This window comes from Nycticebus coucang, chromosome 13 (genome assembly GCF_027406575.1).
Source record: "Nycticebus coucang isolate mNycCou1 chromosome 13, mNycCou1.pri, whole genome shotgun sequence".
NCBI lineage: Eukaryota > Metazoa > Chordata > Mammalia > Primates > Lorisidae > Nycticebus > Nycticebus coucang.
The window spans coordinates 20,401,410-20,978,125 of NC_069792.1; the positions used below are offsets into that span (position 1 = coordinate 20,401,410).

At 41.6% G+C, this 576,716-nt stretch overlaps 3 protein-coding genes, 1 non-coding gene and 3 pseudogenes across 9 annotated transcripts; 3 read left to right on the forward strand and 4 right to left on the reverse strand.

Moving 5' to 3' along the window:
* Nucleotides 1-15,036: 15,036 nt before the first annotated feature.
* Nucleotides 15,037-34,917, reverse strand: PRDM14 (PR/SET domain 14). Its single transcript, XM_053559347.1, has 7 exons — nt 34,224-34,917; nt 33,022-33,075; nt 32,776-32,933; nt 30,784-31,051; nt 25,720-25,922; nt 18,623-18,724; nt 15,037-15,264 (listed from the first exon to the last, which is right to left on the reverse strand). The coding sequence occupies exons 1-7, from the start codon at nt 34,915-34,917 to the stop codon at nt 15,037-15,039; spliced, it is 1,707 nt and encodes a 568-aa protein (XP_053415322.1).
* A 31,927-nt stretch (nt 34,918-66,844) lies between these two features.
* NCOA2 (nuclear receptor coactivator 2) lies at nt 66,845-389,211 on the reverse strand. 6 transcript variants are annotated; one of them, XM_053558592.1, is made up of 23 exons: nt 388,324-389,211; nt 273,256-273,312; nt 182,640-182,744; nt 178,750-178,922; nt 130,087-130,190; nt 125,082-125,259; nt 121,263-121,451; nt 118,163-118,264; nt 117,715-117,858; nt 113,752-113,899; nt 110,242-111,508; nt 102,721-102,931; nt 100,183-100,389; nt 96,834-97,049; nt 93,701-93,830; nt 88,497-88,662; nt 84,172-84,450; nt 83,909-83,986; nt 82,224-82,458; nt 79,586-79,763; nt 78,821-79,019; nt 75,784-75,873; nt 66,845-70,684 (listed from the first exon to the last, which is right to left on the reverse strand). In XM_053558592.1, exons 3-23 carry the CDS (start codon nt 182,723-182,725, stop codon nt 70,673-70,675), a joined length of 4,392 nt encoding a protein of 1,463 aa, XP_053414567.1. In that variant the 5' UTR covers nt 182,726-182,744; nt 273,256-273,312; nt 388,324-389,211; the 3' UTR covers nt 66,845-70,672. The 6 variants fall into 6 exon arrangements, with proteins under 6 accessions (XP_053414567.1, XP_053414568.1, XP_053414569.1 ...); XM_053558593.1 differs by lacking the exon at nt 388,324-389,211 and adding an exon at nt 387,972-388,079; XM_053558594.1 differs by lacking the exon at nt 388,324-389,211 and adding an exon at nt 387,827-387,914.
* Nucleotides 389,212-398,864: 9,653 nt separating this feature from the next.
* LOC128563770 (small nuclear ribonucleoprotein Sm D2-like) lies at nt 398,865-399,318 on the forward strand (annotated as a pseudogene).
* An 8,767-nt stretch (nt 399,319-408,085) lies between these two features.
* LOC128564202 (U1 spliceosomal RNA) lies at nt 408,086-408,250 on the reverse strand. The gene has a single exon (XR_008374064.1). It is a non-coding gene; the product is annotated as a U1 spliceosomal RNA (small nuclear RNA).
* A 114,564-nt stretch (nt 408,251-522,814) lies between these two features.
* LOC128563606 (alpha-ketoglutarate dehydrogenase component 4) lies at nt 522,815-523,376 on the forward strand. The gene has a single exon (XM_053559014.1). It carries the CDS (start codon nt 522,830-522,832, stop codon nt 523,139-523,141), a length of 312 nt encoding a protein of 103 aa, XP_053414989.1. The 5' UTR covers nt 522,815-522,829; the 3' UTR covers nt 523,142-523,376.
* Nucleotides 523,377-528,357: 4,981 nt separating this feature from the next.
* On the reverse strand, nt 528,358-528,476 carry LOC128564247 (uncharacterized; annotated as a pseudogene).
* Nucleotides 528,477-543,444: 14,968 nt separating this feature from the next.
* LOC128563294 (calmodulin-regulated spectrin-associated protein 1-like) lies at nt 543,445-554,481 on the forward strand (annotated as a pseudogene).
* Nucleotides 554,482-576,716: the final 22,235 nt, after the last annotated feature.

Genomic DNA, 576,716 nt, shown 5'->3' on the forward strand with positions numbered 1-576,716 from the left:
AGATTTTTATATGTCTGTCTCAACCAATAACAAAAAAAGAGGGGATAATTTAATGAAAGAGCATTCTACCATCTACATTTTCATTATTCTTATTTTTCACCATTTCTGCATTAGCCAGCCATTGACAAGTAAATACAATTGAACACCTTTAAATACAGTATCTTTCCACCGCTCACTTGCACTGGCTCACACCTGTAATCCTAGCACTCTGGGAGGCTAAGGCAGGCATATTGCTTGAGCTCAGGAGTTTGAGACCAGCCTAAGCAAGAAGGAGATCTCATCTCTACAAAAAATAGAAAAAAAAAAAAACATACTAGCCAAGCATTGTGGTGGGCTCCTGTAGTCCCAGCTTCTGAGGCAAGAGGATTGTTTGAGCTCAACAGTTTGAGGTTGCTGTGAGTATGATGATACCATATAGCACTCCACCCAGGGTGACGCTGTAAGAGTTTGTCTCAAAAGAAAAAGAAAAAGATAGTATCTTTAGAACTGTACAAATAGTGAATCAAATTTTGAACCAGAATCCTTAGAAAACAGCAAGGTGTAGAGTTCCAGTTCTTTTCCTAGATCTGTTCCTGACTAGCTTCATTTAGTCACTATTTTTTCCCTAGAATTGATTCTGACACCAACCATTGAGTGCTTGCTGTGCAAAGCACAGAAGGCTGAGATGCTCCAGATAGCACCGGTGCTCAGAGAGGAGGGGAGGGAGAAAAGAAAGAGAAGGAATGAGGAGATGATTCTTGCAATAAGGCCCAAATTTGGTTGTGAAGATCTACTTCAAATAACTAACAGTGTTGTCTCTCTTAGTCAAATGACGATATAGTTATTTCCTTTCCTAAGCATGTGGTTGAAAATCAGTCTTTTAGTACTCTAGATTAAATAGACATGCAAATAAAAAACACTTCATATGAGAGGGATAATTTATTAAGTAGAGTATAAAAACAATGCATCTGTGTTTGAAGTGAAAAAATCAACTGAAGTCACCCTGCATGATAGCATGATAGCCAATTTCATCCTGTCTGCTCTTTATCAATTTATCAAACAGTCATTAAGTGAGTTAACTCTACACTCAGGGAATGCTAGATGGCAGCATTAGCCATAAATAAATAAACTAATATGTACAATAGCTAAATGAATAGACTTTTCCTTGGTGTTTTATGGCCTGAAAAGAACGCAGCTTTTCATTAAAGGAATCATTTGAAAATGTAGAGACTGATACTGCCGCAGTTCAGTGCTCTCTGTCCATTGGTAATGGTCTGTGTATTAGTTGTAGGGGGTGGAGACTGATGTCCATTTACTTTAGCTAAGATTATTATTGAATGAAACCTTTAATGGGGGCATTTTATGATCCCACTCAGCTAAGAGCTCACGGTTGCCTTAGAATAGTCTATCCCTCCACCTTGACAGCTCTTAAACAATCAATACAGGTAATATGTCAGTTGGTGGTCAGCAGTCCTGTAAGTAGAGAGGTAGAGCTAAAATGGGGACTGACAGGTAGCCACTGAGAGAGAAGGTATGGGTGAACACTTTGAAAACTGAAGCTCATCTCGGGATAAAGCCATCACACTGTAGTCAATGCTGGGATCAGACAGGAAGAGATCGGAGCAGATGAGACAGCAGGGGAGAAGCCTTTCAGAGTGTAGGACAGCCTAATCCTCTAAGCAGTACCTTCAGAGCCCCAGAATTCATATGGTTAGTCCATTTGTAGCATCCGTCATTTGTCTCACTTTATTTATTTATTTTTATTTTTTGTAGAGACAGAGTCTCACTTTATCACCCTCGGTAGAGTGCCATGGTGTCACGCAGCTCACAGCAACCTCCAACTCCTGGGCTTAAGCGATCTCTTACCTCAGCCTCCCGAGTAGCTGGGACAATAGGCACTGCCACAATGCCTGGCTATTTTTTTGTTGAAGTTTGGCCAGGGCCAGGTTTGAACCCGCTACCCTCAGTATATGGGGCCGGCGCCCTATTCACTGAGCCACAGGTGCCACCTGCATTGGTCTCACTTTAAATAAATTATTGCAAAACAATTTTTTTTTTTGAGACAGAGCCTCAAGTTGTCACCCTGGGTAGAGTGCCATAGCATCACAACTCACAGCAACTTCCAACTCCTGGGCTCAAGCAATTCTCCTGCCTCCGCCTCCCAAGTAGCTGGAACCACAGGCGCCTGCCACAACGCTATTTTTTATTTATTTTTTTTTTTTGGTAGAGACAGCGTCTCACTTTATGGCCCTCAGTAGAGTGCCGTGGCCTCACACAGCTCACAGCAACCTCCAACTCCTGGGCTTAGGCGATTCTCTTGCCTCAGCCTCCCGAGTAGCTGGGACTACAGGCGCCCACCACAACGCCCGGCTATTTTTTTGGTTGCAGTTTGGTGGGGGCCGGGTTTGAACCCACTACCCTCAGTATATGGGGCTGGTGCCTTACTGACTGAGCCACAGGCGCCACCCCCCAACACTTATTCTTTATTAATACTTTCTCTTGCTCTGAAATCTGCCATGTCTTGGGAAAACGATTGCATGTAAGTTCCCAGGTAACTGATAAACCAGGAAAGGCCCTTGCAACATGTAAATTGACAATTGGTAGAGTTCCTGGCTGGCAATGCTCAAGTGTATTCTCCCTCCAAACTTCACAAGGTATTTGTTTAAGTCCTCATGCTCAGGATCCCCAAGAACCCAGAGCTGTGAATGGCTTGGAGGGACGTTAGCTCTGCATTTCTCCATAATTCCTTCCCAGGCCCTGTAGTCATGCCCTGGGGCATGTGGACAGGACTAGAATCCCACATCACACTAGCTTTTGACTGTTCAGATATAACCCAGGCTCCTGGACAACAGATAAAATTTCAGACCCTTCAGTTATCATCCGGAATAGAGAGACCCACCTTAGACTTGCCTTGAGGGGGTTTTATGGCTGAAGGGATTTAGTATTTAAGAACTGGGAAATAGGGTGGCACCTGTGGCTCAAGGAGTAGAGCGCTGGTCCCATGTGCTGGAGGTGGCGGGTTCAAACCTGGCCCCGGCCAAATGGCAACAACAACAATAACAAAAACAAAAATAGCCGGGTGTTGTGGCAGGCGCCTGTAGTCCCAGCTACTTGGGAGGCTGAGGCAAAAGAATTGCCTAAGCCCAAGAGCCGGATGTTGCTGTGAGCTATGACGCTATGGTACTCTACTGAGGGCAACAAAATGAGACTCTGTCTTTAAAAAAAAGAAAAAAAAAAAAGACATGAAACTATAAAAATACTAGAAGAGAGTGCAGGGAAAACCCTTGAAGAAATCAGTCTGGGCGAGTATTTTATGAGGAGGACCCCCCCGGGCAATTGAAGCAGCTTCAAAAATATACTACTGGGACCTGATCAAACTAAAAAGCTTCTGCACAGCCAAGAACACAGTAAGTAAAGCAAGCAGTCAGCCCTCAGAATGGGAGAAGATATTTGCAGGTTATGTCTCCGACAAAGGTTTAATAACCAGAATCCACAGAGAACTCAATCGTATAAGCAAGAAAAGAACAAGTGACCCCATCGCAGGCTGGGCAAGGGACCTGGAGAGAAACTTCTCTGAAGAAGACAGGCACACGGCCTACAGACATATGAAAAAATGCTCATCATCTTTAATCATCAGAGAAATGCAAATCAAAACTACCTCGAGATACCATCTAACTCCAGTAAGATTAGCCCATATCACAAAATTCCAAGACCAGAGATGTTGGCGTGGATGTGGAGAAAAGGGAACACTTCTACACTGCTGGTGGGAATGCAAATTAATACATTCCTTTTGGAAAGATGTTTGGAGAACACTTAGAGATCTAAAAATAGATCTGCCATTCAATCCTGTAACTCCTCTACTAGGTATATACCCAGAAGACCAAAAATCACATTATAACAAAGATATTTGTACCAGAATGTTTATTGCAGCCCAATTCACAATTTCTAAGTCATGGAAAAAGCCCAAGTGCCCATCAATCCACAAATGGATTAATAAATTGTGGTATATGTACACCATGGAATATTATGCAGCCTTAAAGAAAGATGGAGAATTTACCTCTTTCGTGTTTTTTTTTTTGTAGAGACAGAGTCTCACTGTACCGCCCTCGGGTAGAGTGCCGTGGCGTCACACGGCTCACAGCGACCTCTAACTCTTGGGCTTATGCTCTAACTCTTGGGCTTATGCGATTCTCTTGCCTCAGCCTCCCGAGCAGCTGGGACTACAGGTGCCCGCCACAATGCCCGGCTATTTTTTTGTTTTTGTTGCAGTTTGGCCGGGGCTGGGTTTGAACCCGCCACCTTCAGCACATGGGGCCTGTGCCCCACTCACTGAGCCACAGGCGCCACCCTTACCTCTTTCATGTTTACATGGATGGAGCTGAACATATTCTTCGTAGTAAAGTATCTCAAGAATGGAAGAAAAGGTATCCAATGTACTCAGCCCTATTATGAAACTAATTTATGGCTTTCACATGAAAGCTATAACGTAAGAATAGAGTGAAGGGGGAGAGGGAGAGGAGGGAAGGGGGAGAATGGGCAGAGGGAGGGTGATTGGTGGGATTACACCTGTGGTGCATCTTACAAGGGTACGTGTGAAACTTAGTAAATGTAGAATATAATTGTCTTAACACAATAACTAAGAAAATTCCAGGAAGGCTATGTTAACTAGTGTGATGAAAATGTGTCAAACTGTTTATAAAACCAGTGTATGGTGCCCTATGATCGCATTAATGTACACAGCTATGATTTAATATTAATAAAAAATATTCTCTCCCCTGGTAAAAAATAAATAAATAAATAAAATTCACATAAAAAAAAGAATGGAAAAAAAGGGCAGGTGTGGTGGCTCACACCTGTAATCCTAGAACTCTGGGCTGAGGCAGGAGGAGGGAGGATCTTGAGCTGAGGAGTTCAATACCAGCTTCAGCCAAGAGCCAGACCCCATCTCTACTAAAAATAGAAAAATTCGCCAGGTGTTGTGGCAAGTGCCTGTAGTTCCAGCTACTCGGAGGCTAAAGCCCACTTGAACCCAGTAATTTGAGGTTGCTCTGAGCCAGGCTGATGCCAGGGTATGCTAGTTTGGGTAACAGAGATGCTGTCTCAGAAAAAAAAAAAAAAAATGTAGCTCTGGCGCCTTTAGCTCAGCAGATAGGGTGCCAGCCACATATACCAGACAGAGCTGGCGGGTTTGAATCCAGCCTGGGCCTACCAAATAACAATGACAATTACAACCAAAACTCCAAAAAAAAAAAAAAAAGGAATAGAAAAAACTCCAAAACTCCATGTATTGGTTCCTAAAATCTCTCTCTCTCTCTCTCTCTCTCTCTCTCTCTCTCCTCAAAGGAGTAGGGCACTGGCCCCATATGCCGGGGGTGGCGATTCTCTTGCCTTAGCCTCCCAAGTAGCTGAGACTACAGACTCCTGCCACAATGCCCGGCTACTTTTTGTGTGTTTGTCTGTTTGTTTGTTTGTTTTTTTGTTTTGTTATAGTTGTTATTGTTTGGCAGGCCCGGGCTGGATTCAAACTTGCCAGCTCCGGTGTATGTGGCTGGTGCTCTAGCTGTTGAGCTACAGGCACCGAGCCTTCTTTTCTTTCTTTTTTTTTTTTTTAATTTATTTATTATTAAATTATAGCTGTGTACATTAATGCAATCTTGGGGCACCATACACTGGTTTTATATACCATTTGACATATTTTCATCACACTGGTTAACATAGCCTTCCTGGCATTTTCTTAGTTATTGTGTTAAGACACTTATATTCTACATTTAGTAAGTTTCACATGTACCCTTGTAAGATGCACCGTAGGTGTGGTCCCACCAATTACCCTCCTCCCGCCCATCCTCCAGAGCCTTCTTTTCTTTTCTTTTCTGTTTTTTTTTTCTCAGACAGAGTTTTACTTTATTGCCCTCCATAGAGTGTTGTGCTGTCATAGCTCACAGCAACCTCAGATTCTTGGGCTCAAGTGATTCTCTTGCCTCAGCCTCCCAAGTAGCTGGGACTACAGGTGCCTGCCACAACAGTGGGCTATTTTTAGAGATGGGGTCTCGCTCTGCCTGAGGCTGATCTCCAACCTGTGAGCTCAGGCAATCCATCTGCCTCGACCTCTCAGAGTGCTAGGATAATAGGCACGAGCCACCTTCCCTACCACTCAGCTAGTTTTTAGAGATAGGATCTCACTATTGCTCAGGCTGATCTGGAACTCCTGGACTCAAGTGATCCTCCCACTTCAGCCTCCCACAGTGCTAGGATTATAGGCATGAGCCACTGTGTCTGGCCTGTTCCTAAAATCTTACCTAATATTTTTATTGACACTTAAAAAATAATTGACATAGATATATAGATGCCAAATAGAACACACAGGGAAGAAGTGTTTTAAGCAATTTGTAAAAATTAAGAATGGGATTCTCTTCCCCTTGATATATATTTTCTTTCTGCTTTCAACACAAAGTACTATGATACAAATAAATCCAGAATACATGTTATAAATCTATGGATAGAATGTACCTAATGTTAAAGCATACACAATGTACGCTTCTTTTAAACATATTAGCAATATATCAAACATGCACAGTAAAATTTATTTTAAGAAAGAATCTTTGGCTTGGCGCCCACAGTACATTGGTTACAGCGCTGGCCACATGCACCAAGGGTGGTGGGTTCAAACTTGGGCCTACTAAACAAGGATGACAACTGCAACAAAAAATAGCCAGGCATTGTGGCGGACACCTGTCGTCCCAGCTACTTGAGAGACTAAGACAAGAGAATTGTATAAACCCAAGAGTTTGAGGTTGCTGTGAGCTGTTATGCTACAGTACTCTACTGTACTGTAGCACTATTTTGAGACATAGTGAGGCTCTGTCTCAAAAAAATAAAAATAGAAAGAATCCTGGCTGGACGTGGTGACTTATGCCCATAATCCTAGCACTGTGAGAGGTGGGTTGCTCTGATGATGCCAGGCCCCTCTACCCAAGGGGACAGAATGAGACTCTCTTTAAAAAAAAAAGGAATCTTGAGATAAGTTAAGATGAAAAAGACTTTGACAGTGAAAAGAATATTTTATCTTGAGATCATATGCAAAAATAGAATCACAATCCGAACATTCTCTCTCTTATTTTATTTTATGTAGAGACAGAGTCTCATTTTTTCACCTTCGGTAGAGTGCTGCGGTGTCACACAGCTCATAGCAACCTCCAAATCCTGGGCTTAGGCAATTCTCTTGCCTCAGTCTCCTGAGTAGTTGGGACTTCAGGCCCCTGCCACAACACCCAGCTATTTTTTTGTTGCAGTTTGGCTGGGGCTGGGTTTGAACCTGCCACCCTTGGTATATGGGGCCAGCACCCTACCCACTGAGCCACAGGCACCACCCCTCTTTCTCTTTTTTTTTAATCTCAAATCTGCTCTCTGGAAAAGCAATCCTAGGCTCGGCGTCTAGGACTCAAGCAGCTAAGGCGCCAGCCACATACACCTGAGCTGGCGGGTTCAAATACAGCCTGGGCCTGCCAAACAACAATGACGGCTGCAACCAAAAAATACCCAAGCATTGTGGTGGGCGCCCGTAGTCACAGCTACTTGGGAGGCAGAGGCAGGAGAATTGCTTGAGCCCAGGAGTTGGAGGTTGCTGTGATGCCTCAGCACCCTGCCCAGAGCAACAACTTGAGGCTCTGTCTCAAAAAAAAGAAAAGCAACCCTAAACATTCTCTATCCTAGTTGTAACCAGGGCTACTTCACTTCAGAATACTATATTTTATTTGTTACTTTAAGCTAGCAAATAAATAAAGTGAAAATTCAGTAAGTGGAAGTACTTTATATTTCTTGCATATATAACCTTTTTTTTGTTTGAGTCTCACTTTGTCACCCTTGATAGAGTGCTGTGGCATCACAGCTCACAGAAACCTCAAACTCTTAGGCTCAAGTAATCCTCTTGCCTCAGTTTTTCATTTTTTAGTAGAGACAGAGTGGATGGGTGGTGGCCTCACTTTTTTTTTAGAGACAGAGTCTCACTTTATTGCCCTTGGTAGAGTACTGTAGCGTCACAGCTCACAGCAACCTCCAACTCCAGGGCTTAGGGGATTCTTTTGCCTCAGCCTCCGGAGTAGCTGGAACTATAGGCAACTGCCACAACACCTGGCTACTTTTTTTTTTTTTTTTTTGGCCGGGGCTGGGCTTGAACCCGCCACCTCCGGCATATGGGACCGGCGCCCTACCCGTTGAGCCACAGGCGCCGCCCAACACCTGGCTACTTTTTGTTGCAGTTTGGCTGGGTCCACACTTGAACCCGCCACCCTCAGTATACGGCTGGCCCTCTACCCCACTGAGCCACAGGCACTGCCCAGTGGTCTCTTGCTCAGGCTGGTCTTGAATTTGTGAGCTCAAAGCAATATACCTGCCTCAGCCTCCCAGAGTGCCAGGATTACGGGCGTGAGCCACTGCACCCAGCTTACATAGCCTCTTTTTTTTTTTTTTATTTTGAGACAGAGCCTCAAGCTGTCGCCCCGGGTAGAGTACTGTGGCATCACAGCTTACAGCAACCTCCAACTCCTGGGCTTAAGCGATTCTCTTGCCTCCGCCTCCCAAGTAGCTGGGACTACGGGCGCCCGCCACAAAGCCTGGCTATTGTTTGGTTGCAGCCTTCATTGTTGTTTGGCAGGCCTGGGCTGTATTTGAACCCGCCAGCTCAGGTGTATATGGCTGGCACCTTAGCCACTTGAGCCACAGGCGCCGAGCCTACATAGCCTTTTTAAATGATGTAGAAAACAATTGTTTTCTTTTTTTTTTTTTGTAGAGACAGAGTCTTACTTTATGGCCCTCGGTAGAGTGCTGTGGCCTCACACAGCTCACAGCAACCTCCAACTCCTGGGCTTAAGTGATTCTCTTGCCTCAGCCTCCCGAGTAGCTGGGACTACAGGCCCCCGCCACAACGCCCGGCTATTTTTTTTGTTGCAGTTCAGCTGGGGCCGAGTTTGAACCTGCCACCCTCGGTATATGGGGCGGGCGCCTTACTGATTGAGCCACAGGCGCCGCCCAACAATTGTTTTCTATTACGAGATTCCCTTACATTATGAAGAGATTATCTGTTTTATATTATTCTTAACACTATTTTTCTCTCAAAATAATCTTGGTTATTCTATTTTAATACTTGTCAAACAACAAACAATTCTATAATATGCTAGCTCAATGTTTCTGCTAAAAAAATTCAATGCACAGACTTGTTCTAAACATTGGGTAGGGTTCATAAAATATAGTTCAGTGCAATTACTGCTCCTGGAGAGTCATAAAACATTCTGAAGGCACTTAAAACTCCTTGTGAGTGAAATACTGTGCAACCTCTTGTCAAAATTGTACCCACCAGTAATAGATGGTCTCAGACAGTATTTGTGATTGTGCCTCTAACCATTACACTGTGAATGGGAACTCCCCCCAGCCCCACCCTGCCCTGAACTTTGCCTGGGTATAAACTGACCTGTGACTTTATGGCCACAACCCTGAGCCTACTGCAGGCCCCATTGAGGTCCCAAACATCTGTCTACTTTGATAGCTTTGTTCATTGCAACTGCCAACTGCCTAGGTCCTAGGACACCCCGAGGGCCCATTAAGAAATCCATCAATATCATAGATGCCACTTTACTCTGAGCTTAGTTATTTTTCCAGGCTTTTACGATGTACCTTTTTATATGTTTTTCTTTATTCTAATGAGTGAATGGATATTTATCATCGGATATAGACTCGGGTATCAAAAGAAATATGAGCAGAGAAACTACTCGAGGAGGTCTCTAAATTTCACCCATAGTGTAGAAAGAGTTCCTTAGTTCCAACAGTAAAATGATGAAATTGTGTCCTATCACTGTCCATTATTCCCTGTAACAGCACTCCTCTGCCTGCCATCTGCACTGTAATGGTTTCTCCTAACCAGCAGCTTTAAGATCCTGCCAACTCACCTAGCCACTTGGTTTCACCCACTGGTATGGGTAAATCAAAGCAATGATTCTCAAACTTTATTTTATGGATGGGGGTGTTAAACCTCAGAAATTATCATTATTATTATTATTGTTTTGAGACAGAGCCTCAAGCTGTTGCTCTGGGTTGAGTGAAATGGCATCAGAGCTCACAGCAACCTCCAAGTCCTAGGCTTAAGTGATTCTCTTGCCTCAGCCTCCCAAGTAGCTGGGACTACAGGCGCCCGCCACAATACCCGGCTATTTTTTGGTTATAGTTGTCATTGTTGTTTGGCAGACCTGGGCTGGATTTGAACCTGCCAGCTCTGGTGTTTGTGGCTGGCGCCTTAGTAGCTTGAGCTATAGGCACCAAGCCAAACCTCATAAATTAAATGACTTGTCCAATAACATACAATGAAGAAATGGTGGACAAATACAAACTGCCCAACTCCAAAATTTATTTTCTCTGTTCCTATGTTCTTGAACAATGTTCAGCCAAAGTAATTATATTAAGCCTAGAGTTTTTTTTGTTTTTTGTAGAGACAGAGTCTCACTCTATGGCCCTCGGTAGAGTGTCGTGGCATCACACAGCTCACAGCAACCTCCAACTCCTGGGCCTAAGCGATTCTCTTGCCTCAACCTCCCGAGCAGCTGGGACTACAGGCGCCCGCCACAACGCCCGGCTATTTTTTGGTTGCAGTTCAGCCGGGGCCGGGTTTGAACCCACCACCCTCGGTATATGGGGCCGGTGCCTTACCGACTGAGCCACAGGCGCCGTCCTAAGCCTAGAGTTTTAATTTCATCATCCTGCTATGTATTGGTTTGTCTTTGACTATCCTAGTATATATTTAAAAAACTGTTATTGTCCAGGCACCATGCTTGTGTTCCCAGCACTTGGGAAGACAAGGCGGGTGCAGTGCCTGAGCTCACATGTTCGAGACTAGCTTGAGCCAGGCGTTGTGGCAGGGCTTGTAGTCTCAGCTACTTGGGAGGCTAAGGCAAGTGAATTGCCTAAACCCAAGAGCTGGAGGTTGCTGTGAGCTGTGATGCCACAGCACACTACCAAGGGCAACAAAGTGAGACTCTTGTCTCAAAAACAACAACAGAACAGAACTGGTCTTGGTACCTGTAGCAGTGGTTATGGCACCAGCCACATATACTGAGGCTGGCAGGTTAAAAACTGGCCAGGGCCAGCTAAAGAACAATGGTACTGCAACAAAAAATAGCTGGCATTGTGGCGGGCACCTGTAGTCCCAGCTATTTGGGAGGCTGAGGCAAGAGAATCACTTAAGCCCAAGAGTTACAAGTTGCTGTGAGCTGCGACGCCACAGCACCCTACTGAGGGCAACATAATGAGACTATATCAAAAAAAAAAAAGAAAAAAAACCACAAAAACTGTTATAAGCTGGTTCAAATTACCTTTAGAAATAGGTGAAATAAACATCTTAAGGAAATAAACATAGTAGAGTTTCAGTTAATTACTCAAAAAAGATGTTATGAATGGAGGCGCCTGTAGCTCAAAGGGGTAGGGCCATATGCCGGAGGTGGCGGGTTCAAACCCAGCCCGGGCCAAAAACGGCAAAAAAAAAATGATTGTATGAACGAACTGTATTTCCCAAACTAAAAACTGTGATATCGTAACCTAATCAATGAGACTATAGCTTCGGGTATACAGGTCACATTAAATAGAATGGTTTCAGATGTTTTCTAGCAACTGTGTTACCCATGATCTATATAATACGGGCATGTATTTGAATAAATGACTCTTAGAAAAAGGCAAAAAGCCCACTTTGCTTAGATTCATGGGAATTATTCAATGAGTGAAAAAACTGAGATCATACCACTTCCTGATGAATTGCTTTATGATTGATGAAAAAATGTTCAAATCTACTCAAACAGTAAGAAAATGTTTTCAGTAATGTATTTTGAACTAGCAGTCAAAGAAAGGTCGCCTAATGACAGGATGAGCCCCCCCCCCTTTTCAAAAGCCCATTGTTCTGACTTAATTAACATGAACTAAACAGTCCTAAAACAACAGGGCACATTCCCATTAGGATAAATTACTCAGATCTAGTCAAGGCAGGAAAGAATTCCCTGGAGGAAAATTTGTCACTGCTGTTTCACCTGCACTGCATCTATTTCCCAATGGACTCTGCTGCAGCTGGGAGCCTCCCTCTGGAAGGGGCAGCTGTTCCATATTGAATTTGCTCCATTTTGAGAGCTGTGGGCCCTGGTCTGGGGGGGAAACTGACCACCAGGCGGTCAGGAGAAAGAGAGATGGGATGGGCCAGACCCTCAGTAGCTGTGCCTACCTGCAAAACACTTTCATCACGCTTATTCTGATTTTGCATCTTCTAAGTGAACATTTAACGGTTTGTTTGCTTTATTATAAGGAAGAATGAGATAATAAATTCAGTGTTTAGTTGAGAAGCTGGGCTTTGGAGTCACCCAGACTTGGCTCTGCCCCTTGGAGGCAAATGACCTTGCCCGACTTCCTTCATCTCTCAGGTTCAACATCTGTAAAGTAACGAACTCAGTAGTACCATCTCATAGAATTAATGCTCAGTAAATGGCTATTGCTACCCAAAGTTTCCTGGCTCTGCACATTAGACTCCTTCCCCACATACACACCTCAGCCTTGGGATTCCTTGTACAGCACATTTTTCTTTTCACCGGGTCTCTATCTTTTGTTTGGGTGTATGTGTGAATTCTGTATATTAGCAGGAAGGAGCCAGCTAACTAGAAAGATGTAAAAAAAAATCCATTTGTCTATTCATCAGGAATGGAATGAGGTTTAAAACTGAGCTATATAAATACATGTATTTATTTTTTAGCCGGTTTGCTTTGTTGTACTTTTTGTTATCCAGGTGCTAAAGGTCATAGATGATGGGACTAATTTCTGTACCCTCCAAGTCATTTTGTTTGATGCTAAACATAGTAACTGGCACTTGTTAAGTGGTAGGGGGAAGATGGGAATAATGGATTTAAAATGAATCCCAGCAGCTCTCTCCTACCTCCTCTCTTCTCTCTCCTTCCTTCCTTTATCTTCTATTTTTTTTAAACATTTGCTCTGAGAATGAGCACTGCTTGTCTGTATAACTAGTAGAGCTGATGGGTGATGTCCCCAGTGTGTAAGCCTAGGGGGTGTGTCTTTTTTTTTTTTTTCTTGAGACAGTCTCACTTTGTCACCCTCGGTAGAGTGCTCATAGTAACCTCCAACTCCTGGGCTCAGGCGATCCTCTTGCCTCAGCCTCCTGAGTAGCTGGGACTACAGGTGCCCGCCACAACGCTTGGCTATTTTTTTGTTGCAGTTTGGCTGGAGCCAGGTTCGAACCCACCACTCTCGGTCTATGGGGCAGGCACCCAACCAACTGAGTCACAGGCGCTGCCCAAAGGGTGTGTCATTTTACAAAAAAAAAAAAAAAAAAATTGACATCTACAAGTGCTGCCCAATAACCTTGAACTCTGGGGCTCCAGAGATCCTCTTGCCTCAGCCTCCTGAGAGACTGGGGACAGGGATGTCTCATTCTTGCTGAGGCTGGGCATCTTCAGTCTCTAAACTCCTCAGCTCAAGGAATCCACTTGCCCTGGCCTCGCAGAATGCTAGGATCACAGGCAAGAGCCAACGTACCTGGCCCTACAAGCTCTTTCTCTAAGGAGCAAATCCATCCTGCAGTACAATAGGACTAAAAGACTCTCGAAACCTACTGGGGAGATGGTGAGAGGAAGGGAGAAATCCTATATATTTTCCTTTCAAGGCCAGATCAGGTCAGCGCCTGGCATTTCAGTACTTACCTCTCGTGTAAAATGGAAAAAAATCAGAAATAAAGGTCAAAAACTTAAAGAATAAAAAAAAGAATCCAGGGGGGTGGGGCCTTGGTGTGTGTCACACTTTATGGGGGCAAGACATGACTGCAAGAGGGACTTTACCTAACAATTGCAATCAGTGTAAACTGGCTTATTGTACCCTCAATGAATCCCCAACAATAAAAAAAAAAAAAAAAAGAATCCAAATAAAGGTGAAAGATTAATTCATTATAGTACTCATAAAGCCCTAGTTTCAGAATTTTATATTTATTTATTTATTTTCTTGACACAGAGTCTCACTATGTCACCCTCGGCAGAGTGCCTTGGCGTCACAGCTCACAGCACCCTCAAACTCTTGGGCTCAAGAGATTCTCTTGCCTCAGCCTCCCAAATAGCTGGGACCACAGGCACCTGCCACAAAGCCTGGCTATTTTTTTTTGGTTACAGTTGTCATTGTTGTTTGGCTGGCCTGGGCTGGATTCAAACCTGCCAGCTCCGGTGCACGTGGCTGGTGCCCTAGCCACTGAGCTACAGGCACCCAGCCAAGTTTCAGTGAATTAAAAAAAAAAAAATCTTCTGGGCGGTTCCTGTGGCTCAAAGGGGTAGGGCACTGGCCCCATATGCAGGTGGCAGGTTCAAGCCCAGCCCCAGCCAAAAGAAAAAAAAAACCCTGCAAAAAAAAAAAAAATCTTCTACAAAGAAGTAACCAGGCCAGGTTGGTGGCCATGCCTATAATCCCAGCACTTTGGGAGGCAGAGGCAGGCAAACAACTTAAGGCCAGGAGTTTGACACCATCCTGGGCAACTTACAGAGACCCTGTCTCTAAAAAAAATTAAAAATAAAAAGGGCAGAGCCTGTGGCTCAAAGGAGTAGGGCGCCAACCCCATCTGCCAGAGGTGGCAGGTTCAAACCGAGCCCCGGCCAAAAATTGCAAAAAAAAAAAAAAAAATTAAAAATAAAAACAACGCAGGCTTGGTGGTGCATGCCTATAAGTCCCAGGTACTCAAGAGGATGAGACAGGAGGATTGCTTGAGCCTAGCAGTCTGAGGGTGCAGCACGCCTATAAGTCCCAGGTACTCAAGAGGATGAGACAGGAGGATTGCTTGAGCCTAGAAGTCTAAGGGTGCAGTGAGCTGATGACACCGTTGCATTCCAGCCCAGGAGACAGAGCAAGTATTTCCCTCAGAAAAACAAAACAAAACAAGAAACAAAAATGAAAGAAAGAAAGAACAGGTAATGGTTACAGAACAAAATACAAGGCAAACGTTAGAAAACAAGAAAGAGAATCCGTTTCCATGTTGCCCCACACTGAGGCCTAGTAGTCGTCATGAAACTTCATGTGGGCACGGAATATTTCTTGATCTGCGAAGGTTTTCCCACAGATGCCACAAGAGCAACCCTCGTCCTCCTTGTGTGAACGTCGAACGTGGCTGTCATGGGCAGCGTGGGACGCAAACGATTTACCACAGTGCTTGCATTTGAAGGGTCTCTCCCCGGAGTGCTGCCTGATGTGTGTGCGGAGTATGCTGGAGGCTGTGAACTTCTACAAAGGACAGAAAGCACCAAGGAAAATCAACTTTACTAGCTGCATGAGGAATTAAAAGGAAGGGTTTGGGCGGTGCCTGTGATTCAGTGAGTAGGGTGTCGGCCCCATATACTGAAGGTGTCAAGTTTGAACCCAGCCCCAGCCAAACTGGAACAAAAACATAGCCAAGCGTTGTGGCAGGCGCCTGTAGTCCCAGCTACTCGGGAGGCTGAGGCAAGAGAAGCGCTTAAGCCCAAGAGTTGGAGATTGGGTGGTGCCTGTGGCTCAGTGAGTAGGGCACGGGCCCCATATACTGAGGGTAGTGGGTTCAAACCCAGCCCTTGCCAAACTGCAAAAAAAAAGAGTTGAAGGTTGCTGTGAGCTCTGATGCCATAGTACTTTACTGAGGGCAACATAGTGGGACTCTATCTCAAAAAAAAAAAAAGAAGAAACCAATAATTGTCCATTATCTTTCCACAAACCGATACCTTATTGACTTTCTTCTTCTTTTTAAAATGCATACTTTTATTTAGCTTCCCTCATTGGTGCATCTTACAATACCACACTACAACATTACAACCAGGATGTTGACATTGACATAGTCAAGATACAGACTATTTTCCTCATAGGAATCCTTCATGTTGCTCTGTGTGCCCAGTTCCCTTCCACTTCCAATTCTTTCTTTAGCATTTTTTTAGAGACAGAGTCTTCTTTTGTTGCCCTTGGTAGCTCATAGCAACCTCCAGCTGTTGGGCTTAGGCGATTCTCTTGCTTCAGCCTTCCAAGTAGCTGGGACTGTTTTTTTGTTGCAGTTTGGCCGGGGCCGGGTTTGAACCCACCACCCTCGGTATATGGGGCTGGCGCCCTACCCCCTGAGCCACAGGCGCCGCCCTTCCAATGCTTTCTTAAGCTGAGAACGTTACTAATTTGCTCTTCATTCCTACAATTTTATCATTTCGAGGATGTTATATAAACACTCATACAGTATGTAACCATGTAGGATGTACTATTTTCAGTATAATTCCCTGGAGATTCATCCAGGTTGTTGTATTTATCAACAGCTCATTCCTTTTTTACTGCTGAGTAGCATTTAGCAGTCAACAGTGCACCACAGAGTATTCAACCACTTACCCATTGAAAGATATCTGCTATAAACATTTGTTTTAAACATCATAAGCCTTCATTTCCCTGGGATAAATGCCCAGGCGAGCAATTGTTGGGTTGTTTTGTAGTTATAAATTTAGTTTTTAAAGAAACCACCGAAGTGTTTTCCTGAGTAGTGTAACATTTAAGATTTCCGAGTCCTTTTGTTATTTTTACATTATCTTTTCTCAGTCACCTTCTCTTTTCACTATTTATAACCTTTCCCATCATTCACTTTAATAGTATTTTCTGACCTTTGTTACTTTCAGGTAACATATTAGGTATAAGCAAATGAGCTCCTTTTGGGGGCCCACTGGAAAACACCAGGTCAAACTGGTTGGGAGCACTGGACAATGGGGTGTCTGGAGGCACCTCTATCTCCAGACTGGGACATGGGAACTCAGGCCCTCTGCTCTGGAAGAAAGGCCACGCAGACCTGGCCAGTCTTCCCGTGGAGTAACTGGAGGCTCGTATGTCTGCCATATGCCAGATCACCAATTTATGTAATTTACTTCAGAGAATCCACCGTTCTCATGTTAGCTACAAGTGCAAAGTGAAGATCAGATTTAGAGCTCCAGGAATAGGAAGATTTGTGGAGTATTTTGTCTTTGCTCTGCAAATTCTGTGGGAGAGCGTTTACTCTCTTGGAACAGGCTGCTTTTCATACAAATCTATGGTACCTTCCTTTGGTTCATGCAAAGTTCATATAGTCTAGTTGTGTCTCAGCCCTGTTTTTCTTTTTTTTTTGTGGTTTTTGGCCGGGGCTAGGTTTGAACCCACCACCTCTGGCATATGGGACTGGCGCCCTACTCCTTGAACCACAGGCGCTGCCCAAGCCCTGTTTTTCTGTGTTGGTTATTTTCATTCTATCAACACACACTTTTTTGGAGGTGTTAGTTTCCCAAAGCCTGGTAGACTCAATGTTTTATTCTTTTGGGGGAGGTTGAGAAGTTGCTCTAAGACAGTCTATATTTCTTGTATGGCTTTATTACAAAGCGTATAAATAACTCAATGATAAAAACACAGTCTACCACCCCCCAGTGTTCTCCAATAGGACTTTCTGCAGTGATATAGCAGCTTTCTGCATCAGTGCTGTCCAATTTGGTGATCACTAGCCACATACCATTAAAGTCCAATTGTGCACTGGATAGCAAAGATGTGTATCACCCAAACAGGACAAAAGCCTAGGCAAACTATTGTCTCTATTACAGCTCCCCTAACCATGCATGGGTATTTGTCTCTCCATTTTGTTTTTTGTGGTTTGGTTTTTTTTGAGACAGAGCCTGAAGCTGTCGCTCTGGGTAGAGTGCCGTGGCATCACAGCTCATGGCAACCTCCAACTTTTGGGCTCAAGCGATTCGCCTGCCTCAGCCTCCCAAGTAGTTGGGACTACAGGTGCCCGCCACAATGCCCAGCTATTTTTTGGTTGCAGCCATCATTGTTGTTTGGCAGGCCCAGGCTGGATTCGAACCCTCCAGCTCAGCTGTATGTGGCTGGCACTGAGCCATGTCTCTCCATTTTTATAACTTTATATTCTGTATAGCACAGATTACATGCCACTTCTCCAGTATCCCTCTAGAAAGTTAGATCACCAGCACACTCCCAAGTTAAGTCTTTTTTATTTATTTATTTATTTATTTTGTGGTTTTTGGCTGGGGCTGGGTTTGAACCCTCTACCTCCGGCATATGGGACCGGTGCCCTACTCCTTGAGCCACAGGCGCCTCCCCCAAGTTAAGTCTTCATGGTTTAAAGTAGTAACAAAGATAGCTAACATTTCAGTAGTACTTATGCTTTTTTTTTCTTCTCAGTTTGTCTCAGTAGAGTACTGTAATGTCATAGCTCACAGCAACCTCAAACTCTTGTGCTCAAGTGATTCTCTTGCCTCAGCCTCCCAAGTAGCTCAGACTATCGGCACCTGCCACAATGGCTGGCTATTTTTAGAGACGGGGCTTTGCTCTTGCTCAGGCTGGTCTGAAACTCCTAAGCTTAGGCAATCCACCTGTCTCGGCCTCCCAGAGTCCTGGGATTACAGGCGTGAGCCACCATGCCCGGCCTTGCATGTGATCATTTTTATCAAACTTTAGCATATTTGGGGGTAGAAATGAGGACTGGGCTGATACTTAATTAACATTTACCAAGAAATCATTATAAGCTGGCTTATGCTTCAAGTTCATGTCCATATATACCCAAGCAGAACTTAAGACAGATCCCTTAAAAGGAGATTCCATTTACCTTTGTACAATACACACACTGGTACGGTCTGTCTCCAGAGTGGACTCTCATGTGTTTGTTCAGGCTGGAAGACTGGGAGAAACATTTCCCACACGTAGAACACTGAGACGAAAAAGGAAAAAATACAGCTGAAATCATGTCTTCCTCAACAGGTCCATTTCAACATTGCATTTTCCTGGGGGTGAGAGAAGAACTCCTATATTTATTCTGCATATTTTTGTAGATGGTAGATTGCCCTCCCCAAGCTAAGGGTCTTCCTGAGACAGTAGAAAGGTATCTGTACACTGAGAAATCGGGCAGCATGGGCTCTGGTCAAGATGTTGCCCAGTGCGGTCACAAGTGCCAATGCAGTGACTTAAGGGAATTCATAGAACATCTTTGGGTGTCAGTTGCTTCCGATGTGAAATGTGGGAAGTGAACACAATTGTGGTATGTGAGGTCTGAATTAATCCTGCTCTGCCAACGAGTAGCTGTGTGACCGGGGTAATCAGCGAAAGTTGGAATCTTTGTTTGCCAATTTTCCTTGTGGGCAAAATAACCTGCTCTGCCTTCCTCACAGGGCGGTGAGTACATTGCAAGGACCGTGCAGTGTACTCAACAAGAACTTATGGAGTACAGCCTACTGTACCCTCAACCCAGTGCTAAAAAAAAAAAAAAAAAAAAAATCAGGGCTAAAACCCAGCAGGGATGATGGTGACTGTGCAAACCACAATGGCGCTACGGCATGGCAGACAGTGGTACCTACAAGAAAAGGTTAAAATGTGGGGGAGTCACTGTGGACGACTCTCGTCATGTCTCTGTAGTCTGAGGTACTCCACACCAGGAGACGGAGTTAACAGAGGGACACAACCACTGAGAGGCTGCCAGCAACAGAACACTGGTTTTGACATCATTTTTGAAGAAATAACATTCACCAAAAAGGAAAAACGATTTTCCTCTGAGAAAGGTTTTTTTGTGTGTGTTTGTTTTTTTGAGACAGAGTCTCAAGCTATTGCCCTAGGTAGAGTGCTGTGGCGTCATAGCTCACAGCAACCTCCAAATTTGGGGCTCACGCGATCCTCTTGCCTCACTTTTTGTATTTTTAGTACAGAAAGGGTCTTGCTTTTTGCTCAGGCTGGTCTTGAACTCATGAGCTCAGGCAATCCACCAGATTCAGCCTCCCAGAGTGCTAGGATTATAAGCGTGAGCCACCTCGTCGGCCTCTGAGAAAGGTTTTCATACTTCCACTCCCTGCTCCCCAGGTGTACTTTTATCAGCATCAGAGAGAGCAGGTCTTTGTAGATGGCAGGATTTGGGATGTATCTTCTCTTTAATGTTTCTGACCTGCTTGAAATTTTAATGATCATCTATTATCGTTACCGGGAAAAAAAATATGGGCCAGGAGCTGTGGCTCACACCTGTAATCCTAGCATTTTGGAAGGCCAAGGCAGGTGGATCCCCTGAATTCAGGAGTTGGAGAGCAGCCTGAACAAGAGTGAGAGCCCATCTCTACTAAAAATAGAAAAACTAGCTTGGGCATTGTGGCAGGTGCCTGTAGACCCAGCTACTCAGGAGGTGAGGCAAAAGGATCATTTGAACCCAAGAGTTTGAGGTTTCTGGGAGCTATGACATCACAGCACTCTACCCAGGGTGACAGAGTGAGACTTTGTCTAAAAAATAAAAAAAGAAAGGCTCAGTGCCTGTAGCTCAGTGGCTAGGGCACCGGTCACACACATCAGAGCTGGCAGGTGTGAACCCAGCCCGGGCCTGCCAAATAACAATGACAATTACAACAACAAAAAAACTAGCCAGACGTTGTGGTGAGCGCCTGCAGTCCCAGCTGCTTGGGAGGCTGAGGCAAGAGAATTTGAAGGCCCAAGAGTTTGAAGTTGCTGTGAGCTGTGATGCCATAGCACTCTACTGAGGGCGACCTAGTGAGATTGTCTCAAAGGAAAAAAAAAGACAAACAAAAAACAAACAAAAAAAAAGGAAAGGAAAAGAAACTATCATTGGAAAAAAACAAATCAAGAACAAAAAAAACATGGAAGGGGATAAGAAAATTCCTTTGTGCTTAGGACTTTCAGATTGAAACAATCCACTGGCTGGACACAGTGGCTCATGCCTGTAATCCTTGCACTCTGAGAAGCCGAGGCAGGAGGACCACTTGAACTCAGGAGTTTGTGACTAGCCAGAGCAAGAGCCAGACCCCGTGTCTACTAAAAATAGAAAAATTGGCCAGGCATTTTGGTGAGTGCCTCTAGTCCCAGCTACTGGGGAGGCTGATGCAGGAGGATCAATGGAGCCCAGAAGTTTGAGGTTGCTGTGAGCTATGCTGATGCCACAGCACTCTAGCCTGGGCAACAGAGTGAGACTGTGTCTCAAAGAAAAAAAAAAAAACCCAAAATCAAAAAAAAGAGGAAAAGAAAAGAAAAAAGAACCTAAATTTATATTTTATGTTCCAAACGTCTGTTTCATTTCAGCTTTTGTTTGTTTGTTTGTTTTGAGACAGAGTCTCACTTTGCCACCTTTAGTAGAGTGTCGTCAAGGTCACAGCAATCTCAAACTCTTGGGCTTGCTCAAGTGATTCACTTGCCTCAGCCTCCCGAGTAACTGGGACTACAGGCCCCTGCCACAACGCCAGGCTTTTTTCTTTTCTTTTTTTATTTTTTCTAATGATTTTCATTCTTTACTTGTTATTCAAAGATCAGACAACATATAGTCAAGACTGATGAATTAAATGCTTCTTCTTGCTCCTAAGAATTAAGAGTAGATCTGTTAAAAAAGTAGTGAGTTTACAATGAGACAATTTTTTTTTTTTGTGGTTTATAGGAGAGATTTATTTGAAGAAATATTACAACATATCAATGAGACAATTTTTAATAGAGAAAGGATATCAGGCTTAACATATTATCATTTAAATTTGTATTATTATATAACAAGAAATTACAGTATGGATGTTATGTAACTGTTTAGCATATTCTCTGAGAACAAAATCTGCCAGCCTGTGATATAAGTATAGAGAAATATTACCTAATGGGATTAAACAAATGCTTCACAATATTTTTAGTGGGTACGTACGTCAAAGATTCACAGAAATTAAGGTCATGATTGGTTTTCTTTTGCTGTAATTCAAACACACCTCCAATTTTATTTCTCTGTAAAAATCCTTTTTTATTTGGGAGATAATTTTCTTTAATGGTACAGGTTGACCATCCCAAATCTAAAACATCAAAATTAAAAATTCTTCAAAATTAGAGACAGGGTCTCACTTTGTCTTAGGCTGGTCTCCAATCTGTGAGCTCAGGCAATTCACTGGTCTCAGCCTCCCAGAGTGCTAGGCTGGTAGGCGTGGCCCTCAGCTTCTTTTTCTTCTGTTCAGGTTGAATTAAGTGTTAAGGTAGATAAGAAAAAGCCTTGACCCTCTAAACGTAATTTGAGGAAAGTGCCATGCGAAATTCAAGTTGAGATGTTCTGTTAGCAGATATATTCAGTATATATATCTCACACCTGTATAATCCCAGCACTCTGGGAGGTTGAAGTAGGAGGATTACTTGAGGTTAGGAGTTCAAGACCAGCCTGAGCAAGAGTGAGACCTCAATACTCCACAAAAAATAGAAAAATTGGCCAGATGTGAGAGTGTGTATCTGTAGTCTCAGCTACTTTGGAGGCTGAGGCAGAAGGGTTGCTTAAACCCAGGAGTGTAAGGTTGCTGTGAGCTATGATGAAGCCATGGCACTCTAGCCTGGGCAACAGACCAAGACTGTCTCAAAAACAAAAACAGGCCTGCTGCAGTGGCTCAGGCCTGTAATCCTAGCAATCCAGGAGGCCGAGGCAGATGGAGTTGGAGAACAGCTTGAGCAAGAGTGAGAGTTCATCTCTACCAAAAATAGAAAAACTATAGCTCAGGGCGGCACCTGTGGCTCAGTGAGTAGGGCGCCGGCCCCATATACCAAGGGTGGCAGGTTCAAACCCAGCCCCGGCCAAACTGCAACAAAAAATTGTGGTGGGTGCCTGTGGTCCCAGCTACTTGAGAGGCTGAGACAAGAGAATTGCCTGAGCCCAACAGCTGGAGGTTGCTGTGAGCTGTGATGTCACAGCACTCTACTGAGGGCAACAAGGTGAGACTGTCTCTAAAAAAAAAAAAAGAAAGAAAAAAACTAGCTCAGACATTGTGGCAGATGCCTGTAGTCCCAGCTCCTTGGGAAGCTGAGGCAAGAAGATAGCTTGAGCCCAAGAGTTTGAGGTTGCTGTGAACTATGATGCCACAGCACTCTACCCAGGGTGACAAAATGAGATGCTATCTCAAAAACAAAAAAAAAACACCACAGCCTCAATAACGAAGAAACAAGGGCCAGATGCCGTGGCTCTTGCCTGTAACCCTAGCACTCTGGGAGGTCATGGGGGGTGGATTCTCTGAGCTCAGGAGTTTGAGACCAGCCTGAACAAGAGCAAGACCCTTGTCTCTAAAAAAAACTAGCCTGTAGTCCCAGCTACTAGGGAGGCTGAGGCAAGAGAATCGCCTGGGCCCAAGAGCTGGAGGTTGCTGTGAGTTGTGACGTCACAGCACTCTACAGAGGGCAGCAAAGTGAGACTCTGTCTCTGAAAAAAAAAAAACAAAGCCAAGCATTGTGGCAGGCTCCTGCAGTCCTAGCTACTTGGGAGGCTGAGGCAAGAAGATCACTTGAGCTGAAGAGTTTGAGGTTAATGTGAGCTATGATGCCTTGGTACTCAACTGAGGATGACAAACTGAGATTCTTTAAAGAAAAATGAAAATAAAAATAACAGGCCAAGCAAGGTGGCTCATGCCTGTAATCCTAGCACTCCGGGAGGCCAAAGTGGGGGGGATTGCTTGAGCTCAGGAGTTCGAGACCAGTCTGAACAAAAATGAGACCCCATCTCTACTAAAAATAGAAAAACTAAGGCAAGAGGATAGCTTGAGCCTGAGTTGGAGGTTGCTGTGAGCTATGACGCCATAGCACTCTACCCAGGGCAACAGCTTGAGACTGTCTATATTATATATATATGTATATAATGAAATAAAATAATAAAGAAGACACAAATTAATATAAGATACTATTTTTCCTTTATCAAAATGGCAACATAAGGCCTGGTATGGTGGGTATGGTGGTTAACGCCTACAATCTTAGCATTCTGGGAGGATGATGTGGGAGGACCCCTTGAGCTCAGGAGTTTGAGACCAGTTTGAACAAGATTAAGACCCTGTGTCTACTAAAAATAGAAAAATTAGCTCAGTGCTGTGGCAGAGAAACAGCGGACTTGAACTCAAGGGCTCAAGTAATCCTCTTGCCTCAAATTCCTAAAGAGTTGGGACTGCAGGTATGTGCCATCACTCCCAGAGGCAGAGGTGTTTTTTCTGCTGTGTTGGGTGAGGAGGCGCTGGACTTAAACTCCTGGCCTCAAGCCATTCTTCCACGTGGGCCTTCCCAAAATTCTGGGATTTTAGGTGTGAGCCACAGTGCCTGGCCAAGAAATAAGCCATAGTTTATACAACCAATTATGTGTTGATGACTGTCCAGTGTCTAACTTTCACTGTCATAATATTAGATAGTCCGTTTAACATTTTACTTATGTCAGTATAATAGGCAAGAAGTAACTTCACTGTTTTGTTATTTTAAAATCCTTTGAGAATTACCCAAATAATACATGTTAATTGTGAAAGTACTCAAACTTTACAGGAGTATGTAATATAGTAAACCAAATGTGATTTTTCTTTTTCTTTTTTTTTAGAGACAGCGTCTCACTTTATCGCTCGTGGTAGAGTGCCGTGGCGTCACACAGCCTATAGCAACTTCCAAGTCCTGGACTTAGGTGATTCTCTTGACTTGGCCTCCCGAGCAGCTGGGACTACAGGCGCCCGCCACAACGCCCGGCTATTTTTTGGTTGCAGTTTGGCCGGGGCCGGGTTTGAACCCGCCACCCTCAGCATATGGGGCCAGCGCCCTACTCACTGAGCCACAGGTGCCACCCGCGGCTATTTTTTTTGTTGTTGCAGTTTGGCCAGGCTGGGTTTGAACCCGCCACCCTCGGTATATAGGGCCAGCGCCCTACCCACTGAGCCACAGGTGCCGCCCTGAATGTGATTTTTCTTTCTTTTTTTTTTTGCTTGAGACAGAGCCTCAAGCTGTCGCCCTGGGTAGAGTGCCATGGCATCACAGCTCACAGCAACCTCTAACTCCTGGGCTTAAGCGATTCTCCTGCCTCCGCCTCCCAAGTAGCTGGGACTACAGGCGCCTGCCACAATGCCTAGCTATTTTTTGGTTGCAGCCGTCATTGTTGTTTGGTGGGCCCAGGCTGGACTCGAACCCACCAGCTCAGGTGTATGTGGCTGGTGCCTTAGCCGCTTGAGCCACAGACGCTGAGCCTGAATGTGATTTTTCTAAAAGCTTGGCAAGGGAGCGATAAAGACAATTTCACGACAATTACCCTGACTTTTCAGATGAAGAGAAAATGGGGCTCACAGTGGTAGGTTCCCTTAGGAAGTCTCCTCAGGACCAGAGTAAGGCAAGAATCCCTCTGTGCCCACATCTCCCCCTCTTTCTAATTAAGCTCAAGGGTATTTTGTACTCTTTTGCACCAAGCCTGGCAGACACCAGGTGTCCAAAAATGGCAGAAAATGGCTCCTTGATGTCATCATTGCCTTTCTTCCCTACAAAATCCCCGGCCTGCCAGAGACCTTCATTCTGGACCAGGCCTATGCTTCCTCCTCACCTGCCTGCCTGGATTCTGATCAAAGTGCAGTGACCTAAGGCCACACGCAGGCTCAACTCTGTCCCGAGGCATCAACTCTACCTCCAGTACGAATCAAATACCCCATTTTTTGCTTCTAGACTCAGCCCCAGACCACCTCTTCTGTGCACCTGTCATAACCAAGTGTCTGGGTAGCAGGGGACACTGCGTCCCTTGCTTTCCTCCTCTGCCTGATACACTCATCCTAACACGTGTGTCACTGCAGCTCTTCATGTCTGCCTCTCCGTAACACTGTCACCTTCTGGGAGGTGGTACTGTCCAGCGTTGCATTGGACATGCAGCACCTAGAGGCCCTCAGGGTGTGTTCAGGGGCTTGGGAGGGAGGGTGATGGCGGTGTCCTCACGCTTACCTTGTGAGGCCTGTGTTTCTCGTGAACGTGAAGGATGTGGATCCGGAGGCGGTCCCGCTTCTCAAAGGATCGTTTGCAGAGGGAGCAGGGAAATTTCCTGTCACCGCTGTCCACACAGGGGGTGTACTTGAGGTGCTTGTCTCTGTAATATTTGTAGGTAAACACTTTCCCACACCTCTCGCACCTATAGCCTTCTGCAGACTCTGTCGAACACAGAAAACACAGTGGCTTTTTCAGTTATCTCTTTCCTTTTCATTTCCTCCAAGAGGATTAAAAAAAAACCTTTTTATTTCAGAACCATATACCAAAGCGAAAATAATAACGTCTGAGAAACCCTCAAGTGCCCAACACTAGGTTTGGATGGTGACCAGCTCACAGCCAAACCTGTTTTCATTTATAGCACTTCTTCCCATCACGGATTATTTTAATACTAATTCATCATTTGATTCAAAAATACCACAAACTGTAAGCTTTCGGAGATAATTGTTTTTTAAAGTATAATTCCATTGTCATATTTAAATAATTAATTTCTTACATACATACATATCTAACTACTTCATGTTCAGTTTGTTCAAATTAGGATTCAAGCAAAGTCTACATGTCGTACATTTTGCTACATCTCTTAAATATCTGACCCCATAGGTTCTCCTTCTCTCGTTTCCTGAAATGTATTTGTTGAAAAAAACCCTTCCTCCAGCCCAATATAAGAGCAGTTTAACCCTATAGTTCTTGAACACATCCCTGCCTGGCACTGTTACATGGTGACTCGACTGAGGCATACTTACTTTATGCCTTTAAGATTTAGCCTGAGCTACAAGTTCAAAGCAGTCACCACGACCCTGGCAGCTAACTTTCCAGGGATCCCAGTGCTGTTCCATCGGACCCCATGGTTCTCTAGCCACCCTCTTGGTTTGCAGCCTACTTCTCTAAACTTTTGAGAAAGATTCCAGAGCTAGAATCTCCATGTTTTGGAGTAAGAATGACATCTTGACTTCCCTAAGACATGGGGTTACTGGGATGACTAATTGGATTCTAACACTTAACTGGTCTTCCCACTGTGAGTGATAGCATCATTGAATGACAGGCAAGACCAAGGAGGGTCAATCTGATCAATGGAGGAGGGAAGGAGAGAGAGGTTAGAGAGGGTGCAGCTGGACCCTAGCAAAAGAGGCCCCAGGTCCAGGGGTGTCTATGAGTTGGAGGAAGGAGGGAGAACAGGGGCCACCAACAAAAGCATCCCTGCTGAGGACACTCAGGATTCCAGGAGATGAAGTAGCTTTGACTATGAATGCATCACTGAGACCTCATTGTTTGCCCCCAAGGGAGGGAGAAGAGCCAAGAGTGAGTCTATGCAAGTGTCTGTAGATAGAAATCTTTTTAGCAGCATCAGGACAGCAGGGAACCTGTCCATCAGGGGCTTTGTTAGTTGACAACTACATCCCAGGCACGTTTAACAGGTGGCTAAAGAAAAAAAAACATTTATTAAGTAAATAACTGGGAAGGTAAGTGCCAATCCCAGCCTACTCCAGCCCCTCCAAGGCCCAGCTATGTCTGTCACTTTCATTGAGGTGCTAATACTCTCAGAATCCCCTGGTTGGGACAGTTTTTTTTGCACAGAGCTAGAATTTTCATTGGTCAGAAATACCTGGCCTTCCCACTTCATGGGGGAGAAGAGAAGGTCCACGATTTTACAAATCAAAGCACTAAAGCACACCAAAATTCAGAATAAGGGCTCAGTAGTGAATTTGCATAAGAATACCATTAGGCAGAAAGGGGAGTGACATTACTAATTAAGCTTCATCTTCTGCTCAGGTCTTTGGAAGTGTGTTTTAACCTCATTTTATCATGGTCCCTATCCTTCTCCCCCCCCTTCACACTCCCACACCCCAACACACACACATACTCTCACACATGCACGGCACGCTTGCATAGTCAAATAACCCTCCCACATAAGAGTTCAGACCTTTCCCTCTACGCTCAAGACCTTAAAGCTTTTAAGAGAAAAAAAAAAAAACATTTCTTTTGAGAGAGAGGAATTTTTATTTTTCTTTCTTTTTTTAATCATATCCAAACTGCTCATATTAACAAAAACAAATGAATTCACCCATAATTCTTCCCAACAAATTGTTTACAAGTTCGTGGCTACACGCTGTCCAAAATTCATCTCATGTAACAATGCTGTAAGCACCAGACACCGTTTGGCCCAGAACTGCGGCAGAGCTAACCGCGTGCTGCAGTATCTCTGTTGCTTGTTATGACTGTCATCCCTACTATCTGTATAATATTCCATGTTAGCAACATACAGGTTGACCATCCCATATCCAAAATGCTTGGAACAAAATGTGTTTCAAATTTTCTCCAAGTTGGGGATATTTCATATACACAATGAGATATCTCGAGGGTCAGATACAAGTCTAAACACAAAATTTGTTTGTTTCATATACACCTGATACACATGGCTTGAAGATAATTTTATTCAATAATTGAAAATAACTTTTCAGCCAGGCACAGTGGCTTACATCTGTAATCCTAGCACTTTGGGAGGCAGAGATGGGTGTATTGCCTGAGCTTAGAAGTTCCAGACCAGCCTCAGCCAGATTGAGGCCTCATCTCTAAAAATAGCCAGGCATTGTGTCAGACGCCAGTATTTCCAGCTACTTGGGAGGCTGAGACAAGAGAATCACTTGAGCCCAGGAATTTGAGGTTGCTGGGAGTTATGACACAATGGCACTCTACCGAGGGCAACATAGTGGGACTCTGTCTCAAAAAATATAATAATAAATAAAATAAAATAATTTTCACATGAAACAAAGTTTTTGTTAACTACTTGTGATGTCACACTGGTGCTCAGAAAGTCTTGGAGCACTTTGGATTGGGGATGCTCAACCTATAGCATCTCACTTTCTTTTTTTTTTTTTTTTTTTGTAGAGACAGAGTCTCACTGTACCGCCCTTGGGTAGAGTGCCGTGGCGTCACATGGCTCACAGCAACCTCTAACTCTTGGGCTTACGCGATTCTCTTGCCTCAGCCTCCCGAGCAGCTGGGACTACAGGTGCCCGCCACAACGCCCGGCCATTTTTTGTTGCGCTTTGGCCGGGGCTGGGTTTGAACCTGCCACCCTCAGCATATGGGGCCGGCGCCCTACTCACTGAGCCCAGCATCTCACTTTCTTAACAATTATTCTACTACTGAGAATAGGTTGTTTGTGATTTTTCACTAATATGAATGGTGCTATAGTAAAAATCTTCGTGGACAATGCTTTTTCCTTTTGCACTATTTCTTTTTTTTTGAGACAGAGCCTCAAGCTAATGCCCTGGGTAGAGTGCCATGGCATCACAGTTCACAGCAAACTCCAACTCCTGGGCTTAAGCGATTCTCTTGCCTCAGCCTCCCAATTAGCTGGGACTACAGGTGCCCGCCACAATGCCTGGCTATTTCTTGGTTATAGTTGTCATTGTTGTTTGGCGGGCCCGGGCTGGATTCAAGCCCACCAACTCTGGTGTATGTGGCTGGCACCTTAGCCACTGAGTTACAGGCGCTGAGCCTGCACTATTTCTTGACAATGAATTCCCAGAGGAGTATTACTGAGCCATCAAAGTCTGATACATGATGTTAAATAATTTCCCAAAAGGATAATGATTACATTTTGTATGTTAGTAAGCATGTACTTTTCACTTTTATTTAGAAAGCAGTTGGTACATTTTGGAAAGTGACCAAAAAAGACTTAAACTTGGTTTGGTGCTGAGTATGAGACCACTCTGAGCTCCAGACCACAGAGAATCCTACCATCTCGCTCCCATTCCCACCTTAACCTTACAGCCCCACTCCTACACCATCCACATGATCCTACGGTATTCACATCCGCCTTAAAGCCTGAGAGTGAGAGTCTAGCTCAATGTGTCTCAAATTTGCATGAGACCCATAGTAAGAAATACATTTTATGGCCCAGCTCTGCAGTTCATGCCTGTAATCCTAGCACTCTGGGAGGCCAAGGCATGTGGATTGCCTGAGCTCAGTTTTAGTACCAGCCTGAGCAAGAGCAAGCCCCATCTCCAAAAATAGCCAGGCATTGTGGTGGGCGCCTGTAGTCTGGGCTAATTGGGAGGCTTAGTCAAGAGAATCACTTGAGACTCGGCTCCCGTAGCTTTTACGGTCACTTTTACCAAAGGTGGCCGCTTCGAGCTTGGCCCAGGCCTGCTAAATAACAATGATGACTGCAACAAAAAAATAGCCAGGCGTTGTGGTAGGAGCCCGTAGTCCCAGCTACTTGGGAGGCTGAGGCAAGAGAATCGCTTAAGTCCAAGAGTTGGAGGTTGCTGTGAGCTGTGATGCCATAGCACTCTACCAAGGGTGATATAGTGAAACTGTCTCAAAAAAAAAAAAAAAGAGAGAATCACTTGAGTTCAAGTGTTGGAGGTTGCTGTGAGCTCTGATGCCAGGCCACTCTACTGAGAGCAACAAAGCAAGACTCTGTCTCAAAAAAAAAAAAAAATTTATATTTGATGCCCAGAATACACATGTGTACTTATTTGAAGCAAAACCTTCACAAAACAAAGCTTACTGTTACTTAAGTGATTCCCATCAATATTTCCCATTCTACTTTATTCTTATTCTCGCTCTTATCTTTAAAGGCTGGTTTCCACCACCAGCCTGATTTCCTGCCCCACTATGGGACTGCAACTCTGCCAACCCACCATTTGAAAAACACTGGTGCAGCACTTTGGTTTCATCAGCTATGTCAGCCAGGGCAGGGATGAATAAGAAACTGGGTCACCTACAGCAGAAGTTACATCCGTTTATTTCACTTTTCTTTTATTCTCGGGAAGGGGGTAAAGGGGAAGAAGAAAAGTTATCCTTGTGAATTGAAGCAGCTTCAGCAGAATTGGAAAGGTGAGGGCACTTTCCTTCATCTGGGCAATGCCTCCCTGGTTAGAGACACACTCCATTTAGCCTCCTGCACCAGCCTTTGGGAGGGAGGAGCCCCAAAAAGATGGTTTGTGGAAAAGAGCCCAGGCTTTTTATAATAGGATGCCCTCACTAGGTGAGGCAAAGGTGTACACTCACCTTCAGGGGGCTCAGAAGGCTTCTCGGGCTCTGTGACTTGAAGGCTCACAGGAATGTCTAGAAACTTCTCATAGCAGTCTCCATACCATACAAGGAGTTCTTGGTTCTTGTGAATTTCTCTGCAGCTCTCATAAAATATTTGCCCTTGACATTGCACAGCAACTAGGTTCTGCTCCTTGGGGAAGCGGGCACAGTTGACATAGGACATCCAATTCCCCATACCTCCTTTTCCATCTATAAAATGGCTCAAATGACCATCTTCAAAGATCTAAATGAAACAGGACGTGAAGTTTGCACTGTACTTTTCTTTTGTCTACCCTATAAACTTACTAAAAACTTATAACCCAAACCTCACACTTGAGTCCACCAAATGTTTTTCCATAAACAGATTTCCACATCTTTATAATTAACACATCTATCTACTTAAACCTATGTAGGTTTAATAGCTTCAGGACATCTCTGTAGGTAATTTATGTGACTTTTTTTTTTTAAAGATTCTTACTCTTTTTTTTTTTTTTTTTGACAGAGTCTCACTATGTCGCCCTTAGTAGAGTGCCGTGGTGTCACAGCTCATAGCAACCTCAAACTCTTTTTTTTTTTTTTTGTAGAGACAGAGTCTCACTGTACCGCCCTCAGGTAGAGTGCCGTGGTGTCACACGGCTCACAGCAACCTCTAACTCTTGGGCTTACGCGATTCTCTTGCCTCAGCCTCCCGAGCAGCTGGGACTACAGGCACCCACCATAACACCCGGCTATTTTTTTTTTGTTGCAGTTTGGCCGGGGCTGGGTTTGAACCCGCCACCCTCAGCATACGGGGCCGATGCCCTACTCATTGAGCCACAGGCGCCGCCCCAACCTCAAACTCTTGGGCTTAAGCAATTCTCTTGCCTCAGCCTACCAAGCAGCTGGGACTATGGGCTCCCGCCACAATGCCCAGCTATTTTTTTGCTTTTTTGTTTTTTGGCCAGGGCCAGGTTTGAACCCGCTACCTCTGGTATATGGGGATGGCACCCTACTCCTTGAGCCACAGGTGCCACCCGTCCGGCTATTTTTTGGTTGTAGTTGTCATTGTTGTTTGCCAGACCTGTGCTGGGTTCAAACCCCTCAGCTCTGTTGTATGTGGCTGGCGCTCTAGCAGCTGAGCTATAGGCGCTGAGCCAAAGATTCTTACTTTTATCACTTTCTTGATTCACAAGATTGCTCTAATGAATACATGTTAATTTCATAAGCAGAGATAAGAGAAATACAGAGGAAGTTAATTTAATTCCACAATTCAAAGACAACGGATTAGTTTTCTTTTTATACCCGCTAAGTTTCCATGCGCATTGATAGAGCTGTCATTTGTTTCTATGCTGCTGGCAATTTCACTGTCTCAACGTCTTGTTATTATAAATAACCTCATGAGCAGCATCTTCCACACAGCCTGGATTTCAGATTTTTTTCCTAAACTATATTCCTAGCAGTAAAAATTCAGGGTCAGGAGACTTTGGATATTTCAATGCTGACAAACAGTTTTCTCCTGCTCCTAATAAGTTATAATCCCACCAGCACGTCCCTAGTATCTGTTTTTTTAAATCCTTGACTAATTTTACTAGTGAATAATACTTGAATTTGAAAATTTGTTTTTATTCCCTTTAGCATACTTTCGCCATCGTATAATATTTAAAGCACTTGGTGTAGAAAGTACTTTAAATATTATAACATTTATACATATAACACAATGTATTATTATTTTTTACAATGTATTATTCTTTAAATGTATATTCTCCACATTAAAATGCCTTAAGTTATCACAAACATACAGAATTCATGCTGTGCTCATGGAGTGAACACCTACTGTGTTCCTTTCCCTCACAGCAACACAAGCAGCAGATATCTGCCCTAGATGTCCCCTCTCCCTGACCAGGACTCTCCCAGAGAAGCAAAAGCCAGGATTTTCCCCCACCAGTATCTCCCCTCCCACTTTCAGTAGATACACCGAAACATATTTACCTCCCACATCAGAGAATTGTCTCCATGGGTCTTGATTTCACTGGCATGGACCACTTTACCTGGAAAGGGCCCAAACCTGACTCCTTTGGCAACAAAATTACTGCAGAACACGCCAAAATGTGGGATTTTGCCAAACATTGTCTGCATGAGGCAGAGACCTAGGGGAAGCCCAAGGCAAGAAAAGAGAATGAACAAGCAACTCTGCATTAGTTCAGGGAAAGAGACCCAAGCAAGGCGTCCACATACCTTCTGGAAGTTGGAGGGAGTCTTTATCCGGAGTTTGAGGAAGAGAATCAGACCCTAGAAAAAGTCAGGGTTAAATTTTTGTTTCTCGTTAAAAATGTAACATGAAAAGCTTTCTTTTCTTTTTTTTTTTACAGACAGAGTTTCATTTTGTCACCCTCGGTAGAGTGCAATGGAGTCATAACTCACAGCAACCTTCAGCTCTTGGGCTTAGGCGATTTTCTTACCTCAGCCTCCCCAGTAGCTGGGACTACAGGCGCCTGCCACATCGCTTGGCTATTTTTTTTTTTTTTTTGTTATAGTTTGGCTGGGTTCCAACTGCCACCCTCGGTATATGGGGCCAGCGCCCTACTCACAGAGCCACAGGCGCTGCCAATGAAAAGCTTTTTATATATAAGGTATTTTCTTCTCAACTCCCTAAAGATAACTCATCCTGAGTCTGACATTTATCTATTATTTTTATTTTTCCTGCTTTTTTTACATGAGCTTTTCATATACAATTTCATCAAGAACTTCTCATTTGGGACTCACAACAACCTTTTGCAAGGATATGTAATTAACCCCATTTGTAAGACTTAAGAAATTTGAGAATGGGTGGTTTGAGAATGGGCGGTGCCTGTGGCTCAGTCAGTAGAGCGCTGGCCCCATATACGGAGGGTGGCGGGTTCAAACCCGGCCCTGGCCAAACTGCAACCAAATAATAGCCAGGTGTTGTGGTGGGCGCCTGTAGTCCCAGCTACTTGGGAGGCTGAGGCAAGAGAATCGCTTAAGCCCAGGAGTTGGAGGTTGCTGTGAGCTGTATGATGCCATGGCACTCTACCGAGGGCCATAAAGTGAGACTGTCTCTAAAAAAAAAAAAAAAAATTTGAGAATCAGAGCTAATGCTTGACTAAGGTCAAGGCGGATGGCTGTGCTGGGACCTTAAGTGTATTTGAATTATGTAATGTAAAGCTGTCATTCAGACACCTCGCACATCCAGAAAAATCTAATCCCAGGTGACAAATCCACTGGGCAAACCACTTCTCTCCTGGTCCTGGGCTCTCACTAAAACCATCCTGCAGTCAAGCAAGCAGGCCGCCTGGAGGCACGACCCCCCCTTCCGGCCTTGAGCAGCCTTCCGTGTACCTGGAAGCGCCTCATTCCCACTCCTGCTCCCACTCTACTGCCATGCCACCCAGCTCCCAGGCGGTGTGGACTCCCATTACCAGGGCTGTCTGTGGGGACCAGGAGGCCGGAAATCGCATGGCGCAGGCCCGTTGGGTGCTCCAGGCTGGGAGTAACCCCGTACAGGACCAAGTGCAGATCCTCCTCGGTGAAGTGAAAAGGACTCGGCGACTTCCCCTGTTGGTTGGAGGACTTGGGCTCATCCTCAGACCTCTTGCTGGGCGAGTGAGATAATGACCCGGAGGGCTTCAGCCCCTCGGGTATCTGGGAAGCATCCACAGGGGGCAGTGGAATTAAAGTTTCAGGTGGGCAACACTGGCTATTGTCGCTGCGGCCACCAATGTGACCCAAATCTTCACCACTAGCACCTGTGTACTCCAGGCTGCTGTTGAGGAAGTGCAGCACCTCCCCGGGGAGGTGGGGAACTGGGTACCACGGCGGTAGCTTGCTGTACCAGGGTAGATCATAGAGCAGCTCGCTCTGAAGAGCCAGACCCGGGCCCAGAAAGGGAGGTGCCATCTGGAAGGTGAAAGGGGGCATGGCCGGGACAGCTGACATCGCGGCCTCCAGTTGCCGAAAAGGTTGGAAATCCTCTTCCGTGGCGGCCAACGCGTTTCCATACTGGCCAAAGGTCGGGAAAGGTGTGTAATAAGCAGCCAGGTGCTGGAGGCTGCTCTCGGGCGCGTAGCACACCTTGTCCTGAGGCCGGTCCTCACCTGGCGGCGGCAGAGCCATCCCCGGCCACAGCGCTCGGCGCGTCTGCGGAAAAGCAGGCACGAAACGGGGTCACGCCCGCTACCTGGCCCGGGCTCCTCTTCCAGAGACAGCCCCAGGTCGAAGGGAACTGGATACGCTTCCCAATTTGGTCCCGTATGCCCTACTCCACAATAAAAACAAACAAGCAAAGAAAAAAACGTTAAAAACAAACAGATATGAGCCCAAACGAAAATCTGCCAGGATCCCTCCGGACTCCAGGTTCCTGGCTAGTGCCGCCTTGGTCTTCCCTCCTCAAACCCGCCTTGACCAAGCGCGGATGGTTCTCTACACCTGCTCTCACATTCGGCCCCAAACCCGGTTCCTGCAAAATCCGTTTTAGGTTCCCTCTCCCTCCTTCTTGGTCCGACAAAACTCATTAACAGGCTCTGTGGGAGCCGCCTGGCCCTCCAGACCCCCGGGCCGGGCTGGCAGCCGAGCACCAGGCGGGCAGAGGGCCCGACGGCCGGGGCCCCAGCAGGGAGAGGAGCGCCAAGGGCCCGCGGTCTGACCATGCGGATGGAGACGCCTCCCCGAGCCCGCTTGGGTCCCGGGAGCCCCGCTCCGGGCACGGGTCAGACCCCGCGGGCCTCGGCGGTCCGGGCTGCCGGGAGGGGACAGGCGCGCGGCCCTCTGCTCCCCAGACCCGCCCGGGACCCACCGCCAGCCCCGCTTCCTACGCGGGCCGAGTCCCTCGGAAGCTCCAGTCGGCTGACCAGCAGGGTTAGGGAACCTGAGGTCGCCTCTCCACAGCTGGTGAGGACGAGCCCCAGGCCAGGTGAGGGAGAAAAACTTTGGCGACCGCCGGCCCTCCCGCCCCGAGCCGCGACGAGGTCGCTGCCCCTAAGGGCGGCGTTTTAATGGGCGTGCAGCTAGTACACCCGGGCTGAGGAGCAAAGACCTTTCAGGGCCAGCGGGGCTTGAGAACAAGATCAATCAGACTAATAACGTAACCAAGGAGGGTCGTGACTCAGAAATTAAAGAACACGGGGTCAGGAGAAGAGGTCAGCCACGTAGCGGGCATCTGCCACTCTCTCTCGAGCCTCCCAAGGCGCCCCGCTCCTGGCCTCCTCCGACCTCAAGGATCTGCAATTTGGGTTTGAAAGCCACGTAAAGAGTAAAAGCTCCCAAGAGGGCAGAATAACCACCCCAAACCAACTGCGCCAGCGCGTGCTGCCCGCGCTTCCCAGCCGCCCTGGAAGACAGCTGCCCCGGGGCCTCGGGGCGCGCCCTGCCCGGCACCTACCTCCAGGCACCCGCCTCCGAGAGCGCCGCAGCCGAGCGGACACCTCCAGGACGCGGCAGGGCCACGAGGGGTCGGGACTGGCAGGCTTCGGTTGTGCCCCCAGGGCTGAGCCGCGTTTAAGAGGGCGGGCGGAGCCGCAGGGCACCCGGAGAGCTAGGGTGGGACGGGGACCGGGCCCACGCGGGTCCCGGGGTCGGCCTTCTCTCCGCCCACCGCGGCCATTGGCCGACGCTCGACTCGCCCCCGGTCCCCTGGGGTCGTACGCTGAACTCATCACTTCTCCAGACCCTCCCCGGGACCGCGGTGGGGAGCGCTCGCCGCTGCCGCTCAGTCCCGTCGAGGACGGCGGCCGTGCTACCCAGGGTCCCCCGACAGCGCCTCCGCGCTGGACCCACCTGGACCCGGAGCCCTCGAGGCCGCGACCCGTGTCCAGGGCTCGCGCTCTGCCTCTCGGCCTCCGGTTTCCCAGAGCCCAGCGTGCCCGCAGGCGGCGTCACGCCCGCCCCGGGACCTTGGGCGTCAGTCCCTGACACCTGGAGAGGAGCGGGGCGCCGCCCTGAGGGCCAGGAAGCGGCACCCGGCGGATCCCCGGAGGGCCCGGCGCCCCCGGCTCTTCCAAGGTTTCAGTGGTAGTTTTGCCCTCAGGGGCCTGTATTCCTTAAATGGATTTTTTATTTATTTATTTATTTTTTTGAGGCAGAGTCTCACTTTGTCGCCCTCCGTAGAGTGCCGTGATGTCAAGCTCACAGCAACCTCCAACTCCTGGGCTTAAGCGAGTCTCTTGCCTCAGCCTCCCGAGTAGCTGGGACTCCAAGCGCCCGCCACTACGCCCGGCTATTTTTTTAGAGACGAGGTCTCACCCTTGCTCGGGCTGGTCTCGAACCTGTGAGCTCCGGCGATCCGCCCGCTCGGCCTCCCAGAGCGCTGGGATTACAGGCGTGAGCCACCGCGCCCGGCCCTTCTTAAATGGAGTTCAGCCTCCTGCGCCGCCACAACTGCCACTTCCCGGGGAAGGCTGGCGACCTTGGATGCTGGGTCCTCTGAAAACCAAGTTCCAGACCCATCCCGAGTGCTCAAAGACCGCATTTTTAGTCTCTGAGTGGGCCATTTAGGGAGAGAAAGGAGCGCTTAGTTCCATTCACATTCACAGATGGCGGCACCAAGGGTGGGGGAAACCGAGGTCACACGGGGTGAGCGGGGCAGGGCTCCTTCCACCCTCACTGAACCGGGCGAGCGACCCGCCTCCGGCCGCGGCCCTAGAAGTGGAAGGAGTTGAGTTACAGGGTAAAGCCGCGCTCCTCTCCCGGCCGGGCTCTGGGAAAGAGGGCGGAGGAGACACCGTCGGCTCAGGGACGCCGCCGAAGTCCCTAAAGCTGGCGGGGGAGGGAGGATGCCGCGCTGACACCTACCTCGGCGACCTTCGGAGCACCTGCGGCCGGCGGACCCCTTCTCCGTCCCCGGGACCCGCCCCCGGCGCGGGGCTGGCGGAGCGAGGAAGGAGCTGCACTCGGAGGCCCTCGAGGGTGCTCGTCCCCGCCCGCCGCGTCGCCCGCCGCGCCCACGTGCAGCCGGCGGCGAGACGAGTGACCCCGCGCCGCGCCCCCGGGCGCCGTCGGGTGAGCCCCGGCAGTCTGCGTCCAGCCGCGTTTCGCAAGTAGCACGCGACGTCCGGGACGAGCGAGAGGTGGCGCGTTGTTTTCTCAACCCACAGGAGCCCAGTCTTTCCTCCACGCCTTGTCTTCAGAGGATACAATCTTGGCCCCCTGGTTGCAGAAGTGAGGAGCACCCGCCAGGGCCGGCCACGTGCACCGGGGCTGGGGGTTCGAGCGCAGGCCCCTCGGGGGAAGGATCATTTACTTGAAAAAGCGGGATGTCTCCTTCTGTCCGCTCCTTTTAGTAGGCATGCTCACCTCAGAACTTGGAGAACCCACTTCCATTGTCTTCCTTCCTCCCGGACCTCACCTGGAGAAGTTAAAGCGTGTGCAGACGCATAGGTGGTCCCTGGGTGTTAGGTCCGCACGAGGCCATTTTTTAGTGGGCTCCAGGGTTGAACCAGAAGCAACGCCCTATCCCAGAGATTTGTTCTGGAAAGAAACTGAGTTCAGTTTATTGCAGAACAAAAAATGTTTAAAAATATATTTTTTCGGGGGCTGGGCGTGGTGGTTCACTGTTGTAATCCCAGCACTTGGGAGGCCGAGGCAGGCAGATCACCTGAGCTCACAGGTTCGAGACCAGCCTGAGCCAGAGTGAGACCGCGTCTCTAAAAAATAGCCGGGTGTTGTGGCGGGCGCCTGGAGTCCCAGCTACACGGGAGGCTGAGGCAAGGGAATCACTTGAGCCCAGGAGTTGGAGGTTGCTGTGAGCTGTGATGCCACGGCGCTCTACTAAGGTTGAGAAAGAGAGACCCTGTCTCAAGAGTTGAGAGGGCTCGGCGCTTGTAGCTCAGCGGCTAGGGCCCCGGCCGCATACACCGGGGATGGCGAGTTCGAACCCGGCCCGGGCCAGCTAAACAACAATGACAACTGCAACAAAAAGTAGCCGGCCATATTGACACCACGGCACTCTACCAAGGGCGACATAGTGAAACTCTGTCTCAAAAAACAAAAAAAAAAGTTGAGTTTCCCTTGGTTGTCTTTTGTAGAGTGCTATGACATCATTGCTCACAGCAACCTCCAACTCTTGGGCTCCAGCTGTTCTCTTGCCTCAGCCTCCAGAGTAGCTGGGACTCCAGGCCCCCGCCACAATGGCTGGCTGTTTTTAGACATGAGGTGTCGCCCTGGCTCAGACTGGTCTCCAACTCCTGAGCTCAGGCCATCCACCCACCTCGGCCTCCCAGAGTGCTGGGGTACAGGCTGAACCACCGGGCCCAGCCATCATTCACCTCTTAAAAGATATTTAAATTATTGCCAGTCTTTCACCTTTTTTTTTGTAGTGAAAAAATTGAAACAGTACTTTATTTTATACATGCATGAATGCTTTGAACATTTACACTGAGGTTTTTTTCCTTCTTCTTCTTCTTTTTTTTTTTTTACAGTTTTTGGCCTAGGCTGGGTTTGATCCCTCCACCTCTGGCATATGGGGCCAGGGCCCTACCCCTTTGATCTACAGGCACCACCCCTTCTTTTTTTTTTGTTGAGACAGTCTCAAGCTGTCACCCTAGGTAGAGTACCTTAGCGTCACAGCTCACAGCAACCTCAAACTCTTGGGCTTAAGTGATCCTATTGCCTCAGCCTCCCAAGGAGCGTACAGGTACCCGCCACAATGTCCCGCTTTCAATTTTTCAACTTTTGAGTAACTTCTGGGAACACTTATGCAGATACATATTTGTACTACTGTGCCTTGTAGAAGAAATACCTAGGCATGAAACTGCTGGATAACAGGTATAAACACTGAACATTGTAACAGGTACTTCAAAGCATACCAATTTATACCTCTCGAAGCAATGTGCACAAGTGCCCTGTTTCTCCATCCCCTCACCTGACACCATTTAAAGAATTATTTATTGGGCGGCACCTGTGGCTCAAGGAGTAGGGCACCGGTCCCATATGCTGGAGGTGGCGGGTTCAAACCTAGCCCTGGCCAAAAACCAAAAAAAAAAAAGAATTATTTATTTATTTTTGCTTTTTTTTTGAGACAGAGTCTCACTATGTTGCCCTCCGTAGAGTGCTGTTGCATCACAGCCTCCAGCAACCTCAAACTCTTAGGCTTAAGTGATTCTCTTGTCTCAGCCTCTGGAGTAACTGGGACTGCAGGAGCCTGCCACAATGCCTGACTATTTTTGTTTGTTTTTTTTTAGTTGCAGTTGTTGTTGTTTAGCAGGCCCGGGCTGGGCTTGAACCGCCAACTTCGAGGTATGTGGCCAACGCCCTACTCACTGAGCTATGGGCGCCCAGCCTTGCCTTTTTCTGTTTGTTTTATTTATTTTTTTGAGACAGAGTCTCCAGCTATTGCCCTTGGTAAAGTGTGGTGGCCTTATAGCTCACAGCAACCTCAAATTCTTGGGCTCAAGTGATCCTCTTGCCTCAGTTTTTTTTTTTTTGTTGCAATTGTCATTACTGTTTAGCTGGCCTGGGCCTAGTTCAAACTGCCTCAGTTTTTATTTTTAGTAGAGATGGGGTCTCACTTTTGCTCAGGCTGGTATCAAACTTGTGAGCTCAGGTGATCCACTCGCCTTGGCTTCCCAGAGTACTAGGATTATAGGCATGAGCCACTGCACCTGGCCAAAAATATGAAATTCCATATAAAACACATTCTTTTTCTTTCTTTTTTTTTTTTGTCAATCAGGCCCAGACAAGGTTTGACCTTACTGCCCCTAATGTGCAGGGTGGGCACACTAACCACTGAGCTACAGGGTCCAGCTTCCTTTCCTTTTTTTCTTTTTTTTTGTCCAGCTCACTCTGTCATCCTTGGTAGAGTTCTATAGCATCATAGCTCACAGCAAGCTCAAACTCCTGGGACTACAGGCCTTCGCCACTACACAGGCTAGTTTTTCTGTTTTGTTAGAGACCAGGTCTTGCTCTTGCTCACAATAGTCTTAAACTCCTGAGTTCACAGTCATCCACCGAATTTGGCCTCCCAAAGTGTCAGGATTATAGATGTGAGCCACCATGCCAGACACCATGTTTGTTTTTTTTTAAATCTGCCTATCTTGGGCTGAGCGTGGTGGCTTATGCCTGTAATCTTAGCACTCTGGGAGCCAGAGGTGGTGGATTGCTTGAGCTTCAGGAGTTCAAGACCAACCTGAGCAAGAGCGAGACCCCATATCTCAAAATTACTGGGAGTTGTGGCAGGCTCCTATAGTCCCAGCTACTTGAGAGGCGAGGCAGGAAGATCACTTCAGCCCAAGAGTCTGAGGTTGCTGTGAGCTGTGACGCTATGACACTCTACCGAGGGCAACAGAGTAAGACTGTCTCAAAAAAGAAAGAAAAGAAAAAGAATACTGCCTATCTTTCACATGAAAAGTGAAAAGTGGTATCTTACTCTAATTTGCCTTTTAGTCATTTACATAAAGTTTCCAATACTTAGCTGTTGGTGGTCAGGCACCAAGCCAGGTACAGGGAATAATTGTGAGTGAAGCAGGCTTGACGCCTGTAACAGTCTAATGGGGAGGGCCCCTAAAAGCGTATAAATGCTTGATGACTGTGTCACTGCAAATTCAAACTCTGAGGAGAGGAAGAAAGTACAGGATAAAGTTGCAATGAAACAGAAAAGGTTCATGCTCCCACCTAGGCTAGGCGGACAGGGGTGTTCTCCTGACCTATAACATTGGAAAGACCTGTAGAAATTAACTCAGTGAATGGGATGACAGCAAGTGGAATTTCCAGCCACAGGACACTTGGTTTCCAAGCCCTGGGCCTGGGGGGAACTTGGCCCTGATTTTCAGAACTGCTGTGGAGGAGCAGGCTTGTTGGCACTTGGATAATCAAGAGATCAAGGAGATATAGGGGATACGAGTTAAGATGTAAGTATTCTTTTTTTTTTTTTTTTTTTAGAGACAGAGTCTCACTTTATCACCCTCGGTAGAGTGCCATGGCGTCACAGCTCACAGCATCCTCTTCCTGGGTTTAGGCGATTCTCTTGCCTCAGCCTCCCGAGTAGCTGGGACTACAGGTGCCTGCCACAACGCCCGGCTATTTTTTTGTTGTTGTTTTTGCAGTTCGGCCGGGGCTGGGTTTGAACCCACCACCCTCGGTATATGGGACCGGCGCCCTACTCACTGAGCCGCAAGCGCCACCCAAGATGTAAGTATTCTTATGTTTTTACTTGCCACTTTTCATGGAAGGAGTAGTAGGAAGTCACTGCAGACATAAGGATATTTACCCCTCAGAAACTTTAGCATGTTTATCATTAACAAACCTTCAGCATTTGTTTATGCTTTTTTGTTTTATTTTTTATTTTTTTTCAAGTGTTTGAAAATCTTTTTTTCTTTTATTAAGCCACATAATACATCATGAATACATTTATGCATATGTGAGGTACAATGTGTTGATTTTTTTTTTTTGGCTAGAGCTGGGTTTGAACCGCACCCCCCTCTGGCATCTGGGGCCAGTACCCTACTCCTTTGAGCCACAGGTGCTGCCCTGTTAATTTTTTTTTTGTAGAGACAGAGTTTCACTTTTTTTTTTTTTTTTGTAGAGACAGAGTCTCACTGTACCGCCCTCGGGTAGAGTGCCGTGGCGTCACAGCAACCTCTAACTCCTGGGCTTACGCGATTCTCTTGCCTCAGCCTCCCGAGTAGCTGGGACTACAGGCGCCCGCCACAACGCCCGGCTATTTTTTGGTTGCAGTTTGGCCGGGGCTGGGTCCGAACCCGCCACCCTCGGTATATGGGGCCGGCGCCCTACTCACTGAGCCACAGGCGCCGCCCGAGACAGAGTTTCACTTTATTGCCCTTGGTAGAGTGCCGTGGCCTCACACAGCTCACAGCAACCTCCAACTCCTGGGCTTAAGCGATTCTCCTGCCTCAGCCTCCCGAGTAGCTGGGACTACAGGCTCCTGCCACAAAGCCCGGCTATTTTTTTTGTTGCAGTTTGGCCGGGGCTGGGTTTGAACCCGCCACCCTCGGTATATCGGGCAGGCGCCCTGCTCACTGAGCCACAGGCGCCGCCTTGTTAATTTTTTTTTATACGATTTGAGTGGTTGTTTTGTTTTAAAGGTAAAATTTACATAAGATGGAATGCACACATCTTAGCCATACCATAAATTTTGACAGTTGCATAAACCAGTGTAGCCTCAGTCCCTATCCAACATAGAAGGTAGCACCCCTGAAAGTCCTTCAGTCCCTTCCTGGGTGATCCCTGCCTCCAACCTCTCCCTCAAAAACTGTTCTGTTTTTTCTTTCCCCACAGACAAAGCTTTGCCTATTCTCTAACTTCATTCAGAGTGTACTATTAGAGGCTTAGTTCTTTGGAAGGCAAGCAGCACCCAGAAGACCTTCATACCCCGTCACAGAGGGTCATCAGCTGAAGCCTACTGAGTTGAATGGGCCTTGAGGTTTGGTTTCCTGTCCATGCCAACCCTTAATGGTTTTCTTTGCCAGGAGTATATTGATGGCAAGGGAGACATCCTCGGTGACAGCATCAGTGTTGGTTTGAGTGGCAGCCAGTGTGTCCTTGCAATGGTGACTTGTCCTACCTGGTCCCCTCCAGCAAGGTCCCCTCCACTGGAAAGGCTCCGGTGTTTCTAAGAAGCCATCCTGGGAATGGCAAAGAGCATCTTCAGGTAATTTACTTTAGATCTGTCTCTGTACTTTTACTTTGACGTTGGGACCCTATTTTAGCATTCCATAATGGCTGCTTAGGAACCATGGGGCGATGGAGCGGCGCCTGTGGCTCAAGGAGTAGGGCGCCGGTCCCATATGCTGGAGGTGGCGGTTTCAAACCCAGCCCCGGCCAAAAAAAAAAAAGAACTCTGAGATGGTGATTTTTTTGGTTACCTTGGTGGGCCAGTACTTTTGTAGGGGTCCCCCTGCTTAGGGTAAATGATTGGCCAGAGCATTTTTCTTAGTATACTGATCACCCTAGAGGTTACCTATTTCTTTGATGGCTTTAGGGTATTTTGACGTTCCTTGGCTTTGGTAGGGATCCTCACTGAGGTTAGAGGACTTCACCCCTTCTAGAGCATTCAGACTTTATCTAGAACCCCAGACCCCAAGACTATCTACTTTGCGTGCATATTAACTCTTTTTTCTCCAGATGCTTGGCAGGTTCCAGTGAGAGAATCAGTTCTGCCATTTGGACCATAAGGAATCATAGTCTGAGGGTGATTTGAGATCTGTTATGGCAAAGTCAGCCTGGTCATTTCCTGTTTATCTGCATATCTAACCCAACAATCAAGGGCAAGTGTAGACTGGCCAAAGGTATTTCTATAGTCTGCATGGGGTAGAGATGATTCTTGGACAAATACTAGTTTGGCATTTTCCCTCCTTTGGGATGGAAGGAGCACAGCAGGGTTCAAAGAACCATAGCAACAGATAAAGATACATACAGGAGAAAGTAACAATATTTCCTCTTTCCTTCCTTCCTTCCTTCCTTCTTCCTGCATTTATAGAAATCCCAGGGGTCAGCACATTTGTGGATAAGTCTTACCCTGGGGAAATCACCTTTGTGGTCATGGTATCTCTCCTGCCAGGTACATATATTATGAAATATTTCATAGGATGTAAGATGGTTCAGCTAGAAATGTTGTGCATTTCATTAAGTAGAGAAGATTGTACAGCTTAGGGGACTACTGAGTTTAAGGAAGATCCCCTGTTTGAGCAGAAGCTCCCACCAGTTAACAATGACGGCTATAGCAGTGGATAGGTCTTTATCACTGGCTTAGGGTGGGAGAGCTACAGTGAGGTAGCTGAGTTAACACACCAAGGACCTGAGCAGATCATTTATGAAGAAATGTGGAAAAGAGGGCGGCGCCCATAGCTTAGTGGCTAGGGTGCCAGCCACATACAGCCAGGCTGTTGGGTTTGAACCCAGCCTGCAGCTAAACAACAATGACAACTGCAACAAAAAAATAGCCGGGCTTCGGTGGCACCTGTACTCTCAGCAGCTTGGGAGGCTGAGGCAAGAAAATCACTTAAGCCCAAGAGTTTGAGGTTGCTGTGAGCTGTGACCACACAGCACTCTACTGAGGGCGACATAGTGAGACCCTGTCTCAAAAAAATAAAAGAAACGTGGAAAAGGTTTATGGTAAGTCAGACCAAGCAGGGGTTGTTGAAGAGCTAGGAGAGAGGGGTTCTGTCATCAAGGATTTAGTAAAGTACTAAAGAAGAAGTGATTTTGGAGAAATGGGAAGCTCCCTGTCCACAATCCCTCATGAGACCTAGCAGTCACTTCTCAGTAGTAAGCCTAGAGAAGGTCTGGGTGGTGTGTAGTCAGTCAATCAGAAAAGAGACTTGCGGGCGGCGCCTGTGGCTCAAAGGAGTAGGGCACCGGGCCCATATGCTGGAGGTGGTGGGTTCAAGCCCAGCCTCAGCCAAAAACTGCAAAAAACAAACAAAAACAAAAAACAAAGAAAAGACACTTGCCTGGGATAAATCATGCCCTAGAGATAATGAATATTTTGTTGAAAAAAAAAACCAACAGTTTTTTTTGACACCTGTGTCCTTTTGTGCTAAGACAGAAGATAAAATTCATTTTATTTTTATTTTTATTTTTGGGGACAGAGTCTCACTTTGGGGACCTCTATAGAGTGATCACAGGCATGAGACACTGTGCCCGGCCTTAAAATTCATTTTTAATGCTTTACTATCCCCCCCGACCCTTTTTTTTTGAGACAGAGTCTCACTTTGTTGCCCTTGGTAGAGTGCCATGGCATCATAGCTCACAGCAACCTTAGACTCCTGGGCTCAAGTAATTCTCATGCCTTACCCTCCTGAGTAGCTGGGACTACAGGCACCTGCTACAACGCCTGGCTAGTTTTAGAGGCAGTGTGTAGGGGGAGGGGTCTAACTCTGGCTCAGGCTGGTCTTGAACCTGCGAGCTCCGGCAATCCACCCACCTCAGCCTCCCAAGTGCTGGGATTACAGGTGTGAGCCACAGCACAGGGCATATGAGAATTGTTTAAGCCCCAGAGTTTTGAGGTTGCTGTGAACTGTGATACTGTTGCTGGAATTTCTTCCTTCTGTAGGTCCTTGGTCTTGGGGATTTGAAGAATGAACCCACAGACCACAGATCAGTGGTAAGACAAGATTTATTAGACAGAGAGGAATTTAGAAGGAGTAAAAAGCACCAGAGCTTCTGGACAGAAGGACTAAAAAGCACCAGAGCTTTTGTCAGAGGAAAAGACCCAAGTAGGGAGTCACTACTGGGCTCTTTGTCTAGAGGTATTAGGTCTTGAGAATTACACTAGGCCAGGACTTGGCAAATAGATGTGGCTCAGTGAGTAGGGCGCCAGCCCCATATGCCGAGGGTGGCGGGTTCAAACCCAGCCCTGGCTGAACTGCAACCAAAAAATAGCCGGGCATTGTGGCGGGCGCCTGTAGTCCCAGCTGCTCGGGAGGCTGAGGCGGGAGAATCGTGGAAGCCCAAGAGCTGGAGGTTGCTGTGAGTCCTGTGATGGCATGGCACTCTACCGAGGGTGGTAAAGTGAGACTCTGTCTCTACAAAAAAAAAAAAAAGGAAACTTACTTTCAACGTTAATGAGTGTTACTGACAAACAAATGAATGCAGTCCCTCTAGCTCTGGGCAAAAGGTTACAGGGTTCTTTTCATGAAATTGCCCAGGCCTAGAAAAACTGGGGTCCCCTGTCCAGCCTTGAATGGGAGAACCCTCTATCAATGCCACAGCACTCTACTGAGGGCGACAAAGTGAGACTCTGTCTTAAAAAAAAAAAAAAAAGAGGGCGGTGCCTGTGGCTCAGTCGGTAGGGCACCGGCCCCATATACCGAGGGTGGCGGGTTCAAACCCGACCCCGGCCAAACTGCAACCAAAAAATAGCCGGTGTTGTGGCGCGCGCCTGTAGTCCCAGCTACTTGGGAGGCTGAGGCAAGAGAATCGCTTAAGCCCAGGAGTTGGAGGTTGCTGTGAGCTGTGTGAGGCCACAGCACTCTACCGAGGGCCATAAAGTGAGACTCTGTCTCTACAAAAAAAAAAAAAAGAACTTATGAAAATAAGGAACCACAGTGACTCTCTGAGGCATGATAGCATGTGCGTACTGTGCGTTCTTCCATGGACAGACGAACAGGTATTAATTATTTGAATTGAAGAGAGCAGCTTCTGACATCTTAGCTAGGCTGCGGTAGTGGCAGCTCCTCTCCGAGCTTCGCAGTGCCGTCCAAGGACGACAAGAAGAAGAAAGATGTCAGAAAGTCGCCCAAGAAAGACAAAGACCCAGTGAACAAATCTGGGGGCAAGGCCAAAAAGAAATGGTCCAAAGGCAAAGTTTGGGACAAGCTCAACAACCTAGTCTTCTTTGACAAAGCTACACGTGACAAACTCCGTAAGGAAATTCCCAACTATAAGCTTCTCACCTCGGCTGTGGTCTCCGAGAGACTGAAGATTCGGGGTTCCCTGGCCAGGACAGCCCGTCAGGAGCTCCTTAGTAAAGAACTTCTCAAACTGGTTTCAAAGTACAGAGCTCAAGTAATTTACACCAGAAATACCAAGGGCAGAGATGCCCCAGCTGCTGGTGAAGATGCATGAACAGGGTCCAACCAATCATATATTTGGAAAAATAAAACTTTATTGAACAGATAAAAAAAAAAATAAGAGAGCAGCTTCTAAAGAAGGCAGAACATAGATACACAGCTGTGAAATAGATGGCCTTGGGTGGGGTTGAGGGAAAGAATAGTATTTGGGCTTGGCATTGCTGGAATGTGGGGTATAATTATCTTAATGATATCCCTGAGATCATGAAGAAATCCATATACCCATTCACCAAATTACTTAATAGTCAGGATGGAAGTGATCTAGGGTCCAGTGCACGGTGTGATGAGATTTACTATGGGCCTTAATTATTTCTTTCCTTCTGGCTTCTAGGGTATTGGAAAAGCCTGGGTAAAGTTAGGATGGGTCATTCTGAACCTTGATGTGCTTTAGCCACAGTAATCCTAAATGATGATAAATTTGTGGCTGATGAGGACTCAGTACCTCGCAGAGATCTTCAAATTGTGCCTGATTTATGCATTTGTATCCAAATTAGCTACGCTCTAAATAGGAATTGGGATATCCTCAGGAATTTCAAGGGCTTTTCTAGGAAAACAATCTGGCAATTTCTCCACAATCAACCTTGCTCCTCCTTAAGTTTAGGCCGGTGTGACATCAAAGGGGAAGAGTGTGTTATTAGTAAAAAGATCAAGAACAACTTGGGAGGCTGAGGCAAGAGAATTGCTTAAGCCCAAGAGTTGGAGGTTGCTGTGAGCTGTGACACAGCAGCACTCTACTGAGGATGACATAGTGAAACTCTGTCCACCCAGGGTTCTTTCTGATTTCAAGGATATGAGATGAACTTAGTGGCAGGGTTATTGTTGAAACTGCGTTGCAAAAAATAGTGAATGATAATTCTTTCAAGCTTTGAGGGAAGAATTGGAAGTTGGGTGCTAAAACTTCTCCCTTGGAGCCTTCTCTTTATCTGTCAGATTTTTCCTTGCCAAAAATCAAAGTAGTTGGTTTTCCAGCAATTATCATAGTAGCAGCAAGTATCCTTACCAATAAGCATTTTTTGGGGGAGGCCTTTGGAGTATGTGGGGCCATCCAGTTTGATTTGAAAACCATTAACTTGTTTAGGATCCTATTCTGTTTTTGTTATAAGACTTTCTCAGAATGTTTGGACAAATGCTATAAGGCTGTTAGGGAAACTTTCCTCCTCTTCCTCCTCCCTCCCTCCTTCCTTTTTCTTCTTTCTTCTCTCTCTCTCTTCTTCCTTTTTTTTTTTTGATAGGGGCTGTCTCCGTCACCCAGACTAGAATACAGTACTATCATCGTTGTTCACAGCAACCTCAAACTCCTAGGTTCAACGAATCCTTCTGCCTCAGCCTCCTGAGTAGTTAGACTATAGGTGTGCGCCATTGCACCTGGCTATTTAAAAAAAATTCTTTTTGTAGGCCGCGGTGGTGCCTCAAGCTTGTAATCCTAGCACTCTGGAAGGCCGAGGCAGGTGGATTGTCTGAGCTCACAGGTTCGAGACCAACCTGAGCCAGAGCAAGACCCCATCTCTAAAAATAGCTGGGTGTTGTGGTGGGTGCCTGTGGTCCCAGCTACTCAGGAGGCTGAGGCAAGAGAATTGCTTGAGTCCAAGAGTTGGAGGTTGCTGTGAGCTATAAAGCCATGGCACTCTTCAGAAGGCAACAAAGTGACACTCTCAAAAAAAAAATCCAAATAAATGACATATTGAAATCTAATAGTATCTTAAAAATCTATGGTACAGGATTCTCCTTTTGCCTATGAAGGATTAACTTGCACAGGAATTGACCTCTTGCCATAACCAATAGAAAACTGGACTGTTTTCAGATGTGGGACAGCAGACAGCACAGCACTGTGGTTGGTACCTGAGAGACTGGTACATTGCCTGAGTTTAGTACCTTACTAAGGCAGTCTTCATTACTCAGAACAGTTTCCATTACCCAGACCAAGTCTTCTGGGGTTTTTTTGTGTGTGTGCTGTTTTTGGCAGGGGCTGGGTTTGAACCCACCACCTCCAACATATGGGGCCAGCGCCCTACTCCTTTGAGCCACAGGCGCCGCCCAAGCCTGCTGGTCTTACTGAGGTGAAGACAGAGGTCAATTTTTTTTTGGTTTTTGTTTTTTAGGGCGTGCAGGTGAGACAAGGTGGTCAGAATTCGTGGGGCAGGATAGCAGTGAGGAGGAGACTGCACGGAAAGAGAGCCTTGCAAAGAGATTTCTTTGCGTCTTTGACTGAGTACCGAACTGTACGTGTATGAGAGGACACTATGGGAAGCCTGGGGAAGACTTGCTAAAAAGCAGTGGGCCAGACAAGGCCAGGAGGCTACCACACAGGGCTGCGGATGCTTCTTATTCCAATCACCCAGAGTGGAGAGACCATAATCCACAGGGTATCAGTTAAGTCCTCAGAGGACTATAATCTTTAATAAGGTAAAAAATTAGTTCTAATAAAACCCTTTCCAATTCAATTTTTCTGCCACCTGCATACTTCCCAGCTCTTATTTATTTGGAGTGGGAAAGAGATTGGTGACTTACTTGTAATTATCCTATAGTTTTAAAAAGGAAAGATAGGGGCGGCGCCTGTGGCTCAAAGGAGTAGGGCGCCAGCCCCATATGCCAGAGGTGGCGGGTTCAAACCCAGCCCTGGCCAAAAACTGCAAAAAAAAAAAAGAAGAAAAAATAAAAAGGAAAGACATAAATATGAACTCACCTGATGATTTTATTATCTATTTTAGGTTACATAAAATAAAAAAGGGTTTATTTTTTTGCAGTTTTTGGGTGGGGCTGGGTTTGAACCCACCACCTCCGGCATATGGGGCCGGTGCCCTACTCCTTTGAGCCACAGGTGCCGCCCTGTTTATAATTTTTTTTTGAGTGTGATACTTTATCTCACAGTAGAAAATTGATTCTCTCCTTCCACTTTTCTCATTTCTTCTGTGGCAAACCTTTGTTCATTTTCTTTAAATATGCATTAGAAAATGCATTTTCTCATTTAACCTTTCCTCAGAGTCAGAAGATGATGATCTTCCTCTCTTTCTTGAATTTCTGTTCCTCACATTGCTCTCAAGCTGAGTGATGACATCTCTCCTGTAAGAAAGGTGTGTCTGCACTTTTTCTCCACTCTCCTCTTATCTAATGAGTAAAGGACGTAGCTGTTCACAACTGCAACGCCCATCAGCCAGAAGAATAATTTTTTCCACCATTTGTAGGACCTCCTTGTAAATCCATAACATACACAGAATTGACCAGCCCTGTCCACTCCTCCCATAAACTTTGTGTATTCTAAACTGTTGGCTTTTCAAATAGAACAGTCTATTTCTTCCTATAACCAGTGATCAACTTTCCTATTATGTGTGTTTCCATTTTATGCAATTCCCAAGCAAGTTGGGGGCTTGCGTAGAATTCAGCAACAATAAGAAAACCACGTCAGGTATCTTCTGACATTGGAGCAGACCAGGAAAATCATTATGTCAGAAATTAAAGGCTGCTGTGGACCTGTCCTAACAAAGCTTAAAAGCAAGCCTCAAATGTTAGACCTATCCTAAGTAACTTACCTGCATATCAGGACAAAGGTCAACAATTTTTAGTGAAATACAACAAAATCCAGCATTCAAGAACATAAATTCACAATGTTTGGCATTCAGTAAAAAAAAAAAAAAGAATTAATAGGCATGCGTAAATTCAGGAAATATGACCTACAACCAAAATGAAACAGAAACATACCCAGAAATTACTATAGCAATGGAACTAGCAGATAAGTATTTTAAAATGGTTATTATAGATATGCTTGCTGTGACAAAGAAGGTGGATTAAAAACATGAGAAATTATGGGGAGAGAAATAAAAGATATACAAAAGATATAAAAGGAATTTTAGAAAGAAACAATATACTTTCTGAAATAAAAATTACTCAAGGTGGGGGCCAGGCATGGTGGCTCACACCTATAATCCCAGCATTCTGGGAGGTTGAGGTGGGTGAATTGCCTGAGCTCACCGGTTCGAGACCAGCCTGAGCCAGAGCCAGAACCCCGTCTTTAAAAATAGCAGGGCACTGTGGTGAGCACCTGTAGTCCCAGCTACGTGGAAGGCTGAGCATTGCTTGAACCCAAGAGTTTGAGGTTGCTGTGAGCTATGATGCCACCACACTCTACGGAGGGGGGGGGGAGAAGGTGAGAATCTGTCTCCAAAATAAATAAATAAATAAATAATTACTCTGGGTAGTATTAATAGTCAATTAGGCAGTGTAGCATAATGGAACAAAAGGTTCTAAAATGAAGCAAAGGAAAGAAAAGACTGAAAAAAATTGACAGGGTATCAGTGAGCTATGGGACTATATGAATTGGCCTAATATATGTGTAACTGGAGACTCGGATAGCCATACCAGTCACATTATAATTAAATTACTCAAAAGTAGAGACAACAAATATTTAAAGCCAACAAGAAAAATAGGTTATTACTTACAGTTGAACAAAGAATGACAGCAGACTTTTCATCAGAATCTATGTAAACTAGAAAAACAACATGGGGACATCTTTAAAATACCGAAATAGGCTCGGTGCCTGCAGGTCAGTGAGTAGGGTGCCGGCCACATACACTGAGGCTGGTGGGTTTGAGCCTGGCACAGACCTGCTAAACAACAATGACAACTGCAACCAAAAAATAGCCAGGTGTTGTGGCAAGTGTGTGTAGTCCCAGCAACTTGGGAGTCTGAGGCAAGAGAATCTTTTAAGTCCAACAGTTTGAGGTTGCTGTGAGCTGTGATGCCATGGCACTCTACTGAGGGTGATAAAGTTAGACTCTGTCTCTTAAAAAAAAAAAAAGAAAGAAAGAAAGAGAGAGAGAAAAAAAGAGAAACAAACAAACAAAAACCAAACAAACAAAAAACTGAAATAAAGAACTGCCAACCTGAATTCAATGCCTCCCTTTAAAAATGAAGGTCAGTGGGGTGTGGTGGCTCACATCTATAATCCTAGCACTCTGGAAGGCCAAGGGTGGTAGATTGCTTGAGATCACTATTTCAAGACCAGCCTGAGCAAGAGTGAGACCCATACTAAAAATAGAAAAGCTCCCCGACATTGTGGCAGGCATCTGTAGTCCCAGCTACTCTGGAGGCTGAGGCAAGAGGATTGCTTGAGCCCAGAAGTTTGAGGTTGCTGTGAGCTATGAGGCCATGGCACTCCTCTCCTGAGGGCAACCAAGTGAGACTCTGTCTCAAAAAAAAAAAAAGTGAATTTTTCAGACCAAAAAGAAATAAACAGAGAGAAATTATAACCAACGAACCTGTACTTCAAGAAACAGAGTACAGGGAAAGCTGTTTACGGTTGATATCTAACTATGGGACTCTGCTCCAAACCACTGGATGAGGTTGCAGGGGGAAGACTCCTGCCCCCGAGTGTTGCTGGCTGCTGTGCCCGGTGGCTGGGGGCCCTGGAGCAGCTGCCAGCTATCAAGGTTCTGAGCGCTGGGGAAGCCGTGTCCCTGCGGGAGGGGCTGAGGAATCCAACCCCTTTCTCCTGTAGCGTCTCCCCAGCGCCCTCTCCTGACAAGCGTCAGTACCAGCGGGCACATTATTGAAGTTTCAGATTAATTTTTGCAAAGCAGTTTAAATAGGGTGAATTTAGAACCAGAAACAATAAATCAATAACTGGCATAAATTCCAGCAAGCACCCAAGTCCACACCTCTTATTTTTCCAAAGCCAGCCTTAGTCTCCCTGTTTGGGATAAGGAGAAGAAAAAAAGGGTAATGTAAACTTGAAATTCCTTTTTTTTTTTTGAGACAGAGCCTCAAGCTGTTGCCCTGGCTAGAGTGCTGTGGCATCACAGCTCACAGCAACCTCCAACTCCTGGGCTCAAGCGATTCTCTTGCCTCAGCCTACCAAGTAGCTGGGACTACAGGCGACCACCACAACGCCTGGCTATTTTTTGGTTGCAGCCAGCATAGTTGTTTGGTGGCCTGGGCTGGATTGGAACCCGCCAGTCAGGTGTATGTGGCTGGCACCTTAGCCACTTGAGCCACAGGTGCTGAGCCTTTTTTTGTGGCATCATCATAGCTCACAGCAACCTCAAACTATTGGGCTCAAGCAATCCTCTTGCGGTCAGCCTCTTGAGTAGCTGGGACTACAGGCATGCACTACCAGATGTCACAGCTCACATCAACCTCAAAGTCTTGGGCTTAAGTGATTCTCCTGCCTCAGCCTCCCAAGTAGCTAGGACTACAGGTGCCTGCCACAACGCCCGGCTATTTTCTGTTGTTGTTGTTGTCATTGTTGTTTAGCAGGCCCAGGCTGGGTTGGAACCCACCAGCCGTGGTGTTATGTGGCCGGCGCCCTAACCACTGAGCTATGGGCGTCAAGCTCAGCTAATTATTTTCTAATTTTAATAGAGGCAGGGTCTCACTCTTGCTCAGGCTGGTCTTGAACTCCTGAGCTCAAGCAATCCTCCCATTGAGGCCTCCCAGAGTGCTAGGAATACAGGTGTGAAGCTACTGCACCCAACCAGGAATCATGTTTCTATAAGGAAAGACTCTTTCTACACCAAACAGTCTGTGATTTAACTCCCTATGAGAATGCCTTGCCTGGTCTGAAGGTTAGGGCCACTTAGTTATGGCCCCCACTTTAGTTTGGGGTTTGTCTGTCTGAAGGGGACAGGTTTGTCCCCCACCTTGCATTAAAGACTTCAGTGTGAGGCGGGCCACCTCTGTTGCCCTCCCTGGGTCTGCTTGCCTGCTAACGGGGCTGGAAGGTGGGCTGTTCATCTTCCCAGGGACAGCCCTTCAGTTTCTCTCTAAACTTGGTCCCTGGGCTCCACCTTATAGGTCAGAGGTTATTAGCACTCTGCTGCCTGAAACATACCTCCTTCATCTCAGTAAGTTTTCTCTTGCCCCATTGGAAACAGACTAGGTATAAAACAGTCACTCCAATTCCCTATAATTCTCTTCACTGTATGCTACTGTGATAGCTGCTTGTGTTTCTATTTTCTTTTCTTTTTCTTTTTTTTGTAGAGACAGAGTCTCACTGTACCGCCCTCGGGTAGAGTGCCGTGGCGTCACACGGCTCACAGCAACCTCTAACTCCTGGACTTACGCGATTCTCTTGCCTCAGCCTCCCGAGCAGCTGGGACTACAGGCGCCCGCCACAACGCCCGGCTATTTTATTTTTTGTTGCAGTTTGGCCGGGGCTGGGTTTGAACCCGCCACCCTCGACATATGGGGCCGGCACCCTACTCACTGAGCCACAGGCGCCGCCCTTTTTTTTTTTTTTTTTGAAACAGAATCTCAAGCTATTGCCCTGGGTAGAGTGCTGTGATGTCATAGCTCACAGCAACCTCTAACTCTTGGGCTCAAGTGATTCTCTTCAGTTTTTCTATTTTTAGTAGAGATGGGGGAGGGGGATGTGTCTCGATTTTGCTCAGGCTGGTCTTGAACTAGTGAGTACAAGCAATCTACCCACCTCAGCCTCCCACAGTACTAGGATTACAGGCATGAGCCACCGCACCCAGCCCAGAATATGGTGTCAGGGTGTTAAAGGGACTCAGGGGTTTCTAAGTTCAAGGTCACAGACTGGACTAAGAGCTCAGCTCCCCAGCGACTGTGGTTTCGATATACTGTGAGAGCAAACGGATTCAGCGTGAGCTGCTGTGTCTCTAACCAAATTGTCTGCTCCTGCTGGGCTGTACCCAGGTCTCGGCAGCACAGTAAACCCATCAACTCGACACCTTCCGACCTTGTGCCCCCATTTGCTCATGTGCTTCCCTATATGGACTGTTAGACGTGGGCCTGGGCATGGAAGGACTAGGTTTAACCATCCCTTTGCCCCCATGCTGGATGGACACTATTTGTATTTGATAAATATACACGAGTTGAATTGAAATATGTCACTTGCAGGGCAGTTTAGGAAAGTGTGGATTCAGAGAAAGCACTTACCTTTGAGGCTGTGTCATTTTCTGTATCTTTGTTTTAAAGACAAAGAGGAAATTTAAAATTCCTAGAGGAATTTAAGAATCCTCTTATTCAGAACAAACTGTTGAGAGTTTTCCTCTGTGAGGAACCACTGGCCTGTCGCCCGGGAAAAGGCAATGAGTAAGTCCAAATGGGGCGGGGGTGGATGGCCAGGTTTGGGAACAGAGGTAAGAAATCAAATACTGAAAAGCCGACTTTCATGTGAGCTATGATCTGGCCCGTGCTCTGGGGAGGCGACGCCCTCTTCTGGCAGGTGGGCTCAGCAGTTAGCTTAGGGTTTGGGGCCCCCCAGCGGGGGGAAGTTTTCAGTTTTCTCTGCACAAGATTTGTGTGAGTCTCTGATAAGTTTAGTCATCTTTAGAATGTATTTACAAAGGTTAGAAAAGAGGAACGAAGTCGTCTATAATATCAGCTCTTTTAAAATGTCTTTCTCATTAGAAAAGATTAAAATAAATGCTTCTATAGTCATGTGTGCTTAACATCAGGGTACATTCTAGGGCAGGCATCATTAGGGGATTTCATCATTGTGGGAATATAGAGTGTGCACTTACATAAGCCTAGATCAGTGTTTTTGAAACTTATAATTCAAGGAACTGTTCAAGGGCCATTTTTCCTGACTCCAAAACATACATAGGCTCAACAGTTACAGTAGAGCGGTAATTTCTTTTTAATCAGAGAGTAATATGCATAAGTGGCCCAATCAGACAGGAATCGTCCCAATGGGCTTTCTTCCAGGCATATAGACACAAAAACAGAGACAAATACCACACACACACACACACACACACACACACAGACACACACACAGAGACACACACACAGACACAGACACACAGCAGACACACACATACACACAGACAGACATATACCAGGTATGTGCCAAAACAGAGAACAGAAACAGAAGGTGCACTTACGATCAAGGAGTACCTATAACTAGGTGTGTACATACACAAATAGATACCAGGTGTTTACGCAGACCAGATAACAGGTGCATACTCAGAGACAGGGAGCGTCCTCGTACCCAGGTACGTGCACAGGCAGTGCCCTCAGAATCAGAGCGCGGACCAGGTGTGCGCACAAACAGAAGCAGGAGAGCACTCGTACATGGAATAAAGGACAGACTTTTCCTTAGGGACGAGGGAAGTGGATTCCACCTGCCAAGGAGTTCTCAGGACAAATGTCCCAGTGGGGCCTCTGGAGGAGATTCCAAACCAAATCAGGTTTCTTGAGGTCCCTCTGTCCCAATTACCTGGGCAAGTAAGGGGAAGCCTGATACTTAACGCAAGCCTCTGGTCATTGCCCCACTTTTGAGCACCCACGGCTGGGCTTCACATGAATGCAGATGCCTAGCTAGACAGACAGGGAAACGGACTCCTGTGTGCACCTGAGTAAGCTCCAGGATGAAGGGAAAGGATCTCTTTACAGACGTGGGGCGATGGTGAGAGCAGGCGGATGCCACGCCAGCCATTCTGGAAGAGAGATTCCAGCGGCACTCCCCCGTCCAGGTGTCGCCTGTTCTGCTGGTCAGCAGGGCCCTAGACCAGGCTACACTCTCCAAGCCACCCAGCTGATGGTCCCTTCGTGATTGCCAAATTATGTTGTGGGACTAAGGAGTCCGTCTGCTTGTCGCCCAAGCCAGTTAAAGGAGATGCTGCGGGGAGACCAACAGTTTCACTTTATTTACAGAAATGCCAGCAATTCTGGAGAGCAGTGAGGATATGTCCTCAAAGAACTGCTCTGCCCTCTTATTTCCCTTTGTGAGTTTTATACTCTCACAGTAAAAGCAAGCATCAGAGATGTTATTAATCATCATAGTAGACATCAAACAGATGCTCCTAGGTTATAAGGTTACACAAAATCCCCCTACTTAAAATGGTTACACTTGAAAGCATTCCTGCTCCAGACTAAGTGTACAGTCTGTACTAAGTGCACGAAGTGTCCTGGGTCCTTGCGCAGCACCGTGGGCCTTGGCACATCCAGTGCTCTGTCTCTGACAGAGGCCTTGCCAGGGAGGAAACACCTCCTGATGGGGGCACCTGGGCTCATCCAGCCCTACTGGAGCCTGTCCAGCCGCGCCCTGTGAGGAATGGTTTTTAGGATAATAGTGGCCACCATCACAGGTATGTGCCACCGAGACCAGCCACCATAGCTTTTGAAAAACCTGATTCAAAATAGTCCAGTTATATTTTTCTTGGTGGGTGATGTGAAAATGGGGACAAGGAATTCAGAAAGTGGACCCTGCTGCTGCGTCATGGTAATGGCAGCTCTAGAGAGAAAGTCCGAGAACTCTGGCTGAGATAGCCTCAGCCACGCTGGTTCCCTCCATGTTTGCCTCAGTCTCCCCGGCAGCTGCGACTACAGGCACCCACCACAGCGCCAGATAGTTTTTCTGGTTTTAGTAGAGATTGGGTCTCCTTTTGCTCAGGCTGGTCTTGAACTCCTGAGCTCAAGGCAATCCTCCCTCCTTGGCCTCCTAGAGTGCTAGGATTACAGGCGTGAGCCACTGTGCCCGGCGGTTTCTTCTGTTCTTTAGTTGAAGTTGCTCAGCGTCCATATCCTGCTACTTAAAGCTCTTCACTGTTTTTAAATTTTTCCTTTGTTAGCTAAATCAGTTCCAATTGCTTGCCACAGAAAGGCTAATGTTAAAGTCAGCTTGAAACCCAGTGGGTATTCATGCAACATAGTACTTACTTTATAGATGTATGTATGCATTTTATTATTTACTTACTTATTTATCTATTTGCTTATTATTATTATTGTTTTTTATTGTTGGGGATTCATTGAGGGTACAATAAGCCAGGTTACACTGATTCTATTTGCTTATTTAGATGGGGTCTTGGTCTGTCACCCAGGCTAGAGTGCAGTTGTCACATGGCTCACAGGAACCTCCAACTCCTGGGCTCAAGAAGTCCTCCTGCCTTAGCCTCCTGAGTAGCTGGGACTACAGGCATGAGCCACCACACCCAGGTAATTTTTCTGGTTTTTGTAGACATGGGGTCTCAGTTTGTTGCTCAGGCTAGTTTGGAACTCCTGTCCTTAAGCAGTCCTTCCACCTCAGCCTCACAAAATGAGCAGAGCATTTTAAACTTGTGACAGTGAGCGCTTTAGCCTGCCACTCAGCACATCTTCTCTTCCATCAGTTGCTCTTTAACAGCCCTCAGCTTCCTTACCCCCTGCAGGCAACAGTTTCCCCCTCTGCGGCAGCCAGCCTTCTCCACTGCCTGTGCACACATTCCCCAGTGAGTCTTTGGGATTCCTGGCACTATTCTATGTTTATGGAACATTTTCCCTGGTCACCACCAGTGAAATCTTTAGCATCTGAGCCACTGCCTGTGCCAGGGACTATCTGCATCACACTCATCCTCCTCTACTGGCCTAAGCCAGCCCATCCCACATCCCCATCTTACCTCCTATTTTTTTGATTATCTGTGCCCTCTAAGTCGGGCTTCTTTTTATTTTATTTTTTTATTTTTTTATTTTTTATTTTTATTTTTTGTAGAGACAGAGTCTCACTTTATGGCCCTCGGTAGAGTGCCGTGGCCTCACACAGCTCACAGCAACCTCCAACTCCAGGGCTTAAGCGATTCTCTTGCCTCAGCCTCCCGAGTAGCTGGGACTACAGGCGCCCGCCACAACGCCCGGCTATTTTTTGGTTGCAGTTTGGCTGGGGCCGGGTTTGAACCCGTCACCCTCAGTATATGGGGCCGGCGCCTTACCGACTGAGCCACAGGCGCCGCCCTATTTTATTTTTTTGAGACAGAGTCTTACGATGTCACCTCAGTAGAGTGCTATGGCATCACAGCTCACAGCAACCTCCAACCCCTGGGCTTTTTATTTTTAGAGACAGAGTCTCACTTTGTCACCCTCAGTAGAGTGCTGTAACATCACAGCTCACAGCAACCTCCAGCTCTTGGGCTTAGGCGATTCTCTTGCCTCAGCCTCCCGAGTAGCTGGGACTACAGGCGCCCGCCACAACACCTGGCTATTTTTTGGTTGTTGCAATTTGGCCAGGACTGGGTTTGAACCCGCCACCCTCGGTATATGGGGCTGGTGCCCTACCACTGAGCCACAGGCGCCGCCCCTGCACGTTGGGTTTCAATGTGCAAGTGATTTCCCAGGTGAACTAGTTGAGGGTGCAAGTAGGAGGACTCCAGGGGAGGCTAGAAGAGCTGAAAGTCAATGAAGGCCAAGTGAAAAACCCTTAGACGTAGCTCAAGTCTGAAAGTTGGGTAAGGCCAACACAGAGTGCTTGAGTGAGACTCACTCTTTTTTTTTTTTGTAGAGACAGAGTCTTACTGTACCGCCCTCGGTAGAGTGCCGTGGCCTCACACAGCTCACAGCAACCTCTAACTCTTGGGCTTATGCGATTCTCTTGCCTCAGCCTCCTGAGCAGCTGGGACTACAGGCACCCGCCACAACGCCTGGCTATTTTTTTTTTGTTCCAGTTTGGCCGGGGCTGGGTTTGAACCCGCCACCCTTGGCATATGGGGCCGGCGCCCTACTCACTGAGCCCAGGCGCCGCCCGAGACTCACTCTTTAGACCAGTCCTGTCTCTGCTGAGTGGACCTGCCTTAGTGACCCGCTGGGAGCCAGCTGTGGGAAGTGTGCATTCACTGAGCCTCGGGTCAGCCACATTCCCCTGCACAACAGGAAATCTCATGCTGCATTTCCATGGCTGCTGCAGTCCCCTTCACATCAGGGTTTTCTTCCAAAGTGTAGTGATCCTTGGTCACATGCTCATGTTTCAGACGGGGCAGTGAAAGGATGTTGGAAGCTCAGTATGTGGGGGCAGGATTATCAGTAGTGGGCTTCACTTGTGAAGTGATCTTGGCTTTTCCATCAGGGAACACAGATGTATCTGAGGGTCTTTTCTCTGAGGCTGCTCAAGCTTCCTTGAGAAGCCTCTTTGATGCTGGGGTATGTGTACAGGAAGTGAATTTAGTGTACAGGGATCAACATTTTAATCCCATTTTCAGCATGGACCACCTCTGTTAAACCTTTCTGTGTAGGATAGAGAATAGGGTTAGAAGTGCTAGGCACAGAGACAAAGTAATCTGGGGGAAAGCCAAGCATCACTGCTGGCCCTGAGTATTAAAAACAATACTCACTAGACACGTCATACTGTCTCATCTCTAAGTCATACTTAGCAGTGATAAGATTAAGGAAAGATGGAAGTGCAATAAGCAGGATATGGGTCCTTGTGCAACACCGTGGGATCATGCAGTTAAACTCCTTGGTTTTGGCCAGGTGCAGTGGCTCAGGCCTCTAATCTTAGCACTCTGGGAGGCTAAGGCGGGTGGGGTGGATTGCCTGAGGTTACAGGTTTGAGACCAGCCTGACCAAGTGTGAGACCCCCATCTCTAAAGATAGCCAGGATCTGTAGTCCAAGCTACTCAGGAGGCTGAGGCAAGAGAATCACTTGGGTCCAAGAGTTGGAAGTTGCTGTGAGCTATGACACCATGGCACTCTACCAAGGGTGACAAAATGACATCATCTATAAATAGATAAACAAACAAACAAACTCCTTGTTTTTTAACCTGGACTCTTTTTGAAGCTCGCTACTGTACTCTGTTTTCTCATGCCTGAGATTGCAATAAAAGTCTGTGAGGATTGTTAGGAGGAGCTGCACCCTTGTCCCTCTGTGTGGAGGGCTTGCTGGTGTTGGTCTTCTGGGGTCCCTCAGTTCAATGAAAATGGACTAAGTCATGCTGACATTTTTGGAAAATACATCTTCAGTTTATTCTGCCCAGGAAGTTATTTGCTTGTAGCAAGAGCAGCTGATCTGCCAGCTTATTGATTCAGCTTCTCATGGCCACACTCAGAGGTGCCTGCTAACTCCAGGCAACTTTGCCTGCTTGGCATGGCTCACCAATCTTTCCTGGATCTACAAATGAGATACCACTCTCTTACCTCCTTTCAACTTCCAAAGTTGGTTGCTGTTGTTTCATCTCTTATTATTGTCCTGGTGGGTTTGTGTCCTTATAAAAAGGCCTTTGTGGGTGGCACCTGTGGCTCAGTCAGTAAGGTGCCGGCCCCATATACCGAGGGTGATGGGTTCAAACCCGGCCCCGGCCAAACTGCAACCAAAAATAGCCGGGCGTTGTGGCGGGTGCCTGTAGTCCCAGCTACTCTGGAGGCTGAGGCAAGAGAATCACTTAAGCCCAGGAGTTGGAAGTTGCTGTGAGCTGCGTGAGGCCACAGCATTCTACCGAGGGCCATAAAGTGAGACCCTGTCTCTTAAAAAAAAAAAAAAAAAAAAAAAGGCCTTTGTATTTGGGATGGAGCTGAGGTGGTCAGGGGTCCAATCCTCTTATTTAAACTGATATCTTCAGTAGTCTACTTACTGGTTTCCCTGCAGACTTTTCTCCACACAGTACCCGATATCTATGTCTCTCTAAATGTCTCTCTCTCTCAAGACAGACTCTCACTTTTTGCTCTGGCTGGAGTGCCCTGGCATCATAGCTTACAGCAACCTTGAATTCCTGAGTTCAAGCAATCCTCCTGCCTCAGCCTCCTCAGTAGCTGGAACTACAGGTGCCCACCACAATGTACGGCTAATTTTTTGTATTTTTAGTAGAGACAGGGTGGTCTTGAACTCCTGAGCTTAAGCGATCCACCCACCTCAGCCTCTCAGAGGGCTAGGATTACAGGTGTGAGCCACCATGCCTGCCCTCTCTCTTTTTAAAATTTTACCTAGGATTAAACTCAGATAGAACCAGTCTTTTAAAAACAAGAGTTAGATATTACTCATTTATTAAAAACTCTTCCTCCAATTATTCCTTTACTAAAAATTCTCCCTCCAATGACTTCCCATCACACTTAGAACAAAGCCCAAACTCCTTGCCTTGGTTGGTCTTTCAGACCTTGTATAATCTGCCCCCCTGCTACTTTAACTCCTGATACTTGCCCCTCAGATGTCTTCTCTAGCCACACACTAGCCTTACTGTCTTTCAGACACCACAAGCTGGTCTGTGTCTCACGACCCCGTGGTTGCTGTTCATTCTACGTGGAACACTCCTTCCCCTAATCCTTACATGTCATGCTCCCTCAATTGGCTGACTAAATGATCAAAGGGTCAGTTTATCACATAGGTACATGTAACTCTTATATGTGCATATGTGTTTAATAATATTTCAAAATACAAAAGGAAGGATAATATAAGTAAAGGGAGAAAGAGACCTTAACAGTTCACTCTCAGTAACTGAGATAAAAAAAAATTTATAGTGGGCGGTGCCTGTGGCTCAGTTGGTAAGGCACTGGCCCCATATACCGAGGGTGGCGGGTTCAAACACGGCCCCAGCTGAACTGCAACCAAAAAATAGCCGGATGTTGTGGCGGGCACCTATAGTCCTAGCTACTCAGGAGGCTGAGGCAAGAGAATTGCTTAAGCCCAGGAGTTGGAGGTTGCTGTGAGCTGTGTGATGCCACGGCACTCTACCAAGGACCATAAAGTGAGACTCTGTCTCTACAAAAAAAAAAAAAAAATTTATAGTAAGGAACCACTTACATGCTGTTTGTAAGGATGGAAGTTAAAGGAGGAATAAAGGTATTATAGTGTACAAAACCCATCCAGCTCTGTGCACCGATATACCTATGGGAAAAAGAAAAACAAGACAAAGACTACCAGAGATAAAGTGGAGCATCAGAACCCAGTTTCTGAATGAGTATAAGAAGCAAAAATTGAGGCAACTAAGAAAAACTCGAAACCATAATTGAAGATTTTAATTTATAGAATAAATAGACAAAATGTGTGAGATGCTGCTAAAAGCAGTAAACAGGAAAACCTACAGCCTTGAAACACATTAAAAAAAATTAAAGGTTGGGTGGCGCCTGTGGCTCAAGGAGTAGGGCGCCAGTCCCATATGCCAGAGGTGGCGGGTTCAAACCCAGCCCCGGCCAAAAACCAAAAAAAAAAAAAAAAAAAAATTAAAGGTTGAAAATGAGCTATATCTAACTTTTCTCAGAAAGTTACAAAGGAAAAACAATCCCGCCAAAGCAAGCCCAAGCTAGAAAGAAAACAAAAACCAAAAAACAACAAAAATCCCCTAACGGTCCAAATTGGTAGTGGGTGAAATAATACAGAGGATATAAAAAGAGATGACATTTTGAATAATTACATCAAAGGCCAGACATATAATTTCAGGGATGTGTTTTACATAGAATTCAAAGGAATACCCAATTTATCAAACTTACACATTTACTCTAGATGTCAAAGGATTTATATTCTCACCACGGTCCATGGAGCTATGCATGACCATCACTAAACTACTAAATTTTTGCCAGATGAATGGATAAAAAAATGTACGTTTTTCTATTTGCAGCTCATTGATTAGTAGGGAAGTCAAACCCCTTTTAATATTAGCCATTTTTTACTTTCATTTACTGTCTGTTCATACTTTTGCTCATTTTCTGATTTTCTTATTCATTTTCATAAATTTTTATGTGTTCTTTATATTACTTAGTTCTACATCTTGTTTGCTGAGCATTCGGTTTAACTTTTTTGGTAGGAAATTACATTTTATGTTTTTTTTCCTTTTCTTAACTTTTAAAAGAATCATTTTCCCAGTCATGTAAATATAGCCTTCTAGCAATTTTATATTTCATTGCATTTAGCTCTCTGATCCATTTGGCATTTAATACCGTGTCATAGGGAGTTAGCCTGGTTATTTTCCCCAAATGTGACCAACTGTCTCAACACCACGTTTTTTAGAACAGCGATTCCTGTGGATTAGAAATGAAATTTCCATCACATACTATGTATTGAATTTATACAATCAACGGTCTTCGAGCTCTATTCTTTTTTATTTTTTTTTTTTGAAACAGAGTCTTACTTTGTCACCCTGGGTAGAGTGCCGTGGCATCATAGCTAACAGCTACCTCAAACTCTTGGGCTCAAGCAAGTCTCTTGCCTCAGCTTCCCAAGTAGCTGGGACTATAAGTGCCCCCATAATGCCCAGCTATTTTTAGAGATGGGGTCTCTTTTGCCCTGGCTGGTCTCAAACTCCTGAGCTCAGGCAATCCACCCACCTTGGCCTCCCACAGGCATGAGCCACCTCGCCCTGCGCAGCTCTGGTGTGTTGTGTTTTCACATCTATTTATTTTACACTGCCAATCAATGTTGTGAAAAGTTTCTCATCTATTATATCTTCCAAGGGCATTTGATTTTTGGATTTTGATTGAGAATGTAACACTGGTTTTTTAACATTGGGTGTAAGTGCATGGTATGTCTCCATTTTTACCAAGGTTTTTATGTCTTCTAGTAAAACTTTATACTTCCTTCATGAGGGTCTTTTATACTTTGTGTTAGGTATAATTATGGTTGTTTTTTTTTTTTTTTTGCAGTTTTTGGCTGGGGCTGGGTTTGAATCTGTCACCTCCAGCATATGGGGCCGGCGCCCTACACCTTTGAGCCACAGGCGCCACCACATAATTCTGTTTTTTAAGTGGTGTATCGTTATTGCGAATAGGGATATTTAAAAATTGGTTATACATGTGAATAGATGGTATTGATTTTTATATATTCTTGCCATCTTTTTCTTTTGAGACAGTGTCACTTTGTCACCCTTGGTAGAATGCTGTGGCATCATAGCTCACAGCAACCTCAAACTCTTGGGTTCAAGCAATCTTCTTACCTCAGTTTTTCTTTCTTTCTTTTTTTTTTTTTTTGAGACAGGGGCTCAATCTGTTGCCCAGGGAAGAGTGCTGTGGCATCACAGCTCACAGCAACCTCCAACTCCTGGGCTTAAGCGACTCTCTTGTCTCAGCCTCCCAATTAGCTGGGACCACAGGTGCCCACCACAACGCCTGGTTATTTTTTGGTTGCAACCGTCATTGTTGTTTGGATTCAAACCTGCAAGCTCAGGTGTATGTGGCTGGCACCTTAGCCTTTTGAGCCACAGGCGCTGAGCCTCCGTTTTTCATTTTTAGAAGAGGTGGGGGTCTCACTCTTGCTCAGGCTGGTCTTGAACTTGTGAGCTCAAGTGATCCACTGGCCTTGACTTCCCAGAGTGCAAGTGGGAGCCACCACGCCTGGCCTATGTCTAGCCATCTTACGGAGCTTTTAAATTCATCCCAAACAGGTCACTTGGGTTTTCTCCATAGATGGCGAAATTGGCTGGATATGTTCTTTCCTATTCTAATATTAATGCTTCATTTCTTAGCATTGGTTGTGGTCGGCTTTCCTGTTTTGTTGACTTTATTATTTATTTTGAGACAGAGTCTCATTATGTCACCCTCAGTAGAGTGCTGTGGTGTTATAGCTCACAGCAACTTCAAACCCTTGGGCTCAAGAGATTCTCTTGCCTCAGTCTCCCAAATAGCTCGGACTATAGGCGCCTGCCACAGTGCCCGGCTATTTCTTATTGCAGTTGTCGCTGTTGGTTAGCAGGCTCGGGCCAGGTTTGAACCCACCTACGTTGGTGTTGTGTGGCTGGCGCCCTAACCACTGTGCCATGGGTGCCGAGCTTGTTTTGTTGACTTAAATAATACTTTTTTTTTTTTTTTGTAGAGACAGAGTCTCACTTTATGGCCCTCAGTAGAGTGCCGTGACCTCACACAGCTCACAGCAACCTCCAACTCCTGGGCTTCAGGGATTCTCTTGCCTCGGTCTCCCGAGTAGCTGGGACTACAGGCGCCCGCCACAACGCCCGGCTATTTTTTGGTTGCAGTTTGGCCGGGGCCGGGTTTGAACCCGTCACCCTTGGTATATGGGGCCAGCGCCCTACTGACTGAGCCACAGGCGCCGCCCTTAAATAATACTTTTAATTGTTCTCTATTAAGCGAGATGTGTCATCGGGATTGCCATCAGATAACCTTAAATATGTTTAGGATTGACTTTTCCTCATTTTATGAATAAGGGCTCACATTTCTCTTATGCAAATCTGGCATAAGAGAAAATCACATGGCATCTGTTCATCATGTTTTTCTTCTTTATTCTGTTCATATAGTTAATAGCCTTGGGACAGATTTTTCTAATCACTCATTTTGTTTTTGTTATAAAACACATTCCGGATGTATTTACTAGTATTTCATACAGTTTATGACCTAGCTTCTAGGTATGTGTGTTAGGTTGCAATTTTTGTCAACAATTACTAAACAAATCTACCAAACCAGTATGGCTATTCTGATGCGTGACATGTAACCTTAATAAGGCAGCCAGAAGAGCACATTATTCTTGTAAATGTTTTTGGCTATTTAGGATGGGAGATGGAGCAGGACAGTGAAAAGAGCAGTAACATCATTTAGGACGCAGGAGAACTAGACTCGGCCTCGGTATGTAGTTAGATAATCTTAAGACATATTTGCTTCTTGGCTTCCAATTGAAAAATATATAACATGGGTTATTTGACGAACTAAGTATTAAAATGCTGTGAACTGTATTAACTACCATATAATGTAAGAAATTATTAAATTATAAGATTTTTTTTTTTTTTTTTTACAGTTTTTGGCCAGGGCTGGGTTTGAACCTGCCACCTCTGGCATATGTGGCTGGCACCCTACTCCTTAAGCCACAGGCGCCACCCAAATTATAAGATTTTTTAATTTAAATGCAATTATGAAAGATACAATATAAAAACACTAAAATCTCTAAAGCCATGTAAAACCCGAAGGCATTAAAATTTATTAAATGATGCAATAACAACAGAATTCTTTATTTACAATAGCATTATTTAACATCAAATAAGCAAATAGCATCGGCAAAGCAATATTAACTTGCATAAATGTATTTAAAAGTTCTCTGAATATATCTACCTTTGCATAAACTGCTCACACTAGAAATACAAACATCAATGCAGGTGAACAAAGTGATGTTCAGAGTCAACTCCATTTGGAAAATAAATCACAACCTGAAACACCGTAAGCTTTCTCCTGAAGAACCATAGTTAATATATTGCTTAATTTTACCCTTGTATAATCTTTTCATATACACACATCTCAGATGCAACTTCATGAGGAACTGTACAAATAAAACCCACAAATGACAAAGAAAAAAAAAAACGACAGTTAAATGTTTGAAGAAATGTATCATCATCACTGTTCAACAACATAAAGGTGAAGTGATGATGCACTTATTCAAAAATTGTACACAATTCACTATACAAATATAATACATCGGACAGCTATGTAGGAATATACAAGACTTAAAAACAGATCTAAGGCATTATGCTAGATTTTAGCATTTTGAGGTTCTTGCACATAGCTTTTACCTGTAGTAAGAAACTTAAAAGATTTTGTTTTAGTCTATAAAGAAACACCAGGGAGAAAAAAATCTAATTAAAATCGAAGCCACTACAGTAATTTTCTTTTGTGCAGAGAATGCTTTGCTCTTAGGCAGCAAACTACCATACAAACACTAGAAAATTTTAAATTCACACCAACAATTAATGGCTTAAGTTGCATTTCAAAATTGATTGTGTATCTTTGGGTTCTGCAAGTGGATCTGTGCCACCCATTTCATGTGTTAAGCCCATATGAACTCCATTTTTGAACACAGATAAAAATTGCATTATATAAACCGCAAAAACATTGCTTTCAATTATTACAGGCCATAAGAGATACACATGGGAGAGGGGCAGTTTAATCTTCGCGTCAAAATGAATTCATTGTAGTAAAACAGCTCACCTTACTTTTTAAACTTACCACATTACGTGAACACTTAAATGAATTTCACAACCAAGTTAATGTATGTATACTTTTCACATTATGTTTTTCACATTTAGTAATATAAGTAAAACACTGATTATTTGTTCTATTAAAACAAAAACCAAGTACTCAGTCTAACAAATTTATTGTGTACAGCATAAGAAATACTGATGATGAAGGGAACTGATTTGGCTTTTGCTTCTATAGTGATCAATATGATCAGAGGAGATTCCTTCACTTACTTTTCTTCTCCTAATTAGATGTAAAACAAAATCCATTACCTGATCTGAACCACGAGAGAATTTATCATCCCTTTTCCTTCAGAACAGTAATGATGGTGAATTATCAGCATCACAGGTTTGCAGAGATTTGTCTGAACTGGGACTGATAGTTAAACACAGCGGCAGGTGGATGAACAACAAAAGAGACAGTGTTGTTGCGAAGAGGGGCTTAAAACTCAAGACAAAGAAAAAAATCCAGCTTAAACTCTGTTTCTCTTTTGTGCTGTGTGAAGTTAAAGTCATTCTAATTCACATATTTCTAAAAATCAATTTAAGACTGGTCACATTACACTGTGGGCCAGCTGAGCCTCGTCCCACGGAGGAGGTCCTGGAGTTCTGGGCCAACTTCTGCTCATTTCTCCTATCACAGTTGGGTAACCCAATGGTTTGGGGGAGAAAAGTAGAGCCTTTTGAGGGGATATGCGAACTGGTGGCCACCGAGAAGTGCTGTTCCTTGGCCACCTCCCTGTATTGAGATCCCTCTCAAGTGGAAAAAAGTTGCGAATGCAAATTTCCAGAAAGTTTCTTTAGTATGGAGCAACAATTTCAGACTGACTTACCATTTATTTATCTTTGGGCTATATCTCTTTCCATATTTCCACAATCTGTACATATAGAGAGAGATATAAATATAAATAGGGGTAGTCTATACATTTTTCACCCTGCCACAAATAAACAATCAAATTTCAAGGAAAAACTTCTCTGTTCCTAAAAAGCCTGGTTAATGAGATATTACAAAATGCTTTGCTTTTTAGACGTCAAAAAGATATCATTCTGAAATTTAGGTAAGAAAGGTGTATGTATTAGGGGTTGAGAAGAAATAGCTCAAAAAAGGTCATCAGTTTCTTGGTATTGCAATTGTCTGAAACTGACACCAATTAATAAAAGATTATTCCCCTACCAGAGTGGGCAAGAAAACAACCATAAAAGTGGCCTGCTTAGTAACATGTAGTCTTCCCCAGGTTCATTAAGAAAGAATATAAACATATAAAAATCAAGAATTGGTTCCTACAGCAGCTGCGTATCATATAGATTAGATAAATGATTTATGAGCAGAATCACAAGGTTTAGAAAATAAAAAGTCTGAAGTCTACAAATTAGGTCTAATCAAGGCATTGATATCCTTTACAAAACACCTTTAGGAGACACTGCTATGAAGATATCTAATTTTAATACTGAAGTACCTCATTTTTTGAGTCAATTCCACAATATGTATACCTCACAAAAATTATACAATTAAAACACTTAAGTTCTCAACTTAAATTATTGCTTGTTTACATATAAATTGGATCTTATGTACCTTACAAAACTTCGGCTTAATTAGCACTGCTAAAAAACAAAATAAAAAACACATGGCAGAGGTTAAATCTGTCAATTTAAGCACAATAGAATTTTTTCCCCTTTTAGAGGCCAGAGCTGCTGGGAACAGATAAACATGCTTCCAGAGCAGGTGTCCTTAGCTTGAGTGGTATCAGGTCTTAACTTTGCTCTTCTCCTTGCCAGTAAATGCATTTTTCTGAAATTCAACAGTTAGCAATTGCTAAGTGGCTGGCAAAACATTTTAGGAAATAAAGGGCTTACCTGGTTTCTGTAGCTTATATTTAAAAAAAAAAAAAAGAATCAGAGTAGGGAAGATGGGGGAAGGCAAGGAGAGGAAGGGAGGAGTCAAGGTCACAGTGGGGAGAAGAGATGCTAATTCAAGCTGTCTGATAAATCTGAAGGGAACTTAATTGAGAAACGAAAAATATTTCTGCTCGATTTATGATTTAGGTAAACTAGTTTGGTTTTAATAGAAGAGAAAAAAAAAACCTTGTTAACATTAACAGCCCTCTTACAGGCTCCTTTTCGTATGTTCAATAACTGGAAACAATTTCCAATGTGGTCTTTAGAGCTTTCTACATAGATACAACTTTGACCTCATGGACCTTCACTCATTGGGTGTGTCTGCACATACAGCGCTGTCCGTGCTGTCTGCCCTGCTTCCATCCCAAATGCAGGTTTTACCTTAAAATACCTTTAGTTTGATTTTTTTTAAATTCTTTCCCCCCCAGATGAAATCTTAAGTCTTTGTACTAGACTGATAGCAGGGAAAACAAAGCAAGGAACCAGTGTCTGGCACCTGACAGGAACAGAACAAGAGCATGGTTCTCCTTAAATACATACATTTAAATACATTCAATCTGACACGGGTATGAAATTTGCCTGTCGACATTTACTTTGCAGGAGAGATCTAAGTTGCACTAAGGTGAATGCAGTGAACAGACTGAGCGGCTGTCTGGATGTGAGCTTCAGACTGTCGAGGGAAGAGGCAGCCCCTCCTGCAGCGCTGAGTGGACTCCACCCTGGGAGCCAGGCCCAGGCCTGTCTGCTGATTCGGCTCTGGCAGAACCGGCTGGCAGGTCAGTTGGGTCAAAACAAATAGACACAGCTCTCCAGACTGGGTAGTGTCTTGAGCAAGTGAGCCTGGTCAGCTGAAGAAAGAATCAACCTTCAGTGTCAGCAGTATTTCTGCAGGGAAATAGACAAAGTTGTGAGATGCTTGAGTGTGTGATGAACCACCACGAGCTCATCACAAAACAGCAAAACACTTGTTTTAAATAATGCGCACCACAAAGGCTGCATCTGGAGGAGTACGCTTGATGTGGACAAGCAGACGCCCTTCCTCACCAATGTGTCCAAAGGGCTGAGAACAAGCCCAACAGCCTGCAGGCTGCTTCCTGGAGGGCACGGCCTGTACGTGGACCGTCAGACCCTCCTGAGTGAGCTGCTCGCTCACCTGTGACATCCCAGCTCAACTTCAGCTCTCCCACCCCCTGAACAGGAACTACTGAGATGCCACTTGCTTTCTGACAGCATCTAATGCAGAAGGGGCCACCACTTCCCAGACTCGTCTAGTACAATTCACCTCCTCTAAAAGCCCCTCTTTCTTTTTTTTCTTTGAGTCACGTGTAGTTGTGAGATGGGGCAAAGAGTAGAATAAGGAATTTGATCTGTGACCGACTGTGAGCAACAAGTGAGAGAACTCATGACCTTCAAGCCATCCTAAAAATGTCCGTCTTGATTTTTCCCTGTGAGATACTCCAAGGTTCCATAGGTGTGTTCTCCCTGGCTGCAGCAGGCTAAATAAACGTGGGTTTTGGGCGGCGCCTGTGGCTCAGTGAGTAGGGCACCGGCCCCATATGCCGAGGGTGGCGGGTTCAAGCCCAGCCCCGGCCAAGCTGCAACCAAAAAATAGCCGGGCGTTGTGGTGGGCGCCTGTAGTCCCAGCTACTCGGGAGGCTGAGGCAAGAGAATCGCGTAAGCCCAGGAGCTGGAGGTTGCTATGAGCTGTGTGATGCCACGGCACTCTACCAAGGGCCATAAAGGCTACAAAGGGCTACCAAAAAAAAAAAAAAAAAAAAGTGGGTTTTGACTCCAGGGATATTTTGCTGGTTTGGACTCTATGTACTGATGACTTAGAATCACGGTGCAAAAACTACAGCGAGCAACGGTCAGGCGGTGGTGCTTCCTCGGCTGGGGCAAGAATATACCAAGGATTTTCTTTGCCCTCAACCCCCCCCCCTTTTCATTCATTTAGTAATTAATTAAAGAAGTGCCAGGTGCTGGGGACAGAACTACAACAAGACATTCTTGGTCACTGCTAATAGGCAAGGCAGACAATTATACAATGTGATCTGGGTGCTGTGAGCAGAAATCCTGGTTGCTATGGAAATGTAACAATTGCTTCAGGGATTGAAGCAAAATTATTAGTTTAGAAGAATATCTCTGAGTGTACTTCTCAGAGAAGAACATTTCATGTATTTTATGATATAAAGCTGAACGTATATTTCTTCCTAACTTGGGTCACTTTCATAATTTCATATGAAAACACTCCTGGTGCTGATTAAAATGTGAAAAAAAATATAAAAAGCCTCAATTTTCCAGTTAGTTTAGAAAAAGAAATTCTAGTGGGAAGCATTTATACCCCCATTAAATTTATGAGGCTTGGCCAGGCATGGTGGCTCACACCATTAATCCTAGTACTTTGGGAGGCCAAGGCAGTGGATTGTTTGAGCCCAGGAGTTCAAGACCAGTCTGAACAAAAATAAGACCCTGTCTCTATTAAAAATAGAAAGAGCTGAGCATGGTGGCACCTGCCTGTAGTCCCAGGAACTTGGGAGGCTGAGGCAGGAGGATTGCTTGAACGCAGGAGTTTGAGGTTGCTGTGAGCTAGGTTGACACACACTCTACCCACGGTAACACAGCGAGATGTGGTTTCAAAAAAAAAGATTACGAGGCTCAATAACTTTAAGGCAGTATTCTCTAACGTGGACTAACATCAAGGAGCAGCTACTGGCCACAACTGTTTGGTGTGTGAGAAAGCTGAGCTTGGGGCATGTCTGGAGTGACACTGCTGGTCGTGGCTGGGCTACGTCACTTGAGGGAGTAGGGAAGTTATTTAACCTTTCTGTACCTGAACCACTTGGGGCTTTTGTGTGATATAAACAAATGATGTACATAAAGTGTTTGAGCAGTTCCTGGGACATCATGAATGTCCAGTCAATGTTGTCATCACTGTCATCACCATCAACTGAAAGCCAGTCCTAGTTAATGATCTATCTTCATAACTCTTCATAACTTAAATAATATATAGTATTATATATATTTTTTACTATATATGAGTTATGCTGCTGAGCTGTAAACTCAATTTTAAATATGTGTAAATTATAAAGGATTATTATGGTTAAGTCCTTATAAAATGAAGAATCTTTTGGTTAAGTAAGCTAATTGCCCTTCTCTGAACAGGTTTTTTTTTTGGAGACAGGGCCTCAAGCTGTCACCCTGGGTAGAGTGCCGTGGCATCACAGCTCACAGCAACCTCCAACTCCTGGGCTTAACTGATTCTCTTGCCTCAGCCTCCCAATTAGCTGGGACTACAGGCACCGGCCACAATGCCTGGCTAGTTTTTTTTTTTTGGTTGTAGTTGTCATTGTTGTTTGGCAGGCTCAGGCTGGATTCGAACCTGCCAGCTCTGGTGTATGTGGCTGGCACCTGCCTTAGCCACTTGAGCTACAGGCGCCGAAAAACCCGAACCTGAACACGTTTTTTGGAAATCTACAATTGTATATATTATATTACCTCTGCTTAAAGGTGCAATTATAATAATCTCCATTTCAAGATAAATGGAATGCAGTCGACAAGGTATGATAGTGCTTTCTAGCTCAACAAATAGAACCAGATTACCAATGAAAAATGCTTTTAAAAGTTCCTTCAGGTTCGCTGCCTATAGCTCAGTGGCTAGGGTACTAGCCACAAACACGGGAACTGGTGGGTTTGAATCCAGCCCAGGCCTGCCAAACAACAATGACAACTGCAAACAAAAAACAAAAATAGCTAAGCAATGTGGCGGGCGTCTACAATCCCAGCCATTCGGGAGGCTGAGGCAAGAGAATTGCTTAAGCCCAAGAGTTTGAGGTTGCTGTGAGCTGTAAGTCTCTTTTGTTGAGACTCTGTCTCAAAAAAAAAAAAGTTCCTTCATTCCTAACAGCAGCAGAGCATATTATAGGAATACAAAGGATGAAGATGACTGAAGCCCCGTTTGGGCACACATAGCAGTATGGTGACAAGTGGAAAGCACCTTCTAGTTCTGCTCATGAATGAGAAGGGACACACAGTACACATCCTCTGAAGAAAACAAGAGCGTCCACGGCAGACTGCCCTGTGGCCTTAGCCATCAACACGAACAAAGTGCAGACAGATGGGCCAGACTCCAGAGGGGACTGGCAGAGCCAGAGAAAGGAGAGCGGCTCAGTTGGGTGAAAACAGAAGGGGTTCTCGTCATGGGTCCCAACAGCACTTGTGATGGACAGAGAGAGCAGCCTGTATTTATCAAAAGTCGCTGAGATCTGAACGTGAATCTTTCCGTTTTGGGTTTAGAGACACTATCAGGCACCTGGACGTGCACGAAGGTACACACCCTGCTCCTGCTGGCCTTTCCCGGTGCAGTGGGGCCCCTGCCCTCCTGTGACCGTGGCCGCAGGTCCAGCCCTCCCCATCCCTCTGCCTTCGGTTCTTGGTACTACACCACACGTGTCCTGAGGGCGCTTGCTCCACTGGAGCCCTGCCTGGCTGCACACAGTCGGACGCTGACAACACAGAGGCAGAAGCCTGATCTGACTCTGGTGGAGTAAGGGTGGCTGGGGGGATGTGAGCCTGGCCTCCCAAATGCACTTTTGTCCCACAGAGGTTTGATGTACTCAGAGGTCAAGCATCCTGGCACTCTGGGGTTAAAGTGGCTGTCCTCCTAATGTCCCTGCTTCTCTGGGAAGTGCCTCCAGGCTCAAGCCCCTACTACACAGGAACCACCAAGTTAAGTGGGAATTCATTTCCTGTGCAGATTCAGGGGAGGGTAAAACAGGACTGGCATCTGGGAAGACAGTAGGCTCCCAAGGGGGCAGCCAAACCCAATCAGTGGTACATTTCAAGTCTAAACACGTGCTCAATATGATATGTACACATATTCCAGCTTCTGTTCAACCTACTGTATCAACATGTAAACCACTCAAGTGAGTTTTTGCGTGTTTCTGTGTCTGAGCAGCATGCTGTCTGGGCATTACAGACGACACTCACAAACACCGACAGGACAGGACTCCAGCCACACCCAGCGTCTCTGCCATCCTCAACTGCGGGTCTTAACAGCAAGAGAGGCCACGTGGAGAATACTAACACAACATGTTACTAAAATCTGGACTAAATTTATCATAATCAAAGTTTATTCTAAACTTAGATGTTAATATTAACAAAACTAAAAAATTTAACATCAACCCTACATTTTTCCTATTGGGAGAGAACTTTTAGAAAGAAAGCTATCGCATAACCACAAGAGGAACTTTACCTAACAAAATCAAATATTTTGACCTGGTTGTTGGTACTCACATTGACCTGAAATAAATTTACTTTTCAAAAAATAAATAAATAAAATAGAAAGAGAGCCGTCTACTGCTAAGGTCACATCCCTGACCTTCAGAGGCCCACACAGGCTCATCTGCCTATGCACCAAACTGCTCACAGCCCACCGCCCCCCCACGGGATCTGCTGCTAGGCACACATGTCACTTGGGTTCTAAGTACTAATTATTCTATGGCTTCAAGATGTGGTTGAACATGGTAGTATCACTCTCCTTAGAATAAGTATTTAAGGTATAATAAGCAAACAGTACAACTCATGCATAAGATTACCATCTGAACACAATGAAATACAGAAAAATACTTAAGACTCAAGACAGCGAATAATTATTAGTTAATTCTTCATCCTCCTAAAAGTCTAATATTATGATTCAGAAAAAGAAAAAAGAAAGTTTGCCTTAACACGATTAAGTCTTTGCTACTTTATTTTTTTCATCTGTAATAATATCGTCCCAGGGTAAAATTAGTGTTCTTCATTCACATGCTACCACCAGCTCAATTAAAATTAGCTTAAAGCAATAATTATTCACACAAAAGCACCGTATGCCAAATGAAATCAGAAGATGTTTTACAACCATCTTTAATGTACTGGTTGATCAATATAGCTAGGGATATATATTGGCACGTTCCCTTTTCTACCACACACCCATTTCTGTTTCTTACCCGTGACGTGTCTCCCTCCTGCTTAATCATATCCATCCCAGGCAGCTGGTTTGAGAAAAGGTTGCCTCCCCTCAGAGCAGGGTCATTCACCTGGGCAGGAAGACGACGTGCATTCAGCAGGACACAAACAACCATCACCCTCCCGCTCTTCCTCTTTTTAGGACATCTAATAATGGGGAAAAGGAACTATATAATGATGTCTTCATCCCTAAAAAGATTATTCCATGTATACAGGGGCAAGTATAAAGGAATACGAAAATATTCCGAATACACTAGCTGCTTTCAAAATTAAATGTTATTTGCATTCTGTATAGAAATCAAATTCAACAGAGATAATAATTGTAGAAACATCTTCATGCTACATCCTGTTTACTTTTTGTCTGGTTCAAACTAGACCTATGACTCACATTGGGACTTTGAAGTCACCTGAGAGGCTCCTGACATCTTTGCCACTTAGGCAAGGTATTAATTAGCAGGAACAGGTGTGAGTGCCCAAAAACAGTGCTGGATTTTGTAAATTTACTTTGACAAAGCAAACTATTTGCATTTGTACATTTATTTTATAAATTACAAAGTAAATGTACAAATGGTAACAGAGGAATGATTTTGTCACAAGACACGATGTAATTGTTTGGGGCTTCCTAACTACTTCTGATATTCAAAAGGCTTAAAGTTAGCTGGGTGTACTGGCTTACTCCTAATAATCCTAGCACTTTGGGAGGCTGATGTGGGAAGGATTGTTGAGCTCAAGAATTTGAGCCTGAGCAAAAGTGTGACCTCATCTCTACTAAAAATAGAAAAATTATCTGGGCACTACAGTGGTATCTGTAGTACCAGCTACTTAGGAGTCTGGGGCAGGAGATTGCTTGGACCCAGGAGTTTGAGGCTGCTGTGAGCTAGGCTAATGCCATGGCACTCTCACCTGGGCAACAAAGTTTAAGACTCTGTCTCAAAAAAAAAAAAAAAGGTTTAAAGTCCATGCAAAAGTTTTAAAATCATCTGGATTATTAAAAATGCAGCAGGGCCAGGTGCAGTGGCTCACGCCTGTAATCCCAGCATTCTGGGAGGCCGAGGCGGGTGGATTGCTTGAGCTCAGGAGTTTGAGACCAACTTGAGCAAGAACAAGTACCTGCCTCTACTAGAACTAGAAAAAAATTAGCTGGGCGTTGTGGCAGGAACATTTCTGGGCAGGTCAGATCAGGCCCGTGTGGTACTAGACTATCTCAGTGGCCACTCCTCTCTGAGCAAATCATGGTCACCATTAACCCATTTTTGTAGGAAGTTCATTAATCCTATGTTTTTTCCACTGAAAAGACTAAAGTCTATATTTCTTTAATTTTTGTCTTTAACCACCATCAATTCAACAACAGATATACAAGTTATTACCACGGGTACATCGCCTTTTTATTTACTTATTTATTTTTGAGACACGGTCTCACTTTGTTATCCTCGGTAGAGTGCTGTGGCGTCACAGCTCACAATAACCTCAAACTCCTGGGCTCAAGTCATCCTCTTGCCTCAGCCTCCCAAGTAGCTGGGATTACAGGTGCCTGCCACAACACCTGGCTATTTTTAGAGACAGCATCTCGCTCTTGCTCAAGCTGGTCTCCAACTCCAACTCCTGAGTTCAAGCAATCCACCCACCTTGATCTCCCAGAGTGCTAGGATTACGGGTGTAAGCCATTTTAAAATGCAAAGAGCGTTCTTTAAATTTTTTCATGTACCACCTTGACATTTTTATTAATCATCATTTTACAGAATAAAACATTGAGGCATCGTTACATTTGGTACACTTTCACAAAGCCTGTGGCCTACTAACATTAGAATTATACACAGCTCTAATCCACCTTTTCAAATCTTTCACTCTTCCTAGTCTTGCTCTAACTGAAAATTCAAAGCTACCAATGATTGGGTGCTTAAGCCATTTAAGTTTTCTGCCTACATTTTTTCCATATTTGAAATAAGGTTCGGCATCCATGCCACATTTTTACCTTGTGGGAGTCATGGAGAATCAGTAGTAGAATGATTAGTATTTTGGGCCCTTCACAAATAAGATCTTCTATAGATACCATGGTAAGATTATTTTATTTATTTATTTATTTTGAGACAGAGGCTCAAGCTGTTGCCCTGGGTACAGTGCTGTGGCATCACAGCTCACAGCAACCTCCAACTCCTGGGCTCAAGTGAGTCTCCTGCCTCTGCCTCCCAAGTAGCTGGGACCACAGGCGTCCACCACAATGCCCGACTATTTTTTGGTTGCAGCCGTCGTTGTTTGGTGGGCCCGGGCTGGATTTGAACCTATCAGCTCAGTTGTATGTGGCTGGCGTCTTAGCCACTTGAATCCACAGGTGCTGAGCCCCATGGTTAAGATTATTAACCTGAGTCTCTATCCCTGGATCAGCCAGTTTTGAATTCTAGGCTGGCTGATTCACCACCTCAAATGCTTTGAGTGTCTTTGCCACCTAGGGAAGCTAGGTGTACATAGAGACAGTAAAATGACTTCAATGTTATTCAACACAAAATTATTCTTAAAAAAAATCATGACACTCATGTTCCAAAGATTAAAAGAGGGGTTTCTGGCTTATTTGTGCCGGTCTCCCTACACAAGTGAAGTAGCCTTTCAAGCTACCTGGATGGCAGGTGGGTGGCCCTTGTTTTTCAGCTGGTTTTACATTTAGAAAAGTGTCATTTCCTAAACCATAAACCCAAAATAAAGCTATTTAAAGAGCATATTTGCCACTCCCTTTTTAGTGATTCATTTTTGATACTGCTAAATTCCTCACATTAAGAGAAAAATGCAAAAGATGAGAAAGTTAAGAAATATTTTAAAAGATCCTTGAGTGGGTCAGGAGTTCTTTTATATTTATTTTGTCATTAATAAGTATTTTTGTTAACCTCACTTACACAAGTGAAAATAAGGAGAAAAAACACTTCTTAAAATAAATGTGGGAGTTGACAACGGAAGTTAGGTTCACGGAGAGATGCATTTAATGCAGAAATACACAAAAAGCTATGATCAGAAGCCTCGGGTGCTTACCTGCTCGGGACCCATGGAGGACAGCCCTGACGTAGGCACGGAGGTCACTGAGGTCATGCTGATCTGTCCTGTCATCTGGTTCATGTTGCTCATGCCACCCGCGTTGGTCGCCATGGATACGTTGATGTTCATATTGTTACTGTACATGCTGGTGTTTGCTTGCTGCCCGAAGTGTGGTGGGGACTGCTGAGAGAACATGCTGGGACACAACGGAGAGGTGAAGCGTTAGAGCCTGCTGGGGAGTGGAGGCAGGCAGGTTAAGAGCATTGGCTTCTCAGGCATTTAACATTACAGTGAATACATCTGAACTGCGGGAACCCAGAGTGGGGTGACCGGCAGGGAAGGGGTCCCTGGGGCCTGAGACAGCAGGGGAGGCTGTGCTGAGGGAGCTGCGGGAGCCATGGAGCTTCTCCTTTTCAGAACATCCCCAAGATAGTCGAGGTCTATTCCCAGCTTCCGGTCAAGGAGCTTTCTGTCTGTTTTTATCACATGTGCTGATAAAGAGCAGCTTCTAGGTCACTGCCTTCGACAGCAGTTTCTACCATAAATTCATGGGCGTTTCCTCAGAGAGACCTGTTCCTTTTACTTCAAAGGAAAAGGTGTTTTGCTAAACTTTTGTAAATTCTGATGATTAACTGGCTTACTTGGCAGTGTACTTGATACTGCATGCGTGGGCAAAGGAGTTAGAAGACGAATGACAGAAAAGGGACAGCGAGTCTATACAACGCACAGACAGACGGCAGACACACAGCACTGCGGTGCTACCTGTTTCCGCCCATGCTCCCCTGCGCCCATCCGTTCATGTCTGAGGGGGCCTGGTAGGCTGGGGTGGCCTGAGACTGCTGCATCATGGGACTCTGGGTGTGTGCCATTCGGGGCGACATGAGAGGGCTCTGGGGAGTCGTAGCTCCAGTAAAGCCTGGGTCAGGTTGCTGACTTATTCCTTAAAGAGACAAAACAGAAATCCGAAACAGAATGTTAGTTTTAAAGAGACTGAGGGGAAAAAGAGAACATTACAAATTATATGCACAGAGAATTACTTTCAGATACATGATCATATGCTGATTAATTACATGTATTTCAGAGATTCCAAGCTAAGATAAAATGCCTAGAGAAAAAAGTAATCTCCGCAATTTCATTCTCCATGTTAGTTACAGGATGCCTAGGAACCGTATTAACCATCACGGCTAGAGTGAGAGAAAATGGTACTCTTTCCTTAAATCCACTTACTAATCAAGACTGGGTCAAATATGCATATTTCTCTTTAACCTGAAATAGGCAAAGTCATTAAATTTTTATGTATTACTATAATTAGATGGTTTAAATTGGATTAAAGTTCAGCAACACAACCAAAGTTGTTGAATTAAGTCATTCCCTGATGAGATGGATTTTTTGTTTGTTTGTTTTTGAGACAAGTCTCGCTCTGTTGCCCTAAGTAGAGGACAGTGGCATCACTGTAGCTCACAGCAACCTCAAACGCCTGGATTCAAGCCATCCTCCTGCTTCAGCCTCCCAGTAGCTGGGACTGCAGGCACATACCACCACACCCAGCAAATTTTTTCTGTTTTGCTCTTGCTCAGGCTGCTCTCAAACACTTACAGTCAAGTGATTCTCCCACCTCAGCCTCCTAGAGTGTTAGGATTACAAGCGTGAGCCACCATGCCCAAGCTGAGATGGATATATTATTAAAAATTAGTAATTGTACTCATGGTTAGCTTATTTTGTTTTTATATAAAGAGCTTTATGGTACTTTAAAGCTATCCAAGATTAGCTAGAATAAGAAAAAAAATTCCATCTATGCTTCTTGTTCAGTTTTGAGGTAGAACTTTTCTAAATCATCAGAAGCAAATAGGGCGGGCCTGATGGCTCATGCCTGTAATCCCAGCACTTTAGGAGGCCATGGTGATAGGACTGCTTGAGGCCGAGAGTATGAGACCAGCCTAGCCAACAAAGTGAGACTCTTTCTTTTAAAAAAACAAAAACAAAAACTTAGGCATAGGGGAGCATTTCAGCAGTCTACCTACTCAGGAGGCTGAGGTAGGAGGACACCCTGATGCTAGGAGTTAGAGCTATCATTGCACTATTGTAGTCAGCCTGGGTGACAGAGCAAGACCCTGTCTTTAAAACAAACAAAAAAAGGAAATAAAGGAAAGGAGCTGGGGAAACAAGGATGGTGACTTCTCAGGGCATTTCAGGGATGACAATGAGTTAGTTTATTTTTGCCTGGAAGACTTGTAAGATATGCATATTTAATTAAGGCTTAACTGTGAAAGAAAAGTTAAGGAAAAAGGCATATACTATCTTTCTGGTTTTTTTTTTTTTTAAAGAAATAGGAGACTTGGATTTAGGCAACATAAAGACTTAATAGCTATTTATAGATAACTCTGGCAAAGGATATGGAAAGTCATTTTGAATATTGACATGAGCACTTACTTTTATTAATAATTCAACTATTAACTGAACCTGACATGCACACAAATATTAATGTTTATGACATTACACACTTGACATCTCATCTCTTAAAGACTGACATTAAATAACAAGTTGGTATGAAAAAAAACTAACAGGTCTCCCACTGCGGTTTCTGTACAGTACTTTTCTTTTTTTTTGAGACAGTCTCACTATGTCGCCCTCAGTAGAGTGCTGTGGCATCACAGCTCACAGCAACCTCCAACTCTTGGGCTTAAGTGATTCTCTTGCCTCAGTCTCCCCAGTAGCTGGGAGTACAGGTGCCACAACACCTGGTAATTTTTTTGTTGCAGTTGTCATTGTTGTTTAGCTGGTCCGGGCCGGGTTCGAACCTGCCACCCTTGGTGCATGTGGTGCCGGAACCACTGTTCTATGGGTTCCGAGCCTGTACAGTACTTTTCAAGAATTATCTGTTCAGTTAAAGATTCATTATACATCTTGAAGGGCTTTATTTTTCAAAGAATGCTGTAGTATTTAAATTTGTATGCCTTTTAACATTTTGTACCTATTGATCTGTTTGCGTCAGACTCAGAGGCCTTCAAATATAGACAGATACACATGCTCCCATGTTCAGAGACATTGACATAAACAGATATATTCACACCTGCTCTCACACATACAACAGATACACTACACACACACACACACACACACACACACACACACACACACACACACACACACATTGGTCATAAAGTGAGCCCTGCGCCCAGAGAAAAGCTGGTACCTGAGCTGAGAGCCTGGAAGGCACTGTGCTGCACCTGGGGACTCCTGACAGGCCCCAGCTGTCCTCCCAGGTTTCCTACCATTCCCTGGGTAGCCAGATTCATCGGGGAGCCATGCAAAGAGCTGTGAGAGAGGAGCTGTGACCCAGGACTCAGGGACAGCAGGGAGAAAGAACTGGTGAAAGGTGGTGGGTATGTAAGTCCAGTACCGTAGTTTGGAGGAAATGGAAACTGCTGTGCATTTGCCTGGGGCATCCGGGGGTTGTTCATGGTTGCTGGTATACCACTGGGAGCCACCATGCTCGGTGTCATGTTCAGCCCTTGTCCTCTCATCATCAAAGTCCGCTGCTGCACCTGCTGTTGCTGATGCATCTGCCTCTGTCGCAGATGCTGGTTCAGGATTTCCCTCTGTCTCTGGGCCAGCATCTGGGCATTGATAGGTGCCTGGGATCGGAAGCAATGCATGGAGGGAAACATGGAAGGCAGACACAGATTAAAAACCCAAGTGAATACTGTAGAAAGAAAAACAAATGGCACCCTCTTGTGGAGAACTACATGGGAAATAAAATTACTTGGAAAGAATAATTTCAAGTTGAACAACTTGTGATTGAGAATGTGAATGTCTGAGTTCTAAAGAAACAGCGGCAATTACTCTGAAACCCTGCTGAGTCACAGCAGGGACAAAGTCCATGTGAGTGTAAGGACACAATTAACTGAAGGACCTCAAAAGAACATAGTCCTTTCTCTAAGAAGACTGTGACATAAAACTCCAGGATGGCAGCTTAGAGTCTTGTTTCAGAGACATACAAGTCTAAAGAGAGACAAAAATCACTTCAAGAGAGGCTGAACAGAGACAGGAAGAAAAGGAGAGCCGGGCAGAGGGCGATGGGAACACACGGGCAGCAGAGGCACAGGGGGTTTCCTGCCTTGGGTGAAGGCAAGAAACACTGGCACTTGCTGCCTGTATGAGATACAAGGCTGCTTACCGGTCTTAAGAAGACAGCTGATCCTCATTATTTGTGAATTCCTTATTTGTGTTCTGCTCACTAGAATTTACTTGTAACCCCCAAACCAATACCACTGGCCCTATCACAATTCGTGTACATGCACACAGCAGCAAAAAATTTCAGGAGTCCAACATGGACATTTCCAGCTGAAGTTGAACTTATATGTCTACAAGTGTCCTCTTTGTGGTCTATTCTGTGTCAAGACTTTGGCATTTTTTTTTTTTTTTTTGGTTAGTGATTTTACTTTTTAAAATGGTTCTCAAGGAGGTGGCGGGTTTAAGCCTGGCCCTGGCCAAAACTGAAAAAAAAAAAAAAAGAAAAAAGAAACTGGTTCTCAAGCACAGTGCTCAAGGGCAGGATAGAGTTACCAAGTCCAAAAGGCTGTGATGTGCCTTCAGGAGAAAATGGGTGTGTCAGCTAAGTTTCATTCAGGTCTGAGTATGGTGCTATTGACCGTTGAGTTCAATGTTAATGAATCAATAACATTTATATACTAAATAAGATGTCTTTAAACAGAAACACATAAAACTAGGTCATGTTTGATTGATGAAAACGTGAACAGAGGCTCGCAGGAACTTAACCCTGTGTGTCTCCTAGGAGCAATAGTTGAGTCTAGCATTCTCTAATTCAGTGTTCGTGCTCACCTTGTGTAACACAGTTCCCTAGAGTAACAAGCATCCACAGTACCTGGCAATAAAAATGGTAGTGTTGAGAAGAGAATTAAGAAACAGACCTACGAGACAGATAACTGGGTGGCGTAGAGATCCAGTATGTTGGTGGAGATCTTCTGGCCTACTAAGTTACTTTATGCAGGTTATCAAGAGGAACAAATCACAAGAAAAATTAAATACATACAATGAAAGTGGATAGCTGGTCTGTTTCCTTACCTGTGTTGGTACTCCAGGCCTCAGAGTCAAGTTCACATTTGAAACGTTGCTGATTTGATTCATAAGTGGCTGGCGATTCTAAATGCATACACACAGGAATCAATACATTTTAAAAACAGAATACATTTTATTTTAAATCACGCTCTTCCCAACCCACTATCTGCCTGCTGTTGACCTGCCATCCCATCTCACATTCACCTCCCTGGAGGTGGTGGTCCTCCAGCCACCACCCCTGAGTTCCCAGGCACCACTGAAGAACACACCTGCTGTGCTTGGAGGCGATGCTGAAGTTGAAGTCTCAGCTGATTTGGCTGGTTCTGCACGAGGCCTGAGGGCCTGAGGCCAGGTCTGGGCTGCATGCGGAGTGTGGCATAGCTAGGCCGCTGCCCCATGGCATGGAAGTTTGGATCCTGCATGGGAGTATAGCTACCCTGGGCCATTTGTGCCTGAGATGCGTACTGCTGGGGGAAGACAGGGGCCTTCTGCTCCAGCAGCATATTGGGATCCTGACTTGAGAACTGCTCTGGATCCACCGCTTGGCTCTGAAGAGAAAGCCCCAAATAACAAACAAATAAATAAAAACATGAAAAATAGCAGACTCAACAGAAGGCTGTTTTCTTTCTTTTTTTTTGAGATAGAGTCTCATTTGTCGCCCTCAGTAGAGTTCCGTTGCATCATAGCTCACAGCAACCTCAAACTCTTGGGCACAATCGATTTTCTTGCCTTAGCCTCCCGAGTAGCTGAGACTACAGGTGCCTGCCAGAATGCCCAGCTATTTTTTTGTTGTTGTTGCAATTGTCATTGTTGGTTATGTGGCCCAGGCTGGGCTTGACCCTGCAGCCCTTGGCATATGGGGCCGGTACCCTGCCCACTGAGCCACAGGTGCTGCTCGATGTCCTGCTATTTTTAGCAACGGGATCTCACCCTGGAGTAGGCTGGTCTTGAACTTCTAAGCTCAGGCAATCCACCCGCCTCAGACTCCCAGAGTGCTAGGATTACTGGCGTGAGCCACTGCGCTTGGCCTTGTTTCTTTTTACTGTCACATATTTAATGATTTTTATACTGTACTTACTGCACAAAGGCACTTTAAGCTTGGCTCCATTTTTCTTTTCTAAGAAATACCTCTGTTCAACAGGTCCAGTTACACAGGGAAAAATGCAGGGGTCCAGTTTGACTCCCAGAGCAGTGTTTCTTCCAAGAGAGAGAAACGGGGGATGACTCTAGAACACCTCCCACTTACTCTACCCATCAAAGACTGACCTGAACTTAAACAAAATGCAACTACCTCCCAAAAAAATTAAATTGGGACATGTTCTCGCTCTGTCACCCAGGCTGGAGTGCAGTGGTGCTATCGTAGCTCCCTACACACTCAAACTCCTGGGCTTAGGTGAGTCTCTTGCTTCAGCTTGTCAAGTAGGTGGGACGACAGGGGCATGCCACCATTCCCTGCTAAGTTTTTTATTTTTTTGTAGAGATGGAGTCTCGTTATAATGCCCAGGGAGGTTTTAAACTCCCGGCCTCCCAAAGGGCTAGGATCACAGGTATGAGCCACCGCACCTGGCCTACAGTGTTGTTTGTTGACTGATCATTCACACTCATATGAATCATTTCAATAAGACAACATCTCGGTACCTATCTGGGATCAGCAGTGTTGGGATATGAATCACCATCATCCCCACTTTGTATATGGCAAAATGAGATTAAAACGCATGATGTGAACTTTCGTGAGCCTATTCTGCTAGCATGCGGTGGTTTCAATTCAGTTTGTGATTTGGGATCTGAGTGCCTTGCTAGGGTAACACACCGCCTATTGTTTGTTTTCTCTGGCTGCCACAATTTCCCACACCAGGCAACCTGCTTGGGACCCTCTCTGCTGTGCCAGAGGTTTTGCTTTCCTCTTATCTGTAATAAAATCTATCCTTTTCCTTTAAAAAAAAAAAAAAAAAAGAATCTCCGACCCCACCCTCTTATTACCCACTAGACACAGTCCATGCTTTTGTCACTTGGGATTCTTAGGGCTGCCTATCTGCTTGGGCCAGGATGGGGCAGGTGTGAAAATCCAGAACTCCCCAGGGGGCACTTCAGACTCTGGGGCCCTGGATGTCTACGTGTGGAAGGGAAGGTGTACCTGGCTAACTCTCCTGCTTCTGAGCGTAATTGCTATAAACCTAATGGTATATAGGTGGGAAAGACTCAAGCAGCAATAAAATCTCTCAAGTTTTCTTTAAACTAGGATGTCTTAGGCCTTCATCAAAAGTCTACCCATATAGGGCCGGAGCCACTGAGTCCTGGGCTCAGACTAGCACAGCCCCAAAGCCAGCCTTTGAGCACCAGGGGCCCACTGCGGTGATAACTGGAGATGTGGGGACAGAACAAGCAGGGGAAACCATTCCCGCCGAACTAGTGCTCTAACTACATATACAAAACTATCTCACAACTTTAAATATTTGCCAAACTATCTCACAACTAAAATCTAATTAAGTAATTTCCATTTTTAAGGTTAATATATGAGGACAATGCTGATGAATATAAATAAAGTTATATGTATTCTATATTTCCTAATTCTACCTAATAATCATATTTCTATAATTTAGTTTAGCATGACAGTATTATTAGGATGGTGGATTTGATGAGACAGAACAAAAATAACACATACCTTTTAAAAGACTAAAAATAGCAAACAATGACACGACACCAGGATTTTTTTTGCAGTTTTTGGCTGGGGCCAGGTTTGAACCTGCCACCTCCAGTATATGAGGCCGGCACCCTACTCCTTTAAGCTACAGGTGCCACCCACAATGCCAGTTTTGATAAAAATGTTACACGTCACTCAGCAACCCCAAGGATCTCATTTTTAAGTACCACTTAGACAAGCTCAAGAGTAACAACACTTAATGCTAAATTCTATCACAAATGGCAACACACACCCGCCACACAGGAAATATTTAAACTCCATTTTCCTTTCTTGATGTATTTCAGGTTATAGCCTGTAACCTCATGTCTTTTCTTTCCATTGTGCTGTTTTCAATATGAATCGACAAGTCTTTACTCCCACTTCTGTCTGCTGAACTGTGAGAATGGTGACAAGACTAATTTGAACGCTTCAGAGAAGCCTGAATGACTCTGCGTCCCCTCTGTCACAGGTCCAAGCAGTGGAATGGATGCTGGAAGGTACTTTGTGGCAATAAGAAATAAAGATAACTCATGCTGTGTCTTACAGACAGAGACAGTAACAAGAGTGCAATATGGTTTTTCCAGGTCACTCTTTTTTTTTTTTTTTGTAGAGACAAAGTCTCACTTTATCGCCCTTGGTAGAGTGCCGTGGCGTCACACAGCTCACAGCAACCTCCAACTCCTAGGCTTAGGCGATTCTCTTGCCTCAGCCTCCCAAGTAGCTGGGATTACAGGCGCCCGCCACAACACCTGGCTATTTTTTTTTTGTTGTTGTTGTTGCAGTTTGGCCGGGGCTGGGTTTGAACCCACCACCCTCGGCATGTGGGGCCGGCGCCCTACCCGCTGAGCCACAGGCGCCGCCCTCCAGATCACTCTTTAGGTTACACGGCCTCATACAAATTGGCTGCGCAGCCGATTCAGACAGAACATGTCACGAAAGCTACGTTAGGCTGTTTATTATTATACTGCTACCATGTACTTTCTTTGTTAATACTTATTTATCAATAAGACAAATCAAACGATCAAGTACTTCCAAAACAGAAACTTAACGTTCTTAAAATAATCAACTAATTACTGGGAAGAAGAAAACTAAGTGAGCTCACCAAGATTGGTTAACTTTTGCTGTATTTTTATTTATGCTTAAATATCCCCCAAATTAATGTGGGCTAAACCCACAGAAAGGTCAAAATGGTTTAGAGGTAGTTGCAGCTACCTCTGAAATGGTTTCTAACTTATGTGCCAAGTACTCTTTTATTTTTATTTTTGAGACAGGGTCTCACTTTGTCATACTCAGTAAAGTGCAGTGGCATCATAGCTCACAGCAACCTCAAACACTTGGGCTCAAGTGAATCTCTTGCCTCAGCCTCCAGAGTAGCTTGGAGTATAGATGCCTGCCACAATGCCTGGCTATTTTTAGAGACAGCATCTTGCTCTTGCTCAGGCTGGTCTTGAACCCATGAGCTCAGGCAATCCACCCACCTCAGCCTGCCAAAGTGCTAGAATTACAGGTGTGAGCCATCCCGCTAGGCCCTCAAGTAATCTTTTAGCACCAACAGCTGCCCACCCTTATCCCACAGGGTCAGATTAACGTCATGGTCATTCTAGGCGGAGGGGATCTGGGTTCCTGAGCAGCAACACGCTAGTGTGGTTTCTCTATTCTCTGCTCCTTGTGTGTCCTCCCTGTCAGCAAGGGCACCCACTAGGTGGCCTAACCCTGAGCTTCTGGCTTTCTGCTCAATAACCCAAATTTTATAAAGTTCATTCTCAGTGTTTTCCAATTTGGGGCAAGAGTTTACATAAGAGTAACAAGGAGGGGGAAGAAGAAAACAGGGCCAGCCCTGCTACAAGGTGAAACAGTGTTCTGACAGGCAGACCGCAAGGCACCTGCAAGTGAAGGAACGGCTTCTGGGCATACCTGGCTCACCAGCTCGGGGATTCCTAAAGCCCTGTCAATCTCCTCTAGGCCATCAAAGTTCCGCAAGGCTAGATAGAGCTGGTCCAGGAGTGCCCCCTCGTCACTTGGAGACTCGGCTGCAGGATGTGGACACAGCAGGTCATCTGGAGAGCTGCCAAATGGCTGCCTGTAAAGAGACAAACTTTACCTTGGGCCGATGGGTGTTCAGAGAACAGTTTTTTTTTTTTTGCTTTAAAGGCGAAAGTATCAACCATCTCCCAGGGTGTCGCCAATAAACTACTATGCCAGATATACTTTGTACAGTGCCTGATACAGGCCAGACACAAATCCAGAGATTTGAAGTACGACTTTCGTTTCCAGTGCTTTCACTTCATGGCTGTCAAAGCCAAGGCTTGGCAAGGTTAAACTATCCGCTGGAGCTCACAAAGGCAGACACTGCCAAGCTGGGATTTCAGCGCACATCTGTGTGGCCCAGGGACACCTACCCTTCCTGTCCCACAAATCTGTGCTGACCTCTCAAGCACATATGTATTTACTTTGCGCTAAAGGAATGAAAGTACTTTGCTAAACTTTAGTTGGAAACACTAATCGATTTAAGCGTCTCATCTACAGGATACTGGGATGACCTATCTGGGAGAGACCAGATAAGCTTAAAAGAGACCTATAAAGCATAGAGACCTATAAGCATAAAAGCTGCATTAATTTTCTCGAGCTCAGCTGCAGCTAGATTAAACTTGGCTGGGCTGATAGGAAATTTCTTAGTAATGCATAAAAAATTCTTATAGACAACTACTGAAGCTCTCACAAAGTGTATCAGTCAGGCTTCCAGAGATAGGTACATAAGAAAAGTGAATCATGAACACACAAATTATACTTGTTATTGTAAAGGGTAACAGGTGATAAAATCAGAACAGTAAACTCCAGATGCTGTAATATCTAAAAAATGTCTGTAAATGAAAATAATCAACAAATTAGGGGAGCTTTTTAAAAAGAGCTTTTGACATACCTTAATACTGAAAATGATACTTGTACTTAAAAAAAAAAATCTGTTTTGTACTTAGATTTACTACATAATCTTTTGGAGAAAATAGAAGTTTACAGATAAGCAGACTCCTTCTTAAGCAAGTGAGAGTAAACTTATCAAGGGATGAAGTTATCTGCCCCAGTTCAATAGGCCGTGTTTTAGACGGTCTAATGTGCTGTTTTGGCCCAGAACCCTGAAACATGGAAGCACTGAGCACTAAGACCGTTACACACAGTGCATTAATAACAATCGGGACTCTCCATCCACCTTAGTCACTCTGAAAGGAAATCGCCCACATTAGTGTCCCCTGGAGGCCACTCCCCACCTGTGGGCCCCTGAGCCTGAGTTCCCACAGCCTCTGAGGCATCATGGCCCACCCGGCACCAAAGCTCCACAGGTTACTGGGGCCTGCCAAGCCCTGGGGGCGTGTGCTCCTCCCACTGCTGGCCCTGCCGGTGACTGCCTGGCTTGGACCACCCAGGAGGCTTTCTACTCCTTCTAGCTTCTCCTCCACAGTGCACATTCTCCCAGAAATAGCCCCCTCAACTCCAGTGTGACCAGGCCCCTCCACACTGCTCCCTTGGAGAGCAGGAAGGAGAAGCAGATGCAGCGGTGTGGCCCTGGAAAGTTCCAAGAAGAAGAGTTCAGGTCAGCCCACAGCAGATGCTGGCTCTTTACCAAATTCTCTGAGACCTCGTTCCCTAAAGTTGCTAGCGAAGTTAGGTATTCAAGAATTTTCTTTGCCTAGCTTTAATTGGTAATATTCAACGTCTGTTTCTTCAGAAGCTACATTCACATGCAACTTTCCCGCCCCAGATTTCTCCACCGATGACAGGCTCTTACGAAATCGAATCTGGGCAAGGCCACGTGGATTCTGCACAAATGTTTCAGTCTTGCATCTGAGTGAAATCCAGTGTCAGAAAGAAGCACAAACACTCTCACACCTTTACAAGACCACTTACCCTACGATAAATCAGCAATTGTTTTTAAAACAAAAAACAATTCTCTACATAATAATGAAATAATCATTTTGGGGCTATGCTTTTCATTTATTTATTTATTTTCGCAGTTTTAGGCTGGGGCCGTGTTTGAACCCGCCACCTCTGGTATATGGGGCCATTGCCCTACTTCTTTGAGCCACAGGCGCCGCCCTATGCTTTTCTTTTTTTAATTAAAAATCAGAATAAGACTCGAATACATAGACTAAAAAGTCAAACAGTACATCCGGGCCTTCCTACTTTGGTCAAGGTGCTCTTCCACTCTAGGTGGGGCTCTGGAGGAAAGTTTCCCCAACAACTTTCTTGCTTACAGTCTCTAATTCTCCTGGTATGATGCTCTCAGGTTCCTTTCCCCAAAAGCACATTTCAGTGAATACACGGGTCCTACTCAAAATTCTTCTGTGGTTCTTCAGCTGTCCCAGGAAGATGTCTAAGTCCCTGGGATGGTACTGGTGGTAGAAGTCAAGGACACACACCTTTGGGGATGTCCAACACCTCTGGACTTGGCGCCCCCGACTTCCCTGTGAGCCTCAGCCGCCCTGCACAACTGATCTTTCTCCAAAAGATGCCGCACACGCACAAGACTCTGGCATTCACTCTGTCCTTCCCACTCTCCCACTCGTCTCCTCACAGCCACTCCAGACCACCCCCCTCCCTCTCAGGTCTGTCCCCTTAGGGTGCTATGCTGAACTGACAAGGGAGTCAGGTTAGAAGTGAGACTCCACTCTGTGCTTCCTGAGGGCAGGGACTGTACCTTCTATTTCCTTGTGGGCCCAGTGGTTGAACAAAAACACAGCCCGGGAGCAGCCCAGTGAGTTTCCAGTGAATGAAAACATGAGGTTCTTGATCTAGCTGTGCTATGATACATTGAAAACCACTTTTATTGTCAGAGAAATTCATTGCCCTGTGTCCTGATAATATAAATATGGGCATATAGCATGGGTTACATCACTGCTCGTAGACACATCACAGTATGTTTGGTTTACAGAAGAAACATTGATCTAGACTTCCAATCTCAACTTTGCAAACTGCCACTAACATAGTGAAGAAATTATTTTCCTACATGTGGGGCAATTACAAATATAGTTATAACCTAAGCAGTACCTGGCAGATAAATATAATATTAAGTCAAGGATGGAGAAAAACAAACACAGGCCCCAGGCTGGTACAAAATAGTTAAGTAATAGATTAGCAGAAAAAAAGACTCATAACCAACAGAAACCCTATACCTTAAAATCTATATATTTATGGGACTAGCAGGTCATTAAGGATGGAATTAAGAAGAACATCTTGTTTGAGAAACTATATACCACTGCCATTTCTTCACTTCTATAAGAATTTTCAAAATTCTACACAGTAACTACTTAGTGATGAGAAGTGTCAACAAAAGAAACTAATGAAACTAAAGAAAAAGGAAATTTTTTAGTTATAAATAAATGAGTATGCAATGTTACAGATTTAAGGGCTAAATTACTGTCACTTTGAAGTATAACTAATGTTAGATTCATAAACATGAAAAAACCTGTTTCTAAATATTAACTATGGTATTTATGAAGAAGACGTTTAAAGAAGCATTGCTTTTCTTTTATTTCAAAGGAGGCACAGAATCTTTGTTATCTATCACATCTGAATTTTTATGACTACAGATTACCATAAAGTTGGTAATAAATTTCTTCTAAATGGAATTATTTAAAATAAAAGACATGAAATAAGTGGCTAGGAAAACTGAAATAATTTGAAAGTGATGAAAATGTTTTGTCCACACAGTTCTTACTCAAAGAAAACTAATAATTAACAGAACCAACAACAGACCAGGGTGGTGCTAAGATACACACTTTTGCACAGCAAACTGAGCAAGCTTACTCTATAACTGGGCCGAGTGTAATGGAATTGCTTCCATTTTTGTTTTTGTAGAACTCTTACCTGTTTGGGCGACACTAAAAATCCTAATTTGGAGCCTAGTTTTCCCTAGAAACTAATCTTTGACATTTCTTCCAAAAACAACTATCAGGTGCCCAATTTTAATTGTTACGTAGTTGTACTGTATTATGTATGAGTTTCATGGAAATGGGTGGGTTTCTAACTTATTAAATAAGCATATCTGGAAAACGTCTGGTATCGTGAATTGAAGAGCTGGAAGGACCTCAAGAAAGCTGCATCCCTCAGTGTGACACCCATGGTAAGACTGCCTTCCCACTGCCGTGGCTATTGGTGTGGGACAAGCCACACTGCTTTGTCAGTGGCTCTTCCTCTCTCTTCTACTGCCTGAATTTGACTCAAAGCAATTCTACTCTGAGCCTCTAATGTACTCTTTTGCCAGGTTGGACTGGCGTGTCATTTCTGCCTCTTAAATTGGACCTTTTTTTCAAGATTATGAAGCCTTCCCCATCACTCCAGTTGGTCGGTCTCTTAGATCAGTGGTTCTCAACCTTCCTAATGCCGTGACCCTTTAATACAGTTGCTCATGTTGTGGTGACCCCAACCATCCAATTATTTTCATTGCTACTTCATAACTGTAATTTTGCTACTGTTATGAATTGTAATGTAATTATCTGATATGCAGGACGTATTTAGGGGACCCCTGTGGAAGGGTCATTCGACTTCCAAAGGGGTCACGACCCACAGGTTGAAAACCGCTGTCTTAGAGCATTAATACTGCATCCTACATATTACAGTTACAGTGTACATATCTTTTTTTTTTTTTTGAGACAGAGCCTCAAGCTGTCACCCTGGGTAGAGTGCTGTGGCATCACACCTCACAGAAACCTCCAACTCCTGGACTCAAGCGATTCTCCTGCCTCCACCTCCCAAGTAGCTGGGACTACAGGCGCCTGCCACAACACCTGGCTATTTTTTTTTTTTTTTGGTTGCAGCTGTCATTGTTTGGAATCGAACCCGCCCAGCTCAGGTGTCTGTGGCTGGCGCCTTAGCTGCTTGAGCCACAGGCGCCGAGCCTACAGTGCACGTATCTTATTCTTCAGTAACTAAGTATAACTTCTGTAAAGGCATGATGTGGGGCTGTTGATTCTTTAGATTCCCCCCTCCCTTTCTTTCCTGGCTGAGCAGATGATGTAGTCTGAATAAACGAAAACTGGCCAAGAGGAAAAGCTTCACTTCTGGCATAACTTAATAGACCTTACGCCCCACCACTCCCTTGGCTACACGAGGCACTCAGCACTCACCTGTTTTGGCTGGCAAAAGATGCCTGGTCTATGGGCAGGATGCTCTCAGGCCACGGAGCAGTCTGATTCGGAGGAGCTTGTTGTTGGCTATATTGAGGTCCCCCCATGTTCATCTCTAATTCAGATGGCCCTATAAAAAGAAGAACCCCCAAATCTTACATCTTATAATCAGGAAGTGTCTATTTCTGCTGTGTACTATAAAGTAAAGTATGTAGTTTATGGAAAATAGAAAAGACAGAATATCTAGGTGAAAAAAAGAAGACAAAATTCTGGTTTTAAAATAGAAACAGGCAATAAATATCAAGGCTAATAACCCATTTCAGGGCCTCTCCAGCCCAGCAGTTCTGTATCTTCAGCATTTAAAATAGCCTATCCTCTCCAAAGAGAAGAGCTTTCGTTCATGATTGTATCTTACTGACATTTACTGTATTAGAAATTAAGACTGGGAAATAGAAAAAAGCACTAATCCATTGACAATCATAATAAATGATTTCCGTGGGATTGTTTCACGTTTTTGCAAATCACCTGCATGACTGGCTCGACAGAAGAGAGCAGAATCTCCAGCCTGTGCCCACACTCTCTCTGCTGTGCTATCAGACAGCAGGGAACTTCTGGAAAACTCGACTGTACACTTGGGGGACAGTTAAGAGTGAAGAAGACAAATAGTGTCATCTTATCCTGAGAACAGTTTTGGCCTTGCAGACCCCCTGCAAGGCCATCAGGGTGCTGGTCTGGACCACTTGTTCCTGAACTTTTCCTAGATGCACTTGGGTGAGCTCTTGCACCAGAGGAAGAGTGTAGCAGAAAGGAGGCCCAGATATACTCTCCCTCAGAAATTCTTCTGGAGGCTTCAAAGCTAATGGGTGACATGAGCTTTGCAATACTGTATTATTATCTACACACCCATCTTCCATTAAAATAGATAATTTTCTGTTTAATTCATAGCTATTTTGAGTTTATTAAAAATCAGAGAAATTCAGCTAGAAGAGATAGCTGATAGATCCATATTTGGAGCCCAAAAGCCAGATTCTCAGTGAAGACAGTAAATTTGGGGGTATAAAGAACTCATTACTAGGATTTTATTTATTTATTTTTGAGACAGAGTCTTATTATGTCACCCTTGGTAGAGTGCCATGGCATCACAGCTCACAGCAACCTCCAACTCTTGGGCTTAAGCGATCTTCTTGCGTCAGCCTCCCCAGTAGCTGGGACTACAGGTGCCCGCAATAGTGCCTGGCTATTTTTTTGTTGCAGTTGTTATTGTTGTTTAGCTGGCCCAGGTTTGAACCCACCACCCTCGGTGCCAGTGGCTGGCGCTGAAACCACTGTGCTACAGGTGCCAAGCCCATTACTATGATTTTTTCTGAGACAGACTCTCACTATGTTGTCCTTGGTAGAGTGCCGTAGCGTCACAGATCACAGCAACTTCATACTCTTGGGCTTAAGGGATTCTCTTGCCTCAGCCTCCCAAGTAGCTGGGACTACAGGCGCCCATCACAACCCCTGGCTATTTTTTTTGTTGCAGTTGTCAATTGTTGTTTTAGCTGGCCTGGGCCGGGTTTGAACCGGCTGCCTGGGTGTATGTAGCCGGCACCCTTACACACCGAGCCACAGGCACCTCCTGCATTATCTTTTTAAAACAACCCTGGCACCTTTCTGTGAATGACTTAGCACTTCTTCATTGTGCAATATCTAAACACATGAAAAGAACATTAAACATTAACTTATCAGAATTATGCTAATGTACATGATAAGGAGAAGGTTAATATGTCAATGATTAGGAAAATAATCACAAATATGAGTTGAACCAATAATTATTTTATAGAACAGCTTTATTGGGATATAAATCACATTGCATATAATTCACCCATTTATTTAATTAATTTTTTTTGAGACAGTCTCACCGTCACCCTGGGTAGAGTGCTGTGATGTCACAACTCATAGCAACCTCAAACTCTTGAGCTCAAGTGATCCTTTTGCCTCAGCCTTCTGAGTAGCTGGCATGCTCTACCATGCCTAGCTAGTACTTCTCTATCTTAGTACAGGCTGGTCTCGAACTTCTGAGCTTAAGCGATCCACCCACCTTGGACTCCCAGAGTGCTAGGATCCCAGATGTGAGCCACCATGCCCAGCCCAATTCACCCATTTAAAGTGTATGATTCAATGACTTTTAGTATATTCAGAGTTGTACAATCATTACCATGATAAATTTTTTCCCGCAAAAGAAATTTTTCTTTCTTTCTTTTATTTATTTATTTTTTTAAGACAGAGCCTTAAGCAGTTGCCCTGGGTAGAGTGCTGTGGCATCACAGTTCACAGCACACTCCAACTCATGGGCTCAAGTGATTCTCCTGCCTCCGCTTCCCAAGTAGCTGGGACTATAGGCGCCTGCCACAACACCTGGCTTTTTTTTTTTTTTTTTTGGGTGCAGCTATCCTTGTTTGGCAGGCCCGGGCTGGATTCGAACCCACCAGCTCAGGTGTATGTGGCTGGTGCCTTAGCCGCTTGAGCCACAGGTGCTGAGCCCCAAAAGAAATTTCTTGCCTATTAGGAGTGACTCTTCACTTCCCAGCAGCCCCCTGAGTCCAGGCAACCACTACTCTACTTTCTGTCTCTACAGATTAGCCTGTTGCAGACATTTCATAGAAATGGTACCACACAATCGATCAGACCATCATTTTTAATAACATGTGAACTGTCACTAAATAGCATTCCAGTGATCTTCAAGTAATCTAGAATGGTGGTCCATGAATCTGTATGTTAAATTCATGAGAAGATTCTGATGATTGTCCGGAGTCAGGAAATATTGATGTGCCACTGAACTACTTCATTTTAAAAATATCATACACATGAATAACATGGATAGCGTGACAGTTTCATTCAGTCCTTCCCAAAGTTGAAGTTAGGCAATTTAATGGGAAAAAAAAAAACCCCATTAGAAAAGTAGCTGGTTCTCTGATATAACTAGGATTCTATGATCCTATAGTTCCAGCAAAATCCCACTTGGACAGCTTCCCAAGGGCAGATCACCTAAACGGCAAATGAGAAGTATGGCTTGAAAGAACTTAGGGAGCTAATACTGCCTACCAAGAAAGTACACAATGGAGAGGAGAGAGCATGGGAGCCACCTTACCTATATTCACGGCCTGAGCCTGGAGCATCTGTCTTTGGCCAGGCTGGCTGTTGGGTCTCATGGGGATGCTGGCCGCTGGGTTCCGAATCATGCCTCCTTGGATTGGCCTGTTCATGGCACTGGTGGTAGCAGCACAGGTGACTCTTATCGCTGAACTCTGTGGAGCCCATTCCCCAGATGGCATAGTGGGCCGAGAAGCATTGCTACCCATCATTCCTGCGTGCAAAACAAAGAAAAGTGAGAGATGCAGGAACTAAAAATATACTGTTTGAACACAAGATGACCTTACTCGCTACAAGACAATCATAGCTAATGCCCTCATTGGGCAGACGTAGGCCCTTGGCTAAGAAATAAGAGTCAGAGTCAGCAATCACTATAAAGTTTTCATAACACAGACTTGCCACCCTTCATTGTTCAGAAAAGCTATTAAAATTGTTCCCATTTGTACTCAGACACAGGTGCTGTGGCGTGGGGATAACCCCAACTTCCTTCCTCAGGAAGTGAATCACATTAGCTGATACACACGTCAATGCTTTTCTTTCCAAAAGGCAGGTAATGGCTGAGAGTAACAAGGTCAAAACTGATAATCAATACTCTAATTGCAAACTGAGATCGCAGAGAGAACCCTGTGAAGCCTACACCACCCCCGCTGAATCCTCAGATCCCTTTCAGATTATTAGAATTTGCTGAACTTCAAAATTGCCCCAGGGTAGCCTCTAAGTAGTGGGGAAACCACAGGATTTTTCTGATATTTACTATAGTTAGTTCCTCATATGCAGAGAAAGAGAACTCCCACTACTTCAGCACACCAGGACCACCTCATTCCTGGTTTTATGTATACACACACACACACACACACACACACACACACACACACACACACGCGCTCGCGCATCTAGAATGGGTTAGGGTGGATCTGTGAAAATCCCTTCCTACTCTAGACTTCAGCAGTCATCTGGCCATAGTGACAATGAGAGCACAGAGCTGCCAAGTGTGTGTGCTCTGTGGGCCTGGCCCCCAGGCCAAACCTGAGCTCAGACTTGATAATTCCAATGACATTTGAGGTGTTTAATGGTAGGTGTAGAAAGGTTCTACTTTCAAATACATGACTTGCTTTCCTTTTAATTATGATTAAAAAACTAAAAACAGGATATATTTAACAAGTGGAGAGAACATGTATTGTGGGTGTTTTTTCACTTGTAAAATGGAAATGTGCCATGAGGATGATTAAGGGAGAAAGATAATTAGATTAAAAGTTAGAAGAGTACTACATTAATATTTTAAAAACCATTTTTTTTTTTTAAAGAGACAGAGTCTCGGGTGGCGCCTGTGGCTCAAGGAGTAGGGCGCAGGTCCCATATGCCGGAGGTGGCGGGTTCAAACCCAGCCCCGGCCAAAAAGAAAAAAAACGAAAGAGACAGAGTCTCACTTTGTCGCCCTTGGTAGAGTGCTGTGGCATCATAGCTCATAGCAACCTCCAACTCCTGGGTTTAGGCAATTCTCTTGCCTCAGTCCCCCGAGTAGCCGGGACTACGTACAGGCGCCTGCCACAACGCCCTGCTATTTTTTTATTGCCATTTGGCCGGGGCTGGGTTGAAACCCGCCACCCTCGGTATATGGGGCCACAGCCCTACACATTGAGCCACAGGCGCCGCCCTTAAAAAACATTTTTTTTTTTAATAGCATTTTATTTATTTATTTATTTATTTTTGTAGAGACAGAGTCTCACTTTACTGCCCTCGGTAAGAGTGCCGTGGCGTCACATGGCTCACAGCAACCTCCAGCTCCTGGGCTTAACGTGATTCTCTTGCCTCAGCCTCCCGAGTAGCTGGGACTACAGGCGCCCGCCACAACGCCCGGCCTTAAAAAACATTTTTAAGATTAGACTTGAACCGTACAAAAATATTATGGTGGAAAAGCTTTTAATTTTCCCAAAAATCAATTATCTAAATGATATAACAAGATTATAGAGAGTCTAGAAAGCAGATAGGAAAATCATCTATAATTCAAAAATATTACTGCAATAATAACTGGGATAGTCCCTTTCAGTCTATTTTTTTGTTTCATTTTGTTTTTTTGAAACAGAGCACAGGTATTATATGATCTTCACAGTCTGGACACCAGTGAGCTCTAGGCTATTCAGATTCTAATATAGGCCTATTCCCAAATCTCTACATAAGACTGCTAAAAGAAACGACATCTTGTATCTAATATGCTGATAAGCCTTAATAAACCACTGGCTCCTTTTCTATTAGAGAAGTTTGCACAAATAAATATTTTATTCATCTTGAAGATTTTATTTATTCATAAAATGCATATGGCACTGTTTCTGTGAATATACAAATTAGTGGGGCAGTCAGAGCTTGGCACATGTGGCAGGTGCTCCATAAATATGCGCTGAGTGAATAAGCTACTTTACCAGAGCATAATACACACCTACCGTAAATTCCTCACCAACAATAAAGAGTGAAAAGTCCACCTTTCCCTCTCAAATTGAACTCTTACATTTAGTTACCTACTAAATGGCCATGTGTGTATGGCGATTACAGACTAAGCTAATAATAAAATATGAAGAATTAAGACACCTACAACTATTAGGTTCTTTTTATGAGATCTATTTCTCCCAGGGTGTTTATTTCTAGCACTTCATTGAGACAAAGGCAGAAAGCTGCCCAGCATCCTGCCGTATCCGTAATAAACAGATGTTATAGGAGGTGGTGGTTATAGCAATCAACGCTGCTGCAATGATTTCCAGCCTCAATTGGATGGAAGTTTGGGAATGTGGTGCCACTGTGACGGTGACTACCGCTTAGGAAATGTGCCTGGGCAACTTGGCAGACACCTGAACTTCTAGTTGGTCAAGGTCCAAACCAGATCACAGCCAACTTCCTATACCTTTGGAGATCTGAAAGCTACTATAAGGCCAGACACACTACTGTTTAAAGTTCTTTATTTTATTTTCATTCTGAAATTCTCCAAATGCAAATCATCAATTTGTAAGTTTTGGGGGTATCGGCAAATGATCACTGGAAGCTAGCCATCACTTTACACATACCCTACACAATGCCTAGAATAGTAACTGGGACAGATGAGTAGTAAGTGTAGGCTTTAGGATTAACAACTAGAAATCATATAAAAGGAATGATCACAGAAATAAAAAGTTAGCTTACTAGACTGTGTTCCAATATGCCACTTTCACAGTGGACACGTGTACAGCTTTCTTGCTCTAACCTGGTAGTTTCTAACACAAAAAGTTCACTTGAAAAAAATTCTACTAGTTTGATGCCGATGAATACATCATCAAATGAAATAACCCACCAATAAAGTAACAGTGCATTTGAGCCCTTACCTGTGCTACTGTTCCCTAAATTTCCTTGGTTGCCTATCATCCCTTGGTTACCCATCATTCCTGGCTGAGGTATCACTGAGTAGGGACTACTGTTTCTGATTGGTGGGAAAGGTCCAGCACCAGTTGGGCTTTGCAATGTGATGTCAAGTGGTAAATTCTGGTTTGGCAATAACCTGCCCAGTTGCCCTGGTCGTGGGTTATTAAAAGCTAAGGAGAAAACAAATGAAAATTGATGGTTAATATAGGATAATGGAAAAGAATATTAACAATAGTAGTGTTTAGGGAAAATGCCATCTGTAAAATGACAAATACAAGCACATCAGGGACCAAATGCCTACATAAAAAACAAATTCGCAGACAAAAAACATACCCAAAGCCAAAGTATAGACTCATAATCTAATCAAGTCTCTAATTGTTGATGATCTTGTAAAAACCACACAAACAAAAAAACCATATGTACATCATTTACCATACACTTTTCTCCCCACAGGTAATTTCTAATAGTCAACTATACTTGCTAAGTAAACCATTAATGTGGTTTTTCTTTCATGTTTTATTATTCAAACTTAGGAGTACTGCTGTCTTGCATGTATGAAGCTGTTAAGTGTCTCTTGGATATAGCATCAAACCTAAACATGTGTGGTTTGGACATTAGAGTATCATTATTTTCCTGGGTTTAGTGTTAGATCAAGAGGTTATTCTCATCAGAAGTTAAAATCTTTAAGTGTGAATTCTGTTACCTGAAGCAGTATTAAATTAGAGCCTTGCTTTCCTTTCTAAGTATAGCTTCATTAAATTCTATATATACTTAAGATTTAAAATAATTTTTATGGTTAGTTCACAAGAATTTATCATGTACTAAGCACTATATTAGCATCACACTGATAACCAGTAATTTAATTCTATTAAATTTTAAAAATACTTAGATATTATACATCACAGTAAGATATTTGAGAATATCAAGTACTTTGTCTTCTCTGAATTATATAAACAAAGTCTAAACCAGCACATTTAAGAGAAAGGGTGTTTTTGTTTTTTTTTTTTTGAGACAGTAGTCTCAATCTGTCACCCTGGGTAGGGTGCCATGGTGTCATCAAAGCTCACTGCAACCTCAAACTCTTGGGCTCAAGTGATCTTCCTCTCTCAGCCTCCCAAAGTAGCTGGGACTACAAGCATGTACCACCACACCTGAGTAATTTTTTCTATTTTTTAAAGTAGAGATGGGATCTCACTCTTGCTCAGGCTGGTCTTGAACTCCTCTCAGAGTGCTAAGGATTATAGGTGTGAGCTACTGTGTCCGGCCTAAAAGAAAAGTTCTTAACAATCAATAGTAGATATAAAATATTTAGAAAAATTAGGGCTGGGAATGGAAACTACGTACATGTCTAATCACAACTTTCTCAGGCCTAGTTATCTGGTTACTATTGAATACTCTCAATACCATTAGCGGTTACAGACAGAGGAAAAACCTTGAGTTCTTTACACGGCCCTTCACCATCTCTCCTGGTTAATGAGCAGGAACTATCTGGTGTGTTCTTGCCCACTCCCCAACCACCCTGACTCTGTGATCTCCTCTATGGTCCAGAATTAATCCCTCATTACCTAAGAAAAAGGCAGGTTTGAGAAATAATAAGTAAAAATGAATCTTTCTTATGTTTCTTTTCAGAATGGTCAGAAATCACTTGAGAAAAGATGTAGACATTAAAGACATTCTCTGATTTGGTTGATGGCTGCTGTTTGTGCTTTGAGAACGAATGCCAGGGACTGGGTCAAACTGCATTTGATAGGAAAAATCATTCTGTTGGTCGATTTAACACCGAAGAGGTTATCTATCTTTCTATAAACCATATTCTGCTATAGAAAAGATATTTTCTTCCATTCGAAACTATCAATACAACTTCAGGTACTATCAGGTTCATAAACTAAGCATTCAAAGTAAATAAAGAATTTATCCTACACTTTAAAAAATTTAAATAGAAGATAACATATGTATTTTACAAATAGGCAACTAATTAAACTTAGAAAACATATGATAAAGTTCCATGTAAAACAGACGTTTATATGAGGATTCCTAAGACATATGGCAACATATTTTTAATATGTATAACCCTTTCATGTATAATGATTAAGTACTTTGAGAATCTTTAATAGTGTGTTATTCTAAAAAGCCAGCATAATTCTTTAATTTTGTATGTTTTAAGCATTCATTATATAGCAAACATGTAAAATCTACTTTAAACTCCATGTGTGCAGGGAATAACTACCGTGGAGGGAAATAAGACAACCAGCTAAAGAACTTTATCACTGTACCTCAGTTTCCCTGCGCCATGTTGGTTAAATTACTCACAAGAGACCGTTAGCTCTGTTCACTAAATCTGTTCTGAATACTGTTTTTAAAGACCAAGACAGTAGATGGTGCTATTTGGTCACAAAAACCTTGACGTGACTAAGCTGTTTGCATCAGACTTTAATAATATCTGTTTCTGATAGTGATTACATGGAAATTTCCTGGAACAACCAGCAATATCCCATACTCACTGCTCTGTGAAATTCGCAGTGCTGTTTTCTGGGCTCCAACAGGTGGGACAGGGCTGTTTTCAGCTGTGAGTTGCATGAGGTCATTGATGATGGCTTGCTTGTCAACTGATCCAGCAGGGGCGCCTGGCCTCGTGTCTGGGAAAAGCTGTGGTAATTGACTATTCTGCAAATCATCCAAAATCTCCTCCAAGTTGTCCAGCTCACTGCCAGGCTGCAGTTAACAAACAGAAGAGTTTATCCAGTCCTGCTGCAGGAGTGGGCAGCGCAGGCCCATTTATAACCCAGACCTAACTGGTACGAGGCACCACAGCCACGTAAAGATGCAGACACACGCACACCTCAGGCCCAACAGCTAATCCATCATCTCTAAAAACACTGACTCGACAAAGAACAAGTAATGTAATCTTTTGGTGTTCGATTATCTTGTCTATAAAAAGAGATGGCTGAATTAGAAAAGAAAGCACTCTTCCAGCACTGATTCACTGTTGGTTTATAAAATCTTATTTTATGCTAATCATTCAATTAATTACAAGTGTGTATATTTCTAATTTATTATGAGTGGACTGTGACTTACAGTCCAGGCCTAGGTCTTATAGTTAAATCTCTCTGAGAAATAACAACAACAACAAAACTGGTAGAACATGTGATCCAAATTCGTGCTGAACAAGCATTTAACGAATGGTCAGTTCCTTTGCAGACATTTTTATTTTTCAGAAGGTGCGTAGGTAGGGGGGCAGGTGCAAAAGAATCCTGAAGTAACCATGAACTAGACATTGATTTCTCGGCCTGAGTGGTGCTTTCTGGCTGTTCGCACTTTCGGTTTCCAATGACAATGGCTTTCTCAGTCACGTACCAGCTTCGGTGACAAAATGTAGGAAAAGCAGGATAAAAACTGAGAATTTATAACCTGATTATACCCAAGCCATACAAATGTTTCTCAGGGTCCCCCCCCTTTAAGAAATTTCATTTTCAATCACCAACTTTAAAATAATGTTAAGTTTCACCACTATTCTCTACTTGGTACTTTTTTTCTTCCAGGATGAACTGGAATTTATTCTAGATTTTACAGATATTCTTCTAAGTAGAATCTACCTGTGTGCCAGGTATTTAAAATCAGATGGTTGCCAACCACACAAGAAAATGGCCAAGTTATACGCTAAGACTGCTCTCTAGGGCGAAAGTGCTATGAACGATTTCCTTGACGTGCAGGTAGAAAACGTAAGTCAGGCAGTTTTCTCAGTCATTGGATGAACTTTGAATCTCTGACCACAACTAGACATTCCATCTACATTGGCAAATCAAATAAAATACAACTCATACATCTGGTAATGAGTTATACAGAAAGCAGAATGGCTTGTTTACCCTAAATCTAATTCCTAGCTCCCATGGAGAGGTTGGATTTGCTAAGACTTTTGTTAATTATGGCAAATGTAATATATCTATATGGATGTCTTATGATTGGATGTATTTATTTCTTAAGTTAGTAAGGTGACATTTTATTTGCTTCTTAGACAACTAGCTTAGCAATAACTTGGAGATGCATTTCCTTAATGCACTGTTAGAGCAATTACAAAACCATTTTTTCCTTAGTCACTCAATTCTTTCAAAAGGGAGGGCATCAGATACAGGGGAGTTAGTTATATTTTAAGTAAGGGTTAGGTTCCAAAGCAAGCACCCTGAAGCACAGACAGTCGCAGACAGACAAAACGATGGCTGAAGCTCCTCAGGAAGGTGTGGTACTGTGTCACTTCGCCACGGGCACGCGGTTTCTCCCTGGTTACATTACTATCTCTGGTTAGTTCCTAAACGAAATAGTTTATTAGGGGGCCATGCTGCATGAAAAAAACCTATAGTTACACGTTCACAATATTAGAGCCACAAGGGAACCCTAGCCTAGCAAAATCATGGTACCACCACATGTCACTGAGCTGAATGGTGGGCAAAACTGCTTGTGTTACCTGAACAACCACTTACTAACCATCTCTTCTTTCCTTCTCAATGTATAAAATTGACTTTGTGTATTTCAATGCACGTGTAAAGTGACTACTGTAAATCTTTCTTACCATATTTTTGCTGAATACGTAAAGGCATAAACCGATACTCTTGGCATAAACATGTATTGATTGTCCTCCTATGGCCATTACCTGGAACTTAGTAAATCAGTCAATAAGATGAATTCCTTTAACCATGTTAATACACACTTGAAAAAATTTTCCAAAGATCAACAAAAATTTCCATAGAAATTCCTATAATTTCTATTAATTTCTCAGAAAAATGTATCATAAAAATGCATGAGAAATAGTCTTAGTTTTGTCATAAAAATAGTTACAGAGATCAGAAAGAAGTTCTAAGAAACCATGAAGTTTATCTTTGTTCTTTGAAAACAAGTTTTCCTACTACAACGCTGCCCTGCGGTAAGCATTTTTAACGAGAGGAAGCTTCAAGTGTGGGGGTGAGGGAGGCATGCTGTAGTAAGTTCCCTCTTGAAAAGACTTTGCAGATTACCTCTGAAGAGAAACAGCCAAAATAAATAGGTTCACATAAACAATAATAAAAATAAAGTATGTTATTTTTCTTAATGGAAGCACTTATATTTGCCCCCAATCCCAGACATACATAAAAGAAAAAAATATTTTCTTTGAGACCGAGACTCAGTATGTTGCCATCGGCAGAGTGCCATGGCATCACAGTTCATAGCAACCTCAAACTCTTGGGCTTAAGCAATTCTCTTGCCTCAGCCTCCCAATAGCTGGGACTACAAGTGCCCCGCCACAACCAAGGCTACTTTTTGGTTGCAGTTGTCATTGTTGTTTAGCTGGCCCGGGCTGGGTTCGAACCTGCCAGCCTTAGTGCATTTGGCCAGTGCCGTAACCACTGTGCTATGGATGGCGAGCCAAGAAAATTTTGACAATACATAAACAACAGTCTGAGTCTAGACTCCTTCCTTTCCTTTTCACCTCCAACCTTTCATGCAAACAAAATTACACCGTAAACCATCCCAAATGGAAAAACCAACGATCATACTTCTCAAGAGTTCTGATGACGGTGTTCACCATTCTTCCTTTGTAATCTACGCCTGTGTCTAATGAGCTTACTATCAGTCTAATGTTACATATATGTATGTGTATAAAACATAGTTGGATAGTTTAAATTTATTTCAAATAATTCCTAATTAAAAAATTTTAAATCCATACTTTTGAATAATTTTTATTCTTTTTTTTTTTTTTTTGTAGAGACAGAGTCTCACTTTACGGCCCTTGGTAGAGTGCCGCGGCCTCACACAGCTCACAGCAACCTCCAACTCCTGGGCTTAAGTGATTCTCTTGCCTCAGCCTCCCGAATAGCTGGGACTACAGGCGCCCGCCACAACGCCCAGCTATTTTGTGGTTGTAGTTTGGCCGGGGCTGGGTTTGAACCCGCCACCCTCTGTATATGAGGCCGGCGCCCTACTCACTGAGCCACAGGCACCGCCCAATAATTTTTATTCTTTAAAAGCATGTATTAAAAAAAAGCATGTATTAAAATTTAACCAACTTGAAAATTTTGAACTATGCCCATTTTTAAGAGTAACTAAATACATTTGTCTTAAGCTCTGCAAGATCTTCTTGGTGTTAGCAAAGGAAATTGGTTCTACGGAGACTCATAACTAAGAGTGCCATTTTAATTCACTCAGCTTACCATCTGAAAAATGCATTATGAAATTTTCCCCAGTAGAAAGAAGATCGCTTTGCCTATGTTTATTCCTTGTCAATTTTCAGAGTACACATTTAGCATTAATTGTCCTAAGATTACGCTATATGTTCTTCTTTAAGAAGATGACGTTCAGAGTATCTATACCCTCAGGTTGTGAAGTAACAATAAAATGTGATGACTACAGCATTTTCTTCTATGTTCATGTTCTGGAAGGGATGAACTGATTTACATTGTTTCTGATAAAAATTTTCTTCTTTAAATTTCTGTAAGCTTTAATTCTCATCAAAACTTCTTCTATTTCCTATCCACTTTGTTAAGCACAATTTCTCTGCAAGACAAAAAGATTAATCCCTTCCTTTAAAATGCTTTGCCAAGATACTTCAAAGTTTTGCTTAGGCATCTATTTGAATGCTCAAATTAGTCACATCAATTTGAGTAGTTAAACTATTTCAGGCAGAAAATGAGTCAGAAAGATTTTTATAAAAGTTCTACAAAATGAAAATTAGACTTGATTTCTTTAATTTTTCATTTTTCTGGTTTTAGGATTTTTCATATGTCCAAATCAACTTGTTCTCTGAAGAAAGTATAAAAAGCACAGGAATTTTAATAATGTAAGCATTCTAATAAAACACAAAACAGCTTTTCAAAATATTTTAAATATAAAGTATAATTTTATCACATTTACCTAACACAAAATTTTTAAGAAACAGTAATACAATTTTATCACATTTGGACAGAAATTTTCAGGACACTACCATTTAAAATATAGTGTGCTTTCTTATGGAGTCAAACACCCAAAAGACGTTCTCTGAAAACTATAGTATTTCCAAAGCTTATCAGAAGTGTCCCAGTAGCATTACAAAGAACGTAAGTGTCCTCTGGTTAGGTATCAACCATGCTCCAATGTGTAAATAAGCTGATACTGGCAACTTAGAAGTCGGTAAACATACTGGAAATTTTTCTGTCACTGTTTCCTGCTGGTTAGGAAATGCTGTCAAAACAAATATTGTTTAAATACGCTACTTAGCAGAAAATACTATTTTAGGTATAATAGCACGATTGAAGCACTTCCTGTTCTCAGTGAGTTAGTAATAGGTTAAACACACTCAGTTAATGGCTCTTTTCTGAGTTAAAATAACAAGACAGTTAATGATACAATTCAGGTTCAATAATAGTTTGCTTTATCTTAGTAAATAAATAACTAGTTGTGTTTCCTTGAAAAGAAAGACAAGTCTTCAATAAACGTGTATAGCAATCAATAGAAGATACAATTAATCTGTATTTGGGAATAGTGAAAGTGAGCAGGAGGTGAAAGAATCATTGTTTTTTTTTCTTAAAGTAAGTTATTCTAACTTTGATCTAAATTTAGATAATGCATACTTCCTGTGGTAACTTTTCAAGCTGCAATGTTTCTGATGTTAAAATTGCTCTGAAGCAGTTATTCTCGGTAGAGTTTTAAATGAGAGTAGAAGGAGGGTGAGATCAGGGACTGGGTTTCATTAAGAAAACTACACTGACTGTGCCCGTCTCTGTGTGTGCTCATGTCTGCGTACACTGCTTTCATGCACCAACACAAGAGGTCTGTGCTGATTATACTCGGGGCTTTATTGTTCCTAGGTATGATAATTTTGAGTAGAAAAATGTTTCTCCTAAGTAAAAATACTAAACTGCAAGGGATTTCAATGACTTAAAAAATAAACAACCCATCTCTGTGTCAGTTTCTTGTCTGTAGTGCAATCATATACTACAAATATGGAAATGCCGAACCACAGTCCCCTCTGCTGAGCCTTTAAGTCCCGAGGGCCTTGGGCCTGGGGTGGAAATGATTCTGTTTACAGAAACAGCGGCTGGCTACACTGGACACCACGCTAAGGTAGATGTGGTGAGTCACCACCTTGCCCTCTCGCGTGTGTCAAGGGACCTGAGTGACACTATCTGGGCCTGCCCCTCCAGACTGCCACTAGCTTTGTATATTCTGGTCTAGTAAACCTCAAAAGATTAAAACAGTTACAGTTGCCAATATGGTTTTGTACTTCACTCTACCTAACATTGCTGTTAACTTTCTGCCAAGACCCTGGTTCCCCCATCTAATGATTTTATACAATTATAGAATAGCTGCTACACAGAACCTTGCACTAACAGCTAAGTTTAGGGATTTTTCAAGAGGTTTATATAACTTGGCTCTGTTTCTCTTGGGAAGGGCACAGAGGCTTGAAAGACTCTACCTGTCCTTTAGGAATAGGAGCAGCTGTTAAGACATCACAGTGAAAGAAGGAAGGAGGCCAAGTGCTTAGAAGCCGCGTGGAGCCCAGCTAGAAGGGAACACGTGTGGCCTCAGGTCCCCAACTGACCACTGCAACCCCAGGCCTGGCTCAGGGCGGGGAGTCTCTGCTGACTCAGCAGAGGTCCAAGGTGCAGCAAGCGGTTCACCTTTCCTCTTCCCATCCACTGCTAGTCCCCGAGACAGTGACACATAATTTACTTGCAAAACAAATTTCAAGGAGAAATTCATTAGCCATTTTGAGTAGGAAAGTCCTCACAGTTTCTTCACTTCCCAACAAATCAAGATTCAAGAACAGATCTGAAGTGCAGGGCATGTCCAGGGATTAGAGGGAGAGTGCTGGCCCAGGGTGGAGTCTGGATCATTAACCCCAGTCAATCACTAATTCCCCAGGAGACGCCTCATGCCAAGTCACTGTGGCTATAATAACCTATGTTTTTTAGACAAAGAACAACAGATAACGTAACCTATTACTGCAGTTTTGAACTTACACATAATGGCTCAGATGTACTAGTATCTATTCAACTTTACCTCTGTTTTCTACTACCCATTTCTCCTTAAATATGTTTTTATACCCATGGTCTAAGAAATTGCTCTGCATTAATCAGAAGTTTTGGCTGAGAATAAAAAAAGGCAGAATGAGCTTCAGATCTGAAAACCAGGTGAACTCTGATTTTAGTAGGCAAGGTAAATAAGAAGTAATTCAATTAAGTCTATTCTGATAAAGCCCCATTTCAAGGAAGTGATTATGTCCAATTTAGGCATCTTCTGTAATAGGGGTCGGCCAACTACTCTCGGCTTGTGGGTTGAATCCTGTTTGTGCATAAGCTAAGAATGGATTTACATTTTCTTTAATGGCAAATTAAAATTCAAAAGAAAAGTATTTTTACATAGAAAAGCTATATAATATGCAAGTTTCTGCATCTGGCAGTACAGTTTTATTGGAGTTCAGCTATACCCTTTGTCTACATGGTGGCTATGGCGACTTCTTACAACAGCAGCGCTGAATAGTGGTGACAGAGAGTACGCAGCCTGCAAGGCCTAAGATAGTTAGCATTTGGCCCTTACAAAACTGTCTGCGCGCCACATTTTATAATAATGTCACTCTTTGCTAGGAAGAGTATTTTATTTTTTGAGACAAGAGTCTCAAGCTGTCACCCTGGGTGGAGTGCCGTGGCATCACAGCACAAAGCACACTCAAACTCTTGGGCTTAAGCGATCCTCTTGCCTCAGCCTCCCAAGTAGCTGGGACTACAGGGGCCCATGGCAACACCCAGCTATTTTGTTGTTGTTGTTGTTGTAGTTGACATTGCTGTTTTAGCTGGCCCAGGTCGGGTTCAAACCCGCCAGCCTTGGTGTAAGTGGGTGGCGCCCTACCCACTGAGCTACAGGCGCCTCCAGGAAGAGTATTTTAAAAACACACACCACTTTGGTGAAAATTTCAAGAACAACAGAAGAGAAACCTTATTTTTCTCAAACTGCCCCTGTGGAGAAAATTCTTGATGAATACAGATCAGTGTACCCGGGAGAAGATGTTTCAAGCTCACCTGGTCGTTGGGCTCAAAGCTCATCCCCTCCTTCTCCGTTTTCATAGCTAGTAACTTGGTGCCACTGGCAGGGTCTGTCTTACTGTCCAGTCGCTCAAGTTTCGGCGTTATTTCTGGTAAACCAATATCTTTAGTATCATCTTTATCTAGCAAATAACGAAGTAGTGCATTCTCTTTCTTCTTGGGGCTCACTGGCTCTTGTTTAATAGTCACTTCTGACCCAGGAGCTGTGCTGCTGGACTCTTGGCTCAGGTCTTTGCCTGTGGCTTCTGCTGTCAACTTGGCCAAGTCCACAGGGGAACTGCTGTCCTGCAAGAGTCTGTGCAAAATTTTATGCTTCTCCTTGAGCGAGGTTCCGTGTGTGGACCCAGAACCAGGCAAGCTACCTGTGGAGTCTTTATTTGTGTCCGACAAAGAGCTGGCCAAAGGCGAGGGCTCCATCTGGTCGGACTTGGTGGTCAGCAGCTGCAGAAGTTTGGTCTGTCCCTTGCTGTCGTGCAACCGGCTTTGCCCCTCGGCTCTCTCGCTGCTCACAGCTGGCGGCAGGCTGGGATCACTGCTTTCCTTTTGCTCTCCAGGATGGCAGCTGCTCTCTGCTTGTCCAGTTGTACCTTCCGATGGTTCCCCATAAAGTCCAAAACAGTCTTTCGAGTCCAAGCTTCCCATCTTGCTGAGTGGGGGAGGATTCATATTAACTGGGGAGTTTTGCAAATTGCCCATTTTTAGGTCCGGTGAAGCCAACGACGACCCTAATGAGACCCCGTGCCCCTCACTGAGGGCCTGAAGGGCATTGAGGGAACTGTTGGTATAACTATGGCTATTTCCTGTGCTGCTGCAAACTCCCACGGGGGAATGCAAGCTTCCTGCAGGGGAGAACTGACTGGGTGGGATGCGAGGGCTGCCAGCCACTCCAGGGCTCATGCGATGCCGTGGTGAGAGCATGGAGTTGGGCTGTCCTGGAGTCATGCCAGGACTGCTCTGTGAGGGGCTGTTCATTTTGAGTGCATAGTTACTACCCTGAGGAGTGGCTGCCTGCATGCCTGACACGTGGTTCATTCCCCCAGAGCCACCAAACCTGCCCAGAGCCATGCCCATTTGTTCCTTTGGGCCATTTATGGGAAAATTTATATTGCTACTGAGGGTCATGTCCTGACCTGGGTTCCCACACATGACCTGATGGGCAGGGCTGCTAGAGCTAATTGGATTCAATGGCTTCCCCATCGCTTGTCCAGTCAGATCCGGATTCATTACACATACATTCTGCTCTCTGTATAATGAGGAAACAAAGAAATATGTAAGAAGATTGCCTCCTTTAAAAGGACAGACAACAGACATTTAAAGGATAGACAATACTCTGACGAAACCACCTGCGATTATGGACAAGACTGAATGTACAGTTTTGGACCAAGTGGGATTTTTTCAGGCAACTCATTCAGATATCTGTGGTTCTGTAGAGGGGATGTGTTTAAATTTGACTGCTACCACACTGAAATAGCAGTTACCAGATAAGACATTAGCAAGGTTCCAATTTCATAATGTATCTTCCTCAAAAGCAACTGAGAGCAGGTACTGTCTTAAATGACCCAAACAGAGCTGACTAGAATTCTTTGCCAGAGATTACAATTCCTAACAATAGACACATCCGTAAGCCTGGAGAACTCTGACAATGTTCTACTTGGCTCAAGTTGAACAACAAATTTAGGGGGAAAAGCTTACCCTTCACTGTTAAGAGAAACCACCAGTTCTAGAGCCAGCAGAATGACTAAAACTGCTTGAAAAGAGATCATCTTGTCTAACAGACTCCCACACACCTGCTCACCCCACTCGAGCCGGAGCCAGCAACATGGGAGGCGCCTTAGCTTGCGACCTTACAACCCTCCTCTTGGGCACCTCCAGCCCATCTCCTTACTGATATTAGCAGGTTTTCTGCGTAAGATGACTTCCTAAGCCCTGTGAACTTTAATCCACAGTCTTGGCAGTCACTTGTGAGTTACCAAATGTGTTCATAAATCCAAATAAAACACGTTTCCCAAATTGTCAGGCATCAGCTTTCAGTCAGGTGGATGAAATTTGCCTCATCTGTAATCACTTTCAAGTTGTTTCAGTTTGGGGTCAGATTTATTAACAGTTAGCAAACAGGGCTGCTTGATCTTTTCTTTTTTTATTCCTAAGAAAGTGAATAATTGAGAAATGTAATAAAATGGGACTCTTTGGCCAGAGCAACTTTATGTATCTGATAGTACTTCATAAAGTTTTATACAGCATATACATAAATATTTATGTAACCTGAGATTTAATTGCTTTCCTAAATATATGCTCTACAGGCGTCCTCAAACTTTTTAAACAGAGGGCCAATTCACTGACTCTCAGACTGTTGGAAGGCCAGACTATAGTTTTAAAAAAAAAACTATGAACAAATTCCTATGCACACTGCACATATCTTATTTTGAAGTAAAAAAACAAATGGGAACAAATACAATCACACTGCCTCATGTGGCCCACGGGCCGCAGTTTGAGGACCCTTGCTCTAAAACAATCTGGTTTATGACATTTATTTTAAAAAACATTCAATTTCTTTACCCCCCCCCCCTTTTTTTTGGTAGAGACAGAGTCTGACTTTGTCACCCTCAGTAGAGTGCCGTGATGTCACACAGCTCACAGCAACCTCCAACTCCTAGGCTTAGGCAATTCTCTTGCCTCAGCCTTCCAAGTAGCTGGGACTACAGGCGCCCAAGACAACGCCTGGCTATTTTTTGTTGTTGTTGTAGTAGTTTGGCTAGGGCCGAGTTTGAACCTGCCACCCTCAGTATATAGGGCTGGCGCCCTACCCACTGAGCCACAGGCACCGCCCTATTTCCCTTTTTTATAAAAATGTTTATTACCTTTCAATTTAAAGTCTACTGTCAAAAAGTTAATTTAAACCTGAGGGAAAAAAATCTAAATTATTCTAAGTATATACATTTGAAAGTTTTGCATTTAAACATACAGGAGCAAAAATCACAGTACTGAGCACCCATATTCCTGTCTGACACATGTCATACTGAGAGCTGATCATTTTCCCTTCTTCATTGTAAGGCCAGTCATGTCCAAGCAAAGTCAGGGCTAGCCTCCTGCTCTTCCTGCTGGGTCTTAAACCCACAGACGCTCAAGTCTCTAATAAAAAAGAATGTATCATTTGCATGTAACCAACAGAAGTCCTTCCAAGTACTTTGTATCACTTCTAGATTACTTGTAATAGTTAATAACAATGTAAAAGCTATGTAAATAGTTGTTACACTGTATTTTAAAATTCAAAATTTTTTATTGTTTTTCCTCCAAATATTTTCTGTCTATAAGTGGCTGAATCCTTGGATGTGGAACCCATGGATAAAAGGGCTGTTATGAGTTGTCTTTTAGTCTTCATTTAATAACAAATTACTTCATATTTTATATTACTGTGATTGATTTAAAAAAGTGTTTAACAAACTGAAGAGCTGGAAAGGGAAAATGATTTCTTGGGACCAGGCTTACCTGTGAAGCATATGTAAAGAAATTACAAGCTGAGGTTCATTAGTAGTTGGAGAGCGGATGAGTTTGCTCTTTGTCTGAGCAGCAACGAGAGTGCCATCGGACAAGGAAAAGCGGTAGATCTGACTGAACGCCAGGCCTTGTCTCAGAACTGCAGGCAAGCAAGGACAGAATGCATGTTTAGAAATCAAGGGTGGAAGGAGGACAAGACATAGTGACTGATAAACTTCGTTAAGTACCATAGCCTCATATTTTCCTTCCAGCATGCTGAACAGTTACAAGTAATAATTCATGATGTAAAATTCTCTCTCTCTCTCTCTCAAATATACGCATTTGGAAACAGGGGCTAGCCTTGCTGCCCAGACATGAGTGCAGTGGCATGATCACAACTCACCGCAGTCTCAAACTTCTGGCCTCAAGCAATCCTCCCACCTCCACCTCCCAAACCACTAGGATTATAGGCGTGAGCCATTATGCCCAGTTCAAACATTAACATTTTTAAAACTACATTTACTTCTCAAAATATCAATAACCTCGATATATAGGTTTTCCTATAAAAAAGAGTTAAATAAAAGCTTAGAACCTCAAACTGCGTTCTTTTAATAAGGCTTCGGTATCATGGCAAAAGAGTATAACTGTTTATTGGGTCAAAACAAACTTTCCAATGATGTGTTTAAAATGTTAGAAATCAATACAGTGCATAAACATGGTATGTTTAAAGTATACAAATTAATTTTAATTGCCCCTTAAACTAATACACATATTAAAATAAAATTATTAAATTTTAAAATCATTAAAATGATATTAAACATCTTCTTTGAATATTCATCTTGAAGGTACGTGCTGTTCAATCCATCATCTCACACTACTTTTACCCAAGTCTGTTTTTCACTGTGGAAGAAGTCCTATTTCTGTGGTTAGGATGACAGGAAGTAAAAGATAAACACTCAGAAGAATATGTTCAGAGCAAAAAGGACTAAAAACTGAAATAATAAATGTGTAAATCTTAGTGACATATGCTGATTTATTTTAGCTTTTAGATAAAGGGTTGAGGTGCTTCAACTTTAAAGACATAACAAAATAAACAAATCAACTAGGTTAATATAATTTCTCTTAAAATAATTTTTAAGATTTTTAAAACAATTATATTTTATAATAGTCTAATATTGCATATAAAAAAGAACATTTCAATTCAGAAAAAAGCACCCTATAATTTAGTTCCCTCTTAACTCATTTTAAGGAGACTACCACATTTTACCACATAAGCCTCAGCGCAAACTCTGTGGGTTGAACAGTTAGCCCCAAAGTGACCAGGCACGTTCACCTTGCCCCAAAACTGCCACAAGTGAGAGAAAGAGACTGAAGTACAGATGAATTTTGATTTCTTAGTAAAATTTCATTTTTGAGCAAAATTTTTTAATGATTCCCTTCTACAGTTTTAGTTAGATACAGTTTTTAGGTGTATCTTGCTCTGTACAGTAAATACATTCTAAAAGCTAACAAAATACAATTTTTATAATACATATTTCCAAAGACTTATCATTTCAGAATTTTGTGTGACCTTGGCTATGATCATTAAAGATTTTCTTTTTTCTTTTGTAGAGACAGAGTCTCACTTTTATCGCCTTCGGTAGAGTGCTGTGGCATCACACAGCTCACAGCAACCTCCGACTCCTGTGGCTTAGGTGATTTTCTTGCCTCAGCCTCCCGAGTAACTGGGACTACAGGCGCCCGCCTTTTTTTTGTTGCAGTTTGGCTGGGGCTGGGTTTGAACCCACCAGCCACCCTTGGTATATGGGGCTGGCGCCCTGCCCACTGAGCCATAGGCACCGCCCAAAGATTTTCATTTCTTTCTGGTCTACACCAACATCTCTGCTAAGTAGGGATGTGTACGCATGCATCTGAACGTTAGTTTAAGAAGCTCCCTGTTTAAACAAAGCTTGGCAGTACATTTCTTTCTTTCTTTTTTTTTTTTTGGTGGTTTTTGGCCGGGGCTGGGTTTGAACCCACCACCTCTGGCATATGGGACCAGCGCCCTACTCACTGAGCCACAAGCGCCGCCCGGCAGTACATTTCTATTCAATGTAAACAATTATCCCCATTTCAAAAGTGTAAATGTCTATATGGGGTTTCCTTTTAGTGGGTAGATCTGTTTAAATCTGGCCTATCTGCATAAACCTGAAATCAGGATGCCATAGGGTTAAACGTGGGATACTGCTACTCAGGACCCAAGGGCAATGAATACGTTTTGCTCATGGTGATTTCATAGTTTTTGTTATTACTGTTCTTTTTATTTTAAACCGGAGCCAGTGAAATACTGATTTCTGTTAAATGCAGCGTCTTTATCTTCTTTTACTCTTTCCAATTTAAAGAAAAAGGCTTGAAGACACAAAAGGTTGGACTGTGTGCTTATTTCTAAGAAATAGATGAATAGGATGAAAAAAAGAAAAAATAACAGTGAGGAGACAGCTCATTTATTATGATTTTTCCTTTTTTAAAGTGCTCTAACAAAGCATAAAGTTTAAATGCACAAACCCTACTCGTAAAACGCCATAGTCATTTCTGCACATTAAATGGATGGTGACAAATTCAAACTCCATTTTCAATAATTAGTCACCACTTTTTCTGCAAAGATACAGACAGTTGTCCAACCTGAATCACGAGACGTGCTGCCCTGCCGTGAGTCCTCTGGCGCAGCGGGGTGCACGCTGACAGTATGCACAAATCCCGACCACTGCACTGCCAGCCTAGAGAGAGGAGGGAAGGGGCTCCCTCCCTCACTCAGCACTCAGCAAAAGGATGTATTCTCTGTTCTCGCCTCTTTAACAGAACACCAAAATGTGCTTGAGGAAAAGAGATTCTGTAGAAAGACCGTTGGTGCAGTGTAACAGAGCAACCCCCAGGACAGGTTCGGACTGACATCCTGCACTGGCACTGAATGCTAGTGAGCCAGGCATTTCACGGTCGCAGGCTTCATGCCTGTGAAGTGAGAGCCGTGATGGCTGCTGCACAGGTGCGTGGCGAGGGTCAGTGAGATGATGCAGAGTGCACGGTGCCACGCAAAGACCAGGTGCTCTCAGTGAGGGCTACCATTACTGTGGGGTGTGGGGGCTAGTTCCAGCCATCCTATTAGTTAAGTCTGTCACCTGAGACATGTCACTTCACCTCTGGGCCCTCTAGAAACACCTGGACAGTCTTTCTTGGTCATCACCTTGAAGGAGGCTTGGGATCCCACTGTAACTTCCACCAGGGATTTACAAGCTCTAGAAACATCCATTTACTCTTATTTTTAAATTTCTCTTAGTCAGGTAACATTTTTCTCTTCTTTCTTTCATTTTGTTAGAAAGATAAGAGTCTTACTCTGTCACCTAGGCCAGAGGCACAATCACAGGTCCCTGTAACCTGAAATACCTGGGCTCAGGCAATACTCCTGCCGCAGCCTTCCAAGTGGCTGGGCCTACATGCATGCACTATGTATGCCACCCAGCTAATTTTTCTAATTTTTGTAGAGCTAGGTCTTGCTATGTTGTTCAGGGTGGTCTCCGACTCCTGGCCTCAAGTGATCCTCCCACCTTGGCCCCCAAAAGGCTGGGATTGAGCTACCGTATGCTGTCAGATTCAGATAACATTTCTATAGACTAAATGGCACCTTATTATATTGTCACGTATCTAGAGGCCTTTAGATCACAGAATATGACTCTCTCCTTCCTCTTTTTTGTCTGTCTTTATGACAGCATCTTCCGTCTTATTTCCTGTGTCACACTCTTCTGTCCAACAGGTTTTCCATCGTGTTTTCCTTTAGAAGGCAACATCTGGGCCAGATGGCACAAACATAGGACACTGACAGTCACTAGATCTAAGTCTCCCACGGTGAACTTCAGATCACTGTTTGAGAGAATGCTCCTGTAGGAAGCAAGAATTTAGGAAAAATCAAGCTCAAGAAAAATATCATTTAGAGACGCTTACCTTCATGATGATGCCTCTTAGCGTAGGACACAGACTCCCCTTCATGCTGTGCATGGAACTTCTGAATGCACCTTCTCACCAGATCCTCCCAGCCGGGTTTCATGGCTGCTCTCATGGTGCTTGTGTCCAAAGAAGTGATCTTGCCTATTAAATAACAGTAGGCATCACACCTGCATATCGATCTACTCTTCATGGAAATCATTAATTTTCTTTATTTAAGATAGATAACACAAGTTGGATCCAACCAAACCACAAGTTGGATGAGCGAAATGTATCCAATAAGAATCACTGTCTCTCTCTCTCTCTCTCTTCCTCCAGCTCCTCAACATTTCCACCCCAACAGCAATCACTAGGCCAGACTTCTTTACAGTCTCATAAATATAGTCCTGGAACAATCTAGAAGTATCCTAAAGTGATTTCTTTCATCTTTTTTGGAAAGAAAATTTACCTTGCAGGTCCTGGCGTGTAGTAAAACTTTCTGACGAGGGAAGAACTGGTCTCTCTTTCATGGGAACTCTTCTTGCCACACAAATCAAGCAGGACTGCAAATCTTAAATCATACACACTTATGTTACCATACTGGGCTTTTCTTAGTGACTTGAACAGATTTAAATGTGTTTATGACAGTACAATCTTGTAAATCAGTAAGGGAAACGGGGACCAGACACCATGTACTTTAGCTTCTCACTGGTGGGAGCGGCTGGAGAGAGGGAGGGAGAGGGGAGAGGGGAGGAGAGGGGTGAGAGGGAGGAGAGGGAGGAGAGGGGGAGGAGAGGCAGGGCTCACAGGGTAGGGTCGGCTGGGGATAAGAGGATGAACTGCTGAAGCCCCACAACCCATGTGACAAGTGTATCCACTACACCAGAGAGTTAACAATCTGACACCATTTCCGCAGAAATAGAAAAGAGTGGAATGCTTCCTTATAAAGGGAAGATAGCCTGCTTCACAATAAAATACAAAAATGATGAAAACTAACATCCAATACTCAGCATTGTCAAGTATTTGCTTCTTTTATTTTTAATTTTTTTTTAAGTATTTACTTCTTGAGTATTAAGGTTCATCAAGAAGCAGGAAAACTAGATAGACCTTCCAACCTATGGAACCTATGGTATTTGGTATTTCCAAATACCTCTGTAATGGCAATATGCAATTTAAAACAAAGAATAAAGGTTGGTCTAGGCACAGATTCAGAGCACAAGTCTCACAGTACCTAGAAAATGTGACATTTGCCAAAAGAGCTGGTCACAGTTTAGAATCTCGGCCATGGCTAGTTTCTCACACAGCCAAAGCCAAGCACTCATTCCTCACCTCACCTGAATGCTTTATGTGTCAGGGTCACTTCTGGAGAACAGGGGAGAAAGGTTTTATTTATCCTTGCAACATGCAGAACACATTGTACAGCCTTTTCAGCATAATAAGTGCTGGACAAAAGGCTGTTTAAAAACTTCAGTAGCCTCAGCCAACCGCAGTGGTGCACACCTGTGGTCACACCTATGCGGGAGGAAGGCAGGGGGACTTCAGTGAGCGATGATCATGCCACTGCACCCCACCTTGGGTGACAAAGCCAAGACCCTGGCTTAAAAAAAAAAAAGAAGAAAGAAAAAGAAAAAGTAGTCTCTTCATACCTTCCATGTCTTCTTATGTCATTAGTTTATGATCGTTCATCTTTAAATTTGAGAATTTCTTGAAATACATCCAGCAATAGCTGGTATCACAAAATTAACATGGAGTCATTATCTTCAACAAAATAGAAGCTAAAAGTTGGGGCACTCACTATACCATGAGATAAACATTTTCCTGTCAACTCATCTAATCCTCTTAACTTCACTAGGCAGTCACTAGCAAGATTTCCATTAACACAGAAGAAAACCCACAGCACAAAGATGAAGTAACTCACCCACATCACATAAAACTTTGGCAGAGCCAGGATTTGAATCTGAGCACTCGGTGGCTCAGAAACCCTGCTCTTATGCTACATTGTGTTAACACATAGAGTCTGATTTTTTTATTATTTTTTTCTTTTTGTAGAGACAGAGTCTCACTTTACCGCCTTCAGTAGAGTGCCATGACGTCACAGGACTCACAGCAACCTCTAGCTCTTGGGCTTCCGCGATTCTCTTGCCTCAGCCTCCAGAGCAGCTGGGACTGCAGGCGCCCGCCACAACGCCCGGCTATTTTTTGGTTGCAGTTCAGCCGGGGCCAGGCATGAACCCACCACCCTCGGTATATGGGGCCGGCACCCTACTCACTGAGCCACAGGCACCACCCAGAATCTGATTTTAAATGTACAATGTTTAAATACAAAGCACAAAATGATACATTAGCTCCGCTGTACCCTTTTAATATTGCCTCAGAATATTATTACAGATGGATGTATTAGCAGTACTTAGTCTACTGCATAAAATAAAATAAAATCATTTGAACACCATACCTAAGCAAAAACCTTAATTTTGAAATACAGTGTTTCACCTCAGACAGCTCTAATACTTTCCTTCCCAGTAAAATGTAAACTTAAAAATATTGAGCTGTGTGACGCCACGGCACTCTACCGAGGGCGGTACAGTGAGACTCTGTCTCTACAAAAAAAAAAAAAAAAAAAAAAAATTTACATATTTTAAATAAAAAGCATTAAATAGCTAGCATTCAATGCCAACTTGGTTCAGGCATATTCATTTGAACCTTATTACATCCTGATACTGGTATTGGTGACCTCACTTGTAAATAAACTGATGTTCAGAGAGGTCAAGGAACTTCCCCTAAGTCACAGAGCTGGCAAATGGCAGGAGGAGGAGCCGGCCTAAGTATGGAGCCCAGGATGTTTCCATTCACTGGTGGTCCTCAGCGCCTGCCCTCCTGCTACACAGGCAGAGAGCACTTCCACACTGCCTCAGACTCCGGGAGTGACGCTCAGCTCTGTGGGGAGCACAGGAGGTGAACCTGACCTCAGCGTCTCTTTACAGAACATGCGATGAGCTTGTAGTGTAAAATCCCCTCCATTCCCCGTTCCCATCTCTGTCCTCACTTCAGTACCATTTGATTACACACACTCCGGGACAAGCATCCGCAGAAAAGCTGTATGGAGTCCATTAATTTCTTGAAAGTATATTGAAAATATTGTTTGTACTTGTGTGCATTTTTCTAGGGCTGTGGCACACAGCTTGCATTCGGTGTTCAAAGGGACCTGTGATCTCCAAGAGGTCTAACCACGGACAGAGCTGCTACAACAGTCACTAGCCACACATAGCTATTTAAATGTAAATCTAATAGAATTAAAAATTCATTTCAAGTGCTCGACAGCCATGTCGCAATGGACACTACAGGTGTGTTACTTCCATCACTGCAGAAAATTCTGTTGGACAAAGACTTAAATGAGCATTTATCACAAAACAGGAACTAAAAAGAAAAAAGTTATTTCCTCGAAGTTTTTCTTTTTGTGACCACTAGTTTGAGATTATTACCTGTAATAGAAACAGCAAAAGAAAAAAAAAAAAAGAAACAGCAAAAGAATAAAGGCGTCCACACGAACTATCCTGGAGGTTCCGCCCTACCTTCCCCTTCTTCTCTGATGGACTTCGGCTGAGAGACGGCAAAGCACTGCATAGTTTCATACTTCTGATGTGCTTCCTGGTTATCGTGGCCCTCCTCTTCTGAATCGGGTAAAGGTTTTACCAGCATCCGACAGTTGAAGGTATGACTGTTCCTCCTGGGAGGTTCACCAGACCATGAGCCCCCATTCACTGAGGAAGACAAAAGCCATCAAATATGACAGAGAAACGAACATCAGATTCACTGCTTCTGAATTATCAAGATAACGTAGGAAAAAACATGGTTGTTTACTTGCTTGAGGCAGTTCTATACTTTTCTAAATACTTTCATAATCTAGAAGGGAAAACAGTCTTTGGTTTAATGTTTTAACAACTTGGGAGAATTCTTGGAATTTTCAAAACATTTTGTACAACTTATATTCTTCACCCTGACTCATTCCCTTCAAGTTTAGGTCTTGATTATTTATTACCAGAATACTATAGCTCTCTACTTTTGAGTCTTCCTAACTTTGATTTCTTGGAAATTTGGTTTTATCTACTTGCATTTCAGTTTTATATGTGTTACCCCATTCAAAACTCTGCTTAAGTAGCACCAAATGTAGCATGTATTCAAGTTCTTTCAAAGGAGTTAGACTTGATAATAGTCAGGAGTATGAAGTCCATTCAAACTAGTAACAATCTCACTCAGTACCTCTATCTTACCCATCTAACCAGATCTTTCGTATTGCCCAGCATAAGCCTTTCCATATTCTGCCATTCCCGGTCCCACACAGATCTCTCTGCTCCTGCTGTTACCTTATCTGAAATAAAAGGCTGCCTTGATTTCTGCCCCCAAAGGCACTTGTGCTCTCAGGGTGAGAGCCTCTACAACCAATACTTACCCTCACTACTCTAGGCACCCCTCACTGTCCACTCCGACGGATCTTTCTTTTTCAAAATTCTATAGACATGTTAGTGTATACTCTGTAACTTGGCCTGAATTATTTTCCTATAAGGCTTTTTAAATGTGTTCATGTGTATTTCTTCAATAGGCTGAAAAATCTTTAAAAATTTCCAGTATTAAGGTCATTTATTTCTTTTCAAGTCAACAACCCTAGAGTTCACACATCTTCTATTTAGTATTAAAACTAAAAAGCACATATATGAATTGAAGAAAGATAATGAAAGAGAGAAAAGGCATCAATAAATTTTGAAATGCACCGGAAAACACAATGCAAATAAATAATAACAGAATGACTGGGTTAGAGAATTAAAGGGTGTTTTTGGGCCACCAGGTCAACTTCCTTATTTCAACAGCTGAAAAAACCTGATGTCCAAAGAAATGTTCCACCACTAGAAAACCCAGAATCAGAACGAGTCCTAATTCTCATTTTGCTATTCTCTTCTTTACCATGACCTAGGTTTTATCTAAAAATATTAGGGCCAGTAGGACAACGAAACAGGGGATCAAAAATGGGTAAATCATATGAAAAGCAAATATGCTCTCTGAAGTCAGTAGTTAGAAAGCACTTAAAAGGGCCGGGCGCCGTGGCTCTCGCCTGTAATCCCAGCACTCTGGGAGGCCGAGGTGGCTGGACCACCTGAGCTCAGAAGTGCAACACCAGCCCAAGTAAAGCGAGACCCTGTCTCTACAAACAGGAAAACTAGTTGGGTGTTGTGGCAGGTGCCTGTAGTCCCAGCTACTTGGGAGGCTGAGACAAGATGATCACTTGAGCCCAAGAGTTTGAGGCTGTTGTGAGCTGTGATGCTATGGCACTCTACCCAGGGCAACCGAGTGAGATTCTGCCTCAAAACAAAACAAAACAAAAAACAACAACTGAAGAAGCTACAGCCAGTTTATTATGGCTTTATAGACATTTGGAAAATCTATTTCACCATAAGCATTTCAAAAAGCTTTTTATAAAATTAAGACTACATAGATAGGGCGGCGCCTGTGGCTCAGTCGGTAGGGCGCCGGCCCCATATACCGAGGGTAGCGGGTTCAAACCCGGCCCCGGCTGAACTGCAAACCAAAAAATAGCTGGGCGTTGTGGCGGGCGCCTGTAGTCCCAGCTACTCGGGAGGCTGAGGCAAGAGAATCGCTTAAGCCCAGGAGTTGGAGGTTGCTGTGAGCTGTGTGATGCCATGGCACTCTATCGAGGGTGATAAAGTGAGACTCTGTCTCTACAAAAAAAAAAAAAAAAAAAAAAAAAGACTACATAGATAGTCCTAATTCTTTTAGACAGAGTAATCAAAGAAGAAAGAAAAAAGGAGTTCTTACTCAGGTTAGTAAGTTGAAAAAAAAAAAAGGTACAATATAAAGTAAGGCAAAAGTATTAATCTACTTTTCTAAAGAAAAGTGAATTAACAGTGAATTAATAAGTACAGGTCCTTTGAGGAACATAAAATTTCTGCAGTGATCTGGAAATATTAGTTACTTGAAATAAAAAAGTCCCATTTTCTTATTCATTTACTAGCGAATATAACACAGGTGTCCCACACCAAGTGTTCAGACGCTTTGTTTACTGTCGCAGTCACTGGGAACGGAGAGTTACCAAGGGAAGGCTAGCTGTAACAGAACTCGAAAGGATCTTTTCCTATTCACTGTGCTAACAATGAGACCAGCTAATAGAAACAGTTTGAAGAGAGAGAATAGAAACACTTGCCAACTCAGAATTTGATCTTATTCTGCACTTTTTTCAATCTGTGAAGGTGTTCTTATCAGTTTAAGTGAGAATATTAAAAAAAGAACCACTCAGTGAGTGGGAACAGCAGCGCTCTAGAGCAGGCAACTCGAGTGGGCCCACACTGTGAGTCACCTGCTTCAAAATGTGGCCCCTAATCGTCATCTACACTCTGGGACAGCAGCTCCCAAGTACAATGGAGTCAGGCTATCTGAGGTAAGGAGAGGAGGCTGGGGAGGGGGCATCAATGACCAGCAGTGCCGCTGGACGCTGTGGGGCAGAGCCGTGCACGGCTGCCAGGCTGAGGGTTGGAACCTCTCTACACACCACCTGTTCAGTAACGTTTCATTCTTAGAATGTTGGGTACCCACACAAAATATCCTTTTCACCTGTAGGACTCAAAATAAGCTGAATCACAAATTTCTCATGACCTTTGACTTTTTAGATGGGTCATAGAGAAAATGGACAAAACTGAGTTGGCTGGCATTGAATAGGGGGCGGCAACATGTTACCTTCTCAGAAAGCGATAAAAACAAACTCCAGGAAAGTGTTTGCCGCAAGTACTTCCCATCTCAATCGCTTTTGTGTCCTTGAAGTGTAGGATCAAAATAATCATTCGTTCAAGATACACATCTGGTTTTTTTTTTTTTTTGTAGAGACAGAGTCTCACTGTACCGCCCTCGGGTAGAGTGCCGTGGCCTCACACAGCTCACAGCAACCTCCAACTCTTGGGCTTACGTGATTCTCCTGCCTCAGCCCCCAGAGCAGCTGGGACTACAGGCGCCCGCCACAATGCCCGGCTATTTTTCTGTTGTAGTTTGGCAGGGGCTGGGTCTGAACCCGCCACCCTCGGCATATGGGGCTGGCGCCCTACTCACTGAGCCACAGGCGCCACCCCAAGATACACGTCTGAAGATACCATTTCCCCCATGACTTCTAAGCTTACATACCTCACACAAGCCACTCTAAAAAACTACCCTGGCCCTCTTACGCCACCCAACATAACGTAGATCTAATTTACCCACTCCAGCCAAGATAATGTGTGTGTGCGCGTGTGTGTGTATGGGGAGAGAAGCAGACCCAGCAGTGTGTGTGTGTGCTCACGTGCATGTGTGTGTGTGTGTGTGTGTGTGGATGGGGAAGAGGAGCAGACCATTACCTATGGACTTTGGCAGCAGGTTTTTGACAAATTCTGTGTGGTCCCCAACATGCAAGATGCTGTATACACTTTTGTTCATCAGCTCTTCTTGGTTATACCTCAGATACTGGGTCACATTCTCTGACACAAACACGACGTTGCCTTCCAGGTTCACCACAAAGAAGAACCCATCAAGGGCCTGCAGGAAAAGGTACAAACTGTTAGAAAAGGTGAGCCACGAAATCACGCGCAGTGTTTAAGACGGGAGTAATCCCTGTAAGGGGAACACGTGCTTCATACCTGGAGAGAAAAGAGATCTCTCTCACCCCGTCCCCAGTTTGAGAAACAATTAATACATTTTCTCTTGGTGGAACAGAAATTATTCCATCTTAGTTAAGCAGGAAAGAGCCCAGATCAGGGTTTCCTGTCACTAACTAAATGTTAAACACTCTGTTAATTTGTTAGGAAATAATTATTGCCAAGGAACATGTACAGGCATTTATCTGTATTTCTAGACAAGACTGATGTGCTCCACAGGGCCAAGGACAACTATTAATGACCCCAAATAATGGTAATTTCACTTTACAGTTTGTCATGTTATACAACCTCCAATGTCATCACTACCTTTATAAAAAGAATGTGCTCCACAGGGCCAAGGACAACTATTAATGACCCCAAATAATGGTAATTTCACTTTACAGTTTGTCATGTTATACAACCTCCAATGTCATCACTACCTTTATAAAAAGAATAGCAGATGATCTCACGCCTCTGAAGAAATACAGACCCTTTGCTGTTTGGTGTACATGGGAAAGGTCTAGAAGTGTCTCTGATACGGGGGATGGGTCTTCATGGGGACCTTAGCACCATCCTTTCCGGAGAAGGCACTAATTGTACCCTTCTCCATTACTTGTTCTCTAGCCTAAGATGCAGGTTTCCAGATCACCTAAAAAGCGGCAGCATGCTTCCCGTCTTGGGTTGCCAGCCCCACTCTGTCATCCTTCAATTCTGGATTAGGGAAGGACAGGAAGTAAAGAGCAGTAACAGCTATCCAGCATGGTCACTGTGCCTATGTACCCTGTGTCACCTTCATACTGACACACTCCTAATGGGAGGGATGTTTTATCTTCCTGATTTATGAGAAGGAAATTAAGACGCAAAGAGATTAAGTTTGTTCAAGTCGGTGGCAGAGCTGACTCCAAAGCTCATGCTTCTAACGCCCATGAAGCAGTGTACTCGCCTTCACCATTCACCTCGAGCTCATTTTCCCAACACTTTTGCTGGAACGATAGAAATGGTAGGGGTTCAGTGAATTTCTCCTGCTTACATGACCCCCTGCCCCCACTTTCGATCTTTGCTTGTCAGAACTATTTTATGGATCGGGTGAGTGATCAGGACTGAAAGGCTTTATACTGGCCAGTCACACCCAGGAACAGGGTCACCTGGTCTAACTGATTCATACCACTCAGCCTCTTCATGATACATGTTTATCACTATTTTTAATGCTGATGTCACATGTACACACCCATATTACAGTGTGTATAGATGGAGACTAAAGTGTTTACTTTTTCCCTAGTTTGTTTTTTCCTTATGTCATTATTTAACAAGCTCCTATTTTGTGAGCTATCTTTAAATATATCCCATCTTTAATTCTATTTTCATCACCAAACTAAGTGCTCTCTCAAATTAGAACTGACCATAAGGTGCCAGTGAGTAACTCTCTCTCTCTCTCTCTCTCTCTTTTTTTTTTAGTATGATGCCACTTGGTTTTAAGTTTCTGTTAAATATTCTGTCAGGTTTTCTCAATGGTATAACCACATGGAAGGCAAAGCAAGACTATATGTAAATAGCCCTCCCTAATAAGTTGGCCCTAACCTTTGAGAACCACGTGCAAGTGTGTGTGCCTGGCAGAGGAGACAGGAAGTTAGTCAGCTTATTAGTTCTGTACCAAATATCCCTTTTGAACTTTCTGCTTTAGACAACACCTTTGACAGGGATTTTCTTTTCTTTTCCTTGAGACAGAGTCTCAAGCTATCACCCTGGGTAGAGTGCCGTGGCACCACAGCTCACAGCAACCTCAAACTCTTGGGCTTACCTTAAGTGATTCTTTTGCCTCAGCCTCTCAAGTAACTGGGACTACAGGTGCCCACCACAATGCCCAGCTATTTATTGGTTATAGTTGTCATTGTTGTTTGTTGGGCCTGGGCTGGATTGGAACCCGCCAGCTCCGGTGTATGTGGCTGGCGGCCTAGCTGCTTGAGCTACAGGCACCGAGCCAGGATTTTCATAAATATATTACCTATGGTTCATTTCTGCAAGCGTATGCTACTTCCCAATCACAGTATGAAGACTGATTTCTGGTATAACAAAATTGTTTCAGCTCATCAGATTGTTTTTTTTAAAGCTCACTATGAAACGCTCTGATGAAAAAAGCTGACGTTTGGTTTTGCTGCCTAGCAACCACTATGCTATGATGTAAGCATGAATGTGCACCTATGCCTAGGAACACTCCATGAGAACATGACTTCTCTGTTTAAATGATTACAGGTAAACAGGGATAACAATTTACATTCAAACTGTAAGTTACTAGATTCAAGAATTACCTCTTCAACTAAAGTCCCACTACATACGTTCTTCAATCAATGCACTGAATTCTCAGAAGACTATTTAAAATGGCAAAAATGTAGATCTGACTTCATGAGATCAGGCATCTGGCACTCTGATTTCTGCAATTAATGAACTTGCTTTCAAAGGGCTTTGGTCAAAAGTCTTGTGGTTACTCTTAAGTATTTCTTTTTAGAAGCCTCAAGTCTTCCCAGGAGTTTCTACTCTAATTTTTCTACACAGGTATAAATGAATAAACACAGATACATGGAAAACTTCCCAGTTGTAATAATTTAGATTACCATAATTTTCAAATCAATTTTCTGTTCATAATTCAAAATTATTTGCAAAGGAAGTTAATTACTTTATTTTATCTAATTCTAAACAGTCCACCTAGTTACAGTTTTTACTACCTGCTTCTAAGAACCAAGTGGGAAGAAGCACTCTCTGGCCTTCACTGTCTCGCTGACTATGGAAAAACAGGTTAAGTACGGTTTTGCTTTTCCCCTGGAACTTGTGGTTGAATGTTTTCAAGACAGTGATTCAAGAGAAGATAAGCAAGGGCCAATACCGGGTCATTTAAACCTTTTGGCCAGCAGGTCCAGCCCCACGGAACAAATGTTGTCATTTCTAAATACAAAGACTGGGTCAAATGATCTCTAAATCTTTTCTGTGTCCCCTACCCCTCCAATTACATGGTAGATTTTTAGATAATTAGATTTTCTAAAAATAAATATCACTCCATGCATCAAGTGAAAAAAAGAGGCAATAAGGTTGAGTGACTACTGCTTATCTTTTATTTATTTTATTTTTTTTTTTGTAGAGACAGAGTCTCACTTTATGGCCCTCGGTAGAGTGCCGTGGCCTCACACAGCTCACAGCAACCTCCAACTCCTGGGGCTTAAGCGATTCTCTTGCCTCAGCCTCCCGAGTAGCTGGGACTACAGGCGCCCGCCACAACGCCCGGCTATTTTTTGTTGCAGTTTGGCCGGGGCCGGGTTTGAACCCGCCACCCTCGGCATATGGGGCCGGCGCCTTACCGACTGAGCCACAGGCGCCACCCGACTACTGCTTATCTTTATTTTAAAAACTCTTAACTTCGGCTTGGCGCCCGTAGCACAGTGGTTACGATGCCAGCCACATACACTGAAGCTGGTGGGTATGAACCCAGCCTGGGCCAGCTAAACAACAATGACAACTGCCAACAACAACAAAAATAGCTGGGCATTGTGGCGGGCGCCTGTAGTCCCAGCTACTTGGGAGGCTGAGGCAAGAGATTTGCTTAAGCTCAAGAGTTTGAGGTTGCTGTGAGCTGTGACGCCATGGCACTCTATGGAGAGCAATGTAGTGAGACTTGGTCTCAAAAATTAGAATAAAATGTAATAAAAACTCTTAATTTCTTGTATATAAGGGTCATTACGAAAGTTTAGAGATACAAAAAAACTAAGAGACGTAAAATCCACCTAGATGGAAACAAAGCCCTTCCAACAACACTGGTTCCAAGCAAGTTGAAGCTTGCACAGGTGAGACAGGGAGGATGCTGTCAACTGTGTATCTCGGAGTTGAACTATGGACACTGTCTCAAAACTTTCACACGACCTACGTATGCATGACTGTTACAGTGGGCTGATTCTATAATGTCTACACTGCAAAGCTTCTGGCCACGTGGTACTTTTTGACCTCATCAAATCATCAGCAGAGCAAATTATCCTGAGAACTGACATAATTCATGTCTCAAGGTTCCTCTGTTTCTTGTTATATATTCATTGACATTTTTTTCTCTCATCTAACCGTACCCTACATCTTGAATTTTAATTTTAGAACAGCTACAGCAAAGCCCTTGGAGTTGAGCAATAGTTAAAAATATAGGAAAACTGGACTCTACAAATACAAGACAGAACAGGTGGCTAGTCAGGACCAACCAATACATCTTGGTTGTGCATCTTCAGAGTTCTGTTTGCCTATTATTTGTTTTCTTCCCTATGAGATAAATGAGTTTGAAATAACACAAGTAAAAAAAAGTATAAACGTCCTCTTGTGAGTCTCAAATTTTAATCTGTATACCAGTATAGAGGCACATGTACGTGGCATATATAAAATGTAGTAATTCTGAGAACACTTCAGACTAAAACATAGCACAGAATTCAATAGGAGTTATAAATATGGTTTTCCAAAATGAACGCTCAACTGGCAATTAAAACCTATGAATGTATTCCCTACTCCAGTTAATTTAATTCTGTATGTGAATTTCAAACTTACATGAGCTGCAGCAGGAGCCGGAACATAGATACCTACTAGCTGAGTTCTAGAGCTTGGCAGTACTAGTGTAGATTCCCCTCAAACTCCATTCCCCTGGCATTCAACGCAATAGCGAGAAAATTGGTAACCTTCTGAAATATAGAACCAAAGGAGGGTGTGCTACCTCGAGCATCATGGGCCCCAGTGCATCCTTGTCGATGACACCCTGCCCTGTGGATGACACATCTGACTTCTGGACTTCATCTATGTTGGCAGCTGCTGCTTTCTCTGCAACAAACATAAGAGTGAATTAAATGGCAGTGCTATTTCAAGGACAGAGCAACGCAAGTGTTTTTATTGTAATTCTCAAGTGGGATCAGATGTGGCTATAAAAGAGTTAGACTGAGTTGATCCCCACTCCCCTTGAATGGGACAAACTGCTGGAAGGAGGAGGCAGAACATTAACTTTTCACCTTCAGAACCTGTGGTTCGGATCCCCTTTCAGACCGCTGAGAAAATGAGTTTAGAGGTTTCATGCTAGTCCCTGGTAGGCATTTTTTTCTCGATTATGAAACTATTATCTACTATGGCACAATTAGTTCCTACTCAAGAGATTCTCTAAACTAGGATAAAGGCAGGTATGTTGTTGAGAATTCAGCAGTACCACATTTGCACACATCTGCAGAGGAAATTACAAGGAGTCCCAACCCCACTACGGCTGCTCCTGCAAACTGCCATATCTGCCCTGATGCTTCCATTGTCACACTTCTGCTCACATTCTCATCTAAAGCGGCTGGAAAGATTGGTCCCTGACTTGTTCAAGGCATTTAACTATTTAAAAAAGAGGAAAGAGGCACCCCACCAGGCACAGGGAGACCTCAATGGCTGCCCTTTGACCTAGTACAGAGGTACACAGCATGTGCTCCTAGACTGAAAGGGCAAGGCCCCTTTCAGGCCTGGGATGGCATTCCCTCACAGAGTGAGACTGTTTTGTGAGAACGCTCGCAGAAGAAAAAGATGCATGTTTATCAATATATGTATAAACTAGTTATTTCAAGAACACTAAAAAAAGTTTAAAGCATAACAGAAACATCTCAACAACCTGCAAGGAAACAACACAATGTGCCAATTATTTGTACCTGGGTAAATTATATTCTTGTTTACACTGCATGTTATTGTTGTAACTAAATGCAAAATTAGCACTCACCATCAATCTGCTTTCATGACTGATAAACTTTTCTGTGAAAAAGATTTTATACAGTATTTTCAAAATCTGTCAAGCCTAATTTGCAGCTGTAAAGCATAATTAGGAATTATGCAGGCTTTCCAAATTTTGCCACTCCCAATGACAGAGAGCTTCAGCAATGTATGTTAATGGAGGGGGGGGGGCGCAGCAGATGACCCGTGGAGTTCAAGTTTGAACTCAGCCCCTTCAAAGTATGACTCAAAACAAGTCACTTCAATTTTTTAAGGCCTCAGGTTCCTTGTTTGTCTTCAATACGCCATGGAGTGTATTTACGTCAAGAGTAAATAGGATAATAAATATGCATAAAATACTCTTGAAAAACTATACAAAGTAGGCTGGGTGTGGTAGCTCATGCCTGCAATCCTAGCCCAGGTATTCAAGACCTTTAGGTCACGTGTTCACAGCCTGAGCAAGAGCGAGACCCTGTCTATATTGAAAATAGGAAGCTAGCTGGACATTGTGCTGAGTATCTGTAATCCTAGCTACTTGGGAGGCTGAGGCAGGAGGATCACTTGAGGCCAGGAGTTTGAGGCTGCTGTGAGCTATAATGATGTCATGGTACTCTAGCCTGGGCAACAGTGTGAGACTCTGTCTCAAAAAAACAAAAACAAACAAACCTCTATAAAGTCATTTAAAAATGCAACTTACTACTAGCATACTTGTATTTTTTACCTCTTCCTTACTGAGTGCTAAACACAGTCATTTCTTTGCAGAGTTTATTACAAGCAGGGTGTATTTCTTTGCTACATTCCTGACTCATTTCCTTAGATTTAAAAATCTGTGAGCACGTCTACACAGAGACGTGACTTGTCTGGCAGCCTGTGTAACTCAGCACTGTGAGGACACATCGGTCCTGGCGTCCTTTGTATTTTGCTACATCCTCTCTACTGGGTCCCTAACTCTTGCTCTCTCTGCAGGCTTAGTGTCACCCCAGTCCTCAGCCAGTCCTTCCTGAGGCAGTAGATAACTTGGGCTCTCCAGCCCCCGGATTGCCTCAGCCTCTGCTTTCATATGCCCCCCACCCCACCCTGCCCTCCATTTTCCTAGAATCTTTTTCATTGACAAACAGATGAAAAATAAATGTACATGGGAGCACGCCTTTTTTGGCTTGTTTTGGGCAATTCACTCTATAAGACTGTAGATTTCTCTTCAGGTCCTGCTCATTTTTCTACTCACCAATACAGGAACAGGATTCATATCATCACCTGCCTCTTCATCTCAATTTTCAGAGGACATTTTAGTACAAGAACTACACTAAATCTTCTTGGAGTACCACTGTCCACACCATTCTCTGTGAGCCTCCTTGGAAATAGAGATCATATGCCTATCTCTCTCTCTCTCTTTTTTTTTTTAGATAGAGTTTCACTATATCCCCTGGTAGAGTGCCGTGGTGTCACAGCTCACAGCAACCTCAAACTCTTGGGCTTAAGGGATTCTCTTGCCTGTAGTGGGGACTACAGGTGCCCACGACAACGCCTGGCTATTTTTTTGGATGCATTTGTCATTGCTGTTTTAGCTGGCCCTGACCGGGCTCGAATCCACCAGCCTCAGTGTATGTGGCTGGCGCTCTACCCACTGAGCCACAGGTGCCATCTCATATGTCTCTCAACAATCCTGTGATAGGAGGTCACAGCAGGCCTCAGACCTAAGGATTCCCATGTTTCACTCATACTGAATTTCACAACCCACGTGACAGACAAGCAGATTGAAATGGCCCCGCTGCATTCTCATTATTTGCTGTCTTTAGTGCTGCTACCATCCTCATCTGGAATTAATGAACTGATATCCCAGAGACAGAGGGATGTGCAGCCTTTCCTGTGCCTCCGGACTGTTCCCAGGTGTAACGTTCTCCCATTAGGAGCAGCAGTGAGTCTCAAAATGGAATGGTGTAATGTGTAGAGCCCCCTCCGAGAGGGGCTCTACCAGAATGTGTGTGTACTAAGAACATGTACACAGACTGCAAGGCCTCCTTTGCATTCGATTCCGATCCACCTTCTCCAGATAGCTCCATTCTCCTACCTCCCGCAGCATGAATCATGGTCCATGATGTAGCACGCTGTCCCCACCGGGAGGCAGGTTTCACAAAGAAGTCAGGACCGTGTCTGATCCGCAGTGGCTACCACGGTCCCATTTTCAGACCAGGTTGTCACTAAGTATTTGGTGACCTACTGACATACTATATCCACCAGCAGAAGTGCAGGAGCAAGGGAAATCAAGGGCAGGCAGAAAGAGGAACTGCTTTTCCCCTTTAGCCGCCCTGGATGTCAGGGTGCAGGGAGAGGAACAGAGTAGGCGGCGAGACCAGTTAACACAAGAGAAGCGTCTCCTGAGGAGAACCAGTCTTTTTTTTTTTTCTTTTTCTTTTTTTTATTCCATGGTATACATATACCATAGCTTGTTATTTTTTTTTTTTTTCGTAGAGAGTCTCACTTTATGGCCCTCGGTAGAGTGCCGTGGCCTCACACAGCTCACAGCAACCTCCAACTCCTGGGCTTAAGCGATTCTCTTGCCTCAGCCTCCCGAGTAGCTGGGACTACAGGCACCCGCCACAATGCCCAGCTATTTTTTGGTTGCAGTTGGGCTGGGGCTGGGTTTGAACCCATCACCCTCGGTATATGGGGCCGGCACCTTACCGACTGAGCCACAGGCGACGCCCAGAGAACCAGTCTTTTTTTTTGTTGTTGAGACAGAGTCTCACTTGGTCACCCTTGGTAGAGTGCTGTGGCAACACAGTCCATAGCAACCTCAAACTCCTGGGTTCAACTGATCCTCTTGCCTCAGCCTCCCAAGTAGCTGGGACTACAGGTGCCCACCACAACATCTAGCTAGTTTTTTGTTGCAGTTGCCATCATTTAGCAGACCCGGCCTGGGTTCAAACCCACCGGCCTCAATGTATGTGGCTGGTGCCCTAACCACTGAGCAACAGGCACTGAGCCAGAGAACTTAACTTCCTATGGTCACTAAGTTTCAAGGTGCCTCATGTTGTCTCAGGGTTCCATGTTCTATATTTCCATTGGTACAACTGGTCATTTTATTCTTTTTAAAGGATGAACTTAACTTACATTAATGCTAGGGCACAGTGAGATACGAAGCAGCATCTGTTAATCACAAGCAACTCTGTACCTATCGCCAAGCTCTAGAAAACATCAGTCTCTTCAGCACGTGAGATTCTGATACCACAGTACTATATTGTCTGCTGTTGTGTCTACACTAATGCTGCATTTTTAGGCAAAAGAAACACAAAATAATAACTGTGGTAATAATCCATTTCCAAGTCTTTTAAAGACAATAACTAGAACTTGTGAGATGTTCTTATTTTGAAGATCTGATCATCTTTCTGAATATCTAAATACATCCACGGATATTTTATGAAATCTATAAAACTTAGACTTAGATAACCCAATCAGTCAAGCTCCTAAACACTGGAAAGTCTGCATGCCTAGGAATTCTAAATTCCAGCAACATGGTCAGGCAAAGAATTATAGACTTTTATCAGAAGATACGTAGAATCAGGATCAAATGTACACAGTATTTTATTCTTAAGAATTTGTAAATCATATATTTAAAATAGGAGATAACTGGCTGGGAGAGGTGGCTCATGCCTGTAACCCTAGCACTTTGGGATGCCAAGGTTGCTAGATTGTTTGAGCTCATGAGTTCAAGACCAGCCTGAGGAGAACAATTCAAGATGGTGGCCGAGTTAACAGCTTCCCTGCAACAGGGCACGGTGAGTCTGGGGAGATAAGACTCCAGGCATCTCTGGCTGGTGGGATCTGCCTATAATCATCCCTTTGAGGATACAGGGAGTCAGCAAGGGACTTCTGGACCACAAGAGGAGGACAAAAACAGTGGAGAACTGGAGAGTGGTTGCGTGTGTTCTATCGACCTAATCCCGCGGGCAGCCGTAAGTACAAGCAGCAGTGAGACTGCAAACCGGAAAGGCCTTACCTGTGAACTATTTCGGTATTTTGGACTTGGCACTCAGTTGAACTGCCTTGGGGAGAGCTCGAGCAGTAGTACGGAGAACTTTGGGCATTGTCTAGGGCCCCAGACTGAGCTGCAGGGAGCCATTGTGAGAGAACTGCCCTGGCAAGCTCCGCCCTCAGGGTCGCAGAGCAAGGATTGGGTAGGAGCTAATAACCTAGTGACTGAGCAGCCTAAAGGCAGGACTGAGCTGCCTTACAGCCTTAAACCTCAGGGGCAGAGTGAGACTGGTTTTGGCACACTGGAGCTTTGCGTTGTTGCCCTGGGTAGAGTGCCATGCCTTCACAGCTCATAGCAACCTCAAACTCCTGGGCTTGGCACTGCCGGGACCTCCATAAGAGCTGCACCACGACCCCCGACTCGCAACCTGCGTCCGCTGAGCCTCCGCATGCCCTGACCAGGAACTGCAGGAGCCACACAACCCTGCGTCCTCCCTCCTGTACCCACTCCGCCTCGCCAGGGACTCTGGTAGCCGGGTGCCCTCTGGACCCCTCCCTGCCTCTGTGCAGAGCTCTTCTCCTGGCCAGAGACTGCTGGAGTCTTGGGCTCTCTGTGCCAAAGTCACTGGGCGCCAGGCACTCCCAGAACCATGCGCACCTCCTGCCCCGTTGCTAGATGCGGGTGTGTCACACTCCAGAGCTGCTTCTACAACCAGAACTCCCTGGCTGGGGCAGCCCAAGAAGAACTACACAGGCTCACTCCCTACAAAGGTCCAGCAACAATAGAGTGATCCCGCTGGGGTCTAATCTTGGAGAGACACCTCCCCAACTCTGAGGATGGCCAGAGGCAATGATGAAAAACAATCATGAGGCGAAATCAATGGAAAAACTCTGGCAATATGAATTATCAGAGTAGATCAACTCCCCCAAGGATCAATGGGGCAGACACAGCACAAGATCCCATGCACAAACAAATAGCTGAGATGTCAGAAATCGAATTCAGAATCTGGATAGCAAATAAGATTGAATTAGATTTCCAAGCAGTAACCCAAAAGATATCTCAAGAATTCAACTAATTCAAAGACCAAATGACCAAAGATTTTGACACATTGAGACAAGAAGTTGCAGCCCTCAAAAATCTGAGAAACACAGTAGAATCCCTCACTAACAGAATGGAGCAAGCAGAAGAAAGCATTTCTGACATTGAAGACAAAGCTTTCAAACACTCCCAAACTCTCAAAGAGGAAGAGAAATGGAGGGCAAAAACAGATCACTCTCTCAGAGAGCTCTGGGATAATTTGAAGAAAACCCATATTATTCTTACAGGGATCCCCGAAAGCAACGAAGTGGCTTCACAAGGCACAGAGTCTCTTCTCCATGAGATTATGAAGGAGAATTTTCCAGACATGCCAAGAGATTCTAAAATTCAGATAGCAGTTTCAGAACTCCAGCATGACTCAACCCAAATAAGACATCCCCAAGACACATCATAATCAATTTCACTACAGTTAATATGAAGGAGAAAATTCTGAAAGCAGCCAGACAAAAGAAAACCATCAACTACAAGGGCAAGAATATTAGAATAACTGCAGATCTCGCTGCTGAAACCTTTCAAGCTAGAAGAGAACGGTCATCAAATTTTAATCTCCTAAAACATAATAACTTTCAACCCAGGATCCTGTACCCAGCTACACTGAGTTTCATTTATGACAGAGAAATTAAATACTTCAACGACATTCACATGTTGAAGAAATTTGCCAAAACTAGACCAGCTCTCCTGGATGTTCTCAGACCTATCCTCCATAAAGACCAGTGTAATCCTCCACCACAAAAGTAAACCCACCCAGAAAATTTTGACCAAATTTCAAATTGCACAGTCGCAAAAGGATTAAAAATGTCCACTGGACTCTCAAAATGCTTATCAATATTCTCAATTAATGTGAATGCTTTAAACTGTCCTCTAATGAGGCACAGGTTGGCTGACTGGATACAAAAACTCAAGCCAGATATCTGCTGCATACAAGAATCTCATCTTACATTAAAAGACAAATATAGACTCAAGATGAAGGGATGGTCATCGATATTCCAGGCAAATGGAAAGCAGACAAAAAAAAGGCATTGCAATCCTATTTGCAGACAATAGGCTTTAAACCAACCAAAATAAGGAAGGATAAGGATGGACACTTCATATTTGTTAAAGGTAATACTCAATATGGTGAGATTTCAATTATTAATATTTATGTGCCCAACCAGAACGCACCTCAATTTATAAGAGAAACTCTAACAGACATGAGCAATTTGATTTCCTCCAGTTCCATAGTAGTTGGAGATTTTAACACCCCGTTAGCAGTGCTGGATAGATCCTCCAAAAACAAGCTAAGCAAAGAAATCTTAGATTTAAACTTAACCATTCAACATCTGGACTTAACAGACATCTACAGAACATTTCATCCCAACAAAACTGAACACACATTCTTCTCATCAGCCCACAGAACATACTCCAAACTCGACCACATCCTAGGCCACAAATCTAACCTCAGCAAATTAAAAAAAAACAAAAAATAGAAATTATTCCTTGCATCTTCTCAGACCATCATGGAATAAAAGTTGAACTCAATAACAACAGGAATACGCATACCCATACAAAAACAAGGAAGCTACACAACCTTATGCTGAAGGATAGATGGGTTATAGACGAGATGAAGAAGGAAATCACCAAATTTTTGGAACAAAACAACAATCAAGACACGAATTACCAGAACCTCTGGGATACTGCAAAGGCAGTCCTAAGAGGGATATTTATAGCACTGCAAGCCTTCCTCAAGAAAACAGAAAGAGAGGAAGTTAATAACTTAATGGGACATCTCAAGCAACTGGAGAAGGAAGAACACTCCAACCCCAAAATCAGCAAAAGAAAAGAAATAACCAAAATCAGAGCAGAATTAAATGAAATTGAAAACAAAAGAATTATACAACAGATCGATGAATCCAAAAGTTGTTTTTTTGAAAAGATCAATAAAACAGATAAAGCTTTGGCCAACCTAACCAAGAAAAAAAGAGTAAAATCTCTAATTTCATCAATCAGAAATGGTAATGATGAAATAATAACAGACCCCTGAGAAATTCAAAAAATCCTTAATGAATACTACAAGAAACTCTACTCTCAGAAATATGAAAATCTGAAAGAAATTGACCAATACTTGGAAGTACGTCACCTACCAAGACTTAGCCAGAACGAAGTGGAAATGTTGAACAGGCCTATATAAACTTCTGAAATAGCATGAACTATACAAAATCTCCCTAAAACGAAAAGCCCAGGACCAGATGGCTTTACGTCAGAATTCTACCAAACCTTTAAGGAAGAACTAGTACTATATTACTAAACCTCTTCCAAAATACAGAAAAAGAAGGAATATATTACCCAACACATTCTACGAAGCAAACATCTCCTTGATTCCGAAAGGGAAAGACCTAACAAGAAAAAAAAATTATAGACCTATATCACTAATGAATATTGATGCTAAAATACTCAATAAGATCCTAACAAGCAGAATCCAACAACACATCAAAAAAATTATACACCACGACCAAGTGGGATTTATCCCCGGGTCTCAAGGCTGGTTCAATATACGTAAATCTATAAATGTAATTCAGCACATAAACAAACTAAAACATCAGGACCATATGATTCTCTCAATGATGCAGAAAAAGCTTTTGGTAATGTCCAGCATCCCTTCATGATCAGAACACTTAAGAAAATTGAAATACAAGGGACATTTCTTAAACTAGTAGAGGCCATCTACAGCAAACCCACAGCCAATATTGTATTGAATAGAGTTAAAATGAAATCATTTCTACTTAGATCAGGAACCAGGCAAGGTTGCCTATTGTCTCCATTGCTCTTTAACATTGTAGTGGAAGTTTTAGCCATTGCAATTAGGGAAGAAAAGGCGATCAAGGGTATCTACATGGGGTCAGAAGAGATCAAACTTTCACTCTTCCCAGATAATATGATCGTGTATCTGGAAAATACTAGGGATTCTACTACAAAACTTTTAGAAGTGATCAAGGAATACAGCAATGTCTCAGGATACAAAATCAACACCCATAAATCTGTAGCCTTTATATATACCAACAATAACCAAGCCAAAAAAACAGTCAAGGACTCTATTCCTTTCACAGTAGTGCCAAAGAAGATGAAATATTTGGGAGTATACCTAACAAAGGACGTGAAAGATCTCTATAAAGAGAACTATGAAACTTTAAAAAAAGAAATAGCTGAAGATATTAAAAATGGCAAAACATACCATGCTCATGGCTGGGAAGAATCAACATTGTTAAAATGTCTATACTACCCAAAGCAATATATAATTTTAATGCAATTCCTATTAAAGCTCCATTGTCATATTTTAAAGATCGTGAAAAAATAATACTTCATTTTATATGGAATCAGAAAAAACCTCGAATAGCCAAAACATTACTCAGCAATAAAAACAAAGCAGGAGGAATCACGCTACCAGACCTGAGACTGTACTATAAATCGATAGTGATCAAAACAGCATGCTATTGGCACAAAAACAGAGAAGTAGATGTCTGGAACAAAATAGAGAACCAAGAGATGAATCCAGCTACTTACCGTTATTTGATCGTTGACAAGCCAATTAAAAACATTCAGTGGGCTGGGCGGCGCCTGTGGCTCAGCGGGTAGGGCGCCGGTCCCATATGCCGGAGGTGGTGGGTTCAAACCCAGCCCCGGCCAAATTAAAAAAAAAAAAAAAAAAAACATTCAGTGGGAAAAAGATTCCCTATTTAACAAATGGTGCTGGATGAACTGGCTGGCAACCTGTAGAAGACTGAAACTGGACCCACGCCTTTCACCATTAACTAAGATAGACTCTCACTGGATAAAAGATTTAAACTTAAGACATGAAACTATAAAAATACTTGAAGAAAGTGCAGGGAAAACTCTTGAAGCAATCGGCCTGGGTGAATATTTTATGAGGAGGACTCCCCAGGCAATTAAAGCAGTATCAAAAACACATTACTGGGACCTGATCAAACTAAAAAAGCTTCTGCACAGCCAAGAACATAGTGAGTAAAGCAAGCAAACAGCCCTCAGAATGGGAGAAAATATTTGCAGGTTATACCTCCAATAAAGGTCTAAGAACCCGAATCTACAGAGAACTCAAATGTATTAGCAAGAAAAGAACAAGTGATCCCATCTCAGGGTAGGAAAGGGACTTGAAGAGAAACTTCTCTAAAGAAGACAGACGCACGATCTACAAACACATGAAAAAAAGCTCATCGTCCTTAATCATCAGAGAAATGCAAATCAAAACTACTTTGAGATATCACCTAACCCCAGTAAGAGTAGCCCACATAACAAAATCCCAAAACCAGAGATGTTGGGTGGATGTGGAGAAAAGGGCACACTTCTACACTGCTGGTGGGAATGCACACTAATACGTTCCTTCTGGAAGGATGTTTGGAGAATACTTAGAGACCTAAAAATAGACCTGCCATTCGATCCTATAATTCCTTTACTATGTATATATCCAGAAGACCGAAAATCACAACATAACAAAGACGTCTGTACCAGAATGTTTATTGCAGCCCAATTCATAAGTCATGGAAGAAGCCCAAGTGCCCATCAACCCAAGAATGGACCAGCAATTTGTGGTACATGTATACCATGGAATATTATGCAGCCTTAAAGAAAGACGGAGACTTTACCTCTTTCATGTTTACATGGATGGAGCTGGAACATATTCTTCTTAGCGAAATATCTCAGGAATGGAAGAAAAAGTATCCAATGTACTCAGCCCTACTATGAAGCTAAATTATAGCTTTCACATGAAGGCTATAATCCAACTATAGCACAAGACTATGGGGAAAGGGCCAAGGAAGGGGAAGGGAGTGGGGAGGTTAGGGTGGAGGGAGGATAATGGGTGTGGCCACACCTACGGTGCATCTTAGAATCGATACAGGCGAAACTTACTAAAGGCACAATACAAATGTCTACATACAGGGCAGCGCCTGTGGCTGAAGGAGTAGGGCGCCGGTCCCATATGCCGGAGGTGGCGGGTTCAAACCTAGCCCTGGCCAAAAACCAAAAAAAAAAAAAAAAAAGTCTACATACAATAACTAAGAAAGTGCCATGAAGGATACATTGAACAGTTTGATGAGAATATTTCAGATTGTATATGAAACCAGCACATTGTACCCCTTGATTGCACTAATGTACACAGCTATGATTTAACAATAAAAAAAAAAAAAGACCAGCCTGAGCAAAAGCAAGACCTCCATCTCTACTAAAAATAGAAAAACTGAAACAAGAGGATTGCTTGAGCCTGTGTTGGAGGTTGCTGTGAGCTATGACGCCACAACATTCTAGCCAGGCCAACAACTTGAGATTCTGTCTCAAAAAAAAAAAAAAAAAATCTATATATCTGGATAAAATAATTATCACCCTAAAAATTATCTGTAATAATGAAATATGCTGTTTTGTCTTTATGATATTCAACTGATAAGTAATTAAAAGGAATAAAGCAACAGCTAATATCAGTAACAGAGAATGAGTCACCTACGTGATCCCACGTTGAGGAAATTAACAGTGACATAGCAATTGGCAGGCTGTGTCTGGGGATCTAAGGCCAGTGTGTGTAATGGAAGTGGAGGAACAAACTCTATGTCAGCTGAGAGCTCATGTCAGCCAGGAGGACAAAACTATCACAAAACCCCCCAAATGACAACAACACAGGCTAACCCCTAAGGAACTACTTTTAAGTATGGCTGGGTACTGCTGAAAATATTTCACAATGGAGTCTACAGCATGTGCAAGTGGATGGCAACCAGGAAACAGGGAAATAGATTTGTGGCATCAGGCCAATAGGAAACTAGTGTTAAGAAATACTGGCAAATTGGTGTGACTGTCGTTCAGTTGGTAGGGCACTGGCCACATACACCCAGGCTGGCGGGTTCGAATCTGGCCCGGACCAGGTAAAAAAACGTAGACAACTGCAATAAAAACACAGCCGAGCATTGTGGTGGGCACTTGTAGTTCCAGCTACTTGGGAGGCTAAGAGAAGAGAATGGCTTAAGCCCAAGAGTTTGAGGTTGTTGTGAGCTCTGATGTCACAGGACTCTAGAGAGAGTGAGACATAGTGAAACTCTGTCTCAAAAAAAAAAGGCTCAGCACCCATAGCACATTGGTTACAGTGCCAGCCACATACACCAGGGTTCAAATCTGGTCCGGGCCAGCTAAACAACAATGACAATGCAACAAAAAATGGCTGGGCGTTGTGGGGGGTGCTTGTAGTCCCAGCTACTTGGAAGGCTAAGGCAAGAGAATCAATTAAGCCCAAGGGTTTGAGGTTGCTGGGAGCTGTGATGCCACAGGACTCTACCCAGGGCGACAGTTTGAGATTCTGTTTCAAAGAAATACTGGCAAATCGTTTTTTTAAGCTGAAGCTCTAGTAATCTCTGTCTGAAAAATAAAAAAACAATTGTTATAAGATAAATTTGAAATTATTTTAGCAGAGCACATAATTTGGAAGAAAACCCTAAATAAGTCTATAGATTAACTGCAAGAGAACTTTTGAAAAAAATGTTGCAATACTAACACAAAGACTATTTATATCTATTAGGAGTATGGGACATTTTCAACTCTCATAAAGTAAATTTTTTTAAAAAAAGACTCCTATCTTCACAAGAATGTCTGAAATACATGTATTTTCTAGCTAATTTGTCATCTATTCTTTAGTTATATATTGAACTTGTGCTTTGACCATTATTGATATTAAAAAGAAAAAAATCATATAAAGTGATAGAAAAATCCCAGAAATATGGCTTTATCAACATTATTGGAACCTAAATTAACTGGTCCTAAATTTATGTTATTTGAGTACTTTTTTTTTTTTTTGAGACAGAGCCTCAAGCTGTCGCCCTGGATAGAGTGCTGTGGCATCACAGCTCACAGCAACCTTCAACTCCTGGACTCAAGCGATTCTCCTGCCTCTGCCTCCCAAATAGCTGTGACTGCAGGTGCCTGCCACAATGCCCGGCTATTTTTTGGTTGCAGCCGTCCTTGTTTGGCGGGCCCGAGCTGGATTTGAACCCACCAGCTCAGGTGTATGTGGCTGGCGCCTTAGCCGCTTGAGCCACAGGCACTGAGCCATTATTTGGGTACTTTTCATGAAGTAATTACCACCTCTGTTTAATGTTCATCTGAACTCTGAGATTAAAGAGGAGCAAAAAGAGTGGATCCTTTGACAAATACTGCTGAGTACCTGGACAGAGTATGTCAGTCATGAACGTGCTCCATTTACGCACCAGATGCAGATAGACATAAACCTTTAGGTATTTATACTTAGGTAATTATAACATTTCTATACTAAAACATAATATTTTTAGGTAAGGCAGTTTTCTCAGCCATCACAAACTAAATTTACTTTTCTGTATTTTGATCCATTAGCCATAAAAATATATTTTATTACAAAAATATCAGTAAACTCAAAAGTAGAAAGCTTATCCCATAGTTTCATACAATCAAAACCTTATGAATTAAAAAAAAAAAAAACCTAAAAAAGGAAACCCTTATGAAATGTCATTATTACAGATGGAAGTCTTAAATCCAAGAAAGGGGTAGTGAAATTTAATTTTCAAAGTCTGGAAACCAAGATTTCTCCCCTATGCCTTGACTTCACCATTTTTTCTTCCTGTACTTTAAGAATAACCACTGAAGTTATTCTTTCTAGATAAAGAACACGACCTGAGACAGTAACAATGAAAATAATAATTCTATCCTTTTCTTCTTCATTCCCCAAAAGATGTTAAGAATTGTAAAATAGTTATAATCTTTTTTTCTTTTTGATTTAAGATCAGACATTTCGGGCCAGGCCTGGTGGTTCATGCCTGTAATCTCAGCACTCTGGGAGGCTGAGTTGGATGGATCACCTAAGCTCACGAGTTTGAGACCAGTCTAAGCAAGAGCAAGACCCTGCCTCTAAAAATAGCAGGGTGTTGTGGCGGGCGCTGTGGTGGGCTGAGGTTGTTGTGAGCTATGACACCACAGCACTGTACTGAAGGCGACAAAGCGAGACTCTGTCTCAAGAAAAAAAAAAAAAAATCAGACATTTCATAATCTATAATCTTTTTAATAGTGCAGTTTTACAAATGCAAAACTCTGATCGGATGCCTCTATAATCTTTTCTGACTCTCCTTTTCCTCCCAGGTGGCTGCCTGGAGAATAATTCCTCCCGGTCCCCTTCTCCATTTGCCTGTACTCCAGAAATCCAATACCAATTAATTAGATTTCCATTTCAAAGTGAAGAACAAGAGACCTATCTCTTCAGGGACCGTGTTACATGAGTCATACCACAAACTGGAGGAAAATCATTAATATTATATTCCATGCTTTTTTCTTTTTTTTTTTTTTTATTTTTTTATTTTTTTTGTAGAGACAGAGTCTCACTGTACCGCCCTCGGGTAGAGTGCCGTGGCGTCACACGGCTCACAGCAACCTCCAACTCTTGGGCTTACGCGATTCTCTTGCCTCAGCCTCCCGAGCAGCTGGGACTACAGGCGCCTGCCACAACGCCCGGCTATTTTTTTTGTTGCAGTTTGGCCGGGGCTGGGCCTGAACCCGCCACCCTCGGCATATGGGGCCGGCGCCCTACTCACTGAGCCACAGGCGCCGCCCTCCATGCTTTTTTCTTAAGTAATTATTATTCTTGTTTTCTCTTAGAACAAAAGAAAAGGTAAATAGGCAAGTACTTGATCTCTAGAAATATAACTGCTTTGAAAATATAAGGAAAAACATTTTTTGCGGAAGATAAGTCTGGTCTTTGCCATTGACATGTATAGTAATAAATTTATTTACTTTTTTTTTAGACAGGTTTTGGTCCATCAACCAGGCTGCGCTACAGCAGCATAATCATAGCTCACTGCAGCCTCAAACTCCTGGGCTCAAGGGATCCTCCTGCCTCAGCCTCCCCAGGAGCTGGGTCTACAGGTACATGTCACTGTGCTCAGCTACAGGCATAAATTTGAAAGTAAAATTCTAGTTTTCTCATGAAAACAACAATAAATCAGAAAACAATTCTAGCAAAAAAAAAAATCAACTTATCTGAATAAAAAGTACAATTAGACATTTTAAAATTATGAAATGATGTTTTTAAAAGAGCACTTTACACATTGTTCTTTTTTTTTTTTCCAGACACAGCCTCTGGAGTAGCTGGGACTACAGGCATCTCCCACAACACCTGGCTATTTTTAGAGATGGGGGGGGTCTCGCTTCTTGCTCAGGCTGGCCTCAAACTCGTGAGCTCAGGCAATCCACCTGCCTCAGCCTCCTTGAGTGCTAGGATTATAGGCATGTGCCACCACACCTGGACTTACACACTATTCTAAAGTACCATTTATTGATTTCTGGTAGTTTACTAAATCGCATAATATTAGGGATTCTTACCTATTTCTTATTAGGCAACTGAACTAAGAATATAAACTCAAGAAGAATCTTTCTACAGAACAGAACAGAGTTCTATCTCTTCACAGGGATGGCAGTCATGGCTCAAGGGACAGCCACATAATCGTTCTAACTCCAGCAGCAGCAGTGGTAACTGCCACGGATGACTTAGAAACCTAAATGCTATTTCGCAGACAAGGGCAGGTTGATGCTGTCATTATGCTGTCACAGACTGTCTTTCATTCCTTTTTTTATACTATCCGAAGAGGCTGTAGAAAACCTGTATAAAAGTAGCCTATCGTAAAAAAGTCAGAATTCAAACAAATGTCACTCTGTAAAAATACATCAACTGAAAGATAGTCTACAGGGTATTCATACATTTATAGCAAAATTTTAGCACCGCCCGTGTTTAGATATCCTGGCATGTGTGGCCAGTTGAGACTTCTGAGTTATCTTTATGTGTGGTCACGCAGGAGGGGAGCGGCCTTCCCGAAGCTGTACTATTTTCACACATTAGAATCTCTGACTAAAATGGGTCCTGATACTTTGTACAACTTTTATAATTAATTCCTCTGCTTTGAACTGAGTAAAATCACTCACCCAGAACTCTATCCATAATTTTTCAGTACACTGATGTCAAACATAAGTCTAATCACTCCCACAACAAATTTTAAGACTCTAACAGGAATGCATCTACAATTTTCATCTTTTCTTGCATTTAGGAACTGGATGGTTTCAGGGGAAGTAACTGTCAAACCCAGCAGCAGTGAGACCCACCAGAGGAAAGAAGTCATTGACACAGCACCGGGCAGTTTCTGGCCAGCACTATAGATTAAATATTACAGGAAAAGTTATGTAGCATCTCAAAGGTTCTAGAAGGTAAATGGAGAGAATTATGCATCTGCACCCAACTAAAATTAGAAAAGCTGCCATATGGCTCTGTGAAGCCGGCAGCACATTCTTATTCATTAGGAAGCATTCTGCTAACATAAAAACACAAGGCCCTTCCTGTGCTCTCCAAATGTGTTTATCTTTTCAACATTAATGCACTATATATCATCAAGCTGCTGAAGTCTCCTGCCGTGCATATTAAAACACCCAGCTGCACTTTCTTTAGTGGTGTGAGGAGCTTAAGCGCCAAGCTGCCTCCCTCTCTTTCTGACATTGAGCTTCTTGTTAACATAACGTGATTCCCCTTCACCGTGAAGCAGCAGCAAAATTAACCAACCTTACCACCACCTCCACTCAGCAAATCCCTTGCTCTCTTACTTCAGAGAAAGCAACATACTTGGTTTCATTTTCATCAATGGTTGAGGCACGGCCGCTTAAATAGAACCAACAGTCATGTCACAAGTTTGAAAGACACAGGCCCACTTTTAAAATTAATGTACTACCCTTAGCAAAAGAATGGACAGTAACCAGAACAGGTTCTGGAAATAACTGGCTAGAAAGAACTCTTGTAAGCGCTCTCTACCATTCACTCTGCTCTCCCTGTATATGTTCCTGTCTCCCCCATTTCACATATCACCCATCATAATTAGATTCCCTGATTGCACACTGGAAAATCTTTCACAGCAAGCCACATGAGTATCTCCAATAATTTGTCCAAAACCTCTCTTTTATATAACCTAAGCTCACAGTTCAAGTCCTATAAATTGCTTAAATTCAAAGATCAATCACAGGACAAATGGCAAATGGTAAACCATGAAGACCCCAAAAGAACATAAGGAAACATGACTTCAGAACTGCTTCAGGGTGATGAACTGCAAGTCCACGTTACTGAATTCATCATGGGAGGATTCGCGCATTCTCCAATGTGCTAATGGCATGTACCCACTTATACCTTTCACAGCAATGGAGTATTGAGAGAGGGAGGCGAAATAGAACATGAAAACTGTTAATGTAGAGGAGAATTAATTTGAAGTCAGGCTCAGCTACCTAAGACTTTGGGAATTACCTGAATAAGAAAATACAGAAATCAAAATTTGTTAAAAAAGTTAAAAGGTAGAATTGAGAGTAGATGAAAGAAGAAAAAAAACCAAAAACCAACAACAGCAACAAAAACAATAGGTACGAAAGAAGTGATAAGGGAGATAAAGTTCTAATTCAGCACCAATACAGAAGATTAGGGGTAGTCTTTCAAAAGACAAAATTATGAAAGTACTTTTTCCAAATAAGTATGTTAACTAAAAAGCACGGACAACAAAATTATACTGCAATAGCACTTAGTAAATTTTACGACAACTGGATAACAGAATTTGGTCAAAGTCGTATAAATCTTTTAACTCCCAAACCATAATCCTGTATATTAGCACAGCAGACCTCATTTCCCAATGTTCCTTCCTTATACCCCAGCCATACTAAATACATATCATGCCAAGGCATCGTGTTCTTTCAAGATTCTAAGCATTCCCTCACACTGCGCCATGGATGCAGGTGCTCTTCCAGCTCCTTTCTTGGAAGTCCCCATCACCGTTCCAGAAAGCTCATTTCAATTCAGTTAGGCCCCTTCCTCTGCTTCTATTAGGCCCTGTGCCTACTCCACTCAACGCTCAACTCAGCCCAAGATTTTGAGTATCTCTGCCCTTTTCACAGCATGGTTGGGTACTCAGCTATAAGAAATACCCCCCCCCCCCAAAAAAAAAAGTATCCTTCTTCCCATGTTTTAAAAACTTTTTCTTTTGTTCACTTCCTGGCACACAGTGGGTGCTCAGTAATGCTGTGCTAATGCTGAACACAACATTCACATAAGCAAATACAGTTTCACAGCTGAAGCTGAAATGAAGTTCAGCTTAGCCAGGAGTGAAATACCACAAATGTCTCTTTAGAGCTACTTGTTCTGAACAACTTTACTATATATTTAACATAGTGAAGGTTTATTTTAAGACATTTTAAGTTTTGGAGTCAAAATATTAAGGTAAAGGCCAGGCGCAGCGGCTCACGCCTATAACCCTAGTGCTCTGGGAGGCGGAGGCACGTGGACTGCTTGAACTTGGTAGTTTGAGACCAGTCTGAGCAAGAATGAGACCCCGTCTCGACTAATAATAGAAAAATTAACCGAGGGTCATGGTGTACACCTGTAGTCCCAGCGACTTGGCCGGCTACGGCAGGAGGATCACTTGAGCCCACCAGTTTGAGGCTGCTATGAAATATGATGATGCCACTGTCCTCTACTGTGGAGACAGAATGAGAATGTCTCAAAAAAAAAAAAAAAAGTTAGGTAGAGACAGGATGAGAAAAAAAGGTCAAATCACATGAGCTAAGGTCATCAAGGATAATTCCAATGATGGTCAGGCCAATGGGTAAGTGCATCTGGAGGAAAAATCTCCAATGCTCTCTTTACACCTGAAAAATGATGAGAAAAACCCTCAAGTAAACCAACTTTTTTTTTTTTTGAGATAGAGTCTCATTGTCACCCTGGGTAGAGTGCTGTGGCATCACAGCTCACAGCAACCTCAAACTCCTGTGCTCAAGCCATCCTCTTGCTTCAGCCTCCCAAGTTGCTGGGACTATAGGCATTTGCCGTTAACACCTGGCTATTTTTCTTATTTTTAGTAGACACAGAGTCTAGTTTTTGCTCAGGCTGGTCTCAAACTCCTGAGCTCAAGCAGTCTACCCTCCTCAGCCTCCCAGAGTGTTAGGATTTTAGGTGTGAGCCACTAACTGCCCAGCCTAGCAAATCAACTTTATTAATCCTGATTCTCATCTAGGAAGTTATAACTTGGTTCACTTAAAAAAAAACAAAAAAAAAAAACTGTTTCGATATCATGGTAATTTATCAGACCCTGGGATTTTCCCAGCTATTCATTGCTCTTAAGAAAACAAATCTACCCAAGGGGAGTTCTACAAATTGTCACATTTGCCTGGGGAGCCAATATAAAAGAGTGCTTTATCAGGTTTCTTGTCCCTTCTGTACAGTGTGCTGGGAGAAGCCCTGGACCCCAAGGATAAAGTTACCCCCACAGGTGGTGAGCCATCCAGAAGTGTGACAGACCAGCGGAGGCAGAAATGGCTGGGGAGGCTGGCAAAGTTCCTGTCCCATTCAGCTTTGTATGCCTAGTGGCTGAACACCCTGAACATGTCTAACAGAAGTGCCAGGAAGGTGGGGGAGGAAGGAAAGGAGAGGGCTGGTTCTCTCCTCCCACTGCTCCTTCTTCCTGGCCCTCACTCCCTCTATGCTTCCAGACTCTCACCCTAGTGCTGCTATTCAGAAGTGCCTCCCGGGGCACTGAGAGGACCACAGAACATCCCGGGAGTCCTGTGTGCCCCCCACCCCTTCCGTTTCACAGAGAGCGCTGACACAGCGATTGACTTCACGTTCCACTCTCTCACCTGCCTGAATTTCTCTCCTTGTGTTTCCCTCCCATCTGCGTATCTGTTCCTTCCAGTTTCTCCCAACAGACGCAGGACTTGACACCGCCCAGCTACAACCAGTTTTGTGTATACTTGTCTCCCCTCTCCCCTGCTGTGACTCTAACAATACTACAGGGAAGCTGAAACTCTCGCTTTCATCTTTCTCCCTGCCATCTATTCCCAGTTCCCTCATTCTAGCCTTTCCTGAGCAATCATGGGAGGACCTCACTAGTGTGCTTTTTAAAAAGCAGGTGTTCCTAATTCAAAACACCTACTGCAAAAAGCTGATAACAGAACATAGAATCATCCAATTTAAGAGACCTGAAACATTAAATTATGCTAAATCATATCATCCTAGCAGAGAAAGCAAAGCAAACAATAATGGGAGAACTTTGCGTAAATATACCTGATACTGTGGTTCTGGCCAACCAAGGCAGGCAGAGGTAAAGGGGGCGGGGGAAGGGCAGACCCTGTAGGGATGAAAGCATCAGAACTCTTGGAGGACAAAGGACATGACTGTAAGGTGAGAGGTGGGGCGGTGTGGTCAGGGCCTACAGAAGACCAGGGCTCACAGGACGACTCCCAGGGTCACAGGGCATTCTCCAGAAAATCTTATAAGCTGACACCACCAAATCTCCCATAGGGAAAAATCTCTAGTAACTAAGAATTCAGTTCAGTCTATCAAGATCAACTTGATGAGTTGATGACTAAGACAAAAACTAGGTAATCCTAGGTGAACATTTAGGGAGGCGAGGTGGATGTACAGAATAGGTCTGTTTAGTCTCAAACACATTTAGACCCTGTGTAGGTATACGGGAATTACTGTAGGGATACAGCTGGCCCTTTCTTGTGACTCTGCAACTATCATCATTTGTTGTTTCACTGTTTATATTCTGCCTGGTTCACAGAAGATTTTTGTTCATTTTGCAACTAGGTATGTGAAGGACACTACCTTACAGCTAAAATGCAACACACAGTAAACCTTGTGTACATTTAAAAACTGATAAACTTATCTCAGAGAAATTAAACTTGGGGAAATCCCCACCTTTTATTCTCTGGGACTCCAAGAAATAATAAGAGGGTGAAAAGTTTACAATTCTGGAACTAAGAAAACTTTAATTAATTATAAGAAGTCTATGTTTTTAAAAATAGAACTTTTGTGCGAAAAACCCATGAAGTATCGTTTTCACGTGATACATTTTTTCTTCAGTAAACAGAAATTTATTCTATTTACACTTTTTTTAGAGTGCAGTCATGTCACCATAGCTCAAAGCAACCTCAGACTGTTGGGCTCAAGCAATCCTCCTGCCTCAGTCTCCCAAGTAGCTGGGACTGCAGGCACGTGCCACTGTACCCTGGCTAATTTTTCTATTTTTAGTAGAGATGGGATCTCCCTGTTGCTCAGGCTGGTCTCAAACTCCTGATCTTAAGTGATCTTCCTGCCTTGACCTCCCAGCATGTTAGATTACCAGCATGAGCCACTTATTGCGCCTGGCATCTTGAAATAGTTTTAATTTTGAATTCACATTCTTGCATATAAAAGAGAGTCCCACCCAGTCACCCCCTCTATCCCAAACTAATCTCAAAATGGTCCTGGTCTTTTACACACTCAGCACTAGCAAGGCCTTTCAGCATTCAGGGCTGACCATATAAGGCATAAAGCTGTTATAAATTATTCATTTTCTGCACCAAAATCACCAGGGCCTGCTTTCACAAAACTGCTGTCACCTAAGGATGGCATCTTAAACTGTCTATATCGGGGCGGCGCCTGTGGCTCAGTGAGTAGGGCGCCAGCCCCATATGCCGAGGGTGGCGGGTTCAAACCCAGCCCCGGCCAAACTGCAACCAAAAAATAGCCAGGCATTGTGGCGGGCGCCTGTAGTCCCAGCTGCTCGGGAGGCTGAGGCAAGAGAATCGCGTAAGTCCAAGAGTTAAGAGGTTGCTGTGAGCCGTGTGACGCCACGGCACTCTACCTGAGGGCGGTACAGTGAGACTCTGTCTCTACAAAAAAAAAAAAAAAAACTGTCTATATCAGATTGAAGTACAGCTTGGTAAAATAAAGGATCTAATTTGTTTTGAAGGTCAAAAATATATCACTGCAGAATTTTTTTAAGGCACAGTTTTCTTATATAACAGAGAGAAACCTGATTTATATTTATAAATTTTCAATATGCAAATCCAAATTCTGTCTGATTGTGAAGAATAATCACTGTATTTAGAGTAAGAGATCAGGTCAAATAGTAGGTAAAAAGAATATAAAGACAGGAAAGCTTGTGGGAAATAATTTCAAAGTGGATCCCCCTAATTTGTGAAAACATGAATTTCCTTTATTGTTATCATAGTACTTAAATTTAAAGAGTATTCTAGAAGAAGAGGTCCTGCCAAATAGCCATTTAATAGTTACTGCATTTCCTAACGACAAAAGGATTAGATTTAAATGAATCTTTCAAGTAACCCTTTAAATACCTTATGGCATTGAAGCAGGACTGGCAGGGAATCATCAGCCAACCTTCCTCAACTATTTCAAGCAACAGGCAATTAAAAAGGAAATAAGGGTCAGCTTTACTCAGAAACTGACATGCCTCAACTGCAGGAGAGGCCATGAATGCTTCAGAAACCGCTGGCTCCTGCTCCTTTCAAAACCCTGCAGAAGTGTGGACAAGAGATGCCCACAGTTTGCATACAGAGGTCAAAGTGATGGTAACAAAGGCTGACATTTGCAAAGTTTCTTAAACTTGTCATCCTATCTTTTCTACAACAAAATCCTCTCCTTTCTTTATACATGCTAATTCTCCAACAGATTTTGTAAACCGAGAGGGGAAAATTGTGATACCTCTAGTAATTTAGTAATTCCCTGGGATTTCCCATTGGTAATGGGCTCTCAAAAGTAAGGAGTTTTTGAGCGGTCAAATCCACTTGCAAGAAATAGGAAGAATTACTTATCTAACACCTGACAATTTCCTTTCAATAAAGGTTATGGAAAAGTCTGGGCCATAACAGATAGCTATTTACCGATGTACAAAGTTAGAAAAAAAAAATTGCCCAGTGCAGAGGCTTCCGCCTGCAATTCTAGCAACTCAGAAGGCTGAGGCAGGATTTCTTGAGGCCAGGAGTTCAAGATCAGCCTGGGCAACAACACAGCCAGATCCCATGTCTAGAAAGTAACATGAAAAAGAAAAAATGGGGGGAAATTCCCAGAAGATTATAATCATCCATATACCACAAAAATAACAAAAGTTAAGTTACTCCCTGTCAAACCACCAAGTTTAAATGAGCTCAAAATTAGTTTTGTTTCAAAAAGCAAAAAAAAAAAACAAAAGCAAACAAACAAAAAAACTTACTTTTGTTTTACATATATTAGCCATAGAGAGAAGTTTCTTCACCAGTCTATGGCCATTCAAATAATAAAAATCTTCAGAAAATTTATTGTTACTTTCAACTTAATTATCCTACTTAACCTTCCAAATATTACATGATTTAGTGTTCAGAAGAGTTCTACCCAATGGCATTTTCTCCACAATGATACTTTGAAATAATCTAGCTTTGCCACAGATAAAGAGACTTGTTTTTGGAAGCACTGCCTCCCCGGTGACAGCTTACAGGTGAGGCAGATAAACTGGCTGAAGGGGACTGAGATGACAGCGGGGCAGGTCCAGTTTTCAGAGCTATCATAAAAGCAGAAAGCAAACTTTCTCTGTGGCCTCACTGCCTGGACTAGAGGATGATGCTGTGCTCATGTCAGAAGTAGTTCACCTGCCTCTCAAAGAAATGGAGTACCGGCTCACATTCGCTTTTTCAACATGTATTGTTTATTGTTTTTGATTGAATCAATGGACAATGGGCTTCCCAGAGACCGAAATGGTGGCAGTTGTCAGCTCTGTATTGCCAAAGAAAATATTTGGCTGCATATAGGGTTTCCTGAGAGCAAGTCAGTACATGACCTCAATCTTTTCCAAGCTTATCATAATGCTGTGACACTGTGCTGATTCAGCAAAGCAATCCCTAATCACTTGCAAAATGCCCCTGCTTCGCAAGGATGTTATGAAGCTTAATAAAATAATGCATGTGAAGCACTTTGAGCCCACAGAAGAAAGGTGCTAAGTAATAACATTATTCTGCATTTATAATTAGAAGCAGCATTACAAAGACGAAACTCTTAACAGACCTGTTCGTGAACTGCAAATAAAAACTACTTTAAATAATTTAATGTAAATAACTAACAAAAATCTGAACTCCTTCAGGTTAAAAAATAGAATGGACAGACTTCATAAAGCTAAATGAAAATGAAGAGAAATAGAAATAGACAAATTTCCACTAAAAGGTAAGAACATCACACTTTTGGGGCGGGGATAGAACAGAAACTTAATCAGAAACTTGTAAGAAACAAGAGTATATTTTATTGAAATTATTTTAAGACATAGCTGTTAATAATGCCTTAAAGTTAGTAACATTTCTATGGCTTTCCTACTAATAAATTTCACTTTTATTTATTTATTTTTTGAGACAGAGTCTCACTATGTCGCCCTCAGTAGAGTCCGGTGGCATCACAGCTCACAGCAACTTCAAACTCTTGGGCATAAGCGATTCTCTTGCCTCAGCCTCCCAAGTAGCCGGGACTACAGCCGCCCACTACAACGCCTGGCTATTTTTTGTTGTAGTTGTTTAGCTGGCTGGGGCCGGGTTCAAACCTGCCACCTTCGAAGTATGTGGCTGGCACCATAACCACTGTGCTACTGGCACCAAGCCAAACTGCACTTTTAAGTCAAAGTCAATAATAAAGATATTAAATGAAATATCTTCTCTTTAGTTAGCAATGGTAACATGGAAAACATTAAATTTAATTCTCATTGGGATAAAATATGGAATACTTCACCAAATGTAATTTTTTTCTTCTTTAAATATTAAAATAATCCTTCATTTTCTTTTTATTTGCCAACAGCGTTTGTCTCATGGATGAGAAATGCCTTTGGATAAGCCCTGTCAGGGGAACTGTGGTGTCCTCAGTAAAGTAGCCGGGCTGAAGTGGAGTCACTGGGCTCTTGGGAACCACTGCCTTTACTAGATGGTGACTCAGGTCTTCTTGGTTCAGCAACTGCCATTTCCTCAAGGAAATCTTAGAATTTGGGGCGATCCAAGTTGCTTACACTCTGGGCTTGTATAACACAACCATAATGTCATTTACTATCTCATATGGAAATCATTTTATTTGGATTCCAGATCTCCTCAGAATTTCCTGAAGGCTGTCAAGTTCTTGAGCTAGAAACTGCAGATTTCATTTTTGCATCCTCACCCCAGCCCCACTGCAACTGCTGACCCACAGAGATACTGGATATGAGAGAGCCAAAGTGACCCACACCATGGAGAAAGCTATTGTTTCCCTTAAGTGGTCTAGGTAGGCTGTAAAGAATCAACTTCAAGGGGCAGCACCTGTGGCTCAAAGGAGTAGGGTGCCTGCCCCATATCTTGGAGGTGGTGGGTTTAAGCCCAGCCCCAGGCAAAAAAAAAAAAAAAAAAAAAAAAAAATCAACTTCAAGCAAAGAGATAGGACAAGGAATTTTATTTTCATTGTAATTTTGTCTTTTAAAAATGTATATTTTCAAAGGAAACCTTACATCAGATGGCAGAGATTTAATGACAAAAACATGAGCTTTTCCTTCTAATAGGTTTTAAGGCACACTGCAAATAGGCACACTGGCCATTAAGCCAAGTGCTGAAACAATGTTAGTGGACTGTCATTTTTAAGAATTAGGGATATAATTATGGCCAAGCACAGTGGCTCACGCCTGTAATCCCAGCACTCTGAGAGGCCAAGCAGGCAGATCGCCTAAGCTCACAAGTTCAAGACCAGCCTGAGCCAGAGCAAGATCCCGTCTCTAAAAATAGGTGTTGTGGTAGGCACCTGTAGTCCCAGCTACTACCAGGCTGAGACAAGAAAATCGCTTGAGTCCAAGAGTTTGAGATTGCTGTGAGCTATGATGCCACAGCACATATGGAGGGTGACAAAGTGAGACTCTGTCTCAACAAAAAAAAAAAAAAAAAAAAAAAAAGGAGAGAGAGAATTAGGAATTTATAAAGAAAAGAAAAATGAAAACTTAAAGTTTATAAACTTGTAAGTATTAGGTTTCTATTTAGCTAAAAGACTGAGCTTGTTTGGAGAGCTGAGTTTAGCAAACAGCACTGATCTGGATGCTGAATGAAGACAGACTCATTATCTAAGATTTTCCACTAAGAATGCTTTCATCAGAGGACGGACACAGCAAACATGATTACTTAACTTAAACTTCCACCAACACACCAGAAACAATGCATACACCTCAGGATGCCAACTAGGCTTAATTAGTTCTTTGAAGTGTAGCAGCTCAAAAGAATTTTGGAAAATAAAAATGTGAAGGTCAATGATCTTTTATATTATCTTCTCAGGATAAATCCAATTGCCAAGGAAATGAGACTTACAAGCCTCAAAAATTGAGGCTAAGCACATATTCTACAGGAATAAAAATAAGTTGTCAATTTTTCAAAGTTAAACTCAGTTAAGTTGTAGACTTAAGAGAAAGATCTACAATCATTCAACTACAAAGGTTTCTATACAGAGATGAATTCTAGCCTCTGTCCTTTCTAAGAAAAGTATAATCACTAAGTCAGGAACGGAACTAAAACCCACGGGTATCTAGATCTTTTTTTCTCACATCTCCTAATATCAAAATTAGGAGGTCAACTAAAAACCTTGATGAAAAAAAAAAAAGAGGACTTAGAAGAGTATGTCAAGGGCAGCGCCTGTGGCTCAAAGGAGTAGGGCGCCGGCCCCAAATACCGGAGGTGGCGGGTTCAAATCCAGCCCCAGCCAAAAACTGCAAAAAAAAAAAGAAGAGTACGTGAAGGGGCTTTTCAGATGAATATGGAAGAGAAACTATATGATGGTGTCACCACAATCAATTGCTTATAGGAAGGAAGGTCAAAGGAAGTTGGGAGAAGATGAAAATTCGTAGCGACTATATTATACAAGAGGAAAATTGGGGGAAGGTGGTCTAAGAGTCAAGATCATTTTGGAGAGAATACTTTGGTCCAGGAATCTAATCACCACGATTACATTATTTTGATGGAAAGTATCCTCCGTTCCATATAACTTATAAATAAAACTTAGAAAAAAATGTTTTTTAACTTTAAAAAACTTTTTTTTTTTTTTTTTTGAGACAGTCTTACTTTGTGACTTTTGGTAGAGTGCTGTGACATCACAGCTCACAGCAACCTCAAACTCTTGGGCTCAAGCGATTCTACTGCCTCAGTCTCCCACATAGCTGGGACTACAGGCTCCTGCCACAACACTCAGCCCTCTTGTGATTCTTAAGAAAGCATAACAGTGGAGAAAAAATGGACTCATAATTTGATCCCATACAAGACACAATTCCATACAATCTAAGCATAACTTCTTTTGATCTTTGACAATTTCAGCTTTATAGCAATATTCCAAACAGAATGTACTACATGTCCCGCCCCCCAAATGTGACAAAGGATCTACAAGAAGGTCAATTGAAGGAAAAGTTTTAGGAAGGTGAGTTGAATTTAGCAGGGGTCAAAAAGAATGTCAATACCCAAAGAAATTGCTTATTTGTCTTCCCATTACCCCCATCAGATATAACAAAATAAATGTAACACTTGGAATCTTACAAAATGGAAGAAATCACCTCTGGATTGAGAAGTACTTCTGGCCTAAAGAAGTACAGGATGGGGCGCCGGCCCCATATACCGAGGGTGGTGGGTTCAAACCCAGCCCCGGCCAAACTGCAACAAAAAAATAGCCGGGTGTTGTGGCGGGCGCCTGTAGTCCCAGCTGCCTGGGAGGCTGAGGCAAGAGAATTGCATAAGCCCAAGAGTTAGAGGTTGCTGTGAGCTGTGTGAAGCCACGGCACTCTACCGAGGGCGGTACAGTGAGACTCTGTCTCTACAAAAAAATAAATAAATAAAAAAAATAAGAAGTACAGGATGTATACTTCCCCAATGGCCTGAGCCCTGCAAGGTCCACCACCTGGTGTGAACCAGAAGTGAAAAGGCATCTCAGTGATGAATGTACAAGAAGCAGCACCACACCAATGTTGGCATTATTAATTGTATTTTTTTATTTTAATTTTTTTTGAGACAGAGCCTCAAGCTGTCACCCTGGGTAGAGAGCTGTGACATCACAGCTCACAGCAACCTCTAACTCCTGGGCTCAAGTGATTCTCCTGCCTCCGCCTCTCAAGTAGCTGGGACTACAGGCACCTGCCACAAAGCCCAGCCGTTTTTTGGTTGCAGCCGTCATTGTTGTTTGGCAGGTCCGGGCTGGATTTGAACCCACCAGCTCAGCTGTATGTGACTGGCGCCTTAGCCGCTTGAGCCACAGGCGATGAGCCTATTTATTGTATTTTGTTTTTCTTTTCTTCCACAAGATAAAATGTCTTATTGTCAAAATGGACAGGCCCAATAGTACTCTAAATCTATTACAGATTCTAACGCTGGAAGAGAGGAATCCAAACACGTTTTTATTATTTTTTATTAAATCGTAACTTTGTACATTGATGCATTTATGGGGTTCAGTGTACTGCTTCGATATACAATGTGAAATGCTTACATTGAACTAAGTAACACATCCATCACGGTTATACTCATTTCTTAATAGTTTTGAAGTGTACCATTGCATCATGAGCATTAGTTGAGGTCACCCCCAAATACTGTCCCTCCTCCTATATCTCCCCTCCCCTCTCTCTCCTCTTCCCTTCTACTTTCTGGACTATGGTTATGTTTTGCCATTCATATGAGTGTGTAGGTGATTATATATTGATTTCATAGTAGTATTGAGTACAGTGGATACTCCCCCCCCCCACATTCTTGAGATACTTTACTAAGAAGAATATGTTCCAGCTCCATCCAGGTAAACCATAAAAGATGTGAAGTCTCCATCCTTTTTTATGGCTGCATAGTATTCCACGGTGTACATATAACACAATTTGTTGATCCATTCATGGGTCGATGGGCACTTGGGCTATTTCCATGTCTTGGCTATTATGAATTGAGCTGCAATAAACATTCTGATGCAAATGTCTTTGTTGTAAAATAATTTTTGATCATCTGGTATATACCTAGTAGGGAATTGCACGAATGAACGGTAGGTATACTTTTAGTTCCTTGAGTGTTCTCCAAACTTCTTTCCAAAAAGGTCGTATTAGCTTGCATTCCCACCAGCGGTGTAGAAGCGTTCCCTTTTCTCTGCATACATGCCAACATCTGTAGTTTTGGGATTTTGTGATGTGGGCTAATCTTACTGGAGTTTGATGATATCTCAAAGTGGTTTTGATTTGCATTTCTCTGATGATTAAGGATGATGAGCATTTTTTTCATGTTTGTAGGCCGTGCTCCTGTCTTCTTCAGGGAAGTTTCTGCTCAAGTCTCTTGCCCACATAGAACTAGAGTTATTTGTTCTTTTCTTATTGATTAGTTTGGGTTCTCTGTAGATTCTAGTTATCAGACCTTTGTGGGAAGCATAACCTGCAAAAATCTTCTCCCATTGTGAAGGTTGTCTGTTTGCTTTACTTACTGTGCTCTTGGCTGTGCTAAAGCTTTTTAGTTTGATCAGATCCCAGTAATGTATTTTTGGTGTTGCTTCAATTGCCTGGAGGTCCTCCTCATAAAATATTCTCCCAGGCCAATTTCTTCAAGTGTTTCCCCTGCATTCTCTTCTAGTATTTTTATAGTTTCATGTCTGAAGTTTAAATCTTTTATCCAGTGAGAATCAATTTTTGTTAATGGGTGAAAGGTGGGGGTCCAGTTTCAGTCTTCTACAGGTCACCAGCCAGTTCACCCAGCACCGTCTGTTAAATAGGAAGTCTTTACCCCACTGAACATTTTTGATAGGCTTGTCGAAGATTAAATGATGATAAGTAGCTGGGTTCATTTCTTGGTTCTCTATTCTGTTCCATAAATCTACCTGCCTGTCTTTGTGCCAGTATCATTCATAGTACAGCCTGAAGTCAGGTAATGTGATACCTCCTGGTTTGTTCTTATTTCTGAATAATGTATTTGCTATTCGAGGTTTTTTCTGATTCCATATAAAACGAAGTACTATTTTTTCAAGTTCTTTAAAGTATGACAGTGGTTCTTTAATAGGGATTGCATTAAATCTGTAGATAGCTTTGGGTAGTATGGACATTTTAACAATGTTGATTCTTCCCAGCCATGAGCATGGTATGTTTTTCCATTTGTTAACATCTTCAGCTATTTCTTTTCTCAGAGCCAAATGCATTTTAATTGAACTTTTCTTCCCAGGTAATGTATTTTTTTCCCTGTTACCATGTTGACTTAGGGCTTTTTTTTTGGTAAAAAATGACAGAAATAAACCTTGGCAAAGGTACATTTCGAAAAACTATGGATGTCTAAAATTTTAAGTATTTGAAAGCAATAATTCCATTTTCCAGGATAAAGTTTAGATTTTACATACTTCCTTTCCAGAGCACAAGTTAAAACATACTCTACATGTCTTGTATATAGCTAACTCTTCTTGGTCCTTAGATTTCATTCTTTAGTTTTCGTCAGTACTGCAATGAATATTCAGTGGCCACAGTGATTGTCAGTAAAGTCTGTTTTGCCCCCTATATATTTCCTGAAATAGGAAAGAACACCTTCTTAACAAGGCCAGACCTGTTGTTTATCTGGAGGTTATACTGCACAAATAAGATGGACAGAGAAAACAATATGAGAACAGTTCACTCTGATAGAAAAATTGTTCATCTACTCACATTAGGGTACAAAATGAAATGTTCTAAAACAATCTTGGTATCCAGTTTTCTGGCTAACTATTGAGAATTCTTCTTTGGCCCAGAGAGCAACTTTCTATTTTCTTGGGATCTTTTATCATTTTTCTTTGGCCTGATAAGAAAACCTGAGCTCCCTTGAAATCTGCATCATCTTCTGAAATAGGGATCTGCAAAAAAATATTCTTCCCAATATCTAAAACATGGTGTCTTGATGTGTGCTAATTAACAGCTGATACCATGCTTATCCACTCGCTCAAACAGGGGACACATCCAGGAGTGAGCAGCTGGGGGTACAAGCTTACCTTGTCCTGGCACCTTACTGGGAAACACTGGCTTTCGAGCTAGGTAGGGATCTAAATTTGAATGCTAGTTCCACCACTTATTAGCTGTGTGACTAGGTAAGTCTAGAATCTAGCCTTAAACCCTAGGCTACTCTTCCGTAAAACAGAAATAATAACTGAACTTACTTATGGCTGAAATGAGACGCATACATGAACACCCGTGCCTGGACAAAGCCAGCACCCCATACGTCCTGTCATTTCACTGTGGTACCTGACCCTTTTGCTTCTGGTGGAGTAACATACAGACCTTCCTAGTACAGAAGGGTAGATTTATAAAGCTTATATAATTAGAGGTTCTCTAAAAGAATATAAAATTAAGAATAAAAGTGAATGTTTATCTAGAATGAGAAAAGAAATAACAGGAAAACATTGGAACACTGAGTAAGATTCAAATTTCTTCTGAGGAATATTTAGATAATCTGACACACTTCTATAAAAGTATTTTTTGACTGAAACAGCTTCCCTGTTAGAATACTCCATAACTTGTAGCACTTTCAGGATCCCATGCAAGTAAGGGGTCAGGAAGTGTAAGCTTTATTAGTTTACAGGTAATTCTGCCTCTTAAATAGTGTAAATTCTTTAGTTATTATTATTTATTATTATTATTTTTTAAGAGACAGAGTCTCAAGTTGTTGCCTTGGATAAGGTGCTGTGGTATCACACCTCACAGCAACTTCAAACTCTTGGGCTTAAGTGATCCTCTTGCCTCAACCTCCCAAGCAGCTGGGACTACAGGCACCTGCCACAATGCGCGGCTATTTTTTGACACATGGTCTTGCTCTTTCTCAGGCTCATCTTGAACCCGTGAGCTCAGGGCAATCTGCCTGTCATGGCGTCCCAAAGTACTAGGATTACAGGTAGGAGCCACGGCACCCAGCTTCAATTATTTCTTTTATTTTTATGTCACTCATCTGGCTCTTGGCTTATAATATTAATTACATTTTATGTTCTATAATTTACCTTTGCAAGCAGATTATTAGACCAAAGTCCCTAATATTTATAAATCCCTTACATATAAAAGCTTACCTATGAATGGCTATTTCATCTTTAGAGTCCTGGTGGCTACAGACATCCCCCCTTCCATCTCATCCTGCTACACAGCCGACAGTTTTCTTCCTGACAGCTGTCTCACCGCATTCCTTTCAGTGGAAAGAAAGAGAATTCATTCCCACCCAAACGCACTGTGCTGCGCATCATGCCAAATTACAGCCACCTGTGAGCTGACTTGCCCAGCAGGACCACCAGGATCGGGACACCTTTCATTGCACCCCTTTTGAGACCACAGAAAAACATGAATGCTCTGAATATAGAATAAAAGTGTTCAGAAGGTTTTCATGGCTATGAGAAATTTTCTTCACTGATCAAAACCTTAGTAACTGGAGGAGAAAGTAAAGGAAAATAACCTTTCCTTTATTCTTTTTTGCCGTGGATGGATAGTCATTAGAAATCAAAGAAGCCTAGTTAGCAAAGCACAGGTGCACAGAATGCCCAAGAACTCGTGTTAGAGCAGCTACAGCCTCGATGCTGTCTGAGGCAGTGCTTCCTCACAGGCCTGAACCTCAGTCTCCAGGAGACTGAAGATATTTAAGGGGTCGGGTACAGTGGCTCTCACCTGTAATCATTGCACTCTGGGAGGCCAAGATGGGTGGATCACTTGAGCTCACAAGTTGGAGATCAGCCTGAACAAGAGTGAGACCCCAGCTCTACTAAAAATAGAAAAACTAGCTGAACGTTATGGTGGGCACCTGTAAACCCAGCTACTAAGGAGGCTGAGGCAAGAGGATCACTTGAGCCCAAGAGACTGAGGTTGCTGTGAGCCATGATGATGCCTGGGCACTCTACCCAGGGTGACACAGTGAGACTTTGTCTCAAAAAACAGAAAGATATTTAATGAACTACATCTAACCCCAGATTATCATGAAAATCTCCTCTCTGAATGATGTGTGTTAAAACTACCCCTAATTACACGGCAATAACTACGGCAAATCTTTGTTTTGCTTTTGAGCATGTTGCCTTTGGAATATGCTCTGTGGAACAGTATTTTCTCTGATAATAAAGGCAAAGTTAAAGCCATGACCATCACCCTCGGAGGTACATAATGGAACACAGCAGGAAGACCACAGGCTGCAGAATCACCAGATTGCAGTTTGAAGTCTAACATGGTACCTGCTGGTTTTAAGGCTTCCACCTAACCACTGTTTCTGTGTCATCAGTCTCCTTCTCCACAAAACACAGACAATTAACAACACTGAAGGAGTGTCACGTACACAGCGTGCAATGCAGGAGCCTTCCAGAAAGGATGAGAAGGAGAGTGAAACAGCACGTATGGACGTACTTATGACACTCTCGTAATAGTCTTAAAGGAAAAAAATAGAGTTGAGTGGACTTGGATACAAACAGTTCTGATCTTAGTATCAGTTTTTATTTAAACAGTACCCATATGGTGGACTTTAATACATTCTTAGAGATTAAAGAAGGCTTAATGTCTTATCTTTAAATTGGCACAGTAGTTAATGATGATCTTTAAATAGCGTCATTTTTTTACCCCATTATTCTATTACTACCTCTTAAAGCATCTGAAGAAAACCATGGATTTCTTGATTTCACATTGTCTCTAAACTCTATTTTTTTTTTCATTTCACATAAACAGTTATTAAGTATCTATAATGTACAAGACAACAGAGAGGAGAATATAAAAATGAGTAAGCTGTGGTGAGGCACTTCTAGAAGCTCATGCCTGAAATCCTACCACTTCGGCGGCCTGGGGGGCACAGGCAAGAGGCTTGTCTCGAGCCCAGGACTAGCCTGGGCAACCTAGTAAGAATCCATCTCTACAAAAATAAAAATAGCCAGATGTGCTGGCACACATCTGTTAGCCCTAGCAACTTAGGAGGCTGAGGTGGGAGGATTGCTTGAGCCCAGGAGTTGGAGGCTGCAGTGAGTTATGACCACACCACACACTCTGGCCTGGGTGAGATCCTGCCTCTTAAAGAAAAACAAATTGCATATTATAATTTTCTGATTACAGCGCTGATAAGATAGTACAGCATATTGTGTTGTTGTTTTTCAGGTTAAATTATATTGGAAGCCAAAATACAATATATATTTTACCTAACAATGGCACATAAACTGTGCAGCTATAGGTGAAAGAGTAATTAAGGCTTCATTTTATAGGTAGGGAGACCCCTGAAGGTTCTGAGAACACAAGCTACATATCTCATACAGTTTTGTAAAGTTAATGTTTGTAGCAGTGGGAATGGATCACAGAAGGTAGGGAAGTAGAAGAGCCAAGGTGAGGAAAGATGACCGAAATTCAAGTGCTGAGAATGAAGAAGGCGGGGTTGGGGAGGAAGGGTTGGAAATCACAGACAGGGGTAAGGACCCGACAGAGCTGGCTGAGTCTGAGGAAGAAGGACAAGAGAAAGTGGAGGTGAGCAGGACTGGGATACTCCTGCCTGGGGGGACACCAAGCAGATGTTCAGCCGATGGTGGGGACACACACCGAGACGAGGATAAGCCTCCTTTTGAGAAGGCAGAGGAGAAAGAGGGTTTAGTTTGAGGTAAGATAAATTTAAGGTGTCTATGGGGCGGTCCTGTGGAGATGTGCGAGGGAAGCTGGGTGTCTGGATGGACAGTTAAATTGTCCTCTGGGGGCTGGGGGACGGGACTGGTGCAGACACTCATCTGTGCAACGAGTGAGGGTAAGGCCGAGGATGGGGATTTGACACTGACAGTGACAGTGAATTATTAACAGCACCCATGTTGAGAAACAGTTGATTGAGGAGGGAATCTAGCTGGGGACAAAAAGGGGGCCAAGAGTGAGTTAGATGAGGAAGAGGAGGCAGTGAATGAGTAAGGACAGAGTGCAGCCCGACAGCAGAAATGATCTGAGACAGGATGGTCAACAAGGCAGAGCTGGACACGCCAAGCGGGAGGAGTGGCCAGACAGGTCAGCAGGAAGTCCCCCACGGCCATGCAGGGAGCAGTCGGTGACACGGAGGGGCACACAGGCCAGCTCGCAGCTGCTGAAATTAAACACAAATGTATGTTATTTCTTTTGTATGGGATTTGGCAACAGAGAGAAGAAGAAAGATGGAACAGTCTAGTGGGAAGGAAGCCATCGTCAGAACGCATCTGAACCTCCCTTCTTTCTTGTCCTGGGACACATGGTGACATCTCCCCACTCACTGTTAGCTGGAAGCCTAAGCCATCCCGCTGAGTGCCAACTAGAGGAGGAGTCCCCAGAAGAACCATCTTAATAACTCAGGCTAGTAGAATCTCTGATATCTCTCCGGCATCCACAGACTCAATCAAATATGGACTGAAGTATTCAGGAAAAAAAGGACAGCTGCATCCATACTGAATATACAAAAACTCCTTTTCTTATCATCATTCCCTAAATAATATTTACATAGCATTTACATTTCTGTTAGGTACTACAAGTAATCTAGAGATGATTTAAAGTGTATGGGAGGTTGTGCATAGGTCATACCCAAGTCCTACAAGGGGTATCCAACCTTTTTTTCTTCTCTGCCACACAGTGGAAGAATACACAAATACCTACTAAAGCTGCATTAGCAGGCGGCACCTGTGGCTCAGCGGGTAGGGCACCGATCCCATATGCCGGAGGTGGCGGGTTCAAACCCAGCCCCGGCCAAAAAAAAAGCTGCATTAGCAAGAAAGAAAAAAGGTCCATGCATACTTTTTATGACATCCAACACACAGATATGCCAAAAAAAGTCCTCACAAAATCATGTGGCCCTGGCTGCAGATTGGATGCCCCTGTCCTACATTACTGTACATAATGGACTTGAGCATCCATGGATTTTGATCTCCCCAGCGGGTCCTGGAACCAATCCCTTGTGGGTTCCAAGGGACGACTGTACAAAATATACATTATATTTATTTATCAACTGCACGCATGTACCACTGTTAGTATGTATTCTAAATAGGATTAGAGCTCAATGTTAGGGGCCCTGGCTCACCTTTTCATTTCCTGCTAATTGGCCAGAGAGTACCAGCCATGAACTCCCGGCCAGATCATATTCTTAGAAGGCGCCCTGCCTCGCGCCGGAGGCACTGTGAGTTATTCACCCCGGGCTGTCTCTCACCTGTGCGCTGACCCATCCCGATACCCAGCACGGAGGAGGCATTCACTAATTTACTTCTCACTCTGACACAATGGGGGGACAACTCTGACTCTTCACCACCCCTGTGTAATCAGGTGACACAACTCGGGACAATGACAGCTGCTACAACATGGATAAACCTTGAGGACATCATGGAAAGAAACGAGGCAGTCACAGAAAAACAAACACTACGATTCCACGTACACAAGCTACCTGGAACAGTCGAATTCACAGAAGATAAAGAACGGTGATGGCTGCACAAAAGTGCTAACATACTTACTTCAACCCAACCGTACACTTAACAAACTTTACGTTAGAAATATTTACCACAATAAAAAAAAGATCAAATTAAAATCAATTCTCAGGTTAAAGGACGATTGGCATCTAGAGTCTTCAAATCAGTATGTATCATAAGCAGAACTGCAGTTCTTGTAATTCAGTGAACTCTCTCTCCTCTGTGGTCACATTCTTAGAAAACCTCTAAAGAAATACGATTCAAGATCTGACGTGCTGATAACAGCAACTCTTGGGTAAAAACTGGACTAATGATTATCATCTCAGAGTCCACAACCGCAAAGGTCCATCTGGAGCGGACTTTGCACTACTTTGCACTCCTGCACCAGCTGCGGGAGTCCCCATTTCCTACCGAGAGGAGGTGAAAAACACCATTATTGTTTTCCCAGAGTTATTTCCTTATTAGCATCAGGGATAAAGGAGAAGATGGCAGGATAAAGAATATGGGGTCCCACACTTACTGCTGGGGAATAAATGACTCAGCAATTAACAAAATGCAAACGTTTTCTAAGTAGAAATGAACTGAAATACCTCCGAAGGAACAACAGTAACAGAGGAAGGAGTGAGAGCAACCACAGACGAACAGACAAGCGGTAGATTTACACTTGCCTGTCACCCACAGAAGGAAGCTGAACGCAGTAAAAGGCTGCAGGTAAAGAAATACGCCTCAGGCAAACGTGAGACCGGCGGGAATGAGGCAAAACGTCCAGAAGGGAGATCTCAGGCCGTTGTGGTTTTCTCTCATTTTCTAACTGACCTCAGATCGGCCTCCAGGGATCCTCCTTCCTGGACCTCAGAATCTCCTCCCCTCCTGTTGGCTTATGGTCAAGTTCAGTGCCCTAAACTATTCAGTAATAGGTGATACCAAGATATTTGACTACAGAAGGCTTTCTGTGATGCAAAATGGTATTAGATCCTTATTATTTTCAAACTAAGTCCTTGGAAAAGATGTTCAACATCACCAGTCATCAGGGAAGTGCAAATCAAAACCACCACAACGTATTATCTCAAACTTGTTAGTATGGCCACATACACACATGCGCACGCACACACTACACAAACAAAAACACAGAAAATGCTTGTCGGCAAGAATATGGAGAAACTGAAATTCTTGCACACTGTGGGTGGGACTGCAAAATGGTACGGCTACTGCAGCAGACAGATGGAGGTTCCTCAAAGAACTAAAAATAGAATTATCCTTTATGACCCAGTAATCCCACTTCTGGGCATATATGTAAAAGAATGAAAACAGGATTTCAAAGAGATATTTTCACACGCACATTTAGTGCAGTATTATTCATAATAGCCAAGACTGGAAGCAACCTACATGTCCATAAATGGATAAAGAAAATGTGGTGATGTACACAAGGGAATAACTATTCTGCCTTGAAAAGGAAATCTTGTCACGTGACAACATGGATGAACACACAGGGCATTACGCTAAGCCAAACCCAAAGACAAATACTAATGGGTTCCACTGTAAGGTGTCTAAATTTGTTAAACTACTTGAAACAAATTAGGAGGAGGATTATTAAGAGTTGTGGGGAGGAGAATGGAGAGCTGCTGTCCAATGGGAATAGAATTTCAGTTGTGCAAGACGAAGTTCTAGAGACCTGTGGCACAACAATGCACTGTAATACACACCTAAAATTGTTTGACAGCAAATTTATGTGACATGTTTATTTACCACAATCACATTCACCAAAATGAATTTAAAAAAGTCTCCAAGGAAGAACCAAGTAACATGGTTGTATGCATAACTATGTATTACTGTATTATCCATCTCAACCCACAAATTATTCATATTTCCATTTCCCTCATTTTACCAGTACAACAGGTTGGGAAAATAGGGTCATTCTGATCCATTTATTTAACAAATAAAAAACTCAAAATACCTATGGAAAATGTATTTTAAATCTAAACTAACCAATGAATGACAATAATAAGAGGAATAAAGAGTGGTATTTGTGCTCTTATATCTTCTACTTATTTCTATGTTTAAATTACTATAACACAAATCTCATAGTTAGCCATTTTAATAGTGAATAAATAATACAAGCTAATAATAAAAAATACACACAAGTAAATTGCATATTAGTAAATGATAATATAAATGGAAACTCTTGCTCTGTTCTCCCTGCCACATCTTAAATATTTACTAATTTCTCAAAAATTAGCAACATTCTTCAAACTAAAAAGAATGAACTGTATGTAAGTATCAGTTCATAGGAATTTACACATACCTGGCAAACTGTAGATATAACTCGTTTCAAAACCAATACACCCACCTTCTGCACGGTACTATTATGAAGTGTGAATATACTTTCTAGGTCGTATTGTAGGTCTATCCTAATACAATACATCTATTTAAAGTTATTAGGGAAAACAACAATAATGAAAGGTCGTAATAAAAATAACCATAAAAAATGATAAAATAGCTCTTTTCCTACGATTTCAAACTATACCCTAGCTGACAACCTGTCGGTTCCTCACTCTCACCTAAACGGAGAAGGCTCAGAGAACTAAACTCACCATAGTCTAAGAAAGTTAACAGTTCACTACTTAAATTTTCTTTAAGATGCACTGCACTTCCAGGAGGCAAAGAAAAATACTGTAAATAATAAAGGTTACAAGAGAGGTTGTAATTTGTAATCCTTGCGCAAGAAAGAGAATGTACTCACTAAATTATTAGAATACAAATTCTAAGTTCTTGAATTCTTCTCTTATATAAATCCATTATGCAAAGGTAAATAAAGGCGAGGCATCAGAAAGATTCAAAAAATATTTATTTCACATAAACTAAGAACAAACATTCTGCTCAGAACTGCTGCAGGTGCAAACACTGAGTAGATACGATCTCTGCATCGAAAAATTTATCATCTGATCAGGTGAGAAAAAGAGAGGTCAGGCAGCGCCTGTGGCTCAGTGAGTAGGGCACCGGCCCCATATACCCAGGGTGGTGGGTTTGGACCTGGCCCGGCCAAACTGCAACAAAAAAATAGCAGGCGTTGTGGCGGGTGCCTATAGTCCTAGCTACTCGGGAGGTGGAGGCAAAAGAATAGTCTAAGCCCAAGAGCTAGAGGTTGCCGTGAGCTGTGACGCCACAGCACTCTACTGAGGGCAAAAAAAACAAAGACTGTCTCTCTAAAAAAAAAAAAAAAAGAAAGAAAAAGAGAAAGAGAGGTACACTAAACACTAATCAGGATAAGATTAGACAGTACAAGATTATACGTGTCAAAGGAGAGGAGTTCATATTGGGTGGGAAATTAAGAAGTGCTTTGTGAAAAAAGCATTATTAGAGATGGGACTCATTGAAGAAGGAATAGCAGGGCTGTAACAGTAATAGAAACAGGAAAAGGAAGCAATTTAGAGGGGGAGGAAAGAGTAAGAATAATGACACAAAAGCAGGAGTATGAATATGACATTAGTTCTGTGTTGGTAGTAATACGTAGTCCAGGACAGTGTCTTGGGGTATACAGACTGAAGAAACAGAAGACGTCAACCAGCTGGGAAGAGGAGAAGTGCAGGATAAGGCAGAAGACCCAGACGCAGGAAACCAGGCAGAGCCGGTGGCTGTCACAGGGCAAGGAACACAGCGCAAGGGAGAATGTGGCAGGACTGGAGACAAAGCACACGGGAGTTCTCTGCTCTGGTGAGGGTTCTTCGTTTGGACTTTGTCACAGACTCCACTAGCAGCTGTTGAAGTTGGCAAATGCTCAACCTGGTTCCCTAAAGGGGCTGCTGTCTTAGGGACGATCTTTAGCCACTTCTCGGGGCCCAGTACAGCTGCCCTGGGCACAGAGCTTTATGTAACTATTTCTAAGTGAAAGAGGCAGGACAGGGTGGCACACTGATGAAACCCCACTGACAAGGGAGGCTAAGCACCAGGAAATGGGGGCGTTCTTCACCGAAGCCAAGGTAGGAGGTAGGGTTAGAACAAAAGGGAGGGCTCTGCACAAGGACCCTTCCCTACGAGTGTGCCTCGTGTGACAATATACGATTATGGAAGTCATTAGTGACAGAGTCATGTAAGATTGTACATTTAGAAATTTCTCTTTGTGTTTGAACCTACACAGGGGTGAGCCTCCCACCTTTCTCTGTCTCTGTCCAGCTCTCTATGGCCTGACCTTGTCCACCTCTTTTACTGCCTTTCTACCTTTGTCTTTTTGTCACTTCCTCCTGCTCCTTCTACGTCTCTCAAGAAGATATAAAAATGGATCAAACATTATTTATAAGATGAAATTTCCTACTTCTTGTTAGAGATGAATAAAACATTTTAGAGTTTTCCAGCATTTATTGTAACTTCATTTTCTCTTGTTATTAGTTATGCATCCTCTACCACCTGGAGTCAGTAGCATTAAAAAACCCAAACCGCTCCCATTTCTAATATAGGGTATCACTAGAGTCTATAAAGATGGTTGATAACTTCACGCAAACTCTGTTGAAGATGGTTAGAGGTCTCTCACTTTATTGTCAGTCTCCCCAAATTCCAAATATTGTCCTATCTGGCTATAATCTGTTCCTTTTGGCCTCAAATCCAACCTAATTCGATGTGTCTACTCTGCAGCTCAACAGTGTGACTCAGAACATCCTCTATGCCATCAGGCGCTCCTCTCTCCACAACGCCAGCCCCACTTTTTACCCATTAACTCTTAATTCTTACAGCCACACTCAGTTCAAATTTACTGTTGTTCCTAAAGCTGCCTTCTATCACCGTACTTATGTCCACTGTCAACTACAGTCCCAAAGCTAGTTGTTTAAGAAGTCGATTTCCCCTCAAATGTGTGAAAGAGCCACTGGATTTCCCTCTAGTGATGACAATATGCCCAATATATAAAATTCTCAATAAAAAATTTATTAAGTAAATGTTTGGTCTTGGATGAAATTAATACATACAGTATTGATGTATGATCACTGTCATATATCAATGACAGAATTATTTTTTTTCTTACCAGTACAAGGTGATCAAGCAAACAAGAAATGTCTTCTTTCTGGTGGGTGCGGTGGCTCATGCTTATAATCCTAGCACTCTGGGAGGCCGAGGGGAATAGACTGCCTGAGCTCACAGGTTTGAGCCTAGCCTGAGCCAGTCTCTAAAAATAGCCAGGCATTATGGTGGGCGCCTATAGTACCAGCTACTTGGGAAGCTGAGGCAAGAATTGCTTGAGCCCAAGAGTTGGAGGTTGCTATGAGCTATGATGCTACAGCACTCTACCGTGGGTGTCAAAGTAAGACTGTCAAAAAAAAAAAAAAAAAGGGAGGGAGGGAGGGAGGGAGGGAGGGAGGGAGGGAGGGAGGGAGGGAGGGAGGGAGGAAGGAAGGAAGGAAGGAAGGAAGGAAGGAAGGAAGGAAGGAAGGAAGGAAGGAAGGAAGGAAGGAAGGAAGGAAGGAAGGAAGGAAGGAAGGAAGGAAGGAAGGAAGGAAGGAAGGAAGGAAGGAAGGAAGGAAGGAAATGTCTACTTTCTATTAAGAGCGTGAGAGCCACTTTAGGTCTTGAAGTGAGAGTTCATGTCATGAATTGTTAAAATCTTTAAGCATCAGGACACATTAAAATCCTCTTTCTCTGAAAGCTGTTCAACAAAAACTTACATGTACTGAAGAAATAAAAGAATAAGGGAATCCTAGAAGGAAATGAGAGCAGGAATTCTATCCTTGCTCACTTACTTTAGGGGTTTCAGTAATAATGTGAGCCATTAATCCACAAAAAATGTATGAAAGTGAATTACAAACAGTTCGGTGGAAAAATATTTTATCTTCATTAAAACTTGTATATCAGGCGGCGCCTGTGGCTCAGCGGGTAAGGCGCCGGCCCCATATGCCGAGGGTGGCAGGTTCAAACCCAGCCCCGGCCAAACTGCAACAAAAAAATAGCCGGGCGTTGTGGTGGGCGCCTGTAGTCCCAGCTACTCGGGAGGCTGAGTCAAGAGAATCGCCTAAGCCCAAGGATTTGGAGGTTGCTGTGAGCTGTGTGACGCCACGGCACTCTACTGAGGGCGATCAGGTGAGACTCTGTCTCTATAAAAAAAAACAAAACTTGTATATCAAGGATACACTGCTGATCCTACCATATGAGGACATACCTCGTTTGATTGCACTTTGTAGATATTATGTTTTTTACAAACTGAAGGGTTGTGACAACCTGTGGCAGGCAAGTCTCTTAGCACTATTTTTCCAACAACATATAATCACTTCATGTCTGTCTCATTTTGGTAATTCTCCCAATATTTTAAACTTTTAATTATTACTGTGTTTGTTAATGTGATTAGTGGTCACTGATCTCTGGTGTTACTATTATAATTGTTTTGGGGCGCCATGAACCATGCCCATATATGACGGGGAACTTAACTGATAAATGTCCTATGTGTTCTGACTGCTTCACCAACTGCTGGTCTTCATCTCTGTCTCTTGTGGCCTCCCTGTTCTCTGAGACACAACAATAGTGACATTACGTCCTCTAAATGTTCAAGTGCAAGAGAATAGCACCTCTCTCACTTTAAGAAAACTTTAAAATGCTTAGGCTTACAGAGGAAGGCGTGGTGACCGCTGAGACAAGCTGAAAGCTAGGCCTCCTGCACCGAACAACCAGCTAAGTGGAGGATGAAGAAGAAAAGTTCTTGAAGGAAATTAAAAGTCCTACACCAGTGAATACACAAATGATGAGAAAGTGAAATAGCCTTTTTGATGATATAAACTTTTAGTGGTCTAGAGAAAAGATCAAATCAGCCACAACATTCCCTTAAGACAAAGCCTAATCCAGAGCAAAGCCCTGACTCACTTCAAGTGTCTGAGGAAGCTACAGAAGAAAAGTTTGACTCTAACAGAGGTTGATTTGTGAGGTTGAAGGAAAAAGCCATCTTCGTAACATAAAACTGCCAGGTGAAGCAGCAAGGGCTCATGTAGACACTGTAGCAAGTTATCCACAAGCTCTAGCTAAGATCACGGATGAAGGCAGCTGTGCTAAACAAGTATTTAATATAGACACAACAGCCTTCCATCAGAAAATGCAATCTAGAACTTTCATAATTAGAGAGGAAGTCAACGCCTGTCATCAAAGTTCCAAAGAGCAGGTTGGCTGATTCTCCCATTACCAAAACAGCAGGTAACCTTAAGTTAAAGCCAATGCTCATGTACCATTCAGAAAATCCTAGGGTTCTTAAAAATAATGCTAAATCGACCAAGTGTGGTGGCTCATGCCTGTAATCCCAACACTTTGGAAGGCCAGGGAAGGAGGACTGCTTGAGGCTAGGAGAGGACAACAAAGCAAGACCCTGTCTCTACAAAAAAAAAAAAAAAATCAAAGAAAAAAAAATTAGGCAGGTATGGGTGTCGCAGCCTATAGCCCCAGCTACTCAGGATTGCTGAGCAAGGGGGATCACTTGAGGCCAAGAATTTGAGGCTTCAATGAGCCATGATTGTGCCATTGCATTCCACCCTGGTGACAGACAAAAAAGAGAGAATAATGCCAAATTTACTTGTGCTCTAGAAATGAAACAACAAAGCTGGGATGTATATCTGTTATAATGTGCTTTACAGAATATTTTAGCCCATTGTTGAGACCTATTACTCTTAAAAAAAGATTTCTTTCAAAACATTACTGCTCATAAGAGCTCTGATGGAGATATACAAGGAGATGATGCCGTTTTCACACCTACACCTCATAGATCAAGGAGTAATTTCAAGTTTTATTATTTAAGAAATACAGCTCATAAGCCTACAGCAGCCATAGATAGTGATTCCTCTGGTAGATGTGGGCAAAGTAAATTTAAAACCTCTGGAAAGGATTTATTATTCTAGATGCCATTAAGAATATTTGTGATTCCTGGGAAGAGGTAAAAATATGAACATGAATAGGGTCCTGGAAGAAGTAAGAAGAAGCTATTTTAACTTCATGGATGACTTTGAGAGGTTCTAGACTGCAGTGGAGGAAGGAACTGCAGATGTGGTGGAAACAGCAAGAGAAGTAGAATTAGAAGTGGAGGCTGAAAATGGGACTGAACCGCTGCAGTCTCATGATAAAACCTGAATGGATGAGGAGCTGCTTCCTATAAAGAGATAAGCAAAGAAAGTGGTTTCTTGAGATGGAATCTACTCCGGGTTAAAATGCTATGAATGCTGCTGAAATGACAACAAAGGATTGGACAGATTAGGTAAATTTAGTAGATAAAACAGTGGCAGGGTTGGAGAGAATTAACTCCAGTGGGTAAATGCTATCAAACAGCATCATGAAAGGAACAATAAATGTGGCAAACTTCCATTGTTGTCTTATTTCGGAAACTGTCACAGTCATCCCAACCACCACCCTGATCAGTCAGCAGCCATCAACACTGAGGCAATACCTTCTACCAGCACTATGACCTGCTGAAGGCTCAGGTGATTACCAGCACTTTTTAGCAATACAGCACTTTTAATTAAGGTACATACGTTGTCATTTTATATTGCAATATGACATAGCGTGCACTTACAATATAGTGTACATTTACAATATAGTGTAAATGTAACTTTTACATGCACTGGAAAACCAAAAAAATTCTGGTGACTTGATTTATTGCAACAGTCACTGTATTGTGGTGGCCTGGAACCAAACCTGTGTTATCTCCTAGATATGCTCATACTTAATTCTTCTGTAGAAGAGAAACAATTTTAGCCTTTCCTAATTAGAGAAAAAAGTTGTTAGCTATCTATGATTATTGTTTATAAGTTACAGAAGACAGAATTTATAAACATTTATCATCATCATACTTCAGTATTAAAAAGCTGCCATGACGGTGCAGACTTTGGCGTGAGACTGCTGGATTTGACCCTATTCCAACACTCAGCAGCTGAGTGACTTTGCCAAACTACTTAACCAATCTGTGCCTCAGGTTCCCCACCTGTGAAATGGAAAAACAATGTTACCTATTTCACAGCATGTTTTGAGTGGTAGATAGGTTATCAAATCCAAGTATTTTTAAAAAGTGCACGGCATAGTGAGAATTATTTACATCTTAACCAGCATTAAAAATTCTCCAAGAGAATTTAGTCAGTTACAGTAGAAGTTCTAACTTCATTACCAAGTCACTACCTTACTTAACTAAGGACCTATGAATGTGGGCCCAAGGAAAACCATCAGCTCGTATGGAATTCCGTATTTTATGGCACTCATACTTTAGCCCTCAAATTCTTGTGTGTACTTGCTCAGTTTCTACCAAGTTCATTCTAGCGTTAATGCTCTGGAGGACCAGCATCTACCCACACGTGACTCATAAAGTGTTATGCACAAGAGAATGCCAATTAATTTAAATACCTGGTAAGTCACCCTCCAAATTCCCATCCTTTGGGCCATTTAAGACATCCTCTCTTCATTCCCTTTATGTGTAAAGCAAATGGAAAGGTGAGGAGCGGTTGACTGGAGAGCAGGTATGAGGGGAAGAACCCACCAGGCCCGACAGAGGCGCTGCAGGATTTGACACGGAGGGGGCTTCCATAAAGGGGAGCCCAGCTTTCCTGAGTGTGTGTTCTTTAGGGTGGTACCCCATGCAACACAGTTTAACTTCTCCAGGACACATATGCAAGCTTAGTATTCAGTGACCATCTTCTTGTGAGCCTTCATCAAGTTATTCAGGCTTTTGTATTGATGAAATACAAAGTAAGTTTCAATAAAGGTGTAAAGATGACAGCTGGATTTTATTTACGCTGACTGGCAGGGAGAACAGTTGGGGGTCAAGGGGAGACACAGAGTGAGAGAGAAGGGCTCAGGCTTGACTAACGTGTTACTCTTAAACATTGGCTGGGCTGTCAGCTGCCAAGAGAAATCAAACTGGCGCAAACAAAGCTGTTGGTGGAGGTACCCAGGGGCCCTGCAGGTTTAATGGCACCAGAAAAATTTTGCTTCCATCACGTGTTGCCACAGGGAGAATATTAATAACCATCCCTCAACCTGTTTTTAGTTCACTTTCCATCTGAAGAGGTTACTGTCCAAATATCTTAGCAAAATTGAAGGAAAAAGGCACATTTCCACTTAATATGGGAAAGAAAAATCCTGAACGTTTACGTAGTACAATGGCAGGTGTTTGCTGAGTGAGTGTACGCAGCTCATAATTTCTTCAACAGTTCTAAGACCTCGGTGTTGTTACTGTTGAAGTGAAAGAGGTAAAATCATTTGCCCAGGCTCAAAAACTCATAATTGGAACCACAATTCATACGTAGCTTCTGATTCTGCTTTGTTTAAAAAACAATCTGTTACACAGGGAATATTCCTAAAGTATTTCATTAGTTGAGAACTTAAAAGTATATTTGTACTTTTTGTTTTTTCATTTGGTATTTGAGTTTTGCTTCCCTTTTCAAACCATGTTGCTTTTCAAATTAATAGGAATATTGCTGTAAGACTAAGACGTGACGGGGTGTTTATTAGCGCTGCGCCCTGGGTGGCTGTGTGTGCGGCCTTATGATTAAGGCTGCAGTCAAGGCCTGGCTCAGTCCCAGCAGGACACATCTTAACACGTTTTATGGTTAGAAAGGGGAATTACCAAGGTTCCGCAAACTTTAAAAACTTGTGCAAGACCTTCACTGTGGTTAAAAATGTATATATAATTGCTTTAAAACGTAGAAGAACCATCTAACATGCAATGTTCACAACCTTGAATCATTCTAAATCCTTAGAAACCTGAAACAACAAACTCAGTGTTTTCTTTTTTTTTTTTTTTTGTAGAGACAGAGTTTCACTTTATTGCCCTCCGTAGAGTGCCGTGGCGTCACACAGCTCACAGCAACCTCCAACTCCTGGGCTTAGGCGATTCTCCTGCCTCAGCCTCCTGAGTAGCTGGGACTACAGGCGCCCGCCACAACGCCCGGCTATTTTTTTGTTGCAGTTTGGCCGGGGCTGAGTTTGAACCCGCCACCCTCGGCATATGGGGCCGGCGCCCTACTCACTGAGCCACAGGCGCCGCCCAACTCAGTGTTTTCTAAAATGCAGAAACTGCAAAGCACTGTGTAACTTTAACCAATTATTTTTCCTAAGTGTTCTAGGAACATTATTTTATCCATTTGCTAACACCACCCAAAAAAAAAAAAGAAAGAAAGAAAGAAAGACACAAACATTGAGATGGAAACCAAGCTCTTCTGGTAACTAGTTCTAACACCAAAGGGAAAAGAAAGAGGAAAAAGAGAAAGGGGGACTCAGAGAGTCCCTGAGAGAAGAAAACCCCCGGATGCTGAGTATTAGGGTGTTCTCACTCTGACGGAGCAACCAGAAAACAAAGACTGACTTTCTAAATGGACTAGTATTAGAAACCAGTGTATTATATGCAGATTTTTCATTTCTTAGAAGACAGAACTACACTTGTAAAGCTACTTTATATAGAATTTAGGTCGACATTATGTGTAGCAAAATGGAAAATACTAAAATAATATGCCACTAGGATTCTATGATAGGAGCAGTTTAAGGCTCATCTACCTATAAAGACAAAGACATGTTAGTTTTCTAAAATACGCCTCTCCTATGCACTAAAGGGCAGACTAGAAACTATGAACACCGAGACAATGAGTTTAGGGCAGATTACAAAAGGTAATCATCTCCCCATCCCTGCAGGAAAATAGCACAGAGACGTCAAAAGCAGACACTGGCCCTGAGCACAAGACACTGTTCACACATGCTGAATAAAGATTTATTTTTGGCACCCAAAATCAAATGTGTTTTTAAAAATATTATTTTCTTAATATTTTTCTGTAGGCAAAATTATCAAAGAAGAGAAGCATAAAATGATCTTAGGAAAGAAGAATACCACAGGAAGAAAGCTGTCAAGTTCTGCGTTTCAACTCCACAAAGGAATTTTTACTAGAGGGTTACAGCCTTTCAAAGCTCTTGTCATGCAGGATATGAAATTCTAATCTAGTGGCATGGCCAGTGAGGCTCAGACTTAATCAAATGCGCTAACAAGCTGAAACAGGAGGGGGCTCAGACCCGTACGTCGCCAAATGGATCCTCACTTGCAAATGGTGACGATCACTTGCTTTTGAAGCCAGGAAAACTCCAAGGTGAGAGATGGAGACGCGGTGGGCACCCGACAGGACAGAGTTTACTAGATGAAAAGTTACATCACCCTAACTCACTCACCTCAGTCGGCCCTGTCTTCAGGGAACGGCTGCATTTTATATAAAGCCTATTTATAAACCACTGCAAGTGATATTGCATTCATCTTGCACTGTGACATCATTTCCTCATCAATAATTTAAGCACAAGAAATGGATTAAAGGGATGACTCTTGACGGGACTTCTCACACATGGAAAAACAGAAACCAGCTCAGGGCTCCAAAGTGTTAATTCAGTCCTCTTACCTTGCTCTTTGATCTGACGAATCTGCTTCACAGTTTCTTTTAAGATTGCACATTTGTCAGGTTTAAAGTTAAAGTTGTCTATATCGTTAAAATTTGCAAAAATCAGCTCTGCAAGTTCTTCTATATATTTATTTTCCTGTTCACGATTACGTTTTTCAGTGTTCCTTTTGGGGCTAAAAAGAAGAAACACATTTTTATGATATATTTGAAAATGAGCTATTATGAACAAGATAAACATAGTAGATAAGTTTAATAGAAAGCAAACCAAAGTTAGCTATATAAACACAGAAAAAAATAACAATTTTTCCCAAAACAGTCCATGCTTTGTAGAAACCAAACTTAGCCTGGTTTGTGAAATACGTATCTAGTTGTGTGACTTAGTGTCCCCCACCCCCAACTGCTTCACAATGACACAGAGAGGGGTGGCCGCGCTCACAGCTGTGTCTAATGTGATGCTCGACACAAGTGGGCAATGAATTTACTGTCAAAGAAGTAAAGGAATGTTTTAAAAAGGTAAGGATGTTAATATTTATAAAAATTTATAAACTTACTTATGACTAGAAAAAGAAGTTAACTTAGTTAAGATTTTTTTTTTTTTTTTTTTTTTAATTTGGCCGGGGCTGGGTTTGAACCCGCCACCTCTGGCATATGGGACCGGCACCCTACCCGCTGAGCCACAGGCGCCGCCCTAGTTAAGATTTTTTATGAAACATAAAAAATAATAAAAACAGCTAGGTGTGGTAGTATGCGCCTGTCATCCCAGCTACTTGGGAGGCTGAGGCAGAAGGGTTGCTTGATCCCAGGAGTCTGAGGTTGCAGTGAGCTAATTATTGTGCCATTGCACTCCAGCCTAGGTGACAGGTGAAAACCTCTCTTTAAAAATGGTAAGAATAAAAGCAAATCTTCGTAATTTTATATACAATAGAACCTCTCTATTAGTTGACCGCCCAAGGGACTGTAACAAACTGGTCAACATATAGAGGTGGTTAACATAAAGAGCTAGGCTGACTGTGATACCGATATGTGAATGTGGTGCGTGGCCAGTCTATAAAAAGCAGGTCAACGTAAGAAGCAGGTGGTCAACATAGGGAGGTGGCCAACTATGGAGGTTCTACTGTACTTCTTTAGAATGTTAGTGGTTAAACCCAACAGCCTTTCAGATGATGCCCAAAGTCACAATACAGATAGAAACAAAAGCGAAACTGGACCAGGGCAGTTGTTAACTATCCAGGCTGAATGACACGCAAAATATAAACTCATGGTCCAATTTCAACTAAAGTTTTTAAAAGTTTTTAAAAGTTGATAGAAAGGAAAAATAAAAAACTGGAAAAACCTCATTTGAATTTGACAAAACAGTAAACTCAAAAGTTCCTTTGATAATAACAGCATGTAATTATTTTTTCAAGTGCCGCAGAAGACACACTAAATGACATTCAAAAGCAATATAAGGAGGAAAGCGAATTGTTTAATGCAGTACCTTTCTGTAGTTTTATACATAATTATCTGTATATAATAGTAACTCTAAAGTTCCCATTCTGAGCCCTTCACCTTCACTCCCCTCACCCACCCCCTAGACTACACAAGTTAATAAATAAATGACAAATAGGTTAAGAAAGGGAAGCTGTGTTCTAAAAGCCCTTGGGCGTCCCAGGGGGAGGGTTGGAGACTCAGCTACCGCTCTGTGGCACAAGCCCAGGGAGGGAGGAAACAGCCCCACCCTCCGGAGCAGTTTCCATTTTATCCAATGGCTCCCCAGGTAGGGCCACTGAGGATTCCAGGCTGTATGACAGAAGTATCAGGGAACCTGGAGGAGCCGGGGGCTGCGATGTGGAGAGTGGAGGTTTAAAATGGCTTGATGTTTTTGCTTGGCAACCAAAAGGGGAAAAGGGAATATAAAATATTGGCATTTTGCCCTTTCTCCCTCTGCCTCTCTTGATGACTTTTCCTAGCCCTTTTCTCTACTATTACCCCATTTGATGTTTTTACTTGCCTATTACATAGAATTTGTTGTTTTAATTTAACTTTTAAAATCATTTGTATGATTTAGGATGTCAAAAAGTAAAGACTTTTCAATCTTTGCTCCCTATTTGTCTAATTGTTATTCACCAAATTGGGTAACAAATATTAGTGTTTCTTGATTATCCTAAAACAATACGAATTCATATACTTTTTTCTTTTCCTTGTTTAAGCAAATGGTAGTACTCCACAAACATTCTTTAAACCTTGCTATTTTTCTGTGACCATATTCCTTTTTTTTTGTTTTTTGAGACAAGAGTCTCACTCTGTTGCCTTCGGTAGAGTGCCGTGGTGTCACAGCTCACAGCAACCTCAAACTCTTGGGCTTAAGCAATTCTCTTTCCTCAGTCTCCCAATGCCTGGCTATTTTTTATTTTTTTTTTTGGTTGCAGTTGTCATCATTGTTTAGCTGGCGTGGGCTGGGTTAAACCCGCCAGCCCGGATGTATGTGGCCAGCACCTTAGCCATTGAGCTCTAGGCACTGAGCCTTGTTCATATTCTTAAGAGATTTTTTTTCATATTAACCCATAAAGAATATCTTTATAGTTGTATGGTGTTCCAGGTTATAGACGCACCAGAGTTGTTTAGTTTCCTACGAACATTTAGGTTTCTGTTTTTCCTAAACAAAAAATTATAACAATTATAAACAATGCAGTAAGAGAGTAAACTCATATATACATCATTTTGTATATGTGAAAATATATCATAGGAAAGAAAACTACTAGAAGAGGAATAACTAGTTCAAATAGAATATGCAGCTGGGCGTAGTGGCTCACACCTGTAATCTCAGCATTCTGGGAAGCTGAGGTGGGCGGATCGCCTGAACTCACAGTTTGAGGTCAATTTGAGCAAGATCAAGTCTCTAAAAATAGCTGGGTGTTATGGCGGGCACCTGTAGTCCCAGCTACTTGGGAGGCTGAGGCAAGAGAATCACTTGAGCCCAGGAGTTTGAGTATGACACCACGGTATTCTACCAAGGGTGACAAAGAGAGATGCTGTCTCCAAAAGAAAAAAAAAAAAGCATTTATAATTTTTTTTGTTTTGTTTTGTGGTAGAGACAGAGCCTCATTGTACCGCCCTCGGGTAGAGTGCCGTGGCGTAACACGGCTCACAGCAACCTCTAACTCTTGGGCTTACATGATTCTCTTGCCTCAGCCTCCCGAGCAGCTGGGACTACAGGCGTGCACCACAACACCCGGCTATTTTTCTGTTGCAGTTTGGCCGGGGCTGGGTCCGAACCCGCCACCCTCGGCATTTGGGGCCAGCGCCCTACTCACTGAGCCACAGGCGCCGCGCAGCATTTATAATTTTGATGCTGCCAAGTTATCCTGCATAGAGGCTATAACACTTTACACTTCCATTGACAATTTGTAAGTTGGAAATTTGCTTTAAAATTATTTGTTTCATTCACTAAACCAGATCCACAATTTTTGGCACTCACCTCACAAGCAAGTGGATTTAAATTTCGTGCCGTTAAAAAATAAAACAAACAAACAAAAACAGAATAAAATTATTAGCAAATCCTTTTTCTATAGGACCTTTTTTTTCCTTTTAAAAGGACCTTCTTATGTTACAACATTCCGTGATCTAACAGAAAAGAAAATGTGAAAAATTCAAAGATTACTGAACAAACTGTTAAGGTCAAATACACGAGGGGCATCAGAACTATACAGCTCTCCTCTTGTAAAGAAGAATCAAAACTGTAATGATTAGCACACCCCAAATGTAAACTAATACGTGTTTAAAGATGTGACTTGTTAGGGAGGAAAACCAAACATGATTGTGAAAAAGTAAAATCCAAGCAAAAACAACCAAGAATCACGCCTCTGTCTCTAATAGACGACACTGATTCTGTCTCTCGGCAAGAATCTAACCTGGGTCCAAGCTGGTCAGGACATTCCTTGCGCTTTCTTGTCTCTGCCCTGCATGGGTCAGAGGTATTTTCTCCCATCCCACTCATCTTGAACACATATCAGCAACTAAAACAGAAAAAAGGGAGGGGAAAGAAAGTGGAAAAAGCTGATGATAAATTATCTGATCATTTTACCAACAATAAAAGAGGTTTCACTCGAATCAGAAATTTGGCATCAGTAATTAACACGCTGTTTTATGTGCACATATAATTTCTAAAGAAAAAGCTGTCTTTTTTGTTTTTAAACTTTCCTTAAAGGTTAAGCAAACATAAAGGTTAACACTTAAGAAACAAACAAGCCTACCTCATTAGGCCCAAACTCTAAACAGGAATTGTATTTCAACAGCACCAGAGTTTGGACTGCCAGCCGCCAGTCTCAAGAGTGATCCTGCACCCTGTGGAAACTACAGGTGTTGCAAGGGGCTCCTCCCAGTCCTCACTGGGGTTGGCCAATCTGAAGCCCAGTGCTGCAATAGCTCACCCATGACAGACAGCCGGAGAAGAGGCAGTGCTGTGACACTGAATTGAAGGTTACCAAATTTAGCCAAGTAGATCGGACACCCTTGTTACAGCCCCAAGCTGTGGCACCAAGCCTCCTCACCAGTTCCCCTCAAATGAGGGAACTTCCTGCCTGGGCAGTCTCCCTCGCCTGGGCTCATAGCACCCTCTCCCCTGCACGCTCCACCTTGCACACTGCAGGTGGCTTCCTCTCTCACATCCTGCCACACCCCCCCCCCCACTCCAACTTTTCTTCCCTCAGTTTGTTTTAGCTATTCTCACTGAAGGTCTTAAGATGTAGCCAAAAAAATCCATAGAACTTTACAGCTCCTGAGAGGGAGGGCCACATCAGCAGCTGCTTGCTGAATTTCTTTCAGTAAGAAAATAGAGGGGCATGTAAGAGGGTCAGAGTGCTCACACTGGCCATCACTAACACAATCAAAATAATATTTAAGGGTGGCGCCTGTGGCTCAGTGGGTAGGGCGCCGGCCCCATATACTGAGGGTGGCGGGTTCAAACTCGGCCCCAGCCAAACTGCAACAAAAAATAGCTGGGCGTTGTGGTGGGCGCCTGTAGTCCCAGCTACTCAGGAGGCTGAGGCAAGAGAATTGCCTACGCCCAAGAGCTGGAGGTTGCTGTGAGCTGTGACATCACAGCACTCTACTGAGGGTGACAAAGTGAAACTCTGTCTCTAACAACAACAACAACAAAAAACCATAATAATAATATTTAAGTAAGCGAGAACAAGAGAGTGATGGAGGTTTGAGTTCTAGAAGAACTAAACAGACTAGGACTCAAGGTGCTTAATAACTGCTGAGCAAACAAACAATAACAAAAAAAAAAAACAATGCAGCCTGACAAGTTCAAGTCAGCATTTAAGTCTTCCCTAGAGCTCCAACTCTATGCTATTTCCCCTTCCTTTGGCCTTCAGGTTTCTAAATCATCTTCATCCTCCTTTTTGTATTGGCTTTTCTTCCTTTCTGGATTAAAAAAAATTAAAGGGAAGGTCAAGTCAATAAAAAGGAAGAAGTTAAGCAAGATGCCGGAGGACACAGCTTCATCAGGAGCACAGAGAGGAGGAAGAGGGGCTAACGAAACAGCGGCTAGGACTGATCTTGTACCATGGCCACACTCCCAACCCCAAACTTCTTCCCTGAGTGCCACCTGGCTGCTCAGTCTCACTCCTATCCTCTCTTCTGGTCACTATGTGGATTCAAAGGGCAGGTAGTTAATTTTTTTTTCAAGAGTCATATGTAAGTAAAATGAAGAAATACTGTGTCAGGGCGATGAAGGCTGCACCAACTGTACATTCAATTCAAGAGGTCACAAGAGGGGGGTTCTGAGAACATCCTGCTGGTGGGAGCAATGTTAACAAAGTCCCAAGGTCCTGTACTGCGGTTACAATTCTGGCCTGATAATAAGTATCATCTACATTTGGTTACTATTCATTTAGCATACTAAGTACCAAAAATTTCAGATTGAAGGACAAGTCTAAGAGAGGCCAAGGGCAAGTATCCATGTCCCAGTTCCTCCTCTTGGTTACCCCTTGGACCTTAAGCTCCTTGAGCCTCATGCCTGAATTTCCACTTTTGTAAAACTGGGGTAACTGTTGGCATCTACAGCACTTTAGATTAGTAAACAGATTGGTAGATGGCAGAACTTGGATTCCCACACAGGCTGACAGAGCTCCCACTCTTCAGCACAACGTCCCAGCGAGGCCCCGCAGCTAACCACACAGGCTCAGGGCAGAGGAGGTAAGAACCAAGATCTGGACGGCATGGGCGTCCTGCTTGCTCCTTTCTGTCACCTGAACATCTTCCTTTCACTGAACCAAGACTGCTGGCCAGTAATAGATGGGGCTCAGGGTCATGAGGAGCGCCAGGACAACGTTGCTCTTAAGAAGAAAACAGAGTGAGAAGGGAGATAAATCTGTATATAGGAAAGACTCCAACGTGCACAAACAGGTGCTGAATTACATGACTGGTGAAAATATTACAGGACTGTTTTACTTAAAGTTACGTAAGTCCAGTTTGGGCATTTGACATTTTGCTGGCTGGGATGGAGGAAAGCGTATGATTTTAAATGCCGAGGAGGGATGCTGGGTCTATAGGGGTATGGAGGTGTGGAGGCTAAAACAAAAACCCCCGAACACCAGAACCCTTCTCAGGCAACACATCCATTTCCAGTACTTCTCTCTGAACTAGAGTTCCCAGGGTTTCACACATGAACATGCAACAAAAATATTATGTATCCAATCTAAGCAAGCTTTAAGTAAATTTTTATCATTAAAACAGAACCACCAACATACAGCAGAATGCGCTATCTACATGCATATTATGTATAGGTGATAAGTTCTGCTGATATAAATGGCTATTTCCCCTCTCCCCAGGGTATCGTGATGTATATTAAAAAGTATAATATGATACCACCAGAATGACCAGAAACCTTTTCAATGGACAAAATAAGCAACTGTTTTACTTAAAGTTACGTTAAGTCCAGTTTGGGGATTTGACATTAGCATTTGCACCACCTACCTTTAAATGTCCCAGAATATATATACTAATAACCTGAACTTTGCATGAGGGGACAGCACTGACACATTTCAGCCTGGGGACCAGAGTGAGCTGAGGAGTGGAGCTCAGCCAACACTTTCTGGCCTAACACTAGCAAAACCATTTGAACAGAGTATTTATATTTTGCTTGCACCGACTCAGGGCTAGCTTACAAATCACTCCATTTGTAGATTTAAAACAACATTAATTTCCCTGTGAGGTAAGTTATTCAAGCTCCAAGTTTTCCCTTTTATTTATGTAACATTACCTTGAACACTTTTCCTCAAAATCTATAATTTTCAGCTTTATGAACACGATGTCTTCCTTATTTTTGCCTGTGTATGTGTGTCTACCCCGTATGTCCCCCTTTCCAGGCAATTTCTCTGAGCCAGGTGTCCCCAGTACATGTTTCCAACCAACATTTACATCTCCAAAGGGGAAAGCGGGGAGGAGTTCAGAAGCCCAGGCCCAGTAAAGGAAGGGTGGACACCCCCTGGCAGGCAGGACGCCCAGCCCAGCACCATCAGGAGGGTCCTATCCACCTGGGAAGCTCTGCAAGTGCCCACAGCAGGGCTGCCTCATCTGAATCACTGCTAAGTACCCAGAGAAAACAAAAAGAAAACAGTTCTGAGGCAAAGAAGAAAAAAAAAAAAAAGAAAGAAAGCAAGAAAGAAAACTTCAAGTTGGCAGGGGTTGCCAGCCAGCCACAGGCTCCCACGGGTGGTAGCTGCAGTCCTCCAGCAGACTGGTAGGTAGATTGACACCCTGTTTAGTGGTTGCACCAGAGACTGGTTTCATGAAAAACAATTTTTCCACCAGGGGTGGGAGGAAGACGATTTTTATATGACCCTGAAAGCAATTGATTTATTATGGCTTCTGTGCAGTCAAACCTCTCTGCTAATGATAATCTGTAATTGCAGCCGCTCCCCAATGCTCAATCACCCAGCATTAGGTAACTCTCACAGGAGCAGTTTACAGCAGGGCTAGTGCTCCTGCGGATCTGCCACGAGGTGGAGCTCAGGGAGGCGGGTGATGGGGAGCAGCTGTAAATACAGACGAAGCTTCACTGGCTCCCCACCCGCTGTGTGCCCCAGCCCTGATGGGCTACTGACCAACTGGTCCCTGTCCATGGGCCGGGTTGAGGACCACAGATGAGTTCATTTATCCCCCCACTCAAAATACTAGGCAAAGCAAAAGTAACACAAATTAAAACCATAGACATAGAAGTTATAAAATGGCATACTTGTGGTATAGATTTACTCACAGAAAAATATCTAAAGTAAAATGAGCCTATGTCTTAATGTACTTTTGTAGAACAAAGGTAAAAATTAATTTCCAGGGTGGGAGATGGAAAATACTGAAGGGCAACACAGGTTTGAAAATTTCATTTGGTAACCAGCTTTTGGATTAATAGCTTCTTAAAATTTCTGCGTGTTGGCTCAACATCTGTAGCTCAGTGGCTAGGGGCACCAGCCACATACACTGGAGCTGGTGGGTTCGAACCCAGCCTGGGCCTGCTAAACAATGACAACTACACCCCCCACCACCACCAAAAAAAAAAAGCTACGCTTTGTGTCGGGCACCTGTAGTCCCAGCTACTTGGGAGGCTGAGGCAAGACAATTGCTTAAGCCCAAGAGTTTGAGGTTGCCATGAGCTGTGATGCTACAGCACTGTACCGAGGGCGACATAGTTAGACTCTGTCTCAAAAAAAAAAAAAAAAATTTTTTTTTTCCTGCATGTTTCCAACATTGACATGAAATTAAAAAATTCTTGAGCATCTCACTCTCAATTATGAAACTGTTCAACATAAATCACAAAAACTGAAAATGACACGTGTAAACTCTCAGGCTGTATTTGATGGTAATTACAGTCATTGAGAATAAACCAGTTTCTACCAGATGCTGGGGGTTGTGAAAGGACAAGACTGAAAATAAAGTTTCAATCTGTCCATTCTTGTTATCTATAAAAACACAATAGCTTTGCTTTCCCTGTGATGGCACATCCTCCCTCACATCTTTTGATAACAATGAAGAGTTACAACCACAAGGATCAGTACATCTTATTTCTAAAAAGTAACAATATTCTGGGAGAGGTGAATAATAACCAGTTAAATCCTTGGCATAATGACAGCAAAAGTAAAATGTTAAACCTCAGCACAATTTAAAAATGTGCTCTTTCATGGAATTCATAAATATAAAGTAACAGAGATTGGTGCTCCAAAAACAGCCTCATAACATTACAGCTAGTTTATCATCCAGAATTCATATGTTCATATTTATTTTCCAGAATAGGAATCTGAACTCTAGACAGATTAGGGGAACCATCCCAAGTCACTCATTTAAGAAAGGGCAGGGAGGGCTGGGATTACAACTAGATCTCTGTTGCCTATAGCCAGTCCAATGATAATATGCATTTTATCCTTTATCATTATAGGCCATCTTCCAAACAAGGCCTGTAAAACTGTCAGAGGTATTACATGCTGAACAAATTCAGTTAAAGAATACATAAGGATAGAGCTGCTGAACTCCAAACATAATAATGTGATCAAACATTAGATCTCTATTGCTAGCTCCAAGAAATACTTTTAAAGTAGGCCCAATCTGAAATTCCTTACTTTTAGAAGATATTTACAACAAAATTCTAAGCTAGAAATAACATACAAAGAGCTGCTGAAACAACTTCTCTTAGCAAAGTCTACAGGAGGAAGACCTATTTGCCTGATAGTCATCTAGCTCCTGGTAAGAGACCACAAAGACTTTTCCAGCTTCCAAGGCTTCCAGGTTCCTTCTCAGCTCTCTTTACAAGAGACACATGAAATTGTTGAGTAATATGTCACCTGATTCTTCACAAACTTTTTAAGACCAAGAAATATTCAAGCAATATTATATTCACTTAAATACTTTTCCATTTCTATTCTACTAAACTAAGAAAGGTTATCTTTGAGAGACCACCATTGTTCAGAAACTCACCTCAACAGCTGAAGGCTTCATTCACTGGATCTGTTTCTTTATCACAAATGAAAAATGAAATTTGCTCTTTGTGAACTGGCAACAGTTTCTCCCTCAAAGTATACCATGTTCCAGGACAGACCTTTCTTACACAAAAGCAAAATTTCTGAGCCTGAGTATGATAAGTCTAAGAAAACATAGTATCTAGTGCTTAAAATAACAAAGTGTGCTTTTTGGATGGAAAGGCCTGAGAAAGGTAGAAAAGAGAGTGGAGCAAACCTTGGAAGTCGGTAAGATGATCCAGAAGGAAAGACCCCCAACTGCTGAAGGAGGGGAAATACCGCTCTCCAGATAGTGTTAATTGGTCAAAATTACCCAAAACAAACATTATTTTGGCAAGACCTCAACTTTTGAAACAGTTAAATAAATATTCTATGCAGAAAATATACAGACCATGCAAGGATATCTTATTGATCATACAGAGAATCTCACATATACGAATAAAACAGAAGTAGTTTATTCAATGCAGAAATGAAAGCACACAGAAAATCAAACTTGTCTTCCCACTGGCAAACAAGGAATGCACTGAACACAGTGATAGACAGTACCATACAATATTTCTAAAAATTTTAGCTAGCAAAATTGTATACTTCCCCTAAAGTGCCATTACTCTTTTTATTGGATCCTGAGAACACTTTTAATTCATCTTTATCTAACACTACAGTCCTGCTTAGTTTTCACACAATAAAATATTAATATGCCTCACATATTGAAGTCTGTATCTGCAGACTAAGACTTACAAAACTGCATGTTAATACATAAAGTGACGAAAGTTACAAAGTTTTACAAAGACTCCCTTAGAATAAATCCAGAATAAAAGACATCTTATTTAGAAACAAATCCTCAGTTCAACTTTACTAGTTTAGAGCAAGTTGCTATATATTTGGGTGACTTTTAAAAATAACTGCAGTAAGACAGAAACTACTACCATTAGGAAATGACTACTAAAACACTAGTCCTTTATGGCCGGGTACAGGATTAAAGAAAACATCATCATCTAAAACCACAACTGTTCTCCAAGTAAAACAGCTTTTGCACCTACCTGCTCTGACGCTGTACCTTAGTCCAGGGAACAGTAGTAACAGTGTCTAAACAAATGTTTAAGCTAGAAATCCCTTCCTTCTCGATATGCTTTGCTCTTGGATTTACTTTTGTATAATGGCCTCAAAGTGGTATATTAGACAGTAACTAGAAGACATATTCCATTTTCTGACTGAAAGCCAATAATACTCATGAATTTTTTAGCTGAAAGACACTTCAAGATGCCATTGGGAAGACTGTAATAAACACATTAGGCTGCAAACGGGCAGCAGCAGCTCTTTAACACATGCTGCAATAATCAAATAAATGGCTGGATTCATGCTCGCTGGTTACACAAATATTTTGCTGTAATATGTCCATCATCTACATCTCTTTTAAAGAAGGACGAAACCGTCTCTTACAGTGTTGGTTTAGCAAAATGCAATGCAGAGTATATAAGTAACACGGCGCTGTTCTAAACCGTCATTACCAATGGGGGGACATGCCTAGTCTGACACACCAGTGGCAAAACGACGGTTTCTACCTTCTGGATTCTCATAGGCTGAGGTGCCTAACACAGCCACGTCATTGGGCTGCTTATATATCCAACGACGTCAGCCAGCGCTAACATGGCCAGGAATAGCAAGACGGGGTTTTAATAAGACCTCAGATGATGAAAACATTGCGGGAAGAAGCTGCATTCCTTGCACAATGTGAGCATTTTCTGCACCACCCCCCTTCATGCAGGGAATAGTCAGTCACTTTTTAATATCCTGAAAGGCAGTTTTCACCGAAGGCTCAGCATTCTAAAAAGAAGTCATCAAACCAGAACTACAATGTAGTGCTTGTGTTCGAGTTTCGTAACTTGTCCAGATCAAAATTGTATTATTTTCTGAAACCCAGTTTAATTCTTTATGAGATAAAAAACAATTTCCTAAATTTATCAGAGAATTGTAATTGGCACAGGCAAGACCTTTTCCGCACCTATACACAGGTGTTTTTATTATCTGAATTATAAAAAGATTTTTAACTAAATAAATGCGAGTACTCTCCCAAAGTACTTGGTTTTTGGCTGTTTTTTAGCTGACGTTTATTAAGGACTTATTATGAGTGAGGCCTTTGTACATATTTTGATAACGTGTGTATGTATCTTACAGATGACCTAATCTCTCCGACCTGTTTTTGTGAGTAATTTGCCCTAAGTCACACAGCTAATAAGTGTAACTGTAACTACTGTTTACTGAGTGCTCAGTATCTTGGTAGGTGTTCCCTACGTACTTTACATGTATGAACTCCTTTATTTCCTCTTAACAGCCTGTGATTATCACCATCTTAGGGATGAAGAAACTAACGTACAGAAGAGACAACATAACCTGAACAATGTCACCCAGGAAGGTTTACAGCTCACACGTGAATCCAAACAGTGTCCCAACTAATAACCATGATAATGTGGGCATTAGATGTTCCTAGACTTTAATACCGAGGTTGAACGGAGAAACAATAAACTTGTATATGTGATAAACGGTAATATATCTGAATTTAACACAGTAAACAGTGACTACTATTTGAAACTTCCTTTTACTAAAAATGTAGCAACATTATTTTGAAATGCAAGACACTTCAGCTAGAATGTACACACTTTAGAATTAGTCGCCCGTTCATTCCATAAATACTGTCCCAGGCACTCTGGAGAGAGTAGTGACGGAACAGTAACAGTCCCTCTCCTCCCGAAGCTCACATTCTAGTGCAGAAAGGAAATCACACCTCAGTGAATGCACAATTACCCCTTGAAAATGGAGAAAATATTATTGTTATTACTGAATTTATGATGAACGTATTAAAAAAGAGAACAGCTGGAAATTCTGTCTGGCATACTAAGGATGCCCAGTTTCACTCAAAACAGTAAAAAAAAATCTTTCCTATACTTCAGAAGTCATAATTAGTTAAACACTCAGTTATAAAGGTAATTGAAGAAAATGATACATACTACCCTAATAATTTCATTTTAAGTTTAAACATAAATGTAAATGAGTGTCACAGTGCCTTTCTTACATAAATCATACCTATACTTATAATGTATTATCTGCTATTTTAAATTTTTATTTATTTAAAATGGACCTAGAATTTATATACATTCATATTTCTTAAAAGAGCTTATAAGGTACCGATTTTTTATTATTTTTGCCAGCCTGTAACAGATGTGTTGCATATACCCATTTGGCAGCAATTTTGTCCATCTGACTTTTAAGTCTTAGTTTTCATAGAGACAAATGTATCATTTCAAACTCATACCTCATCAGTTACATAATACATAATTAAATGATGCAATTACAATAACAACTACAACTGACATAAACTTGGAAACAAGAATCTGGCTCTTGGTAGGCGTGGATGTCACTGGTGAGTGCAGAGGAGTGGGGCGCACTGGAGTTGCCCACCAGCCCGGGGTGCTCAGCGTTACAGCATCAGGCCCCGTGTACAGAGAGGAATGCAGACCGTGGAGTTGGGCTAGCCTACCGGGTCAGTGGCGGTTGATTAAGAAAGTCAGAATTAACACAAAGCTAAACTGAGGGCAGAGGTCATTCAACCATTCAACAAATATCACTCAATACCTATTACTTGTTAAGTATAGTTGTAGGTACTAGGGAATATAGCAATGAACAAAAGAGACCAAGTTGGTGACTCTCATAGGAAGGGGGAAGTAACAGTAGTGAAACGAACAAAATATTCACTGTATCAGATGGTGCTGAGAGGAATAAAGAAAGAGAACGTAATACCAGCCTGAGCACGAGGGAGACCCCCATCTCTAAAAATAACCTAGTGTTGTGGTGGGCGCCTGTAGTCCCAGCTACTCAGGAGGTTGAGGCAAGAGAAATCACTCAAGCACAAGAATTTGAGGTTGCTGGGAGCTATAATGCTATGGCACTCTACCCAGGGAAACAAAGTGAGACTGCCTTTAAAAAAAAAAAAAAGATTATAATAGAGCATAACAGATGATGCGAGGGGTGCTATTTTATATAGATAGGTCAGGAAAGTCTTCTCTGATGAGTGACATCAAAGCAGAAATCTTTTTATAAGAGTTCTAAGATTCAAAATAGAATTTCCTTATTATGCAATTGTTAGAGCAAAACATGAAAAGCTGTACAGTGTTGTGGCTACAGGTACATTCTCTGGTGTCAACTCCCATTTGAAATCCCCAGAACACCACATATATGCGTTATGTGACCTGGGGCAAGTTATTTAATTAACCTCTTTGAACCTCCAATTCTGCACCTGTAAAACTAGTGAAAAAGTGGCACGTACCTTTATACTTATAGGCTTAAGTACGAAATGTTAAGGGCGTGCAAGAGTGACTGGTCCACGCTCAGGGTTTATTTAATAAATGTTAAGATATTATATGAGATTAATAGCTAACACGTAAATGTTTATAAAATAAGCTGAGGGTGAAATTGGAGAAGAAATTTAATTGGAAAAAATACAAGTTATCAAAGTATTAGCAGCAAATTTATTTTGATAGGCACTATGGATGTCATTTAGTTTTCATATTTTCCAAATTTCCTTTCATTCAGACATCAGACCTTTGTTGAGTTTACAATAAGACAAAAGAAAAAAAAAAAAAAAAAGGAGGGAGGGAAGAAAAGAATAAAACATGGTTATGTTACTAAGAAAAACAAAACCCCAAATAAACCAAACAGGAATTCTTATAAATAACCAGCTCTTAGGAATGTAAGTTATAAATGTGTAAGTTGTAAAGACAAATATTTTCAGGAATAACACTGCATAAACCCAGGTAAAGCCATGCTATAGACACAAAAACTGTCTAAACAGAATGAGATGAGAAATCAGCTCTCATTGTACTGGTGAGTACTAGCAATGAAATTTAAAGTATAAATTATTTCCCTTGGTTTGCCAAAGGAAATTGTTATATTTCTATAACAATTCCAAACTTCTAAAACTATAACTATACTTATAACTGTACTATAACATATTTCTTCAAACTTTCCTCAAGTTCTCCATAAGAAAGATGGAGTTATAGTTAGTCTATTTACTACAGCCTGAGTGCTTTAACTTTGTGGACTGTCTCAAGTTTTCTCTCTTACTAATGTGACTCAAATTTTAGAGCAAGGAAAGTAACTAAATGATAAGAACTACTAAAATTGTTCTTCTTCCTTAGGGGAAAAAAAAAACAACTTACGGATTCATTCCTCTGGTTCAAATGGTATCGCCTTTAGGGTTTCATAGATTCCTCTAGGAAAAATTAAACGTTCCCTCCTACTTGTTCCAAGCCTATGGAACATTAAAATTAAAATAACACTTCCTTCTAGGTCTAGGCATCTCCTGCCTCTTCCCAGGAGAGGGCCTGAGCCACTGATTCTGTGGCACCCACACTCCCTCCCGCTAACCCTCAGCCCAGGCAGGCCCACACTGCTGCCTCCACTCCAGCCTCTTGGTGTCAAACTCCTTCCTTCTCCGCACACTTAACTCCACTTTCTTGGTAGTCCTTTATCTCCAATCACATGGGAAAACAAAGTAGAGGCCAGACTTTTAAGCATGCTGTAGGGAAAAGTGCAGGACCCAAATTATAGGCTTGTGGTTCAAGAAGAAATAAGAGATAGCATTACAGCCCCCTTTGGCAATTTAAATTATGTTTCTTTACTATGGTAAAATCTGTAGGAGAAATGTTTTTCTGAAATACTCTGTCTCTGTTCTCTACCACACTTCTGCAGAAGTGGAAAATAACAAGGAGGAAAAACCTGGTTTGGGAGGACCTCGGACTCTTTTTTTTTTACCAGACACATACCTACAGAATGATTTACCGAGAAGTGCTAGACTATAGAAAGTTAATTACAAGAATTCATTATTTGAATGGAGTTTTAAAGTTCCCTTGGCACCAGAAAGTGTGAGTCAAAACACTTAACCATTTCTTCTCTCTCCAATGCTGAATTTTGGTAAACATTAAAACTGACAATACTGTACGTTTACGACAGACTTCTACCCTGTTTCCCCGAAAATAAGACAGTGTCTTATTTAGTTCAACATTTTAGACAGTGGGCAACACAACACTTTTTAGACAGTGTCTTATTTTAAGGTGTGCTCCCAAAGATGTGCTAGGTCTTATTTTCAGGTGACGTCTTATCGTTCCTGTAAGTAGGTCTTATTTTCAGAGGATGTCTTATTTTCGGGGAAACGGAGTATTTTAGCTTTCAAACCTAGAACACACAACCAGCTCTCAGCAGAAGTATGATCATATAGCTATCGTTGGGACTACATGGTGGAGCCCAATCCACTGACCTCAGTGTCGAGAGGCCAGGAAGAGCCTTCACGCCAGCCTTGTGAAGGGCATAGAGAAGCTCCTGGCAAGCTGCAAATGGAGGTTTTCTCCCTTTTATACCTCCAGATGGAGAATTACTGTACTTCGTGGAACTAAATTTATCATCAGATTCAAGAATAGTAGCTTCTGAGAGCCTGGCGTCTCAGCTACTAGGGAGGCTGAGGTGCGAGGACCTCTTGAGGCCAGGAGTTAGAGGCTGCAGCGTACTGTGATGGCTCCTGGGAGCAGCCACTGCACTCCAGTCTGGGCAACACACAGCAAGACCCTGTCTCTAAAAACAAAGCAACACAACAACAATAAGAAAGAATGGTAGTCTCTTAATTATTGCTTGGATAGTTAACAAAAATTTAAACCCAAATGAGCCTGAGGCATGTTACAAATAATAGTCAACAAAACAAGGCATTACAAAGATTAAAACAAACTCCTACTTTATGTGATCTTTACCTTTAAAAAAAATACTTCTAAGCTGTTTTTACACTGAGAAAATAAAGAACGATTATTTGTAAAAGCTACACTTAGGGAAAAAGATCTGTAAGATTGCTGCAGCACCTTATTTAGCCACATTCGGCAAGTCATAAACATGCAATGAAACTTAAAAGGAAATTAAGATAATTGCTTGACACCTCAGAGAGAGCTAGCTATACATACTATTATATTCCTTCTGTCTGGTACTGAAATCAAAGGGATAATAATTCATTAACCTGAAATCCAAACCCTGGGTGCAGCTAGGATAGAATGATGTGGAGAAAACTAAACCAGGTCTCAGAGACACCACCACACGGTGTGTCTGTGCTCGCAAGTGCAGACACAGGATTCTTTAAGTTCAGGGTTTTTTCCAAGACAGTGTTTCAGAACCCAGAGCAGTGACTATTACTTAGGGCAAAACCGCATTTGGAGAATTAAATTTTATATAAGGTTAAGTTTCTAATTAATACAGGTCTCCTCCTGGCATTAAAAATGTAGCCTAAATTATAGGCTTTTTAACTTAAAAACCTATTTGCGTTTATTTCCTTCTGATGTTCAGTTCAACTATACTGATAATTAGTGAGTAGCTGCTCAGGGCAAATTACTATCCTCTTTGGACACTATAATACAGTCACTGAATAAGCAAGAGAATCTGATCTCGAGGAATGTAAGATTTAAAAGAAGATACACGTACGGAATTAACAAACATGGAAGACAGTATACATGCAAAATACAACACGCCAACGATGGAAAAATTACTTTCTTCTTGTGGGGGAGAGTTGGCAAAGGTTTTATAAACACCTGAGCTAGGTTTTGAAGAATAACTAGAATTTTCCAAAGTGAAGATGGGGTGGTGGTGAGCATATACAAGATACACAGAAAGAGCAGGGCCAGGCTGGAGCTGCTGGAATGAGCCCACCCACTGGCGGGTACGGACAGGGGAGCATGGATTTGAGTCTGGATCCTTCCTTCCCTTCTCAGTCTCTTTCCCCCAGGTTGCCAGGCCTGGTTTTGATGCTGGCTGCATCTGACCTAAGACTGCGCTGCTCACAGTGGTACCAGGAACTGTCAGAAATGCCCTCTCTGGCTCTAGACAGACCTAAGGAAGGGACTCTGGAGTTGGGGCACAACCCTCAGTTTGACAAGGCCTCTCGCAATTCTGACACCTGCCCTAAACATTGCAGAGAGAGTTTTCTTGCCCCATCAGTGACAGGAAAAAGACTAATATACAGTGATTATTTTCACCTCCCAGGGAGAAGGAAAAGGAGAGATAAGGCAGAGAACATTTTATTTACCCAAGTCATTATTTGCCAGATATTTCATTAAGCACTACTTTGTTGAGTCTGAAAACCTTAAATGCTAGAATGAATAGTAGTTCCTATCAATTTAAAAACCATGGGCACCTCTTTCTCTCACTCCCTGCCGTGTGAGCACACGGGGAGAATGGTGGCCATCTACAAGTCAGGAAGAAAGCCCTCACCAGAAACTGAATAGGCCAACACTTTGATCTTGGACTTCACAGCCTCCAGAACTTTTTTAGGTATGAAAGCTGTAGAATATAGAAATACATAATCAGGGAGACAAGATGGCGGACTGAAGCCAGCTTTCAACAGAGGCTCCCATCCAGAAGGAGAGTTAAGGGACAGGAATTTACTAAGTATCCTGGTGGACTTGAGCCTCACCAAGAGAGAAGGTTGAAGAACGCACATCAACACCCCTGAGGCAAGCTGTGAATACAAGGACACAAACAAAAGCTGAGACTTCAAGCCAGAGTAGAAGTTGCAATAGGATCGAACAGAAACCAGCTGAAAACAAGACAGAACCACTTTGCTTCACCACACCAGACAGGGCCCCAGTTTCTCAGGCCACAACACTGTACAGGCCCTCGATAAAACCCCAGGGGAAAAACCAAAGGGAGTAAAATAACCATGGGGCGGAATCAGAGGAAAAACTCTGGTAACATGAATAACCAGAATAGATCAACCCCCCCAAGAAAAGATACGGCAGATGTGATTGAAGATCCCATTCATAAACAACTGGCTGAGATGTCAGAAATCGAATTCAGAATTTGGATTGCAGACAAGATTAATAAAATGGAATTAGGAATTCGAGGAGAAATTCAAAAATTGTCTCAAGAATTTAACGAATTTAAAGACAAAACCACCAAAGACTTAGACACACTGAAGCAAGAACTTACAGCCCTCGAAGATATGAAAAATACAGTAGAATCCCTCAGTAACAGAATGGAGCAAGCAGAAGAAAGGATTTCTGACATTGAAGATAAAGTCTTCGAACGCTCCCAATCTCTCAAAGAGGAAGAGAAATGGAGAGCAAAAACGGATCACTCACTCAGAGAACTCTCAGATAATTCGAAAAAAAGCAACATAAGAATTACAGGGATTTCTGAGAACGATGAAGTGGCCTCCAGGGGCACAGAGGCCCTTCTGCATGAAATTATAAGAAAATTTTCCAGACATGCCTCGAGAATCTGAAATTCAGATAGCAGACAGCTTCAGAACCCCAGCACGATTCAACCCCAATAAGTCATCCCCCAGACATATCATAATTAGCTTCACTAAAGTTAACATGAAAGAGAAGATTCTCAAAGCAGCCCGGCGAAAGAAAACTATAACGTACAAAGGTAAGAATATTAGAATAACTGCAGATCTCTCTGCTGAAACTTTTCAAGCAAGAAGAGGCTGGTCATCAACTTTTAATCTCCTAAAGCAAAAAAACTTTCAACCCAGGATCTTGTATCCAGCTAAACTGAGTTTCATCTATGATGGAGAAATTAAATACTTCAATGACATTCATATGTTGAAAAAATTTGCCATAAGTAAACCAGCTCTTCAGGATGTTCTCAGACCTATCCTCCACAATGACCAACCCAATCCTATACCACAAAAGTAAACTCACTCAGAAACTTCGGATCAAACTCCAACTTCCACACTGGCGAAAGGATTAAAAATGTCCACTGGACCTTTGAAAAACTCGATACCCAAAATTCCACCAGACTTATCAATACTCTCCATCAATGTGAATGGCTTAAACTGTCCTCTAAAGAGGCATAGGTTAGCTGACTGGATACAAAAACTCAAGCCAGATATTTGTTGCATACAAGAGTCACATCTCAACTTAAAAGACAAATACAGATTCAGGGTGAAAGGATGGTCATCCATATTTCAGGCAAATGGTAATCAGAAAAAAGCAGGTGTTGCAATTTTATTTGCAGATACAGTAGGCTTTAAATCATCAAAAGTAAGGAAGGACAAGAATGGTCACTTCATATTTGTTAAGGGTAATACTCAATATGATGAGATCTCAATTATTAATATCTATGCACCCAACCAGAATGCACCTCAATTTATAAGAGAAACTCTAACAGACATGAGTAACTTGATTTCCTCCAGCTCCATAATCGTCGGAGATTTCAACACTCCCTTGGCAGTGTTGGATCGATCCTCCAGAAAGAAGCTGAGCAAAGAAATCTTAGATTTAAACCTAACCATCCAATATTTAGATTTAGCAGACATCTACAGAACATTTCATCCCAACAAAACTGAATACACATACTTCTCATCAGCCCACGGAACTTACTCCAAAATTGACCACATTTTAGGTCACAAGTCTAACCTCAGTAAATTTAAAGGAATAGAAATTATTCCATGCATCTTCTCGGACCATCATGGAATAAAACTTGAATTGAGTAACAACAGGAATCTGCATACCCATACAAAAACATGGAAGTTAAATAACCTTATGCTGAATGATAGCTGGGTCAGAGATGAGATTAAGAAAGAAATCGCCAATTTTTTGGAACAAAATGACAATGAAGACACAAACTATCAGAATCTCTGGGACACTGCAAAGGCAGTTCTAAGAGGAAAATTTATAGCACTGCAAGCCTTCCTCAAGAGAACGGAAAGAGAGGAAGTTAACAACTTAATGGGACATCTCACGCAACTGGAAAAGGAAGAACATTCCAACCCCAAACCCAGTAGAAGAAAAGAAATAACCAAAATTAGAGCAGAATTAAATGAAATCGAAAACAAAAGAATAATACAACAGATCAATAAATCAAAAAGCTGGTTTTTTGAAAAGGTCAATAAAATAGATAAACCTCTGGCCAACCTAATCAGGAAAAAAAGAGTAAAATCTCTAATATCATCCATCAGAAACAACAAAGACGAAATAACCACAGACTCATCAGAAATCCAAAAAATCCTTAATGAATATTACAAGAAACTTTATTCTCAGAAATACGAAAATCTGAAGGAAATAGACCGATACTTGGAAGCACGCCACCTTCCAAGACTTAACCAGAATCAAGTGGAAATGTTGAACAGACCCATAGCATCAAGTTCAGAAATACCATCAACTATACAAAACCTCCCTAAAAAGAAAAGCCCGGGACCAGACGGTTTCACGTCAGAATTCTACCAAACCTTTAAAGAGGAATTAGTACCTATATTACTCAACCTGTTCCAAAATGTAGAAAAAGAAGGAAGACTACCCAACACGTTCTATGAAGCAAACATCACCCTGATCCCCAAACCAGGAAAAGACCCAACAAGAAAAGAAAATTATAGACCAATATCACTAATGAATATAGATGCAAAAATATTCAACAAGATCCTAACAAACAGAATCCAGCAACACATCAAACAAATTATACATCATGACCAAGTTGGTTTTATCCCAGGGTCTCAAGGCTGGTTCAATATACGTAAATCTATAAATGTAATTCAGCACATAAACAAATTAAAAAACAAAGACCATATGATTCTCTCAATTGATGCAGAAAAAGCTTTCGATAATATCCAGCATCCCTTCATGATCAGAACACTCAAGAAAATTGGTCTAGAAGGGACTTTTCTTAAACTGATAGAGGCTATCTACAGCAAACCCACAGCCAATATCATATTGAATGGAGTTAAATTGGAATCATTTCCACTCAGATCAGGAACCAGACAAGGCTGCCCATTGTCTCCATTGCTTTTCAACATTGTAATGGAAGTTTTAGCCACCGCAATTAGGGAAGAAAAGGCGATCAAGGGTATCCATATAGGGTCAGAAGAGATCTTTCGCTCTTCGCAGATGATATGATTGTGTATCTGGAAAACACTAGGGACTCTACTACAAAACTCCTAGAAGTGATCAAGGAATACAGCAGCGTCTCAGGTTACAAAATCAACATTCATAAATCGGTAGCCTTTATATACACCAACAACAGTCAAATTGAAAAAGCAGTTAAGGACTCTATCCCATTCACAGTAGTGCCAAAGAAGATGAAATATTTGGGAATTTACCTAACAAAAGACGTGAAAGATCTCTATAAAGAGAACTATGAAACTCTAAGAAAAGAAATAGCTGAAAATGTTAACAAATGGAAAAACATACCATGCTCATGGCTGGGAAGAATCAACATTATCAAAATGTCCATACTACCCAAAGCAATATATAATTTCAACGCACTCCCTATTAAAGCTCCACTGTCATATTTTAAAGATCTTGAAAAAACATTACTTCGTTTTATATGGAATCAGAAAAAACCTCGAATAGCCAAGACATTACTCAGAAATAAAAACAAAACAGGAGGAATCACACTACCAGACCTCAGACTTTACCACAAATCGATAGTGATCAAAACAGCATGGCATTGGCACAAAAACAGAGAAGTAGATGTCTGGAACAGAATAGAGAACCAAGAGATGAATCCAGCTACTTACCGCTATTTGATTTTTGACAAGCCAATTAAAAACATTCAGTGGGGAAAAGATTCCCTATTTAACAAATGGTGCTGGGTGAACTGGCTGGCAACCTGCAGAAGACTGAAATTGGACCCACACCTTTCACCATTAACTAAGATAGACTCTCATTGGATTAAAGATTTAAACTTAAAACATGAAACTATAAAAATACTAGAGGAGAATGCAGGGAAAACCCTTGAAGAAATTGGTCTGGGTGAGTATTTCATGAGGAGAACCCCCCGGGCAATTGAAGCAGCTTCAAAAATACACTACTGGGACTTGATCAAACTAAAAAGCTTCTGCACAGCTAAGAACACAGTAAGCAAAGCAAGCAGACAGCCCTCAGAATGGGAGAAGATATTTGCAGGGTATATCTCTGACAAAGGTTTAATAACCAGAATCCACAGAGAACTCAAACGCATCAGCAAGAAAAAAACAAGGGATCCCATCGCAGGCTGGGCAAGGGATTTGAAGAGAAACTTCTCTGAAGAAGACAGGCGCACGGCCTTCAGACATATCAAAAAATGCTCATCATCTTTAATCATCAGAGAAATGCAAATCAAAACTACTTTGAGATATCATCTAACTCCAGTGAGACTAGCCTATATCACAAAATCTCAAGACCAGAGATGTTGGCGTGGATGCGGAGAAAAGGGAACACTTCTGCACTGCTGGTGGGAATGCAAATTAATACATTCCTTTTGGAAAGATACATGGAGAACACTCAGAGATCTAAAAATAGATCTGCCATTCAATCCTGTAATTCCTCTGCTGGGCATATACCCAGAAGACCAAAAATCACAACATAACAAAGATATCTGTACCAGAATGTTTACTGCAGCCCAATTCATAATAGCTAAGTCATGGAAAAAGCCCAAGTGCCCATCGATCCACGAATGGATTAATAAATTGTGGTATATGTATACCATGGAATACTATGCAGCCTTAAAGAAAGATGGAGACTTTACCTCTTTCATGTTTACATGGATGGAGCTGGAACATATTCTTCTTAGTAAAGTATCTCAAGAATGGAAGAAAAAGTACCCAATGTACACACCCCTACTATGAAACTAATTTGGGACTCTCACATGAAAGCTATAACCCAGCTACAACTTAACAATAGGGGGAAGTGGGAAAGGGGGGTGGGTGGGTAGAGGGAGGGGGATCGGTGGGATCACACCTGTGGTGCATATTATAGGGGTATTTGCGAAACTTGGTAAATGTAGAATGTAAATGTTTTGGCACAGTAACTGAGATAACGCCGGAAAGGTTATGTTAACCACTGTGATAAAAATCTGTCAAATGGTTTATGAAGCGAGTGTATGATGCCCCATGATCATATCAATGTATACAGTTATGATTTAATAAAAAAAAAATAAAATAAAAACCATGGGCACAATAAAAATTTTTGAGGTGGTAAAGTCAGAAAAGGATTAGCAAGGTAGGGGGATAAGTGACATTTCTGTCAGTGGGGGAGGGGAGACTGAAGACTAATAGGGCCTTGCAAAAGGCCACATAGTGTAAGACTGCAATTATATGCAATGTCCAACGTAAGCAAATCTGTACAAACAGAAAGCAGATAGTGGCTGTCAGGGGCTGGAGGGAAGGGAAAATGGGGAGTGACTATTTAAGTACAGAGTTTCTTTTTGGGTTGATAAAAATGTTCTGAAATTCGATAATGGTGATGGTTGCACAATGTGTGAATAAACTAAATACCAGGGAACTATACACACTGTAACAGGCTGAATTTCATATGAATTATATCTTAACACAGCTATTATTAAAAAAACCAAATCAAGCTGATAACCTGGTAAAATTGTACAAGAGACTACTGGATAATTTGTTATCACCTAGAAAACAATGAGGATTATGATAAACAAGAAGAACTTCTCTGGTAACAATCATCCCAAGTGAATTTTCCTTATACTTTTAACTAAAGAGTAAGTTTTTAAAAGCTTACTTTTCTATTTAATAAAAATAATGCATGCTCCTTATAGGCAATTTAGAAAATATTACACAAAAATTTAAAAGAATAAAACAGCCAAGGTATGATGCCTCACATCTGGAATCCCAGCATTTTTGGAGGCTATGATAGGAGAACTGCTTGAGGTTAGGAGTTCAAGATCAGCCTGGACAACAGAGCAAGACTCTGTCTCCGCACAAAAAAAAAACAACACAAAAATTAGCTGAGCAAGGTGGTATGCACCTGTATTTCCAACTACTTGGGAGGCTTAAGCAGAAGCATCCCTTGAGCCCAAGAGTTTGAGGTGACAATGAGTTATGATCGGGCCACTGATCCCAGCTAGGGCAACAGAACAAGACCCTCTTTCTTTAAAAAACAGACAAACAAAAAGAATAAAATAGTACATATTCCTAGCACCCAGAGAATCATCAATAACTTTAAAAGATTCTTCTGCTCATTATTTCAAAATGTATTTGTGTATACAATAATGCAAAAACACTATGTGTAATTTTATAGCTGCTCTTTTGGCTTTTCCTTAACCACTAAATTTTCCCCTGTCATTAAATATGTCTTTATAAAATACTTTTTAATGGGTCTATGATATCATATGACTATGCCATAAGATACTTATCATTTTCTATAATTAACCCTTTGCAGCGTCCCATTAATAACATCAGGATGAATACTTTCTATATAAATCTTGATCCACATTTCTAACTGTTTGCCTATAATGGAGTCTAGAATACAATCACTAGATCAAGTTTTCATCTGTTTATATAAACTGTCAAAATGTCTTTCTTGGGAGAAGGCTGTATTAATTGACAATCCCCTCAGCAAAGCATTCAAGGTCCCTTCTCACAATTTACAACAGAAATGGGTACTATGATTTTTTAAATGCTGTGATAATTTGAAGGTTATGGCACAGCATTGTTCAAACTGACTACTCATAACTGAATTATCTTTGAGGAGTTTATCTTACTTCATTTCTACTCTGATAAACATTAAGCACAGTGTGTTGAAGTCAGCTGGGCATGTGACAGAATGCTGTTGTGGAGATGAAAGCAAACTGTGGGTTCCATTGTTGGTTCCCAAATTTGGCTGCTAATGAATCATCTGAGGAACTTGTAAAAGTACAGATCTGGTGACTCCACCCTGGACCAACTAAAGCAGAGCCCCTTGCGAAAGGACCTCTGGGGTCAGCTGAAGCCTGCCCTGCATGGACTGAGAAGAGCAGCGGTTAGACAATGGAGAACCAAGACACAGGCTGGTGGTGTGACATCCACAGCGTTACTAGAATGTTGCTCTTTGGAACCTGCTGTTCTTCCTCAGCAGAAGCAGGAGGTGGACTCCTCGTCCCTGCACTCCTGAGAGCAGCCACTAGACGGCGGCGCTGAGAGAAAATTCTCTGCTCCTTTTTCTCAACCCTCTCTACCCCTCCCATGGAACGCCCTATCTTCCTGTCACTGAAGGTCACCAACATGCCATTTCTACATTTACTAAAGATCTTCTACATTTACTACAGCTGTGCACATCTGATTAGCTCTTCCTCTCCAGTGTAAATCGGGTCGTGCTGAGTGATTTCAGACGGTGAATGAGCTACCAGTTCATCTCAACCACTGCCTCCTATAATCCTACCCTGAATCTTCTTATCACCCACTGTCCTCACTTAAATGCCACTTTTTGCCCACAACTTCCTAGCACACTGGCTTGCACGCTGTCTCCCTCCACAATGAGCACTCTAGTCTCCAGCCCCCGTCTCATCTCCTTTCCTTCACTACCTGGACAGATGCACCCACCAGTCCCCAGAACTCTCAGGTCCCTGTCACACTCTCCTCTAGGGGAATGCATTCTACAAAAAGTTCACCCCGAAATCTCTCAGCTTCTTTAGGGGGAAGCTGAGCACTGATGGAATATCACACAGCTAAGAGAAGTGTGGCCTAACAGACATTCAAGGTTTCTAAACTCCCCAGCCCCCTAACCCTGCCTGCAAATCCTTTACTTTGGTCTCAGGCCAGTTTACTTCTCTTTACCTAACAATTATTTCCAGCTTTACCACTTCAGCAAATATCCCTTCCATATGATTTTCCTCAATTTCCCTTCCTCTTGCTTAAAAAGATGGCCGCTCTTATCGTCATCACTTCTCCCTGTAGATGCTAACCACCTCGACCCCATTGCCTGTTCCCCTCCTCAGCTTCTCTGGGATCTGCCACAATAGTTACGGCTTCTTCCTCTCCTCTTTAACCTGTAGCATACTCAGTTTGCTTCTAGACCCTTAAAAAAATCTGCTGAGTCTAAATCCCTCTATAGTTACCATTCAATCTCACATGGTCCTCCACATCCAGACCTGTCCAAAGAGTACAAGTCTGTCACCCCCCACCCCAAACACTGGGGACCATATGATTTAGAATTCATATATGCATATATAATTTTTTTTAATTTTAGAAAAATAATACATGGCATATACCGTATTTCATAACATCCCCAGAGGGGCCTGCAGAAGCAATCTGTAATCAAATTCAGTATCATTTCTGCAGCAAAATGTATGAATATTCACACTAAGTGGGACAAATGAAGATTATAAATCATCTCACATCCATTCAGGTCAGGTTTTACTGCCAAATGAATTACAAAAACCTTTCCATTTTCAGAGTTTGCTGAATTTTGAGATTCAAATAAGGAACACAGGCCCGCAGACCATTCCCATTCCCCGCCACTCTCTGTGCAATCCAAAGCAGTTACATTTCTTCCCACCTCACTCCATTACATCTGTCCCTCTAGTCTCCTATGACATTCAAATGCCAAACCTACAGGAATTTTGGCATGCAGATTATTGTCACCAAACTTTCTGCTGTGCTTGCCACACTCACAATTCACCCCACCCCACCCCCGTCGTGCTCGGCCACGATTCTCCCTCGGTCTCTCTGTTCTGTGGCTTCTGTGGCACAGCCCTCTATAGCTGCTCCTCCTCAACTGTTCTGTTCTTCTTTCCCTGTCTCTTTCAGGGGATCTTCTTCCTCTTTGAGAAATCCAGGCTTCCATCTAGGCCAATCCTCTTCTTAGTCATCTTTGTTTATAAAATTAAACAGCTCTATTGAGGTCACATGCCATAAAATTCACCCTTGTAATGTATACATTAGAATGTGGTTTTAGTCTACTCACAGACTTGTGGAGCCATCACCATGTGTAATGCCAGAGCATTCTTATCACCTAACAAGGAAACCCGACAGTCACTACGCATTTATTCCATTCCACATCCGCCCCAGCTCCTACCAGTACTAATCTATGTTTTGCCTTTATGGATTTGCCTAATGTGGACATTTCACATAAAGAGAATCAAATAATATGTGGGGTATTTTATGTCTCACTTGTTTCAATTAGCTAGCATAATGTTTTCAGGGTTCAGCAATATTAGTGCAAGTATCAATCAGTATTTCATTCCTTTTTATGGCCAAATATTCCCTTGTTTGGATATACCGATTTTATTTATCCATTAATCAGTTGATGGTCATTTGAGCTGTTATGACTTTTTTGGCAATTATGATTAAAGCTATTGTTGACATTTGTGTACAATTTTCACACAGAAATATGCTTTCAATTCTCTTGGAATAAAACAGATGAATCACATGGTAACTCTGGTTAATTTTTCACAGAATTATCGAATTGCTTCTCAAAATGACTACACAGTTTTATGTTCTTACCAGCAAGGTAGGAGGGATCCACATCTTCCTCGACCTTGTTACTTTCCTTTTGGTTTTGATTACAGTATCCTACAGAGTAGGAAGTAGCACACCTCACTAAGGGTTTGATCTGAACTTCCCTAACAAGCAATGATACTGAGCATCTTCTCATGCGCCTATGTAGCTATTTGCGTATCTTCTTTGGGAAAGTGTCTATTCATATCCTTTGCCTATTCAAATTAGGTTCTCCAGTGATTCTTAACATGGCTTTTAAGGTTACCAATTGCTCTCAGAATCTTATGAAAGCCAAAAGTAAAAGCATCACATACAAAATAAGACATACAATTCTCCTAAAAAGTCACTAACTCATTAGGACCATTTATAGACCTTCCACATAAAGCACCCTTGTTCTATACCACACAGGATTGCAACCATGGCTACATCTTTAAAAATCGTTTGGGGAGGCTCGGCCCCTGTGGCTCAAGCGACTAAGGCGCCACCCACATACACCTGAACTGGCAGGTTCAAATCCAGCCCGGGCCCGCCAAACAACAATGACGGCTGCAACCAAAAAATAGCTGGGCGTTGTGGCAGGCACCTGTAGTCCCAGCTACTTGGGAGGCAGAGGCAGGTGAATCACTTGAGCCCAGGAGTTGGAGGCTGCTGTGAGCTGTGATGCCACAGCACTCTACCCAGGGTGACAGCTTGAGGCTTTGTCTCAAAAAAAAAAATCATCTGGGGAACTTCTTAAAAGTACATTACCAAGATAGGCACAGTGGCTCACACCTGTAATCCTAGTAGGAGGATTACTTGAGGTCAGGAGTTCAGGAACAGTCTGAGCAAGAGCAAGACCCTATGTCCACAAAAAAGTAGAAAAATTAGCCAGGTGTGGTGGCATGCACCTGTAATCCCAGCTACTCGGGAGGCTGGGGCAGGAGGATTGCTTGAGCCCAGGAATTAGAGTTTGTTGTGAGCTACAATTCTCTGATGACCCCAGTGCACTCTAGTAGGGGCAACAGAGTGAGACTTAGTCTTCCAAAAAAACAACACCAAGAAAATTACATTACCACATGATCCAGTAATTCTACTTCTGGCTATAAACCCAAAAGAATTGAAACAGAGACTCAAAAAGATATACGTATGTACACATTCAAAGCAGCGTTATTCATAATAGCAAAAAGTAGAAACAAACCCAAAGTCCACCAACACTTGAATAAACAAAATATTTACATACATACAGAATATTATTCAGCCTTAAAAAGGCATGAAGTACTGATAACATGGTAAAATATGGATGAATCTTGAAAACTTTCTAATTGAAAGAAACAAGATGCAAAGGCTACATATTATGATTCCACTTGGTACACAGAACGGTCAAATTTACAGAGCAGAAAGTAGAACACAGGTGTCAGGGGCTGACAGTAGAGGGGGACAGGGAATTACTATTTAATGTGCACAGAATTTCTACCTGGGATGATGAAACTGTTCCAAAAACGGATAGTCGTGATGGTTACACAGCATTGTTAAGTACTTAATGCTGCTTTACTGTACACTTAAAAATAGTTAAAATGATAAAATGTATATTTTACCACAATAAAAATATTGGGGGGGGGGGAAAACCAAATTTTTTCTTTTTCTTTCTTTTTTTTTTTTTTTTTCAGTTTTAGCCAGGGCTGGGCTTGAACCCACCACCTCCAGCATATGGGGCCAGCGCCCCACTTCTTTGAGCCACAGGCGCTGCCCCCCAAATTTTTTCTTAAAGAAAGAACCCAGATAGCTAGGGTACTACTTGAGACCCATTAAATTCGAAACTTTAGTGGTGGTGGTTTGAGCATCAAGTATTTTTTTTAAACCTCTCCAGGTGGGCGGCACCTGTGGCTCAGTGGGTAGGGCACCGGCCCCATATACTGAGGGTGGCGGGTTCAAACCTGGCTCCAGCCAGCTAAAACAGCAATGAGAAATGCAACAAAAAATAGCCGGGCATTGTGGCAGGTGCCTATAGTTCCAGCTACTCGGGAGGCTGAGGCAAGAAAATCGCTTACGCCCAAGAGTTGGAGGTTGCTATGAGCTATGACGTCACAGCATTCTTCCCAGGGTGACATAGTGAGACTCAGTCTCAAAAAAAAAAAAAAAAAACTTTTCAGGTATTCCTAATGTTCAACTAGGACTAAAAACTGCCACTTTATAATATCTTTTGGTGGTACTAACTGTCCCCATGGAATAGCCTTCACTTCTCAAAGCTTCCACCTCAAAAATCCAGCTGCCCTCTGGGTGACTACTGACAAACCTGAACTCATCCACTTCTTCTCTCCACCCCTCAAGGCCCCCCTGGCGAGGTATCAGTCCCCTGGACAGCATCCTTACACTTCTGTATTCTCATCAAGTCATCGATACGGGTGACTGTCTGTCAAATGTCTTCAAGTCTCACCTCTCACCACTCTGCTAATCACACCCTTCTATTTCCGGTCTTCACCATCTCTCACTTGGATTATGCAAAATAAGTCTCCTTACCTGCAGACGATTTGCCTGATTTAAATTCTTCAGTGGACTTCATTCCCTCCAAAAGGAAGCCCGTGCTTCCTCAACTGTAGCACGCGGTGTTTTACAAGCTAGGCCTCGCCTACCTCTCCGGGCTCATTTCCCGACTGCATTACTGCATAGTCCTCACGGCCTGTATAACCGCCACGAGGTTGACAAGTGAACTGTGTGAAGTAAATGTTAAGTAAGGGAAATGAAGATGGTGGTCCTTTCAGTAAAATAACCAGGGGATTTTAGTTGATTGCAAAATAATATATTTATAGATTGCAAGAATGACAGAAAAATCAAAAATCCGTGATTCAGATAAAAATGTGATTCTGTGTTGCTTCAGAAGACAGAAATGACAGGTTCAATGAACAAGCTGGAGTGGGGTGAAAACCGCCTGAGAAGAGGAAACACACGCAGGTGAGAAAGCTATCACACAAATATCAAGGGATATTCTGACACAAGAGACGGCACAATGACAAAGTGTGCAGCCTGTAAAACAAAATAATAATACGTTAGGTATTCAGTAATTTGTAAGTGTTGGACAATGTACTAGGCAGTGTATGATTTTACTTAATTTTCCAAGCTCTACAAAGCAAATATTGTCCCAAATGTTCAGTAATTTGTAAGTGTTGGACGATGTACTAGGCAGTGTATTATTTTACTTAATTTTCCAAGCACTACAAAGCAAATTTTGCAGAGGAAAAAACAGATTCAGAAAAGTTACTTGACCTATCCAAAATCTCAGAGCACTTAAGTGTGGGATAAGGCTTCAAACCAAGTTCTGACTGTAAACACCATGTTCTAGACACAATTCTTAACATTTTCTAATAAAAGCCATCAAATATCTCAAAATATATCACAGGAGAGTTGCCAACAAGAAATGATGGGTGGTGCCTGTGGCTCAGTGAGTAAGGCGCCGGCCCCATATACCGAGGGTGGCGGGTTAAAACCCAGCCCCGGCTGAGCTGCAACCAAAAAATAGCAGGGCATTGTGGCGGGCGCCTGTAATCCCAGCTGCTTGGGAGGCTGAGGCAGGAGAATCGCGGAAGCCCAAGAGCTAGAGGTTGCTGTGAGTCCTGTGTACACCATGGCACTCTACTGAAGGCGGTAAGGTGAGACTCTGTCTCTACAAAAAAAAAAATATATGTATATATGTATATATATATATATTTTTTTTTTTTGTCAAAAAGATGAACATGTCGGTCTCAAAGTTTGTGGAATGTCCATCCCTGAAGATCTTTAGCTGTGACAAAACAAAAGGGATGAAGGGTTTACATCAGGACTGCAGACATGGTCAGTGTGACCATGTGGCAGCTAAGCGTTGACCTTCTAGTGGGAAACGAAACTTCCCCAGAGGAACCATGGCCTTCCAAAGCTATGAAATGAGGGAATCGGATTTTTGATCTTTCCTCTCAGCATCACCAGGGAAGCAGGAACTTTCCCTTTCCCAGAATTTCCTTTTTGCTTATGTCACTGTGCTATGCTCACTGTGCTTCTGTTCAATTCCAGCACTCAGATGGTTCTCCTAGCCTCCAGGGACTGACTGTAACCAACAGTGAATATCGTGTATTACTTGCTTAAACCACAAAATTATACCAAATTCAGGAGGTGTAGACATTCAAAGCAGTGTCAGGTACCCTTGAACACAACTGTGCCCCCATTAACCTGCAGTCCAGACCCACAGGCCAGTGAAACAACTGTTTTTCATGGGTCAATTTTTCTTACTTCAGTGCCTTCTGCTTGCACCAATTTCTGAATATAAAACTCCCAGCTTACATCTGTTACCTTGCTTTTCCCGATCTAATCCTAGGTGTCCTGGTAACAGTTCCACCAGCATTAGAAAATTATGTTCCAGAATCCAATTTCAACTATCTTGAGGTGACCTGTAGTAAATAATCTAGGCATGATGGGAGGTCAAACCAGAAAGGGACTTGAGCAGTTCGTTATAGGGAACTAAACAGCAAGGTGGACGTAAATTATGTGTGCAGTTTAAAATACTTTTAACATCGTAAATTGCACATGAACTTTATGGACACCCTGTGAAATTCAACAGTGGTTAAATCTGATAAACATATACACTAATTATTACATAAATAAAAGACTGAAACTCTACAAAGACCCAAGCAGACAAATCAGACAATTTAAATTGGTCTGACAACTCTGAAGAAACACAAGCTCCAGGGTCCCCATAGATCTTCTTGGTAAATGTCCCACAGCACAAGACTCGACTGCACTCTGCTCTGACCCAGACAGACCTTCCTAAGGACACACACTCTACTCTTACAGGGCGGCTTAATCCAGCTCACAAAGAAGACACCCTAGCAATACCATGGGACTGCCTCCCCAGCACTGGGCTCAGGTGTCTAGGCCTCCCAGGCCTGTGGAGACAGGCAGGCAGAGGAGTTCTATCCAGACAGATACTACGGTGAAGGGTTGGATCAAACAGTTTCTTCGTCCTTGGAAAGAAATCACAGAAAGAAATAAAGTGAGACTCTGTCTCTACAAAAAAAAAAAAAAAAAAGAAATCACAAGATAAGGTTACAATGTATGAGGCAAAGTCACCGGGCAGAGAGAAGATAGGCAGTGAGAATGGGAAGGGTTGGGTAGCTGATAGGAGAGTCAACAGATGCAGAGTTGTTCTCGACCTCCCTCTCTGTGTTCAACCCCCCCCCCCCCACTTCAGTAGCTGAGCTATGGACATGGGGGCTTTCGTCAGAGGCGGGGTGGGGGGGGAATCTGTGGCTCTCTTACCTCTTCACCAAAGACAGAGCCTGCTGAGAAGGCAGTCCTACTCGACTGCACCGCCTGATTTGGCCCTGGAGTCACTGAACCTCCAGATAGTAAGGGGCTCTGGAGTTATTTCTTGCTTTCCATTTATTAGCTCTGCAAACTTGGGAAAGGTACTTAACCTCTGAGCCTTAGTTTCCATGCCCATAGTATTTGGAAAAAATACTTACTTTGTAAGTTCTTATAAGGAAAAAGAAGTGATATAAAATATGAATGTACGTGGCCTGACATACAGAAATTGCTGCATACGTAACAGCTGCTGACAATTATTATTGTCATTACTACCCGAAATACATGGCTCACTGTAAGTACTCTGTAAGTAACACTTCCTATGCTCACCAGAAGACACGGCCTTCTCCTTTCAGCTCTCATCTTTCAGCAGTCTATTTAGGGCCATGATTTTTGCATTTTCGTGCTTCTACTATTTAAAATGACCCCCAGCATAATAAAGTAATGCTATCTAGTGTTCTTAAATGCAAGAAGGCAGCGATGTGCCTCATGAGAAAATACACGTGTTAGATGAGCTTTTGTTTAGACAGGAGTCACGGTGCCATTGGCTGTGAGCTTGATGTTAATGAATCAATAATACATATTTTAAAAGCTATCTTTAAACATAAATGCACATAAAAGCTAGGGTTATATACTGATCAGATGACTTAAACTGTTGCCACCATAGGCCTGCAGGAATCTAACTCTGTATTTCCCTTAGAGCAACGGCTCAGAATTTGCCAAGTCGGTGTTTGTGAGTACTTTTACAGAACGTTAACTCCGTGACTGTGGCACACTGAAGGTAGAATATGGGAGTAGGTAAAAAAGGTTGGACCATGAAGCTAGACCCAGGGTAGACCCAGCTAATGTCCTACCAAGGAATGTGGTCTCTGAGTTGCTTCTAGTCCGTAGTTACTGATTCCACGACTGTCTGTGGGTTTAAGAAGGTCTCCCACTTCCAGCTCCTTCCTGTAGCTCTAGTGTCCAGCCTGGATATATCATCTACAAGAAAAGCCACTACTCGAACCGCTTTCCCTTTACACACGCCGTCCTCTGTGTTCACAATAGTACTGAGGAAAGAAACCACTGATGGTCTAGGAGCCACACTGAAAGTCCAAAGAAACGGGTGAAATGAAATTGAGTAATACATTTTATTTAACACAATATGGCCAAAATATTATCATTTCAGCATGTAATCAACATTTTAAAATTATTAATAAGTATTTTACATTCTTTTTTCCATACTGTCTTCAAAATCTGGGTGTATTGGGGCAGCACCTGTGGCTCAAAGGGGTAGGGTGCTGGCCCCATATGCCAGAGGTGGTGGGTTCAAATATGGGTGTATTTTGTACTTAATTCAAATTAGCCAGGTTTCAAATTTCCTTGCGCTAGCAGCAGTGAAGGCCTGTGTTCTCCTGTGCCTGGTGATCACTGCCCCGGAAGCATTAGCTTAAGAATCAGCTCCACCAGCATTTCTCTCTCCTCCGTGTTCCCTCATCAGTCCTATAGCCACTTTAAGACAGAGGGTTACCTTTTTTCCTGTTCAAGCAAAGCACCTAACAAAAACCTTACAACAAATAGCTGTTACATAAATGACCACACAGATTTAAGTGTAAGAATGAAATTGGGTATTTTTGCATTTTAGAAATCAACACACAGGCTCAGCGCCTGTGGCTCAAGCGGCTAAGGCGCCTGCCATATACACCTGAGCTGGCAGGTTCGAATCCAGCCCGGCCCGCCAAACAATCATGACAGCTGCAACCAAAAAATAGCCAGGCATTGTTGCGGGCGCCTGTGGTCCCAGCTACTTGGGAGGCTGAGGCAGAAGAATCGCCTGAGCCTGGGAGTTGGAGGTTGCTGTGAGCTGTAATACCACGGCACTCTACCCAGGGCGACAGCTTGAGGCTCTGTCTCCAAAAAAAAGAAATCAACACACAAAAGGTTGCACTGAGGGATACCAAAGATATGACAAAGCAATACCCATATTTTGCTTTCTCACTCATTCCCCCACCACTCCGATAGCAAGGATTTAATGGGGGGTGAGGGGTGGGGTAAAACCTGGTCTACCAAGAATACTGGACATGAAAGAGTCACATCTTCTAGGAGCAAATAGGCAATAAGCCATCAATGTTTGACAAGGGACATGGGTTCCCCATCTGAAAGGCCATGTAGACAACCATTCCTCTCTAGAAAATTTGTGTGGGTATAAAACTATCTACATAAAACAAATCTTAAGTCAGTGGCTTACATTGCAGGGGTGTTCTCAATGTCTGAAAACAAGGATCTTAATTTGGATTCTCTGCAGTTTTTATACCTGAATGCTCCATCATAGCAATGCAGTGAGTAAAGGACTTTGGAAAAAGCCATGCCTGCATTTGCCAAGAAAAGGGGGAAGAAGCTAAGTAAGAAAATGTAGCACATGTCTTTCGGATCCCACCAGCACAGAACTTCTCCCTACCCAATGGCAATTTATACTCTGTCTCGCGTAACGATCTCTGCTGCCCCAGCTGAATGGTCTTCCCCGTATCTCCTTCCTCTAAAGCAGACTTCTGAATTACCTGAGTTAATGTTCATGAATATATGCTTCTTTTCAAAGCTGATCAAATACCCTTTAAATGATGCTTTACTCTTCTTTTATTATTATTATTATTTTTTAATTTTTTTGTTGCAGTTTTTGGTCGGGGCCAGGTTTGAACCCGCCACCTCCAGCATATGGAGCCAACGTCCTACTCTTTGAGCCACGGGAGCTGCCCAATGCTTTACTCTTAATATATTTGAAATAAAAAATAGAAGTTTACTACAAGTACACACTTTAAAGACGAAAAATCACTACGACTTTAATACAGTTTTCTCCTTGTCCCCATGTTCAATGTTCATCCTGTCTTCATTCTAGAATAAATAGGAAACTCCAACCTAGCACCACTGAGCCTGTAATACATAGTAATTCACAGCCTAGACTCTGGAGGCAAACGACTGGAGTCTGAATCCTGCTCTGCTACTTATTAGCTGTGTGAGCTTGAATAAGTCATTCTACTTCTCTGTGAAACACAGGATAGCACAATCACTGTACTGCAAGAACTATGAATTAATATATATGATAACAGTACCTGGCATAGAAGTTCTACATAAAAGCAGTCTTTAAGGTTAAGAAAACTACTGAACTACTTTTTAATTGTTATGCTAAAGTCATTTTCCTCATGAAAAGAGAGGAAAATGCAAAAGTTCACAAAATGTTGTCTTTAATATATTTAAAAGCCATGCCTGGTGGCTCACGCCTGGAATTCTAGCACTTTGAGACTGCTTGACTGGTCAGGAGTTCCAGACCAGTCGGAACAAGGGCAAGCCCTCATCTCTACAGAAAATAGGAAAATTATTCAGGCCTGGTGGGATTACTATGTAGTCCCAGCTACTAGAGAGGTTGGGGCCAGGACTTGGAGGTTGCAGTGAGCCATGATGTCACACTGAACTCCAGTCTGGGCAACAGAATGAGACCTTGTCTCAAAAAAACATTTTTTAAAGGTATTAAGTAAAAATGACATAGAAAATAAACATTTTCATATTTAAAAAAAAAAAGCAAAATTTAGAAAGGCCAATTAATAAACAATTGAAAATTTAAAACTCTTACCTTTTAATATCATGTTTATCATTCATTCTGACTAGAGTCTTTGGGCTTAGGAAATAAAACATATTACAAGCCTAATAGAATGTTTTTATGTCCTTTTATTCTAGCCAATTAGGTATCTAAAATTATGAAACTAAACATTTAGCTTCTATACTTCAACATATTTCTTCAACTTGACCGGCTTTTAAAGTAGAAACAGTTCAAAGTCAAGGGTATGGTGTTTGATTTGTCTCACAAAATCTTTAGTAAAACGTAAGTAGTAATAACCATATTATCTTTAAGATAAAGCAAATGTGTATCAATGTAATGCCGTGTTAGCGTTTACTACTACATTACAAGCTACGACCTTGCATGTTAACTATGAACCTGGTGAGAAGAGTCATCACTACTAAAATACGCATCAGAAAACGCCACATCTTACCTCTTCATGTCAAGGACTATGGCACCTGTGAGAAATGGGTAAGCCAAATGATTCTAAAACTTCCTCAGCATTTCTAAATGATAATTTTTAGAATAAATCCTGTAAGAGGTACTGTGGAAAAATTTGCTGGCTGTTGCACAAACTTTTTCACTTCATGAATTTTATATCCCCTTGGCTTCCAGAGAATTAAACTGTCTCTACAGTATTGCCCAGTACTTTCCCAAACTTTTATTTTTTTGAAAAACAAAATATGTTTTCAAAATATGTTTCAAAAAACATATTGCACTGAGTTTTACAACACAGGGTCACCTTCAATCCCACCTTTTCTTATCCTATCTTTCCTACAAATTAAAAATCACTCTAAGAAACAAACCCCCTCTGCTTGACAAGATCAGGCCTGATTATCATATTTGTGGTTAATTACTGTGGTTGGAATTCTGAAGTGTAGCAGGATTTGCAAACTAGTCACCTGGCTTGTTTAGACACCACCTTGACGTCAAAATGTGTACAATGGAGCTGCTTTCCCACACATACCTCCAAAAGTAAAGACATTTTTTAGATAACACAGTATGTTAATACACTTTTGAAAATACTTTAAATTTGTCAAGGACTGATAGTTTATGTCCTAGGAGAAAAACAACACTATCGGGCCATTCCAGTTTTAGGGGGTTGTAAATAAACATATTTCTATTTTGACACAAAGGAAATACGAAGTCGCACGGGTGCGGGTCAGTTAACTATAGTGTAGACCTGCTCAAGTGAAAAGTCATTCGCAAAGTCATCAGCACAGTACTCTCTCAACAGTCAGGTAAGTTTTATATACAATTCCTCTTAAAGTCATTAAAATTCCTGCAAGATAGAGGATAACAGCATTTATTGACACTGGGTTCCTTCTTAGATTAAATATCTTATTTACCTTTGTTTTCCCATAGTGTTTCACAGAGCATCTCAAAATAACAATCGGTGCTCAATAAAAATATATTAAACTATTACAAAATTCTTGAAGGTTTTTAAAAATAAGGCAACAAAATAAAATTAAAAAGCAAAAACAAAGGAAAAATGAAGAAAGTACAAACAACCCAGCTTTGAAAATTGTACTATTAAAAATATTTAACATGATTCTAGTACCTTTGGGCTGAAACCAGTATGTAATTGTCTTATAGCCCTACTTGAGTGAATGTGAGGGAGTCTGATACTTTTTTAAAAATCCAGAATGATTAAAGCCACAGTTAATTATTTATTTGAACCAAGTTGTTTTTGGCAACTTAGACCAAGGTGCCCGTGTTATTTTCTCTGAAAAAGATAAGACTAATGATTTATTAAACTATATTGTGGTAAGGTATGGTCTGTAAATATTATAAGGAAAAGGAAGCTTCTGCAACTCAGTATTAATTAAAAATTATGTTTGAGTTTCTCTGACCATCTTTTTTTAGAAAAAATATCAAGAATTCTTTGTTAAATACTCTGTTTCTCAATAAAGAGGTGGCCATAAAGTTCATGTGCAACTTAAAACAGTTGTCTATTAATTGACTATGCACAACTATTTTTGACAATATATTGACAATAGACAACTATTTTAGATTGCACATGAACTTAATGGCACTGTATCAATCTATTTATCTATCTACACACACACACACACACACATATATATATATTTAAGTATGAACTGCCTGATAGAGTTCTTGCCTCCTGAATGTCAACTTCAAACGGGAACTATATACAATATAGTTAACTTCAAAATATGTGATTTGGAAACATACTTATACTCGAGCATATCTGCTTTAGAAGTCAAGGGGAAAACATTAGCAAATTCATTCTTCATTTGAATATACACTGTGTAACAGTTAACCCTTTTCAGATAAAGCTTTGATTATCTTTCGCCAATCTCAGACTTTAAGCATTACACCTGACAAGGTTAAGAGAAAGGTACGGACTACTGAGAGAATTAATAGCATTAGCGTGAGCAAAAGTGGCCAAGCAGGGTCTGAAGATTAACTGAATGTTACTGGCTTTCTACACACAGCAGCGTAAGGATCAACCAGAGAAAGTTAGGCACTATATATAACAAAAACTAACAAACCCACTAAATCAAGGCCTCAGCCAGCAAAGAAAGCTTTATTTATCACCTAATAAATTAAATAATTCCAAATTCACCAGAAAGCTCCCTTTTAAGCTTGGAATTATAAAAGGATGATGGAAAACATGATACAAATACAAAGCTTATAGTCTTGTCTGTCCCTTAATAATTTAAGAAGTACATCTTAAAGATTAATGATTCTTCTCCTGAATTTTATAAACTGCATGCCAAAATACTCTCTAAAAGGAAGCATGACGCCGTATTGTCCACAGAAAGAAACTGCAAGTAATCTTTAAACACTCAACACAAAAGAAATAAGGACCACAGAATCAATTTGGGTCACCATGTATCTATTTGTTCCTGAGAACATTATCACCGCCTGGCTGTCATGCTCAGTTCTCCCTTCCACACACACATCCAATCCACAAGCACACAGAATTCCAAGAACATTACCAAATATTAAGTCAGAGCACTTCCGAAACACACCTTGTAATCGTCCACGGCCTCTGCAGTGCAAATCAGAGCCCAGCAGCTTCTCTTTATCTTCACCAGGGATGGAAATACAAACACTGTACATCACTAATCAAAACAACCCTCCCACAATTAGCAATAAATTTATTGCCTCAGAGATAAATCTCCTCTATTAACCCAAACCAACATCACGTCTTGATGTAACCCTGAGCACATGCTGAGCACCCCGCTGCTTATCTCCTCCATCATTTGTTCCCAAAGAGAGCTGACAAACCAGCCACACAAATCCTTTTTCAGCTGCTGATCAGACAGATCCCCCTTTGACAATCCAGCATGGTGGAACACTCGAAAATTCTTCCTGCTTCTATTCTATTGCTTGCTCTAAAAACCGGTTTCCTTTTCATTGAGATAATAGCCTTTTCTGCAGTCACATGACTCAGAAGCTACCTTAGCCGAGCTTTATGATAATAGACCCAGTGAGCCTCTACCCCTCCTGCTATTAAGGGGACGCCTCTCTCTCTCCTCTCCCTCCCTCTTCTCACACTCACAGCCTCAGACTCAGCCTCACTCTCTCACACACATACACACGTGCACACAGTGTGCACAGGGACTTTCATACGTATGTCTAAAATTAGTTACTCTTTGTGGAATGCTCCTAAGTACAAAGGTACACTCTAAAATGAATATATAATTTCTAGATCTGCTGCTAAAAATAACTGTTCATCACAAACATCCTGATGCACGGTCTTCCTTTCACAAGGCAGCTGCAGCACACTGGCTGTGAACACTTCCCCAACACCGACACCCAGGACAGTGAGAAGGAAACCTGTACTCTGCTCTCTCTTGAGCTTTGCCCCCCACGATATAAATCTGACAAATGCAGCAAAATGGGGCGTCGCCTGTGGCTCAAGGAGTAGGGCGCTGGTCCCATATGCTGGAGGTGGCGGGTTCAAACCCAGCCCCGGCCAAAAAAACCACAAAAAATAAAATAAAAAATAAAAACTGTTTAAAAAAAAATGCAGCAAAATGAACACTTTGGAGACATTATAGCTATCCACATACTCAGAATTAATTCCTTGTATTAGTGAAACATATGTAAGCACACCAAATTATACCCTTACTAGAAATATATCTTCATTAAGTAATTGACAATTTGTTCCAAGAACAAAAACACTCCCATGGCCAAAACAATTTAAAAAAATAATAATCAAAAGTCCTTTTGAGTCTAGTCAACTTGATCTGTATCTCATCAACAACCAACTCTTGAGACACACGTCCGGGAACATGAGCATGGAGACACCCAGAGGTTGTGCTATAATTTTGTTTTCCTGTCCCTGGTAATCGGCGGGAGCCCTGTGACAGCAGCCGACTGCGTTACATAGCTGCTTCACCTTTAGTTATGGTTTGTCTCATATTAAAAATTATTTTTAATCTACCAACAGCAATTTTGGAAAGAAGTTTAAATATAGGAGAGCTAGGTAGTCAATGGCAGAGAAAAAGATGGGCTAAGGAGTTGCCCAGAGATAGCAATGCACAACGCCCAGGGTAAAGAATGCTGTGCTCAACAAGACTAAAGGAAGCTCCGTCTGCTCATCTCACGTCAACAGATTAAACGACACTTTGTTTCTTGGTTATAACTGGTTTCCTCATCTCAAAAATGCAAAACATAGTAGATTTTTAAAATACATGTATGTTTTACTTAGAATAAATGTATGTTTTTATAATACGTGTATGTTTTACTTTTAATCATGGTAAAAAACACAAAACATGAAATTTATCATCTTAACCGTTTTAAAGTATACAGTTCAGTTAACGTTAAGTACATTCACCCTGTTGTGCAACAGAAATCCTGAACTTTTTCATCTTGCAAAAAGGAAACTCTATACCCATTTAAACAACTCCCATTTCCTCCTCCCCCCCAGCCCCTGGCAACTCCATTCTACTTTCTGTTTCTATGAATCTGACTATTTTAGATATCTCTCTAAGTGGAACCATACAGCATTTGTCCTTTTGTTTGTCTATATTTTAAGGAATAATTATTTTAATACCAGGAGAACAAGACAGAGTTTTTATCTCCCAAAATCATTTTACATAAACTGCATTATTCATAGGTAAGGCAAGCCAAAGTTACATTCTTTAATCCAGAAAGACCAAGAATTGTTATAAATACAATTAAACAGAAGGTTTACTATCATTATCATATAAAAGCACTTACACAAAAAATTCTAATTTCTCATAACTGAACGAATTTGACAATTCCTAAACTCTTAGTTTACTATTATTAACCACTCAACATATAAACAACACAGATGAGATGGAATGGGTGTTTACTAATTCTCTTTAAGTCACTATAAAGACCGTGGCCACTCTGGAAGAGAACCCTACCAATTAACAGCCCGAAATCACCAAGGACGTGTCAGAGAATTTAAGTTTCCATAAAGACCTGAGCGATAAAATTCAGTTAGAAAATGAAAAGATTTCAGGGATAAAGAAAACAATTTAAACATTTGAAATACCAGCTATGACAATAACTCATAATAAAAATGCAAAGCATAGTTCAGAATTTTTAAGATAACTAAACTAGGCTGGGTGCCCGTATCTCAGTGGTTAGAGTGTCAGCTCTGTGCCCTGTGGGTGGTAGGTTTAAACCCCACCCGGCCTGCTAAACAAACAAAAACTAATAATAAGTTAACTATACTAATTGTTAAAGAACCTTTAAAAGTTAGAATGATTTTAACAGCTATCTAAATTCTTTCATTTTCATTATGGACTTAAAACCTAAAATCAATAATCAGATAGGACATGATATAAAATTAATGCAATGACTGAGAAAAAATACAAAACACTAACATAAAAACTGCAGGGGGTAGTTTATGAAATCCATCACAAATGTGACCTGGTTTTGCACACAAGGGCATAAAACCTTTGGTGATCTTATAGATTATTTCCACGGAGGGAGGGGGAAGTCATAGACACTCTAATACCACATGGCCCTTATTAACTACAATTTCACTTTTACAATTATTTCCCAGATCACAGGCAGTAACTAACTGCCGCGCATTCCCAGATCAGACCCATCACAGTAAGAAGACATTTCCTGCCAAACACATCTAAGGAAAATGTCTTCTGTGCTTGTACTTCAAGATGTACTGCTGTTAGCAAATCCATGTCTCTGCTGTATTTTCTGCTGGCATACACAAATTGGTAAAACTGCCTAACTCTCCTCCCCAGTGCAGAAGGTAGTCACAGTAGATTTTATCATCAGCAATTTTAAACTTTTTTCTTCACCAAGGCAGTATTGTGTACGAGGGAATTAAAGTAGGTAATTTATGAAGTTGTTTTCTAGCTTTAACATTTTATGATGGACATTATATATAATTGTGATTCATTCTTGAATCCAAGAGTCTGAGCAGAAGTAAAACAAGGAATTAATAGAGTAATGTTTTGATTTTTAAACTGAGGTACAATGTACAATCAGGGGCAATATGCAGATCTTAAGAGAACTTAAGAGTGAAGTTCAAGAGTTGGGACAAATGAAAGCACCTATGTAATTCCTATTCCTATCCAAATGTAGAAAACTTTCATCACTCTGTAGAAAAGTTCTCTTGTGCTCATTCTTAGGTAATCTCCACTTTTTTTTTTTTTTTTTTTGAGACATAAAGTCTCACTATGTCGCCCTGGGTAGAGTGCCGTGGTGTCACAGGTCACAGCAACTCCAACTCTTGGGCTTAAGCGATTCTCTTGCCTCAGCCTCCCAAGTAGCTGGGACTATAGAAGCCCACCACAACGCCTGGTTGGTTTTTTTTGTTGTTGTTGTTGCAGTTGATTAGTTGGCCCAGGCTGGGTTCAAACCCGCCACGCTCAATGTATGTGGCTGGCACTGAAACCACTGTGCTACGGGCGGCGAGCCACAAGCTCCACTTTCTCTTCCCTGACTACACCAATATATTTTGATTTTCTATTATTACAGATTAGTATTACTTTTTGTAGAACGCAAATAAATGAAATCATACAGTAAGCATTTTTTGGGTCCTGGCTCTTTTTGTCATAAAGTTTTGGAAATTTATCCATGTGAATGGGCACAGTTATTCCTTAGTATCCATGGGAAACTGGTACCAGGGCTTCCTCTGGATATCAAAATCTGTGGATGCTAAAGTCCCTGATATAAAATGGCATATTATTTGCATATAACCTATGCACCTCCTTCCATATAATTTAAATCATCTCTAGATTACTTATACTACCTAATGAAATATGAATACTATGTAAATATGTTACACTGTATTGTTTGTAACAATGACAAGGGGGAAAAGTCTGTACATGTTCAGCACAGACAAGTTTTTCTGAGTATTCTCTATCCAAGGTTGACTGAATCTTCAGATTTGAAAATATATGTTAATTGCTCCTTTTTATTGCTAAGGATGTTCCACTGTGTGAATATATTATAAGGAAAAAATGGAAGAAAATACAAAAAATGACGAGAGCTGGGTAAGGTGGATGGGACCATGAGTCATTTTAATTCTCATTTCTAAACTTTCATCTTTATCATTTAAAAATAAGTCAAAGTGTTGACAACTTCTTAAATTGGGTGGAGGGTACATGGGAGGTTATCACACTACTGTAAATTTCTATAATACAAATACCAAAAAATATATCGCATCCACTGTACCAAAAGGTAGTAAATCTTTACAAAGATTTCCTTATACCATTCGACCACATATTTATTCAAATGATTAAAAATAAGATAAATTCTGAAGGTGACATGTTTCAAGTTGCAGAGTATGAACAAACCTTATAATATTAATTGGTAAACCCATTAATGTTGTAACCCTGTATTATAGCTTAATATCACATTTTAAAAACCTGACAAAATGTCACAAAATAGTTATTTATTACATATACTCTTTTTTTTTGCAGTTTTTGGCCGGGGCCAGGTTTGAACCTACCACCTCCGGTATATGAGGCTGGTGCCCTACTCCTTTGAGCCACAGGTGCCACCCTATTACATATACTTTTAAATGAGATGACAAATAAGTTTCATGAATAGAGAGATAAGATGAAAAGTAACAACGCTATCTGGAATTTGTTGCTTCCATTAGGCACAGATCTGTACAGAATTGTGTCACTTGGCTCTTTACCCTCCTTCCTGAGGAGGTAAACCAGGGATAGAGGAAAGGCTCGTCTTTAGATATCTTGCTTGCTTGCTTTTTTTTTTTGGCTGGGGCTGGGTTTGAACCTGCCACCTCCAGCATGTGGGGCCGTCGCCCTACTCCTTTGAGCCGCAGGCGCTGCCTGTCTTTAGATATCTTGCTTGTGGATATCATCCTACAAACATTAACCAGAGATTTTGTTTTTCTTTTTTTTTGTTTCTTTCTTTCTCTTTTTTGAGACAGAGTCTCACTTTATTGACCTCAGTAGAGTGCTGTAGTGTCACAGCTCACAGCAACCTCCAACTCCTGGGCTTAGGCGATTCTCTTGCCTCAGCCTCCCGAGCAGCTGGGACTACAGGCGCCCACCACAATGCCCGGCTATATTTTGTTGCAGTTTGGCCGGGGCTGGGTTTGAACTTGCCACCCTCAGTATGTGGGGCCAATGCCCTACCCACTGAGCCACATGCGCGGCCTGAGATTTTGTTTTTCTGATGTGTAGGAAAATGGGCATTAGAGAAGACCTAACTGTGCCAAGCTAGCAGAGAGTGCGGTTTTCTTGGGTTACTTCCAATAAAAGGCTTATGCAAACAGCAGTGAATAAATGTCTATGATACTATTGCAGTAGATTATACCCACATAAAAGAGGGCTGAGGAGAAGGACTATAGAGTGCAATCACTTCTAAATACAACTCTGCCAAGTTGCCACTTCATGAAATGAAATAATATACAAATAGCATACTACATTTCTGTCTCAGCATCTGTACTTCATCCAAGGATTTCAGAGGTTTCAAAATCCTGAGTCAGATTCTTCCCAATTAATGCATATGTAAACTACTCTAAAGTAAGGTGCCTTGAAAAGTGCATTTATTCTTTGAGGTTACTGGTGTACCACTAGGAAAAAACTGCAATTCTTAAGTGACCTTTTCGCCAGAAATTAATGAGAACCCTACTGATCAGGGTTTATATCTCACAAACTTTGGGCATCTAAAAATGCCAAACACTCAGAGAGATGGTAGCATACTGCAAGAGTTCAATTTGTCGATTTACCAGCCCTCTGAGGTTGGCATTAGTCCCTAGTAAGTCTCTGATAATTTCAGTGACCAACTAGAATTGTAAAATCTTGGGGCTAGAAAGACGGTGAGTGGAGCCATCTAGTACGAGAACTCTCACAGTCATCCATTTCAAATTCCCAGACCTGGATAACTCCAGTCTCTAGTTGATTTTTTCAAGTATGGCCATTCCCTGGTATCCACAGGAGATCGGTTCCAGGACCCTGGGGATACCAAACTCTGTGGTTGCTCAAGTCCCTGACATAAAATGGAGTGTTTACATATAGCATATGCAAATCCTCCTGTATACTTCATCTCTGCATTACTTAAAATACCTAATATTAATAATACAATATAGGTGCTATGTATACGGTATTTTTAATATTTGTGTTACTTTTCATTATGTAAAAAAATATTTCTGATTTTTAATTAGCTGAATTACAGATGTAGAGCCCATGGTATGAGGGCTGAGTAGACCTAGCTTTAGGATCACTTACTCAGATTAAGGAGAGAATCCCTGGAACTGCTTTTAATTAGTAAAAAGGTAACCAACATTTCTTTGAAATGTTAGAAAGGACAGCAGTTTTAGGAATATAACAGAAGAGCTATATGTTCTGTGACCATGAATGCCTATGGCATTAACATACCTTCTCATCATCCCTAACTAACTCTTGTGGGTTAAACAGATCTTCTCTTCTGACTCTGCTAGTCACTGGCTCCCTCCGGACAGCGAGCCCATAAAGTGGACAAAAGAAAGTGACGATTACACACATTAAAGCACTGAAGAACCGGGCCCACTGTGTTATAAAGGACTACTGCACAGGTCGTTGATGCGGCTTTTATGTCTTTATTTAACAGGCTATTTTAAGAAAGATCAGACTGAAAGTGTTCACTTATTCACAAATTTGGTCACACAAAGAGAACTGCCAAAAATAGACAAAGAAGCTTCTCTTTGTGCAGATGCTATATTCTGGGCAAACAACTACAAATTTCCACAGGCACAAGAGACACTTGTGGCAAAAGCTGCTAGGGGACATGTGCTCTCCACGGCATGTCTGTCATTAAGACTGCGGCGCTCTCAGGAGAGCCCCACATCCTGGCATCCTCAGCCAACTCTGACGCAACCTCCACTCACTCGCCACAGGCTTTGAAGGAGGCCGACTTCTTTCATCTTCCCTTTACCACCTTCTTTCTGCTTTCTCCTTCTCTCCTTCATCTCCAAATTTAGTTAAAATTATTCATTCTTGTTAGGAGGAGGGTGGTAACAATTGCAATCACAGTAGCAAGTATGGGAAAAGAGGTCAAGTATCATTGGGAGAAAAAGAAATCTTTCCTTAAAGCTTTAGTAAGTCACCGTAGGCATTTCTAATCATGAAAAAATATCCTTGATGCCTCACCTGACGTCTTTCTTCTTTTTTTTTAGCTCTAAGTTAATTAATTTCAGCCAACAAATATTTATTCAGTACCAATGCTGTATAAGTCACTAGGTCTCCAGGGTAAAATCTCTGCTACAAAGGGACCCATAATTTAGGAAGGCAAACAGAAAAACATGCCAAACTTACACAGTAAGAAACGCCTTAGTGGAAATGATACTTGAGCCAGAGAGAATAGTTATGAAGCTTAGCAATGATATCATTGATAAATGATAAGACTATATACCTAACCTTAAAATGTCAAATTCAGCCCAGAAATAAGCCTTTACATACATGGTCAAATGATTTTTCACAAGGGTGAAAAATGGGGAAGACAGACTTTTCAACAAATAGTGGTAGGAAAATTAGATTTTCCCATATAAAAAAAAGATGTTGGACCTTATCTTACATAGACAAAAATTAATCCAAAATGATTCAAAGACCTAAACTTAAGCACAAAACTATAAAACTCTTATAAGAAAACACATGGGAAGTTAGGCATGGTGGCTCATGTCTGTAATCCTAACACTCTGGGAGGCAAAGGCGGGTTGATTGCCCGAGCTCAGGAGTTGGAGACCAGACAGAGCAAGAGTGAGACTCCCATCTCTACTAAAAATAGAAAACTAGCTGGGCACTGGCAGTCACCGATAGTCCCAGCTACTCAGGAGCCTGAGACAAGAGGATTTCTTTGAGTCCAAGAGACTGAGGTTTCTGTGAGCTATGATGATGCCACAGCACTCTACCCAGGGTGACAGAGTGAGACTCTATCTCAAAAAAAAAAAAAAAAAAAAAAAAATCACACACGGGAACAATTTTATGACATTAGATTTGGTAATGATTTCTTAGGACACTAAAAGCACACAGGCAAAGGAAGAAAAAAAACTTTGACTTCATCAAAATTAAAAACTGGTGTACATCAAAGGATACTAACAATAGAGCAAAAGGCAACCCATGCAATGGGAAAAAATGTTTGCAAGCCATGTATTTGATAAGGTATTGGTATCTAGAATATATTTAAAGATTCCCACAATGCAACAACAGAAAACAAAGACCCTGATCAAAACTTCGGCAAAGGACTTGAATAGACATTTCTCCTAAGAAGGTACAGAAATTGCCAATAAGCACATGGAACTATGCTCAACATCACTGATCATTAGGGAAATGCAAATCAAAGCCACAAGAAGGGGGCGGTGCCTGTGGCTCAAAGGAGTAGGGCACTGGCCCCATATGCCAGAGGTAGCAGGTTCAAACCCAGCCCTGGCCAAAAACTGCAAAAAAAAAACAAAAAAAAAAAAAACCAAAAAACACAAGAAGGTATCACCTCACACCTATAAGAATAGCTACTAACAAAAACGTAGAAAATAGCAAGCATTAGATGAGGATGTAGAGAAATTGGAACCTTTGTGCATTTCTGGTGGCAAATAAAATGTTGCAGCACTGTGGAAAACGGTGATGATTTTTTAGAAAACGTGATCCAGCAATTCCACCTGTGGGTACACACCAAAAAGAACTGACAGCAGGGACCTGAATAGATGCGAGTATACGAATTTTCAGAGCAGCATCATTCACAACAGCTGAAAGGTGGAAACAACCCAAGTGTCCACTGAAAGATGAACAGATAAACAAAATCCAGTATATACATACAACAGAAAATTATCCAGCTGTGGAAAGAAAGGGAACTTGAGGATCACTGGAGCCCAGGTGCTGAAGGATGCAGTAATCTGTGATCATCCACTGTACTACAGCCTGACTAACACAACGCGACAGAGGGAGAGAGGGAGGGAAGGAGGTGAAGGAGGAGAGGAGGGGAGGAGGGAGGAGGGGGGGAGGTAAAGGAGGAGAATGAGGAGAGGCAGGGAGGAGGGGAGGGGAGGGAGGAGGAAACAAAGGGAGGGAATAATGTATACACAATCATTTCTTAAGGAATGAGACGTCTGTAGTTCCGTATGACTGTAACCTCTAAGTCCGTCGAACCCAATTGCTATATGCCCAAGGTTTCAAGTGACTCGTATTAATTTGTCAGTAGTTTAGTAAGTCGAATTATGTCAGAATTTAGGAGTATGTTTTTGCCAAACTTACAAAACAGAAGATCAGAATCATCAACTTGCGTCAACTGAGCAAGAGAAACTCACAAAAAGAACTATGAATAACTTAGGATTAGGAAATTTGCTCAGGTGAGCAATGAAAACTACACATAGGTGATTCTAAAAAACCCAAACTAATAGATGATTCCTAATTTATTTCTATTTTGCTGTGGTAAAAAGTAATAAATAAAGAAATATGCAGACACAAAATGAGACTCTGAGTCTCTCAAGGCTGAGCCCTAGCATGGGATCAGCCCATCAAGTTCCACAAACGCACAACACCCGTGCTGAGTTACCTCCTCTCCCCACACACGACAGACATTGATCATTCCTCACTTCTAAGCCTGAATGTGGCCTCTCAATTCTCCTCCACACAGCACTCTAGGCCATCACTACAATCAACAGGCGTTAGCACCAGAGATGAGGTCTGCTTGATGCCACTCCAGCTCAGGGTGAGAATGGGGAGAGAGAACACGCGGTGCCCGCGTATCACACACCGCTGTGGATGGAAAGGTGATCTCACCGTGCACAGCACATCTGGGAGCTTGCTTCAGGACTGGAAGCTGAATCTGTTCATTTGAAGCAGCTACCTTTTTTTTCTGACCTTGTTTTAGACATGATGGTTCTTTCCATACAGACCTTTTAATCCTTGACAGAATTGAGAAGACAATTAAGGAGTTTTATTAGAAAAATGACTTACTAGTAAAGAAAATCTTCACTAGCAAAAGGGGAAGGTTTGCAGAGTGACCAGCTACTCACCACTTGTCCCTCCAATTTTCCTACCTCGTCCCAGGTTTCCACCTCAACTATATTCCCAACCATTCCTAGAGACCAGCGGACAGAACGGGGGGTGGGGGTTGTGGGGCAGGAAAATGGAGGCACAATACATAGTGAGAGGCAAAACATTTCTCTACATTAGTCAGCCACTGCTAGTGAATGATCTTGACCAGAATGGGGGCTGACGTGTAGCCTTCTCACATAGACCACAGCTACCTTCTCCAGTCACGTCAAGCTATAAAGAGTAAGTAGTGTTATTGTTTTTGTTGTTTTACTTTCCCCCTTACACATGGTGAACTTCATCACAAAAGTGCCCCACTCTTAACAAGTTCATCCCACACAGATTACATCATGGTAAAACCATTTAATAGACTAAAGAGAAACACAATAAAGACATTATTCTATTCTAACATTTAATCAAATAAATACCATATGCCAGGTACAGGTCTGAATTTGTATTAATTTTCACATCTGCTTTTCTCACAACCACCCCGGGGGGCTGTACTGTTATTTTATGAATCTATGCATGAGAAAACAAAGGCACAGAGAAGCCAAGTAAAGCTGCAGCTAAAGGGTCAGCATGTGAATTCACATCGCCTGGTTCTGGAGTCTGCTCTCAACCACCACACAAATAAAGAGAGGGAACCGGCGCCCACTGATCTTCAAGTACACAGGTGTTACGTTAGGGAGGGGCTTTGCACGCGGTGTCTCACTGGTTCCTTCAAATATCATGTGAGATTGGTTTGATTTTCCCCTTTTGGATAGATATGGAAAAAATTGATACTCAGTGAGCTTAAGTAACTTAAGGTTCCACAATTGAAAGACCACGAAAGGCCAGTTTATTTACTGGGTGTGAAAAGGGTGCCAACTACTCTGCCGTGAGTTATCTCTTTAATTCTCTCAGTACACCAAACACAAAGGTACGAGTTGATCTCATTTTACAGCTAAGGAAAATGAGGCTTAGAGAGGGGTCTGGTCCAATAGAGTCTCCATAGTTGACCACCTCCCTACACTGGCCACCTCCTTAATTAGGTCAATTAAGTTGACCTAATTTTAATAGACCAGACATCACCCAAGGTACATACCAGCATAGTACCCCTGGTTCCTTATGTTGACCACCTCTGTATGTTTACTTGCTTTTTTATAATCCCCTGGGTGGTCAACTTACAGAGATTCTACTGTAATGTAATTAGGGCCATATTACTAAGAAAAGAAGAAATTCAACCTCAGACCAAATGAACCCCAAATCCCTGTTTTTCCCCTTCTGATACTGCTGTAAACAAAACTTCACTCACCAGCTTATATGTAAGGCACTGTTGGAGTTACAAGGCTGATTCAGCTCCGCTGAGTTAAGTTTATAGTCCAGAGAGGGAGAAAGGATGGATATTCAAATCACTACAATTTCATTACATTTCTTCAACTATTCCTCGAGGTCCTTACTATGTGTGGAGCGTTATTCTAACTAGAACTGGATATAGCAATATAGTGAACCAATCCGAAAGACATGTCCTCCTGCCTAACAATCTAGAGACAATAAACAAGATAAAGAAGTAAAAGACACAGTATGTAAGAATGATAAACACTAAGGAGAAAGAGCAACTGGCAGGAGGATTAGAAAAGATGGCAGGTGGTAGACATTTCCAGTGGGGCAGCCAGGGACGCGCCTTCTCTTTGCCTTGGGCTGTTAGCCACGGAGCGTGCCTCCAGTCACTGTGACAGCCTTCCAAACTGCAGTTTCTCACCATTCCCTAAAGCTCTGTACAGTCTGGCCTCTCTCGGAACACTTTTCCAACACTGTCCCTTGGCTTCCACCTGGGTTGGGTCCACTTCTCAGTAAACAAGTTGTACCTCCCACCAAAAACACAAAACAAAACGACTAAAAACAAACCCTAAGGGCATTTCTTTCCCTATTATTTAAAACATTTTTATTTGACAAAGAATATTTGTACATATTCATGGGGTACACAGCGATGCTTTGATGCCTATAAAGTACAGTGATCAGATGTGGGTCATTAGCATATCCATCATCTCAAACATTTGTTGGTTCTTTGTGCTAGCTATTTGAATGACTATTAACTACAGTCAGCGGCACAGAACACTGGAACTTCGTCAGGCCTACATTGGAGGCATATTGTTTACCCATTCCTGCCTTTGGTTCCATCTAGCTCTAATTCTGTTTTAGCTATCCTTTAACCCTATTTCTCCCTCACCTCAGCCCTACTCACCTCTAGTGATTTCTACTCTCCACTTCTAGATCAACTCTCTTAGCTTCCACATATGCTTGGGAATAAGTAGATTTGTCTTTCTGTGCCTGGTTTGTCTGACTTTACATAATGCTCTGTGGCTCATACACATTGCTATGAAGGACAGGATTTTGTTCTTTTCTACAGCTAAATAGTATTCCGACTGTGTATGCACCACAAGTCATTCATCTACCATGAAACACTTAGGCTGACTCCGCATCTCGGCTGCCGTGCACAGTGCTGCAGTGAACATGGGCGTGCAGACGTCTCCTCCGTACGCTGACTTTCTTTGCTTTGCATATGCCCTGAGTAAATTAGTGGTGGGATTGCTGCCTCATATGGTAGTTCAAACTATTTAAAAAATAGATTTTTTAGGAACTACCATACTGTTTTCCAAAACAAGTGTACTGATTTATATCCCCAATAACAATGTGTAAAGAGTTATCTTTTCTCCACATCCCTGCAATCATTTGTTATTTTTTTGAGAATAGCCATAGTAACTGAGGTGAGATGGCATCTCACTGTGGTTTTGATTTGCATCTTGCTTACAATTAAATGTTAAGCATTTTTCCATATACGTTGGCCATTTGTATATCTTCTTTTAAGAAAAGTCTGTTCAGATCATTTACCCATTTTTTTAAATCAGACTGTTGTTTTCTTTGCTGTTAAGATGTTTGAGATCCTTGTATATTGTGGATGTTAACTCCTCATTGGATGAGTAGTTTAGAAGTATTTTCTCCCATTTTGGAGCCAGGGGTGGTGGTTCACGCCTGTAATTCTAGCACTCTGGGAGGCAGAATGGAAGGACTGCTTAAGTAGTCTGAGACCAAGGTGGGCAAGAGGGAGATCCCCATCTCTAGTAAAAATAGAAACATTAGCCAACTGAGCACTGTGACAGGCACCCGTGTCCCAGCCACTCGGGAGGCTGAGGGAGGACGATCAGTTGAACCCAGGTATTTGCGGTTGCTGTGAGCTAGGCTGATACCATGGCACTCCAACCTGGGTAACAGAGTGAGACTGTCCTTTCCCAGACTAATGTCCTGAAGTGTCTCCCTACGTTTTCTTCTAGTAGTTTAATTATTGGGGGGGGGGGGTGTCTTACATTTATGTCTTTAATCCATTTTGAGTTGATTTTTGTATACAGTAAGAGGTGGTAGTCTAGTTTTACTCTTCTCCTTAAATTTTTGTGCCCACATCCTCAGCTGGAGAAACAGCTCCCTGGGCCACTCCAGCAGACTCAATCCAGTCTAGCCTAAAAGCCATGTGACTTCTTCCCCATCCTGAAGAACAGCCCTGTGGACTGCCCCTAGCAGACATGTCCCCCGTACTTGCTTGAGTATATATGCACTGTGTCCCTGAGAAATTGCCCTGTGAGACACTCCAGGCTGGCCTAGCTCCAGGCCCATATGCCCCTTACCATGTTCATATATAAAAAGTCTTTGCCTAGAAACCTACTCCATAAAAGTGGAGGACACGACTTTTCTATTAGATGCATAGAAATCAAAGCTGAGAAACATCAATCATAAAAAAAGCGAGGAAAACAATAATTCTCCAGTAACAGGCCCCAATCACAAGCCAGAAAAATAATTCAAAATAATAACTTTAAGGAAACTCAGTGAGATACAAGAAAATACAGGTAATTCAAGCAAATCAGGAAAACTTCTCATGATTTGAATTGACAAATTCAACAAAAAGACAGATTTCATTAAAAAGAACCAAACAAAAATCCTTGAGGTGAAGAATCCAACATACAGGCATTTCTAGAATGACATCCTTGCTTTTCCTTCTCAGTACAAAGCCACTCCTGGAAATCTTACCTGCTGTTGCAGTTGCAATGATCCTATCTATGTAAATGAGACCCAATTTAACTTTTAGCTTCAAGATAGCAACCTTAGCTCTGGTGCTGAACTTTCAACCTCTCCCTAGATGCACCCCAAATTGAAGTCCTCCTGAGTAAACTCTTTTCTGTATCTGTTCCTTCATATTTCATCAGTCACCCAGCTAATTGTAATTCCTTTTTCCTTCAATTTTCAAACCCAATCAATTTCCAAGACCTTTAGCATCTACTTCTGCAGTTTCTCTTTATCACATCACCTTCTTTCCAATCCCTCTGCCATTATTAGGATTTTTTTCATCTCTTTGGTATCTCCCTCTATACCCCACCAATAACTTCTCCCCAAGCCAAGTCTCTCTCTTGCTCAATTTATCCCATAATCAATCAGTACAAACTCTTGTGTTTAACACAGGGCTGGACGTTACCATAGAGTAGTGATACGAAGATTAAGCACACTCATTATATTAATCATCTATCACAATCCTTAACATACAGTAGGAACTCAATAAATGTTGTTTCTCTTTCCTTTTCTCTTATTCTTACTCTGTGAAATAAAACAGGAATGTGCCCTTGGGAGCCCGTGAAATATACCCAGTTTTCTAGGTTTTCCTGCCCAATATCCTTGCTGTACGGTCTGAGTTCTGGCTGGAGTATGTGATATTCTTTGGCGAGGCCTGGCACTTTCCTGTGGATACATCATTGCTCACGTCTTCTATCCGTCCATTCTGAGTGACTTCTCCCCCACACCCTCTGCCTATCTAAATCTTACTGATTCTCAAAGCTCTGTGATCTCCGTAGCCTTCCCTCACAAGTCTTCCTAACCCATCATACAAGTGAGATCTTCCCTTTCTCTCACCCGAAACCTTCAGTCTACTCTGACAACACCTTCCAGTCAATCTATAAATAAGTACCTGGCCACATGTCAGGAAATAAAGACACAAAAGTAGAAAACTACTCTATTCCTGTTATATGTACGCGTCGGGGTTATTATACCCTACGTACTTACTTTACTCTAAGTGAACTTTAATATAAACAGGAAAGTGGACCAGCTGGGGGCTGGCTGTCAGCTCTTTGATGTCAGACTCTACATTACTCATCTCTGCGTGTTCCTACAGCACTGTAGGCTTATTATGATACCCTGGCACTCAACAAAAACTTTAAAATGTGACAGCAGTCATGATAATTTTGTGACATTTCAATAATATTTTGTTCCAGAGAATCTTAAAGGATTTCATCAAAAAAGACTAACATTTGTAAAATTTTACATGAAGAAATAAATAGCAATTATGTGCATAAAACTTTAAGAAACAGAATTTCGGTCTTAGACACTGATCCCCAAACTTTAAAGAATATATCAAAGTAATGATTAAACACTCAATAAAACACTCAATCCTAATACTAAAAAGTTTTTTTTTAACTTCTCTCTTGTTATTAAGCAACTAGAAATCACTACTCCATGTATAAAAAGAAATTAAAATCAATAAACAACAAATTCACTGTACTAGGTCCCTGATTTGGATTAAACACAGGCTTATTAGTAAGAGAGATGAATCAAATATAAAGTATAAAGAAAATCTGGCAAAAGACAACTCCTCTAACTCATCCCTTCATTTTCAACACTATTACCAGAAAATAAGTAAGGGTAGAACCATAATGCTCTTTACCAAAGTTATCTAAAACAAAACCAGAAAAAAGTAATTACTTAGTAGTTTAGATGCCAACAATACACAAATGTATGAGTGGAAATAAGTCTTAGAATATCAAAAGTATTATTTCCTGGTCCTAAAGTCTCCAGATCAGTTTTAACTCTAAATCAACAGGGTAGAATTTAATGAGGATGAAAGGCCTATTTATGTTTGGTGCCAGTCTAGACACAAACCTAAACATTTCCTTAAAACATGATAATGAACAAAGCAATAGTTTGTTCAACTTCTAATGTTAAATATAACAAGCACAATTAAACAGTCAACTAAAAAATTACTGAATAGTAAGTACACTAACATCCATCTCCTTTTACAATACGACAGGCTGTCAATTTGTTTTCCTTAAAAGTATGACCAACATCATTTATTTTAATAGGAAATCTAGTCCTTAAAAAAGACCTTCAAGGCTCAGCGCCGGTAGCACAGTTACAATGCCAGCCACATGCACCGAGGCTGGTGGGTTAGAGCCCAGCCCAGGCCAGCTAAACAACAATGACAATTGCAACAAAAAATAGCCGGGCGTTGTGGCGGGCACCTGTAGTCCCAGCTACTTGGGAGGCTGAGGCAAGAGAATCACTGAAGCCCAGGAGAGTTGGAGGTGCTGTGAGCTGTGACATCACAGCACTCTACCGAGGGCAACATAGTGAAACTGTCTCAGAAAAAAAAAAAAAAGATCTTCAAGTGAAGTTTCCAGCTAAAAATGATTTAACAACTAAAAATATTTACAAAAAGCTTGCCAAAATATAGGAGAACCATTTTAATTATTGAAACATGAAGTGGTGAGTGAACAAAGCAGATATTTTATGAGCAAAGGCCACCCTCTGTGGGTCCTGCTATAGGTGATGATGAAGATAAAACAGAATATTATGTAAAAGATGAATCTTCAAAGCCAACCCTCTCCCTTGCTTACACAACAATATGCTTTTATAGGAAAAAAATGAAGAAATGACAAAATCTTCTACATGCTCCAGATGAGAGGAAAAAGGTTTAAATATGGTGAATAGTGAATAAGATGGCAAAACACAAGCGAAACCTGTCTTCATTTAGGAAAACGTGAAATTAAGTTACATTTTAAAGGCTTTGGTACATATAGCAGACTCTATGGAATAATTATAGTGAAAGAAATTAGCAAGCACCTCACACTTTAAATACCTTCTAAATTTCTGTAAAGGAAAATGAAAATCTCAGGACCACCTCCCAACTCCTTATGTAAATGAAAAGGTGAGGCCTGGAGTCTGAGTAGTGCAACAGCCCCATCCTATGAACAGCTGTTACTAATGCTAAGCATTAGCCAGATCCCCCATGAAAAGGGGGTAGGCTTCAGGCACCTACCAGGACTGACCCCACAGGTCAAGCATAAGGAAACTCCTTGCTGGCCTCCCCTAAACAAGGACATGCACATTGTAACTTTGGGTCTGTTGGTTAAGTCTAGTTCTTGAAATCAAAGTCTGTTTAATTCCATACTAATGATGCTGATTACAAGTTTATCTTCCCAGGTGCAGAACAGAGACAAGATCGATCACTCTACACTCAGGAATATCTACATAAACGATTCTTCCTCCCCTCTCCTTTTCTCTTCCAACATTCACCTTACCTCTCATAAAATGTGGATTTTCTGAGCCTCAGGAACTTGACCACATGCCTTACTACCTACCCTCCCTTCCCTTAAATACTGAATTTCCCAAATTTGGGGAGTAGAGGTCACAGAGGCATCTATGAATTGTGTTTTTCCTGGGTGGATCCTCCAACTTCAGCTTAATAAACCTCCACTGATTGAGATCTTTGCCTCAGTCACTTATTTTGGCTTGCCGTATCAAAATAAAATTACTTCAAATTAAAGTAAATTGAGAATAGCTAATATTTATGGAATGCTTGCTTGGTAAGTCCTTTGTTTTAAGCACATTATATACATCTATCTCATTTAATAGCAAATGTACAAAGCATACATTTATATTATATCCCATTTTATAGTAAGTATCAGTGCTTTAACTACCATGATATATTGTATTAACGTTCATGTAACTTGAATAATCAAGCACACAGGATAACTAATATGCTCAAATCCTCTGGACCAATGGGAATAACCATATAGATTTCCAAAACCTATATGTGTTAAAGTACTTTTACGGGAAGGAAAGAGAACAGTAGTGGTAACAGTTCCCAACAAGCAACAGTTACGGCAGGGTTACTCTGGTTGCAGTGCCTTGGATCACAGCTCATACAGGGGCTTGGCTGAGACAGCTGCAGCAGTGGGTACGAAGGCACCCGTGCCCACACTGCCAGACAAACCTTCATCTCTCAGGAAGAAGCATATGCAATTTTTTAATAGGTTTATACACATGCGAAGTTGGTCAGGGAGTAAGGATAAGAGACAGGTGTATACAGTGCTAAAAAACAGTCGTGGTATAAGGAGGGAAGAAGGCCGGAGAGGGCTGCTGCAGAGATCTAGTAGAGACTCTATTCCTTTTATTTTTAGAGAAGTTGAAGTACAGTAGTTGCCCCTTAATTTGGGGGGTACATTCCAAGACCCCCTCCCCTCTAGTGGATGCCTAAAACCACAGACAGTATTTATTCCTACATGTGTTCATTTACTTATATAAACATATCTATAAAGTTCAATTTATAAATCAGTAAGAGATTAACAAGATCTAAGAACAACATATTGTTCATAATTTCTCAAAGAGAAGATTTGTTCTTACCATAGATCTTAACAACCTCAGCATGCTTTTCCTCTCCTTAGTAAGTGTAAAACTTCTAGCTGGGCATGGTAGCTCACGCTATAATCCTAGCACTCTGGGAGGCCCACGAGGGTAGATCACCTGATCTCAGGAGTTCCAGACCAGCCTGAGCCAAATAGAAATCCCCGTCTCTACCAAAAACAGAAAAAAACTACCTGGTCGGGCATTATGGTGGGTACCTGCAGTCCCAGCTACTTGGGAGGCTGAGTCAAGAGAATCACTTGAGCCCAAGAGTTTGAGGTTGCAGTGAGCTAGGATGCTATAGCACTCTACCCAGGTGGACAGAGTGAGACTCTGTCTCAAAAAAAGGGAAACATCTAGAATTTCACTTTTCTTTCTTTCTTTTTTTTTTTTAATCGCCCTCGGTAGATTGGCATGACGTCACACAGCTCACAGCAACCTCCAACTCCTGGGCTTAAGCGATTCTCTTGCCTCAGCCTTCCGAACAGCTGGGACTACAGGCGCCCACCATAACACCCTGCTATTTTTTTGTTGCAGTTTGGCCGGGGCTGGGTTTGAACACGCCACCCTCGGTATATGGGGCTGGCGCCTTACTCAGTGAGCCACAGGCGCCGCCCAAATTTTCACTTAAAAGAAGTACTTTATGACATTTCTTTGGTATAATGGAATTGCCAGCATCACTACTCTTAAGCCTTGGGGCCATTATTAAATTAATAAGGGTCACTTAAACACAAGCACTGTGACACCGTGACAAGGAGCTTGAAGCACAGAGTCACTGGACAAAAGGAGGATTCATGTCCTGAGCCAGGGCGGATGGTGCAAGATTTCATCATGCTACTCCGACCAGCACACAATTTAAAACTGAAGAATTGTTTGTTTATGGAATTTTCCATTTAATATTTCTACATCACAATTGACCTCAGATAACTGAAAACATGGATAAATGGGAACAACTGTGGTGACTAAGCAGAATATTCATTCTCACGTATGTACTGTTATTATCCTTTTGGGGAAAAAGACATATGTTTGTGCCTCTGTATTTTCTACCACTAATTTTAGCATTCTCCCTTTATCCTAAAATACAAGGTCAAATTTTTATTGATGAATTAAGACTACCAGCTACACACAAGCCTACCAACAATAAGCTAAAAGTAAGATATTCGAAAATAATTTATTAAAAATAATACAAAGATATGTAAATGTCTATATAGAATCAAATTGAACCTTTGCTACATTATATATACATACATATGTGTGTGTGTATACATATATGTTTGTTTGTTTGTTTGTTTTTTTAAAGACAAAGTCTCACTCTGTCACCCAGCTGGAGTTATTGTGGTGTGGTCACAGCTAAGCACAACTACAAACTCCTGGGCTTAAGCAATCCTCCTGTCTCAGCCTTCCGCAGAGCTAGGACTACAGGCATGGGACACTATGCCTGGCTAGTTTTTTTTATTCTTTAGTAGAGATGGGGTCTCTCTGTGTTGCCCAGACTGGTCTCAGACTCCTGGGCTCAGGCAATCCTCCCGCCTCAACATCTCAAAGTGCTGCAATTACAGGAATTAGCCACTGTGCCCACTCATATGTTAATAATTTTAAATAATGTAGGGCATAATATCCATTCCCTTGTCTCAAAACAAACATGCTCCTAAAAGCATGTAAAATATTTTTCACATATTGAACTATGTTCCTACCAAATCACATTAATACTGAAGAAATATGATTCCAGAAAAATAAAAATCGTATCGATAGGCTCAGTTAACGCTTTGAAGGAGAGATTTGACTACATGCCTAAGAAGTATACACTCCAACAGGGGTCTGCCAGTCAGTTGAGCCTCATTGGCTTATGACCGTCAATTCTAAAAATCAAAAGCAATCAAAAAATGATCTGAGTACAGCAGGAGAACTATAAGACACTTTACCCCTCTTTACACTGGACAACTTCAACTCAAGCCCCAGAGCAATACAGGTATACATTATGATCTTCCCCTTTATAAAAGAGCCCATCACTGAAGATCAGGATTTCATAATCAGGATATAGAAATCACAGTTTAAAATTCATTATAAGAAAATTAAAAACCCTTTACTGATGCATAGCATACTACGTATATTAGAAGCTAATTCCTTAAATACCTTTCAGATAATTTTAAGTGCCAACACTGTTGCAACACTTACCAGTGGGTTTTCTTTAGTGCCAACTAAACATTGAAGAGTCATGAAACTATCACAGACAACAGTTGGCACCTGTGTCGTGTGAAGGACACAGGGCAAGAACCCGACTTGCCAAGCAGAAAGGCATCATCAGGCCATGTGCTACCAGGGAAGGACTTCTACCAACTGTGCATCTGTTCTCCCACAGCTCAGGAGATGGAATACAAGGTCACACTGGGTGGGGGCAGAAGCTGCCCCCTTATAAGTTTTCTGCTTCATAAAAGCCAGTATCTCTTTAAACAAGTTCGTAGGTAACACTACCAAGGTCCCCATGAAGGAAACACCTAATCAATCAATCACTGTAGCTGGCCACAAAGTTAGGGCACCTGCATCACATATATGGTGATTCATTTATCCTTCTAACCAGATTCAGTTCACTAACCAGGGGTTATTTCTGGCACATACTATGTTGCCTAGAATCATACTGATATACAGATTATCTGATTACCAAAAGAACAGGGTTAAATAATTAATCAAAGTTTTAAAATTCTAACCTATTTAGAATCTATCAATATCTATATAAATCAACATGAAAAACATAACCCAATAGAAAAATGGGCAAAACATTTTATTTTATTTATTTATTTATTTATTTATTTATTATTGTTGGGGATTCATTGAGGGTACAATAAGCCAGGTTATACTGATTGCATTTGTTAGGTAAAGTCTCTCTTGCAATCGTGTCTTTCCCCCCAAAAGGTGTGGCACACACCAAGGCCCCACCCCCTCCCTCCTTCTTTCTCTGCTCTCCCTTCCCCCACCCCCACTGTGACCTTGTCATTAACTGTCCTCATAACAAAATTGAGTACATAGGATTCATGCTTCTCCATTCTTGTGATGCTTTACTAAGAATAATGTCTTCCACTTCCATCCAGGTTAATACGAAGGATGTAAAGTCTCCATTTTTTTTTTTCAAACTTTTTTTTTTATTATTGTTGGGGATTCATTGAGGGTACAACAAGCCAGGTTACACTGATTGCAATTGTTAGGTAAAGTCCCTCTTGCAATCATGTCTTGCCCCCATAAAGTGTGACACACACCAAGGCCCCACCCCCCTCCCTCCTTCCCTCTTTCTGTTTCCCTCCCATAACCATAATTGTCATTAATTGTCCTCATATCAAAATTGCGTACATAGGATTCATGCTTCTCCATTCTTGTGATGCTTTACTAAGAATAATGTCTTCCACGTCCATCCAGGTTAATACGAAGGATGTAAAGTCTCCATTTTTTTAATGGCTGAATAGTATTCCATGATGTACATATACCACAGCTTGTTAATCCATTCCTGGGTTGGTGGGCATTTAGGCTGCTTCCACATTTTGGCAATTGTAAATTGAATTGCAATGAACAGTCTAATACAAGTGTCCTTATGATAAAAGGATTTTTTTCCTTCTGGGTAGATGCCCAGTAATGGGATTGCAGGATCAAATGGGAGGTCTAGCTTGAGTGCTTTGAGATTTCTCCATACTTCCTTCCCAAAAGGTTGTACTAGTTTGCGGTCCCAACAGCAGTGTAAAAGTGTTCCCTTCTCTCCACATCCACGCCAGCATCTGCAGTTTTGAGATTTTGTGATATGGGCCATTCTCCCTGGGGTCAGATGATATCTCAGGATAGTTTTGATTTGCATTTCTCTAATATATAGGGATGATGAACATTTTTTCATATGTTTGTTAGCCATTCGTCTGTCTTCTTTAGAGAAGGTTCTATTCATGTCTCTTGCCCATTGATATATGGGATTGTTGGCTTTTTTCATGTGGATTAATTTGAGTTCTCTATAGATCCTAGTTATCAAGCTTTTGTCTGATTCAAAATATGCAAATATCCTTTCCAATTGTGTAGGTTATCTCTTTGCTTTGGTTGTTGTCTCATTAGCTGTACAGAAGCTTTTCAGTTTAATGAAGTCCCATTTGTTTATTTTTGTTGTTGTTGCAATTGCCATGGCAGTCTTCTTCATGAAGTCTTTCCACAGGCCAATATCTTCCAGTGTTTTTCTTAAGCTTTCTTTGAGGATTTTTATTGTTTCATGCCTTAAATTTAAGTCCTTTATCCATCTTGAATCAATTTTTGTGAGTGGGGAAAGGTGTGGGTCCAGTTTCAGTCTTTTACATGTAGACATCCAGTTCTCCCAACACCATTTATTGAATAGAGAGTCTTTCCCCCAAGGTATGTTCTTATTTGGTTTATCAAAGATTAGGTGGTTGTAAGATGTTAGTTTCTTTTTTTTCTTTCTTTCTTTTTATGTATTTATTTATTTTTATTGTTGGGGATTCATTGAGAGTACAATAAGCCAGGTAAGATGTTAGTCTCATTTCCTGGCTTTCTATTCGATTCCAAGTGTCTATGTCTCTATTTTTGTGCCAGTACCATGCTGTCTTGACCACTATGGCTTTGTAGTACAGACTAAAATCTGGTGTGCTGATGCCCCCCGGTTTATTTTTATTACTAAGAACTGCCTTAGCTATACGGGGTTTTTTCCGGTTCCATACAAAATGCAGAATCATTTTCTCCAAATCTTGAAACTACGATGTTGGTATTTTGATAGGAATGGCATTGAATAGGTAGATTGCTTTGGGAAGTATAGACATTTTAACAATGTTGATTCTTCCCATCCATGAGCATGGTATGTTCTTCCATTTGTTAATATCCTCTGCTATTTCCTTTCTGAGGATTTCATAATTTTCTTTATAGAGGTCCTTCACCTCCTTCGTTAGGTATATTCCTAGGTATTTCATTTTCTTTGAAACTATGGTGAAGGGAGTTGTGTCCTTAATTAGCTTCTTATCTTGACTGTTATTGGCGGGGCAAAACATTTTAAAAGGCAAATCATAAGAAGGAACCAGAATAGCCACGGTGTAATCTCAACAGTAATCAGAAAATACATAGTAAAACTAAAGCGAAATGTCATTTCACACCCTTAACACTATCAAAAATTACGTCTTACCAAAATGTCTTACAATCCCAAATGTTAACCTAGAATACCAAAGTTAATCTAAACTCCAGACTGCAATGGAAATTGGGAGATTAAGTTGGCAAGATTTAATAAAGCTAAAATCACATATTCCACAACTGGGCCTAGGAGTAGCATCCTCTGTGTAATATCTCAGAGAAACTCTCATATGAACACAATTCACAAGTGACAATGCACAAAAGGAAAATGAATTATGTATGTTCAGAGAATGAAAAATTGTACAGCATTTGACGGACCTGCAACATGAATATTATCTTTTAAAAAAATGATGTTATTGGAAAAGGCAAGCTGCAGAATAACACGGACAATATGGAATTATTTAATGAAACTTTAAAACCTAGGAAATGATACTAAGTCTTAGAAATAATTAAATATAAAACGAGTAAAAAATTTTTGGTATTTTATTTTTAAAAAGCAGGGATACAATGAACAACAAATTCTGTTCCTTCTAAAAAAAGAAGAGAATGGTATAAATAATCCAAAGAAAGGGGAGTTTAAAAAGTGGATACATTCGCCGAAAGTTTGTGTTTTCCTAATATTCACAAGTTGAATTGGGGGTAGTGTCTTTGAGAGGTAATTATGTTTAGATGAGGTCAAGAAGGTAGGGTCATCAAGAGACCCAAATCTTCCCCTCTCTTTCTCTCCCTCCCCACTATGTAAGGACAGAGCAGGAAGGGACCATGCGGAAGCCAAGACCAAGGCCCTCACCCAGGACCCATGCTGGCCCCCAATCATGGACTTTCAGCCTCAAGACTGTGAGAAATGAATGTCTGCTGGTTAAGCCACCCACTCTGTAGTATTGTGTTATAATAGCCCAAGGTAGGATAATTAAGTGCTTAAATAGTTTACATATGTTATATAGCGTATAACTTACAACAATTAAAATCCAGATTAAGAGAATGACGTATCTTGGTGGTTCTCAATCAGAACACACTAACAAGATGCACCTCTAAGACTATTACCCTATACGTAATTCTACTTTTTAGTACTGAACATCTCTTCCCCCAAATAATAAGTAACCAGGTTTTGAGAGACACTCGGTCCATTCGTAATACTTTCCTTACTGTTCTAACACATCCATGCTCACTACTTACTCTCTTCACCTCTGGTCTCTTCCTCTCCATTTCCTAAGTTCGCTCTGTGTACTCAGAGCAAACCAAGTCGTTTTTGGGTGTGTGTTTTCTTTTTAAGAGACATGGTCTCACTATGTTGCCCAGGCTAGCCTTGATGTCTTGGGCTCAAGAGATTCTCCCACCTTAGGGTCTCAAATAGATGGGGACCACAGGCACATGCCACTGAGTCTGTTTCCAAGAACAAATAAGTCTGAATAAAATGTCATTCTCATACTGTCACTTGTCAGCTGCCAGAATTTAAACCTTTAATGGCAGACACAGCCTGAAGAATAAGATGAAAACTCCTGAATGCATCATTTAAAGGTCTCAATACTGCCTGCACCTTCCACTGCTTTACACAAATGGCTCCCTCAGGCTCAGCTGCTCTTTCAGAGCCCTGTATAAATTTTACTCCTTCTCACCTCTTCTTTGGTCATGCTGTGTCTCTTCCCCAGAATGCCATCCACCGCAACACCAATGTTTTCCAGGTATCTAAATTTTAGCTGTCATTCAAAGCCTTGCCATAAGTCTTATCTCCTCCATGAATTCCTCCCTGGCCAATCCATCTTCATTTAGACTCTTTCATGCCTAGTGTATGACAGAAGACATGATTCTGGGGGCACTCACAGAATGCCCATATGTACTACACATGAATTAAATATTACTTTGTTCCTTTTGCTAGTGTTATGTCAAGCTCAACTATATTATAAGGTTCTTAAAGACAAGAGGTTCATTTTTATACTACAGAGCAATTAACATAGTACTTAGAAAGTGGTCAGGATTCAATAATATTATTTGGTTAAATGAACTTTGAAATGACATTAATATTGTGTAATTTTTTTGACTGAAAATAATTAATGCCTATCCTGGCAGCTTTGAATAATAACAACATTTTCTTGTAATGTACGTATCTATACAGCAAGAACAATGGACTTGGAGTCAGAAGGTCTGAGTGGAATTTGGGCAACACTACCTTCTACCTCTGGGGATAACTCTCTCTGTACATTGATCTCCATAAAATGAGAATATTTACACTAATCTAATGAGACTTTCACAACTGTTATGAGAAATAAGTAAGAGACATACACTTTATTGTGCTAGAAGAGTGTCTAGCACTCATTCATGAATCCAAGAGATACTTACTAAAGCTCTTCTCAATAGTTGCCAGTATTTTCATTTCCTAAAGGAGCTTATAAAGATCCATTCCCTTTCTGTTAGGTAATAGGAATGTTGCCTTTGACTAATAAATGAAAGGAATGCCCATAGAAATACTCAATTAAAATATTTCAATTACATATTTAATAATGTTGAATAATAATCTTTCTTTCTCTCTCTCTCTCTCTCTCTTTTTTTTGGAGACAGAGTCTCACTTTGTCACCCTCAGTAGAGTGCTGTAGCATCACAGCTCACAGCAACCTCCAACTCCTGGGCTTAGGCAATTCTCTTGTCTCAGCCTCCTGAGTAGCTGGGACTACAGATGCCCACCACAATGCCTGGCTATTTTTTTGTTGCAGTTTGGCCAGGGCAGGGTTCAAACCCCCCACCCCTTGGTACATGGGGCTGGTGCCCCACCCACTGAGCCACAGGTGCCGCCCTGAGTAATAATCTCTTAAGGCCATAAAATTATTCTATTTTTAAAATGTCTTTCATCACATAAAATACAAATAGTAGGTATTTAGCCTTGCTAATATACTAATGAAAACAGTGTTTAGAAAAGAGAGAAATCAGCTGGGTGCAGTGGCTCACACCTGTAATCCTAGCACCCTAGGAGGCCGAGGAGGGTGAGTAAGCTCACGAGTTCAAGACCAGCCTGAGCCAGAATGACACTTGGTCTCTAAAAACAGCCCGGTGTTGTGGTGGGTCCCTGTAGTCCCAGCTACTCAGGAGGCTGAGACAAAAAAATCACTTAAGCCCAAGAATTTGAGGTTGCTGTAAGCTATGATGCCACAGCACTTTTAGGAGGATGACAAAGTGAGAGTCTGTCTGAAAAAAAATGTTAAAAATTGAGAAAAGAAAACAGAGAAATTAACAGTACTGCTAATTACAATAAACACAATCAATAATTTTTTTTCATATAGTCATTTTATATTTGGCTTCCTGTCTGAAGTAGAGTAAGTGAGGATTCATTAGTGATCCACTCGCTGGCCTACAGAATCACTAACCTGTTAGGAATCCCTGCTGCATTTTTACTGCTTCTGCTACAAAGAGTTGCCCATGAGAAGCAGCTACTTTTAAAATCAATTTCTACAATTTGGACTCTACCCCGTGACCTTCATTTGGAGCTCGTATTTTAAGCCACTATTTGTTCTCTGTCCTCACTGTCTTAATATACAAGGCCCATTTCTCCCAATCTGCAATGGCACAAATTTCCATCGTCTCTGTTTCAGCTACTTGAAAAGCCCACAGCCTATCTCTGAGATCCACCCCAGAAAGCCGATTTCAAGTAAACCATCTCTAGCCTATGTTTTAGGCCTCAGATTTACACTCAATCTGGCATTTTTACATAATGTGGCCACAAGCAGAAATTTACCCACTTGACATTCAGTTTGTAGGCAAACATTCAGTTACATTAGGCACAGTTTGACTATTTTCCCCTGTATTTTTCTTTCTAGGTCACCTTTTCTATACCACAATGCAAAATGTCAGTAACTGCTATATAATACCTAAGATTACAGGCTTTGGTGCCAGACTAGTTTAAATCCTGGCTGTACTGATAATTACCTATGTTACCTTAGAAAAATTATTAACCTTCCTATGCCTCAGGTTCCTCTCCTACGAAAGAGCAACAATCACTACCATCTCATAAGGGTCTTATTAATATTGACTTAGTAATATAAAACAGAACAGCCTTAACGTGACTCTGTAGAAGTCTTTTCTTTTTAATAGGAAACAACACCAGTTACTGGAGAAATAAGCTGTAAATACAGTGTCAATGCTTTAACAGACAAGGTTGAGCCAGTGTTGTTCTGGTTAGGAGGCTCTTAAGACTAAAAAAAATTATAAATACAACATTATCCACTGTCTCCTCAGTTGGTAAAAATGAACATTTATAGATATTCCCCCCTCAGGTTTATTATTTTAATATGGAAAGTATTTACTAGAAAAAAAGTATAGGCAATACGGAAAACTAGAGGGAAGAGATCATGCATATTTCTACTATTTGAAGATACTGTTTAACACTGTGATGTCTTTACTTCCAGGAATATTAAGACAATTTTTAAAATCAATTGTATAAAAGTGTATCCTACCACTTCCACCTAACAGTATCATGAAAGTATCATTCCTTGTTATTTCAACCTTTGAAAATAAAACTTTTAATAGCACCATACTATTCCAAGTTGAGTTCATAGATTGTAAAGCAACTAGGGCAGGACTTTTTATACCGCCTGTAACCATGCCAGTGATTCTCACTTTAACACACAAACATACTTGCCATAAAAGAGCGAATGGTAATTGGGATCCATATTTATGGGCATGCAGACTATCTCCTACAATACAAACAATGGCATCTTTCTACTGTTTAGGATGGCCAAAAACAATGACTGTAGCAACAAATTAAGTGCAGGAAGAATAATGAACAAAGCTGTGGCTTCAACATAAATGCTTTCATGAAATAGTATTCACAAATTTTCTCTAAGAACAAAGACAAACCAATTAACAACTTACATTCTCTCTTAAGGGAATTCAGCCTAAATCTGTCTGCAGTAAGAAAAATTCATGGATGTACCTATGTCAAAACTTTAACTTTCCATCTATGAGCTTAAGGGTGACTTCAGTTATGAAAGATTTAAAAAATAAATATACATATATTCACTGGAATCCAACTACTAAGTTTGCCAGATCCAACATATTATCACTCTGACTGATAAACAGCAAGCAGTGAAAATGTTTCCTTTATAAAAAGGATCAGGGAAGCAGCGGTTTGATGAGAAGAGCCACTGAAGGGGGAAGGCGAGAGCCTGGATTCATGTTCTGGCACGGCCTGTGACTATGCAAGAGCCAAAAAATCATTTACTAACTCTAGGCTCTAATTTTAAACTGCGGTCTTTGAATTATATGGTTCTTAGTGCTTCTTCCAACTCTATAATAAAAATGCTAAGAAATAAGGATGATAATGGCATCTGGCATGCAAATCACCAACTGCCAGAGCACATGCGACTCGCATGGACGGACATTCATTCTAACGCCTGGAATTAGGTCCAGCATTGTCCCAGCCTGTACTTCTTTGTTATATAAATGGATAGTTTGCTTTAAGAGTAAAAAACAAAGAAGTAAATAAATAAATAAACTTAGTCATTTCTGCCACCCTGGTTCCCTTATCCCTCTTAACAACAATAGAAACAAAATCGAATTAAGCACAGTGGAACCTCTGTAAGTTGACCATCCAAGGGACTGTAACAAACTGGTCAACATAAGCAACTAGGCCTACTGTGCTGATATATACGTGTGGTACATGTCCAGTCTATGAAAAGCGGGTCAATTTACAGAGGTGGTCGATGTAGGAAGGTGGGCAACTATGGAAGTTCTACTGTATTTTGAGTTGCTCTCATTGAAGAAACTTGCTTTTACTTTTCTAGTGCACAGGAAAATCTGTATTGAAATCTGCTTAGTCAAAATTAATATTGTCTCTCCAAATAAATATGCTTGCATAGTGAGTAAAAGAACACTATATAAAATCATGCTTGAATTCATTTATTCTGAATATATACCAATGAGCAATTAGTTGAAGGATAAAGACAACAGTGATGAATTAACTACCTCATATTTACTTAAAAATATTTAAAATGGGGTGCTGCTTTATGAAAGTTTTCAAAGCACATTAAATTAGCAACTGAAATTCTATGAATGTACTTCAGAATGCTAATTTTGTTAATTTTTTGTTTGTTTGTAATATGTAGTAAAAGGGAAGATATATGTTGAAAATATAACTTGGCTCATTAAAAAAAAGCAACAGAGGCATATGTGCTTTTTAAAAATCTTTCTAAAGAGCTCTCTCTTTGCCATCTTTCAAATAAACATTCATCTCTGGTCTTGATTATAAGCAAGACATAGTACAATTAAGTGACATGCTTGCCATGTCTTTCTTTACATTAATAAAAAATAATAAACTCAGGTGTGGTGCCCCTAGCACAGTGGTTACGGCACCAGCCACGTGCACCGAGGCCGACCGGTTCGAACCTGGCTTGGGCCTGCTAAACCACAATGACAACAGCAACAGCAACAGCAACAACAACAACAACAAAAAGTAGCCAGGCGTCGTGGCGGGCACCTGCAGTCCCAGCTACTTAAAAAGGCTGAGACAAGAAAATCGCTTAAGTCCAAGAGTTTGGGGTTGCTGAGAGCTGTGATACCATGGCTCTCTACTGAGGGTGACATAAGAGACTCTGTCTCAGAAAAAAAAATAATAATAATAAACTCAAAGAATTGGGGACAAGGTAGGCAAGCACTGGAGTACCATAGAAGACACTGACATTACTAATATTAAATATTTAATATGTTCAACTGACTAAATGCAGCTATAATGGGCATTCAGGTTGTAAATTTAAAATGTTATGCTTAAATGAAGATTGTAAATATAACATAATAAACAGTCACTATGATCTTTTCTTTTGCAATGCCTAATGAGAAAACTGGAAAGTTCTTTCTTCTTCTAAAATTAAATGATTTTAATAAAGTAAGACTTTTAGGGAAAGAAACACTCAAGTTTTAAAGTTGTAAATTACTAAAACCTGTTCTCACTTGAGTTGACTAGAAACTACAGTGATCAAAAAATGCTTTCCAGAGCTTACATGTCAGTGCTTTCAACAACATACAAAATGAGAATGAATGAGAATGTCCACACTCTGCTTTGTGAAGCTTTGGGCACAGACAGGCCAGGTCCTTACCACTTCTGAGAGAAGCAGAAATGGGAACGCCCAGATCCATGACTTGCTTCTGACACCAAGTTATCTACCTATTTGTTCACAACCCACCTGTCTGCAAACACAAGCTTCTAAGCTTCTATAAGTTAAACAACCAGATGCATCCCTTGTTCCTGTATCACACTGCCTAATGAAGAAAGTTCTTAGCTAAAACGTTCACTCTTCATTGAAAATATTTATACAGGAAAGAGATCCTAGTACTATAAATTGAATAAGGATAGCCAGGCGTTGTGGCGGGCGCCTGAAGGCCCAGCTGCTTGGGAGACTGAGGCAAGAGAATCACTTAAGCCCAAGAGTTGGAGGTTGCTGTGAGCTGTGACGCCACAGCTCTCTACCAAGGGTGACATAGTGAGACTGTCTCCAAAAAAAAATAATTGAATAAGGAGACTCAAAAACTATAGGGATTCTGCACAAATGTGTAATTATTAAAGGAGAAGAAATAATTCAAAAGTGCGTATTTATTATCAACTGATTTCTAACTTGTGGTAGTAAAGTTTCAAAAGCAAATACTTTTTATATTTTGGAGTGTTTTCAAACTTTACAGAGTCTTTGGGGTCTTTGAAACGCTTTTTCACTTTTTCTTCTCCCTTCTTTAAGCTTCTTATGCACGTCACCAGTATTCTACTACAGGTTCAGACATGGCTAAAATGCACTGATTCATCCTAAAAGGAAGGATGTTTACAGAAATCAAGCCAGATTCAGTCAAAGCAAAACACAGGCTTTCAACATGAAACCACCTCTCCCTCCCCCAACCCTTCCTCGGCAGTGACCAACTCAGCTTCATGTCTCCTTGACTCTTCCCGTAATCCTTCTCTGTCATTTTCTTGCTTGTATTATCATGTGCTTCCAATTTCTTTCCCTTTGATAACAGTAATTTTAAAAGGGTAAAGAAATTTTTCTGACCACAGATTTAATACAGCAGTCTCTTTAACTGATTGGTTTAAAAGCAGAAAATCCTTTCACTCCACCTCCTAACATCTGTCATAAGAGTCAGATTACAAATCAACCCAAATGAGGGGATTAAGAGGCACGCATGTGAAGACAGAACACAGAAAAAGTAAACACTAGTGGTCAGGTCAACAGTAGAAACTATACTATAGCTTCTATTCTTTATTTGATACCATTGTACAAAAGGATACCTTGTTAGCTATAACCTTAGGCTGAATGTTAATGTAAAAAAAGACTCAAATTTCCTAAATAATTGTCCTCTTTGAAGACAATCCTGTATTTTTCTTTCTTTCTTTTTAGAGACAAGTCTCACTTTGTCACCCTTGGTAGAGTGCCATGACATCACATCTCACAGCAACCTCCAGCTCTTGGGCTTAGGTGATTCTCTTGCCTCAGCCTCCCGAGTAGCTGGGACTACAGACGCCTGCCAGAACGCACGGCTATTTTTTTTTTTTTTTTTGCAATTTGGCTGGGGCCAGTTTTGAACCCATCACCTTCGGTATATGGGGCCAGCACCCTACTCTCTGAGGCACAGGTGCCGCCCAACCCTGTATTTTTCAATTCTAGCCTGTGGCTCAGTGGGTGGGGCGCCGGCCCCATATACGGAGGGTGGTGGGTTCAAGCCCAGCCCCGGCCAAACTGCAACAACAACAAAAACAATAGCCGGGTGTTGTGGCAGATGCCTATAGTCCCAGCTACTTGGGAGGCTGAGGCAAGAGAATCGCCTAAGCCCTGGAGTTGGAGGTTGCTGTGAGCTATGTGACACCACGGCAGTCTACTGAGGGCGATAAAGTGAGACTCTGCCTCTACAAAAATAAAAAAATAAATAATAGAAATTTCTTAAAGACTTATAATCAGTACCTATTTATGTCCAGCCAAAATACACCTATAATTTTTTAAATGATGATAAGAGTAGCCTAAGGGAGTCAACAAACATTTCAGAAATCTAAGTCTTAATGATTTTAACTTATAACTTCATGCCAAAAGATGTTTTGTCAAGAAAACATTTAACTGAAACAATAAAAACTTGTAAACAGTAATTTTATTTTTGTATGCTTGTTATAAGTCCTTGACGGTTCTTTTATATACAAACAAGTATGACAGCGTCTGTGGCTCAAGGAGTAGGGCGCCGGTCCCATATGCCGGAGGTGGCGGGTTCAAACCCAGCCCCGGCCAAAAAAAAAAAAATATAATATACAAACAAGTACCTGAAAAAGAATTGATCCAACTTTACTCCATTAAAATACTGACGTTTCTGAAGTGCACAGTGAACCTGACCCTAACTGCTGTGAAGGAACCCAGCTGCCGAGATGCTTGATCTTGCATCTGTATGTAGGTGCTTTACACACTTACAGCTTGGCTTTTTTTTTTTTTTAAGTAGGGTCAAAAGTTTACATTATTTTTTAAAACTAATCACCAATCACAAAATTCTTTTAAGTCATCTTTGAAATATTCTCTGAACAGTATTTGCACTACCCAATCATAAATTTGTTCAACATTAGCTCTATCCTCTGGCGGCGCCTGTAGCTCAGTGGGTAAGGCGCCAGCCACAGACATACACTGAGGCTGGCGGGTTCAAACCCAGCCCTGCCAGCTAAAACAACAATGACAACTGCAACAACAACAACAAAAATAGCCGGGCGCTGTGGCGAGTGCCTGTAGTCCCAGCTACTTGGGAGGCTGAGGCAAGAGAATCACTTAAGCCCAAGAGTTTGAGGAGGCTGTGAGCTGTGACGCCACGTACTCTACTGAGAGAGACGCAGTGAGACTCTGTCTCAAAAAAATAAAATAAGATAAAATGACAGCATATAAAAATAATCCATATACATCTCATAAAAAAGCATTTTTGCCCAGCCAGTAGCTTGATCTGTAGTTGATGATTTTAAATCAGCAGCTAATCCAAAATTCAAAATTAAGTATAAATATGCCATTTTAAAAAATATTTCAGATTAATGAGTAATTCATCTGTAACATTACGTTGTTCGCATTTGTTAGGCAGAGTCCAGGTTGTAGTTGTGCCCCCCCCCCGAGGTGTAAGAGCACACTAATCCCCTCCCTTTCACTTCAGATTTTTCTCTTATGTGGGTGTGTATTTATTCATCCTCCGGTTTCATATTAGTATTGAGTACACCAGATACTTGCTTTTCCATTCCTGTGATACTTTACTAAGTAGAATGTTCTCCAACTCCATCCAAGTTAATATAAAGACGGAGATGTATCTCCGTCTTTTTTCATGAAATATGCCATTTTCTAAAATCCTCTTATTCTAGTTTTCTTCCTCTCGTTTATAGTTGTCAAAATTACATGTCAAATTCTATCCCTAATTATTCTCAAGAAATTTCCAGTAAATTAAAATCATCCCCAGATATTCAGTAGGAATGATAGAAAAGTATCTTAGAATATAGTCCTTAAAAAGAAATATAAAGGCACTAATACATAACTGCACTTTAATTTATAAAAAGAATGTATTCCTACAAGCATTATATGAATCATGTAATTGGAATCTTATTTTCAACGTACAATGCAAGAATGTAATATTTTAAAGAACACTGCTGAGTCCTTTTTAAAACAGAATAATCTTCAGCAATACAAATGATCAACTCTATCAAAATGGACTAAATCTCTACTTAAATAAACAAAAAACAAAACACAGCTAACCAAAGAAGAACAAGTTCAACAGAGAAAATCGCCTGTGGCTCAGTGAGTAGGGCGCCGGCCCCATATGCCGAGGGTGGTGGGTTCAAACCCAGCCCCGGCCAAAACTGCAACCAAAAAATAGCCGGGCGTTGTGGCGGGCGCCTGTAGTCCCAGCTGCTCGGGAGGCTGAGGCAAGAGAATCGCGTAAGCCCAAGAGTTAAGAGGTTGCTGTGAGCCGTGTGACGCCACGGCACTCTACCCGAGGGTGGTACAGTGAGACTCTGTCTCTACAAAAAAAAAAAAAAAAAAAAAAAAAAGAAAAATTTTAAACTAATGTTTCTAATTAGCACAGGCTTTCACAGGGACTTAAAAGCAAATTTTGCTTTCCTGATTAATTAGAACACCAACACAAAGAACTAGACTCTAATTGACAACTCTTCCAGAAAACTAGGATGGGACAAGATGCGACAAACAGCAGAATGCATGTTCTTTAATGAAACAAACTGCACTGAAAATCCTGTGTTATGATATAGAGATAGACGGTGGTTCTTATGTTTAAACAATTTTGAAAACTATAAGCAGAAATTTTTAGCCAAAAAAATAAGCTCAATCTGCTCAAAATAACACTAAACTTTACAAAGAGCTCTTTATTAACTAAGACACAAGGTAAAATACTGGCAAAAAAGACTTTGAAAAGATGTAAAATAATTTAGATCTTTTGATCTAATCATGTAGACCATCTGCATGATTTTAGATCTTTTCAAAGAGATCTATTAACAATTCCCTAAAGTCAGAGACGTATTTCTATGTTTGCTGTTAACTTCAATGGAAGAATTTCTCAATATACTCCAAGAATACCAGTTTCTTCCTCTGAGATAAAAAGAGGCACATCATTAATATGAAATGGATATGGCTAAATTAAATGAAAAGACAGATAGAAATTAAGAAAGAAATTTGGGACAGGACCCATAACAGCACTGCAATTAAAAAGATAAGGAAAGGAAATTCTCAGGAAAGACAAATAAATCCTTCCGTCTCTAAGATGAGGGACTTGTTCTTGAGGGAACAAAATGATTTAACACTTAAGAACACCAAATTGAGAAGATTTAAGAAGCAAATTCAAAAATGATGCAGCAAAGATTTCTGAACACCAATTTTTAAGTACAAATACATCTATTAGCTTCAAAACATTTCACATTTCTTTCAAATTCTGACATACAGACCTAAAAAACATATGTCTAAATGGCATTTTAAATTTTCGATGATTTTTTACTCTTATTAGCCATTACCTTATATTTTGCTATCTCAATCTATAAGTAAAATAATTTCAGAGTCAATAACAAATAATATAATATAAATAGACTAAAGCCAAAATACCTTGTCTTAAAAAAACAATTCTTAAGGGCTTGGTGCCCATAGCACAGTGGGCACCGTGCTGGCCACATGCACCGAGGCCTGTGGGTTTAAAGTTGGCCCAGGCCAGCTAAACAACAATGACAACTGCAACAAAAAAAATAGCCGGGCGTTGTGGCGGGCACCTGTAGTCCCAGCTACTTGGGAGACTGAGGCAGGAGAATGGCTTAAGCCCAAGAATTTGAGGTTGCTGTAAGCTGTGACGCCATAGCACACTATGGAGGGCCACACAGTAAGAGTCTTTCTCAAAAAAACAAAACAAAACAAAAACAATTCTCAGGTCTCTATCTAAGCAGTACCTAGATAGAGGGTTTCTCCACATTCTTGTTTTCCTCAGCCCCAACCATGGTCAAACTGTTTAACTTCTCAGAGACTTGTTTTTGTTTTCCTGATTGCTTCAGTGACAATATAAAAACACAGTGAGATAAAGCGCCAAGAACGGTTTGCAAATCATTTTTGCAATAAAGGATAAATGACTAATCACTTTAGAGTTGAGTGATGCTCAACTGTCCACTTTCCTTCTGTTTTTCCACAACACAATGTCTTCTTTGGTTTTCTTACACTAACCCTAAAAAATCACAGTTCAGTGTACAACTGTTCGCTGCTTCTTCCATAACGATGTTTAACACACTAAATCTTTCTGTTGAATGAAACTAAACCTGAAATTTTTTTCAAAGAAAAAACCCCCTACATTTTAAAATAAAATCTTTTCTAAAATGCAATGTTTCTTTACCTTCTTGCCTCCACCCTGCCCCAGACAGTCTCATGCTATTGCCCTGAGTAGAGTGCTGTGGCATCACAGCTCACAGCAACCTCAAACTCTTTGGCTCAAGCGATCCTCTTGCCTCCATCTCCCAAGTACCTGGGACCACATGTGCCCGCCACACCACCTGGCTAGTTATTAATAGATTTGTTAATTATCAGGGTTCTGTCATTTCCTTTTTAAAATGAATATGCCACAATCTTTCCACTCTCCTATTGTTAGATATTTCAGTTTTTCCCCTAAGTTTTTGCTATGTCCATCACTGTCATTTTTGAAGCATTCCATATGCCTGATTCCAGCCAGCTTTCTGTTTTCTAAACAAAAAGATTAAGGGTGACTTTATTCCTATAGTTCTATTTTTATAAGAACTTTATTGATATAATTCACATACCATACAATTTATCCATTTAAAATGTACAATTCAATGGTTTTTAGCACATTCAGAGCTGTGTGACCAACACCACTATTGATTTTAGAACATTTTCAACACTATAAAAAGAAACCCTATATCCATTAGCAGTCATTCCCATCTTCCCCTCCTCCCTTTCCAGCCCTAGGCCACCATTAATCTACTTTCCAGCTCTATAGAGATGCCTGTCCCAGACATTTCATGTAAATGCAGTGATACAATATATGATCTTTCAAATATAATGTTTTTGAAGCTCATCCATTTTGTAATGTGTATCAGTGTTTTGCGTCTTTTTACTACCAAACAATATACCATTAATGTATATAGCAAATTTTATTTACTTATCATCAGCTGATCAATGTTTGGATTCTTTTCATCTTGGGCTATTATGAATAACGCTGCTATGAACATTCCCATATTCATATTTATCAATACAGAAAATCTAATCAGTTTTGGTAATGGGATGATGAGAACATACGGAGCCTGGATATTTACAGGGGACAAGGCCAGGTCTTTTGGACGACCTGGGATGCCTCCTCCCACCCCGAGCCTCATCACTACTTCCTACCAACTTGCTTTAATGCCACCTCCTCTGCCACGACCCTTCAGCTCCCACCATCTTCTCACCTGCATCACTTCAACTGTCTAAATTTGTCTCAGCCTTCCTCTTGCCCTCCTCTTCTCCACTCACCCCAATGCAGGATATTCATTCTAAAACAAGTTGCAACATTTCATTTCCTCACATCAATCCTTCAATGAACCCCCATGGCACTCAAGATCTTAGCAAGCAAAAGCCCCTTCTATGATCTCATGCACTGAACTTTATACTCCTGTAACATGTGGAAGGAACAACTTCAGTTAAGTGCCCCAAAGAGCCCTGCTCTCTCTCAGCACTGGACCTTTGCATGTGCACCTTCTCTGCCTGGGAACACACCCAATGGGCGTTTTCCACAGTAATGCATATATAGCCCAAGCAAGCAAAGTTTGCCTTTTTTCTCATTGCTAATGGATCTAGCACAATCACTGACCCAGAATAGTTTCTCAACACATGCTTTCATAATGGAATACTACTTATTAGTATACCTGAATAATTTCTGTAAGTAGGTAAGACTTTTCTAGGCTCTGGACTTTTCTAGGCTCTTTTCTTTGAAAAGAAAGCTGGTGAGGAAACACAAAGCACAAACTTTAAACTTGGCTTACTACCTTTACCACGAAGGGAAGCATCTTGTTCTCAGTGACTGATACCTACCCTTGCACATGGCCCCTAGTGGGACCTGGATGAGCCAAAATGCTTCCTTTCTCCCCAGCCCCTTGGCAAAACTGACCCAGAAAGGGACAGGTAGAATCCAATCTGGGCCAGCATAAGTCATCCCTTTGATTTTTGTTGGAGCTTTCAGAAAAGATCCCCTTTCTAGGGATTATATAGGATGCTAAAATGATATAAGCCAGAGCTGCTGATAACCCTCTTCACCATCACGTAAGGTCCTAATTGAAAAAAGAAGTAGATACAAAAGAGAGAAGCTCCTGATGACTTCGTTTAATTTACTCCATCCAGATGTGCCCAGAGCCAGGTGTAGCCTTGAACTTCTCGCTTAAGTGAGGTAGTAAGTGGCCATTTTACTTGAGGTATACTGGTTTCAGTTTGGCTTCTAACATTTGCACTCAAGAGCCCAGAGCTACACATCAACAATCTATTTTCCTATGTTAGTCTATGCTCAGGCATCAAAATAAGAGATGACACCTACCTCTGGAGCATCTGCCATTTGGCATCAGCATTTATGCAGTTTAAATAAAGCTCAGGCAAAGAGTATGCCCTGTTCCTAGGGATTCCTTAGTCTTAGTGCAAGCCTCTACTCTAACGCCAGAGCTGGACGCCCACTATTTCCTTTGGTGGGCCAAATAATGAAGGTAAGTGGCCAGAGGAGGGTAGACTCCTAAGCCTGCTGGAAATTGGGACATCTGAAGCTTTCAACCTATAATGGGGAAAATAATAGAAGCCAGCACTAAAATCAGACCAACTGACGGGAAGAACACAATTCTGTGGGCATCTATGTTACTTCTTTTCATCTTCAGACACTTCCCCTTTACTTCCCTATACAACCAGAGATAAATAAAAATTCACCTATTTTCTAGACATCGATTTTGTGATACTGAAGGGTCAGGTTTGAATGTGTAAAATTCTTCCCAGTTTCATGCAAGTTGCAGCAACACTGACTCTTCCACTAGGCGTACCACCTGCTTCCCAACAGGTGATGTAAACAGGGTAGAACCAGTTTTTCTGAATAAAGTGTTCATGAAATGTTATAAACTTGGGTGTTCGTCTAAGCTGGATTTGTATTCTTAGAGGTGGAAGAAGACAACTGAAATTGAGACATCACCTGTCCACAGTGACTAGAATGATGGAGCAGAAAGGACAATATGACAAAAAATCATCATAAAAGGGGATCTGAATGTAGCATCTGCACGGTGCAGCCTTGGAGGTTTTTCTTATCAGTTCGTTATTCCTACTTCTTGCAACAGGGCTCTTTTTCCTAAAGAATGGCTTGGCATAAACACTGTTTCCTAGGAATGGCTCCTCCTACATGGCATTAACAAGTGAGCTCTGCAGAGAGAAAGCCGTATGAGATACGGACATTCACGGAGAAGGGAGGAAAGCGTAAACGTACATCATGTGCCCACACCCCGGCTATGGAAGCTTCTAAGAAAGATGCTAATGAAGCAGCAGGAGCGAGTCGTATCTCGGGTATGAAACACTTCTCTGTGGTTGCAGTAACTTAAATGCCTCTTCTGCTTAGGGAATACCACTGCCACTAGGAAGCTGGGGGAAAGATGAGCCAAGTACACGTGGCTACGGGGCATTCCAAGAAAAGCCTCTAAACTGGGACAATCACCATCCCACTGTGTTTTCTTGGATAGTAGCAGCAAAAGTAACAACAGAAAACAGATTCAAAGGTGTCCAAGAAAACAAAGTGTAGCCCTGTCTTTTTTTTTTTTTTTTTTTTTTGCAGTTTTTGGTCGGGGCTGGGTTTGAACCCGCCACCTCCAGCACATGGGGCCAGCGCCCTACCCCTTTGAGCCACAGGTGCCGCCCCATGTCGCCCTTTCTCTACATCCAACCTAAATACCATGCAGCAGTCTACGGCAAAAGGTCAATTATTGAGAGCTACTCACACTATCACTTTTGAAAAAGCAGCAAGCTTTAGAATTTCAGAATTTCACACCTGCAAAATAGAGAATCTACAACAAAGCCATTGTTAATCAGAGCATTCATGAGATGACAAGTTACACTACTCCACTATCACTACCAAACTTGATTCAATATTTATTAGTCAAAGCCCTACTAAAAATGTACGACCATAATCTATTTTAGTAAATATAACACACTAAAGATAATTTTCTTTTCCTATGACTTAAGATCTGACAGCCCTCAAGATTATCATTCTGAATTATCCGACACCAATATAAAATGATGAAATGTTATAAAGGGTGGGAGACAACACACAACATCTACTAACCCCAAGACCTGACGCGTCATTAAGGGGCACGCGCATGTGTTGCTTTACTTCCTTTCCTAAGATTCTGCTTAGCAGCAATGTCAGAAAGTGTTATCTGAGTATCTCAGTATGGGATGCATGATTATCTAGACTTGTTATATCTACCCAGATGTATGCAGAAGATTAATAAAGGGATATTATCATGCATACAGGTATTATGAAAACACTTGTGGAGAAAAAGGACCACACAGGCAACAGGACACCTCTACTATGGATCCCACCTTTCCTATTTATTAATTAATTCCATGAAATCAGCCAGCCACTGGATTTGGTTGTTCGCAATTGTAAATTTCCCCCTCTTAAAAGGTCCATCATTCTTTCAGTATCGGTAGGGTAGTACTGGGCTTCATCTATTCTCATACCTAACCGACTGGATCCACAGATCTGACATGCGGTGACTCTCCAGTGACTGCAGTGTCCCAGTTCTCTAAAACCCTAATGTACTTATCCTGTGTGTGTGTGTGTACATGTGTATACAAGTGAGCATGTGTCAGACTTTCTCATATTCTGACAAATTTTATTACACTAATCAGTTGAGCATCCCAAATATGAAAATCTGAGTTCCAGAATGCTCCAGTGAGCATTTCTTTTGAGCGTCACATTGATGCTCAGCCTGCATTTGTTTTCCTGTTGATAGTCTGAGTGATTCTTCTTTGTTTTTTCTCTGAGTTTATCATAATACATTCAGAAAGAAGAATATTCAAAATACTCCTCCTGAATAAGTGACCAACATTTTCCACCATTTTAAAGATCACCTTCTCTCCTCCTGACTAGAAGATTGGCAACAATAACACAGGACACCTCTTGAAAACAGCAAGATGCCCCAGAAATTTGATGAGTGGAACCAAAGAATACAAATGATGGTAAGATAGAGTCTACAGGTAATACGTGTGACCATTTTTTATACTTGTTTTATATTCTCATCCTCAGAATTTTTGGACTACGCTCCCAGAGACAGGATTTGTACAAAGTCCTACGTGGATACAAGTTTTCAAGTAAACATCCTCCTCTTTCTCTTTCCTTTTATCCCCCTAAAATGATGATTGACAGGTTATAAACCGACAGAGGTGAGGAAGTAATCACAAAGGAAACACCTACTAAAAGACAACGCCTTGATTTTCAAGAGAGGCAAATCCCAGGAGATTGATTTTTGTGGTATTGACCATTACTTTTTGAAGGTCTTTAGCTCTAATGATATTCACATGTTCTTAGAAGTCTGGAAAGGAAAAAATATAATGGGGAAGGACCTCAGCTTTCCTGTCTACCTTATCCTATCTCTCTTTTGTCTGTTAGCAAACTACCTGGTCCGATCATTTAAGACAATGCAGAGCTAACTTATGAAAATCCTTTCTTAAGGGATCGTACATCTGCATGAGTATGTGGGGGGGGGGGGGAATGCAGGTATCTGGGCGTGTACGTCATTGAAAGGCATTTCAACCAATTATTAGGTTGTTGTTATTCAGGAAAGAAGCTTGACTTTACCCTCAGAGTTAAGACTCTCAAGGCACAACATAGTGGAGAGGAAGGGAGAAGTTTGTCTCCCTTGTGCTACAAAAGGTAGCAGTCAGCAGGAAGATGCTGCTGAGGCACTCCCTAAAAGTTTCAGAAATACAGCAGAACCTAAACTAGGAGCAGGAATCAGAGATGAGGAATAGAAGCAGATGAGGAAGAGGAAGAGGGGGGAAGAGTGAGAAAGATTAAAATCAACTTTTAAAAGTAATTTTCTAGGGCAGTACCTGTGGCTCAAAGGAGTAGGGCGCCGGCCCAATATGCTGGAGGTGTTGGGTTCAAACCCAGCCCCAGCCAAAAACTGCAAAAAAAAAAAAAAAAGTAATTTTCTATTCTATAAGCTGTTCTAATGCTTTACGTGAATTAACTCATTATAACAAAATCACATGCTAGAAATAACATATGTCTTAGGAAAGCAGGAAGTGGAATTTAAATAAGAAGATTAGACTCATGATGGGCCTCGAGGTTAGGCTTTACTTACATCACACGCTCACTACATCTGGACCCTCTGTACTTTCCATCTGATGTACCTGCTCCTGACTATCTGTGATAAAGTCACATTCTTCTAATAACCTTGCATTTGTAATAGTTTTTACAGCTTCATATAAAAACTACTTTTTATACCTTTAAATAAACATACCAGATAACAATTTATTAAGCACTAGTAGGAAAATTAAAAATCAGCAACAATTTACTTCGAGTTCCTATCACACTTAGCAGGGAAATTTACGGTTTGGTTGGGCTCAGTTTTGAATGCAGTAGCCTACATACTCAAGACACCATCAGCCAAGACTATAACCAATCGTACTTTCCTATCTTTTGGCACTTGAGTCTCATCAACAAAACATTTCCCTTTTTTATTGGTTTCATTTCTAAATACTACTATTGCAATGATCTAGAATAGATAGTAGGGTTGTAGGCTGCATAGCAAGACAAGCACAGGCCAAGAGTGCCAAGAAATAGACGGCAACAGGCCCCGTGCCCGCTGCCCTCCCTCCTGGTACACCTATGTTAGGCCACATTTGTTGATACGTTGTTTGGTAATGCCACTCATGTAACTGAACGTTTGTTTGCCATTTCTCTTACTATACTGTAAGATGTGAGTAGGGCAAAAATCATATATATTTTGGCTCTGTAAATCTAAAACACTCCTCTTTCACTGTGTGTACAGTAAGACTTCAGAAATTAATACAGACTAAAGCTGGGAAATGAAAACCAAATTAGGGTTTTCACCTGATCACCAAGTTCTGCCTGCATCACTAGAGAGGGCCCTCTGTTATACTAGAAAGAGATTCTAAAAATAGTTTACGTTCCAATTCCAGAGCTATCTATCTAGCAACATTTTCATTCTGCGCCCTTAGTGTTTTCACTTATATAACAGGATCATTTCTCCCTCCCGAGTTGGTAATAGGAATATGATGAAATAAAATGTATATTAAGAACTAGAATATAGCTACGTAAGAAAGCTTCCCTCATTAAAAAAAAAAAAAACACTTTATAATCTGATTTACAAAAATAATTCTGTACTTTGAAAAATGTGGTCAATCTCTTACTAGAAAATTTATGAAACAAACTTTTCAAGAGACTTAACCATCGTGAGTTATAATATACATGCAAAGTCAAATTTTGAAAGCTAAATTTAACTAGTGGTTTAAGATATAGCATGAATTACTAAAACACTGAAAGCATATTTCATAGTATCAATTAAAATTTTATTACATATATGGTTAAAAAACTGCTTTATAAGAAAAGAGGTTAAAAAACCCACCAGCTGGCTCGGCACCCGCAGCACAGTGATTAAGGCGCCAGCAACATAACACCAACAGTGGCGGTGTCAAGACCAGCCCGGGCGAGCTAACCAAAGGTGACAACTGCAACAAAAAATAGCTGAGCGTTGTGGCAGGCGCCCATAGTCCCAGCTACTTGGAAGGCTGTGGCAAGAGAATCACTTAAGCCCAAGAGTTTGAGGTTGTTGTGGGCTGTGATACCACGGCACTCTACCAAGGGTGACATAATGAGATTCTGTGTTCAAAAAAAAAAACCCAACCAGCTGTGGATAAAGTAAATTCTAGGTGGTAAGCAATTACAATCTCTTTTTGTGCTCAAGGTGAATACTTTAATTATATCACAAAACTCATAAGTAATCAAAACACCATGCATAGATTCTGTAGAGCAGTTGTAACTTCTCCTATATATTAAAAAAAAAGCCCTAATAAAAAAATCTGAGAGTCTTAAAAAATGCAAAAGGCCATATCTGTTAAGATATTATTATCTGAAATACACAGTCAAAATGAAATAGAGGGCCAGGTATGGTGGCTCACAACTATAATCCTAGCACTTTGGGAGGCCAAGACGGGAGGATCACTTGAGGTAACGAATTAGAGACCAGCCTGAGGAACAGAGCAAGACTCCATCTCTACAAAAAATTTAAAAATTAGGCAGGCATGGTGGTGCACACCTGTGGGTCCCAGCTCTCCAGATGCTGAGTCAGAAGATCACGTGAGCCCAAGAGTTTGAGGTTGCAGTGAGCTACAATGACACCCCTGAACTCCAACTTGGGCAACACAGTCAGACCCCCTGTCCCTAATAAATGGAAACTTTTTGGTAAACTTGTAGATTTTTTGTCAGTAATAGAAAGGTTTCTCTAGTTACTCTTAGAATGTAACATTCTCTAAATCAAAACTGAAATTTGCTTTTGAGTTGAAGATTTTCTTCTTGTGTAAAAAGGTCCTATATAGGTTTTTGTTTGTGGGAATTCCAGGAAATGCCTTTAAAATCTTTTTTTTTTTGTATTGAGTAAAACTTCTAACAGTATTTTTAAAGGATTGGGATAACCCCTCTTCCATCTTTTAAAATAAAATAACATGTTAATAAAAAACCTAAACGCAGGGTGGCAGCTGTGGCTCAAAGGGGTAGGGCGCCGGCCCGATATGCCAGAGGTGGCAGGTTCAAACCCAGCCCTGGCCAGAAACTGCAAAAAAAAAAAAAAAAAACCCTAAACGCAAATCCCACTGAATATGTTACCTACATAACCATATCTGAAGCCAGGGAACAGTTTAATATCATTTCTGTGATTTTCCTTTAGTAACTAATGGAAGATTCTAACTTCTGATATAATACACAATTTATCAATTTCATGGACTTTCAGTCTTGCTGATAGTCACAAGGATATGGGCCTGCAGACCCTCACTGATGGGGAGGGAATATACCATGCTGAGCCTTATTGTAATATATCCTTACCTACACTTACAAAGTCAGTTTGAAGCTTCATTTCCTTTTTGTCGGGAAGGGATCATTGTGTGTTTGTTTTTATAACAGAAGAAAGTTTCACAAGCCAAACAGTACAAATGCCTGACTGACTATGAATCCCACTTTGGCCTCTACCTATCTAATTAAATTAGATGTAAATCACTGGGCAAGTCATTTAACCTGTTGGTGCCTTCGTTTCTTCATCTTTAAAATGGGATCATAATAGCAGATGCTACGTAGGTTCCACTGAGGATTGAGAATTAACATTAGATGGAAATACTAGCTGGCATGAAGGAATTAACAGAGCAACAGCAAAGCTGGGGATACTTTGGTTCACATTCCTATTTCTATTGAAAAGACATCACTGATTGGTCTAAAACTACCAAAATAAGTGAATTGTACATTTGATTAAATTTAAACATACATTAGTATTCACATCCTACTTTCTAGCATTTTGGGTACCATCAGGATTAATCATCTTTGGTAATATAGTAATGTCTTGTCTTGTTTTGTTCTGAGACAGTTTTACTCTGTTGCCCCAAGTTGGAGTGCCATGGCATTACCCTACCTTACACTTCAAACTCCTGTGTGCAAGTGAGCCTCCTGCCTCAGCCTCCGCAGCAGATGAGACTTCAGGTAGTCATGACAACGCCCAGCTAATTTTTTTCTATTTTTGGTAGGGGAAAAAAAATATTTTTCTCAAACTGGTCTCAAACTCCTGAACTCAAATGATCCTGCTGCCTTAGTTCCCCCAAGAGTGCTAGAGTTTACAGGCATGAGCCACTATGTCCCGCCAGTAATGTTATTTTATTTTATTTTATTTATTTTTTTAAGAGACAGAGTCTCACTCTGTCGCCCTCAGTTGAGTACCATGGCATCACAGCTCACAGCAACCTCCAGCTCTTGGGCTCAGCCTCCTGAGTAGCTGAGAATACAGGCACCCGCCACAACGTCCGGCTATTTTTTTGTTGCAGTTTGGCCGGAGCCAGGTTTGAACCTGTCATCCTCGGTATATGGGGCTGGTGCCCTACTCACTGAGCCACAGGCACTGCCCAGTAATGTTATTTTAAATGAAACAAATTTATATGCTTAATGACATATTAAGGCATTAATATGGGCAGACGTAATGTTAAAAATGATCTGTAAATAAAAAATGAAAAACCAGACCATTAACCGACAGGCTGCACACACGTATAATGAGAAAATATTTTAATGAAATAAAAAATGGTACTTAATTAAGCGTCTACTCAATTTCTTTCCCTGATTTATACCTTTTGAGCACATTCTTCCACCAAAACTGATCATGTAATACCTTGTGGGATCAGTGAATCAAAACTTTCTTTTATAAACTCAGAATCATTTTCCACCACTTAACTAATACAGTAGAAGGCATAAAAAGTCTTCACAATTGTTATCAAGTAAAAGCAGATAGATAAGCTCCAAGACATAAAGTTCTATATCACTATATAAACTATAGCTTAGGACGTAAAATTAGAACGCTTCGACAATAAAAGTGGCTTAGTCTCAATTTCAAAGAGAATTCAGACACAATCAGAATCAGAATACTTCACATTCTGACACCAAGAATTTACCCAGAGTTTAAGCTAACATAACCCATGTGAAGGTCAAGAACAAAGTCTTGTCAATAGTAATAGTAAATGTTTGTTTCTTCCCTTTGCTCTCTTTCAAGGTAACCTGTATTTATCTTTGTTTCGAAACATTTGTAAACACTTTAGCTTCCTCATGAAACCTCATTGTGGCATATCAGCACACGATCAAGTATATTATTTTCATAATCAGCCCTTGAAATGTAGTGGGAAAGAGGACCCTTAATTCCAGAGGTTTCAGTCAAAATAATGATGTAACTGAAAGGAACACTGAAGTAGAAACATCACAGTAAGACAAAGACATCAAATTTATTAGAACGATGCTTCATATTTTCTATCCCTAAAATGCACCAAGATCACGAATGCAGCAGGAAGCATCTGGCGCGTGGTGTGGCGGGGACTCCACACACATCAAATGTGGCCACTCCAGGGCAGCATCTGTGGCCAGTGCTATGGCCAGCGCTGCAGCCAGTATTTGGCTCTGGGATTAAACAGCTTTAGTGATGACCCACTAGGAGGCATGTACAGGGGAAGAAGATTAGAATACTGGAAACAGGTAAACATAGTGTATCCATATTATGATTTAAAGTAATATGCTTTGGCACTGAGGATATGGTAAAATAAAAATACATTTAAAAGATTACAGCAGTTTTTTACGAAAGGAGATATTTGTATTTTCAAGACATACTTTAAAGAGAAAACTGGCTTTGATATGTAATAAAATTATATTGGTCAACAAGTTTTAAAAAATTAATAATTTATATCAAAGATTTTTATGAAATTTTATGGATGTTTTGAATAAGTAACATTAAATATCTAACTTTTATATAAGAGAAAAATTTAACAAACCAACTAGCTACACAGAAAACATAAAATCTAAATTCCACTGGGTTAACAAAACAAAATCTGTTATATATTCAGAAGAGACTCATGAAACCAAACTAATTCATCCAACAAATGTTTAATTAAGTCAAAGGAATTTTACTTTCTATTGTATTTAAATATATAGCATGAGAAACCATGATATAGCTTCAAACTCCATTTTATAATCCAGGAAACGAGTTATTTTTTTGGACTGTAATACAACTGCAATATAAAAGAAAGAATCAGTAATCTAGATAAAATGGTTTTTTTATGTCAAAGAATTGAAAGAAACTGACACATCAACCGTTTTCCTTGGCCACTACTCCCTATTCTAGTTTCAGTTAGCAATTCAGTAATTATGACATCGCTGTTTCCTTTAAAGATGTTCTTTCATCGTTTAGACACAGATTTAAAGGTCTCAGTACTCAGGTCCCGTGCTGGCAGGTGTTTTATAAGCTCTCCCATTCACCCTTACATACACGCCTACCCAGGCCCATCATCACATCCATGCTTTTCCAGTCCTTTTTACTTCTCAGGGAGGTTGGCAGGGATGTTGGGGATATTAATGGGTAACAAATTTCCAGTCATTTAGGTTAAGATTAAAAATAAAAAAATTTTTTAAGTGTATCATTTCTACATAACTGGCCCCAAAAGAGACAAATCTGTTGGTCTAAAGAAAAGGGATTCCTCAAATTAATCCATTCTAGTTTTCCTAAAAATAGTGAAAACAAATACTTCTGAAGACAATAGCACCCCAAAAGCAACCTTCCATGGAGCATGTAGTTAAGAGATTCTCCAAAACTGTACTACAAACATTCAAACTGTACACTGCCTTCTGCTCGGCCATTATTACATGCGGCTTCTTTGCCCCCCCCACCCCCCCCCAAAGACATCAGGCCTCACTATGTTCCCCAGGCTGGAATGCAGTGGCTACTCACAGGTGCAATCACAGTGCACTATAGCTCTGAACTCCTGAGCTCAAGCAATCCTCTTGCCCTCACCCTCCCCAGTAGCTGGGACTACAGGTGCACAGCCACCATGCTTGGCTAATTGCTACAGACTTCTGACTCTGGTTTTGCTCTTTTGAGAAGAGAAGACAGAGAGGTAGCTGTACCTAGGCCAAAAAAACACATTGATTTTATATACCTATGAATCATTCATGAATTAGCAAGCCTGGCTTAGATAAGCTAATGCATGAAATTAAGATAAAATCACAATTTGCAAAGCTTCTACAGCTATACAGAGAAACTAGCAACAGAAGTCACAAAGGAAACATCTAATACAAAGAATCACAACAAAAAGCAAAAACCTACTTAATTTTACAGATATGGATAATTTTATTAATAAATGCCTAATTTAGCCCTTATATTTAGATGTTGAACACATTTCAGAATAACATATGTGGATTTGAGCTTCAAAAATAAAATATGAGGTGTTTAATGGAAGCAGTCTGACTTTCGTTGCCATTTTATCTTTAAGGAGATTCTGGCAAAGTCTGCTGATTTAAACTCAGCACTGCTTAGAAAATAAAATATATCCAGCATCTTCTTTCCAAAGTACAAGTGAACAGGCCAGCTAAAAATTCTAAGTGACCGACATCAAATGCCAAGTATTTCGAAAGTTACTGTGGCAGCATTATTATGAAATTTTGCCTATAATAGACCTTTTCCACAAAGCTAACAACTCTACCATCCAGATAAGTACTGAAGTTTGAATTGAAATCTAAGGGCCAATAACAGAAAAAGTAGAAGGTGCTTTTTTAACTAATCTGCAAATCACTTCTCCCAATCCTCTGCATAAATGCTATTTTTTACTACAAAAAAGGCAGAGTTGAGAAATCCTGCCCTTTCTCAGAAGAGTTACCCCAAGGCTACCTCCTCTAAGACATACTAACTCAACAGATCTAGATGAGATACAGACTGGTACTACTTGTCATTTTAATTACGTTCAAAGAATATCAGTTATTTCAATAGAAGGCACATTTTTTAAATTTCAATTTAAAAACAGTTGTTCTCACAGTTAAGTAGAATAGGTCTGTATTGAAATTCAATTCTCTTATACTCCAAGAAACATCCTTACGTATTTTATGAAAGTTTTTAAATTATTGTCTATAATTCTAAATTTTTACATTTCTGAATTTAATTAGAAAAATTAGATTCTCTCCTATTTCCGGCATTTTCCAGCAATGCACTATGACCACTAACATCCCTCTGCTTATCTGTCGATACGGAAATAGCAACGCCAGGATCCCACATGAAGACTAACCCAGGTGCTTTGTGATTTGCGGACCTCACACAGCGACCAAGAACACGCTGCGAAAACACTGTGAACTCTGTTTGTAAAAAGCATGTTTACTGATGATGGCATTTTCTTGTTGCTCCTATTCCCTTAATCTCAACTCAAAAGACTTTGAATACGCATAGACATCAAATCAGAAATGAATGCCCAATTTCTTTCTTTAAAAAAAAAAAAAAAACACAGAAAACCAAAATTAAATATAAAAATATCAAACAAGGAAATCTGGAGATGCTAAATCACTTCTCCCTCTTTTAAACATTACTAAAAGAATGTTTAATAATCATTCTTTCTATTTCCCACAGCACTTATCATAGGCTAGCACAATACAATACATAACGACTATCTCTAAAAGAAGGAGTGGGAGGGAAGGAAAGCTCGCTGACCAAGAGGGGGCAGAAGGGACTAAGTGGGTACCAAGGGTGGAGGAAGAGGGAATGGTACACAGGGAATTCCGTTTAAGGAGGAAAACTAAACCAATCCATGCATAGTGATGTGTACACAGAAAAAAGACAGAGGCAGAAGAGAATGGTAAAAATGCTTTAAAAATTGGTCTGTCAGACAAATACGTTTCCAGCTGATGGCTTTGTGTCAACACTCATTGTGAGATAATTTTAATTTACAGAGAACCTCTGATGTCCTACACTCAGCAGTCCGATTCTACATAGTAGGAGCAGAGGAGTCTCCCCTGAGTCTAAGTTTGAGATTCCACTCTGAATAATCAAAAGACGAGGGCATTCTGTCAACTGTTACAAAATTTATGATCACCATGCCTATGGCACCTGAAGGAAATACCTCAAAAGCCATAATACTATTAAATTACCCACCCACCTCACCCTATCCTCCCACCTCAACTCTTTCAGCATAGAGAAAATAAACTTATAAATAAATTCACGGTCTATATAAATCTACAGTGAGTTTAACTTTCCAGAGGGAAGAGAAAATTACACTTCAAGGCTATACTGTCAAGCAGATTTATCTAGCTCTTGTTCCTCCTATTTTGATTCTCAATGCCAAGTAAATTTTATTGCCTAACTTCAAAAACACTTAAAATGTGAGACCAAAATGAAAATAATGACCTATCTATAGATTAAAAAGCACAATTTAGTCTGTTAACTGAATTTTGTTGTTCCAATTCAATTTCATTTTCCATACACTCAAAAACATGAAGTTTGCATTTAACACATGCTATTCGCAAGTCAAAGGAAATATTAACCATATTTTCAAGTCAAAATTTTTTTTTGGCCGGGGCTGGGTTTGAACCCACCACCTCCAGCATATGGGACCGGCGCCCCACTCCTTGAGCCACAGGCACCGCCCTCAAGTCAAAATTTTAAAGTATATTCAACAAAGTTTGTCCTCAAGAGCATCTTGTCTAATTTGGGGTACTTGTTCAAGTCCCCCCAATTTTTATACAATATGCCCTATTCAGTCTTGAAAATTAACTAGAGAAACTAATGTTGTTAAAACCAACTATGATCTTCATTTCTTAAATACTTAAAAACTTTCCTCAAAAAACATAAATTATCATAGCTTTAAAGATAAAGGTTCTTAGTAATTCAATAGTAACTATATACATATATTATTGTTATCTTTTTTTTTTTTTTTTAAGAGACAGAGTCTCACTATGTTACCCAAGGTAGAATGCCATGGTGTCATCATAGGTCACAGCAACCCTAAACTCCTGGCTCAAGCCATCCTCCTGACTCACCCTACCAAGTAGCTAGGACTTCAGGCATTCACCACGATGCCCAGCTAATTTTTCTATTTTTTAGTAGAGCTGTGGTCTCACTTTTATTCAGGCTGTCCTAAAATTTCTGAGCTCAAGAGATCCTCCCTCCTCCAGCTCCTGAAGTGCTGGGATTACACATGGGCCCTGCCCAGCCTACTCACTGTATTTCAAACAATATGCTCATTACAGGAAAAGCGACTTAACCAATGAACAACAGATGTCACTAATAACATAAAATTTCTAATACTGCAAGAGAGGAAGAATCCTGAAACATGACATACTATGTTTACAATGTAAAAAGAAACGCAAATGATCATCTCCCGCCATGCCCCTCCAAAAGTAAATACAAAATAAAAGTGGTAGAATGGAGTTTAAATTGTTTAGACAGTTTATAGTAAACTGAGTAACAAGTTTCACAGCTTAAAATAAAGGTTAGAAGTTAAGACACACTAACAAAATGAGTGAAATGTCTGACTTTTAAAATTTTAACTTTGACGTCTTCAAATATAAATATGATTTTTTTATACTATACTTTATGCCACAAACACACTTGTATTAGGGGTTATTCAGGAAGAAAATGGAGCTCAGTGGTTAAGATCAAGGTCTCTGGAGTGGCAAACTGCCACTTACTTGACATGACCTTGTTAGAGTCACTTAACCTCTCCAAGCTCTAATTTCCTTATCTGTTATTCTAAAGATAACTGGAAAGCACTTATATAATGCCTGGCACACAGCAAGAGAGTGATAAGTAGGAGTTGCTGTTATTAGTATTATCAAGGGAATCTCTGCAAATTGCACGTAGAAAATAGATGTGAATCAGAAATGGCTATATAATCCCTAAAATTTCACTGTTTAAAAAAACCCCTAAACGTCAGACTTAGTTCTTTCTATAAATGAAAATTCATGGTGGCAGAAGGAGAGGTACGTGCCTTAAGAAGGCACGACATAGCAAAAAAGAAACAAGAACCGAGAACCCAGTGACAGCAAGCAATACCACGGAACAGAGAGGACTGTCAGGGACCCAGGAAAATGAGCGATCGGCTTATAAAATTATACTTATAGCTACATTTGATAATGAGGTCAAACCTCAATATTCAGGGCAGGAAAAGGACAAAATCTAGAAACAGAAAACCAACCAAGTTACACTTTGTATCCAGTGGCAGGTGGTGCAAAAGTTTTTAATTTACTTGGTTTTCAGAAATTAAAACTGGACAATTTTGAAATCTACTTTTGCACTCTACGCAGATACCCCAAAACACATTCACTATGTCAACATGATCCAGCAAGAAGGTGAGGAACTACCACTCTTTCTTCAGGTTTTTTCTTTACTTGATCATAGGTACCTTACGGGGTAGTAAGAAAAATTGTTAAACTGGAAGAGCTAGCTTCTGAATTCTACCCCAGTTAGGCATTTTTTAATACATAAAATATCCGACCCAGCTAATTTTTCATAACATTGAAGAGCTATGTAATTTAAACTCATGGTATAAACTCATTTTATATCTAAAATATCTGTAAGTGTTAGGAACTATTTTTAACTGTATTTGTAAATGCAGAGTTCAATGACCCTAAATATAAATATGCTCTTAATATTTATTACCCAATAATTATCTTAACAAACATTTCCTAAGGGATAAGGATGCTGTTTTGAACAAGGCAGAAATTGTGTCAATGTTTGTGAAGCTAGTAAAGCAGCTTTTAAATAAAGAATAAAAAGAATGTACCACGCTGAAATAAAGGCTATGAGAAAAACAAATTACACTTCTGCGATAAGGAGTGATGGTGAAGCTATTTCAGAGTGGTTGCACAAGAAAGACTGCCTCACATCATTGCCATCCATCTTCCTAAGTCTAAGATTTCCTGCTAAAATCTACAGTAACTTTTCTACTTATTTCACCCTCGTTTGATAAGAAATGAAAAATATCACTGCTCAAATTATTTTGCATATAAAAATAAATGTAAACATTTTGCCAGGCTATGGAATTATAATTTAATAAATTATAATCAACTCTTCCACAGGGTATATATGTAAACTCTTCCCCAAATACATATAGTAATCAGTAAACAGATGTGTTCATTTTGCCCTCAAATCTCATTTCTAATACATCCATTAAAAACGTTCATAATAAAAGAAATGTAGGCAAATACACATTTTATTGTTTTTATTTATATTCATTTTAGTTTCTAAACAATTAATTGAATCATTTTTAAATATCTGATTTTACTTAAAAAGAATAAAAATATTCCAATATAAAAGATTTAACTTTAACTCACCTGGGCCTGTACACAGTGCAGAAGATCTATGAGTATTTCCCCCAATCCAAGAGAAATCTACAATACAAACAAACAAACATGAATAATGAGGAGTCTTGCCATCCTTAGAGTAGATGTGATTTTTACAACCAGTTTTCAAGCAATACTTATTAATTGTCATCAACATACAAGTGAGATTTGTTCACAGTATCACTTCATTAAACTGGACGGTAAGTGAAGGAGACTTGCAGCGTATCTGTACAAGATAATGTAAGATACTACATAAAGGCCACATATCATTGTGAATTATAAAGTGCTTATAAATTTCTAAGTCTTGTCATTACAATTATTTTAACTGCTTATCTAACCATTTGCTTTTCCCACCAAATCAAAAACTGAGTAAAAGCAGGAGACCTCAGCAAGCCGTTCACACACTGCACTCCCAGGGACAGCACAGTGTGTGGTAGTGAAGGTTTGTTGAATGAATAAATAAGTAAATTTCACATACTGATCTTAATTTGCCCTGATTCAGTTTATGTATACAGACCCCAAAGGCCTGAAATTACTGAATTAAAAATTGATGTAATAACTGTTTTACAAAGGAAGTACCAAAAGTGATCGAATAATCTGTTACTTCAAGAAAAGTCTTTATGGGAATAAAAATGCTGTCATATATAACAACAAAGCCAATTTGCAAGGGAAAAGGTGAATAAGAAAAGGAAGAATTGAACATTGTCAACAATGTGTGCAACGGCTTGTCAAGTTTCTTCAGGGTCGGAATCATCTTTGCGATCACAGAGTTTATCTGTAAGCAACACTGTTGAGGGGTACCCAACACTTTTTCTTTTCTGCTGCACATTACAAGGAGAGTTTTCTTGGGTCCTACATTAAATACACAAATACTAACAAAAGCTGATGAGCAAAAATAGATCCATGCATAATTTCTGTGATATCCAACTACACAGATAAGCGAAAGAGTCCTCAAATAATCAGCAGGCGGCCCCGTGGAAGGCAGGTTGGACTTTTTTCTCTGATCCTTCCATTGCACCAAAGAAGTTTGTTCCCAAAATTTCAAGAAATGCATGCTTCAGATACCTTACATACATTAATGTTTACCACTTTGGCATCTTACAAACCAAAGAAAAATCGCTCAATTGCTACCAGCAGTGGTGCTGAAAATGTGACTTTTTAAAAACCATTAACTAATACTACATTTAATGAGCTTCAAGAAATTGTTTTACAACTGAGCTACTAGATTTGTTTTTCCTTCAGATGACACTAGTCAGTAATAATTTATATTTTGGATTCATTATCAAACTTAAAATAGTATTAATTCTTCTAAGAGCCCTTTCTACTCTTTAGAATAGTAAATTGAACTTGATAGCACAAAAGTTAATTTAATATCCAAATTACTATTTTTCCAGAAAATCTGATTCCTAAGAGGGCTAAAGAAGAAAGAAATCAAAAAAACTACACTTTGATTTTTACCAGGACCTCACAGGTAATAAAAGCTCGCTAATAAATAAGCACCCCATTATTCTATCAGTCCAGACAGTTTTCACAAAGCCCCTATAGGAAGGTGTTTCAAGGAAGGGGAGAGGGGGGAAAAAAGACTGCCCGGTCTTGAGATCATCATATAAAGTGAAATACAGCTGAAGTATTAGTCAGAGATGATTCACAAAAAGCAAACAAAAAGTCTGTATACAAATCAGAAGTTATCATAGTAAATAAAACAAATGGAACCTACTTAAGTGGCAGTCTCTGAGTGGTGTGTAATAAACTACTGTGTGATAAGTCATGAGTTCATTATGCTGACCTACGTAAGCCCATTATAATGTTATACCAACAACTAATTTGCTCAAGGACATCATACTATGCAACAATCATAAGCTAACACTTGTGCTATTAGTAGGAATGATGACACTAAACTATTACTGCTTGCTCTATACTACTCAGTAAACTTCTATTTAATATGTGCACAGAACAGGAGGCAAAGTGTCAGCACACCCCTTCTAAAGAAAGAGACATGAGGACATTTCCAGACAACCACATGTCTTGGTGTAACATTTTAAATAAAATTAATAAAATACTTTATGAATACAGAATCACAAACCGTTTTATAAGTTACTAAGGGAAAACAGTAGTCATTCAAAGAACAAGTAATAAAAGCTCACTGATAAACAAGCATCTCATTACTGGATCGGTCCAGATAGTGTTCACAAAGCCCCTGCAGGTTGTTTCAAGGAAGCTTGACAGGAACCTTGCAAGAAAAGCCAGAGGGATGTATCTCATTTTCTCTCTTACCTATCACTGCCGCTTCCAGCCCACAGGCTGAAAAGGCATATACCATTTTTTTTGTAGAGACAGAGTCTCACTTTATGGCCCTCAGCAGAGTGCTGTGGCCTCACACAGCTCACAGCAACCTCCAACTCCTGGGCTTAAGCGATTCTCCTGCCTCAGCCTCCCGAGCAGCTGGGACCACAGGCACCCGCCACAACGCCCGGCTATTTTTTGGTTGCAGTTTGGCAGGGGCCGGGTTTGAACCCGCCACCCTCAGCATATGGGGCCGGCGCCCTACCGACTGAGCCACAGGCACCGCCCGGCATATACCTTTGTACAAAGCGATGGTCACTATTAGAAGGCAGAGTGAAACAATCTAGGGTTTAGTATCATTAGACAGACCAGGTTACAAATTCTGGCTTTACCATGTAAATAAATACTGTCAGTACTGATATTGTTATTATTGTTACCAACTTAGGTATGTGACTCAGGAAGTGTAATTTTGGAAATATTAAATGAGATAATTATATAAAGCACCTCGTATATAGTAGGCAATATGATTACAATCCTCCCAAGTGCCTTTCTGTTAAATGGTGCTGGCTATAACCAGTAACTCAGTAACATGATAAAAAATACAAGTTTTAGCTGTACCTACCCCACTTAGAACTGATTTTCCCTATGGTGTCCTCATATCTTCATCTACCTGTAAGCCTCCTAAGAGACTCTGAAATTTTTGAACCAAGGGTACTTTAAAACTACCTTAAAAGATGACTCACACCTGTAACTCCATCACTTTGGGAAGCCGAAGCAGGAGGATCACTTGAGGCCAAGAGTACCAGACCTGCCTACACAAAATAGTGAGATCTCTACAAAATATTCTTTTAAAATCAGCCAGGCATGCTGGCCTGTGCCTGTAGTCCCAGCCAGTGGGGAGGCTGAGGCAGGAGGATCACTTGAGCCCCATTCAGACATGCAGTGAGCTACATTCATACCACTATATTCCAGCCTGGGCAATAAAGTGACATCCTGCCTTAAACAAACAAACAACCATGCATCAAAAGTTGAAGAACTGGCTCAGCACCTGTGGCTCAAGCGGCTAAGGCGCCACCCACATACACCTGAGCTGGCGGGTTCGAATTCAGCCCGGGCCCACCAAACAACAATGACGGCTGCAACCAAAAAATAGCCAGGCATTGTGGCGGGTGCCTGTAGTCCCAGCTACTTGGGAGGCAGAGGCAGGAGAATCGCTTGAGCCCAGGAGTTGGAGGTTGCTATGAGCTGTGATGTCACAGCACTCTACCCAGGGCAACAGCTTGAGGCTGTCTCAAAATAAAATAAAATATAAGTTGAAGAACTTATATTCCCTATTTCAAGACTTACTATAAAGTAATAGAAATCAAAGCAGTGGGATACTAGCATAAGGATAAACAGAACAGTACCAAGTCCAGAAACAGCACCATACACCTATGTTAATTAATATTCAATAAAGGTGGCCAGGTAATTCAATGAGAAAGGACCGTCTTTTCAGTAAACGATTCTAAACACATCAATCCTTACCTTGAATCATGTGCAAAAAGTAACTCGCAATGGCCTAGATCACAGATCTAAACAGGAACTAAAACTTGTAGAAGAAAGCATTTGGAGAGAGTAACAATGTCCCTGAATTAGGCAAAAAAAAAAAAAAAAAAATTTTTTTTAGCTATCACACTAAAAAAAGTTTACACTACCAAAGAAAACAATTGATAAAATGAACTTCATCAAAATGTAATATTTCTGCCTTTCAAAAGACGTCATTTAAAAAATGAAAGCAAAAGCCACAGGCTATAACAAATATTTGCAAAATAATTATCTGATAAAAGAATACGTAAACAGCTAAATAATTGTAAGTTATGGGGCATGGATCTAGAATAAGGAGTTCTTACAAGTCAATAATCAGATAAATAACTCAATTATTCTCATATGGCCAATTTATTTGATAACTCACCATAGAATATACACAATGGGGAAAAGTTTATAAAAAAAAAATACTAAATATCATTAGGAAAATGAAAATACAGCCACAGTGAAATATTCTACAGAACCAGTAAAACTGCCTAAAAGATTGAGAAGAACTTAGAGAAACCAGAACTCGTTCACATCCACTGCAAGTTGGAAAATACACTAAAGGGCCAGACTGCTTGGAAAACAATTTGGAGTTTCTTAGCATATAATCCAGAAGTTTTACTCCTGCTATGTTTTCATTCCTACCAGGAAAGAGATGTCCATTAAAAAAACAAGACTTGTACATGAATGTGTGTAGCAGCTACTGTCTACATAGCCAAAAATGGGAAATAAAAATGTTCATTTTTTTAAAAATGCAGTACAGCCATACGAGGGATTGCCACACAATGATAAAAAGGAGTGGGCTGCCAATGTGCCCAACGCAGATGACTTCAAAGTGTGCAAACGAAAGAAGGCGGGCACAGAGGCAGCACACACTGTCTGGTATGGTTCCATTTATTTGAAATTTCTAGAAAAAGTAAAATTATAGAACACAAATCAGTGATTTCCTGGGTCAGGAAATGGAAATGGAGATTGACTAAAAACGGACACAGAAAACTGTTGTGGATGACAAAATTATACTAAAACTGAATTATGTTCTAAAGAAAGATGAGTAAGAGACACAGACACACTCAAGTATATAAATTCACTAAGACTCAGGCTACAGTACACGGAAAATGGGTGCATTTTGTGGTCTGCAAATGATACCTCAACTTTTCAAGTGTTGAAAGAAGTTATGAGATTTTTACAATCACACCTCTGTGTCCTTGCTCCTCCTTCCTATGTGACGGCTAAGGTTACTGTGTGAGTAGGTAAATCTAAGAGTTAAAGTGGTTTTAGTTACAAATGGTGGCATGAACGCTTGTCAAGTGGAGTCTCAACCTGCAGGCTGAGTAACACAGCAGCACTTTGAGACAAAAAGCCAGGACGGAACCAGCACCACACAGAAGAACACTACTGGCAGCTTCTGAGCTGTGCGGGTTAATGGGTTCTTTACAAGGGCGTTGGGAGATTGGGAGGAGATATGCTCAGTATTTCATTTTGTTTATTTTTCATAAGAATAGACCCAGGGAAAGTACAGTAAATTGGGAAAACATCTATCATACTGGCTAGAAAAATGTTAATTTGTAGCTACTAGATTAAGAGCAGGACACACAGATCGATCACTACCATTTATTGAATACTTACTCTGTGAGAGCACCAAGCAAAGGACTTCATATGTGTTACCTAATTGATTCTTCAGAGCAACCCAACAAGGCGGGCACATTCCTAGGTCCATTCTGTACATACAAAAAAGTAACTGGAAATTGAAGTACTTCATCTAAACCACTGGCACAGCCTGGATTCTAACCCCAGGGTCTGATTCCAGAGTGCATGTATGCTCTTAACACACTGGGCTATTTCAGAAGTTCCTTGTTTGATAATGCTACCATTTTTGCAAACTTGCAAACTTTTGCGAACTTTGATTAGATGACAGAAATATAACCAATCTGGAAACCGCCTCCTTGGAGCTTCTTAAGTCCTAACAAGAATAGCAAAAACGTATTCCCTACATTCTGCACTTTTTTCCCCTCAGTCCAAATGCAGCCTCATAATCTTCTCAAAGTTGCCACCAATCACAAAAAGCAATCACCAACAGATCAGGGTGGATACATGAATCAAAAATCCATTCGTCAACCCTAAACAACCAACTGGTTTTTGATGGACAACTGAAAATACAGCACATGCTGCTGCAAAGATATGACTAACCAACGGGAGCCCGCAACCACCACACTTCCCGCTCCAACTCAGGGCCGAGGGTCCCTCACCTCCTCATCCAGGCAGCAGTCCAATCAAGACAGTCAATTAGGCTGGCAGATTAGACACACGAGGATTAGACACACACAAATTAGACACACAAGGAACAGAAGAAAAGCTGAAGAAGACAGCTGGAATTACTTGAGATTTTCTTTTTCTTTTTTTTTTTTTTTGAGACAGAGCCTCAAACTGTCACCCTGGGTAGAGTGCCCTGGCATCACAGCTCACAGCTCACAATCACAACCCCTGGGCTATGTGATTCTCTTACTTCAGCCTCCCAAGTAGCTGGGACTAAGGGCGCCCACCACAACGCCTGGCTAATTTTTGGTTGCAGTTGTCATTGTTGTTGGGCGGGCCCAGGCTGGATTCAAACCCTCCAGCTCTGGTGTATGTCGCGGGCACCTGAGCCACGTAAGCTACAGGCGCTGAGCCTACTTGTGATTTTCAACAGTTTCAACCAAGAACGTGTGAATACCCACAGTATACTCCCATAATGTATGATTAGTATAATAATTTATTTTCCCTTTAAAAAACAACAAACACAAAAACTCCTAAACATAAAATACACTTTAATTTAGCATGTTTCAAATGGTATACCCTCAAGAGGAAAGCCATACTTGCACAAATTAACTAAGAGAATGACTTCAGATTACTGAACACCATATTATACTATTATATGTACATTATGAATATTACGTAGGTAATGCAAATACATCCTAAACCCTAACTTAGAGATGAATTTTAAGTCAGTAAAATCCCAAAGTTTCATTACAAAAGACTTAATAATGTAAAGATATATAAAGAATATGTACCAGAGGCACAAAGCAAAACTTCCCATTAAGCTGATGAAGCTAAAAACCAGCATCTAGACAAGACAATTTATAAATTAACTGACTAACTTTTGTATATACTGCAAACAAGCTCATGTTGTCTTTGTTCTTTCTAGTGCAGACAATAACCCTTAATTAATGAAAATGTTTAACAAATAATTTTCATTTTCTCATTTCATATTCTACCATGATCAGAACCAATTCTATAACAAAACAGAAACTCTCCAGAGACTAGTATTCATGGCTAGAAAAACAATTAATCTCTTATCTGCAGCTGAACACACAAGGTTCAAATTTGGAAGAGGACTGCTGACGATACTAAATTTGGAGTCATTAACATGAAAACAGCACTTGAATCCACAGAAACAGTTAGGATCTCCTAGGCAGGAGACATGAAGGAGCATTGGGATTTGAACTAAACCCTAAGAAACTCCTGCATTTAGAACTGTGCAGAAAAGAACAGACCAAGGAAATGAGAAGAAATTATCTAAAAGGCAAGGAGGAAGACCAGCAAAGACTCATACTACAGAATCGAAGAGGAGACAGTTCCATGAAGGAGAGGAAGGTCAACTTTGTTCAAATGCCACAGAGAATTAAAGTTTGCACTGGATGTAGCAACCAGAACTTACTGGTGCCCTTTAGAAGAACAGTTTTATTGCAGAGATAAAAATATAAATCAGACTGGAGAAGGCTTAAGTGTCGACAAGTGAATAGGAAATAAGGCTTTGGACACAGCATGTGCAAATGATTGCTATCACTACCTTATGCTTGAAAGTATCTTCTTCCCTACACTGCAGACTCCTTCAGGGCCAAGGATAAGATTTGATCCCTCTCCGTGCAAGATAACAACCTGCTAACAACCTGCAGAGCTAGACTAGTGATTTTTAAACAATACTCTGGCAGAAGTCCTGGAGCTTTAATTAGGGTGCTCAGGTAAAACATTCACACTATAGCCTTTAATAGAATTATAGGAGAAAATAGAAAAGGATGAGCTACTGGGCAGAAATTAGTCTTTCTCAAACAGATTAAAAAGCTCAGGGATACCCCCCCCCCCCAATTTAGAGCATGCTGCTCAAACAACCAGTCTGCAACCCCCCTCCAAGTGAAAAGGCCCCGCCACACAGTCAGCAGGGTTTCCACAGTTTTTCTCCCATTAATGCAGACAACTCCTTGATTATGAACGCCTCTCAGAAATGTACCTTCTCCTCAGGGTCTTCTCCCTAGTTTCAATGACCACTCTGACCGACACAAAATGGGCCTGGAACCATTGCTTTTTCTATCCCTAGGTGCAATGCAAACAAGCCTGTGAAATACTTGAAGGTTGTGTATATACACAGTCAAGGGCCAGATAACATTTTGGTCAAGAACAGACCACATATCCCAATGTGGGTCCCATCAAGTTACAATGCCTGATTTTTAATCTATCTTTTCTATGTTTAGATACAGAAATACATCCCAATGCCTACAGTATTCAGTACAGAAACACGGAGCAGAGTTGTAGCTTAGAAGCAGCATCAGACTACACCACAAAGCCTAGGTGTATAGTAAGCCAGGCCATCTAGGTTTGTGTAAGGACACTCTATGATGTTCACACAGTGATAAAGTTGCCTAGCAACACATTTCCCAGAAGATAACTGTCAAGTGATGCACAACTGTATATATTAATGTAATACCTTAAGACTGTGGGGTAACAAGAAGCAGACCACTGTCTACAAAGAGCAGGCCCAGTTTTTAACCCCCACCACCTAGAGGCATACTCAAAGACAGTCCCAGAAGGTCTGGCACGATCCTTCCCACCTAAACCCTTCCTCTTCCCCAGATGACTGTCATAGTCAATCCCCACCTCCAGCACATTGAGACAATCAACACTTCAGTGTAAGAGAATATTAATTTTAAAAAGGGACACAAAGTGTGTAGGCTAGTAGGAGAGGAGGGTATCTCTGGCAAAAGGAAGGTATTGTAACTAACATGACTACTTTACAACCAAGAGGTAGCACATATTTAAAGGTCAAAGACCTACCATTTGACATCCAAATCCATTTACTCCAGGCCTATATTCTTACTTCTCTAATTATCGGTTAGGCAACACCAATACACCAAAACAAAAAGTAACCCACACCAGAGGAATGGTATTTTCTTTACATTGCAAATAGCTCACACGTGTGCACAGCAACTAAGCATTCAGGGTAAACCAGATGCCAATGACTCACGGCATTATTTTTAACATGTCCCAGAGGTAGGCACCTGTCAATTCCATTCTACAGATGACAAAAACGGAAGTCAGGAAAGGTAAGTAATTTGATCAAATTAAAGCGAGAGGAAGAACTCTCATTTGAATCCAGGTCTCCCTGAATTCCAGGTCTCTGTCTGCCCCTCTTCTCCTCCTTCCACTGTGCCCTTCCCTGCACTTCCCTCTCTACCTACCCACCTCCCAATTCCCCCAAGGGGAAAAAAATTGCTATCAAGAAGAGGCTTTTTAATACCCAGCCGTTACAGTCACAAGGACTAACTTAACAATGAATTCCCCCCAAAGTGACACTAGCAAGGCTGTTCAACTACCGGCTCGTTGTGCCTATGTCTGCAAAGCACCTGTGGCTCAGTGGTGAGGGGCGCAGGCCACATGCTCGAGGGCTGGTGGGTTCCTGCTAGACAAAAAAAAAAAAAATACTACAGGATAAAAAACTTGAAGAAAAAGAAATGAAAGTCTGCAACAAAAATGAGAACTTTACCTGACACAAGTAATTTCCTTAAAAAAGAAAATGAAACAATTCTTAAACCTAAGGTGGGAGATAGCTACTAGGAAAACAACCTATTGTGGCCTAATTTTCCCTCAAACTGGGGGTCCCAGGGACCAAGGATATATGCAAATGTCCATAAAATGAGCATGAAATTTTCTAATTTCACACTTTCATTCTGATAAAAATCTAAAGTTACTTGACATGTGGATATGCTAAATGATATGGATAACCGTTGTAAAGTTGGTAACTTCCTACCATTTACTTTCAGTACTTACATCTGTACTTACAGCTGTGGTAGAGACTAGCATTATTTTAATCTCTTTGACATCAAATCTTGAGACACAAAGTTTTCTTAAGTTCAAGCAAAGAAAACTGATAGGGAAGACTTGAAATATATTCTGTACAGTAAGTAGGATATGCTGAAGCCACTGGAACCAGAGCTTAGCAGACTGGAAACAGCAACACTGTCAGACAAACAACACTGCATGGTGGTGTTGATTTAAACCTTATTGATTTAGTAGTTTTCTTTATATTTAATTAGCAAATCTGTGTTTCTTTTGCAGGTCTCAATGAAATTAAAATCCTTCTGCACTGAAAAGGAATCTAGGGACATACTAAACTGGCTGCTTTTCATAGGAACCATTAACAAAGTTAATTCCCCCATTATTTACATAATACATATGGCTATAAAGTATAGATTAAAATGTACACATTTTGTTTTTCAAAATTTGACAAATCATGCCAGGCGTGGTGATTCAGGTCTGCAATTCCAGCACTCTGGGAGGCCAAGACCAGCCTGAGCAAGAGCAAAACCTAGCCTCTACTAAAAACAGAAAAAGGGCGGCGCCTGTGGCTCAGTGAGTAGGGCAGCGACCCAATATACCGAGGGTGGCAGGTTCAAACCCAGCCCTGTCAAACTGCAATTAATAGCCGGGCATTGTGGCAGGCGCCTGTAGTCCCAGCTACTTGGGAGGCTGAGGCAAGAGAATCAATCGCCTAAGCTCAAGAGCTGGAGGTTGCTTTGAGCTGTGACGCCACAGCACTCTACCAAGGGTGATAAAGTGAGACTCTGTCTCTAAAAAAAAAAAAAAAATTAAAATTAAATAAAGAAAAATAAAAACAGAAAAAAATCAGCCAGCTATTGGTTGTGGGAGGTGCCTGTAGTCCCAGCTACTCAGGAGGCTGAGGCAGGAGGATCACTTAAGCCCCGGAGTTTGATGTTGCTATGAGCTAGACTGAGGCCATGGCACTCAACCCGGGGCCACAGAGTGAGACTCTGTCTCAAAACAAAACAAAAACAAAGACAAAAAATTGACGAATCAAATCAAAACTCTAGGGGTGGTGCCTGTGGCTCAAGGAGTAGGGCGCCAGCCCCATATACCGGGAGTAGCAGATTCCAGCCTGGCCCCAGCCAAAAACTGCAAACAAACAAACAAAAAAAACCCAAAAAACTCTAATAGTAGTTCCAAAAATGCACTTCGGAAATGTAGCTAAGAAACAAAATTTTCATAGGTTTAAACCTAAATGAGAAAAAAAATGTAGTGCTATATTTTTTCTATAAAGCTAAACTTTGTTAAATTTGAAGGATATGCCTTTATTATTAGATTATGCACTTACTGTTTCATGGGGTTACATTTTTCTTTAATTTTTTGAAATGGTAGTGACAAATAGATGGTTATTTCATTTATATATCATGACTTGACAGAACTGGAAATTTGAGAATCCTGTCAGTTCCCTCAAATGGGGGGAAAAATAGTAGTACAAGAAATCATAATCTCTTCGTACAAGTAGCCTATAAACTATCTTTCATGAAATGGGGGGTGGGTGGATGTACTGAAATACACACAGATACAGATACAGTTATAGGTAATCCCTTCTGGGGATGCCTATTCCAATGGGAAAATTCATGTTGAGTATGAAATCCCAATCAAGAAGTTCTTATTTTTACCAAAAGAAACTGAACACCTCTTCTCCCTAGCCCATCTAGAACAAAGTGCACTCCAGGCGAGTCAGGCCACAAACCACAAGATGAAGGAAGGAAGACAGGGGCTTATATGAAATAATGTAGTGCTTGTAATAGTCTAAGTCACTACATACTTAGAAGTGGTCTTTGCTAGACAGGTCTACCATAGGCTAATAACATTAGTGATAAGGATGACCAGGGATACATCATCTTCACAACTTCTGTTCTTTAAAGACAGCAATAAACTCTTTGCTACTCCTGCCATTGTGAAGTGAAATATAATTGCCCTCCCCCAGAAACTGGGATTGTCTTAGCATTGGCTTGACGAAAAGAACATAGCAGAACTGCTGAGCTTTGACACTTCAACCTGGTACCCTTGAAACCCTTCGTCTTAAGAGTCCTGTGCTGGGATATTATGTCTAACTGCCTTGAGGCCCCCCTAGTAGGAGAAACCTAAGTTACCCATGTGGAGACGCCATACAGAAGAAAATGGGGTGCCAAACCAGGTCCCCTGTTACTACTCCTAACAGTTGGCTTCCCCAGCCAAGACTCCAGACATCACAGAACGGAAATAAGCCGTCCGTGCTAGTCCCTGTACAAATTCCTAACTCCTATGAGACATGATAATAAAAAAGAATTACTGTTTTAAGCAACAGATAACCAGAATAAAAACTAACAGTTTTTCATGAGTAGCAACAGGACTTTAAAGCAAAAAGAAATGTCTCAGACAGACTAATTAGGAATCAGACTTGCATGAGACACAAAAAATTACAATACATATGGATAAATACAAACCCATTCATTTATGCAAGAAAGGTTTACTGTACCAGGGTCTGTACATGTGTGTACACACACATACATACACACGCTCTGGGAATATAACGGAATTACAAAAAAAAAAAAAAGTACTACCTTCAAGGATCTTACAGACTAGAAAGTATTATGTATACACATTACTATTAAATTTTGTTTTCACAAAAATAGCTAGCCTGTCATGGACATAACCAACAATTCAGACCAAATTAAAACACAGAAGAATCTCTTAGTGACCCAGGTTTCAGTTCCTCTGTAAAAAGTGAAAACTGAATCAAATCCCACAAAAAAGTCATTTAGACTCTGTTGTATCTAAACATGCTTTATTTCACTACAATATTTAATAAAATGTTTGAGTTCTTATTTCAGAGTATAAATTCAAGGTATATGTAAACTAATCCTTCTTATTTTTTCTCCATAAAGTATCAGATTAAAGATACCGTTAGAAATATGCCTAGTAGACCCTTTGCTACTTCACTGCCTTTAAGATTCTAGAACCCAAAGTGGGCAAAGCAAATAAGGCCAGTAAGTAAGCTGTTGTTTTAACAAGATTTATTTCTGTCTAGGTGTGCTACAGTTCAAACAAACACACTATTACAGTGACAAAAATAATTTTTAACTGCTCCTTTTATTAAAGCACAGACAATTTAACCTTTCATAATATCGTCCTTGGGGCTCTAAAATTATTCACACCTTTCTATTTGCGGCATTTCTCTATTCAAATCTCATAGGATGCCAAAAAAGGACACAAATAAATTATTCTGTCATGTATTTTTAAATATGAATACAAGAAAATGTTCAATCTCACATTATAAAAGAAGAAAAAAGTAAATAGATGTGTTTACAGTCTCTTAGACAAAGGCCATAGTATATCTTAAAATTGTCAGCACCTGGCATGTCTCTGTATAAGGTACTCTTATTTCCCATTATTTTTTTAACGTGGTCAATAAAAATAAGCAATGCTATTTTCAGTCTCAATAATACTTGAGGCAAAGAAAAAAGGATAGCATTTCAAAAGAGGTCACAAAGAAACATACCCGTCCTTTTCATTTGTTGAAAACATTTAAGGAGGTGTAAGTGGTAGGGGTGTGTTAACAAATGCATGTGCTGTAAATGTCAAAACAGTACAGGAGACAATCAGACAATAACCTTGATTATACACTGGCTTCTGTTTCATCTTTTCTGATAATTTCAATTTTAGCATATTACATGGTAATTTGTCAGAATTTCTTTTTTAAAACATGACACAAAAGAAAAAATTATCACTACTAAAAAGCAACTTATTAATATTTTATCCAAAATATAGTATAAAAGTCAAAACAGAGTACCAAACAAGAACATAATCAGGAATTTAAACCTGATAACACGGACATTCCATTATAAAAAATAACAGTATCTGGCAAGTAGATAGTCAGCAACATCTGCCTTAACAGACTGCTCGTTGTTCTTTCTGGACTGGTCAAGAGGCCAGCACGGCATCAGAGCGTGCTCAGGAGATCTAGCCATCTTCCTACGTTTCTCTGAGGATCAAGGACAATCACTTGACACCTCTAGTCCTTTATTTGCCCCAAAGACACCAGATTCCTATTTAGCTCTGAAAAATTGCGGCCTCAAATAAAGAACCATGCAGGGGTGTCCAACTTGTGGCCCCTGCATTTTTGCTGATTTATAGGGTCAGATACTCAAAAATTATGCATGGACTTTTTTATTCTTCTTGTTGTTCACCAGCTTTCATTACTATTTGTGTGTTTAATGTGTGGCCCAAGAGAACTCTTTTTCTTTCAGTATGCACCAGGGGAAAAAAAAAAAAAGATTAGACACCTCTGGTAACCAGTAAGATTTTAAGGTTTCTATATCTTCATTTGCTTAATTAAGGTTCAATTATTTCTTTCATCTTACACTAAGCGCTTCACAAGTTTCAAATACCTAGAGATAGACTACTTTTCACTTTTTTTATCTTAAAACTCTGTGACATATGCAGGGCCTGTAATTATGATGTACATTAGGAAAATGTGAAAAGGAAGGCTGGGTAACATTATGTGATTTGATTAAATATAGTCATTCTGCCAACAAAAACCTGGAAATCAGATCTTCTGACTCCAGCTCCATACTCACACAAGAAATTTCCAGAAAAAAGCTACTATTAAGTCCAAAAGACCTATAAAATAAATTACGTGCCAGAAAGAAAGAAAAAAATGATGTTATTTTTAAATGAATACATCATTTCTTCAAATCACAAAGTCACGTGTCTTGAACTCCCTAATGTACCACAATTTTAGGCCTTTATATCTCAAAATTATTTTCAACATTCCTGGAATAAAAAAATCTCGGCAGCTGAACATGTTATCAAAATATTACCATCTCTATTATTAAAAATTTGCCTTGTACCAAGATATTCCTAGGGGATAAAAGAGGGTTTTTATGAAAATATATTTAGGAATATTTGAAGATTAATAATGAACATAAGCTTTTTAGTTTAATGCAGCATTTCATAGATTTGTTGATCAATACACATTCTAGAAATTCAACTATTCTAAAGCATTTTTGTTCCAATGAACAAAATCATCTTCAAAAATACTTTCGTACATTTTTAAAACATAATTATTCCTAATAAAAACCAAAATTATTATAGTTTTTCCTTCCCACACATGCACAATTTAGAATTTTCTTAAAAAGGTAAATTATCTTACAATTTGTACATTTACCATGACAGTAGAGTTATTTTTTTCCCCTAAAAAGTTGTTAATTCAATGTTGTACTTTACAATCAATAATAGCAAGTTGGCATAGAGAACTGAGGTAAAAATTGTCTCCTAAACTGTGTTCTTGGTGACACAAACGGGAGAAAAAAGGTCTCCTCCAGCAGTCGTGCTAAATCACATACCCAGAACTGACGCTGGAAAATCTGAGAGGAGACCTCCATTCAGAGGAAGTGTACACTTTAAATGCGCATTAGCAAAGACAGGTAAGGGGGGCGGGGGTCACCAGAGAAATACACATTTGAACCACACTTTAAATCTTAAGCTATTAGAGGAATTTGTGTCTAAAACAAACATTTACAGGGCAAGTCACAATACTTAATCATTGAGCCCTCGTTAACCTGCCCTTAACATGAAATAATTGTAGGTTCTGCCTTATTTACAGAATGTCAAACTATGAGGCAAAGATTAATGAGCTAATCTGAATTTATCTTGTGATCAAGATTTTATAACACTAGATGAATTTATTTATGTCTCAAAAGAAGGAACATTTCCAACCCTTCCTCCAGACAACTATGAGTTCCCTAATACAAATTAACCAAACACGCTTTCTTTTTACTTTTAACTAATAATGTTTGGGAAGTCCAAAAATACTTTCAAATGCTTCTGAAAATGTAAGGCTGCTTAGAAACTTGAGGTGTTTTTAGGAATGGTATTTTAGAAGTGGTATAACTTAACCACTTCAGGCAAAGAGGTATGACTTGTTACTGGTAATAGTGGTAACTCGGGAGGCTTAAAAGAACTATTTTGAGAAAATAAGAGATTGTGGGTTCTGGTCTCAAACCTCACCCTTCCCCTCATTACATATGAAATTTAATGCTTATCCAATTCACAAATATAATTTCTTTTTTAAAATGGAAGACATTACAGCAGAGTAAGTTATATATTTGCTTTTAAAGGTATGCCAAATTTTTTCAAAAGAAATAGAAGCATTCAGCGTCGGCTAGAAGATTTTAGACATTCCTAATTCTTTTTTTTTTTTTTTTGCAGTTTTTGGCCAGGGCTGGGTTCGAACCCGCCACCTCTGGCATATGGGGCCAGCGCCCTACTCCTTTGAGCCACAGGCACCATCCCTCTTCCTAATTCTTAAAATGCTTACACAAGTTTCACCCTCCTCCAACTTCTTCCATTTTATAACACATTTTAGACTTTAGAAGGTCTATCTGTTACCCAGCCCATAAACAGTTCTCAGACATAGAATAAATTTCAAAAGCAACTTCTTTTTCCACAATATATGAGCAAGTCATATTTTAAAATAAATTACAGAATACCACAAAAAGATTCACATAAAAATATCAAAGTATAGTACATTTCACCAACTATAGCTGTCTTATTTCAGCTACAGAGTAAAATTAAAGCGACCTCTCTACAAGACAGTTTACGCTCCATGTGCTAGGGTTAGAAATAATGCAAGCCGAAAGCCACTTAAGAAAACAGTAACAAACAGCATTTTTGGAAGGTCACATTAAAAAGATGAAACTACCATCTCTATTACTCCATAACGTAATAAGTTTACATGAGAATAATACACTGAAGAAATACACACTCTGCAGATTGTCAATAGAACAAATCCCTCAAACACTAGCGAGTATTTCTGAAATGCTCTTTAAATATGAAACCAAGCAGCATTCATTTCCCAATGTCAAATATAAATTTAAAAAATAAGTCTGACAAGCTGGGCATGGTGGCTTACACCAATAACCTTTACACTCTTGGAGACCAAGGAAGGAGGATCCTTTGAGCTCAAGAGTTGAAGACCAGCCTGAACAAGAGCAAGACCCCATCTCTACTAAAAATAGAAAAACTTAAAGCAAGCAGACAGCCCTCAGAATGGGAGAAGATATTTGCAGGTTATGTCTCCGACAAAGGTTTAATAACCAGAATCCACAGAGAACTCAAATGTATAAGCAAGAAAAGAACAAGTGATCCCATCTCAGGGTGGGCAAGGGACTTGAAGAGAAACTTCTCTGAAGAAGACAGGAGCACGGCCTACAGACATATGAAAAAATGCTCATCATCCTTAATCATCAGAGAAATGCAAATCAAAACTACTTTGAGATATCATCTAACTCCAGTAAGATTAGCCCATATCACAAAATCCCAAGACCAGAGATGTTGGCGTGGATGTGGAGAAAAGGGAACACTTCTACACTGCTGGTGGGAATGCAAATTAATACATTCCTTTTGGAAAGATGTTTAGAGAACACTTAATAGATCTGCCATTCAATCCTATAATTCCTCTACTAGGTATATACCTAGAAGACCAAAAATCACATTATAAAAAAGATATTTGTACCAGAATGTTTATTGCAGCCCAATTCATAATTGCTAAGTCATGGAAAAAGTCCAAGTGCCCATCGATCCACAAATGGATTAATAAATTGTGGTATATGTACACCATGGAATATTATGCAGCCTCAAAGAAAGATGGAGACTTTACCTCTTTCATGTTTACATGGATGGAGCTGGAACATATTCTTCTTAGTAAAGTATCTCAAGAATGGAAGAAAAAGTATCCAATGTACTCAGCCCTACTATGAAACTAATTTATGGCTTTCACATGAAAGCCATAACCCAGTTATAATCTAAGAATATGGGGAAGGGAGAGAGGGAGGGAAGAGAATGGATTGGCGGGGGTGGGGGAGTGATTGGTGGGATTACACCTACGGTGCATCTTACAAGGTTACCTGTGAAACTTAGTAAATGTAGAATATAAATGTCTTAACACAATAACTAAGAAAATGCCAGGAAGGCTATGTGAACCAGTGTGATGAAATATGTCAAATGGTCTATAAAACCACTGTATGGTGCCCCATGATCGCATTAATGTACACAGCTATGATTTAATAAAAAAAATAATAAAAAAACTAGCTGGGCATTGTGGCGCATACCTATAGTCCTAGCTATTCAGGAGGCTGAGACAAAAGAATTGTTCAAGTCCAAGAGTTTGAGGTTGCTGTGAGCTACAGCACCATGACACTCTCCCCAGTGTGAGACTGTCTCAAAAAAAAAAAAAAAAAAAAAGTCTGGTATTTAAAGCATTCTGAAACTATTTTGCATCAATTGTTATGGGGTTTTTTTAGAATATTAAAACTATTGTTCTGTGTAAATAAGACTACTGTCTTGCTCAGCTCAGTATATAATGATGACATGCTTTATAGATTTGAGAAGTTAAAAATTTCCCACTAGTGGCCTACAACAAAAATGCAGCTGTGGTCTGTAATTGATGCTTTCTAGAAGACCTTTCCTCAAAAAGTTACCATTCATTTCATCTAACAGAAGGGTAGAAATGTTAAACAATGATGTGACTCAAGAGACCGCTACCCACTCCTGAGCCTTCTCATTTATTGGAGTGTCCTAAATCACCAAGAGGTTCAATAAAGTAGAAAATAAAGTAAAAAGGTTTTGGAGAGCTAAGGAGTAGAATGCACTAAGCCTCACAATCACTTCTTGACTATGTCTTATAGAAATCTGACACTGATACAACAAGATAGGCTGATCACCTATCTTGTTGAAGATACACAAGTCATTCCATCTTTGATTTTTTCCTCTTTTCTTCTGGCTATCCCCCTGGACATTTGGAAAAGAAAGGGCTGAAAATAAAAGGTAAAATTCCAACCAATGAATTTCATTCCCAGTAAGAGCACTTAAAAAACAAAACCAGCAGAATGACCTCATAGAGACCTAGAAGAAAATACACTAATACACTGTAAGTGATTATATAAGGATGGTGCCATGATGGGCAAATTCCTTAATGTCTACACCTTCTAAATTATAACCATATTATTACTAGTTATATGTAGTACTAAGACAATTAAAGAATTATTAGGTAAACCTGATGATTCCAAACATTTTAACTATCCTGACCTTATATTACATAAGACAAAGGGAGAGTTGCCTATTTAACCTGACAAGGTAAATAAATACAAAAGTATCTTAAGATTATTCCCTTCTTCACTGGCTGATTGAAGGAAGGGAAAGAAATAAAAGAAAGCCATGAGGATACTCGCAAACCAAAACCACCAGAAAAATAATCTGAAACCAGACTATAGGAGGCAGGAATAAAGTGCAGTTCTTTATACAAGAAGTGATTTTGCAACACCAATTGGGCAAACCCACATTCCTGCCACAAGCCTCATCTGAAGCCTAGTGCTCTCAAACAGGCCACACGAGCTGATGGCCTGGAAAGCTTTCCGGACAGGAACAAGACAGTAAGGGAAATACTATTAGGGTAGATAGAAACTGAACTAAATAGACGACTGAAACTTTATAGAAAAATCCCAAAGAAGCATTGCTTTGAACCTTCTCAGACTAAGGAAATGCTCAAAGTTTCACACGACATGCTTTCTAGAGAGAGTCATCCCCATGACACATAATGTAAGGAGAGTGCGGTGCCACCTTCAGAAACAATACAGGAGGGATGCCTAGAGTAAAATCTGCTCTTAGTAAATAAACTGTGTTTGTGTGAACATTAGAGTCTAGTTTCCTCTTGAAATCAAAGCACCATATGGTTGAAAAGAAAGCTTCATCATATTAGATTTGGAGACTGAACTTGGTTTACTAGGGCCCAAGTCTTGCTTAATGAGTTGTTTTAAAGGCACCATGTTTTACCAAGCCTTGGGAGTGTCCCCTATGAAACTACCTTGACCAACTCCACAAAGCTGGACACCTTCCTACACAAATCCCAAACACTTCATCTCAATCCCATAGACCTCTCTACAGCAGACCTCTGGTTTTGTTTCCAGATCATCCAAGAAATTACTCATTCCGATCCAGCAATTCCATTTCTAGGTATTGTTATATTGGGAAAAAAATTACAGGAAGTCGTTATTTTGGACAGAGCTCCTACAGTAGGCCCCAACAGCCCATTCCAAACCAAGATGGAGTCACTCATGCTAATGCCACGTCATCAAACTGAAACTTTAAGGAAGCAGACGGATCCAGAAACAGACCAGTTTTTCCTAAAAACCAGGAGGTTCCAGTTGTCCAGAGTCAGTATAATATCATGAAGTGCCTTCTGCTTTAACTCTCACCAAAAAAATACCCTGAAGTTGTCTAATCAGTTCTTTGCTCTATTGTTCTATCTCCTTATTCCCACCTTACAAAACACAGTTCTATTATTGCTCAGTGAGAACTCATTCTATTTCATAGAATGCAGGTTGTCCTTACTCATCAATCTCCAAATAAAAGCCTATCAGATCTATAATTAAATTTGTTGTAACTCTGTTGTTTGACAGTTCTGTGGATGCCTGAGAACACTTGAGGAAACCAAGAGGTGCCACTACCCTTTCTTAAAGTCCCCTATCTTCCTCACAAAGACCCAAAGACCCTTTTTTCATTGAGAGACCTGATCGGGGTCAGTTTGTGCTATTAGAGCACATGACCTTGGGGTGACCAAGGGTTAATTGTGCAATGAGAGAGCGTATGACCTCTTGGGGGGTTGTGTTAGCTGTAGTCAAGAGCTGACTGGCAAAAGCTGCATTTTAAAGGCGACCGTCAGAGGTGGCAGTGTGGCAGTGTGTATTACTGCAAACAGCATGGACACCAACTCTGAGAATTCTCAGGAATCGGGTCTCTCTCAGCCTCCCAAGTAGTTGCTTTCTTTTTCTTGCATTTTTAAGTAGGGGAATATCACTGGCTACTCTGCCAAGAAAGCCTCAGTGCCAAAGCCATGACCTGACTGGTGAGCATGGTTCCAGGACATAAAAGCCATTTGAGTGCTTGACTGCCACGCGCAAGGACAAGCTACAGCCTCCAGAAATGTCCATGCAACCAGGTGTACTGTGGAAGCACTCCACAACCCAACCAACCCTTCAGCATTTCCCTCTAGGCAAATGAAAAGCTTAAGGGACTAATACAAAAGTAAATTAAACCTGCCATCCTTTTGATTTAGTTACTATCTAACCACAAAGGCAAAAAGAAAGTTAGAGTAAGTGTTTATCAAAGTTAGGTCCTCGGGTCAAGCAGTTTTCTGCAGAAAATGCTTTCTTGGTCCTGTTTGTTAATGGGCTCCACCCTGAACTCAGTAATTCAGTCAACAAACACAAGCTGAATTGAAAAGCCATCTATCTAACTAAATGGGTCTCTAAAATAGCCTTTCTTACATTCAGTCTTCTGAATTTTCTTCTAGCCTCATCTGAGACTTATAAAATCCTGAAGTTAATTACTAAGATTTTTTTTGTTGCCTTGGCATCCATCATTGAAAACTTCTGTGTCTCACCCAATGTACCCAACCCTAATTCTCTACAAGGTCACGGCTCTCTTAGACACTGGCTATCTTGTTAGCCCATGACCATTAGAGTAGTACCAGAGTTCATAGCCACTCTCCAGGAAGACCAAATCAGAGGAAAATGCATTAAATCCAGTTTTAGGAGAAACTGATGTTCTGTCCACCCAGATGAGCTTTAAGGTCATTCAGACTCACAATTTAGTCCGCAGCCTCTACACAATTGACCTCTGAGGAAAGGTAACATGCCCCGGAAGCTCTTTCTTGGTGGGAGGGGGAAGGGGATTGCCTTCTTTCTCAATGCCTTTGAGATGTTCACTCTTTCACAGTTAGAAGTACAAATTCAGGGTTACCTGACCAAAAACTTGATTAGAACAATTGAATAGGTAATTGAAATACTAAGTGTGTGTGTGTGTGTGGGAGAAACTACTAGAGAACTAGCAAGTGAAAAACCTTAGCAGAAACTGATCTTAAAATCTACAGCTGTCTGACAATTAACTGTGTCAACATATCCTAGAAAAAGTGATATATACCTCTTTGCTGAATATCTCTACACTGACCTTCCAAGCACTCCCCTTGGGAAGTTAGGCAGGGACGCCAGGGTCTAGTCCACCCTTCCAAGCAACTTTGGAACTCCTTTTCTGGAATGACCATCAGAGCTGTTGTTATATAAGGTCTAATAATTAAGTTCGTGAACTTAGCACCACGCGTTTATATCAGCAGCACTATACAAATAACTTGGCAAGGTTTCATAGCCTTGGTATATCAGTGTTTCACAGCTGTGTTCATTGTCAACATGTGGTAGGGTCTTACTCAGCATTGGTTGTTGTTGTTGTTATTTTTGTATATACAATGTGTATACAATGAATGACAGCTCTGCTGGCCATTCCAGAAGAATTCCCAAATTGCTCTGAAGGATGGACTAGGCAAGTGCATTGGTACATAGCTTCCCTTAGGGGAGTACTTTGACGGTAACCATAGTGATATTCAGCAAAGAAGTATGTAGCACTTTTTCTAGAATGAGTCTGTGAACTTAATTGTCAAACTTTTGTGTGTTATATGATATTTTTCTAAATTGGATGATGTTACATTTATAAAGACCTCTGTTTAACTGGCTTAAAGGAAAAAAATAAGCACTTACATAAATAAGGTATTCTTTATGAAAAATAGAACTAACTCTAATGACTAGTTCATGCGGACTGGGAATCTTTGGAAAATAAAACTAGTTTTAAAATTGTTGGCAAAATAAAAACAAGAATGTCTTAAGAAATGTCATATTAGGGGTGGCACCTGTGGCTCAGTGGGTAGGGCGCCAGCCCCATATACTGAGGGTGGCGGGTTCAACCACGGCCCCGGCCCAACTGCAACAAAAAGTAGCCAGGCGTTGTGGTGGGCGCCTATGGTCCCAGCTACTCGGGAGGCTGAAGCAAGAGAATCACCTAACCCCAGGAGTTGGAGGTTGCTGTGAGCAGTGTGACACCACAGCACTCTACCAAGAGCGATAAAGTGAGACTCTGTCTCTACAAAAAAAAAAAAAGAAAGAAAGAAAGAAATGTCATATTAATGATAATGCAAGCATATTTTTCTTTTTTACCTAGATTTACTAGTCAAACAAGCTTGTTATCTCCTAAATATTTAAGGTCATAAAACTATAAATCCAACATAATAGCAGAATACACAATGAAAATAAATTGCTTGATACATGTCAGTCTGGAAATAAAAGAGAAAAGGAAAAATCATGTTTAGCTTTTTTATTTCTCTGCTTCTATGATAGCTTAAATAATTTCCTAATTTGTCAAAAAATAATTTTAAGGTGATGGCCAGCCTTGCTTTCCATGAGCAATTCAAACATAATTGTGAAGAACAATGAATGAGGGTGGCACCTGTGGTCAGTGGGCAGGGCGCCGGCCGCATATGCTGAGGGTGGCAGGTTCGAACCAGGCCCCAGCCAAACTGCAGCCAAAAATAAAATAAAAAAGATAGCTGGGCGTTCTGATGGGAGGCTGAGGCAAGAAAATCACCTAAGCCCAGGAGTTGGATGTTGCTATGAGCTGTGACGCCACAGCCCTCTACTGAGGGCAATAAATTGAGACTCTGTCTCTAAAAAAAAAAAAAAAGAACAATGAATGAGCATGATAAATATTTTACAAATGAACTTTTCGGAGTTCCCAAATTTTTTGTCAGTAACTTGAAATCTTAAAGTTATATGTAAAATTAAGTAACAGATATTCATGAAATATCTAGGTCTTTTCTAAGTAAGCTAAAATCCTGAATTATTAACTTCTGAATGTAAGTTTAAAATATATGCATTTTGATATCTTGTTTTTATATGACACAGAGAAGCTAAATATATGTAGGTCTATTAATAAAGCATAAAAATGTGTTATAAGAAAACCTGTTTCTAAAAATTAAGAAAAATGCTCCTCTATAAAATGCTGACAATAAAACAGTTCAAAATCCATTATTCAGATTTTCACTAGAAATTAAGGTTACTAAGAGTTAAAAATCTAATTAATACTGGAAATAATAAGAGAAAAAAACTAATGCAAGGAAAGTACAATGTGTTTTGGTTAAGTAATGCTCACATGGAAGATGTGTGTTTTATTAAGGGGAAAAGAGTAATTTTTGTCCTAAAACAGAATGACTGGTTGTTTCAATATAAGAAAGAGGAAAAGTATAGGACAAATAATAGAAAAAAAACAAAAGAGGGGTTATAGGAGGTTTGGAGAAGGTCAACCTTGGCAGAAGGAATTCTATGTGTCATTCAGCTGACCAAAATTAGAAAAAATTTGTCTTTCTAAAAATCAATCATTACAAAACTAGAATTTGATCCTGTCTGCTAAAATAAGGTTTTCTTAGATTATTTATCTGCTCTTAGTAAAAAAAAATAGTGAAAGGTTTTTTTCCTTACCTTTTAAGTAATTGGCCTAGGAAACAAAAATTCTGTATTTTATCAGGATGACTCCTTAAGCATTATGCTGTCTTTAGTAGATCTTTGAAACAAGAAAACTGAGCCCTCTCTACTAAAGAGCTATGGTTTTATCAACAACTATAACTTTCTGCATTTGCCTTTGAAGTATTTTAATTATCACTATAGTTAAATGAATATGCCTAACAATGACCTGTGATCCTGATTTTGAAAAAATTTATATATATTTATTTATATATGATTATTTATATTTTATATATTTATTATGTATATTTTGGGGGGGAACAGAGCTTCCAGCTGTCACCCTTGGTAGAGTGCTGTGGCATCACAGCTCACAGCAACGTCAAACTCCTGGGCTCAAGTGATTCTCTTGCCACAGCCTCCCAAGTAGCTGGGACTACAGGTGCCCACCACAACACCCGGCCATTTTTTGTTTGGCAGGCCCGGGCTGGATTCGAACCTGCCAGCTCTGGTGTATGTGGCTGGCACCTTAGCTGCTTGAGCTACAGGCGCCGAGCCCTTATTTTATTTTTATGACCAACTTCCCAAAATCAAATTCTAAATTAAAGTCTTTCTGATGTCGAATTAACTTTGGGATTTTATAGTTGGGCCCCTAGAAGTCCTCAGACTTGTTTTGTTTTCTCCCCTGGGTCAGGGGATCTCTTGTACAGCATCATGAGTATAGTTAAACATAGTGTGTGTGCACTTCAAAGTTCCTAGGAGAGTAAATTTCAAATGTTCTCACCGCAGAAAATTAAGTTTGTAAAGTGATGAACATGTTGATTAGCTTGATTTAATTATATCACATTATATTCATGAATCATATTTGTAGCCCATAAATTATAAAGTGTCAATTTGCAATCTTTTTTTTTTTTTCTAAAAATTACTCATCCAAAGGAAATCTGAATAGGCACCTGAAAAAGCAGGGTATGTGACATACTTTTTCTTTCTCAAAATGGAAGTAGTCTTACTAAGACATTCTTCATCGAACAGGAAGCAAAATCACATTTTTTCCCTATGAACTTGGAAGTTTTCTACTGCTATTAACAGGAATGCTTTATTTTTCAGGTATAGAATGTATTTTACAGACTTGATTCCTAGGTAATGCTTTGCTAAATTACATAATATAGTTCTTTTGGTGCTTGGTTTCCTTTTTTGTTTTTCGCTTGTTGTTGTTGTTTTGAGACAGTCTCAGTCTGTTGCCATGGGGTAGAGTGTTAGTGGAGTTCAGGGCAACTTCAGACTCCTGAGCTAAAAGAATCCTCCTGCCTCGGCCTCCAAGTAGCTGGGACTACAAACGCTCAACACTATGCTCCTTCTAATTTTTCTACTTTTAGTAGAGACAGACAGGGTTTCACTCTTGCTCAGGCTGGTCTTGAACTCCTGAACTCAAGCAATCCTCCTTCCTGGACTTCCTATAGTGATAGGATCACAGGTGTGAGCCACGGTGCCCAGTCTGTTTTTGTTTTGTTTCTCTGGTAAAATGACCAAGTAAATAAAACTATGTACAAATTGCCAGTAGGTTATTTCATCACATCACCTAAGTACAGTAGAACCTCTGTAAGGGACTATAACAAACTGCTATGCAGTAGAACGCCCATGTAAAGGTGTACATGCGGTACACGTCCAGTCTATGAAAATTAGGTCAACTTAAGGAGGTGGTCAATGCAGGGAGGTGGTCAACTATGGGGGGGGGTGCTACTATACAGCACTAAGAAAATCATCACATTTGCCATTATATCTAGACACACAGGTAATCTGTAACTCAGTATTTTTGGCATGGTTCTTAAAGAAATCTATTTCTTTCAACAAAGTTATTGTATGTGTAGGTCTTTGGCCAAGACTAGTAATATCAGTCCATTCCTATTATAAAGATGTAGTATTTAAACTAAACAGTAATGAACACACAGATAAATGGCATGAGCTTCCTTTTCACTTAGAAAGCAGTATTCATTCCAACTACAGAAAATTAAAGACTTCTATACAAGCAATGTACCAATTATTATATGATATAAGCAATACTGTTAAGGACAAAACAAGTATTTATAAGCATTATTCAAAATGCTAATGGCTAGTACCAATATTTGCATTTTAGCACAGTTCCTTCTCCAGCACCCATACCTCTGGCTAGGTATTAGGAAGTAAATACACATAAATTTTGGAATCCAACCAAACACAGCTCATATATTGGCTTCTGCCATTTACCATATGTGTGATTCTAGGCAAATTAACCAACCTCATTGACCTTGGCTTCTTAATTTGTTAATATTGGGAATAACACATATCTTATTGAATTGTTAACAGAAAAATTTTTAAATGTATGAAAAGTATACCTATAGAATAGTCTGAACTATGTATGCTTCATAATGGTAGCAATTACTAAATCATTGTGGAAGTTGCATAAATCAACAACACCTACTAATTTGGCCAAAAAATGCTCAGGACCCTCAGAAGTAGTTCATATAATCTGTTTTAAAGATTTTTTTTTTTTGCAGTTTTTGGCCAAGGCTGGGCTTGAACCCACCACCTCTGGCATATGGGGCCGGCGCCCTACTCCTTTGAGCCACAGGCACTGCCCTTAAAGATGTTTTTAGACTTGTACATCTTCTGTCACACGCAAGTTAGGCTGTGCCATAAGATCCTCTCTTCTATCAGGGACTCTGACATTAATGAGAGCCAAGTAGATATTCCATCATTACTTGAAAAACTAGGTCTGAAAATTTCTGAGTCAGATTCAACTAGTATATCAACTACTTAGGCCATGCCAACCACTTAGGGAGGCTGTGTTAAATTTTTGAACAGTTAGTATTTACTGAGTCCCCTGAGTATAGAGTGAAACACTGGAAACTTGGCACCTACATCAATGATCAGCCATAATCCCCGCTCTCAAAGAGTATACCATCAAAGAAACAAAAAGAAAATGAAAGAAAAATGTAGTATGTTTAAATATAATGGTTAGTTAACGATGGCTATGCAGGGTGGTTGGTGGACAAATGATACTACTTAAAAGAGCTTGAGTCAGTGAGTATTGCTGTTTTAAAAATGAGAAAGAATATTATGGATGACTAATAGATGAGAGGCAGTTATACACATAAATTACAATTTGGATATTGAATGTAGCAACTGTAAGAAAGCACATCAATGCAGGATGAAACATTAAGTAATTTTTCAGTGAAAAGCAAAATTATCTGGGGTAGGAAAAGAATAAAATTAGCAAACTTCAAAAAGATTAACATTAAGTGTGCTAGCAGCCTAATCTGGAAATTTAACAAAATATATAAAATGAATATTTGATAAATTAAGACCTTTGCTAATTATTCGACCTAGGAGAAGGGGGAATCACTGCCTGGGGATACTTAATTTATTACCACAATTAAGGTTCTACAAACAACAGAAAAATCAAATTACTGATAATATAGTCATAATATTATCTCACTCTATCTATCTACCAAACTATCTTTAACCTCAACCTTTCTGTCGCTTGGTAGAAGCCTGAGCTTAACTTGTTAGTTTTCTAGGAAAAAAATAAAATAAAATAGACCCTGAAAAAGGTCCAGAATTTAAAAAATAGTTTTGATATATACATGTAATTATTCAATATTATATGGTAAGTAATCCTGAATTTCAGTGGGAATCCATATGCTTCTCTGAGCAGTCTGGGGTGCTAATCCCTAGGCCCGGCCCCTCCCCACTCACGTGATTGGCTCCCACATACCACTAACTGGCTCTACAGCTATGTAGTTTTTCTCTCCCTCTGAAAATCTGTCTTAGATAATAAAGGGTTCCATTTTTCAAGAATGACATATTGCAGTTTTCCTTTCTACTTTTTATTTAAGACTCAGGTCTTAAATTTTTTTTGTTTTTTTGGACAGAGTCTCAAGCTGTCGCCCCGGGTAGAGTGCTATAGCGTCACAGCTCACAGCAACCTCAAACTCTTGGACTTAAGCGATCCTCTTGCCTCAGCCTCCCAAGTAGCTGGAACTATAGTTGCCCGCCACAATACCTGGCTATTTTTTGGTTATGGTTGTCATTGTTGTTTTGGCAGGCCTGGGCTGGATTCGAACCTGCCAGCTGCTTCGTATGTGACAGGCGCCCTCGCTGCTTGAGCTACAGGCGCAGAGCCTCACGTCTATTCTCGCAGGGGTCCTCAAACTTTTTAAACAGGGGGCCAGTTCACTGTCCCTCAGACCATTGGAGGGCCGGACTATAGTTTTAAAAAAAAAAACTATGAACAAACTCCTATGCACCCTGCACATATCTTATTTTGAAGTAAAAAAAAACAAAACAGGAACAAATACAATCATACCACCTCATGTGGCCCGTGGGCCTTAGTTTGAGGACCCCTGCATAGAGGCTAGACAAAATTGGACTTAGGTTTCCCCCAGAATCTTAGACGTGGTTGGTCCATCAACTTGGTCTGGCATTCTGGTCTTTCCGGCCAAAGCTTTGTCATCTCCACCTCATCACCTCATAAATGAAGGCCATTACCACCAACATTCTAAGTAGCTGAGTGCTCTCGCCCAGGGACACACCTACCATTCTGGTATCAGAGACAGCTCAAATGAGGCCACCAGGCCTGTACTACTCCTCACTTCCCAGTAACTGGCAAGACAAGCCTAAAACCCGGGGTTAAGTTTTAATAGACTTCCACCAAAACTCCTATAGTTCTTAGTATATTCTTCTCAGTTCTTCCTAGTACCCATGATATTGTTCAATGTAGTACTATTTTCAAGACAGCCTAGTACATATACTACAAAGTGGGAAGCTATGTATATATGCATATAAAGTACACGTGCTCTTACCTGTAATTACGTCACTAATAAAGTACACAAGTACATTACGTCATACACGTATTATGCATTTAGGTGTATTAAAGTACACATATTCTTACCCTTATTATTCAAGCTCTTGCATATACATGTGCAAAGATATAGCCATTCCACTAGTCTTAGATCAAAGTACTGACAGTAATAAATACAAATACAGGGCGGCGCCTGTGGCTCAGTCGGTAAGGCGCCAGCCCCATATACCGAGGGTGGCGGGTTCAAACCCGGCCCCGGCTGAACTGCAACCAAAAAATAGCCGGGCGTTGTGGCGGGCGCCTGTAGTCCCAGCTACTTGGGAGGCTGAGGCAAGAGAATCGCTTAAGCCCAGGAGTTGGAGGTTGCTGTGAGCTGTGTGATGCCATGGCACTCTACTGAGGGCCATAAAGTGAGACTCTGTCTCCACCAAAAAAATGATAAATACAAATACAGCCATAGATAACTGATCTTTCTGCTTTCTACACACACGTACAAACGCACACGACCAGCTGTGATTCCTAGAATTATACAGACAACATAAAGTAATTTGGAGGGCATGTCTTTTATAAATATGTGATAAGGAAGGTTCACATGAGGAAAACTGATAGGAGGCTTTAATTTCTCCTTTGACTTATGTATGAAGATATTGGCCATTGCCTCCAATGAATCCCACTACTGAGGAGTGAAGGGCACATGGCCCTGAGGGAGGGCCCTCTTTAAAGTGCCTTCACACTGCAAACCAAGCCATTTCCCCCCAGCCCTCGTGATCGTCCAGATAGGTATGATAGAAAGGTTAGAAATATAGGTGACTTCCACTGGTTTTAGACTTTAAAATACTGTCAATAGTTCCTAAATTCAATACTAACTTACAAGGCACAGAAATAGCCTTTTAAAAAAATACTAAAAACTCAGCTACCTTACTGTGGTTCTAATAAATAACTTATTTACCAGGTTTCTCCAGAGATTGCACTTGGACAGAACAATCAGTAACTTCACTTATTCCTGACCCAGCAGCTCCTTACTACCAACTAACACACTTCATTGTCTTTGCTTAAGCTTTCCTTGCCTGACTTCAAAGTTTTCCATTCATATTACAAAATTACATATATTCTTGAAGTTTGCTCAAGGAGATTAATACATACTGCTTCTGTCATGGCTTCCCTTACACAATAGGCACATATGAACAGTTGTCAAATGAACAATCTTCAAATGAGCAACAATCTTGCCTTGTATTCATTTGCATTTTGAATAATAGTATTATTTAAGGAATATATCTGAAATGAATAAAGCATGCCTGGTAACAGAATACTCAACAGAAAGCAGGACTCCAGAATGTAGCCTCTCTTCATAAATGTAAACCTGCATGTATGTGTTTGTGAGATAGCCTGATATTTATATGAAGTCTGTAATCGTATGCATATTATAACACATTCAAATATTGTCCAAAGGATATCGTGACGCTTACTGAGTGCCAAAACTGCCTTAATTGCTTTGACTGTATTTCCAATATATTTATTTTAAGCAACTCTTAAATCCATACTCTATTTCAAAAAATGGTGGCATAAATCAAAACACTGACAAAGTTAATTCACTTAAGAGGCAACGAGTTAAACAAAGCTCTGGGGTAGTCTCACAATATGACAGTCTTCATACCTAACCAAAATACTCCATCTAAAACAAAATCTTCTAACCCATGGAAAGACATTTCCCTGGATTTCCAAAGTGGTTTTTAATCTTACTAGGGAAAGCAATCACACAGTAGATGACAGAAACACTGATGTATTAAGGCATTTTAAAAAACAGAATGAAAATTAGATGATAGAGAGAGAGATAGATAAATTTAAAACTACATTACCTATCAAGCGCTTCAAACAATCTCCAAATGCTGTCCTTTGGGAAACAGCATTTTAATGAACCAACTACATGCATCCCAGAGGCTCAACCCACATTTCCTGACTTCTATGACAAAGATTGTCATTAACCTACCAAGATCACCAGGAATGCAGTACCAGTGTGGCCACACTTAAATAAACCTTTCATCTACTTTGAGCAAAACAAAAACACTGTAAAACTGGTACAGCAAGTTATACAACTTAGCACTATTATACATTAGTTTCAGATGAGACCGCCTGACTAATCAGCGTACCTGAGACACACAGAGACAAGGTGAACACCTGTAACTTGCACTGGACTTGGAAAAACAAGAACTAATCAATTCCAGCAAATTTTCAACAGCATAACTGACTATGAGATTGTATAAACCATCAAATGAATAAAATTCTAGATAAAGTGCCACAGATTGTATGTAACTGCTATAACAACTTCATGATTTTTCAGTTCTAAAGGTCTTTACTGGGTTCTTCTACAAGACAGTTCATATGCTGCTAACTATAAGTTTGCATCATTCTTGCATATAATTTTTCTCATCCTCAGTCCTTACCAAGTCTCCTTTGTAAATATCATTTATAAACTGGATTCCTTGAGTAAAGATCTTTATCATCTTACATTCCCATTAGCAATTAAACAAGGAACACTTACCAAAAAAGGGATTAAAAGAAAAACTCACAGCAATTCTCAAGACCATGTTCACATTCATTAATCTCCACACATTAAACATTTTTTCATGTTAAAACATAACTTTTAATTTGCACACCCCTCATGTCAAATTAGATATCCTAACACAATAATTAGAAATTTAAAAAGAGGGACAAATAGAACTAACAATACAAATAAAGAGAATATAAAGCAACCAGGAGCCCCAATACACATGTCTCATGGGAACGTGAACTGGCAAAACCACTAAAAAGCTGACAGTACCTATTAAGGCTCAGCAGACATTATTCCCAAGATTTAGCAACTTTGATCTTGGAGATATTCAAGAGAAGTGAGGGCTCTTATGTCCATTAAAAACAAGAACAGGAAATTGACAGCAGCTTTATCCAAAATAGCCCAAACTGAAAATGACCAAAATGTTGATTTATTCATCAATAGGGTGAATAAATACATTTTCACATATTCATACACTGGAACACTACACAGCAATGAATACAAAGAAATCAACACTATACACTACAAAATGTATGAATCTCACAGGTGCAATGCAGAGTAAAAGAAGGCCAACAACAAAGGAGTAGTACATCCTCCATGATTAAATGTGTCTGAAGTTCAAAAACATGTATAACTAATCAATGGGGGATAGAGACTTATCTATGGGGATCAAGGTCACAATAGTGGTTATCACTGGGGAGACACTAATGGGAAGGGGCATAAGAAGGGGCCTTCTGGGGTGCTAGAAATATCCATTGAGCTGGGTAATATTTCTACAGGTATACGCACATTTATACATTTGGAAAAACTCGTGAGTCATATTCCATCTTACCACTTGCTGGCTTCATCACCTTCGGGGAGTTATTTCACTTACCTAAATCTGACATTTTTTTTCTCTATAAGATAGGAATAATGCCTTTGACACTAAGTTGATATTAAGATTATAAAACACATAACAAATGGTAATTATTATTTATTACTGGGTTTCTTATTTGTATCAAACAAGGAACATGGTGAAAAAAATTATAAATGTCACTAATAAAAAGCAATAGCTGACAGTCAAGGGAAAAATCAGACACAAGATATTAAAATTTGGAAAAATATGATGTCATGTATAAAAGCAAAACGCCAAAAACAACTCAACAAAAATTCATATACATAATATTTGAGTCAGCAGAAAAATTATATTTATGCAATCTTATTTTTTAACTCAGATTAATGAGAGTACAAATGACTAGGTTACATTGTTTGCATTTGTTAGGTAAGTTCAAGTTGTAGTTGGGCCCTTCACCCAGGGGATGTGCTGTGTACCCTTACATTGTGCACTTTAGGTGAGAGCTTAAAAATCCCCCACCCTCCTCTCCTCTTCCCTTTCTCTCCTTCTCCCTTCACTTGAATTTAATTGTGTTTTTATCTCTCATGGGCACGTACTTGTTTATCTGCTGGCTTCATATTAGTCTTGAGTACACCGGGTACTTGCTTTTCCATTCTTATGATACTTTACAAAGGAGAATGTTCTTCAACTCCATCCAGGTTAATATAAAAGATGCAAAGTATAGTCTCCATCTTTTTTTATGGCTGCATGGTATATTTATGCAATCTTGAAATGTAAAACTATGTGTAATACACTTAGAAAAGATTTCTGGTTGAAGTGGTTAAAAAAATAATAATAAAAGCAATTCTAACACCCAAGAGTTGGTTATCTGCAATTATTTGAAAAAGGCAGTTACAAAAAGCAAACAGATCAGAAACTGATACAGTAATTTTTCTCCCCTACATAAAACCTTTCAATTAGTTAATTTCTTTTAAAGATTCTCATACTCCCATTTACCTAAGAATAGTAAGCACGGAAAATAGTTGTAACACGGGGAAATTTATTTACATCCCGAAATGCTTATACAGTAGACTCTTTACTTAAGAAGGCAAAAGATGATGACATTACAACTTTATAGTAAACATTCTTTTTTAATTAAAATGATCTCTTACAAAAATGATCAAACTAAAATTATCTTCTATTAATCATTTTTACACATAGAAATAACAGCATAAAGCTTTCTTGCGAAAACAAAACAAAAAAAAACAGAATCGAACTTGTGCTGACCAATTTAGTGCCAGATGGCTAGAGTTTAAAATAACCTAACACAATAGGGTGAAGCACATAAGTAATGATGAAACTAATGATTTTAGTCTTTAAATTTTTAACTACAGCTTTCAGGGGTCCTTGAATTTATTAATTCAAAATCCTAAAAACAAACAAAAAAAGAACAAAATTCTAGCTTGCTCACATATAAAATGCTACTAAAAAATTTAAACCAATTTTAAAAATTTCTACAAAATTTATAAATTAGATGTTTCCTTTTTATAGTTCTCTTAAGTTCACTAAGAACTCATGGCTAAAAGTAACAGAAACTCTTTTCTTAAGGTAAAATGTCTATGATTATTATACACTATGTATTAACTTACATCAAACTCTTTAAAAGTATAACATTTTCATGTTATTTTAGATCTATATATTTTTTTTTCTGGCGTTAAACTGCATACTACCAGAGAAATCAAAGTAAAAGCCTTTAGCCAAGTTCATTTTAAGCTCAGCTTTAATTTTCATTCAAGCTTCATCTTTAAATGCTTACATTTAAATTTCCTAAAGCAAAATCTCATATTCAGTGAAGTAGCAATCAAATGTATTGTGAACAAAATAAAATCATTAAGTTGTTAAAGTCCCGGCAAAGGCAATATGAATAAATGCAATTTTCACACACGCAAACTACACTTTTAAACAATAAACTGTGACTTTCATCATGGCATGAATAGAGATGCTGAAAACATTAGAATGCAAAGTCCCCTTAAGGTCAACAAGATCTGCTTTTATATTCATCTACATGAACTTCTTTATTAAAGTTTCAAAATCAATACTTAGCACTCACTGTGTGATAGAAGTCATTTTAAGACTTGTAAATCAACTATTCTACTCAAAACAAGTATATATTTAACAGTAACTTGAATTAAAAGTGGTTGGGGAAGAAGCCAACATAATTCCATATACTAAAACTGGACAAAGTAAATACTCTAAATTTTTCAAATTTCGAGGAATGTTTTTAAAAAGGTGAGTCAATTTTTTTCAGTTCAAAAATATCTAAACTTCTGTTTGAGCAGAGAGTTATCTGTGCCAAGTTTAACCCCCTGTGAATTAACATGGCTACATTTTTTAAGCAGGTTTAAAACTATGCTTAATAATTAAAAAGAAAATCATTTGAATATATTCCAAAAGATTATAACATATTACAATATGATTATACTTCTGAGCCTATTTTAAGAATGTTGGCATGACTAATATGTTTTCCCAACTTATTCCTAACTCTAAATAGAAAAATCAGTCCTTTTCTGTGGAAGCTGACAAAAAAGCCTGCCAAAATCCCCTTTGACTATTTCAGTCATGAGTTTTACTGTTGTAGTTGGGTCGGGGGGAAGGGGTTGGAGCCTTATTAACAAATACTTTATATAATGTACTAAGACATACTGCAATATAAATGGATTTTAACAGCAATTTTTTGTGTTTCTATCAAATTATTTTTTCCATTTTAAATAATTCACAAGTGACCAACACCTGCTTTCTTGTCCTGAGTACTCTAAGTCTATTTAATCTTTAAAGATCAAACTCCAGGAGTCCATGGTTCAGAGAAACACATGCTTTACGAAGGCTGGGATGTAGTTGCTTAACACAGAGAGGAATAAAGCACTTAAGTCACCACACAGTGGAGACAGGGAATAAACTACTTTTATCTACAGAGTACAATGCCTATATTTTATAGTTGTAACAGTTGTTAAAGGTAAATATGAGAAAACTAAATAACCTACTTGGAATTTCCCTTCTAGTGGCAAAGTGAGGATTCAAACCTAAGATTTCACTCTCCAAGTTCCATTCTTTCTCCTTTCATTTCATCCTCCCCACCCCAACCCCCCACTATGCACTCATGGCACTTACAGTGGAGCTGGCTGGACCGGTCTTAACCAGCTGCTTACAGGGCATGTTCAAAGACTGGACTTTATTATTGGCAGACCTGAATGAATTAAAAAACTAAAATCTAAAGGGAACCAAGTCCAGAAGACTGGGTAATTCACCATTACCCCTGTGTGTATCTTGGGGTGTCACTGCTGCCAAACAACCTGTGGCAGTGTGAGTCACAGACTCCCTTCAGTTCTGCACCGCATCCTGAGCTCTGCCAGCATCAGGCAGTGCTGGGCACTGGCTAGAGATTAAGCCCCTTGCTCAGTTAACAGCCACCATTTCCTTGCTCCAACACCACACTGAATAACCTGCTCAGTTAGATTCTCTTTCAGACACTACCAGTCATCAGCAGCAAAAAGTTTACACAAACTTTCAAAATTTCCCAGAGTTTGCAGTTTACCAAGCTGGGAGTCTGAGAACCACTTGCCCAAGCACACTTGTGAACACGGCCAACAAAGCCAGGACAGGCCGATGGTGACCATTCTCTGCGCTTGCCTACTCACCAGGGCTAAACCCTCCTCTAGCTAAGATTCTTCACCCAAACTGGTACACAGCAACGTGACCCTCGCCTGAGCAATATGGCATACCTGTAAGGCTGGGTAACGATGGCCATTTATACTGCCACACAATCAATACTTTGCACATAAAATATGCTTGTTAATCATTAATTTCCCTCTGTCCTTCCTTCCTTCTGCCATTTCCTCTACTTTGTGTCAATCTTCCCTTTTTGTTTCTGCGGCTACCGTGCTAGTTCAAGTGTTCACACTAATGCCCTTCAAAAAACGTTAAACTAACTAGTCTTCTCAGCTACACAACTCAGTCTACATACTGCTGCCTACCTGACCGGACTGCTCAGAACTCTTTCAATGGCTCCATAATGTGAACCAAATCCTTTATTAACACTTCTGCCTAACTTTTAAGGCCTAATTTGTATCCTCCTTTTTTATTTATCCAAACTAATTTCCTACTTCAGATGGACACCACAGAACCCAAACAGGTTCTGCCTGGGTTAATTAAACAATCACAAATCAGAGCAAGTCACCACTCATGCTCCCTAACACAGCATACGCCAGCTGCACCTTTGAGGGTGTCAATGGACCATCATTCCCACACTTTAAAACTTTCAACAGTTCCCCACTGCTTGCTTATTTAAGTTCACACTCTTTAACATGACTTCCAAAATTCCCTGTAACCTGGCTCCAAACTACCTTTGCTACTTACTCTTACCACAACCAACATGCATCTTATTCTCTGATGACACTGTGGCCTTCCCTGAATCTGTCTGCACACACGTGTTCATCTTAGATCTTTTTTTTTTTTTTGAGACAGTCTCACTTTTGTTGCCCTCAGTAGAGTGCCGTAGCATCACAGCTCACAGCAACCTCAAACTCTTGGGCTCAAGCAATTCTCCTGCCTCCGCCTCCCAAGTAGCTGGCACTACAGGCGCCTGCCACAACGGCCAGCCATTTTTTGGTTGTAGTTGTCATTGCTGTTTGGCAGGCCCAGGCCTGCTTCGAGCCTGCCAGCCCTGGTGTATGTGGCTGGTGCCTTACCCACTGAGCTACAGGCACCAAGCCCATCCTCGATCTTCATCCCTTATCTCTGTTAACATCCCTCCCATCAAGAGTCCACTCCTATTTCTTCAGGAACCTTCTCCAATCGCACCTCTGAGAATTAAATCTCCCTAATCTGTGTTTCCACAAAAAGTTTTTCCTTTTTTCTGAGATAGGGTCTCATCGTACTCTGTTGCCCACAGTGGAGTGCAATAGGGAGATCATAGCTGGCTAAACCTCAAACTCTGGGTTCAAGTGATCCTCACACCTCTGCCTCTCCAACAGCTAGGATGAAAGGTGAAGGCTACCACACCCAGCTAATTTTTAAATTATTTTTTGGTAAAGATGAGATTTCGCTATGTTGCCCAGACTGGTCCCAAACTCCTGGCCTCAAGCAATCCTCCTAACTCAGCCTCCAAAAGCCTCTCAATGCTCTGGGATTACAGGTGTGAGCCACAGCACCCAGCCCACAAACATCCTTTATGGAACTTATCGAACTCTCTCATATATTTTTGGTTAAATTGGTCTACACGCTTTATCTTGACTATTAGACCACGAAACTCTCAGGGGAAGAGAGTTCTGGCTTGATCTTTATATCAATCGTAATAACTCATAGCACAATCATAATAACTCACAGCACAGAAATACCAGTTACAATAAATACAAATAAATGGACTATATCTAGATCCTTGGCAGAAGCCATCAAATACTCTCCCTGGTGGATGTGGAGAGAAATTAAATATAAGCAAAATGACAATATTTGGATTATCAAAAAGTAGGGACTGAAAAAAGTGAAGACTACTAACAGTATTTAATAATATTCGTTCCACTCAGATCAATTATCTCTACCTACGTAAACCATAACCATTTTTCATCAGTCATCCTGGACGAGTCCCATTCAATTCTGCTCCCACGATCTCTGCTCACACTGCCCCCATACTTGCTTTCCCCTTCCTTCAACTTCCACAATAAGCTTTTCCTGAAATGATATAAACATAGTCACACAGCTGCAATACTGTTATCCAGAAAACAGAACTGAGCTGGTTGTTTGCAACTATATAGTAGGGCCAGCCACTTCTCTTTGTTCACTGAAGCAATACACTAAACAGTTGAACAGATTTTATAACTCTGAAAAGCTTTTTTTTTAATTGTGATAAAATGCACATGACATAAAATTTCCTACCTCAACCCTTTTTTAGGTGTACAGTTCAGTATTATTAAGTACATTCACACTATCATGCAACCAATCTCTAAAACCGTTTTCATCTTGCAAAACTGAAAACTGTATACCCATTAAACAACTCCCCGTTGTCCCGGCCCCCTGCTCCCTACCCCTGGCTACCACAATTGTACTTTCTGTCTCTCTGAATTCTACTACTCTAGGTACTTCGTAAGAGCACAATCCTAAGTACGGTCACTTGTCACTTCACAAAGGGGATATCTTCTGAAAAATGTGTCATTAGGCAATTTCACAGTTGTGTGAACACCATAAAGTGTCCTTACACAAACCTCAATGGTCTACACTACAGCTACCTAGGCTGTATGGTACAGCCAACTGCTCCTAGTCTACAAACCTGTACAGCATGTTACTGAATACTGCAGACAGCACCTGTGTATCTAAGCATAGAAAGGGTACAGTAAGAACATGATATAAAAGATAAAAAACGGTATAACTGTTTAAAGCCCTTACCATGAATGGGCCCGCAGGGCAGGAAGTTAGTTGCTCTGGGTGAGGCAGTGAATGAGTGGTGAAGGCCTAGAACATCATCGTGCATGTTCACGTGACCAGCAGAGTAGTAAGTCTGTTCACACCAGCATCACCACAAAGGTGTGAGTAATGCACCGAGCTGAGATGTTCTGAAGGCTACATCACTAGGCAATAGGAATGTTCAAACTCCTTTATAATCTTATAGAACCAAATTGTATATGCAGCCCGTCATGGATCAAAACGTCATCACATGACACATGAATTCTTAGAATCTTCCTCCCACCTATGTTTGGAAGGCAGGCCTCTTCTGTGCGTGAGTGACTCTGATCCGGCTAAGATTCTAAGTCACAACAAGTATGTCTTCTTATGACTGCCTTATTTCACTTAGCCAATTCAGCCTGCTGTATCAGAATGCCCTTCCTTTTTCAGGATAAACATGTGCCCTTATACGTATATACCACATTCTGCTTAGGAATTCATCCAAAGATGGACACGTGGGTAGCTTCCACCTGTGGCTACTGGGAATAACAGTGCTATGACAGTGTATGTACAAGTGAAAGTACATACACTGTTTTGAGGTGATTCAAAAGTCAATCTAGAGTGAAGACTCCAGGGTGAAGGGGCGAGAGGACAAGGGAACCTCAAACAAAAAGAAAGTCATCCTCCTCCAAAGCAGCTGAAAACAGAAGACAATGAGGAACCCAGATCCACACTGATGGAGACTGGTTTATACAGGAGCCACTCACAAAACAAGTGAGTGCTAACACAAACTTATTAACACTTCTGAGTACCTGGTGTGGGCTTAACATTAGTAACTGTGAGAGCTCCCCCCAGCACTGCACAGGAGAATCACAGATCATAAATCAAATACTGAATCCTTGCCACTGCTCATCCTAAAGTCTAAGAGAAAAGCTGTCCTTGAGGAAAGCAGGTCCTTCAGCACCAGTACTTGTGAGGTTCATTTTTCTATTAGGCAATGGTACTGGCTCTCGCCCTCTGTCTTTCCGATGCCTAGCTTCTCCCATGAACTTAAACACAGGACTCATTCTTAGCCCCAGATCTGAAGGGTAGGAGGGCAGAATTTGTAGTGGATACAGGATATAGAATGAGAGTTTGCAAACGGCTGCTCACAAAGCTGGATCAGGGTCACTCACGCTCAGAAGCGGCCTGCCTTCCAAACATAGGTGGGAGGAAGATTCTAAGGAGTAACTCCAGCCAATATGTCCCTCCCAGGGTTCCTTGTCTGGTCAGAGAAAGTTTCATAAGACAAAGAAAAGAATGTGAACTTAACTTTCCAAGGAGATCTTAATAACTAGGCCTCAGAGGATAGAGGTTACAACCACAAACTCCGAAGGCAGACGTCTAAGCTCGGAATAGTAGCTCTCTACACACTTGCTGTGGGACCTTACGCAAGTAACCTCACATCTGTGTGCCCTCTGTACAAAGGGGGAAATTGTTACACTGGCTTCACAGCGCTGCTATCAGGTTTTAAGCAAACGAATTAATAGTCATAAAGCACTTAGAACAATGCCTGGCCCACAGTAAGCACTATACACATTTTTTGTAAAAAGAAATAGTAGTGGCTCAGCGCCTGTGGCTCAAGCGGCTAAGGCGCCAGCCACATACACCTGAGCTGGCAGGTTCGAATCCAGCCCGGGTCCGCCAAACAACAATGACAGCTGCAACCAAAAAATAGCCAGGCCTTGTGGCAGATGCCTATAGTCCCAGCTACTTGGGAAGCGGAGACAGGAGACTCGCTTGAGCCCAGGAGTTTGAGGTTGCTGTGAGTATGATGCCACAGCACTCTACCCAGGGCAACAGCTTGAGGCTCTGTCTCAAAAAAAAAAAAAAAAAAAAAAAAAGAAAAGAAAAAGAAATAGTAGTTAAGTTCTATGAAAATAGCCAACACTCCAAAGTCCTGGTGCCTCAATCATTTTTAAATGTGTTCATTCCTCAGCATACACATGCATAACCACAAATTTAATTATCCATAACTAAAAAGTCAGTAAAACTGTCTTGCAATGATGCATGCCCAGAAGGGGAAAAAACATGCCTTGATTGCTGCTCTGTTAATTACTAATGAATTTCTTTTTAACAAAGATAAGAAAACATATTACTCACACATGCTTCCATTTAGTACTTAAAATATTACTTGCTAGCTTTATACATGTTTATACTCTTTTAATTAGTGAATTCTAACTTCTAGTGTGACACAGTATGAGGGATAAGCTATGTGATTTTCCACAATACTGCAGATGAGGGAACAAAACAAAAACCTTAGGCTGAATTTTCCAATACTAAAATACATTCCCTTTAATCACACATGTTCAATACCATGTTGTCTACTCAATGTATTTTGTGCAAATGCTACATTTTTTTTGTTTGCTTAAGGGAATTCAATTATTTTTATTTTCCTTTTTTTTTTATTGTTTGTGATTCCTTGAGGGTACAAACTTTAGGTTTCACTGATTGCGTTTATTAGATAAAGTCCTTCTAAATGCTACATTTCAATCAGACAAAAACTTATTTCAACACAGACTACTTTTTTCCTAGGACAAAAACTTTTGAATTCAACTAATTTAAAAGCTCCAGGGATTCTTTCCTTCTAAGAAAAAATGTTTAAAACTTTTTGAAAGGCTGCTAGGATTTGAAATATTTTGTTGTTATCTGTACTACGGAACTCAACAATACACTTAATACTTCACATGAAATAATGACTTAACCAACCATTTCTAAATAATCTGTTCTGACAAATGAATGACATTAAGTTCCTTGTAATTTTAAAATTCAAAATATCTGGATTTTAGAAATTAACCTCACTAAAACAATTTATTTCAGAATCTTAAAAATTAATGTAATAGAAAGCAAAGCAAAACAAAACAAAGTATCCTAAAGCGGTCCTTTAAGGCTTGTAGAAAATAAAAGCTTCTCATACTAATTAATTGGCTTTTATAAGTCAATTTTGAAATCTTACTGAATTATTTCCGTCAAAGTCTAAAACACAAAAATATTGCTCTTCCTAGTGTTTATAACAATTCCAATAAAATTACTTTCATGTTAATATATTTTAATTTAATACTACAGTATCATTAATTTCAAGGAAACTCGAATGCTTTGGCTTTTTTCTTTGACACTAAGCTAACATGCTTGCCACAGATTTTCATATGCTGAATTATTGCCAACCTTCTGAATTGCCAACATTCTGAAATGCACTAGATACTGCAGGTGTGCCAGAATACACATTATAATATTAATACATTATTATTTCACTCTATTTGGTTTTTAAAAAGAAAAAGATTTGAGCCAGGCGCAGTGGCTCACGCCTATAATCCTAGCACTCTGGGGTGGCCGAGGTGGGTGGATCGCCTGAGCTGTTTGGGACCAGCCTGAGCCAGAGCAAGACCTCATCTCTAAATATAGCCGGGCGTTGTGGCAGACGCCTGTAGTCCCAGCTCCATGGGAGGCTGAGGCAAGAGAATCGCTTGGGTCATGAGCGACTCAAGATTTCTCCCTAGTCCACAACTTATGTACTGCCTTTGTAGCGACACAAACACACATACACTCCCCCACATCATTGCAAATCTTGTCTATGACTTTTTTTAAACAAGCTCAAAATATATGTGAGGTAGATTCTAAATATGCTATTTAGCACGTACAAAATATAAATGATGCCACTAGATAAGAGTATATGAAGACACTATTTCAGAAATAATATCCTAGCCATTTACCATTAACTTATATTCTATTTCACTATAGACACTAAGTAGGAAAGATAATATTTAGAATTCCCTTGTGGTCAATAAATTTGAATTATTTCAATAGTCACTGCAAATACCTTAGCAGGTGCCTATAGATATAACTCCACAGGTGAGTGAACAAGTTTCAAGGGACAAAGTCACTACTAGAACTGAAGTATATTTGGTGCCTCAGATCAAATACGCCTTTAAAATTTCTCTTTTTATAAATGAATCAGTGCAAACTTTCTACTTAAGCCTTTTCTGGCCTTTAAGTTCCATTCTGACGTGCATAACATTCTTCCTAGAACATCACCAAAAAACTAAAATAATGGATGAACATTTCAACACCACTATCATTCTAAAGGTGATCTAAAAACTCAAGTAACCAGGGATGATTTATAGTACTTTAAAATGAGTGACCAACTTGAAATTCTAAGAACAAAAGATCCCTGCTTTCAATAAGGATCTTGAGTCTCACTGAAAGCTTTCATGGTAATGGTAATTCAAGATTTTAAAAAAGTGAAACAGAAAACATTCAACATGAGCTCCACGGGAAAATATAATCTTTCCAGAAAAATGTTTTGAAACTCCATTTTAGGTTGACTGTTTGGGAGCTGGGACACTCTCATATGGACAGTGTTATAAATGGTTATTAGGTTGTCCTAGACCAACAACTAAAGCCTTTTTAATCCATATATTCTATGTGTATCGCAGTGCAGCATAGTTACACCTCTGTAAAAGCTAACTGGCACTAAAACCATCTCAATGAGAAAACTCAGAATCCTGAGAAGAGGTGTCAGGAATCCACAGACCACCCTCCTTGCTCCAGTGGGACAGTGTCTTTTGCAGGAATGGGGTGGGAGTTCACTAGGACAGAGGGGGGGCCACTTTGGGGACGCAGAAAATGTTACAGGAGGCAGGGAAAGGGAGGAAGCTGTAAGGATGGCTGCAGGACAGGAACAGGACAGGAACTGCAAACAGGAGGGCGGTGCGAAGGCTGAGAGCAGACAGCCATGGGGGAGGGACAGTGAGGCAACTCTCAGCCCAGACCAGCCTCTGACTCTTTCAACTCAACTCACCTGCTACCTTTGCCCAGGATTTTGCTCCTCTGGTCCACTACAAAATAGAACACAGCCTCTCAAACATCTCTATTAACAACAAACTTTCTAGATGGATGTCTGAGGACTTTTACTGTTAGCAACAAGAGAGTATCAAATGGGCCCTCTTGTGCACTGGTTAATGGTGAGTTGGTTTTGGAGAAAAATGAGACCCTATTCTGTGGAGTGGAGAAAGACGGATGGTTTCTCTCTAGACGGGGCAGGGATAAAAAGCAAGACTGAAAGGAGGGACGGTCCAGCTGAAGTAATAGTTTTACAAAAAAGGGCAGGATTATGTGAATCAAGGTCTGCTTATTAACAAAACTTCAAGTACTCAAAAGACAAAACATACTTCCAAACTGTGTTATTAAAAAAAATAAATAAATACTTAAGTGTCTGAAGAAGACAGTTAATTTATTTAATGTAAAATGTGTCTCAAGTGGAGTTAATGTTAACTGCTAATGCCAAAACCGCAGTTTTGTAGTAAATTACAGAGACCAAGATCATCTAAGTATAATTTTATGTTCAAGCTCTTCCATCACACCTGGAAATATTGAAAACCTATCCTGCCACATATGTTACTAGTTAGGAAACAGGGCCTGTAGATTAACCACATCTGAAAAGTTAAATTATCATTTCATACAATTCCAAAGGATCACAAATAAGGCAATACGGTTACTCTTCAGGGATAAACAGGCAGTGTGTGACATGGGAATACAGGAATAAACAATCACAGCAAAGACCTTCACAGGCAGTTTTTTCAAAGAATTTATAAACATGGTGTGCATGATTTATAAAGTTTTTCTCTGCTCAGAATTCTCTTCAAATTTAGAAATGTAATTTCTTGGCCAGATAAAATGTCAAAGCATTTTTAAAGACATGCACTTAATGTAATTTTTTTCCAGAGGATTTAAAGCACATCCAGACAACTAGTGGCCCAATGTCTTCTACAATCTCCCTTTGGGGAAGGGGGAGCCAAAGACTACAAAAACAATTAGCAGCAGGTACATAGCAACAAAACCCTGACTTCTAGAAATACATATAATGCTTGGACCTGTTCCAAATACCTTGTAAAATCTTATTAAAATGACGAATCACTCATTATTTAGATCTGTTTTAGCTATAAAATCCTAAATGCATCACAAGTGTTAAATTCCTCTAACTTACCTTGCCTACTATATTTCTGCTACTGCTTTCTGAATCACAGCTTTCCTTTTCTAAATGGCTGTGACCAGAAAGAGCATCTACTCCAATAGCCTCAAAAATGTTTAAGTAATTGAGGCAAAATGATGCCTAGTGACTTGCCTAATGTCAAACACTGCCCAAGGGACACAAGGGAACAGTGGCATGAAGTTCACATGATCAGCCAGAAGCAGCTGTGAGGCTGGGAGACAACTAGAACACGGTCCAGGTCCAGCCACCTTCCCTCCACCCCCGTGTGGAACTCCCACCCCACCCTACTACTCTTCCCCACAAACAAAAAACTAGGGTGCTTGTTTTCTCATGAAATGGCCCAACTTTTAAGGCCTTTTTAAGGGAGTTGCCTTTACTATGAGGAATGAGAAGTGAAAGTATTGTGTATATACTACTCTGATCAAAAAATAATCAACTGAGTGGTGTTTATAAACAGAACTTGAATTTCTTGGGATCTTTTAAAATGTACAGCAACCTTAGCCAGGTGTGGTGGTGGGAGCCTGTAGTCCCAGCTACCCGGGTGACTGGGGTAGGAGGATTGCCCGAGCCCAGGACTTTGAGGTTTCTGTGAGCTGTGATGATGCCGCTGCGCTCTACCCAAGGCAAGGGAGTGAGATTCTCTCTCGAAAGAAAAAAGAAGAAGAAGAAATGTATAGAAAGCTACAGACAAAATCCTAAATGTGAACACTTAATAATAAAATGTTTCACCAGGAGGAGAACATTTCATGTGTATGTACTTCTTCAATGCTGCGCAGACCCTGCTCTTCAAGCCTGTGAGCTGGTCAAACCACAGAACTTGCTGTGCTGACCTGTGCGATGGCTTTTTAATAACTGTTTACAGACACTGGGTGTAAATATCAAAGTGCTTGCTCAACATTAATTATTTCTCCTCATAACATCCCTGTTGACAGAGATAAGCAAAATAGATTGAGATTAAAGCCTGTGTCTGCACTGAACAAGGACTTAAAGCTTAAAACTTCTGATTATTATGGAAATAACTTTCAAACTGGTCTTAAGCTGCCTGCCTTTTTCCTTTAAAAAAAAGTAAGGATGGCTCAGCGCCCCGAAACACAATGGTTACAGCATCAGCCACATGCACCAAGCCTAGTGGCTCCAACTCAGCCCAGGCCAGCTGAACAAAAATGACAACTGCAACACCACTACCAAAAATAACCAGGCATCTGGCAGGCACCTGTAGTCCCAGCTACTTGGGAGGCTGAGGAAAGAGAATCACTTAAGCCCAAGAGTTGGAAGTTGCTGTGAACTGTGAAGCCACAGCACTCTACTGAGGGAGACATAGTGAGACTCTGTCTAAAAAAATAAGTAAAATAAGGATTATCATAATAATATTCTTTTTTAAAATAAGGAACATTCTGTACCAAACTTATCTAAAAGGCCCAATGGAGTGGAAGCTCCACCAGGCAGCTGCTGAATCTACATTATTTGCCACTGTATTGCCGGTTACTAGCCCAGTATTTACATCATATTAAGAACTCCAAAAATACGCATGGAAGGCAGGGAGGGAGAAGGAGAGGAAGGGAAGTTAGAGAACCAAGACTAGGCTAACAAGTCCATCTCTGTGTTCAAGCTATTAGGCTGGACAGAAATCTAACTTTTATAAATGGTAGCAAATCACTGCTTTCCATGTGCATCTGTTCCCGTGTTCTCAAATCTTTCATCATTATGGAATTTCGTAAGTTTAGTTTGCTGACAGGTTTATGGACAGGTTAATCATGATTTTTCAACTACAAAGGCTTTATTATAATAATCACCAAAGCCATCAATGTATAATACAAGGGCAGATTCCCATTACACTGGCCTACAACAGTTTCCTTTAATGTGAACAAAATGTAATCCCTTCTGTTTTTATCATCTTCATTCTACAGATTAAGGCAATAGGATCTACTTCCTACATTGATCTATACTAAATTTACACACATGAACTTTTATCTTAAAATTTAAAATATTATCAAGAGTTGTTGAAATCTTTTTTTTTTTTTTTAAAGAAATACCCGGAAGGCTCGGCACTGGTAGCACAGTGGTTAGGGTGCCGGCTACATATAGAAGGGCTGGCGGTTTCAAACCTAGCCCAGGCCTGCTAAACAAAAATGACAGCAACAAAATAGCTGGGTGTCGTGGCAGGCACCTATAGTCCCAGCTATGTGGGAGGCTGAGACAAGAGAATCGCTTAAGCCCAAGGAGTTTGAGGTTGCTATGAACTGAGACTCCACGGCACTCTACTGAGGGTGACATAGTGAGGCTCTGTCTCCAAAAAAAAAGAAAGAAAGAAAGAATCCAAAAAGGAGAGAAAAAAAGATAAAACCTAGCCCTGCTAGTGCAGAATCAATCAATGCTGCTACCATATGTCTTTTCAAGCAGAAACGTTATTATGCTATAAACATGCACCTGTTAGGAAGGTACACTATTCACCCCAGGGACATGACTCGTATACTTGCATACATGCAGCCACATCTCTCCAACAGATAAATGTACTGGGTTTCTCTTGGTTAATTTGTATTGCAATAGTTAAACTTCTTAGTGAGACTTTTCACTGAAGGTTAAAAACAACTGTAACATGTTAATTATTTTCAATCAATATTCCCTGACCTTCCTAATTGCTGAGATAATAAAAAGGAAAAAGCTAGGTAAGAAATAGTCCCTTCCACTAGCATCTTATAATCTGAGATACTAAGGAAGCACACGGATGGCTGTAATTCACAATGGAGCTAAATGCTGGAATTCAGGTACCAATAAGATAATAAAGAACAACGAGCAAAGATGGGTATGTGCTGGGGCGTTATTATGAAATATCTAGACAAGCTAAAGTTTTTTCTTATTTTAGAAGGCTGTGGGGAGGACTAAGTCATTTTGGCCTAAAGAGTGTACATTGTTGTACTTCAACAAATTTAATCTCACTGTAGTGTGGAAAATGGACTGGACTCAACTAAAAAGACTGGGAGGTGCTATGGTAGTCCAGGCACAAAGTACTGAGGGTCTGAATACAGGTGGTAGCTAATGGGATGAAAGGACTGTCACACAGACATATGGAGAGGCTGTGAAAGTAGAATATTTTTATATATAGCTTTGGAGGTGAACACACAAAGAAGATCAAAGAGAAGAGTCAAAGGGACTGACATTTTGAGCATGGATGAGTGGCAGTGCCAATTAACAGAAATCATGAAATGTGGAGGAAGAACTGGTTTGGGTGGAGGGAAATAATGAGTTTCATTTTGGTTGTGCTACATTGAAAGTGTAAGCAACGTACTCAGGGGAAAATGACAGGCAAGCAGTTAGAAATTACAAGCAAGGTCAGATATAGGGATATAAATTTAGAAATATCTAAACAAAGGAGGTGGCAAAAACTTGCAAATAAAAAGAGAATATTGACACAGAAAGGAGGTAAATGCCTTGGGAGTGGTAGAAAAAGGAGAAAGGAAAACTAGCAGCAGAGACAGGATGGCTGGAACATAGAGGACCACAGCCAAGCCTATTCTATTCAACAAAAGCTCCTTAGGGCCTGATCTATTATACTGGAAGAAAAATGATGAATAATAAACAGGGTAGTCCCCACTTTCTTTTTTTTTGAGACAGAGTCTCACTTTGTGACCCGTAGTAGAGTGGTGTGACATCATAGCTCCCAGCTATCCCAAAACTCTTGGGCTCAAGAGATCCTCTTGCACTCACCACAGCGCCCCACCATTTTAGACACGGGGTCTCGCTCTTGCTCAGGCTGCCTCACATGCCTGTGCTCAGGCCATCTACTCGCCTCAGCCTCCCAGAGTGCTAGGATTACAGGCATGAGCCACCACGCCCAGCCCCAGGATAGTCTCCACTTTAAAAAATGTGATGTCAAAAAAGCCAGCCCCCCCCCCAAAAAAAGAGCTACAAAGAAGAACTCAAGCATATGCAACTATAGCTACAGACACAGCAGAGACTTAATACTGAAAAGGAATGCCATGAACAACTTTATGCCAATATATGAAAATTTATATATGGCTACTTTTCTAGAAAAATATACATTAATAAAGAATTTTTACCTGAGACCCCCTAACCGATAAAACAAGCAAAACTGTATAACCAGACCTTACCAATAGATACAAATTAGAGAAGGAAGAAACTATTAACAAGCGAGGTACAGAAGGGGACTTTTCCATCCTCTCTGCCTTGTGCTGACAAAAGGTACGAAAAATCCCTCTGCACCCTGGTTGGTACCCAATCACAGCCTGCTCTGCTTTCCAAGTGAAGTGACTGCATGTGCAGTCACACCAGCGTTCATAAAATCCTGAATTCTGACACTAAAGAGTATCTTCGTGTCATTTTTCAAATGGAAAAAAATACATTCTGAATATCTCAGATTTTCTTTAACATTTTTTTTTTTTTTGAGACAGAGTCTCACAATGTTGCCCTCAGTAGGGCACCGTGGCATCACAGCTCACAGCAACCTCAAACTCTTAGGCTTACGCGATTCTCTTGCCTCAGCCTCCCAAGTAGCTGGCACCACAGGCGCCCACCACAATGCCCGGCTATATTTTTGTTGTAGTTGTCATTGTTGTTTGGCAGGCCTGGGCCGGGTTTGAACTCACCAGCCTTGGTGTATGTGTCCAGCACCCTAGCAGCTGAGCTACAGGTGCTGAGCCTTCGTTAACATTCTATTACACGTGAACCATCTCTGAATCTAATTTTCATGAAAACGTTTTTCATTCTCTATTCCATCTTGTAATACTAATTCTTATTAGTTTAATGTCTAATACATATACGTTAAATTAGGATTTATAGTTTATACTAAAACTGACTTTTATAAAATTCCTAGAAGAACTCTTACCCCATCCACAACGCCAGCAGGATGGAATTAGAGAAATGTATGCAAAGTCACGTTTTAGTTCCCTCAATTACATCCTCTTACTCCTCAGTATGAATACAGCAGTACCTGTTAGTATAGTGCTATATAACCAGACACTTCATCACTTTTATTTAACAGAACATACGTAGCATTGTGTATAAAGTATGATTTTAAACAACGGCAAGATAACATACTGTTCTCATACTATTCCAAGGAATACCTAGGCTATTATCGACCTCTTAACACATTAACTATAAAAAGCCATCTGTTGCCGCTTACAGATTCTTCTCCTGACAAGAACTAAACTCAGATAGTCTATGTTCTATACCTTCTTCCATTTATAAAAATGTGAAACAAGGTTAGTGCCAACTTAGGGACCCACATAAAACACTTTTTCCTCAAGGATAACAGTTCACAACTAAGGTTTGCTGACTGTTTCTAAGTCAGTGTGACTCCATAAATTAACGTTTCTCCTCCTTTCCACAGCAGTACAAAACTTGTATTCCTTTTGGCTTAGAGCATTGAAAGGTTTTACAAAATTTACATATTTTCAGTGTTTCTCATCAACATAGTCCACAATCCCCTACAATAACTCCAGTTATACTAATCATGCAAATTTTTCTTTTATAAAACCAGATTCAATAAATTTTTATCCTGAACTCGTGAATATTAAATAAAACAAGATGAGCTGACACATGATTTTCTGTGAATCCTTTACAAACTTCAGTCCATTTTGTGTTACCATAGTAACAAAATACCAGAGACTAGGTAATTTATAAATTAAAAAGGATATATTTCTCACAGTTCTGGATGATGGGAAATCCAGTATCAAGGTCCCAGCCAGTGCCTGATGAGGGCCCTCGTACTGTGCCATCCTGGGAGCCAGCAAAGAGACAGCCAAACTCACTCCCACAATAACAACAACAATCCACTCAGGAGGAAAGAGTCCTTGTGGCCTGATCACCTCTTAAAAGTTCCCGCATCTTACAACTGTCACAAAGGCAATCAAATTTCAACACGAGTCTTGGAGGTGTCATTCAAACCCCAGTAGACATAAACTAACACCGCGACTTCATATGAACCTGTCTTTGTATGATTGGTATATTAAAGAACTCCATAACTCTACCTATTAATGTATTCAAAACTCTTAAGTAAACACCATCTTATCAAGTGGTTAACTGCACTTCTTTGTTAATTAAGCACAGAATACTTTCAACAATTTTGTTTCTAATTTTAAAAGAAAACGTAGCTAAAGATTCCATCTAAATATACTCCTATTCTTTCATCCTAGAGTATATAATTTACACATGAATATCAACCAATTCCAAGGACTACTAGTGAGTCATTTTCTGGGTTTTTCCTTCTTACCTAAGAAGGTTTATTTGGGTTCACTTTCAACCTTCACAAGTACCTCTTTGATTTGATTTTGGCCCACTTGATTTCTAGTTTTCATCTTGCATATTACACTTTCTTAATTGAGGAATATTTGATTTTTTTTAAAAGAAAGCTATCTTCTATAATTATTCTTCTTTCAATTTTTCAAAAGGTCATGAGGAATTTCTATCCACGCATGTGATCTAATTAATCTTACACTTCATACTTTTCCCAAGATACTCAAAATAGTATTTTTAAGTAATCACTAGTATTCAGTTATGTTTTATACCCTTTTAATTTACTTAATAAATGTTTATAAAGCATTTTCATGTTCCAAGCAAAGGACTAAGTGTTTATAAGTGATACCTTGCAATCATTATGTGGTATTATTCTTTTTTTTTTTTTTTTTTTGCAGTTTGGCTGGGGCTGGGCTTGAATCCGCCACCTCTGGCACATGGGGCCGGCGCCCTACTCACGGAGCCACAGACACTGCCCCCTATTATTCTCCTTTTTAAATAAGAACTTGAAGCTCGGAGTGCTGGAAAAAACTGCCCAATGACCACAAAGTTTATATGTATCAAGAGACAAGACTGGAGCCCAGGTCCTTTTGACTCTAAGAATTAGGCTCTACCATCATACACACTGATACAAAACTAAATGAAACACAGACCCTATGCCCAAGACCACCAGCATGTAACAACATAATCCCCATACACCATGTAAGTTCTATTAAATTTCCTAATGCCATTTTGTGTTAGGAAAATTTTCTGTAATTATTCTGCAGATTTTTTAGGCTGGGCACCTGTAGCTGCTCAACAGTTAGAGCGCAGACCCTATACACCAGGGATGGAAGGTTCGAATCTAGCCTGGGCCTGCTTAACAACAAAAAAAATAATAATAAAATAAATAAATTTTACAGATTTTTTTCTTATATACTTTTAGTAAATTAAATTTCACAAAGAGCTCACACATGTAACCCTAGCACTTCGGGAGGCGGACAGATCCCTTGAGACCAAGAGACCAAGATGAGCCTGAGTAAGAAGGAGACCCCCGTTTCTACAAAAAATAAAAAACCAGGCAAGTGTGGTGAGGCAGGTGTGTAGTCCCAGCTGCTTGGGAGAGGCTGAGGCAGAAGGATTGCTTGAACTCAGGAGTTTGAAGTTGCAGTGAGCTAGGATGACACCACTACACTGTAGCCCAGGTGACAGAGTGAGACCAGGACTCAGAAAACGAAACAAAAATCATTTGCAGTTAAACATGTATCAACTGCCTGTTTACCTTAAAACTATGAACTGTGCTAAGTGCTCATAGTAAAGATGTGGTGAAGAAATCCATTTTGCATCATGAACCAGTGAACAATTATGGAACTGAAACCAAAGTAATTCCTGTTATTATATGTAATATACTCTCATCTTTTCTGTTCTCTATTATATTTTTCTTAATGCTAGTCATGACCCACTAAATTAATTTTACTATCCACACTCCCCCATTTGCGAAACATTCTTCTTGATAAAACATGCTGTCCAGATGAAATCTCGACTTTGATTCTGATTCAATCTAGACATCCTTTATAGGTGAAGCATCTGCAGCAGATAATACCCATAAGAGCTTATTTTCCTAACACCCTTAGGACTACAACAGATACAGTAATTCAAACCACCTTACACTTTACTATGTTCTTATATATGATGGTGTATTACTTTTGAGAGCTTCAATTTTTTTCCTAACTAAAAATATTAAGTTGTTACTCCAAACTGTTAATACTAAAATTTTACTTTAAAAGCATTTTTTAAAAAGTAACTACAACAGACCGGGTATAGTGAGTGGCTCACATCTGTAATCCTAGCGCTCTGGGAGGCCAAAGCAGGAGGATCCCTTGAGCTCAGGACTTCAAGACTAGTCTGAGCAAGAGCAAGAGCAAGAGCTAGTTGTTGTGGCAGGTGCCTGTAGTCCCAGCTACTCAGGAGGCTAAGGCAGGAGGATTACTTTTTTATTTTTTTGAGACAGAGCCTCAAGCTGTTGCCCTGGATAGAGTGCTATGGCATCACAGCTCACAGCAACCTCCAACTCCTGGGCTCAAGCGATTCTGCTGCCTCCACCTCCCAAGTAGCTGGGATGACAGGCACCCGCCACATGCGGGTTGGTTGTAGCCGTCATTGTTGTTTGGCGGGCCCGGGCTGGATTCGAACCCATCAGCTCAGGTGTATGTGGCTGGCGCCTTAGCCGCTTGAGCCACAGGTGCCAAGCCAACAGGAAGATTACTTGAACCCAGGAGTTTGAGGTTATTGTGAGCTAGGCTGACAACAGATTGAGACTCTGTTGTTTTTTTTTTTGTTTTTTTTTTTTTGTAGAGACAGAGTCTCACTTTATTGCCCTCGGTAGAGTGCCGTGGCATCACACACCTCACAGCAACCTCCAGCTCTTGGGCTTATGTGATTCTCTTGCCTCAGCCTCCCAAGTAGCTGGGACTACAGGCGCCCGCCACAGCGCCCAGCTATTTTTTGGTTGCAGTTTGGCCGGGGCTGGGTTTGAACCCACCACCCTCGGCATATGGGGCCGGCACCCTATTCACTGAGCCACAGGCGCCGCCCGAGACTCTGTTTTGTTTTGTTTTGTTTTGTTTTGTTTTTTTTGTAGAGACAGAGTCTCACTTTATGGCCCTCGGTAGAGTGCCGTGGCATCACACAGCTCACAGAAACCTCCAACTCCTGGGCTTAAGCGATTCTCTTGCCTCAGCCTCCTGAGTAGCTGGGACTACAGGCGCCCGCCATAACGCCCGGCTAGTTTTTGGTTGCAGTTTGGCCGGGGCCGGGTTTGAACCCGTCACCCTCGGTATATGGGGCCGGTACCTTACCAACTGAGCCACAGGCGCCGCCCCTGAGACTCTGTTTTTAAAAAAAAAAAAAACTACAGCAATCTAGCTTAAAGCCGTATCATAATGACAATCTATCACCATTAAAAATACTTAACGAAAGGGCGGCACCTGTGGCTCAAAGGGGTGGGGCACCAGCCCCATATGGCAGAGGTGGCGAGTTCAAACCCAGCTCTGGCCAAAAACTGCAAAAAAAAAAAAAAAAACTTAACGAAAACTAACCACCATGTTTGAATAAACCTACTATCGTTAAGCCTATGTCCGTAAGTCAACTTTTTCTTCAAAAAAATGTGTTAGTCTGATAAATCTCTTTTAGCAAAATAGATGGAAGAGACTTTAGAAATCAAAATGATCACATAAAGTAATTTAAAAAATACAAAGAAAAAGAGAGATAAAAGTGACTTGGCCAAAGACATACACATCCATAATGGTAAAACTCGGTCAGCCTCCATCCTCGTTACGCTGCCTTTCCTTTACCTGCCACGCTGTTTACACCAATATAGCAAGAGCAGGAATCCTGGTATCTCCTCTTTCTAAAATTCTAAGGTAATTATAGTTTGACCTACACAATTTATTATTTATTTATTTTATTTATTTTTTTTTTTAGAGACAGTCTCACTTTGTTGCCCTCAGTAGAGTGCCGTTGCATCACAGTTCACGGCAACCTCCAGCTCTTGGGCTTATGCGATTCTCTTGCCTCAGCCTCCCGAGTAGCTGGGACTACAGGCACCCGCCACAACACCCAGCTATTTTTTTTGTTGCAGTTTGGCCAGGGCTGGGTTCGAACCCGCCACCCTCGGTATATGGCACCCTACTCACTGAGCTACAGGCGCCACCCAACCTACACAATTAAAGTATGCTTGATTATGGAACCTTATACATGGTCCTCAAATTGTTTCCTCAATATATGCTTTAACTCCCCAGTAAGACCTACAGATATGTCTTATAGTACACAGGCCCAAACTATTAAACATGGTAAATATTATTTAGCCATAAAACTAGTTGAAAATCAGTTTCATTTTTAATGACCTTACTGCAAACAACATTTGCCAAAACCTTAGCTCTGGATTCTGTCAGAGTTGTAACAATCAAATGAAAACCACTGCTCTTCTAAAAAATGGAATTGCTGTCTTTTTTGCACAATCTACTTTCTCCCAAGAGTATGACAGAGAAGGTTCCAGTTCTAATTTTAAACATGTTACAAAGAATCACAAATAATATGAAAACACATGTCATTTTTATCTTTTCTTAGATTGTTAAGGCATTGTTTGGACTGTTTTTATAAAAATGATTTAAATAGTTATTTTTAAAAGTTATCCATGTGATATTTTAAAATACCAAATCATAAATCTGACTGAACTTTGTAACTATTTATTATGATGTTTTGTTGATACGGCTTTATTTAGGTTAAGCTCTCTCAAGGGCAAAATTTACATTCAACTATAAATCAATTATAAGCCTGTGCCTTCTTATAGAGATTCTCCCAAAGAAAGAAAAGATAATTCAAAAAAGGGTGACCTATGCATTCTTCTCCTTTAAGGCAATAACAAACTTAATATTCAGAAAAAATATGCTTTGAAAATATGCTTTCTTAGAACTGTGTTCTACTATGCAATAATCTGAAATCCATACAAACTGTGAGACATGCCCCAATTCAGTAAATCAGGGACTGAAAATACCTGGCCTCCATATTTGAAGAAATTTAGCACTACAGTGCTTACCAAAATCTCTGAACAATGGTATCTACCACAAAAATACTCTCATCTCTTGGATAAATAATTTTTTTTTTTTGAGACAGTCTCTGTCGTACTATTAGAGTGCCGTGGCATCATCATAGCTCATAGCAACCTGAAACTCTTGGGCTCATGCAATCTTCCTGCCTCAGCCTTCCAAGTAGCTGAGACTACAAGCACCTGCCACAACGCCTGACTGGTTTTTGTATTTTAGTAGAGATAGCGTCTCACTCTTGCTCAGACTGGTCTTGAACTCCTGAGCTCAACCAATCCACCTCGCTCATCTTCTTAGAGTACTTGGATTACAAGCGTGAGCCACCGTGCCTGACCTAATATTAAAGGTTTAATAACAATTAAAACAATCATCTACTTAATGCTAAGGGATTCTATGAAAAATGCCTGCCTAAAAAAAACATGTAACCTCACAGAAGCAAGAGTAGAAAAAAACACGTATTCCTCATGTGCCACAGATTGTGAAACAAAATGATAGTATATTATTCTCAGAGATTTGAACAGTTCAAACATAATGAATTTATTTATGTGAAAAATTAAGATAATCAAAGCCTACTGTAATTAAAGGTGTTTTGGCACAGATGTCGGCCCTCGAATGTTTGCTTTGTCAGCTATCTAATCCACACTGACACTGCAGTAATTAGCACACTGTCTATAATATTTTAAATGCAAATTCAACAAAACTAAGCTATTACATACTGGGAAATGAATGCTGATCGAGCTATCAAACGTACTTATATCTCTATCACCATGTTAACCATATGTGTGGCACAGGGCCAGATCAGCCATGCTCAGTATGAAAAACACAGAAGGACACACTCAAAACCAGAAGAGAGACTGCTAACCTCAGCTAATAAACACACAAACATCCATCTAAAGGGGAACAGATTCTGATACCCAAACAAAGGAACCAAAGTTAGTCTTCAAGACAGAGTATCTCACTAACACTTTCTAAACAGATACTCATTCCTTATTTACTGTAATGTGCATTCAGCCTCTATTATGTGCAGATGCTATTTTAGGCTCTGAGGAGAGACAGGAGTGATGAGTAATATGAGTGGGGGAGACAAGTCTCGGAACCTATATTCTATATGAGATGCAAACATTTTCCTCTTACATACTAACTCCAAAATACTTCCTGAGACCTTATTATGCTAAGGAAGCTTCTACAGTCAAGTCCAAGATGCAACAGAAAAGCTACAATGCATCAGGAATATCTGTTATGAACATTGTGAATGGTGAAAGAGTGGAAACTTAAATTTGTCATCCTCATTCTAAATAATTATTTCTTTCATAATTATATCTAAGACACAAATTAATGTTATAGTTTTTCAAATTATGCTAACCTCTCTCATGATTCTGAATGGAACTAAATGGACTGTCTCTACTTCAGTAGAGATACAGGACTATCATATTTAAATGGAAGCATTTCTCTGACCAAATATACAACTACAATTAATAATTTTTAGCTGCCTTCTCAGAATTTAAATGACATACAGGGAGATACTTTTATAATCTGCGTCTCCCTTGATCTCTTTTTTCCTCCCAATAAAGGTCCTTGTAACAAGAACAAAATCAATTCCACTAGTCATTCCATAGTAGCATAGGAAAACACAGCCCTAACAGTTGCATTCATAAGAAACCATGAATTGGCTTGGCACCTGTAGCGCCATGGTTACAGCACCAGCTATATATACCAAGGCTGGTGGGTTCGAACTTGGCCCGCGCCTGCTAAACAACAACTGCTACAAAAAAACAGCCAGGCATTGTGGCGGGTGCCTGTAGTCCCAGCTACTTGGGAGGCTGAGGCAAGAGAATCGAATCGCTTAAGCCCGAGAGTTTGAGGTTGCTGTGAGCTGTGATGCCACAGCACTCTACCCAGGGCAACAGAGTGAGACTCTGTCTCCAAAAAAAAACAAAAAACAAACAAACCATGAATTGTGAAAACTCTTACTTAAAAACTATTGTTCCAATGATTTTTAAAAAGGGAAGGAAGGCCAGGCGTAGTGAGGGGCTCAAACCTGTAATCCTAGAACTCTCAGAAGCTGAGGCAAGAAGATGGCTTGAGCTCAGGAATTTGAGACCATCCTGAGCAAGAACAAGACCCTCATCTCCATTATGAATAGAAAAAATTAGTCGTCCCAGCTACCAGGAAGATCGAGGCAGCAGGAGAATCGTTGAGTCTAGAAGTTTGAAGTTGCAGTGAAGTAGGAAGAGGCCACGGCACGCATGTACCCACACTCTAGTCTGGGCAACAAAGTGAGACGCTGTCTCAAAAAAAGGAGGGGGAAAGGCGTCAGGCAGAGAATAAAGGCTAGAATATTTCCAACACTACATATTTCCCAAAAGGTATGTTTAATAATTACTAGTAAACATCATTCTTCCTAAAAAGCAAGCAGGTCACAAATTCTAGATTAACAATTTAAAACCAGCAAACATCTCTGAAAACAAAATGGTGGCCACACAGTGTGGCTCCTGCATGTAACCCTAGCATAGCCTAGGCAGAAAAATCACTTTAGGCCAGGAGTTTGAGACCAGCCTGAGCAATATGAAAAATTTAAAAATTAGCTAGGCATGGTGGCTAAGTAGTCCCAGCTCCTCAGGAGTCTGAGGCAGCAAGATCACTTGAGCCCAGGAGTCTGAGGCTACAGTGAGCTATGATGATGCCATTGCACTCGAGCCAAGGAGACCGAGTGAGACTGTCTCAGAAAACAAACAAAAAATGGTTTCCTATTAGGAGGCTATCACCCAAACTGATGGTCAAAACTCACAACACGAGAGACAAAACTTCATCTTAATGCTTAATGCTTAACCCTAGTTTGGGGTGTTTTCAAATTCATTCCTTCATTTAGCTCTTAAAATATTTGATGGTATGGCTAAAAAGGCTAGTTGTTTTCACCAAACAAGCAACATCATTAATCTAGCTAAAGTACATTCTTTCTTAGCTTCTTTCCTCTATCCCCTGTCTCATAATCTGTTGGCTTTTAGAGTTACTATATATATATTTTTTTCCCCTAATATAGTTCTTTAAGGGTAGTATCTATGTTTTATAAATCTTTAATTCCTCTACCATCCATACATGAAGGTAGTTTAATAAATGCTTGGTTAATGAGTTCCCTCTACTTGAAATATACTTCTCCCACAATATTTTGGTTATGAAATTCCAGTCTTCAAAATTTATATTAAATATCCCCTTCTGCCAAGGTATAAAAATCAAAACAAAAAAACAGCTGTGTTTCTACATGCCAGCAATGAACAGTCCAAAAAGAAAATAAAGAAAACAATTCCATTTACAAGAGTATCCAAAATGATAAAAAATAGAAATAAGTTTAGTAAAGGAGGTAAAAGACTTGTATGCTGAAAACTATAGAACACTATAAACTATAAAATTACTGAAGAAAATTAAAGACCTAAATAAACACAAAATAATCCTCTGTGCACTGGAAGGTCTAATATTGTTTAAATGGCAATAATACCCTAAAACCAACCTAAAAATTCAATACAATTGCTATCAAAATTCTACTCAGCTTTTTTACAGAAAGGTGGAGCCAATCCTCAATTTCATATGAAAATGCAAGAGGCAGTAGTCAAAATAATACTGAAAAAAAAAAAAAAAAAACAAAGTTGAAGGACTAACGTTGCTCAATTTCCAAACTTAATACAAAGCTACTATAATCAAAACAGGGTGGTGTACTGGCAAAAGGAGACACACATAAACTAATGGAATAGAATGGAGAGGCTAGAAATAGACATTTGTGGCCAACTTACTTTCAACAAGGATGCTAAGACCATGTAGCGGGGCAAGAATGGTCTATTCAACAAATGGTGCTAGGACAAAAGGATATCCACATGCAAAAGTGTGAAGTTGAGCTCCTGCTCCATACTATACACAAAAAGTTAACCCAACACAGATCAACAACCTAAATGTAAAAACTAAAACCATAAGACTCTCAGAAGTACACATCATCTTAGATTTGGCATCAAGAGCAAAAGTAACCAAGAATAGATAAATTGGACTTCATGAAAATTAAAAGCGTGCATCAAAAGACATTATCAAGAAAAAGAAAAAACCTACAGAACTGGAGAAAAAATTTGCATATATTTGATAAGGGTCTAGTATCTAGCATATAAGAACAATTACAATTACAACTCAACAGCAAATACAGTGATTAAAAAATAAGCTAAGGACCTGAACAGATATTTCTCTAAACAGGATATACAAATGTCAACAGGCACAGGAATGATGTTTATTGGTCATTAGGAAAATTTAAATTAAAACTGCAAGATACCACTTTTATACCCATTAGGATGGCTATAATTTTTTTTTAACAATAGATAATAAGTGCTAGTGAGGAAGTAGAAAAATTAGAAACCACATAATTTGCTGGTAGGAATGTAAAATGGTATAGCCACTATAGCAAACAGTGTGGCAGTTCCTCAAAAGTTAAACATAGAATCGTCACATAATCCAGGAATCCCCACTCTTAAGAATATACCTAAAAAAAAGTATGACTAGGGGCGGCACCTGTGGCTCAGTCGGTAAGGCGCCAGCCCCATATACCAAGGGTGATGGGTTCAAACCCGGCCCCGGCCAAACTGAAACCAAAAAATAGCTGGGCGTTGTGGTGGGCGCCTGTAGTCCCAGCTGCTGGGAGGCTGAGGCAAGAGAATTGTTTAAGTCCAGGAGTTGGAGGTTGCTGTGAGCTGTGTGACGCCACGGCACTCTACCGAGGGCCATAAAGTGAGACTCTGTCTCTACAAAAAAAAAAAAAAAAAGTATGACTAGGTTATCAAACAAATACTTGTAGACACATGTTAATAGCACCTATTCAAAATAGCCAAAGGTAAAAACAGCCCAAATGTCACCTACTCAAAATAGCCAAAGGTAAAAACGGCCCAAATGTCCATCAAGGGATGAATGGGTAAGCACATTGTGGCATATCCATACAGTATTATTCATCCATAAAGAGGAATCAAGTACCCATAGATGCTACAGCATGGATGCATCCCAAAACTACTGTGCAAAGAAATGAAACAAGATATAAAAGGTCACATATTGTATGATTCTACTTATATGAAAAATCCAGAATAGGTAAATTCATAGAACACAGATTGGTATTTGCCAGCAACTATAACAGTGGTGGGAGATGGGGAACAGAGTTTTCTTTCTGGGTAACAAAGTATTTTGGAAATAGATATACAACATTATAAATACACTAAATACCACATAATTGTTCATTGTAAAAAGACTGAATTTATGTTAGGCCAATCTCACCTCAATTCTTTTTAACATGCCTTTTTTTTTTTTTTTTTTTTTTTTTTTTGGCCGGGGCTGGGCTTGAACCCGCCACCTCCGGCATATGGGACCGGCGCCCTACACGTTGAGCCACAGGCGCCGCCCTTTAACATCCCTTAATCTTATTCTCCTTAAAAGAGATTTATACTCCTCTGTACTGGTGGTAATCACTCTATATTTTATTTGCATTTCAAATATATACACTTGAATTTTGAGTGCTGATCATTTCATCTTGCCTAATTCTGTGGTTCCCATCTTTCCCACTTCTATCTTTGTTATTCCTCTTTCTCTTCCTGGACTATAAATTCTGTTGTGATTCCTCAGTAAAGAGAAATGGACACAAAAACTGTAAAATATTTTGAAGTTATCTCTACACTGAATTAACAATAAGAAATTTAGTGTTTTTTGTTTTTATTGTATCATCAGCTTATACTAAACAAACTAATCCACCTAAAGTAATCAAGCAAATTTTGGTACATTTTAAAAGTCTCCAAAGTCAAATCCAGTATCAATAAGCAAATCATAGAGCCTACAATAAAACTGTAGTAAACAGCAAGATAAATTTTAAAACTATGATTTGCTCCTTCCAGCCATATGGTTAGTTTTTAGACAAGCTTGTGATACCTGTGAAGTTAGCGTGCATCTTCCTAGTACATTTTAGTGAAATTCACTATTTGTACCTTCACCACCTTTCAAGTTATTGAAGTCCCAAAATGAAACAACACATAAAATGTTGTCCTAGGGACTCTTAACTAGGAATTAGCAGTATAAACAGAACCCTCATATTTGAAGAGTAGTTAATTACAGTACAGGAGATTTTAAAAGAGGTCATTGGAAGATTTTATGTTCACAATTATTCCATCCCATCAAGAGAGTTTCATTGCAATACACTGCTTATCACAAAGCCATTCATTTCCACATAAACAAAAGATTGAAATTCTCTGCCATTTAAAACATTATTTACAAAACACTGGCCCCAGTGTGGCCTTTGGCAAACACATTGCTTAAGTAGCAAAAACTACTGTTTGTCAAATAAGCCAAATTAATTTTTTAAAGATGAATTATATTTCTATGCCCAAATCCACCCTTAACTAATTAACTCTGCATTGTTAAGTAAAATGACGCTGATCTTACCAGTTTTTAGCACTAGCTTATTCATAACAAAACTACGACTCCTATGTCTCTGCAGAACTAACCCTTACAATTGTAATTTTAGCTTTTGAAAATGATTAAATGGAAAAATATTGGCCAGGCGAGGTGGCTCACACCTGTAATCTTAGCCCAGAGGGGCCAGGGCCGAAGTGGGTGGACTGCATAAACTCAGGAGTTCAAAACTAGCCTGAGAAAGAGCAAGACCCCCTTCTCTACTAAAAATAGAAAACCTAGCTGGGCATTGTGGTGAGTGCCTGTAGTCCCAAACCTATTTGGGAGACTGAGGTAAGAGGATTGCTTGAGCCCCCAAGCTTGAGGCTGCTGTGAGCTATGATGCCATAGCACTCTGGCCTGGCAGAGTGAGACTCTGTCTCAAAAAGAAAATAACTTAAATTTTTATTAAATTTGAATTCATTTTAGATCTGTATATATATTCTAGCTCTTTAACATGACATTTTGACATACATTATCTCCTATGGTTATTCAAAAAGAACACAATATTTTGTTTTCAGCTTTCCCTAAAAAATCTATTTTTATAGACCTTAAAACCAACCGGTTCTAATAATACAGATATATGAAATCATCCAATTATGTGCAAATATATTTCTGAATGTCCACCATTTGCAAATAGAATGCCAATGCTTAGGAAGCTCAATCATTTATCTAGTGGGCTAAATACTTAATGTCTCTTGAAAGAAGGCTTAACAGTGAAGTAGGGGTTAACTGTAATCAGAAACCAAGCACTCCTTAGGAAGGATCAAGAGGAAATGGTAACTTTTGGAAAATCCCAAATATTTTAAACACAGAAACATATCCAGTTTTGACAAGCTATATGGCCATGGCATAAATGCTTCCATCTTCAGTAGCTATTAAAACAAGCAGTCCTTTACAATTTTGACAGAGAACAGAATTCATTTCCTCTATACAGCTGCACTGCTTCAATTCCCTTAAACATCGGTGTGACAGGATTGATTTTTTTAGAGCACAGATATTTAGTGTACTGCCCTACGGGACCTAATTTTAAAATAAATAAGGAAAATGTGTGTGCGCATGTGTGCATTTATGTGGGGGGGGGGGGGGGGCCGGGAGGGAGGAAGGCAAAGTTAAACAAAAGAGAGAAAACAAGAAAAGAAGATAATCAAAACCATACTTCTACATTAATCCATAAAGGCATATTTAAATGCTTTCTTAAAAGCTTTCTTTTTGGGGTAGGGTATAAAATCAATGCTCAGAACAATCCATCGCAAAAAATTGATAAAGGAAAAGACAAACCACACACTGAGAGAGAATACTCTGATAAGAAAACAGAAAGAACTCTTAAAACCCAGGGATTAAAAAAAAAAACAGCAACAATTTTTTTAAATGTACGAAAGATTTTAACAGACTGTTCACCAAGGAAAAAATACAGATAGGAAATAACCTCAGAAAAGCATGCTGTCCAGGGGTCCTCAAACTTTTTAAACAGGGGGCCAGTTCACTGTCCCTCAGACCGTTTGAGGGCCGTACTATAGTTTAAAAAAAAACTATGAACAAATTCCTATGCACACCGCACATATCTTATTTTGAAGTAAAAAAAACAAAACAGGAACAAATACAATCACACTGCCTCATGTGGCCCGGGGGCTGTACATAGTTTGAGGACCCCCGAATTAGTCAGTAGGAAAATGCAACTCAAACCTAAACTGTTCACCGTATACCAGTGCACACTTACTTATGGTTAAAACAAGAAAAAAATCTGGCAATACCAAATGCTGGTGAAGATAAGAGCAACTGGAGTTCTCCTATATTGCTGGTGGGAATGCAAAATGGCATAGTCACTTTGGAAAACTATATGGCTGTTTCTTTTACAAGTAAACATGTTAAGTTTAAATTTACCACAAAACCTAGCAAGCCCACTCCAATATTTACCTATATGAAATGAAAATTTTCGCTCATACAATTTGTAGGCAGGAGTTTATAGTAACTTTATTCGCAAGTGCTAGAAGCTGGGGCGGCACCTGTGGCTCAAAGGGGTAGAGCGCCAGTCCCATATGCCGGAGGTGGCGGGTTCAAACCCAGCCCCGGCCAAAAAAAAAAAACAAAAAACAAAACTGTGCACAAGTGCTAGAAGCTGGAAACAACGCAAACTTGAGTAAATAAACTATGGGGCAAATCAACTATTAAATATTATCAGTAATAAAAAGGAATAAACTACTGACACAATAACCAAACTCAAGAAGTTAGGATTCCATTCATATGACATTCTACAAAAGGCAAAACCAGGGAAAGGAAAACAGATCAGTGATTACCCAAGACCAGCAGTTCTCAACCTGTGGGTCAATCCACAGGAACTGTATTAAAGGGTCGCGGCCTTAGGAAGGTTGAGAACCACTAGTTTAGACTAAGAAAACCAGAGGAGAATTTTTGACTATATACATTTATCTATTAATATATATACTTGTTTACATTTACCAAAACTTGCAGAATTGTGCATGACAAAAGATGGATCTTCCTATAAGCGAACTGATTTTTTTTTTTTCTAATGCTCAATTTAAGGCCAAGAAAATGCTGGCTATTACTTGAGAGTATATTGGAAACAAAACCCTCCGTACCTTGTTTTAAACTATGTTATCCCCAACCTGAGTACTATATGCTGTACTGGTGGATACAATAATGAAAAAAAAAAAAAAAAACACAAAACCATAAACACAGAAGACTCAGAGAGTAGCACACAAATGCTGAAGGGAAAGAGTACTGCCCTGAGGACGGTCTTCAGTCAGGGGGACGTGGCCTTAGAGAAGATGCAAGTTCACTGCAACCAGGAAAAACATGGAGGGAACCTGACCTCAGCTGTTGATCACAGAACACCAGGACGTGGGGTTACTGCTTAAAACTTCTGTATTCTACATTTAGAACTAGAAAAGAACATCCTGAGAACAAACCTACAAACCTCATTCCTCAAATACAATATGTGAAAAGGGGAAGACAGAAAGAAAAGGTACATGTGAAAAACATTAAAATGCTTGGAAACCAGCACACTAAAAGAGCTGGCTTAAGCATTATACAAGATTGTCACAACATTCGTACCCCCTTAGTATTTTGAAATGTAAAAAAAAAAAAAAAAAAGAAAAAGAAAAAGTACTTCAGGTAACTTGTTAACAGTAATTCTGACATTTTAAGGAAAATTTAATTTTTTTGGCAAATTTGAAACAGCAGAAAAGAGTCAGGTTCTTAAAGTCCTAAAGCAGGTAATATATACTGGAGTCCATTAATGAAGTATAAAAATGCTAATAGTTATTATTCTATGATAGTCTTTCTGAGCTACAAACAACGCACCTTAGATTTTTTTTTTTTTTTCAGAGACAGAGTCTCACCATGACATCACAGCTCACAGCAACCTCAAACTCCTGGGCTTAGGCGATTCTCTTGCCTCAGCCTCCCAAGTAGCTGGGACTACAGACGCCCACCACAACACCTGGCTATTTTTTTGTTGCAGTTTGGCCAGGGCCAGGTTCGAACCTGCCATTCTGGGTATATGGGACTGGTGCCCTACCCACAGAGCCACAGGCACTGCCCACACCTTAGATTTTTAAGCTAGTATGCTAATTATTCCACAGATGATTGTGGTCACAGCCACAAATGGAAGAGAGGAGACTCAAAACCAAATCTGTCTAACACCACAGGCTCTCTTGGCCACTGTGTTATCCAATCTTCCAATAATACTAAAAAAAAAAAAAAAAAACCAATTATACTCGTGAATGAACTCAATGAGCAAAGTAATATTTAGCAGCCGCAAGACAGGTTCTAAATAAACAGAGGTTTCCTTTTTTCTCTTTTAGTCTATGCATATCAGCACAGAATCTGCAGTAGGGACAATCATTTCTGTTTGTGTACTCTGATGCGGTTGCAAGTATTTGTACAAGTCCAGGAGGGATTTAGTACAATGGTCAAATAATACAGATATTTAAGCAATACCTTAAGCTGGCCTAACAGTTTCTATAGTTTTGGGTTGTTTTTTTCCCTGCATTTTAACATGCATTAATTACTTAATCTTGGAAAAATTATTATTCAAAAATAGAGATAGATAATATTTGGTTTCCAAAATTTTTAAAGAATGTATTCAATCCAACGAATACTTATGAGCGCCAACGTTTTTAAACAGGTGCAAGACGATAAAATAATAAGCCCAAAAAAGGAAGTTCTATTCTGGTTGAAAATAAGAAATCTCTACAGACAGCCACATTTTTTTCTTTTTTCCTGAACATCTATATAAATTTCAAAGTCATCTAATTCAGAAGCAGATTATACAGAATATTATTCTTTTGTAGGCTTATCTTCTAATGGACAACAGGCATTCCTTCATAGGTAAATACCCTCATCTTATGGGCTTCTAGAAATGTTAACAATTAAAGCTCATATTTTCCGGGCGGCGCCTATGGCTCAGTCGGTAAGGCGCCGGCCCCATATACCGAGGGTGGCAGGTTCAAACACGGCCCCGGCCAAACTGCAACCAAAAATAGCCAGGCGTTGTGGCGGGCGCCTGTAGTCCCAGCTACTCGGGAGGCTGAGGCAAGAGAATCACTTAAGCCCAGGAGTTGGAGGTTGCTGTGAGCTGTGTGAGGCCACGGCACTCTACCGAGGGCCATAAAGTGAGACTCTGTCTCTACAAAAAAAAAGCTCATATTTTCCTAGGGGACCCTTTTGCAATTACAGATATAAATGTTTTTTAAACGCCTTATTAAGTATTTCACACTAGAGACACCAATGTTCTTTCTGCCTACAGAACCCACTGCTGGTGCCAAAAGAACAGAAACACATTGGTCTAAATTTTCTTTCAAAATGGAAAAGAAGAAAAATAAAGAAAAAAGAAAGGTATAAATATGACAATAGAAGATAAATAAAAAAAGTAAAAAGAAGATATTACCCAGTAAAATCATATGTGGAAGAGCCAGGCCCTTAACAGTCACCATTCCAATAAACTTTTTAATGATAGGGGAGAGGGAGTGGGAGAAAAGAATGAAATGAACAAAAAATGAACTGAATTACTTAGTAGGAACCTAGTCAGGAAAAAGAGCTTTAAACAATATCTAATATGAGCACATGCTTCTTTTACCATCAGAATCCAGACAAATTCCAAAGATCCCATCAGAGTCCTCCTCCTACCACAAGGCTCTTGTGGCTCCAGGAAAACAGGGGCATTCAAAACGTTGAGGTATAAGGATTTGAGAAACGGGCACAGGTTGGTGAAAGTATATTCCCCATTGTTAAGAGGGAAGAAATACTTAGGAGTAGGCCCAGCTCCTGAAGCTTCTGTAGCAGGCTCTGTACAGTATCTAACACAAATTATAAATCTAAGAGATAATAATAGTAAGGACGTTAAATGTTTCCATGTAAACTGGCTGTAAAATAGCCTTACACTTTAGTTAGAAAGGGCTCAAAACAAAAACATTTCCTGTAACACTCAAAGGCTGTGGGGGAGGGTGTGTGTGTGTGAAATGCACATAATATGTACACACACAAACACGGCCACGTGCACACACATACCTGAGGCATTTTTGTAATGATGGTTGTCAGCCTAAAATTTACAAATGAGATTTTTCTACCTGAAAGGTTTTAATTCTTTAGTACATTAGTTTTTCTATGAGGATTCACTTCAGAATTACATATCCACTGTCCACATGAGTACCTATCTAAATACCATTCAGAAAACAAGCAAGAAAAAACATTCTACAAAATTAAGCAGTCACTGGTTTAAAAACTTGGGAGCTTGGAGTATTTATTCTTACTGTTCTTTTCTACAATCTCAATTTTAAAAGGTGGGATCCCAGGAGAACTCCAATGGCCTATAATTAATACACTTTGACACTATACCAGTCCAGACGCTGACTTCATGGCTTTGAGATAAAAGACACTTTTTACCCCAAATGTTCTAAAGGTTCATAAAAGCAAAAGATCCATGCAGAATAACAGATCGGTATACTCCAACCCTACCCATGGCAACCTGTCCCTAATACGCACTGCAGAAGTCATCTGCAGCTCTCCTGAAGGAAAATAATAGCCACCCAATCAGGTCTGTCTTTACAAAACACTCTATCAGCCCTTCGGGGGAAGGAAAAGTCCTGTTTCAGAAATAAATGCAAAAAAAGAAAGAAAGAAATGCTTACCAGTAGCCCAGATTTGCCCTTCAACCACAGCTATCTCTTTTAATACAAACTCCTAAGACAGTTCTCATTTCCCTCTTCCATAATGCTGACCTTGTTTTAGCTTGTTTCCTAAAAAGACACTGAATAGTGTTTTGAAATGAAACAAATTCAAAATAACTGCATTTGTCAGATTAACATGAAAACTTCTGTGCCAATTTCTGAAGCTCTGTGGGAATAATGGTATTAAGTGCCACTATTTTTTTCCTTTTTTCCTCAGGAGGTGGACTACATTTCCAGACACAGTGAAAAGACTACCAACAGAGTAATAGTTACACCAATAACATATATAAATAGGACTGCTGAGAGTATAACCATAGATTTTGGAGTTACTACACAAAGGGACCAATAATCACAGTACTCCAGCTTTTAGTAAAAACCAGTTCACAGGTACAAACAGTTTCAATTTAAATGTTTGATCATCAGTTTCCATATATAAAGTAGTACTATTCAAAGTGTTTGAAAATTCTCTTGGTAAAATAATTACATACCTAAACACTAAGGAATTTTTTAAAGCTATTTTTACAAAAGAACCAAAGTGAAAAACTATTACAAAGACTCTGCTGAAATAAAAATAACACAAATAACAAGAAAACTTGTTCAAGCTATACTATGATTTCAAGAAGATGCTATTTGTAAAACTCTACATTTATATGAGTTAGGGGGCGGCGCCCATGGCTCAAAGGAGTAGGGAGCTGGCCCCATATACCGGAGGTGGCGGGTTCAAACCTGGCCCTGGCCAAAAACTGCAAAAAAAAAAAAGAATAGTTTATATGACTTAGTATTTAACAATAATCAACAACATTTGACCAATATTTCTAGCCTAAAATTCTATGACTTTAGGAATTCTACGTGTTTTTCAGGGTTTCAATATGTGCAAAGTACTGTTAAAACAGACATAGATGCTACTGAAATGAATTGAACATAGATTCAGAAGTACAAGACGTAGGCCTTGCTACCAGGAAGTTTCCAAATGAAGAATAGGAAATGAGAAAAATAATACAAGAGCTTAGTAATGTTACAAGATAATGCAAAGTATGAAGGCTTTTTATACCAAACGAGAGGTTATAGGGAATGGCACCACTGATTTCCAAATGTTAAGATAAAAGCATGCTGGCTTGTTCTGGAAGGTTAAATGGGGCTTAAGCTGTACAGCACAACAGGATTTGGTTGGGCAGAAAGACAAAGAGAGCCACAGCCAGGACCAGTCAATGGTGGCTAGAGAAGTCCGGCCGGAGTGCAAAGTTCACACGGCAAAGCACACAGAGAAGAGGCTGTAACATACACTGGGCCAGGACTTTTAGCAATAGGCAATTTACAAGAAATAGAGAAGTTGAAGCAGGAATGAAGGTAAGAAAACAATCTCAAAGGAGAGTGAAAGATGAATTAGATAGAAGACCAAAAAAGTTAAAATAGTACACAATACATTAAGGTAGAGAAATGCAAACATTATTTAGGCTTCAAGTAAAGAAAATCTGCTATAGACGCTAAAGTAACTTGTTATAGTGAAACTCATCAACCCTTCACTTTTTCTCATAAAACAGCTTAAGCATATAGTTTAAAACTTTTAACTGTGGCTCGGCACCTGTAGCTCAGTGGGTAGGGCGCCGGCCACATACACTGAAGCTGGCGGGTTTGAGCCCGGCCTGGGCCTGCTAAACAACAATGACAACTGCAACCAAAAAATAGCCGGGCGTTGTGGTGGGCACCTGTGGTCCCAGCTACTCGGGAGGCTGAGGCAAGAATCGCTTAAGCCCAAGAGTTTGAGGTTGCTGTGAGCTGTGATGCAACAGCCCTCTACCAAGGGTGACATAGTGAAATTGTATTTCTAAAGTGTTGTACAACAAACTATATTTATGTAAAAATCTCTCTTAATTTAGAAAAGGTAGGCCAGTTATTATTGGCCCTAAGCCTTTCAAAAGGAAATTAATGCAATGTAGGGTATATGCCACACTTCTAGGTGAAGAACTCAACTGCAACTCAAACTTTACCTTACAACCGTAACTTAATCATACGTACCCTCATATTAATCTGCATTATTTCCCATATACATATATATGAAAGGAAAAAAGGGAGAAATTAACGCTACATAGTTTCATTTATTCTCCTGGGCTGTACGGGTGCCATTTGAGTACTAGAAAAAATTATCTATTGGTCAATGTAACCCCTTCCCTCCCCAAAACTGCACAACTTACTTTGTCACTCCCTACAGGGAAGTCTAGTTTCTTATGTAACCTATAAATCTACCATACCAAAATAAAATTATCATCTCTGATATAATGGCTACTAAAGTAATATTAAGTACTAAAGTTTCCAAAAAATAACATTGAAATTCCTCCAAAAGGAAAAAACTGGTATGATATTCTTCATAGTTTCCATTTCTGCTCTATTAACTACTTCATTATACATTTACTAATTTCTTTATATTTTACAGTACGTCTTAAATAATAAAGTTGAATAACATTTTTTTTTTTTTTGTAGAGACAAGAGTCTCACTTTACTGCCCTCAGTAGAGTGCCGTGGCCTCACACGGCTCACAGCAACCTCCAGCTCTTGGGCTTACTGATTCTCTTGCCTCAGCCTCCTGAGCAGCTGGGACTACAGGCGCCTGCCACAACGCCCGGCTATTTTTTTGTTGCAGTTTAGCCGGGGCTGGGTTTGAACCCACCACCCTCAGCATATGGGGCCAGCGCCCTACTCACTGAGCCACAGGCGCCGCCCCAAGTTGAATAACATTTTAAATGCTTTGTAATTTTCTATCCATTACCAAAATGAATACATTTCACTTTAAACTCACAGTTCACTTGACACACTGACTTATTGGGAAAAATTCCACACAAATTCAATTTTTGCAACTCAAATAGTTTAAACATACTTTAGAAGATGTCCATTTAAGGAAGCCTGCACTACAATTGGTTCTTTTATAAACTTGAGAGACATCAGTGTAAAGTGAATAAATCAGCCCTAATTAATCTGGTTTTCTAAATTCGGATGTTAGATTTTCTTCAACTTTGTTTTTCAGATGGTGCTATAAAAACTGGCTTACACTGAAATTACTCCCATCATAACAGACGAGAGAACTCAGTTTTCTGATTAGGGAAGCATGGACCCAATTAGCCCACAATGGGCTTCACTGTCTTGCTCCCTGGCAGCATGAGGGAGCCTTGAAGATACAGCAGACGAAACACAAATTTTATATTAAATCCTGTGCCTGCCAGTGATTAGAGAGATAGTGCCACCCATTCCCAGGGGTGACTATATGTGTACTGAAGGCTCACAGAGGCTGCTGTAACCTGACATCATGAGTAAAGTTCTGGGCACACAGTAAGTCCTTTCCGTCCCAGGCCCATTATACCTTCTGTGTTTCCCTAAGGAATACACCAAGAAGCTACAAAGTGTTAAAGGCAGATTAGTACCTGATTAATCTTTTCTTCAGGATTATAAACAGAATATTTCTGAACACACCTACAAGGAGAAGAGGAGAGCAATGAAGCAAAAAACAGACAAAAGTTGTGTCAGATCATTTCAAGCTTCTCTCCACAGAGCTCTCTAGAAAGTGCTTCCTTCCTATACAAAGAAATTATATTTTAGTGAGTAGTATGAAATAAAAATTTCCATTATACTTTCATAAGCACATATCAACCTAAAAAAAAAGAAATTCTTTTTCTTGATCTTTATTTCCTTTCCACAATCAGTTTGTGGGAGGTAAAAGGACTTAGCCAGTAGGAAAATCAGCACACCAGGTCTTCTTATTTAGTCCACTTTCCTGGAAAGGACACCGTTTGATTAAGACAGTACATCTCACCCGTGATTACTTCAGCTGGATGTATTCTAAGAGTATTTCATGACAAAAAAAAAAATCAACCATTCCAGAAAAAATAATTTGTAAGGAAAATAACAGATTTGCGGTGAACACATCTGCTTCCTCCACTTATGTTGCTTATTTATTTCCAAAAATAACGCTGTTGTGAATAGATATGAAAAAGGAAAAAAACAAAAAACGAGAAAGGGAGGAGTACCCTAAAGAAACAGAAGCCACAATTAGAAACCCAGGATAGAGAAAGAAAATAATGCAGGGTAATAGTCAGACAACAGGAGAAAGTTAACCAGGGATAAATGATGCACAAAGCAACTTTTAAATCAAAAATTAAAGAAAAAAATCTAAATAAATCCACATATCCTTCGCTGTGCTGGGTAATAATGATACATGTGTATTTAAATTAAGTTATCACAAAAAACAAAAGGTAAGCACAATAATGTAAACATCCTTTATAGCACTGAACTGTACACTTAAAAATGGTTAAGACAGTAAATATTGTTGTTTTTTATTTTTGGTTTACTTTCTGGGTCTCGCTCTGTCACCCAGGCGAGGGTGCAGAGGCACACTCTTTGCTCACTGCAGCCTTGAAATTCTGAGCTCCGGTGATCCTCCCACCTCACAGCATTAGGAGTAGCTAGGATTACTACACATTGCCATGCCAAGATAATCTCTTTTTTTTTTTTTAATTTTTGGTAGAAATGTGGTCTCACTAGTTGCCCAGTCTGGTCTCAACTTCTTGGCCTAAAGTGATTCTATTGCCCTGGGCTCCCAAGCATGAGTCACTGCATCCAGTGGTGAATTTTGAAATGTGTTTTTTACCACAATGAAAAAATTACAAAATACACTAAAGGTATAAACTGCAGAGCACAATCCAGGATTCTTCTTAAAATAGAGGCATCAAAATTTTAGGTTTTCTCATGTAACATATATAGCTTAATGTTACGGAAAAACGAACAAGGAATTTTACTTATAAAGATGTTAAAAAGGCAGTAAGTGACTCATAGAAATTCTAATATTCTGATAAAAGAATATTTATATTGGGTATCAGTGAAAACTTTGACCTGTGAATAAGAATCTATAGGGTTTTGTTTCTCTAACCACAGAAACACAAATATACTACAGACAGAAAGACACTCCAATCCCAACAAGACACAGGAACACCTCTGCAGGTTTTTAAAATACATTTACAGCATCAATTTCCTCAAAACGCTGATAAAGAAATTCTTTATCACTTCTGGTCAACATCATGTGACCTCGAAAGAAAGCTACTCCAAAAACTGAGATCTTTAAAGTTCATTATTAGCGAATATAACAAAGTGTACACATTCAATGTTAAATAAGTAAAACCTGTGAGCAGTTTAAAAAAGAATAAGACTGGGCAGTGCCCATAGCTCAGTGGGTAGTGCGCTGGCCACATACACCAAGGTTGGTGGGTTCGAACCCAGCCCTGGCAGCTAAACAACAATGACAACCACAACAAAAAAACAGCTGGGCATAGTGGCGGGTGCCTGTAGTCTCAGCTACTTGGGAGGCTGAGACAAGAGATTCACGTAAGCCCAAGAGTTTGAGGTAGCTGGGAGCTATGATGCCATAGCACTCTACCCAGGGTAGAGAGAATATTTTGAGACTATGTCTCAAAAATAAATAAATAAATAAATAGCCGGGTATTGTGGCGGGCGCCTGTAGTCCCAGCTACTTAGGAGGATGAGGCAAGAGAATCACTTAAGCCCAAGAGTTTGAGGTTGCTGTGAGCTGTGACACCACAGCACTCTACCAAGGGGCGACATAATGAGACTCTGTCTCAAAAAAAAAAAAAAAAGAAGAAGATTTCCCAGAAGTATGTTTTATAGCTAAGGAATTTTTTTTTAACTCTAAGGTATTAGGGCAAAAATATTATTAAGCTAAAAATCATGTTAACTGTAAACCCATTTGGCCAAAGAAAAGAAGAAAAATTAATAAACTAGATACTGAATTAATGGAAAACAAGAAAAAATTTAAAAAGCCCAGACATAGGGTACACTCATTTCGAAACCCTACAGACAAAAAACAAAAATTCCAAGCAGATTTTAAAACAGTATTTCTAGAAACCAGATTCTGTCTAAAACTCTAAAAAAGCTGAAAGGTAAACCATCCATTTAAAAAAAAAAAAAATCACTACTAAAGTTCTCTCAGTTACTGAGAAGACGGGGAAAGAATATTGTGTTTAATATAAAAATTAGAATTTAACATCTTAACATGTTCAGGAATGCTAAGATAAGTTAGGGGTTATGAAAACTGTGCACACACAGCCAGGTTCCTGAAGTAACTCAAAATTAGAAAATTCTGGGCGTTGTGGTGGGCATCTGTAGTCCCAGCTACTCAGGAGACTGCGGCAGGAGGATCACTTGAGCCCAGGAGTTTGAGGTTGCTGTGAGCTAAGCTGATGCTACCGCACTCTAGCCTGGGCAGGGGAGTGAGACACTGTCTCAAACAAATAAAAAAAGGACTAGAAACCAGTGGAATTTTGCCCTTAGAGCTCAGTACCAATGTTGTGAGGAAGCTGTGGACCTATGGAGGTTCTGACTTAGCGCCCCAGCTAAGATCTCAGCTGAGAGAATGAGCTTTCAGATAACTACAGCCCCCAGGCTGTGAGTTGCTCCTGAGTCCTACTAAAACTGAGTCCTACTTTATTGCTGTGTTAAAAAGAAAAAGTAGAAAACCTCCCAAAATCCTACTCTTTTCAGAGAACTGCCACAAATGCTAGTTTTAAAATCATTTTACGATTTGGCCAAGGAGTAAGGGGCTGCACCATTCCTACTCTTCTCAAAGGCACCTTCCCATCATGGCCATACCAAAGCTTGTTATCTAGCCCTCTTGTTTGATTTACAGTATTTTATTTACTTCTGGCTGTCTTAAAGCTGGGCAATATAATTATCAGATATTTGTTTATGAGAGTATTTTGCACATACTTTGTGTAAACCCCCAATTTTTTTTTATTTCTTCAGGTTTTCTAACATGCTTAACACTGGGCATGTTTTTTTAAGTATGTGCACACAGAAGTTTATTGTTTGTCTTGTTGATATAAAAGATACGTGTCACACATTTTATAAATGATGATAAAGAACACAGTAATCCTCACTGTAAATCCATACAGCCAACTGGCTCTCACGGAAGGCTCTCCTTGACTCGGGTCAAGCTCTTGTGTTGATGGCCAACCTAAACTGCACACCTGATACAGTCAGTAATATAAAGAAGAAAAGAATACAATTGTTTAATACATACAAAACTGTATATGACGTCTGACAATCAAGTTCACGAATCTGCCCCGTGCCCTTATGTTGGCATTAGTGTACAAACAGCTCAGTAAAGTTTCAGAACCTCGGTACATGAGCACCTCTCAGTTGCGTTTGTGTACACACGTGATGCTCATTATTGTTGTTGCATGTTTTTATATGTTGTGCAAGAATGTAAGAGCTTAAATTAGAGCAACAAACATTCCTAAATTTCTTGTTAAACCTGGCAAGAGTGGAAGTGAGATCGGGGACATGTTAGCCCAAGTTTATGGAGATAAAATGCCATGAAGAAAACGGCAGTGTACAAATGGATTACAGGTTTTTCAGAGGGGAGAGAAAGTCTCCCTGATGAGGAGCAGTCAGGGAGGCCAGTAACAAGAAGAACTGATGAAAATATTGCAAAATTCGTCAAATTATGTGTCAAAATCATCAGCTGACTGTGAGCAGCACAAAAGATCAAGTAAACATCAACAGAGAAACATGAAAATCTCGGCCAACAGCTCATGGCTCTTGCATCATGACAACGCACCAGCTCACACAGCACTGTCTGCGGTAGTTTTTAGCCAGTAAATAAATAACTGCATTGGAATATCCTCCCTACTCAGCTGATACAGCCCCCAATAACTTTTTTTCTTTAAAGTAAATATTGAAAAGAAGACATTTTCATGGCATTCAGGACATCAATATAATACAACAGCTCTGACTGCCATTCCAGAAAAAGAGTTCCAAAACTATTTTGAAGGATGGACTAGGTGCTGGTGTCAGTGAACAGCTCCTAAAGGGGAGCACTTTTTTTCTTTTTCTTTCTTTCTTTTTTTTTTTTTTTTTTTGAGACAGAGCCTCAAGCTGTCGCCCTGGGTAGAGTGCTGTGGCATCACAGCTCACAGCAACCTCCAACTCCTGGACTCAAGCAATTCTCCTGCCTCCACCTCAAGTAGCTGGGACTATAGGAACCCACCACAATGCCTGGCTATATTTTGGTTGCAGCCGTCATTGTTGTTTGGTGGGCCCAGGCTGGATTCGAACCCACCAGCTCAAGTGTATGTGGCTGGCGCCTTAGCCGCTTGAGCCACAGGTGCCAAGCCAAGGGGTGTACTTTGAAGGTGACGGTAGTGATATTCACCAATGAGGTACATAGTATTTTTTCGAGGTGAGTTCCTAAACTTAACTGTCAGACTTTATTTCATGAGTTTTGACAAATGTATATTTCAAATATCTGACAAATATATATATTTGACAAACATATAACAAATGTATATTTCTACTACACTATACTGAACATTTCCACAGTTCTAGAAAGTTCCCTCATGACCCTTTCAATTTTCCACTCCTACCCCAAGCAGCCATCTGTCTGATTTCTATTACTATAGCGTAGTTTCTCCTGTTCTAAAGCTTGCTATAAAAGGAAACATACATGTTTGATTTCTTTTATTTAGCATAATATTTTTGAGATCCATCCATACGTGGTTATGATTACTAGTTTGTTTTTATTGCTAAACAGCATTCTACTGTACAAATAATGCAATTTATTCAACCATTTGTCCTATTGATGGACATCTGAGTTTTTTCCAATTGGAGGATATTATCAAGAACACCACTGTGAACATTCACGGAAAATGTCTTTTCCTGGACATGTGCTTATACTGCTCTAATATAAATGCTTAGGAATATGGTAGGCATACTTTAAAATTTACAAGACACTTCCTTAAAAGTAGCAATGTGTCTTCCAAAGTGAAACATTTGGAACGCCGACCAGTAAGGAATGAAAAATCTAATTTGTCTCCTATTCTCCCCTATACTCAGAATTAACTTTTTTTCTCTTAAATTTTAGCTATTATATCTGACTGTGGGTTTAATCTGCATTTTCCTGATAGTTTGTGATTCTAAGCATCTTTTCCCATGTTTATTGCCCACTTGAATATCTAATTCTTATGAAGTATCTAAGTCTTCTCAACACATTTAGATTTGGGTTGCCTCCTTAAGTTATAAGGGTTCTCTGTATAGTCTTGATATGAGTCTTTAAGTGTTGTGAATATTTTCTCGCAATCTGTGGCTTACATTTCATTCTCTTAACGGTTTCTAGAGAAGAACAGATGGCTTTAATTTTGATGAAATCTAAAGTATTAATTTTTTGTTTTATAGTTAGTGCTGTGTCCTAAGAAATCCTTGCCTACCTCAAAGTTGATATCCCTTTGTCATAGATCATCTTCTAAAGCATTTGCATAATTTCACCTTTTCTATTTAAGTCTACAAGCCATTTCAAGTTAAGTTTTATGTATTTTGTAAGGAAAAAGGTCAGGTGGGAAAGGCTCATTTTTTCCCATACCTGTACTCGGCTGTCTTAGCACTCCTTGTTGATGGAAAGCAACTGGCTATAAACGTACGGGTACACTTGAGAGTTCTGTTCCACTGATCATTAAGCCTATCAGTATGCTAATAATACCACACGGTCCTGATTCTTAAAACTTTTATAATACATTTTGAAACCAGAGAGTATAAAACTTCCAACTTTGTCCTTCATTTTCAAAATAAATTCTGGGTACCCTAGGTCTTTGTGTTTCCATATGAAAGTGTAGCACCAGCCGATCAATTCCTATAATTTTTTACTCACTGCTGAGTGGGGGGGAAAGTAGCTTGGCAGATAATACTGAAAATACAATTCCATTTTCATTAAATCAAATCTGTATAACAAGGTATATACACAAAAGAAACTGAGAGCATACATATTATTGCAAAATATAAAAGAACTCTTTCTAAACGGTGAGATTACAGGAGATTAAGTTTTTCTTTTACTTATCCTTGTTTTTTAATTCTTCATTAATGGGCAATTTCATAAGGAAAAAATTATACATAATAATTAACATAAACCTATAGAATAACAAATAGAAAAAAAGAATTGCTGCTTGATCATCCTATTTCAGCATCCATGCTGAAACATGCTACTTTTAAATGCAAAAAAAGAGACATTAAATGATAAACTACTTACTAGTTTTCCTTAGGAAAAGAGTCATTATTGCTAAAAGAAAGAAGAAAAAGACTTTCATTTTCTATATACTTCTATTAATGTTTGCTTTGTCATAGTGGCTATATTTTATGTACTTAAAAACTAAACTTATTCATCAATAAGAATAAAGGATATGTGTATAAATATATTGTTAGCTGAATTGAAGTACTAGTGAAAAGACCATCCTAGAGAAAGGCTATCCAACTACACATGCCAAAAACTCCAACTGTTTATCATCTGATTTTGAGTTAAAGAAAAAGCTGTTGCTTGCTAGAAATTTGCCTATTGTATCACGTGAGATGGCTGTTTCAGAAAACTCAAAAAGGATTCATTCTGTGTCCTTGGGAATCAGAAGGAAACAGAATATACTATTTCAGCAACCTCCTTACATAGCTAGAAATCAAAACAGAGGGCAAAAAGAATGAGATTTATAAAATAAAGGGCTGAGGGCTGGGCGAGGTGTCTCATGCCTGTAATCCTAGCACTCTGGGAGGCCAAGGAGGGGAGATTGCCTGAGCTCACAGGTTCAAGACCAGCCAGGCATGGCTCGGCGCCTATACCTCAAGTGGCTAAGGCGCCAGCCACATACACCAGAACTGGCGGGTTCAAATCCAGCCTGGGCCGGCCAAACAACAACTATAACCAAAAAATAGCTGGGCGTTGTGGCGGGTGCCTGTAGTCCCAGCTACTTAGGAGGCTGAGGTAAGAGGATCACTTAAGCCCAAGAGTTTGAGGTTGCTGAGAGCAGTGACTGCACGGCACTCACCCAGGGAGACAAAAATAGTATTTTGGCACTCTCCAAAAATAAATACATACATAAATAAATAAAAATAGCCGGGTGTTGTGGCAGGTGCTTGTAGTCCCAGCTACTAAGGAGGCTTAGGCAAGAGAATCAGTTGAGTCCAAGAGGTTGGACTGTGAGCTGTGATGTCATAGCACTCTACCTAGGGCAACAAAGTGAGACTCTGTCTCAAAAAACAAAAAAAAGATAAAGGGCTGTATTTCAATACATTTGTGATAATGCTGTTAATTGTGTTAACATAATAATACGATAAACATCCCAAATGATTGTGACATTGCTGTTAAATTGTTAGATTATAAAACAAGTACAAATGCAAGATTATTTTAAATCTATGGTTGAATGATTCATTTTACACTAAACTTCCATTAAAAACAGACCAATGAAATTCAATTTTCATAGACAGGCAAAATTCATTTACCTCAGCCCAAGATAGTAGCATTACAGATACTCAGTCCACATTTTGTGATGCTGATTCAGACTTAGGGACTGATCAGAAAATCAAAGTAGACCTGTCCTGCTTCCACAACCAGGGACATTCTCAAACTTGCTCAGGTGTCAGACTACCTGAAAGGCATACTGTTTTTAATAAATACGCTGCACCCACAGAACAGCATGAAGTGCCAATACATCTAATTCTACCCTATGGACAAGAAACATTTTACTAGCAGGAAATAAGATCATATTACATACATGAAACATAAAATTTTGTATGTTCATGAAAAAGGCAGCACTATTAAAATGAGCATGAATTTTCCTACTAATATCCATTTGCTCTTTGTACTATCAATTCATCATCTGAGTCACAGAAGACTTACGGAAAAATTACAGAAAGAGAACTTTAAATTAAGAAAATTATATCCATTAACTTATTATTTTCTATGATTTGGGAAAATGCCCTTCCATTCAACTTTAGCAATAAAATACCTCGGTCAATGGGCACATTGACAGCCGTTATTCCACAACTTACCAATAGTGAAAAAGGAATACGTATTTCCAAGTACAGAATGCAGAAAGAATTTTTTTAACACTCCTCAGAAGGCACAATACCACTTCCTATTTTAGGAGTAAGTACCCTCAAAATTTGAATAGGCCATTATATAGTCTCCTTCAGGGAGAACTGATACTATATATTATCACATCTTTCTAACTTTTGAAGTGTAAACCACAGTAAAAAATGTTTTTACACAGTGACCTAGTACACACACACACACACACACACACACACACACGTGCACGCACACCTGTGCCTACGTTTATCCTTGCCTAAATTCTGTGCAATGCAGTCTGGATTTTCTTCTATCATGTTCTCTAGTTTCATTTTGTTCCTTCAGATGGTTATAGCCTACTAAAGTGATTTCAGGACTCACTAATGGATCATGACCACAGTTTGAGAAATCCTATTACAGAAGCAAGAGACTAGATGTAAACAGATTTAACATCTTTGAATTGTTAGATTATGAAACAAAGACAAATGCAACATTATTTCAAAGATCTATGGTTGAATGATTTACTTTATATTAACAGCCCATAAAAAATAGACCAATGAAATTCAATTTTCTTAGACAGGCAAAATCTGTTCACCTTAACCCAAGGTAGAAGTGTTACAGATACAAATCAACACAACACTTACTTAATACTATTTCCTCTCAAAATCTTCATCTTTAGCCAGGGAGCTTGGGGCGTACTGGGAAAGGAATGCCTGAGAAAGTCAATTGCATAGTCACCAAAGATGCAAGAGCTCAGCTGGCCTGCTCCTGACCCCAGGAACATCCCCCAAGCTTTAGCTAACATTCATAGCATGTGATCATCAATCTAAATTTTGAAAAATATATATTGATTTTCCACAGATGACAATGATAATGACTTTTTCTTCAATGTTGTTTTTCAACACACCAAGACTACGCTCAACAGAAGAAAAAAGTGCTTTATCTATTTATTTTTAAGCTCTATTAAATTAGGCTCGGCACCTATAGCTCAAACGGTTAGGCTCCAGCCACATACATACATCAGAGCTGGCGGGTTCAAATCCAGTCCAGGCCTGCCAAACAACAATGACAACTACAACAAAAAAATAGCCGGGCATTGTGGCAGGCGCCTGTAGTCCCAGCTACTTGGGAGGCTAAGACAAGAGAACCACGTAAGCCCAGGAGTTGGAGGTTGCTGTGAGCTGTGACGCTACAGCACTCTACCCAGGGCGACCTTGAGGCTCTGTCTCAAAATTAAAAAAATTAAATTAAATTAAAAAAGACCTATTAATAAAAGCTCTTTTAATGAGTAAAACTGAATGAATGAAATACCTCTAATCATTCTTATATCATGCATCATACGTACTCCTAAAATCCTAATTACATGGAAACTTTTAAAACACAATCAACCTATATTTTTAAAATCTTTCCATTTATTAGAAATCCTCCTACAATTCTAACATTTTTATTTATCTGAAATAATTTTAAAAAAGAATAGTACTCTATAGTAAATTTAATTAGATATAATCTAGTGTAATGTTAGATCTTTAATATAATAACATTTAACTAATTTAATAAATACACATTAAATTTATTGTATCTAAAGGATCTGCTACAAAGGTTTAAATCTTTTAACATTTGCCATATTTTTCATCAGTTTGGCAATTCTGAGCCATCTTTCTAAGGAAAATAAGTTGAACAGCTTAAAAAAAAAAAACTTTAGCACGTATTTTCCAAATCAAACTGTCTTTCATGCTACTGCCTGATGATCTGGAATTTTTAGTCTAGAATTCCAGGCAATGAATTGAAAAGAACGTTTCCCATTTCCACAGTACTGCAAATGGAAATATGTAAATTAGTTCATGGGCAGAATCATTAATTTAGATAAAAAGTAAAAACACATTAATTGAACACCAGAAATGTGACACTTTTGCACAAAATCTAAAATGAGACAGCTGCTACCGCCGGAGCTTATAAATCTAAATTAAATGGGCAAAAAAAGCACAGAATTTTAATTCTTTTTGTTTCCCAAGGAAATGACAAGTTTGATAGGGTTCCAACCTTTAAACTAACAAACTAACAATGATAAGTCTGATTCTGACTTCCATTGACTGATACAGGCCGAACTATCATGGCCCAAATTATAGTTTGTGTCTCAGGAAGAAGAATAAAATTTAGCCCTAAATTGGAATCACAAAAGAGATCAAGTAAAATGGATTGATTCCCTCCAGTTATCTATATCCTAGAAGATCTGTGTCAGCAACACAGCCTTAAAAGATACTGCTTATAACCCCTTTCAATAGCCACAATCTAAATAAAATCCAAATAATTATTTAGTACTAATTAATATGTAGACTTTCAAATAGACTTGTTATAAAACACTTGTTTAAATTATTATCTTAAATATTTTCTATATTACATAAAATATTTTTTAATGTTGAAATTTGGTTCTAAGTTGAAGGAAGCAGAGTCACACAGAAGTGAACCTACTCAATGCCATGGTAACATGGGCAGCCCATGCACACAGATGACTCAGGGAATATGCAAAATGGAGAGGGGCTGGAGACTGGAGTATCAGTCCATTTTTCCAAGAGAGATGGATCATGGCTTTTGGTAGCTTTTCAAAGGGGGCTGGCAACTCAAAAGCTAATTTCACTGATTTCTTACCATATTCCCATAATGTATTAAAAAAATGAGGAAACTGAAGCTCAACACATATAAAACACTTTCCCAAAGTCACCAATTAATAAAATAACAACAGCAAATGAAAATGAAGTTATTCAGGTGCCAAAGTCTTGATCTTATAGTTGCTATACTAAAAAAAATATTAACAAAACAAAAGAAAATGAAGAATTGCTATTCAATCAACTTTTGCTAAAAGCAGCCTCATGATGCTTCTGTAATACTGATACTAATTGTGATCACGTATATAATTATGTATTAATACCATACCAAGCACCGTTCTCAACACCTCTATAATCCTCGCAACAAAAGAAACGAATCACAGACACTATTTCAACAATCTCCACACAGGTCCCAGGTAGAGGACAACTGGGTTTCGAACCTAGGCAGTTCTGGGATTTGCTCAGGCTTATGTTTGCTATCTTGTCCTCATGATGATAAGCAAAAAAAGACAAAGGTAGAAGAAATCTACCTAAAGAAGAAGGAGGAAGAAGTCTTTCCTAAAATAAATCTCCTAATGTTTTAAGCAGAATTTTAGAAAATAAGTAGGATACGGGCCAGCCACAGTGGCTCACGCCTGTATCCTAGCAGTTTTGGAAGACGGATCACTTTGAGGCCAAAAGTCTGAGACCAGCGAGGAACATAGTGAGACACCCTCTCTACAAAACCCAGAAAAACCAACTAGGTATGGGGTATACAGCTGTAGTCCCAGCTACTCAGGAGGCTGAGGCAGGAAGACTTTTCAGCCCAGGAGCTTGAGGGTTCAGTGAGCTACAGTGACACCACTATAATATAGACAGAGCAATAGAGATGGACCCTGTCTCAAAAAAAAAAACAAAAAAAAGGGCGGTGGCTGTGGCTCAATAGAGACGGACCCTGTCTCAAAAAAAACGAACAAAAAAAAGGGCGGTGCCTGTGGCTCAGTAAGGCGCTGGCCCCATATACTGAGGGTCGTGGGTTCGAACCCGGCCCGGCCAAACTGCAACAAAAAAAATAGCCAGGCATTGTGGCAGCCACCTGTAGTCCCAGCTACTCAGAAGGCTGAGGCAAGAGAATCACCTAAGCCCAAGAGCTGGAGGTTGCTGTGAGCTGTGACACCATGGCACTCTACCAAGGGCGATAAAGTGAGACTCTGTCTCTAAAAAACAAGCAAACAACAAATAAAAACTATCTGGTAATTCTTTCTTATTTTAGCTAAAATGTAACCCCATATAAGCCTAAATTATCAAAAATAAGTACTTTTTTTTCTGCTTTCTAAAAGATTTGAGTAAACTCAAAGCCTTATACACGGCTCCTATCTAGGAAATCTATGGTCTTCCACTTCAATTCACATTTTGATTAAGTACAGAAGAAACCCTAATACTTCTAAAAGTATTTCTAAAATACTTCTAATAAGTATTTTAGAAATATTTATTAAGCATATATAGTATAGGACAGGAAAAGAGAAAAACAAACTTCTCAAATCCCTAAAAAAGGTTTACCATGTGGTTTCACACAAACTTTCCAGTTCTCTAGCAAACTCCCCCTCTTCCATGAACAGGTCAAAGGCACTGCGGTGTGATGGAGGCCTCAGTCCAGGCCTCCACGATTCAGCAGTTTATGGTATCACTGACGTTTTTACCCATTTCTGCCACCATTTTAGTTTACTGGAGATAATAGCTGGGAAAAATGAACTGCATTTACTACCCTGTTTCCCCAAAATTAAGACAGTGTCTTATTTTAAGGTGTGCTCCCAAAGATGCGCTAGGTCTTACTTTCAGGGGACATCTTATCTTTCCTGTAAGTAGGTCTTATTTTCGGAGGATGTCTTATTTTCGGGAAAACGGGGTAGTTACACATAGCACACAGCACAAGAAAAAAATCATCTTTGTCCCCAGTCAAAACTTTAATCTAATCATAAGATTAGCAGAAACAGAGCGATCTATCTACTGCATACAACTTTGAGCAACTAAGCTTCTGATTCCATGGACTGTTTCTCTATGATGGTTTCATTATTAACTTGCACCAACTAAAACTCACACAATGACCAATTGGTGGTTATAGGTTAAAATGCTATTTTAAATTTCCCATCAAATTACATAAAAGTGCCAGAGATTATGAGGTTTGTAAATAACTCACCAAGGCCCCCCAAAAAAGGCAGTCAGATTAGTTCTAAGTGTTTTAAATATGCAAACATGAGGCCCTAACGTACAGCTTAAGAAGAAAGTATTGAGCTGGCTCTTAACGTAAAAGAAAAGAAAGAAAATAAATACCAATAATGCCGTCAGTCTGCTGCAGCCTAAAGACTAAATAACTGGTTATATGTACAAGCTAAGATCATCTTTTATTCTCAGTTTCATTTTGCAGAGCTGCATGAATTACTTTCTACTTACCTATACATTTCACTTCTCTTCTTAAATGAGACCCTAGGTTTCAGCAACTTCTTTTTCAGAGAAAGCTGTGTGTGTGTCTGTGTGTATGCACTAGGCAAATTCTTTTTTGCAGTTTTTGGGCTGGGCTGGGTTTGAACCCACCACCTCCAGCATATGGGGCCCCCCTACTCCTTTGAGCCACAGGCATCGCCCCTAGGCAAATTCTTAGTTCATTTTCCTCACTATTCTGACCTCTCACTCACTCTCACATTCACTTTACATCCCAAATGACACTTAACACAAATAACAGGACTCATTTTCACAGCAAATTTGTTTTCAAGGCCAGGCACAGTAGTGTATGTCTGTAATTCTAGCCTTCTGGGAGGCCAAGGAAGGTGGATTGCTTGAGTTCAGGAATTCGAGACTGTATTGAACAAGAGTGAAACTAGTGTCTACTAAATAAAGAAAAAAACTAGCCAGGCATGGTGGGGGATACCTGTAGTCCCTGCAACTTGGGAGGCTGAAACAAGCTCTGTTGAGCCCAAGAATTTGAGGTTGCTGTGAGCTATGATACCACAGCACTCTACCCAGGGCAACATAGTGAGACAGTCTCATTATGTCGCCCTTGGTAGAGTGCCATAGCATCACAGCTCACAGCAACCTCAAACTCTTGGGCATAAGCGATTCTCTTGCCTCAGCCTCCCAAGTAGCTGGGACTATAGTTGCCCACCACAACACCCAGCTACTTTTTTTTGGTTGTAGTTGTCACTGTCTTTAGCAACCCCCGGCCAAGCTTGAACCTGCCAGCTTTGGTGTATGTGGCCAGCACCCTACTCACTGAGCTACAGGTGCTGGGCCAACTAACTTTTTTCTTTTCTTTTTGTAGTTTTTGGCCAGGGCCAAGTTTGAACCCACTACCTCTGGTATATGGGGCCAGTACCCTACTCCTTGAGCCACAGGCACTGCCCCAACTAACTTTTTTCATTCATTCAACAAGTCACTTAGCATTTACAATGTCTCAGGCACTGTGCTGGGCAAAAAAGACAAGATTTCTGCCCATCACTGGGCAGAAATTATTATCACATGAAATTTGAATGTGATTATTCAAAATAAATTATTATTTTGAAATATATTTAAATAACATAATTTAAATAACATAATAAATACATTAATATATTTATTACAGAAATTATCATCACATGAAATTTGAATTTCATGTGATAATAGCAGCACAGGGCTCCCTCTGCACTCATTCTCTCAGCCTAATAGCCATGGTCTATTATTACCCACAACAAAACAAAAATTTTAAAGGACTGAATATCCTATAAGACTTTGTTCCTTCAATTAGCATTTGTAGTTCATATGTAACACATAAAATCATATTCTTTTTATTAAAAACTGCTTAATTTTAATTACAGGATTCCTGCCTGGGTACAGTGGTACAGTGTTCATGCCTATAATCCTAGCACTCTGGGAGGCCCAGGCAGAGGACTGCTTGAGCTCGGGAGTTCCAGACCAGCCTGAGCAAGAGTGAACCCCTATACTAACTACTAAAATTAGAAAAATTACCAGGCATTGTGACAAGTAGCTGTAGGGACAGACAGCTGTGCTGGGAGGCTGAGGCAGGATGATCACTTAAACCCAGGAGACAGAGGTTGCTATGAGCTAAGCTGATGCCATCACACTCCAGCCTGGGCTAACATAAGACTCTGTCTCAATTAAAAACAAATTAAAAAAAAAAAAAAAAAAACTGCTTATAAGTTGAAAAATATGATATCTAAGACTTGCTTCAAAATAGTGGGACAGTGGTAGGTATAGATGAGTTGGTTCATGGGAGTTCATTACAATATTCTATTTACTTTTACAAAGTTCTAAACTTTTCCATAGTAATTTTTTTAACTGTATGTAAAAGACTTTTTGCCAACACCAAAAACAGAATAAGACCAACATGGTATTCCAATGCACCTTCTCTGTAATCCACCACGGGATCCTAAATCCTAATCTTTTACTCAATTGTAAATACCAACTTTCCCTTCCTTCATACGGTCTGTTACGCTGAAGGCAATAGTCCTCTTTCATAAATATGTATTAGGCCTCTGTGATAAAATCACAAATAGTCCTACAAAGGTTTATACTAATGCTACATAAACACTTACACAAACCATGAAAAGTATTTCATTTTCCAATGTAATAGGTAAATTGGGTTGTTGCTATGACACATCATATAATTAACAAATGTAGAAACAAATAACAATATTTCTTCTGTTGTTAAAGCTCATAGAGGTGATAACAAATACAAAACTAAACCTGAGATAACGAGTACATGGCACAGGGAACAAAGCTAACAGGTTTTGATTGTCAAATATCCTTGATAATCAGTATTTCCTAAGATCATCTGAAGCTCTCATTTGAAGTCAACAATGGGTTCAGGCACTGGACAGTTTAAACACGTGCTCATAACCACAAATAATAATATCTGTAATGGCTTGTTATAAGTAATAAGCATTCCATGTATATTTTCACTTTTTTCCACAAAATCTTATAATTTTGTATATTATTACATGAGTCTATTTTTAAAAGTTAAGAATTTGCCTGTGCTTCCAACTGAGGGGTAGAGGAGCCAGACTGATAACAAATCATCATCTAAATCCAAATTCTTTTCACTTTCCATTACCCCAAGCTGTTGCTGCTGAAGGAATTGGTAATTTCATTAGAGAAACAAAACCTAAATACATTCAGAAAAAATCAAGGCATGAGATAAGCTATCGTAAGGTCAACACTAGTCAACAGCCAAATGTGTGGTCTGGGAAATAAGTACAAGAGAAGATAAGAAAATCACTGATGGGCCACCGCTACGAAAAGGATTCTGAGAAGAGTAAGTATCACACAAGCCAGGACAGGGGCACGGGCTGACTTTCTGCCTGTTAAGAACTCTTTCACAGTCAAGAAACTGCCAAGTTTTTAACTGAATTAAATTAATTGACCAGAAAGGGTTATAAAAGCATATTGTAAAGATTACATTTAAAATATTTTGTTTTATTTGTTTAAACAATATTTTGTTTAAAATATTTTGTTTTGTTCCACAACTCACCGTTTTCTAGCAAATTAATAAACTACTCTTTCCTCAAAATAAAAATGTTGTGTTTCCTTGAGACCAGGAGTTGGAGGATGCATTAAGCTATGATCATGCCACCACCATAACTCCAGCTTGGACAACATAGTGAGACCCCTTCATCTTTTGCAAGAAAAAAAAAATCATTTTAAGCTAGGTGCAGTGGCTAACACCTGCAATCCTAGCACTCTGGCAGGCCAAGGCTGGAAGATCCCTAGAGTCAGGAGTTAGACCAGCCTGAGCAGGAATGAGACCCCATCTCTACTAAAAATAGAAAAATTAGCCAGGCATTGTAGCGGATGCCTGTAGTCACAGCTACTCTAGAGGCTGAGACACGAGGATCACTTGAGCCCAGGAATTCGAGGCTGCTGTGAGCTAGGCTGATGCCACGCCACTCTAGCCTGAATGAGACTCTATCTTAAAAAAATAATCATCATCATCATTTTATTTCAACAAAAAAAAAGAACAAGAGGTCTTGGCCCCACTATGATGAAAGTCATGAAAGACCAGGAAAGACTATTATTCCATGCTGAGCAAGCTTGTCTGTCGGATTACTTCAGACCCCCCAACAATATCCAGAATACAAACTGCAGGCACTATTGCCCCGGAATTCCAGAATGCTGAATGAAAATTATATTTGTAAAAATGAATGGAGTGCAAGTCAAAGCATGGAAGCATTTCTTCTTTCAACATAGTAAATTGGTGTGTGCCAATTGGTAAATTACTAAATGATATTGCATGTTTCAGAAGTGGTACTACAATCCTTTTGATATGGAAAAAGCAGTTTGAACTACAGAGTTTCATTTGCTTCATTTTCTTACCCTGATCCACTACTGGATCAGCTGTGTTAATAATTATACTTTGCAATTTTGTATCAGTTTTCCTGCTAAAAGCTCAAGTATAAGTTGATATGGCACATAGCAACTACACAGATGGCACCCCACAGTTCCCACAGCTCTGACTGAATAGCTCATTTGACTTACTAGTAAATGTTCCTACTTCAAGATTAAAAACAAGTAAGAAAAATTAAGGAAAATGGTAGAAAGCTAATTTTCATACCCAATTCACTGTAGGGGTATCTATCTGATAGGATAAATACTGGACGGAGCACCAAGGGCTCAGATGCTAGTATTCACAGGTGCGCTTGAGAGAAGTCCTGTCAAGACACCAAGAAGCTGGGATATAAAGGTGAAGGCCAGGCCGGGCCAGTGGCTCACGCCTATAGTCCCAGCTACTTGGGAGGCTGAACCCAGGAATGAGGTTGTTGTGAGCTATGACACTACAGCACTCTACTGAGGGCAACAAAGTGAGACTCCGTCTCAAAAATAAATAAATAGAAATAAAACAACAAAAAAGTAAGGGTGAAGGCTAGACAGTGAATGTGAATGTACAAGAATCAGACCTGAAAGGAAAACACCTCACCACAGTGTCTCCAGCAACTGTCTGCTTTTGTTTTAAGCCCTTGACCTGTAATTTCTTATTTAAGCTAGACATAGTACATCGTCACAAGTTTGACTAGAAGTGAAATAATGGTTATCAGTCTAGCATATAGCAGTGTTATTGAGATTTATAATCATATGCAAATTGAACTACTTGAAATCCAAAATGCTAGATGGTTATGTTCTTATGTGACAGGCACAATAAAAGCATCCTAGAAACTTCCTTTACTGCTATTGAGATGCTCTGCCCATGCTGCTAATAAAAGAAGGCATTGAACTTCATAAACATCGCTTCTAAATAATATTCTTTGGTAACTACATCTAAATATCTCATCTTTACCTGTGGATCTGGAAAATCCCCCATTAGGAAATTCAGTTGTATCAGTGGTTCTCAACCTTCCTCATGCCGCGGCCCTTTAATACAGTCCCTGTGTGTCCACAGGTTGAGAACCGCTGAGTTATAATATAAAGCTTTACACCATCTCTGAATAAATACATCAGGGCATAAACATGCACAACACAACTGAATAAAGACATCCTCCATAACCATTTATGAAATACGAGTATCCTTAGAGCAGGCCAAATCTCTGAAAAATTCAGAATCAACTTATCCTTACGGGAAAAAGTGCTACTGATGTTCAGATTAAATTAAACTGTACAACAAGATCACTTAGATGAAGACTAACTAAAGAGACTTGCTTTCTTTTGGTGATCCAAGTGGTTTTGAAGCATCTACTTACAGGATTATATTCAAACTACAAAAAAAAAAAAAAAAAAACAGACACTTGGTTTTGGTGAATTATGTCCAACCATTCTCAGGAAGAGCTTCATTTTTTTCCTGAGAAAAATCACTGACAATCTGAACTAATCAAAAATAATATTTAAGTCTTATACAGGAATTTTCTCAAAAAGGGTTGTATTTTAAGTTATAATCAAACTTAATCGAAGGATTCCAATATTTGAGTTCTCATTAGATACAGATATTTCTCTGAGAGCTAAGAAATCTATAATCTCCTTGTACAGAATAAACTTGTCCACTTCTAAGATCAACATTTAGATATATAAAACAAGCAATCCTCCAAGTTAATGAAATGCAAATGTCATGTATTTTTCAGATATTTTCAGTATGATAATTATTATACAATGGTCAACCACCTATGAGTAATTTTTATAATCCCCAATGTTTTCCAAAACATAAAGTTTTAAATCTTTTGATTTGAAACACCTTCCTCTCAGTCTTCTACATAAAACATCCTTATTATCAGCTTCACCTTTGACTACTGAGGAACCACATAAACGCAACAGGGACCAGAATCCTGGCAGACCCAATGAACAGCAAATAATCTTCGTCCTCTTTCTCCCCTACCCACTGAGAGCCGCTGAATTAGACTCCCTAGGAGCTAAAATGTTACGGGATTATAATAATCATTCTTCAATCAAACAAAGTAGAACATTTACTCTAACTAGTGAATAATTGCAGTACAACTCATAATGTATCCTTGTGGACCATAAAATAAACCGCTGCATGGCCCTTTACATTTCTGGGACATGCTTTAATTGATAAACAAGGAGGTTTAAGAAAACCTGACCATAAATAATCCTGAATATACAGATGGTTCCAGTCTTTAGAACTAACTTCCTAAATAGTACTTTGAAACATTCTCAATTTGAATTAAAAATAATCTACTCTAAATTATAATCCCAAATAACTAACCAAGATGTATTGAATGCCACCTATTGTCAAATGGTTGCTATGGGCCATTCAAAGAAAGAAATAATTATAACATTTAAGAAAAGTGGGGGACAAAGTCACACTTCTCCAAGTAAAGGTGGTGGATGGCAATTCACCAAACTGCCTTCAGAGAATTAAAAGCAAGCAAAAAAAAAAAAGAAAAGAAAATCCTGCATTCAAGGAACTCCAAATTTTGCAGGCATTTAACATGAACTTCGTCCAACAGAACAGTCCACAATTTTTTTTAGATTCTCTAAGAAAGATTTTACAATCTTTCTGCCCTTTAGTGATATATCACTTTCTAAAAATGATGAGAAAGAAAAACCTAATGACAAGATCCTAAAATATGTGGCTTCCATTTTATCCTTAAATGTGAAATGCCTTTTCCAAAGACAAGTCTGTAATTGATGGTATATAAAATGTCATTAGTTACTTCAGTGTGTGGCTTTCTTACCTTTCTGCTACTGGGCAATTTCTTTGTTTCTTTTTGCCGCCCGTAGAGTGCCATGACAGCTCACAGCAACCTCTAGTTCTTGGGCTTCCGCGATTCTCTTGCCTCAGCCTCCCGAGCAGCTGGGACTACAGGCGAGGCTATTTTTTGGTTGCAGTTTGGCCGAGGCTGGGTTTGAACCCGCCACCATCAGTATATGGGGCCGGCGCCTTACTCACTGAGCCACAGGCACCACCCTGGGCAATTTCTTAATAGGAAGTGTGAGCTCAAGCAGTCCATGCAGACTGGTGGATAGTCTTGCCTGGTATTCCCCACAGTGATGGTCCCTATCACCCTCTACTTCTCAGATTACCAGGATTCCTGATGGAAAAGAGGATCCCATGGTTCCCCGAACTTAGGTGTACTCTCCGCCATATCTAAGTCATTTCAAGAATCTCTTTAAGAGACACTTTCCCAAATCTCAATGAAAGAGACCCTGGAATTAATGCACTCTAAAACTGGATAACTCCTGGACCAGAGACTTGTTTTATCAACCCATGCTTTCAGCACATGAAAAGCAGCATCTTTTAACAAAAGGCTGCTTTAATCTATAAAAAAATCTGCTGAAGCAAGCACCATTCTGGTGCTTTCAGAGAGAAGTGTGTTAATAATTACACATATTATAAGAGGTTTTCAGGGCAAACTCTAGAAATGTTTCTGGTAAAACAAACAGTCCAAAAATACAAGTTGTCATCATTTAATCAAGAATTCTACACAGTATATACATAAAAAGTACAATAATAGAAAGGGATATTTTCCTCTACTAAAAAAAGATAATTCTAGAATTTACACTTGATCTTAGCCAAAAGGCCAAGAAGCAATATAATGCTAGAATTTAAAGAAAATTTTTAGAAAATCACTAATAATGCCTTTAAGATAAAAAGAATCTGTTCACAGAAGATTTCTTCAAAAATCATCTAATTTATTCTGGCTTCATTAACAAAACCTTATATTTGATTCTTGATACCATGCAAGGCAAATAGGAATTATTAACCCCATTCATCAAAAACAGAAATTGGGGCTCAGTGCCCATAGCTCAGTGAGGAGGGCACCAACCACATACACCAAAGCTGGTGGGTTCGAGCCCGGGCCGGGCCTGCTAAACAACAATGGCAACCAAAAAACAGCCAGGCATTGTGGTGGGCACCTGTAGTTTCAGCTACTTGAGAGGCTGAGGCAAGAGAATCACTTAAGCCCAAGAGTTGGAGGTTGCTGTGAGCTGTGACGCCACAGCACTTTACTGAGGGCAACATAATGAGATTTTTGTCTCAAAAAAAAAAGAAAGAAATTGGGACTGAAACAATAAAGCAATTGTCCAATATAACAGGTCCATCCAAAGGCAATATATACTTAAATCATTATACAACATCCTTTTAAATCATACACGTTTTCATTAAAGTCCATAAACTTTTATTTTAATTATTTACACTGCAGCTGCAAACTCCTTGGCTAAAGCCATCCTCCCCACCTCAGCCTCCCAAGTAGCTGAGATTACAAGGTGCCCAATATACTGCCACATCTGGTAATACCAGAAAATTCCTCTAACAAAAATCCCATTAGCTATGGTTTAAGAACACTGCCTTTGTAGAACTAAACAACATCTGCTCATTATATTTCATACGGAATCACTCTGTGTATCTCAGCAATAATAGATCCTCTTTCCTCTCTTCTCTTTCTTTTAAAGGATGTGACAGTAACACATCAACTCACTACAGCTGAGCCTGTGACAGATGATGGTTCCCACAGTTAACTGCACTCTACCACCCCACTGCGTGTTTTTACGCAGAGATGAGCCTTCTTCCCAGGAAGAGCTGGGATCTACGCTCCCTCCTTGCTGCCTCTGCATCTGAGGAGACTGTGACCGAGGCATAAGAGACCCTAGGTAACTTCTGAGGTTAAGTCGTAAGGGAAATACAGCTTCCTCAGAATGCTCATTCACTGAACCCCTGCCACAAAGCTGCAAGGAAGCCCAAGCAGGCAAAAGGAGAGGTCATTTGTATGTATTTTAGTCTACAACCCAGCCTAGATCCCATTCAACAACCACCCGCATCAAACACCAGTCATGTAAGTGAGCCAGCCTTCAGCAGCCTTCAGGGGTTCTAGCCTCGAGCCGTCCACCCACTCAGCCAGGCTTTGGAGTCTTCCTGGCTAAGATGCCAGACATCATGGAACAGATTAGCATCCACCCTGCCTTTCCTGATTCAGTCCCACAACATTGTGAGCAAAATGCCACCAACTTTAGGTAGCAACACTAAGTAGAACTCCCTGATCCAGAATACAAAAGCAAGAAATGGAGACTGAGAGTAAAAGACTTCTTTCCCTACATTCAAAATGAATATCCCAAATTCTGTGCACTAAGAGCATTAGATTTACTGACAAGAGTCTCTCAGACTCTCATGCACCTTTTATTAGGAGTACAAATAAAATAAGAGCAACAGGAACTTACTATAATCTCTTCATCCTATGCCCCTGCCTCTTTTAGGATGGCTTCACTTATCCGATGAAACCTCATCTCAGCTTGTCTTTGAGGCTCAAACTACAGATAACTGCAGCTCTAAAGCCTTTCTTCACATAAAAGATGAACTGTTTATATGCATAAAATACCTGTACAACCCTCTGTTTTAATACAGTTTTTAACCCTGTTGTATGTATCGTATAGTAATCGCTTGTCCACAGGTCTCTTTCCTTCCCTAAATTGTATGTCTTTGAGCACAGGGCTATTTCTTTTTTAATGTCTGTATTACTAATATCTGGAATACAGGAGGTGTGCAATCATTAATTTTTGCTAAATAAATGAATCTGGTTATCCAATTTCCAAATTGACGGCAAATAAAATGCAGAAAATCAAGAAACAAGAAAACACACACATAGGCTGCGTGTGGTAACTCATGCCTGTAATCCTAACACTCTGGGAGGCCAAGGCACGAGGATCACTTGTAGTCAGGAGTTTGAGACCACCAGGAGCAAGAGCGAGACCCCATCTCTACAAAAAATAAAAAACTCAGCTAGGCATAATGGCATGGGCTCTGCAATCCCAGTTACTCGGGAGGCTGAGGCAGGAGGATCATTTAAACCCAGGAGTTTGAGGTTGCAGTAAGCTAGATAATGCAACTGTACTCTAGCCTGGACCAGAGTCTGTCTCCAAAAAGAAAAAACTCAATACATAAACAAAAAAAGGCAGGAATCAGTGAATAAAAACAAAAGGCTAGAGTTTCTTTGTAGGAGCTACAGTTTATAATTGTTCAGTGAAGAGACACAAATCAGTATCTTAAAAGATCTCATGGATCTCAGTGAATTTTAGCACATTTCAAATCAGTTTAGAAAAAAGGAAAATACAGGCTGGGTGTGGTGGCTCACACTTGTAATCCTAGCACTCTGGGAAGCCGAGGCAGGTGCACTGCCTGAGTCCAGGAGTTCAAGACCGGCCTGAACAAGAGCGAGACCCCATCTCTTAAAATAGCCTGAGCAAGAGCAAGACCCCATCACTAACAATAGCCAGGCATTGTGGCGGGCACCTGTACCCAGCTACTTGGGAAGCTGAGGCAAGAGAATCGCTTGAGCCCAAGAGTTTGAGGTTGCTGTGAGCTGTGACGCCATGACACTCTACTGAGGGTAACAAAGTAAGACTGTGTCTCAAAAAAGAAAAAAAGGAAAATATTATGCATTTTATAAGTATTTTCCCCTAAATGACTACTTTTAGGGAAAGTACCACTGAGAGTGTATAAAGGAATGAACAACAGAATCGAATCAGAAACCCAAGAGACCTCATTTTCTGGAGGTTTTATGGAGCTACTGTTTTCTAATAATGTCGTTTTCTTTATATTATTTTTGTTGCTTTCCTTTCCTACCCTCATTCTTAATGTCCCTGTTTTGATTATATTATAGAACCTTGACATACTTCTCTCCCAATTGACCTAAGCTGCTATCCTATTTGGGATGTCACACAGAGTCAATTTAAAGTGTGACTGCAATACTTCTGTCCAAGTCTCTCCAACAGGACAACATTTTTTAAAAAGTAGCACAATACATACAAAATGACAAGGAAGTATTACCAAGTAGGTCTATAAGATATGTCAGGAATGTTTAGGTCTATAAGATATGTCAGGAATGTTTTGCAAAAACTAAAAAATAAAAATCTTTACCACTTATTATTTTAAGTTCATAATCACTTTAAAATTGCCCAGATTTGTTAAATAAAAAGGCCTATAACCAGCCTCTTTTCTTTCCATTCTTGACCTCTCATCTATTTTCTAAATATATGATTTCTCAGTTTAAATATCAGTTCAGCAAAATTAATATTCACCTTATTCCCTGAGCAGCATTTTCTGCCTCCGAACGAGAGGAGCTGTGTCTAGGTCTCTGTATCCCACTGAGGAAGGTGCAGGGCCAGATTCAAGGCCATCAGCCTATAAATGTTCCACCTCCAAGAGCCCTGCTTTGAGTAACAGAAAATACCCTCATTTTGTTTTGCTCTTTCTGAAGCTTCAAACTTTCAAGCTAAGCATTATTCCAGGGTTATTCAAAGTCTTGCGCTACTTACTGTTGTTTTCTTAGGTGCTAGTAGTATCTTTCCTACCCACAAATTTCACACTGGGGTTTCTCTATCTACATTAAGAATACAGCATAATTACTACTTCGCTGGATTAAGTGGGTCAGACTAACCAGCCACCTTTCTGGCATATACTGCTCTCCTGTGAATGATTTTTTACCTTTACTGCCAGCCTACTTCTCAAAGTGAGAATGAATCCCAGAAACCTACTGTGATTCATGAAGGAAGAAAGGGCTCTACTTTTAATAAGGTTCCAACGTAGAAAAGAGAAAAGATGAGTCTAAATAGAAACTAAGGAAGATGGAAATAATTTTAGGGTAGGAAAAAGTCAGCAGGGAGAACCCATGAAAAAAATACTACAAAGAGAAAAAAATAGAAACTTACAAATTTAAAGTTACGGAGTAGTCAAGTATTCAAGAAACTTAAGGTACCGGGCGGCGCCTATGGCTCAGTGAGTAGGGCGCCAGCCCCATATGCCGAGGGTGGTGAGTTCAAACCCGGCCCCGGCCAAACTGCAACAGAAAAATAGCCGGGCGTTGTGGCGGGCGCCTGTAGTCCCAGCTACTCGGGAGGCTGAGGCAAGAGAATCGCGTAAGCCCAGGAGTTGGAGGTTGCTGTGAGCCGTGTGACGCCACGGGACTCTACCCGAGGGCGGTACAGTGAGACTCTGTCTCTACAAAAAAAAAAAAAAAAAGAAACTTAAGGTACCATGCTCCAAAAAGCCCCAGGAAATTTTTATCTCCATAATGTTACTCCAAAGAAGTATTTTAATGTAAGTTTCCTGTTTTACCCAAGCATGCTATAAAATTAACATCTCAATCTCAACCCTTCTCCTTGGTCTGTTCCTAAAACAGAAATCTACTACTTTCTAGAAGAAAAAAAAAACAAAAACTTCCAGTTATGAGATGGTAAACATCCTCAGTCAAGTTATTACCTCTTCGTTACATCGCTTTAATCTGCCGGCAGAAAGTTTGCTTATGCTCAAACCTGAGGAGACTTCAGAAGAAACCTGCCATGAAAATATCCAAGAATGCCTGCATCTCAAGCAGTAACTCTCATAAACACCTGCTTCTCCGGCCCTGATCAAAATCATTAACACATTTAAAAACTTAATTTCCTAACACTTCTGGAGAAACTCAAGTCTGAACATTCAGTAGAATACACTCCAAAATCAACATAACAAGTGCATCCTCTTAAGGACAAATGACTCTTTTAAAAACTCTAAATGTCTAAACCAGGCACAATGGCAAGTGCCTAAAGTCCCAGCTACTTGAGAGGCGGACGCAGAAGTATTGCTTGAGCCCCAAGAGTTCAAAGTCAGTCTGGACAACACAGCAAGAATCAGTCTCTTAAAAAATAAATAAATAAGTAAGAAATACAAAGAAAACAAACAAAAGGAAGTGTCTGCATTAAAAGCAGTTAAAAGGGATAGAACCAAACACAATGAGCGAACTTGATTAGATCCCGCTTTGAAAACTAAAGCTGTGACAGATACTTTGGATACAATCAGGAAAACTGAAATAGAGTTGATATTACATGATACCAGCTTTCTTAGCTTTAATAATGGCACTGTGTGGGTGGCGCCTGTGGCTCAAGGAGTAGGGCGCCGGTCCCATATGCCAGAGGTGGTAGGTTCAAACCTAGCCCTGGCCAAAACCAAAAAAAAAAAAAAAAAGAAAGAAAAGAAAAGTTAAAAATAATGGCACTGTGTGTGGTTATTTTAGGCAATGCACTTTATGGATAAAGGATAACATCTGTAATTTACCTTGAACTACTTCATCCAATACACACACTCACACCTACACCCACACCAACACGTTGCAGAGCGGAGGAGGAGAACATAGCAAAGATGTATTCAGGGATTCACTGTACTATTCTTTCAACCCTCCTGGTGTGTGTGAGAATTTTCATAATAAAAAGTTGGGATAAAAAAAGAAACTCCTTAGGCCTCTCCAAACCCCAACACTTTTCCAGCTGGTAGCTTGTCGGAAAATGAAAATATGAAAGTGTTGAAGTAGCTGTTATCTGGCCACTCATTCCACCATATTCTTAAAGCATCACGGGAGCTAGAACCAGAGAGGCACAGGACACGGTACAATGCAGAGTGCCACCTCATTTTCCCACCTCTGCCGTATTATCATTTCTACTATTTTTTTATTAAATCATAGCTGTGTACGTTAATGCGATCGTGGGGCACCATACACTGGTTTTATAAACCGTTTGACATATTTTCATCACACTGGTTTCTACTTTTTTTTTTTTTTTTGAGACAAGAGTCTCACTCTGTCGCTCTGAGTAGAGTGCCGTGGCGTCATAGCTCACGATAACCTCACCCTCCCGGACTCAAGCGATCCTCTGGCCTCAACCTCCAGAGGAGATGAGACTGTCAGTGCTCGCCACCCTGCCTGTCTCACTCTGGCTCAGGCTGGTCTCTAATTCCTGAGCTCAAGCAATCCACCTGTGCAGGCCTCTCAGCGTGGTAGGATTACAGGCCTGGGCCACACCAACCGGCCTGTTTCTACTATTTAACATGTCACTGCTTGGTGAATGTGAATAGATGACAGAGAGCCTTATGGCTTATTCTGCAAATAAAATTATCCCACAAAATAAGGGATTTTGTTATAAGCAGAAATTTGGCAAGAGGTTCAGAATATTTTTACAAGTATTGTCACAAGTCTATACAATAGTAATGTGTAAACTGTAAGTGCTTTGCTTTTTGGATAACTGTAGAATTTCATTACTTATCTAGGGAGACATCAGCCCTACAAGTGATGCTTTCATTCTTTTTTATCACTTCTTCAATAGAATTATTTAAGTGCCAGTCCTAGTATACTTTGCGTTTGGTTTTGTTTTTTGTTTTTTTTGTGTGTGTGTGTGGTTTTTGGCTGGGGCTGGGTTTGAACCCGCCACCTCCAGTATATGGGACCGGCGCCCTACTCCTTGAGCCACAGGCGCCACCCTGGCTTTGTTTTATTATCTTTCCAGAACTACCAAATTTCTCCCAAGGTTTCCTTTTCTTTTCTCTCCCCTATAAACACAGATTATTATTCCCTCTTCTCCCTATGGTGTCAAAATATTCTGCTGGGGAAAATTTAATTAAGTCCAAGTATAGAAAATGTTCAAATTACTGAAGTAACAAAACCAAAACTATAATTCTTTCTAGTTGCTGATTTGAGGGTAAGAGAACTTTCTTCCTTTCTTTTTTTTTTTTTTTGTAGAGACAGAGTCTCACTTTATGGCCCTTGGTAGAGTGCCATGGCCTCACACAGCTCACAGCAACCTCCAGCTCCTGGGCTTAAGCGATTCTCTTGCCTCAGCCTCCCGAGTAGCTGGGACTACAGGTGCCCGCCACAGCACCCGGCTATTTTTTTGTTGCAGTTTGGCCGGGCCGGGTTTGAACCCGCCACCCTCGGCATATGGGGCCGGCGCCCCACTCACTGAGCCACAGGCGCCGCCCTTTCTTCCTTTCTTTAGGTTTTTTTTTTTTTTTTGAGACTCTGTGTCAAAAATAAATAAATAAATAAAATAATAATAATAATAATATAAACTCCAAAAATAATTGAGATTTTTTGGTTTTTGAAATAGAGCATCACTCTGTCGCCTGGGCTAGAGGGTAGTGGCATTATCATAGCTGACTGCAATCTCAAACCCCTGGGCTCAAGTGACCACTTGGCTATTTTTTTATTTTATTTTAGACAGTCTCACTTTGTTACTCTCAGTAAAATCTCATAGTATCATAGCTCACAACAACCTCAGACTCCTGGGCTCAAGTGATCCTCTTACCTCAGCCTCCTAAGCAGCAGGGACTGCAGGCACTTGCCACAACGCCTGGCTATTTTTAGAGACTGGTCTCACTCTTGCTTAGACTGGTCTCAAACTCCTGAGCTCAGGTGATCCACTCACCTTGGCCTCCCAAAGTGCTAGGATTACAGGGGTGAGCCACTGCGCTTGGTCTAATTTTTTAATTTCTCATACAGATCCAATCTCACTATGTTGCTTAGGCTGGTCTCCAACTCCTGTCCTCAAGCAGTCCTCCTGCCTCAGCCTCCCAAAGTGTTAGGATTATAGGCATGAACCACCATGCCCACCCTCAGCTTCAGTTTTATGCCAAAGGATTCCTTCCTCAATTTTGGAATAACTCATTCATTTTCTCCAGGCAAATCAAAGATCATGCATTTGTGTGATCAACACATGTGCACAGGAGATCAGGAAGAACACACCAACAGGTACAACTCATGGTTCATATAAAGAACAGAAATGGAGACAGCTGGGGCCGTGACAGACCCATCCAGTGAATGCTCAGGATACTATAGTGAGTGGGAAATAATATTATTAGAAAAGAAAAACCGGAGGAAGATCAATCTATTAATGACTCAAAGCAGAGAAAGGGATTTTGCTAAATGTCAGTCCAAAATACAGTTTAAAAATGAAAGCCCTAGGCAGTGCCTGTGGCTCAAAGGAGTAGGGCGCCGGCCCCATATGCCGGAGGTGGCAGGTTCAAACCCAGCCCCGGACAAAAACTGCAAAAAAAAAAAAAAAAAAATTAAAGCCTTTATGCTGTTCTAGATACTAGTTGGGGGGAGAGAGAAAATGAATAGTTCATATAGTCCATCCTTACTTCTCCCCCAATTTTAGCAAACATATAAGAAAACGAGTACAATTTCCTAAATCGTTTGGGCAATAAAGCCAATGTATACTACCATTTTAGTTATATTTATAGACATAATAGATAAGACCTGTAATACCAATTAGTCAAATCATTAACTCATGGTTTGTCTCTTGATGTTACACTTCAAAGACTATATCAAAAGACCTAATTTGTTTTCCTAACATTTTAGAAAATATTCATCATATATTTTATCTAAACCTTAAAAACTCTCTAAGTAGTCTATTCCACTTAACAAGTGCCGTAAGTTGACTATTCAGCTTGATGATGAACGATCAGCATATCCTTAAAAATCTCTCCCACTGCAAGGGCATGTACCTGCTGCTCTTGATTTTCTCCACCTTCATTCAAGGCTGCTTTTACGCTATTTTCCATCTCCACAGTCCTAACCTTCTTAGCCTAGATTCAGAAGGTTTCTCTTTAGACCACCTTCGGTTTCTTTCCCAAAGCTTTTCTTTTTCTTTTTCCACTCCTCATTATATACTCAATTCATCCCTTTATTGAAAAGAGTAAACATCTATGAAAAATTGGGGCAGGCTCAGAAAATCTGGGGTGAGGCTCCTAGTGATACCTGAACCTCTCAGTAAGAAATAGGAAGGGAATGAAAAACAGAAAACTGTCTTTAACTCTCCGTAAGAAGGCATTGCCTCCCCTCACTCCTCCAAGGGCATCAGGGGTGTTTAGGATGGTACCCAAGCCTGGTAAAGGCAAGGGGCTCAGCCTCCGAAAATCACAAGGCCCAGAAGACCTTTTCTTGCCACAGACTTACCAAGTCTTTACCTGCTCTTAGGTAATGCTGTTGCTCACTTGAAAAAGAGAGACTCCCCCTCAAGGGGGATACCTCCTCAGCTCAGGCTGTAATTCAGACATTCCCTCTCTGGGATTAGACGGGAACAGGCCATCAGCACTGCAGACCACAAGGCTCTCTTTTACACGTGCCCTTGGTGGGAGATCCTAACTGATGTAGTCGTTGTGCAGGTGAGCATCTAGGGCCTCAAGCCCATGGGACTACCCCACCCTCCATCTACCACAGGTTCTCCTTTCTCATCCCTCCCCACCAGAGGGTCAGCAGCTGTCCCTCCCTGGTACACACACATTAAGAAGAGACAAAGAGCAGCAGAGGGCCTCTCCTAGTGACAAGTTTATGACCCCTGCAAGAGACCCAGCTTACACCTGGGTCTTGCAAGGCTAGGCCAGGTGTGCCCAGACCCAGCTTCTTCTTGCCCACACTTTGTTCAATATTAGCCTGAAATCTGGGCTCTCTGAGTCTACTGGCTTTCTTCTCTCCTAAATGTGATTTCTTACAGTGAGAATATTTAATTACCAGAAATAAGATCATCAATGATTGTAAGAATGGTAGCCAGGGACAGTGGCTCATGCCTGTAATTCTAGCTACAAGGGAGGCTGAGGCAGAAGGATCACTTCAGGCCAAGAGCTTGAGATCAACCTGGTCAACATAGCAACAGCCCATGTTTCTAAAAAAATTGTTTTTGATTAGCCGCGTGGTAACACAAGTGTATATAGTTCCAGCTACTCTGGAAACTGAGGCAAGAGGCTTGCTTGAGCCGAAAAGGAAAAAAAGAAACGATTACAAGAATGCTGATATTAATTATGTGAGTGTCCTTTAACCAGGGAAGAAGGTTTCAGTTTTGTTTTCCAGTGCCCTTCCATGTCCGGCTATTTTGTTGACTTTTTTTTAATTCACTGTCAGTATATTCAGTCCTATACTAGCTTAGAGTCTTCCATTCCATTGGGATTTTAATTAATTGGATGCACCCCAGCTTAAAATAAAAGGTAGTATAGAGTAAGGGAAAGACCTTCATGTGATTTCCATGTCTTTTAGTAGGTTCCATTATTTAACCTTACTATCTATTTATTCAGAAAAGACTCTGGTAATGCTGGAATACAGTAAAATGACATTTTCAGATGGAATAAATATTTTTATATCACACTTGTATGGAAAAGCCTTAATGAATCAAGACCTCAATATTACTTAAATCAGCAACAGGAACACTGCATATAAAAATAAGCCTCAATGGGCGGTGCCTGTGGCTCAGTCGGTAAGGCGCCGGCCCCATATACCAAGGGTGGTGGGTTCAAACCCGGCCCCGGCCAAACTGCAACCAAAAAAATAGCCGGGCGTTGTGGCGGGCGCCTGTAGTTCCAGCTACTCAAGAGGCTGAGGCAAGAGAATCGCCTAAGCCCAGGAGTTGGAGGTTGCTGTGAGCTGTGTGAGGCCATGGCACTCTACCGAGGGCCATAAAGTGAGACTCTGTCTCTACAAAAAAATAAAATAAAATAAGCCTCAAAATAGAATTACAGAAATTAACAACATAATACTCTATGAGAAACTCCAAAGAGACAAGCATTCTTAAAGTTTTAGAACTCTGATTGCAGTTTTCACTAATCATTCTTTCGGGTTTTTTTTTTTTTACTGAGACAAGGTTTAGCTCTGTCATCCAGGCTGGATTGCAGTGAGTGTCTCAATCTTAGCTCAATGCAGCCTCAGATTTCTAGGTTCAAGTGATCCTCCTGTCTCAGCCTCCCAAGTAGATGAACTTCAGGCTCACACTATGGCACCCAGATTTTTTTTTTTTTTTTTGAGACAGAGTCCCAAGTTGTCGCCCTGGGTAGTGTCATGGCATCACAGCTCACAGCAACCTCAAACTCTTGGGCTTAAGCGATTCTCTTGCCTTAGCCTCCCAAGTAGCTGGGACTAAAGGCACCCGCCACAACACCCAGCTATTTTTTGGGTGTATTTGTTTGTCATTGTTGTTTGGCAGGCCCGGGCTGGATTCAAACCTGCCAGCTCCGGTGTATGTGGCTGACGCACTAGCTGCTGAGCTACAGGCACCAAGCCATGCACCCAGCATTTTTTACAATTTTTTGTAGAGACAATGTCTCACTATGTTGCCCAAACTGGTCTTGAACTCTTGGCCTCAAGCAATACTCCCACCTTGGCCTCTCAAAGTGCTTGGAACTAAAGGCATGAACAACCATACACAGTGGTTTTCATTTATCTTAAATCACCTTAATATTTTCAGCATCCACCATTTTGATTACTTGAACCTAAAGACCACTTTCCAGAAATCTATTCCAGCCCTACCAATTCTATAACTGTAGAATTATAGAATTTGTAACAATATCCTTAAAGAGGGGAGAAATAAAATACATATGTGAATGTTAAGGAATGCCATACTTGATCCTATTAAACAACCAAGACTCAACTTCAGTCTGCTGGACCATAATGCTGTCCAGCAACCAACTTCCAACAACAAATCAGCTAATTACTGTACTGTGCCGGGGTTAATCATCACTTAATAGACAGCTTCTTCACTAAGTGCTATTAGCAAAGCAAGTCTGTTTGGTAAAGAGGGAAAATACAGATATGATCACATGTGATCCACATTCATGAAGTCCCTAATGCTAGTTAGTACAGACATCCCCCATAATCTTGATTGTGTTTTACTGGGATCTGATCAAAGTAAGAAGCTTTTGCACAGCCAAGAGCACACTAAGTAAAGCAAACAGACAACCTTCACAATGGGAGAAGATTTTTGCAGGTTATGCTTCCAACAAAGGTCTAATAACTAGAATCTACAGAGAACCCAAACTAATCAATAAGAACAGAACAAATAACCCCATTTCTATGTGGGCAAGAGACTTGAACAGAAACTTCTCTGATGAAGACAGGTGCATGGCCTACAAACACATGGAAAAATGCCCATCATCCTTAATCATCAGAGAAATGCAAATCAAAACCACTTTGAGATATCATCTAACTCCAGTAAGATTAGCTCACATTACAAAATTCCAAAACTACAGATGGTGGCATGGATGTGGCGAGAAGGGAACACTTCTACACCGCTGGTGGGAATGCAAGCTAATACGACCTTTTTGGAAAGAAGTTTGAAGAACACTCAAGGAACTAAAAGTAGACCTACCGTTCGATCCTGCAATTCCCTCTACTAGGTATATCCCCAGATGATCAAAAATTACTTTACAACAAAGACATTTGTACCAGAATGTTTATTGCAGCCAAATTCATAATAACCAAGACATGGAAACAGCCCAAGTGCCCATCAACCCATGTACAGATTAACAAATTGTGTTATATGTACACCATGGAATATTATGCAGCCACAAAAAAGGATGGAGACTTCACATCTTTTATGTTTACCTGGATGGAGCTGGAACATATTCTTCTTAGTAAAGTATTTCAAGAATGGGGGAAAAAAGTATCCAATGTACTCAATACTACTATGAAATCAATATATAGTCACCTACACACTCATATGAATGGCAAAACATAACCATAGTCCAGAAAGTAGAAGGGAAGAGGAGAGGGGGGGAGGGGAGGAGGATATGAGAGGAGGGAGGGTATTTGGGGGGACCTCACCTAATGTGCATGATGCAATGGTACATTTCAAAACTATTAAGAAATGAGTATAACCGTGATGGATGTGTTACTTAGTTCAATGTAAGTATTTCACATTATATATTGAAGCAGTACCCTGAACCCAATAAATGCATCAATGTACAAAGTTATGATTTAATAAAAAATTTAAAAAAAAACTTGATTGTGTTCTTTTTATTACCATCCATCTTTCATCTTCAACTTTAAGAAAAAAATTAAGAAAGTCAGGGGAGAAGGATAAAAGGAGGCAGATGAGAAACATCTACAAAGATCTATCCCCAAAGTGACCAGCCAGAAGTTGTACCATTATTCATTATTCCAGCCCTCACTTCAAAGTACTGAGCTTGGTCACAATGCGTAACACACCCTACACCACATCCACAACCGGCTGCGGGCACAAGACGGCAGGTGCAGGACAGCAGAACTGCCTCCAGCACAGGCAGCCCCACCACCTGTCTGCATAACTACCACAACCAGCTTCGATCACATCAAGAAAAGCTATTACATTAAAGTTGTGCACAGGCATATATTTCTGACAGTCAGAATTCTAGTGAAGAATTCCTGCATTCCTTATTTAGGAAAACATTTTGACAATAACTGAAAGCTTTTCTTTTTTTTTTTTTTTTTTTGTAGAGACAGAGTCTCACTTTATGGCCCTCGGTAGAGTGCCGTGGCATCACACAGCTCACAGCAACCTCCAACTCCTGGGCTTAGGCGATTCTCCTGCCTCAGCCCCCCGAGTAGCTGCGACTACAGGCGCCCGCCACAACGCCCGGCTATTTTCTGGTTGCAGTTCAGCCGGGGCCGGGTTTGAACCCGCCATCCTCTGTATATGGGGCTGGCGCCTTACTGACTGAGCCACAGGCGCCGCCCGAAAGCTTTTCATTTTTAAACTTCAGAGTAGAATTAGCAATTTTAAAATAAATCAGTATTACGTATCCTAAAAAATGGCTCAGCGTCTATATCTCAGTGGTTAGGGTGCCGGCCACATACACAGGGACTGGTGGGTTTGAACTTGGCCCGGGCCTTCTAAACAATAATGACAACCACAACAAAAAATAGCTGGGCTTTGTGGCGGGTGCCTGCAGTCCCAGCTATTTGGGAGGATGAGGGAAGAGAATCACTTAAGCCCAAGTGTTTGAGGATGCTGTGAGCTATGACATCATAGCACTCTACCAAGGGCGACATGTCAGACTCTGTCTCAAAAAATCAATAAAATACCCTAAAAAATGCCACTTTAACATCAAAGGCAAAGGAAGCCATTTCACGTTTAAATCATGAGTTGATTTTATAAGCAGAATGATATGCTAAAAAAAAAAAAAATCCTCATTTAAATGGGTACTTCAGTGGGCAGAGATCAGTCAGCACCACCAACTTCAGCACTCACTCACACTCTCCAAGTTAAGCCTTGGACGGTCTGGGACCATATTTCATATGGACATATTAAGTGAGTAATAGAAACTACCATGCCTTATATCCTCATATATGACAACAACATATATGAGGTCATCAGTCCCAGCAAATGGATCATTAAAAGCAGCGCATGCTCGCCCTCACATGCGCACAGGTGGAAGAGTTCCCTGAAAGCTCTGTCGCTCCCTGCAAACAATTGAGCAGACAGAAGAACTCCACAAATAGCAGAGCAGAAGTCAGATGACTGAATATATTATCAGCCTTCTTTGGGGACTATAATATCTCAACACCAAGTCATCCATGTTATAAGGTTTACAAAATATCTACAATCCATAAAACATGCATCACACAATCTGCACCCCACAATTCAACATACTAGAATTAAATATATTTTAAAGAAATGAGAAGCCAAATATTCATATCAGCATTTCATCCTTCCTAAACCTTTATCCTCTGTGGTGCTCTGTCAATCTACTGTCTGCCTTTCCCCACAATCAAGTTTTCTTGAGCTTTATTTTCTGAGCTTTTTATCATGAGAACAATAGACAACCTGAATATGCTTTTGCAAAATACACTGCCTACCCCATTCCCTTTTACTCATGGAGAATTACTGATCTATGTTATCTCAACAAAGCACTGGACAAGATAGGGGACAAGAACAGGATTAAGGGTGCAAGGTTAAGGGGGCAACTTGAAGTCTGCCTATGTGACCTCTGGCAAGTGATGTGACTGCCCCGTGCCTCACTTTCCCACGCTGTATAAGGGCGATGAGACCAACAGCACCTACCACACGGTGATATAGCGAGAAACCTGCAAGACTACACATCGGGGCACCTTAACCCTGTACTTCACCCTTACTTTTAGTAAGTGTTCAATAAATGTTAATTACTTCATCCATTATAATTCTTATTTCTTGAAAATTGAAAGATAAGAAGGATCCTGTAATTTCAACAATCATTAAAAAGTGGGCTGATGACTCAAAAACCTACCCTGTTTGTAGGTCTTAAAATAAATAAGCTTTGTCCAGATATAGGCCCTCCTTGAGGCAAAGATCTGGGAGATAACTGCTGACATAATTTGCAGGATTGGAACTATTCAAATCTATTCATCCTTTTTATGGACTGAACAACTAAACTAAGCCTTAAATAGTCCTTCAAACATCTGCTTTATCCGATTCCTAGCAGGAAGACATACTCAGACTCACCATTCCCTCTGATGTTATAATTTGTTTCCCCTACTCACTGGCCAAGGTTAATTCCCCCACCTTCAAAGTTTTACCCATAGGCACAATGACTTAATCCCCTTTAAGCTTCAGTCTCCTGGAAAATGGAAGTAACCTCTCTTTTATAGAGTTGTGGCAAAAATTAAAGAATGGAGCACACATCAAAAACCTCTTTCAGGTTGCTGGCACTTCACGATATCCATTATCATTTATGAACATTTGTCACTCTCCCAATACAGATATTTAGTTAAGAGCAAGAATGAGCTACATCCAGAAAAACTGACAACCATAACAGAATCCCTGCGTAAGTCTACACAGAGGAGCTTTCCATGCTTCACAAATCTAGAATACACAGCCCTAAACCACCAGCAAGGCACAAGCAACCCACAGAAGTGGGAGGTCCCCAGAAGCTGCCCCATCATCCTCCACTAACTAAAGAATGCCATCCTGACCACACACCACACAGGGCTATGGACAGAGAGGACATAAACAATTTCAGAGGAAATAAACTAATAATACATATTTTTACCTTCATTAGCGGAAATCTATTTACTCATAAGCTAATCAGTCAACAGGACATTTAACAACTTTTTTTTTTTTTAAGTGTTACCCTCGGTAGAGTCCCATTGGCACCACAGCTCACAGCAACCTCAAACTCTTGGGCTTAAGCGATACTCTTGCCTCAGCCTCCCGAGTAGCTGGGACTATAGGCGCCTGCCACAATGCCCGGCTATTTTTTGGTTGCAGTTGTCATTGTTGTTTAGCAGGCCCAGGCCAGGCTCAAACCCGCCAGCCCCGTTGTATGTAGCCGGTGCCCTGCTCACTGAGCTATGGGCGCTGAACCACAACTTCTTTTATTATAAACATTATAATGCTGTTTTCAGGAAAAAGGCAACCCCAACAAACCAGAATTTGCTGACATTATATAATTAAAACTACACACAAAAGAAGAACAGATCATTAGTACCAAAGCTAATTGAAATTAAGGCAAATATGTCCCCTTTCCACCTCCAATCCTACCCCCCCCCCCAAAAAAAAAATCACCTTTAATCATTGGATTTGTAATGGATGGTTTGGACTACCAAAGTTTACTCCCAAAGCCACGGAAGTGTACTCATCACAAGATCTACGGACACAACCATAAGAGGGACTCTACCTGACAAATTAAATATTGTAACCCAGTAGTATGTACCCTTAGAATTACCCTGCAATACAAAAAAAAAAAAATTTTTTTTAAAGACAAGATCTAAAAAACCCAAAATGAGATTTAAGTTGACCCTGAGGAACTCAATTTAGAATTGGCTGCCTAAAAAGCAGGAATTCTGCCAAAATTAGTACACTAACTTCAATTCTCCATTAATCAGGCAGTTGATGCCTGGTCAGTGTAGATGTTTGTTTTTTTTTTTCCTTTTGGAATCTTTAACTAGTTGCTAATAACTTCTACCTATAAGGCGGCTTCTTCTCTTTATTACTTAAAATTGTGATCCTATGTCCAAAAGCCTAAAAAACAGCTAAGTAAAACACCACCACAGATTCCCTGCTCCTTTCATTCTTCTCCAGAAATTTCCAACCAGAGAATCAACCAAAATTTGTTCTAGAATCAATATTTCCACAATTGCATTATATCATCACAGCCACAGGAATTCAGAAATGTGGTCACTAATCAACATTTCATAGTGAACACATAAAAAAATCTTTGCCCTAAAAGCTAACAGTATTATGATCTACCTGTACCAGGGGTCCTCAAACTTTTTAAACAGGGGTCCAATTCACTGTCCCTCAGACCGTTGAAGGGCCGGACTCTAGTTTAAAAAAAAAAAAACTATGAACAAATTCCTATGCACACCGCACGTATCTTATTTTGAAGTAAAAAAACAAAACGGGAACAAATACAATCACACCGCCTCATGTGGCCCGCGGGCTGCAGTTTGAGGACACCTGCACGCAAGACCATCTAGCCTTTTAATTTCAGTTACCTTCATAGCAGATGCTTCTCTTAGGATTTCCACTCCTTTTCACAATCAGTTTTACAACAACTAGGAGAACTATACCAGTTTCTAAAATATCCACAAATGTCACATTCTCACCCCTAACTAGAAATTAGCATCTAGAATCCATAAAGTACATGTTTTCTTTTATGTTGCCTGAACTGACAGTCTGTGACACCAAACTTGTATTTTATAACCTTTCCAGACATTACTTTTAGTAGACTTTGGAAAGTAATAAGACATAATATTCTTTCTACAGTTTGCAATTCATAAACCTTTCTAGAATCTTTTAAAACAAAAAAGGAAATAAACATACAAACACTAAGAACATCTTTTGTTTAGAAAAGCAAGCATATAGATATAATTAGCTTGAGATAAGAAAGAGTACCAAAAACTGAAGGTTTTATACTGTTTTCTTTAAACTGTTTTCCTTATTGATATGTAAATATAGCATTATTTCACTAGAGGAAAAAATACTGATTTGCTGCTGATTTCATGATTTACTGCAATAAAAGACCAATACCTTGAAGCAGTGACTTATTTCTCCATCCTGTTCTCTTAATTTAAAATCAATAAAGCATGTAATAACATGAAATAAAACTATAAACACAAAATATTAAACAGCTAGTAATTTCTTAAATAGCAGCTTTGCCCTAACAATAGCCAAACATTAATTATGCTTTTAAATATAACTTCAACTATGGCACAATAATGGTCAAAATAAAAACAAAGGACATGGCATGCATTTCAGAAAATTAATTTTCTAGAAAAATTGTTTTAAAAGATCCTTTTTTCTGTTACACTTTTTTTTTTTTTACTACCCACTAATCTCAAGAAGGGCAGCCTAAAAGAATTGTTTTTAAACCTCATACAACACAAACAATTTTTCCTAAGAAATCCAATCTATCAGTTTATGGGTCACATTTCAACCTGATGTGATTTGAAACAGCTAAGGTACTGAATCCTTAAATATAGGGTATGTAATGGAAACTCAGCTCACAACCCCTTGATTCTACTGAGGCTTGGAAAGCTTCAATAAGATAAAACTGTAGATAAAGCCAACCAAGGAGCATAACCCTTTATCCCCTCTCATACCACAGCCCAAGTTCCCCCTCAAACCCTTACATTTTATATTTCCAGTCAAGTGCTCTTTGAACACCAAGCAAAAGTTATTTATTTTTAACCAATGAAGAGTTAAAATCCAAAAATTATTAACTACCCAAAACATATTAAATCCATAATTTGAAAGCTCTTTTCTGCCCTCTGTTTCAGTATCCTGACATCTAAAAGTCAAAGAACTCCTCTGTTTAAGACTGAAATTCCCAGGAGGAGGAAGGCTCAGATTCAGCCTGAGAGCACACAATGGAATCACAGCTGACGATGCACATCTTTTTCTAGATGTCTCCATATGCTTGAGAGGTTTTCTTTTTTTTTTCTCCCCTAGCATCAGGCGACTTGCTACTCTCTACCACCAAGACCCTGAGAACATTTCAAGGATTGTTATAGAGAATAGAGCATACAAAAGAGAGAGAAGGGCATGTTGTCAGAGTGCCCATCAGCAACTAAATTACTAATGATGGGGGGTTTTGAATGTTGTCCAATTCTGAATGGTGTTTATAATACTCCCTACTTCTGAAGTCAGTCTAAATGAATGTTTCCTTATCGTCTCTGTTTTTTCTCTTATCACTCAAACCACACCTCAAAGGTACAGCAAAATGCAATAAATTAAGTCTACATGAACACAATTACATTGGATTGGAAATTCCTGTTCCGAATCTGAGAATGGCATATTACAACAGAAAACATTTGTAGGGTTTGGCAAACACTATTCCCTAAAACTACAGTCCCCCTCAATTCTTTTTTAGCAATCCAACGTTAATAAAAGCTTGAGAACCCTGTAGAGATGAGATAAACATCATGCCTAAACAAAAATACTCCCAAACTTAGTCAAATTCATGGGATGCTAATTACAAAACTGAAGGATTCATTCTTAATCTAATATTACTCATTCTTTTAACTTCCAAAGATTCTACAAACTGTAGTTGTGTTTAAAAGGAATGTTGCTGCTGTCAGGGTGCACTAACCTAACCAACAAAGAACAGGAGCGCCTACACATACACATACACACACACCACAGCTCTTCAGCAACTACTGTCTTTTTAAAAGACCATTCTTGAAGTGCAACCTGTGATCTTTATAAAGAAGCAAGGACCTACCTTTACTCTTCCTAAAAGTTAGGAGTTGAGAACGTCACTTGACAGAATACACTCAATAAACAGTTAAAACAACAAAGATGTCTCCAAACATTGTATAAACCAGGAAAGTACCCACACACTTTACAAGTCAGCAGTGTTTAAGAAGAAAACTAAAATTATTTTTAAGAATCTTTTGTGTGGGAGTAATCTGGCAAACTATATTTTACTCAGACTTTTTTCTGTAGACAAATATCCTTTGACTAGCTTTGCGCCTTAAATAACCACGCTTTGTGTTTCAATCCTAACTTCATTGTATTTACCCAAGAAAAGGCAAAAAAAGAACCAACAAAAAATGCATACCATAAACCACAACTTTTTTTAATACGTATCATGCGGAACTTTCAAGCACACTTTGACAATTAGCAATCTAATTAAACAAGGAACCAGTTAAGCCATCAGAAACAATGATGCTTTCCACTCCCAATAATCAGTTGACGTTAAGACTACTCCGAAGCCTTCATTCCAAGGGTCCTCTTTCAAATTTCATTGTTCTCATACTAGTGCAAATGAGTGAAACTGACAGAGAGGTAAACAGACAACTTCTAAGACCCTTAGCGGTAAACCAGACGCTGAGGTCCAGAACCCTGTTACTACACCATATGCCATGTTAGAAACGGGCCTCTGGGAGTTCCTGCCATATCCCAAAGTGGCTTTAGACTTGGTCGCGTCTAAGACAACGTCTATGGCGGTACCGGGAAAATACAGTACCTCGTGTACCTCTCATGTCACCTCGGGTCACAGCCCGCACAAGAGACACTGCCCCACAGATGGAGGAGTGGGTGACCAGGGATGGACACGAGGGGAGAGCTCTTGGCGTCTCCATGACTCCCCCACCCCGCTCGCAACTCCGCTCTAACTGGTCCGGAGAAACCCCGCCTCCGTCTTTCCCCCGATCTCCACGATTGGTTTACCGACACCCGGCAGGTCAGCTCCTCGCCTTCGATTGGCTGACTGCCCCATCAGTCAGACGCAGCAAGATTCGGGTCGGTGGGAGGGGAAGGCGTTGGAGGGGGTGGAGTGGGAGTGGGATTAGAGGACGCGGTGTCGGAGGAGGGCGTTCAGGCTGGGTCTCTGGTTTAGGAAAGTTTCCCCTACCAGTAACAGCCCCAGAAGGCATTAGGCCCGGAGTGGAAGGGGGCTCCGGTCCCCGATTCCCGCCCCTCGGTCCCGCAGGCCCCGGAAACCACTAGAGGAGGGGAGAAAAGGGAGGGCCCATCTAACCAGGGACCGACCCACCCCCGATCTCGGAAGAGGCGCCTCCGGGACTCCCTGGAGGGGAGGGGGGCGGGGAGCTCCAGCCCGCAGCGACGACCCTAGCCCCCTCCCCCAAGCAGCCCTCGGAAGCCCGAGAGAGAAGTGTCCCAGGGCCTGGGGCGTGACCGTCGCGAGCCGGCCTGGAGGGCCCCTCCCGCTTCCCGCCTGGGGCCCCGAGGGCCTGTCCCTTCAGGGGTGGCGAGAGGGGGAGAAAAAAGGGGGCGCTGGCGAGCCAACCCGGAACCTCCCGGACCGCCTCCCGCCCCCAGCCCTGGCCCCAGCGCGCCTCCTGCACACATGCCCGCACCCAGAAAGTTAAGTCAGGGGCAAGCCCAGCTCGGCGCCGCTGCGGCCCGGCCCCCGGCTCCCCGCCCCCACCGCGGCCCGGCCTGCTCGGCCCCTGCCCGCCCCGCCCGCTGCAGCTCCTTCCCGTCCGCCCGCGGTGCGCGCTGCGGCGCCCCTCGCCCCCCGCCCCTGGCGCTGACACGGGCCAGGCCAACCAGTCGGGCCGCGGCTCCCCTCCACGACCCCGGGGCTCAGCCCGCCGGCCGCCCCTGACACCCGGCTTCACCTTCACACACACCCCCAGCACATCCCGAGTCCTGTCTCCCCTCGCCCGGATCCCACTCTCCGCTGCAGCCGCTCCGCATTTCCATTAAAGAATGCACCTTCTCGGGATTCACCTTCCCGGCTCCACCGCACTCGCCCAGAGGGGGCCAGAGCCTCGGTCCCCGCCGACCCCGCACCAGGCTGGGCGGCGGACTCTCGCTCCTCCGGGCGGGGGCCGCACCCGCGCCCCCGGCCTCCCTGCCGCGCCTCGGCGCTCACCTCTCGCCTGCGCCGCGGGCTGCAGCCTCCGCCCGCCTCACGCTCCGGGACTCGTCTCCTCTCGCAAGGCGCTGGAGCGCCTCCTTTCTCTCCCGGGGACTCCGCGTCTCCCCGCCGCTTCCCGCCCTCCCCACCCCCCAAGCTCCAACTCCCCAGCTTCGCGGCGCCTCCGGGATGCAACTCGCGTTTTCCGCGCACTCCGGCAGCGGTCCCCGCACACAAAAACAGCCCTCTCGGAGGCGCACGGCTCCGCCGGGCTGCGCCGCAGGAAGGGCAGTCGCGGCCGGGGGTGGGGACGCAGCGCCCCCCGCCTCCCGCCCGCCCTCGCGGCCCCGGGGGAAGGCGCGGTTACCGGCTCGGGTCGGTCACGCCGTCAGGTGCCGGCTGCCGTCGGCGCTGACCTTCGCCGCCAAAGCTGTAGCTGAGGCTGCGGCCGCCATGTTCCCGTGTTAATAACTGCTGCCTGGTTGTTTATTTCAATGGAGATCCTCCCCCAACTCCCTCCTCCTCCTCCGCGTCTCCGCACTTGCGGAGAGAGAGACAGACCAGGCGAGCTCGCTCTGGCAGGGGAGGGGGCTCGGGAGGCAGGCGGTCCCTCCCTCCGCGTCCCCGGCAGTGGCTGCCACCACCAAGTCCTGTCACTGGGGAAAAGACGGAGCGGAAACTTGCCTTCCGCGCCCCTGAGGAAGGAGCAAAGGTGGACTGAGGGTTGTGTGGGGAGAATACCCCGCAGCATCTCTGAGAAGGCAGCCTGGAAAGAGGTGAAGAGTAAGGGGACAAGATGGGTGACTCTGGTAGAGGAAGGGTGACGATGGGTGACTGGAAGGGAAGGGAGAGTAAACAGAGGACTCCATGGGAGGGCAAAGGGCAGTGCCAAAAAGGAAAGCTAGCGAGTGGGACAGGCCGGAGCCGCAGAGTGGAGGCGACGGAACCTTGGGGTTGTAGACGGCAGGAACCATGCCCCAAGACGGAGGTGGGGATAGCCAAGTGCCAGGGTCGCCCCGGAGGAGCCTCCCACCCGCGCTCCGGCCGGGCCCCTCTGCCAGCAGCCTGCGTCTCTCCGGGCGCCCTGCGCCCCACTTCACCCCACTCGCGGTGCTGCGGCTGTCCCAGGAGGCGCCCCTCGTCCGTCTAGTCCCCCTGTTTTACAACGATTGGCTTCTCATGTTGCAGTTAGATCTCAAGAGGGGATACTTGGATTGGGGGGGAGCTTAAAGGGGTGTCACCCAACAATCGCATAATAAAGCAAAAGCTACCCACACCGTGTAAAACCTAACCTTGTTGAGAATTCTTCGCACGCCATGAAATCACAAAAATTTTAATTACAAAGTCCACTCTCTAGACATCAGCGAAGTAAAGTGTTAAGGGAATTGACACCAAAATTTGAGAACCCCCATTTAAGTGTTACTTGGATTGGTTTTAAACTTTGGGAAAAAGCAAGTTTTTTTCCAGCTTACACAGTAATTGTTGAAAAATCAGCAATGATTATTGAACAGCAATTATCAAATATGAGAGAACACATTTCCTTTTTTTAGTTTTATAATGAAAAGGGTCTCTTGCCATATACAAAATAGTGTTTATTGAACAGTTACTATGTATCTAGCTATGAAGTGATTTATATTGATTTTAATCTTCAAGTTTACAAAGTAATTGTCATTTTACACCTCCCACAAAAAAATTGAAGCTTACAGAAGTCATTTGTGAAGGGTCACATAGCCAGACCGCTGGAGAGGATTTGAGTACAGTTCTGGTGAGCTCCAAAGCCTATGCTTTTATCATGTCTCCAACCTCAAATTTGTGGGAATACCAATTTTACTAGGGGAGAGAAAAAGTATATGTATGGTGTGTGTGTGTTTGGAAGGCTGTAACAACAAATGCTAGCACAGAAGAGTATCAGATGAAATGGGTGTGTAGGGAGGTACTTCCACTTTTTATTTTGTACACCTATCTAGTGTTTGAAATGTTTGCACTGACCATGTATTAAAGAAGAAAAATTTTTAAGATTTTTTAAATTGTCTAGAATTACAGAATTATGCTCCTTGAAAACCCAAAGCACATTTCCAAAAATTGGGAGAGGAAACAGGAAATGGAGGGGTGTCTATGTGTTCTTACAATAATGTAGTAGTCACCTGAGATCTGTCACACTGCTGAACTCTCAATTTTTTTTTGATGCCCTTATCACTGACTATGAATTATCAGGAGTTGTGATAAAGATTCTCTTTCTTGCTTTCTATCCCTCCTTTTGTTGAAAATCTAGAGTCCTTGGGGCGGCGCCTGTGGCTCAGTCAGTAAGGCGCCGGCCCCATATACCGAGGGTGGTGGGTACAAACCCAGCCCCGGCCAAACTGCAACCAAAAAATAGCCGGGCGTTGTGGCGGGCGCCTGTAGTCCCAGCTGCTCGGGAGGCTGAGGCAAGAGAATCGCTTAAGCCCAGGAGTTGGAGGTTGCTGTGAGCTGGGTGAGGCCATGGCACTCTACCGCGGGCCATAAAGTGAGACTCTGTCTCTACAAAAAAAAAAAAAAAAAAGAAAAAAAGAAAATCTAGAGTCCTTCAGTCCTCTGCAATAGATTTCACACTTTCAAAAACTACGTGCAAACAAATGACTTCCCCATTGCATTCCCATATATTACTCAGTAAAACTTTTTCTGCATGGTCGAGATACATGATTATTTTTACAAAACATGAAACAAAAAAATCTGACAGCAAAGTACACAAGTTCCATGTCCAGCAGCTACTCAGTTGCCTCTAACTTGAAGAATAATGTAACTTATGCTCTTTAGTTTACTCCCTGGTTTCCCTCCAAACGCCATGCCTTTATTATGACACTATTCATTCTGGCTTCCTTCTATATTTTATCTTTCTCATTCACTAGATTATAAGCTCCTTGGGGCCAGGGACTTAGTTTTAGTCTTGTTTGTATGTGCTATAGCACCTGGCAAGGAATTACATAAATGTTTGTTCTTTCTTTGACTCTGAAATATAAAAAAATAATATCTGTCCCAAGGCCCCTCTCCCCTCCTCATCCGCCAACGCCTTGCTCATAAGACATGTATACAGGGCAGTGCCTGTGGCTCAGTGGGTAGGACACCGGCCCCATATACCGAGGGTGGCAGGTTTAAACCCTGCTCCGGCCAAACTGCAACAAAAAAAATAGCCCAGCATTCTAGTGGGCATCTATACTCCCAGCTACTCCAGAGCCTAAGGCAGGAGAATCACTTAAGCCCAGGAGTTGGAGGTTGCTGTGAACTATAACACCACAGCACTCTACCGAGGGTGATAAAGTGAGACTCTGTCTCTAAAAAAAAAAAAAAAAGTATACAAAATTCATTTTTCTTTTGAAAGAACTTAGATTTCTGTAAAGGCCTCAAAATCATTGTTTATAAAAACTAGCCATAATTATTAGTGAATCATTACAGTGATAACATAAAATGAAAAGGTAGAAAAGAAAGAAAAATGTTGTACAATTATGCAAACTAAAAAAGGGGGGAAGATATAGGAACTGGGTAGGCCAGGCCTGGTGGCCCACGCCTGTAATCCTAGCACTCTGGGAGGCTGAAGCCAATGGAATGCTTGAGCTCAGGAGTTCCAGAACAGTCTGAGTAAGAGCAAGACTCCATCTCTACTAAAAATAGAAAAACTAGCGAGCATGGTGGCACACAATTGTAGACTCAGCAACTCAGGAAGCTGAGGTAAGAGGATTACTCAAGCCCAAGAGTTGGAAGTTGCCGTGAGCTATTATACTACAGCACTTTACCCAGGGTAACAGAGTGAGACTTGTGTCTCCAATAAACACATACATACATACATAAGGAAGAAAGTATATTACCAAGAGAGAACAACCCAATAAGGAAATAAATGTGGGTGCAAATCATAAAGGGGAAGGAAATTATTGAAATGTAGTGAAGGTAGAAACTTGACAGACCATGAATGGATGAGGCAGAAACAAAAAAAAGGCAATGTAATCACAAAATGCAACATGAAACAGGAAAGAACATGACAAATTATGTATTTAACAATATACCTAGGAAAAATCCAAACAGTATGAGTACTATAGGACAAGAATTTCTATTTTTGTCTGCTTTCTGTTCAATTCAATTTTCAAGGTGCTCACCTTTTATTATAACATGCTTTATGTTACGAAAAAAAGTATCATGTTATAATAAAAGGTAACAGCTCACCTTTTCTTATAACATACAGCATGTTATAATAAAGGATAACACACTTTATGGGGGCAAGACATGATTGCAAGAGGGACTTTACCTAACAATTGCAATCAGTGTAACCTGGCTTATTGTACCCTCAATGAATCCCCAACAATAAAAAATAAATAAATAAATAAAGGATAACACAGTATAGTAAAAAGAGCTATAGAAGATAAGCAAATAAACATATGAAATGGACTCTGCAAATTACTATGTAACTTCACACAAATCACTATCATAATTTCATCTGTATGATTGTTCCAAGACTCAAAATGGTGAAAATAAATGTACTTTGTTCACTATCAAGCTCTTTTTACAGATGAAAAGGAATATTATGTTGGCTAAATCTGTGGGCAGCACAGTCATCTTTACTTTGGTGCACTCTCAAATTGCAAAAGCAAAAATTTAGTTTATTCTATTAAAAATGTCATACTGGGGGGAAGGAAAAGCAGAGAGAGGGAAGGAGGGAGAGGGGTGGGGCCTTGGTGTGTGCCACACCTTCTGGGGGCAAGACATGATTGCAAGAGAGACTTTACCCAACAAATGCAATCAGTGTAACCTGGCTTATTGTACCCTCAATGAATCCCCAACAATAAAAAAAAAAAAATGTAATACTGGAGAGAAATCAGTTAAAACATTTGTTTGTCTATTTGTTTATTGAACAAAACAACTGTGTGAAGCCAAATGTTTCATTCTTATAATTTGCTCTCTTCTAAACCCCTTACATATTATAACTGCCATAAATGTCTATTACGGGTCAAGCATAGTACATAAATTTTATTATGAAGTAGTCATTGTATGTATTATTCCCATTTTACATATGATCAAACTAAAGTTCTAAGAGGTCAGATAATTCATGCAAGGTCATAGAGCTGCCTTTGCCACATGGTTAACAAATTGTGCTAAGATTCTATTCATCACTTATATCTCTATTACTCTAAGCAACAAATTATCTTGACTTTTTTTTTTTTTTTTTTTTTGAGACAGAATCTCACTCTATTGCCCAAGCTAGAAGGCCATGGGCTCAACAGCAATCTCCACAGCTCACAGCAATCTCAAACTCCTGGGCTCAAGCAATTCTCCTGTCTCAGCCACCCGAATAGCTGGGACTACAAGTGCCCACTACAACACCTTTTTTTTTTTTTTCTATTTTTAGTAGAACGGTGGTCTTCCTCTTTCTCAGGCTGGTCTCCAGCTCCTGAGCTCAAGGGATCCTCCTGTTTGGCCTCTCAGAGTGCTAAGATTACAGGCAGGAGCCACCATGCCCGGCCTATCCCTTATTGCTTAAGCAAAAAATATTAATATACCCACACTTGTTCTAGAGCATTCTGGAATCAGAACCAGACATTCCGTTGTCCAGGCTAGAGTGCCTGGTTGTCCAGGCTAGAGTGCCTAGCTTACAGCAACCTCAAACTCCTGGGTTCAAGGGATCCTCCTGCCTGGACCCTCCAAGTGGGACTACGCCAATTAGCCACACAACGCCTGGCTAATTTTTCTTTTTCTTTTCTTTATTTTTTTTTCCGGTAGTGATAAAAAATATTTCACTCTTGCTCAGGCTGGTCTCAAACTCCTGAGCTCAAGGGATACAGTGCTAGGATTACAGTCGTGAGCCACCAGGCCGGGCCCTGACATGAGTTTCAACTATGGCTCTTAACTAACTGTGTGAACTTAGGCAAGTTATTTTGCCTCTCTGCAAATCCTATAGAGCAAACAACCTCAAATTAATGAGCGCAATAAGGTAAGAAAATGAATAGGAGTAAAACCATCTTATTCACTGATGATGTAATATTATACATATAAAATTCAAAAGAATACATAAACTACTAAAATGAATGTAAGATCACAGGATGCAAGGTCAATCGTATTTCTGTGTATAACCAAGAAATTGAAAAATGAAAAAATTTTCTTTTTTTTTCTTTTTGTAGAGACAGAGTCTCACTGTACCGCCCTCGGGTAGAGTGCCGTTGCGTCACACAGCTCACAGCAACCTCTAACTCTTGGGCTTAAGCAATTCTCTTGCCTCAGCCTCCCGAGCAGCTGGGACTACAGGTGCCCGCCACAATGCCCGCTATTTTTCTGTTGCAGTTTGGCCAGGGCTGGGTCCGAACCCACCACCCTCGGCATATGGGGCCGGCGCCCTACTCACTGAGCCACAGGCGCGGCCCAAAAATGAAAAAATTTTCAAATGCTATTTACAAAAACAGAAAAAACATGAAATAGAAATACATTTAGGGCAGCGCCTGTGGCTCAACGGAGTAGAGCGCCAGCCCCATATGCCGGAGGTGGTGGGTTCAAACCCAGCCCCGGACAAAAACTGCAAAAAAAAAGAAAGAAAAAAAAAAGAAATACATTTAATGCAAGATGTGCAAGATCTCTACATTGAGAAAAAAAAACACCTGCTAATAGAAGTTCACAAAGACCTAATTAAAAAGAGATAGGCCAAGCACAATGATGGACTCGTATAGTCCCAGCTTCTCAGGAAGCTGAGACAGGAGGATGGCTTGAGCCCAGGAGTCAAGACCAGGTAAGCAACAGAGTAAGACCCTGTCTCTTAAAACATTAAATTAAATTTTAAAAAAGGAAGACCGGACGCATTGGCTTACACCTGTAATCCTAGCACTCTGGGAGGCTGAGATGGGTGGACTGCTTGAGCTTAGGACAACCTGAGCAAAAGCAAGACCCCATCTCTACAAAAAATAGAAAAAATAGCCAGGCATGGTGCCACATACCAATAGTACCAGGTACTTAGGAGGCTGAGACAGGAAGATTGCTTGAGACCAAGAGTTTGAGGTTGCTTTGAATTATGTTGACGCCATGGCACTCTACCGAGGATGACTGTTTCTCAGAGTGAGAACTGTTTCTCAAAAATAACAGTAATAATAAATTTTATAAAACAGAGATGGATATAAGATGTTGGCACTTCCCAAATTGACCCATGAATTCAATGCAATCCCAATCGAAATTCCAGCAAGTTTTCTTTTTTTTTGAGACAAAGTCTCATTCTGGTACCCCAGGCTAGCATGCCCTGGCATCACAGCTCACAGCAACCTCAACCTCCTGGGCTCAAGCAATCCTCTAGTCTCAGCCTCCTGAGTAGCTGGGCGTGGTGGCTATTTTTTTTCTATCTTTTGTAGAGATGGACCAGCCTCTTGCTCAAGCTGGTCTCCAACTCCCAAGCTCAAGCAATCCACCTGCCTCGGCCTCCCAGAGTGCTAGAATTACAAGAGTAATTGCAAGGTCCCACCATGCAAGGTCCAAGCAAGCTTTTTATGCTTTATTTTTTTTGGCTGCGGCTGGGTTTGAACCTACCACCTCTGGTATATGGAGCTGTGTCCCACTCCATTGAGCCACAAGTGCTGCCCCCAGCAAGCTTTTTAAATAAACATTGAGATGCTAGTTCTACAATTTATGTGGAAATACATATTACCTCGTATAGGTAAGACAGACGTGAAGCAGCACAAGTCAATGACGTACACTACTGGTTTCAATACTTGCTACAAAGCTACAAAAATTAAGACAGTGTGATATTGGGCGGCGCCTGTGGCTCAGTAAGTAGGGCACCGGCCCCATACGCCGAGGGTGGTGGGTTCAAACCCAGCCCCGGCCAAACTGCAACAAAAAAATAGCTGGGCGTTGTGGTGGGCGCCTGTAGTCCCAGCTGCTTGGGAGGCTGAGGCAAGAGAATCGCAGAAGCCCAAGAGTTAGAGGTTGCTGTGAGCCGTGAGACATCATGGCACTCTACCCGAGGGTAGTAAAGTGAGACTTTGTCTCTACAAAAAAAAAAAAGACAGTGTGATATTGGTACACATATAGGCATAGACAAATAGATCAATGGAACAGAATAGAGAGCCCAGAAATACACCTCCAAATTTATAGTCAATTGATTTTGCAGAAAATTGTCAAAGAGATTCAATGGAGAAAGCAAAGTCTTGTCAATAAACAGTACTGAAACAAGTAGATATTAGTATGGAAAAAATAAATTTGACTCCCCCCATTACCATAAACAAGAATGAATTACAGGGGCGGTGCCTGTGGCTCAGTCAGTAAGGCGCCGGCCCCATATACCGAGGGTGGGGGGTTCAAACCCGGCCCCAGCTGAACTGCAACCAAAAAATAGCCGGGCTATATGGCGGACGCCTGTAGTCCCAGCTACTCGGGAGGCTGAGGCAAGAGAATCGCTTGAGCCCAGGAGTTGGAGGTTGCTGTGAGCTGTGTGAGGCCACGGCACTCTACCGAGGGCCATAAAGTGAGACTCTGTCTCTACAAAAAAAAAAAAAAAAAAAAAAAAGAATGAATTACAGATGAATCATTGCCTTAAATGTTAAAGACAAAACTATAAAGCTTCTAGAGGAAAATATGGGGTAGCAAATATCTTTACAACTTTGGAATAGGCCATTTCTTCTTTGCAATCTTTTCTGGCTAGTGTCTGACCTAAAAGACCCAGCCAGAAAAGAAAAGTAAATAACAAATTGGATTTCACCAAACTTCCCTCATTTAAAAACTAAACATTGAAAAATCCCATTAAGGAAATACTGATAAAAAGGCAGTCCATGGATTTGTAAAACGTATTTATTGATACATGTTCAAGCAAAGTAATTGTATCCAGAGTAAAGAACACAGCTAAATCCATAATAAGAAAAAAGGCCAAATAACAAAATGAATGAAAGACTTGAAAGCTACTTTACGAAAGTATATGTATGGCCGAGAAACTTATGAAAAGATGCTTAGCGTCATTAGTCATCAAGAAATAATTCAAATTAAAACCACAATTGGTGTTTCGGCACCTGATTACTACATCGGCCATATGCACCAAGGCTGGCAGGTTTGAACCTGGTCCAGGCCTGCTAAGTAAAACAATGACAAATGCAACAAGAAAAAATAGCCGGGCGTGTGGTGGGTGCCTGTAGTCCCAGCTACGCAGAAGACCGAGGCAAGAGAATCCCTTAAGCCCAAGAGTTGAGTTTGCTGTGAGCTGTGACGCCATGACACTCTACCAAGGGTGACACAGTAAGACTGTGTCTCAAAACACACACACACACACACACACACACAAAATAGATAACCCCTTCTTATACATCTATTAGAACGTCTAAAATTGTAAAAGGCTAAACAATACCAAGTATTGGGGGAATGTGGAGCAAACGGAATTCTCATTTATTGGTAGCAGGATTGTACAACCATTTTTGAAAACTGTGGCAGTTCTTCATTAAAGTTAAGCATATACAATTCTACCCAACAGTTTGGCTAGGTATTTATTTATGTAGGGGAAAGGAAAACATATGTCCACCAAAAAGATTGTAGAGAAAGTTAATAGGAGTTTTAGTCATAGTAGTCAAAACCTGGAAACCAATTTCCATCAGGGTTTGTGGAGGAACACGGTCTGGCACTTTCACCTGCTGGAATGCTGCTGCTGATAAAAAGGAACAGATTATTGACACATGTAACATGGAAGAATCTCAGAAGCATTCTGCTGAGCAGAAGTAGTCATATGAGTACGTTGTGTTTTTTTTTTTTTTTTTTTTTTTGTGGTTTTTGGCCGGGGCTGGGTTTGAACCCGCCATCTCCGGCATATGGGACCGGCGCCCTACTCCTTGAGCTACAGGTGCCGCCCATGAGTATGTTGTGTATGATTCTGTTTTTTACACATTACAAGAGCAGGCAAAATGAATATATGATGGTGAAAGTTAATACAGTGGTTATAGGGGGTGCAGATTGGAAAAAAGACAATTTTTTGGAATAAAGAAATATTCTGATATGATTATTGATTTAGGGGATGGTTACATTTTCACAATGCTTTGTCAAAACGTATTGAGTTGCACCCTTTGCTATATGCAAATTATACCTAAACATAGGACTGTGGGTATTTTTAAAAACAGAATAGGAGGGAAGCTCCCCACTATGAAGAAGTATTTATTTTAAAAAGCCTATAACCAACATCATACTTGATAGTGAAACATTTACAGCTTTCCCCGAGATTGGGAAAGAGTATTGGAAGTAGCACGCACAGTATTACCATTTGTATTCAAAATTGTGCAGGAGATTCTAGTCAGTGTGGCAAAGGAAAAAAATGGTATAAAGACTGCTAAGGAAGAAATGAAACTGTCATTATTTGCAGAGATCATGAATATTTATGTAAAAAATAACAAAAAGAGGCCAGGTGCGATGGCTCAAACCTGTAATTCTAGCACTCTGGGAGGCTGAAGCAAGAGGATCTCTTGATTTCAGGAGTTGGAGACCATCCTGAGCAAGAGTGAGACCCATCTCTACTAAAAACAAAAAAACTAACCAGGTGTTGTGGCAGGTGTTTACAGTCCCAACTACTCGGGAGGCTGAGGCAGGATGATTGCTTGAGACCAAGAGTCTCAGCCTGCCGGCCCACAACGCCTGCATAATTTTTCCGTTTTTAGTAGAGATGGGTCTCACTCCTGTTCAGGTTGGTCTTGAACTCCTGAGCTTAAGTGATCCACACTCCTAGCCCTCCCAGAGTGCTAGGATTACAGGCATGAGCCAGCACATCCAGCCTCTAGATAGCTATTAAAAGTAGAATCTAATACATTAAGCGCAATGGTGAAAATCACATCTCAGTTGAATACTCCTGTAAGAACTGAGATGCAGGTACGGATCCCCAACACCAGATGTTGGCCTCATCCCACTTAACCTCCCTATTGGTTAAAAAAGGGGAGACGGAGAAGGAAGTGACTTGAGAGGACAGCCACCACCATGAGCCTCCTTAACAAGCCCAAGAGTGAGATGACCCCAGAGGAGCTACAGAAGCAGAAGGAAGAAGAATTTAACACTGGTCCACTCTCTGTGCTCACACAATCAGTCAAGAACAACACTCAAGTGCTTATTAATTGCCGCAATAACAAGAAACTCCTGGGCCGGGTGAAAGCCTTTGATAGACACTGCAACATGGTGCTGGAGAATGTGAAGGAGATGTGGACTGAGGTCCCCAAAAGTGGCAAGGGTAAGAAGAAGTCTAAGCCAGTCAACAAAGATCGCTACATCTCCAAGATGTTCCTGCATGGGAACAGTCATTGTGGTCCTGCGGAACCCACTTATTGCTGGCAAATAGGGCCCTCTTCCCTGCTGACAGCTTGCTCCCCCATCCTGTGAAGGCCTGTTCTTTGTGATGGGAATAATAAAGCCCTGTGGTTTTTTTTTTTTTTTTTAAAAAAAAGGGGAGAATTGCCAGTGGGAGGTGTTAATGCTCTCTTTGGCATCGTGAGAAGGGTTAAAACATTGAGGATGCAAACTAAAATCGTCTTGTCATTGTTTGGGTCTTGTACTTGAGGAATACTTACTAATAATATAAAAGTTTATGGGGATTGAGGGGGGTGACATAAGCCTGTAATCCCAGCACTTTGGAAAGCCAAGGTAGGAGGATTAAGATCAGCTTGGACAATATAACCAGACTCTGTTTCTATGAAATTTAAAGAAAAATTAGCAGAGTATGAGAGTGTATCTTTATAGTCCCAGATACTTGGGAGGCAGAGTTGGATGGATCACGTGAGCTCAGGCTGCAGTAAACTGTAGCCTGGGTGACAGAGTGTGGCCTCATCTTAAAAAATAATAATAATAATAAAACAAAAATAAAAGTTATCACAAGTAGGTTGATGGCGCTTCTCTTAGAATAGAGACAGATTCCAGTTCAGAATCTGAACCCATAATTGGTGCAAGTTGCACATGTCTCGTGTCTTTTTCTGTTTGTTTTTGACTTTTTTTTTTTTGTAGAGACAGAATTTCACTTTATTGCCCTTGGTAGAGTGCCGTGGCCTCACACAGCTCACAGCAACCTCCAACTCCTGGGCTTAGGCGATTCTCCTGCCTCAGCCTCCCGAGTAGCTGGGACTACAGGCGCCCGCCACAACGCCCAGCTATTTTTTGTTGTTGTTGCAGTTTGGCTGGGGCTGGGTTTGAACCCGCCACCCTCGGCATATGGGGCCGGCGCCCTGCTCACTGAGCCACAGGCGCCGCCCCTGACTTTTTTTTTTTTTTTTTTTTGCAGTTTTTGGCCAGGGCTGGGTTTGAACCTGCCACCTCTGGCGTATGGGGCCAGCGCCCTAACCCTTTGAGCCACAGGCGCCGCCCCTCTCCCTTTTTTTTTTGAGACAGAATCCTATTCTGGGATTAAAAGTGAGCACCACAGCACCCGGCTACTTTTTCTGTTTTTAGTAGGGATGGAATCTCGCTCTTGCTCTTGTTGGTCTTGAACTTCTAGCCTCAAGCAATCCTCCTGCCTTGGCCTCCCAGAGTGCCAGGATTGTAGACTTGGGCCACCAAGCCCAACCTACATTATTTTTTATTGTTGTAAAATATACATAACATAAAATTTTCCATTGTGACCATTTTTAAGTTCATAATTCAGTGGCAGTAAGTATATTCACATTGTTGTACAACCATCACCACTATCCATCTAAAGAACTTTTTCAAGAAAATATTCTGGACATGTTATTAAATGCATCCAGGACTCAGTTTCCTACCTAACTCCTACATTTTTAAGATCCCCCACAGCTCAGAAACAGGAAACTAAAGCACATCCAGGGGAGTAACAGACTCCTTTGGTTAAAATGTGAGCGTTATATAAAATTCTAGGTCTAGAGGTCATTAATGTTCAAATATAGCTAAGATAGAAAAATGTCATCATGAAAGGGAATGGATCTAAATAATGGTTCTCTTTCCTCAGTAGAAGAATCATCTTCAGGACAGTAATAGACCCTTTGCTGCTTTTGAAATAGGCCTTTGTAAACATGGGCGACTTGACAAATAGTGCTATCCCAGAACACTCATTCTGGCAATAGTTCTTGGGCTTAAAAATGCACGTAAAACTCTGTTTTTATTAAAAACATTCACAGGGTCAATCAATGTTATACTTTAGTCTATTATTTATGAATGTTCATTTTTTAACATGCTTGATTAAATGCCTATGCTCCTGAGTTGTTTGTCTTTTTTGTTTGTTTTGCAGTTTTTGGCCAAGGACGGGTTTGAACCCGCCACCTCTGGCATATGGGAGTGGCTCCCTACTCCTTGAGCCACAACTGCCACCCTGTTTGTCTTGTTTTAACAGTTTCCCCAGGATAATTATGCAGATCCAGACATACAAATACCTGAGAGACTGCAGTTGTCACTTGCCTCACCCTCACGCACTTTTAGTTCATTAATGTGCAAGTTTTTAAACTGAGTGGTAGGTGTATAAACATTATTCCTTGTAGGGCGGCGCCTGTGGCTCAGTGAGTAGGGCGCCGGCCCCATATGCCGAGGGTGGCGGGTTCAAACCCAGCCCCGGCCAAATTGCAACAAAAAAATAGCCGGGCGTTGTGGCAGGCGCCTGTAGTCCCAGCTGCTCGGGAGGCTGAGGCAAGAGAATCGCGTAAGCTCAAGAGTTAGAGGTTGCTGTGAGCTGTGTGATGCCACGGCACTCTACCTGAGGGCGGTATGTGAGACTCTGTCTCTACAAAAAAAAAAAAAAAAAACAAAAAAAAAAACAACATTATTCCTTGTATCAGCCAGACATGTGTTTGATATTCCATGTAGGCCAAGAGCAGTGGCTCATGCTGGTAATCCTAGCACTCTGTGAGACTGAGGCGGGTGGATCGTTGAACTCAGGCGTTCAAGACCAGCTTGAGAGAAATTGAGATCCTGTCTATACTAAAAATAGAAAAACTAACTGGAGGCAGTGGCACACGCCTGTAGACCCAGCTATTCAGGACTTCTGAGGCAAGAGGATCGCTCAAGCCCAAGAGTTTGAGGTTGCTGTGAGCTATGATGCCTCGGCACTCTACCCAGGGCAATAGAGTAAGACTCTGTCTTGAAAGAAAGAGAATGAGAGAGATCCCATATATATGGGATATTTAATAAAAAATTTTTAAATTCCTTCTATGAAAGCTATTTTACTTAAGCATATTCTTTTGTTATAAAATAACAAAAGCTTATATGTAGAACCTGTCTTTCTTATAGACTAAGTTTTAAGTAAATTACTAATATTGGGTGCTTTCTGGTACACTTTGTCACTGATATACACATGGTCAACTAACCACCTACGAATGGCAAGGCTCTGGAATGCCTCCTCTTTCTGCTTAGGGTTTTCCCTACTCTTATTTTCTCTTCTCCTTTCTTATTTTGGGCTTTGTAGCTACTTCTTTCCACTTGAATAGTGGTTGCATTTATAGTAACCCTCTTCCCTCCTAACTGAGTCCATATTTGGGGTGGGGGGGCGGGTATGGTGGCTCACGCCTGTAATCCCAGCACTTGGGAGGCTGTGGCAGGTGGATCGCCTGAGCTCACGGGTTCGAAACCAGCCTGAGCCAGAATGAGACATCATCTCTAAAAATAGCTGCGTGCTGTGGTAGGTGCCTATAGTTATTTTGGAGGCTGAGGCAAAAGAATCGCTTAAGCCCAGGAGTTTGAGGTTACTGTGAGCTATGTTGCCACGGCACTCTACCAAGGGTGACAAAGTGAGATTGTCTCAAAAAATAATAATAATTTTTTGAGGGGGTAGGTAGTGGCAGGACAAGGAAAAAAAAAGAATTTATTATCTCCCATGTCCAGGTGCGTTTGAGTTCTCTCCCTCAGTCCAACCACATTACTCCAAGACTCACCACCCGAGTCTGTATATTTAGTAGTCTCTGTCGTCTGCATGCACCATAATTTTCCACAGAAATACACACCTGCCAGTTACGTTCTATCACCAGTACGTTACTATTACTGATGTTGTAGGTTTCAGAAGGGCGACTCTGAGAATTTAAACCCCTGGCAGAACCATGTTTCCATAGAAAAGCATGTTCTACCTCACCACTAATCAATGAAAAAGGAAACTTTTGAAGTCAGTCTGTGAAGATAGCTTGGGCTTTTCATCTAAGATGTCAACGCCTTTTCATAAAACATAGTCCTAGTTTTTATTTTATTTCTTTTTATTTCCACAAAAACAGTTTTTTAAAAAGCCTGTTGCCACAACTATTGTAATAGTTATTAAAGAACTTATCTTCACAACTGAGACGCATCTCTGAACAACCTTTGGGTGTGAAGCATGGGAGAGAATGCATTAAACTCTCACAAATGGTAGGATATGCTTCTTTCCATCTATTAATTCATCACAAATGTGTTGTGGTCCTACTCCATCTATTCTGATGCGTCTACTGGAGACCCACCACTGAACAAAACCCCCCTATCTCAGGGACATTTACAGGAGCAGTGGCCCACACTGGGGAGTCGATAAGTATCTGCTCAGTGAATGACTGTGATTAAGAAAACCATTAGAATGTGATAAGTAGGTGGGTTTTATAGAATGCACTGAAATCAACTAACAGTTTGCAGCATGTGAATTAGACAGGAGAATTTTCCCAACAATCAAAATTAAAATACTTTCATATTCATAATGAAGTAACACTAGGTGGGTGATCACAATCTGAAGAGTAATATCTCTATAACCTGCGAGGCCCTTACTCTGCTAGGACCTGGATAGGAGACAAATGCGGTCTCACCTCAAGTGTTTGCAAATTATAACTTTGAATCCTAGGTGAATTTTATGTACAAGTAACTTAGATTTATCTTCTTAATTTCAAGAACTCTGTATTTTACCAAATGTGACGGAGGTTTTTTGTCTATAATAATTGGATTGCATTTCTATTTTTATTATTTTATTTATTTATTTAATTTGTTTTTTTTTTTTTTTTTTGCAGTTTCTGGCCAGGGCTGGGTTTGAACCCGCCACCTCCAGCATATGGGGCTAGCGCCCTACTCCTTTGAGCCACAGGCACTGCTCTCGATTGCTTTTTTTTTTTTTGTAGAGACAGAGTCTCACTGTACCACCCTCCGGTAGAGTGCTGTGGCATCACACGGCTCACAGCAACCTCTAACTCTTGGGCTTACGCGATTCTCTTGCCTCAGCCTCCCGAGCAGCTGGGACTACAGGCGCCCGCCACAATGCCCGGCTATTTTTTTTGTTGCAGTTTGGCCGGGGCTGGGTTTGAACCCGCCACCCTCGGCATATGGAGCCAGCACCCTACTCACTGAGCCACAGGCGCTGCCCTCAATTGCATTTTTAAATCGCATCTTCATAGATATCCATAATGTATTTCTTCTTAATGATGTGATCTATGATTACGACCCCTCCTCCCAAAGCCAAACATTTTTGTATTAATCAGAATTCTCCAGAGAAATAGAAACATTTTGTACATACATGTTGAAAGAGAGATTTATTTTAAGGAATTAGCTCACTCAGTTGTGAGGGCTCATAAGTCCATGATTTGCAGGGCAGGCCAGTGGGCTGGAAATTTCAGGAGAAGTTGATGTTGCGGTCTTTAGTCTGAAGGAAGTGTGGACACAGAACTGCTTCCTTTTCGGGGGGCCTCAGCATTTTCTCTTAATGCCTTCCATGGCTTGCATGAGGACCATCCACATTAAGGAGAGTAATCTGCTTACTGACTCAAATGTTAATCACATCTCAAAAATAACCTCACAGTAACATCTAAACTGATGTTCGACCAAATTCCTGGGCACCATAGCTTAGACTGATCGACACATAAAACAAATCATCACAGTCCACTTCTTGTCAACTTGGATCCATACCCATCCTCTTAAACCATACTTAATCTCTAGATAAAGACAGCAGCAAGGTCATACCTCTACCTGACATGATACAGCCAGCTATCCTGGGTACAACCAAAAACACACCAGCCTGCTCTATAGAAAAAAAAGCAAAGTCCTTGGGTAATGTTCATTCTTCTCCTTGGTATCCTGTAACTTAAATGCTAAGATACTGTCCTACTCCATTTTGTGCTGCTATAAATATTTTTTAATTTTTTTAAGTTAATTATTATTATTAATTGGTTTTGGAGACAGAGTCTCACTCAGGTACCTTGGGGTTGAATGTGTGGCCTTATATCTCACAGCAATCTCAAACTCTTGGGCTGAAGCAATCCCCTTACCTTTGCCTGCCAAGTAGCTGTGACTAACACCGACTAGTTTTTAGAGACAGGGGTCTCACTCTTGTTCAGGCTGGTCTTGAACTCCTGAACTCAAGCAATCCGCTTGTCTCAGCCTCCAGGAGTGCTAGGATTACAGGTGCGAGCCACCGTGCCTGGCCTAGACTGGGTAATTTATGATGAGCAGAAGTTTATTGGCTCATGATTCTGAAGGGTAGGTACTGAGAGGAAAGATGAAGATACTGACATCTGGTAAAGACCTCTTTCTCCATTGCTCAATGAACTTACAAACAATGTGGCCATACAGACTTCCAGTCAGTGGACAGCACTGCTGACTTCCAACACAGAGTCTCTAGCGTGGCACTGATCCAAGGTGATCAGCTAGGCACCTCGTGGCAGGTTGATTACATTGAACCGATTTCTAACACGAAAGCAGCAGCATTTTGTTCTTTCTGGATTAGACATTCACTCTGGGTATAGATGAGCCTTCCCTGGACACAGTGCTTCTATGAAAACTACCATCATGGACTGCTGCTCTCAGAAGCACCATATCTCTGCAATATCTTGCAAAAGAATAGACATAGCACTGAAACAGAAAGTCTAGTTCTTTTATGACCAAAAAACTAGTACTCTATTTTCAATATATTTGTTTTAATAAATTTACTCTGAAATGCAAAAAAGAAAAATCTTATTCATAAATTACCATTAGTTATACATGTGCTACCAACAATGTAATATATCTGTAGTAATAAAGTTAATGCTATATAATCAGTATGGTTTTCATCGGTGTGTATAATGGATTGTCAGTGCCACGCTGAGAAAATTTGGATCCCCATGGGCATAATTTCAAGATTTTTTTACAGTATATAGTGGAATTTTGTAGGATTTTATAAAAAACTAGATATCCAGATTCTTTTTTTTCTTTTGTAGAGACAGAGTCTCACTCTATGGCCCTCTGTAGAGTGCCGTGGCCTCACACAGCTCACAGCAACCTCCAACTCCTGGGCTCAAGCGATTCTCCTGCCTTAGCCTCCCGAGCAGCTGGGACTACAGGCGCCCGCCACAACGCCCAGCCATTTTTTGGTTGCAGTTTGGCCGGGGCCGGGCTTGAACCCACCACCTTCGGTATATGGGGCCGGCGCCCTACCGACTGAGCCACAGGCGCCGCCCGATATCGAGATTCTTTATTGAGCAAATCCTCCCAGTGCATTTGGCTTGAAGTCACTGTTGGCTTTTTCTTGATTTTTTTACTAGGCTTTTGATATGTTAAATTTTAAGTAGAGACATTGTTGCGATTCTTTAAGGATTTTTTTTTTTTTTTTACTTTGACACAAATTCATTGAACTCTTTAAGGAGTTTTTCTTTTCTTTCTTTTTTTTTTTTTGTAGAGACAGAGTCTCACTTTATGGCCCTCGGTAGAGTGCCGTGGCCTCACACAGCTCACAGCAACCTCCAACTCCTGGGCTTAAGCGATTCTCTTGCCTCAGCCTTCCGAGTAGCTGGGACTACAGGCGCCCGCCACAACGCCCGGCTATTCTTTCTTTCTTTTTTGAGACTGAGTTTCACTCTGTTGCCCTCCGTAGAGTGCTGTGGCGTCACAGCTCCCAGCAACCTCCAACTCTTGGGTTTAAGTGATTCTCTTGCCTCAGCCTCCCGAGTAGCTGGGACTACAGGCGCCCACCACAATGCCAGCTATTTTTTGTTGCAGTTGCCGCTGCTGTTTTAGCTAGCCAGGGCCAGGTTCAAACCCACCACCCTCGGTATATGGGGTTGGTGCCCTACCCACTGAGCCACAGGCGCTACCCAGGAGTTTTTATTTTTGATCTGCTCACTTCTGAAATGATATTTTTTAAATGAACCAAAATAATTTTTTTTTAATTTTTATTTGTTTATTTATTTAGTTTGAGACAGTTTCACTATGTTGCCCTCAGTAGAGTACTATGGCATCACAGCTCACAGCAGCCTCAAACTCTTGGGCTTAAGCGATTCTCTTGCCTCAGCCTCCCAAGTAGCTGGGACTACAGGCGCCCGCCACAACGCCCGGCTATTTTTTTATTGCAGTTTGGCTGGGGCTGGGTTCAAACCTGCCAAGCTTGGTATATGGGGCCGGCGCCCTACCCACTGAGCCACAGGCCGCCCAGAATAGACTTTTAAACTGATTTTTTTCTTGCCCCTTTTCCCTTCCCTACAAATTGTTTCTATTTTATCCGTGGTCTGTTCTCTTGTCTCTTTCTCATACATTTTTATTGCTTACTTACTTTTCATCTAACTTTTTTGAGACAGAGTCTCAATCTGGTGCGCTTGGTAGAGTGCCATGGTGTCATCATAGCTCACAACAACCCCAAACTCTTGTGCTTAAACAATCCTCTTGCCTCAGCCTCCCAAGTAGCTGGGACTATAAGCATGGCCCACTACATCCAGCTAGTATTTCTATTTTCAGTAGAGATGAGGTCTCACTCTTGCTCAGGCTGGTGTTGAACTCCTGAGCTCAGGTAATCCACCTATCTGGGCCTCCCAAAGTGCTAAGATTATAGGCCTGAGCCATCAGACCGGGCCCTTGCCATCTAAATAATTCTGAATGATTTGTGCAATCTACCAAAGTGAGGGGTTTTTTTTTGTTGTTGTTTGTTTGTTTGTTTTGTAGAGACAGAGTCTCACTGTACCACTCTCTGGTAGAGTGCCATGACGGCACACGGCTCACAGCAACCTCCAACTTCTGGGCTTAAGCAATTCTCTTGCCTCAGCCTCCCGAGCAGCTGGGACCACAGGCGCCTGCCACAACGCCCAACTATTTTTTTGTTGCAGTTTGGCCGGGCTCAAACCCGCCACCCTCAGCATATGGGGCCAGCGCCCCACTCACTGAGCCATATGCACCACCCCCAAAGTGGGTTTTTATGATATTTTACACCAACCCCAACCCCAATGATTGTTTATCATTTCAAGGCATTCTCGAATTTGACTTCAACTTTTTTTAAATTTTTTTTTATTCAGGGGAAAGCGCAAACACAGTCCCTTACTACCACAAATTACGTAGTTGAGTTTCCCACATTTGGGAAAATCGCAGGGGTCAGCACTCCCAGAATGCAATAGATAAGGCTTGCCCTGGGAAAGCCCACCTGCGTGATCATGGTATCTCCCCTGCCAGGTAAGGAGGACCTCAACTTTTTTTTAAGTCAATTTATTTCATGTTAATGTGAGGGTACAAGCAACCAGGTCAAAATATTTGATTTTGTTAGGTAGAGTTCGTCTTATGGTTCTGTCCCACACTCACGAGGTTTGCCAACACCCCCACCCCAAGCCCATTCAGTGAGAGCACCCCAACCCCCAGCCCCTCTCATGTTACCCCTCCCCCCAACTTGATTTGAAATGAGTTTTTCTCCTATTTGGGCATGCATTGGATGGTCTACTGGCTTCATATTAGTAGTGAGTACACTGGATATTTGTTTTTCCATTCTTATGATACTTTGCTAAGAAGAATGTGTTTCAACTCCATCCAGGGTATTACAAAAGACGTGAAGTCACCATCTTTTTATGGCTGAATAGTATTCCATGGTGTGCACATACCACAATTTGTTAATCCATTCCTGAGTTGATGGGCACTTAGGTGTTTCCACGTCCTGGCAATTGCAATGGAGCTGCAATAAACAATCTAGTGAAAATGTCCTTATGGTAAAATGATATTTTTTCTTCTGAGTAGTTAACCTCAATTTTAATTTCCCATTTGCTACTGATACAACTATACTGTTTGTACACATATCACTTTCCCATGACTTCCAATTCATTTATTTAAAATTCAACGTGAATTATTATAGTTTTTTTTTTTTTTTTTTTTGCGGTTTTTGGCCAGGGCTGGGTTTGAACCCGTCACCTCTGGCATATGGGGCTGGTGCCCTACCCCTTTGAGCCACAGGCACCACCTGAATTCCTATAGTTTTAAAACTTGAGTTGGGTGGCACCTGTAGCTCAAAGGAGCAGGGCACTGGTCCCATATGCCGGAGGTGGCAGGTTCAAACCCAGTCATGGCCAAAAACTGCAAAAAAAACACATACACACACACAAAAACTTGATGTAGATATAATGCACCAAGTATAAAAATATACTTTGTTAATAGGCTTAAATTAGATTTTTTTTTTTTTTGTAGAGACAGAGTCTCACTTTACCGCCCTCGGGTAGAGTGCCGTGGCATCACACAGCTCACAGCAACCTCCAACTCCTGGGCTTAAGAGATTCTCTTGCCTCAGCCTCCTGAGCAGCTGGGACTACAGGCGCCCGCCACAACGCCCGGCTATTTTTTTGTTGCAGTTTGGCCGGGGCTGGGTTTGAACCCGCCACCCTCGGCATATGGGGCCGGCGCCCTACTCACTGAGCCCCAGGCGCCGCCCTGAAATTAGATTTTTACCTCCTTTTTTTTTTTTGAGATTTTTTTTTTTGGCCGGGGCTGGGTTTGAACCCGCCACCTCCGGCATATGGGACCGGCGCCCTACTCCTTGAGCCACAGGCGCCGCCCTGAAATTAGATTTTTAACATATTTATTTTTAAGAAAAGCCTGCGTACATGCTCTGTCACGTGCATATGGCATTTCATTATATTCACTGGGGTACTTTTTCTCCTGCTATTAGATTGTTAAGCCCCTTAAAAGCAGGGACCACATTTAAATCTCTAGAGCAGTGGTTCTCAACCTTCCTAATGCTACAAGCCTTTAATACAGTTCCTCAAAGGAACTCAACTGTATTAAAGGGTCCCAGCATTAGGAAGGTTGAGAACCACTGCTCTAGAGTCTGGGCCTGGCACGGTGGCTCATGCCTGTAATCCTAGCAATCTAGGAGGGAGGCGGAGGTAGGTGGATTGCTTAGCTCAGGAGTTAGAGACCAGCCCGAGCAAGAGTGAGACCCCACCTCTGGTAACAACAGAAAAACTAGCTGGGCATTGTGGTGGGTGTCTACAGTCCCAGATCTCGGGAGGCTGAGGCAAGAGCCTTGAGCCCAGGAGTTTGAAGTTGCTGAGACACTATGGCATTCTACACAGGGCGACAGAGTGAGACTCTGTATAAATCAATCAATCAATCAATCAATCAATAAAATCTCTAGGGTCTGCCACAGGGCAAGTTTTTAATGAATGAATAGTAAATGCATAAATGAATGAATGAGAACAGTTAGTTGTATAATTTCCATGGTCTTGTCCAAAAAATACTTCCCCTGCCAGCTCCAAATGATACCAAATGAAATTTCTGTTGCGAAGACCAAAGTTTTTACTTTTTCAACTGGATCTGTTTTATAACAAAAATATTCTTAGAAAAACACATTCAATTTTAACCTATTTGTCCAAGGCAGAAGTTCTCGTTCTTGGCTGAAAATGAGAATCATGTCCCCCTATCTCAGTAAAAATAAATTAGGGTGGCGGGATGGAACCCAGGCCTGGACAAAAACTGCAAATAAATAAATAAATAAATTAGGAACCTTCCTCTCTCCCTAGAAAATCAGGCAAGGCTGAGAACCATCGCGTGAAGATAGAAGCAACTGATGGCACGTTCTGAGAAGCAAGAAGAAACAAAGTCCCTAAAGACTGTGGCAGAAGAATTCTTCGGAGGCAGGGAATTTGGGAAGAATCCAGCTCTCTCATCAGGAGGCAGGGTGTGGCTGGGGGGTTGTGTGGTATTTTTTAAAGTATCTATGGTCTTGAAAACTTAAGGGGAAAGATTATAAGTACTTTCTAAAGAGTTAAACTTGGAACAGGAAAAAGTTTCCTTATTTTTTTTTGAAGAAAAAATTGCAAATTTAAATTTTAAAATGAGGTGAGAGATTCCAACAAATGCTAATAAAAGGGCCCTTTAAGTTACTGAGGCTTTTTACAAAAAATACACCCTGGCAGGCAAATAGAGCAGACGTATTAGGTGTATGGACTAATAACACCAAGAGAAAAGCCTAAAGAAGAATCAAATTTGACGGGACAGAATTGGAGAGAAGAAAAAACTGCTTTAAAAAAATTAGTACTCTCCAAATTTGTGTCTACGTAATTACAGCATCAAAACTGTATGTGAATATGGATGAAGACCAGAAGAGAGACTTAAATGATTGACATGTTTAGGTGTGTTGAACTTGAAGCCTAAAGCTCTAATTCCTACTTTGCTACTAACATGTCATATTCACTTAGGTCTCTGGGACTCAATTTCTTTATTTACAAAATTTTTTTCTGTTTTTTGAGACAAGAGTCTCACTCTGTCACCTTGCATAGAGTGCTTTGGTGTCATCACAGCTCACAGCAACCTCAGACTCTTGGGCTCCTCTTGCCTTAAGCCTCCCAAGTAACTGGTACTACAGGCACCCATCTACACGTCAGGATAGATTTTTTATTTTAGTTGAGATGAAGTCTCACTCTTGCTCAGATTGGTTTTGTTTTGTTTTTTTGCAGAGTCTACATTTTTATTTATATCATTAATACTTTTTATTATTATTATTAAATCATAGCTGTGTACATTAGTGCAGTCAAGGGGTACAATGTGCTGGTTTCATATACAATCTGAAACATTTTCATCAAACTGTTTAACATAGCCTTCATGGCATTTTCTTAGCTCAGATTGGTTTTGAACTCCTAAGCTCAAGCCATCCACCTGCCTTGGCCTCCCAGAATGCTAAGATTACAGGCATGAGCCATCATGCCTGGCCTGTATCTTCAAAATTAGAGAGTTGAAAGCTTCAACTATTTATTTATTTTTATTGAGCCAGTCTCACTCTGTACCCTGGGTAGAGTGCCATGGAGTCCTAGCTCACAGCAACCTCAAACTCTTGGGCTCAAGTGATCCCCTTGCCTCAGCCTCCCGAGTAGCTGAGACTACTGGCCCCTGCCACAATGCCTGGGTAGTTTTATATGTTTTTAATAGAGATGGGGGTCGCTCTTTCGCTCAGGCTAATCTCCAACTCCTGAGCTCAGATGATCCATCCTCCTTGGCCTCCCAGAGTGCTGGGATTGTAGGTGTGAGCCACCACACCTGGCTGAAAGTGTCAACTAAATTAGTGCTTCTTGCAATGTTCCTCTGAAAGAGTAAATGTTTGTACCCTGGCTCTGAATGCTGGTAGCCTGAAATACGGACTGCAAATCTAAGTGTTTTTGAAGTCTCTTTTTTTGCCTTAAAAGTTCATATCCTGGGGTGGCGCCTGTGGCTCAGTGAGTAGGGCGCCAGCCCCATATGCCGAGGGTGGCAGGTTCAAACCCAGCCCCCCCGAGGGTAGCAGGTTCAAACCCAGCCCCGGCCAAACTGCAACAAAAAAATAGCCGGGTGTTGTGGTGGGTGCCTGTAGTCCCAGCTGCTCGGGAGGCTGAGGCAAGAGAATCACGGAAGCCCGAGAGCTGGAGGTTGCTGTGAGCCGTGTGAAGTCATGGCACTCTACCTGAGGGTGGTACAGTGAGACTCTGTCTCTACAAAAAAAAAAAATATTAAAAAAAAAGTTCATATCCTGGTATGTGAATTATCTCTCAAAAAAACAGTTGTTGTTGTTTTTAGAGAGTTCATGTGAGGCTGGGTGCAGTAGCTCATGCCTATAATCCTAGCACGGAGGAGGCTGAGGCAGAGGATGGCTTGAGCCCAAGAGTTTGAGGTTGCTGTGAGCTGTGACGCCATGACACTCTACCCAGGGTGACAAAGTGAGACTGTCTCTAGAAAAAAAAAAAAAAGAAAATAGGCCGGCGCCTGTGGCTCAGTCGGTAAGGTGCCGGCCCCATATACTGAGGGTGGTGGGTTCAAACCCGGCCCCGGCTGAACTGCAACCAAAAAATAGCTGGGCATTGTGGCGGGCGCCTGTAGTCCCAGCTACTCGGGAGGCTGAGGCAAGAGAATCACATAAGCCCAAGAGCTGGAGGTTGCTGTGAGCCGTGTGAGGCCACGGCACTCTACCCAGGGCCATAAAGTGAGACTCTGTCTCTACAAAAAAAAAAAAAAAAAGAAAACAAAAAAGGGGGTTGTGTGTTTTATATTCTTTCGTACCATTTTTTTGGTGTGTTTTTTCTTTTAAATATAGTTGAGCCTACATTGTATAGAAAATTTGTGTGTGTGTGTGTGTGTGTGTGTGTGTGTGTGTTTTGGCCGGGGCTGGGTTTGAACCCGCCACCTCCAGCATATGGGACTGGCGCCCTACTCCTTGAGCCACAGGCGCCGCCCTAGAAAATTTTATATTCTACTTTTTTCACTTAGTATCATATCCTTCACATTTGATATGTCATTAAAATCTTTGTTGCCTTTCTTTCAATATGATCGCTATACAAAGTCAGACAATTAAGTTTGCTAACTCATCCTAGAAAAAAGTGCTATATACCTCATTGCTGAATGTCGTTACAGTCACCTTCGAAGTACTCCCCTTGGTCATCTGGTGGCCATAGTGATATTCAGCAATGAGGTATGTAGCACTTTTTCTAGAGTGAGTCTATGAACTTCATTGTTGGATCTTTGTACTGCAAAAGCTCTGACAGCCATTCGAGCAAAAGAGTTCCAAAATTGCTTTGAAGGGTGGACTAGGTGCTGGCATCAGTGCAGAGCTACCTAAGGGAGGTCCCTCAAAGGTGACCATAGTGATATTCAGCACTGAGATATAGAGCACTTTGTCCAGGCGAGTCTGTGAACTTACCTGTCAGACGTTGTATAATATTCAAACATATGGTTGTACTACTATGTATTAACCTTCTCCTGATTTGGGGTATTTGTAATCCAGCTCAGTGTATTTCACCTCAACCACACTGCCTGCATTCCCTCTGCTTGGCTCCATGTAAAGGCTGAACTTTCTTTTTTTTTAGAAGCTTTTTTTTTTTTTGTGACTTTTGGTGGGGGCTGGGTTTGAACCCGCCACCTCCGGCATATGGGACCGGTGCCCTACTCCTTGAGCCACAGGCGCCGCCCAAGGCTGAGCTTTCTTTATACTTTCTAATTGAACCCCCTGAAGTATAGGAGATTATAAAATGAAAAAAAAAATGTTTTTTTCTCTTAGTGTTAAATGGTCTCTTGGTGAGATATAAATTGTAATTCATCCTTTCCAGAAATCTTTCACTACAGAGGGGGGAAAGAAACTAACATTACTGACCCTGGACTCCATACAATCTTTTGTAAAGGTTATCACATGTGACCCCCCAGTGAGGTAATGACTCTATCCTACTTCATGGAATAATAAGCAGAGATTCAAAGGAACCCAGTAACTGGCCAAAGGTGTGTGATAGCAGGGTTTAAGTTGCATCTTATCTGCCCGGATCTGCCCTAGGGCCACACACTCTGCCACACAGCAGCAGGAGAGAAAGCCCACAGTCCAGGCTCCCCGCCACCATATCCAGCCACACCGACAGTCACTCAGCTCCAACCCCCTGTGCCAGTCTCTTTCCTTAGCTGCACAGGGTCTGTCCTGTGATTAGCATCTTATTTTTTGATGAGGGCCCTTAGGTGTACAGTAAATTGTTTTTAAGAGGATGTGTAAATGAAGGATTATTTAATGCTTAGAGCAAGGGCTCAGCACATGTTTCTGTAAAGAGCCTGACAGTGATTATTTTAGCCTTTGAGAAACATGTCATCTCTGTCCTAACTACTCGGCTCTGCCCTTCTAGTGGGAAAGCAGCCACTGACAATATGAAACAAATGGGTGGGCTGTGTTCCAATAAAACTTTATTTAGGGACACTGAAATTGAATTTCATGTAATATTCATTGCTCACCAAGTTGTATTCTTTTGATTATTTTCCCCCATCCATTTGAAGATATATAAACCACTCCTAGCTCATGGACACTACAAAAATTACAACCCCTGCCCTCCCTATATGGGTGAGGTGTTCAAACTTCAGGTTTGCTGAGCTGAGTGAGAGATGAATGTGGGTTGTGCACTATTGCTCCCTTCGGACAGTTTTAAAAGCGATTCACAGAATACAAATCTCAGCCAATAAACCCCTAATTTTATATTTATGTGCATTGAGAGTAGGTAATAAGTGAGGTCAGAAGCACATCTAGAAACCAGGCAATAACCAATCCCCTTCCCATTTCCTGGAAGGCATTCTTGCACTCAACATAATGTGGCTTCTTATTTCCACCTCCACTCTAACCCTACCTATTAAGAATCTCCTACGCTGGCCTCTCAGCACCCTGCAGTTCTGTTATTTAAAGACCACATCAGCCACACCTGTAATCCCAGCACCTCGGGAGACCAAGATGGAAGAATCATTTGAGCACAGGCTGCAGTGAGCTATGAACAATGGAGAAAATGTGGGAAGTAGAGAAGAAGATGAGCTGACCCCTAGCCCTCCCCACAGCCGCACTGCCCTGAGGACAGCCCTCCCGCATCTGGCCTAGTGGTGCCTTCAGTGCTCAGGGCTTTGGGAGCCACTATGGCCCTAGGCCTGCCTGCTTCTTAGCCTGAGTCTGAGTCCACGACTACTCTTCTGCTCTTCCAGACATCAAGCCCAAGGTACAAGGAGAGGAGGGAATATGAATGGAGCTGGATTTTCCAAAACTATCTGGATCTCTTTCTCCATTTCCCTCAGCTCTTTCAGATGTATTTGTCATGAAATAAATCTGAGCAGAGAATTAAAATTAGATGCTAAATGCACAGCAAAACCCTTCTTTCCATAGTTGGATAATTTTTACCTTCTGAGCCAAAGGAGAGATGACCCAGTACTTCCTGCTGGGAAATAACAGGTTTGGAAAATAGACTAGGGATTCTCACACTATAACTGATAATCTGAACTAATATGCTCTTTAAAATACTGAATGTATAGCAAGCAGACATGGTACTACTTCGATGACCAATAAAGACATACTAAAAGTAAACTATCCTAAGAAAAAATTAACTGCTTTTAAACAGAGCTATAAGATTAATAGACAAAAAGAAGGTATTGTACTTTAATTATTTTTTGAGACAGGGGCTCATTCTGTCACCCAAGCTGGAGTATAGTGGCTATTCACAGATGTAATCATAGCTCACTGCTGCCTTAAACTCCTGGGCTCAAGTGATACTCCTGCCTCAGCCTCCCCAGTAGCTGAGAGTACAGGTGTCCATCATCACACCCAGGTGTTTTTAAAATTTTTTGTAGAGACAGTCTCACTATGTCCTCAAGTGAGAGGACTTTGGCCTCCCAAAGTGTTGAGGAATACAGGTGTGTACCACCTTGCCCGACTTTATATTTTATACATTTTCTTATTATACATATATATATTTTTTTCTTTTTTTTTGAAGCAGAGTCTTAAGCTGTCACCCTGGGTAGAGTGCCATGCCATCATATCCCATAGCAACCTCCAACGCCTTTTTTTTTTTTTTGTAGAGACAGAGTCTCACTTTATGACCCTCGGTAGAGTGCCGTGGCATCACACAGCTCACAGCAACCTCCAACTCCTGGGCTTAAGTGATTCTCTTGCCTCAGCCTCCCGAGTAGCTGGGACTACAGGCACTCGCCACAACGCCTGGCAATTTTTTGGTTGCAGTTTGGCCGGGGCCGGGTTTGAACCTGCCACCCTCGGTATATGGGGCCGGCGCCTTACGACTGAGCCACAGGCGCCGCCCTGCAACCTCCAACTCTTGAGCTCAAGCGATCCTCTTGCCTCAGTTTTTCTATTTTTAGTAGAGATGGGGTCTCGCTTTTGCTCAGGCTGGTCTCAAACTCATGAGCTTGGGTGGCACCTGTGGCTCAAGGAGTAGGGTGCTGGCCCCATATACCAGAGGTGGTGTATTTGAACCCAGCCCCTACCAAAAACTGCAAAAAAAAAAAAAAAACCTCATGCCATCCACCACCTCGGCCTCCCAGAGTGCTAGGATTACAGGCGTGAACCACTGTGCCTGGCCTATAAATTTGTTTTTTTTTTTTGGCCGGGGCTGGGTCCGAACCCGCCACCTCCGGCATATGGGACTGGCGCCCTACCCACTGAGCCACAGGTGCCACCTATAAATTTGTTTTTGTTTTTTTTTTTTGTAGAGACAGAGTCTCACTGTACCGCCCTCGGGTAGAGTGCCGTGGCATCACACGGCTCACAGCAACCTCTTAACTCTTGGGCTTACGCAATTCTCTTGCCTCAGCCTCCCGAGCAGCTGGGACTACAGGCGCCCGCCACAACGCCCGGCTATTTTTTGGTTGCAGTTTGGCCGGGTTTGGGTTTGAACCCGCCACCCTCGGCATATGGGGCTGGCGCCCTACTCACTGAGCCATAGGCGCCGCCCTATAAATTTGTTTTTTTTTTTTTTTTTTTTAATTTTTTTATTAAATCATAACTGTATACAATGATATGATTATGGGGCACATAAATTTGTTTTTAATAAAATATTCAGCCCAGGCGCGGTGGCTCACGCTTGTAATCCTAGCAGTCTGGGAGGCCAAGGCAAGTGGATTGCTTGAGCTCAAGAGTTTGAGAACAACCTGAGCAAAAGTAAGACCCGGTCTCTACTAAAAATAGAAAAATTGAGGCAAGAAGATCCCTTGAGCCCAAAAGTTGGAGGTTGCTGTGAGCTATGACAGTGCAGCACTCTACCTAGGGCGACAGAGTGAGACTCTATCTAAAAAAAAAAAAATATATATATATATATATATACATATGTAGATAATATTCATATAGTTACATGAAATTGTACTGAGGAAATAAATTCAAATTGACTTAATTATGGGCACTGGTATGTAAACTAAGAACTGACCAGCAGAAAATGTGGTCACGCGTTAAGTTGAAGGTACACCCTGCTAGCTCTTTGAGACCTGGCATGCTGTCTACTAGAAAGCATTAGTGAGAGGCTCTTTATTTGCCCATTCAATATCATTTGACCAAAGTTCCTGGAGGGCAGGGTCCATGTCTATCCATCTATTTGTTTTTAACTTCTGGTGTCTAATACTGTGCCTGGCATGTAGTAAACTCAATAAATATAGCTAGAATGAATAAAGGAATGAATATGATGGTGAGGCCGAGATACTGCAAAATTATGAATTAAGTTTTTAAACCAAGAATGCCTAAATTGGGTCAGCGCCTGTGGCTCAAGCGGCTAAGGCGCCAGCCACATACACCTGAGCTGGCGGGTTCGAATCCAGCCTGGGCCCACGAAACAACAATGATAGCTGCAACCAAAAAGTAGCCGGGTGTTGTGGTGGGATCCTGTAGTCCCAGCTATTTGGGAGGCAGAGGCAGGAAAACCACTTAAGCCCAGGAGTTGGAGTTTGCTGTGGGTTGTGATGCCATGGCACTCTACCCAGGGTGACAGCTTGAGGCTCTCTCAAAAAAAAAAGAATGCCTAAATTATATTCAATGTATATTACATTCTAATTATTTGAATAGTGTTAATCTGATATTGTGTTAAGTGGTAATTCCCCATTAAATGTAAATTTTTTATTTTCTCATCCAATCCAAAATTAGAGCTTGACATATAGTATCATTAGATCTAATATTGTTTAGCCATCTAGTATTAGTTAATATTTTTTTAAAGTGGTCTTGTAGTTAGTAATGAATATCAGTTTTCAGGGACAAAAATGAAGAGCATTTCATTAAAACAGAGAAATAGTAAAATGAGAACTAAAATGAAAATTAACCTGAGACATATGACTATTTAAATATATAACTTTGACTTTTTAAAATATTTATTTATTTATTTATTTTGAGACAGAGTCATTGTAGCCCTCGGTAGAGTGCTATGACATCATAGCTCACAGCAACCTCAAACTCTTAGCCTTAAGAGATTCTCTTGCCTCAGCCTCCTAAGTAGCTGGGCTGACAGGCGCCTGACAACACCCAGCTACTTTTAGAGATGAGGTCTTGCTCTGGCTCAGGCTGGTCTCGAACCTATGAGCTCAGGCAATCCACCCACCTTGGCCTCCCAAGTGCTGGGATTACGAGTGTGAGCCACTGGTGTCCAGCCCTAACTTTTACTTTAAAAAGAAAGATGGCTCATATCTTTGGGAGGTTAAGGTGGAAGTATTACTTGAGGGTAGGAATTCAAGACCAGCCTGGGCAACATAATGAGACCCTCATCTCTAAAAATATAAGAAAAATTACTTGGGTGTGGTGGTGTGAGCTATAATCCCAGCTGCTCAGGTGGCTGAGCCAGGAGGATCACCTGAGCCCAGGAGTTTAAGGGTACAGTGAGCTATGACAGATCAGGCCACTGTACTCTAGCCTGGGTGAGAGAGCAAGACCCTATCTCTAAAAAATTAATTAATTAAATAGTTAATTTGGAGGGGTGGCGCCTGTGGCTCAGTCAGTGGGGCGCCGGCCCCATATGCCAAGGGTGGCGGGTTCAAGCCTGGCCCTGGCCAAAACTGCAACCAAAAAATAGCCGGGCGTTGTGGCGGGCACCTGTAGTCCCAGCTACTCGGAAGGCTGAGGCAGGAGAATCGCTTAAGCCCAGGAATTGGAGGTTGCTGTGAGCTGTGTGAGGCCACGGCACTCTACCGAGGGCCATAAAGTGAGACTCTGTCTCTACAAAAAAAAAAAAAAAAAAAAAATAGTTAATTTGGAAAAGGACAGTTGCATGTTGTCTGGTATAAAATTATATCTAAGTGTAAGCAGTGATGTGCTTACATAAATGCTCTACTAAGATCAGATATATCAAGTATAATACCTTCTTTCTTGGCTGGGTGCAGTGGCTCACGCCTGTAATCCTAGCACTCTGGGAGGCCGAGGTAGATGGACTGCTTGAGCTCACCAGTTCTGAGACCAGCCTGAGCAAAAGCAAGACCCCATCTCTACTGAAAATAGAACAACTAAGGCAAGAGGATCGCTTGAGCCCTAGTTGGAGGTTGCTGTGAGCTATGATGATGCCATGGCACTCTACCCAGGGCAATAGCTTGAGTTTCTGTCTCTTTTTTTTTTTTTTTTGGTTTTTGGCCGAGGCTGGGTTTGAACCCACCACCTCTGGCATATGGGACCGGCGCCCTACTCCTTGAGCCACAGGCGCCGCCCGAGTTTCTGTCTCAAAAAAAAAAAAAAAGAAAGAAAGAAGGAAGTAGAACACCTTCTTTTCATCTCAGTTTAAAAGCAGAAAACTTTTCTCAGAATAATTTCATTTTAGTTCGAATGCTTTTATTAGTCAGCAAAATATTGTCATATCATTTATACATTTTTAGTATAAAAACAAAAAAACCCAAGGAAATAGCTGGACAACCTGCTGCTTGAATGTTCTAAAAGCCCTTACAGACTGTTTTAAGGATATAGAAAGTTAGGTGGTGATTTCCCACAATTTATACACGCGGTACCCCTTCTCCTGGCCTCCTGAGTTTGTTGGATTTCTCTCAACTTACTGGAACAAACTATTTATGCTGAAAGTTGGCTGTAGGAGAAAGATGCCAGGAGAGCAGCCCTGGGGCCCCAAAATCCATGACCTAGGCCACGTAACACTCCTTCAATAAGGCTGAACCACTGCCGCACTTTCAGTGTGCAGGAGTCAAGCCAGGCAGGGTGGAGCCTGGTGCTGGGGCTTTTCCAGTTTGATAAATTAGGTATTTTAGTCCGGTGTAGACACATGTCACAACCACATGACATAAGCCTCAGTTTACATAAACCTGTCCATATTAAGGCATTTTTAGTGAAAGAGGAAAATCTAAAATCTTTCATATTATTTTATTTTACTTTTTTGAGATGGGGTCTTACTATATTATGCGGGCTGGCCAAAATCTCCTGGGCTCAAGGGATCCTCCTGCCTCCCGAGTAGCTGGGACTACAGGTATGTGCCACAGCACACTGCTAAATCTTTAACATGTTATTTAATTTAAAAAACTGGGGCGGTTGGGCGGCACCTGTGGCTCAGCGGGTAGGGCGCCGGTCCCATATGCCGGAGGTGGCGGGTTCAAACCCAGCCCCGGCCAAATTAAAAAAAAACAAAAAAAAAACTGGGGGCGGGGGACAGAGTCTTACTCTATTGCCCAGGCTAGAGTGTCATGGCAACAGCCTAGCTCACAGCAACCTCAAACTCCTGGATTCAAATAATCCTTCTGCCTCAGCCTCCTGAGTAGCTGGGACTACAGGCACCTGCCACAACACCAGGCTAGTTTTTCTATTTTTACTTCAAACAAGGTCTTGCTCTTGCTCAGGCTGGTCTCCAACTCCTGAGCCCAAGTGATCCTCCTGCCTCAGCCTTCCAGAGTGCTAGGATTACAGGTGTGAACCACAGCACCTGGCCTATATCTTTAATATTTTAAATAAAATATACTTTGATCTCTGATTATAATGATATAAAAATATGAAAAAGATAGAGAAAAAATTAGCATAGTTCTCATGGCAGGCTTGATAAAAATGTTATATTTTCCCCTCTAAGTTTTTCTTTTTTGTAGAGACAGAGTCTCACTTTATGGCCCTCCGTAGAGTGCCGTGGCCTCACACAGCTCACAGCAACCTCCAACTCCTGGACTTAAGTGATTCTCTTGCCTCAGCCTCCCGAGCAGCTGGGACTACAGGTGCCTGCCACAACGCCCGGCTATTTTTTGTTTTTTTTGGTTGCAGTTTGGTGGGGCTGGGTTTGAACCCGCCACCCTTGGTATATGGGGCTGGCGCCTTACCGACTGAGCCACAGGCGCCGCCCCCCCCCTAAGTTTTTTAAAGAGTACTTTTGCTGTTACATGAAAACAAAGGAAGGAAAAAATTATTGTGTATCTGAAAATCTTTAATTTCCAGCTGTTCTACTATCAATGATGATGGGAGACAGGAATTTAGTTTAGTAGCTTGCCTGAAGCAAGACAGCACAGCCACTGTTCTGTAGGGTAAATTGTTCAGCAGGCAGCATGCCCTTTGTGTGGCAACCAAATGTGTGCCATGTCAAGCTAATTTGCTAAAAAAGGAGTCTAGAATAAAAGCTGTCACTGCATCCCAGTTACTTTCTGTGGGAAACTACTATACATGTTTTTGCATTATTTTCAGTCTAATATAAGAAGAAAGGTATATTGTGGTTGGTGTCAATATTTAAACACATGGGAGCCGCTCCATTTCAAAACCTTAACACACTTCCAAATTCCAATTTGTAATCCTGCTGCCTTTTATCAAAGCATGTTTATCAAGATCAGGCTAAATATAATGCACATCAACTCACCTTATAGAACTATAAATGCACAATTTTAAGATGTTTTGTTGTATCCACAGTCTCACTTCTGATAAAAATATGCCTGTAGTCCCAGCTACTGGGGAGGCCGAAGTGGGAGGATTACTTAAGCCCAGGAGTTAAAATCCAGCAGTCAGAGCAACAAAGCAAGACCCAATTTCTAAAAATAGATATACAGAGGACCCTCCATAGTTAACCGCCTCCCCACATTGATTACCTCCTTAAGTTGACCTACTTTCACAGACCAGACATACACCACAAGTACAATGCAGTACAGTAGGCCTAGTTCCTTATGGCAACTACTTTGGTATATTGACTGGTTTGTTACAACACCTTGGGTGGTCAACTTACAGAGATTCTACTGTATATTAAATGCATATATTACAAAAGCTGGGTGTGGTGGCTCATGGCTGTTGTTAGCACTCTGGGAGGGCAAGGTGGATGGATTGCTTGAGCTCAGGAGTTTCAGACCAGCCTGAGCAAGAGCAAGACCCCATCTCTAAAAATAGCCAGGCGTTGTGGCACCTGTAATCTTAGCTACTTGGGAGGCTGAGGCAAGAGGATCATTTGAACCTGAGAGTTTGAGGTTGCTATGAGCTATGACACCATAGCACTCTATGGAGGGTGACAAAGTGAGACTCTGTCTCTAAAAACAAATACATAGGGCGGCGCCTGTGGCTCAGTGGGTAGGGCGCCGGCCCCATATGCCGAGGGTGGCGGGTTCAAACCCAGCCCCGGCCAAACTGCAACAAAAAAAAAAAAAAAAAAAATAGCCGGGCGTTGTGGTGGGCGCCTGTAGTCCCAGCTGCTCGGGAGGCTGAGGCAAGAGAATCGTGTAAGCCCAGGAGTTAGAGGTTGCTGTGAGCCGTGTGACACCACGGCACTCTACCCGAGGGCGGTACAGTGAGACTCTGTCTCTACAAAAAAAAAAAAAAAATAAAAACAAATACATAAATAAACAAACACACATACACACACACACACACGAATGGATTATGCTGGGGCATGAGGTCAAGGTCGTGTGTGCACCAATCTCTCAGATTGTTCCTGTTGATTGAGGCTCTCTCTCTCTGCCCAGGGAGCTGGGGAGCCTCACGGCAGCCACATGGCCATCCCAAAAGTTATAATAACCGTTCAGTGAAGTGGAGCTCCTTGGATATGTCTTTATAAGAAAGTAGGAGTACTTTAACTGTGTTATAATTTTACTTAATTTATGCATGTTTCTTTCTATGTCTCCTTTTCATCTTTTCTTTCTCTTTTTTTTTTTTGGTGGGACCCTGGGTAGAGTGCAGTGGCATCATAGCTCACTGCAACCTCAAAGTCCTGGGTTCAAGCAATTCACTCACTTCAGCCTTCCAAAGTGCTAGGAGCACAGGAATGAGCCACCACATCGACTAATTTTTGTATAAGGTTGGTCTTGAACTCCTGGCCTTAAGCTGTTCTCCCACTTTGGCCTCTGGCCACCCAAAATGCTAAGATTATAGGAGTGAGCCACTGTGCTTGGCCATCTTTCCTGCTTATTTATTTATTTATTTATTTATTTACTGGGGACAGAGTCTCATTCTGTTGCCCTGGGTAGAGTGGCATGGCTGCATAGCTCACAGCAACCTCAAACTCTTGGGCTTGACCAATCCTCTTGTGTCAGCCTCCCGAGTAGCTGGGACTATAGGCCTGTGCCACTACACCTGGCTAGTTTTTCTGTTTTTAGTAGAAATGGGGTTTTGCTCTTGTTCTGGCTGGTCTCGAACTCCTGAACTCAAGCAATCCACCTGCCTCAGCCTCCCAGAGTGCTAAGATTACAGGCATGAGCCATCCTGCTTGGCTCTTGCTTTTTTATTTTTGGATTTATTCTCCTTTCTGGACTAAAGTCTCTTGACAGACATGGTGGAATTTCCTCCAGTGTTGTGATGGTTGTACAGTCATTCCTAAAACCTTGTTTGCCATTCCACTCTCTTTTATATAAGCAAAGACTTAAATATATTAAATACAAATAATAAAAAGTATGGAGCACTTGTAATTAATCATAAGCAGAGATTATAAAAATAATACATGTGAGGTTTTAAGTATGAATCACTTAATTGAAGAACAAGATGATTGATATTTTTAGTTAACGTCCTTTGCATTTGTGTTTTTTTTTTTTTTTGAGACAGAGTCTCACTTTGTCACCCTTAGTAGAGCACTGTGGCCTTCACAGCTCACAGCAACCTCCAACTCTTGGGCTTAAGCCATTCTCTTACCTCAGCTTCCCAAGTAGCTGGGACTATAGGTGCCCGCCACAACACCCAGCTATTTTTTTATTGCAGTTGGTTAGCTGGCCCGGGTTGGGTTTGAACCTGCTACCCTTGATGTATGTGGCTGGCACTGTAACCACTGTGCTACAGGTGCTGAGCCTGCATTTGTATTTTTAATGACAGAAAATTGAAACTATGAATTGTAATAGAAAGCAAGCTAAACAATACTTTAAAAAACTAGGCTTGTCTTAAGTAAGTGTTCTCAAAATTTTGAATTTACCTTACAGATAAAATGAAGTAAAAAGGCAAAATATCTTGCCCCTTGAGGAAAATGGTATAAAATAACATACATTTAATAAATGCTTTTACTTTGATAATGACTTAGACTTTTACAACAGTACTACATTGACTTACAACTTTATTAAGGGCGAATTGGCATACAATAAGCAGCACAGGATTAAAGTGTAAAACTGGGGGCTGGGTGCAGTGGTTCATAGCTGTAATCCTGGCATTCTAGGAGGCCAAGACGGGTGGATCACCTGAGCTCAGGAGATCCAGACCGGCCTGAGCAAAGTGAGACCTCATCTCTACTAAAAATAGAAAAAACTAGCCAGGCACCTGTAGTCCCAGCTAATTGGGAGTCTGAGGCAAGAGGATTGCTTGAGCCCAAGAGCTTGAGGTTGCTATGAGCTACAGTGATGTCAAGCACTCTACCCAGGGAGACAGAGTGAGACTCTATCATAAATAGAAAGATGATAGACAGGTAGATAGATAGGTATAGATGAAGTGTAAAACTGGGTAAGTTTCAGCTTATGTATACACCCTTGAAACCATCACCATGATGAAGACATAGCACACATTTACCATCTCTGACAGTTTTCTTATACCTCGTGATAATTCCTCACTTGGTTCCCTGCACACACCCTCTTTCCTTGGGACAACCACTGCTCTGTTGTCTGTTACTATAGGTTAGTTCAGTGTCGCTTTTAATAACTAAACCCAAATAATCTTTTTCATTCAATACAAAAAAGAGTTTTTTGGTTTTTGTTTTAACTGGAAGACAAAGTAATAGCGCTGGAGTGATGAGGACAACACAGGTCATTAGAAAGAACTCTTAATTGAGTCGTGATTTTGCAGATTATTCTTCATACTCCGCAGCCTAATGCTAATTGGATTAAAGATTCACAAATCCAGGAAATGAAGTAAAAGAGGAGGTGTGCTGATTTTAGTAGTGTTTTTTTCCTATCTCATCTATCAGCTAATTTCTAATTAATAAATGGATTCGCAAAACATGGCCAAAAGGGATATCTTCACTGACAGATGCTCAAACAAGCAGCAAGTTGGAGTTTTATGTCAATAATAAATAAAGTGGATAGCTACCGATGACATTAAAATACTACCTGACGGTGCCTGTAGCTCAGAGGACAGGCAAGTTTGAACTTGCCACACCGAGTTTGAACTTGCCACACCGAGTCTGGCAAGTTCAAACTCAGAGGACAGGCAACTTTGAACCTGCCACACCGAGTCTGGCAAGTTTGAACCCAGCCTGGGCCTGCCAAACAACAATGACAACTGCAACAACAATGACAAAAAAATAGCCGGGTGTTGTGGCAGGCTCCTGTAGTCCCACCTACTTGGGAGGCTGAGGCAAGAGAATCGCTTAAGCCCAAGAGTTGGAAGTTGCTGTGAGCTGTGACGCCACAGTACTCTACCAAGGGTGACACAGTGAGACTCTGTCTCAATAAATAAATAAATAAATAAAATACTACTTAAACTCTACCTTATAAAAGTACAAGTTAATTCTAGCTATTATTACGTTATGTAAAAATTATGCATGTAAGTAGAGACTGGCTGATAATGCTAAAAACTGTAGCAATTTAATTTTTGCTGGTTTGTGGAATTATGTGTATATTTTGTGTTTTGTTTTGAATTCCATAAATATTTTTATGATGAAAAAAAAATATTTTTATGATGTATCCCTTTCTAATATAAACTTGAAGGTACGCTTTCACCTTTGAGAGTGTTTTTGTAAGGTGTGATATCTAAAATAAACTCAATACTTCATTTTATAAACAGCACATTTTTCTTTTTCTTTCTTTCTTTTTTTTTTGAGACAGAGCCTCAAACTGTCGCCCTGGGTACAGTGCCCTGGCATCATAGCTCACAGCAACCTCCAACTCCTGGGCTTAAGCGATTCTCTTGCCTCAGCCTCCCAAGTAGCTGGGACTACAGACGCCCGCCACAATGCCTGGCTATTTTTGGTTGTAGTTGTCATTGTTGTTTGGCAGGCCTGAGCTGGATTCGAACCCACCAGCTCCGGTGTATATGGCTGGTGCCTTAGCCGCTTGAGCTATAGGCGCCGAGCCAACAGCATGTTTTTCCTTCTCTTGATGTTGCCAAAGGAAAATGCTGTACTTTGAAACATAAAACAAGAATAGACTCAACTCAGTTGGAATTATAATATATATAGCACTAATGCTACTTACTGATTACCACAAAGTCATTTGCTTTTCGTAGCTCTTGCATTATAGAGCAAGAAACGGAAATATAGTGTTTGTGAAAGGTGGTTATACGAAAATATTTTCATGTGTTGAGTGCATATTCCACACTCTCATAAAGCAAATTAGTCTTTCATAATGAGTGAAAATTAGTGATTTGGTCTATGTGCATTTCATTGCTTGAAAATGCTTAGATAGAGCGGCGCCTGTCGCTCAGGGGGTAGGGCACTGGCCCCCCATACCGAGGGTGTAGGTTCAAATCTGACCCCGGCCAAACTGCAACAAAAAGATAGCCAGGTGTTGTGGCGGGTGCCCGTAGTCCCAGCAACTTGGGAGGCTGAGGCAAGAGAATCACCTAAGCCCAGGAGTTGGAGGTTGCTGTGAGCTGTGATGCCACAGCACTCTACTGAGGGCGATAAGGTGAGACTCTGTCTCTAAAAAAAAAAAGCTTAGATAATTTTAATACCAATAAATATAAGTAAAATTCATGGCTTAATATATATTTTATCCATGGGTTTACATGTGAATTTTAATTAACTGTATTCCAAATAGTCCATTAATTCTAATCACCATTTAGGTTCAAGTGGGTAAGGCGCCAGCCACATACACCTGAGCTGGCGGGTTCTAATCCAGCCTGGGCCTGCCAAACAACAATGATGGCTGCAACCAAAAAATAGACAGGTGTTGTGGCAGGTGCCTATAGTCCCAGCTACTTGGGAGGCTGAGGTAGGAGAATTGCTTGAGCCCAGGAATTGGAGGTTGCTGTGAGCTGTGATGCCACGGCACTCTACCCAGGGCGACAGCTTGAGGCTCTGTCTCAAAAAAAAAAATCCTAATCATCATTTACATGGTCTTGAGAGATATGGCAGTCACCAATCTAATTTTACACCTTCTTAAAATATTGTATTCATGTATTTCCAGTGTAAAAGATAAAAGTATTTCCAAATTGATTCACATACTTGAAACACATTTTTTGAGCGCTCTGTGTATAGCACCAGGCATATATTCAAATGAAATAATAAATGGCAGGCCAGGCACAGTGGCTCACACCTGTAATTCTAGCACTCTGAGAGGCTGAGGCAGGTGGATTGCCTGAGCTCACAGGTTTGAGACCAGCCTGAGTCAGAGTGAGACCTCATCTTTAAAAATAGCCAGGTGTTATGGTAGGCGCCTGTAGACTTAGCTACTTGGGAGGCTGAGGCAAGAGAATCGCTTAAGCTCGAGAGTCTGAGGTTGCTGTGAGCTATGACACTATGGCACTCTACAGAGGATGACAAAGTGAGACTGTCTCAAAAAAAAAAAGAAAGAAATAGTAAACGGTAAAATGAGAATGTGCTCTTAAGGTTATCACACAAAATTAGGGAGGAGATAAACATAAGCCAAGGCACAGATGGGCATATAGATAAGTCCCAGATTGGTGCTGTATTTATGTTACTTGCTAATAGTGATAATTGAAAGATACTGCAAGTCTATCTTCATTTCTAGTTTCAAATATGTTAACAATTTCCTTGACAGTTGAGACCAAAGTAAATAGTTTTGATTTACAAATGTAATAGTTCTGTGGATCTGCAAAACTGATTTACAAATGAAATGTTTCTGTGAGGTTTATGCTTTACAAGGATTTTAAATGCTGAGGTCTTCATCTCAGTAGGCCAAGCAAATTTAACTCGAGGCTGGATTGTGCTATGATCACACCTGTGAATATCTACCTATATTCTGGCCTGGGCAACATAGCAAGACCTCCCCTGTCTAAAAAAAAGGAAATCTTGGGATTCGCTCACAAAAAACAAAAGAAATGCTAAATTCTCAAGAAATAAAATTACAATACAAAATTTTAAAATTATAATTTCATAATTATACGTATGTTATCTCCTATAATGTTTAGATTTAGTGAACATGGTTCAAACTAATGAAGGACTATAATTCAATATACCCGTTTCTTCTGAAGTTAAAATCTGTATTTTGGGGCGGCGCCTGTAGCTCAGTTGGTAAGGCGCTGGCCCCATTGGCGGGTTCAAACCTGGCCCGGGCCAAACTGCAACCAAAAAATAGCCAGGCATTGTGGCGGGCGCCTGTAGTCCCAGCTGCTCCGGAGGCTGAGGCAGGAGAATCGCTTAAGCCCAGGAGTTGGAGGTTGCTGTGAGCTGTGTGAGGCCACGGCACTCTACCCGAGGGCGGTACAGTGAGACGCTGTCTCTACAAAAAAAAAAAAAATCTGTATTTTGGTCAAAGCCACCAATTTTTAACACAGAAACAATTGATTTTTACCTATTTCTTTCAGAGATTTATGTGTTGCTTGGGAATTCTGTTGTTTACATATTGACTATAAACTATGATTACTTTTACTAAACTGAGAAAGCATGTCACAAACTGGTTTTAGCAATAGCCATATTGCTAAAGGTCAGACTACATAGTTTGTAGAGTAAGGATGGATGTGGGGCTGAAGGTAAGAAAGGTTTCTGGGGTTAGTACTGAATTGGGCAGTTTGGGTATGTGAGATTTCCCTGGAGCACCTTTTGTAGGAAGAAGCTTTTGGGAAGTCTTTGGATTATAGACTAAATTCTCTTAAATTTTTTTAAGCTAAATAAATAAATTACTTTTTTCTTTAATCTATATTTTTACATATATGTCTTTTGAAAAAGCTGGACTAGATATCTATATTTTACTTAGTAATATCTCAATTTCCTCAATAAGTAAGTCAGCAAATTGAATTTATAGTTTGTCTTTTCTCCCATCAAATTATATGAATAAGAAATACTGTGATCTCATAATTCTATTTCCCAGAGAAAGAGCACGTAAGTCTGCAGAATAATAGTCAACAGTGAATTTGTCAAAACATATTTATTGAGCATCTATAGTATGCAGGGTACAGGAGGGGTAACAGAAATACATTTTGTGGCTTGGTGCCTGTAGCTTAGTGGTTAGGGCGCTGGCCACATACACCAGGGCTGGAGGGTTGGAATCCAGCCTGGCATGGGCCTGCCAAACAACAATAACAACTACCATCACAACAACAAAAACTAGCCGGGCGTCATGGTGGGCACCTGTAGTCCCAGTTACTTGGGAGGCTGAGGCAAGAGAATCACTTAAGCCCAAGAGTTTGAGGTTGCTGTGAGCTGTGACGCCATAGCACTCTACCCAGGGTGACATATTGAGACTCTGTCTCAAAAATAAAAAAAAAAAAAAAACATTTTGTTTGATGTTCTTGCTTTTAAGAAGAGTACACTTTAAAAAAGAGAGAGGGGGGAAGAGTCCACTTTAGGTAGACTCTTCCACATTTAGCCGAAACAAATTAAAAACATGTTTCGTGATCTATGTACATTATATACCAAAACCAGATTCGGTAGCTCCATATAGCCAACTTAGGGCCTCTGATTCAGACATTTTCAAAGTAACAATGTTAAAAATGAATTACAAGCCTCAAAAATTGAGAGGGTGAGTGGTCCTTGGATGGTGTGTCCAACCAGGTCAGCTCAGAAGGGATCTACATTCTTCGAGCAATGGATAGCTATTCAAGAATTTCAAAGCAGGGAGCAGTTTTCTAGACAGAGGTACTAAGACTCTGAATTTAGTAACAGCATTTGACTAGAAAGCAGAGTACGGGGAGTACAGATCTGAGGAATGTTAAGGAAATACCATCATCAAAATGGGGTCACTGGTTGAATATGACTGGTGACAAAGGCTTCCAAGTTTCTGGTTTGGGTGATGAGGTTGTTGAAGTCACCTCCTCTTAAGGACAGGAGGCAGGAGGAAGAAAAGATGTATGCGCTTTTGTTTTCTTTTTATTTTATTTTATTTTTTTTTTTGTAGAGACAGAGTCTCACTGTAGCCCCTCAGGTAGAGTGCCATGAGGTCACACGGCTCACAGCAACCTCTAACTCTTGGGCTTACACGATTCTCTTGTCTCAGCCTCCCGAGTAGCTGGGACTACAGGCGCCCGCCACAACACCCGGCTATTTTTTTGTTGCAGTTTGGCCAGGGCTGGGTTTGAACCCGCCACCCTCCGCATATGGGGCTGGTGCTCTACTCACTGAGCCACAGGCGCCGCCCTTGTTTTCTTTTTTTTAAAGACAAGGTCTCTCTCTCTCTGTCATCCAGACAACGGTGTCATCATAGATCATAGCTCACGGCAATGTTGAACTCCTGGGCTCAAGGGATCCTCCCGCCTCAGCCTCCTGAGCAGCTGGGACTACAAGAACATGCCACCATACCTGGCTATTTTTTAACTGTTTTGTAGAGATGGGATCTCCATGTGTTGCCCAGGCTGGTCTCAAAGTCCTGGCCTCAAGTGATCCTCAGCCTTGGCTTCCCAAAATCCTGAGAATAAGGCATGAGTCACCACACCCAGCCTGGATATGCTGAGTTTAAAGTGATTTGGGGAACCTTCAGATGAGATGCTCACTCGTCAGTCTGATCCTTTGGAACTTCAGGGAAGAAATCTTTGTTAAGATTAAAGATTTCAGATGTCATTAAATATATGAGACTCATTAGCATATATGCTATTATTGAAATCATAGGAGTGGATGACATTGCGTAGGGACTCAATAAATGTTTATGAGTCTAAAGAATAAATGAGTAACAGGGAAGATTAAAAAAGAAAAGAGGTCAGATAAGAGTTTCAAAACAATAGTGAAAGTGCCAGGATAAACTGTACCCACTCTGTAAGTTTCCCTAGAATTATCTTTAGTCCTAGGAACATATAGTTATGGAACTAAAACTAGGTATTTCAAAACTGATGCATTTCAGCAGATTGCGAATTCACATTGTTATGCAGCTCGTAGGTTCACGTCATTAATGAAATGTGAGCATTACCTCTTCAATTTGCTTTCTGAGAAAAGAAAAAACATAACATAAAGGGCGGCATCACCTGTGGCTCAAAGGGGTAGGGTGCTGGCCCCATATGCTGGAGCTGGCGGGTTCAAACCCAGCCCCGGCCAAAAACTGCACAAAGAAAATAATAATGAATAAATAAATAAATAGCATCAAAGTTAAGAGGCATTATTAAATGGTAGTTGAGAGCATAAACTCTAGAGTAGTGATTCTCAACCATTTTTTTCATTATTGTCCCCCCCGCCAGGAGACTTTTTAGACATATTTATATATTTTTTCTTTTTCTTTTGAGACAGAGTTTCTCAGTCACCTGGACTAGAGTGCCATGGCCTCAGCTTAGCTTGCAGCAACCTCAGACTTATAGGCTCAAGAGATCATCTTGCCTCAGCCTCCCGAGTAGCTGGGACTACAGGCTCCTGCCACCAAGCCTGGCTAGTTTTTCTATTTTTAGTAGAGGCGGGGTCTCACCTTGCTCAGGCTGGTCTAGAACTCCTGAGATCAGGTGATCCTCCCACCTCAGCCTCCCAGAGTGATAGGATTACAGGAGTGAGCCATTGTGCTCAGCTAATTCTAATACTATTTAAATACTGTGTGTCTGTTTACATACTGTGACTCAAGCCATGGTAAGACCTAAAATTTATTTTTTTTCTTTGTTTTGCAGTTTTTGGCCAGGGGCTGGGTTTGAACCCACCACCTCCAGTATATGGGGCTGGCGCCCTCCTCCTTTTGAGCCACAGGCACTGCCCCTAAAATTTATTACAACTGGGACACTACCTAACAAATGGAAACAATGTAATCCAAATCTTAGGTACCTTTACATTAATCTGAAAAAAAAATAAATCAATAAATAATAAAATTTATTTTTCGCACAGGGCATGGTAGCTCACACCTGTAATCCTAGCATTCTAGGAGGCAGAGGTGGGAGGACACTTGAGGTGGAGACCCGGCTGAACAAAATGAGACACTTTCTCTACTAAAAATAGATAAATTAGCCACGTGTGGTGGCGGGAACCTGTAGTCTCAGTTACCAGGGAGGCTGAGGCAGGAGGATCACTTCAGCCCAGGAGGTTGCTGTGAGCTAAGCTGAAACCGCGGCCCTCTAACCCAAGTTAGAAACCAGTCTTCACCTTCACTGAGCATGCGCACACTTTGGAGCACCACACTGCTGTCCGAATCCTAACTATATTGCTTATTAGCTGTGTGGCTTGGTCGAGCCATTTAAACTCTCTGTACTCTTCTATAAAATGGAGATAATAGTGCTGTGCTCACAGGAGTGCTGTGAAGGTTAAATAAATCTATGCATGTAAAGTTTGTAGCAAGCCTAACGTGAAGATTAGCTGTTAGTCCTTTGCTACTTTATGTGTATCTTTCTCTCTTTATCTCCTTGGTCTATTTGCACTTTACCTTGTTAGATCGGTCTTCATGAATGGTCACTTTGTATTTAGTAATTTTGCTGCTTATACTTTGGAAAACATTTTTTAAATCCCCCTTGGAAAACGTTTTGGTTTTTGAGACAGAGTCTCTCTTATTTATTTATTTTTTTTTTGTAGAGACAGAGTTTCACCCTATGGCCCTTGGTAGAGTGCCGTGGCATCAGACAGCTCACAGCAACCTCCAACTCCTGGGCTTAAGCAATTCTCTTGCCTCAGCCTCCCGAGTAGCTGGGACTACAGGCGCCCGCCACAACGCCTGGCTATTTTTTGGTTGCAGTTCAGCCGGGGCCAGGCTTGAACCCGCCACTCTCTGTGTATGGGGCCGGCGCCTTACCGACTGAGCCACAGGCGCCGCCCGAGACAGAGTCTGTCTTTGTCACCCTCCGTAGAGTGCTGTGGTATCATAGCTCAACCTCAAATTCTTGGGCTCGAGCAATTCTCTTGCCTCAGCCTCCTGAGTAGCTGGAACTACAGGCACCTGCCACAATGCCTGCCTATTTTTTTTTGTAGAGACAGAGTCTCACTTTATGGCCCTCAGTAGAGTGCTGTGGCCTCACCCAGCTCACAGCAACCTCCAACTCCTGGGCTTAAGTGATTCTCTTGCCTCAGCCTCCTGCGTAGCTGGGACTACAGGCGCCCGCCACCTGCCTATTTTTTAGAGATAGGGAGGTCTCCCTCTTGCTCAGGCTGGTCTCGAACCTGTGAGCTCAGGGCAATCCACTCACCTCAGCCTCCCAGAGTGCTAGGATTACAGGCATGAGCCAGAGCCACTGTGTCTGGCCCCAGAACATTGTTTTTTTAAGACAGGGTCTTAGTGCATTGCCCAGGTGGTTTCTATCTATCACTCTCCAGCAATGCTCCTGTCCTTTTTTTTTTTTTGAGACAGAGCCTCAAGCTATCGCCCTGGGTAGAGTGCTGTGGCATTACAGCTCACAGCAACCTCCAACTCCTAGGCTAAGCGATTCTCCTGCCTCTGCCTCCCAAATAGCTGAGACTATAGGCGCCTACCACAACGCCCTACTATTTTTTGGTTGTAGCCGTCATTGTTGTTTGGCGGGCCCGGGCTGTATTCGAACCCGCCAGCTCAGGTGTATGCGGCTAGTGCCTTAGCCTTGAGCCACAGGCGCTGAGCCAATGCTCCTGCCTTAATCTCCCAAGTAGTTGTGGCAACAGGCACACACCACCATGCTTGGTTTATAAAACATTTTATTATTAATTTTACCCATGATAGTTTTTCTTGTCTTTGATATTTAAGAATGGCTTGACTTCATATCAATTTTATTGCACTGTGTTTAATAAAGCTATATTTTAAAAGAGAAAAATAATTTTTTCTCAAAAACTAGTTATCAAGACAAGAATACTACATATAGGCATTCAGAGACTTTGATTTATTTCCATGACTCATATTATTTTTCTATTTTAGTCTAATGCCTAGACATTGATTATTTATAACTATTACCAAAATTCTTTTTGTTTTTTTTTTTTGCAGTTTTTGGCCAGGGGTGGGTTTGAACCTGCCACCTCCAGCATATGGGGCCAACACCCTACTCCTTTGAGCCACAGGCGCCGCCCTATTACCAAAATTCTTGATACATAAGTAATAAATATTGACTATGTAACGCTAAGCATCTGGACAATTATTTTAATTTTGGTTAAATGGAGTCATGAAACAATTCTGTTATTACCAAAATTCTTGATAAAAACAGAATTGTTTTATAGACTCCATTTAACCAAAATTAAAATAATTGTCCAGATGCTTAGCGTTACATAGCCAATATGTGTTCCTTATGTGGAAGTTGGTCAGGTATAGAGTGAGCACCTGCCCTTAGAAGTCACCCCTATTTCAGGATCACAGAGCACTCCTAGGAACTTTCATAACAGGGTAAAAACTATTAGGACCCATCAACCGCGCAGGGGGCCACACATCCCCATACCAGTGAGCCATATACCCAGATACTGAGGGTAACAGTATTTTGCCATAAATTTCACAGTTTATTTCAGATTTTCAAAACTTATGTGTACATCATAGAACTACTAAAGACTTTATCAGTTTTTGTAATGAAGAAGCAGTGACACAAATTGCTGAACCAGTTAATTAAATTCAGTTTACTCAAAACATATATTGAGAACTTATTACGTAAGTGTGGAATGCAAATGTGCATAAACTCACATTCCTGACAGTAAGCACCAAAGGAGAAAGACATTTACAACCCTTATACAAGGCAGAAAGGAATAATAAGATGATACAGACTTGACTAGAGTTATTTGAAAAATAGAGGAGGGGAAAACACTTTCAGCTGAAGGATTTGGGAAAGGCATTTTGGAGAAGGTGGCGTTTGAGAAAGGCCATATAGGATTTTATTTTCTATTTTTATTATTATTATTTTTTTTTTTTTGCAGTTTTTGGCCAGGGCTGGGTTTGAACCTGCCACCTCTAGCATATGGGGCCTGCGCCCTACTCCTTTGAGCCACAGGCACTGCCCCCTGTATAGGATTTTAAAGGGCATTTTAGATCAAATATCTTAGGATATGGTGAAATTCCGTTTGTTTGCCAGGTCCTTGCAAGTTGCATGTTCTGTCCCCTACTTTCTCCCTGGAGCCTCTTCTGACCATGCTCCTGTCCTTTCTCTGGTCCAGCCACACTGGCCTATCTCCATTCCTGGACCCTCTCTCACCGTGTGATTTCTACATATGCTATTCCTTCTGCCTAGAACACAATTTCTACCCCCTTTTCACCTAGCTCACTCCTAGAGGCAAGTGCCACTTCCTCAGGGAAGCCTTCCCTGACTTCTCTGATGAAATAAACCCCTCTAACACAGGTTCTCAGAGCATTCATCTGTATGATCACTTGATTTTTTTTTTTTTTTTTTTGGTTGCAGTTTGGCAGGGGCTGGGTTTGAACCCGCCACCTTCAGTATATGGGGCCAGCGCCCTGCTCACTGAGCCACAGGCGCCGCCCACGATCACTTGATTAATTTCTGTCTGTCCCAGTAGACCCTAAGCTCCACAAGGGCACCAATGTGTGTATTTGTTCACCTTTGTAGTACCTGCCTCTCTCACAATAACTGACATCAACTAGGTGCTTAGTTAACCAGTTATTGAATGAATGCATGAATTAATATCAGCCAAAGAAAGCAGAGAGATAAATGCACAAGTATGTTTGGAAATTGCCGAAAAATCTATTTTGAAAGAAGAAATAACCCTCAAATTATATTTTGAGACAATGATGATGAGCAAGTTGAATAGAAGCATTTTTCTTGTAAAAGTAAATAGACAAATGGGATTACATCAGCCTAAAAAGCTTTTGCACAATAAAGACAATAATCAACAAAGTGAAAAGACAACTCACAGAACGGAAGAAAATAGTTACAAACTATCCATCTGATAAGGGATTAATAACCAGAATATATAAGAAGCTCAAACAACTCAATAGCAAAAAACAAATAAACTAATTTATAAATGGGCAAAAGATCTGAACAGACATTTTTTAATCATCAAAGAAATGAAAATCAAAACCACAAGGAAAGGCCAGGAAAAGTGGCTTATGCCTGTAATCCTAGCATGCTGGGAGGCCAAGGCAGGAGGATTGCTTAAGCTCATGCATTCGAGACCAGCCTGAGCAAAAGTGAGACCCTGTCTCTACTAAAAACGAACAAATGAGGCAGAGGATTGCTTGAGCCCAAGAGTTTGAGGTTGTTGTGAGTTATGACATCACAGCACTCTATCCAGGGTGACCAAAAATAAACCACAATGGCTGGGCGCAGTGGTTCACACCTGTAATCCCAGCACTGTGGGAGGCTGAGGAGAGAGAATTGCTTGAGCTCAGGAGTTCGAGACTCACCTGAGCAAGAGTGAGACCCCCCCCCACCTCATGAAAAAAATGGAAAAACCCAGCCATGCAATCCTGTAATCCCAGCAGCTTCTGGAGGCTGAGGCAGCAGGATGACCACAGCCTGAGTCTGAGGTTGCAGTGAGCTATGATGCCATTGTACTCTGCTCAGGGGCATAGGGTGGGACTGTGTCTCAACAACAACAAAAAAAAAAAAAGAAAAGAAAAGAAAAAAATAAACCACAATGAAATCCATCTTACCCCTGTTAAAATAGCTTGTATCAAAAAGGTGATAAGGCCAGGCACGGTGGCTCATGCCTGTAATCCTAGCACTCTGGGAGGCCAAGGCAGGTGGATTGCCCTGAGCACAGGAGTTCAAGACCAGCCTGAGCAAGAGTGAGAGACTCTGTCTCTACTAAAAGTAGAAAGGCCAGCTGGGCATCATGGTGGGTGCCCACATAGCAACATGGATGGAACTGGAAGTCATTATGATAAGTGGAATAAGACAAGCACAGAAAAACAAATATGGCATATTTTCACTCATATGTACAAGCTTAAACACTGGATCTCATTAAGATAGAGAGTACGTTGTGTGTACTAGAGGCCAGAGAGGGGAAGGAGCAGAAAAGCATGAAGGGGCAGAAAAAAATAATAATATAAATGTATTTCTTACCATGGAACTATATATTTAAAAATGGCAAATTATACCTGTCTATTTTACCTCTTTTTTATAAAAAGAAAAAATTACATAATGGCCCTATTTTCCCAATGCATAAAAACAGTACATGGGTGGATAGATTTCTCCACTTAAGTTTTTCTCCTATATCTGCTTCTTAAACATTTGAAGACTCTTACAGTGCTTTTCCTGCTCGTTAGCAGCAGTGAACAAAATAAATGAATGTGCAGCACATAATATTAGGAAAATAACTTAATCATGATTAGTCTGACAACATAACCATTATGGACATTGTACTGTGCATATATGTAACAGTTAACATTTTTCATGAGTGAAGTTGCTCCTAATTGATATGCCCCGCCTTCTATAGCAAAGATGTGGAAAGGGATGGCCAGAATCAGACATTTATAGGAAAAATGTAAGTTCATTAAATCACCCAGATAGCTTGAGATATTATAATTTTGCAACTGTGTAAATGATTGGTATTAGAATGTTTCATTTTCTATCTAATTGTTTCAGAATTATATCCTTCTTCAATAGCTTAATATCACCACAGTATCTTTATAGTTGATGTATATGTTTTGCTTTTGCTACAGATTAATTATCAGAAAACACTTTAGGATTTAAAAATCACAATTACAATGGTTATGCTTTAATTGTTTGGAGAATTTCTATTTTCATGGTGTTAGAGTTTTGCAATTTTCTTATTTTATAATACAAGGGTTTCTGTTAAGAAAATATTATAATGCAAAACACTAGCTTTTTCTAGGATTTTTTTAGTCCATCATATTTTCCTAAAGTATTCATTTTATTCTTTTTTTCTTCCTCTATTTTATTTAATCATTAAATTATCTTATTTTATTTGGCTTTATACTAAAATAACCCAATATACTGACCTCACCAAAGTTAGACATATGTAAAGCATTTACTTAATTGAACCTTTCTGGCTTGTCTTGTTCTATATTTAAGCCTTCATTATGCAATGCTATTTACTTGATTTATTGGGTTTGGCTTACATGTTTTATAAATTGTGACTGTTGGGAAATTTTTAAAGAGATTGACTTGGCCTGATTGGGGAGTTTTATATTGAAGACTCATTGCCATTGAAGTTACTTTTGTTTAAAAAAAAAACAAAAAACATTCATTTTAATAAGGACCTTGATCTAGGAGTAAAATAACACTAGCTTCTAGAAGCTAGGACAAAAGGTTTCTTCCAATTTTAGACTCTTTTTTCCAATGTTAGAATTGGACAAAAACGAATGTGATACCAAAGTCTATGTAATATCAAACACCAGGGTGAGGGTTTGGGAATTTAATCATGGAGATGTTTAGGAATATTGATGTTTGAATAGAGGACATTATGTAGACCCTTAAGTTTAAATGGTTTTCCATCCAGAAATTTGGGCTCCTGCCTAAGTCCTTTTCTAAGGACTTATACTCTTTTTCTAAAGCTATTTTATATAAAATAGGTAGAGTAATAGTTACCTCATTAACCAAGTTTAATGGGGATTAACTATGTATAGGCCCTTTAATATCCTCTGATGAAAGGGACAATTCAATATAAAATACTGCCTTGGTTTTTCACTTTTACTAGTGGTTTGAATTCCTAATTTTGTACGTCTTTTGCTATAATATCTGGAGTGCTACTATGTCCCAAACCCTGTGCTAATGTCAGGGAGTCACACCTGAGTCAAACACAGTCCCTGGCCGGAAGGAGCTCACAGATAGATGCTGGAGTTAGGAGACGTGCGGGAGGGGCAGCGGTGGTGTGAAAGAGCGGCAGCTGGCTACACTGCCTGGCCCGTGCCAAGGAGGAACAGGGAAAACTTCAGGGAAGAGGTGACCCTGGCGCTGAGTCTCATAAGAGATTTGGATCTAATTAGTCGGCCAAGATGGGGAAGTAGGGAAGGCATTCCAGGAGAGGAAACAGCAAAAATAGAGATGTGTTACCTCATTCATTCAAACATTTCACAAATGTTTACTGAGCAAGTTCTATGTGCTATGAATAGAAGGCATGGCTCTGCCTCAAGAAAACACTATCTAGTGGGGAGGGAAGACCCAGTAAGCAGGTAATGCGAAAGAATTACTATAAGAAAAATAATAAAGGGATTCCCAGAGTGATGCAGAATCTCCGAGGAAGAGCTCCCTCTCCAGGCGCCTCACCCAGCCTGACCTACAACGGTATCACTGGACACAGAGGAGCCTCCTGCATCAGGCCGGAGTTGACTCGGCTCATCCTGACACTGTCCTTTGGTTTTCGGGGCTATCCTGGTCAGGAGCCCGCCCTGTGCTAGGTGCTTCCCCAGCCCAGCCCCACCTGCCCTCAATGCCCTTGGGGTCCTAACACCCTTTGTGCTCTGGACCTCAACATTAAGAAAGTGAGTCAAGAGGGCGATCTCGCCAAAGACTCCAAGACCTGAAAGAGCCGCAGGGAGACCAATCTGAGAGACCACTTGTTGTGTCTGAACCAGCAGCCTTATCTGAACTGGAAGCTTCTGAGAAGAAGAACAGCACCTCAGGCCCCTTGCCAGACCCACTGCAACAGAAGCTACATTTTAACGGGATTCCCAGGTAATGAATAATCCCGTTGAAGTCCACACGCACTAGCCCAGCTCACACATCCAGCTCTAGTTCCATTCTAAATGTACAGAAGCCTATTTCTAGGGCTGAAGAATATTTACCAACTTTCTTAGTTATGCTAGTCCTTACCTGGGTATATTTGCCCATAAATCCCTCAAGTGGCATATTTGAAACCTTATTTTCTCCTTTGTTATTACCTCGGGGAGATGAAAATAGTCACTACTCTTGGACATTAACCTTCCACATACCTTTGAAGTACTGGTTTCCTTAGCTCATAATTAACTCAAAAAAGCCTTCATTTGCACTAAAAGGGAAATCTCTTGGGTTAGAAAATTTTGCTAACTTAAATAGTGCATGGCTAATTGTGAAACTCAGGGTCAAATTTTTCCTTTAAGTAGTATTTCTTTTCTTATAATAATGCTTTGCCAACAGCTACTAAGTTCTGGTTTGCCCAGAGTGTCTTACCTTTGCATAGAATGTTATAGTCATGTTATAGTCTCCACACAACAAAGGCTTTTTCCTTTGCCCTGAAGTCTTTTTTTTTTTTTTCTGAGTCAGAGTTCACTTTGTCCCCGACAGTAGAGTGCTGTTGGGTCATAGCTCACAGCAACCTCTAACTCTTGGGCTCCAGCAATTCTCTTGCCTCAGCCTCCCGAGTAGCTGGGACTACAGGTGCCCGCCACAACACCTGGCTATTTTTAGAGATGGGTGTCTCACTCTGGCTCAGGCTGGTCTCAAATCTGTGAGCTCAGGCAATCCACCCACCTTGGCCTCTGAGACTGCTAGGATTACAGGCATGAACCACCACACCCCACTGCTACCTTTAGACAGCAATGATTTTCTGCATATTTGTGTATATTTCGAATATAACTCAGTTGAGTGGTAGCAATTACCCTGCTTCACCGTACTGTGGGGGAACTCGGCTCTATTCATTTTTCTTTTAAAAAAAATTTTTATTATTTTATTTTTGAGACAAAGTTTGACTTTATCACCCTCAGTAGAGTGCCATGGTGTCACAGCTCACAGGAACCTCTAACTCTTGGGTTCAAACAATTCTTTTGCCTCAGCCTTCCTGGTAGCTGGAACTACAGGCACCTGCCATAACTCCTGGCTATTTTTTAGGGATGGGGGTCTGGCTCTGGCTCACACTGGTCTCGAACTTGGCAATATACCTGCTTCAGCCTCTCAGAGTGCTAGGATTATAGGCGTGAGAAACTGTACCCAGCCTTCTATTCATTTTTCTCTCTGGCATAGTGCCTGGCACAGTGGCAATACTCTAGAGGCTGCTCAGTAAGTATTTGAATTAAGGGACAGACATTGAATTTTTTTTTTTTTTTTTTGAGACAGAGTCTCACTCTGTTGCCTAGGCTAGAGTGAAGTGGCATCATCATAGCTCACAGCAACCTCAGACTCCGGGGCTCAAGTGATCCTCCTGCCTCAGCCTCCCTAGTAGCTGGGACTACAGGAGCCCGCTGCCACACCTAGCTGAATTTTCTATTTTTAGTAAAGATAGGGTCTCCCTCTTGCGCAGATTGGTCTTGAACTCTTGAGCTCCAGAGATCCTCACACCTCAGTTTCCCAGAGTGCTAGGATTATAGGCATGAGCCACTGTGCCTGGTTCAGACATTGGATTATTAGCAAATGGTCAAGAAAGTTACTCTTGAGATGTACAATACTATATTTTTATTACTAAAAAACAAATACTACATATCTTGACTATGGTGTTGGTCACACAAATCTTTTTTTTTTTTTTTTGTAGCGACAGAGTCTCACTTTATGGCTAAAAACATTTTTATTTTTTTATTTTTATTACTAAAAAACAAATACTACATATCTTGACTATTTTTATTAGTAAAAAACAAATACTACATATCTTGACTATGGTGTTGGTCACACAAATCTTTTTTTTTTTTTTGTAGCGACAGAGTCTCACTTTATGGCCCTCGGTAGAGTGCCGTGGCATCACACAGCTCACAGCAACCTCCAACTCCTGGGCTTAAGCAATTCTCTTGCCTCAGCCTCCTGAGCAGCTGGGACTACAGGCGCCCGCCACAACGCCTGGCTATTTTTTGGTTGCAGTTTGACCGGGGCCGGGTTTGAACCCGCCACCCTCGGTATATGGCGCCGGCGCCTTACCGACTGAGCCACAGGCACCGCCCAGTCACACAAATCTTAACATGTGACAAACTGCATAGGACTAAGGAGAGACACACAGAGCAACTGTCTTGGGCACTTATTCCAGAGAAATAAAAACATGTTCACCATTGCTGGTCCAAGTGCAGTGGTGTTTACAATGAATTGATCACAACTAGTTACAGATTCCTTTGTTCCCTCTCCACTCCCACTGCTTCACTTGACTAGCCTTAAAAAAAAAAAGAAATATATATATATATAAAAGAAAAAAACATATTCACACAAAAAACTGTACAGAAACATGTATTGCAGTTTTATTTGGAGTAGGCCCAAAGCGGAAACAATCCAAATACCCTGCCATGGGTGAATAGTTAAACCAATTATGGTCCATTTATACCATGGAATATTACTAAGCAGTAAAACAGAATAAACTATGATTGGATGGCTCGCAAGGAAATTATATGAGTGATAAAGACAATCTCAAAAGGCTATATACTATATCATTCCATTTATGTAACATTCTTGCAATGACAAAATTACAGAGTTGGAAAACAGATTAGTGGCTGCCAGAGTTTCGGGGTGGGGTGGCAGGGAGGTGGTTGTGCTATTTAAGGGTAGCATGAGGGATCTTTGTGAGGGAACTGTTAGGCATTTTGACTGGTGGTGGTCACGGGAGACTACACGTGTGATAGAATTGCATAGAACTAAGTGTACACACATGTACACCAGTGTAAATAGACTGAGTAAGGTTGCTGAATTGTATCAATGTTAATTTCCTGGTTGTGATTCCTGTTGCCATTGAGGGGTAACTGGGCAAAAGGTATATCAGACTTCCCCAGTACTCTTTTCACATCTGCATGAGAATGCAATTATTTCAAATTAAATAGTTAAAAAAAAAAACAGCAATTTCTCTGAACCTGGGGCTGTTCAGAGAATTAACAAGACAAAATATTGAATTCACATCTTTGAAAAGCTTCCTTTATGTCTATAAGTCATTATTGCTATTTTGAATCCTGAAAGGGAACCCCAGCATTAGGATTTATAATTCAAAATTACACCAAGTTCGTGTACCTAACCTTGATTCTGTCTTTTAAATTTTGAGTGTAAGGTTTCATTCATTTCTTTCACCTATTAGGGTCCACTAGTTTTGCTAACAACTTCAGTAAATGTTTCTACTACTTAAGAGATTTTGTGTGAGACATTGAATGCTGTATTACGGGTGCTCTCTATAAATACTGTTTAAAATTAGATGGCAAAGACTTTCAATTTACATTCTGCCAACTGTTTCACCGTATTTTTTTCCTCGCCTGTTTGCCTGCCATGTTATTCTCTATAATGAGTGAGTTACAGTAATTGTAGCTGGAAAAATCATCATGCAAGGGGGGAAAAAAAAGCTCAAAACCTGCCTTATTTTTAAATCAGTAAAGCTTCTGTCATTTTTGGCCAAGTTACAGCCTCACAGCAAAGTCAAAAAACCAGGAGAGTAGATGCCACATGGGGAAAGGCTCTGTTGAAGCATAAATTAACTGTATTTCATTTTCCTTTAATAACGAATTTCAGTTTTTCCACAGTTAACTGTATAATCAATTTGCTTCCCTGCTGCTTTGCTAACTTGCTGTTGGCTTTACTTCAATAATATCGAGCTGTGCCTGTAACGGGAGAAAGAGGAGGAGCTGATCTCACCGAAAAAAAGAAAAAATACGCTGCTGTGATAGAACATACAGTTTCTCCTTCCTGGAATTTTTCTGGGTCTTTTATCCTTAAAAGCTAAAATGTGTTGCCCCAAGACCCTATGCTTCTCTGGCTGCACATCTCTCTACCAAAGTATCTAGTACATTTATAGAGCTTCTTCAATCACGTTTTCGTGATTGGATGAGACTCAAGTTTTAAATCCTTCTCGGTTTTCTGCAGCCCTGGGCTATCCAACCTTGCAGCGCCTTGGGGAGACTTTTCAAAAATTTTATTTATTCATTTTTATCAGTTAACTCTACAAGCATTTAGAGTTCCAATTAAGAAAGTATTTCAAGTAAAGTTGTTTCCGTGAGTGATGCAACACAACTTTGTATCAGATGCTGCTGGGCAATCAGGACTTTAATTGTAAAATTATCCTAACTGGAAGGGTTGGAGAGAGCACAGAAAAAAATATATTCTATCATAACTGCTGATTTTGTTCTTCCTGCCCTTCCCATGCCTAGAAATTATACCCTATACTATGGGTTTGTTCACTAACTTACTTGTAATTCCACTTTTTTTTCCTTCCAGCTCTCTGGATTACAAGACACAAGTTAAACATACAAGATAAACAAATATTATCTTTAGTCACAGAATCACCAGACAAAAAGCTCTTCAGAGCAAGCCGTCTCCACCCCTCCACTTTGCTATTTCTGCGCCTCATTCCTAAAGTGGTGCTTCAATTTGAGGACAGCACACTTAAAATTGGGAGAAGCAGACGTGCATCAGAGTCAAAGCATCACCAACCTCTTTTTCAGCCCCAGAGCTGGGTGCCCAAAATTTGATTTGTTGCCCAGATAGCTTCATAGTCACATTAACCCCCAACATAACTTCCAGAGGACTGTGGAAGAGTACAGGATTTCAAAACCTCTTAGGTTCTTGGCCTAGAAATTCACAAAGTATTTCCCATTCTCCGCAGTAATTATTTCCTTTATTTTCTTTAGTTCTTTTCCTGATAGCCACAGCTTTCACTGTATAGTTTTGAACCGTATTTCTCATAGCTCTCATTCCTAGGTCATCATTACATAATGGTTCAGGATGAGGTTTTATTGTTCGTTTTCTTCTCTAATTCTACCACAAATTCCTAATTTTTCTCTGTGCCTTTCCCCAGAGAGTCCCCAGGAAGTATAATATTCTAATTAGCTGAGCTATTTTTCTATCTCGCTCAGTTTTTTCATCTGATGCGAGGGACCATTTAAATTGATTTTTTTTTTAACAAGTTATATGAAAAGGAGTAAAAAGAACTAAAAGCATAAGAAAATATGCCATTTAACCTTTGTCCCTCTGCAGTCTTCAAGGTTTGATGTCTACCCGAAACTATGCACAAGATGCAACAAAGCATTCATTATTGTCTTGGAGATGGAACATAAATCTGAGGCTGCCCAGCACAGCGAGGCCTCCTAAAATTTTTTCACTAAAGTCACCAAATCAAAAACTCAGTTTGTATCTGGGGATGGGGGCACATGCCTGTAGTCCCAGCTACTTGGGAGACTGAGGCAGGAGATCAGGTAAGCCAAATCGTTCAAGGTTGCATTGGGCTGTGACGATGACACTGGAGTCTAGCCCTGGCAACAGAGTGAAACCCTGTCTCAGAAAAAAAAAAAAAAGGCATATTTATTTGAACAAAACAACCCAGCACACTGTCACTATAGCAGGATGTTCTGCTTAAAGCCTTCCAACCTCTCCCCCCGCCCTCTGTCACTTCTCCTCCTGATGCTGCCCAGAGTAGGAGCACAGCCCTCAGTCGCATCAAAGCACAGCTGGATTAGGACAAAACAGCCCATCGAAGACGGTGGTTGACTGCTTGGGACAAGTCATGACAAGTCTAGGCAATAATTTGAAAGAAACTTTTCCAAAAAGATCATATATCAGCCTCCCAGTTTAGAAAGCAGTAGAGGTCATGTCCAGTCAATAATGGTGGCCACACCCAATGTGTCCAGTCAGATAACCATCCAAGAGATTTATGATGTGACTCACTTAGAATCCACCAAAAAGATGTTCCACAAACTTTTTCTTTGACACTGAAGTGGTTTTTTTTTTTTGTTTCTTTATTTTTTTTCATCTCCTAGTCCTTGGTTGAGAGTGAATCTGTATTCCTACTTTCTTTTTTTTTTTTTTCAGTGTTTGCTGGAATGCTCACCACTTCTTTGGTCTTTGATCTAGTAATTCAGTATTACTGATCTTTGATAATCTTTGATATTCTCATGTTAATCAAATTCCTTGGCTAAGAGAATCTGCATAAGCATACTTGTTATTTCTAATGGTTTTTTTTCCTTTGAGTTTATGGAGCCTTTATGGTGCAAAGGGATAAAATGGAAGCTAATGCTAAATTATTATTTAGCTTTTTCTTGCAATTTTTTTTTCAGATTTTTTTTTTCTTCTTGCCCTCAAGAAAATGAGAGGACTAAGGAAATCATTTGTGAAAGAAAAAAAAAGTTTTATTGGTCTTTGTAGGTAGGTAGCTATGGAAATCGTGCTTCTGTGAGAATGCTGGTAGTCTCAGAGAATGTGTTTGGGTAAGTACGCTTGAAGGCAAGAAAGTTCTTTTTCTTTATCATGGCCATGTTGAAAATATGTGTGTGCACAGACAGACACAAACATACCATATAAAGAAATCAAAACAAAACAACAAATCAGAGCAAGCCAGGAGAATGCAAAATTGAAAGAGGTTGAGACGAAAGTTATAAAACGTAGTGTTCTACGCCCCAGGGCTTTATCTGAACTATCACCCTGTGATCAGAAGCATTCAGTGTGACAATTGGCAGAGGCAGAAATTGGTGTAATGACTGAGAAAGAAATTGCAAGAAAAAGCATGTTTTTGAAATGAGAGAAAAACAACCTTTTACTTTTTTCTTTGACGCTAAACACACACACACACACCACTTACATTGCATGACTTAGAAAAAAAATTAAAATGTTTCTCACAGGCAGCGCCTGTGGCTTAAAGGAGTAGGGCGCTGGCCCCATATGCTGGAGGTGGCGGGTTCAAACTCAGCCCTGGCCAAAAACTGCAAAAAAAAAAAAAAAAAAATGCTCCTCGCTCCCGCCCTTACATGCTTTTGCTTGGTGCATAGAAAACAATATACAGACTTAATTATTGTGGTGACAAAATAATGCAGATGGATCATACAGTGAGACACGTTACCTGGTAGTTAAAATTAAAAAATATATTTCCCAAATGAAGTCAACTTACACATTAAGTGCAAACTGAAAATCCACCAGTTCCATGGCCTTTATCAAAAATCTCACCTTTGCCCAGGTAATTTTCAGGAAAAACAAGATAAAATGAAAGCCTGTGCTTCCCATTTATTCGCTTATGAATTATTTAACAAATACTTGTTGAGCACCTACTGAAGTTTTGGACTTTATGAGGGTTTTTGTCAGAGTCCCAAGAGTACACAGCTGGCACATTTAAATTAGGATAATCCAGCGGGAGCTTACCAAAGGAATTAATTTCAAAGGTGTGGGTAAGGCATGATTATTTAAGAACCCAAGACTAGCATGAGTGAAACTGTTAACCATTCCAGGTTCTGAATGGACAGGAAAAGGGAGAGAGCAGAGGAATCTGACCAGAGAGAGAGCTGAGAGGCTCAGAGGGCCTCACAGCAGAGGAACCCAGGGCACCAACAGCCTGGTCTTGGTCTTCTTCCTTCCTGCAGTACCCAGGGATCCTCCCCACTGACAGAACTCAGCCCGAACGTGGAGAGCTCAGAGCCTGCAGACAGAGTCCATACAGACCAACCACCAGGGAGCAAAGGCAGAGGCGGGTGAAGTGAGCAAGAGACATGGAGGGGCAGATGGAAGCCCCTAGCACAGACAAGCAAATGTCCCCACAAAGTGGACTTTCTTATTAGAAAGTATATATTGTCACTCGTGACAATGGGAGCCTTAAGTGCTATTAAGCAAACAAAAGCTACGGGCTGCTTTCCAGTCGGGGCGGCATGAAAAGCAAGGAGGAAGCAGCAGGACTGAGCCGCTGTGCTCTGAAAGGCTGCTCTGTACCTTCAGAAGCGTGACCGTGGAAGAATATATACTTTTTTTTTCTTTTTAGAAACCTCTCTCTTTGCTCTTATGGAGTGACAGCGTAAGAGGTTGAAAAGGGGAGAACAAAACTCTGGTGTGAAACAGTCTATATTTTCAATTCTTTCTCTCACTGTAGGAGCTTATGAGCTTCTTTTTTTTTTTTGGAGACAGAGCCTCAAGCTGTCACCCTGGATAGAGTGCTGTGGCATCACAGCTCACAGCAACCTCCAACTCCTGGGCTCAAGCTATTCTCCTGCCTCCACCTCCCAAGTAGCTGGGACCACAGGCTCCTGCCACAATGCCTGGCTAGTTTTTCGTTGTAGCCATCATTGTTCTTTGGCGGGCCCAGGCTGGATTCGAACCTACCAGCTCAGATGTGTGTGTGGCTGGCGCCTTAGCCCCTTGAGCCATAGGCGCCGAGCCAGCTGATGAGCTTCTTAATGCCCAGACATGAACCATATAGACACAGCCCTTGGTCGGTAACTGCCATGGTCTGCGTGTTCATGTGCCCCGAAACTCCTATGTTCAAACCTAATCGCAGGCGACAGTGGTGAGATACTTGGACAGTAATTGAGGCATGAGGGCTCCAACCACACGAATGGGATTAGTGCCTTATACAAGAGACCCTTGGAAACTAATCAGGCCCTTCTTCCCTGGAAGAAGGCACCATCTCCGAATCAGGAAGCAGGTCCTCATCAAACACGGGATCTGCTGACAACTTGATCTTAGACTTCCCAGCCTTCCTAGTTGTACGTGTAAACAATACCTTTCTGTAGTTATAAGCTACCCAGTGTATGGTCTTTTTGTTATCGTGACCTGAACAGACTGAGTAACTCCCTTTGTTAAACAAAATTTCTCTTTGTCTTAATGCCACCTGTCCTTCAGGGCTGAAACTCCTCTGTGGACCCCAACACTATCCTCTTCTTCCAAACCACCTGACACATGAGTCCTTACTTTATTAGTCATTAGTTTATGTGTGCATTATCATCTATCCTTTCGTTTTAGCCATAAAGTGGCTTAAGGGCTCACGATGTTTTTTTAGTATTTCTTTAGATTCCTTTCCTAGACCTATAAGTAGTAAGATTCCTACCTAGCCCTATAAGTAATCCACGGAGGGTACTTGGTTTGATTAACTATATTTGATTATTTGGGTAGATTAATTGGTCTATTCAAATTAACATAACATTTATTCTTCAACCCTACAGATGAAGAGCCTGTATGGGGAGGCCGGCCACAGTGTCCTGTTTTGCTCGGAATAGTCTAGTTTATGCCTATCTTCCTGGGTATTAATAATTCTCTCCCTTATAACTATGTTCTGGAGAAAATATTCACAATTCATATACCTGATAAGAGTCTAGTATTCACAACATATAAAGAACTCTTATAACTCAAGAATAAAAAGAAAAATAACTCAATTTTAAAATAGGCAAATAATTTTAATAGACAATTCTTCAGGGGAGATATGCAAAAGGCCGATAAACACATGAAAGGATGTTTGATCATTAGGGAAATGCAAAGCAAGACTCCAAAGAAAGGCCTGGTGGCAGTGGCTCTAATCCTAGCACTTTGGGAGAATGACTTGAGACCAGGAGTTTGAAACCAACCTGGAAAACGTAGCGAGACTCTGTCTCTACAAAAGATTAAAAAATTAGCTGGGCGGGGCGGCGCCTGTGGCTAAGTGGGAAGGGCACCAGCCCCATATACTGAGGGTGGCGGGTTTGAACACGGCCCTGGCCAAACTACAACAAAAAAAATAGCCAGTAGCCGGGCGTTGTGGCGGGCGCCTGTAGTCCCAGCTGCTCGGGAGGCTGAGACAAGAGAATCACGTAAGCCCAAGAGTTAGAGGTTGCTGTGAGCCGTGTGACGCCACGGCACTCTACCAGAGGGCGGTACAGTGAGACTCTGTCTCTACAAAAAAAAAAAAAAAATAGCCAGGCATTCTGGTGGGCACCTGTAGTCCCAGCTACTAGGGAGGCTGAGGCAAGAGAATCGCTTAAGCCCAGGAGCTGGAGGTTGCTGTGAGCTATGCACTCTACAGAGGGCAATAAAGTGAGACTCTGACTCTTAAAAAAAGAAGAAAATAGAAAAACTAGCAGAGCACTGTGGTGGGTGCCTGTAGTCCCAGCTACTAGGGAGACTGAGGCAAGTTTGAACCCAGGAGTTAGAAGTTGCTGTGAGCTATGATACCACAGCACTCTACTCAGGGTGACAGAGTGAGATTCTGTCTCAAAAAAAAAAAAAAGAAGTGATTGTTGCTAAAAACCATTGAATTGTACACTTTAAAATGGTGAATTTTATGTTGTTTAAATTAAATCTCAATTTTTTTTTTTTTTTTTTTTGTAGAAACAGAGTTTCACTTTATCGCCCTCGGTAGAGTGCCATGGCGTCACACAGCTCACAGCAACCTCCAACTCCTGGGCCTAGGCGATTCTCCTGCCTCTGCCTCCTGAGTAGCTGGGACTACAGGCGCCCGCCACAATGCCCGGCTATTTTTTTTTGTTGTTGTTGCAGTTTGGCCGGGGCTGGGTTTGAACCCGCCACCCTCGGCATATGGGGCCAGCGCCCTGCTCACTGAGCCACAGGCGCAGCCCCAAATCTCAATTTTTTAATTGCAAAAAAGTTATTAAAAAAATAAAGGAAAAAACCACAATGTGTGCTGGTATGAACAATTAATTATATGATCACCCTATTCATAAGACAATTAGTAGGAGTAAATGAAGGAAGTGAAGGTCACAAAGATTTTAAGGAGCTATGAGCTGACGGCTACAAAGGATAAAGATCTTTTTCCAAGACTCAGTTCCCGAAGAGGTAGATAGTTATCATTACAGGTGCAAAGACTTGGTTTTGTATTTTCAATCTGATATTATCCAGGATCAAGATCAGACTGAAATTCCAAAGATTCTCTTGAAGAGTAAGGATTCATATTTCTTAGTTCAGAAGTGTCTCCCTACCTAAGAAACTTTCAAGGTTAGATCTTTCAGAGGGGCCTAGGAACCCAATGTTAATTCAGGAGTGGGCTTGAACCTTGAGAATTTAACTGGTAAGCGTGGCCAAAGTGCTCCTGATGTGAAACTTTTGTGGCAAGACCCCACTAGTCCTTAGGTTTTAGGGCACATTCTAATGGGCCCAAGGCCAGAGTCAGTGTCAGACAGACAGCAGGACGGTCTCACAGCTGCTGACATCATCCACGGACAGGAGTTGCCTCCTTCACACAAGCAGTGGAGATGAAACTAATCCATCTTACACAAAAGGAACTGGCAGAATGTGCATTAACCCAACCCTAAAACCTAGAAGACGAATTCACACTGCTGTATAGGGGAGAAGCATTTGGGAGCTACAAACTTATAAGCCTAGTCTGTTCATAAGTGGAAAGCTATACTGAGTCTATTCCCTTCCCTTATTTCGAATCAGGTGTCAAGTGAGAGGTTCCTTATAAAACAAACTCCCCTGAAGTCTCGACGAGGCCCTCTCAGAAGGGCATCTGTTCTGCCTGGATTTGTCTCACCGTCTTTCTTTTCCTTTCTTTCCCTTTCTCTTTCCCTTTTATGAAGGACTTTCTTTAGCCTTAACGATATGAAACACATACAGAAGTAAAATACTGTATATCTGCCATCCAAAACCTTATAATCAAGTTGAAGAGAAAAATAGAAATACACCAAAAAATGCTAGATGATGTAATGCTTTAAACAACTCATGAGCATGTCACAAAACAATATACGATCACATTCTACATGAGTGGAACAGGGCTAAGTACCAGGAGTTTAGGAGGCTGACATCCCTGAAAGCTGAACTACACTGAGAGTGGTTCATGCTTCATTTAAAGTAACTCTCATTTTGAAGAACTTTTAAGGATCATCTACTGACAATTGAAATATGTTGTCCATTGACTAGGGCTTGAGAATAGTTTTGTTTTTTATAATTGTAATCAGATTTGATGTGCACTGTAAAATTCTAATGCAATCTCCCTTCCTAACTCCAAATTGGATAGCCTCTTAGCATTTATGGTAACAGGATTTGACCTATAATGCATTGTGTTTATATAATAACCTATATTTAGCATCAAATGGAAAAGTTTTCCAATAATGAGGTTTTGGAACACAGTCAATTCACAGGAATCAAGTCATGCTCTGACAGCTCAGCAGCTCTGAACTGTTCTGAGAAGAGCGTGAGTGACAGGATGCAAAACTAGCAATTGTGCCCAGAACCGAACTGCTCCCTTCATCAGAACTTCACTGTAAACTCTCCCTGTAATGACTGCTTGGCTATTTGACCTTTCTCTGAGGAAACTGTCCTTAGAGTCGCTGATCTTCCCACCTGCTAACCCCTAAATCCCTTTTGTTCCATCTCAAAGGTAATATCAGCTAAATTATCTCAGAGCGTGGCAGCCCCCCATTTCTAGTTTGTGAATTTCTTCATCTGTCAGAATCTGCTTAAGTACTCCAAAAAAATGAGTAAATAAGTAAGGAAAAGCGGTGGGCGGGGGGGACAATTACTTCGCTTAACCTCCTTTTTCCGTTTCTGAAAAACCAAACCACTCCCAAGCAAAGCAAAACAAACAAAATTTACCACCACTACCAGTACCCAAAACACCACCATCAGTGCCAATAACAAACAAAAATATAACAACAACAAAAACAATCCCGTGAGACAAAATGCTCCTGCTGCCCTCACTTTGCAGTGATATCAGGGACACACTTTGTCACCGTCTATACGGAGACCATTTGGACATGCAAAGGAACTAGAAGCTTTCTGATTTCAGGTATGGTTTTTAGGAACAGAATTTTCCATACTGGATTAGATCATTTTCCCATCAAGACCAATATCCTGTTAAAGATGGTGAAATGCTTTGAAAACATAAATGCTACATATAAATGAGCTTGTATAACTAGTAACGTCCTGGCTCCAAGCCCCGGCTCATGAAAAGGTACTTTGAAGAAAACATTAAATCTACAGAAGACACACGTATCCACAGATTAACTTCTTGCTTCTTTTCACACTTTATGTGACTTGAGAAAATAATTTTTTTAAAAGCCTGGAAGTATTAAGAGTTAAGGATGTTTCCAGATTCAGCTAAGCATATGTTTTCTGATTTTTATAATGTACAAAAGTCTTTCTTGGGTCTGGCCCTGAAGCAGACATAAGCAGTTGCATGTAACTGTAGGACTCACTGCCTAGAAGTGACTATTTTGTTCTTTCTTCCCTCCTATTGCACAGGGAGCAGGAGAGATATAGAAAGCTTTACCGACTAATATTCGTAGGTGTTTTTCTGCTTTTTTTTTTTTATTTATAAGAATGTTTATTGTGGTGGTGCCTGTGGCTCAAAGGAGTAGGGTGCCGGCCCCATATGCCAGAGGTGGTGGGTTCAAACCCAGCCCTCGCCAAAAACTGCAAAAAAAAAAAAAAAAGAATGTTTATTGTAACATTATTTATAATGGTTTGCTTTTGTTTTTGACACAGTCTCACTTCATCGCCCTTGGTAGAGCGCTGTAGCATCTTAGCTCACAGCAACTTCAAACTCTTGGGCTCAAGCAATCAATCCTCTTGCCTCAACTTGCTAGTAACTGTGACTACAGGTGCCCACGACAATGCCCAGCTATTTTTAGAGATGGGGTCTTGCTCTTGCTCAGGCTGGTCTCAAACTCCTGAGCTCGGGCAATCCTCCCACCTCAGCCTCCCATAGTGCTAGGATTACAGGCCAACAGAGCCGGCTCTTGGTACTCTTAACTTGTATGGCTTTAATTTGCTGAGAAAGTAAGAGCCAATTTTTTCCGGATCTGTTTACCTGGTATATTTCAGGTTAGTCTATTTGTTCTTGAACTATGGGAAGAACTTTAGAATAAACTACAGAGTACAGTGTTTGCTTTTTTACTTTAAGTGTTGTTTATTGAACAGCTTTTTAAGATTAGCAGCGACAGAAGAGTGTATGGGATTCATCAGCAAATTATGGTTACTTTGCTCTCAACAAAGGCTGAAAAAAAAAATCACCAAACAGAGCCTTTCATTCTTTTTAAAAGGCATCTCACATTTTCCATTTCAAAAGTTTCCAGATAACTTTACCATTTGTTCTTTATTTAATTTGGAATTGTTTAGATAATCTGAAGAACACTTGCTTTCCTAAAAATTTCAGAACAATTAAGATTCTGATGCTTTAGGAGCTTACATTTTTATTAAAATTCTATTTGAGATGCTAACTAGGTCATATCTAATTTTCCCAAGCATGGCTATATTTATAAAATATAAAAAGTTGTCAAAATAATACTTAATGTTTATATTTAGTTTCTATCTCAAAAGTCCTGAAGCACTTTGCATGTAAATATTTATTCTTCTTTTATAGATGAAGAAATCTAGGGACGGGAACAACCACTGTAGGGCTGTGCAGAGAAAAGAAAAAAAAGGCCTGAGCTAGAAACAGAGCCTTGTTCTACTATTGAAGTTACCACCCTAGGGCTGGCCTTTAACCTCAGCGTCCTATAAAATGAGGGTGTTGGACAAGGTGTAGGGAGTTGGCATTGGCACTATGCATCTGACCTTGGAGAACCTGTTCAATAGCAAGAAAATAAATAATTGAAAATTATATAGGACGGGGCAGCGCCTGTGGCTCAGTCGGTAGGGCGCTGGCCCCATATACCGAGGGTGGCGGGTTCAAACCCAGCCCCAGCCAAACTGCAACCAAAAAAAAAAATAGCCGGGCATTGTGGCGGGCACCTGTAGTCCCAGCTACTCGGGAGGCTGAGGCAAGAGAATCGCTTAAGCCCAGGAGTTGGAGGTTGCTGTGAGCTGTGTGAGGCCACGGCACTCTACCGAGGGCCATAAAGTGGGACTCTGTCTCTAAAAAAAAAAAAAAAAAAAATATATATATATATATATATATATATAGGACGGACAAAGTGGCTCCTGACTGTAATCCTAGCACTTTGCAAGGCTGAGGCAGGAGGATCCCTTGAGCTCAGGAGTTCAAGATCAGCCTGAGAAAGAGTAAGACCCATCTCTACTAAGAATAGAAAAATTGGCTGGGTAAAGTGGCTCAAGCTTATAATCCTAGTACTCTGGGAGGCCAAGGTGGGTGGATTGTCTGAGCTCAGGATTTGGAGACCAGCCTGAGCAACAGCAAGACCCCGTCCTCTAAAAAATGGCTAGGCATTGTGTTGGGCACCTGTCATTCTAACCATTTGGGAGGCTGAGGCAAGAGGATCACAGGAGCCCAGGAATTTGAGGTGGCTGCTAGCTCTGATGCAATGGCACTCTACCGAGGGCAAAAAAGTAAGCCTCTGTCTCAAAAAAAAAAAAAAAAGATTTCCAGGGTTTTCATATCTTTGCTGACTTACTTTTCACTCACTTTTCCAAAACCAACATAACTTCAAATGGATTCATAGTTATAATCATATACCAAGCAGTAAGTTAAGTTCTTATAGTTTTCAAATTAACTAATATCACCTAATAACACAGTTAAAATGCAATACGTACTTTACTGAAGAACATTAGAAAAGGGTCAAAAAAACACAAGTAAAATCAAGGTCAGCATTAATCCCATTGGAGAGAAAGACTGCAAACATCTCGGTATGTTCCCTTCTAGATTCTTTTCGGTGGGCATATACTACTTATATAATATTTGTTTTCAAATCTAGGATCACATTATATTTACAGTTTTAAACCTTTTTTAAATGTTGACAGTATATTGTGAGCACTTTTACATTACAAATGTGCTTAAATAGTAAGATGGTATTTAACTCTGATGCCAAACATCTGGATGAAAAGCAAAAAATTCATTCAATTATCTAGATATTTTCAAATACCCAGATGTCTGGCAACATGTCGACAAAACATTAAAATCCTTGACCAAAATTTTCAGCTTTTCCACAGATGTGTGGCATTATGCAGGCCGAACTCTCTCTGAACTCATAGGCATTTTGGCTGTAGAAAGAGCATTTATTACATGTTTTGGGTCAAAAGTGTTTTAAAGTTTAGCTCGTGTGCCTGGGTAACCTTTTCATTGTTTCACAATGAATCAGCAGCACAAATAAAAAAATATCTATTTTTGGAACCCTTAATCCATTATGATGAAAGTCTGCTATCTCTATTTTTGGTCACTTCTCAGCCCATTGGACTTTTCGTTGACCTTGAGAGCTTAGCATAAAGTTGTCATTTCATTCAAGTCTTGTCTTGAGGATTTGTACCTCACGGTGGTTTTGTTTTGTCTTTCTGGCCATAATTAAGAAAGTTCTTCCTGGAAGATGATTTTATTAACAGATTGCTCTGAATATTTAAAAGATACGTTAATGTGCCAATATCCCTGACAACAGTCCCACATAAAATAAGATTTTATGATTTTCTTTTAATTTCAGGTTAATGTGAGGGTACAAACAAACAGATCACAATGTTTGAATTTGTTAAAGCCCCTCTCGTAGTTGTGTCCTGAACTCAAAGATGTGCCATATACCCTTACATTGTGCCCATTCAGTGGGAGCACACCCATGTCCCCCTTCTCCCTTCCTTCTTCCTTCATTCCCTCTCCCCCCAACTTGAATTAAATTGAGCTTTTCTCCTATGTGGTTGTGAATTAGATGGTCTACTCACTTCATATTAGTATTGAGTACATTCGATATTTGCTTTTCCATTCTTGTGATACTTTACTAAGAAAAATGTGTTTCAACTCCATCCAGGTTAATATAAAAGATATAGTCACCATCTGTTTTTTCGGGGTTTTGGGTGGTTTTTTTGAGACAGAGTCTCACTATGTAGTCCTCGGTGAAGTGCTGTGTTTTGGCAGGCCTGGGCTGGTTTCGAACCCACCAGCTCTGGTGTATGTGGCTGGCTCCCTAGCCGCTGAGCTACAGGCGCTGAGCCTCTTAGCTCTTTTTTTGTTAATTCGAGTTCTCTATAGATCCTTGTCAGATTCATAAAATGCAAATACCTTTCCCTATTCTGAAAGTTGTCTATTTGCTTTGATTGTCACGTCCTTAGCTGGGCAGAAGCTTTTCAGTTTAATTAAGTCCCATTTGTTTAGGCCAAGTGCCATGGCTCACACCTGTAATCCTAGCATTTGGGAGGCCAAGGCAGGTGTATTGCCTGAGCTCACAGGCTTGAGACCAGCCTGAGCCAGAGTGAGACCCCGTCTCTAAAAAAAACAAAATAACTGGGCATTGTGGCGGGCGCCTGTTGTCCTAGCTACTTGGGAGTCTGAGGCAAAAGGATCACTTGAACCCAAGGGTTTGAGGTTGCTGTGAGCTAAGATGTCATGGCAGGGGTGACCAAGTGAGACTCTGTCTCAAATAAAAAAAAAAAAAAGTTCCATTTGTTTACATTTTTTGTTATTGTGATTGCCACTAATGTCTTCATAAAATCTTTCCCCAGGCTGACATCATCAAGAGTTTTCCCCACACTTTCTTATAGAATTTTTATCGTTTCATGCCTTACATTTAAATCTTTTACCCATCTTGAGTCAATTTTTATAAGTAGTGAAATGTGCAGGTTGAGTTTCAGTCTTTTACATGTGGTTATCCAGTTCTCCCAGCACCATTTATTGAATAGGGATTCTTCACCCCCACCCCCCGGAAGCTTTTGTTTGGTTTACCAAAGATCAGATGGCCATAAGAGACTGGCTTCATCTCTTGGTTTTCTTTTCTGTTCCATAGGTCTATGTATCTATTTTTGTGCTAATACCATGCTATTTTGATCACTGTGGACTTGTAATACAGCCTAAAGTCTGGTAGAGTGATCCCTCTGGCCTTTTTTTTTTTTCATTACTAAAAATTGCCTTGGCTATAGGGTTTTTTCCTGGTTCCAAATGAAATGAACAACTATTTTTTTTCAGTTCTTCAAAGTGTGATGTTGGTATTTTAATGGGGATTGCATTGAATCTGTAGATTGTAGATTGCTTTGGGTAGTATAGACATTTTAACAAATAACAAAGCAGCCTAAAGGGTTTTGGGTGGTTCTATCATGAGTAGGGAGCATACACCCTAAGTCCTTTCCTAAGATCAAAATCATAAGACCACAAAAGATAAAAATTAAAAAGGTACTATTAGACCTATGATCACACCAATTCCTCTAATTTGTGGAAAGGAGACTATGTTCAAACAAAAAATACATTAAGAAAAAATAAAGACAACAGTAAAAAATAAAAAATAAAAAAAAGACACGTTAACTGACTTGAAGACAATAAATATAATCATTCAGCCTGTGAGAACATTCCAGCCACAACTGCCCTCTCTGAATGATTCCTAATGACTGGCCTATTTTGGCCAGGTGTGGTGGCTCAGGCCTGTAATCCTAGCTCTCTGGGAGGCCGAGGCAGGTGGATTTCTTGAGCTCAGGAGTTCAAGACCAGCCTAAGCAAGAGCAAGAACGGTCTCTAAAAACTAGTTGGGCGTTGAGTCAGGCGCCTATAGTCACAGCTATTCGGGAGGCTGAGGCAAGGGATCACTTGAACCCAAGAGTTTGAGGTTCATGTGAGCTATTGATATAGGGTCCCCCCACATTGAAGGCTGGACAGGGACCCCAGTTTTCCTAGGCTTGTGCAAGTTCGTGAAGGGAACACCCTGACCTTTTGCCCTGAGCTGGAGGGACTGCATTCATTCCTTTGTCGATAACACTCATTAACAATGAAAACATTTCTGTTTGCCAAGTCCTGGCCAAGTGTAATTCTCAAGACCTAATACCCCTAGTAAAGAGCCCACATAGAGACTTCCCAGTTAGTTCTTTCCCCTGGCCCAAAACTCTGTATTCTTTTCTAATCTCTAATAAAATCCTGTCTTACCACTGATCTGTGGTCCATGGGTTCATTCCTCAAATCCCTGAGACCAAGGACCTACTTGAACGGTGAAATTCCGATAACACTATGACACCACAGAACTCTATAGGGGGTAACAAAGTGAGACTCTGTCTCAAGAAAAAAAAAAAAAGACTGGCCTGTTACTATTATAAATTTTAAAAATTACTTTTCCACCATTCTTTAGCGCCTCCAAACTATGAAAAATTTGCCTTTAACATTCCAACTATAGATAACAAATAGCCAACTACACAATATCAGTAAAAAATATTACTTCCTGAAATGTTAAATAGTCCAAACAATCCTAACCAGTTAGAGACTCCTTCCCTAAATGTTCCATCATTCATTATGTAGATGACCTTCTATGTACCACTCCTTTTCTACTAAAATAAATACAGGTAAATAAAAGAACAATGAGACCTCAAAAAGTAGAAATTTAAAAAAAAAGATTAAAAACTTTAAATGAATAGCCAGGCGTTGTGGCGGGCGCCTATAGTCCCAGCTACTCGGGAGGCTGAGGCAGGAGAATCGCTTAAGCCCAGGAGTTGGAGGTTGCTGTGAGCTGTGTGAGGCCACGGCACTCTACCAGGGGCCATAAAGTGAGACCCTGTCTCTACAAAAAAAAAAAAAGAAAACTTTAAATGAGTCCCAAAAATTATTAAAAGATATTAATTAGACTAAGCCCAGGTTAGAAGTTCCACCATACACTATGTCTAATTTATTTGGCCTGTTGAAAAAGAACTCTGCTCTACACAGCCAGAAAATAAACAAGAGAAAGGGAGAGGCTGAGATCAGGCCAGGCCCCACCTGCAACTACGTTAAGCACTTTTTTGCCTTAATTTTTTTTTAATATTTCAAGGGAACAACCATATACAGCTGCAGTTGGATTTATTTGCATATATTCCAAATAAAGACAAGACTATGTAGTGAAAAGATACCAAGAAATAGACAAGGTGATTACTTGAGGAAAGGGATTTACTTGTGTTTCACCAGGAGAAAACCAGTTGCCAATTTGGGTTCCAACAAGATATCTTAAATTTTGAGATATGAGCCATTTGAAAAAAAAAGTCAAAGGAGAAGAGAGACAGGCCAAGACAAGAACTGCTTGGAGAAAAATGCTCATGAAATTGAAATGAATGACAATCAACCCCAGCCAACGAGATGCAGAGAACTGGGCAGGAAGATGGCAAGGACCCTGGTTAATGTTGTTGTAGCCTGGAAGATGGTAACTACTGCAGTGGTAAGTCTCCACCTCCGACGACAGGCAGATGACAAGGACCCTGGTTAATGTTGTAGCCTGGAAGATGGTAACTACTGCAGTGGTAAGTCTCCACCCCTGACGACAGGCAGATGACAAGGACCCTGGTTAATGTTGTAGCCTGGAAGATGGTAACTACTGCAGTGGTAAGTCTCCACCCCCGACGACAGGCAGATGACAAGGACCCTGGTTAATGTTGTAGCCTGGAAGATGGTAACTGCTGCAGTGGTAAGTCTCCACCCCCGACGACAGGCAGATGACAAGGACCCTGGTTAATGTTGTAGCCTGGAAGATGGTAACTACTGCAGTGGTAAGTCTCCACCCCCAACGACAGGCAGATGACAAGGACCCTGGTTAATGTTGTAGCCTGGAAGATGGTAACTACTGCAGTGGTAAGTCTCCACCCCCCACGACAGGCAGATGACAAGGACCCTGGTTAATGTTGTAACCTGGAAGATGGTAACTGCTGCAGTGGTAAGTCTCCACCTCCCACTGTCCCACTCCTCAACGGCAAGGTGAAACTTTACCTATTGGGCATATGTGCTATTTCCACCATTAATTAGACCTATTTGTTAAATGAAGTTGGCTGTTGAAATTTACACAAATGATAGTACGTGGATGCCGGGCCAACTCACTTAGAGGAAGAAGACATTTCAAATGTTTCCGTGTGATATAACTGTCCACCTACATGCCTCGGTCCTACACAAAGTTCTTTAAAATTAGATATTCAAACCTGGTTGTCTCATGGCTAGGGTATAATAAAACTCATCAGGCTTTTCTTGTGTTTAGTAAATTGTCGTTTACTATAAAAACTTATATGTGAGCACTAGAACTAAGAAGATAAGAGGTGATCTTAAAAATGTCTGATAATAAAACAAAAAGATTGCACAACTGTCCTAAAAAGGATGGAGATGGATCCAACCCAATTAATTTTTTAAACTGAGAGGGCTGTGTAGCCACCAAAACTATAATTGATTGGGCCCCACAAGGCCGTACTTCCAGCGATTACCCTCACCAACCTGAAGATTGCCAGGAGGGTCCTATAATAATTACATATAGAAAAAATAAAGATGATCTTCTTTTAACATACAGACATTTACAAACCACTCCCTTAAATGGGAAAAAAAAAGAAGATAACTTCCCCCACAGCCTAAAATAATACACCCTATTGTTAGTCCTAAACATTCTGACATTTTAAAATTGGCTTTTACTATGACAAGACTTAAGATTTAAAATACAAGAGTTACTATAAAAATTTTTGACTTTTATAAATGTCGCATGTACTTGAGGTCTATAAGAAATATTCCACCAAGAACTTAGGTAAAACTTCCGTGCATGTTGGTAGTGAAAAAGTTAATTATTTTGCCTGACTCACAAGCCATCAATTGTTAAAAACCACAATCCGTTTATTTATTGACTCTACCTTTGATCAAAGTAACACTTACTATTAATGGGAACAAAAAAGGTGTATAGATTCTGGTCATCTTCCCTGACATAGTTACAGAGATTCTGAGAGAAATTTTACACAGGTAAAAGATTTCAAGATGTTCACCTTGATTACTGTAATTATGAGACTTATTACAGTTACTACAATTGTCGCTACCTCGAGGGTTACAATTCATAACTCTATTCAATCTACACATTTCGTAGAGAAATGACAAAAAATTCGACTACATCATAAAATTTTCAAGCAAAAATCAATCAAAAATTGACAAATCAAATTAATTTTTTTTTTTGGAGACAGAGTCTCATTTTGTCACCCTCGGTAGAGTGCTGTGGCATCACAGCTCACAGTAACCTCCAACTCCTGGGCTTAGGTGATTCTCTTGCCTCAGCCTCCCAAGTAGCTGGGACTACAGGCGCCCGCCATCATGCCTGGCTATTTTTTTGTTGCAGTTTGGCCGGGGCCAGGTTCGAACCCACCACCCTTGGTATATATGGAGCCAGCGCCCTACCCACTGAGCCACAGTCATACCCTCAAATTAATAATCTTAAACAAACTATGATTTAAATAGGTGATAGGGACTGGGCACCATGGCTCATGCCTGTAATCCTAGCACTCTGGGAGGCCGAGGTTGGAGACCTTCCTGAGCCAGAGCCAGAGTGAGACCCCGTCTCTAAAAATAGCTGGATGTTGTGGTGGGTGCCTATAGTCCCAGCTACTTGGGAGGCTGAGGCAAGGGAATGGCTTGAGACTCTGCTCAAAAAATAAATAAATAAATTGTAGGGTCATAAATTTAGAACATAAAATATAACTTCAGTGTGATTAAATACTTCTGATTTTTATGTAACTCCTTATTCTTATAATCATACTAAACAGCAGTGAGAACAAGTAAAGAGACATCTTCAAAAAAAAAAAGACAATTTAACATTGAATATCTCAAAATTAAAAGAACAAATTCTTTTTTTTGAGACAGAGTCTCACTATGTCGCCCTCAGTAGAGTGCTATGGCATCACAGCTCAGAGCAACCTCAAATTCTTGGGCTTAAGCAATTCTCTTGCCTCAGCCTCCCAAGAAGCTGGGACTATAGGTGCCCACCACAACATCGGGCTATTTTTTGGTTGTAGTTGTCATCGTTGTTTGGCAGGCCCAGGCTGGGTTTGAACCCACCAGCCTCCGTGTATGTGGTTGGTGCCCTACTCACTGAGCCAGAAATAACCATTCTTAACATATTTAACTACTTCTTGACATATTAAAATTTAGTCGTTATTCATTTTCCATACTGTTTTTATTTTTGATAGTGTTGCTTTGAATATGTCTATCATACATAGATTAGTGTAAAAATGTTAAAATCTGGGGTGGCGCCTGTGGCTCAGTGGGTAAGGCGCCGGCCCCATATACCGAGGGTGACGGGTTCAAACCCGGCCCCAGCCAAACTGCAACCAAAAAATAGCCGGGCGTTGTGGCGGGCACCTGTAGTCCCAGCTACTCGGGAGGCTGAGGCAAGAGAATTGCTTAAGCCCAGGAGTTGGAGGTTGCTGTGAGCTGTGTTAGGCCACGGCACTCTACCTAGGGCCATAAAGTAAGACTCTGTCTCTACAAAAAAAAAAAAAAAAAAGTTAAAATCTGTGGCTGAAATAGGGAAAAAAAGGAAATCTATCCACCTCACACCACAGGGAGCAATGTAGCCGAATGATTAAACATATCAGTCACTTGGTAAGGCAGGACTACGCTGGCCTCTCTCCTCTCACCCATGCAGAACTGCTTGGCCGGTCCCTCCGTGTTTTCCTCTGGCTCCACTACTAACTTGCTCAATTGCCCAGGGAGATATTACCTTGGGCTTTGGCAGAGCCTCTTCATCTTTCATCCATAAAAAATGGGACACTCCCACACTGGCATGTTTTGTGGAATAATTTGTAAAGGCTTTTTGATATCATTAATACTAAATGTTATTACTATTGAGTAACTCGATTTATATGAAGAAATTGTGTTAGGAAAAATGAATATAAGTTTTTGGTTTTTAAAAATATATATAAACTACTGCAAATTTGACTGCTTTATTTATTGCTAAGTGCGGTAATCTCATTTTCAGGGTTTTTTTTTGAGACAGAGTCTCACTACGTCACCCTCCGTAGAGTGCTGTGCTACAGCTTACGGCAACCTCAAACTCTTGGGTTTAAGCGATTCTCTTGCCTCAGCCTGGGACTACAGGTACCTGCCACAACACCATTTTTCTGTTGCAGTTGTCATTGTTTAGCAGGCCTGGCCCGGCCTCTGTGTATGTGGCTGGCACCCTACCCACTGAATTATGGGCGCCAAGCCTCATTTTCAGTTTTAGCATCTGCTTTTAGGTGTGTTATTTGCTATTAAGAATATTTTCTTTAGATGTATTAAGTGTTCTTGCTCAATTGCAATTTACTGAGGATTTTATATACTGGGGGCTTTCCTGGGGGTCTGCGCAGGTCTAAGTGAGGCAGGCATCAAGGAGTCAATATGCCATTGCTCTTCTGGGATGATATTATCTTTAAATGATTGCTGTGTTGACATTACTGAATAAAGATGAAAATCTAGGCTGGGAGTGATGACTTATCCCTGTAATCCTAGCACTCTGGGAGGCCCAGGTAGGAGGAACCCTTGAGGCCAGGAGTTCAAGACTGGGCTGAGCAATATAGCAAGATCTTAGCTCTACACAAAAATAGAAAAACTAGTCAGGTGTGGTGTCTTGGGAAGCTGAGGCAGGAGGATCACTTGAGCCCGGGAGTCTGAGGTTGCAGTGAGCTATGATGATGCCACTGCACTGTAGTCCAGACAACAAAGTGAGATCCTGTCTCAAAAAGGGGAAAAAAAAAAAAGGGTGAAAAGCTAGATAGCGACTTTACATATTTGGGAATATCTGTATAGTTTCATTCTTTTCATTTTCATCCAAAGTTCTACATTGTTGGGCCCTAAAAACCAATTCCCTTAAGGTTCTGATCTAGTGTTCTTTGTTTTATGAGTTTGGTTTTGGGGGAGGCTTTTTGGCGTTTTTGTTTTGGGACTTTTTTGTTAGTTTTTTTGAGACAGAGTCTTACTCTGTTGCCTCAGGGCAGAGTGCTGTGGCATCAGTCTAGCTCACAGCAACCTCAGATTCCTGGGTTCAAGTGAACCTCTTGCCTCAGCCTCCTGAGTAGCTGGGAATACAGGTACCTACAATGCTTAACTGATTTTTCTATTTTTGGTAGAGACGGGTCTCTAATTTGCTCAGGCTGGTTTCCAACTCCTGAGTTCAGGTGATTCTCTCACCTTGGCCTCTCAGAGGACTAGGATTATAGGCACCTTGCCTCCCACCGCTTAATACCACCAACTTGGGATTTAAATTCCAAAATAAGAATTTTAGAGGAACTCATAGATTAAAAATATAGCTGTTGCATATACAGATAGGCAAACACACAAACTTGTAGGCATACCTGCAAAGATTGTTGAAAGAAGTGATACAGTAAATTCAAACATTTATTTGGCAGCTAATAATTGAATTCGGGCACTAATGGATTGCTTTAAGGTTAAGTAGTTGACAAACCCAAGACTATTTTTCATCTTATTGGTAGAATCAGTGTGGGCAATCCCGATTGTACATAACCTTCTGCAACTAGACCTTAGTGACTATTTGCTGCTGTCTGTTGATAAAAAAAGTCAGATTCTTCTCTCTCTCTCTCTCTCTCTCTCTCAATCTCTCTCTCACTGGTTTGGAAATAACAAGGAGGATTATTGGGTGGCACGAGTAAAGAGCACATTTTGGATAGTGCCTACAACTGTGTGTTCCCAAGCAAGGGGTTGGGCTGGCTTTGTAGTTAGCGGGTAGTGAAACATCTCACTGGATCCCGCCGTGGAGCGATACCAGGGCTTGATCAGACTGGAATCTCAGATTCTTCTCTTTCTCTCATATCCTCCGTCTAGTTCATTCCCACGAACCGCCAGCACTATCTTCGGAATGCTTTCAGAACCAACCGTGTTTCACTGTTTCTCCACTCTCGCGTTGGCCCAGGCTGTTGTCATCACTTGCTTGGATCATACAGTAGCCTCCTGAGCAGTCTCCCTCCTTCCCATCTTGTTGCCTGTAGGATCGCTTCTTTACACAGACGCAAACGTGATATTTTAAAATATAGCCTGAATCATGTTACTTTTCCTCTCCAAAGCCTCCAGAATATTTGTAACAGAATCTAAACCACGAGACCCTACATGACCAAGGTCCTGACTACCACTGTCCCCCTCTCTCACCCGACTCCAGTCCCACTGGGCACCTGCTGCTGGTCGTTACACTGCGTGCGGCTACCTTGAATCTCGGGGCCATCCTCTGCCTCGGAGCTTCTTGCCGGGCGGTGTCACATGTTTCAGGCTTCTGTCCGATGTTACCTCCTCAGAGAGACCTTCCTTTACTGTGTTTTCTAAATTACATCACCCTTCCCTTGTCATTCTCAATCCTCAATCTGCTTTATTTTTCTTCAGGGAGCTTTTCACTACCTGAATTTATAATATTATCTATTCTTCTGTTTATACTTTTTGTCTCTCAGAGCTACCAGCACGCAATCTTCCTGAGAGAAGGAATTTTGTTTGTCTTGTGCATTGATGGATGGATCCCTAGCAGCTAAATTGATCTGGCACATAGTATGTGCTCAATAAATATCCTCAACCCCCTCCACCCCAGTTTTCTCGATTTTTATTTTTCCATCATACTGCCCTGTGTTTGCAAAATTATCGTAGGAACGTATGTATATTCTTGGGAGCACAGCAAATAATGTTTCCTGGACCAGATACCTAAAGAATATTAGGATCCAGGGAATAATAGGAGACAATTGAATTAGGTCTTCACCAGTTTTGTTTTATCAACAGTGATGTGGATAAAACTCAGGCCATGTGCCCCGTTGGCTTGCAGCATGACTGGGGTCAGATGTGTCACGCATGGAACATGGTGGCACACCCACTGTCTGTGTCATTAAGGTGAGTTTTCTTTTCCATCTTCATTCACCTCACAAATCAGTGGATAATCTGTGTTATGATAATTTCTTGTGTTCTTTTTTTTTCTTTTTCTTTTCTTGAGACAGAGCCTCGAGCTGTCACCCTGGGTAGAGTGCTGCGCATCACAGCTCACAGCAACCTCCAGCTCCTGGGCTTAAGCGATTCTCTTGCCTCGGCCTCCCAAATAGCTGGGACTACAGGCACCCACAACAATGCCTGACTATTTTTGGTTGTAGCTGTCTTTGTTGTTTAGCAGGCCCAGGCTGATTTGAACCCGCCAGCTCTGGTGTATGTGGCTGGTGCCTTGGCTGCTTGAGCTACAGGCGCCGAGCCAATTTCTTGTGTTCTTTAAAGGATTCACTTCCCACATTATTGAAAAATTAAAAAGGCAAAAAGGCAAAAGCCTATCAGAATGGCACTTGAGCAAAAACTTCCCTTTTATGAATACTTATGGATAATCCCATAACAAGTGCATGTTGAATTCTTTTCATGCGTCAAATTATGGAGGAGGCACTAAGAAAAACAAAAACACCATAGGGGTGGCGCCTGTGGCTGAAAGGATTAGGGCGCCGGCCCCATATACCAGACGTGGTGGGTTCAAAACTGGCCCGGGCCAAAAACTGCACCAAAAAAACAAAAAACAAAAAAACAACCCCAAATAGCTCTTACTTCTGTAGTCTGCTCTTTGGAGTTCTCTCATTCATTTCATTCATAGTATCTATTCTTAAGAAGTTTATAATCTATTTAAAACTAAAAAAAAAAACCCAAACCCAAACAAACAAAACAAAAGCCACATAAAATAATTAGAGACTAACATGAAAGTATATAGTTAAGGGCTAAATTGCTTGGTTGAAATAAACATTATGGGAATAGACGGCTGAGCAGTCTTGGACTGGGTTGGATCTTTCAGAGAAGGTTCTAGGGAACTAAGGAAAGCTTCACAGAGAAGTGGACACAGGACCCAGTGTTCAAGGATGGGGATGGAAATGCAGGCACAGTCTGTCCTCTCGGCTAGTGATGACGCAGTATCAGCATGGCCAACGTTTTCAAAGCATTTTGAATGTGCAGCTGAAACCGAAATAACTTTCCAGCGGTAAATGCATCGTTTAGGTGCACAATGAGCAGTATTATTAAAGTAGTCCATATAAGGAAGCTACTCCAGAAAGAAATTCAAACCCACACACAATTAAGCAAAAAGGATAAATCACAGTCAAAATGGAGGAAGTAACTATTCTAGACTTAAATGACTACTGATGCTTAGTTAAAAAGCTTTTTACTTTCCCCCAAATACAATAAAACAATATTCTTTAACCTTATCAGTACATAATTTAGTGCCAAAGAAAATAATCACAACAGGAGGCTGTGTGCAGTGGCTCACGCCGGTAATCCTAACACTCTGGGAGGCTGAGGCCAGTGGATTGCCTGAGTTCACAGGTTCCAGACCAGTCTGAGCCAGAGCCAGACCTCATCTCTAAAAATAGCTGGGCATTGTTGTGGGCTCCTGTAGCCCCAGCTACTTGGGAGTCTGAGGCAAGAGAATCACTTGAGCTCAAGAGTTTAAGGTTGAGCTGTGACGCCATGGTACTCTACCAAGGGTGATAAAGTGAGACTCTGTCTCAAAAAAACAGAAAAGAAAAAAATCACGACATCTCTGTTGTGTAAATGATCACAAAATTGATAAAAGGGTATATATCAAACAGTGTGCTCCTTTTGTACAGAATCACCATCTTCATAACAATTTTATCAAGGAGTTATGATGAATGCCATTTTGAGATGATAAAAGTGAGGTTCAAAACCTCACTTTAACGGCCAAGTGCAGTGGCTCATGTCTATATTCCCAGCACTTTGGGAGGCCAAGGTGAGAGGACGGCTTGAGGCCAGGAGTTTGAGACAAGCCTAAGCAACACTGAAAGACCACCTCTCTGAAAAAAATAAAAATATTAACCAGATGTGGTTGTGTGTGCGTACAACTCCTAGCTACTCAGAGGCTGAGTCAGGAGGATCATGTGAGCCCAGGAATTGGAGGTTGCAGTGAGCTGTGATCATGCCATTGTACTCCAGCCTGGGTGACAGAGTGAGACCCTGTCTTCAAAAACAATAACAATAGCAACAAAATGGACATTAATCCAAGTACCTCTGAAGTCCATTAGCTTGTAAGTGGCATTGCTGGGGTTTGATGTCTGGTCTGTATGGCTCCGATACCCTGTCACTACAAAAAAGTAGAACAATTAGTCTAGCGTAGTGGCACAGCCCTACAGTCAAAGCTATTTGGGAGGCTAAGGCAGGAGGATCACTTTGGCCCAGGGGTCTGAGAGGGCAGTGAACCATGACAACACCACTGGGACGACAGAGCAAAACCCTGCCTCAAAAAAAAAAAAAAAGCATATTTCAAAGCCAAATGCAAATAATGTTTACATCAGCCACTATTTTACATTACCCAGGCAGCATTCTGTTCCATTAATGCTATTAACTGAACATTGGTTCAATTACTTAGAAAGGAAATAAATTTCATATTACTGTCCTTGACATATTTCAAAAGAAAAGTAACACTGTATGTGACAATTCAAAGAAATACCAATATAGACCACAACTTTTGCCCTCAGTTTTTTCAGAGGTGCTGAGTGTTCTCATGCTACTTGTTTGGTGGTTCCTGCTTGCAGAACTGGGGAGAGTTCAGTAGATGGCCCTGGATGTGCTGGGAGAGCCAGGGATACAGGACCTGCCAATAACTCAACAGAACCCAGGCAGCTCTGGACAGAGAGGGCTGAAAGTCATACCCAGGAAAGCCACAGTTAGAGCCAGGGGTGCCTGCTTGTTTTCATTCTTTTTTCTTTTTTTTTTTTTTATTGTTGGGGATTCATTGAGGGTACTTTCATTCTTTTTTCGTGTGTGTGGTTTTTGGGCACCGCAGGGTTTGAACCCACCACCTCCCGCATATGGGGTCAGCGCCCTACCCCTTTAAGACACAGGCACAGCCCATTCTTTTTAATTGTAGTAAAACACACACAACACAGAATTCACCATCTTTTCTTTCTTTCTTTCTTTTCTTGTTTTGAGACAAAGTCTCACTCTGTTGTCCTCGGTCAGTGGTTCTCAACCTGTGGGTCGCAACCCCCAGGAACTGTATTAAAGATTTGTGGCATTAGGAAGGTTGAAAACCACTGTCCTAGGTAGACTGCAATGGTGGCAGTGTAGCTCACAGCAACCTCAAACTCTTGGGCTCAAGTGACTCTCCTGCCTCAGCCTCCCTAGTAGCTGGAACTACAGGTATGTCCCATCACACTAGCTAATTTGTTCTATTTTTAGTAGAGAAGGGGTCTCATGTTGCTCAGGCTGGTCTTGAGCTCTTGAGCCCAAGCAATCTACCCGCCCTGGCTTCCCAGAGTGCTAGGATTACAGGGGTGAGCCACCATGCCTGGCCAATGCCAGCCTAATTAAAAACAATTTTTTATACAGACAGGGTCTCACTATGTTGCCCAGGCTGGTCTCAAATGTCTGGCCTCAAGACATCCTCCTACCTCAGCCTCTGAGAGTGTTGGGTTTATAGGCACCAACCACTGTGCTGGGATTCTTTTAATTTTCTATTTTTAATTACTTAATTATACTAATTAATTACTGAGGCACTTAATGAAGTTTTTCTTTTAACATTACAAACTGAAACTCTACATCATTAAACAATAACTCTCTGGTCTCCTCTTCTCCCAGCTCCTGACAACCACATTCTACTTTATGCCTCAATAAAGTATGACTACTCTAAGTATTAATGGTACTACATGTTCTTTGAGACAGAGTCTCAAGGTGTCACCACGGGTAGAGTGCCGTGGCATCATAGCTCGCAGCAACCTCAAACTCCTGGGCTCAGGCAATCCTCTTGCCTCAGTTTTTCTTAGTTTAGTACAGATGGGGGGTCTCAAATTTTGCTCAGGCTGGTCTCAAACATGAGTTCAAGCAATCCACCTGCCTTGGCCTCCCAGAGTATTAGGATTACAGGCATGAGCCACTGCACACAGCCAATGGTAACGCTTTTAGGTGGCACCTTGGTATAAAAAGGTCAGGTTTAGGTTCTTTTTTTTTTTTTTTTTTGAGATACAGTCTCGCTATGTCACCCTTGGTAGAGTGCTGTGGTGTCACAGCTCACAGAAATCTCCAACTATTGGGCTTAAGGGATTCTCTTGCCTCAGCCTCCCAAAGCCTCCCAAGTAGCTGGGACTACAGGTGCTCGCCACAGCGCCTGGCTATTTTTTTGTTGCAGTTGTCATGGTTGTTTAGCAGAGGCCCAGGCTGAATTTGAACCTGCCACCCTCGGTGTATGTGGCTGGCACTGTAACCACTGTGCTATGGGCGCCGAGCCTAGGTTTAGGTTCTTAATTTTGGTACTCATTTTCTTGGCTCCTGTAGCACAGTGGTTACGGCACCAACCACATACACTGAAGGTAGCCAGTTCAAACCCGGCCCAGGCCAGCTAAAACAACTGCAACAGGGCGGTGCCTGTGGCTCAGTCGGTAAGGCGCCGTTCCCATAAGCCGAGGGTGGCAGGTTCAAACCCGGCCCCGGCTGAACTGCAATCAAAAAAATAGCTGGGCGTTGTGGCGGGCGCCTGTAGTCCCAGCTACTCAGGAGGCTGAGGCAAGAGAATCGCTTAAGCCCAGGAGCTGGAGGTTGCTGTGAGCCGTGTGACACCACGGCACTCTACCGAGGGCCATAAAGTGAGACTCTGTCTCTACAAAAAAAAAAAATAAATAAAATAAACAACTGCAACAACAACAAAAAAAAATAGCCAGGGGCAGTGCCTGTGGCTCAGTGAGCAGGGCGCTGGCCCCATATACCAAGGGTGGCGGGTTCAAACCCAGCCCCGGCCAAACTGTAACAAAAAAATAGCCGGGCGTTGTGGCGGGCGCCTGTAGTCCCAGCTACTCGGGAGGCTGAGGCAGGAGAATCGCCTAAGCCCAGGAGTTGGAGGTTGCTGTGAGCTGTGTGACGCCACAGCACTCTACTGACGGCAATAAAGTGAAACTCTGTCTCTTCAAAAAAAAAAAAAAAAAATAGCCAGGAGTTGTGGCAGGATCCTGTAGTCCCAGCGACTTAGGAGGCTGAGGGAAGAGAATCGCTTAAGCCCAATAGGTGGAGGTTGCTGTGAGCTGTGACGTTACGGCACTCTACTGAGGGCTACATATTGAGACTTTGTCTCAAAAAAAAAATTTTTTTTTTTTGGTACCCATCTATTCTACCCATGCAGCAGTGGTGATTGTATGAAGACATACTATTATTTTTATTATCTTTCAATATATATAATGTAACTAAAGATATACTTAAGATAGTTTTCAGGCGGCACCTGTGGCTCAGTGAGTAGAGCGCCGACCCCATATGCCGAGGGTGGCGGGTTCAAACCCAGCCCCTGCCAAACTGTAACAAAAAATAGCAGGGCGTTGTGGCGGGCACCTGTAGTCCCAGCTACTGGGGAGACTGAGACAAGAGAATCACCTAAGCCTAGGAGCTAGAGGTTGCTGTGAGCTGTGATGCCACAACACTCTACCAAGGGCGATAAAGTGAGACTCTGTCTCTATAAAAAAAAAAAAAGTTTTCAAAATCTATGCATTGTAATGTTCATTCTGTCTTATCTTAGGCATCTCCTGCCAGTTCTAAAAACTAGTAGTATCAAAACCTTAGGTACTGGGTGGTGTCTGTGGCTTAGTGGATAGGGTGCTGGCCCCATATACCGAGGGTGGCGGGTTCAAACCTGACCCTGGCCAAACTGCAACAAAAAATAGCTGGGCATTGTGGCAGGCACCTGTAGTCCCAGCTGCTCGGGAGGCTGAGGCAGGAGAATCACCTAAGCCCAGGAGTTGGAGGTTGCTGTGAGCTGTGACGTCACGGCACTCTACTGAGGGCAATGAAGTGAGACTGTGCCTCTACAAAAAAAAAAAAAAAAACCCTTAGGCACTAAAATAAACTTTATTTTTCACTATTTTCTCTCATTTGCTATTTCAACTCAAAGTTACAAGAGAGGGCGGCACCTGTGGCTCAGTCGGTAGGGCGCTGGCCCCATATACCGAGGGTGGCGGGTTCAAACCTGACCCTGGCCAAACTGCAACAAAAAATAGCTGGGCATTATGGCAGGCACCTGTAGTCCCAGCTGCTCGGGAGGCTGAGGCAGGAGAATTGCCTAAGCCCAGGAGTTGGAGGTTGCTGTGAGCTGTGTGAGGCCACGGCACTCTACTGAGGGCCATAGGGTGAGACTCTGTCTCTACAAAAACAAAACAAAACTCAAAGTTACAAGAGAGGCCGGCACGGTGGCTCAGGCCTGAAATCCTAGCACTCTGGGAGGCTGAAGCAAGAGGATTGTCTGATTTCAGGAGTTTGAGATCAGCTTGAGCAAGAGTGAGACCCCATCTCTACTAAAAATAGAAAAATTAGCTGTGTGTGGTGGTACATGCTACTTGAGTCCAAGAGTTTGAGGATGCTGTGAGCTATGAGGCCATGACACTCTACCCGGGGTAGCAGAGTGAGACTGTCTCGAAAGAAAAAATCAAAGTCACAAGAGAACACAGAAAACCTCATTCCAACACGGTGGAAATACAGCAGTGGGTGACACTGGAGAAACACAAGCTACCTTTACACGTGGATTATATCCCTAGGCAATTTACTGCTTGTGGAAATAAAGTATACCAAGTATTAGTCCCTCATAGAAACAGTGCTCTAATAGGAGAGTAAAGTTCCTGACCTAGGGCTTCCTGCCAGCTTTTACCAAATGCAGGACTTAATAAACTATAAATGATATATTTTATGTTTCATAGCATAAAGCTTTCTAAAGCACACATAAATCAATTAAGTAGTGCAAGTAGTCAATAAACATAGAATCCATTTAATATGATTCAGTCTTTGACCACATCTTCCTGCCAACTCTTACACTGAAGCAAAACAACTCCAAAGAGCAGGTTTATTCCTTTCATGGATTTCAGGATGATTTCCTTGAGGGCATTTTGACAGGCAGGTGAAGGAAAGTTTGGGGTGATTAACTAATGCTGTTTGGGAAAAGGAAAAAGCGAGCTCAGGAGTGATTACTTGCTGACCCCTCATTCTCTTGTAGTCACTTTTCTTGTTGTAAGAGGTAAGGATGAGAACTAATCCTGGCCTGCCACTGGGTAAGACTGAGATTCCTCAGAAGGGGAGACCAACGTATGTTCATGTGGGAAACTGGCTGTTAAGTGTCAGAAGCCACAACATGGGTATAATTGGCACAGGGCTGTAAGTGTGGACGGTCAAGAGTACAAATCACCTCCTGAATTTTTTTTTTTTTTGATGACTGAGTGGAAGAAACTTGAGGTGAGAGGCTTTGGTTCTTATAATCCTGCTTAATAAATTCAAGGCAAAAATGGGCAGCCCCTGAGAAGGATGGAGAGTCCTGGACTAGACCTTGAAGTCATACCCAAGGTCATCACTTTAGACTTCTATTCTACCATGGGAAATCATCAATTATCTTTTAAGAACCCAATAAATGTCAAGCGAAATGGATCTCTAATAATTATTCTCCAAATCTTGCGATAAAATCCCGAGTTTTATGTCAAACCAGCCTATATGGCAGGACACAGGAAGAGTACAATTTGTTCTAACTCATGTTGGGGGGAAAAAGGAAACCACTCATTTAATTTTGTATTCTATCACAAGTGATTTGGGGAAAGTCACAAATTAGTTCTGTCATTTTGACAACATGACTTTTATCAGAGGATGAAAAGCTCGGTTAAATGGTAGGAGGCAAAGGGAGAAGATTTTATTTCAAATCTTGGGAAGAAAAGACCTTTACATCAAAATTATTCAACTATTCTTTGCAGAAATTGGTGTTCAAAATAACTCTCCTAGAGCTGTGCGTTTATTTTTGCAGAAGGCATTCTTTGTCAGTTACATTGATCTTAAAAGGCCTAGTTATTCCTTTCCTTGCTGTACAGCCAACTCCACCAAACCTGTGTTTATCTCTGCTTGTTTTCTAATCCAGTTGAACCAAAGAGGCAAGATGGTCAGGTATGATTTCCCCTTGAAATGGAAACTGCTGTTTACCTAGGATGTTGCAAAGCAGTAGTCTGCTCTCTAATCACGTAAAACATACCTGAAAGCAGGAAAGTTAAAAGGTGGTAAACACAATGTCACAAAACAGCCTCTCTGGGATAAAGGCATTAGTGTCATCCAGAAAGTGTCCTTCAGAAGGTCAAAAAACTGATGCTCTTTGGCTCAGCGCCCATAGCTCAGTGAGTAGGGTGCCAGCCACATACACTAATGCTGGCGGGGTCAAGCCCGGCCTGGGCCTGCTAAACAACAATGACAACTGTAACCCAAAAAATAGCCGGACATTGTGGCAGGCACCTGTACTCCCAGCTACTCAGTAGTCTGAGACAAGAGAATCGCTTAAGCCCAGGAGTTGGAGGTTGCTGTGAGCTGTGACGCCACAACACTCTACTGCAGGCGACATAGACTCTGCCTCAAAAAGAAAAAAAAAGTGATGCTCTCAGATTCCGAAAGTAGACAAGAACCACAACTCCTTTAAGGGCCCTTCTAAGTATGGAAAAAAGGAAATGAAGAGGTGACTGGATATTAGTTTTGCTTCTTTATTAAAACCAGCTTTTTTCTTTTCTCCCTTCATAACCGTAAGGTGGCCCGGCCTGGTGGCTCATGCCTGTAATCCTAGCACTCTAGGAGGCCGAGGTGGGTGGATTGCCTGAGCTCACAGGTTCCAGACCAGCCTGAGCAAGAGTGAGACCCTGTCTCAAAAAAAAAAAAAAAAAAAAATAGCCGGGTTTGAGGCAGGCACCTGTAGCCCCAGCTACTGAGGAGTTTGAGGCAAGAGAATCATTTGGACCCGAGTTTGAGGTTGCTGTGAGCTATGACACTACAGCACTCTACTGAGGGCGACAAAGGAGACTCTCTCTCTCAAAAACAAACAAACAAGGGGGGAGGTTATGGTGGAGGGAGGGTAATGGGTGGGGCCTCATCTATGGTGCATCTTAGAATGGGTACAGGCGAAACTTACTAAATGCAGAATACAAATGCCTACATACAGTAACTAAGAAAATGCCATGAAGGCTACGTTGAACAGTTTGATGAGAATATTTCAGATTGTATATGAAACCAGCACATTGTACCCCTTGATTGCACTAATGTACACAGCTATGATTTAACAATAAAAATAAATAATTAATTAAAAAACAAACAAACAAACAAAAAAACCCCAGGAAGGTAATAATTCCTTTGAAACAAGGAGGCATTTTTTTCCAAGAACACCTTTACCTCCCTCAGCTTTTATTTTCTAATCCTCAAACCCACCCGTTGTTTCACTTGACAGATAAGGGTAGGAAATTGTGTAGAAGCTACAGAGAATGGAATTTGAAACCCCTGCAGTGGAGGCCCTTGTGGAGGGAGGGAAGTTGTTAGCTGGGCCAGCCTTTAAGGGGAACAGGCCTCACCCAAATTCTAAACCTATTTAAATGTCAACACACCTTAATCAAGAAGATAAATCCTTTAAGCAAAACAATGAAACTCATTAAGAGGCACTTGTAAGATTTAAACTGAAAGAACTTCCCTCAATCTTAGGCAATGAGCGCAGTATTAAGGATCATGAAATAGGGCGGCGCCTGTGGCTCAGTTGGTAGGACACCGGCCCCATATACCGAGGGTGGCGGGTTCAAACCCAGCCCCGGCCAAACTGCAACCAAAAAATAGCCGGGCGTTGTGGCGGACGCCTGTAGTCCCAGCTACTCAGGAGACTGAGGCAAGAGAATCGCTTAAGCCCAGGAGTTGGAGGTTGCTGTGAGCTGTGTGAGGCCACGGCCCTCTAGCGAGGGCCATAAAGTGAGACTCTGTCTCTACAAAAAAAAAAAGGATCATGAAATAATAATGTCCACCGTGTGTTGAGCGCATTTTGCTGTAGGTACTTTGTGTATCTCATCTCACAACTGCTTAGCCGCTCTATTAATTATTATCATTTACTTCCATTTTACACTGGAGCATGTGGATATACCCGGGGATCAGATTAAGGACAAAGTTGGGATTTGAACCTAGAACTTTATGCTTTTTCTGCTACACCAAGTAGTTTCCCTCAAAGGAAATAATCTGTGAAATTACTTTGTAAGCAAGGAAGTTCTATAAAGTTTCATTAGAGATTTCCTATTATTAAAAGCAAAACTTCAGACCAGCGAATTTCAACCTGAGTGCTGTGACACACTGTTGGGCCATGTGAGGATCTTAGGTATACTGCAGAAGTGTTTAAAGATCATTAATTAAATTATTTTCAAAAGAAGTTCACAGCACAGTTAAGTATATTCTTTTTTTCTTTTCTTTTTTTTTTTTGAGACAGAGTCTCACTATGTTGCCCTGAGTAGAGTGCTGTGGCACCACAGCTCACAGCAACTTCAAACTTTTAGGCTTAAGCAATTCTCTTGCCTTAGCCTCCTGAGTAGCTGGAACTACAGGCCCCCACCACAATGCCAGGCTATTTTTGTTGTTGTTGTTGTTGCAGTTATCATTGTTGTTTAGCAGGCCCAGGCTGGGCTCGAACCTGCCAACCTCGGTGTATGTGGCCAGCGCCCTACTCACTGAGCTATGGGTGCTGAGCCTTGCCCTTTTTTTTTTTTTTTTTTTGACACAGAGTCTCAAGCTGTTGCCTGAGTAGAGTGCTATGGCCTCATAGCTCACAGCAACCTCCAACTTGGACTCAAGCTACCCTCTTGCCTTAGTTTTTCTACTTTTAGTAGAGACCTGGGGTCTTGCTCTTGCTCAGGCTAGTCTCCAACTTGTGAGCTCAAGCAATCCACCGGTCTCAGCCTCCCAGAGTGCTAGGATTACAGGTGTGAGTCACCGCACCTGGCCAAGTATATTCTTTTTTCTACTCTTTTTGGTTTTTTTAGACAGTTTCATTTTGTCACCCTTGGTAAAGTAACCTGGCATCATAACTCACAGCAAACTCAGACTCTTGGGGTCAAGCGATCCTCTTGCCTCAGCCCCCAAAGCAGTTGGGACTATAGGTGCCCACCACAACGCCTGGCTATTTTTAGAGTTGGGGTCTCGCTCTGGCTCAGGCTGGTCTGGAACCTGTGAGCTCAGGTGATCCACCTACCCTGGTCTCCTAGGGTGTTGGAAATACAGACGTCAGGCACCGTGCCAGCCCTACTCATTTTTTTTTTTTTTGATTAACATAATTTAAGTGTGCCATGGAAGTTGAACTATAGGTTCAAATGTGCAGTGAGATAAAAAAGGTTGAAAACAGGCAGGGCAAATGGCTCCCGCCTGTAATCCCAGCACTCTGGGAGGCCAAGGCAGGTGGATTGCTTGAGCTCAGGAGTTCAAGACTAGCCTGACAAAGAGTGAGACACCCCTTCTCTAAAAAATAGCCAGGCATTGTGGTGGTGACTGTGGTCCCAGCTACATGGGAGGCTGGATTGCTTGAGCCCGGGAGTTTGAGGTTGCTGTGAGCTGTGATATCACAGCACTCAACTCAGGATGACAGGGTAAAACTTAAACAAACAAACAAAAAAGGCTGAAAAACGCTGCTTTAGACAAAGAAAATTTAACAGAGTTTAGTTGAGCAAGGAACTATGTACCTGAAAATCGGGGAACATACCCACCCCCACCCTGTTTCCAACCAAAATAGGTTCTGAGAGACTCTGGTGCTACGTCATGGTGGGACAAGATTTAAGGACAGAAAAGGGAAAGAAACATACAGAAAATGGAAGTGAGATGTGTATAGAAACAGGTGCATTGGTTGCAACGGGGCAACATCTGTAGTCCCACCTACTGGGGTCTGAATACAGTTTGAATAGTTGGCTGTCTGTGATTGGTGGAAATTCCCATTGATTAGTGCGAAAGCAATTTACAGTTTGTTTACTCACCCAGCTAAGCTACAGATCACTTGGTACTGAGAAACCATTAGGCTGGACATATAAGGAGGCAGATTTAGGCTAAACTTAATTTAATGCTATTTTGCAATGTCTGGCCAAAATTCAAAACAGAAGTCAATGTTTGTAAAGTGCCACAATCCTGAGTTTAGTTATCACTTGCTGTCTAGATTCAACTCAGACCTTGTTGTTTATCCCTATAGAAACCTCAACTGTGGTTGTTTGTAAAATGGTCAGAGAATAGCTACTTAAAAAGTTGTTTTTAGGGCCAGGTGTGGTATCTTACACCTATTATCCTATCATTCTGGGAGGCTGAGGTAGGAAGATCCCTTGAGCTCAGGAGGAGTTAGAGATCAGCCCAAGCAAAAGTGAGACCCCTCTCTATGAAAATTAGCCAGGCATTGTGGTGGGCACTTGTAGTCTGAGCTACTTGGGAGGCTGAGGCAGGAGGATAGCTCAAACCCAGGAATTTGAGGTTGCTGTGAGTTAGGCCGAGCCCACGGCATTTTTGCCTGGGCAATGGAGTAAGACTCTTCTCTCAAAAAAAAGAAAAAAAAGAAGTGGTTTTTAGAAATAAATGATACCCATGTAAAACGCTGCCAGGCACATAGCACGCAAAGCAGACATGGTACTCAAGAAATGTTCCGAGTGGTACTCAAGAAATGTTCCGGGTGGCGCCTGTGGCTCAGTGAGTAGGGCGCCGGCCCCATATACCCAGGGTGGCAGGTTTAAACCTGGCCCCAGCCAAACTGTGACAACAACAAAAAAAGCCAGGCATTGTGGCAGGTGCCTGTAGACCCAGCTACTCGGGAGGCTGAGGCAAGAGAATCTCCTAAGGCCAAGAGCTGGAGGCTGCTGTGAGCTGTGACATCATGGCACTCCACTGAGTGTGACAAAGTGAGACTCCATCTGTTAAAAAAAAAAGTTCCTTTCCTACTTTTGCTCACAATTGTTCAAAGTAAAACAGTAAGGTTAATTATTATGTCCTCTATCTTGGATAATAGTATTTCTCATCTCTTTAGTCACCTAAGCTGAGCTGAACTTTTTTGTTTTATTTTATTTTATTTTATTTAAATTTTTTTGAGATAGTGTCTCACTATGTCACTCTGAGTAGAGTACTGTGGTGTTACAACTCACGGCAACCTCCAACTCTTGGGCTTAAAGCGATTCTCTTGCCTCAGCCTCCTAAATAGCTGGGACTATAGGCGCCTACCACAACGCCTGGCTATTTTGTGTTGCAGTTGTCATTGTTGTTTCGAAGGCCCGGGCCGGTTTTGAACCTGACCTTGGTGTATGTGGCTGGCACTATAAACACTATGGTACTGGTGTCAAGCCTGAGCTTCTTTATTTTAAGAGACAAACTCTGGCTCTATTGCCCACATTGGCATGTAGTGGTTCCATCATAGCTCACTGCAGCCTTGAGCTCCTGTGCTGAAGTGATTCTCCGCAACAGCCTCCGGAGTAGCTGGGACTATAGGTGTGCATCACTGCACCTAGTTAATTCAAAAAACTTTTTTCAAGTGGGGTGTCCCTGTGTTACCCAGTCTGGTCTTGCGCTCCTAGCCTCAAGCCTTCCGAGTTGCTGGGCTAAGCCAAACTTTGAATCATTTATTAATTGATTAAAAAAATTGATCAGGTACACTGGCTCATGCTTGTAATCCCAGCACTTTGGGAGGCTGAGACAGGAGGGCTTTTGTAAATAATTTTGTAAATAAAGTTTTATTGGAACACAATCATGCCCATTTGTACAATGTATATGGCTGTCTTGGTGCTATGAAGCAGTTATAAGTAGTTTTGACAGAGACCATTTGACTCACATAGTCTAAAATATTTATGATCTGACCATTTATAGAAAAGAAATGTGCTGACCTCATTCTTACCACGCTAAAGAAAAATTATCTTGCCAAAAATATACCTAGCCTGTTGCCAAGTCAAATCCAAGTTCTTCTGTGGTGGGACAAGCTGTCCAAGCCTTGTTTACTAATCTCCTTGTACCCTATCCCATAATTTGGCCATCCTGATCTTCTTGGTGTTCTCTAAACATGCCAAATCCTCTTCTACTTCCGTTTCTCCCATCTTCTCCCTCTGCCCATAATCTCCTTCTGTCTTTTCTTCTCAGGGTGAGGACCTGTGAGTTTGATTTTTTTTCTTTTTTGAGACAGTCTCACTTTGTCACCCAGCTCACAGCAACCTCAGACTCTTGGGCTCAAGCGATCCTCTTTCCTCAGCTTCCCGAGTAGCTGGGACTACACACCCACCCACCACAATGCCCAGCTATTTTTAGAGATAGGGTCTCGCTCTTGCTCAGGCCGGTATCGAACATGTGAGCTCAGGGCTAGCCACCCGCCTCAGCCTTCCAGAGTGCTGGAGTTACAGGCATGAGCCACCGTGCCTGGCCAGTTTAATTTTTGAGAATTCAACTCTTCCCACTGTCACTCATGCAGAGACAGGGAGAATAAACATGATCCTGCCAGCCTCTTCTGCCGACAGAGTTTACGCTTCTGAATGACCCTGAGATGGGAGGCTTGACTGCGCTGTTCCCTCAGTCTGCTCAGGCCCCGGTTCCTCTCCTGTTAGTGTGAGGATCTCACCACAGAGGGTGTCATCCCAGTGTTTAAAGATAGCTGTTTTTCATACAACAGAGCCAACAAACACAAGTCAGTTTCTTCATCTGGTGCTCAAAGAGGCAGCAACAATCTGTTTCAGAGCTGGAGGAAAACGTGGCTGTGGCAGGCCTGCTGGGTACCGGACATCCAGATACTGAACAGTAAATGCTGTAACTTCATGTGTAATTTAAGGGTTAGCTTCAGAAAAACATCAGCGTTTAGAACCTGAGCCCTAAATAAGATCTGACTCATTCTCTCTCTCTCTTTTTTTCTCATTCTTTAAGTCTCGGCAATTTGTGCCTGTTCATCTAATGAATTATTGTATAGTATTGCATTGTAATTATTGTATTGTAATTATTTATTTAAATTTCAGTCTCTCACTATTGGGCACTGAGCCCTTCAAAGGTAAGGCATATTTGAGTTACCCTGTGCTGGTGGCTGTCCTAGTACTTCGCCTAAGTACAAATGTTCAGAAAGTGGGTCCTACACAATGATTCAGCTTATAATCCCGACACTGTGGGGAGTTAAAGCTGGTGGATCTCTTGAGGTCACCAGTTTGAGACCAATCTGGGCCACAGTGAGAACCCCATCTTAAGTAAAGAGAAAAACTGGAGGCTCCTGGAACGCAGGACTTTGAGGTTGCTGTGAACTGTGATACCAGGGAACTCTTGCCTGGGAGGATGGAGTGAGACTCCGTCTCGGGTGGGGGGGTGGGGGGAATGTTCAGCAGGTGTTTACTGGTAAAGGGGTGGAAGTCCCATCTTTCACTCTAGACTATTTGCCCTTTTCTGAAACGATCCATGAACTCCCACTGAACTTTCGGTTCATGTTCATGGTCTAGCATTACAATGCATTTTAATTCTTCCAGTACCCATTTTCTCTTTTCATCGAGATGTAAGCTTGGTCACAGCAGAATCTATATGCTTGCCCCATTATGAGAATAGAATATTTAACAGATTGATGGCTACTTTGGGTGCCATATGCTAAAAAGATGAAGAGAAACTAATGAAATTAGTTTTTTTTTTACTTGGACAAAAGCTTGTTTATTTTATTATTATTATTATTTGAGACATAGTCTTGGCTAATCCCCTTGCCTCAGCCTCCTAAGTAGCTGGGACTACAGGTACCCACCACGATGCCTAGCTAGTTTTTTTATTTTTAGTAGAGACAGGGTCTCACTTTTGCTCAGGCTGGTCTCAAACTTCTGAGCTCTTCCCAAAGTGCTAGGATTACAGGGCATGAGCCATCGTGCCCTGCTCAGTTTATTTTTTCTTCATAGCATTTGTTACAAATGTTAGTTAAGAGTTCTAAATACAGAAGGACTTTACCTAACAAATGCAAATATTGTAACCTAGTTGTTTGTACCCTCACATTACCCTGAAATAAAATAAAAAGAGTTCTAAATCCAGATTTGTCCAGCGAATGTCAGAGTGCCACAGGTATTACAGTAAAGGTGGAAAGGAGCTAAGGTGTTCTGACCCTGGATTCAATTTTTCTATCCAAAGCAAAAATCATTGAGGAGGAAATAGTAGAAAACTGGTTACTTAAGAAAAGTTAACCAGGGGCGGTGCCTGTGGCTCAGTGAGTAGGGCGCCGGCCCCATATGCCAAGGGTGGCGGGTTCAAACCCGGCCCCGGCCAAACTGCAACAAAAAAAAAAAAAAAAAGAAAAGTTAACCAAACTTAAGAAAGGCTAGCGTGCAAGGCAGTAATTTTCTTGGAGGATTCAAAAGACACTTGGGTCTCATTTACCCAGTGTTTTTCCGAAGACCTCAATTTCTTAGCATTCTAATCAATATATTTTAAAAATAATCATAATTCATCACACATTTTTGCTACTGTACGTTTTATAACCGTAAGAAACTTTAGACAATGTTTTATTTTCCCTTCTCTCCTACATGTTTGAAAGTGAAATTGAAAGATCATCCAATAAAACTGTGTTAAAAAGTTTGAGATTTTGGCCAGGCACAGTGGCTCACACCTGTAATCCTAGCACTCTGGGAGACCAAGGCAGGTGGATTGTCTGAACTCACAGGTTCAAGACCAGCCAGAGCCAGAGTGAGACATCGTCTCTAAAAATTAGCCGGCTGTTGTGGTGGGCACCTGTAGTCCCAGCTATTTGGGAAGCTGAGGCAGAGAATCACTCAAGCCCAAAAGTTTGAGGTTGCTGTGAGCTCTGATGCCATGGCACTCTACCGAGGGCAATAAAGTGAGACTCTGTCTCAAAAAAAAGAAAAGGTTTGAGATTTAGAAAAAGAAAGGTCTTTATCATGCTGAGTTTCACTGTAAAATGGCTGGGCATGTTGGTGGGAGGTTCTGCACCCATTGGTTAGTCCAGTCCTGGACAGTCAGGGTTAAGTCCAGTTAAAGATAGTAGGTAGCCCAGACTTTTGGCTAATAGCCAAGGACTAATGGGGGACTGAAATAGCTGGTAGGGATTTCCCTCTCTGTATCTCTTTTTCTCTGCCCCTTGTTTTGTTTCTGTGCGGACTTTTGTTCTGTTTCCTTTTCCCTCCTTTAATCTCTTTCACGTTGCCTTTCTCTTTTCCACCTTTAAATCACCAAGATTTGGAAGTATGGTGAGAATTTTAAAAGTTACTGCTCTAATTATTGCTTCAAAAACAATATGGTTTTTCACTTATTTATCTAACATAATATTTTGTTACTCAAGTTGACTTTAGAGAAAAACCTACCTCCTTTGTTTACTTTTTTGTGTGTGTGTGTGACAGAGTCTGAAGCTGTCACCCTGGGTAGAGTGCTGTGGCGTCACAGCTTCACAACAACCTCTTGGGCTTAGGCGATTCTCTTGCCTCAGCCTCCCAAGTAGCTGGGACAACAGGCACCCGCCACAAGCCTGCCTATTTTTTGATTGTAGTTGTCATTGTTGTTTGGCAGGCCCAGGCTGGATTTGAACCTGCCAGCTCTGATGTACATGGCTGGCGCCCTAGCCGCTGAACTACAAGGTGCTGAGCCATACTTTTTTTTTTTTTTTTAGGAGAAAAATATGTTGCTCAGCCTGGTCTCAAACTCCTTGCCGGAATCAGTCCTCTTGCCAGGTAAACATAAAAGATGTGAACTCTCCATCTTTTTTATGGCTGCATAGTATTCCATGGTGTGCATATACCACAATTTGCTAATCCATTCATGGGTCGATGGGCACTTGGGCTGTTTCCATGTCTTGGCTATTATGAATTGGGCAGCAATAAACATTCTGGTGCAAATGTCTTTGTTGTGAAATAATTTTTGATCATCTGGGGATATACCTAGTAGAGGATTGCAGGATCAAATGATATGTCTACTTGTAGTTTCTTGAGTGTTCTCCAAACTTCTTTCCAAAAAGGTCATATTAGCTTGCATTCCCACCAGCAGTGTAGAAGTGTTCCCTTCTCTCTGCATCCACGCCAATATCTGTAGTTTTGGGATTTCGTGATGTGGGCTAATCTTACCGGAGTTAGATGATATCTCAAAGTGGTTTTGATTTGCATTTCTCTGATGATTAAGGGTGATGATCATTTTTTCATGTGTTTATAGGTCATGCGCCTGTCTTCAGAGAAGTTTCTGTTCAAGTCCCTTGCCGACATAGGGGTTATTTATTCTTTTCTTACTGATTAGTTTGAGTTCTCTGTAGATTCTAGTTAACAGAACTTTGTCAGAGACATAACCTGCAAAGATCTTCTCTCATTCTGAAGGTTGTCTGTTCGCTTTACTTACTGTGTTCTTGGCTGTGCAAAAGCTTTTTAATTTGATCAAATCTCAGTAATGTATTTTTGGTGTTGCTTTAATTGCCCGGGGTATCCTCCTCATAAAGTATTCTCCCAGGCCAATTCCTTCAAGAGTTTTCCCTGCACTCTCTTCTAGTATTTTTATAGTTTCATGTCTTAAATTTAAGTCTTTTATCCAGTGAGAATAAATTTTTGTTAATGGTGAAAGGTGGGGGTCCAGTTTCAGTCTTCTACAGGTCGCCTGCCAATTCACCCAGCACCATTCGTTAAATAGGAAGTCTTTTCCCCACTGAATATTTTTGATAGACTTGTCAAAGATCAAACGGCGACAAATAGCTGGGTTCATCTCTTGGTTCTCTATTCTGTTCCATAAATCTACCACTCTGTTTTTGTGCCAGTACCATGCTGTTTTGATCACTACAGATTTATAGTATAGCCTAAAGTCTGGTAATGTGATACCTCCTGATTTGTTCTCGTTTCTGAGTAATGTATTTGTTATTTGAGGTTTTTTCTGATTCCATATAAAATGACGTACTTTTTTTTTCAAGTTCTTTAAAGTATGACAATGGTGATTTAATAGGGATTGCATTAAATCTGTAGATTGCTTTGGCCAGCATGGACATTTTAACAATGTTGATTCTTCCCAGCCATGAGCATGGTATGTTTTTCCATTTGTTAACATCTTCAGCTATTTCTTTTCTCAGAGTTTCATAGTTCTCCTTATAGAGATCGTTCACGTCCTTTGTTAGGTAAATTCCCAGATATTTCATCTTCTTTAGCACTATCATAAAAGGAATAAAATCCTTGATTGTTTTTTCCAGCTTGACTATTGTTGGCATATATAAAAGCTACTGACTTGTAAGTATTGATTTTGTATCCTGAGATGTTGCTGTATTCCTTGATTACTTATAAGAGTTTTGAAGTTGAGTCCCAGGGATTTTGCAGGTATAGGATCATGTCATCAATGAAGAGTGAGAGTTTGACCTCCTCTGACCCTATTTGGACACCCTTGATCGCCTTCTCTTGCCTGATTGCGATGGCTAAGACTTCCATTACTATGTTGAACAGCAGTGGAGACAGTGGGCATCCTTGCCTCATTCCTGATCTGAGTGGAAATGTTTTCAATTTTACACCATTCAATATGATATTGGCTGTGGGTTTGCTGTAGATGGCCTCTATTAGTTTAAGAAATGTCCCTTCTATGCCTATTTTCTTAAGAATTCTGATCATGAAAGGATGCTGGATATTATCAAAGGCTTTTTCTGCGTCAATTGAGAGAATCATATGGTCTTTGTTTTTATTTTATTGATGTGATGCATTATATTTATAGATTTGCATATGTTGAACCAACCCTGTAACCCTGGAATAAAACCAACTTGATCATGGTGTATAATTTTTTTGATATGTGCATTTCTTTGATCCAGAAACTTTGTTTCCAAGAATTTATATAAAGGAAATAATTAAATTGATATATAAGGACATTTATATAAGGCTATTTAATTTAGACCTGTTCCATCATTTCGAAAAATGTTTAAACAACTTAGATGTCCAATAATAATGTTGAGTAAGTAAATGTAAGCACATTTGCCCAATTCAATGTTATGCAGCCATTAAAATTAGTGCTATAGACAAGTATTTATTGCTATAAAAGATAATTATGCCGTATAGTACAGTAATAAAAGTAGTTTGCCTAGTGATGTGTATCATATGACCTCTATTTCACAGGAATATATGTATACAGATACATATATAAAGAAAAAATGCTAGAAGAAAGCAAAACAGAAGTTCAACTCATTGGCGGCACTTGTAGCTCAGTGGGTAGGGCGTCAGCCACATACACCAAGGCCGGCGGGTTAGAACCCGGCCTGAGCCAGCTGAAACAATAATGACAACTGCAACAACAACAAAAATAGCCAGAGGTTGGGGCAGATACCTGTAGTCCCAGCTACTTGCCAGGCTGAGGGAAGAGAATGGCTTAAGCGCAAGAGTTGGAGGTTGCTGTGAGCTGTGACACCATAGCACTCTACCCAAGGTGATAGCTTGAGACTCGATCTAAACAAAAAAAAAAGAAAAGAAAGAAATTCAACACATTGTATGGTGCTTACTTCTGGTGATGTGATCATTAGTGAATTTTCTTTGTTGTTTATACATAACTTCTAGTTTTAAAAATTACTTCTATAATAAAAATAGTTTACTATAACCAACAAAATTTGGTGCTTATTTTATAGGATAATTGACAAATTTGTAGCATTAATGGCATCCATTTTTGTTCTAATTAATTTTACAACCCCATTCTTGCACTCTCTTTTCAACTTTTTTTTCCTTGCCTCTTCTCAATTAAAGAAATTTTCATGAGAAACCACTGGTGAGAAACTTGTCAAAGCCTCTGGAGCCCAAATGTGCCTTAAAGTAAAAAGGAGATGAAATGAAAAATTCACTCCTCAAGGGATTTGTTCTCTAATGGAAATGTTCTTGAGACTACTAGGATTTTCTTTCCATCTATTTGATTTTAATGGTTTTTAACTTCAAAATGTCTGAGGAGTAAATTTCTAGGGCTTGAGTTCTAAGGGATTTAGTTCATTCAGTGTGCTTTCCTTACCCGGACAGCTAGTGTCTGGCAGAGTGGACATTTTTAAGATCACATGCACACAAGCAAAGGAAATTGGAAACCAATACAGTTTTCCAAAGCCTCATACTACTTTCCCCTGACCTATTTGTATTTTCCAAACACACATCACTTTGCTGCAAATTATCCTGATAATTCTCAGGTAACCCGGGGTTGTTAGACAAGTCTTAGCAAGAGGCTTATGGTCAGCCATAACAAGAGAGAAGCCTTTGCTGAGGAGATGCACGGACTTCTAGTATCTTCTAATATTGCAACCCCAAACGTGAGGTTAAAGGAGGTGAATGAAGTGTCAGAGCCTGGCTGTGGCATGCACTATTTTTAGCTCTGGTATTTGGTCCAGGTAACCTCAGGGACCACTCGTCCTGTGTACTGGTTTCCAATTGACGAAATGGACAGTGTGCTATTGTAGGCAGGGGAACTGCTTCGTTAAAGGCAAAGGAAAAAAATACCACAAACGTGGTATTCTCAGCAGAGATAATAATGATGGGAGAGCCCAGAATTCTTTCCTAGGTTTTATCTCAGACTTGTTATGTGTCCCTGAACACTGAGACTATTTTTGTGGCCTTGGCTTTCTCATGCATAGACAGGTAATAATACCTTGTTCTCTCCACTTTCATTATCTGGGCACTGTGCGGATAAAATAGTTCATTAATGAGATTTAAAATAGGAAGAAAATGTTTTTGAAGCCTTTAAAGTACCCTGAGATTTTCAGATCCTGATTAACTAGAAGGCATTGTTACAAGAAAATTCTGCACAGTTCCTATCATGTACATACTGTTTCCTGGACTTCTGTATTTATTGGACAATTTCTTTTTCCTCTCAGCACAGATGCAGAGGGAAAACAGAGGCAGAGCAAATAATAAGACATGCAAGCCCGAAAGCAAAAGTGCTGCCTGTCACCTTCAACCTTGGACCTGTGTTCTGAATGAAGCTAAAATCTAAAGCCCCCTCTGACAAATTTGGAAGAGTGCATTTAACAGGGTGACTAAAATGTCCACACTGGCCAGTGCCTATCTCATGTGGCGAAATAGTGAGATTTTATCTCAGGGAAGGGATGAGAACATGCTTCATAAACACATACGGTACTGAGGACATTTCCTGGAAAATCACTGGGCCTTTTGCTTAGGACAGTTGCATCACACAGAGATATTTGTCCTTGTGATTTATAAGCAATATGGAAACCGAAGCCAAAGTACTACTTTTGCTCAAGGTGCAAGATCTAAAATGTTAGGTATGTTTCTATTTGTAGTTAGGAAAAAGGTTCCCAAGATTTGAAGGATTCCTCTTTGACCTCCTTGAAAACACAACAAATAGGCTCGACACCTGTGGCTCAAGCAGCTAAGGCGCCAGCCACATACACCTGAGCTGGCAGGTTGGCATCCAGCCCGGGCCCGCCAAACAACAATGATGGCTGCAACCAAAAAACAGCTGGGTGTTGTGGCAGGTGCCTGTAGTCCCAGCTACTTGGGAGGCAGAGACAGGAGACTCGCTTGAGCCCAGGAGTTGGAGGTTGCTGTGAGCTGTGATGCCCCGACACTCTACCCATGGTGACAGCTTGAGGCTCTGTCTCAAAAAGAAAGAAAGAAAGAAAACACAAGAAATAGAAACAATAGGCCACCTTCTAAAAAAAGAAAAAAGAAAAAAAGACTATTACTCCCCTGTGTACCTTTTTTGGGATACTAAAGAATTTATAGTAAATGAAGTGGCAAATACATTGTGGTCATTATCATTAAAAAGGAACTAGAAAATTACTCATGTTTAAAGTATGTGCCTCCCCTCACCACATTTATGTTAATGACAAGTACCAACATTTTAAGTAATGAAATGCCATTTTTATATAATTTCACAACGGCATCTTCATCTTAATTTTTAAGGCATTTGACCGTGAATCTTAGTTTCAATTAATAGTCTCTGTTTTTTTATTTTCTGAGATAGAGTTTCACTCTGCCTCCCAAGCTAGAGTTCCATGGTGTCATAGCTCCCAGCAACCTCAAACTCCTGGGTTCAAGGAATCATCTTGGCTCAGCCTCCCATTGACCGGCTAGTTTTCTCTTTTTTAGTAGAGACTGGGTCTCCCTCTTGCTCAGGCTGGTCTCCAACTCCTGAGCTCAAGCGATCCACCCACCTTGGCCTCCCAGAGTGCTGGAATTATAGCCATGAGCCACTTTGCCCGGCCAGTGTTCTCTGTTTATCTCAATCCTGTAATGATTTGTAGAATCTTGTCATTTTCAGGGGACATCTCTGGATTTTCAAGCTTTTACTTTCTTAAAACAGAATCCATGAAAACTCTTAGCTGCTTGAAAATGATAGCTATCTTTATAGGGGCCTGACAGTGTACCTTTCTTTACTCCTGTCCTAAAAATACACCTAGGAAAGGAAAAAATGGTCTACAAATGTTAATGTATTTTCTACTGAATTTTATGCTGGAAATGTTTAGCTCAGGGTGTGAACTCTGAGGAAATATGTTTTTTTCCTCTAAATATTATACAACTCTGTGTTCATTCTAGAAGGACAAACAAAACTAATAACAATTACTCCTTTGGAGTAATGAGAAACGAAAGGAAAACATCACTTTCTCCTAACTTTTGATGTTTATACCATATGAATTATCCACACCCATATTAAAAATATTAACAGGGTAGGCTGGCACTGTGGCTCATGCCTGTAATCCTAGCACTCTGGGAGGCTGAAGGGGGTGGATTGCCAGAGCTCAGGAGTTCAAGGCCAGCCTGACCAAGAGCAAGACCCCATCTCTACTAAAAATAGAAAAAAATAGCCAGTCCTTTGTTGTGGTGGGTGCTGGTAGTCCAAGCTCCTTGGGAGGCTGAGGCAGGAGGATCACTTGAACCCAGGAGTTTGAGGTTGCAGGGAGCTAGGATGACCCACTGAGTTCTAGCCAGGATGACAGAACCAGACTCTGTCTCCAGGAAAAAAAACAAACAAACTAGCGACAAAGGGTTTACCTTTGAGATAAAAAATTGGCAGTGAACAATGAGGAAACGGAGATTTTCCTTAGTATGTGGATCATTACAAAGGTTTCGAGACACACAAAAATGAAGAAATATGGCCAAGCATGGTGGCTCACGCCTGTCAACTCAGGCAGGCCGAAGTTGGTGGATCTCTTGAGCTCAGGAGTTTGAGCAAGAGCAAGACAACAACTCTACTAAAAAGTAGGGGGGTGTTGTGGTGGGTGCCTATAGTCCCAGCTACTTGAACTCAAGAGATTGAGCTTGCTGTAAGCTTTTAAGCCACAGCACTCTATCCAGGGCAACAAAATGAGACTGTCTCAAAAAAGAAACAAACAAACAAACAAAATCAAGAAACATAAAATAAAAACAAATGAAGCCCTTCCATGCACAGCGCTAAGCTGAGCAAGTTGAAGCTTGATGGGTGAATCAGAAAGGACACTGTCCACTGTGGTTTTTTTTTTGGCTGGGGCTGGGTTTGAACCCACTGCCCTACTCCTTTGACAGGTGCCGCCCTCCACTGTGTTTCTTGGAAGTGAAATAATGGACCATAACTTAGTCTGTCTCAGACCTTTCATAGTGAGCCACGCGTGGAATCATTCTAATGTATTTCCTTTTTTTGCAATGTGCATGAATAAATATCTGTGCATTTATAACTAAAAAGAACAGACAATCTGGAAAAACAAAAGCCAAATTCTCTGTGTTCACTGCTCCCCAAGTAAGAAAGAGCCCTGTATTATTTCCTTATATCTGCACATCTTTCCCATGTGCCAAAGAGCTACTCTCTGGTCAAGCCAAGTGGTGAGTATATAACTTTGCCTGTACAGACACACGAGGGTTACACATTCACTGGGAAAAAGCTTTAGACAGATCACACCAGTCAACAGAGCACCCTGCACAGAAACTGTAAAACCATTTTAATACTTACTTCAGATTTTATCACATGTGACAATGTATTTGAAAGATCAACCAAATAAACCGTTCCTAGGAAACATTTCTGATAGAATACTTCTTGAATAATGTTGCTTTTCTTAGGTCAGTGGGAATTGAATTAAGACACTGAAACATAACGTCAAGACAAGAACCTGTATTTTTAGCTGAATACTTTTATAGAAGCATCCAGATATTATAATACTTCTCGGGTTTTTTTTTTTTGCATAGAGAAAAACTGAAATAGATTGTCTTTTTTACACAGCAGAGAAACTAGATGGAGAGTATTACAAATGTGACAAGATTCCAAATTTGACAGCATATTTCTGTGTAACCAATTATTCATTTGTTCATTCACGATTTATCTCACTACGCATGAGGCTCCGCATCAGATGCTCTGAAGATAGAGAAATGAGTAAGCTCCAGTTGTAGGAAAGGAAGCTGACGTGAGCCTCAGAGAGCAGGGTATTAGCTATTATAAAGAATGGACTAGAGTAATGCCGGAGGTATTTTTGGAGCATCTTGGATGAATATGTAAGTCAGCCTGGAAGTGGGGGAGAGAGAAAAAAAGAAAAGTCAGTGAAATACTAAGAGCATGTACGTCAGAGCTACTTGATAGTTTTTAAAAAATGAACTGCATTAAGGTCATACAATACGAATGAATGACTAAACCAAAAGACTATGGGATTTTCTTCTGAGTTAGAGTTAAAGCAGAACCGGGCACTTATTATACTAGAAAGAAAGGGGCCCGAGGCGCCTCACCCTGGGCCCCTGTAGGTGCATCAGACCTGGGATTCCTTTGTTGTGGAGGGTCGTGCTGGGCATTGTAGGCTGTTTAGCGGCCTCCCTGGTCTCTATCTCTAGAAGCCAGAAATAGCCCCTCTGGTTGTGACAACTAAAAATGTCTCCAGACATTACCAAATGTCCCCTGGGGGTCAAAATCCACTCCTCCCCAATTAAGAAACAGTGCCTAAAACCAAGATCATTTCATTCAATATTTATAATGCTTAGTTAGCTATTAAGCTGCAAATGGAGAATTAAGGTTGATAGAGAACCAACTTAAATATTTTCCTCTTATTTCTATGGCTGCTAAATGCATCATGAAGAAAAGTATCAAATTAAGTGTCTGACGACTGGTTTCTTCTCATTTTCTGTTTGCCAATTGTAACAGGACCTGAGACATAATCTGGGAAGATAGCTCAAAACCATTTTTTCGAGACAGAGTCTCACTGTGTCACCCTCTGTAGAGAGCTGTGGCATCACAGCTCACAGCAGCCTCAAACTCTTGGGCTTAAACGATTCTCTTGCCTTAGCCTCCCAAGTAGCTGGGACTACAGGCGCCCACCATAGCACCCAGCTATCTTTGTTGCAGTTGTCATTATTGGTTAGCTGGGCCAGGCCAGGTTTGAACCCGCCAACTTTGGTGTATGTGGCTGGCGCCATAACCACTGTGCTACAGAAGCCGAGCCTGAGACAGACAGCTCAAATTTGGATGGGCCCCACTTACTCAGCGAAGCAAGAACTTATCCTCCTCTCTAAATACTTTTATTATATTGAGGCTTCTTTGCAGAAAGTGTAAAATAGAGTTTTTTGAATTCTATTTGAATTCTAAGACCACCTTGACGTTCAGACTCAAGGTTGCAGACTCTAGTTGATTCTCCCTGGCCTTTTGGTAGAAGGTCCTGGAGTCCCTGCCTTTATCGGTTGCATCATCTTCCTCTGCCCTTGACAGGAAACTGCAAAGGTGACCCAGGGGCTGCTGGATGGTGTTCGGTTTACCAGCTGGGATCATCCCATCCTGCTTTCCACCATCCTTCTCAGTGGTCAAGCAAACATCTGCAGTAAATCATCATTAACTGGAACTTACTGTGTAGAACAGTGAAAAACTTGTAATTGCTTTAGTTTTGAAAGAAAAAAGCAAACCAGAGAAAGCATGTTTACATTTAAAATTTATAACATATATACATATATGTGTATGTATGCATTTTTGGGGGGTGGGGAGAGTCTCACTCTGTTGCCCAGGCTAGAGGGCCATGGCCCAACCTAGCTCACAGAAACACCTCAAACTCCTGTGCTCAAGCGATCCTCCTGTCTCAGCCTCCCAAGTATCTGAGGCTACAGGTGTCCACCACAATGCCTGGCTAATTTTTCTATTTTTAGTAGAGATGGGGTCTTGCTTGCTCAGGCTGATCTTGAACTCCTGATCTCGATTGATTTTCACACCTGAGCTGGGCCTCCCAGAATGCTAGGATTATAGTCATGAGCCACCACATCTGCCCAAAATTTGTATTTTTTTTTTTTTGAGACAAAGTGTTACTATGTCACCCTCAGTAGAGTGCAGTGGCATCACAGCTCACAGCAACCTCTAACTCTTGGGCTTAAGCGATTCTCTTGCCTCAGCCTCCCAAGTAGCTGGGACTACAGGTGCCCGCCACAATGCCTGGTTATTTTTCTGTTGCAGTGGTTGTTGTTTACCTGGCCTGAGCTGGGTTTGAACCTGCCAGCCTTGGTGTATGTGGCTGGCACTGTAACCACTGTGCTATAGGCCCTGAGCCCCAAATTTGTATTATTATTATTATTTTTAGAGACAGAATCTCACTTTATCACCCTCAGTAGAGGGCCTTCGCGTTACAGCTCACCGTAACCTCCAACTTCTGGGCTTAGGAGATTCTCTTGCCTCAGCCTCCCAAGTCGCTGGGACTACAGGTGCCCGCCACAACACCTGGCTATTTTTTTCTTGCAGTTTGGCTGGGCCGGGTTCGAACCCGCCACTCTCGGTGTGTGGGGCCAGCATCCGACTCACTGGGCCACAGGTGCCACCCCAAATTAAAATCTATCAAGTAGCTCTAACATACATGTACTTTTTAAAGTAAAATTTTCAGGCTAGGCATGGTGGTGCACACTTGTAGTCCCAGGTACTTGGGAGGCTGAGGCAGGTGGAGCACTTGAGCCCAGGAGTTTGAGGTTGCCGTGAGCAATGGTGATGTCACTGCACTCTAGCTTAGACAACAAAGCAAGACTGTCTCAAAAACAAATAAATACATTGAAGATGTTTTTTTATTTTATTTTTTTTTTTTTAATTTATTTATTTTTATTGTTAAATCATAGCTGTGTACATTAGTGCAATCAAGGGGTACAATGTGCTGGTTTCATATACAATCTGAAATATTCTCATCAAACTGTTCAACGTAGCCTTCATGGTATTTTCTTAGTTACTGTACGTAGGCATTTGTATTCTGCATTTAGTAAGTTTCGCCCGTACATTCTAAGATGCACCGCAGATGTGGCCCACCCATGACCCTCCCTCCACCAAAACCTCCCCCCTCCCTCCCCCTTCCTTGGTGAAGATGTTTTTTAAATAAAAGTTTTAATATAAGAGCTGGAAAAAGTATAATTAATCAAGATATCTTTTTTTGTTGTTTTTTGTTTTTGGCCGGGGCTGGGTTTGAACCCGCCACCTCTGGCATATGGGACCGGCGCCCTACTCCTTGAGCCACAGGTGCCACCCAAGATATCTTTTTTTTTTTAAGACAGAGTCTCGCTCTGTTGCCGAGTGCAGTGGTTTCATAGATCATAGCAACCTCAAAATAGTCCTACCTTGGCCTCCCAGAGTGCTAAGATTACAGGTGTGAGCTACTGCACCCAGCCCAATCAAGGACATTTAAAATCATGATTTGTTGATGATTTGATTTTGATGCTGCTGCCATTACATAAAAGATCAAAGTGTTTTTTTTCTCTTTAGATGGTTTATACCATTTCTGTTTCTAAAATGACATTGAGTTTTTCTTTAAAAAACAATATATGCAGGGTGGCGCCTGTGGTTCAGTGGTAGAGTCCCGGCCCCATATACCAAGGGTGATGGGTTGGAACCTGGCCCAGGCCAAACTGCAACAAAAAATAGCCAGGCATTGTGGTGGGCGCCGGTAGTCCCAGCTACTTGGGAGGCTGAGGCAAAAGAGTCGCCTAAGCCCCGGATTTGGAGGTTGCTGTGAGCTGTGATGACACGGCACTATATCGAGGGCGATATAGTAAGACTCTGTCTCAAAACAAAACAATATATGCACAGATAACCATGTATATGTAGAAATAGCCTTCTCTCTTTTTTTGTAAACCCAAATTAGTACATACTCTTTAATTTAACAATATATTTTAATTGAACAAAAATAGAAAAACTAGCTAGACATGGTGGTGTGCCTATAGCCCCAGCTACTTGGGAGGCTGAGGCAAGAAGATTGCTCATACCCAAGAGTTTGAGGTTGCAGTGGGCTAGGATGCCACGGCACTCTACCTAGGATAGAGGTTCTCATCCTTCCTAACGTATTTTCACTGTTACAAAGGGGTTGCGACCCACAGGTTGAGAAACACTGATCGAGGGTAAAAGAGTGAGACTCACTCTGTCTCAACAAAACAAAACAAAATAAAACCCAATACATTTTGGAAACAATTCTGTATCAATCCATAATGATGGAATTCAGTCCTTTAAATAGTAGCACAGTATTCAAACAGTTCCTCATTGGTAGACATGTAAGTGTTTCCAGTATTTGTTACTAAAAATACATCAATATTCTTTAAGGTTTTAAATTTTTTTTTTTTTTTTTTTGAGGCAGAGTCTTGCTCTGTTACCTAGGCTAGAGTGTAGTGGCACATCATCGTAGGTCACGGTAACCTCAAACTCCTGGGCCCAAGCAATGCTCCTGCCTTAGGCTCCTGACTAGCAGAAACTACAGGCATACATCGCCACACCCAGCTAATTTTTCTATTCTCTGTAGAGATGGGGTCTTGTTCTTGCTCAAGCTAGTCTCAAACTCTTGTCCTCAATCAATTCTCCCACATAGGCCTCACAGAGTGCTAGGATTACAGGCTTGAGCCACCTTGCCTGATCAAAACTCAGATCATTTTTCATTCGGTCTTTGTGAATCTGAATATGTATTTCTATTTTTTTTTTTTCTTGAGACAGAGTCTCACTTGGTCACCCTCCGTAGAGTGCCATGGCGTCTTAACTTATAACAACCCCAAACTCTTGGGTTCAAGCGATTCTCTTGCCTCACCTTCCCAAGTAGCTGGGACAATAAGTGCCCGCCACAAAGCCGGACTATTTTTAGAGAAGGGATTTCGCTCTACCTCAGGCTGGTCTTGAACTCATGAGCTCAGGCCATCCACCCACCTTGGCCTCCCAAGGTGCTGGGATTACAGGTGTGAGCCACTGCGCCCAGCCTTTTGATCATTGTTTTTAAATTTTGCATTTCTTTAACTATAAATGAAGATGAATATATGTTTTGTGTTTGCACAAATGTACATGCTTTTTTCCTCTGTGAACTACTGTGTCCTGTCTTGCCAAGTTTTTTCTTCCTTCATTTTTCTTCCCTTGCTTGCCTTTCCTCTCCCTCCTTTCCTACTTCTCTGGTTATTTTTCTGTTGTCATCTCTCTTTCCTTAGAAAGGACTCTTGGAATATAGCACTTTTTTTTGAGACAGACTCTCAAGCTGTTTCCCTGGGTAGAGTGCTATGGCATCACAGCTCACAGCAACCTCAAACTCTTGGGCTTAAGTGATCCTATATTGCCTCAGCCTCCCAAGTAGCTGGGACTACAGGTGCCCACCACAACATCCGGCTATTTTTTGGTTGCAGTTGTCACTGTCGTTGGGCAGGCCCAGGCTGGATGTGCACCTGCCAGCTCCAGTGTATGTGGCTGGCTCCCTAGCCGCTGAGCTATAGGTGCTGAGCCTGGAATTTAGCACCTTTTCATTTTACCTGCTGTAAATACTTTTTTCTGAGTTTGCCTTTGCTTTTCAGTTTTGTTTATGGTAACTGTTCATACAATGTTTGACTTATGTATTCAAATGTATATGTATTTTTTCTTTATGGTTTCTCATAATTAGAAAGGTCTCCTTCACTTTGCAGTTATAAATAAAAACAATCCTTCCATGTTTTCTTCTAGTACTTGCATGGTTTTATGTTTCATCTTTAAATCTTTGAACTATTTAGTTTTTATATTTTAATAAGGAGCAAAGTAGAAATCCTATAGCTAGCCAACTGTCCCAACACAATTTATTTTTCCTCTAAATTGGAATAATTTTATTCCAATAATAATTGGAATAACACCTATTGTTATACTAAATATTCAAATTTAGGATACTTTTCTGAAGCCTCAACTCTTTTCCATTTATAAATCTTCATGCACCAGTACAAAACTATTCATAATGTCTTAATATATGTTTTTATTTATTAATGTTTTATGTTTATGTATTTATCAATGTCTTCCTAACCATATATGATTTTATTTTTAATCCTTCAGGTATTTTAATAAAGGTACAGGGTGTTAGGATATAACCATTTTCGCAGTGAGAAAATTTTGACGTTTATACTGTTTTAGGAAACTTCAAGCTCTAGCCAGTGAACGCTCAGCTGGTTTTTATTATCTTTCAGACTCTGAACATTACCTTAACTTTTAATACCCAGTATATCTTCACTCATCATCTCATGTCTCACCTCCAGAACTTGACAACAAAGTATGTTTACTGACTACAATGGGGATGAGAGGAGCTTTGACAGGAGAGTCTAGGTGGTTGTTTGAAGACTGAAGCTGAGTGCCCTATGCCATCCAGGGGAAATACAGCTATAATGCTTGGGAACCGTGTGGGCCTGGGAGGGGCTCCATACCCCAAGGTCTGGCTTATCAATTATGAGGCTTATCAATTATGAGGACCATGAGAACAAAACTGTCAGGTAAGGCTGCGGTTTGTTTGATTATATCAGAAGAAAAACCTCAGACCTGACAAACAGGATCCTGTACTTGGTTCAAACTCAACAGAGCAAGGAGTCCTGGGCCCTCAGGCAAGTTCCAGATTCAGTTAAAAAGTCCAAGGCAGTCTCAAAGAAAGGAAAGACTAGATACCTTCAAGGAAGGCTGCTATGAAACCACAAGTGTATGCCATGAATTTTCCTCCTAGTGTTTCCAAAAGAGACCCACGCAGGAACACTTAGCGTTGGTCTCATATTTCAGAGAGGCCTTTGTAGATTGGATACTGTGTGGAGCCCATGGGAAGTGTGGGGACTATTAGTATAATACTGGAGGTCTTAGAGCAAGTCCACGTCCTCTTTCAGCCCCTCCCTTGACCCTGTGAGGCAACTTTAGACTTGCTATTGGGCTCCAAGTTGCTTGTGACAGGTTGATGTTGTGTCAGATTTCCTATCTGAGTGTGCTAATATCAAAGGAATTCCAGATCTGCCCCTTACTATCAGTATTACCGTGGGCACTTACTTAATTTCTCTAAGCCTCAGTTTCCTTTTTTATAAATGAGTTTTACAAACCCCATAGGCTTACGGCAGAGGGATGCTGTGAAAATTAAATGAACAAAGACATATTATGTACTTTATTGTATTTCTTTCTGAGATGGAGTCTCCCTCTGTCACATTGGGTAGAGTGCTGTGGTGTCAAAGCTCACAGCAACCTCCAACTCTTGGGCTCAAGAGATCCTCTTGCCTCTGCCTCCCACGTACCTGGAAGTACAGGCGCTTGCCACTATGCCTGGGTAGGTTTTCTATTTTTAGTAGCGACAGGGTCTCACTCTTGCTCAGGCTGGTCTAACTCCTGAGGTCAAGCAATCCACCTGCCTTGGCCTCCCGAAGAGCTAGGATTACAGGCATGAGCCCCCACACATAGCTAGACATATTAATTAATTAATTAATTAATTAATTAAAGTTTTGGAGACACAGTCTCACTTTGTGCCCTGGATAGAATGCCGCAGCAGCCTAGCTCACAGCAACCTCCAACTCTTGGGCTCAAGTGATTCTCTTGCCTCAGCCTCCTGAGTAGCTGGGACTCCAGGTGCCCACCCAGCTATTTTTTTAGAGATGAGGTCTTGCTCTTGCGCAGGCTGTCTCAAACTCCTGGCCTATTATATACTTTAAACATGAATTTATGTGTAGGAAGTTCTCACTAAATGCAAAGGTCGTCATTAGTATCATTATTACTGCACCCATTTTGTTTAAAGCATAGGAGTCCATGGGGTACAAGCAGAAAACTGCTTTCTTAGGCTGGGTGCCGTGGCTCATGCCTGGAATCCTAGCAATCTAAGAGGCTGAGGCCGGTGGATTGCCTGAACTCAGGAGTTCCAGACCAGCTTGAGTAAGAGTGAGACCCCGTCTCTAAAAACTAACCAGACACCTGTAGTCCCAGCTATTCAGGAGGCTGAGACAAGAGGATCCTTGAGCCCAAGAGTTTGACGTTGCTGTGAGCTATGACGCCATGGCATTCTACCAGGGCAACATAGTGAGACTCTGTCTCAAAAAAAACAAACAAAAGTAAAAAATAAAAATGAAAAACCAAACAAACAAAACTGTTCCCTGCTTAGTAGGGCTAACCTTTCTTTATCTCTGGGGTGAAATCCAAGGCAGTCTTAGGATTACTCCAGTTACTTGCAGGTATATTAAGTTCTCAGTCCTATGCTGTCACAAAACTTTAGTCATATTTTAGTAATTGAAAAGTCATATTTCATAATTCTACTTTTATGTAAAAATTTAAACTTAAACTTTGTTTCCCCTTTCCCTGATGATATAAGTCCTGACTGATTACATAAGTCTGCACAGGGAAAAGAGATGACCCTGGTATGTCTTCCTCTCTCCCTCCAATCTGTGCTTGCCTATTCCTGAGCACCCACTCCCCCACCTCCCTCACCCCAGAGCAGCTGACCTCTACGCTCCTGAGCACCTACTCCCCCACATCCCTCATCCCAGAGCAGCTGACCTCTATGCTCCTGAGCACCCACTCCCCCACCTCCCTCACCCCAGAGCAGCTGACCTCTATGCTCCTGAGCACCCACTCCCCCACCTCCCTCACCCCAGAGCAGCTGACCTCTATGCTCCTGAGCACCTACTCCCCCACATCCCTCATCCCAGAGAAGCTGACTTCTATGCAATTTTTCTTTTCTTTTTTTCTCACTCTGTTGTCCCAGACTAGGGTGCCCTGGCATCATCATAGCTCATAGCAACCTCAAACTATTGGGCTCAAGTGATCCTCCTGCCTCAGCCTCCCAAGTAGCTGGGACTACAGGCGCCCACCACAATGCCTGGCTCGTTTATCTATTTTTGGTGGAGGCGGTGTCTCACTCCTGTTCAGGCTGGTCTTGAACTCCTGAGCTCAGGCAATCGACCCACCTTTGTCTTACGTGATCTTTCTTTTTTTTTTTTTTTGTAGAGACAGGGTCTCACTTTATGGCCCTCAGTAGAGTGCCGTGGCGTCACACAGCTCACAGCAACCTCCAACTCCTGGGCTTAAGCGATTCTCCTGCCTCAACCTCCCGAGTAGCTGGGACTACAGGCACCCGCCACAACACCCAGCTATTTTTTTGATTGCAGTTCAGCAGGGGCCGGGTTTGAACCCGCCACCCTCGGTATATGGGGCCGGCTGTGGAGGGCCCTTATACAATGTATCAATCAGGCACAAAAACAGGATGGCGGAGGCGTACTTTAGGAAACCTGCTTGCAGGCTGCGCCCTGGCAACAACCTTGCCGCCCCGTGCCCTTTGCGCTCATTGGAGAGATATCTAAGTCAAGAAACTGACAACAGGAAGTGTCCTAGAGTATATATACAGAGTGCTGTAAACAAGGTTAGAGAGCTTTTCCATCCTGCTCTCCCCGGACAAGGTTAGGGCTTTTCCATCCTGCTCTCCCCGGACAAGCTGCTTGCCCCCGATAATAAACTTGCTGAAAGCTGTCTGTGTTGGTGTGTTCGTCCCTGCTGGTCGGCGGCCGAGCGACACCGACAGCCGGCGCCTTACCGACTGAGCCACAGGCACTGCCCTATGTGATCTTTTTTGACTAACACTGCAGCTGGAGTTCTCTGCAGCAGACAGGTGTTCAACATTGACTCTTTCTTCCATGGTATGTTTCAGTTGTTCTTTGGAGACCCCCCACTTGGGAACAAAGCAGCAGCACCCCTGATGTGCACATCCCTCTTGGGGTTGGTCTCTTGAGATTTGCCACTTGTAAGCCCCAGTGACCTACCACCCCCAGTTTCTGTTTAAGGTTCCCTGTCACTGGCTTTAGATCTTTTTAAAAATGCTTCCCGGCCCACCTCATCCCATGCAGCCATCCTGTCCGTGGAAAGCACACACCTGTGTCATGCCATCCCCGGGAGATAAACAAACTCCCATGAGGGCAGCTCTCTTTGCTCTATCCATGGGCTGAACATTCTAGTCCTTTAGATTGCACAAAATACTTGAGAGCCCAAACTCCAGCAAGCTTTCTAAGTATCTCCATAGCACCCACTTACTCAGTTGGGGGTCAGGGAAATACTCTTCTCCTCTTTCCATTTACCATGCCCTTTTCTGAAAGCACCTTTTCTCCCTGCCTCTTTAACCTCGGAGTCAAAACTGGTTCTTTCTTTCTTTTTTTTTTTTTGAGACAGAGTCTCACTTTGTAGCCCTCGATAAGAGTGCTGTGGTGTCACAGCTCACAGCAACCTCCAGGCTCTTGGCTTTAGGCGATTCTCTTGCCTCAGCCTACGGAATAGCTGGGACTACAGGTGCGCGCCACAATGCCCATCTATTTTTGTTGTTGTTGTTGCAGTTTGGCCAGGGCCAGGATGGAACCTGAACCCTCGTATATGGGGGCTGGTGCCCTACCCACTGAGCCACATGCACCGCCCCTCGAAACTAGTTCCTAACACCTCCTTTGCAAGTCTTACAGAAATCAGCACAGGGCTGGGAAACTTGCAACCTTAAGGCCACATGTGTCCTTCTTAGCCCTTAAGTGCGATCTTTTCACTGAATCCAAATTTTACAGAACAAATCCTTCTTTTATTATTAATACATTTTTGTTCCCTTATATTTTATTTTTTAAATAAATGTATTTAAAATACCAAAGAACAAAATAAAGTTCAGAGAAATTATCCTTCCAGATTGACCAGCACAATTAGAACATTAGTCAACCATAAGGGCTAAATTGGCAGCTGCTATGCTCATGATTTAGTTCTAACTCTCCCTGACTGGCACCACTATTGCAGGAGGCTGGTTGGTGAGAGTTTATGGGAGCAGAGCACACTAGTCTGTTACAACCTTTTGACAGTGGTGCAGTTTCTGTCTGAAATGGAATTTGTGAATAGTTGCACAGCCTGACAGTAGTTTTTAAATTTTGTCTGTTTAATAGCCCATCTGTCAAAGAAGACCAATATAGTGCTGAAGGAAGAAAATGGATTTTTTAATGAGGACTGGGAATTGGCAATATTATCTTGTTTCTGCCAAAGAGAAGATGATTTTCTTGCTTTGTAGTACTGCAATCAACATTAAAGAAATTCAATGCTCATCAGCATTATGACACTCATAAAGACCACAAGTATTTTAAATTAGAGGGAGAGGCATGAAAGGTTGAGTTGCAGAAATTAAAAAATGAAAAGCAAATGCAAAGACAATTCTTTCCAGCAGCAATAAGACCTGGAAATAATGTCACTGAAGCAACTGATAAAGTAGCTTATATACTCTGGAGGAAAAGGAAGCTAGGAGTTGGATAATTTTGTGAACTCATCCTAAGAAAAGTGCTACATACCCCACTGTCATATCTCTATGGTCACCCTCACCTCAAATACTGGACTGTCTTAGAGTATTTCAAAGTCCTCCCGTTGGCCATCTGGTGACAGTAGTGATAGTCAGCAATGAGGTATGTAGCACTTTTTTTTAGGATGATATCAAACCTAGTGTTCAGTTGTGTAGAAATTGTGAAAGAATTCATTGTCAAAGTTGTAGGATGTTTAGACCCTGATAATGTTTCAAAGTACAAACAACTGCCTTTTCTAAGGGAACTCTGATTGGCAACATGAATTAGCCTTCAATTTACCAGAACAATTTCATGCCATACTTAAAAGAGAAAATATATACTATTAATTGCTTTGGATGAACCAACCAATACTACTGACTTGGTGCAGAGTTTACACTTCATTTGGGCCATAACAGATTTTTCTTTGCTATGAAGAGTTACTCACTTTGGATACACTTGTAACAGGACATGGGGAATACATATATTTAACAACTTTCAAGATAAATGTCATGTTATTGGACTGAATTTAGTAAATTTAGTGAGTGTATGTACAGACTGTGCACCTTCCATGACAGGAAAACATGAAGGATTTATTGCATAGATAAAAAGAGTATTACTAGATCCAGATGTTCTCATTTCTTTTTATTGTATCTTGTATCTGCAAAATCTCTGTGCTAAAGCTGTTATTTTAAGTGACACTTTGTAAGTAATGTTAGCTGTATTTGTGCAAATGAAACACACCCCATTGTCAGTTTTGTAACATGCTAAAGTTGAACAATGAGGTACTCACTGTGGATTTGCCCTGTCATTCTAAAGTGCACTCACAGGGACAGGTCTTAGCCAAAATTTTGTCTCTATGAGAATAGATGGTTAAATTTTATGAAAAGCAGAATCAGCAGTGTGAATTATTGAAAGATTTCTATAAGAATGCAGCATTTCTTTGGGCAGCGCCTGTGGCTCAATGAGTAGGGCACTGGCCCCACATACCAAGGTTGGCAGGTTTGAATGCGACACTGACCAAACTGCAACAAAAAATAGCCGGGTGTTGTGGCAGGCGCCTGTGGTCCCAGCTCGTCAGGAGGCTGATGCAAGAGAATCACCTAAGCCCAAAAGCTGGAGGTTGCTGTGAGCTGTGATGCCATGGCATTCTACCCAGGGCGACAAAGTGAGACTCCGTCTCTTAAAAAAAAAAGAAAAAAAAGAATGTAGCGGGCGGCGCCTGTGGCTCAACGGGTAGGGCGCCGGTCCCATATGCCGGAGGTGGCGGGTTCAAGCCCAGCCCCGGCCAAAAATAAAAAAAAAAAAAAAGAATGTAGCATGTCTGTATGACACCATGTCAAATCAAAACGACTTCAATATTTCTTTGCAAGGGAAAACTAAGTCTATATACAATATCTTGCAAAAATCCAAGCATTTTGGAAAATTTTCTTTTTTCAAAAAACACTTCTTCGAAAGGAAATTTTGGATGAACATTTTCCCCAGTTAGCAAAGTTCATTGATGAGCAGGATGGTATGTGTGAATCACGTGAAGACTATACAGCTGTTACAGACCTGTTTATTGGCCAATACAACGAAAGGTTCACCGACTTTGAGACTCATGACATCATACTCAAATTAGCATTTCAGCCTTACCTGGTTGATATCACCAAGGCACCTAAAAACTACCAATGGAATTGATTGAGTTCTTAGTAGATGGCATTTTAAAGTCTTTGTTTGATGCTAAGAACAATCCAATTGAAATATGGAAAAATGCAGTAGAGGGCTAGGTGCAGTGGCTGACACCTGTAATCCCAACACTTAGGAGGCCAAGGTGGGTGGATTACTTTAGCTCAGGAGTTCGAGACCAGCCTGAGCAAAATCGAGACCCTGTCTCTAAAAAATAGCTGGGCGTCGGCTCGGGCCTGTAGTTCAGTGGTTAGGGCTCTGGCCACATACACCAGGGCTGGCAGGTTTGAACTCAGCTGGGCCTGCTAAACAACAGTGACAACAACAGCAACAACAACAACAAAACAGCTGGGTATTGTGGCAGGTGCCTGTAGTCCCAGCTACTTGGGAGGCTGAGGCAAGAGAATCGCTTAAGCCCAAGAGTTGGAGGTTGCTGTGAGCTGTGACACCACAGCACTCTACCCCAGGGTAACTGAGTAAGACTCTGTCTCAAAAAAAAAAAAAGAAAGAAAGAAAGAAAAGAAAGGAAAGGAAAAGAAAAATGCAGTACAATACCTACACCTTTAGCAACATGCCTGAAAACACTTTCTTGCTATTCCACCCCATATGGCTGTGAATCTATGTTCTCCTACCTAATCCAAATCAAGACACCCAGAAGGTCACAAATGACTGATAACGTGTCTGGAGGATCAGCCGAAACTGCAACCTCCATGCTGCAACCAAATACTCAAATGCTTTCCAACAAAAAGCAGACCCAACCAAGTCATTAAAAGGCTAGTTAACTTAAAAATTAAAAGTTTTCATGTCTTAACACAATAACTAAGAAAATGCCAGGAAGGCTATGTTAACCAGTGTGATGAAAATGTGTCACACGGTCTATAAAACCAGGGTATGGTGCCCCATGATCGCATTAATGTACACAGCTATGATTTAATTAAAAAAAAATTAAAAGTTTTCATTTTATTTATTATTATGATTATTTATATATTTTTTTGAGACAGAGTCTCACTATGTCGCCCTTGGTAGAGTGCCGAAGCATCACAGCTCACAGCAACCTCAAACTCTTGGGCTTAAGTGATTCTCTTGCCTCAGCCTCCCAAGTAGCTGGAACTACAGGCGCCTGCCACAACGCCCAGCTATTTTTCTGTTGTAGTTGTCATTGTTCTTTAGCAGGCCCAGGGCTGGGTTCGAACCCCCCAGCCCTAGTGTTATGTGGCCGGCACTGTAACCACTGAGCTATGGGCACTGAGCCCATTTTTTGAAATTATTAAGTACATAGTAGTTAGATTTTTACAAAATAATGTACATTTTTAAGTATATCTTATTGAGCTTTCTTGAATGCAGCCTTATTTGATTACATTTAAATTAGTGTGGCCTTCAATTTGAGGCTGCTGGGAGCTGTGATGCCATAGCACTCTACCGAGGGTGACATAAGAGTCTGTCTCAAAAGGAAAAAAAAAATAGCCAGGCGTTGTGGCGGGCACCTATAGTCCCAGGTTTCTCGCCCCTGAGTTAGCATCTCACCTTTGAATGTGGGAATTCTGACCAGCAGTATTTTGTTCTCAGCTAAAATTTAGGCACAGACTCCTTTTTAAACATCCTGCTATATTATTAGCATCATCATCATAGGGTTGTTATGGGATTTTTTTTCTGTTTTTATTTATTTATTTTTTTATTAAATCATAGCTGTGTACATTAGTATGATCATGGAGCCATACACTTGGTTCATAGACCGTTTGACACATTTTCATCACACTTGTTATGGGATTTAAATGAAAAAATACATGTAAAACACTTAGCATAGTGTCAGGCACATAGTAAGTGTTCAATACTTTACGTATTTATTTAACAAAATTTATATAGTTTTAACTAGGTGATCTAAGTACAAGTAATAACTCATTTAATTCTCAAAACAATTCCATCATTCTCATTTTATAAACAAGAAAAGTAAGGCACATCCTTGCCTGGGATTCAAATCCAGACTGGTTCCAGAGATCATCCTCTTAACTACTATGCTATTTCTTTTTTTTTTTTTCTTTTTTTTTGTAGAGAAAGAGTCTCACTTTACTGCCCTCGGTAGAGTGCTGTAGCGTCACACGGCTCACAGCAACCTCCAGCTCTTGGGCTTATGTGATTCTTTTGCCTCAGCCTCCTGAGCAGCTGGGACTACAGGTGCCCACCACAACGCCTGGCTATTTTTTGGCTGCAGTTTGGCCGGGGCTGGGTTTGAACCCACCACCCTCAGTATATGGCGCCAGCGCCCTACTCACTGAGCCACAGGCGCCGCCCACTACTATGCTATTTCTAATAGTGGTAAGAGCTATTATTATCACTATCATAATAATTAGTACTTAGGATGTATGGGATCAGGTGTGTATAAGCAGAAAAGCCAAGGAAGTTACAAGAGAAGCTACCCATATCCCAAGCTTGACTTTATTAATTGAACTGCTATCCTTCTCTAGATGAAAGCCAATGGATAGTTGGTTTTTCCCAATGAGGTGTTGAAGAGGATAAATACACATCCTGGTTTGTAGATGGCTGTGTTCAGTATTACAGCACTTTGGGCTAGAGCTGGATTTCTTCAGTTTGTCCATATGAGTGGGAACTTGAAAGAAACAAATTTGTTTACACAAAAGAGACGTATAGATTTCGTCAGGCAAAAATAGATCAATCACCTTCATGGTGGAGTACAAAAGTAAAGAACAAGGGACACCTGCCATCAGATGAGCAGACGTACCCCTTTGCCCTGAAAAACATGCCACAGCTGGCTGTTCCCTTTGCTCTTGACTCCCTGTCTATCTTCAGAATAAACCGATGTAACTTGAGCATGATTCTATGCCTTGCAGTCAGAAGAAATGAATAAACTCATATAATCTTTAATGATTATTTAGTTTTTTTTACTTCCAACAGTTATGTCTCTTGGTTATGTTTCTTATCTTGTGGCATTAGCCAGAAACTCCAGAATCCTATCCAGAAACTCCCGAACTAAGTAATAGCATTAATAGCAAGCATCGTTTTTTTGTTCCTGTTCATACCTCTAGAGAAACCTTGGTATGCTCAATCTCTTTGAGAAATTGATAGAAAGCTAACTCTAGGTTGGGCGTGGTGGCTCACGCCTGTAATTCTAGCACTCTGGGAGGCCGAGGCAGGTGGCTTGCCTGAGCTCTAGAGTTAGAGATAAGCATGAGCAAAATCGAGATCCCCATCTCCACTAAAAATAGAAAAACTGAGGCAAGAGGATTGCTTCAGTCTGAGTTCAAGGTTGCTGTGAGCTATGAGGCCACAGCACTCTATCCAGCTTGAGACTCTGTCTCAATAAATAAATAAATAAATACTAACTCTAGAAATGTACACACCCACAAAATGTTGTCTACAGTTTTAGGAGGCTCAAGGATTAGGGACATACAGATGAGTTTTGTGATTCCTTCCTTCCTTCCTTCCTTCCTTCCTTCCTTCCTTCCTTCCTTCCTTCCTTCCTTCCTCCCTCCCTCCCTCCCTCCCTCCTTCCTTCCCTTCCTCTCTCCCTCTCTCTCTGTCTTTCTTTCTTTCTATTTTTTCATTTTAGAGATAGGGTATTACCCAGGCTGGAGTGCAGAGTGGCATGATCATAGCTCACTGCGGCCTTGAACTCCTGGGCTCAAGTTGGCCTCACACATCAGCCTCTCAAGTAGTTAGACATATATCACTGTGCCTGGCTACTTTTTAAATTTTTTATAGAGATGGAGTCTCATTAAATTGTCCAGACTATTCTTTTTTTTTTTTTTTGTAGAGACACAGTCTCACTTTATGGCCCTCGGTAGAGTGCCGTGGCCTCACACAGCTCACAGCAACCTCCAACTCCCAGGCTTAAGCGATTCTCTTGCCTCAGCCTCCCGAGTAGCTGGGACTACAGGTGCCCGCCACAACACCCGGCTATTTTTCGGTTGCAGTTTGGCCGGGGCTGGGTTTGAACCCGTCACCCTCGGTATATGGGGCCGGTGCCCTACCGACTGAGCCACAGGCGCCACCCAGTGAGCCACAGGCGCCACCCTGTCCAGACTATTCTATAACTCTTGGCCTCAAGAGATCCTCCTGCTGTCACCTCCCAAAGGGCTGGGATTATAGGCATGAGCCACTGTGCCAGCTGATGGCTTGGCACCTGTAGCTCAAGTGGCTAAGGTGTCAGCCACATACGCCAGAGCTGGTGGGTTCGAATCCAGCCTGGGCCTGCCAGACAACTACAACCAAAAAAATAGCTGGGCATTGTGGCAGGTGCCTATAGTCCAAGGCACTTGGGAGGCTGAGGCAAGAGATTTGCTTAACCCTAGGAGTTGGAGATTGCTGTGAGCTGTGATGCCACAGCACTCTACTCACATCCCATATACCAAAGTTGGTGAGTTCACAGCAACCTCAAACTCCTGGGCTCAAGCAATCCTCTTGCCTCAGTTTTTCTATTTTTAGTAGAGGAGGTATCGTTTTTTGCTCAGGCAGGCCTCAAGCTCGTGAGCTTAAGCAATCCACCTGCCTTGGCCTCCCAGAGTGCTAGGATTATAGGCAGGAGCCACTGCCCCTGGCTGATTTAGGGCAATTTAAAAATATATATTAATAAAAATTCCTTATAGTGCTAGTTTAGAAATAAGAAAAAAACACGTGAATTTCATTGTCTTTTTATCATCAATCAAGATAATCATACATTTTTCCTCTTTAGTCTTACAAGGCATCCTTGCATTTCTGGAATAAATTCTACCCTGCTTTGATATATGATTCTTTTAATATTATATCAGATTTAATTTGCAAGTATTACATTTATGATTTGTCATTTGAATTTTTTTTGAGGAGGAAGAGACTTCAAACACTTAGGCTCAAGGAAACTTCCTGCTTCGGCCTCCCAAGTAGCTGGGACTACACGTGTGTGTCACCACACCCAGCTAGGCATTTGAATTTACTAGAAGGATTATAATGTATATCAGAAAGATTTTTGAAAAAAAAAGAATTAAAAATTGTTTGGCTCATGCCTGCATTCTCAACTTTGAGAGGCAGAGGTGGGAGGGTTTCTTGAGCTCAGGAGTTCAACACCAGCCTAGAAAAAATAGAAAAATTAGCCAGGTGCTGCATTCCATAGCCCCAGCAACTGGGGAGGCTGAGACAGGAGAATCACTGTGCCCAGGAGTTTGCAGTTGCAGGTGAGCTATGACTATGCCACCGTACTTCAGCCTGAGTGACAGAAGAAGACCCCATCTCAAAGAAAAAAAAAAGAAAATTATTGATTGGTTTAACCTTAGTTTGTAAGAGAATTAGAATTTCATAAAGTCGCAGAGATGAAAGGAGCAACTCATCAAACCTACTGATTTTACAGATTAGAGAGGCCCTTGGGACTTAAGCAAGATGACACTAACTAGAGGCAGCCTTGGTTGATACAAGCTACTTACTGCAATGCCAAGAGAAAACAAGGGGAATGATTCTTGTCTCATTTCCATAGGACATTACCTTAACTCCATGGCAGAGTGCGAAGAGTGGCCAGGTTTGGAAATTTCACCCAGAAATAATGTAAGCATTCCAATAGAGTAAACACATTATGGTCATCTTCAGGGGATGAAAATCCATCTATCAGGCTGGATTTTCCCCTATCTTTCAGTTCCAACTGCCTCACCCTCCGTGTGTGAGTGTGCAGTGCCGAAACTGTTTGAGAGTCACAGTTCCTTGGACAGCTCTCCCTGTACACACCAGGGAGGCCTTCCTGCCAAGAATGGGCTATGTGCATTACAAATGAGGATGAAAGAAACACAGAACAAAGGGAAAAGGTTTTGAGGACATAAATTTCAAAAAGTGGCCAACTTTTAAAACCATCTGGAACTACACCCCAAGGCATGTGAAGGATTTGGTAGAGTCGGGGCTTCTCTAGCTGGCTGTTTGTGCAAGTGCCTGGGGCTTGTCTTTTAAGGTCTTTAAAGATGAATCCTGATTAGCTTTGTGTAGAATCTACCCAACTTTCCCCTCCCTTGACCCTCACTAGCAGTCAGCAGGAGCCTCACCTGCCCAGCCCACTACCTGACTTCACCTGTGGCAAAGGGCTGACTTCCCTTCCTTTCCCTTTTTCCTTTCCATTCTTTGGGGGGTTTTTTTGTTTGTTTTAGACAGAGTCTTACTTTCTTGCCCTTGGTAGAATGCAGTAGCATCATAGCTCATAGCAACTTCAAACTCTTGGACTCCAGCGATCCTCCTGCCTCAGCCTTCCGAGTAGCTGGGACTGCAGGTGCCCACCACGTCTGGCTAGTTTTGTTTTTTTTTTGGTAGAGACAGAGTCTCACTTTATGGCCCTCAGTAGAGTGCCATGGCATCACACAGCTCACCGCAACTTCCAACTCCTGGGCCAAGCGATTCTCCTGCCTCAGCCTCCAGAGTAGCTGGGACTACAGGCGCCCGCCACAACGCCCGGCTATTTTTTGGTTGCAGTTCAGCCGGGGCCAGGCTTGAACCCACCACCCTCGGTACATGGGGCCAGCGCCTTACCGACTGAGCCACAGGCGCCGCCCTGTCTGGCTGGTTTTTAGAGTCAGGGTCTTGTTCTTGCTCAGGCTGGTCTGGAACTCCTGAGCTCAGGCAAGCCACCCGCCTCGGCCTCCCAGAGTGCTGGGATTACCGGCGTGTGCCACCACGCCCGGCCAAAGGGCTGATTTTCAGCAGGTGCAACAATAGCACCGAAACATCTGCACCCTTTGGACAGGTCAGTGAGAAACTTGGCCACACTGGCTATTTGGCATCACATAGCAAAACAATTAGTTGGATGATTGATTTCTTTCTTCCTGTTGCTATTTGATGCTGCCTCAGATGCTAATCTGGTGGCATATTTTATTGAAGACTTTCCACAAAGAACACCTTTGTTTTTTAACCATTTGAGGGGCTGTTATATTTACTATTTATTTGAATCCCCAAACACGTTGTGCAGCAGATTCAGCAGCTAATAACTGTCGTAATTTAATAAAAGATGAAACTGAAGCACTTCGGACTGGATTATTTGCTCCGGCTCTCCTAGCTGGTTAGTGGTAGAGCTAGAACTTGAACTTCAGGTTTCCTGACTTTATCTACCTCTTTCTCCCACAAGGCAGTACTGTTTGGTTCGTTACAAGCTCTTTTCTATAAACATGTGCTTCCTAGAGAGAAAGCTGTACATGTTAGGGTTTTGAAATTGTACATACTTCCAAGTGTGTGTGAATTCAATAAATAAATGTTACATAAATTAGAAATACATATTGACGAGGAAATTAATTTATACATAGATTTGAAGAATCAGTTAAAAGAACTGAAATCTATTTTAAAATAATTTAATGGATACATGGAGCATCTTCATGTAAAGACACATAATATTAAATTAGAACCTAATCTGGCTGGGCGTCTGTATCTCAAGCAGCTAAGGCACCAGCCACATACACCAGAGCTAGTGGGTTCGAATCAGCCCAGGCCTGCCAAACAACAATGAAAACTACAATCAAAATATAGCCATGTGTTGTGGCAGGTGCCTGTGATCCCAGCCACTTGGGAGGCTGAGGCAAGAGAATTATTTAAGCCCAAGAGTTGGAGGTTGCTGTGAGCTGTGATGTCATAGTACTCTACCCAGGGTGACAGCTTGAGGCTCTATCTCAAAAAAATAAATAAAATAAAATAAAACCTAATCACTCAAAAATTTACAGCATTTTTTAAAACTTTTCATTTTGACATTTTAAACATTCTGTGGATGCTTGAAAATGTCAAGCGTTTTCAAACATACAGAAATAGAAGAGCGTGATACGATGAACCCATCACTCCACTTCAGTAATTATTGACATACATACAGCCAATCTTCTTTTCCCTTACTCCTTACTCCCCTCACCCTTTCCTTGGATTATTCTACTAGTTTTCTTTTTTTAATTAATTAATTTTATTTGGAGACAGAGTCTCACTCTGTTGCCCAGGCTAGAGTGCTATGATACAGCCTAACTCACAGCAACCTCAAACTCCTGGGCTCAAGTAATCCTCCTGCCTCAACCCCTCAAGTAGCTGGCATTACAGGCCCAAGCCACCACACCTGGCTAGTTTTTTCTATTTTTGGTAGAGACTGGGTCTTGCTCTTGCTCAGGCTGTTCTCAAACTCTTGACCTCAAGCAATCCTCCCACCTCAGCCACCCAGAGTGCTAGGACTATAGGCATGAGCCGCCGTGCTAGACTCCTTCCTTACTTTAAAGTAAATCCCAGACATTTTATCTGTTCATCCATAAATATTTCAATATGTGTCTGTAAAAGATAAGAAGCCTTTTTTGTAAATTACAATACTATTGTCACACTTGAAAAAGTTAACAATAATTGTTAGTATCAGGCAGCGCCTGTGGCTCAGTGAGTAGGGCGCCGGCCCCATATGCCGAGGGTGGCGGGTTTGAACCTGGCTCCGGCTAAACTGCAAACAAAAAATAACCAGGCATTGTGGCAGGTGCCTATAGTCCCAGCTACTCATGAGGCTAAGGCAAGAGAATTGCCTAAGCCCAAGAGCTGGAGGTTGCTGTGAGCTGTGATGCAATGGCACTCTACCGAGGGCCACAAAGTAAAGACTCTGTCTCTAAAAAAAAAATAATAATAATATAATTGTTAGTATCATCTAATATCTACTAGTTGAACGTGTTCAAATTTTTCCGAATGCTCCCCAAAATGTCTTTTTACAAGTGGTTTGCTCAGATCAGTATCTAAACAAAATCTACATTTAATTTAGCTGGTATATCTTACTATCTCTTTTAATCTATAACGTTTCTGTCAAGAGAAATATTTAAGTAACTGTTCCTGAAAGAATTATCTGGAGTTTGAAGGAATAATTTTTTTTTTTTTTATAGAGACAGAGTTTCACTTTATGGCCCTCAGTAGAGTGCCGTGGTATCACACAGCTCACAGCAACCTCCAACTCCTGGGTTTAAGCGATTCTCTTGCCTCAGCCTCCCAAGCAGCTGGGACTACAGGCGCCCACCACAACGCCCAGCTATTTTTCTTTTTGGTTGCAGTTTGGCCGGGGCTGGGTTTGAACCCGCCACCCTTGGCATATGGGGCCGGCGCCCTACTCACTGAGCCACAGGCGCCACCCTGAAGGAATAATTTTATTTATATATACCATAATCGGTCAGATCTAAGGCAGGATTAATTATAAGATGCATTATTATTTTATGTACCACTCTTCAAAATGCTGACAATTATAATTATAAGATGCCACTAAATTGTTAAGATATGTTTCAATTTCAGAGACTATAAAAGTGGGAAAAACATACATTTTAAAATCAATGGTAATTGGAAAAGAGTGAGCTCACATTTATTCTTTATTTCAAACAGAGTATGGAATGGCACACAAAATATGAGAAAAGTGCCTTGTGGGTGGCACCTGTGTCTCAGTGAGCAGGGTGTCAGCCCCATATACCAAGGGTGGCAGGTTCAAACCTGGCCCCGGCCAAATTGCAAAAAAAAGAAAAAAAAAGAAAAAAAAAGAAAAGTGCCTTGTCTAGAAATGGTTTACCCCGATCCCAGAGCCGACGCAGACTGAAGAGTCATCTCCTTCCCTGTTTTCATGGCTTATCAGCAACACCTGTCTCCTCTTCAAGTTTGGTGTATAAACTGAGTTTTTTAGCATGTTTATACCATATTTAACATGTATCAACATATTAACTCTTTTTGTTGTTGTTGTTGAGACAGAGTATCCCGCTGTTGCCCAGGCTAAAGTGCTGTGGTGTCAGCCCAGCTCATAGCAACATCAAACTCCTGGGCTCAAGCCATCCTCCTGCCTAGCTGGTTGCACAGGCACCCACCACCATGCCTGGCTAATTTTTCTATTTTTTTTTAAATTTTATTTTATTTTTTTTGCAGTTTTTGGCCGGGGCTGGGTTTGAACCCGCCACCTCCGGCATATGGGGCCGGCGCCCTACTCCTTTGAGCCACAGGTGCCGCCAATTTTTCTAGTTTTAGTAGAGTCAGGGTCTTGTTCCTGCTCAGGCTAGTCTCAAACTCCTGATCTAGGGATCCTCCCACCTGGCCCTGCCAGAGTGTAGGATTACAGGCATGAGTCACTGCACCTGGCCAACACTGAACTCTTTTTCACAAGTTATGGTCTTGGAGAAGGGCAGGAAACGCTTACTCTTTTGATTGCACTGATTTTGGGATGTTGGGCGAGTTCAATTTTGAAGAATGCATGTTCATAATGCCACCTGGACTTCAAGATGCTGTGCTGGAGGAAACCTTTTTTGTTTTGCTTTTTTTGGTTTGTGCCATCCTAGATGAGGGCTTAATGGACAATAATGTTCTTTACATCGGGATAACACAAAGGGGAAAATGAGACTTGATTAAATTCTGATAGTCCTTAAACATGGTTTTGGTTTTTACATCTTAGAGATGTTTGACATCACAGATCAGTCTCTGATAAGGTGACCGTCCACTTTTATTTATGTATGTATTTATTTTATTTACTTTTGAGACACAGTCTCACTTTGTCACCCTTGGTAAAGTGCTGTAAAGTCATAGCTCACAGCAGCCTCAAACTCTTGGGCTCAAGCAATCCTCTTGCCTCAGTTTTTCTTTTTTTTAGTAAGGATGGGGTCTCACTCTTGCTCAAGCTGGTCTCAAACTTGTGAGCTCCAGCAATCCACTCGCCTCAGCCTCCCTGAGTGCTGGGATTACAGGCATGAGCCACATACCTGACTGACTGTCCACTTTTAAAGTATTTAGGTTTCAACTATTACTCTTTTATTGAACAAAAGCCTTGGATGAGGAACAGGAGGGGAGAAAGGTGCATAGTTTATCACTGGCCCCCAAATCAGTGAAGATAGGAAATCTACATTTTTTTTTTGCCTCAGGTCACTAGCAAATTTTGAAAGTCAAAAACCTTTGATTTCTCCCTGGAGAAATTCTATTATGGGTAAAAGAATTTTGCTTTGATCTATTGGTGCTTAATCAGAAGGAACTGAATTGTTTATTTACCCGATCTGAAGCTGTCCAAAGACAATTCACTCCTATGATTGTCAGAAAATGTGGATACAGAAATTTTTAAAAAATAAAGTGGAAATACCAATGACCAATTCTTTTTGAGTACGAGCTCTCTGTGGTATAGAAATGCGCTTGTGGGTTGGGTGGCACCTGTGGCTCAGTGAGTAGGGCACCGGCCCCATATGCCGAGGGTGGCGAGTTCGAATCTGGCCCCTCAAACTGCAACCAAAAAATAGCCGGGCGTTGTGGTGGGCACCTGTAGCCCCTGCTTGAGAAGCTGAGGCAAGAGAATCGCCTAAGCCCAAGAGCTAGAGGTTGCTGTGAGCCACAGCACTCTACCAAGGGTGACAAAGTGAGACTCTGCCTCTAAAAAAAAAAAAAAAGAAAGAAAGAAAGAAATGTGCTTGTGGGGCTGGGCTCAGTGGCCCCTGCCTATAATCCAGTCCTAGTATTACTCTGGGAGGCCAAGGTGGGAGGATCCCTGGAGTTCAGGAGTTTGAGACAAGCCTGAGCAGGAAAGAGATCCTGTCTCCCCTAAAATAGAAAAATTAGCCAGGTGTCATGGCCACCACCTATAGTCCCAGCTATTTGGGATGCTGAGGCAGGGGGAGAACCTGGGAGCTAGAGGTTGTCATGGCATTCTAGACTGGGCAACAAAGTGAGCCGATGTTGCAAAAAAAAAAAAAAAAAAGAAAGAAAGAAAAAAACACTCATTCTTAACTTATTTTTCTAAGCGTCCAGGAAGTTCTAGCACAGGTGAATATAAAACCAGGGTCCCAAGTAAACTTGCAATTCATTATTACTGTTCTAGTATTGGCTTGATTACTGAGTTTTTTATTTTGCCATAGGGTCATAGGGTTTTTTTTTTTTTGAGACAGAGTCTCACTTTGTCACCCTTGGTAGAGTGCTATGACATCATAGTGCACAGCAACCTCAAACTCCTGGGCTCAAGCAATTCTCTCGCCTCAGGCTCCCAAGTAACTGGGACTACAGGAGCCCACAACACTCGGCTATTTTTAGAGATAAGGCCTCGCTCTTGCTCAGGCTGGTCTGGAACCTGTGAGCTCAGGCAATCTACCTCCCTCAGGGGATTCTTATTTAGAAGATTATTCATTAGCTTTTCCTTTCCACCACTGTGTTAAGCTGCAAAGATAGGGTATATTTTTAATGCTACCCTCAACTTTTGTCCTTAAGTGATGAAAAATAAAGAGAAATTAACTGTAGTTTACTGTTTTTAGTAGTCTGGTATCCTGACAATTTATACCAGCTATTTGAGGTTGAACCACACTATTTACCAGTGAAAATTGTTGATTAAGGAGAAAGAAAATCAAAAGTAATGCATATAAAATTCAGTAAATACACAGAGCTTGGGAGCACTAGAAATGTGAAGATTGGCTTGGTGCACTGGCTCCTGCCTGTAATCCCAGTGCTTTGGGAGACTGAGGTGGGAGAATTGCTTGAGGCCAGGCGTTCAAGACCAGCCTAAGCAATATAGTGAGACTCAAGCTCCATGAAACATAGAAAAATTAGCTGAATTCTCTATCCCAGCTACTTAGAAAGCTGAGGTAGGAGGCTGAGGCAGGAGGCTTCCTTGAGCATGGAGTTGGAAGCGGCAGTGAGCTGTGATCTCACTGTGGGACTCAAGCCTGGGCAACGGATTAAGACCCTGCCTGTATTGTAGGTATGTATGTATGCATTTATTTATTTATTTATTTTTAGTGGTAAGATAAGATTTTATTAGAATACAGAAGTAAAAAAGCATCAGAGCTTCTGGCAAAGGAGAAGACCCAAGTGGGAAGTCTTCCCGAGGGGTCCTTTGTCTAGGGGTCTATATAGTATTAGGTAGAGACAAGTAGAAGTTTAGGACCCAGGGAGACATGAGGGGATAGTAAAAGAGCTGGGAGAGCACGTTTTTCAGAAGGACCTTACGTGCTTTGAGGTCAGAGCCTTTGCTAGGGCCCCCAGGACCTCTGAGTGCTACTTCTGTTTACTCGGCCTTCTAATAGTCCCTTCGACTCCTTTCTTTTGGAGCCAAGGAGAATTAGAAAGTTTATTGCCCAACAGCCTCTTGCCCATGACCTGGATGTCAGAAGCCGCACCATACGCTCTTAGGGGCTGATGGGCATCCATATTATTAGTCTCCATTATTACAATTATAGAGAAAAACAAGATAGAGTTAAGTGGTCCCATTGCTTACCCTAGCTCTTCAATCCTAGATAACACCCCAAAATATCCTACCAGAATTTCTTTCTTCAGTAGGTCCTTGGTCTTTGGGATTTGAAGAATGAAACTATGGACCACAGATGGGTGGTAAGATAGGATTTTATTAGACAGAAAGGAATACAGAAGGATTTTTAAAAAGCACCAGAGCTTCTGACAAAGGGGAAGACGGGGTCGGAAGTCTCCCTGAGGCCCAGCCTCTAAAATAACAGAAGCAAACAAATAAAAGTAGTGACAGTGATCATCCTTGGTCTCGAAAAGGAAAACTTTTAAGATTTCACCATTAAGTATAATATTTATTACAGGTATTTTGTAGTTTTTTTTTAATTAAGAGTATATCCTAATCACTGTTGTTGTATTGTATTGTTGCTGATGCTGTTATTACTTTAGAGACAGGCTCTCACTTTTGCTCAGGCTGGTCTAGAACTCCTGAGCTCAAGTGATCGTCCTACCTCTGCCTCTCAGGGGGCAAGGATTACAGGCGTGAGCCACTGTGCCTGACCTTATTATTGTCATTTTTTTCTGTCACCCAGGGTCGAGTGCCAAGGAGGTTTATTTTGCTTCTTCCTCTTCTCTCCTCCCTCTTTTCCTCCTCCTCCTAGACAGGGTCTTTCTTTCTTTTTTTTTTTTTTAGAGTCTCACTTTGTTGCCCTCACTTTGTTCCCACTTGGGTCTTCTCCTTTGTTACGGCTCGCAGCAACCTCCACCTGAGGCTTAGGTGATCCTCTTGCCTCAACCTCCCGAGTAGCTGGGACTACAGGCGCTCGCCACAACGCCCGGCTATTTTTTTGTTGCAGTTTGGCCGGGGCCGGGTTTGAACCCGCCACCCTCGGTATATGGGGCCGGTGCCCTACTCACTGAGCCACAGGCGCCGCCCTAGACAGGGCCTTTCTAGCTCTATCTCCAGCCGCACACATCATAGCTCAAGGCAATCCCAAACTCCTGAGCTCAAGCCATCCGCCTGCTTCAGCCTCCTGAGTAGCTGGGTCTCCAGTCAGTTGTGCTCAGCCACACCTGGCTAATTTTTTAATTTTTTGTAGAGATGCAGGTCTTACCATGTCACCCAGGCTGGTCTCTAGTTCCTAGCTTCAAGGTATCTTCCAGCCTCAGCCCTGCAAAATGCTACGATTATAGGTGTGAGCCACCATTCCCAGCCACATGTTATGAAGAGAAAATAAAAAGCTCTTATATTTTTATAATATATTCTCATGGGAGGCTTTCTATCTTCCCTTATCTCCATTCATTTTACTCATTGTAAACTGGGATAATAGTCATCTATCACAAAGTGTGGTTGGGAGGTGAAATAGTTTGTATAAAATGTTTAAACATTGCCTGACAGCTAGTAAGTGTTTTATAAACCTTAGCTAGTATTGGGCGGCACCTGTGGCTCAGTCGGTAGGGTGCCGGCCCCATGTACCGAGGGTGGCAGGTTCAAACCCGGCCCCGGCCAAAACTGCAACCAAAAAATAGCCAGGCGTTATGGCAGGTGCCTGTAGTCCCAGCTACTCGGGAGGCTGAGGCAAGAGAATTGCTTGGGCCCAGGAGGTTGCTGTGAGCTGGGTGATGCCACAGCACTCTACTGAGGGCGATAAAGTGAGACTCTGTCTCTACAAAAAAAAAAAAAAACTTAGCTAGTATTAACTTTTTTTCAGGTGAGGAAAACAAGGTAGGGAAAGAGTGAGGGACAGCTAGTGGTAGACTTCATCCTGGTAATCCAACCTCTTGCCTTTCACCTCCTGGCTCTTTCCCTTTCATCACTGTGCCTAAAGAAAGGATTTAGTAGCTTTTTAACAATTCCACATCAGTAAGTGTCTCCATCATACTGAAAGTTTTCAAAAGGTTATAAAATAATGCTTATAAACTGTATTGACTAGAAAGCCTCTTCTGTAGATAATTCTAAGTAGTAGTCAGAATATTTCGTTACATCCTCCCTAAGTATGTCTCAGCATAACAAAATTGAGAAAGAATTTTTGGCAAGTTCTTTCTTATATAGACTCTTCTAACAAGTTAAGACAACCACCACTCTCATGGTTGCCATGCAAAGAATCTCGTCTTCCATAGGCTCACTAAGGTAACTTTGTAAAGATAGTGTTTTTTTTAAAAGGCACTTTGCCAACTCCCTCACACATAACTTTGCAATGGACAGCAAGAAAAACATGGTAAATCACTTCCATATGGCTCAAGGCAATGAGAAACTTTTTTGATTAACAACACATTCACTACAATAAAATAACTTCCAAATCTGCAAGACAGACACTAACTTATCTGCTACATCTATTTTCTGTTTGATTGTTCATTGTTTTGAATCTCCTAAAACCCTCCAAAACCCCCAACTGGTTCATTTTATTTTATTTTATTTTTTTATATTTTTTTTTATTAAATCATAACTGTATACATTGATATGATCATTTTAAAACAATGGCCTCTTCCAAGACCATCACCTGTTGCTATTTGTCAGTTCTTTTAAGCAAATAGCTGCTCTTAAACTTATTTTAGAACCAGCTGCTTTAAAACATGTGCTTCAAACATTCAAGAGATGGTCTTTACAGGCTCATCAGTTGATACCAACATCGCCAGGTCATCTATATATGCAAGTACTGGTTTAAACAGCTAAACTTCTCTGGTTCCTTCCACCCCTGTCTAAATAGTAAACCAAACAGGTTAGTTCACATCATAAATTCTCATCAAAGAGCTTTTAATTAACATATAAAGGACAAATGGGCACCGTGGCCTTAATGTTTTCATCTATCTGAACCTCTCCATTCCTCCCTGCCAGAAACTAATCTTATCATTTTTTCACTCTTGACAAATTTGAAAACTATGACATAAGCCTTTACAACTTTAAATAACATGTCATCACACATCAAGTCTCCCCCAGCCCTTTTCAAATGAAATAGAACAAAAATCTGATTGTTTTTTACTCTGTGTGTTTTACAGTTTCTCGGGGCATAATAAAACCATCTGCCGTCGCTGTCCCTTAACACCTGGAATGAATCAAATCCTCTTCCTTGCAAACATTGTTAATCTCACAGTAATCCCTACTAATCACATTGTCATCATCACTCAGAGGGGCTAAAGGGTCTTGATTCTTAATCATGATATTTTAATCATCTTTTTTGAGAGACGGCGGTTAGTAATCCCTGAATCTTAGGTTTATTTCTTCTCAACTTCCTAATTATTCCCTACGACAAAAAACAGGAGCTCTCTAGATAAAAGAAACCAGATCCGACTGGCTAGAACTGGTTGGAGAATATGGCAATGCCTGGGTGGTGCGTCTGCTGTGTGGCATTACTTTCAATTTTAGATATTGAAGATAGAGCTCCTAATTTTTGTTTCTTTTACTTTCTTTTTTTTTTTTTCTCTCTTTTTCCTCTACTGTACTTACTATTTAGTCAGTTTGTGGGTGAGTAATAACTTATTTTTCCCTTCTGCATCCTTAAAAAGTTTTCGTTTCTGGGCGGCGCCTGTGGCTCAGTGAGTAGGGCGCCGGCCCCATATGCCGAGGGTGGCGGGTTCAAACCCAGCCCCGGCCAAACTGCAACAAAAAAATAGCCGGGAGTTGTGGCGGGCGCCTGTAGTCCCAGCTGCTCGGGAGGCTGAGGCAGGAGAATCGCGTAAGCCCAAGAGTTAGAGGTTGCTGTGAGCCGTGTGACGCCACGGCACTCTACCCGAGGGTGGTACAGTGAGACTCTGTCTCTACAAAAAAAATAAAAAAATAAATAAAATAAATAAATTTATAAAAAAAAAAAAGAAAAGTTTTCGTTTCTGGTTCACATAATTTTTTTTTATTCTTTACCAAGTTGAAGAAAGTCCCCACTATACCCAGTTTCCTGAGAGTTGTTAATAAGAACTCGGTATCGGATTTGGATAAATGCTTTCTCTGCATCTATTAATATAATCATCTGATTCCCCTTCTTTAGCCTATTGTTGTGATGGATTACATTCTTTTTTTTGAGGCAAAGTCTCACTATGTCGCCCTCTGTAGAGTGCTATGGTGTTACAGCTCACAGCAACCTCAAACTCTTGGGCTTAAGCCATTCTCTTGCCTCAGCCTCCCGAGTAGCTGGGACTACAGATGCCTGTTCCAACACCTGGGTATTTTTTTGTTGTAGTTGTCATTGTTGTTTAGCAGACCAAGGCCAGGTTAGAACCCACCAGCCTTGATGCATGTGGCCGGCACCCTAACCACTAAGCTATAAGCGCCGAGCCCAGAACTTGAGTTCTGAACACTAAAGAGTTGGGGGCTCTTAGTTGGGCGTTGTAGTGGGTACCTGCAGTCCTAGCTACTTGGGAGGCTGAGGCAAGAGAATTGCTTAAGCCCAAGAGTTTGAGGTTGCTGTGAGCTGTGACGCCACATCACTCTACCGAGGATGATATAGTAAGACTCTGTCTCAAAAAAAAAAAGAGTTGGGGGCTCCTTTCCATGATCCCCTCTTCCTGAACCCCACCCTGCAGCATATTTTTCAGTTTATCAAGCCTAGATTTGATAACTGTGTCTTAGTTATACAGTAGAACCCCTGTAAGTTGACCACCTCAGGGACTGTAACAAACTGGTCAACATATGGAGGCGGTCAACATAAGGGACTAGGTCCACTGTACAGATACATACATATACTTTGTTATACAGCTTTTATTAGAGAGTATCATATGAAATCATACATAATCGAAACACAGTAAAATCATACATACAGTACCATGCAAAATCAATACACTTATTGTTTTCTCATGGTGTAATCAATCTTTCTAAAAAAAGGGTCAGTTTGGTCTTTCTTATGCTTATTATAAACTTAAGTGGAGAAAGCACTCTCAATGCTGGCTGCGACACTCAGCCCACTTGAAATTTTTCCATGCTACATGACTTCAGCTGCATTATTATCAGATGCCTGACAGCCTCTTCTTTTGGATTCTCTGCAATTTCTGTGTCATCTTCACTTGTTTCTTCCACTTTATCAGCTGCTGCATGCACTTTTTTTTTTTTAAGAGCCAGAGCCTTAGTTTGTCGCCCTCGGTAGAGTGCCTTGATGTCACAGCTCACAGCAACCTCCAGCTCTTGGGCTCAGGCGATTCTCTTGCCTCAGCCTCCCAAGTAGCTGGGACTACAGGCGCCCGCCACACGCCCAGCTATTTTTTTGTTGCAGTTTGAGCGGGGCTGGGTTAGAATGCACCACCCTCGCCCTTCTCAGGGGTCATGATGGGCAGCAAGATGGCGTCTGCCAGCAGGGTCGTGCAGGTAGTCAAGCCGCACACTCCATTAATACGATTTCCTGACAGAAGAGACAATCCTAAACCCAATGTATCAGAAGCTTTGAGATCAGCAGGACTACCGTCTCACTCTTCTGCAATTTCCCAGCATTCTAAGGGAAGTAAATCACCAGATTTGCTGATGTATCACGGTCCACCAGACACTGCAGAAATAATAAAAACATTACCTCAGAAATACAGAAGGAAACTTGTGTCTCAAGAAGAAATTGAATATATCCAACGTGGAGGTCCAGAGTAATCACTATGGCTGCTGTTTGTCATCAGACAAAAGAATTACCTTTACAATAAATGACTTCCAAATGAAAAAGGACAAATTGTATATTGAACAACTTTAATAAATCTTGTATTAAAAAAATGACATAGAAAATTTAGATGGACACTTGTATCTCCTAATTTATGTATTTTGCTCAGCTTCTCCATAAGCTTACCTAAATGTTTATATACTTATTAAAGTATACATTTATAAATGTTAACCTATTAATTTACTGTTGGTTATCAAATATGACCAGTGTTGAACTATTAAAAGCACACAATATCTATTAAAAAAAAAAAAAAAAAAAGAATGCACCACCCTCGGTATATGGGGCCGGTGCCCTACTCACTGAGCCACAGGCGCTGCCCGCTGCATGCACTTTTATGCTGGTCTATACTTTGGTCAATAGCCCTTGGAAAATTGCTTTTGGGTCAGGTTCATTATAGGTCAAGTTCATTACAGGTTGCCACCTCATCATCATTGCAACAAAGCCTTCACAATCTACTCCTTCTAATTCTGCCACGAGAGATGGATAATCTGATGGGGCCAAAACATCATACTTCTGGGTTATGACAAATCCAACTTTCTTTTCTTTTTTTTTGAGACAGAGTCTCATTATGTCGCCCTCGGTAGAGTGCCATGGTATCACAGCCAACTTGCCAGGCTATTTTTTGGTTGGAGTTGTCATTATTGTTTGGCAGGCCCAGGCTGGATTCACACCTGCCAGCTCCAGTGTATGAGGCTGGTGCTCTAGCTGATGAGCTACAGGCGCTGAGCCAAATCCAACTTTTTTGAAAGGCTTCTGTATTGTTTCTGGCTGAACTTTATTCCAAGTAGAAAGGCAGAGGGCAGCATTCAGAGCATTAACTGAGGCGTGGATGAAGTCACTTCCACAGGCGGACCACAGGTTGTGTTTCAGTAAAGACCCACTGCAGGAGCTGGGCTTAGTAGAACATTTAAAATATTCTAATGATGCCTTCATCAAGAGGTTGGATTTTCTTTTTCTTTTCTTTTCTTTCTTTTTTTTTTTTGAGACAGAGTCTCAAGCTGTTGCCCTGGGTAGAGTGCTGTGATGTCACAGCTCACAGGAACCTCAAACTCTTGGGCTTAAGGATCCTCTTGCCTCAGCCTCCCAAGTAGCTGGGACTACAGGTGCCTGCCACAACGCCCGGCTATTTTTGGTTGTAGTTGTCATTGTTGTTTGGCAGGCCTGGGCTGGATTCAAACCTGCCAGCTCCAGCGTATGCCACTGAGCTACAGGCACCGAGCCAAGAGGTTGGATTTTCAAGATCATGTTTTTAGGTAGAAATTCCAGTGTGTCATTTGCAAAATGATTCACTTACAAGTGGCCAGGACAGTTGTGTACTGTCAGTACAATTGACTGTTTCTTTTTCTTCATTTCTTCATCAATACCACTTACCCACTCCTCAAATAAGACAGCAGTCATCCATGTGCTTTGTTTAATAGCCAAGTGACAGGGAGGTCTTTGTGCTTCAGATACTTGAATGCCTGTGGCTTTGCTGACTTACCAATCACAAGGACTTTAGTTTCTCTTTGGTTGAGCTAGCACAAAGCAGAACTGTGAAATGTTCTTTGAAGAGTTTTCTGCTCTTACATCTGTCACCCTTCATGATGAGGGTCCAGCTAGGTATTACCTTCAAAACAGTCTGCAGGCTGGGAGAGGAGGCTCACACCTGGAATCCCAGCAGTCTGGGAGGCTGAGGCTGGTGGATCACATGAGGTCAGGCATGTGAGACCAGTCAGAGCAAGAGTGAGACCCCATCTCTACTAAAAATAGAAAAACTAGCTGGGCATTGTGGTGAGTGCCTCTAGTCCAGCTACTCAAGAGGCTGAGGCAGGTAGATCTCTTGAGCCTGAGAAAATGAGGTGGTTCTGAGTCGTGATGCCATGGCACTCTATCCACGGTGAAAGAGTGAGGCTCTGTCTAAAAAAAAAAAAAAAAAAAGTCATCGTCTTTGAAGTCTCTGGCAAAGTCTGGGAACTTTTTGATGAACTCTTCCACAACTTTCACTGGAACGTCATTGGATTCACCACACAAGACTTTTTTGGAGATCTCATGTCACAGTTTAAATTTCTCAAGTCAACCATTTGGTGCTTGGAAATCTGCCAGCCTGAATTCCTATGCAAAATTTTTAGCAACTTCTTGTGTCATCAGTCTGGAGATTCAGGTGTTAACTGCCCTCATTTGTTTAAACCAGCTTAATGTGGCTGCATTGATTTTAGTGAGGGAAGTAAGATTTTCCTCCTTTTCTGCTGTAGGTCTCAGCTTTTCTTACCATCTCTCTCTACGTCCTCGTGTTTATGTTGTTGATATTGCTAACTGTGGTCTTGCTGACACCAAAATGTTTCACTGTCTTTTTTTTTTTTTTGAGACAGAGTCTCACTATGTTGCCTTCCACAGAGTGCCATGGCATCATTGCTCACAGCAACCTCAAACTCTAGGGCTCAAGCGATTCTCTTGCCTTACTGTCCCGAGTAGCTTGGACTACAGGCACCCACCACAATGCCCAGCTATTTTCAGAGATGAGGTCTCGTTCTGGCTCAGACTGGTCTCGAACCTGTGAGTTTAAGCAATCCACCTGCCTTGGCCTCCCAAGTGCTAGGATCAGGCGTGAGCCACCATGCCCAGTGTGTTGCTCTTTCTCTGGGTTTTACTTTCCAGAAAATGTAGGAAGATCAACCTTTTCCTTCAATGTCAGCTTTTTGGGTTCTTCCCTTTGGACCATCATGTCTCAATTAACTGTAAAAGTTTTCAGTGATGGTAGGATGTACGTACAATTTAGACCAGTTCTTCATGTTGAAAAACATTTTCTGGCTGGGAGTGGTGACTCATGCCTGTGATCCTAGCACTTGAGAGGCCGAGGTGGGTGGATTGCATGAGCTCATTGGTGCAAGACCCTATATCTAAAAATAGACGCTGTGGCAGGCACCTGTTGTCCCAGCTACTTGGGAGGCTGAGGCAAGAAAATCACTTGAGCCCAAGAGTTGGAGGTTGTGGTGAGCTATGGTGCCACGGCACTCTACCTAGGATGACAAAGTGAGACTCTGTCTCAAAACAAAGAAGAAAAAGAAAAAATCTTCTGCAACATGCAACAAACAGTAGGATTTTAGGCCTGATCCAATACATGGTAATAATAAAGCATGAAAAAAGAACTTATACTAAAGAAATAACAATATATCTAACAAGCAAAGCCCACAGACCTTCTACCCCTTGGGATAGAGTGGACTTAACTGGTTAAGTTATAAAGGGTAAATTAATGTTGTATGTCATAGTTCAAGTGTTCAAGATACAACTTACAGAGGTGGTCAATATAAAGATATCAGTTTTCCATTAAGTCCATGTGGTACATGTCTGGTCTATGAAGATTAGGTCAACTTAAGGAGGTGGTCAGTGTAGGGAGGTGGTCGACTATGGAGGTTCTACTGTATTTGAAGGAAATGGGAGGCTGAGCATGGTGGCTCACACCTGTAATCCTAGCACTCTGGGAGGCCAAGGTGGGTGGACTGAGTTCAAGAGTTCCAGATCAGCCTGAGTGAGACCCTGTCTCTACTAACAATGAAAAACCGAGGATTGCTTGAGCACAAGAGTTTGAGGTTGCTGTGAGCCATTATGACATGGCACTCTACCCGGAGTGACAAAGTGAGACTGTCTCAAAAAGTAAAAAAAAAATTTAAAAACCCCTTGAAGGAAATGGACATAGAATGTGAAGGAATAAAAGACAGAAGAAATGTCTTCTTGCTTAGATTAAAATCCTCCAAATTGGTCTTTATGTCTTCTGTTTCTCTTTGTTCTGGTCAAGAGTGACTCTCCCTAAAGTATAGCAGTGATTTTTTTTTCTCTACAATTTATTGGTTTTTAGCATGATCACTGAGCTGTGCAGGCTTCACCACAGTCAATTTTAGAACATGTTCATCATCTGTACCCTTTAGCTAACACCTCCCAATCTCCCCATTCCCCCACTCAGCCCTAGGCAATTATTAATCTGGTTTCTGTATCTATAGGTTTCCAGATTCTGGCCATTTTACGTAAAGACCATGTGCTCTTTTGTGACTGGCTTTTTTCATTGACTATCCTGCTTTCAAGGGTCAACGATGCTGTATTGTGTGTTAGAACTTAATTCCTTTCTGTGTCTGAATAATATTCCGCATATTTACAACACATTTTGTTTATCTATTCATCAGTTCAGGGACATCTGAGTTTTTCCTTCCTTTTGACGGAATACCTCATTGTGAATACTTTTGCTATGACCATTCACTTACAAGTTCTTGTGTAGACATATTTTTTCATTTCTCTTAGGTATATGCCTAGAGTGGAATTGCTGGGTAACATTTAACTCTGTGTTTAACTCTTTGAGGAATTGTTATCCTGTTTTCCACAATGGCTACACCATTTTATATTCCCACTCACAGTGTATTCCCATCCACATTCCTGTTAATACTTGTTATTATCTGTCTTTTCTATTATACCCAAACCAGTGAGTGTAGAGTGATTTTGGTTTACATTTCCCTGTGCTTGATGATGTTGAGCATCTTTTCGTGTTTTCTTATTGGAGATATATCTTCTTTGGAGACATGTTTATTTAGGTCCTTTGCCCATTTTTAAATTGGGTTGTCTTTTTGATATTGACTAGGAATTATATATGAAAGGTCTGACAATTAAGTTTGCAAACTCATCCTAGAAAAATACATACCTCATTGCTGAATATCACTACCGTCATCATCAAAGTACTCCCTTTGGGAAGCTATAAACTAATGCTCATGCTTAGTCCACATTTCAAAGCAATTTTGGAACTCTTTTTTCTGGAATGACCATCAGAGCTGTCACCATACAGTGCACAAAAACACCCAACAACAATAATGGGCACCACTCAGCAAGATACTGCCACAGTCAACACAAATACAGCTACGAGACATCAATATACCAAGGTTATAAATCCTTATCAAGTTGTTTGTACAGTGCTGCCAACATAAATACATGGTGTCAAGTTCATGAATTGTCAGATCTAATAGAATGACAACTCTGATGGTCATTCCAGGAAGGAGTTCCAAAATAACTTGGAAGAGTAGACTAGGCAGTGGCATTGATGCATAGCTTTCCAAGGGGAGTTTCTTCCCTCCCTTTCTTCCTTCCTTCCTTCCTTCTTTCGTTCCTTTTCCTTCCTTCCTTCCTCTCTCTCTTTCTGCCAGTGCTGACAATATTGCAAGTCATCATGGTGAGATATTGGGAAATTTTTCTAATTAGCAATGATCAAGCCTCAGATAAACATCATTGGCTTCGATACTGCCACTGTGCCAAGTTCCAAGAAGAGTACATCAAGGAGACTGTAGGGATATTCAGCAATTAGGTATGCAGCACTTTTCCTAGAATGAATTTACAAAGTTATTTATCAGACCTAATATTCTAGATACAACTCCCTTATCAGATATATGACTTGCAAATATTTTCTTCCATTATGTAGTCTTTTCACTTTCTTTTTTTTTTGTGATTTTTTGGCTGGGGGCTGGGTTTGAACCCGCCACCTCCGGCATATGGGACCGGTGCCCTACTCCTTGAGCCACAGGCACCACCCTTCACTTTCTTTTTTTCATATTACTATTTTTTTATTCAGATGCTTAAACTTTAATTCTTTATTTTATTCCCTTAAGCAGTTGTTAGCTGGGAAGCAATTTGCCTTTTACATAAATGATTCCTAGGTAAAACAGGGTGGAAATTTTATATTTCAAAAGCACAGAGCTAGAATCTGAGGCCTAAATATTATATTATCATTTGTTCATACCAAGGGGATAAAAGGGGGTTCTTTTCACTTTCTTGATGGTGTCCTCTTTTTTTTTTGAGACAGAGTCTTACTCTGTCATCCTGGGTAGAGTGTTGTGACATTATAGCTCACAGCAACCTCAAATTCCTGGGTCTGAGTAATCCTCTTGCCTTAGCCTCCCAAGTAGCTGGGACTAGGCTCCTACCATAATGCTTGGCTAACTTTTCTATTTTTAGTACAGACAGGGTCTCACTCTTGCTCAAGCTGGTCTCCAATTCTTGAGCTCAAGGGATCCACCTGCCTCAGCCTCCCAGAGTGCTAGAATTACAGGTGTGAGCCACCACACCCAGCCATCTTGATGGTGTCCTTTTAAACACAGAAGTTTTTAAATCTGAGGAAGTTCAATTTATCTCTTTTTTCTTTGGTGGCTTGTGCTTTGTTGTTATATCGGAGAAATTTTTGCTCAATCTATGATCACGAAAGTTTACTTCTAAGAGTTTATAGTTTTCGCTTGTACTTTTAAGTCTTTGATCCATTTTAAGTTAATTTTTGTATGTAGTATAAGGTAGAAGTCCAACTTCATTGTTTTATATGTGAATATCCAGTTGTCCCAGTACCCTTTGTTGAAGATTCTTCTTTCCTTTATTGACTTGTTTTGACACCCTTGTCAAAAAATGACTGACCATAAAGGTGATGGTTTGTTTCTCAATTCTTTTTTTTTTTTTTTAGACAGAGTCTCACTTTGTTGCCCTCAGTAGAGTGCTGTGACGTCACAGCTCACAGCAACCTGTAACTCTTGGACTGAAGTGATTCTCTTTTCTCAGCCTCCCAAGTCCCTGGGATTACAGGTGCCCACCACAATGCCTGGCTATTTTTAGAGATGAGGTCTCGCTCTGGCTCAGACTGGTCTCAAACTCGTGAGCTCCAGCAATCCACCTGCGTGGGTGGATTATAGGTGTTAGCCACCGCTCTGGCCTTCTTATTTTTTTTTTTTTAACAGAGGCCTCCTTTGTTGCTCAGAGTTGAGTGCTATGGCACTGGCCTAGCTCCTTAAACAGCAACCTTAAACTGGGTTCAAGCGGTCTTCCTGCCTCAGACTCCCAAGTAGCTGGGACTACAGGCATGAGCCACAATACCTGGCTAACTTTTCTTTTTAGTAGATAGGAGTTCTCTTGCTCAAACTCTGAGTTCAAGATATTCTCCTGGGTTCAAGCAATTCTCTTGCCTCAGCCTTCCATTGTTTAGATTTTCTTACAATACTCTGACCAACTTCTAATAGCCATTTTTTAATTTCTGTATTGATCTCCATTGTGTAGAATTTATTGAAAAGCCTTCATAATAGGCTTCTGTACCTAATTAATTTTTAAAAGCACCTTAATGGGACAAGTCCTATTCCCCTTAGTTTAGGGACCTCTTAGTTACTTTGCTAATGACACATAACTTTCAAATGCTATATGGAATCTACTGTGAACAGAATTTCTCTGTGAGTTCTTTTTCCAATGTCAGAATAATTAAAAGAATTTTGCTTGAGGAGCTCATTATGAATGACTTCTCTGTATTTCACCATATTTCTGAGGAAAATATGTCTTGAAAAATTGGTTCTGTACTTGGGGAGATTCTGCGTGCCTTTTTGCTGACTTTCCAAGTCTCAAAATAATGATCTTCACAGTAGGGAAGACCAAAGAAGCTAATGGCAGGGTCACACAATAGTAATAGTTTTCTAAAAACTATTTCTTATTCCAAGTATTTCTTCTTAAGTTTTTTAATATTTTAAAGCTAACATTTCATTTTCTGTTAAGAAAACTGTATTACCTTAGCTAACATAGCATTTAAAATACATAACATTTCTTTTCAAATATACATGAAGATTATATTTTCTTAATATAGTTTTGTAATGTTTATGAGGGAATGAGAATTATATAGAACATGCTCAAAATCCTTTTATGTTTTGCCATATTTTGAGGGGCTTAATATGTAAGTGAGTTAGAATTCTGACAAAGCAACTGTTGTACTAACATGGTTAATGTACATTTGTTTCCTACATTTCACTAAGATAAAACTCTTATTTAGTGGAGGATGAGGCAAGAAGGAAACTCTTTATGATACAATTATCAAGAAACACTTGTCATAGATCTATACAATTATGCAAATGTGACTAGAGCCATAACTTTAGCAGACTTGAACAATATGGCCAGTTTTATCTCAATATTAGTCAGGCAGGCATGTAGGTTTTGCCTCTACTATTATAATCAATAAAAGATATTATTAGTGGCCAGATATGCTGGCTCACTATAATCCTAGTACTCTGGGAGGCCGAGGCAGGGGAAGCACCTGATCCTTTGTAGGAGTTCAAGATCAGCCTGAGCAAGAATGAAGCCCCATCTCTAATAAAATAGAATAACTAGCTGGGCATTGCAGCAGGCACCTGTAGTCCCTGCTACTTGGAAGGCTGAGGCGAGAGGATTGCTTGAGAACAAGAGTTTGAGGTTGCTGTGAACTATGATACCACAGCCTCTACCCAGGGCAACAGAGTGAGACTCTGTTTCAAATATATATGTATATACATGTATAATAATAGCTATGTTCATTTATTGTCACTGTGTACTAGGAATGATTCTAGACACTTAGCTCACAACAAACCAGCAAAGAAATTACTTACTACGTGTTAGCTATAATTAGGTTCAACTGTGAGTAACAGAAACTAAAATAGCAATGTCTTAAATGAGGCATAACTTTGTTCATCTCACGCAAAGGTCTGGAGGTAGGCGATCTAGGCTGCCTTTGCAGTTGTGTTCCACAGAGTCCTTAGGGGTTGGAGCTCTTTCTCCCTGGGAATCGGCTACTAGCTGTGGTGCCAATAGAGAAGAAAGGAATAAGAGAAAGTGGCAAAGGACATGTACTAGCTCCCTTAGGAAGGTTTCTACTATGCGATATTTCATGTAGAGCTCATCTGCCAGAACTTAGTCCCATAAACACATGTCGGTGGGTGGCCACGAGCCCAGATGAAACGCTGAGGATCTAAAGCATGGTAAAAAGAAGAGACTATGGAGACAGGATTACTAGGATTGTAATGTTGTGGGATTGCTACAACATTCATCAGCAGTGTTGTATAGATGAGGAAACTGAGCCTTAAAACTATTAATTAACTTGCAGAAAGTCATCTGTTGATAAATGAGAGAGAATTTAAAATTACATTTGTCTATCTGAAAGGCCCATGCTTTGGGGGGCAAGAGCAAAGGGGTCAGCAATAGTAATGATTTCCTTTAGTACTTTGCCTAAAACATCATCTCAGTCAGTTATTGCTGTGTAACCATGCCCAACTTAAACAATGAACTTTTTTTTTTTCTCAGCTGATCAGTTCTGCAAATCTGACCCAATCTTTGCTGGTCTATGCTTGGAGATTAGCAAGGGGCTGATCAGCACTATGGGCTTGGCTGGGACAACTCAACATTGCTTCACATTCTCACCTTCATCAGGCCAGCCTGGGGTATGTTCTTGTGGCATGACAGTGGTCTAAGAGAGAGAACGGAAGCACAAAAGCCTTCCTGAGTCATAGGTTCATAATTGGCTCAATATCATTTCTACTCCAATGTGTTGGTCAAGTAAAAAACAAGACCAACCAAGTTTTAAGGGGTGGGGAAATAGAGTCCATCTCTTGATGAACTACAAAGTCACATTGCAAAGACCATGGCTACAGGGAGACTGCTGATGGGGCTATGAATATAATTAATCTACCATTTGCTGGTAGAAGTTGTTAATTGGAATCAAAAATAGCCTGGCATGGTGGCTTATGCCTGTAATCCTAGCACTCTGGGAGGTCAAAGTGGGTGGATTACTTGAGCTTAGGAGTTGGAGACCAGTCTGAGCAAAGCAAGACCCTGTCTCTACTAAAAACAGAAAAATTAGAACATTGTGTCAGACGCCTGTAGTCCCAGCTACTTGGTAGGCTGAGGCAGGAAGATCACTTGAACCCAGGAGTTTGAGGTTGCTGTGCTCTAGGTTGAGGCCATGTCCTGGGTCACCCTAGCCCAGGTGACAGAGCAAGACTCAGTTTCAAGGAAAAAAAGTGCTCAACAAGGTGGCTCATGCCTATAATCTTAGCATGCTAGGAGGCTGAGGCAGGTGAGTTGCTTGAGCTCACAAGTTTAAGACCAGCTACTCAGGAGGGTGAGACCAGATGATTGCCTGAGCCAAGGAGTTTGAGGTTTCTGTGAGCTAAGCTCATGCCATGGCATGCTAGTCTGGGCAAAAGAGAGATTCTATTTCAACAACAACAACAAAATAATAACAATTTTGCAGGCTTAAAGCCCAAGAATAAATGTTGACCCTTCTGGCATTAGTCAGTTTTGTTGTTTGTTTTGTTTTGTTTTTGAGACACGGTATCACTCTACCACCCTGGGTTGAGTGCTGTGGCGTCATACTTCACAGCAACCTCAAACTCTTGGGCTCAGGTGATCCTCCTGCCTTAGCTTCCCAAGTAGCTGGGACTACAGGTGTGTGCCACAATGCCCAGCTAATTTTCTATTTTTTAGTAGAGATGGAGTCTGATGCTTGCTCAGGCTGGTATTGAACTTCTGAACTCAAGCAATTCACCTACCTTGGCCTCCTAGAGTGCTAGGATCACAGTGTGAGCCACTGCACCCGGCCCATTAGTCAGTTATTGCTGAGTAACAAAACAACTACAAATTTTGATAAAGAATATCATTTATGATCCCTCACATATGCAGAAGTTAGTTGGAATTTGACCGATGTAGGTTGGACTCAGTGGGGCAAGTCTGTTCTAGGTTGCAGCAGCTGGGAGCGGGGGCGGGGGGATTCTGCTTTGCAGGTCTGTGGGTGGCTTCACCCCACATGTTGCTCTTCCTCCTTGGACTAGTCAGCCAGTCCAGGCCTGATGCTTTCATGCTGGTTGCTGATGCTCCAGAAAAAGGTGGAAAGACACAAACTCTCTAATCCTAAGCTCAGAGTGAGACACTGACTTTCCCATTTATGTCATTGGTTAAACTAGACCCCATTTTCAAGCTCGAAGTGCCCTCCACAGGGAGGCCCTGGCAATGATGTGAAGTGGGAATGGCGGTGGTGGTGAAAGATTCAATATACTGCATCTTCCTTTTGTCTGCTTCCCATAGCTGACTTGTCACATGGTCCTATTAATGTGATCAGCGACCTCTCCTAAATAGTTCCTTCATCACCACCTTCATCCAAGCTATCAAATTTTATCTGCACACGCCAATAGCCTCCTAACCCACTCCTACTTATCCAGTCTTGGACCTACCCCAAAAGTGATCTTCGAAACTCATCGATCTGCTCATGTCACTTGCTATGGCTGTGACATGAGCAGACTTGTTCAGAGGATAATGACAAGTTTCTGGGGAGGCTCAAGGCCCTGACTTTGCCCTTTAGCCTCATCTCGCCCCACTTCCTCACTTCCTGTGTTCAGTGTCAGGGGCTTTCTCTGAGTCTTTCATAAATGCCAGGCCCTCTTAGCTACTTCAGGGCCTTGGCACGTGCTGTTTCTTCGCCTGGAACCCTGTGCTCTACTTCATCCCCTCCTCACTACTTACCCGGCAGATTTCAGCTGAAATGTCTCTTTCTTCAGGAAAGCCTTCTTTGACGACCCAGACCAGACCAGCTCTTTGTTTTAGAGTCTCATGGTACCTTATGCCTTCACGTTATGTTACTTTTTACATTTTGTCACAATGCATTTATGTGTGTGGTTATTTAATTAATGTCTCATTTTTCCTAACCCACAGTGGTAAACTTCATGAGAGCAGGAACCATTTCCATTTTTGCTGATTGTTGTATCTTGGTGCCTGGCACATACTCAATGAATTTTTGTTTAGTGTAGGAATGAACACACCAGTCCAAATAATGAAGAAAAACACTGGCAAGACGGCTTATAATCTGTAATCCTGGTGCTTTGGGAGTCGAGGCAGGAGGATTACTTGAGGCCCTAGACCAGCTGGGGCAACACAGAGAGGACCCTCCCACCATCACCCCCAATCTCTACAAAAAGTTTAAAAGTTAGCCAGGCGTGGTGGCAAGTGCCTGTAATCCCAGATACTCAGGTGGCTGAAGCAGGGCATCCCTTGAGCCCAGGAGTTGGAGGCTGGAGTGAACTATGATGGTGCTATTACACTCTAGCCCAGGCAAAATAACAAGAGCCTATCTAAAAAAAAAAACAAAACAACACCCCAAACCAAAAAATAAACGTTAGCCACAGACTCTGTCCCTCTATCCCTTTCTACACTTAATCCAGGTTTAGTCTAACAGAAGAAAATATTCCAAGGCCCAAAGACTTTTTCCTGCTTCACTTCATTGGTGTGTCTGTGACTACCAAGTGGAACTATTGTAGAATAGAAGACCCGCTAAGAAAAAAAAATAACTACATGTTAAATACATGTAGTTAGTACATTCAGGCCTTTTGTTAAAGATGACCTTTACTATTTTCTTTCTTTTTTTTTTTTTTTTGTAGAGACAGAGTCTCACTTTATGGCCCTCGGTAGAGTGCCGTGGCCTCACACAGCTCACAGCAACCTCCAACTCCTGGGCTTAAGCGATTCTCTTGCCTTAGCCTCCCGAGTAGCTGGGACTACAGGCGCCCGCCACAACGCCCGGCTATTTTTTGGTTGCAGTTTGGCCGGGGCCGGGTTTGAACCCGCCACCCTCGGTATATGGGGCCGGCGTCCTACTGACTGAGCCACAGGTGCCGCCCACTATTTTCTTTCTTTTTCTATTTTTTTGTTTTTGAGACAGAGTCTCACTCTGTCACCCTGGGTAGAGTACTGCGGTGTCATAGCTCACAGCAACCTCAAACTCTTGGGCTCAAGAGATCGTCTTACCTCAGACTCCTGAGTAGCTGGGACTGGAGGTATCCACCACAATGCCTGGCTGGTTTTTCTATTTTTAGTAGAGACCGGGTTTCTGTCTTCCTCAGGCTGGTCTCGAAGTCCTGAGTTTAAGCAATCCACCTGCCTCAGCCTCCCAAAGTGTTAGGATTCAGGCGTGAGCCACCACACCTGGCTAAGCCTGCAAAATTAAATGGATGGTAGTACCATTCACTTCAGCTAACAAGCTTCTTATTTCTGAATGCCCAATCTTTGCTGGACCCAATCTTCCCAGTTCTTTTCTTGCCACATCTACTCCCATTACTGTCACTTAGTTTTTAGAGACAAAGGTAAGTAGGCAGCTAAGTGGGAAGGATGTAAAGTGGGTGCTATGAACTGAATTCTGTCTCTCTAAAGTTCACATGTTGAAGTCTCAAAGCCCATTGACTATTCTTAGGGACAGGGCCTTTATGGGGTAATTAAGATTCAATGAAGTCATAAGTGTGGGGCCCTGATACAATAGGATTAGTGTCCTTATAAAAGGAGGAGGCAACACCAGACAGTTTTCTATTTCACCCTGCAACAAGCCCACAAAGAAGACAGTATGTGAACACACAGCAAGAAGGTGGCTGCCTGTAAGCCAAGAGAAGAGGTCTCTCACGGTGAAACTGCCTTGGCTGGTACCTTGATCCTGGACGTGAAAGATCAGATGATATCCTTAACAGGGCTCTTTGCTGCCTAACAATTTCATGCCACTAACTATTGGAATGTTTAAATGTGAAGCCAAAAGGATACCTTTGCTCTGAAGAAGTTCTGATTGACTGAATTCCATTTCTGAAGCATGTGTGTGGGTGTGTGACAGAGACAGAAGCAAAGAGAAACTGTGACACAAAAACAGAGATACGTCATGTGTAGAACACAAATGTCCTAATGCTATAATTGGGTAAATGAGGTGAGAGCTGTATTGATTAGTAGGATGTAAGCACTCCCATTTGTACAAAGAATCAACACACTGAAATTCTCATCAATGTATATATGATCTATGTACAAAAGACTTAATAAAAAAAATAAAACACACACACACAAAAACAGAGATACAGAGAGCTGGTGGTGGTAGCTCGTTCTTTGTTTTTTTCATATATTTTCTTTTGTAAAAGAGTTTATTTCAGAATATTATGGGAATTATGAATATTTTGGTTACATGAGTTGCTTTTCTACAGTTAAGAGTCAGAATTATAAATGTGCCCCTCACCTGAGTAATGTGCACTGTACCTGTTAGGGGTAATTGCCCCTCCCCTCTTACCTGTAGCTGATTCCCATGGCCAAATTGTTGCCTACTTTGGTTTTTGTTTAACAGTTCTCTGAATGACATTTGATTCCGTTGCCCCTTAGAATATGATCTTTTATAAGTTTCTTCCTTTTCCCCCCATGATTTTTTTCCATCTTTGGAGAAAGCAGAATTATTCCTAATGGGTTTTAGATTTGTTCTTTGGAGCCCCAGTTCTTAGCACACAAAAAAACTATTCATCCGCGTTGCTACCTTATACTAAACGTTCTTTGTTAACTTCTACAGGCTGGACAGCAAAACATTCAAGAAAAAAAATTCATTGTACCAACAGCTCTAAGAATCTGGCACCAAACATTTCTCTAAGATTTGTTTGAACAAGAAATGTATTAAAAGAGAGACATTTTTCGGGCGGCGCCTGTGGCTCAGTGAGTAGGGCGCCGGCCCCATATGCTGAGGGTGCCGGGTTCAAACCCAGCCCCGGCCAAACTGCAACAAAAAAATAGCCAGGTGCTGTGGCGGGCGCCTGTAGTCCCAGCTGCTCAGGAGGCTGAGGCAAGAGAATCGCGTAAGCCCAAGAGTTAGAGGTTGCTAAGAGTTAGAGGTTGCTGTGAGCCGTGTGACGCCACAGCACTGTACCTGAGGGTGGTACAGGGAGACTCTGTCTCTACAAAAAAAAAAAAAAAAGAGAGAGAGAGAGACATTTTTCAGAGCAATGATGGCCTTGACTACGGGGAGTGGGGGCAATACTATCTGAGTCCTGGTCATTGCCCAGAGCACGCAGGAACCTGTCAGCAAAGCGTTTCTCCAGGGAAAGGCCAATCCGAGGGTTTTTTTACTTTGGAAGTTCTGCATCTTTTAGTTTTCCTAAGGATAGTTTCAGCTTTTTCAGACTTAGGGTATGTCAGTAATTGAGGAAAGAAGGGGGTGAGAGAAAAGCAGCTGGAAGTAAAAATAATTTAAGAACTCAGGCCAGGTGCAATTGCTCACACGTGCAATCCCTTGGGAGGGATTGAAGTTTTGTTTTGGCGGCCTGCGGGAAAGGGAGGGTGAGGTGGAAGGATCCCTTGAGGCCAGGAGTTCAAGACCAGCCTGGGTAACATGGCAAAACCCTGTCTCTACAAAATATAAAAATTAGCCAGGTGTGTTTGTTGACATGTGTCTATAGTCCCAGCTACTAGGGAGGCTGAGGTAGGAGGATCACTTGAGTTTAGCAACCTCATACCACTGCACTCCAGCTTGGGTGACAAAGCAAGACCTCATCTCATAAAACAAAAGTTCAAGTAGTACTTCTGTGAAATCCTGCCATTCAGGGGACTTTCAATCAAGTAGACCCTAATTTTCTGGCCACTTCACTTTTAAATGGATTCCCTAAAACAGCTTGAGCTCTGAGGATTGCTCTCGGCGGAGTTGCACCCTATCTGCTATTTGTCCGGGCCGCACCCCTGCTCTTGGGCGGTCATCCTTGCCAAATCTCAACTACCCAGTCCCTGCTTCCTTTCCTGCTGCGCAGAGCTCCGAACAGCCCCACCTTGCTGCCCATGATCGCTCATGTTAATTTAATCTTGAAATTCAATAGTCCATTTCATATTTCGTACTGGAGCACTTACACACTTACAGGGTGTTTAGAGATGACGGGGTCGTCTGTCCGCACTTCCTTAGTTGTCTCCTTGACGTATTTGTGCCAAGCTTTACCGCAGGCTGCCAAGTAGCTTCTGTGCTGGCAAAGCAGCCATCCTAACCCAACCAAATAAATTGTATGACGTTAGTGTGAGCGGAGTCCAGTGGAAGCAGAGGAGAGACAGTGTGCCAGGCTGTCCGGGAAGAGAGGCAGGCAAGCCAGTGGTGAGCAGGTCGTGCTCAGAAAGCAGGCAGAGGAATAATGGTTTCGTTAGTGGAAACCACGTGTGAAGACAGGGAAAAGTTGAGGGCCAACTGAGGACTGCTGTAGGGTATATTGCTAAGAGAGGATACCCGGGAAGGGTGAGGTCTAGGAGAGCAGAGGTCTTCTCAAGGAGACCCCAAGGATACACCTACAGGGTCCTCTTCCTGCTGGTGACTCAGCTCTTAGGAATTTGTAGACTTAACTTCCTGAGACCTGGAAATTTCCGCTTCTGTGAAATCTTGTTAATTCTGTACTCGTGGGTTGGAACTTTTTGACTGGAGATAAAAAGGGAAAGACCAAGCCAGTCAGAGTACGGCCGTGAATTCTTCTATGCTGTAAGCTCTGCAGGGGGAAATAAAGCCCTTCCTCTTATTAACGTGGTGTTTGGGTGCTCTTTCTCTCCATTTGGCCTCGTCTTCCTGCAACATTTTGAGCAAAGAAGCCACTTCCAATGGCGCTAAAATACTGGGACAACAAGGATCTTGAATGCCATGTAAGGGAATTTATTTTTTATTGTTATTTTTTTGAGACAGAGTCTCACTGTTGCTCTTGGTAGAGTGCCCTCGGGTCATTGTAGCTCACAGCAACCCCAGACTCTTGGGCTGAAGAGATCCTCTGGCCTCAGCCTCCCAAGTAGCTGGGACTACAGGCATCCACCGCAATGCCCAGCTAGGTTTGCTATTTTTAGTAGAGACATGGTCTCACTCTCACTCAGGCTGGTCTCGAACTCCTGAGCTTAGGGAATCCACATGCCTCAGAGTCCAGGGGGCTAGGCATGAGCCACTTAGGCCCCGCAAGGTTAATTTACTTTTATTTATTTCTGAGAAAAGGTCTTGCTGTGTGGCCCAGGCTGGAGTGCAATAGCCCAATCATAGCTCACTGTAACTTAGAATTCGTGGGCTCAACCGACCCTCTGATCTCAGTCTCCCAAGTAGCTGGGATTACAGCTGCACACCACCATGCCCGGCTAATCTTTGTATTTTTTTGTGGAGGCGATGGGGGAGGGTGAGGTGGTCCCATTATGTAGCCTGGGCTGGTCTCCAGACCTCAGCCTTCCAAAGTGCTGATATTACAGATGTGAGCCACCACATCTGGCCTCAGTAGAGTTTTTATGTTAGAAAGGCCACTCTGGAACTAAGGAGTAAATTGGAAGTGGGAGGAGGAATCAGTGAGATTCAAGTCAGAGAAGTCTAGAAAGAGGTGAATTAAATGTTCTAAGCAACAGACAAGAAAAGCCTGAGCTGGGGCAGTGATTCAGCAAAAAGGGAGGAATGTTCAGGGCTGAAAAGAGTAATGGAGTGGGAGAGGAAAGAATCGAATCTGAATGCTGGAGTCTCCAATTTCATTGATTGGAGGTAGAGTTACACTATTCACCTGCAGGAAATCTGCATATTAACAGAACAGATTAGGGCTGGAGGAAGTGAGGAATGCAGTTTTGTGCTCTTTAGGTTTGTGTGGAAAATATCGAAGTCTAAGGAGAAGGTGAAGGACAGAACCTTAAGGCATTATTAGAGGTTATCTCTTCAGCTGTGAATAGATTTCAGCTCCGACCCAAGATGATTTAGAAGGTCTGGGTGAAGCTTAAGAATCCAGAAAAAGCTCCTCAGAGGCTTCTGATAGGTAACTAGAGCTGGGGACTACAGATCAAGTCCCACCCTATTCCATTATGTAGCTGGCACCTGAAGTCTAGAAGGGTGGGAAACTTTCCCAAGGTCACCAGTTCCCTAGAAGCTTCTCTGTGGGGGCTCACATCTTCAGATTCCTTTGTCTAATTTTTTTTTTTTTTTTTTTTTTTTAAGAGCTGGGAGGTTCCCTCTTTTGCCCAAGCTGGGAGTGAGAGCCATGGCATGATCATAGCTCACTGCAGCCTCAAATTCCTGGGCTCAAGCAATCTTTCTTCCTCAGCCTCGCGAGTACCTGAGACTACAGTCAAGGCCACCACCCCTGGATAATTTTTAAAAATAGTTTTATGTTGCACTGGCTGGGCATGGTCTCTTGGCCTCGAGCTATCCTCCTGCCTCTGCCTCCCCAAATGCTGGGATTAGAGGCATGAGCAACCTCTCCCAGCCTGATTTATTTAGATTTTAAAGCCACTGGGGAGGCCTGCACTTCCCTCTTTCACTTGTAACATACGATCTGTTATAACAACAAATCTGGCTGAAACTCGGATTTGGTAGATGGAGAGAGATGTATCTCACAAGTTTATGACTCTGGTTTCTTAACAATTCTGTCTGCATAGCATTCTCATGAGCAGAGAGGAAACATGTTCTCAGTAGCTCAGTTTTTGTCATCTGTCTAACAGCTTTTGCAGAATCTGGTATCAGTCTAACATCTTCATATGTAATCTGGCCCATGGACTAGAAAAATGCGCTGCTTTTGTAAGAGATGCTGAGTGAGAGAAAAATAAGCCAAGAATCTATACATCTTCTTTGAGAATTTATGGATGATACAGAAATAGAAGACAAATCACTGGGTTTAGGAAAATTGGAATCTCACTGGTTGTGGGAGACCTTACTAGTGAATACCAAGATTTCTCTCCCGTTCTTCAGAGCACACAGCTCCTTGGAATCAGTCAGAACCAGGTGACTTGCTTTAGCCAACAAAATGTGAGCATCAGCACGAATATCACCTCTAGAGGCAATAGACACTGAAACCTCTCCATTCTCCCTGATTTCTTCCCTGTCCCCATTCAACTCTGAAACATCGCGTTGAGACGGTGGTGTCACCAGACTAGAATTTCTGTCTACCAAGGCCTGGGGTGACCCTAATGGGCAGAGCCCCGCTGCTGACCAGTGTCGCAAATGCAGTGTGAATAAAAAACAAGAAGCCCGGACTACCGTTTTAAGACACTGAGCTTTGGAGGTGTTTGGTTTACTGCAGCACAATTTCGCTTCATCAGGGTCACGTACTGGTCAGAGAGAAAGACGCAGCGCCCGGGGGTGGGGAGGCAGGAGCAGCTGACACACGCCCAGGCCTTATAGACGGGGAGGCTCTGGGAAGGCTGGGGGCAAAGAGGGCAACTGGAATAATGAGACATAGACCAGGGGGCGGCGTTGAGCAGTGATGAACTCAGGGGCCGCCCGCCTTGGCCTCCCCAGCACCGCAGGCTCCCAGGGGTGTGTAGTCGCTGCCGCCAGGCCCCGCCCTCCCGCCGGCTGGGCACCTCCGGGGCCTTGGACTTGGACGCGGCGGCGGTGGTGGCTGTGACTAGAGCAGCGCGCTCCGGCTCCTGGTGGCCAGCGGTGGGGCCGTGAGGGGCGGGGGCGCCTTTGTCTAGGCCAGGCGGGCGCAGCCCTTTGTCTGCAGACGGTGGACCTGGCTGGCCCGGACCCCACCAAGGGCTGGAGGAAGATTTCGGCAACGCGGACCTCTGGTGGCTGAACCGCTACCACTGCCTACCAAGATTACCGCCAACCTGCAGTGGGTCCCTGCGAAGGCCTAGGGCCCAGGTAACATCCCCAGGGCCACAAGAACCCTTTCTACGTTGACCAGCACCAGCAGGAGCACATCAAACCTCCTGTCATCAAGCTTCTCCTGTCCAGTGGGCTGTTCTGTCTCATCTGCAGCTTCATCCTGAAGAGGTCAGGCAGCTGCCTTGCAGGGACACTAGTCTCAGAAAGGGATCTATGTGCTGGAGAGAGAAGACACCCCCGTGACAGACTCTGACCTCAGCTGTGCAACTATGAAGATAGGTGCTTGCATGGTGATGGTGGATGCCCTGATGTTGGACATGGGCAGCATCAAGAAGGTGTGGCCAGTGTCAAGCACCTCTCAATGTCCAGCACCTCAAAAGAACTTCTGTACCACCTGGAGGATGCCATAGTGTTCCATCTGGATCAATAAGGTGAATCTTAAAATGAGAGAGAGAACACAGAAAAATGTTAAATTAAAATAGCACTTATTCATTAATAATAATGATAATAAAACCCTGATGGAGGTAGCTTCCTGAAAAATACATGGATCCTGGAGAGGAAAGTAGGGAAGAAATAAGGAGAAGCAAGATGGCCTCGGAGTCACATCTTCCTTGCAACTGGGCATGGGGAGAGAAGACCCCAGGCAGCTCTGGCTGGTGGGATCCGCCCAGAAACGTCCCTCTGGGGACACAGGGAGTCAGTGAGAGACTTCTGGACCCTATGAGAAGGACAAAAGCAGTGGAGAACTGGCAAGTGGTTGTGTGTGTTCATTCAGTCTAATCCTGCCAGCAGCTGTAAGTACAGCACCAGTGAGATTGCAAACTGGAAAGGCCTTACCTGTAAGCTGTTTTGTTTTTGGACTTGGCACTCAGTTGAACTACCTTGGGAGAACTTAGGCAAGAGTGCGGAGGACTTTAAGGGTGTCTAGGCCCTCAGACTGAGCCACTGAGCCAGACCGAGCTAATAGGGTTCAGCTGTGGGCCCAGTGGAGTCATTGTGGGAGAACTGCCCTGGCAAGATCCACCCTCAGGGTCGCAGAGCAAGGATTGGGCGGGAGACCTTGGGTAAGTAATCTAGTGACTGAGCAGCCTAAAGGCGGGGATGGAGATGCCTTACAGCCTTGCCCTCAGAGGCATAGAGACCGGTTTTGGCACACTGGGTAAGTGGACAGCCACTTCAGGAGTGATCCCAGCAACAAGTGCTTTCCTGGGAAAGCTTCTGCTTAGCCAAGGTTAGCAGTTTACAGTGCCTTTTAAGCGGGCTGAGGAGAGATTTAGGCTCTCCAGCCTGTGGGGTTTGAGAAATCAGCAGAGGCCTCCAGTCTCAATCTCATACAGCTGTATCAGCATTGTGATTAACATCTAATATCCCAGAAGACCACCTGTTGCCCGGACAATATTCAGCAAGATATATATACTGCTTTGTTTTGTTTTGTTTTTTAATTTTAACATTTTCCCTTTAGATTTCTTTTTTGTTTTTTCATTTTTCTAGTTTAAAAATAATTTTCCATTGTTGCCTTCTTTAACAATTAAAACTTCATATTTGCTAGTGTTTCTGCCACTATTATTTGGTTTTTCCCTCAATTTTACCCATAAAGTTTTCCGTTTGCTTGTTTTGGTTTGATTTATAGCATTTTTGTCTTTCCTCTCTACTTGGTGGAGGAAGGGTACTGTGTCTGAACAGGCTAGCAAAGAGCTGCTGACCTCAAGGGAACTACTCAACCCGGCACCCCCACTGGTTGAGGGGTTTTAAGGTTGGGTCAAAGTACCCTACTGTACACCTATATTGCTCCTGTCTCCCTCTTTCTGTGCCTATCTTCTTTTTGTCAATATTCCCTTTTATTCACCCCCTCTCCACTCTCTTTTTTCTTTTCTTTCTTTCTTTCTTTCTTTTTTCCCTTATTGCTGTTCAGTCTTCTCATCCTTCTGGTCCTGTACCAAAAGGACTCAACAAAACCCTAGTCCAGAGGCATGGTAACTTAAAAAGCAAGAGGAAGTGAAAGGAAATTAGGGCAAGGAAACAGATAAACAGATATCTTCCTCTTCCTGAGGAAGAATCAGCAGAAAAATCCTGGTAACACGGAAAAAACAGTCCAGAGCAACCCCCACCCCCCCAAGGGACTGTGAGGTAGCTACTGCAGAGGATTCCACCTATAAAAAAATGTCAGAAATGACAGGGAATTTAGCATACAGATAATGAAAACAATGAAGGAAACGATGGAAACAATGAAGGAAACTGCTGATAAAGTGGAAAATAACCAAAAGGAAATCCAAAAATAGAATCAAACAAGAGATGAATGATATGAAGAATATAGAAAGGATATAGCATAGCTGAAGGAACTGAAGCAGTCAATTAGGGAACTTAAAGATGCAATAGAAAGTATCAGCAACAGATTAGACTATGCAGAAGAATCTCAGAGATAGAGGACAAAGCTCTTGAGATAACTCAGATAATTAAAGAGGCAGAAAAGAAGAAAGAGATAGCAGAACGTTCACTCACAGAATTATGGGACTTAATGAAGTGTTCAAACATATGAGGGATAGGTATCCTAGAAGGGAAAGAAGAATGCCCCCAGGGGAATGGAAGCCATACTAGAGAATATTATAAATGAAAATTTCCCAAATATCACCAAAGATTCTGACGCACTCCTTTCAGAGGGATATCAGACCCTCAACCTAGGTCGACTCAACTCTAACTGAGCTTCCCCCAAGAGACATTGTGATGAACCTGCGCCAGTTGACCTACAGGGGCAAATCCATCAGGTTGACTGCAGACTTCTCTAATGAAACTTTTCAAGCAAGAAGACAATGTCATCTCCCTTTAATCTACTTAAACAGAACAATTTCCAGCCCAGAATTCTATATCCTGCTAAGCTAAGCTTTAAAACTGACAGAGAAATCAAATCATTTACTGATATATACAAACACTGAGGAAATTCGCCACAACAAGACCAGCTCTACAGGAAATATTTCAACCTGTTTTACACACTGACCATCACAATTTATCAACAGCAAAGTAACAACTCAGCAATTAAAGGAAAGAACCTAACCTCCACAATGATGCAAAAGATAAAACTAAGCAATGGACTCTCAGAAAATAAGATGATTAGAATACTACCACACTTATCGATTATCTCAATAAATGTTAATGGCTTCAATTCCCCACTGAAGAGGCATAGATTGGCTGACTGGATTAAAAAACACAAGCCAGGTGGTGCCTGTGGCTCAATGAGTAGGACACCAGCCCCATATACCAATGGTGGTGGGTTCAAACCTGGCCCTGGCCAAACTGCAGCAAAAAATGGCTAGGCGTTGTGGCGGGCACCTCTGGTCCCAGCTACTCAGGAGGCTGAGGCAGGAGAATCACCTAGGCCCAGGAGCTGGAGGTTGCTGTGAGCTGTGACGCCATAGCACTCTACTGAGGGCAATAAAGTAAGACTCTGTCTCAAAAAAAACCCCACCAGCTATCCATTTGCTGTCTGTAGGATACACACCTAGCTTCAAAAGACAGATTAAAACTCCCAGTTAAGGGTTGGAAGACAATCAGGCAAACAGAATTCAGAAGAAAAGAGGAGTTGCAATCTTATTTTCAGATACATGTGGATTTTAAGCAACTAAAGTCAAAAAAGACAAAGATGGTCACTTTATATTGGTCAAGGGAAAAATACAACAAGAAGATGTTTCAATTCTAAATATTTATGCACCCAATTTAAATGCTCCCAGATTCTTGAAACAGACCTTACTCAGTCTGAGCAATATGTATAATACCATAATAACAGGGGACTTTAACACTCCTCTTACAGAGCTGGACAGATTCTCTATTAAACAAAGATATAAGGGACTTAAATAAGACCCTAGAACAACTGTGCTTGATAGACACATATAGAACACTCCATCCCAAAGATAAAGAATATACATCCCTCTCATCTCACCATGGAACATTCTCCAAAATTGATTATATCCTAGGCCACAAAACAAACTTCAACAGAGTCAAAAGAATTGAAATTTTACCTTGTATCTTCTCAGATCACAAGGCACTAAAGGTGGAACTCAACTCCAACAAAAAACGTTCAACCCCACACAAAGGCAGGGAAATAAAACAACCTTCTGTTGAATGACAGTTGGGTGCAGGAAGAAATAAAAGAGGAAATTATTAACTTCCTTGAACATAACAACAATAAAGACACAAGCTACCGAAACCTGTGGGATGTTGCAAAAGTAGTTCTGAGAGGAAAATTTATCACTTTAGATTCCTACATTCGAAAAACAGAAAGAGAGCACATCAACAAACAAATGAACTATCTTATGGAATTGGAAGAAAGAAGAACAATCAAAGCCTAAACCCAGCAGAAGAAAAGAAATATCCAAAATTAAATCACAGATTAATGAAATTGAAAACAAAAGAATCATTCAGAAAATTAATGAAACAAGGAGTTAGTTTTTTGAAAAAATAAATAAAATGGATAAACTTTTGGCCAGACTAACTAGAAATAGAAAAGTAAAATCTCTAGTAACCTCAATCAGAAATGATAAAGGGGAAATAACGGATGCCACAGAGATACAAGAGATTATCTCTGAATACGACCAGAAACTCTATGCCCAGAAATTTGATAGTGTGAAAGAAATGGGTCAATATTTGGAATCACACCCTCTCCCTAGACTTAGCCAGGAAGAAATAGAGCTCATGAACACACCAATTTTAAGTATTGAGATTCAAGAGACAATAAAAAATCTTCCAACAGGCTTGGTGCCTGTGGCTCAAGTGGCTATGGCGCCAGCCACATACACCTGAGCTGGCAGGTTGAATCTAGCCCAGGTCCCACCAAACAACAATGACAGCTGCAACCAAAAAAAAAAAAAAAAAATAGCCGGGCGTTGTGACGGGCGCCTGTAGTCCCAGCTACTTGGGAGGCTGAGGCAAGAGAATTGCTTAAGCCCAGGAGTTGGAGGTTTCTGTGAGCTAAGATGCCATGGCACTCTACCCAGGGTGACAGCTTGAGGCTCTGTCTCAAAAAAAAAAAAAAAAAAATCTTCCAAAAAAGAAATGCCCTGGTCCAGAGGCTTCACACCAGAATTCTATCAAACCTTCAAGGAAGAGCTTATTCCTGTACTGCAGAAATTATTCCAAAAAATTGAGGAGGAAGGAATCTTCCCCAACACGTTCTATGAAGCAAACATCACCCTGATACCAAAACCAGAAAAAGACCCAACTAAAAAGGAGAATTTCAGACCAATTTCACTAATGAATATAGATGTAAAAATTCTCAAAATCCTAGCCAATAGATTACAGCTTATCACAAAAAAAGTCATTCATCATGATCAAGTAGGTTTCATCCCAGGGATGCAAGGCTGGTTTAACATATGCAAGTCCATAAACATTATCCAACGTATTAACAGAAGCAGAAACAAAGACCATATGATCCTCTCAATAGATGCAGAAAAAGCATTCGATAAAATCCAGCATCCTTTTCTAATTAGAACACTGAAGAGTTTAGGCATATGTGGCACATTTCTTAAACTGATCAAAGCTATCTATGACAAACCCACAGCTAATATTTTACTGAATGGAGTAAAACTGAAAGCTTTTCCTCTTAAAACTGGAACCAGACAAGGTTGTCCTCTGTCACCTTTACTATTCAACATAGTGCTGGAAGTTCTAGCCAATACAATTAGGCAAGACAAGGAAATAAAGGGCATCCAAATGGGAGCAGAGGAGGTCAAACTCTCCCTCTTTGCTGATGATACAATCTTATACTTAGAGAACCCAAAGGCTCAACCACAAGACTCCTGGAAGTCATTAAAAAATATAGTAATGTCTCAGGATATAAAATCAAATGTCCACAAGTCAGTAGCTTTTGTATATGGCAATAACAGTCAAGATGAGAGGCTCATTAAGGACACAATTCCCTTCACCATAGCTTCAAAGAAAATGAAATACCTAGGAATATACCTAACAAAAGAGGTGAAGGACCTCTATAAAGAAAATTATGAAATCCTAAGAAAGGAAATAGCAGAGGACATTAACAAATGGAAGAACATACCATGCTCATGGCTGGGAAGAATCAACATTTTAAAAATATCTATACTTCCCAAAGCAATCTACCTATTCAATGCCATCCCTATTAAAATACCAATATCGTACTTTCAAAACTTGGAAAAAATAATTCTGCATTTTGTATGGAACCAGAAGAAAACGTGTATAGCTAAGGCAGTTTTTAGTAATAAGAACAAAGCTGGGGGCATCAGCATACCAGATTTTAGTTTGTACTACAAAGCCATAGTGCTCAAGACAGCATGGTATTGGCACAAAAACAGAGACATAGACATTTGGAATGGAATAGAAAACCAGGAAATGAAAGTAACATCTTACAACCACCTAATCTTTGATAAACCAAACAAGAACATACCATGGGGGAAAGACTCCCTACTCAATAAATGGTGCTGGGAGAACTGGATGTCTACATGTAAAAGACTGAAACTGGACCCCTTTCTCCACTCACAAAAAATGATTCAAGATGGATAAAGGACTTAAATTTAAGGCATGAAACAATAAAAATCCTCAAAGAAAGCATAGGAAAAACACTGGAAGATATCGGCCCTGGGAAAGACTTCATGAAGAAGACTCCCATGGCAATTGCAACAACAACAAAAATAAACCAAATGGGACTTAATGAAATTGAAAAGCTTCTGTACAGCTAAGGAGACAACAACCAAAGCAAATAGATAACCTACACAATGGGAAAGGATATTTGCATATTTTGAATCAGACAAAAGCTTGATAACTAGGATCTATAGAGAACTCAAATTAATCCACGTGGGAAAAACCAACAATCCCATATATCAATGGCAAGAGATGAATAGAACCTTCTCTAAAGAAGACAGACGAATGGCTAACAAACATATGAAAAAAATGCTCATCATTTCTAATTATTGGAGAAATGCAAATCAAAACCACCCTGAGATACCATCTAACCCCAGCGAGAATGGCCCACATCACAAAATCCCAAAACTGCAGATGCTGGCGTGGATGTGGAGAGACGGGAACACTTTTACACTGTTGGTGGGACTGTAAACTAACACAACCTTTTTGGAAGGAATTATGGAACACCCTCAAAGAATTGAAGCTTGAGCTCCCATTTGATCCTGCAATCCCATTACTGGGCCATCTACCCAGAAGGAAAAAAAATCCTTTTATCATAAGGACACTTGCACTAGACTGTTTATTGCAGCTCAATGTACAATCACCAAAATGTGGAAGCAGCCTAAATGCCCACCAACCCAGGAATGGATTAACAAGCTGTGGTATATGTACACTATGGAATACTATTCAGCCATTAAAAATGGAGACTTTACAGCCTTTGTATTAACCTGGATGGAAGTGGAACACATTCTTTTTCGTAAAGCATCACAAGAATGGAGAAGCATGAATCCTATGTACTCAATTTTGATATGAGGACAATTAATGACATGGTGGGGGTGGGGGAACGGGAAAACAGAGAGAGAAAGAAAGAGGGACGGGTGGGGGAAAGGAAGACCAGAGAGAGGGAAGGATGGAGGAGGGGGAGGTCTTGTTGTGTGGCACTCCTTTTGGGGGCAAGACATGATTGTAAGAGGGACTTTACCTAACAAATGGAATCAGTGTAACCTGGTTTCTTGTATCCTTGATGAATGCCCAACAATAAAAAAAAAAAAAAAAGCCGTTATTCACGTGAGAGGCTGAGGCAGGTGGATTGCCTCAGCTCACGGGTTTGAGACCAGCCAGAGCCAGAGCAAGACCTCATCTCTAATAAATAGCCGAGCATTGTGGCAGGTACCTATTGTCCCAGCTACTTGGGAGGCTGAGGCAAGAGAATAGCTTGAGCCCAAGAGTTTGAGGTTGCTGTGAACTATTATGCCTTGGTACTCTACCCAGGGTGACATAGTGAAACTCTGTCTCAAAAAGAAAAAAAAGGAAACAGCAGTTATTGGAAAGTCCACCTCATCAAAAGGTCCCTTATCTATGAGAGCACCTTTCCACTAGGCAGTCACCCTTCTTCCCGTTGCTGGAGGATTTGATAAGGGCCGGCAGTGATGGTCCTGCTCTATTAGCTGTGATTCTCTTTTACAGCCATGAGCAGATGAAGCTGCATGTGGGAAAGTCACTTCTGCCTTTAGCCAGTCCCACCCTTTGCTGCCACTGAGACAAAAACAGCAAAAGACCATGCAGGGAGAGGACACTCCCCATTAGTGACATCAATCTAAATCTTTAACCTGAGTGGATGGTCATTCTCAAGATTCAGCAATCCTGTGGTCAGAAAAAAAACAAAAACAGGCCTATATGCCAGTCACTCCCTTAGGGCTCCATGATGCTGCAAGTTGAGATATAAATCCTGGTTTTGGTGACAGCATCAGCATGGCCCTCTCCATCAGCAAAGACGGTATGGCATGTTAATCTGACTCCGCAGAACCAGCCCCACCCCATAGCTCTGGAGGCCAATGGGAAGAGCCTCTTGAACCATGACAATATTGAGGGAGAGGTGGAAGAACTTGTGGCCATTACTAGAACAGATGTGGTTCCCCATTGTGGTGACCTGGAGGTGTGCAGGGTCTCACTTTGGGCCTCAGGGCTGACAGGTCTCCCCAGGGTGGACACATCAGAGAGTGAGCTTGACTGTGTTTTCTTGGAGCCCTTGATGCTGGCAGTGCTTAAGCCAACAAAAGAGAAGCAGGTTCTTACTAAGGAGGATGAGCATGAAGAAGGGAGACTGATGAGCCTCACATCCCAGAGGTCTGAGGACCATTTGTCTTCAGTACAAAAGAAAATGACCAGGGCAGTGCCTATGGCTCAAGGAGTAGGGTGCCGGTCCCATATGCCGGAGGTGGCGGGTTCAAACCCAGCCCCGGCCAAAAACCAAAAAAAAAAAAAAAAAATGACCAGCAGTCATGACTTGAGTAAGACTTTGACCCCCCATTCCCTGTTTAGAATTTCCTACAGGCATTGACCCTGCAGAGGCAGGGCCGCAGTTGGCAGAAGCTGCAGGAGCAGCATGTGGCAGGCTTCTGTTGATGGGTGGATTCTACGTGTCACCTTGGGGACAGTCTGCCAAGGGCTTCTTCTTGTGCACAGGCAGGGCCAATGAGGACACAGAGGGAAGGTTCCGCATTAGCTGTTCAAAGAGCCCCAACTCTCATGATGCAAAGCTGTGGGCTGCTCGAGGCAGGATTCTGACTCTGACGTTGTAGACATGGAAGAAGTGGAGCCTGGCTTTATTGGTGGGGACCATCCTGTGATCGTCACCAGATACACTGGTGAGGAGGAACCAGCCAAGCTCCAGGAGGACTTGAAAGTGAAGGAGCACAAGGACAAGCACTATGCCAGCAGCTGCTCCAGCCTCTGTCTGAGCACAACCTCGCACATCAGCAGCGTCTCCATGGCCAGTGGAAGTGTGAAGATGACCGGCTTCTTGGAGAGGAAGCTTCAGAGACTCAACAGCTGTGAGACCAAGTCCAGCACGAGCAGCTCCCAAGAGACCATGCGTCAGAGAGCTGCCCAGCCCCTCTGAGGACATGGAGACAGAACAGAGAGCAGAGCCTCAGCAGGTACAGCAAGGACCCGCCAGCCTCCTGGCATCTGAGCTGCTGCAGCTGCGCTAGCTGGAGGAGAAGAGTGGGGCCATCGAGGTCCAGAAGAAGGTGGAGGCGCGGTCCGCCCGGCAGTGCCTAACGCTGGGCAAGGCTGCCTTTCTGCCGTGGTGAAGAGGGAAAGGTCAATACCTTCACCTAGTTGGCTGAAGCCAGAGCCCTTCACAGAAGATTATGCCCAGCACAATGGAGAGGACTTCCATGAAGGTGTTTCTTTTTTTTTTTTTTGTGATTTTTGGCCGGGGCTGGGTTTGAACCCGCCACCTCCGGCATATGGGACCAGCGCCCTACTCCTTGAGCCACAGGCACCGCCCCCATGAAGGTATTTCTAAGATGAAGGTTTTCTCACTGCGGGCATGGAGAGAAGATGTCCTCAGTGAGGCCCAGGACATGGACAGAGCAAGCTCAGCATTCATCCAGCAACATAAACCAAAAGACCTCTCTGTGCTGCATGTCGTGGGGAAAAACAATGTGATTCCTGCTGTTCTCCTGGAGGACGGTGTTGGTGAGGTCGTAGAGATCAGTGAGTGTGACCTTTCCATCCAGAAATTTAACAAACCATGAGCAGGCTGCAGTTGGCTCTCTTAAAGATCTCTCAGCAGCAAGAGCAGCTACTTAGGAGGTTCCCTATGGTACCAAGTCCAAGTTCTAAAAACAGCCTGCAGGACCAGAAAGCCATGCCATCGCTGCACTTGTGGAGCTTCTGTCCTGATAGCAGCGACCAGCCTCTGCCAGACCCCTGGTCTCAGTCAGGGTCAGAATTCCTGTTCTGAAAGACCAGCTGAGCTGAAGGTCTCAAAAGACAGGCAGCAGGGGTTCTCCAGAAGTAAAACCCTGAGACCCAGTGTAGAGACTCTCCCACAGCTGAGATCCTTTCCCCCAACAACTGCCCTCCAACGCCAGCTGGGGAGGTGCAGAGCCTGGTGGTGACCCACACGGGAAGTGTCTCTTTGACAGCTACAGGCTCCATGACGAAAGCAACCAGCAGACTTTGGTTCTGTCTTCTTCCAAAGAAGCCAACATTGTATCAGAGCAAGTGAGCTTCAGAGAGGTGCTGGGTACTAATGTGAAGGAGGCAGGGCTGGGCTGCTCAGACAGATGTCTCAGGAAGTGAAAGCGTCCCTGTGGAGGAGCCCCTGTGGGCCAGGGCCAAGGTCATAGAGTGGACCTCTCTGGCCTGACAGCTCCAGGCAAGGACCTCGAGGCAGCAAGTCTCCACGTCTTTACAGATCTCATCAGTGAAGGTGACCTTAAACCAGGGGCCGGCTTCTTCTTCCAGGATGAACAGAAAGCAGCCGATGAACTTGCCAAGAAGTGGGCGGCATTCCTTCCCAGGCAGCAGTGAGGCTGGAGGCTTGTGCCGCAGCAGCAGCTGGAAGTGGAGGTTGAGCTCAAGGGAGATGAGGCCCATTGCAAAGCTGAGGAAGAGCCAGTTTGGAAAGTGGAGAGAATGCTACGGAGAGCTTATTAAACAGGAATACCTGTGGAGGAAACAGCAGCAGATTTTAGAAGAACAAGGACTCAGCAAACTAAATCAATTTCGGCTAAATCAAAGCCGAAAAAGCCACAGCCAAAGTCAGTCCATCGGGAAGAGTAGTGTAGTGATTTGAGAGCCAAGTGCTCCTCCTGTGTGATAACTTGAGCCAGAAGCATTCTGGGTCCAGCCTGTCCTTAGCCTCTGCAGCACCTCAGAACCAGAGAACATTCATTTGGGGCGCTCCTTCCAGTGAGTTGAGTCGATGGAGGCCTTGCCCATACTAAGCCAAACCCCAGCAGAAGCACGGACCGAGACTGGGAGACCGCCTCGGCAGCCTGGTCCCAGGCCTCGGTGGCCGAGTACGCAGGTCCCAGGCTCTTTAAGGAACCCAGTAGCAAATCAAACAAGCTGACTAGTGGCAATGCTATATCCCATTGCCATGGAAAAGTGAATGAAGCTCACAAGAATTCAGTATTGGCTTAGCTCCGGCCACATACACCAGGCTGGTAGGTTCGAACCTGGCCAGGGCCTGCTAAACAACAACAACTACAACAAAAAAAAAATAGCTGGATGTTGTGGCGGGCACCTATTGTTCCTGCTACTTGGGAGGCTGAGGCAAGAGAATCGCTTAAGCCCAAGAGTTTGAGGTTGCTGTGAGCTGTGATGCTACAGCACTCTACTGAGGACGACATAGTGAGACTCTGTCTAAGAAAAAAAAAAAAAAAAAGGCAACCCAAGAATTCAATATTGGAGGAGCTGGAGAAGTGTGATGCCAATCACTACACCATACTGTTCCACGACGCTGGCTACCAGTTCAGGGGGATCTACTGCTACCATCCTGATACTGAAGAAATCTACAAACTCCCTGGCACAGGGCCAAAGAACATCACCAAGAAAATGATTGACAAACTGTATAAATACAGTTTAACTTGATCCCAGCCAAAACTATGGCCACCAGCATGGATGGCTCTCACAAGCCTAAACCACTTGGGGCAGCTCAAGTGGCCGACAGTGCCAAAGAAGACCCATACTAGTAAATGACATGGACGGCTGAGAGCCTTCAGGGCACCGCGGGTCCTTATTTATTATTTCCATCATTTGGTACAAAGTCTGCAAAGTCACAGGCCTTTTGCAAAGAGGCTTCTAGGTAACAAAAGAAAACCCACCTTAGCCCATCTCACACAGGGCTGCCAGGCAGAGGGGCTGGAGGAACAAACACCCTGCTCTCAGCGTCCTGCTGCTGTAGTTGCTGCTGCCCATTGAGGTTCCTGAGCAGAGGAACCTGTGGGCATGATCCCAGGGCATCAGCCCCCCTTACTTGAAGCTCCCCTTCAATGTGAGTTGATTAAAGTCCACTTCAATTTCTGCTTCCCACCTTGCTCCTTAGTATATCCCCTGACACCCTCCTGCCAGCTACAGGACAAACTCCCTCTTGGGTTGGGGTGTTTGAATATCTTTAGAGAAGGAATTCATAATTGGAAATCTTTTTCATTTGAGAAATTGTATGATATTTATTTTATTTTTCTTATTTTATTTTGAGACAGAACCTCAAGCTGTTGCCCTGGGTAGAGTGCCGTAGCATCACAGCTCACAGCAACCTCCAACTCCTGGGCTCAAGCGATTCTCCTGCCTCCACCTCCCAAGTAGCTGGGATGACAGGCGCCTGCCACAATGCCTGGCTATTTTTTGGTTGCAGCCGTCATTGTTGTTTGGCGGGCTCCAGCTGGATTCGAACCCGCCAGCTCAGGTGTATGTGGCTGGTGCCTTAGCTACTTGAGCCACAGGCGCCGAGCCGAGAAATTGTATGGTATTTATTGATTGTGTTTACTGCCAACATTTATATACGAGTCTTAAGATTTCTGAAAAAATTCTTGTCCCTTGCTGCTCAGAAAAAGTTGACAGAAAATCCCAGTCCGCTGAACGTACTGATGTTGGCAGTCTGTCTCCTGCACATGCCAGGGCTGTTTCTGACACACAATCGTGAGGGCATGGAATGGTACTGAGCCAGGTGCAGCAAGGGTTTGGATAGTGCACTAATGATTTGTTCACTTTAATAAAGACAGATTTTGGTAAAGCAGAATTTAGAAAAAAAAGAAAGTAAAATTCAGGGTTATGCACTTGGAGTTGAAAAGTGAACACGTTCAAAGGCAAGGTGCCAAAAACTCAAAGGCAGTTGGCTGGAAAATTGAAAGTAGAGCTTTAGTGGACAGCCAGTTGACCGGGAGGAATTGTCACAATCCTGCAGTTCTGTTGATTGAAAAAAATGCAAGCGGAGAACTGTGGCAAATGAAAAGCATGTCTGTATCATGAGGTAATTGTTACATTGCTCTCTGTACTGACCAGAGCAGTAACAGAGAGCTGGGGCTGACTCCAGGCGCTGGAGTTCAATGGGAATTGAGAGAATGTGGACACAGTTCATAGCAAAAGCAGAATAGTCATCAGTGACCAGCAAACAAGGGCTAAAGGACCTGAGATGATTTAGCTTAGAGAGGGGACACATCAGGGGCGACTTAAGAAGCGTAAGCTTTGGACTTAAACTTCAGAGGAGCCATTACATGGAGGATGATGGCTATTTTTTCTGTGTTGCCACGACACAAAAAGAATGGGCTCATTAAAGTCAAACAAAAGGAAGAATTTACTGATTCCTAGGGTTGTTGGACACCAGATAGTGTTGGAGATTTTTTTTCTGTAAGACTTTCCAGACATCCAAGTTCCTTCGAATGCAGTGAATTTACTGGGTCCTTACGTGCAGGCATGGGAGGCTCGCAATCACTTTTCTTTCATGACCTGGATGATGGATGATGCCCACTGTGGGACGCACTCCATAACCATGCTAAAACTAACACTTTGCACAAATCCCAGCATCTTGCTGAAATTGCTTCCCTTTCCTTCCTCTCAAGAAAACATGTCAGAAAACAAGTGAGAGCCATGTGATAATCAGGATAACCTCAACTCCTCTTTAAACAACAACAAAAAAAAGGTAGGTAGGTGAGGGGCCTCATGCCTGTAATCCAAGCACTTGGGAGGCCGAGGTGAGGGGGATTGCCAGTTCTCACAGGTTCAAGACCAGCCTGAACCAAAGCAAGACCCTGTCTTTAAAAAAAGCCAAACGTTTTGGCAGGTACCTGTAGTCCCAGCTACTTGGGAGGCTCAGGCAAGAGGATCACTTGAACCCAAGCATTTGAGGTTGCTGTGAGCTAAGATGCCACTGTACTCTACCAAGGTTGACCAAGGGAGACTGTCTCAAAAATAAAAAGGTAAATGTTTTATAAATATCAGACTTTTAGCTATGGTCTGTAAAAATAACTTGTGATGGGATCATTCAACGTTCTTTAACAAATATTAATAATTATTGAGAGAAGGTTGTGCGCAAGTGTGTTAGGGTTATCTAGGGTTAAATCAACTTGGGAAATGTGGCTGTAGGACTGTGGAGAAGGACCGATGAGCCTGCGTGTGTGCACTCTGAGATGCACAGCATGAGAAGAAAGTCAGTCAACAGGAAAGCTGGGGCAAGAGTGCAGTGGACGCTGCATGTGTGAAGGCTTCCAGGCTGGATGGTCATGGAGGAATTGGAAATGGAAAGATATCTCAATATAGTACCAGGGGTGATGGGAGATGCAGCTGTGCAGGAGGCACAGAGGTCACAGGTGCCTTGTTACTAAGCTCAGGTTTCACCCCTGGAGCATAGTGGAGCCATGGGATTGTTTTATGCAGGGGAGGATGTTATCAATTTTATGTTTCAGAAAGATAACTCAGGCTGCAGTGTAAAAAATTGGTTAGAGAGGCTTTGAAGTTAATCTGGCCTGAGTTGACTCTACGGTCAATTTTAAGATTTTCTTTTTTTTTAAATTAATTTTTAAAGATTTCAGATATTACATGGATTGCTTTTGTAGTGCTTGAGTCATGACTATCATTGGGTAAGTGTGCCCATCACCCAGATAGTGTGCATTGGACCAGTTTGGTAGGTGTTTGCCCCTTCTCCCTCCCCTTTCCCTTCTGAATTTTAAGTTTTTTTTTTTTTGAGACAGAGCCTCAAGCTGTCGCCCTGGGTAGAGTGCCGTGGCGTCACAACTCACAGCAACCTCCAACTCCTAGACTTAAGCGATTCTCCTGCCTCCGCCTCTCAAGTAGCTGGGACTACAGGCACCTGCCATAACACGCGGCTATTTTTTAGTTGCAGCTGTCATTGTTGTTTGGCGGGCCCGGTCTGGATTTGAACCCTCCAGCTCAGGTGTATGTGGTTGGCGCCTTAGCTGCTTGAGCCTCCAGTGCCAAGCCTTCTTCTTTTTTTTTTTTTTTCTGAGACAGAGTCTCACTATGTCTCCCTCAGTAGAGTGCTATGCCATCACAGCTCACAGCAACCTCTAACTCTTGGGCTTAAGGGATTCTCTTGCCTCAGCCTCCCAAGTAGCTGGGACTACAGGTGCCCACCACAATGCCCAGCTATTTTTCTGTTGCAGTTGTCATTGTTGCCCAGCTGGCCTGGGCTAGTTTTGGACCCGCCACCCTTGGTGTATGTGGCTGGCACCGTAACTATTGTGCTATGAGCGCCAAGCCGGAATTTTAAGATTTTCATAAATAAATGATTTAATCTCACTGAATTTCAGTTTCCTCATCTGTAAAATGGAGATAATTATGCCTATCTGGCAGGGTGGCCATGAAGATAAGTTCAAATATTGCACGTCAAGAGGCTGTCGAGTGGCTGATAACCTGATATGGGTGCTCAGCAAACACTGGTTCCCTTCTCCACAAATGCACAGTAAATTAGCAAATGATAGATGCGCTTGCCACGGTACTGAACCAAATACTTTTTTCTTCAGTTGAGAGTGATTATTACATGGGTAGTTTCTACAATCCTCTTAAAACTATAGAGACTAAGCTTGAACTTGATTTTCCTTCAGCCCTTTAATCATCTTTGTGGTTCTTTGGAGAACCCACTCCAATTTTTCAAAATTCCACTCCAATTGTGGAGACCACAGCTAGATTAGTCACTGTGGAGAACTCATTATCATTAGATCAACACTGTGCAGTCACTTGGGCGGCTGGCTCAGCCCTGTAAGCCCAGTCGGCCAGTCCCCATCGACAAATAGGTTGTGTTCCAGAAGTTCATTAGTAAGTTGGTTGTTTAGAACACAGAAAGCCTTTCCCCATAGAAACAGAATTATAGATGGTGGCTTTTTTCCCAGGCCAGTGCACAAAAATCTATTTAATGCACTTGCAGCTGAACCAGGGCCTGGCCATGTAGTCCCGCCAGTTCTTAACTTGCCTAATCCCTAGTGGAACAGACAATCCCCCAGAGCCTGAGAACCTCTGAACCCTGTGGATCCAACCCCTGAGCCCTGAGGGAGATGAGAACTCGGCTGACAGTTTTAGTGTGAGAATCATTTGTAGCCTGATCATGAAGAACACTTCTTTGAAATAGGTCTTTACCTGAAATTGTGCTTGTTATTATATATACAAGTAATAGAGCCATGTTATAAATAACCTACCATATGAGTATACTGGATACTTTACCTAACTCTACCTAAATTATCTCTTAAGTTTCACGATACTCCTTCTAGAAAAATACTGTTTTTCTCAGTCTTCCCATTTTTCCTGTATCTTAAGGAGATTGTGGCCCAAGGTCAGGCAAAAAGAAGGTGGGAAAACTGATGTGGGATCCCTGGTTTTTTATCTTGCAAAGTGGAAATCTTTTCACTGCACAACACTGCCTCCCAGTGGAGCCTACTAAACATACACAGTAGCATCACTAAATCTGCCACACTGCATATACCTCTCAATGAAGTAACAAGTCCTTCATTCATACATCCAACAAAGAAGCTTTGAGTGCTTCCAATGAGCTAGGCCTTGGGAACACAAAATCAAATTAGACTTGGTGCTCTCACAGAGTGGTTGGGAAAAGGAATAAGTAAGTCAACAACTGAAATCAATGAGATGAGAATGTGATCAAATTTAAAAAAAAACAAAAGATTGCACAGAAACCCAGGAGAGAGAGAGAGAGAGGTGTTAGGAAGACCAGGGTGGTGGTGGACAAGAAAAGCTTCCTGGAAAAGGTGAAATGAACAGAATTTTGAAGGATGAGGTGGAGTTAGATGCCAACCTACAATGACAAATGTCAAAGGGCATTCTATGTAAAAGGAACAGCACGTTTAAATGTATAGGGACATAAAATACACCAAGGATAGGTTAAGCATTTCTTTGGCTCATCTGCTTTTGTGATAAATTACAGGAAAGAGAAACTGATGACCTGCCTATGGAATTGACAAGGTAAAATGATATTTTAGTATAGTTTTAATTTGCCTTTCTAAGAGATAGGGTCTCACTTTGCAGCTCAGACTGGAGTGCAATGGCTATTCACATGTGTGATGATAGTACACTACAGCCTCAGACTCCTAGGCTCAAGCAAACCTCCAACCTCAGCCTAAGGAGTGGCTAGAACTATAGGTGTGTACCACTGTAGTGGCTAAATTCTTTATGTATTTAAAATATATATGATTTTATTGTGAACTATCTACATTTATTGTTTGATTTTTTTTTTTTTTTTTTGTAGAGACAGAGTCTCACTCCATGGCCCTCGGTAGAGTGCCGTGGCCTCACACAGCTCACAGCAACCTCCAACTCCTGGGCTTAAGCGATTCTCCTGCCTCAGCCTCCCAAGTAGCTGGGACTACAGGCGCCTGCCACAACGCCCGGCTATTTTTTGGTTGCAGTTTGGCCGGGGCCGGGTTTGAACCCGTCACCCTCGGTATATGGGGCTGGCGCCCTACCGACTGAGCCACAGGCGCTGCCCTATTGTTTGATTTTCTGAGTGTTGGTCATTTAAAGAATTATAAGAGGTTTTTTTTTTTGTTTTTTTTTGAGACAGAGTCTCACTTTTTCACCCTCAGTAGAGTGCCGTGATATCAACAGCTCAGAGCAACCCCAAACTCGGGCTCAAGTGATTCTCTTGCCTCAGCCTCCCAAGTAGCTGGGACTACAGGTGCCCACCACAATGCCCAGCTACTTTTAGAGATGAGGTCTCCCTCTGGCTCAGGCTAGTCTCCAACCTGTGAGCTCAGGTAATCCACCCACCTCAGCCTCCCAGAGTGCTAGGATTACAGGCGTGAGCCACCACACCCGGTCCCAATTATAAAAGGTCTTAATCCACTACATAATCTTTTTTTTGAAGTTTTTTTTTTTAATTGTTGGGGATTCATCGAGGGTACAAGAAACCAGGTTACACTGTTTGCATTTGTTAGGTAAAGTCCCTCTTACAATTGTGCCTTGCCCTCAAAAGGTAATCTTCTTTATTTTATTTTTTATTTGTTTTTTTTTAGACAGAGTCTCACTTTGTTGCCCTTGGTCGAGTGCTGTGGCATCATAGCTCACAGCAACCTCAAACTCTTGGCCTCAATACTTTTGCCTCAAGTTCAAAGTACCTGGAACTATGGGCGCCCACCACAATACCCGGCTATTTTTAGAGACGGGGATCTTGCCCTAGCTCAGGTTGGTCTCGAACCCGTGAGCTCAGGCAATCCACCCACCTCGGCCTCACAGAGTGCTAGGATTACAGGTGTGAGCCACTTCCCCCTCACCCAGCCCTAGTTTTTCTATTTTTAGTAAAGACATGGCCTTGCTCTTGCTTAGGCTGGTCTCAAAGTCCTTTGCTCCAGCAATCCTCCTGCTTCCGCTTCTCAGACTGCTAGGATCACAGGTGTGTGCTACTTTGCCTGGCCAAATTAGGCTGAGTTTTTAGAGTTAAATCTCTGATCCAGCTGAGATTTATTTCAGCCAGTGTAAGCAGCTGAAATCTCCCAGCTGAATCTCCCAGCTTGTGTGCAGTCCTCATGGGCGGGAGACGGGGGACAGACACACAAGGAGGATGGTGCAGAGATGGGGTTTCTCCAGTTGTGAAAAAAGTCTAAAGAAGTTGGGGCCACTGCATGGGAGCCCAGCGAGTATCAAGGGGCCCATCTGTACTCCAGATGTGGCAGAAAGCAGCAAGGATGGAGCGAGCCGAGCCGCGTGGTGCGAGGTCAGTGTCTCTTTTCTCGCTGTTGAATGGGGGGGACTCTGAGCAACCAGGTAAACACCTGGTCTGCACCAGAGAGTCCTAGGAGCCCAGCAGACCCCAACAACGCTGAAGGGGCATGGGCGCAGAAAGAAATAACAAAACCAACATTTACACATGAACCCCACAAGAAAACAAAATAGACAAAACAAAGGCTGCAAACAAAACTCCAAAGCACATGAGGAAAACGGCTAAAAGGTCCAGAGATAATTTAAGGTCTGATATAATTAAAAGCAAACAAACAAAACCCCACCACTAGCAGCCTTCCCACTCATGCCTCTTTGGAGCTGACCAGCACTCATCGCCTTCTGCCTTTGGTCCTGCCCCCTGGCCTGTGGTGCCCCAGATGCCGTCCTCCCCCCACACCCACCCGGCTTCCTTCATCCCATCCACACCTGGAAGCCCTTCCATGCAGCCCTCACCTTCCCCCCGGTCTCTGAATGTTCTCTGTTCCTTGCTCTCTACACAAAATGTGCCTGTCCCTGAGGTCACTGCCTCCTCTGCTGCCCTTTCACAGCCTCTCCATCCCTGTTCCCTGGGGGTGTCCTCCCCAGTCTGGCTGATGTTTCCAGCCCATTCCCCTTCATCTTTCCTGTGCTCCCTCGTCACCTCCTCACTTGGCCTTCGCCTCCATCCCCTCCAGCCCTGGGGTGGTATCATCCATTCCCTGTGAAGTCTTGTTAGGTGCAGTCCTCAGCTGAGCCCAGGGTTACTCCCTCGGTGTCCCTGTCATTGTCGCTGCTAGCTCCTGAGTCTTCTCGCTCACTCCTGCCCTGGTTCCTGGTACTGTGACATCCATGCTGATGACCTCTCAGTACCCAGGCCTCTCAGCACCTCTCCTTCCACACCTGTCATCGCCCCCACCTCAGCCACTTCCCACGTCACTACCAATACCTGCCACTCTCCAGGCCAGGCACTGCACGCTCTGAGCAGACCCTCCTCTCTCTCCAGCTCTCTTCCTCCCCCAGCAGTTTGAGGTGGCCAGGACCTAGCCACATTTCACTGGCTCACTTCACACATGCCCTCTCCTCCCTTCCTACCCAAACTAAATTTCATGCCAATATTATAATCAAACCCTTGAATACACCTTCAATTTCTTTACCCCTTTCTTGGTTCATACTGTAAATTTAATCATGCATTACGTGTTCTATTGTGTTTGGCATTTTTACCCAACATTATGTTTGTGAGATTTCTCTTTTTTGTTGAGTGTATCAATTGTTTATTTTCATTACTGTGTAACACCCTATAGTATGAATATCCCACAATTTATTTCTCCATTGTATTGTTGAGGGACATTTGGGTCGTTTCCAGGTTTTTGCTAATGCTGCTAGGAAGGCCGTTGCAGCCCTCTTCCGGCGCACGTGTGCACACATTTCTGTCTGAGTACAGGGGCTGAGTGACGTGTATGCACTTCTTCAGCTCTGGGTGGTACCACTAGGGTCATTCCCTTTTACAACCCCCCCCCACAGTATGCGAGAGGGCCGGTTGCTGACATCCTCTCCTATGTTTGCCCTGGTGAGGTTGTAATTGTAATCACATTGAAATGTTAATTTGAGTTTCACTAATGATTGAGGAGGAAAAGTACTTTTATATGTATTTATTGCCCATTTGCTACCGGGTTATCTCTCCTTACTGATTAGTATAAATTCTTTGTATGATTATCTGTGAGTTAAATGTATTGCAAATAATTTCTTCCACTCTGTTGCTTGCCCTTATATTCTCTTGCCCTTTTTATTTATATTTATTTATTTATTTTTGGAAACTGAGTCTCAAGCTGTCGCCCTGGATAGAATGCCATGGCATCACAGATCACAGCAACTTCAAACTTTTGGGCTTAAGTGATTCTCTTGCCTCAGCCTCCCAAGTAGCGGGGACTACAGGTGTCATCCATAACGCCCAGCTTTTTCTTTTGTTGCAGTTGTCATTGTTGTTTTAGCTGGCCTGGGCTGGGTTCAAATACACTAGCCTCTGTATATGTGGCCAAGCCCTACCCACTGAGCTATGGGCGCTGCCCTTTTTATTTTTATTTTTTTGTAGAGACAGAGTCTCACTTTATGGCCCTGGGTAGAGTGCTGTGGCCTCACACAGCTCACAGCAACCTCCAACTCCTGGGCTTAAGCGATTCTCCTGCCTCAGCCTCCCAAGTAGCTGGGACTACAGGCGCCCGCCACAACGCCCGGCTATTTTTGGTTGCAGTTTGACGGGGGCCAGGTTTGAACCCGCCACCCTCGGTATATGGGGCCAGCGCCCTACCGACTGAGCCACAGGCACCACCCCCCTTTTTATTTTTTAAGACAGTCTCACTCTGTTTCCCAGGCTAGAGTGCCATGGCTTCAGCTTAGCTCATAGCAATCTCAGACTCCTGTGTTCAAGCGATCCTCCTGCCTCAGCCTCCCTAGCAGCTGGGATAACAGGTGCCTGACACCACATCTGGCTAGCTTTTCTATTTTTAGTACACATGGGAGTCTCACTTTGCTCAGGCTGGTCTGGAACTCCAGAGCTCAAGTGATCCTTCCACCTCGGCCTCCCAGAGCTGCTAGGATTGCAAGTGTGAGCCACAGAGCCCAGCCTCTTTCGCCTTTTTTCTTTTTTTTTTTTTTTGAGACAGAGTCTCATTTTGTCACCCTCCACAGAGTGCTGTGACATCACAGCTCACAGCAACCTCTCCAGCTCTTGGGCTTAGGCAATTCTCTTGCCTCAGCCTCCCAAGTAGCTGGGACTACAGGCGCCCACCACAACACCCGGCTATTTTTTTGTTGCAGTTTGGTCAGTGCCAGGTTCGAACCCACCATCCTTGGTATATGGGGCTGGCGCCCTACTCACTGAGCCACAGGCACTGCAACAGAGGAGTTGTTGTTCTTGCAGGTTTTTTTTGGCTGGGACCGGGTTTGAACCCACCACGTCCGGTATATGGGGCCAGCACCCTACTCCTTGAGCCTCTTTATTTATTTATTTTTTTGGGGGGGACAGAGTCTCACATCATCCTCAGTAGAGTGCTATGGCATCACAGCTCACAGCAACCTCAAACTCCTGGGCTTAAATGATTCTCTTGCCTCAGCCTCCCAGTAGCTGGGACTATAGGTGCCCGCCACAATACCCAGCTATTTTTTGTTGTGGTTGTCATTGTTGTTTAGCTGGCCCAGGCTGGATTCAAGTCCACCAGCCATGGTGTACATGGCTAGCACTGTAACCACTGTGCTATGAGCGCCAAGCCTTGTTTGCCTTTTTTTTTTTTTTGGCCAGGGCTGGGTTTGAACCCGCCACCTCCGGCATATGGGACCGGCACCCTACTCCTTGAGCCACAGGCGCCGCCCCTTGTTTGCCTTTTTGATGAATAAAAGCTCTTAGGCTTGGTGCCTGTGGCTCAAGTGGCTAAGGTGCCAGCCACATACACCTGAGCTGGCGGGTTTGAATCCAGCCCGGGCCCACCAAACAACAATGATGGCTGCAACCAAAAAATAGCCGGGCGTTGTGGTGGGCGCCTGTAGTCCCAGCTACTTGGGAGGTGGAGGCAGGAGAATTGCTTGAGCCCAGGAATTGGAGGTGGCTGTGAGCTATGAAGCCACAGCACTCTACCCAGAGCGACAGCTTGAGGCTCTGTCTCAAAAAAAAAAAAAGCTCTTAATTTTAGTAAAGTATAATTTGTCGATTTTTTTCTTCTATGGCTAACATTTTTATTAAAGCCCCACATATACTTAAGAAATATATTTGAAAATATAATTTTAAGAAAATATATTTAAATGTAGTAAGTTTATAAATCTTACAATACATATTATTTGACTATGTTAAAAATTATTTATTTATTTATTTACTTTTTGAGACAGAGTCTCACTTTGTTGCCCTCAGTAGAGTGCTGTAACATCACAGCTCACAGCAACCTCAAACTCTTGAGCTTAAGTGATTCTCTTGCCTCAGCCTCCCAAGTAGCTGGGGCTGCAGGTGTCCACCACAATGCCTGGCTATTTTTATTTATTTATTTATTTTTCTTTTCCAGCTATTTTTAGAGACTAGGTCTTGCTCTGGTTCAGGCTGATGTCGAACCTGTGAGCTCAGGCAATCCCCCTGCCTGGACTTCCCAGAGTGCTAGGATTACAGGTGTGAGTCACCATGTCCATCCTTACATATGTTAAATTTTTTTTTACTTCTACTAGCTTGACTCATGGTTAAAAAATAATTTATCTGGGCGGCGCCTGTGGCTCAGTGAGTGGGGTGCCGGCCCCATATGCTGAGGGTGGCGGGTTCAAGCCCAGCCCTGGCCAAACTGCAACAAAAGAATGGCCGGGCGTTGTGGCGGGCGCCTGTAGTCCCAGCTGCTTGGGAGGCTGAGGCAAGAGAATCGCGTAAGCCCAAGAGTTAGAGGTTGCTGTGAGCCGTGTGACGCTATGGCACTCTACCCGAGGGCGATACAGTGAGACTCTGTCTCTACCAAAAAAAAAAAGAAAAAAATAATTTATCTATTTATATAGCTAAGACAGCTTTTTTGTGTGTGCAATCCTAGCACTCTGGGAGGCTGAGGCAAGTGGATCCCTAGAGCTCAGAAGTTCAAGACTAGCCTGAGCAAGAGCAAGACCCTGTCTCTACTAAAAATAGAAAAAGTAGGGTGGCGCCTGTGGCTCAAGGAGTAGGGCACCGGTCCCATATGCCGGAGGTGGTGGGTTCAAACCCAGCCCCGGCCAAAAAAAAAAATAGAAAAAGTAGCTGGGCATAGTAGTGGGTGCCTGTAGTCCCAGCTACTTGGGAGGCTGAGGCAAGGGGATTGCATGAGCCCAAAAGTGTGAGGTTGCTGTGGGCTATGATGCCACAGCACTCGACACAGGGTGACAGAGTGAGAAATAAAAAAAGGCATCTTCCTTTACCTTGAGGTTACAAAGATAGTCTATATTGTCTTCTAGATTTATCTTACTATCTTTTATATTTAGATCTACAAATATCCTGAAATTTAGTTTTCTTCTTGGTGTAAGGTACTATTTATACTTTTATCTTTTAGAATTTGTTCAAGCACTATTTATTTGTTAAAGAGGTTGTCTTTTCCCCATTACTCTGTACGTCATTATTGTCATAAATCAAGATTACTGAGATGTCAGGATCTCTTTCTGTACTTAATTTTGTAAGGTTTATTGTTATAAGAATTCGTCCACTTCATCCAAATTTTCAAGTGCATTGGCAAAAAATTGCTTGTGATATCCTTTTATTATCTTTTCTGTGTGCTTTGGGGAAAACACTTCCCAAACTGCTTTCCTCTGAACTCTACAACAATCACCCAGACAACAAGCAGTGGATACCAGCTGAGTGTCCTCTAATTCCATTCAGGCCCCAGGGGGTGAGAGCTTAATCCCCAAGACGCTTCCCCCAGACACCATTCACAAGTCCGGGCCTCTGCAGCTTCTGACCAACCGGCTTCAAGTTGGGGTTTTCACAACCCCCTCCCTCTTTGGGTTCAATTAATTTGCTGGAGCAGCTCACAGAACTCAGGGAAACACATTTACCTGTTTATTATAACAGATATTACAAAAGATACAGATGAAGAGCTGCTTAGGGTGAGATGGGGGCGCTGCACAGCTTCCATGCCCTCCCTGGGTGCACCCCCCTGCACATGTTCCGTCCAATTCACCGAGTCCTTAATTTCAGTCAGTAAAATTTTCAGTGATGGGAATTTCCATTTTTTAAAAAGACTTCAGTTCTCTGCCCAAATCTTCAATCTTACTTTTTATCTCTTTGAAGGTAGTGCCCATTATTATTTTAAAGTCTGTGACTAAGAACTCCTAGTACTCGAAGCCCTGGTGAGATCTGTTTATATTGTCTTGTCTTTGCTGTTTTGTGTTCATGCGGGCTCATTCTTCATGCGCTTGGTTATTTTATTTTTTTATGCCGGACATTGTATTCACAGAACTGTTGAAATAATTGAGAGAACTTGGGTGACAATATTTTCTGAGAGGATTTATAGTTCTAATGCCTGGGGTCACAAGTACTAATCAAATTGAGGAACTAAATTCAACTGTGGTTCCCAGCTAGGGCCTGTGGATTTCAGTTTATTAATTCTCCTTGGAAATAGCTCTTCAGGGACTCAACCCAAAGTGATGGGGTTTACTAGGACCTACACCCTTAGTGGATGCTAAATTCTAGTTCCCGTTTGCTTAGCTCCAAGAGGTTATCCGAAGTATAGACCAGCCTCCCAGTTCCTCAGCAGCTCCTCTGGACTGTGCCAACACCCTCTGGTCCTCTATTATTAATTTGCCTCTATATCATGGCCCAGTAATTCCTTATTTATTTTTTTTTTGAGACAGAGTCTCACTCTTTGCCCTGGCTAGAGTGCAGTGTCATTACTCACCACAAATTCACTCCTGGGCTGGAGCTATCCTTCTGCCTTAGCCTCCCAAGTGCTGGGACTGCAGGCACATGCCACCACGCCTCTAATAATTTTAAAACTTTTTGTAGAGACAGGGTCTTAGTATGTTGCCCAGGCTTGTTTCAAACCCCTGGACTCAAGAGATTCTCCAGTCTTCACTCTTCAGATTGCTAGGATTACAGACATAAGTGACTGTGCCCACCTAATTTTCTCACTTTCTCATAGCTCTATTTAAGAAAATGAGAAAAATAGGTGGGCACAGTTGTTTATAGTTTATTTATTTATTTATTTTTCTGTAGAGACAGAGTCTCACTTTATCACCCTTGGTAGAGTGCTGTGGCATCACAGCTCACAGCAACCTCCAACTCCTGGACTTAGGCAATTCTCTTGCCTCAGCCTCCTGAGTAGCTGGGACTACAGGTGCCCGCCACAATGCCTGGCTATTTTTTTTGTTATAGTTTGGCCGGGGCTGGGTTTGAACCCTCCACCCTCGGTATATGGGGCCAGCGCCCTACCCACTGAGCCACAGGTGCTGTCCTATAGTCTACTTTTTATTTATTTATTTTTGGTTTGCTTTGTTTTAGTTTTTTTTTGTTTTTTTTTTTTGGTTGCAGTTTGGCCAGGCCAAGTTTGAACTTGCCACCCTCAGTATATGGGGCACCGCCCTGTTTATAGTTTAAATAAATGTTTGATTACCTTATCCATTTGAAAATGTTATTTTATTTTATTGTTTTAGATAGAGTCTTACTTTGTTCCTCTTGGTCAAGTGCTGTGGCATCATAGCTAACAACAACCTCAAACTCTTGGACTCAAGCGATTCTCTTGCTTCAGCCTCCCAAGTAGTTGGGATTATAGGTGCCCACCACAACACCCGGGTATTTTTTAGCGACAGGGTCTCACTCTGGCTCAGGCTGGTCTTGAACCTGTGAGCTCAGGCAATCCACCAGCCTCGGCCTCCCAGAGTGCTAGGATTACAGGTGTGAAGCACCATGCTTGGCCTCTCATTCGAAAATTTTAATTGGCAATGTGATTATACCTACATTAAACCTAATAAATTAATTTGGGGAGAACTGATAATTTTATTTATTTATTTATTTTTTGAGACAGAGTCTCACTATGTCGCCCATGGTAGAGTGCTGTCATATCACAGCTCACAGCAACCTCAAACTCTTGGACTTAAGTGATTCTCTTGCCTCAGCCTTCCAAGTAGCTGGGGCTACAGTCACCGGCCACAACAACTGGCTATTTGTTGTTAATGTTATTGTTATTTAGCAGGCTATGGGCCGGGTTCTAACCCACCAGCCGCAGTGCATGTGGCCAGCACCCTAACCACTGAGCTACAGGTGCTGAGCCAGTTTTTTTTTTGAGACAGGGTCTCACTTTGTCTCCCTCAGTAGAGTGCGCTAGCATCGTAGCTCACAGCAAACTCAAACTCTTGGGCTCAAGTGATTCACTTGCCTCAGCCTCTCGGGTAGTTGGGATTACAGGCACCCACCACAGTGCCTGGCTATATATATATATATATCTTTTTTTTTTTTTTTTTTTTTTGAGACAGTCTTCTTGGTCACTTTTTTTTTTTTTTTTTTTTTTGTGGTTTTTGGCCGGGGCTGGGTTTGAACCCGCCACCTCCGGCATATGGGACCGGCGCCCTACTCACTGAGCCACAGGCGCCGCCCTCTTGGTCACTCTTAGTAGAGTGCCGTAGTGTCACAGCTGACAGCAACCTCAAACTCTTGGCTTAAGTGATTCTCTTGACTTAGCCTCTCGAGTAGTTGGGACTACAGGCACCTGCCACAACACCCAGCTATTTTTTGGTTGTAGTTGTCATTGTTGTTTGGCAGGCCCTGGGCTGGGTTCAAACCCCCAGCTCCAGTGTATGTGGCTGGCGCCCTAGCCACTGAGCTACAGGCACCGAGCCATGCTCGGCTATTTTTAGAGACAGGGTCTTGCTCTTGCTCAAGCTAGTCTCAAACCCATGAGCTCAGGCAATCTACTGGAGTTGGTCTCCCAGAGTGGGAGATCCTCCCAGCTAGGATTATAGGTGTGAGCCACAGTGCCCATCTCTGCCCGGCTATTTTTTTTAGAGATGGGGGTCTCTCTCTTGCTCAGGCTGTTCTAGAACTCCTGAGCTTAGGCAATTCACCTTCTTAGGGCTCCCAGAGTACTAGGATACTATATAGTTCTTAAGTTTTCTGTGTATCGTCCCCTCACAATTCTTTTTTTTTTTTTAATAGACAGAGTCTTAGTCTATTGCCCTCAGTAGAGTGCTGTGCTGTCACAGCTCACAGCAACTTCCAACTCTTGGGAACTTCCAACTCTTGAGCTTAGGCAATTCTCTTGCCACACCATCCCGAGTAGCTGGGACTACAGGCACCTGCCACAATGCCTGGCTATTTTTTTGTTGCAGTTTGGCCCGGGCAGAGTTCGAACCTGCCACCTTCCGTATATGGAGCCAGCACCCTACTCACTGAGCCACAGGCGCCACCCAACAATTCTAATTAAGTATATGCTTTTGGTGTTGTCGTTTTACTAGTATAAATGAGATCTTTTCTATTTCATTTTCTTTCTTTTTTTTTTTCTATTTCATTTTCACCAGTTTAATAGTGGTTTATAAGAAAGCTACTGATTTTTACATATTAATTTTATAAGTAGTCTTTTTTTTAGTTTATCTTTTCTTTTTCATCATGAAAGCATTTAAAACCATGAGTTCACCTGAGTATTGCTTTGTAGACTTTTTTGGGGAGGCTTACATCATGTAAACAACAGAGATTTATTTCTCACAATATTGGAAGCTGAGAAGTCCAAGATGAAAGTGTGGGCAGATTTGGCATCTGGTGAGGGCCCACTTTCTAGTTCATACAGGTGCCTATTTACTGTGGTAGAAGGGCTGTAGACTATTTATTTATTTATTTTTGAGACAGAGTCTCAAGCTGTTTCCCAGGGTAGAGTGCTGTGGCATCACAGCTCACAGCAACCTCAAACTCTTGGGCTTAAGTGATTCTCTTGCTTCAGCCTCCCAAGTAGTCACACACCTAGCTATTTTTTGGTTATAGTTGTCATCGTTGTTTGGCAGGCCCGGGCTGGATTCAAACCTGCCAGCTCTGGTGTATGTGGCTGGCACCCTACCACAACGCCGTGCCATTTTTCGGTTGCTGTTGTCATTGTTGTTTAGCAGGCCTGGCGGGGCTTGAACCTACCAGCCTCGGTGTATGTGGCCAGTGCCCTACTCACTGAGCTATGGGTGCCGAGCCTGGATTTTTACTTCTTTTAGATTTTCTTTACCCTGATATCTGATCTTTCTTCAAAAAGTGTTCTTTGGATACATATACAAAAAGCATATGTGCAAATGTGGTGGATCGCTGGAGCTTGGGAGTTTGAGACCAGCCTGAGCAAAAGTAAGACCCCATCTCTACTAGAAATAGAAAAACTAGCTGGGCATGGTTGAGTACCTATAGTCCCAGTGACTAGGGAGGCTTGGGCAAGAGAATTGCTTAAGTCCAAGAGTTTGAGGTTGTTGAGAGCTGTGATAATGCCATGGCAACAGAGTGAGACTCTGTCTCAAAAAACCCAAAAAGTGTATGTGCGGGTGTGGTGGCTTATGCCTGTAATCCTAGCATTGTTGGAGGCACAGGCCACAGGATTGCCTTGAGGTCAGGAGTTTGAGAATAGCCTGGGGAACATAGTGAGACCCTATCTCTGCAAAAAATTAAGAAGTTATTCCAGGCATGGTGGCATGTGCCTGTAGTCCCAGCTGTTTGAGAGGCTGAGGCAGGAGAAGCTCTTGAATCCAGGAGTTTGAGGTTATAGTAAGCAAAGATCTTACCACTGTAATCCAGCCTGGGTGACAGATGAGACCTGTCTCTTAAAAAAAAAGTATATAGCTCAAATTTCCATGACCTTTACTTTTGCCTAGTTGATTTGGTACAGATTTTGTAAAGGTCGTTTTATTATTATTATTATTATTATTTTTTTTTTTTTTTTTGTGTGGTTTTTGGCCGGGGCTGGGTTTGAACCTGCCACCTCCGGCATATGGGACTGGTGCCCTACTCCTTGAGCCACAGGTGCCACCCATTATTATTGTTTCTTGAGACAGAGTTTGAGTCTGTTGCCCAGACTAGAATGACATGCAATCAGCTTAGCTCACAGCAACCTCAGATTTGGGGTCAAATGATCCTCCTTCTGTAGCTGCCTGAGTAGCTGAGACTACAGAAGTGCTTCACCACACCTGGCTAATTTTTTTTCTGTTTTTGCTAGAGATGGGGTCTTGCTTTTGTTCAGGCTGGTCTTGAACTGCTGATCTCATATGATCCTCCCACCTCGGCCTCCCTGCTAGGATTATAGCTGTGAGCCACTGAATCTGGCCTGGGATTGTTATTTTATTACTTGTCAATTATATTTCTTTCTATAAGTCCTTATTTTTCTTCACTTTTTTTTTTTGTTGTTGTTGTTGAGACAGAGTCCCACCCTATGCCCCTGAGCAGAGTGCAGTGGGCGTGGTAGCTCACCACAACCTCAGACTCGGGCTGCAGGCACGTCGCTGCCTCAGCCTCCGGAAGCCGCTGGGATTACAGGCGCTCACAGCGGCGCCCGGCTGGGTTTTTCCATTTTTTTCATGAGTCGGCATCTCACTGTCGCTCAGGCAAGTCTTGAACTCCTGAGCTCAAGCAATTCTCCCTCCTCAGCCTCCCACTGTGCTGGGATTACAGGCGTGAGCCACCATGCCCGGTTAAGTCCTTATTTTTCGTTTTAAAGTTTTTGCTTTGTGTATTTTTGGAACTGTATTATTTAATGAATAAATGTTCAATTCTATTATGAATTCTCCTATTGATTATCTCTATTAATAATATAAATAATTTGTATACTATTGTATAAAGCATGAGTTTGAAAAGTAAATAAAATAAGAAAAGCACTTGGAATATTGCTTTCAACATTCAATATCTTTTCTAATTCTTTTATTTTTAGGTTTTTTTCCTTTCATTTTTGCAAGTGTGTTCTCTTATGTACAGCAAATCACTGAATGTAGTTTATAAAATATGTTTTTGTTGAAAATAAAATAAATCCAGAAATTGAGCGGCACCTGTGGCTCAAAGAAGTAGGGCGCCAGCCCCATAGGCCAGGGGTGGCAGGTTCAAACCCAGCCCCTGCCAAAAACTGTAAAAAAAAAAAATACATCCAGAAAAATACACAAATTATAAGTGGATAGCTCAATGAAATTTCAAAAGTAGACAAAGCTGGGAGGTGCCTGTGGCTCAGTCGGTAGGGCGCCGGCCCCATATACCGAGGGTGGCGGGTTTGAACCCGGCCCCGGCCAAACTGCAACCAAAAAATAGCCGGGCGTTGTGGCGGGCGCCTGTAGTCCCAGCTACTCGGGAGGCTGAGGCAAGAGAATCGCTTAAGCCCAGGAGTTGGAGGTTGCTGTGAGCTGTGTGACGCCACGGCACTCTACCAAGGGTGATAAAGTGAGACTCTGTCTCTTAAAAATAAAAAATAGTAAACAAAGCTGTGGAACCAGCAGTAGTAGTTCAAGAACACCCCAGAAACTCCTCTTACCTCCTTCTAGTCACTAGCTTTGCCAAGGGCAACCACTTCTAACAACATAGATTAGTTCTACATGGTTCTGAATTTTATTTTTTAATTTAATTTTTTTTTTTTTTGGTTTTTGGCCGGGGCTGGGTTTGAACCCGCCACCTCCGGCATACGGGACCGGCGCCCTACTCCTTGAGCCACAGGCGCCGCCCTATTTTTAATTTTTTTGAGACAGAGTTTCATTGTGTCACCCTTGGTAGAGTACCATGGCGTTATAGCCCACAACAACCTCAAACTCTTGGGCTTAAGAATTCTCTTGCTGCAGCCTCCCAAGTAGCTGGGCCTACGGGTGCCTACCTCAATGCCCGGCTATTTTTTTGTTGTTGTTATTGTTGTCATTGTTTGTTTTAGCTGGCCTGGGCCAAGTTTGAACCCTCCTGCCTCAGTGTATGTGGCCAGTGCTCTACCCACTGAGCTCATTTTGGTGAACTTTTATACATGTTGGGAGTATACTTTGGGGTGAAATTGCTAGGTCACATATTTTTAATTTTAAAAGACAATATTAAGCAAAATTACAAAGTGATTGTACCCATTTACAATCTCACAAACCTTGCCTTTTAATAAGTTTTTCATTGTCATAATTGTTATGACCACTGTCATGTGATTTGTGGTTTTGTTTTTAGTTTCCTTGTTGTTTTTAAATTCAGTTCTCTTTTCAGTAGTCATAGAAGTTTGTATTCTCTTGCTTTTTGCAATGATTTGGAGGTTGGAAAATCTGTTTTTAATTTCAGTGATGGTTACTGTAAAGTAATTGCCAACCGTTCTCATAAGCCTGATTATCAAAATTACAATAAAAACAATTGCTTTGACTCACTTTTTATGAAAGGCAAAGTTTATAGTACTTTTACTTCCTTCCCTGATTCCTGTTTTCATAAAATTAATGTTGTATTATAAATCCCAGCATCCAAACTTTAACCTGTTAGAGAGGGGCTAACCTGGACGGCTTGATATTGACCCACATTAGATTGATCCAGTGGCGTGTTGCCATTGCCCTGAATGCTGTTGTGAGAAAAGCTAAATGAGACTACTGATTGTAGTTACCAGGAGGATCTTGTTTACTACATTATTGACAGGGGTGTCCAACCTTTTTTTTTTTTTTTTTTTGAGACAGTGTCACATTCTGCCACCCTGGGTAGAGTGCTGTGGCCTCAGCCTAGCTCATAGCAACCTCAGACTCCTGGGTTTAAGTCCTCCTCCTGCCTCAGCCTCCCTAATAGCTAGGACTACAGGCATCCACCATGACAGCTGTCTAATTTTTCTATTTTTCATGGAGATGGGAGTCTCATTGTGCTCAGGCTGGTCTGGAGCTCCAGAGCTCAAGTGATCCTCCTGCCTCAGCCTTGCAGGGTTAGCTACTGCATCCGGCCAACCTTTCTTTTTGTCTGCCACACATTGGAAGAAGAGTTGTCTGGGGCCACACGTTAAATACACAAACACTGACTAAAGCTGATGAGCAAAACAGGGTCCATGCATAATTTTCATGATACTGGACACCACAGATAAGCAAAAAAGCCCTTACATAATCTGCATATGGCCAGTGGGCCAGAGGTTGGACACCCCTGCATGTGTTCTCCCAACAAGACATTGTTCTCAGATCTCAGAATTAGAAATAAAGCTTTTGATGAGCATGTGCCTTATTTTTACCTGAAAAACATCAATATTTCCCCTTTTATAAAATTGACTCCTAGGAAATTTATATTTTATCTCCCTATGTTCACATCTTTGAAAAGAGTCTTGAGCCCTGTTGGAAATAAAATTAAAATCTGAATCAATATGACAAAGCAAAGAGGTCTTCCATATAAACAATGGCTACCTCCAGGGAGAGAAGTGAGTTTGGGAAGAGTAAAGAGTGAAACTAAATTTTACCGTTTACTCATCTGTATTATTTAAATTATTTGATTATGACACTGTGCATTATTTGTATAATTTTTTATTTTGTTAAGTAGGCCTGAGTGAGGTTCAAGCCCAACACCCCTAGTGTGCAGGGCTGTTGCCCTAACCACTGACCTACAGCACGCAGGCCTATTTGTGTAATTTTTTTTTTTTTTAAACAGAGTCTCAAGCTGTCACCCTGTGCAGAGTGCTGTGGCATCACAGCAACCTCAAACTCTTGGGCTTAAACAATTCTCTTGCCTCAGCCTCCCAAGTAGCTGGGTGCTGTGCTATTTTTTGGTTGCAGTTGTCATTGTTTGGCAGACCCAGGCTGGATTTCAACCCGCCAGTTCCAGTGTATGTGGCTGGCACTCTAGCTGCTGAGCTACAGGCACTGAGCTCCTATTTGTAATTTTAAAAACTAATTAGTACATATTGAAAAGAAAGAAAATACAAGATTCATGTGTGCTTCTGTGCGCTTATGCTCGTAGCACTGTACAAACAGGTCAGTAAGGTTTCATAACATTGGTATATCGGTGTCTCACAGCCGTGTTCACAAGACACAACGTGTGGCAGTGTCTTGCTGAGTGGCATTCATTATTTTTGTTTCATTTTTTGTGTTGCTGTAAGAATGTCAGAGCTTCAATTAGAGCTACAAAAAATATTAAATTCTTTCCTTCTTCTTCTTTTTTCTTTTTCTGAGACAGAATCTCACTCTGTTGCCCTAGGTAGAGTGCCATGGCATTGGCATTGCTCATAGCAACCTCAAACTCTTGAGGTCAAGGAATTCTCTGGCCTCATCCTCCCAAGTACCTGGGATTACAGGTGCTCATGATGCCTGGTGAGTTGGGTTTTTTTTGTTGTTTTTGTTTCTATTTTTAGTAGAGATGAGTTCTCACTTTTGTTCAGGTTGCTCTGAAACTCCTGAACTCAAATGATTCATCTGTCTCAGCTTCCCATAGTGCTAGGATTAATGGGGTGAGCCACTGCACCCAGCCCAAACATTAAATTTCTTGTTAAACTTGGCAAGAGTGGAAGTGAAATCACAGACATGCTAGTCTAAATTTATGGGAATAATGCTAGGAAGAAAATGGCAGTATACAAATAGATTAAACATTTTTCTGAGGAGAGAGAAAGTGTCATTAATGAAGAGAAGTCAGGGTGGTTAGTAATGAGCAGAACTGACAAAAACATTGCAAAAATTTGTTGAATTGTGCATCAAAATCATTGGCTGACTGTAAGAAGCCTAGCAGACCAAGTAAATATTCACAGAGAAACAGGAAAATCTCAACTGAAAATTTTGCCCAACAACTTATGGCTCTTGCGTCATGATAATGCGCCAGCTCCCACAGCCCTGTCCGTGAGGGAGTTTTTAGCCAGTAAACTGTATTGGAACACTCTCCCTACTCACCTGATAGAGTT

Bases quoted from the DNA above. Each gene is read 5' to 3' on its own strand.
- LOC128563606 (XM_053559014.1), top strand. From the start codon at position 522,830: ATGATGGGCAGCAAGATGGCGTCTGCCAGCAGGGTCGTGCAGGTAGTC.
- PRDM14 (XM_053559347.1), bottom strand. From the start codon at position 34,917: ATGGCTCTGCCGCCGCCAGGTGAGGACCGGCCTCAGGACAAGGTGTGC. The intron at 31,052-32,775 runs GTAAATATGTTT...TGTTTCATTTAG, and splicing joins ACAATTCTCTGATGTGGGAG to ATCTTTGAAGATGGTCATTT. The intron at 18,725-25,719 runs GTAAGCGTGAGG...TTTTCGTCTCAG, and splicing joins AGAAACACAGGCCTCACAAG to TGTTCTACGTGTGGGAAATG.
- NCOA2 (XM_053558592.1), bottom strand. From the start codon at position 182,725: ATGAGTGGGATGGGAGAAAATACCTCTGACCCATGCAGGGCAGAGACA. The intron at 97,050-100,182 runs GTAAGGGCTCAA...TTTTGCACGCAG, and splicing joins TTTAGGGAACAGTAGCACAG to GAATGATGGGTAGCAATGCT. The intron at 79,764-82,223 runs GTACTGGACTTA...TGTCTCTTTAAG, and splicing joins TCCATTTCCTCCAAACTACG to GAATAAGTCAGCAACCTGAC.